The sequence below is a fragment of the Aphidius gifuensis genome, linkage group LG3, assembly GCF_014905175.1.
Source record: "Aphidius gifuensis isolate YNYX2018 linkage group LG3, ASM1490517v1, whole genome shotgun sequence".
In the NCBI taxonomy this organism is placed as follows: Eukaryota; Metazoa; Arthropoda; class Insecta; order Hymenoptera; family Braconidae; genus Aphidius; species Aphidius gifuensis.
In genome coordinates, this window is record NC_057790.1 from 16,602,064 (window position 1) to 17,165,960 (window position 563,897).

General features: G+C 25.0%; 97 protein-coding genes, 3 long non-coding RNA genes and 1 other non-coding gene across 167 annotated transcripts; 56 read left to right on the top strand and 45 right to left on the bottom strand.

Annotated features, from left to right (window-relative positions):
• Window positions 1-4,443: 4,443 nt before the first annotated feature.
• Window positions 4,444-41,804, top strand: LOC122852165 (pleckstrin homology domain-containing family G member 5-like). The gene is made up of 20 exons (XM_044151791.1): window positions 4,444-5,598; window positions 7,969-8,038; window positions 8,213-8,297; window positions 8,947-9,058; window positions 26,439-26,678; window positions 29,202-29,305; window positions 31,484-31,623; window positions 33,395-33,465; window positions 34,100-34,355; window positions 35,179-35,315; window positions 35,431-35,742; window positions 35,815-35,964; window positions 36,086-36,346; window positions 36,541-36,792; window positions 37,632-37,870; window positions 38,764-38,937; window positions 39,032-39,234; window positions 39,825-40,023; window positions 40,104-40,443; window positions 40,576-41,804. Exons 1-18 carry the CDS (start codon window positions 5,596-5,598, stop codon window positions 39,902-39,904), a joined length of 2,889 nt encoding a protein of 962 aa, XP_044007726.1. The 5' UTR covers window positions 4,444-5,595; the 3' UTR covers window positions 39,905-40,023; window positions 40,104-40,443; window positions 40,576-41,804.
• Window positions 41,805-43,026: 1,222 nt separating this feature from the next.
• Window positions 43,027-46,776, bottom strand: LOC122852166 (leucine-zipper-like transcriptional regulator 1). 3 transcript variants are annotated; one of them, XM_044151792.1, is made up of 4 exons: window positions 46,346-46,524; window positions 46,095-46,253; window positions 43,964-46,019; window positions 43,027-43,880 (listed from the first exon to the last, which is right to left on the bottom strand). In XM_044151792.1, exons 2-4 carry the CDS (start codon window positions 46,199-46,201, stop codon window positions 43,761-43,763), a joined length of 2,283 nt encoding a protein of 760 aa, XP_044007727.1. In that variant the 5' UTR covers window positions 46,202-46,253; window positions 46,346-46,524; the 3' UTR covers window positions 43,027-43,760. The 3 variants fall into 3 exon arrangements, with proteins under 3 accessions (XP_044007727.1, XP_044007729.1, XP_044007728.1); XM_044151794.1 differs by lacking the exon at window positions 46,346-46,524 and adding an exon at window positions 46,682-46,776 and having other exon boundaries at window positions 43,072-43,880; XM_044151793.1 differs by having other exon boundaries at window positions 43,072-43,880; window positions 46,316-46,524.
• Window positions 46,687-50,937, top strand: LOC122852167 (tyrosine-protein phosphatase corkscrew). 2 transcript variants are annotated; one of them, XM_044151796.1, is made up of 9 exons: window positions 46,687-46,906; window positions 48,079-48,559; window positions 48,626-48,738; window positions 48,820-49,091; window positions 49,169-49,248; window positions 49,330-49,689; window positions 49,763-49,988; window positions 50,068-50,219; window positions 50,286-50,937. In XM_044151796.1, the coding sequence occupies exons 1-9, from the start codon at window positions 46,893-46,895 to the stop codon at window positions 50,361-50,363; spliced, it is 1,776 nt and encodes a 591-aa protein (XP_044007731.1). In that variant the 5' UTR covers window positions 46,687-46,892; the 3' UTR covers window positions 50,364-50,937. The 2 variants fall into 2 exon arrangements, with proteins under 2 accessions (XP_044007731.1, XP_044007732.1); XM_044151797.1 differs by lacking the exon at window positions 46,687-46,906 and adding an exon at window positions 47,159-47,376 and having other exon boundaries at window positions 50,286-50,402.
• Window positions 50,467-53,346, bottom strand: LOC122852168 (SAP domain-containing ribonucleoprotein). Its single transcript, XM_044151798.1, has 6 exons — window positions 53,096-53,346; window positions 52,709-52,805; window positions 52,560-52,621; window positions 52,106-52,480; window positions 51,954-52,025; window positions 50,467-51,878 (listed from the first exon to the last, which is right to left on the bottom strand). The coding sequence occupies exons 1-6, from the start codon at window positions 53,144-53,146 to the stop codon at window positions 51,774-51,776; spliced, it is 762 nt and encodes a 253-aa protein (XP_044007733.1). The 5' UTR covers window positions 53,147-53,346; the 3' UTR covers window positions 50,467-51,773.
• A 4,450-nt stretch (window positions 53,347-57,796) lies between these two features.
• On the top strand, window positions 57,797-62,478 carry LOC122852169 (nucleolin-like). 2 transcript variants are annotated; one of them, XM_044151800.1, is made up of 6 exons: window positions 57,797-58,136; window positions 58,407-59,514; window positions 59,583-59,707; window positions 59,778-59,956; window positions 60,033-60,187; window positions 60,277-62,478. In XM_044151800.1, exons 2-6 carry the CDS (start codon window positions 59,484-59,486, stop codon window positions 61,275-61,277), a joined length of 1,491 nt encoding a protein of 496 aa, XP_044007735.1. In that variant the 5' UTR covers window positions 57,797-58,136; window positions 58,407-59,483; the 3' UTR covers window positions 61,278-62,478. The 2 variants fall into 2 exon arrangements, with proteins under 2 accessions (XP_044007735.1, XP_044007734.1); XM_044151799.1 differs by having other exon boundaries at window positions 58,407-58,724; window positions 60,277-62,476.
• A 158-nt stretch (window positions 62,479-62,636) lies between these two features.
• LOC122852172 (organic cation transporter protein-like) lies at window positions 62,637-66,453 on the top strand. The gene is made up of 10 exons (XM_044151804.1): window positions 62,637-63,446; window positions 63,748-64,067; window positions 64,140-64,230; window positions 64,312-64,372; window positions 64,461-64,827; window positions 64,913-65,155; window positions 65,224-65,444; window positions 65,527-65,664; window positions 65,758-65,798; window positions 65,892-66,453. Exons 2-10 carry the CDS (start codon window positions 63,922-63,924, stop codon window positions 66,030-66,032), a joined length of 1,449 nt encoding a protein of 482 aa, XP_044007739.1. The 5' UTR covers window positions 62,637-63,446; window positions 63,748-63,921; the 3' UTR covers window positions 66,033-66,453.
• On the top strand, window positions 66,444-68,938 carry LOC122852173 (protein transport protein Sec61 subunit alpha-like). Its single transcript, XM_044151805.1, has 6 exons — window positions 66,444-66,915; window positions 67,020-67,087; window positions 67,167-67,232; window positions 67,346-67,981; window positions 68,057-68,446; window positions 68,535-68,938. Exons 1-6 carry the CDS (start codon window positions 66,909-66,911, stop codon window positions 68,796-68,798), a joined length of 1,431 nt encoding a protein of 476 aa, XP_044007740.1. The 5' UTR covers window positions 66,444-66,908; the 3' UTR covers window positions 68,799-68,938.
• Window positions 68,939-69,387: 449 nt separating this feature from the next.
• On the bottom strand, window positions 69,388-71,865 carry LOC122852170 (kanadaptin). The gene is made up of 2 exons (XM_044151801.1): window positions 70,807-71,865; window positions 69,388-70,732 (listed from the first exon to the last, which is right to left on the bottom strand). Exons 1-2 carry the CDS (start codon window positions 71,533-71,535, stop codon window positions 69,425-69,427), a joined length of 2,037 nt encoding a protein of 678 aa, XP_044007736.1. The 5' UTR covers window positions 71,536-71,865; the 3' UTR covers window positions 69,388-69,424.
• An 82-nt stretch (window positions 71,866-71,947) lies between these two features.
• LOC122852171 (protein brambleberry-like) lies at window positions 71,948-76,630 on the top strand. Its single transcript, XM_044151802.1, has 8 exons — window positions 71,948-72,161; window positions 72,509-72,884; window positions 73,138-73,323; window positions 73,406-73,628; window positions 73,725-74,021; window positions 74,132-74,563; window positions 75,260-75,536; window positions 75,627-76,630. The coding sequence occupies exons 2-8, from the start codon at window positions 72,519-72,521 to the stop codon at window positions 75,775-75,777; spliced, it is 1,932 nt and encodes a 643-aa protein (XP_044007737.1). The 5' UTR covers window positions 71,948-72,161; window positions 72,509-72,518; the 3' UTR covers window positions 75,778-76,630.
• Window positions 76,631-90,196: 13,566 nt separating this feature from the next.
• On the top strand, window positions 90,197-93,389 carry LOC122852174 (putative uncharacterized protein DDB_G0291608). 2 transcript variants are annotated; one of them, XM_044151806.1, is made up of 2 exons: window positions 90,197-91,646; window positions 92,651-93,389. In XM_044151806.1, exons 1-2 carry the CDS (start codon window positions 90,356-90,358, stop codon window positions 92,788-92,790), a joined length of 1,431 nt encoding a protein of 476 aa, XP_044007741.1. In that variant the 5' UTR covers window positions 90,197-90,355; the 3' UTR covers window positions 92,791-93,389. The 2 variants fall into 2 exon arrangements, with proteins under 2 accessions (XP_044007741.1, XP_044007742.1); XM_044151807.1 differs by having other exon boundaries at window positions 90,244-91,650; window positions 92,651-92,826.
• Window positions 93,390-98,884: 5,495 nt separating this feature from the next.
• Window positions 98,885-101,119, bottom strand: LOC122852175 (ubiquitin-conjugating enzyme E2 J2-like). Its single transcript, XM_044151808.1, has 5 exons — window positions 100,815-101,119; window positions 100,502-100,633; window positions 100,186-100,420; window positions 99,982-100,110; window positions 98,885-99,918 (listed from the first exon to the last, which is right to left on the bottom strand). Exons 2-5 carry the CDS (start codon window positions 100,615-100,617, stop codon window positions 99,709-99,711), a joined length of 690 nt encoding a protein of 229 aa, XP_044007743.1. The 5' UTR covers window positions 100,618-100,633; window positions 100,815-101,119; the 3' UTR covers window positions 98,885-99,708.
• A 380-nt stretch (window positions 101,120-101,499) lies between these two features.
• LOC122850955 (activating signal cointegrator 1 complex subunit 2) lies at window positions 101,500-104,035 on the top strand (the record flags this gene model as incomplete). The annotated part of the gene is given in 7 exon segments (XM_044149997.1): window positions 101,500-101,923; window positions 102,000-102,746; window positions 102,811-103,045; window positions 103,135-103,299; window positions 103,359-103,556; window positions 103,559-103,768; window positions 103,856-104,035. Coding segments are annotated over 7 exon segments (2,016 nt in total), but the record flags the coding sequence as incomplete, so codon positions are not given.
• Window positions 104,036-104,180: 145 nt separating this feature from the next.
• LOC122850956 lies at window positions 104,181-105,105 on the bottom strand. Its single transcript, XM_044149998.1, has 4 exons — window positions 105,098-105,105; window positions 104,888-104,995; window positions 104,277-104,795; window positions 104,181-104,184 (listed from the first exon to the last, which is right to left on the bottom strand). The coding sequence occupies exons 1-4, from the start codon at window positions 105,103-105,105 to the stop codon at window positions 104,181-104,183; spliced, it is 639 nt and encodes a 212-aa protein (XP_044005933.1).
• A 1,584-nt stretch (window positions 105,106-106,689) lies between these two features.
• On the top strand, window positions 106,690-107,231 carry LOC122850957. Its single transcript, XM_044149999.1, has 2 exons — window positions 106,690-106,716; window positions 106,765-107,231. The coding sequence occupies exons 1-2, from the start codon at window positions 106,690-106,692 to the stop codon at window positions 107,194-107,196; spliced, it is 459 nt and encodes a 152-aa protein (XP_044005934.1). The 3' UTR covers window positions 107,197-107,231.
• Window positions 107,232-107,951: 720 nt separating this feature from the next.
• On the bottom strand, window positions 107,952-116,008 carry LOC122852176 (nucleoprotein TPR-like). The gene is made up of 3 exons (XM_044151809.1): window positions 115,581-116,008; window positions 108,285-115,331; window positions 107,952-108,196 (listed from the first exon to the last, which is right to left on the bottom strand). Exons 1-3 carry the CDS (start codon window positions 115,747-115,749, stop codon window positions 108,045-108,047), a joined length of 7,368 nt encoding a protein of 2,455 aa, XP_044007744.1. The 5' UTR covers window positions 115,750-116,008; the 3' UTR covers window positions 107,952-108,044.
• Window positions 116,009-116,132: 124 nt separating this feature from the next.
• On the top strand, window positions 116,133-118,639 carry LOC122852179 (protein crooked neck-like). Its single transcript, XM_044151811.1, has 2 exons — window positions 116,133-116,394; window positions 116,490-118,639. The coding sequence occupies exons 1-2, from the start codon at window positions 116,359-116,361 to the stop codon at window positions 118,467-118,469; spliced, it is 2,016 nt and encodes a 671-aa protein (XP_044007746.1). The 5' UTR covers window positions 116,133-116,358; the 3' UTR covers window positions 118,470-118,639.
• A 146-nt stretch (window positions 118,640-118,785) lies between these two features.
• On the top strand, window positions 118,786-120,700 carry LOC122852181 (DDB1- and CUL4-associated factor 13). The gene is made up of 4 exons (XM_044151814.1): window positions 118,786-118,980; window positions 119,082-119,479; window positions 119,551-119,870; window positions 119,954-120,700. The coding sequence occupies exons 1-4, from the start codon at window positions 118,911-118,913 to the stop codon at window positions 120,504-120,506; spliced, it is 1,341 nt and encodes a 446-aa protein (XP_044007749.1). The 5' UTR covers window positions 118,786-118,910; the 3' UTR covers window positions 120,507-120,700.
• A 346-nt stretch (window positions 120,701-121,046) lies between these two features.
• LOC122852180 (transmembrane protein 145-like) lies at window positions 121,047-123,255 on the top strand. Of its 2 annotated transcripts, XM_044151813.1 has the most exons (5): window positions 121,047-121,145; window positions 121,542-121,806; window positions 121,897-122,001; window positions 122,068-122,657; window positions 122,722-123,255. In XM_044151813.1, exons 1-5 carry the CDS (start codon window positions 121,047-121,049, stop codon window positions 122,983-122,985), a joined length of 1,323 nt encoding a protein of 440 aa, XP_044007748.1. In that variant the 3' UTR covers window positions 122,986-123,255. The 2 variants fall into 2 exon arrangements, with proteins under 2 accessions (XP_044007748.1, XP_044007747.1); XM_044151812.1 differs by having other exon boundaries at window positions 121,542-122,001.
• On the bottom strand, window positions 123,207-124,381 carry LOC122852182 (FAD-linked sulfhydryl oxidase ALR). Its single transcript, XM_044151816.1, has 3 exons — window positions 124,082-124,381; window positions 123,773-123,907; window positions 123,207-123,700 (listed from the first exon to the last, which is right to left on the bottom strand). The coding sequence occupies exons 2-3, from the start codon at window positions 123,854-123,856 to the stop codon at window positions 123,290-123,292; spliced, it is 495 nt and encodes a 164-aa protein (XP_044007751.1). The 5' UTR covers window positions 123,857-123,907; window positions 124,082-124,381; the 3' UTR covers window positions 123,207-123,289.
• Window positions 124,382-124,803: 422 nt separating this feature from the next.
• Window positions 124,804-130,088, top strand: LOC122852177 (putative uncharacterized protein DDB_G0277255). The gene is made up of 5 exons (XM_044151810.1): window positions 124,804-124,905; window positions 125,401-125,443; window positions 125,529-125,647; window positions 125,727-129,617; window positions 129,716-130,088. Coding segments are annotated over exons 1-5 (4,182 nt in total). The 5' UTR covers window positions 124,804-124,903; the 3' UTR covers window positions 129,843-130,088.
• A 1,159-nt stretch (window positions 130,089-131,247) lies between these two features.
• On the bottom strand, window positions 131,248-133,451 carry LOC122850958. The gene is made up of 7 exons (XM_044150000.1): window positions 133,185-133,451; window positions 132,690-132,903; window positions 132,414-132,572; window positions 132,095-132,274; window positions 131,808-131,933; window positions 131,542-131,703; window positions 131,248-131,347 (listed from the first exon to the last, which is right to left on the bottom strand). The coding sequence occupies exons 1-7, from the start codon at window positions 133,384-133,386 to the stop codon at window positions 131,248-131,250; spliced, it is 1,143 nt and encodes a 380-aa protein (XP_044005935.1). The 5' UTR covers window positions 133,387-133,451.
• Window positions 133,452-134,615: 1,164 nt separating this feature from the next.
• LOC122850959 lies at window positions 134,616-137,439 on the bottom strand. The gene is made up of 7 exons (XM_044150001.1): window positions 137,112-137,439; window positions 136,176-136,377; window positions 135,836-135,994; window positions 135,534-135,689; window positions 135,263-135,385; window positions 134,912-135,079; window positions 134,616-134,727 (listed from the first exon to the last, which is right to left on the bottom strand). Exons 1-7 carry the CDS (start codon window positions 137,308-137,310, stop codon window positions 134,616-134,618), a joined length of 1,119 nt encoding a protein of 372 aa, XP_044005936.1. The 5' UTR covers window positions 137,311-137,439.
• A 795-nt stretch (window positions 137,440-138,234) lies between these two features.
• On the bottom strand, window positions 138,235-141,618 carry LOC122850960. Its single transcript, XM_044150002.1, has 7 exons — window positions 141,325-141,618; window positions 139,816-140,005; window positions 139,481-139,639; window positions 139,155-139,334; window positions 138,882-139,007; window positions 138,529-138,696; window positions 138,235-138,337 (listed from the first exon to the last, which is right to left on the bottom strand). Exons 1-7 carry the CDS (start codon window positions 141,521-141,523, stop codon window positions 138,235-138,237), a joined length of 1,125 nt encoding a protein of 374 aa, XP_044005937.1. The 5' UTR covers window positions 141,524-141,618.
• A 934-nt stretch (window positions 141,619-142,552) lies between these two features.
• LOC122852183 lies at window positions 142,553-145,428 on the bottom strand. Its single transcript, XM_044151817.1, has 7 exons — window positions 145,243-145,428; window positions 144,273-144,471; window positions 143,934-144,098; window positions 143,581-143,760; window positions 143,318-143,437; window positions 142,995-143,132; window positions 142,553-142,813 (listed from the first exon to the last, which is right to left on the bottom strand). Exons 2-7 carry the CDS (start codon window positions 144,440-144,442, stop codon window positions 142,708-142,710), a joined length of 879 nt encoding a protein of 292 aa, XP_044007752.1. The 5' UTR covers window positions 144,443-144,471; window positions 145,243-145,428; the 3' UTR covers window positions 142,553-142,707.
• A 2,298-nt stretch (window positions 145,429-147,726) lies between these two features.
• On the bottom strand, window positions 147,727-148,628 carry LOC122850961. Its single transcript, XM_044150003.1, has 2 exons — window positions 148,541-148,628; window positions 147,727-148,406 (listed from the first exon to the last, which is right to left on the bottom strand). The coding sequence occupies exons 1-2, from the start codon at window positions 148,590-148,592 to the stop codon at window positions 147,727-147,729; spliced, it is 732 nt and encodes a 243-aa protein (XP_044005938.1). The 5' UTR covers window positions 148,593-148,628.
• Window positions 148,629-148,972: 344 nt separating this feature from the next.
• LOC122852184 (protein virilizer) lies at window positions 148,973-154,800 on the bottom strand. 2 transcript variants are annotated; one of them, XR_006373798.1, is made up of 4 exons: window positions 154,706-154,800; window positions 154,519-154,631; window positions 149,393-154,443; window positions 148,973-149,275 (listed from the first exon to the last, which is right to left on the bottom strand). XR_006373798.1 is itself a non-coding variant. In XM_044151818.1 (3 exons), exons 1-3 carry the CDS (start codon window positions 154,754-154,756, stop codon window positions 149,775-149,777), a joined length of 4,833 nt encoding a protein of 1,610 aa, XP_044007753.1. In that variant the 5' UTR covers window positions 154,757-154,800; the 3' UTR covers window positions 148,973-149,774. The 2 variants fall into 2 exon arrangements, 1 of the variants encoding a protein (XP_044007753.1); XM_044151818.1 differs by having other exon boundaries at window positions 148,973-154,443.
• An 835-nt stretch (window positions 154,801-155,635) lies between these two features.
• Window positions 155,636-165,357, top strand: LOC122852186 (inositol-trisphosphate 3-kinase A-like). 2 transcript variants are annotated; one of them, XM_044151821.1, is made up of 5 exons: window positions 155,636-156,456; window positions 156,984-157,314; window positions 157,397-157,613; window positions 163,433-163,513; window positions 163,608-165,357. In XM_044151821.1, exons 1-5 carry the CDS (start codon window positions 156,144-156,146, stop codon window positions 164,514-164,516), a joined length of 1,851 nt encoding a protein of 616 aa, XP_044007756.1. In that variant the 5' UTR covers window positions 155,636-156,143; the 3' UTR covers window positions 164,517-165,357. The 2 variants fall into 2 exon arrangements, with proteins under 2 accessions (XP_044007756.1, XP_044007757.1); XM_044151822.1 differs by lacking the exons at window positions 155,636-156,456; window positions 156,984-157,314; window positions 157,397-157,613 and adding an exon at window positions 161,339-163,350 and having other exon boundaries at window positions 163,608-165,356.
• Window positions 164,635-171,249, bottom strand: LOC122852185 (nuclear factor related to kappa-B-binding protein). Its single transcript, XM_044151820.1, has 4 exons — window positions 170,768-171,249; window positions 170,416-170,691; window positions 166,061-170,341; window positions 164,635-165,975 (listed from the first exon to the last, which is right to left on the bottom strand). The coding sequence occupies exons 1-4, from the start codon at window positions 170,771-170,773 to the stop codon at window positions 165,469-165,471; spliced, it is 5,070 nt and encodes a 1,689-aa protein (XP_044007755.1). The 5' UTR covers window positions 170,774-171,249; the 3' UTR covers window positions 164,635-165,468.
• A 220-nt stretch (window positions 171,250-171,469) lies between these two features.
• LOC122852189 lies at window positions 171,470-174,716 on the bottom strand. The gene is made up of 3 exons (XM_044151827.1): window positions 173,670-174,716; window positions 173,057-173,421; window positions 171,470-172,973 (listed from the first exon to the last, which is right to left on the bottom strand). Exons 2-3 carry the CDS (start codon window positions 173,417-173,419, stop codon window positions 172,236-172,238), a joined length of 1,101 nt encoding a protein of 366 aa, XP_044007762.1. The 5' UTR covers window positions 173,420-173,421; window positions 173,670-174,716; the 3' UTR covers window positions 171,470-172,235.
• Window positions 174,717-174,765: 49 nt separating this feature from the next.
• On the top strand, window positions 174,766-183,357 carry LOC122852187 (hybrid signal transduction histidine kinase A-like). 4 transcript variants are annotated; one of them, XM_044151823.1, is made up of 7 exons: window positions 174,766-175,158; window positions 178,377-178,463; window positions 178,922-179,283; window positions 179,587-179,932; window positions 180,000-181,173; window positions 181,240-181,377; window positions 181,454-183,357. In XM_044151823.1, exons 1-7 carry the CDS (start codon window positions 175,133-175,135, stop codon window positions 181,670-181,672), a joined length of 2,352 nt encoding a protein of 783 aa, XP_044007758.1. In that variant the 5' UTR covers window positions 174,766-175,132; the 3' UTR covers window positions 181,673-183,357. The 4 variants fall into 4 exon arrangements, with proteins under 4 accessions (XP_044007758.1, XP_044007759.1, XP_044007761.1 ...); XM_044151824.1 differs by having other exon boundaries at window positions 178,943-179,283; XM_044151826.1 differs by lacking the exon at window positions 178,377-178,463 and having other exon boundaries at window positions 174,767-175,158.
• Window positions 183,358-184,531: 1,174 nt separating this feature from the next.
• On the top strand, window positions 184,532-186,592 carry LOC122852190 (prolyl 3-hydroxylase OGFOD1). Its single transcript, XM_044151829.1, has one exon. The coding sequence runs from the start codon at window positions 184,655-184,657 to the stop codon at window positions 186,524-186,526; it is 1,872 nt and encodes a 623-aa protein (XP_044007764.1). The 5' UTR covers window positions 184,532-184,654; the 3' UTR covers window positions 186,527-186,592.
• A 1,228-nt stretch (window positions 186,593-187,820) lies between these two features.
• LOC122852191 (SNF-related serine/threonine-protein kinase) lies at window positions 187,821-194,150 on the top strand. Of its 2 annotated transcripts, none has more exons than XM_044151830.1 (6): window positions 187,821-189,030; window positions 189,539-189,893; window positions 189,977-190,223; window positions 190,308-190,782; window positions 190,862-190,970; window positions 191,290-194,150. In XM_044151830.1, the coding sequence occupies exons 2-6, from the start codon at window positions 189,546-189,548 to the stop codon at window positions 193,141-193,143; spliced, it is 3,033 nt and encodes a 1,010-aa protein (XP_044007765.1). In that variant the 5' UTR covers window positions 187,821-189,030; window positions 189,539-189,545; the 3' UTR covers window positions 193,144-194,150. The 2 variants fall into 2 exon arrangements, with proteins under 2 accessions (XP_044007765.1, XP_044007766.1); XM_044151831.1 differs by having other exon boundaries at window positions 190,865-190,970.
• A 780-nt stretch (window positions 194,151-194,930) lies between these two features.
• Window positions 194,931-197,982, bottom strand: LOC122852192 (choline transporter-like protein 1). The gene is made up of 14 exons (XM_044151832.1): window positions 197,748-197,982; window positions 197,470-197,615; window positions 197,283-197,396; window positions 197,052-197,206; window positions 196,892-196,979; window positions 196,652-196,824; window positions 196,352-196,580; window positions 196,157-196,282; window positions 195,973-196,079; window positions 195,653-195,909; window positions 195,417-195,583; window positions 195,256-195,348; window positions 195,091-195,183; window positions 194,931-195,020 (listed from the first exon to the last, which is right to left on the bottom strand). Exons 1-14 carry the CDS (start codon window positions 197,764-197,766, stop codon window positions 194,958-194,960), a joined length of 1,830 nt encoding a protein of 609 aa, XP_044007767.1. The 5' UTR covers window positions 197,767-197,982; the 3' UTR covers window positions 194,931-194,957.
• Window positions 197,983-203,970: 5,988 nt separating this feature from the next.
• On the top strand, window positions 203,971-207,164 carry LOC122852193 (juvenile hormone esterase-like). Of its 2 annotated transcripts, none has more exons than XM_044151833.1 (10): window positions 203,971-204,242; window positions 204,311-204,448; window positions 204,521-204,692; window positions 204,788-204,973; window positions 205,789-205,988; window positions 206,052-206,211; window positions 206,294-206,460; window positions 206,523-206,673; window positions 206,742-206,874; window positions 206,948-207,164. In XM_044151833.1, the coding sequence occupies exons 1-10, from the start codon at window positions 204,015-204,017 to the stop codon at window positions 207,135-207,137; spliced, it is 1,725 nt and encodes a 574-aa protein (XP_044007768.1). In that variant the 5' UTR covers window positions 203,971-204,014; the 3' UTR covers window positions 207,138-207,164. The 2 variants fall into 2 exon arrangements, with proteins under 2 accessions (XP_044007768.1, XP_044007769.1); XM_044151834.1 differs by having other exon boundaries at window positions 206,523-206,628.
• A 2,775-nt stretch (window positions 207,165-209,939) lies between these two features.
• On the bottom strand, window positions 209,940-213,340 carry LOC122852194 (dystrophin-1-like). Of its 2 annotated transcripts, none has more exons than XM_044151835.1 (6): window positions 213,167-213,340; window positions 212,977-213,084; window positions 212,678-212,888; window positions 211,303-212,591; window positions 211,090-211,233; window positions 209,940-210,147 (listed from the first exon to the last, which is right to left on the bottom strand). In XM_044151835.1, exons 1-6 carry the CDS (start codon window positions 213,174-213,176, stop codon window positions 210,026-210,028), a joined length of 1,884 nt encoding a protein of 627 aa, XP_044007770.1. In that variant the 5' UTR covers window positions 213,177-213,340; the 3' UTR covers window positions 209,940-210,025. The 2 variants fall into 2 exon arrangements, with proteins under 2 accessions (XP_044007770.1, XP_044007772.1); XM_044151837.1 differs by having other exon boundaries at window positions 209,941-210,147; window positions 211,090-211,230; window positions 213,167-213,339.
• A 336-nt stretch (window positions 213,341-213,676) lies between these two features.
• On the top strand, window positions 213,677-214,510 carry LOC122850963. Its single transcript, XM_044150004.1, has 3 exons — window positions 213,677-213,683; window positions 213,820-213,941; window positions 214,028-214,510. The coding sequence occupies exons 1-3, from the start codon at window positions 213,677-213,679 to the stop codon at window positions 214,457-214,459; spliced, it is 561 nt and encodes a 186-aa protein (XP_044005939.1). The 3' UTR covers window positions 214,460-214,510.
• A 14,814-nt stretch (window positions 214,511-229,324) lies between these two features.
• Window positions 229,325-233,897, top strand: LOC122852195 (RNA-binding protein spenito). Of its 2 annotated transcripts, XM_044151838.1 has the most exons (3): window positions 229,325-229,425; window positions 229,632-229,765; window positions 230,223-233,897. In XM_044151838.1, the coding sequence occupies exons 2-3, from the start codon at window positions 229,641-229,643 to the stop codon at window positions 232,474-232,476; spliced, it is 2,379 nt and encodes a 792-aa protein (XP_044007773.1). In that variant the 5' UTR covers window positions 229,325-229,425; window positions 229,632-229,640; the 3' UTR covers window positions 232,477-233,897. The 2 variants fall into 2 exon arrangements, with proteins under 2 accessions (XP_044007773.1, XP_044007774.1); XM_044151839.1 differs by having other exon boundaries at window positions 229,326-229,765.
• Window positions 233,898-235,194: 1,297 nt separating this feature from the next.
• On the top strand, window positions 235,195-237,812 carry LOC122852197 (uncharacterized protein C16orf52 homolog A). The gene is made up of 4 exons (XM_044151841.1): window positions 235,195-235,617; window positions 235,690-236,157; window positions 236,264-236,476; window positions 236,549-237,812. The coding sequence occupies exons 2-4, from the start codon at window positions 236,055-236,057 to the stop codon at window positions 236,734-236,736; spliced, it is 504 nt and encodes a 167-aa protein (XP_044007776.1). The 5' UTR covers window positions 235,195-235,617; window positions 235,690-236,054; the 3' UTR covers window positions 236,737-237,812.
• Window positions 237,813-238,119: 307 nt separating this feature from the next.
• Window positions 238,120-242,250, bottom strand: LOC122852196 (WD repeat-containing protein 20). The gene is made up of 3 exons (XM_044151840.1): window positions 241,377-242,250; window positions 240,928-241,110; window positions 238,120-240,847 (listed from the first exon to the last, which is right to left on the bottom strand). Exons 1-3 carry the CDS (start codon window positions 241,644-241,646, stop codon window positions 239,123-239,125), a joined length of 2,178 nt encoding a protein of 725 aa, XP_044007775.1. The 5' UTR covers window positions 241,647-242,250; the 3' UTR covers window positions 238,120-239,122.
• A 253-nt stretch (window positions 242,251-242,503) lies between these two features.
• Window positions 242,504-244,338, top strand: LOC122852198 (translin-associated protein X). Its single transcript, XM_044151842.1, has 2 exons — window positions 242,504-242,631; window positions 242,696-244,338. The coding sequence occupies exons 1-2, from the start codon at window positions 242,616-242,618 to the stop codon at window positions 243,580-243,582; spliced, it is 903 nt and encodes a 300-aa protein (XP_044007777.1). The 5' UTR covers window positions 242,504-242,615; the 3' UTR covers window positions 243,583-244,338.
• On the top strand, window positions 244,150-247,787 carry LOC122852199 (FNIP repeat-containing protein DDB_G0290617). 2 transcript variants are annotated; one of them, XM_044151843.1, is made up of 2 exons: window positions 244,150-245,017; window positions 247,222-247,716. In XM_044151843.1, exons 1-2 carry the CDS (start codon window positions 244,438-244,440, stop codon window positions 247,467-247,469), a joined length of 828 nt encoding a protein of 275 aa, XP_044007778.1. In that variant the 5' UTR covers window positions 244,150-244,437; the 3' UTR covers window positions 247,470-247,716. The 2 variants fall into 2 exon arrangements, with proteins under 2 accessions (XP_044007778.1, XP_044007779.1); XM_044151844.1 differs by lacking the exon at window positions 244,150-245,017 and adding an exon at window positions 246,454-247,157 and having other exon boundaries at window positions 247,222-247,787.
• Window positions 247,482-249,818, bottom strand: LOC122852201 (transmembrane protein 192). The gene is made up of 5 exons (XM_044151845.1): window positions 249,675-249,818; window positions 249,335-249,578; window positions 248,963-249,097; window positions 248,490-248,886; window positions 247,482-248,415 (listed from the first exon to the last, which is right to left on the bottom strand). The coding sequence occupies exons 2-5, from the start codon at window positions 249,377-249,379 to the stop codon at window positions 248,174-248,176; spliced, it is 819 nt and encodes a 272-aa protein (XP_044007780.1). The 5' UTR covers window positions 249,380-249,578; window positions 249,675-249,818; the 3' UTR covers window positions 247,482-248,173.
• A 1,908-nt stretch (window positions 249,819-251,726) lies between these two features.
• LOC122850964 (inner centromere protein-like) lies at window positions 251,727-263,613 on the bottom strand. The gene is made up of 11 exons (XM_044150005.1): window positions 263,235-263,613; window positions 258,652-258,699; window positions 257,739-257,972; window positions 257,361-257,449; window positions 257,017-257,291; window positions 255,189-255,298; window positions 253,577-253,751; window positions 252,922-253,021; window positions 252,670-252,849; window positions 252,355-252,604; window positions 251,727-252,252 (listed from the first exon to the last, which is right to left on the bottom strand). The coding sequence occupies exons 1-11, from the start codon at window positions 263,307-263,309 to the stop codon at window positions 252,088-252,090; spliced, it is 1,701 nt and encodes a 566-aa protein (XP_044005940.1). The 5' UTR covers window positions 263,310-263,613; the 3' UTR covers window positions 251,727-252,087.
• LOC122852202 (protein anoxia up-regulated) lies at window positions 259,327-260,733 on the bottom strand. Its single transcript, XM_044151846.1, has 2 exons — window positions 260,606-260,733; window positions 259,327-259,922 (listed from the first exon to the last, which is right to left on the bottom strand). The coding sequence occupies exons 1-2, from the start codon at window positions 260,624-260,626 to the stop codon at window positions 259,611-259,613; spliced, it is 333 nt and encodes a 110-aa protein (XP_044007781.1). The 5' UTR covers window positions 260,627-260,733; the 3' UTR covers window positions 259,327-259,610.
• Window positions 263,614-268,046: 4,433 nt separating the features above from the next.
• On the top strand, window positions 268,047-270,875 carry LOC122850965 (putative ankyrin repeat protein RF_0381). The gene has a single exon (XM_044150006.1). It carries the CDS (start codon window positions 268,047-268,049, stop codon window positions 270,873-270,875), a length of 2,829 nt encoding a protein of 942 aa, XP_044005941.1.
• A 997-nt stretch (window positions 270,876-271,872) lies between these two features.
• On the bottom strand, window positions 271,873-282,590 carry LOC122852203 (retinoic acid receptor RXR). Of its 3 annotated transcripts, none has more exons than XM_044151847.1 (5): window positions 277,877-279,328; window positions 275,826-275,955; window positions 275,545-275,712; window positions 275,145-275,469; window positions 271,873-275,052 (listed from the first exon to the last, which is right to left on the bottom strand). In XM_044151847.1, exons 1-5 carry the CDS (start codon window positions 277,959-277,961, stop codon window positions 274,462-274,464), a joined length of 1,299 nt encoding a protein of 432 aa, XP_044007782.1. In that variant the 5' UTR covers window positions 277,962-279,328; the 3' UTR covers window positions 271,873-274,461. The 3 variants fall into 3 exon arrangements, with proteins under 3 accessions (XP_044007782.1, XP_044007784.1, XP_044007785.1); XM_044151849.1 differs by having other exon boundaries at window positions 277,886-279,251; XM_044151850.1 differs by lacking the exon at window positions 277,877-279,328 and adding an exon at window positions 282,538-282,590 and having other exon boundaries at window positions 274,307-275,052.
• On the top strand, window positions 282,389-285,981 carry LOC122852204 (beta-1,3-galactosyltransferase brn). 2 transcript variants are annotated; one of them, XM_044151852.1, is made up of 3 exons: window positions 282,389-283,370; window positions 283,453-284,213; window positions 284,280-285,981. In XM_044151852.1, the coding sequence occupies exons 2-3, from the start codon at window positions 283,517-283,519 to the stop codon at window positions 284,771-284,773; spliced, it is 1,191 nt and encodes a 396-aa protein (XP_044007787.1). In that variant the 5' UTR covers window positions 282,389-283,370; window positions 283,453-283,516; the 3' UTR covers window positions 284,774-285,981. The 2 variants fall into 2 exon arrangements, with proteins under 2 accessions (XP_044007787.1, XP_044007786.1); XM_044151851.1 differs by having other exon boundaries at window positions 283,177-283,370; window positions 283,453-284,984.
• On the bottom strand, window positions 285,059-285,653 carry LOC122852206 (Sjoegren syndrome nuclear autoantigen 1 homolog). Of its 2 annotated transcripts, none has more exons than XM_044151855.1 (3): window positions 285,541-285,653; window positions 285,238-285,437; window positions 285,059-285,166 (listed from the first exon to the last, which is right to left on the bottom strand). In XM_044151855.1, the coding sequence occupies exons 1-3, from the start codon at window positions 285,590-285,592 to the stop codon at window positions 285,059-285,061; spliced, it is 360 nt and encodes a 119-aa protein (XP_044007790.1). In that variant the 5' UTR covers window positions 285,593-285,653. The 2 variants fall into 2 exon arrangements, with proteins under 2 accessions (XP_044007790.1, XP_044007789.1); XM_044151854.1 differs by having other exon boundaries at window positions 285,526-285,641.
• Window positions 285,971-287,681, bottom strand: LOC122852205 (translationally-controlled tumor protein homolog). The gene is made up of 4 exons (XM_044151853.1): window positions 287,506-287,681; window positions 286,850-286,920; window positions 286,583-286,770; window positions 285,971-286,498 (listed from the first exon to the last, which is right to left on the bottom strand). Exons 1-4 carry the CDS (start codon window positions 287,531-287,533, stop codon window positions 286,267-286,269), a joined length of 519 nt encoding a protein of 172 aa, XP_044007788.1. The 5' UTR covers window positions 287,534-287,681; the 3' UTR covers window positions 285,971-286,266.
• A 445-nt stretch (window positions 287,682-288,126) lies between these two features.
• Window positions 288,127-290,486, top strand: LOC122852209 (polyadenylate-binding protein-interacting protein 2). Its single transcript, XM_044151860.1, has 4 exons — window positions 288,127-288,528; window positions 289,172-289,365; window positions 289,435-289,623; window positions 289,706-290,486. The coding sequence occupies exons 2-4, from the start codon at window positions 289,195-289,197 to the stop codon at window positions 289,799-289,801; spliced, it is 456 nt and encodes a 151-aa protein (XP_044007795.1). The 5' UTR covers window positions 288,127-288,528; window positions 289,172-289,194; the 3' UTR covers window positions 289,802-290,486.
• An 872-nt stretch (window positions 290,487-291,358) lies between these two features.
• On the bottom strand, window positions 291,359-296,896 carry LOC122852207 (catenin alpha). Of its 4 annotated transcripts, XM_044151856.1 has the most exons (6): window positions 296,501-296,896; window positions 295,238-296,318; window positions 295,094-295,120; window positions 292,959-294,479; window positions 292,858-292,860; window positions 291,964-292,759 (listed from the first exon to the last, which is right to left on the bottom strand). In XM_044151856.1, the coding sequence occupies exons 1-6, from the start codon at window positions 296,506-296,508 to the stop codon at window positions 292,595-292,597; spliced, it is 2,805 nt and encodes a 934-aa protein (XP_044007791.1). In that variant the 5' UTR covers window positions 296,509-296,896; the 3' UTR covers window positions 291,964-292,594. The 4 variants fall into 4 exon arrangements, with proteins under 4 accessions (XP_044007794.1, XP_044007791.1, XP_044007793.1 ...); XM_044151858.1 differs by lacking the exon at window positions 295,094-295,120 and having other exon boundaries at window positions 296,501-296,895; XM_044151857.1 differs by lacking the exon at window positions 292,858-292,860 and having other exon boundaries at window positions 296,501-296,895.
• A 144-nt stretch (window positions 296,897-297,040) lies between these two features.
• On the top strand, window positions 297,041-298,334 carry LOC122852210. Its single transcript, XM_044151862.1, has 2 exons — window positions 297,041-297,512; window positions 297,583-298,334. The coding sequence occupies exons 1-2, from the start codon at window positions 297,076-297,078 to the stop codon at window positions 297,785-297,787; spliced, it is 642 nt and encodes a 213-aa protein (XP_044007797.1). The 5' UTR covers window positions 297,041-297,075; the 3' UTR covers window positions 297,788-298,334.
• Window positions 298,335-307,356: 9,022 nt separating this feature from the next.
• Window positions 307,357-309,875, top strand: LOC122852212. Its single transcript, XM_044151864.1, has 2 exons — window positions 307,357-307,572; window positions 307,656-309,875. The coding sequence occupies exon 2, from the start codon at window positions 307,703-307,705 to the stop codon at window positions 309,734-309,736; it is 2,034 nt and encodes a 677-aa protein (XP_044007799.1). The 5' UTR covers window positions 307,357-307,572; window positions 307,656-307,702; the 3' UTR covers window positions 309,737-309,875.
• LOC122852211 (uncharacterized protein PFB0145c-like) lies at window positions 309,808-313,903 on the bottom strand. Its single transcript, XM_044151863.1, has 7 exons — window positions 313,729-313,903; window positions 313,435-313,663; window positions 313,250-313,375; window positions 310,559-313,179; window positions 310,364-310,490; window positions 310,152-310,294; window positions 309,808-310,087 (listed from the first exon to the last, which is right to left on the bottom strand). Exons 1-7 carry the CDS (start codon window positions 313,777-313,779, stop codon window positions 309,890-309,892), a joined length of 3,495 nt encoding a protein of 1,164 aa, XP_044007798.1. The 5' UTR covers window positions 313,780-313,903; the 3' UTR covers window positions 309,808-309,889.
• A 72-nt stretch (window positions 313,904-313,975) lies between these two features.
• On the top strand, window positions 313,976-320,577 carry LOC122852214 (rabankyrin-5). The gene is made up of 6 exons (XM_044151866.1): window positions 313,976-314,386; window positions 314,452-315,011; window positions 315,097-315,246; window positions 317,631-318,034; window positions 318,102-320,282; window positions 320,354-320,577. Exons 1-6 carry the CDS (start codon window positions 314,383-314,385, stop codon window positions 320,481-320,483), a joined length of 3,429 nt encoding a protein of 1,142 aa, XP_044007801.1. The 5' UTR covers window positions 313,976-314,382; the 3' UTR covers window positions 320,484-320,577.
• Window positions 315,266-316,492, bottom strand: LOC122852215. Its single transcript, XM_044151867.1, has 3 exons — window positions 316,330-316,492; window positions 315,930-316,115; window positions 315,266-315,700 (listed from the first exon to the last, which is right to left on the bottom strand). Exons 1-3 carry the CDS (start codon window positions 316,385-316,387, stop codon window positions 315,429-315,431), a joined length of 516 nt encoding a protein of 171 aa, XP_044007802.1. The 5' UTR covers window positions 316,388-316,492; the 3' UTR covers window positions 315,266-315,428.
• On the bottom strand, window positions 320,327-321,795 carry LOC122852216 (cytochrome b-c1 complex subunit 6, mitochondrial-like). 2 transcript variants are annotated; one of them, XM_044151868.1, is made up of 4 exons: window positions 321,777-321,795; window positions 321,401-321,513; window positions 321,211-321,314; window positions 320,749-321,016 (listed from the first exon to the last, which is right to left on the bottom strand). In XM_044151868.1, exons 3-4 carry the CDS (start codon window positions 321,304-321,306, stop codon window positions 320,843-320,845), a joined length of 270 nt encoding a protein of 89 aa, XP_044007803.1. In that variant the 5' UTR covers window positions 321,307-321,314; window positions 321,401-321,513; window positions 321,777-321,795; the 3' UTR covers window positions 320,749-320,842. The 2 variants fall into 2 exon arrangements, with proteins under 2 accessions (XP_044007804.1, XP_044007803.1); XM_044151869.1 differs by lacking the exon at window positions 321,777-321,795 and having other exon boundaries at window positions 320,327-321,016; window positions 321,401-321,532.
• Window positions 321,796-321,877: 82 nt separating this feature from the next.
• On the top strand, window positions 321,878-328,167 carry LOC122852213 (histone-lysine N-methyltransferase SETD1). Its single transcript, XM_044151865.1, has 3 exons — window positions 321,878-322,602; window positions 322,769-327,635; window positions 327,701-328,167. Exons 2-3 carry the CDS (start codon window positions 322,815-322,817, stop codon window positions 327,872-327,874), a joined length of 4,995 nt encoding a protein of 1,664 aa, XP_044007800.1. The 5' UTR covers window positions 321,878-322,602; window positions 322,769-322,814; the 3' UTR covers window positions 327,875-328,167.
• A 158-nt stretch (window positions 328,168-328,325) lies between these two features.
• Window positions 328,326-329,150, bottom strand: LOC122852219 (mediator of RNA polymerase II transcription subunit 21). The gene is made up of 2 exons (XM_044151872.1): window positions 328,978-329,150; window positions 328,326-328,905 (listed from the first exon to the last, which is right to left on the bottom strand). The coding sequence occupies exons 1-2, from the start codon at window positions 329,017-329,019 to the stop codon at window positions 328,411-328,413; spliced, it is 537 nt and encodes a 178-aa protein (XP_044007807.1). The 5' UTR covers window positions 329,020-329,150; the 3' UTR covers window positions 328,326-328,410.
• Window positions 329,151-329,193: 43 nt separating this feature from the next.
• On the top strand, window positions 329,194-331,568 carry LOC122852218 (retinol-binding protein pinta-like). Of its 2 annotated transcripts, XM_044151870.1 has the most exons (6): window positions 329,194-329,281; window positions 329,354-329,527; window positions 329,624-329,711; window positions 329,921-330,226; window positions 330,301-330,664; window positions 330,737-331,568. In XM_044151870.1, the coding sequence occupies exons 4-6, from the start codon at window positions 329,946-329,948 to the stop codon at window positions 330,992-330,994; spliced, it is 903 nt and encodes a 300-aa protein (XP_044007805.1). In that variant the 5' UTR covers window positions 329,194-329,281; window positions 329,354-329,527; window positions 329,624-329,711; window positions 329,921-329,945; the 3' UTR covers window positions 330,995-331,568. The 2 variants fall into 2 exon arrangements, with proteins under 2 accessions (XP_044007805.1, XP_044007806.1); XM_044151871.1 differs by lacking the exons at window positions 329,194-329,281; window positions 329,354-329,527; window positions 329,624-329,711 and adding an exon at window positions 329,764-329,847.
• Window positions 331,569-331,677: 109 nt separating this feature from the next.
• LOC122852221 lies at window positions 331,678-333,352 on the top strand. 2 transcript variants are annotated; one of them, XM_044151876.1, is made up of 4 exons: window positions 331,678-332,131; window positions 332,416-332,626; window positions 332,708-332,922; window positions 333,001-333,352. In XM_044151876.1, exons 2-4 carry the CDS (start codon window positions 332,419-332,421, stop codon window positions 333,145-333,147), a joined length of 570 nt encoding a protein of 189 aa, XP_044007811.1. In that variant the 5' UTR covers window positions 331,678-332,131; window positions 332,416-332,418; the 3' UTR covers window positions 333,148-333,352. The 2 variants fall into 2 exon arrangements, with proteins under 2 accessions (XP_044007811.1, XP_044007810.1); XM_044151875.1 differs by lacking the exon at window positions 331,678-332,131 and adding an exon at window positions 332,176-332,329.
• Window positions 333,353-333,362: 10 nt separating this feature from the next.
• Window positions 333,363-333,970, top strand: LOC122852222. Its single transcript, XR_006373799.1, has 2 exons — window positions 333,363-333,822; window positions 333,897-333,970. It is a non-coding gene; the product is annotated as an uncharacterized LOC122852222 (long non-coding RNA).
• Window positions 333,816-335,632, bottom strand: LOC122852220 (synaptosomal-associated protein 29). The gene is made up of 2 exons (XM_044151874.1): window positions 335,028-335,632; window positions 333,816-334,957 (listed from the first exon to the last, which is right to left on the bottom strand). The coding sequence occupies exons 1-2, from the start codon at window positions 335,298-335,300 to the stop codon at window positions 334,415-334,417; spliced, it is 816 nt and encodes a 271-aa protein (XP_044007809.1). The 5' UTR covers window positions 335,301-335,632; the 3' UTR covers window positions 333,816-334,414.
• An 808-nt stretch (window positions 335,633-336,440) lies between these two features.
• Window positions 336,441-345,658, bottom strand: LOC122852223 (protein phosphatase PP2A 55 kDa regulatory subunit). Of its 4 annotated transcripts, XM_044151877.1 has the most exons (7): window positions 345,150-345,658; window positions 343,203-343,499; window positions 339,483-339,548; window positions 339,072-339,169; window positions 337,986-338,993; window positions 337,738-337,905; window positions 336,441-337,657 (listed from the first exon to the last, which is right to left on the bottom strand). In XM_044151877.1, the coding sequence occupies exons 2-6, from the start codon at window positions 343,351-343,353 to the stop codon at window positions 337,753-337,755; spliced, it is 1,476 nt and encodes a 491-aa protein (XP_044007812.1). In that variant the 5' UTR covers window positions 343,354-343,499; window positions 345,150-345,658; the 3' UTR covers window positions 336,441-337,657; window positions 337,738-337,752. The 4 variants fall into 4 exon arrangements, with proteins under 4 accessions (XP_044007812.1, XP_044007815.1, XP_044007814.1 ...); XM_044151880.1 differs by lacking the exons at window positions 343,203-343,499; window positions 345,150-345,658 and adding an exon at window positions 340,739-341,387; XM_044151879.1 differs by lacking the exons at window positions 343,203-343,499; window positions 345,150-345,658 and adding an exon at window positions 340,030-340,339.
• Window positions 345,659-346,210: 552 nt separating this feature from the next.
• LOC122852224 (protein MAK16 homolog A) lies at window positions 346,211-347,910 on the bottom strand. Its single transcript, XM_044151882.1, has 7 exons — window positions 347,748-347,910; window positions 347,627-347,673; window positions 347,403-347,546; window positions 347,028-347,340; window positions 346,635-346,937; window positions 346,486-346,563; window positions 346,211-346,410 (listed from the first exon to the last, which is right to left on the bottom strand). Exons 1-7 carry the CDS (start codon window positions 347,760-347,762, stop codon window positions 346,270-346,272), a joined length of 1,041 nt encoding a protein of 346 aa, XP_044007817.1. The 5' UTR covers window positions 347,763-347,910; the 3' UTR covers window positions 346,211-346,269.
• Window positions 347,911-348,694: 784 nt separating this feature from the next.
• Window positions 348,695-350,619, top strand: LOC122850966 (embryonic polarity protein dorsal-like). The gene is made up of 6 exons (XM_044150008.1): window positions 348,695-348,877; window positions 349,287-349,416; window positions 349,501-349,545; window positions 349,629-349,766; window positions 349,845-350,026; window positions 350,275-350,619. The coding sequence occupies exons 1-6, from the start codon at window positions 348,695-348,697 to the stop codon at window positions 350,617-350,619; spliced, it is 1,023 nt and encodes a 340-aa protein (XP_044005943.1).
• A 3,017-nt stretch (window positions 350,620-353,636) lies between these two features.
• LOC122852226 (translation factor GUF1 homolog, mitochondrial) lies at window positions 353,637-356,266 on the bottom strand. Its single transcript, XM_044151895.1, has 6 exons — window positions 356,000-356,266; window positions 355,110-355,931; window positions 354,804-355,043; window positions 354,469-354,734; window positions 353,946-354,373; window positions 353,637-353,857 (listed from the first exon to the last, which is right to left on the bottom strand). The coding sequence occupies exons 1-6, from the start codon at window positions 356,089-356,091 to the stop codon at window positions 353,729-353,731; spliced, it is 1,977 nt and encodes a 658-aa protein (XP_044007830.1). The 5' UTR covers window positions 356,092-356,266; the 3' UTR covers window positions 353,637-353,728.
• A 126-nt stretch (window positions 356,267-356,392) lies between these two features.
• Window positions 356,393-357,223, top strand: LOC122852227. Its single transcript, XM_044151896.1, has 2 exons — window positions 356,393-356,980; window positions 357,050-357,223. Exons 1-2 carry the CDS (start codon window positions 356,393-356,395, stop codon window positions 357,221-357,223), a joined length of 762 nt encoding a protein of 253 aa, XP_044007831.1.
• A 29-nt stretch (window positions 357,224-357,252) lies between these two features.
• LOC122852225 (spondin-1) lies at window positions 357,253-366,480 on the bottom strand. 11 transcript variants are annotated; one of them, XM_044151884.1, is made up of 17 exons: window positions 366,279-366,459; window positions 364,747-364,948; window positions 362,056-362,296; window positions 361,405-361,591; window positions 361,164-361,328; window positions 360,973-361,096; window positions 360,764-360,894; window positions 360,407-360,674; window positions 360,050-360,218; window positions 359,748-359,979; window positions 359,504-359,617; window positions 359,110-359,299; window positions 358,786-358,956; window positions 358,499-358,624; window positions 358,080-358,328; window positions 357,946-358,011; window positions 357,605-357,879 (listed from the first exon to the last, which is right to left on the bottom strand). In XM_044151884.1, exons 2-17 carry the CDS (start codon window positions 364,946-364,948, stop codon window positions 357,713-357,715), a joined length of 2,802 nt encoding a protein of 933 aa, XP_044007819.1. In that variant the 5' UTR covers window positions 366,279-366,459; the 3' UTR covers window positions 357,605-357,712. The 11 variants fall into 11 exon arrangements, with proteins under 11 accessions (XP_044007822.1, XP_044007828.1, XP_044007826.1 ...); XM_044151883.1 differs by having other exon boundaries at window positions 357,658-357,885; window positions 366,279-366,480; XM_044151885.1 differs by having other exon boundaries at window positions 357,658-357,885; window positions 360,485-360,674.
• A 347-nt stretch (window positions 366,481-366,827) lies between these two features.
• Window positions 366,828-369,817, top strand: LOC122852228 (spindle pole body component 110-like). The gene is made up of 7 exons (XM_044151897.1): window positions 366,828-367,073; window positions 367,148-367,287; window positions 367,357-367,569; window positions 367,655-368,424; window positions 368,513-368,909; window positions 368,989-369,164; window positions 369,666-369,817. The coding sequence occupies exons 1-7, from the start codon at window positions 367,037-367,039 to the stop codon at window positions 369,688-369,690; spliced, it is 1,758 nt and encodes a 585-aa protein (XP_044007832.1). The 5' UTR covers window positions 366,828-367,036; the 3' UTR covers window positions 369,691-369,817.
• LOC122852229 (splicing factor YJU2-like) lies at window positions 369,729-371,360 on the bottom strand. The gene is made up of 3 exons (XM_044151898.1): window positions 371,029-371,360; window positions 370,228-370,941; window positions 369,729-370,130 (listed from the first exon to the last, which is right to left on the bottom strand). Exons 1-3 carry the CDS (start codon window positions 371,050-371,052, stop codon window positions 369,825-369,827), a joined length of 1,044 nt encoding a protein of 347 aa, XP_044007833.1. The 5' UTR covers window positions 371,053-371,360; the 3' UTR covers window positions 369,729-369,824.
• A 963-nt stretch (window positions 371,361-372,323) lies between these two features.
• Window positions 372,324-373,697, top strand: LOC122852230. The gene is made up of 4 exons (XR_006373800.1): window positions 372,324-372,513; window positions 372,741-372,862; window positions 372,928-373,054; window positions 373,140-373,697. It is a non-coding gene; the product is annotated as an uncharacterized LOC122852230 (long non-coding RNA).
• A 2,666-nt stretch (window positions 373,698-376,363) lies between these two features.
• LOC122850967 (splicing factor YJU2-like) lies at window positions 376,364-377,200 on the bottom strand. Its single transcript, XM_044150009.1, has 2 exons — window positions 377,177-377,200; window positions 376,364-377,089 (listed from the first exon to the last, which is right to left on the bottom strand). Exons 1-2 carry the CDS (start codon window positions 377,198-377,200, stop codon window positions 376,364-376,366), a joined length of 750 nt encoding a protein of 249 aa, XP_044005944.1.
• A 35,564-nt stretch (window positions 377,201-412,764) lies between these two features.
• Window positions 412,765-421,334, top strand: LOC122852231 (G1/S-specific cyclin-D2). The gene is made up of 5 exons (XM_044151899.1): window positions 412,765-413,793; window positions 416,010-416,225; window positions 420,469-420,634; window positions 420,725-420,870; window positions 421,067-421,334. Exons 1-5 carry the CDS (start codon window positions 413,596-413,598, stop codon window positions 421,268-421,270), a joined length of 930 nt encoding a protein of 309 aa, XP_044007834.1. The 5' UTR covers window positions 412,765-413,595; the 3' UTR covers window positions 421,271-421,334.
• A 4,391-nt stretch (window positions 421,335-425,725) lies between these two features.
• LOC122852233 (DENN domain-containing protein 5B) lies at window positions 425,726-437,501 on the bottom strand. 9 transcript variants are annotated; one of them, XM_044151902.1, is made up of 11 exons: window positions 437,399-437,501; window positions 435,051-435,199; window positions 430,516-432,044; window positions 430,231-430,442; window positions 429,954-430,160; window positions 429,844-429,852; window positions 429,283-429,728; window positions 428,796-428,906; window positions 428,240-428,501; window positions 427,194-428,168; window positions 426,613-427,104 (listed from the first exon to the last, which is right to left on the bottom strand). In XM_044151902.1, exons 2-11 carry the CDS (start codon window positions 435,169-435,171, stop codon window positions 426,915-426,917), a joined length of 4,062 nt encoding a protein of 1,353 aa, XP_044007837.1. In that variant the 5' UTR covers window positions 435,172-435,199; window positions 437,399-437,501; the 3' UTR covers window positions 426,613-426,914. The 9 variants fall into 9 exon arrangements, with proteins under 9 accessions (XP_044007835.1, XP_044007842.1, XP_044007844.1 ...); XM_044151901.1 differs by lacking the exon at window positions 437,399-437,501 and adding an exon at window positions 435,295-435,400; XM_044151900.1 differs by lacking the exon at window positions 437,399-437,501 and having other exon boundaries at window positions 425,726-427,104; window positions 435,051-435,394.
• Window positions 436,631-439,180, top strand: LOC122852236 (putative neutral sphingomyelinase). Its single transcript, XM_044151910.1, has 6 exons — window positions 436,631-436,873; window positions 437,179-437,352; window positions 437,440-437,623; window positions 437,704-438,030; window positions 438,106-438,211; window positions 438,289-439,180. Exons 1-6 carry the CDS (start codon window positions 436,830-436,832, stop codon window positions 438,639-438,641), a joined length of 1,188 nt encoding a protein of 395 aa, XP_044007845.1. The 5' UTR covers window positions 436,631-436,829; the 3' UTR covers window positions 438,642-439,180.
• A 388-nt stretch (window positions 439,181-439,568) lies between these two features.
• On the top strand, window positions 439,569-439,642 carry Trnav-aac. Its single transcript has one exon. It is a non-coding gene; the product is annotated as a tRNA-Val (tRNA).
• Window positions 439,643-440,167: 525 nt separating this feature from the next.
• Window positions 440,168-445,956, bottom strand: LOC122852237 (rho GTPase-activating protein 26-like). Of its 2 annotated transcripts, XM_044151911.1 has the most exons (19): window positions 445,558-445,956; window positions 444,666-444,823; window positions 443,991-444,062; window positions 443,823-443,924; window positions 443,644-443,754; window positions 443,445-443,549; window positions 443,112-443,183; window positions 442,906-442,972; window positions 442,715-442,815; window positions 442,551-442,645; window positions 442,198-442,279; window positions 442,003-442,105; window positions 441,702-441,923; window positions 441,537-441,642; window positions 441,135-441,447; window positions 440,869-441,058; window positions 440,626-440,785; window positions 440,408-440,538; window positions 440,168-440,329 (listed from the first exon to the last, which is right to left on the bottom strand). In XM_044151911.1, exons 1-19 carry the CDS (start codon window positions 445,715-445,717, stop codon window positions 440,238-440,240), a joined length of 2,442 nt encoding a protein of 813 aa, XP_044007846.1. In that variant the 5' UTR covers window positions 445,718-445,956; the 3' UTR covers window positions 440,168-440,237. The 2 variants fall into 2 exon arrangements, with proteins under 2 accessions (XP_044007846.1, XP_044007847.1); XM_044151912.1 differs by lacking the exon at window positions 443,112-443,183.
• Window positions 445,957-446,680: 724 nt separating this feature from the next.
• On the top strand, window positions 446,681-447,749 carry LOC122852245. The gene is made up of 3 exons (XR_006373801.1): window positions 446,681-446,796; window positions 446,861-447,232; window positions 447,474-447,749. It is a non-coding gene; the product is annotated as an uncharacterized LOC122852245 (long non-coding RNA).
• Window positions 447,154-500,834, bottom strand: LOC122852241 (gamma-aminobutyric acid receptor alpha-like). 2 transcript variants are annotated; one of them, XM_044151928.1, is made up of 13 exons: window positions 500,705-500,834; window positions 494,119-494,162; window positions 462,793-462,861; window positions 450,340-450,554; window positions 449,554-449,621; window positions 449,242-449,462; window positions 449,090-449,172; window positions 448,588-448,787; window positions 448,417-448,504; window positions 448,024-448,343; window positions 447,769-447,920; window positions 447,420-447,679; window positions 447,154-447,240 (listed from the first exon to the last, which is right to left on the bottom strand). In XM_044151928.1, exons 4-12 carry the CDS (start codon window positions 450,398-450,400, stop codon window positions 447,466-447,468), a joined length of 1,407 nt encoding a protein of 468 aa, XP_044007863.1. In that variant the 5' UTR covers window positions 450,401-450,554; window positions 462,793-462,861; window positions 494,119-494,162; window positions 500,705-500,834; the 3' UTR covers window positions 447,154-447,240; window positions 447,420-447,465. The 2 variants fall into 2 exon arrangements, with proteins under 2 accessions (XP_044007863.1, XP_044007862.1); XM_044151927.1 differs by lacking the exons at window positions 462,793-462,861; window positions 494,119-494,162; window positions 500,705-500,834 and adding an exon at window positions 459,978-460,123.
• Window positions 461,609-465,999, top strand: LOC122852242 (gamma-aminobutyric acid receptor subunit beta-like). 4 transcript variants are annotated; one of them, XM_044151930.1, is made up of 10 exons: window positions 461,609-461,719; window positions 462,579-462,664; window positions 463,684-463,751; window positions 463,825-463,970; window positions 464,132-464,221; window positions 464,282-464,364; window positions 464,690-464,974; window positions 465,065-465,301; window positions 465,380-465,615; window positions 465,685-465,999. In XM_044151930.1, the coding sequence occupies exons 1-10, from the start codon at window positions 461,655-461,657 to the stop codon at window positions 465,835-465,837; spliced, it is 1,449 nt and encodes a 482-aa protein (XP_044007865.1). In that variant the 5' UTR covers window positions 461,609-461,654; the 3' UTR covers window positions 465,838-465,999. The 4 variants fall into 4 exon arrangements, with proteins under 4 accessions (XP_044007865.1, XP_044007864.1, XP_044007866.1 ...); XM_044151929.1 differs by lacking the exon at window positions 461,609-461,719 and adding an exon at window positions 462,115-462,256; XM_044151931.1 differs by lacking the exon at window positions 461,609-461,719 and adding an exon at window positions 462,115-462,256 and having other exon boundaries at window positions 464,147-464,221.
• On the top strand, window positions 467,370-471,011 carry LOC122852243 (lipase 3-like). The gene is made up of 7 exons (XM_044151934.1): window positions 467,370-468,430; window positions 468,829-469,063; window positions 469,177-469,291; window positions 469,571-469,817; window positions 469,908-470,157; window positions 470,226-470,368; window positions 470,432-471,011. The coding sequence occupies exons 1-7, from the start codon at window positions 468,293-468,295 to the stop codon at window positions 470,579-470,581; spliced, it is 1,278 nt and encodes a 425-aa protein (XP_044007869.1). The 5' UTR covers window positions 467,370-468,292; the 3' UTR covers window positions 470,582-471,011.
• LOC122852239 (probable arginine--tRNA ligase, cytoplasmic) lies at window positions 470,855-473,449 on the bottom strand. Of its 2 annotated transcripts, none has more exons than XM_044151922.1 (3): window positions 473,182-473,449; window positions 472,881-473,027; window positions 470,855-472,795 (listed from the first exon to the last, which is right to left on the bottom strand). In XM_044151922.1, the coding sequence occupies exons 1-3, from the start codon at window positions 473,227-473,229 to the stop codon at window positions 470,966-470,968; spliced, it is 2,025 nt and encodes a 674-aa protein (XP_044007857.1). In that variant the 5' UTR covers window positions 473,230-473,449; the 3' UTR covers window positions 470,855-470,965. The 2 variants fall into 2 exon arrangements, with proteins under 2 accessions (XP_044007857.1, XP_044007858.1); XM_044151923.1 differs by having other exon boundaries at window positions 470,958-472,795; window positions 473,121-473,230.
• Window positions 473,563-476,899, top strand: LOC122852240 (rab proteins geranylgeranyltransferase component A 1). 2 transcript variants are annotated; one of them, XM_044151926.1, is made up of 6 exons: window positions 473,563-473,578; window positions 473,708-474,030; window positions 474,180-474,246; window positions 474,324-474,515; window positions 474,591-475,899; window positions 475,987-476,899. In XM_044151926.1, the coding sequence occupies exons 2-6, from the start codon at window positions 473,982-473,984 to the stop codon at window positions 476,125-476,127; spliced, it is 1,758 nt and encodes a 585-aa protein (XP_044007861.1). In that variant the 5' UTR covers window positions 473,563-473,578; window positions 473,708-473,981; the 3' UTR covers window positions 476,128-476,899. The 2 variants fall into 2 exon arrangements, with proteins under 2 accessions (XP_044007861.1, XP_044007860.1); XM_044151925.1 differs by lacking the exon at window positions 473,563-473,578 and having other exon boundaries at window positions 473,638-474,030.
• LOC122852244 (phosphorylase b kinase gamma catalytic chain, skeletal muscle/heart isoform) lies at window positions 478,292-481,497 on the top strand. Of its 2 annotated transcripts, XM_044151935.1 has the most exons (9): window positions 478,306-478,614; window positions 478,763-478,892; window positions 479,225-479,400; window positions 479,466-479,750; window positions 479,838-479,928; window positions 479,998-480,232; window positions 480,401-480,484; window positions 480,724-480,882; window positions 480,952-481,497. In XM_044151935.1, exons 2-9 carry the CDS (start codon window positions 478,801-478,803, stop codon window positions 481,084-481,086), a joined length of 1,257 nt encoding a protein of 418 aa, XP_044007870.1. In that variant the 5' UTR covers window positions 478,306-478,614; window positions 478,763-478,800; the 3' UTR covers window positions 481,087-481,497. The 2 variants fall into 2 exon arrangements, with proteins under 2 accessions (XP_044007871.1, XP_044007870.1); XM_044151936.1 differs by lacking the exon at window positions 480,401-480,484 and having other exon boundaries at window positions 478,292-478,614; window positions 480,952-481,292.
• Window positions 482,670-498,275, top strand: LOC122852238 (type-2 histone deacetylase 1-like). Of its 8 annotated transcripts, none has more exons than XM_044151921.1 (10): window positions 482,670-484,360; window positions 485,874-486,097; window positions 489,347-489,418; window positions 491,049-491,313; window positions 491,405-491,573; window positions 494,944-495,127; window positions 495,203-495,748; window positions 495,782-495,964; window positions 496,202-496,378; window positions 496,452-498,275. In XM_044151921.1, the coding sequence occupies exons 2-10, from the start codon at window positions 485,953-485,955 to the stop codon at window positions 496,850-496,852; spliced, it is 2,142 nt and encodes a 713-aa protein (XP_044007856.1). In that variant the 5' UTR covers window positions 482,670-484,360; window positions 485,874-485,952; the 3' UTR covers window positions 496,853-498,275. The 8 variants fall into 8 exon arrangements, with proteins under 8 accessions (XP_044007856.1, XP_044007853.1, XP_044007850.1 ...); XM_044151915.1 differs by having other exon boundaries at window positions 482,671-483,010; window positions 484,143-484,360; window positions 495,203-495,964; XM_044151918.1 differs by having other exon boundaries at window positions 491,052-491,313; window positions 495,203-495,964.
• A 5,137-nt stretch (window positions 500,835-505,971) lies between the features above and the next one.
• Window positions 505,972-537,250, bottom strand: LOC122852250 (flotillin-2). Of its 2 annotated transcripts, none has more exons than XM_044151945.1 (9): window positions 536,870-537,250; window positions 508,559-508,855; window positions 508,239-508,471; window positions 508,038-508,157; window positions 507,566-507,780; window positions 507,301-507,484; window positions 507,067-507,213; window positions 506,945-506,970; window positions 505,972-506,839 (listed from the first exon to the last, which is right to left on the bottom strand). In XM_044151945.1, exons 1-9 carry the CDS (start codon window positions 536,916-536,918, stop codon window positions 506,806-506,808), a joined length of 1,305 nt encoding a protein of 434 aa, XP_044007880.1. In that variant the 5' UTR covers window positions 536,919-537,250; the 3' UTR covers window positions 505,972-506,805. The 2 variants fall into 2 exon arrangements, with proteins under 2 accessions (XP_044007880.1, XP_044007881.1); XM_044151946.1 differs by lacking the exon at window positions 536,870-537,250 and adding an exon at window positions 508,943-509,043.
• Window positions 509,446-512,457, top strand: LOC122852248 (glucose dehydrogenase [FAD, quinone]). 2 transcript variants are annotated; one of them, XM_044151940.1, is made up of 5 exons: window positions 509,446-509,617; window positions 510,197-510,407; window positions 510,476-510,646; window positions 510,722-511,006; window positions 511,082-512,457. In XM_044151940.1, exons 2-5 carry the CDS (start codon window positions 510,212-510,214, stop codon window positions 512,290-512,292), a joined length of 1,863 nt encoding a protein of 620 aa, XP_044007875.1. In that variant the 5' UTR covers window positions 509,446-509,617; window positions 510,197-510,211; the 3' UTR covers window positions 512,293-512,457. The 2 variants fall into 2 exon arrangements, with proteins under 2 accessions (XP_044007875.1, XP_044007877.1); XM_044151942.1 differs by lacking the exon at window positions 509,446-509,617 and adding an exon at window positions 509,784-510,078.
• Window positions 513,058-516,500, top strand: LOC122852246 (glucose dehydrogenase [FAD, quinone]-like). Of its 2 annotated transcripts, none has more exons than XM_044151937.1 (4): window positions 513,058-513,346; window positions 514,408-514,613; window positions 514,681-516,084; window positions 516,151-516,500. In XM_044151937.1, the coding sequence occupies exons 1-4, from the start codon at window positions 513,278-513,280 to the stop codon at window positions 516,419-516,421; spliced, it is 1,950 nt and encodes a 649-aa protein (XP_044007872.1). In that variant the 5' UTR covers window positions 513,058-513,277; the 3' UTR covers window positions 516,422-516,500. The 2 variants fall into 2 exon arrangements, with proteins under 2 accessions (XP_044007872.1, XP_044007873.1); XM_044151938.1 differs by lacking the exon at window positions 513,058-513,346 and adding an exon at window positions 514,076-514,293.
• Window positions 517,342-522,719, top strand: LOC122852247 (glucose dehydrogenase [FAD, quinone]). The gene is made up of 4 exons (XM_044151939.1): window positions 517,342-517,622; window positions 518,312-519,162; window positions 519,850-520,033; window positions 520,794-522,719. Exons 2-4 carry the CDS (start codon window positions 518,749-518,751, stop codon window positions 522,104-522,106), a joined length of 1,911 nt encoding a protein of 636 aa, XP_044007874.1. The 5' UTR covers window positions 517,342-517,622; window positions 518,312-518,748; the 3' UTR covers window positions 522,107-522,719.
• Window positions 523,594-526,591, top strand: LOC122852249 (glucose dehydrogenase [FAD, quinone]). Of its 2 annotated transcripts, XM_044151943.1 has the most exons (4): window positions 523,594-524,083; window positions 524,447-524,651; window positions 524,717-525,030; window positions 525,125-526,591. In XM_044151943.1, exons 2-4 carry the CDS (start codon window positions 524,520-524,522, stop codon window positions 526,527-526,529), a joined length of 1,851 nt encoding a protein of 616 aa, XP_044007878.1. In that variant the 5' UTR covers window positions 523,594-524,083; window positions 524,447-524,519; the 3' UTR covers window positions 526,530-526,591. The 2 variants fall into 2 exon arrangements, with proteins under 2 accessions (XP_044007878.1, XP_044007879.1); XM_044151944.1 differs by lacking the exon at window positions 523,594-524,083 and having other exon boundaries at window positions 524,536-524,651; window positions 524,725-525,030.
• On the top strand, window positions 527,549-535,894 carry LOC122853489. The gene is made up of 6 exons (XM_044153988.1): window positions 527,549-528,021; window positions 528,181-528,333; window positions 528,527-528,661; window positions 529,599-531,656; window positions 533,883-535,640; window positions 535,716-535,894. Exons 4-6 carry the CDS (start codon window positions 529,779-529,781, stop codon window positions 535,848-535,850), a joined length of 3,771 nt encoding a protein of 1,256 aa, XP_044009923.1. The 5' UTR covers window positions 527,549-528,021; window positions 528,181-528,333; window positions 528,527-528,661; window positions 529,599-529,778; the 3' UTR covers window positions 535,851-535,894.
• Window positions 537,251-537,533: 283 nt separating the features above from the next.
• Window positions 537,534-541,662, top strand: LOC122852251 (peregrin). The gene is made up of 7 exons (XM_044151947.1): window positions 537,534-537,999; window positions 538,085-538,355; window positions 538,428-539,737; window positions 539,806-540,495; window positions 540,631-540,691; window positions 541,118-541,367; window positions 541,450-541,662. Exons 1-7 carry the CDS (start codon window positions 537,856-537,858, stop codon window positions 541,628-541,630), a joined length of 2,907 nt encoding a protein of 968 aa, XP_044007882.1. The 5' UTR covers window positions 537,534-537,855; the 3' UTR covers window positions 541,631-541,662.
• A 192-nt stretch (window positions 541,663-541,854) lies between these two features.
• LOC122852252 (U3 small nucleolar RNA-associated protein 18 homolog) lies at window positions 541,855-543,822 on the bottom strand. Its single transcript, XM_044151948.1, has 4 exons — window positions 543,672-543,822; window positions 543,080-543,593; window positions 542,813-542,998; window positions 541,855-542,728 (listed from the first exon to the last, which is right to left on the bottom strand). Exons 1-4 carry the CDS (start codon window positions 543,728-543,730, stop codon window positions 541,904-541,906), a joined length of 1,584 nt encoding a protein of 527 aa, XP_044007883.1. The 5' UTR covers window positions 543,731-543,822; the 3' UTR covers window positions 541,855-541,903.
• A 199-nt stretch (window positions 543,823-544,021) lies between these two features.
• LOC122852253 (CTP synthase-like) lies at window positions 544,022-546,478 on the bottom strand. Its single transcript, XM_044151951.1, has 4 exons — window positions 546,161-546,478; window positions 545,833-546,003; window positions 545,666-545,751; window positions 544,022-545,588 (listed from the first exon to the last, which is right to left on the bottom strand). Exons 1-4 carry the CDS (start codon window positions 546,324-546,326, stop codon window positions 544,254-544,256), a joined length of 1,758 nt encoding a protein of 585 aa, XP_044007886.1. The 5' UTR covers window positions 546,327-546,478; the 3' UTR covers window positions 544,022-544,253.
• A 239-nt stretch (window positions 546,479-546,717) lies between these two features.
• LOC122852254 (TIP41-like protein) lies at window positions 546,718-548,256 on the top strand. The gene is made up of 6 exons (XM_044151952.1): window positions 546,718-546,874; window positions 546,994-547,176; window positions 547,245-547,424; window positions 547,484-547,706; window positions 547,779-547,937; window positions 548,007-548,256. The coding sequence occupies exons 2-6, from the start codon at window positions 546,998-547,000 to the stop codon at window positions 548,166-548,168; spliced, it is 903 nt and encodes a 300-aa protein (XP_044007887.1). The 5' UTR covers window positions 546,718-546,874; window positions 546,994-546,997; the 3' UTR covers window positions 548,169-548,256.
• Window positions 548,212-549,951, bottom strand: LOC122850968 (DALR anticodon-binding domain-containing protein 3-like). Its single transcript, XM_044150010.1, has 5 exons — window positions 549,926-549,951; window positions 549,566-549,779; window positions 548,726-549,496; window positions 548,489-548,659; window positions 548,212-548,430 (listed from the first exon to the last, which is right to left on the bottom strand). Exons 1-5 carry the CDS (start codon window positions 549,949-549,951, stop codon window positions 548,311-548,313), a joined length of 1,302 nt encoding a protein of 433 aa, XP_044005945.1. The 3' UTR covers window positions 548,212-548,310.
• On the top strand, window positions 549,922-551,686 carry LOC122852255 (methionine aminopeptidase 1D, mitochondrial). Its single transcript, XM_044151953.1, has 6 exons — window positions 549,922-550,133; window positions 550,421-550,657; window positions 550,721-550,912; window positions 550,984-551,134; window positions 551,208-551,318; window positions 551,391-551,686. Exons 1-6 carry the CDS (start codon window positions 550,047-550,049, stop codon window positions 551,579-551,581), a joined length of 969 nt encoding a protein of 322 aa, XP_044007888.1. The 5' UTR covers window positions 549,922-550,046; the 3' UTR covers window positions 551,582-551,686.
• On the bottom strand, window positions 551,582-552,844 carry LOC122852256 (proteasome subunit beta type-4). Its single transcript, XM_044151954.1, has 5 exons — window positions 552,639-552,844; window positions 552,355-552,561; window positions 552,133-552,279; window positions 551,860-552,058; window positions 551,582-551,768 (listed from the first exon to the last, which is right to left on the bottom strand). The coding sequence occupies exons 1-5, from the start codon at window positions 552,743-552,745 to the stop codon at window positions 551,664-551,666; spliced, it is 765 nt and encodes a 254-aa protein (XP_044007889.1). The 5' UTR covers window positions 552,746-552,844; the 3' UTR covers window positions 551,582-551,663.
• Window positions 552,845-553,017: 173 nt separating this feature from the next.
• On the top strand, window positions 553,018-556,949 carry LOC122852257 (bromodomain-containing protein 8-like). The gene is made up of 3 exons (XM_044151955.1): window positions 553,018-553,139; window positions 553,320-556,528; window positions 556,615-556,949. Exons 1-3 carry the CDS (start codon window positions 553,121-553,123, stop codon window positions 556,795-556,797), a joined length of 3,411 nt encoding a protein of 1,136 aa, XP_044007890.1. The 5' UTR covers window positions 553,018-553,120; the 3' UTR covers window positions 556,798-556,949.
• A 489-nt stretch (window positions 556,950-557,438) lies between these two features.
• Window positions 557,439-561,840, top strand: LOC122852258 (E3 ubiquitin-protein ligase TRIM33-like). Its single transcript, XM_044151956.1, has 2 exons — window positions 557,439-561,088; window positions 561,161-561,840. Exons 1-2 carry the CDS (start codon window positions 557,801-557,803, stop codon window positions 561,326-561,328), a joined length of 3,456 nt encoding a protein of 1,151 aa, XP_044007891.1. The 5' UTR covers window positions 557,439-557,800; the 3' UTR covers window positions 561,329-561,840.
• Window positions 561,841-563,897: the final 2,057 nt, after the last annotated feature.

Here is a 563,897-nt window from a genome sequence, read left to right on the forward strand (position 1 = left end):
AAAAAAAAAATTAAACTCAAGAGTTAGAATAAGCTCAACCAAGTCATTATTAACAATCAAACTACCCTCTGTGCTATTTATCAACAACAAAAAAAAATTAACTCATGTCATAAAGAAATTAAAAATACAACATTATTATTTTATTTAACCACATCCGTTTCAAGACTTATAAAATTTTTAATCTATAGAATTTATAAAAATAATAGTAATGATATAAAAAGCCTAAAACACCAAAGTTTTGAAGTTAAATAATTTTTTCAGTGAAAAGCTTTTGTATACATATCAACTATCAAGACCATTAATCTGAATATCGTGACCATCGAACCTCTGACCTTTGACCATTATCGCTTATCGTTGAAGAAACAAAGGACAATATAAAAAAAAAAATACTGTAATTTTCTAAAGAAGGTATAAATATAGAAAAAAAAAAAAAAACCCATATCTATACACAGAAAAAAAAAATATTTTTTCAAATGGATCGATTGATTCAAAAAAATTGGATTTTTCTGTTTCAAAAAAAAAAGATTTAACGATAATTTTTTCTTTCAAAAAAAAATCGGCGTGTAATGATATTTTGCGTTCTTCAAGAAATATTTTTTCCATATTTTTTTATTAGTGTATACTTAATAGTGTTCTATTTTCATGTCAACTATATAAAAGCATATGAGTCGTCGTTCTCATAACAATATTTTTTATAGGTATATATTCCCTCCCTTTATCAATTCGATAAAAGTATGCCATGATGTTTGATAATATGAATATTATCGATTCCAATGTCAGGAAAAAAACAAGTGGCTAAGACAAACTCAAGAGAATGAAGAAAAAAAAAATTGTCAAAACGTGTCTCAAGGCATATGTTAACTCATACGACGTCTTTTATTTTTACACAGATACATAATATGTTAATATGTTATGATGTATTGATAAAAAAAATGTATTTACAAGTATTTGAACGTGTATGTGTGTGATAAAGAGTAAAGGCAGTGGATTATAAGTGTAATGTGCTTTCCTGTGGGGAGGATTCTTAACTCTGGCATGATGCCAAAATAATACAACCCTGAGCATATTATCAAAAATACCTTCCCCTTTTCTCCCGTCATAGCCTCAACGAAGCAAAGCCATTTTCTCAATTACTACTCTCATTGAGTTCATTCGGAGCTTACCCCTGAGTATATAAATATATGTATTGCTTTAGATACTCTATTAATTACTGTTTTCGTTTTTCTTTTTTTTTTATTATTTATTTATTTTTAAAAAAGTTATAAATGGTTTTATTAAACACGTACGAAAATTCATATCATTTTTTTTTTCCAACGTGGTGTGTAAAAAATAAACATATATGAAATGTGATGTAAGTGCAACATTTGTATTATACTAATTCTATCAAGTGACAATGATTGCATGATTTCCTCGAGTGTTTACATTTCTGCAGTGATGAAGTGAAAAAAAAAACTAGTTAAATTCTATGAGAAATAAATACTAAATAATATAAATTTATGTTATAATTTCACATTATTTTTAATGTAATTTATATCTATATATTTTCGACCTATAACAATTGTTTTTGTTTTTTTTTTTTTCTATCTTAATGATAATTTATATACGTTATCTGTACCTCGTTATATATAAAACGAATAGTGATATAATGGATGAAAAACTTTTCAACGAAAATTAACTCTGATTCAAAAAGTTCAATTGAGCTATTTTATTAATCTCTACTTTTTTTACAATTTTTTTTGTCAATCAAATTTCAAACCATTGTAATTTGAAATATGTTGATTAATTTTTGTGATTACATTTAAATAATAAATTTAATACGATAATTGATACAAAATATTATCATTAATTAATATCATATGAATAATTAATTAAAAATGATATTACATATCAAATTATAATAAATAATCATTCAACATTATCAGCAAATGGCTGTGTTATTTGAATAAAATAATTAATATAGATGTTATATTAAATTATCGTATTTTAATAACTATTGACTTTGAATGTGACTGAAACCATATGCTGATAAAATTAAAAAGCTTAACTTGACATCATTTTTAGTTTTTACTAAAAATAATTGAAAAAAAATACAAAAAAAGAAATTGCGCGCATACGAGTTTTTTAAAAATATGAGTGGCGTTTTGTGAATATGAACTATACATGTATAGTGACACACCAATTGAATTTAATTGATTTTATTTTTAATTCTTTTTTATCTATTTACATTTATTTTATTTTTTATCGCCTGACGTTTTTTTATTGAGGTATCTGAGTTTGTGATTCATGAATGATTGAGCTAGATAAATGAAAAGAAATAAAAACTAAAAAAATAAAAAGAAAACCGACGCAATAGAATGCAAACGAGTGAACAAACAAGTTGAATTGACTAAATATAAAAAGGTATTATTTACAGAAAACCGGAAGATTCACGTTTCGCATTTAAGCACTTTTTTTATATATATTTTTTTTATATTTATAATGAATTTGCTCGTCTACCTTTCATTAGAATATGATCCTTGTTATTTTCGTTTGAGCAATGATGAGTCAATTAAAGTTATATCTGTATAAACATCAAGTTGTTCTTGCTTACAAAATATTCTCTTGACCATTCCAATTAAATGCAAATTAAAAAAAAATTTATATAACCGGCAAAAACAATTTTATAAAAAAAACTTGGTAAAGATCAAGAAAACTGATTCAGTGAATAACGAGGTTCTAGAAATAATAATGACTATTACTAGATAAAAAATGTTCAATTTAAAATGTATATATTAATTTGATAAAGCAGTCGATCAATAATAAAAATAAAAAAAAACTAAAAGATTGAATTGTTTTTTCAACTGTAAAAAAAAGGATAAAAACAGCTGCAAGAATAAACAAGAAATTTTATTTAATTTTCACACATGCATTTCAGTTTCTTGACAGCTACAACTAAACGTATATTGTTTCTGCTAAGATACTGATTTCATTTGTAAGATTTTTAAAATTATTTCTAAGCTTCAAAGTATATTTCCACGTTGATGGATATTTTAAATGAAACTACTATTTTTCTATATAAGTAAACTGGGCAAGTGACGGACTAATTAAATAAGCTTGATTGAAATTTAACAAAAATCCAATTTTAAAACAGTCTAGTCTCAATGGAACAAAAAATTTCGACAGAAATTTTAGATATGCAAAAAGTGTAATTTTAACATTACAATTGTCTTGAAGCTTTCCATGTCTTACTCAAAGTACAGTAACTTTAATACAAAATTATTTACACGTACATGTTTTCGTCCTTAACACTAAATTTTTTTCATTTTACTTTGCAAATGGCTAAACTTTTAGCAGAAAAAAAATCAGCTTATAAAGGTCAGTGCACCGTTGTCTAACAAAGTAGTTGTTTCACTACTATATACACAACTTACTGTATAACATATATACATACAAGTAAGAAAATTAGGACGATCATCGATTTTTCTTGAAAAGCCTATATAGTTATACCAAAAAGTTTCACTAGAACGATGTAAGCATTATTGTTCATCCGACAAAAGTATGAGGAATAAATTCGTATCTCCACCTTATAACAATCACAATCTAAATATAGAAGCACTTCATTTCGTCCAATTTAACACGCACATAGTTTATCACAAAACCCTGCACTGCGATTTTCCAGAATTATCGATTTATTTAATTTCTATTTCAGCTAGTATATAAATTTTATTTTACATATATGAATAGTATAAATAACTAAATAATTAACCATTGATGTCGTAGGTCAAATTATTATTATATTTTTTTTTCGTTATATAATTAATTCGTGGCTTATTATTATTATATCAACAAACCAAAGATAAAAATGCAAAGCTGTTTATGATTTATGTATATGAGTCACTAAAGATTGATAATATTAAATATATTTTACATCATGCTTATCGTCAAGAATGTTTGTGTTGAATTAATCATGCAGTTATTGAGTCAGTATTTTTTTATTATTTCATATAAAATCACAAGGCTTGTGACGATATCGCGAGACTATTACAATCAGCATTGCAATTAATTTCTACAATATACAAACTGCAATATGTGTTAAAGAAAAACGAAGAAGAGAGAGAGCGTTTATACAAGCGTATAGTAGCAAAATAGTAAAATAAACTCCAATGTCTTTATAGTGCTTCAATACAATCTTTCACTTAAAAAAAAAATAAAATAAAATAAACAAACATACATGACTCTTGGTTATTTTAGACTTGAATATTATCGTTTTTACATCACACAAGTGTATGATAATATCATGTGATAATGAAGCTGTTTTATCGACTGGACGGTCATAAGCTGATAATTGAAAAAATACAAGCCACATATACATAGAATATATACGTTGATGTGCACCTGGGGTGATAAAAAAATAAGCCGATAACAACCGTTATCTTAGAAAGACAGTTCGTGTCTTGACATTCTCAAGAAAACAAATTTTAGTTGCACTCAAAGCCGCGGATAATAGTCATTAACATACACAAAGTGCTGTCGTCTATTCTTATATACATATATATATTTTTGTGATTATAAAATAGAAAATATATATTTTATATTTTTCTTAAAACAATAAATTTTATTGTTTATCACATTTCTTTTGTGAAAAAAAAATTAAAAATATATTACTGTGATCAAGTGTGGTGTCAATGCGTTTACGTAATTTCATCGTATTAGTGTCAGTTATTTAACTCAAGAAAAAATATAAAAAAAAATATCAATGTCAAGGTCAGGCATGATAAAAGTATACACGTATATAGAAAAAAAAAAAAAAATGAGTCAAATGAAAATTGTTGACTGTTAATAGTGTCATAAAAATTCACATAAAATAGACGTAAACTCACTCATTGTCAATACTTGAGTAAACAAGTCTGATTAGGTTATTAGTTATATTTTATTAGTCAAAAATAAATACAGAAAAGTAAATTACACGTGTCAGTTTATTGAGTCTATCTTTATATATATATAAAAGTTGATTTATTGATAAGCTTCCTCGAGAAAAAATCAACCAATTGAGGTTGGATGTACTGGAAATCGTTGAGAATTGTCGAGGGCTTTATGTTGTATATTTATATGTGTAATCATACAAAATAAATAGGATTTTTGTCTGTGTAAGACTCGATATTTTTAAAAAACTTTCGGACATTTTGAACGCGGTTACTTAATTATTGAGTTCAATTATTTATAAAACCAGTAACTTGTAAAATTGACATAAAAATATTTCGGTACATTTGTCATATTTATTACACTATCAATAACGTCATTCGAATAAGTAATTACATTACAGGCTGTTCAACTGTAGCACATAAAAAGTAACATGTCAGTTTGTACCGGTCGAACAAATATACGTTATAATTACTCTCTTGTGTCCATCTGTCATTCATAATTAAATTTTAGTGGTCATGTTTAAACAAAAGCTGATAAACACATCATTGTATTTTTCTTTTTTGACTATAATCGTTTTATCAATCTTTTCATGGTAGAGATAAAAAACATTAAATGTCTAGTGAAAAATAAACAATAAAAAAGCCTGCAGGTGAAGTTGGTTCTTCGTCGTCGAAATAGCTGCATGCTGAAGAAATGGTAAGGAATAAAATAACATGAAGGTAGTAGCTAACTCACTAAAACAATGAATAAACGAAAAAAAAAAAAAAACTGAATATATTCAATTGTTTTTGGCTTCGTTAAAGTTGAAATGAATCATTTTTTTATTAAAAAACTCTACTTCGAAAGTCTCAACCATACGTAAAAATTCGGAGAAATTCAAAGCGATTCAGGAGATAAATCCTTACCTTACTTGAAATTTTTTAATAGAAAATTTTTTATTCTAGTAAAATTTAACCTGAATAAGATTTCAAATTTTTTGATTATGAAAAAAAAACAATAAAACGTTTACCAACTACTCAAGCATATTACTAATTGCTTAAGTTTCTATATAGCCTTGAAAAATTATAAAATAAAAATTAATTAACAATTATATTCAAACTAATAAATACAAATAACAATTCGGATGAGGCATACAATTTTTACATATATAATATATATATGACCATACACATATTAGGCAAACTCTATCATAAATATAATTCATATATTTATTTTTAATATAATCAATCAATTTATGAATAGTTGACCTTACATTAATTGCTTCGATTTTTGAAATCGTAATTATGTGTATACATACATAAGAATAAATTCGATAAGAAAAACACTGTGTACTTTGTTCTTATGAACGCATTCAGCTTTAATTATTGAATACAAAATTTTCATATTTCCTTATCTAGCACTTTTAATATTTACCGTGAATACATTAAAATGTAACTCAAGATGTTTCGTAAAAAACATTATCAATTTTTCAAAAAAAATATAAGTCAGAAAATGTTGCAAGTCGACTTGCAATCGCGTCACATTTCTCAATATTCAAACGTCAAAGTAAAACTTGAAAAGAAAATATTAGCTTTAAGTTTTTGGCTTGAGTAGTTTTGTATACATGTTATATACCTACATATACAAAACTTTCGCATCGGATATATGAAAATTTTAAAATTCGATACATTTTTCAATAAACTATTTGATAATCGAGAAATACCGTAGCCCAAGTAATAAAAATATTTATTACTTGTCTATTTATGTAATTTATATCTATTTCTGTAATTCAAATATTTGTCAATTTATATTTATATATTTATTTTTCATTTGGATTAAATGTGTCCCAAATCTATTTCAAATATAATTCAATAGAAGTTTAAATTTTATTTAGTTTTGTGGTTCAAGTTTAAAATTAATTAATAACAGAGCTTTAAAAATTGTAAGTTATATATAATTTGCAACTCTTACTGACGAGCTTAAAAAATATGCAATTATAATTTAAAAAAAAAAACTTGGAATGACTTGTATACAAAGAAGAAAAAAGGACACTTGCTATTACTTCGTAGGACTAATTACGACTCGTCAATGACGAAAAATGACTGTTTAGAACTAAAAATGACTCGAAAAATGTTATCTTGGATAATGATAATAAATCTTTTGTTCTTATTACAGTAATTGTTTCGTAAAAAAAAAAAACAATTAAATGTTTTCACCTAAAAGTAGGTCACGAACTACTCTAAAATAAAAACATCAATGTAGAATTTATTTTTATTATTTGATATCGATTTAAAGGGTCTTAAAAAATAAACAGATAAAAAATATAAATTATAATAACGTTTATAAATTGTTATTTATTCTATCATCGTATACGAGTTTCGGGTTCGAGAAGACAAGCATTGAACCAAGTGATTGAGAAAATCGATATTAATTTCAGAGAGTAATTCAGGGATGATATTAACAATATTTCATTGAGAATCATTTTCTACATAGGAATGAGACATTATTAGTTTCTTATTAATTCATTTTCCCAACATGAATTAAATAAGTGAAACAATTAATTCTCTGATTAAGTGATTATAAAATTATTGAAAAAATAAAATATATATATGTATCAGTTTTTTATATATGAAAAGTATGTCTCAATGATTTTTATCGTGTCAGGTGTGATTATATAAACATAAATTAAAATAATTTATTCATGTAATATATACAATGTAATGTATAAAGAAACAAGTAGATAATGGTTTTTTTTTTTTTTTAGATTCTCGTGAATCTGCACACATCATTTATCTTCTCAAATGCATTTCATGATACTGCAAAATTATAATGACTTTTAAAAGATGTTATTAATATTTTATTTTCATCAAATCATTCACTGAACAAGTCTTGCAATTGTGTAGCAAAGTAATTCACTGGCATACATTAAAATTGTTCATCCATCTATTTTTTTTTTACATGGTTTATTATATATGTAAAATACATATTGTATAATCATTATTTTTACAGTTTATAAACTGGATATATGAGTTTCATCAGTGATGAAAAAATTTCACTATTTAATGTAGACTTTGAATTTTTTTTCAGACAACAGATTGGAAAAAAAATCCACCATCAACAGTGGGCTATGGATCTCATCACAATAGATCCATCATAGGTAACGTTCATACACTTTACTAATTTATCAAAAGTAAACATACTAATAGACAGCCAATAAAAAATAAAAAACTAAGTTTCGAATATTCCATTAGTACTAGATCAAATCGTACAGCAAGATCCTTACTTTACTGATTATTTAAGAAATATATTATTAATTATTTCTCATTTTTAGATTTTGATAAGCTGCCAGGAGCATCAAGTCTTGCATCACTGACAGAGTCTGCAATTTATGAAAATGAAGCAAGTTATACTCAGATGTAAGTATTACAAAAATAAAAAATTCTAAAATAACCTGAATATTATGAACTTATATATAAAAGCTAAAAATTCATTCGAGTGAATGTTAAAATGTCGAAAAGTCATTTGTATATACAACAACTTGTCAAAAAATCATATTCAACTTAGCATATACATTCTCACTTGCTTTACGAACAATTTCAAACTTTCAAGAACCACAAAATGTAGTTAGAACTTCTCTTTTCGTTGCTCTGACTTATGATTCTATGCATGTTCAGATGTTTATAAAGCTTTTTAGATTTTCTGGTTGATAAATTTATGATTTAATTAAAGCGTCAATCATATGTATATGATTGATTTGTATACCTCCTATACATATACCAAATAAAAATTTAGTGTAAAAAAAAAAAAAAACAAGAGTCAGAATAAGTTTTAGTATTGTTGCACTTTAATATATTAGTTCGTAAATATTTTATTATTTTTATATGGTTGCGATTTATCACATTATTTGTTTCAAAAATTTTCTTTCTGTTATTTATTTTATTACTTTAGCTCGGAAATTAAACGTTGACCCTTTTTTAACATCGAATTTATGATTAATTTTATTATTGTTTTTTCCAACAGCATACGTCTATACATTACTATTTATTATATATAAAATTGTTACAGTTCTCAACGTGAAAAACGGAGCTGGAATGGATGGGAGAATTTTGGGTTGAGAAGACGAATGTCATTTATGAAACTTGGAAGTATTGGCTCAAAGGAACAAAAACAAAATTCGGTAAATATTACATTTTTGTAGCTTTATTTTTCTCTTTATTTGAAATATTTATAATTAACTATCAATTGTTTTAAATAATAACAAGTATTTTAATTGAATGTACACGAAGAAAAATCTACAGAAAATATTACCGTAGTACTATTACCACGTGGTGTATTAAAAATCGTAGCTGGCGTCATTAAAGCTCCTTAATTCTGCTTATTATAGTAATGTTTTTGTAGTTTATAGAATGTATAGTAAACTTTCCCGCCAAATGTCACGTGTAAAAGATGGAAAAAATATTAAGAATTTAACACAAAACTACATTTTACATAATGCAATTTACGCAATTTACGCAATTAAGTATTCATAAATGAGTCATATCTAGAATAATTCTGGTAAGTTATATTATCCATATATTAATATATAAAAGCATAGAATAGTATTTTTTTAATCATGTCTAACTCACACCCCAGTTTGAAATTTTTTTCAATTTAAAATCCTAATAATTCAAAAAAAATAAAGTATAAAAATTGCACATTGCCAGTTGAATTTCACTGTAAAATTATCATTTTTATTGTTTATTTTTTTTTTTTTTTATATGAGTCAAGTAGGTACACGGAGTAAGTGTGAAGCCATTTCCTAGATCTAGACCACGATTGCAATTGAAACTAAGATAAGAGACAAATTTATTCGAGAGCGTTTACTGCGGCCATACTATATCGTTTAATGCTGTACTTAACTTGAACTATTATATAGTACAAGCAACTACACTTCTCTATACATTTAATATTATTGCACTTAAGATCCTGGTCATTTAAATCATTTTCATATGAAATCGATATGCTATTCCCAAGTAAAAATAATATCTAAAAATTGTTTTTACAAAATAAAAACAAGTTATACATATTTAATTTTATATTATTTTTATGAATGTACATGTATATTTGATAACGAGAGGGTATTTATGCTCAAATTTGGTGTCACCACTACTATAAAGTACAGTGAAACTCCACCTGCTACACTATGTTGAGTATACTACAATTACTGCACATTAGTACACTTTGACGACATCTTTTTCGAGTCAACTACTCCACTAATTTTTAATTTTCAAGAAGTCAAAACTATCAACAACACTTAAGTTACAGTTGATATTTCTTATCTAAATTAGTATCTATAGAAAGTAGAATATTCAAAGAAGATTTTTAATTTATCAGCATCAATTATATATTACAATTACACATTACTGCAATACTACTGCAAAAATGTACTCACAATTGAAATTTATTTTTAATATAGTTTATTTATTTTTATTCTATTTGGGTTCTGTAAAAGGTATACCTTAATAGTTTAATTAGTAAAAAAAAAAACTTGGTAATAAAAAAAAAAAAATAAAATCAATATTTTTTATTTATTTTTGTGGATATTTGATATGAGTATGATAGATTTAATGCCCATCAAAATCCATCAACTCATATACGCTAAAAGGCACACATCGATCTTTCTTAAAAAAAAAAAAAAAGCTCTATTATAAGTATATTTATTTTTTTCATATATACATCTATTTATTTTGTATATTTATATATTCACAAAAGAAAAAAAAAGAGACTTAAAAAGCACAAAAATAATAATGAATAACAAGTAATATAAAAAATGGTAAATCGATTTAAATCGGCTGACTTTATTCAGTAACACAAGAAATACCATTCATCCAGTCATATCCGTTTTTCACGGCTTCATTTCCTTAGTTTAATTTCCGTAAAAGGAAGTGATCACACGGTAAACGCATATCCAATTTTTCTTTTATTCATATACATATTATCGCTCTTTTTTAATCAAACTATTTGCTAAAGTTTGATAGAAATATGCAATGAATTTTTTTTGTAATTTGTTTTTATTTTCAAGAAGTCATTCTTAAATTTGTAGCAAAAAAATCCAAGGGAATTCCCATGGTTTGAATCACACACGATCGAATTTAAAAATGACGTGATAACAGACAAATAGGGAAAGGATTTTATTTTAAATGAATCACAATGTCACGTACAGTTCGAAATGGTTCAGAGTAATCTATTCTTCAGAGAATAAAGTAGAAAAAAGAAAACTGTGATTCGCACGTTTATCTCTACAAAAAACTGTCTCAAACTTCCACCACAGTTTTATAGTGATATATAAATATATAAAAGTACAAGATATATGGATCAACAGAACTTCACTTCAACGTATATTTATTTCCCGCAATTGACCACATATAGAAAACACTTTGTCATTTTTAAAACTTAATTTTTCTTTTCTTTCATTTAATTTTTCAATACTCATCTTTTCTATTTCCAAGTTAAAATGTATTGAAAATCAACAGTTTAGACTAATAGTTAAGTCACTTTTAAGTTCAACTTGTAAGGATCAAAATTAATTTTTTTAAATTATATACAATTCAAATTTTTTTAACATTATAATAATGAAAGATTATTCAAAAATTTAAAACAAATTTATATATTTTTATATTATATTTAATATAATTTAGTACAAATACTATTTAAATATAATTTTTTCCAATTGGGTTATTGCTTGTCTTATTTTTATCATTTTTATTAAAATAAATTTTCAAACTTCTTATTAAAATAAATTTCCATTTACCAATAACGATCTAATATCGAACGAAGCATACAAGAGCCACAGATGGTCTGCACAACTTTTTTCAAATCAATAACATTACACATTTTAAATTATATTTTGTTCATTTAAAAAAATATTTCAAATATTATTTTTTTATTACTTTTTAATCATATCTCTTTTTATTTTAAATATATGTTTTTTTTTTTCCGTCATTTTAATAGATTTTAATTACATCGAAAAAGTATTAGTCAATACGTCTGAGTAGATTCTGATTGAATCAACTGATGAAAAGTTTATGAAAAAAATTAAAAACAAAAAAATTGGCATATGAGGGTAAAGAAATAATATTCTAATAAATTTATTGCAATTGGGTTGTACTGGTAAATATATATCAACGTGTGTATAATTTTTTTTTTTCAATGCAATATTAATAAAAAAAGGCTTCTCATAAAATGTGCTTTTGTGGTTTATATATATTTTGATGTGTGCGCATGCGCGTCAGCTTTAACAAACCCTTGAAGCTTTTATTCACACAAGGGGTTGATGCCGGGTGCATGCCGACATGTTCAGTATGTCACGCGGCCTCAGACGTGATGGTTGTTATACTCGCTAATATACATATATATATTTTACTTCCAACAATAATAACCTTTACTATACTCACGCAATCTTAAAGAAATTATATTTTCGTTTTACCTGAACGACTTAAAAGACTATTGATTTATATTATATTTTTATTTTCTATTTAAGGGAGTCCGAACGACAATTCATAGTATTGCCATACTGTTTTAATTTTTAGAGTCGGTTAATGAAATAATTATCTATCTTATGTCAACATTTCAAAAGTCTATCCCAGCTAGTAAAAAAGTTATCAATGTTTAAAGTCAACAACTTTTAACGTAAACGCTAAAGGCAGAGAACAAAAATGTTAAAAACAAAACAACATATCTCAAATTTTTACAATGTTATTGTTTTGACTACTAAACAAAAAACTACTTTTCTAAAATTTCAAAATCTCAGAAAAATTATAGAAAAAAAAAATTTTTAAGATTCTACCTAGAAAATTGATTAATCATTGTTGAAAAAAAAAAATTTCTCGGACAATTTCTCGAAGAATCAGACGTTTCGAGTGAAAGAGTGGTAACAAAATACGTTTGTGTGCATATTGATACACACAATTGTATATGTATTGGTGGAAAACAGGATCGTCTACACAACAAAAAGTGAAGAGTGTCGCGTAAAATTTTATAAATTTTTACAATGGGATTGAAGTGCCCCGGTGCACGTTTGTTGATTCTAAATTCTCGTTCGAGCTCCCTTAATATAAAATAATAAATTCCATGGGTCATATTTTCAATGGGTAAGAATATTATAATAAATGAAAAAATAGAAAATAAAATATAAAAAGATTTTATTTATATTTTTTGCTTTGAATCGTTTGGTCAATAATTTAAATAAATATGGTAATATATGGAAATTCAATAGGTCAATTGCCGATTTGAATTTATAACATTGTGTACACAAATGGGTAAAAGAGGGTTTAAATGTTCGATAAAGAAAATCATCATGGAGTGCTTGTGCATAAATAAGTAGTTATAGTAGTCGTGTGGTCAGACCTACAACTGGCCGATCGAAATCAAGCCTGTGACGTATTATAAAAGCCGAGGGGACATTAACATTTAATACTGTAGTGTCACAGTTTTTTAAAATCAATTTTAAATTATATGATAAATCATCATTGATACATCATTGCCAATCAATAATTTTTCATTGATATTGCATCTCAAATTTACATTTGATTTATATTTTTAAGATATATAATTTAATGGTTCCTTTTTTTTTTTTTACCTCTAAGTACTGTTGTGGTATTTAAAATCATTTGAAATTAAAAAAAAATCAGTAAGAGCTTTTAACAATTACTGAACTCAAATAAATAATCAAGTAAATGTATAAATTTTTTTTATAAACAACCACTCGATGAAACTAGCAAAATGCAAATATAATTACATCACGTTTCACAAATATTTGTTGTTTACAAGTTAGACTAAAAAAAAAAAATCAGTAAATACCATGATATGAAGTTTCGTACGTGTCCAATAATACTATAAAAGCTTTTTCACTTGTAAAATAAATAATCAAATAAATTTAATTTGTTCCCGTGTAGGAATCGCCAAGACTCACAACACGGCCATGCATTGGCCCATCAATGGCACCCAATGATTGGTAGCCAGGCATGGGCCATTCATGGTTCATCATTGGCAAACAACTGGCCCATTCTTGTACTGCCAATTCATGGTTCCGATTCATGGCCGAGCCTTGGCTGACTCTTAGATGGCCAATGATTGCCAACCATGCATCGGCCGAGCCTTGGCTGATTCTTAAATGGCCGATAATTGGCAACAATACATGGGCCAAGCCTGGCTGATACATTAACGGCCATTCGTTGGTTGCCGATCATCGGCCAAGCCTTGATGGACGTTCAATGGCCGTTGCTTGGTTGCCAATCATTGGCCGATCTCTGGCTGATACATCAATGGCCATTGCTTGGTTGCCGATCATCGGCCAAGTCTTGGTAGACTTTTAATGGCCATTGCTTGTTTGCCAATCATTGGCCAATCTCTGGCTGATACATTAATGGCCATTGCTTGGTTGCCGATCATCGGCCTAGTCTTGGTAGACTTTTAATGGCCATTGCTTGTTTGCCAATCATTGGCCGATCTCTGGCTGATACATTAATGGCCATTGCTTGGTTGCCGATCATCGGCCTAGTCTTGGTAGACTTTTAATGGCCGTTGCTTGTTTGCCGATCATCGGCCTAGTCTTGGTAGACTTTTAATGGCCATTGCTTGGTTGCCGATCATCGGCCTAGTCTTGGTAGACTTTTAATGGCCGTTGCTTGTTTGCCAATCATTGGCCAACCTCTGGCTGATACATTAATGGCCATTGCTTGGTAACCGATCATCGGCCAAGTCTTGGTAGACTTTTAATGGCCATTGCTTGGTTGCCGATCATCGGCCAAGTCTTGGTAGACTTTTAATGGCCATTGCTTGTTTGCCAATCATCGGCCAATCTTTGGCTCATACATTAATGGCCGTTGCTTGTCTGCCATTCATCGGCCAATCTTTTTAATCCTTAAATGGCCAACGCATGGTTGCCATCACTGGCCAAGCTTCGGCTGACTCTTGGGTGGCCAAGAGTTGGTCTTTTGTTGATTTGATTCAAATCAAAAATTTATTTATGACTTTCGTTATAGCCGCCGTGGCCGAGTGGTAATGCTTCAGGATATCGCACAGGAAGACCCGAGTTCAAGTCCAGGTAGAATCAAATCTCAATAGTGTTTAATGATAATTTCTTCAATTGATTATTAATAGCTTGTATAATAAAAGCCCGATTGTTAAATAACAAATAATAAATAATAAATAATAAAAAAAAAAAAATATATAAAAATATATAAAAAAATATTTTTTTTTTTTTTTCAATGGAATTAATAAATGGGCCATACTTGGTTTACTCTTGGGGAACATCATTGGGCCATTCATGGCAGCCGATATTAAATTACCGTAACGCTCCAGGCTTGGCGCATTAATGGCCCATTAATGGCAAGCCAATAATGGCTGATGGTTGGTCTACTCTTGGCTTACCCTTGGTATATCAATGGGCCATTAACGGGCCATTAATGGGCCATTTATCGGGCCAATCTTGGCGAACATTATTGGGCCATTAATGGCAGCTGATATTAAATTACCGTAACGCTCCAGGCTTGGCGCATTAGAGGCCCATTAATGTTTGCCGATTATTGGCCGATGTTCGCCGAGCATCGGCCGATGCTTGGCCGTGTTGTGTTCTCCTACACGGGTTATTTAATATAACAAAAAAAAAAAAAAATTAATAAAATGTATTTTATTTTTTGTAGAAAAACTATCGCACATTCAAGTGCTTAATTTGCTTCTTATAGAAAATTTTTCTTTTAATATAATAAAATTCAAAGTTTCAAATTCAAACATTGGAAATAAATTCAACGGCTATAGCGATTCATTTAGTTGTCGTAGTTGAATTATTATACGGAGTTTAAGTTCAGTCACGACACGTAAATGTATAGTTAAATTTACTAGAATTTTTTTTTTTTAATGCAAATCAATATATTTTATTTTATCATGTTGAAACAAATTTCCAGCACGAAAGTTTTATTGATATATTTTTTTTGAAAAATAAAAATTTGAGCTTTTTTTTCTTCTATCATGCAAATATTTAGCTATGTACTACTCCGTAATGCAATGTATCTATATATATAGGATGTATCTAAAATTGCATATAGTAACATTGCAAAATTTAAATTGTATTTATATGTTGATATATTGTAGTAATACACGGTTGCATATCCTTGGAATATCGCATCACATACCAAGCACGCTTTTTGGTTTTGCGCGAAATTCACAGACATATGACTAACACAGAAATGATCAGCACTTTATTCGCTGTTTATAGTGGCCCAGTTGTTTAGTGTGGTGGGATGCTATTTCCTATGCCTGAGTGCTTGTGACAAATGTTATATACAAATGTATACATGTGACTATTATACCTTCAAGTCAAATGAGTCATGGCTCACAAGGCACGCAACGCCCCGCAAACCTGATGATTAAACAAAATATTGTAATCGAAAATAATAATGATACGGTGACTTGATTATTTTATTTATTTTTTTAAATATATTTTTCATGGAAGGGTAAATATAATTTATATTAAATATAAATCTATAGCTAGTAGATAAAAAATATTTGAATTGTATTAAAAATAAATGTGTATTACATACATATTTAAGCTTAAACAATTTTTTTTTTTTATATTTATTTTTTATTTTTTATGTATGACCGTTCATGGAAATATAATAATTATAAAGTATGTTTATATTAAATTTTTATATTAAAATTATTACGATGAAATTCATATTTATTTTTAATAAAATTTCTATTTATTTTCAATATAGTTTATATATATTTTTTTTCAACTTGAAAGCCAGTAAAAATTCATGTAATTATCTCGCTTGTTTTTTTTTTTAATTTATTTTTATCAACCATAAAAGCTATTCAAAAAAAGCTTTCAATTTTCTTATTATAATCTCACAAATACACTTGTTTATTTTTTTTTTTTTTTTTTTAATCTTCATTTTGTTGAGAAAGATGAAAAATTTTATGAAAAATACAAAGATGAATGAATAAAATTTTAAATTCCAATTGAAGAATATGAAATTTACAAAAGTTATGACAAATTAAAAATATAATAAAGATAAATTGTAATTTAATATTTCTACTGCAAATTCTCGTAAAATTTTTTTAGTTTCGATTGAAAAAGAAACTTGTAACAAAATCGATTGCCATAAAATTTATATGAGTTCTCTTTTTACAACTCGGAAAGTCGAAATTTGCAAAAGTTTATATATTGATACCAAAAATTTTCTATTTATTTTTTCTTATGCGACAAAAAATAATAACTTCGTTTTGATTTTATTGTAAATATAAGATTCCAAGTCATTGAAAAACTTATTCATAATCTCAATGATAATTATTTTATTTGATTTTTAAAAAATCCAAGTTTCTTTAAAATCATCTAATTTTTAAACACAGATTTCATCATGTATACACGTTGAAAAAAAATTTAACAACAATCTATAGATTTTTCTTTGTATTTTTTTTTTTTATTATTTTTTTATAAAAGTGATCATCTATTTCAGCTAGAATGGATAGGCATGCAGAAGCTTTCTTTTGTTTTCCCAAAGTATAAAAGGAGAATAATAATAAAAGTTTTTTTCACAAAATGATTACGACTTACACAACTTTTGCATTAAAAAGTAAATCAAAAATCTTAAAATTTACTGACTCAACATATTTTCTGATTTTTGAAAAAAAATATTGATACTATTTTTTTGTCTTTCACTATTTTTCAATAAGAATTAAACTTTTCAACGCTGCATGACTATTAATCTCTCCGTAATTTCTTCCACCCATCATCATGATGGCCTGCAGGCTTCGGCTAATTCGTATGAAAAAAAAAAAAAAATAATCCCTCTAACGTAATATCTTCGAGGCTTATAATTCAATTAAAATCACATAAATTTAAATTAATTAGTCCCTAAAGATTTTATCGTATAATTCAAAAGTCGATTTTGTTTGTCACTATTATTAATTAGATAAGATCCTCGTGGAAATCACGACAAAAGTATTAATTACAAATACTTTTTTATTGACAAATTTTGTCACCATTCATGACTTTATCATACCTTTATTAATTGAAGTTACAATATGAATTAATAAAATTTAAAAAGTTCAATCTTAGATGGAAAATTATATAGCAATCTTGAACTGGTATATATTTTTAAGTATTTTTTACATTTAGTCAAACCAAAAATATTAATAAAGAAAATGTTAAATAAACATTTTTTTTATTTAGTTTGGAAAAATAAAATTTGTTTGAACTTTAATATTAAAATTATCGCATATATATATACAAAATTAATATTTTAAATGTGTTAATTAAACATGTAAAAGAACGCTGTTTCGTTAAAAATTTTCAAAATGTTTAATTATCGTTTACCTCAAATATCAATTTTACATTTTTTTTTTACTCTTAAATTTTTAACATTTTTCAATTAACTTCCAAAATGAATGTACATCTATTTTGATATTTAAAAAATGTTAAATTTTAATTTTTTATCTCACTAAATATACAGGATAAAAAATGAAACCATACTGTACACTCTACTACCCGATGGACTAGTCACTCTATATAATATTTCAAGTGGTTGGATGATTTCATTTTCCAGGCAATATCAAATGATTCTACTGTAAAATTTGGTGACACTCATTTCACATTTTCTAATGTGATTTTGAATCATTTTAATAATTATATCCGCTTAAAATCAGTGGTTCACTCGTGCATTAAAAAACTATGATTATATAAAGTAATAAAATTCAGTCAATAATTTTTAATCTCATTTGTAATGCACCATTTTCAAGTCATTCTTTACACATGACTACGTATTTATATTTTTTAATACATTTGATCATTCAAAAAAAAAGACTGTATATAATTCAGAGTAGTTTAAAATGATTCACTATAATTTCAAGAATGATATAACTCTTTTGTTGTACTTTTTCAATTAATTATTATAGTATTTTGTACTAGCTTAACTTAAAGCCAATATGTAATCAAAAATTACTATTTAATAATTGACTTTTATTTCGTTTATAGATAAATATTTTCTATTTTTTTCATTTATTATTAGGCTTCAAGGTTAATGATCAAAATTTAATCCGCATAAATTTGTTTATAATCGTGATAATTTTTTTTTTAAGCTCACTCATGGCATATATATAAAAAAAGTATATATGTAGTAAATATATGAAAATTTTGCAATAAACATTCAGTGTTATAATAATATGCGAAAATTGACGTACAAACATGCAGCTGAAAGGATTAAATAACAGAGCTTATGCAGAATGCAATGTAGGGACGAGTTGTAAAACAATCGATAAAATTCCTCGAGTCTAGGCTAACATGTAGTAAAACACCACTACCAATGAATCCACTATAATCTTGCCATCGGCACAGTTTATATATTTGTTCACATATATGTATGCATGTATATATATTTGTTTTAAATATAAATCACAGGCAATTTCATGTTTTCCGGAAGTGATGAGAAAATTTATCTGTCACAGATGGGTCTTCTAAAGCAACTCAAATCACTGACTCAAATCACACGAATACACATACACAACATTAAGACAATTTAACGAGAAGCACTGAAATGGCCTCGAAAATACATGACAGCCAACATAATTAAACCTTACTTTAGCAATGTCAGCTTAATTTTACTCAACTCCATACATAATAAGCTCTATACATTATATAACCACTAACAATCACCAGTCTTATTATAAAACTAATTATTTTTTTGATAAAAAGAGATATAAATTTATCTTGATATTTTTTCTTAATAATCCAATTTTTGTATACACATTTTATATACTGAGAAAAAGAAAAATTTTTTTAGTTCAGTCAAATATTAAAAATAAAATTTATTTTCTTTACAAATAAATTTTTTTTATATATTAATATAAAATTTATTATTGCATTTAAACATTGAATTAGTTTTTCTTTGTCTATAGAAATTATTTAGTAATCAATTATTATATAATAATTGTAAAATGTATTACATGATGTAAGTGAGTCAGCACAATACGTGACAAAAATGATGCTTCGTCAATAGATTGTCAATATCAAATCTCCGGGTCATCAAAGTTTTTTTTTTAAGGAAACAGTATATATTTCGGAGAGAGTGCTTTTTCCCACACAGATTTTCATGTATAGTGTATTAGTTTTCCACTGATTTATAAATGATTTTAGGAATATACTTTCCTACACGATTACCCATGTAAAAATGATTGACTTCATTATGAATTTAAGCCAACTATTTTTTTACGGAAGTAAATTTATATTGTTCATGTTATTTAAAAATACAAATGGCCAAACGATTCATAAAAATTGTGTAACAAAAACAAACAAAAAAAATATTATATAAAATAATATAACTTGTAGGGTAAAAAAAATGGAAATTAAATTAAAAAAGTTTGATAATGAGTTTGAGGAAAAGTATTTTTCTGTAGAACATTTAACATTCCAGTAAATAAAAAAAAAAAATTGAATACTTCAGATTAACCTCCAACGGAAAAATAAAAAAAAGAAGCAAATGAAAAAGACTGAGTACTGCAAAAATCGAGCTTCAAAAAAAAAGACAAAAAAAACGAGAAAGATAATCAGGTCTAATCGATCTTGGTTGACAACTTTTTCTCGGCATCATAAGCTTGCAAAACTTCTTATACTGACGGTCTTCAAAGCTAGTGGAAAAAATAAGGATTTTATCATCTACAAAAATCCAAATTCACCAACGTGAAATTCTAAAAAATAAGCTCGAAAGCACAATGATTAGCTCTATATATTTTTTCGTACCTTCAACTAACAAAAAAAAAATAAAAGTCTAACAAAAAAGAATAAAATTATGAGTTTATCTGTGATGATATCTTTTTACGAATAGTATAAATATCGTACATGTATTTTAAAATAATAATAACAATAATAAATAATAACAAAAAAAGGTAGTAGAGTGGAATCACAAGAGAAGCAGGCATGTGAAAAAGTGTTAGAGTACAGAGGTGTTTTGCGTAGACTTGTGCGTCGGTTGAGTAGCGGTGGCGGGTCAGATTGTCGTAGAATTTCCGGCGGTGGTGCTGGTGGTGGTGGTAAGGCCCAATTGACGGAAAATAGTCACGGTGTCAGTGAGTGGGGGTAAAAGCTCGGGCCGCGGTAGCCTAAGCAGGCGTTCAAGCCGTGAGCCAAGTCCGTCATCAATTGTGTCATCATTTAATCATGACGCTAATGAAATTACCACTAGTGGTAACAATGACAATCTTGCCACTTGCAGTGGTCAAGATTGGAGACGGCTAGTTGGCTCAATAAAACGTAAAGTCAGACGCAAAGTGCCTGCCAGTAATTTGGAAAACATGAGTGTTGCTTCGTGCAATCAGGATGCCAACAAAAATCACGATGATTTTCTTAAAGCTACCATGAGAATTTTCCTGGTTGTGTCACCACCCATGGCCCGTGTTCAGGTGAGATGATTAAATGTAAAAACAAAATAATGTATATGATGTTTCTTCTTTTCTTTATGAAAAATTTACATGTACACTAAAAATATTTTTTTTAATTCAATTTTTTATTTCATATTCATTAATCAACTTCAGCATCGATCATAGAAATTTTTAAAATTTTTAGGGCTTTTCATTTCACATAACTTTGTGCTCATAATTGCTCCAAATTTAAAATTTCAATTGAAATATTTTACAATTTTCATCTAAAATTCCGTTAATTTTTTAACTTCTGCAACCTCAAACATTATTGAATCCCAACAAAAATCCAAGTAAGACTTCAAAATGAAAAACTTCATTTTAGAAAATCCAAAAATAAATCCAAATATTTTATTATTATTAGGGTCAAAAAGTTTTTGTTAAAATATATGAAATATTATATGTTGGCATTTGTGTGGCAAAAAATATGGAAAAGAAATTTTCAGTTTTAAAAGTTCGATAAAGTTTGTTATGAAAAAATTTCTATTCAATAATTGACAACATTAATCAAATTTTAATCAATTATTATTTATTTCTTTTCCAAACTACTCGATCTTTGTCATTTTTATTTTTCATTCTAACGATCTCTTATGTATATAATGGTTTTTCTAGTTCTATATAAAAAAGCTCCAGCTTCTCGTCTAGTATAGACGAGACACCCTCGTAAACGTTTCACTTTCACTTCTGTTCGGAAAATAGTGTTCTGACAAAGTTTCGGTTATTTATTGAGAAGGTAGTTTGCAGTAATTCTGTTAGCACTTTGTGGGTCATCTGTGATGTAGATTAATTATAGTTTAGTCAATCCAATTACAATAAGGCATTACCAGCACTGAAATTGAACGTCAGAACTGCACGAAGAGAAATCCCCAGCAAAAAATACTGTAAATTACTCAACAAAAAAAATAACTGTAGTAACTTAATTAGGTATCTTATTCTGTATTTTTCAATTTTTAAAATAATCATCATTTACTGAAGTCACGAATGGTTTTTTTAAATGAAGCGATTTATGTGATAACTTTTGAAAATCGGCTATTATTTGAAACTGTTACAAAATCGAATTGTATAGAATCAATACAAACTAACATGTTATCCCTATTTCAAATAATTGAGTCTTTAATATTTGATTCATCAGATAAATTGTGTCAATATGTAGACGTTAAATGCTCCATTAACGTTCGTATACTAATAATTTAACAAACACTTTGTGAAAGCTCAATAAAAGACTATCGTAAACGTATTTTACGAAAAGTTTTTTTTTTTCTATATATAGGATTTCCAATAAATTGTAGCTTAAATTGCGTGATGATAAATTATTAGTTTCAATGCACCATCGTCAATTCTACTTATTGAATTATAATACTCAAACTAATAATTTTGAAACTTTGAATATTGAATATACATTCAAAGATCAATTTATTGTTCTCTCGTAATTGTTTTTGAATTTTTTCAACCTATCAAATGTACCACGTTTAAAAAATTTCAAATTATTACCACATGTATATATTAGTAATTTCATAATTTCGGACATTTTTAAAGCAATAAATTACAATTATCTATACTTCATAATGATTCACAAGTTCCATTTTTGTAAACTCAAATGTATACTGATTTATTAAATCAAGTGAGATATTATCTCACTAAAATTTGATGACGTTCAAAGCTTGTTAGAGCTTTTTACACTTACTAAATGATAAAAAATCAAAATAATCAATTCATCATATGTTTTTTCTTCATATAATAAAATATTTCTGTTTTTTATTAATAAATTATAACAATAATTCTTTCATCATCAGAAGAAAGGCTTCATTCAGCCTTAATACTGCTATGATGTTCTGGAGGTGTATCATTAATTACAAAGCTCATTGCTTACATATCTTTTTACATTCATCGATCGTTCTTTGTGTAACCTCTCTCATTCCCCAATACGTATACCGTAACCGTGAATAAGGTTGTCACTACTCAAACTGTTGTATATAATAATATATTCATTTTCAAACCGATAATAAACTGTCACACTTAATTACAAACGAATGATTGAAAAATAATATTATGAATAAATATTGTACATACAAAAATATCATTTTTTGTTTGACATGCCGCAGGGGAATACTATTTGTCAGAAGAACAGCAGTTAATCGATGTTTGTTTTGACATATGCCAATGTCGACCTTTACTTCCACATTTTGCCTTGATGTCGTCAGCTGATGATAAAACGATATATGTACATTGTTTTTTTTTATTTTTTATTACAGTCAAAGTGTTGTGCAATCTATTTTTTTTTATCAGTGAAAATCTGTGATTAGCTATTTTCTCTTTTTTTTTTTTTTATTTTCATATTGAAATGAGAGTGTTTTTTTTCTGTGATTAGTAATCACTGGTTACTCATTTGAATAAACTTTTTTTAGCTCGCATTAGTTGTAAGAAAAATAAAAAAATTCAGGGCAATTTTTTAATATAGGTTTGTATGATTTTGATTATTAATAAAGGTATTTTTTTTTCTGCTCATTAAATGACAAAAAAAAAGGCATTTTTTTCACCGGAGATTTAAATTATCCTGACTACCAGTTGTAAGTTTTTTTTATTGAAAAGTAATTTTATTGAAAAATGTAGTGCTTTTTATTATAGACTGACGATATCAAATTGTAAAAACGAGCTAAAATATTGCCAATCTTGGTTTTTATGGTATATAGATTGAATTTAATAAAAAAAAAAAAAAAAATACTGTGCTTGGATGGGCTGCTTCGAAAGATATCTCGTTAACTTTACCCAGGACTATCGTGTCTGTACAAACACACAAGCTTTTATCATCCAGAAAAGCATTTTATTTATTTAATTCTCTCAGCACCGACGGCCAATCTCAGCATGCTGAGATTAATTTTATTTTTTTTCTCTTTTCTCTTTTTAAAGATCCACTGTACTTTGATATATACTTTAAAAATAGAATGAAACGACTATACAACAACAAATGATACCGTAAAATATAGTTTATAAGTTATAAGTATAGGTTATATTCATGGTTTGATTTTAAGAAGCTTAAATACATAAGTTACATTTTTTTTTTTAGTCTTTTTTTTCCTTTAACTTTGTTACAATTTTATCTCGTTTCATGAAAAAGCACTTGTATCTCTGTGTAGAAATATAAGAAGCTTTTGGTTGAATATACACCCCTCAAGTAATTCGTTTATTTTTTTTTCAATTCAAATTTTTCAGGAATCATTATATTTTTTCCTCCGTGAAATAAAACTTGATAAAATTCAAGGAAACATGATAGACATTGAGGTCATCGGTGCATTTAGCTTTATTTCGGTTATCCTCATTATCCACTCGAAGTGAACAGTGCCGTGTACATAATCCAAGGATAAAACTTAAATTTAACATTGTAAAACTAACATTTCATTGTTTGTACAAAAATATTTTTACATTGAAAAAAAATACAATAACAAGAGTCGAGAATATTAACTTGAAATTGTATAATAAAAAGAGAAATTTGTCTCTACTTAAGTTAAGAATTTAATACGAAACTCCGTTTTATATATAACTTGAATGTTAAAATATATTTCTAGACTATCTGAAATGTTAAATTAATTTTTACTATTCAATTTTGAGTCGAAATGAAAATATTAAATCCCTCAATATTTTTTTAACTCTTTTTTTTTACATTTTAATTGTTTTAGGGTATAACACATTAGCCTAGTGTTAAAATAACACATTAATTCAATAAAAAAAACCTTTTTAACATCCAATTGATGGTAATTTGCCATTTTTTTTTTTTAACGTGTCAGAATAACAAGTTGAAATAAAATAAAATTACAAAACAAACGGGATATTTGTTTTACTTTTTTTCCTGTATTTTTATCGACTTAATTAAATTACTGAGAGATTTTTTTATTCATCCAAACTTTAAAAATCAATCATTAAATAGATCAATATTTTTCGTTTGTATATTTGAATGAAAAAATAAGTTCTAAAGAAAATGAATATATTTATTTTTCTTCATTTTCGTTGTACACGTATTGGAGAAATATTATATTCATATTTATTTTCTTTGTTTTTTTATTGTAACATTTATTACAATCATTATTATAACCAAAAGAATATAAAATCTGCATTTTTTTAACTATGTATCAATTTAATTGTCAGAAGAAGTAAAAAAAAAGAATTATTAATCCCCAGGCAAAAAATAATAATAAAAAAAAAAGTGTTTAATCTTACTTGCAGAGTATATATGATGAGAAAAAATTAGGACAACCGAACAGATAAAATTGTATTCTATTTAATTATTGATATAGAATTCCCCTTTTACTAAAATAAAGTTCCAAAAAGTTTGTTTAGTAATTAAGTCTTTGAGTAAAAACATTAAGTTTATGATAGTTTTGGAATGACATTCAGACAGGGGATCGAGCTTCATATTGTGATCAACTTTTATCAAGTAAATGTATATATAATATTTGTATTCATGACACGTGTCATGTATAAAAAAAAAAAAAAGATACATACATCATATTAAAATCTTCATATTTAAATTTAATATTTTAAATATACTTTTTTTTTCAATTAAATATATGCCTACGTCAGCAAAAAAAATCAAGACATATACAATAGTTTTGCTTCTCGTTCCCATTTCATTTTTCGTCATATAGTCAATCATGATCTCCTGACGATGCTGATGGATAAAGATCGTACAGGGTGCGCTCTAGTAAAAGCAATCGATTACTATCATATATATACTACTTCCAAGTGACTCTGACCCACTTAAAATAACCAGCCTTCAGGTAATTTTCTGTGACCCTCGATTATTTTTAATGTTCCATAGAAACAATAAAATATAATGTCTGCAGATGTTGATGTTGATGGGTGACTTGATAAAATTGTTGACTTTGGCGTTCTCGACTTTATAAACTTTAGCAAGAATAGCATCATCATCATCAAGTTGATTCAGACTATATCATCAAACAATATTATTTATTTACGTATTATGAATTTTATTTGTAAATTCTTTTTACTGGATTATTATTAGTTTAATTTCTTTTCAATTTTTCAATGGAGAAAAAATCATTAAATATGTTTTTAGTATTTTAATTTCTTACAATTAATATTTTGTATTTCAGGTACGGTCAAGATCTTTGAGCCAACTTGACATGCTGGATACAAGTGAACAACCACTAACAGGCAATGCCTCTCATGCTCAACAACATCAACTACCCCACAATCGCTATCATCAAACATCCCAGCAACACTCGCAAAATCAAGTGGATTGCAGTCCAAGATTACTTGTACCAAATGCTCCATCACTCACTGATTCATCGCACACATCAAATCGTAACAAGCATAAACTTTCACGTTCTCAGGTAAGCTCAATAACAATTATTACATTTTAACATAAACTTTATATAAACTGTCAAAATACTTGATATTGTTACATCAACATTATTTTAACGACTGACATGCAAATATGTATGATATATGACTGCAATGAGAAATATAATTCACATTAAAATGTCATGAGTATCTGCAGAAGACACAAAAATATACAAGCAAAAAAAAAAAAAAAACAATCAATAACATTTTTCAATTAATATTTAATTTATTTTTACTATTTTCTATATTATCTTTTTGTCCATTGTATGTCCATTTGTATACATGAAAATGTCTGTTAAACATGTATAAAGTCAAACCACTTGTTAATCTCATTAAGTCTGTCAATGAAACAAAGAACTTTTCGTTTGAAAAATTATACAAAAAAAAATATACTGTATGTATAAGTTAGACATTTGTATGATTGTGTAAATGAAAAAGTAACCCTCCAAATAGCTGAAAATGTAATTCCTTTAATTAATTAATGAATAGATAAATAATTCAATTTCAAAAAAGCTTTATAATGGATACATCATCCACAATTTCGATGTAGGATCAAAGAAAGAAAATTTTCGGGATATCTTCTTCTGAAAGAGAGTATATTGTATATAGAAACACATTTATCGACTATTCTTGTATTATTGTCATTATCAAAATGGGTACTATAATTTGCGTAAAAAGTATTTAAAATTATCAATCAAGAGTTAAAGTTAAATTGAGTTTGAATAAAGTCTCAAATTGTATACTATTTATGCAACATCTCATGTCAACATAGAATTTAATTTTCTGCTATTTTCAACATTTTATTTGTTCCACTGGATCTATCAGTAAGATTATATTTTAATAGATATATATTTTTTTTTCAATATATTTTTTTCAGTATATCGATATTAAAGTTGTTGCCAAGTTTTCTTTTTTTATTTGTAAACTTTCATGAAACAAAATTCAGTAACTTTAATAGAGGTTAAATTTCAAAATGAATTTAACGACAATAGTTAAGCTGTTTAATTGCGACATCATAAATTCATAACACATAAATTCAAAAAGTTGTTTGAAAGTTGTATATAGTAATTGTAAATAGCTAACAATTTTCACGTATGCCAAAGTTTCAATTGAATACAGCCAATTTCATTTATTCACAAAAAATTTATTACCTTTAATGCATCAATAAAATTAATGAAAATATTCAAACGATTATTGATTGACCAGAAAACTCTGTAAAGTATAAAGCTAGTAATATTTTTATTTTGTGCAAAAATTTGAAGTATCACTTTGAGATATATATTCTGTCTGTCAAGCTCTCTGGAGAATTTATCTATGGAACTTTTCAAATACGTATTTTTTGAGTATTGCCATAATTCTTGGATATGTTACATACGTTTTGAAAAAGAGATAAATATATGCAATTCAAGAAAAATCATGTAAAGTTGATTCATATTTATTTTATTTTTCAAACATTTATATTTTTTTTTTATACTGCATATACTCGATGTAATTTGTTATTTATTTTAAAAATATGTTTTTGTAAAAATATGTAGTTTTCATGAGGACCTCATTAAATGACAAATTTTCAATGGGTGCACTTCAAAATCAACTCTTGATACTATATTTTGAAAAATTGTTTGAAAGTCAAAAAATAAAATAAAATGTTAGTTGAATAAATTAACTATGACACAGAATCTTATTGATTCAAATAATTAGAAATGAAGAAATTTAAAAATTATTGCTTGCTATACAACTTTGAATTTCGATTGAATAAAAGATTAACTAAATTTAAAAAAAACACAAAATATAAAATACATAAAAAAAAATAAAATAGTATAAAGATAGTACAGTGGTTACTACTTTTTTTCAAGGGTTCTTCAATTGAGTATATCACTTGATGCAATGTAAATAAAAAATTCGTAGTATGTAAATATTTTTTTTCCATTGAATAACTTTTTTTTTTCTTCAAATGTTTCTTCAATTTTTTATCTTTTTCACATTTAAAAATCTATATTCAAATCTGTAAATTTTCTCCACATCAATGAACGATTCAAATATGTTTATTTACTTTTTTTTTTGTGTATATAAATATACTGATAATTTTCAAATTAATGGATTTTTACATGAGTATATTTTACAGATAGAAAAAAAAAAATAATTAATCGAAAAAGTTGAATTTACGATACATAAAATTGATGTTTACGATTGATGCACATTTTGCAATTTTGATTAATCTATAAGTGAAAATTAAATTCAGAGATTTATCAAATATTTTTAGTGATGATTGTATATATTTTATTATAAATTTTAATTTAGCTTTTTTTATTTTCTCAACTTTACTTACCCTATTTCCAATATCATCACGATATATATAAATAACTTTTGTCAATAAAAAAAAATAAATAAATAAAATGAAGAAGGAACTTTACAAAGTAAAGATAGTCCAAAGTACATATTGAAATAACTTTAATATTTGTTTTAAATATTAAATTTTTATTATATTATTATTATTTTTTAAAAATATTTTTCAGGTATCAAGTAGCGAATACTTTAGCGTTAGTTTTGAAGTGGGTGAAGATACTGGCTCATTGGAACGTGAAGAATTTTTACCAGCAACAAAAGGAACTTATCTCGTGTAAGTTGAAATAAATTAATATTTATTTAATATATCTGATGATTATGTGTATTCATGTTGAAACTTTTAAGCTCAATCACCAGTCAATTCAAGCGTTAACAACTGATACGTAAAATTCAAAAAAAAAAAAATATTTATATTTTAAAAAAATATTCGAAATTATTGTTCTGTGGATATTTATTATCAAATTCAGTTGAATGATTTGCCATTAAATCATGTTGGATATTGAGTCGTTTAATGATACCATGAACACTTGGATGGCATTGAAACATGTTGACTAGTTTGTGTGTCAACCCCCTGCTCTCCACCGAGCTTTTCGATTTGACAGCAAACATTAATAAAGCCTGTTTTATCACATTTTTATTATTATTATTTTTCTATATTATATTTATTGATTTATTTTCAGTTTACTGTTTATAAAAAAAAAATTTATGATGAACATTATAGTAAAGTTCGTTATGAATTTATTGAATTTAATTTTTTTGTTTTTATTTATGATTAATAGAATAAAATAAAATAATAATTGAAAAGTTTTGACAAATAAGTTTGTAGGGAACAAGAAATATCTTTTTATGCAGCTGTAATGTAAAAAAAAAAAAACATTTGAAAATCTTGTCCTCGGTTTTATCCGAGAAAATAATTGAAATAAAATTATAACAATTAAATTAATGTAATTTGAATAAAAAACGAATCTAACAATTGTCGGAGAAAAGAAATAAAAACCCAGGCTAGTATAAATCTATATATTGTTATAAAATTATGATATTTTTAAATTTAAATTTTATAAAATTATTTAAATTTATTGTCAAGTTATTTTGTCATTTTGACGAATGTAAAAATTTTATATTATGTTGTTAAAATTTTTGAACGACCTAGTTCCATATTTTATTGTTATTTTGAAAAGAAAAAAATACTGTAATTCCTAGTGGATTTTGCATATATAATTATGAGAATGCACTTGGTTTCCAGTACAACGATGTTTCTCACAAACATATTCATGAAAAAAAAAAAAAAACAACATAAAAAATTTAATGTGCTTGAAAAAGTTTGAAAATCCGGAAATCCTTGTTCGACAAGTGAATAAAATATCAAACAAAGAAATTTATACATATTGTCTTTTCGCTCAACAAGGTGACTTAGAAAAAAATCTCTTAGCCGATAAGATTTTTTTTTTTTCAGCATCTAAAAAAACGACAAAGAACAAAAGCTTTGTTTTTCATGCGTATTTTCAAATTCACCGAGTTTTTTCTTCACTTCAATCTTTTGGTTTTTAAATTTTTGTTTTCTATTTTTTCTTTTTTGAATTTTTGTTTTTGTTACTTTTTACTGATTTTTGTTTTTCAATTTTTTTTTTTTTTTTACTTCGTCAACCACCAAAGGCGTACGTCGCTTCGAATTCACTAAAATAAAAAACCCATTTCTGACATTTCCATTTTTTTTCTTTTTTTTTTTATACATACATGTACTTGGCTTGTAACATCCTGTCAGTTTTAATTTTTGTATAGTTGAAAGAAAAAATAAAAAAAACATCGACATTTTTCGTACATAAAATAAAAATAGTATATCTTTACAAAAAAAAAAATATTTTATCACTCTAATTATCCTGTTTTTTTATTTTAATTCAAACTGATTTGATAAGAGCTATAAAAAATTAAAATAAATCAAGTAATAAAATAAAAAAGATTGACTTTATAAATCTACCCAATTATACATTACTTAATCGAGCATTATTAAAAATAATTTATTATATATATAAAATTTAAAATTTCAAAGTGATGTATTAATAATTTGAAACTTGATGGTTATAATCGCCAACTGACGCATTCCGGTATATATTAAATAACTTCAATTACATTTAATTACCATAGTAATTTAATGTTTTTGACGCATCAAAAAGCGTGTGTTGAGCCATTGCCCATTAAAGCATTTTATATATATATATATAATAACGTATGTGTGTATACATATAGCACACTGACAAAATTAATAACTCAAATTATTATCTCAAATATCCATACACGAGTATTGAATTTTCAAACTAAAACTTATTTGATATAGCAACATAAACATATGGCTCACAAATGTTTAATGTTTTATTAAATTGCTTTATATTTATTAATACTTTTTACTTTCATTTATTTATTTTATTTATATATTTATTTTTTCTTTTTTCAACAGAGATGTACTTGGAGCAGCATGTGAACATCGCAATGTCGATTTGTCACGTGTCGACGTCTTTCTCGATACCTTTTCATCACCTTTATCGATACTAACCACAGAAACATCGAACTTGGGAGGCAGGCACTTACGAGTTACTGGTAATAATTTAACTTGTCATGTGATTCATTATTATTTTTTTCTTTTTTTATCATCCATCATAATGATTCGTCTATAAAAAATTTTAATATATTTTTTAATTATAAAATAAAAAAAGTAAATATAAATTACATTTACAAGTGGACATGCAAATTTTAAATATATTTTTTCGATGATCATATACATGTATATAGATGTGAAAATATAAAAAAAATACAGAATACGTTTCGAAATATAATTCAAATTTCTATAGATAAATGTAATTTATATTTATTTTTAAAATAAATTTAAACATATTTACATTGAAGCAGTTCATTTATGCCTGCTTTGTCACGTAAATTTTCTATACTGAAGACTTTGAGACTTATAAATTGACGAATTTGATTATTCCAACTTATTAAGATAGCCTTATGCATATTCCTGATCACGTTCAAGGCGCGCATGAGATGCTATATAAGTTGACTTATGTATGTACATTTTTTTTTTTTTTTTTTTTTATAATACTACTAAAAGTACTAAAATATTTTTCTATTCTTTTTTTGTTTTCTTATTTTTTTATTTCGATACGCGTCAGCAAAGATACAATTCTAAAAAGAGGACATTGACAACTGAGTCAAGCAATTTTTTATCATCAAGTTTACACCTATATATATATATTGATATCTGCACTCGAGTAATTGCATTTACTCAGCAATTGTGAAAGCAGAAAATATCTGTATACTCAGTGTCATGATATATAATAATATCGATTGAAATTCCACCTTTATGGCACACACAATAATAATAATTTTTAATATATAATTATTTTTTTTTTTATTATTTTCTAATTGAATTTTTATGGTAAAGATTATATTACTATTACAATAGCTTATGAAATTTTTGGTAAAAAATAAAATTAATTAAAATAGAAATTACTTTTTCATCGTCTATAGTATAAGTATGACAATGCTTGTAATAACTAATTAATTAAATAAACATATAAACTCACGAAAATTCAATTGAGAATTCCAATAATTAGGAAAATTTATTAGGAATGAAGACTAGAATTTCAAGCTTGTTGAAACAGTGTTTGAAAGGGTTAATAGACAAAGGAAGTGTTGTCCTAGAATGGCATTGAACGCCATGCGATTTTGATGACATTCATTATACATACCAAATTATTAATGTACAGAAAATACAAGAAAAATTACTAGGATTAAATTGCTACGATTTTTACTACACCATTACAATAATTTTTGCAACCGAGACGCACGATTTCTCTTTCAGTGTATAGCTGTGGTTCTTATTGATATTGTTTGAAATTCAAAATTTTTAATACTATAATGAGAAGCAGTGTTAAATGTTACTGCAATGAATCTTAAATATTATTTGTCAATTTGGATTGACATTGAAATTTGAATAAAAAAAAATATAAATCTGTATAAGGTAAATATTTTAAACGATGAATCTTGAGTTTTTCTTTAGTAAAAAAATAATTCTTCAATCATGTTTAAATTATGTAAAAATCACGAGAAAAATTCGGAGAGATTTTTCTACTGAAAGAGGAATAAAGATTCTTTAACTCGAGCTGGAATTATTTAGGCTTCTGATTAATAAATACTCGAACGAATCGAGTGTGAATTACAAAACCAGAACACGTTTGATAAATGATTGACTGTCGAAAGCACGACATAATTTTTCAATTTGATGAATGTCAATCGTATAGCTTTCAATTACGTATATATATAATCCAATAAATTGAATCTATTGATTAATTTTATTTTTTTATTTCAGCAAAAGATGAGAGACTTACTTCAAGAATCGGTCAAAAAAATAATCCAAATGCTTCGTTACGAAAGGGTGGTGTAAGTAAAAAAAAAAATAAAATAATAAACAATGTACATGAAATTAAAATAACAAAGTTGTAAAGTAGTATCATATATATATTGTTTATAAATATTATTTAAGCAATATTTTAGCATATCAATAAAAAAGATAAACAAATAATAAAAGGTATAACTTGATATCTTGTTTTCTATTTAAATAAAATTTTATAAAATATCTTTTAAATACAATATTTATTTACATTTATTTTAAATAAATAATTCAGTTTTTGAATAAACTATACAAACGTTGAAAATTTGCCGTTTTAATATATATATAAAGGTCACAGTCCAAAGGGAATAAAACTCTGACGCATAAAATTTTCAGATCAATCGAGAATTGAATTTAAAACACAAATCATTTGAATAAGATAAATTCAATAAAACATTTTTATATATATGCAGAATAGGATAAATAAAGTTTAACATCGTACTATTTGAAATTTCATCAGCATTACTGCCATTGAAATTGAAAATATAAAGAAAAAAAAAAAGAGAGCTATGACAGTGTTTTTTTTCTTGGATAAAAGCAATATTGCTCGCGAAGAGTCTCATCTACGTAAATTATGAATCATAATGAAATAAATTCGTTTTAATTTTTATAATATTATTTCAGAGTTATCGTGCCAGAAGTGGTCGTTTTTTCAGTGTTTCAACTGAGGACTCTAGCATGGATTCGACTGAAATCGTTACAACTGGCAGAACTGGAAGTGGAATAAAGTCAAGTAAGCAACGGTGGAGTGGCTTTTTTACAAACACAAAAGGAACTAAAATGGAATTACTGGTTGAACAACTTAATAGCTACACGAAACATGGTGTACCACAATTGTCAGAAATTCAACTACCTTATGATCCACTTGCCACTCAAACAGGTTCGAAAAATTTTGTTACAAAAAAAATTTTATCACTTAAAAATTGTATTAAAATCAATTCAAATAATCTAGAAGAAAAAACATTAAATGAAAAAAACGTGATTGTCAAGAGATGACGATGAAAGTTTTATTATCAAAAAATACTACTCGGTAAAAAAAAAAAAAACGTTTCATAGCACTTTAATTATTCAGAATCAACGTTAAGGTATTTTCAGACCATTTTTTCAAACATGCTTACAAATAAGACAGACAACATTTAGTTGTATTTTATTTTTCTGTCTTTTGTGTGCAAAAAGAACAGTGTTCAGATGAGAACAGGGTCTGAAAACATCTATAAAGCCAGTTGACCTGGAAAGCAGCAGTCGTCGGTTCGACTCCCAACGGGGATAACTTATTTTTCCAATTATTTATTTCTTAAATGATAGGTAAATCGATAGTTAACTTCTTTAGTAGACGTAATATATTTATAGCTTCGTGTACACAAAATTATTATGCATTTTTTTATCTTACTTTTGTTCCATTCTTCTCTATTTTACAAATACCATTTATCCAATGACGAGAAAAAAAATGAGTCACAATTTATCAATCTTTTTTTTTTACTTTTTTTGTTAAAGTAAGTGCCATAACAATTATTATAGATATAGTTCCAATAAAATTATTTCTATAGATAGGTTATATATTTCTCTAATTTAGTAACTACCTTTTATTTATATACTCTACATAGTGAATACACAAAATTTATGTAAATAAAACAGAGCAAGCTTTATATAAATTAAGATATATATATATATATTTATGCGTTGGTATTTTGAATGCCCTCTAGATCTAGAGAAAGACTGGAGAGACATCGTTGACAATTGGAAAATACTCAGTGAAAGACAACAGCAACAACAAACAGCACTTTGGGAACTTGCACAAACAGAAGTTGCCTATATAAGAACACTTCAAGTCGTTACGAATGTGGGTTGAAAAAGAGAAAATAAAACTTAAATAATCACTCAAGTGATATGGCATCATACTCAAATAAAATAATTAAGCTATAAATTTTTTAAAACTTTTTAATAATAATTTTCAGTTATTTATGGCATGTCTGTGTAATCTACAATCATCAAATATTCTAAATGAAGTTGATCGAACAAAATTATTCAGTAATATACCAGATATTTATGCTGCAAATTATTATTTTTTGACGGAACATGTATTAACAATGATCAATGCAACAAAAAAAAATGGAAAACCATTAGATCCAGGACATTTACTTCATGGTTTTGAAACATTTGAAGATACATTTTCACCATATACAAGATATTGCTCGGAACAAAGCAAGTGTCAGCAATATTGTCGTGATCGACTTAATGACAATGAACTTTTTACAGCCTATTTAGTTGTAGGTTTATTTAAAATTTTATTAATTAACTGTATAATCTTTTTTTTTTTCTATAATTTTAATTTTTTTCAGTGGTGTGAAACACAAAAAGACTGCAATCGGTTAAGACTTCTTGATATATTAGTAAAACCAATGCAACGATTGACTAAATATTCTCTACTGCTCAAAGCAATTCATAAAAATACTGAAGATGAAGATCAAAGAATTGAACTGACAACAATGGTAATAATTACTTATTTATTTTTAGTTAATAATATCTAAATAATACATTGTTATATTTAATATTTATAAAATATATAATACTGTTTTTAAAATTACTTTTTTATTTTTATAATATTCACAGATTAAATGCGTTGATAATTTCGTGGCCTCGGTTAATGCTGCATTACGTAGAACCGAGGAAAAATCAAGATTAGCAAATGCAGCTGCTCGACTTGAGTGCTATGATGTTGTTGAGTCCAGGGACGAAGAGCTTGAAAAGTTGATTAAGTCTTGCAGTTATCTTGACATAACAGTCACACCAATGCCTGGTTGTCCGAAGGACGCACTTAGAACCCTTTTACGTGAGGGAGACTTTAAATTACGTGACACCGTAACGAATAAAGTATATACTTGAGTTTTATATATAATAATTTTATATTCATTATACATAGAAGTTTATAATTAAATAAATGAGTCTAAAATTTATATCACTATATTTTTTATTTAAAATTATAAATAGAAAAAAAATATAGATGTATAATTTATTATTTAAAAATAAATATAAAAAAGATTTATTTTTATTTTCTAATTTTTTAGACGGAGATTCATGTTTTATTGATGACAGATATGTTACTATTATGTAAACCATCAACAAAAAAAGGATCAGCAAGTAGTGGTTCTGGTTATTCAACTGGTTCACTTAAAGTCATACGTCAGCCATATATTGTGGATAGAATACGTATTTGTGAATTAAAGGATTCATCAAGTTTAGGATTTGTTTATTTAAATGAATATTGTGTTGCATCAAGTGCATTTGTTTTAACAGCATCTGAGCCAAAAATTGCCAAAGTAAGTTTTTTAAAAAAACAAAGAAAAAATTTATGTTTTTATTATTATTTTTATTTTTTTTTTTAAACTACATATATATCCATTTGAATATAAAATTTTAACACGTAACGTAACGCTTGAAAAATCAAATACATGTCAATTTTTGATGATCACGAGAGATTTTGCGAGAGTTTTAACAAACACACTTTTTCAATGTACGACAAGCGCTTGAAAATGAGACTAATTTGATTAGTAGGTCAAATAGTTTTCGAGCCGTAGTTATTTCGGTGTACATACATTTTTCTACGTGGGTTTTTTTTTTTCAATCGAAAAAAAAAAATAAGTAAAAGTGCTATTGTGTTCATTTATCAAGTAAAAAAAAAAAAGTTATCAATAGGTACTAGTTTCAAGAGTACACTATATGTAGTCAAAGATTTAAAACTAATTGAATTATAAAATTCAGACCAATAGAAAATCAGTAGTAATTTCAATTAAAATTTAGTGAAAAAGTATAAGTTTAGGAATTTCTCGGTTAACCATTTTATATAGTGTTGATTTGTGTTTTCTTTTAACATTTTTTTTTTGTATTATCTTTGTGTTAAATAAACACATAAGCCTAGTTTTGAATTAACACAAAATACCAGGTTTTTTTAACGAAAGATTTAGATTAAAAAAACAAGACGGAAAGTAGTTAATTAAAAAATTAGAAAATGTAGTAAGCCAATTAAGTTTTCATGTATTCAGATAATAAAAGTCATGACTTTTTTCATGGTAGTAATTACATTTATCATATATATATTGATATATATGTATGCATGCATATAATATATATCAATATATATAAACATATATATATATAGTCTTGGATGGAGTCCCTGAGAAAAGCCCAGCAACAATTTGCAATAATGAAGATTCCACCGTTGGGTGATATGCCAGGTATTGGTGGTGGTGTTGGTGTTGGTGTTGGCGGTATGAGTAGACAAGCAAGCACGTATCTTGGAGATGGTGAATTTGAAATTGAAGACAGTGATGCTTTACCAAGGACACCTCGTGGTAGTAGCAGAGCATCACGAGTTAGTAGTCTTGCACACAGTCACAGGTAATTACCAGTATATATAATCAAGACACTGATAAAAAAAAATTTCTCTATGACATGTAATTATTTTATTTGTTTTTAAAAAAATATTTACATTTCAGAAATCACATTGTATAGAAAGATATTATTAATTTTTTATTAGAATATTTTTTTTTTTTTTTGTCGATAAATAATTTCTTGAGTGTTTGAGTATTATAAGCTTGATTACAGCAAAAATTATTTTTTAAGCTAATATTTCTCAAGTCAATTAGTAAAGTATTAAAGTAAATAAGTTTTTATACATTTATAAGTTATAAAAACTTTTTTTCACAACGTAGTACTTTTATAATTAATCGAAAATAAAATGTATACTTATCACTGAATTGATAGATCAGTTAAACTTGAATATTATGATGACAAAATTATTTAAAATGATAATTTCCATTGAATTTTTGTCTCTGTACATTCATGTGAAAATTCATAAATTTTTCTAATAAGACGTATATCATGAATAAGACTTGCGCTTAGAGTTGCGGAGTAAAGTTTAAGACTGTCATACATGAGGTTTCTTTTTTAATTAAAAAAATGATAAATTCTATTTATATAACATTCTTGTTTTTGTAATTACGCGACTATTTAATAAGGGTACCACATAGAATTCTTTTTAAAATTTGTAATGCTGACTTAAATTTACAACATTATATTCCTATTTTTAATTTTTTCTGTAGCTACATTTTTATTACTATACATATAAAGATGATGTACAAATTTTGTTTCATTGATGTTAATAACATATGAAAAGTCTAATAAGTTAAAAAGTAATGATAATTATTTCTCAAAAAACTAATACTTACTCTTAAAATGTTTAATAACTATCTTTCCATGTGACTTTATTGATGCAATTATATTTTTAACAGTGGAAGTATGGAAATGGAGTATGCTTCACCAAGTGGAAGCAGTTATCTTCCTTGTTATAACACAAGTAGAAATGTCAGTGTTGATACAAGTGATCCACCAAGGGCATCAAGTGTTTCATCAGAAGAAGGAAATGAAGTTGGATCTGGACATAATCAACGACCACTTCAAATGAGGTAATGATTCTGAATAAAAATATCAAAATTGCAAACAACCTTAAAACCTAAAGATTTATTCATTTTATTTGTTATATATTTTTTTTTTTTTTAGACGGTCATTATTGAGTAAATCCCCAACTCCAAATACGTTGAGCGTTCAAGTGCCAGTTTACTCTTCACTAGGTCAATCCTTACCAAACCTAACACTTGCAGCGTCACAACAAACGTCAACAGTTTCAACACCCCCAAATTCTTTACTCATTGTTCCACAAATAACCAAGAGTAAGGATACATTACTCTCACCTGATCATAGAGGTATGTTAATATTAATATTTTATTCAATGGAATGATATCAATCATGCGTCATGAATATTTATCGCATACATATAGATGTGGCTTATACAAAATGATATATTTGAGAGTTTACATTTTAAAACTGTTGAAAAAAGATGATAATATATTATACACTTGGCAACATTTTGTATGACAGCTATATAATGATATTAGAAACATAAACTTTCATGAAAACCTTTAAATATTCAAGAAGACTATCTTGTAAAGTTGTGAATACACATAGTAATATATATATCTAGTATACTAATTAGTAAGACTCAAAGTATTATAAATGTATAAGCCGTTGAAATACTCACTTGAAAATATTGTAAATCCAGATATAATCCTTTTTTTCAAGGATGAAAGAGAAAATAAATCCTCACAACAAAACAGGAAATAGGTTTATACAATTTCCTCGTATGTTGTTGAATTCAAATAGATTAATTACTATAAGATAATTAATTTATTCACGTTTATATCCAAGCTGTCATAATAATAAAAAAAATATTAATTAATTTTGAATAGATTAGTTATGTTTGTTAAATTTTTAATTGTATTTATAATTAATTTAGGTATATCTTATCCACCACCATCACCACCAAGAGTTGCTCTGAGACGTGCACGTGCAGTCTCTTCCTTTAATCAAAACTAGATACATTAATTCAGCTGTAAATCTGAATGTCGAAGCAATTTGATGATAGACGAAGAATACTCGAATCGAAACAACAAACATCAATTACAATAAGCATCGCTACATTCAAATAAAAAAAAGTATGTTATATCAATATTAATTATTTAACTAAGAATAGTTATATTTTTTATTCTCATTTGTTTTTTCTTTTTATCAACAGAAAAAACGAAGATAATTGATGAAGTTCATTCAGTGCTTAATAGAACATTAAAATTGTAAAAAATAATAAATAATAGTAATTAATAATAGTAATAATAATAGTAATAATAATTAATAATAAAAATGTCAAATAAAATTACGTGCATTTGCTGCACACATATGCACGTGAGACAATGACATATATCAACTTGAAATCAAAAAAATAAATTAATCAATAGAATTGTTTTTCGAACTGGTTTTTACACATATACAACTACGAAATGATAAACTCAGACAATTGCTCTAGTTATCACGTACGCATTGACATGGACTTTAAATGTCCTTTCGTATTCATACAATTGGTAAGTAATTAGATAAATTAATTCAATATATATTTTGACAGACAAGTTCGTAATATAGATGCATCTGTTTCCGCACTTGTCTTTTGTCTTATAAAGAAGGAATTAATAATTAAAGGTAAAATTCTGTTGCAGATCGGGGGCCATTTAATGTCATCAAGAGAATATGTTTTTTTGAAAAAATATCAAAAATTAATTTTGTTTTATTAAAATTATATTATTGTTAAATGAATTTTTACAAATATATAGTACATTAATTTATATAAATATCAAAAATTTAATTTTGACAATTAAGATGCGCCATCAATCAAAAAAACAATGTTTATTTAAAATTTAATTATATAATGTATGATGTTTTAGAAATGACGTTTCGAAATTCAGAAACAACTGATTGTAGATCTTTTTTCGATATTACATTAAACTTTAGTACAAAAATAATATTCAAATTGACTGAGATATTTGTATTGACTTGATCATTTTACATAATTGAATTCACTTCTAATAGCTTGCATTTAATAACACACAATAATAATTAATTATAAGACACTAAGGCCTAATTAATAATAATAAAAATAAAAAAAGAATATTTAAAATTATAATATAAATTGAATGAATAAATTGATAAAATGCATTATTCATATAATAATAATGAAATAGAGCATGAATTGTTATTAATTTATTTATAAAAAAATATAATGTATCATAAATATGTAGTTTATAATCCCACATTTGTAGGAATTTACAATATATTTATTCAAATATTTATAATTGTTATTTCAGTAAATCAAACTGTGTAAATAATTCAATTAGACCAAGTCGATATATTTATTTTTTAATGGAGGCCCAATAGCTTCCTGCCAAACTCGCCAATAATGCATTTCTCCGTGATATCTCCGAATTTCTCCGCAATTACTCCGAATTTCTCCCAAATTGACCCACGCGGAGAAATAAGTGGAGAAAAGTATCAAAGTTTCTTTCCGGATTTTCTCCGAATCGACTTGGGTGAAAAAACGTTTGGAAATATTTCTCCACGAAAAAAACACGTACAGAAAAGTGTGAAAAAATAATTTTACCGCGGAGAAATTATCTTCACGTGTCTTTTACGGGGAGAAATTTTTTCCGGATTTTGCCCCCTCAAGAAAAAAAAGAAAGGGGGGTTTGAGGGGCTTGCCCCCCAACTATCAACAGCAATAAAATTTTAAATGTATTTGATTTATAAATTCAATCACTAATTATTATATCGCATCTCTAATTGGTTTAGCCACATTCAACATTTTTTATTTTTTACTATATTGCAATTACGCTACATTGCAAAACGTTAAACAAAAAAAAAAAAAGAATAAAAATAATAATTAATAAAAAAGAACGAAACAAAATTTTTTTTTCAATTAAATAAATAATATCAAAATAATAATATAATTCTGTAAAAAAAAAATATTAAAAAAATCAAAATATTATATTATTTCTATAAAATTATTTAAAAAATATAAATTGAAAAATTGCGAAAATTTTAGTTCTTTTTATGGTTGCTATGATGATTTTTATGATGATTGATTAAAGTGAGTTTAAACGGAATGGTGTCAGACATCGGTCACAATTTACAGATGGAATTGACTAAGCATTTTGTGGTTGCGCTTTGCCTGCATAAGCTTTAAGCTATACACAAGCGGCAGAAACAATCAAGACAAGAAACATTGATAGGATCTAGTCTGTTTAATTAATTATTTGCTTTGTTATATGTCGTAGCTTTGAGTAAAAGCCTTTTCTTGTCGAAACTAGGTAAAGTATTTATGGTTTTTTATTGTATATTTGAATTGATTCTATTATCCGAAATACCATCGGTAGTCTATTGGTTTAGTTCTATGTTGCCAGGCTAGCAGAACTTTATTACAGGTAGTAACAAAAAATATAATGGTATTGGGGACTCTGACTAGAGTGTCTTACTTACCTCCTTTTTTTTGCCTTCTTGGTTGAATTGATTTATGATAAAATATAAAATCTTGCGTGTTTCCAGTAGAAACGTAGGAATTTAAACTTTTTTAGTTCAATTTATACTCCTCTGACTGAAGTAATAACGTTAAGAGATGATGTTGTTACAATAATATCATTTAAAATAAGTTAGCGATCGCTTTTAGAAGAAAACATACGTGCCTTTGTCAATAAAAAAAATAGATATACTTATATTGTAAGATACCAGACAAGACATTTACAGGCATGCCACATGAAATACCTCCTTAGGATGCTCATTTATGTATCAACTATTCAAAAGACAAAATTTACCGATTCCCTATTCTGTATTCCTAATACTTTCAGTGATTTTTTTAACCCTTTGAGGAGTAGCACGGTGTCATGTGTCTTCATCATCATCGTCGTCGTCGTGGTGGTGCAGCAGCAGGTACATTCAGTGTCTAAAATGTATAATACGTTACAAGGAGAATAGAAACAGAAAGAAGGTATTTCGAACTCCGAAAAATCTAACGAAAAAGTGATGTCAGTATTTGACGCTAGAGCGATAAGAATTGTAAATAAAAAGAGACATGGGATAAAAGGAAAATCGAAATTATTAAATGATAGTCAAGTAAAAATTAATTTAAAATTTTATATATATATATATTTATAAACATTCTTCTAATGTACAAAATTATATCGACATTTTATTAAATAACTGTACTAAATTATTTTTTGTTAACAATGCTATATGTTACTTCATGAATTTAAATTAACTCTAGTCATTGAGAACGTTAACAGATCACATCCCAATAAACAAATTATCACAACTTAAATTTTGTTAATAATATACAATAGTTTACGTAAATTTTTTGGGCACAGGCGAAATTAATATACTCGATTAATAAATCCAATTAAAAGACGTTTTCAAACGTCAACCATGTACTTTTTTAAATAGGAGAATACAATATTTTATATAATTTTTAAACAGAGTACGTTAGAAATTTTTTGAAGAGGCAAAGTTTCTATAAACTTTTTTATTTCTATCAATGTCAAGCTAGCTTATTCTATCACTGACAATGTGATAACGTCAATATATGTTTCAGCTTCAATTCCAGCCTTCAAAATCTTGACAATCTCAATAAAAATGGACTGGTCTTGGTTCAATCAATAATTCTCTTTTTTTCATACCCACTCTAACCGAAGTAACTTTGCAATATTCACCTCCACACGGGATGAGCCCCGTCATTATAAATTTTTTTTTTTTTGACTAGTATAAATATAAAATCTTTCATACGATCAACAGAATTATTGATGAACGTTGTATTCGAATATTTTATGAACCAAGCGAGCACAAATGACATTAGCAATCATTAGCAATCACTTGACATGTCTTGGCACGTGCGTACCTCACCATGTTCATCAGCCAAAGTTTCAATAATGTCAAGCAGCAAATCCCGACTGAGTTGCTTGAGTCGCGGAAGTCTAGCCACCTTTAACAACACAATAAAATATGTTAATTTTTACTTGTATTTTTCTTTTTATTCAATTTAAAAAAAATAAATTGTCAACTAACCTTGCCAAAATGATGAACAATGAGATTTAAAGCATACTTCTTCATATCGCAAGCTTGCATTCTATCAGCAGCCTCTAATATTTGTATAACATTTTCAAAGGTAACATTCATTTCAAGATTTTGTTTGCAAAATGCTTGAAGTCGATTATTTGTAAAACCATAGAAAACTGGTGCTGTAAAGAGATAAAGTGAATCCTCTGGTGGCATAGATACATCAGCATAATAAATGTATCTCATTAGTGATGCAAATGATTCAGCAGAAGGTATCATTTCACCAATTTGAATATTAACTGTATTATTTTCTGGCATAAATGAACGAAACATTGCTTCAAAGTAACTACATCGTGCTGCAAGTATTGCCTTGTGGGCTGGTATTGGCGTACCATCTAGCATCAAAGTAATATCACAAAATTCAGATCCAACATTTTTTAAAAATATTTCCATATCTTGCTCGAGTATTGTACCAGTACCAAGTAATTCATATTGCTTTGAAAATCCACGTGTTTGTGGCATTTGTCTTCGTCGAATAATTTCTACCATTAAAGGCTGATCTAATGTTTCAAACTCTTGACTCATAACAATTTGGTTGTAATTACTATCTTTTACCACAAAGCTCAAACAAAATTCCTTGATAAAATAAAGCTGTAAATGTGCTGCATTATGAAGTGCTTCTAGGACGTTTGCATGATTAATTGTTGCCTCAAGATAATGAACGCAAAGCTGCTCAAGTCGTTTCATATTAAATTGTACAGCAAGTCTATAAACATCCATCATGAGAAGAACAATTCTATTGCCTGGTTCAGCATCTTCAATGCTTTTTGTTGGATCAATTCTATCAGTATATATGTAATTCAATACCATTTCAAAAGCTTCAGGTACTGCATCAGCCAATTGAACTTCAAGCAATGGTAAATCTTTGATTGGCACATCAGCACTACCAAATACTTTTTCGAAATGTTTTGTTCGTTTTTCTCTAGCATGACGTATTTTTGCTGATAAAAATTGTGATCTTGCTGCGACAAGTGCAATGTGTGCTGGAATTTTTTTTTCCATTGGTTCTGTACCAACAACAAACTCAACATCACAAAATAATTTTGAATTTAATAATCTTCCAAAATCATCATGAAGTGTACATTTTGGATAAGAAGAAAATTGAAAACGATAAGTTTCACCAGAACGAATATTATTATCAACAGTACCTCCAAATATAAACATAGCTTCACTAATAACAGCTGCTGCATGAAAAAGTCGTCCAGATGGTATTTCTGATTCAGAACAAGGATTAATAATATTCCACGTTTGTGTATCAAGATCATAGCAATGAAGATCATTTGGCAGAGTTGAATCAGCAGCTCCCCCAAAGACATAAAGATGTCGATCAAAACTGACCATGGTGTGACCATAACGACGAGGTGGTGGAGGTGGTGCACCACGTAATATATGCTCTGTTGATATTCTTGTCCAACGTTTTTCACGAAAATGAAATTGAAATAAACTATTTGTAATTTTTGCTCCACTTTGACCACTAAATACAAACATAGATTCACGAGCAACTGCTACAGGAAAATTACAACATGTTGGTGGACAATCACCAGACTGTGTAACTTCTTCCCAAATTCTTAGCTCTCCAGGTAGTAAAGATATTGTCCACATATCATTGAGTCGTGCATTACCATCATAGCCAGCAAATATCCAAAGTTTATTATCATAAACAGCAGCTCCATGAGCCGAACGAGCAACTGGAGTTTTACCAATAAATTTCCATTCAGTCCACTGACCATTTTGAAAACGATACTCAAAAAGATCATTTTTATTTGTTAGATTTGAGTTTGAATGAATGTCTCCAGTATAACCACCGAAAACAAACATTGAAGAATCATGAATTACTGCTGAATGATGATAACGAGGAGCTGGAGGACTTCCAGTAGCAAATGCACGTCCCCAAGATTTTTCTTTTACATCAAAACGAAGAAGATCATTTAGCATTCGTTTACCATTATCTCCACCAAAGACATAGATTGCATCTTTGTAGGCTACAACCGTATGTTTGCTACGTCTGTAAAAAACAAATAATTGTATCATAATTCTGTAGCCCAATTATTTTTTTCACCATAGTAATCAATGAACTCACCGTGCCCCAACAAATTCATCACATTCTGGCATCCTCTGCCACCGATGAACAGTCTCAAATGGACCAAAATCTAGGGTTAAACATTCTGCAGTCGGATTACTGTCCATTTTTATTTTTTTCAATATCAGATTAATCTTCGTTCAATCTACTTCATTATCCCTGAAATAAAAAATATCAATCATCGGTTTTCGACAAGAGCCATAACAGTTATTAACTATCACTTCTATCTAACAACAAAAGAATTTTGGTACTTCTTAATTCATATTTTATTCATTTTCAAACATGATTATGGTTTGTTGTTATAAGCCTAGTTTCACAAGACAACAATAATAAACAACAATAACAAACAACAATCAATGATAAATGACAGCAATGCGTGACAGCTGACAGATATCCGCTGCAAAAATTAGAGTCCCTACTCCCTTGCACGTGTAAATTGGTGTAAACATGCTTGCTGGGAGTAGGGATGCGCACAGTGCACCTATTTTATTATAAAAAGAGGGCACTATCAACTATCATACGAGTATACGTAGTATTGCGTAGTATACGAGTACAATTGTATGATACCCAAAAAATCGTCTAATTACCCATCACTGTTGTGCACGTATCTCTTTTTATTCACATCATATTTTATTTTTATTTTTTTTTTATTTTGAATGTAATTTTTTTTTTTACTTTTGTGTTAACCTTTCAGTTTTTTTAATAAAAAATAAATCATACTCGGTACTTGTGTTTCCACCCCAGATTACTATCAACTATTATTAATTGTCAGGTGGTTGTAATTGTTGTTATAACGAAATGGCATCACGCAGGTAAGAAAAAGTGTTTTTTTTTTTTGTTATTTTTTGTTATTATAATAATTTATAATTGACATAAGTATATGTCATAATTGATAAACAAAAATTCATCATCAAACTTGATGAATTATTAATTTTTCTTTAAGTTAGATTTATAAGTTTGTATCATGAATTTTTATTAGTAAAAAAAACTATTGTTATCAAAATTTAGCTACCGGGAAAACCCCCAAACTGAGTCACTTTTGAATACGTTAATTTTTATTGTGATTATTGTCATCATCATCTTTCAATCATACTGCCAAAAGAACGTTTGTTTTCTAATTTCGTTTACGGAACCTGTCATGTCATGCCACATTTATTTAAGTAAATAAAAAAAAACAGCCAACTTATTTGGTAACGTACCAACCTCACGTCAATTTTTTACTGATACAAGGTAAAGAGTGAGAGAGAAAATAAAGTGTAGATTGGGAGGGTTGAAGAGGAAGGTAGGTCCAGACTTTGTCAATAAAACATTTTAATCATGGGGCGCGGCAGACGTGTCATCATTCTTGCAACAATTTTATAATAATTATGAATTAATTAATAAGTAATTCTTTATTTGTCACATGGAGTTATCAAGGGTCCATTATTTGTTTATTATTAAATTCAAGTGTCAGTCAAAATAAATCATAAATAATGATTATAAACATTGATAAAGACTAGTATTTTAATTGAAAGATTTCATTACTCGCTAATTACAATTTAATAAAATAAAAAATAATATTAAATTAGTAATAGTTATAAATTGAAATTGTGATTTTTAATTTAGTTTTATTTTAGGTTTCTTTTTAATTAGTAAGTGATGTTTTAAAATCATAATTAAATTTTCTTCTCTGTAATTGATTTTTTAAATATTTTTTTCGAAATACTTGATTTGAGATGAAAAATATAAACTAGTTTAAAATGTGATAAAGTTTTTAATGAAAACTCTAGTAAAGTTTTTATAAAATTACTGAGTTTAAATGATGATTAATCATGAATCATCAGGAATCATAAATTTAAATTAAAAACATTTCGAAAATATTGATTACTACATTTTCCAATTTAAAAAACAAATAAGTTTAAAATATATAATAAAAAATCAATAACTATTCTTAGCTCTACAATGATTGGCCTAAATTAAATTCCAATAAAATTTATAATTACAGATGGTTCCATCCAAACATAACTGGAATTGAAGCTGAACGTTTATTAATGGAACGGGGATATGACAGTTCTTTTTTAGCTCGTCCAAGTTCATCAAATCCTGGTGATTTTACGCTCTCTGTTAGACGAAATAGCGAAGTGACTCATATTAAAATACAAAATACGGGTGATTTTTATGATCTTTATGGTGGTGAAAAGTTTGCAACATTGTCTGAGCTTGTACAATTTTATATGGAAAATGGTGGACAATTGAAAGAAAAAAATGGTGAAGTTATTGAATTAAAATATCCACTTAATTGTGCGGATCCAACAACAGAAAGGTGGTTTCATGGTCATTTGTCAGCAAAAGAAGCTGAACGATTGATGCTTGAACGTGGTAAAAATGGTTCATTTTTAGTACGAGAATCACAAAGTAAACCAGGTGATTTTGTTTTATCAGTGAGAACAGACGATCGTGTTACTCACGTTATGATTCGATCACAGGTATTTACAACTACTTAATGTAACTAATTATCATAAAGTTTTATTTATTTATTTATTTACTAACAGGACAACAAGTATGATGTAGGAGGTGGTGAAAAATTTGATAGTTTGAGTGATCTTATTGAGCACTATAAACGTAATCCAATGGTTGAAACAAGTGGCAGTGTTGTTCATCTTAGGTAAATAATTTATAGAAATCAATACAATATTATCATTACTTTTTTTTTTGTTTATTTATTAAATTTATTTATAAAATTCAGACAACCATTTAATGCAACGAGAATAAATGCAAGTGGCATTGAAAGTCGAGTGAGACAATTGCATAAAGAGAATGGATGTTCAAATAGCTGGACATGTTGGAATGGTGGATTGGATTCCACTGAAAGTGGAGCTGGACGTGCTAAAGGAAAAGCTGGTTTTTGGGAAGAATTTGAATCTCTTCAACAACGTGAATGTCGACATTTATTTTCAAGAAAAGAAGGATTAAGGCCAGAATGTCGAGCGAAAAATCGTTATAAAAATATTCTTCCCTGTAAGTTGATTAAATTATTTATTAATTAATTATATCATAGTAAAAAAATTTATCATAAAACTTCATGTTTATTTCAGTTGATCATACGAGAGTTAAACTCAAGGATGTCGATCCAAATATCCCAGGGGCTGATTATATCAATGCAAATTATATTAAAGTAAGTACAAACTAATTGTTTTTATTTCATTTTATTTTTTTGCTATAAGTAATAATGAATAATTATTATAATAATTTATAGAATGAAGAAGGTGAAGGCTCGTGCACTCGTATAACTGCAAATGGTGATACTTGTATATTCAACAAGTGTTATATTGCAACTCAAGGATGTTTAATAAATACAATTCAAGATTTTTGGCATATGGTTTATCAAGAAAATACTCAAGTTATTGTCATGACCACTAAAGAAATTGAACGTGGAAAGAATAAATGTGCTCGTTATTGGCCTGAAGAAGGAGAAACAGCTGAATATGGTAGTGAATGGAAAGTTAGTGCACTTGCACGTTCATCAACAGCTGATTATACATTACGTGAATTTTTACTTCAAGGCAATAAACCACAATTTTCAGAACCACGTAAAATTTATCATTTTCACTTTCAGGTAAATATAATTAAATTACATATTTATATTATTTATATTAATTAAAAAATTAATTATTATTTTAATATTTCAGGCATGGCCAGATCATGGTGTGCCTTCAGATCCAGGTTGTGTTTTAAATTTTTTACATGATGTAAATGCAAGACAAGAGTCTATCGCTGCTTTACTGAGTTCATCAGCATCAAATGGACAAGCACCAACTGCTGTTGGACCAATTTTAGTTCATTGTAGTGCAGGTATTGGAAGAACTGGCACATTTATCGTCATTGATATGATCTTGGATCAAATAAAACAACATGGTAATAGAATTTATATTAAATGACATAATCATAATAACTTTTATGAAGAAAAAAAACTAATAATTTATATTGAACGTAGGATTGGAGTGTGAAATTGATATTCAACGAACAATTCAGACAGTCAGATCTCAACGTTCAGGAATGGTGCAAACTGAAGCACAGTATAAATTTGTTTATCTCGCTGTTCTGCATTATATTGAGACTGAGAAACAGCGAAGACTAGCTAAACAGGTATGTAAATTAATTCGTTATGCAATATGACAAGCATTGAATAAACATTTATGTTTATCATTTTAGAAATCACTTCAACTTGGCCATGAGTATACAAACATACGTTACAAGAGTGAGACAAATTCTTTAAATGAATCTTCATAATTTGTTGCAACGCCAACACTTACAACGTCAAATAATTATACTCTTCCTACGCAAGTTGTTAATTTAAGGCCCAAGTAGTTTTTTAATTGATTTATTAATTATAAAAATTTTCAAGTTTTACATTACACTATGGAGCAGGCTCTGATTGACGTTTCTTCGTTTATTCTATTCTATAATGCGTGTTTAAATGCTTTAGCGAAGAAAAATAAATAAAACAAAAAAAAAAGACAAAAAAAAAATATAAAAGAAATAATATTAATAATTAAAGTTGAATGAATATAAAACTTTGGAGCATAGAAAAATGTGTTATATAAATTGTACTCCTGGTACTCCTTAATGTTTAAGGAAAAGAAAAAATTCTTAAAATGTCTGGTACAATTTTCTGAAATGATATGAATGGAAAATTGATTTAAAATATTAAATAATTGAGGAAAAAAAATCAAGTTGAATAATAGTTTCTTCTTTTATAATAATTAAAAATAGTGAAAGAAAAATTTATATGACATTGATTCCATAAAATGAAAATTTTTTTGTGCTTATTCAATGATTATAAAAATAAATGCAAGTAGTCACCTGCCACTTTAGTGTATAATTGTTCCTCGAAAAAAAAAAAAAATAATAATTGAGCTATTAACAGTCAACGTTGTATTTTAGTATTACAATAACTGTTCTCTTTTTTTTTTCTCTTCTAATTCACATTGTGTATTAAATTTTATCTATTTATATGGAAAAAATTGTTTAAATAATGATTATTTCGTATATTTTAAATATTATATCATTTATTATCAAAAAAAAGCAACTGCTTAACTAAAATGATCGATACAATATAAATTAAATGACAAAATATATGTGATAAATGTCTTAAAATTTAGTTTTTTTATAAATCTCTCAAGTTAATAATTGTCTGAAAAAAAGTGTTTAAATTTTAACGATGAATTTTTTAATTTAACTTTGAAAAATTTATTTTAAATTTTTTCCAATTTTATTTCGTAAAATATTTTTAATCTAATTTAAATGAACAAATTAATTTTACCTTAAGAGATTACATTTTTTTATTTTAAGAAATATAATTATCAATTCACAATAAGAAGACAAAATAATAATAATATTTTGGTCAAATGGATCTATTCTTGTTTCTATACATATTTATGAAAGCCTGATTAATTTTAGTAAATAATAAAAATTAATTTTTTGCGTATTAATTGTAGTTGTTATTGTTGTTAATTGTTTTATTAACAATCTACAATATAACCATGCACGACCATTTTATTTAAATAGACCAAAAATGTTTATTTATTTATTTTTTTAAATTTTCATTATTGTGCAAAATTTACACTACAATGATCCTCTTTTTGTTTGTTTTTTGACTGTAATTTAAATTACTGGACCTTTGGTATACATAATAGAGTATCATTTGACAATTTTAACTCTACTTTGAAAAGGTTTTTGAGCTGGTAGTGGCTTAACTTCACCAAATCTTGCTTTTCGTTTTTGTATTTTTTCATCTAATTCAACCTGAAGAAAAATAATCATCAAATATTAATACTCAGAAATTTTTTTTTCATTTTTAATTAGTAAATTTTTAATTACCTTTTCCATTACTGTTGACGCACTTGTACCAAATCTTTCTGCTCTTTTTTTTAAAACTTCATATGACGTATGCTAAAATTAATAATTACATAAATTATTTTTCATAAAAAAAAATAAATAAACAATGACAAGTAATAATTAAATAATTTTACCACTGGTGTTTTGACAGAAGCTGCAGATTTTTCATTTGTTTTGTTATTTAAATTAAATCTAGCAGATCTTGCTTCTTTTTTAGCTGTATCATTTAATGTAACACCAAATTTTCTAGCTCTCATTTCAAGACGTTCCTTGACACCTAGCTCAGATAATTTAATTACTTTTTTATCTGGCTGAGATGATTCACTACCGTCTTTTGAATTTTCATCATTTTTCTTAACTTCATCAACTTTAAATTCTTCAATAACTGAATTTCTGTTGAGTATTATTTTTTTAGCAGCAACAGGAGCTGTATCATCAATTGATAATTTACGTTTTTCACCAATATCCTGTGAGTCTGGCTTACTTGATAACTCTTCAATTTCTTCATCCTTAAAGTAGAAAATAATTTATTTACAATTAGTATAAACAATGTATAATATTTTTATAATTTTTGTTTTTTATTCTTACTTCAAGGACAGCATCATCATCTAATATTTCATCATTTGTTTCATCCAAAGAAAGTGCAGAGTCTAGGGGATAATAAAATATTTTACTTGTAACTGTATGTTAATGTTAAGTAATAAATAATAAACATAAAAATATTGATGACATTTTACCTCCTTGGATAGCAAGTTGGAGTCGTTCAACGAGTTCATTTTTATTTCCAGTTGTTGGTAGATTACGTTGTTTTAGCTCTACCTTTAAATCAGCCACCTGTTTATTAAAAGACACGTCATATTGAGTTTATAAATTATAATAAATACCTACAAACTGACTGAATTATTAGTTTAAAAAAACAATCAATCAATTATGTTCAAGTTGTTTTTTTAAGGTTAAAAGTTTTTTGTTTTCTATTTTTTTTTTTCAATGTCAACGTGCTCAAAATATTGGATTTATTAAAAAAAAAAACATAGAAATTATGAATTATATTTCGATATGAGGTTAGAGTTTATGGATCGACACACTTTAAGTTATACAAATATGAAAAATATATTAAAGTTTACCTTCATTTTGGATAGTTCACTGAGTCCTTTTTCATAAGATGAATCAGCCATTATATGTTTATTTATTTATTAAATTATTTATATAATTATTTAATCTATCTCAAATAACATACCACTTCAGAAATAAATGTATTCTGATACCACGTATTATTATTTTATTTGCAAAAAAGAATGTGCTTATTTTAGAGTAAAATGCTGAAATTTATTGATGTGTATGAAATATTAATCCGGTTTTTGTTGGCCTGTGTTGGCCGGCGTCAACAAAAAAAAAAAACATATACTCGAAATACCTGTTGGTAAAAAAGAGGTCAGTTAAACGAAATAGCCGCAAGATGACAGCAGGCGAAAAAAGACGATGGTCCAGGGAGGGGTAAAAAATGCGGTCTAGTCAGGTCTAGTGTTCTTGTTATAATAGGAAAACATGAATATTTTAAATTTTCAAATAAAAAAAATATTTCATATGAAATATGATATCATTAAAGTTCTTGAAAATTCACCAGACATGCAAAATTTAATCGTTAAGAACACAGGTATAACTCATAAATTTATTCATTACGTTGAAGCCTATATACATTCAAACAATAGATGCTTCCTTATTTATTATTCTTCTGATTTATTTTTACGCATGCACAGTTAGAAGCGCATTAAGAAAAAAGTGAAGCGAAGTTTCGGTTACGGACTTTATTCCAGAATAATTTTTTCAACATTGATCTTATGCCGGAGAAATTTTCCCGTCATTGATGTCATGCCGGAGAAATTACTCCGGCATCAATTTCATGGCAGAGTAATTTCTCCGCTATCAATCGCATGGCGGAGTAATTTCTCCGGAATTGGGCAAAAAACGGAGAAATGCCGAAGAAAGCCAGAGTAATGGCGGAGAAATATTTCTACTAGGGCATTACATACAGCATTAACAGTATTATCACCAAATAAATTTGGTTTTATTATTATGAATGGTAAAAATGTATCATTTGGAATTCTTCAAGGAAATACCAGAAAAATAATTCGTGAATTTAATGTTATACGTCGCGTCCAATAAATACGGTTTGTGATTTTATAAATTATAATGCAAAAATAGCAATATTTATTAAATAAGAATTGATTTCTTATTATTAATCATTGTTTTAATAGTTGATATGAATCATCTATCTGAATATATGTTCACGACGTTATATTATGGCTGCAAAAGAATAATTTTTCTTAAATGGTATACCCAATATGTCGCTGGACTTATTGTAGCAAGTGGTAATGTTTTCAAACGTAAAACACTTATGGAACAGACTGGGTTTGATTCGGTGTGTTTTATTCAGAAAATTTCATTTATCATAATTCAAAAATAATTTATTTATATTTTTTTTAACAGGAACTGACAGAGCTGGGGGTGAAAAGGGGTTTTCTGAAGCAATTGAACCTGCTGCTCAAACACTTGAAGTTGCTCCTGAAAAACTTGAAGTTGCTGCTGAAAAATCGGAAGAATCTAAACTACAACAAGAAGAAATCATTGGTAATTTGATGAATTATATTTGTAATTACAATTATAATTATAAGTAAACAAATTCATTTTCAAATATTATTAGATCGTTTCCTTGAAGGCCAATCAGTATTAGATAAGACTCACTATCTCAGTGGTGCTACACGTAAACTTGAAAAATTCATACTAAAGTTGAAACTCTAATTTTTTGGGAAAACTTAAAATTCTTCAAGTCAATTAAAATAGAGAGTAAATTAATTTTTAGATATTTATTATCAATAATTATTAATAATATTATTTTATTTATAGAGTGAAGCAGGGGTATAGGCATACATAGCAGGGGTGAACTAGTGATCACATGAATCGCAAATAACTATACCCAAGTAATGATGCAACCTTAAAAATAGTAACCATGGTTAATAAAATAAAATAAAATAAAATAAAAATAGTAACCAATAAAACTTTACAAGGGTTACAATTTATCGAACGCTGTCAGGGAATAGGAGGTAATTTTTTTTTCAACTAACACACTACAACTAGTATTCAGTTTTTATTTTCATTTTTTTTTTTTTTTTGTTTTAAAATAATTGAAATTTGGCCCTGGTGGAAATATTTCTCCGGGATTGCTCCAAATTACTCCGAATTACTCCGAATTATTCCGAATTACTCTGTATTACTCCGGATTATTCCAAATTGCTTCGAATTGTTCCAAATTGCTTCGGATTATTCCGGAATCGGCTCACTTCGAAAAAATTCAGAAAATATTACGAGAAATCCGTAGCAATACCAAAATACTCGAAGTCCTGTGTATAATGAAAGAAAATAAACGGCCAAAAGATTTTAGTGGGCCAATATCGGAGCAATACGCAGCTTTCCGGAAATTTACGGAGAATTTCCGCAATTTTAGGGAGTATTTCCGGAGTTTTACGGAGTTTTTCCGAAATTTTACGGAGAAATTATTTTTTAACAATAAACATTACTGATTAATAATTATTAATTGAAATAAAAAAAAGTAAAATTGAAAATAAATTAATATATAATTTAATGATTATCAATAATTAGACATGTTGATAAAGTACTACACTTATGTTCAACAAGTTGTCTAGTTTTTCTACCAAGCTAAAAATATCAAGATTATAAACGTAAATCTATTCTCAAATCACCATTAAATCGTCTTTTAAATTCTTCATAAGTCAATTAATATTTATTGTTAATTTTTTTTTTTTATTTAATGATCAATTCATTCGTTTTAAAATTAGTAATATAAATAATTGGAGACATAGAAGTGTTAATTCTGTATCACCAGCAACAAGAAAAAGCTTGCATTGTACTTGCCAGAAGTGAACGAGCAGCATCAATACAATTACTTCGTGATTATATAGAACCATTGATTGACCATTGAAGTACTAAGAATTACCAAAATATATGATCCACCCGGAAAGTGATACAGTTAATTTTGCCTATCAGTGCACTGTCTATATCATTTTAATATTAATAAACTGAAAACTACATATGCTGTAAATGACTTCAAGTAAATTGCAAAGCAATGCGTCCTCCAAAAAACATATTCTTTTATTGACAATATATCAAATTTTATCTGTATAAAAAATAAAATCATAAAAATTTTATAAAATATATATGAGTATCAATATGAAGTTTGTCCTTATTGTTTATGAAATATTCTATATTCATTCGTAAACATTCAAGGGGCTCGCACGAGTGATCTCCGTGATTCTTTCTTATTTTTTTGCGGCTTATCACATTGTAATATGACTATTTAATAAATATATTTGTATACATTAACATATCCAAGGTATCAAGGCACAGAAACTAGGGGTTATTACTTTATTAATTTTATTCGAGTTCGACAGTTTGAATCACAACGTTGAACCTGTATATACTTAGTGTTGTCTTTGAGGATTAATTAAATTAACTTATTGTAAGTCCATCTCTATTATTATAAATGAAAATTAAATATGTTGTAAATATTTTCACAATTTTAAAATGTTTTATTTAGATATTTTTATAAAATTGTTTACTTTAAATAATTAATATTGATTCAAGAAAAAAAAACTTATTTCAGACAACATGAGAAGTATAATCTGCTGGTTTATTTGCGTCCAAGTGGTGATTCAATCATTTAATCAAATACCTGGTAAGTTGTAATATGTATAAGCACAAAACTTTTCAGGCCTTTTTATGTTTTTAGTAAAAAGCAAATAGTAAAAAGAAAAAATAAGAGAAAGTTGTTTTATTAAAATTAAATTAAATACATCTTTTAATAATAAGAATAAAGTGAGACTTAGCTAAAAAATTAATAAATATTATTTTTCTTCATTTAAATATCATATAGCCGCTCCAGCGTTTTTTCGTGATCTTGAAGAGACAGTTGTAAATGGTCATATTGCTGTATATAGGGCCACATGGAAAGCTGAAAAGATGATTGAAAAAGGAATCAGGGATTTAAAAAAAAAAGTTGAAGTGGTATTAGAGAATTTGGATGGATCAGTTATAAAAGTATCAAAAGACGTATCAAAAGAAGCTAAAATTGAATCAAAAATCATTGTCAAAACTCTCAAGACTGGAATTGCCGATATATCAAATGATTTACAATCATTTAAAAATACAATTTTAGAAAATCCAATTGTTGAATTTGTATTAAAATATGGAAAAATAATTATCAATAATTTTTTCATTGTTATTTCAATTATAATTGGAATCAGTTTATGTTGCTGTCTTATGCCATGTTTTTATTACATAAAAATTTGTATCTGTAATTAATTGTAAAATTAAGATACCTAAGTTGTGATATACACATTTTTATCATTCAATTTTTTCAAACAACTTTAAAAACATAATAAATTTACATAGATTACGTATTAAGAAACTGTTTATATAATAGCATTATTTTTAAAAAAAGTTATCTATTAAAATAATTAATAAACATTAACATTAACATCAATTAAAAAAAAAAAACTGTAATTATTCGTTTTAAATGATTATTGTAACGAACAACAGCAGCATCAATATGTATATGAGATATAAAAGTGCATATGCATAAAAGTAATAAATTGAACTTTAATTTTAAAATAAACAAGCATTCTTATTGTTTATTTATAACAAATTGCGCATTAAGTAGTGCGCAGGTTGTGAGTAAGTGGCTCACTCTTTATTTACAACGAATCAAGCCGTCCCCACCACTTGGAGTGTATTCTCCTGGTGTCTCTCGTCTTCATAGTTCATGCCAGGATCCAAAAAAAAAAAAATAGATCTCCAATAATAATAACTTGACATTTGTCCGGCATTTGTCATTCTTTATTATTGTTGTTAAAAAATAAACTCCAAAAAAGTTCTATGTAATAATTTAAAATCCAATTGTTTCAAAGTGTATGTATTTAATTAATAATCAATAATATTATCTAAACAAGTGCATGAGATATAAAAACTATGTAAATATTAAGTCAACGTTTTTTCAACCACATAACGTATTGTTGCCGGGATCAACAATTATTTAAAATCAAATAGAACAATAATTGATTGCTGTCATTGATGAATAAATTATCCTAAAAGGTTTGATTTATTTTTCAGTTAAATTTGTGATATTTAAAAAAGTACAAACAACGTTTATATATTGTTATGATAGATATTTGTGTATGATGCCATTTTGACATCATGGCGTCATTTGAGTTAAAATTTTATTAAATTCTTGATAAACAAAAAAAAAAAAAATAAACACAATTCTTCTTCAAATGAATGCATTGTTGTTATTTAATTAAATAATTATAATTGTTATTTAATATACAAATTGTTATTTAGTTTAATAATATAAAAAAATTTCAGACTAAATTCCTGATGCTGCATGATGACATGTAGATGATATTATTGATATAAATATAAATTTGAAGAATATAAACAACAATAATAGTGTGATAATGGTGGAGGAAAATAGTGATGCAAAATTGGCAGGTCCACTGTCACCAAGGAGTCCAGTGACAGCTGTCAAACCACCAAGTCCAAGATCACCACCAAGACCACCACGTAAAATAAAATTGACTGATCAACAACTTGAGACAATAACGAAGGAGGAATTAGCAGCAAAGTGGCGTGAACAGGATTTGTATGTGGAGTGTCTCGAGAGCCAGACGGCAACCCAGGAAGGTATTGAGATTAAAAGACTAGAACGAGACAAATTGTCTCGTTCAAAAAACAAAAAAATTGAAAAACTTATCAAATTATTATTGTTTTGAATCGGATTTAAATAATATATTATCGGTGATTTATCAATAATAATATCGGACCATTTAGACAATTAATTACATTATGTTTGACACTTTAATGAACCATTTATGTCGTTCAAATGGTTTCATATAAAAACTTGTCAAGCAACAAGTTTTAATATCCAAAACTTAGATTAAAATTTTTCGCTTATAAAGTGATGATTGTGTTTAATTTTATTATTGAGCAATTAATTATGTGACGAGTGTGAAAAATAGTGAAAATAAAAAAAAGAAATTCTAATTTTATCATTGTTAATAATATCAATTGATACAAGTGATTTTTTATTTAACAAAAGTGAAAATATTATTACACATTTGTTAGTCATTAAAAGGTTTAAGTCAGTGTGATGATGTGGTTTTTTTGGGTTGTCTTTTTTTTCTTTCAATCAAAGAAGAAATATTTTTCTATTTTACTATTATTGTAATTTGTTAGTTGTTAATTTTTAAATGAAAATGTATTACACCAAGTATCAACGAAATCATCTTGTTAAATACTTTATGGAGCAGTCAGGATAGTCTATCAACTAATTCTCTACCAATATGTCCGAATAATTATAAATATTATTAAATTCTTCTTCATGGACCAGCTTATCTCTTTTTTTCCATTAATTTTTTTGAGAAAAACACGAATAAGGTGGACATGATTATGACTTACGAATTCAATATACCAGGCAATTTATTAGATTGGTCTTTTTTGAAAAAAAAATTTTTATATTATTATTGTTTTTTTTTTTTAAAGGAGAAATATCGAGACTGAAGAAGTCTGAGGAAAAATATCGGCTGAAATACAGTGAGTCTTCACACAGAGAAAAAATTCTTGTCCGGAGATTAGCTTCTAAAGAACAGGAACTCCAAGAATATGTGGTAATTTATTTATTTTTTAAAATTATTTATCAATTGGTACATAATACATTAACAAAAACAATTATTTTAGAATCAAATAACAGAAATGAAAGCTGCCCAGGCACCAACTGCATTGGCTCTTCGATCAGCTCTATTGGATCCTGCTGTTAATATTTTAATACAAAAACTTCGACAAGAATTAATAACAACAAAAGCTAAATTAGAAGATACACAAAATGAATTGAGTGCTTGGAAATTTACACCTGACAGGTAAAATTAACTTAATTAAAAATTGATATTAATAATGATTTTGTTGAAATAATTTTATCCTTTTTTTAATTATTAGTAATACGGGAAAAAGACTAATGGCTAAATGTCGACTTTTGTATCAAGAAAATGAAGAACTTGGCAGGATGATTGCAAGTGGAAGAATTGCTAAACTTGAGGGTGAATTGGCGTTACAAAGAAGTTTTAGTGAAGAAGTCAAAAAATCACAATCAGGTTAATAAACATAAGATAAAATAATGAATAAAAAAAAAAAGCAAAAGTTATTAATGATTTTAATTAATTTGTTATTTTTTATCTTTTAGAACTTGATGAATTTCTTCAAGATCTCGATGAAGATGTAGAAGGTATGCAAAGTACAATTTACTTTCTCCAGCAAGAATTACGAAAAGCTCGAGAATCTGTGACTCTTCTTCAGCAAGAAAATTTATCATTAAAATCAAATACAAATGAAATAAGTCTTCCAAATGGTCTGTCTCCTCATACACCTCCAACAAAGAAAGAAGAAGATGAAGAGAATAAAGAATGTAAATCTCCATCAATTAAATTAGTTAAATCTAATATGATAATTAAAATGGAAGTAGATAGTGAAGAAAGATGTGATAATGTCAAATCTTCACTTGTATCAATTGAAAAAGTTGAAAAAAAATCTGAGATTGCTTCTTGTTCCGAAGAGTCTAAACATAAAGACAAAAATTCAAGTGACTCTTCGACATCGGTAATAAATGTCAAAGACGAGGAACTTGTTGACAAAAAAGATTTGGAAAAAGTTAAAAATAATGACAACAAAATTGATAAAAATATAGTTGAAGGTGAAGAAGATGACGATGATGACGACGACGACGACGACGATGATGATGATGATGACGACGATGATAAAGATGATGACGATGAAGAAGATGACGATGACGACGACGACGATGATGATGATGATGATGATGATGATGATGATGAAGAAGAAGATGACGATGACGACGACGATGATGATGATGAAGAAGATGATGATGATAAAGATGAAGGTGAAAATAAAGTTTCTTCAAGTATATTAAAAACTCAAGATGGTGATAAATCATTGATTACAAGTGGGGCTACTGAAACAAATGGGGGTGATGAAACGAAAACAGGTTTAATTAAGGGTAGGGAACGGACAAAAAGAGACTCTTGTGATCGAGGTAGTGATAATGAATTGGATACAGTGTTAAAAAAAAAAAGACGTGAAAGTGTATTATCACTAGACTACAATGAGGCAAACGATGATACCCTCGTTATTACAAACACCGAAAAAATTCAAAGTGATGTTGAATAAACTATAAGTTATAGCAACTCTCGTTAAACCTTTTATATTTTGTTTTTCTCCATTCCTTGTTTCGAAAAATTACATCGAAAATAATTAATATCAATCAATTGATACAAAAGGAATTTAAAAGAAAAAAAATAATCCATTTGATATTTATCCGAACAACTTGTGTAAAGTTAAACAATAAATAATAATTATATATCTAAAAAAATTATTGAAAAAAAAATTTGATAACATTACAGTACAATATACAATATTGTTGTGTTTGAATTTGAATAGAAATTGATAAATATTCAAAGAAACAAAAAAATATAGTCAAAGGAATTGATATTCGAAAATAAATCTTTTTTTTTTTTTTTTTGTCGACTACTGATTCAATATGATGACAATTTCTTATTAAAACAAAAAAATGTATAATAAAGATCTTGTAGAAAAATTGTATAAAGACTTTATCAAAATCAAATTCTATTTTTATCTTTTACCTTCATCTTATAATTATTATTTTACGACTTAAACTGTACATATAGAAGAAAAAGAAAAAAAAAATTAAACAATTGATATTTAAGCAAGTTGATGTTGTCATTTATCAAACCATTTTGTGTCAACTTTTATTTCTCTAAAGATAATTTAAACAATTTTTTTTATTGATAGAAATTTATGTCTGTATCCTGTCGATAATTGATTTAACAACAATATCTATTTTATTGAATTAAATATCTTTTTGGTGCGAAATTCATTGTATATAATTAAATTATAATATTAAAATTGATAAGGCTGATCGTGATATACTATTATAATAATTGTGTGACGCTGTTGGAGAGAATCAATTATCAGTGCTTTGATTACACATGTGGCTTCAATAAATACTAAGTGTCAATAGTCATTTTAGAAATGATTTTAATGAACTGGCATTGAGTAAGTTTCATGGATCGACTTAAAGTCAACATTTGTGTTGATATAGATGGTGAATCTCTGGTGAAAATACTTCTCTAACTTCCTTCTTAATTACTCCGAAATTTGTATTTTTTTTTTTCGAAAAAATAAGTTTCTCCCAATTTACGAGCTCTTTTCTTATCAATTTATTTCAATTCACTCTATTTTTCTCCACAAAATCCAAAAAACAACTTTATAATTGAAAAAAAAAATGAAGTAAACAAGAAAAAAATATTTTTACCAAATTTATATATGAAAAAATGAATCAGAAAAATTTCTAAATTAAAAATAAACTGAAGCGAAATTCAAAAATAATAATAATTATCAACATAATTGTTTATTAATACATTTTTATAAAAAATTATTAATTTTTTTTTAATTTCTATACAGCTAATAATGTTTTCTATATACGCTTGCGCAAATGAATTGTATTTCAATCGATACAAGAAATAATATACAATAAAAAGTGTCTCAAGTGATTTAAAGAAAAATAAATAAATATCATTTAAATAGTAAATTAAAATTTTTTTTATTATTCATTTATTTTTCATCCATTAATTCTGGACTTGAAATTTTTATTAATATATTTTTTTGATGTCTTTTTAATATTTATAATGTGTTTTTAACAACTATATAAATTCTACAATAAAAAAAAAAATAATTATTACATTTAAAAAGAAGATGATAATCAATCAAATTTAGTAGACACAATTGTTGTTATATTCCAAGAATAACTAATTGAAAATCATTGAAAACAATTGAAAATAATTGAGAATAATTGGAAAAGTGGGAGGGGCCAAATAGTTTTATTAGAAATGTTGATGAATATGTATTTTTAAAAATTCTAATGTCAAATTGAACTTTATGAATTGTACTTATAAATTATAAAATACTCTAGAGAAAAAATATTTTTAATTTTTTAAAATTAAATAATTAAATTTTTAAAAATATATATCTAATATAGTTTTTAGTTAAATAAGATACTTTGAAATAATCAGGAAAGTAGAAGCGAATGAATACTCTCTTTCCGAGAATAAATAAACGAAATAAATAAGCCCCGATAGTTAGAGCCGAGTATAAAAATTTTCTACCTCGGCTATTGACTCGAACACACCTGCACTGAGCCTTTGCTGACAAAACCAAACTGTTTGTTATTAGTTATGATTAGTTATATATTTTTTTTGCCATCGTGTTTGTGCATTATACATTAGATATTTTTATGATAACAACAATAAAAATTATCAGGTTTGTAATACTCTTTTCTGTCATTAAATTATTATATTTTTTTTTATCTTTAAATTCATGGAAATATTTTTTTTTGCTTAGTATAAATAATAAACTAAGCAAAAAAAATATATACCTTTTTTTAAATTAAATCTATTTAATTAAAATTAAACAATAATTTTTTTATAAAATAAAAAATTTAAGTGATAATTTTTAGCAAATGTTAGTGACCTTTGAATTTGTATTTAATTTTTTTTTTCTTTATTATTTCATCAGCTATGAATATTGTCTTGAAAACTGACCTTATTATTATTTTTTTTAGATAATTATTTTACAACTTCTTCAAGTGTCAATTACATTAATATTTATAATTCATAAATAATTCATTTTATATATTGAATTAATAATTGATAATATCATTGTTAAAAATTACCATAAACAGTATTAAATAAAATAAATAAGCTATAAAAATAAACAAAAATATATACATAAAATCATGACCCTTGACGATGTTATCATACGAATTGGAGAATTTGGTAAATACCAAAAAAAAACATATGTCTTGCTGTGTCTGCCAGTTATATTTTGTGCATTTCACAAATTATCAACAGGATTCATCAACTATGAACCAACCACACTCAAGTAAGTTAAAATAATTATTATAAATATCAAATTTATTAAAAATCTAATTGACAATTAATGTTTTTATTACAGATGCCTTGATGAAACTTTTATACCTAGAGAAAAAATTAGTCCATGCAAAAATATATCATATGGTACAGATCAAATCACTACTGTCACAGAGGTAATGTTATTATTTAGCTTTAAAAATTTTCTATCATATTAATCATGATAATTGTTGCATTAAAATAATATATAATTACAGTGGAATTTGGTATTTGATAGAAAACCAATGGTAGCATTGTCAGACTCAATATTCATGGGAGGTAAAATGAATGTAATTTTAATTTGATAAAATATATTGTATAAGTATTTAATGTTAATTAAATAAATTATTTTATTTTTTGTATCAAGGGGTCATGGTGGGAAGCATGATTTTTGGTGGATTATCAGATACCATTGGTAGAAAATTAGTCTTCACAATATCTCTAATTATTCAATTGGTTGGTGGTATACTAGTTGCAATATCACCAAATTACTGGTCATTTGTATTAGCAAGAGCAATTGTTGGAACATCAATATCTGGTATATATCTTACTGCATATGTTATAGCAACAGAAATGGTTGGACCATCAAAAAGAAGAATTGCTGGTGTTTGTGTTCAACTATTTTGGACAATTGGATATGTTGGAGTTGCTGGATTAGCTGCATTATTTCCAGACTGGAGAAATCTTCAATATGCCATAACATTACCAAGTATATTTTTTCTTCTTTACTGGTGGCAAGTATAAATTAATCAAATATATATTTTTTAATATAAATAATAATAATAAAATAACATTCGTTTTAAATAAATTTAATTACAGGCTTATTCCAGAATCAGCTCGTTGGTTAATTACAAAAGGTAGAGATGAAGAAGCAAAAGATATTCTTCAAAGTGCATCAATAGAAAATGAACGTGAATTATCTCGTGATACGATACAGCAACTTCTTGATTATAATACTGAAAAAGTTGATAAAAATGAAAATACTGGAGGAACAACAATTATTCATTATCTAATTAAATATCCAAATATCAGAAATAAAACATTGTTTTTATGTTTAATTTGGTAATTTAATTTGTTCATTGTTTTCTAAAATATTTTTTATTTAATAATTGTATTTGTTTTTACTTTAGGATTGTAGCAAGTGGAACTTACTATGGTTTATCATGGGGTGCTTCAAAACTAAACGGTAATCCTTATGTTATTCATGCAATATCAGGTGCTATTGAAGCACCAGTTTATTTATTTCTCATACTGACACTTGATCGATGGGGAAGAAAAAAAACACTACTTGGATCCATGATATTGACTGGTATTGCACTCAATTCTTCAGCACTTTTAACGAATTATGGATGTAGGTTTAATGTGAATTTAATTATTATATTAAAATTTATAATAATGTAAACTTAGTTAATTTATTATTAATTTTAATATAGTTACAAATGGAAGTATTGCAATGTATATGATTGGAAAAATGGCAATCACATCAGCATACGGTGTTGCTTATCTTTTTACAACTGAACAGTATCCAACAACTGTGAGAAACATGGGTCTAGGAGCTTGCTCAACAGCTGGTATTTAATTATTTATTTATCTATTATTAATTTGTTTACGTGTAATAATATGACATAAGTAATTTAACTGTTTCTTTTGTTTAATCTGAGCAGCAAGAATAGGACCAATTCTCGCAACACATATTCATAATTTGGTAAACTATTATTTTATTTTATTTATATTTTTTATGTACTACATGAGATTCTTTATTGAAAAATAATAACATGTACTTTTTTTAATTCATCAGGAATCATTGGTGGTTTGGCTACCATTTGTAACACTTGGTGCAGCTGCTTTTACTTCTGGTGCACTTGTTATGTTACTGCCAGAAACATTAAATAAAAAATTACCAGAAACAATGAAAGATGGTGAAAATTTTACAGAATAAAACCATTATAGTATTGTATTATTTAATTAAAATTTTTGATAAATAAAATTATTTTTAAATTTATATATTACAAAATTATATGGGCAAAATCAAAGTATTGTATTAATAAATTGTTAAAAAATGATTAAATATCAACAAAAAAAAAAGTTTCATTATTGTTATTTGTTTTTTCGAATAATTATTATTTGAAATTGAACAAAATTTGGAGTTAATTTAGCAACAATTGTCAATTGGAAAATAATAACAACAGGCAATCTGTAAATTTGTATTTTAATTTTCAACAATTAGTTTTATTGTAAACATACCTTAAATGCAAGTTTTATGTTTGTCGAAAAACTCGGTACTGCACATGACACTGAGTGTTGCGTTGTGGAAAATTTATAAGAAGTTCAACTAAATAAATGCTAAATCCTAATAATAAGTTTAGAATAGTCTTGTTTAAATTATTTTTTTTCTAATCTAAATCTACTGACTTTATTAAATATTTTCTTATTTTCTTTCTTTTGTGTTCACTTGAATATTTTTCTCTGCAAATTGATAAAAAAGGTGTCTGACTTTATCATCAGGTATCTGACTTTTACTAGTGACTCACCTCGGTAAATTTAAAAACTATGAAAAATTAAATAACACGTCGTTCCGATTCTATACCGGTGTCGGCCAACATCATCAGTCACGTGATCATTATTGATACGCTGTCATCAAGACACACTTTTTACTTCCACATTACTCGTTTTTTGTAATTTTTTCATTACCTGCTGATGACTGTTAGAGTATATTTCTCTGCCACGATTCATTTTTTGACACTTTCAAGTTCAATTTAATAAAACATATTACAAGTTTCTGTGATCTTAAATATTGTAAACCCACAGCCTCACTATGGGAAGTAAGTGTTTTAAATTGTTAAAAAATTATTCAAGTTTAGGTTATTTTATGTTATGGAATTTGTTTATTTAATATTGTAATGATTTTAAAAATTTTTTTTTACAGTCAAATTTCTCGAGGTTATAAAACCTTTCTGTAGTATTTTACCAGAAATAGCAAAACCACAAAGAAAGGTCGGTGTTTATTTTTAATTTTAATTATTTAAAACATAATAATAATTATGTTTTATTTAATTATTTACTTTTTTTGCAGATTCAATTTAGAGAAAAATTATTATGGACTGCAATTACGCTTTTCATTTTTTTGGTGTGCTGCCAGGTAAATTTGCGACTATTATTTTTAAAATATTTGGAAATACTCCAAATAACTGTAAAAAAAAAAAAATGATTTAATTCTACTGTTTCTGATGCAATATTTTTGTTTTCAAATAGATACCACTTTTTGGCATTATGTCTTCAGACAGCGCAGATCCTTTCTACTGGATTCGTGTAATTCTTGCATCAAATAGAGGTACATTGATGGAGCTTGGTATTTCACCAATAGTTACATCAGGATTGATAATGCAACTGTTGGCTGGTGCTAAACTCATTGAGGTTGGTGATACACCAAAAGATCGTGCACTCTTTAATGGAGCTCAAAAATTATTTGGAATGATAATAACTGTTGGTCAAGCAATTGTTTATGTCATGACTGGCATGTATGGTGATCCATCTGAAATTGGAGCTGGAGTCTGTCTTCTTATTATTATTCAATTATTCGTAGCAGGTCTTATTGTTCTTTTACTTGATGAACTCTTACAAAAAGGCTATGGTCTTGGCAGTGGTATTTCTCTCTTCATTGCCACCAATATTTGTGAGACAATTGTTTGGAAAACATTCTCACCTGCAACAGTTAATACTGGACGTGGTACTGAATTTGAAGGATCAGTAATTGCTCTATTCCATCTTCTTGGAACAAGACAAGACAAAGTTAGAGCACTCAGAGAAGCATTCTATCGTCAAAATTTACCAAATCTTATGAATCTCTTGGCTACCATTCTCGTTTTCGCTGTGGTTATTTACTTCCAGGTAAAAATACTCATCTCATTGTTTATTTGTTGATTGTTATGACAAATGGAATTAATAATTAATTAAATTTTTCAGGGCTTCCGTGTTGATCTACCAATAAAATCAACAAGATATCGTGGCCAATACAGCAGCTATCCAATTAAATTATTTTATACAAGCAACATCCCTATTATTCTTCAATCAGCTCTTGTTTCCAATTTATACGTCATTTCCCAGATGTTGGCTATCAAATTTCATGGCAACATATTGATTAATCTTCTTGGCGTTTGGTCAGATGTTGGAGGTGGTGGTCCAGCAAGATCTTATCCTGTTGGTGGTTTATGTTATTACCTTTCACCACCAGAGTCACTTGGACATATTGCTCAAGATCCAATTCATGCAATTCTTTATATTGTCTTTATGTTGGGATCCTGTGCTTTCTTCTCAAAAACTTGGATTGATGTTTCTGGCAGTTCTGCCAAAGATGTAAGATACTTGAAAATATTTTATCTTTTAAATTTAAATATTATATTCATTAGCAAATACTCATGAATTTATTAATGTATTTTATTAGGTTGCAAAACAATTGAAAGAACAACAAATGGTAATGAGAGGTCATCGTGACAATTCCATGATTCACGAACTTAACCGTTACATTCCAACTGCCGCTGCTTTTGGTGGTCTTTGTATTGGAGCACTCTCAGTACTTGCTGATTTTATGGGAGCCATTGGCTCAGGTACTGGAATTCTTCTTGCAGTTACCATTATATATCAATACTTTGAAATATTTGTTAAAGAACAAAATGAAATGGGTGGCATGGGAACGCTACTTTTTTAAATAAAAACTTTTTAATAAAATTAAAAGTGATTGTTTTCATAAATTTAGAATAAAAGTGCGTATTTGTATGTTATTTATAACGATGAACATGAGAGTTAAAAACAAATTAAAAAAAAGCTCAGTGTAAAAAAAAAAAAAAATAGTGTAAATGTGATGACAAAAAAAAAAAAGAAAGGGTCAAATGTTTTTTTTTTAATGATACATAAAAAAACATAAAAAAAAAATTTATATATACCTTTAATTTTTGTCCGTCCAGATTTATAACAAACGGAAAAAAATGAGAAACTAACAATAATTTTTACAATTTATAAAATCTTGTATGTAAATGATGAAGAAAGCATAATGTATAAAAATTATTAGAGAAATTAAAACTGACAATTTTATTTTGTCGAGATTGATCTATGTACTTTAAGATATTTTATTTATGTCTTAATTATTTTTTACATAAGAAAATAAATTAAATATAATAAATAAAAATGAAAACAGGATAATTTTTGTTGATTGTATTTTTAATGAAAAGAAAAAAAAAAAAACAGTTATTTTATTTAGTCAGTTGTGATTAATAAAATAAATTGAAAAACAAGTATCATAATATTTACATTAATAATTTAATTAAAAAATTATTTTTAATATCCAAATTTTTCATTTAGACTTGTCTTACCATCACCACTTTGATTTTGAGGTGGTAACCAGTCTGAACCATCTTCTTCATAGGTATCATTTTGCAAATTTTTATGTCCAGCTTTTTCTGCTTTTTCTGCTCTTTGTTGTAATTTCTTTTGATTTTTCTTTTTCTTTTTTTGCAGCTGAGCCTCGGTTATTTTAGCATCATCAACATTTTCATCAATTTCAGTTTCTTGTTTTTCATGTTCATCATTAACCACTGTTTCTGTTAATTCATCATGACATTGTTTGTCATCAACACTTGAAACTCTTGTAAATTCCTTTGGATTTGTAATTAAACCATATCTTGGCTCTTGAACTTTTACATTCGTATTATTGTCGTCAGTTCGCTGACGTTTTTGTGATATATCTGTTTTAATTTTTGATTTATCAACTACGTCTGGTGTGGTATTCAACTCTGGCAAAGATGCTGGTTTAGCAATTTCAACAATTTTTATTAAACTTTCTTTTTCTTTTCGTAAATTTTGTAATTTAAATTTCATTTTTGATATCTCTGATTTATTTAGCAACGATGATGATAAATTTGTCATAAAAGCATTTAAAGCATCCTCTTCAGAATTATCATCCATGGCATTCAAACTTTCTTGATGTTTTTTTAATATATCTTCATATTTCATAATTTCTTTATTAATATTTGATAATTTTTCAACCAATGATGAATAAGTTTCAACTTTTGTTTCAAGTTTTCCAGCATTTCGCATTCTTTGTTCACGTTTACGTTCAACTGTTCCTGTTCTATCAAGAAAATTATCTTCATCAGAATCATAAAAATCTTCTTCCTCCCAATTACGTGATTTGCGTTTTCGTCCTTCATGAGTTGCTTGACGAAGAACACCATGTCGATCAAGAATTCTACATGCTTCCAATGCACACTGTATAACAGCTTCTTTCTTTTTTCCTTTAACCAAAGCTTCAGCTCTGACTGATCTTGCAGTTGAATCAATTGGAAGATTAACCCAACAAAGAAATTGACCAATACCTTTTTCTTCAGTTTGATACTGAAGATCATGACCCTCACGCTCAAACCAACCACGTAGAGTTTTCTTTGGATCATCTAAAAATAATTCCTCATTGTTTGTCAAAGCAAATGGATTTTCAGCTAGATCAGACTCTTCCTCAGCATCTTCAGCCATTCCCCAATTAATTCCTTCAGACTCTTCATCTCTTTTTTGAATTTTCAATAATTCTGCATTTACATGAGAAATTTTTTCGTTATTTTCACGTTCTAAGAGCTGCATTTGTCTTATATCCTGTTGAATAAAAAAATAAATATATATTTATTAATAAATAGATAATAAAACACTTATAAATATATTTTTTTTACCTTAAGCTGGGTAACAGTATACTCGGATTCTTCTTCTATCTGATCAGGTGGTGTTTGCATGATAAATTTTCTTTGACTGCAACCAAATTTTATCATATGTCCATACTTTAATTTAACATAAGTTCTTGGCTTAACTCTACAGCCATTCCAAAAAGTACCATGTGTACTCTCCAAGTCATACAGATAATAGCCAGGACCATTTTTCTCATCTCCAACAAGTCTGTATTGCAAGATAGCATGATACCTTGATATTGTTGGATGAGCAAGAGGTATATCACACACAGGAAGTCTACCAATAACATAAAAACTTTGTGATGATAAATCAATAGTGTCAAGAATAACTCCTGATTTTAAAACTTCAACTTGATATTTTTCTGGTGGTTCACCACCCCATGAAGGTTCCTTGTAAGGTAGAGGAACATTTTTTTTATCAATTGATACTTGACATTGTTCACTATCTGATTTTTCAACAACTGGAGATTCTGTTGTGTTTTCAGTTGGTGATGATGAATCGTCATCTGGTGATGAGACTTTCTTTAGAGATGACAATGTTCGAACACCAGTTATTTTACCTCGACGTGGACCAATCATCAAGGAAGGCTTTTTAAAAGCCACCTGGGTTGGTTTTTCATCCTCCACTTTGTTATCATCAACTGTGTTTTCATCATGGTTTTGATTTTTTGAGTCATCTAATTGTAGACTGACTGTTGGTATATTTTCAGGGTCCATTACTGTTGGTATATTTTCAGGTTCCAAAACCAAGTCCAAGTTGTCTTTTTATGTTTGTTGTATAATTTTTTAATTTTTTATACAATAACAAATAATTTGAAATTACAACAATTGAAATGTGAGGTTATAATCTGACGTTTGTTGACGTTTGAAAATTGAGATAGAAATAAAGCCTCTATTTACACATGTGCAAACACAAAATTAAACAACATGTTTATCAATGTACATTAACAAAAAAAATAATTATATAGCCATTAATAAACTATAAAAAATACATAGAATAAAATATAAAATTAATAGCAAATATTTATTTTATTTTAATTACGTTTCGAAATAGTAATTTTATTTTTACTATTGTGGTAGTACTGTTGTTTTTTAGACGACCGTTAAAAACAGCTTATGTTTGGCTTTTAAATCAGAGGTGACACTTGATGATAGATACTGTAAACATAAACATTAAAATACTTGACAAGTTTAAACTTGTTCAGACTTGTTAGAAATATTCATTACTCATTACTCGGTGTGTACTGTATAGTAAATAAGATAAAAAAAAATTAAGCTGGTGAATGATAATAGTTATGAACTATTGAATTTTGGAGTAAGTTAAAAACGAGCAAATAAAAAACGTGAGTATGTTAATGACATCGACATGACATTCGTTAGTTGTTTATGAATAAATTATTTATTTATTTTTAGTTTTGAGCCAAAATGATGACATTCATTTTTTGGCTATTCAGTAATAAATAAAAGTAGCCAAAAAAAAAATATGATAAATATTATTGTTTGATATTTTTGTCAATTTGTGTTGATTATACTTTGTAACTTATTTTTTTTTTTAATAATTATATTAGTATTTATTATTTATCAATTGTTGATTATTAATTTTTAAAGTGTTACTAAATAATTTTTTTTTTTAATATAAAAATAACAAAATAAACTTCAACATGATTATTTTAATTAAAAATATTTTCAGGATATTCAAAATGAAACTCACAACTTGTTTGATGATCCTGATGATCATGTCCAGTGTTGATGGATCAATACTCAATTGGATTTGGTCCAAGCCAACTAGTGAAGAGAAAAAAATTACTTTTTCTAATAATGTACCACTTGCTTCAATTCCATATGAAATAATGACAAATGACGAAAAATTCCTTCATGAAGCATCAAAAATAACTGATATACAAATATCATCAGTTCTTGATTCATGTCAACACAAGGTTGTCTTGAAAATTCGCAAAACTTGCTCTGCATTGACAGAAGAAGAGCTCAGTAAATTTAGTGTCAATTTGCTAAACTGTCAATCTTTTGCTGAGGGTAGAAAAACTTATCCATGTACAGATGAAATGGTGAGTTACATAATCAAAGCATCATTGGTTGTTGGAGGGGTGATTTTTTGCCTGTCTAAACCTGCATATTTCTCCCCTATAAGCGTGGCTTGTAAGGCATAGGTGTTCAATACTATACAAGCCTTTTTTTTGTTTATTCTAGTTTTCATGTTGATCACATTCAGTCACATAATATTAAAAATATAACTGTTTTATTTTGAAAAGTATTTTATTATTAATTTAGCATTTTAATTTTTTTTTTTTTTTTTTCAAGACCTTGGAACAATGTACAACAGATATGGATCCTGATACATGGAATGCTTATCATTTGATGAATAATCGAGCTCGAGGAATTTGTTTGTCTGCACGTAATACACAATTTCGAGCATTAACTGAAATTACAGTTAATAAACTCATGGAGAGTTCACAGTCACAAATAAAAGCATTTGATACTCTCAAGGTAATTTATAAAATAAAAATAATATTAACAATTAATTAACAATGACTAATTTTTTATATTTATTTATGTTTTTCTTCTTCAGGAAAATCAAGAACGTTTAGAGATGAAAACTATTGAAGCTTTAATGTCATTATCTGAAGGAAATAAAATTCTTTTGGATCAACAAGAACACTTGAAAGATGCTCAAGCATCAGCACACAATTTAGTTGCTAGTAATCTTCGTGAATTGAATAATGAAAAAGCATTAATTAGAGCTGGACATATGCAACTATCAACAATGACTGAAGATATAAAAAAACGATTGGGTAAATTAATAAATTTCTTTATTCATTCAACATTAAAATAATTATATCATAGACAATATAATATTCTTGTTTTTTTCTTTTCAATTATTTATCTAGAGAAAGCAAGTCAACAATTACTTTCTCAAACTGATGAGAGTCGAGAGAATCATAAAGAGTTACTAGATGATCTTATGAACATTCAAAAACGAGCAGAACTTATATGGGATAAAATTGAAGCGAGTACAGAACGAATTGTAAAACAAAATTTTGAGGCAGCAGCTCAATTTGAAAAAACACTTGAGAGATTAGAAAAAATTAATGGTACCATTTATTACATTGGAAATGTTACTGAATCAATGAAGACAGAAATTGATCAAAAGCTTGAATGGATTGCTAATTACATTGGGAATACAGGTAAATATTTTTAACATGTTATAATTAATAATAACAATGTGTAATTAGTTATTAAAACTATTACATATTATTAACTTTAATTATTGGTATTATTTTTTTCTTAATTTCAGGTGAACAATTTGAAAAAATACATCGAATTTGTATGCATATTGTGTATCTTTTGGCAGCAATGATTGTTGCTTCATTTTTAAATGCTCCAACCTTGACAAGAGTAACAATCTTGGGACTAATTCCAATGAATTTGGTTGCTTTTTTAAAGCATGGAATGAAAACATGCTTGGATTTTACGTCAATAACTGTGTTGATATTATTAATAACTGGAATGCATTTCATTATGGTTGGCATTCAGCGTTTAATGTCATCTGGCAATCCAAAAACAATTGATACTCCTGATGGTTATGATTTTCCAATGGGCAATGGTTGTTCTACTCCTCTTTTGTCATCTAGTGCAATGAGAAGTGGACAGAAACAAACTCCATTAAAACGAAATTTTGCTAATGAAGTTTACAGAATGACGATAAACAAGCTTGTTCGCTTTAAAGGTAATTCATTATTTTTAAAAAATATATATTGATAAATTTTTACCTATTTGATAAATTATTTTCATTCTAAATTTAAATCTGTTCTTTAAATTTTTTTTAAATGTATATTTCTTAATGTTTTTTCAATTTATATTATCTTGTTTTAAGGATTTCTTCGACTTTTTTTTTTAACGAAATAAAATTTGCTATAAAAAATTTAAAAACAGATTTGAAATAAGAATGAAAAAATCTATTGGCTGAGTGCCAACTGTTTTTAAAATTACTTAAATTCTACTGTCTTATTATTCAATACTTTTATTAATTTTTTTTTCAATTAAAAACAATGAGATCATTGATTGTATAAAACTGTTAACAAAAACTTATTCTTCTTGTGTATTTATAATGAAAAAAAAAAACAATATTCACTTAATTATTTTATATTTTTATCTATCGATGAAAAAAATATCTAGTAAACTCAACGAAAAGTTTGTTGCTATTTCTGAGTAAGTCGAGTTCAACGTCCTCTAATAAAAACATTGTAATTCGAAAAAAAATTAATGACAAAAGAGTAACTTGAAATTCTAAAAAAAAAACAAGTTACTTTTACTCTAATAATTTTTTTGAATTGTGCTGTTTCTCTTGGCGACCATCGAGCTTTTCTGGGTTATTTTATTTCAATTATTAATCAATTTATATTTATATTGTTTTTTAATTTAGATAATACAGTGTCTATAATGCAATATGCTGCTTCTTGGTGTCGACAAAATACTTCTCCAGTTGAAGAGCTATCCTGTTCTTATCATCCATCAAAGAAAAGTCATGACGACGTTATTTATTATTCCAAAAAGTATCCAAGTACATACAATAATAACTCGGAATATGAAACATCAAGATTATATAATGATTCAGAAAATACACTTGATGCCAATGACTTGCGACGTCGATTAATTTCCACACGATCATCATCAGTTAGATCAAATACATCATCAAGAAGGTAACATATAATAAGATTAAATTATCAACGTTGTTATGATAATAATTTTATTTCTACATTTTACATATTCATTTATTCATTTGTTGATAGTGTTACACCAAGCTCTGGAATAGAAAGAACAATGTGTTCTGCAATTACAAAAAATGGTACCCAATGTCGTTCACGTGCACAAATTGGCCGTGAATTTTGTGGTCGACACACTGATCAGTCATCAGTCAGCATGAATTTGACAGAGAATTAATTTTTTTTTTTAATATTGATTTCTAGTTTTTAAGGTCATCAAATGACACAGATACAACAAATCAATCAACGCTATAATAATTGTAAATTACGACCAATATTTGCAAAGTACTCTTAGAACTTATACGAAATATTTATACGGAATTTGATACTTATATAATTTGAATTTTTAGTTTAATAATACTCATCTTTTTATTTATAAAAAAAAAAATACATTTTGATATAGTTTTATTAGGAAAAAAAAACAAAAATTTAAATTTACCTTTAAAAGTGTGAATGTATTTATTTATTATAATTATTATTTATTTTGAATTTTCCAAAAATTTGTTTTCAATCGTGTAAGTCATATTTGAGTACTATTTATCATAATAAATTTACAAGATAAAATATTAATTTAACAATTAAAAGTCATACATTTCTAAGACAAATAAATTATATTTTTAAAAAATAATTATTGTAAAAAAAAAAATTATATCAGCTGATTAATAATAATGACAAAAAACAGTCAAAAAAATTGTAATATAAAAATATCAATAAATTAATTGTATAGTTTAAAAGTTGGAAACAAAAAAAAGTTTTTTTTTTTTTTTTTAAATAAGCTAGTTTGTTTATTTTAAATATACGTATTTTTATAAAAAATAAATAGTAAAATAATTTAATAAAAATAATAATAAAATTTAACATTGTCAGTCAAATTTTTTTCACTTTGACATAAAGAAATTAAGTAGTTGAAAAGGGGAGCTTTACTTGTTGTTAATCTGTAGGTTCTTGGTCTTTTGTACAAAGTACAATTTATCTGGTTAAAGCAATGTCAGTAAGCACTGTCTGTCAAAAAGCCTGTCAAGCAAAGCTTCACAAGACCTCGAAACTGTGGGTAAAATAAAATATACATAAATAAAAATTGAGTAAGCACAGTGGTTTTTCGTTCCGTCACGTCGTCACCCAACTTTTTAAACATCTTTTCAATATTCATATGTGATCTATTTTTGACCACCAACTCCCCTCAATAATATTTCAATAAACACACCATTTTTTTGTTTTGAATGATTAATAATCTGACAATTTTTTTCTGTTCTTTATATTTTGGTTCTTGCTTTTATGATTATTTCATTTTTTTGAATGACCTGATGGGAGGTACTTGACGTCCTCCGATTTTTGTCGGTAACTTCAAATGATAGACCCAAAAAGAGTCTGTAATATTTCGGCAAGTAAGAGGGTCCCCGGAAGACGATGATGAAAAAAAAAAAACCACCAAACCAGACAAGTCGTTGAGAATATGAAGATCAATTCTGCGAATGTATTTTTTTTTTATTCTTCTCTACGTTCGTTTACATTTATTGCCCAACATATGTTACTATATTGCAGTTATAACTCTCTATCAACAACATCAAAAATTTTCTTGGCCAGTTATTGAATGAATTTACACACCAAAAAAAAAAAAACGATGTCCACCATGTGTCGTTTTCCAACACATCTAGTCAAACAAAAATGCACACTTAATTTTTTGTCTGTTACTCTATACCTGACTATTTTATTGTTAAAAAACCGACATAAATTTTAACCGACGATAATATTGCATAGAACAGAAAAAATAAAAAATAAAAAAGAATTGAGTCAGAGGAAAAAAATAAAACTGATGAAGGATACCGGAAGGAGCCTGCTGAATAATTTTCAACCTACTTGAAGAGTTTTTTTGGGGAAAAAACAATTGACATGGTGAAACACGACACACATGTTGAATATCCTGAGGAATCTTCGTGGAAATGATCTGATATGTGAAATTTAGAAGAAAAAAATGTTCAAAAAATTATATGAATCAGTTTCAATGAATTAAAATGAATATCTATACACTGTTAGGCAAAAATATAAAGTGTTTTTTATTTAATAAATATCAAAAAATATTACAATAAATTTATATTTGCCCACAATGACAATCAAAGTGCTTGCATTTTAATATTTGATGCACAAAGATGTTGCAAGTTTTACTACGAGATAGAAATTTTTAATGGAATTTTATCTTGTAAGTGAATGCCTGCGAATGTGGGTCATGAATGGCACCAGTGTTTTTACCACTTCAACTATGTGTCCAATGTTAAGATCAACATTTTTTTTTCTCTTTCTTAATTTCATTTATGCTTGCCGAATTTTAAATATTGATTTTAAATGGTAAAATCCAGTCAAGTATATATAATTTTAATATATTTTTTTGTTATATATAAAGTTTCATACTAAAATATATATGTATAAAATTTTTGAGAGACAGTTTGAATAATATTTAAAAGCTAAAAGAACAAATATAAAAAGTATGAATTATTATAACTCATTTTTTTTTATATTTATTTATTTTTTTTTTTTTTTTCAGTTTTTTATTTGCCTTGAATGTGCGAAAATGGTAGTCGACAACGACAATTAAATAAAGAAATAAAATAACGAAGATGATGCGAAGGAAGCGATCCAAGACGGTCATGTGAACCGGATTTTACCGGCAGCTGTGAGTTTGTGTTTTATGCTTATTTGTTGCAAGCTTCTTGGGGCCCTTGGAGACTCATCAAAGCTCGATCCCCAATAAAAATCATGTAAGTTTAATAAATATATTTTTCACTTTCAACATAATATTTTTAATTATCCATCTTCTTTTTATTTATTTATTTTCTTTTTTATTTTATTTTACTGTGTTTTTTTTTTTGTTCATTATATATAGCTGCAGCTTTTTTTATTTTAATGTATGGGAAAGACAAGTCCAGGCATTCGAGGAATTAGGAACACCGGAAGACAAATGTCATTGATAATTTTATGCATCAAGAGATGAAAAATCTTCGTTGGAGTTCTGGATTGAATTAATAATTGTTTTGTAATATAACTAATAACATTTTCAGCTGAAAAATTAAATGTTTATAAATTTAAATTTGGCGATATATTTTGTTTGATCTTTGATAAAAAATTAACATCTCAAACAAAATATTAAAAGCTGAGTTAACATTAGATGTTGAATCGAATTTATCTGACTAATTCAATAAAATATATAATCTAAAAGTCAGAAGAATTTTCTTGTCAAATGATTTTTTTTCATTTTAATTATTTGTCCACAAAAAAAAAAAAATTAAAATGAACACATGATATTTTTTTTCCTATTTTTTTTTAATGTTGATTTTTTAATATTTTTCAAATGTTGAATTTCAACATCTGAGGTAAATAAAAAGCATATTTTCTAGAGTCCAGATAGGTAAACATTTTATATTTTTGTCTATAACTGTATGTATTTATATTTTTTTTCATATGTTTTGCACAAAAGACGTCACAAATTTGGGCCAGGGTTGAAAACATCCTAGGCAAAACCCAAAAATCTGGTAACAATCTGGTACAAGTCTTTTTATACCTGACCATCCTTCTAAGTGTATTTTTCTTTATGTTTTGAAACTTTGCTGTGTCATTAAAATTTTTTTTTTTTTTCTTATCAGGATCCCAAAAAAATGTGCTTTTTTTATTTCTTCTATCTGTCCGAGGTTTTGCCGCCATACCTGATTTGGTGCTTACCGCTTTGTGTATTTTCAAAATGCACAAACAAAAGTACCGTTTATTTTATTTTTTTAATTTTTAACGTTTTAGGCAAGCCTTCTTCTTAAACTACCAGACAAAGAGGAGACTTTTTTCTACATTTTTTTATCGCACCGAATTTTAAGGTAATATACAATTGTAGGTATATATACAGCATGTTTTTTTTTTCTTTTTAAAAAAAAAAATACTTGAATTTTCTTTGTAGGTACATTTCTTTGGTCTTTTTTTTTTTTTTTATTTTAATTACGGTCGAAACGTTGACCTAAACCCATCAGTTTATATTTTTTTTCAACAACTAAAAATTTATATATTTTAAATCCAGCAAGCTTGTGTATACATTGTTTGTTAAATTTTCGTTCTTTGTCGTGTCACTTCAGTCAGCACGATATATTTCTATATATATATTTTTTTTTTTAATCTAAAAAGTAACACATAATATACTTGAACTTGTGACTCCGATGAGTTTAATTAAAAAAATAATAACAATAATATTTCAAACAAAAAAAAAAAATGCTTCATATTCTTTCCATTAATCATGGGACAGCTGTCTGATGGTTTTCCTGAGTGGTTGACGATATTCAGTATAGTAGGTGGAGTCCATATTTCTATTAACACGTTAGGATGATTCTCGTAAGTATTTCGAAACTCATTCCTTGATGCATCATCGTATTTAAATTATTCTATTTGACTTTTCTTTTTTTCCCCTTTTCAAACTAAGAGCTGATAAAAATGGCTTAAAAAAGAAAAAAAACTACCACGTGTTTATTACAATTTAAAAAAAAAAAACAAATTTATCCATTCAAAAATTAATTCGAACTAAAATTTCAAACCGTTTGAAAAATAATGTAAAATCAAGTAAATTTTTCATTTGATTTTTATCTAATATTCAGCTTAAATCGTAAAAAAATAATTCAAGAAAATAATAATGATGAAAAAATATATTTTTTATTATTCTTACACATTTATTTTGACAATTAGTTTTCGTTAAAATATAAAACAAATGTAAAAATCCAAATTTATAGTATTTTCAGTAAATTTTAAGTCATGAATTTACATTTTTTTTTTAAAACTACATGTTAATTTTCTATTAAAATTCATATATATATAGTTTTTATGTTTTACTCGCAATTTAAAAAACAATTTCTTCATTTACCATGCGTTATTTTCATTCTTAAAAAATTAATATTCTCCGAACAAATGTACTTCAATATAAAGTTCAATGGACTTTGTATATTATGAAATTTTTTTGGTCGCTAAAAGATATATCTAATTTTTGAATCTTTATAATTATATTTTCTATGTAACTTTTAAAAAATTTCCTTGAAACTTGTATTTGAAAATTGTGAAGATAATAGAATATTTGAAAAAAAAAAAAGTATATAAACATGCAGCCACTTGATATTGATGATGGCAAACAACACACAAAATTTCAACGTATTTCATTTGCAGTGAGACGAAGGAAGGGACAAAAAATTCTATTTTCGAATACATGACGATGATGGAACTTCAGCACACTATAAGTATATATATATGTACTGTGGTACACACCAAAAGCGTAAAGAAAGATTTATGAAGAACGGAAGAGAACATTGAGTATTATTCTTCTTTATTTTTATACTTTGCTTGTGGGTAACCCTTTTGGGGTTTGGACCTGTGACATATATTTTGTCGATGAAATATCGATGGTGTTTATTGGCCCAAAAAAAAGATGTTATTATAAAAATTTCTACCAACAAAGATTTATTTTTAAAAATTTAAATCAATATATCCAAACACAACTATTATTTATTTATATTCTTTTAAATTTTTAATTTAAATTATTGTACAAATTTTAAATTATATATCAAGATATAATTGAGCTGCATGCATAAATGAATTTTCATGCTGAAATTTGAAAATAGATTGAGCCATTGAAGGTCACTGTGTTTATATGTATATACTGATCATGATATACCATGATAGTGGGAAGCTAAAACTTCTATTTTTTATAAATTTTTTTATTTTTATTTTATTCATTTATCGTATTACAAAGCATACTGTTAAATTTTCTTGGCTCTCAAGAAACCAGTCAAAGCTCGTTAATAACGACAAGTGACTAGTGTCCATGTCAAAGCTGAATCTATCAATAATCTTGTCTGGTTTCAGCTGCAAATTTTATATGAAAAATATACATTATAATATTAATAATTGTTGACTTTTTGTTGTTATTTTGGTTCATCAATATTCATAATTTACCAAAAATCAGTTGAAAACTTTTATCATCAAACTTAGGAACAATTTATAAGTTTTAAATTTTTTATTTTTCTTGCCAGCTCCGTTTGTGATGTGTGCCATTTTGTAGACTTCCCCTGCACATTCAACAGAGCATGATGACAAAAAAAATAAAAATTGATAATTGAATTCTACACTTACAAACAGACATTTTTGGCTGATTTTTTTTGAATATAAGATCCGTTAAAATACGAACTTATTTGTGTTATTAATTTTGAAAATGAATCTTTAAAAATACCGAAAAAAAATCAACAATTATTAATTAATTATCGATATATTTTTTACTTTTGCAAATAGACAAGTTTTGTTTTTCGATTGTCAATTATTTGTTGGTATTCTTCAGGGTTAATTAGCGAGACTTTTTATACAAATATAAGTAAAGACATTGAAACGGACTCGATGCAAATTGTCAACTTTGTATTTAGAATGATTTTTTTTTATACTTATTACATGAATCTCTTGTGTGATATATAAATGACTGCAGTAAATACACTCATGTTTCATTTTTAAAATAGACCGGAAATCGACATCCCATATACCTGGACTAGAAGTCTAGAAATGACTAGACTCTCCTCTAGAGTCTAGATCTCCGCCCTCAACAAAAGATATACCAAATGCGAGTCAAGGAAGGAAATAAATAAATATATATACTTATATGTAAAAAAATATAAGAAAGACATGAAAATGGCGTTTTAAAAAATTTAAAAAAAAAAAAGTTTAAAGGGGTTGGGTTAATGATGATTTACATGTTGATTTTTTAAAAGTGATATTAGCTATTATTTGTCGTGTTTATTATAATCTCTGTTTCTTCTCACTAAATATATAAATTTTTATAAGCTATATTTTTTAATGAAAAAAAAATTGTTTAGAAAGAAGTGTATATAGAAAGAAAAATAAGACAGCTGTGCATGGTATTCATTTGAGAATGTCAACAAGGGTGTCGTAGAGTCTTCATGAGACCAACAAGAAGAGCAGGTGGAATATCACACATACATGAAATAGTACATATGGTTAAATGGATCAACATAATATTTGTATATAAAATATACTTTTTATGTGCTGGGACTATACTATATAAAGCTCCGCCCAAATGAGACACCTGTACGATTTTATATACCTGGATGTTATATTCTTGATCTTGATGTAGGACACCTGTTGGACCAATCCTCGTATCTTTTCATTCTGATTCGTTCTAACGAAAACAACACAGTTTAAATCTTGCATGGTGGTTTTGAAAAGTCAAGATGAAAGATGTTTCATATATATGATCAAGGAGTTGTTTACTGTCTGATATATATAGTAATACCATGACTACTAAGTATATATAATCAAAACGCATAGTTAGTATAACGTGTGATTATATAGTGAAGAAAAAGATTGTTAGTGCATGAATATGTCTAGCTGTACTTGACTGTAATATCAGTGAAAAAAATAAATAGTATTTCTTAGTAATATTTACTACTTTATTCTATCATCATGATTATTAGAAGAACAATTTGTATATTATTATTTTAGCAACATGATTCGTTATTGTTTTTTTTAAATTACTTTTGGACAATTGGATAATATATACGTGAATACCTAATACCTGAAATGTTATCAAATAAAATGACTACAAATAATTGGGATTGAATGATTTCTATGACTATATGATGATTTATTTATTATTATTTTTTTAAAAGCTTTTTTAGAATTTCTAAATCTATATTTTAATACCTAATTTTTTTGTTGTAATAATATTAAATATCAATAAAGAAAATTTATCATATTAATAAGTTTAAAGTTCTACGCTGACCCAATGCGCAAATTTAAAACCAATTAAAATATTCATCTGATGAAAATGTTGATCTGATTAAACGCATAAGATCAATCATGAATCATTAGTAGTTGGTTTCTTGAGTGATGTTGATTGTATACTGCACAATCTGAATAGTGAATACTCTTACTTTAATTTTAGAAAATTAAGGTCCCTCATTGACAATGACCCGTGGGAATATATCACTGAGATAAATTTAAAACCATGTTTTTTTTTTTAACATACCATTTATATACTGCGAAATCATTTCCATATATACATTGGGCTTTTTTTTTTTTTTATTTTGGTGTTACGGCCTAGACATAGGAATGAGTAAGAAAGAGAGGAAGTTGTCAAAAAAATGCCTTTGTGTCTGGCAGAGTCCACAAGCCCAATCATAATTCCAAGGTTTTTTTTTTTTTTTACGAATTGGCATGGAAAGTATCTAGTGTGAAAAATCTTTTCGCCATGTGTTGGCGAAACAAACTGCGAGACCAATAGGTATAAAATAGAAGATGTGGCAATGTCACGTATCTTGCATTCATTGCTTATATTAAAACTACCCTCTATCTTTCTTTTTATATATGTATATGCGTGTATCTATTTTTTAAAATAAGTTGAATGAACAGTTCACATGGTATACGTATATATCTTCAAATTCCATCGATGCAATGTGAAAACTATACGAAAGACACATGTTAAAAATTACAGGATTTTTTTTTTTAACCAATAATTAACAGGTTGAAAAGTTTCCTGGGCATGCGACACTTATTGCTCACCAGGTTTCCAGGATTTAATTCCTTGGGAACCACAAAAATCTATTGATATAGACATAGATATACATATACTTTGAAATGCAAAAAATTCACACAGTCAGTTTAGGGTATACGATTTACTTCCAAGTAAACAAATTGAAACCTTTTTTGAATATTTCATATCAACAGCAATCTATCTAACAGTTTCAATGATTTTAAATGATCAATTTTGATAGTACTGATTCCATTAAAAATCATCTGAAATTATCAAATCATTAAAAGAAAAAGATGTAAACTCCGAAGAGGGAAAGTCATCAACCTCTTGATGATTTCGATTAATTTAAAATGAGATTTTTTTCAAGATGAACAGACGATTTCATGATTAAATAATCGATAATATTTGTTTTTTTTTTTCATCAAAAATATAATGCAACGAAATTTAATTCAAAAATATATAAGGTTATTTGTTTTTCTTTTTATTTTTTTTTTTTTTTTTAGCAAATATATTTGTGCTGTATTTTAAAAATACAAGTTGGACAGTTTTTATTGTTTATTCAATAAGTATAAACACAGCTTTGAAATATGTTTCTAAAAGTTAATCCAAATACTATTTGACTTTTGTCCAATTTTATCTTTTGTCATGACAAGTTTGTTTATTTATTTTTTATTATTTTTTTTAGTATTTTTTAAGAAGCTCAAATATAAGTTTATTTGCAATGTTGATCATCTGGTGAACATAAATAAATATATAAATAATAAAATACAGTATTTTCTGTCTTATAATTCAATTAATATATATTTTTTTTTTTTCAATCATTTTATATTTTTTATAAAGAAATGTATATAACAGTAGAAGAGTCATTGAAAAAGAATAAAAATAAACGAATTGAATATTGAATTGGTCTTTATATATATATTTATATACCTGGAACATGAGTGTGAAAAGGTATTGACCGTTCAGATGTGTCTATAAAAATCTGAGGAATAATAATGGCACGTGCTATATATACATATATTTATACTAGAGAAGCACTCATATGCCTATTCAGGTGATCAAGCAATACTATACCAACTGGTCAACACATGTGTGTTAGAGCGCGTGTGCCAGGACAATTCAGCAAGGATGCACCTAAAAAAATTATACAAAACCAAAATTTCGAGAGGATTTCGCCGTATCTAATGATATTCAAGTCACGTTTTTTGTGATCCATCTGCACTCATTTCAAGTACTATATTTTTTATTTTTTTTTCCATTCTTTATACATATTTTTTTATTTTAATTTTTTTTTTTTATTACTTCCTGTTTTATTAGAAAATGAAAAATTCATCCATTCAAAGTTGAACTTAATTTTTAGAGTAAAAAAATAGTTTTTATAATTTTTTTCAGAAAAGTTATTGATGGTTAAAAAGAAGAATACAGTTTGATAATTTATTTGCCAGTTAGATGGAAAATTTTTCATATTATAACCAGTTTTTGACGCTGGTGAAAACCTGTTTACCCATAATACAAATGAGAAAAATATAATGCCTTTTTCATAAAGGATCAGAAGAAAAAGCCAGCAATTGCCTTGACCATTTTTCAAAAATCAACCTTCAGAATATTGACATGTTATTTATTAAATTATACAAAAAAAAATAAAGAAGAAAATTCTGCTGTATATTGAATAATTCACTGTCAATTATATTTTTTGGATTTTGATATTGATGGGATATCTACTGCAAAAAAAAAATCAACAAAAAGCTGTATATATTTTTATTACAATTAAAATTTCTGTTGAGCTTTTTTTACTTTTAATATTTTCAAATATAAATTTAAGAAACATTTTCTTGTATGAATTTTAAAATTACATTTGTGTTAAAAACTAAAGTCTCAGATTGTAGCAAATTTAATACAAAAATTTTTAAAATTTTTTACACAATTGTTTGGTTTTATTTTATTTTTATAATGTATTTAGTATTCCAAGGGGGTCGTGGCATCTTCTAAGAATTATAATATGCAAATGGAAGGCGATTAGAAAATAATAGTATGGGTGAGGATTTAGGACGTAGCTTGGACCCCATGGTACCTAATATAATAAACCGTAGAAACCGGCAGGTAGAAGTCTCTGGAAATATATAGCACACTGTGAGTTCTATTGTTCAATTTTGTTCACGGCAGACTGCTGGTCGCCAGTTCGACTTTGTGTCTGCAGCTTCACAACATGCAAAAAAAATATAAAAAAAAAAGAATAAAAAAATAGCAAGAAATTATCCTGTCTACGAGATGGCCTTAACAAATTTCCAGCGAACGAGTAACATCGATGAAACGATGCCGATTTTCGAAGGGTATAATAAGAAAAAAAAAAAAAAAAAATAGAAAGTTCAAAATGAAAATTAAATTATATTATTTCAAATCATTTTTTTATATATTCAAAAAAATAAATAAATAAAAAATACAAGCTGTCAGAGCTTGATGTGTATTTCTTGAGTGAAATTGTCATAAATTCCATCACACCATGACTTAACCGCTAGATGATTGATATTTTTCTTCATATATATATATTTATTTTATTTTAAATTCATTTTAAAAGCAACTATCAGGGTGGTCGTAAAAATTTACTCAAGTAAAAGGGCTAAAAACAATTTAAAATCAAACAAACATTGATGGATAAAAAGAAAAAAAAATATATATCTTTCATTGCTTTCACCGCATTTCCGTCGTCACCCCTTTTTGTATATTGTTTCAATGCCATCACACTGCGATGTCTTTCCAACATTTATAATGTATATATCGACTTATGTATACTATGCATTTTTAACGAATGAACAATTATATATACTTGTTGAATTTTTTTATAATTTTTTTTTTTGTTTCACTGCATTAACATCTGCACAACAGATAAATAGACTATCTTCTCGTTGTGACATGCCGCGAAAAATAATTATTTGTCTTTCAAGATGTTATACAAGTATTATGTAAACTATATATGATGTCGTACATGAAACACAGTGTTTATGAATTACGTTATGAGAATATTTTTTAATATGAAATATCAAACTTGTAAATTGAATTGATTAATTACCTAGGTGGTCTGAAGTTCACTACCTGATTTAGTGATATTATCAAATACAAAGCGAGCGAATACTTTGAGAGTGTAATTATAATGAAAAGAAATAAACAGTATTTATTAGTAATTTACAATACTATATTTTGTCATGATGAATATATTAGAAAAACAATGTATATATTATTATTTCAGCAAAATGTTTTGTTATTATTTTTTGAAATTTATTTTTGGACGATTGGATGTTCGTGAAGACCTGAAATCTATATAACTAACCAAAAAGCTTCATCCGGGTGGTTGAGTACATCATCATATAGAGCAGTGAGAATTTTTTATTTATATATATACTTATTGTTTTTTTTTTTATTATTCTCTACGTTCGTTTACATTCATTGCTCAGCATATGTTACTATATATGTATTGCAGTATAACTCTACATCAACAACAAATATATGTAGAAGAAAATTTTTCTTGGCCGGTTCTTGAATGAATCTTAAGTGTCGGAAAACGACACATGGTAGACATCGGTTTTTTTTTTTAGCGTAACACATACAGTCCAACAAAAATGCACACTCAATTTTTAGTCTGCCGACTGATATTGGACACTCTATACCTGACTATTATATTGTAAAATAACCGACATCAATTTTAACCGACGATAATATTGCATAGAACAGAAAAAATAAAAAAAAAAAAAGAATTGAGTCAGAGGAAAAAAATAAAACTGATGAAGGATACCGGAAGGAGCCCGCTGAATAATTTTCAACCTACTTGGAGAGTTTTTTTGGGGAAAAAACAATTGACATGGTGAAACACGACACACATGTTGAATATCCTGAGGAATCTTCGTGGAAATGATCTGATATGTGTTTTTTTACAAAAAATTTAAAAAACTGTACCCATCGTGTGAGTCCTATTTGCTAAAAAAAAAAAAAAAATGTCATGAAAGGATATTTCATTGATAAGATAGAAAAGCTTTTTTATAAATACAATTAAAAATGAGTTTTATACAAAAGTATGAAATGCAAGTATAGCATTTAAAGCTCTTTTTTTATAAATTTATTTTTGGACAATTGATTAAAAAATGACTTGATGAGACATATAGGACTTGAAGGGTGATGTATCAATGTGGAGCGTTGGAAGAGGCAAGGGGCTTGAGTGTCCCCCACTGAGAGAGCTCAGGATATTGACTAGTCCGTGAGGCCCACATATTTCTCTTTTTTATATTCTTTTTTTTTTTTTTTTTTTGTCTTGAAAAAAGAAAAATTCCTTATTTTTTTAGTTTACTCAAGCTTTGAAGCAACGTGTGGCGAATTCGCCCTCGGGAGTCCTGGGACTGATCTACCACCCTTCATATAATATATACACGCGGCTTCTAGGACTCCCTAGATACAAAATTTTTCATCTCAAATTTCTGGGAACATATATGCAGATAGTGATTAAGAACGGAGAGACCACTGACGACACACACACACACACACATACACTGCACTCGACGACATTGAAAGATTCATTGGTTTATTTATTATTACTATCAAACATTAACTACTGTTTCATCCTTATTATTTTAATTTTTAATTTTTTTTTTTTTTTCCTTTGGAAATGTTTGTTTAGGCTTATTGACTGCCGTATATTTATGATTCTCAAATTTCAAAATTTCTCGCTTTATTGAAATCAACGTTTAGGAAAAAATAATAAAAAATAGTTTGTATTTTTTTTGAAAAATCATCGCTGAGGGTAGAAGACACTATTTGAGGGAGAAAAATTTAATTATTTAAAAAATAAAAAATTTCAACACCAACATATATATATTTCACTTTTTTTAAAAAAAAAACAAATATTTCAAAATAAAACGATTTTTTAATTTTTTTTTAATTCCAAATGTTTAAATATATATTTGTAAATTTTAAATTGTTATTATTTCCAATGATCCTTGTTTTAAAAATTAACAAAAAAAGTTGATTTTATTTTTTATTAGTTTATAATTTTTGCAAATAAATAATGACTGTAAAAAAATTTTGAAAAACTAAAAATATAATTTTGCATATATAAATGATAGTAAGATGTGAGTGCATAATTTGAGATGACTTGATATTATGTCGACGAGAAATAAATAAAAAAAAAAAAACTTGGTATTTGGCATTTTTCCAGTATTAAGTCGTCAATCGTACACCATAGATAAATAACTATAATTATTATTGTCTTGATCAAAGAAACAAAAATTATTATTATTATATTATTTTAAATTTTGGAACTTTATCAAATTTTAAAACACATATTAAATGTAATTTATTGATGCCACAACAAACAAAACTGATGACAGGTCATTATAAATATTTAAATATACATTTCTAATCGATATATAAATTTGAGATAACTACATGATGATAAGGCATTCAGTAGAAATTAATACAAATTAAAAAATGAAATAATTTAAAATTTAGCAATAATATATAATCAAACAGTAAAACAATTTTTAAAAAATTTTTTAAAAAATTTTACCAAAGTTCATCCTTGTGTAAAAAAAGTTGTCAACTTTGACACTCGTTATCTCAAAAAAAAAAACAAGTCAAAAAGAATTGAAAAAAATTGACAATGTCTAGATAATTATGTTATTTAAAAAAAGAGCCTACTCAAAAAGAAATCTATACCAGAAATTCAATTATCTGGATGATCATCTGCATTCAGATCGATTTCATCATCAAGAAGGTAGCAAATAATTTTTTTTTGTTAATAATTATTTTAAATCGAAATTTTTCTATTGAGCAATTTCGAAATTATTTCATCTACAAGTAGATATTCAGCTTGTTGGAGTAAATTGTTTGTGTCTATGTGGAGTGATGCTTTTGACTTGTGTTGGTTTACTCACAAATCCCCTCTCTTTTGAATTTTCAAAAAGGAAAAAATAATCCTCGCCTGGGTGGGGCCTAAACACAGTATCCGAGATCTAAAAAGAGGCGGTCTTTGAGTTTCTCAAACAAGTTTTTTTCCGTGAGAATTAGTGAGTATCAAGCAGCTAGGGAAAACGATCAGACGAGTTTTGGCACTTGCCGACTGCAGACGCGCACACCTTCTTATTTAAAAAAAAAAAAAAACTAGAAAATAATTGTGAATTAAAAACTTAACACTGTGTTTTATTTTTAAAAAAAATATTGTGATATGTACGGTGACTTAAAAGAGTATCAAAGTGATAGTTTTCAAGATTATACAAAATTACGTGTTGATAATTATTCAATGATGCAATCACAACAGCCTTTGGTTACAATGCCAAAATCAGCAAGTGGAGTTTATTCTGTTGGTGATTCATCTGGTATACCCAGTGCTGGTAGTTCAGCAAGTAATTCACCAAATAGTTATGAACGTCATTCACCACCACAATTTGTTGAATTATTAAGTCCATCAGATCACCATGCTTTACCTGGTTTTCATCAACCAATTCATTCTTATCATCAAGTAAATAATTCAAATTACATTGCTACACAAACATCACCACTACCACCACCACCACCAGCACTATTATCATCAACATCACCAACAACAACTCTATATAATTATTGTGATAATTTTGGTGATAATAAGAGATATCAAGAAATGCAAACACAACAAAATATAAACAATAATAATAATAACAATATTATTAATAATAATAATAATTGTAAAGTTTATGAAAGAAATAATAATTTGTATGATTATGAAAGAAATAAAGATGGTTTTATGTCTGATCACAGTCGTGAACAAGAACAAAACTTGTACCTTTCAACTAGTCATTCACCAAGCACTAATTATCATTCACCAAATGCAAATAATGATGATATTCATAATCAAGATATTCACAATTTACAAGGTTATCATGGAAATAATGATAATATTGATATTGTTGAATACAAGCCAGTAATTAGAAATGTATTTGATATGAACACAGCCAATAATAATATTCAACAACAACAACACCATCAACAGCAACAGCATCATCATCAACAACAACAACTACAAACACAACAGCAACAACATTCACAGCAGCAACAGCAACAACAAGAAATTTGTAATGAAACAAATAGTTTATCAAGAGATAATGATTTATTACAGATGAATTACAGACGTGCAATTGGTATTAAAAGAAAAAGAAATTCAAGTTCTGGTGGTGATTCAGAAAATGAAAGTATATCATCATCATCATTAAGTTCAAAAACAAAAATAAGAAAAAAAAGTATAACATCATATGAAGAAATACAAAGTCAACGAGTACAAGCTAATGTCAGAGAAAGACAGAGAACTCAAAGTTTAAATGAAGCATTTGCATCATTAAGAAAAATCATTCCAACATTACCAAGTGATAAGTTGAGTAAAATTCAAACATTAAAATTAGCAACAAGATATATTGAATTTTTAACTCAAGTTGCCAAATGTAATCCTGATGCGGCGGATACAGTAAACAAAGTTGATGAACATGGTGAGTAAGTCTCTTCTTTTTTTATTTTTTAAATATGTATATATATTGTAAATATTTAATATGTAAAATTGTTACAAACTGTATACCAGTACCCTGTTAACGGAGAAATCCGTTGGGACTGTCATTACATAAATAAATAAATAAATAAATAATAGTTTAAATGATTTTTTTTTTTTTATTGCTTGCATATTTTTTCTTTATCTTTATTGGCTTTTTTTTTAAATTTTTTTCAATAATTATTTTGTGTTGAGATATTCATTTGAGTGTTAATGTTTTTTTTTTCATCGACTTTGATTTTAATTTTATATGTGGAATAACAAAAGGGAGAAAGATAAATAAAAATGAATGTTTACGTTGGACACATGGGTTATTTGTGTATAAATTTATAAAAAAAATTATTTGCCTCGTTATTAAATCATCTTGTGAGTCAGAATATCATACTGCAAGGATTTTTCATGCATGTACCTATCAGCTATATTTGAGTCAAGGCGCCAAACGTTGTAAATTCACGTGACTAACGGGTGATCCAACACCACCAATATATAACACTATGCTACTATATTATCTCTTCAAAACACGACATTTATTATTTTACTTTGAAATCATACTTGGTATTGATTGAATTAACAAAAAATATATTCGCATAAATATTTTAATTCTTTTTTTTTGTTTTTAAATTCACAAAATTTCGTTTAGACAAATATATATTTTGCAAGTCAACGTATTAATATAAATAATGTTTATTTATATTTATTTCAATTCATTTTTAATAAAACATTAATATTATTAATGTATTTATTTTATTTTGTTATATTGTTTTTGTTATATTTTTCAAATGTCTGGTGTTGCTCAAAAACATGCTTTTCAAATGAATTATTTTTCCGGCATACATATAATATTAAAATAAACAATTTTTTATGAGAATATATTTTTTAATACAATTGTCATTTTAATAATTATAGAAATATATAATAATAATGGTTTTTTTATTTTAATTATTGCAGGCCAAATGAGTTCTATGGGAGCAGTCATCTCAGCTCGCGAAATAACATCATCAACACCATGCACCTACTTGGCACATGAAAGACTATCATATGCTTTTAGTGTTTGGCGAATGGACGGTGATTGGAATACAAATATTTAAAAACGTTATTTTAAAAAGTTAGATAGGTAGAAAAATTTTATAAATATAAAAAAAAAAAAAAAATTGTTGAGTAAAATATTTAAAGTAAAATATTTAAAAGAGAAACGAAATATTAAAAAAATTATTTTTATAAAAAAATAATAGTTATTATTTTTAAAATTTTTGTTGATGATAATTAAACAAAGGGCGTGGTTTTATAAAAAAGAAAGGGTTTCCCCTCATCAGTGTGTATATAAATTTCAAAATAAACTTAGATATATTCACACGGGTCTCGAGATTGACGCGCGTCTGGATGAAAGTAAAAGAAGAAGATACGTTGAGACAAGTACAAGAAAATAAAAACCAAAGCAACTCGAAGGGGAAAAAATAGAGAAAAAAAAAAAAAAAAATTAAAAAAAACATGCATAGTTTGGTGATGGTATATGGGATCGACGTCGACGGCAGTCATCTTGGGAAAAAAATAATATTTTGCCCCACACAATATGTACCCATCTAAACGGTCGCCACACATATACATATTTTTTTAAATTTTTTCTTAAAAACGAAAAATAAATTAAATACAAAAATATTAAAATGCAGTATGATTTTTAATAAATATTTCAAGGTTGTTGGAAACAACTGGAAATAATAGAAAAATATAATCTCTTTGTATTAAATTTTTTTTTTTTTTTTTTTTCTTATTCTTTTCTCTTTTACCGCTGAAAAGATTTACAAGGTGTAGGAAAATTTTAACGCTCACCTTGAGAGGTCAGCTTCTTTTTGACACCTGCTGTTCTTTTATATCGGGTGGTTTTGGCACCAAGCAGTCCCGAGTCGATCACACCTCCAACTACCATAAACTATAGTATTTGATAAATTTCTTAGAAAAACCTTGAACAAAAAAAATACGCAGTTATGAAGATTTCTAATTTTTTATTTTGTTTGTCGTGAATTTTTATTGAATGTCAAATTTGACATGCTGAGATTTATGCAAAATGTTAATTTTTCAAATGATGGATTAAGCATAAAAGAAAAACTGACAAAGTAAGATTAATTTTCGAAATTTTTAATAATAATTTGCAAAGAAAAAAATAGAAAGAAAAGAAAGGAGAAAGAAAATATTGTCAAATCCTAAACAATTTGTTAAAAGTCGTCGAAAAAAAAAAAAAAAAAAAATCATATTTCTTTGTGTTGGGACCAAGGGAACTCTTTGAAGTCGTATATCATGTTATTTAATTAAATGAGACAACTATGTCCTCAGACACCGAGTTGAGCAAAACCTCCTGGACTTTGGGTTTGTGACATACGATATACAAAATTCTCTCCCTCATCAACCATAAAAACAAATATGGTTTTTTTTTTTTTTTTTTTTTTAAATGTGTCTTATTCTGGCAAACCAATTTTTTTTTTTTATTTTGCAATCTGTGTGATCGACGTCGTTTTATGATTTTTTTAATTTTTCAACAACCCTATTATAGAGTATTTATTTATACTAGAGAAATTATTTTTTGTAATATTAATTAAAGGTAGCTTATGAAAAACATTACCAACTTTACATTTTGGTGGATCATGCAGTTAAATTCGCCAAAGACGGATTAACAGATACTTAATAGATTTTTTTTTTTTTTTTGTAAATAATTACTTATAATTATTTATAATTAAACTTTAACATACAAATTTTATAAACAGTGTAAATCCGTCATCTGTATAAACTTGCAATATTATACAAAAAAATAATTATCGAATAAGATCGAACTTAATTTTTAATCGAAAAGAAAAAAAATGAAATAACGAAATTTATATATTCACATTTATTATTTTTCTATTTGCATCAACTTATTTTAATTTTTAACTATTAAAAATTAAGAATGAATTTCTTCGAAAGAAAAAAAAAAAAAACGAAAAAGTTGCTCACAAATGCAAAAAAAAAAAAGCGTTTAAATTTTTAAATTTTTATTTATATATTTTTTTTCAAATTTAATACTTATTTGTCAGTGAAAAATACGGCATTCGAAATGATGCAAAAATTTTACAAAAAATTTTTTGTAATTTAAAAATCGATATAAAAAAAAAAATGTAATTATACTGTAAATTTTTTAATGAGTTCGTTTCTTTTTAAATTTTGAATCATGAATATTTTTTATCTCTGATAAAAATGCAATTATTTTCAAGCAGCATAGTTGTACACTTTGATAATTTATTGGATTTTAATTATATCAGGTACAACAAAATAAGTGATTAAATTTATATTGTAAAATGTGTATATTTATATTATTAATGTACATATTTTTTAATAACGTATACTGATAATAGATTTTATAAAGTTTATATTCATAAGTTTATTATTAATTATAATCATTTCCATTCCTTCATGAAATACATGCATATATTTCATGAATTTATTATTTAGAATTAAATATACAGTATTCTTTTATATTACAAAACTTTTACTGAATAAAATTATTTAAAAAATAAATAAATAATAATTGATTTTAATTTTGTTTGTGTCTTGTTTTTATTTTTTTTTTTTATTACCATTATCATCATCATCATCATTGACGTCAAACATTGATGATAAAAATATAAAACATTGATAAACAATTTACCAGCTTGGTGATGCGCTTTAATATAGATCCGATCTACATCGATGTTGATGGAACACCCAGTGAGATTAAAAGTCATAATAAACATCAAATGATTTATTTACAAGCACCACCCAGTTTTTTACACAATTGGTTTAAATGTTTTTTTCTATTTATTTACAACCAATCATGTATTTTCATCTTTGCAAAATTTATTTAGCATGCGGTTTTTAGTTGTTTTTATTTTTTAAGTTTCATGAATATACTAAATTTAAGTGCTTACATAGTATTGTTAACTGAATGAAATGCATATTCAAGAATTAATTAATATTCAAAATTTTTTATGTGTTTTATTAATGTATTTCAAAAGAAAAAACTTTATATTTTTAATTCTTAATTTGTATACATATTTGTACAAGATATTATTCTAATTCAATATTTCTAGCAGTCATCAGGTAGCCACTTGTAGAATAATTTTTAAACTAGTTTAAAACTTTAATAAAATTTTAATATATTGTTAAACCAGTTGACTTGTGACATATATATATTTCATGAGACGTTGTTAAAAATTATTTTAACCATTCATTGTTTTTTCCATCAAGTTAAATCTTATTACTATAATATATTGAAAATAGTATATATACTTTTTACTATTTGCAGTTGTACAAATAAAATAGGTAAATAAATTGTGGTAATATATAGAGAAAGAGTTTAAAAGTGTAGATGATATTTTTAATATTTTAATAATATTTATTATCAGTATGGCTTTGCATGTTTGATCATAAAACAGTAAATCACACTAGTTGAGTGAGACCTGTCTCGTCTGCACTCATGAAAATCTTAGAAAACTATCGTCTTAAACTAAACATAGATCAACCAAAATTACTATACACATTCGACGCTTTTATTTACACAAAATGTAAATAAATTAAATGTAAGGGTGAAAGATTGAGGAAATTCTTCAACTAATTCAATATGATTTAAGTGTATTTTATAGTGTGTTTTCATAAATAAAAAATAACTTTTTTTAATTTTCACGTGACGATTGAAATGATGATGAAAATATATACCTATATATTTAAGTATATTTTCAAAGTGTTGAATGTAAAAGTTTTTTTTTTTTTCTTTTTATCGTTTTTTTAGTTTTAATTTTGACACAACATTATTATTTATTATTCAAGTAATGGTTTTAATTTTTTTTACGATTATTCAATGATATGTGGATGTCTAAACTGAGGGCTCATTACAAAATTTAATGAGCTTATTCTCAACCAGTTAATTATCCTGTTTCTATGCCACACACATTTAAATTTAAATGCTGCAACGTATAATAATTTTTCTCCCCCATTTTACCATTATTTACATTTTCTACGATTTTTTTCGATTGATGGAGCAATTAAAAAGTGAAAATAAAAAAACAAACTTTTTTTTCGACCCAAACACCGGACGTGCAATGACAAAATAGTTTTTTTTTTTTTTTTTGTTTTTATAATCAACAATATTTATCTATTTCCATCAACGTCATCTTGATTTGAAAAAATTATTTTTAAAAATAAAAAATTTAATTTGTATTATATATAAATGAATATTAAAAAAAAAAAAAAAATAATTTATAAAGTTGACTTAAAATATTAATTATATGTATATAGTTTAGGGTGTTGTGTGTGTAAAATTTATTCAATAAATTTGACTATTTCAAGATCCAATTAAAAAAAAAAAGCGTAGAGAAAAAAGAAAAAAATATTAGACCTTCCTGTCTGATTCAGTGAGGGACATGTGCATCTTATTTGACAGGATCTTTGTGTACTTGGTCAGACTAGTGAACCTCCCTGGCGCCTGTTTAAGGCATGTCCAACGCCGGTTTTAGAGTGTTGTGGAGGGGAGAATGTCCTATCTATTTTATATTACAAGAAATGCACTGCCAACCCCAAAAAAATAATTTTTTTTTTTTTAAATCAATCATAACACGTTATTTTTACCATATTTGACCTTATTTCACAATAAAAAAATGTTTATTATCTTATTTTATTTAAATTTATTTATCCAAAATATCATTTACTATAAATTAAAAATTATGTTGAAATTTAATGTTGGCCAACTTGAATATAGAGTGAGACTGGCAGAAGAGATCACGGCAATTACGTGTCTGTGTGACCACACATGCAAACTTCTTCTGTCAGTTTTACTCTATGTTCAAACTATGCCGACAATAATATGTCAAAATTCCTAATTTTCGCGTCTATTTTATTTATTAAAACCCACCGACAAAACTTTTTCATACGGCTCAAAATTTTCGTCTCATTTTATAATATATCAGTTTTTCGAAATAGTCTCTGTATTTTTTCAGTTTCTAACCAGGTTTGTGTGAAGTGTACTCGGCTGGCCATAAGAGCCTATGTATAACCTCCTTCGAAAATGTCAACTTTATTATTAATTAAAAAGCCCACCACAAAAATTATAAAAAAATTAGAGATTGTGTATTATTACATAAATAATCTACTGTCGAAATTTCAAAAACTTCTCTGTATTTTCGTTCCGCGTTGGACATGCCTTAAAATTGTCATATAATAATTTATCCTACTGGAGGTGATTTTTGAAGGCGTGTTGGTGAGAATGAAAGTAGGTGGTTCACGTGACCAAAGGACATGTTAACTTTTTTTAATATGATGATGATTGTATCAAGTTTCAACTTTTTAACTTTAAACATCATTCCAATAAATTGTTTTATCGAGAGACTCGATGTCATGGTGTCAATTTTTTTTTTTTTCTAGTCAGGATGTATTCACGAGTGACCATCATCGTAGTCATTGAAATCATTTGACTAATATTATTTGTAGAATAATAGTCAAACGAGTGATCGATTGATAAAATAAATTAGTAAATTATTAATAAATACTCTATTTATTTGTTACACTTGTTCAAGTGTAGTCATAGTATCACCTTGTGTATAGTAAAATAAATTTATACAAATTTCATCTCCAAATACATTTATTTAAATTCACAAACATGTAATAAACTTTTTTAAATTTTCTAGACTGGAAGTCAGTGATTTTAAACATTAAAAAATATGTCAGATTATGTTTAAGCATCAAAATTATTTTTGGAATTAAATTGCATTAGTTTACTGGAAATTCAAATGGATCACCTTTGAATTGACTGTAAAAAAAAAGGAAAAATTTCTATACAAGTTGTCAAAAAATTCAACTTGTAATAATAAAATTTCTAGATAATTTTTATTTATTAATAATAAATATAAAATTTGCATTTTTTTTTTCTCTTCTATTTTGCAATTTAATAAAAGTATTATTCAATTATTGTATATGTATGACGAATGTTTTGAAAATAAAATGATATGATATGGACGGAAGGGGCATCCTTCCCATTGAGTGCACAAGTACAAGGCTGTATTCACCGACAAATTAAAACAGTTTATATGTTTGTGCAGAGACACATAAACTTTATGTCGTATATATACCATTTTATACCGTTTACATTCCTTCCTCGTCAAGGCTTCCTCATCAGCATTTACTTGGTTTTTTTTTCAAATTAAATGGTTTATTAACAAAAATGCATTTGACAAGTTTACAGTTGTAACGATTATTTACATTGCATTTTGTTTTTTTTTTTTTCAACTAAAATATACATTTATTTTTCTTTACAATAATTTAAAATTTTAGTTGTTTAGTTTTATTGTTTATCAACTATAACAAATTCAAATTACTGATAGAAATTTTTATGGATTATTTGAAATTTCGAAAATTATTTCAACTGCATTTACGTTTTAATCTGATTATTTTAGGAATGAATAGAAAAAAAAAAACATAGAAAGATTATGAGCTTTTATGGACTGAAAAATAGAGACACTAGGCCCTGAGGAGAATCAACTCTTTGGTTAGTATACTCTATTCAATGGAAGAGCTTACAAATTAATTTTAAAAATAACAAAAAACAAAGTCTCAAAAAACGTGATTAATATTTGTTCTCTGTATGTATTTACATATACCAACAAAATAATGTTTGAATTTATTTAATATATAAATTTATAAGTTTAAAAAAAAAAAAAAAAAAAAGAATTAAGGAAGCTCAGAGGATTTTCTGAGATTTTTCAGGTCCTTGACATTAAATTGATAATAATTGAATTGCAATTTATTTATAGAAAAATAATCTTAAAGATGAATAAAATATTATGAATAATAAACTATAAATAAATGATATTCAACGTAAAAATAAATATAAATAATAAAATAATAATAAATTTATGGTTAACCATTTAGCTCTTTTTTTCCTCCGATTTGTCCTTAATTATTTTTAATAAAATTTTATTCTACTGAATTTTATAATGAAATAAATTAACTTATTATTCCCAGGCAATATTTCGTAAAACATATTTAACGGTATATGCAAATGCTGCAAAACCGATAATTATTGCCAAATTAGTCATTGCACCGTTCAATGGACTTTGTTCACGTTGAAGCTGATCTCTAATTAAATTTGATACTTCAGCTGTTGTTGACTGTCTTGTTTGTTTTTCAGCCTCTTTTCTTCGTTCCAATTCCGTATGAATTTCCTTTAAAAAAATATTGATTAATATCAGCTTAATTTATAAAAAATAAATAAACAAAATACTTACTGCAACTGTATCAGGAAATAATTCACAAAATAATTTATCTTTTAGATTAAATTCTAGACTTTGATATGCCCATTGTTTTTTTTCAAAGTCTGTCGTATTAATACTGCCAAGTGTTGGACTTTTTTCAATCTTAAATTCAAATTAAATTATCAAAATAATTAGACTGTCATTAATAATAATAAAAGATTGATTTAATTAATTTACCATGAAACTGAGAAGACCTGTTAAAATTGTTGATACACTCCATGCTGGATTCCATGTATCTGGATGGAAATCAGATATTGAAAGACAAAGTCGTGTATTGACTTTGAATCTACCATTTGGTGTTGTCATGTAGATACTTGGTGGCTGAAAAGGAAATTCACGAGGAAAATGCAATTTTCCATGATAAAATCCACCTTCATATGGTGTTTTTTCTGGACCTTGAACAACATAGTGCCTAAAAGATAATCAAGTTTAAATATTATAAAAAACTAATAATTAGCCTAAAAAAATTGGCAAAATAATAATTAATGCTTGCCATTCAAGAATGTTTGATGGAACCGGTTCAGCAACAACATATGGCACTGGATCCTTTTTCAATCTCATATAATCTTGCTTTAATCTAGCTGTTGCACTGTTTGGTTTTCTCGACATCCTGGATCTACTCAAACTGTGGAAAAATAATAATTTTTTAAGAGCTTCTAACCTAGTCTTGATAAAATTTGATATAAAGTTTAGTAAAAGTTTGATTTAAAAAATTATCAAAATAATATTACAAAAGAATGATTTGAATGAATATTAAATTGAAAAATAATATTTTTAAATATTTTTAAGGATCATTGTAAACTTACCTATTACGTGTTTGTAATTTTTTTTAGATGTACCACGTCAGTTAAAACAAAATGAACTTGCGAAATCTTTTTATGATATTTAAAAATTAAATAATAATGATTAGTGTCACTGTTAATTCTCAATTAAATTATTACATGAAATATTTTACTAAAGTGCGTATTGAGTTCAACGACGACAAAAAACAATTAAAATATAATTAGTTTGACAGATATATTATTATTGTTTTAGATAGCTAGATACAATATGAAAACAAGAATGTCGTCTATTTAGTATCGTCAACCCGTCACTGTCGTCTGTCAGTGATGGGTAATTCGATGATTTTTTGGGTATCATACAATCATACGTATGATATTCAGTTAATTACATATTACTAGATGTGTTATTTCACTTTTTTTTTGCGCATTATGACCGCGCATACGCGTAGAAGCTTAAAAATCGAACTAATTAATTAAGTAATTTGTTTATAATTAATTAAAATACTATTGGGAAGATTAGCTAAGAAAATAATGAACCTCACAGAATAATTTCCAATAATTTCTAAAATTTTCAGCCTCTGAAAGATCTAGTGTTTATCTGGTTTTATCTGTTTTATACACATTTTATCCATGAATAATTGAAGTAACTCAAAAATACCCATCTCTGTTGACTTGCCTATAATTTGACGTCACAGTTTACATACCCAAAAAGTACATAACCACAACATAACAACAACAAAAATACTGATTACTGAATATAATATTGAAAGTTGAAACTAATTGAAAGGACAATTGTTAAACTTAATAATTTACTCAAAAGAAAACTGATTAATTCTTTTGGGAAATAAGTTGATGACGAAGATGGTACATAGCTGTGATATGGATTATTTTAAAAATCCAATGAAATTACCAATTGATAAACTTGATCTTGTCATTGAAGTCAATGGTGAAACACAAAAAGTACCAGCTTTGTCAAAATTTTGGACTGAAAAAAAGCAATTTCTTTACTATCATGTTCCAAATATTTATTCAAAGGATGGAAAGGAAATTGTTGGTGCCAAAGATTATTGGCTAGAAACTATTAATTATATGATTAAAGATTTAGAATGGCTTCTTTGTTTATCATTTCATAGGTATTTATAAAAAAAATATAAAAATTAATTACAACATAGATATATTGTTAACATGAATTTTTTTTGGTTTCATTAGATTTTGGTCAAACATTATTTACAACAAATCAATTATCAACATATTGGTTTTATTTTTGCAAGATTGTCCTACATTTTACACTCTTGATAAATTTCCAAATGACAAAAAAATGCGTGAAAGTCTTGAACAACTACGTCGTAATGTTCTTATAATATTTGCACGAATTGTAACAAACAAAGAAAGTTCAGATGCTTTTTTCACTTTATCTACTCATGGTGAAATTATTTACAAAGAATTTTTAATAACAGCACCAATTATGCTAGATCTTTGTCAATTATATGGAAGAGAAAATCAAAAAATTGTTGAAAAAATACTTCAAAGTGCAATTAAAGCACATCCAGGATATGAAAATGATTTACGTGAAGCTGTTGAATTTATTGTAACATTTATCACAACAGCTGAACAAAATTTTGAACAATCAGAAATTTTAAATTCAACAACCATGGAAGAATATGAACATATTGTTATTGAATTGTTGGATATGTCAACAAATGCAGAAATTTTTTTAACAGTTTATCCACATGCTGCTGAATTTTTTAGCAATCATATTTTTCTTACAAGAATTGTATCACTTTATGATAACATGATTTCAGAATTATACAAAAAACTTCATGATATTGGATATAACGAAGAAAATCTCATCAAGTACACTGAGCTCAAGCATTATTTAGATGTTACAAGAATTGAATTATTAAAAATATTTAGAGTTGCATCTTATAAAGATATTGCCTGGATACTAGAACAACCGTAAGTAAACAATATTTATTTTCATTATCATAAAGCTTACTTGATTCTTTTTTCTTTCTACTAGAGATCCAAAAAAAGTTGATGATGCTACAGATCGAATTGGACAATTTTTGGATTACTTAATAACAGGTTTATCTGAGAAAAATTTTACCAGAGATTATCAGCAATTTTATTCAATTCTTGATGATCTTGATTTAGTTGGTCAAATAACTGATCAAATTGATCCTGTCAAAAAAGAACTTCTTATCAATTTAGTGACAATGGCAGACAATGAAAAACTAATGAATATTCCAGACCAAGTAAGATCTGCTTTCAAAGAAAATACATTATTCAACAACTTTTTTTATCAGTTATTATATATGATATTAATAATTTTATTTACATTAAGATTCCTGAGGATGTTGGAACATGCTCAAACGGCTATGAAGGTTTTAGTTCATTCCCAGAGGCATCAAGTGGTACCACAACAAATGGAAAAACTGAAGAGGAGTTGGTGGAATTAATTTCATCTGTTAAGCAAATACTTGATAATTTAGGCGAAGGTTTTATTGAGGTAATAAATTTAAATAGATACTGTTTAATGCTTTTATTAATACTTGATTAATTCTACAGAGATGCCTCAAGTATTACAATTACGATCAGGATGCAATGATAAATGCATATTGTGAAGATGCTTTACCTGCAGAATTACGTGAACTTGATAAAACACTTCCTTATATACCAGCAGATCCAATGGAAAAATCAGCAGCAGTTGATCAGACACTTGGGTTTGAACGTTTGAATGTATTTGATGTGATAAGAATTGATAAATTGTAAATCAAAAAAAGGATACATATAAAAATTTAAATGAATTGATGAATGATAAATCATTTAAAAAAGGCTTGGATGAAGTTTATCAAAAATATGGTCTTATTGATGATGATTATGATGATGAGTATGATGATACATATGATAGTCAAAATAATGGAGTTCGCGTTCTTGATGATGCTGAAGAAATGGACAGACCATTTACAACACCTAGAGTACTTAATTATATTATTTAAAACATTTATTTTTTTAAATATATCATTGACAATCGATATATAAATATTATTTCATATTTATTTCAGGTACTTAGAGTAAATGATGATAGAAATCAGCCTGAAGAAGAAGAAGAAGAGGAAGAAAATTCTAGTGGTCTTGGAGATCAAAGGAGAGGATTAAATTTCTGTCAAGATCCAGCAGCATTACGTGCCAAGGCTGAAGAACGTCGTCAACTTAAACAACATGCTTCTCGTAATGTTGTTGGCCATATAAAAATCAAAAAAACAAAAACAAATAAAGAAGAAAACGACGAAATTTTAAACATAATTTATAAAATTGTTTGTAAAATAAATAATTTATTGTTTATTAATTATATTATAATATTGTTTTTGAATTTTTGCATTATAATCTTCATCTGAAATTGCAAAACTTGCTGGTGATGAAGAATTATCAAATGCAGGCATAAGCTGAGTAAATAATTTTGTTGTGTTTCCATAGTAATCTAACTGAATCATAATCAATGCATGAACACTTGGTTTAACATACTCAAGTCGTTTTTCTAAAAACCAAGGAAAATCAGACAATAGTTTTAAATGAACAGCCTTAAGTTCTTTTGCTGCAATATCTTCTGCTCGTTTTTCTCTCTCTAATTTTGCAACGTGATTTGCAGTTTTATCTTTTTTTTCTTGAAGTTTTTTTAAACGATTGTATGATGTTTTCCAAACAGTAAGAAGTTCTTCTCGTTTTACCAGAGCTTCTGCCACCAATGAAAACTTGTCACGAAGTTTTTTCAATGGTTCTAAAAATGTTTTTTGAGTTAGATTAACCATTTCTTGCACAGCTTTGCCAACTTGATTCGTTACAGAATGATAATCTTCGACAATTTGACGAAAATTGTCACTCAAATAAACAAGTCCAGATGTACTTAGATTGGTAGTAAGTTTTTGATCAGCCTTGTCAAGATTGCATATTGCCTCCAGATATAGTTTCGTTTGTTTCATCAATTTTAATGTTGAAGATTCCACACTGTAATTGATTTTACATGAATGTAGACATAATGGTAAATAACAAAAAGCTAGATGATATTATTTAGTTTTACTTTAAACTGTATTTCTTACTGTATTAATTGTTGAACGGCCACATCTAAATCTCTATCTTCAGCAGGTGTTAAAAGAGGATGAGCTGAAGTTGGTCGTTGTGTCAAAAAACATTTTTTCCTCGGATTCCTTTAAAATTCAAAGATTAATTTAATTTAAAAAATAAAATAATAGAAGTGAATTGAGAAAAGAATTTCTAAAGAAATAATCACACCATAATATAGAACTTACCACGTCATTTTTTAATGTTGTTTATTTATTGTTGTGGAACGATCATGTCTTAGAATTTCTTTGAGCTCACAGTGGTCAGTGGAATCCATACAGGCAGGGTTGTAAATGCAGAATATGCTAGTATTATACTTGAATTTGATACATGTATTAAACAGAATCAAATTCTCACACAGAGAAAAATACTTTTTAAATTGTTTTAAATCACCAAATACTTCTTTGTTTATCCTATGATCCTAATATAAATCTCTAATTTTTTCAAAAACTGCCAGAAGAAAATTTAAAATTATTAGGGGATTATAAATTAAAGGAAGTAAGCTATTCAAAACAACAAATACCTCTTTTCTCATTCTATTATCCTAATACAAGAATCCAATTTTTTCAACAACTGCCGGACGAAAATTTAAAATTATTAGGAAATTATAAGTTGGAGGAAGTAAGGTTTATAAAACACGTAATACTTCTTTGCTTATCCTATGATCCTAATACAAATCTTTGATTTTTTTTTTTTTTAAATCTGTCCGTCAAATTTTCAAAGTTATTGGGGAAACATAATCAGTAAAGAAAGTAAGGTTTATAAAACATTGAATACCTCTTTGCTTATTCTATGTTCCTAATACAAATCTTCAATTTTTTTTCAAAAATAGACGGAGAATTTTCGAAATTATTAAGGAAATAGAAGAAAAGAAATAAACTTTATAAAACACCAAATACCTCTTTGCTTATTATATGATCCTAGTACAAGGCTTTGATTTTTTTCAAAATCTGTCCGTCGAATTTTCAAAATTATTGGGGAAACATAAAGTAAAGGAAGTAAGCTTTATAAAACACCAAATACCTCTTTGCTTATCCTATGATCCTAATACAAATCTTTGATTTCTTCAAAATATATCCGTCGAATTTTTAAAATTATTAGAAAAACATAAACGAAAGGAAGTAAGCTTTATAAAACACCAAATACCTCTTTGCTTATCCTATGATCCTAATACAAATCTTTGATTTTTTCAAAATCTACCCGTCGAATTTTCAAAATTATTGGGGAAACATAAAGTAAAGGAAGTAAGCTTTATAAAACATTGAATACCTCTTTGCTAGTTCTATGTTCCTAATACAAAACTTCAATTTTCTTTTGAAAAATAAACGGAGAACTATTGAAATTATTAGAGGATTATCAAGTATAGGAAGTAAGCTTATATATTTTTATATATTTTTTTATCTATCTAATTTTATAATAAAAAAAAGACAAAAAATAAAAACAGTCAATCCAGTGAAACTAATTAATGTTGATAATGTTAGTCATCAAAAATGATTCAATGTCGGAAGTACCTCGATTAAAAAAAAATAAACAAGCAGTGAAAATAAAATAGTTGAATAAAAAACATCGTTTTATGTGAGGGTGTATTTATTGCTTTTTATAAATACACGTCCGTGAAAATAAAAGAAGAAATAAAAAAAAAAGAAATTTAGTTATTTAGAAGTTTACTCATGTCACAAAAATAAGTCAACCAAGTAAAAATTGTATTCAAAAAATTAAATCAAATGAATATCTCTATATCTCTAAAAAATAATCAATAAATATTTAATAATAAATAATAATGTTAATAAATAGATGGACTATTTGTGTATTTTTTTTCTTATATTTTGGAAATTCAACGAATAATTCAATAAAGTGCCAAGGATTATCAAGTGAAAATATAACAAACTTTACAAATTCAATAAAAATTAAAAATAATAGTAAAAATTTCTTGTGTCATGATCCACAATCACGTGCTTATCATATTTCTGATTTAATTGCTGAACAAATAAATCTTACAAAAAATTATCAATCATCTTCATCATGGACATTTAGTCCAGCATATTTAGTTATAAATCGTTGTGATGGATATTCAGGTTGTTGTGAAGCTCATCAGGCTTGTATGCCAAAAACAAAAGAATTCGAAAATATAACAATTGCATATCAATCATTGGATATCAATAGCAGTGAAAAATTAAAAAAATTTCAAATTGAAAAACATATTATTTGTTTTTGCAACTTGGCAAATCCAGTTGAAAGAAAATTATTAAACACACGTGTACCAGAAGTTGTGATTATTGATGATTAACTAAACGAATCGAAAAAACAAATTATTTAAAATCAATTTTTTTTCGAAATTGTTTAATTACCGTAGACAATGATTAAAAATATTTTTAAAAAATTGAGCAATTTTATCATTTAAATTAATTAATTTGTGTACCTTTGTAAAAATATTCCTGTTGATTTTAAAGTTGATTTGTTGGTTTAAATTTTAAGTATCAAGTATGGAGAAAATAGTAAAAAAATATGGGAGAGACGATATTGCTTACACGTGGCCTCACAAGATATTCATATCATTTGAATAAGCACATAAAATAATATTTGGCATTAAGCCCATCGTCTGATAATATACCTTCTGGTATTTAATTTTAAAAATATGTATATTTTTTTATCTTTCTATTATGTCATATTGAAAAAAAAATAAAAACCATTTTTTTATATACACTTGGTTTATTGGAAGTATTCAATAATCGCCAAACTTATAGTTAAAAAAAAAAGCGAGCTTATTTTTTTTATACAAAACTTATTCAATAATAATAATACTAATATAATAATATTATATAGGAAAAAGAGAATATTTTTTATGTTTTCCATTTTATATTTAAAGCTAATGATGAAAATATTCAAAACTGAGACAAAAAAAAGTATTAAATAACTGGAATGATTTTATGGAAATTTATTTATATGAATATATAAAACGATAAATGCTCGATAAAAATAAAAATACATAATATTTTTTTTAAATTTCAATCATAATAATTTATAAAACAAACAAACAAAAGAAAAAAAAAAAACTATTTGAGATAATGATTGTTTATTTAATGAGTTTGGAAGATTATTTTTTTTATTTTAATGATTAATTTATGATATAATTTTCTAGTACCTAGGATAATTGTATTTGGAACGCATTCTTCGACCTCTTGTACTTCTACCACGTGTACCATCATTGACAACGTTAATACCACTAACACTACTACTACTAGTACCACCACCTCTTGTTGCATGTCCTCGTGATGGTGATTGAGCACCTATTGAAAAAAAAAAAAAAAATTAAATAAATATAAAGCCAAGAAAAAAATTAAATAAATGATATAATTAAATTTTAAATAAACTAACCACGTGGTGATTGATTATCCCAAACAATTGGAGTTGGACGAGATCCACGATGGCCTCTATATTGTGCTCTACTTGGTCGTCCTCTTGTTGCAGGACCTTTTGTCTCACCAGTAGCAGCTGCTGCAGCATTAGCAGCAGCTAATGCTCTTTGTCTTGTATTACTTGATGGTGAAGCTTCGGCTTCTCTATCTTCTTCACAATCATCTTCATCACCAACAGTCTCAACATTATCATCATCAACTGATCCACCAGTAACTGATACAGCTAATTCAGTTGTTTGTTCACTTTCAGAACTAACACCATCATTATTACTAGCTGTACTTGATCCAGGTACTGCTTCTAATTGTTCAGATTCTTGATCAATTGATACACTTGGTACAGTACAACCTTCATTATTAATATCTGTTGATGAACCTGTTGCTGTTGTTGTTGTTGTCGTGGTTGTTGTCATTGTATTACTTGGTACTGGTGCTTCATGTTCTTCATTTTGTCCAACAGATGATGTTGATGGTGGTAAATCAGCAGCTGGTGATACTTGTAATGGTGTTGTTGGTACACTTCTACCAGTACCATCATCTAATTGTGTTAAATCCATTCTTGTATCATCCATACCTTCTTGAACAACTTGTGCAACACCAGATCCAGATGAACCAAATATTGTTCTAACACTTGTACCAACTGGTGTTACTAAACTTGGTGTTGATGATGGTGCTGAATCACCAAATGTAAATCTACCTTGTGGTACTTGAGGTGAACTTACAGCTTCACCAAAACCATCACCACGTCTTGGTACAAATAGAGTTGGTGTACTTGGTACAATACTATCATCACCACCATCCTCATAACCTTGTTGAGGTAATAAAAAGTGTTGTTGTTGCTGTTGTTGTTGCTGTCTTGGCATTGGTGCAATACCTCTTGATGATCTTGCTGAAAATGCTGGTGGTTCACCAGTTGGTCCAGCACTACTTATTGCCTCAGATTGTTGTTGAGGTGGTTGATTAATTGGTATTTGTTGAGTTGCTTGTCTTGGTACCTCAACATTTCTTGAATCTTCTTCTTCCATTATAATTTCAACTTCATTATTATCACTTTCAACTTCAACCTCAGCACCATATGGTAATTCTTCATCTTCATCTTCATCTTCTTCCTCTTCTTCTTCATCTTCCATTTCTTCATATTGATCATTATCAAATTCTTCTTCTTCTTGTGCTTGACTATGACTACCACCACCTTCATCACAATCAACAACAACAATACAACCATCTTCAACTTCTTCATCTTGATCACGTTGACTTGATGTTGGTACTTGATATTCAACTTCTGATCCACTTGGTGTTGTTGATTCTTGTGTTCTTACACGTTTTGTTTTTGGACTTGGTAATTGTTCTGAATGCTCAGTACCTTCAACAACAGAACCAGATGGTGTTGTTGCTTCAAGACTACGTGGTCTTTTGTGACCAGATGTTTGTGATGTACTAACTGATTGAGTCGAGGAGCTAGCAATAGTTTGCTGTTGATCACTTGTTGTTTGTGTTGTTTGTTGTGGCTGCTGAGTTTGTTGTTGCTGTTGTTGTATTTGTTGTGGCTGTTGTTGTGGTGGTTGTTGTTGTTGAGTTGATTGCTGTTGTTGTTGTTGCTGCTGTTGTTCAACTCTTGGACTAACTAAAGCAACAGTTTGTGGTGCTTGTTGTGACTCTTGGTTTTGTGCTTGTTGTGCTTGATTTGATTGTTGTTGATGAGCAGTTTGTGATAATTGACTTTGCCCTTGTGCTTGTTGAGAATTTTCAGTATTTTCCGGCTCTTCTCGTTGTGTTGACTCGGCAGATTCACTCAATTGTGGTTGAACAGCAAGCTGACGAAGATTTTGACCACCTTGAGAAACAGTTGAACTTGTACTTGGCTGATAATCAATATGACTACTTGTTGGTGAACTTGTTTCAGTAGTATGAACAGTTTGTTGTTGTTGCTGTTGCTGTTGTTGTTGTTGTTGTTGTTGTGGAACAACTGGAACTGGATTATTTGCTGCTGTTGTTGGTAATACAGCAGCTGTTCTTGATTGTACAACACTCATTGGTCTTATACTTGCCAATGGTGTTTCAGTTCTTGCTGACATTGGTTTAATATTAGCAGTTGGTGGTTCAGTTGTTGCACTAACACCACTAACACCAACAGCTAATTGTCGTTGTAATTGATTAACACGTTGTATTAATGTTTCTTTTTCAGATGATACTTCAGATTTTTCATGCTCTAATCTTGATATTCTTCCTTCAAGTTGACTTTTAATTGCAGCAAGTCTTGCATCATGTTCACTTGGATCTGTTTCACTTGAATTTGCTTCAATTGTTGTTTTTAATGATAATAATTCTTTTTCACATTCATTTTTAGATTCAGTTAATTGCATTATTCTTGATTTTGCATTTTTTAATACAAGTTTTGCTCTTTCTTCTTTTTCAACAGATGCTTTATTTAATGCTTCAACTTCTTTTTTTGTTGCTTCAGCATCAGCTTGTAAATTTGATATTTGTTTTGTTAATTCTTCAATTTTAACAGTTAAATCTTGATTTATTGTACGTAATTCTTGTCTTCCTTCTTCACGTAATTGTTCTTCTTTTTCTGGTGTTAATTGATTATCTTGTTGTTGATTTAATACTGATGCTGCAATTTCTTCAGCTTTTTGTTTATCAGTTTCCATTGTTTTAGCTAATTCTTCATATTGTGTTTTATATTTTTTAGCAATTTTTCTAATTTGTAATTCTTTATTTTTAGCATCAGCAACAGCAGCATCTTTTTCACTTATTTCTTTTTTCAATGCTGCAAGTTCTTTGGCTTTTGTTGTTGAATCAGCGATTGCTTCATTTAAGCTATTATTTAATTTTTTTAATTCTTCAGTTGTTTTTATATTTTGTTCATTTTGATTTTGTATAAGTGTTTGTAATTGAATAATTTGTTCATCAAGTTTAATTTTTTCAGCTTTAAGATTATTAAATTGTTCAGTTTCTTTTGAATGAATTTCACGTTCTGATGTTAATAATTTACTGAGATTTTCACGTTCAGTTTGTAAACGACGCCAATCTTCTGGGCTAGCTTTATTAGCTCTTTCAACAAGTGTATTTGCTCTTTGTCTCCATCTTGTTGCTTCACCCTTGAGACCACTATTTTCTTGTGTTAATGCTTCATTTTTACCAATTAAATCTCTTGTTTTTTCTCTCAATGGTACAACTTCATCTGATAATGTTGTAACTTGTATAACAAGTTCATTAACTTTAGCCAATAATGAATTTCTTTCTTCTCTTAATATTCTATTTGAATCAGCAATTGCATTTAATGTCTCAACTTTTCTTAATAATTCTGAATGTTTTGATGTTGTTGCAACATCAATTTCACTTTTTTCACGATTACATGTTAATAATTCTTCACTTTCTTTTAATCTTTTTTCTGTAACTTCAGCTTGTGATTTAAGACGTAAATTTTCAGCACGTAATACATCAAGTTTTGTAACAGCAAGATCTTTTTCACGACGTAAATATTTCATAACACGTATTAACTGTTCAGCAGATTTTGAATCTTCTTCTAAACCAGTAAAACTACGATTCATTGATGTTTCAAGACTTGTATCCATTGTTTCTTGATGACCCAATGATGAACGATTACTTTGTATTATTGCTGTTCTATCACTTAATTCTTGTATTTGATTATGAAGAAGACTATTTTGTGCATCAAGATCATCAATTCTTTTTTGCATATCTTCAAATTCTTTTTTAAGTTGTTGTTCACGTTGTTGATGATTTTTTTTTTCAATTTCTAATGCTTCAATTGCTGAATCACGTGATTGTTTTAATGAATCAACTGTTTTTGTTATATTTTCAGTATCACATCTTAATTTAGCTAATACTTGTAAATCAGCTGAATGTAATACCATTTCTCTTGCATATTTTTCTTCAGTAAGTTTAGCTGTTTGTGATGCATTTTGTAAATCACTTTTAATTAATTCAAGTTCACCTTTAACTTCATCTAATTCTTCTAATTTTGCTTCAGCATTTGCTAATTTTTCACGTAATTCTGTATCAGTTACTTGACTACCACTTTGTGATTGTGTCAATTCATTTTGTAATATTGTTACTTTTTTATCAAGTACTGAACATTCATTTCTTGCTGTTTCTAATGCTGATTCAAGTTCTTTTTTTTGTTTTTCAAATTGTATTGATAATTCTTTTAATTGTGTTTCAGCACTATCAGCAATAACTGAATATTGTTCACTTTGTTGTCTAGCTGTTTTTAATTGTTCACTAAGTGATCGTATTTCTGAATTTGCTGATGTTAATTGTAATTCTAATTCTTGTAATCTTTTAGCTAAATTTTCATCACCAGTTATTGGTTTTGATCTTGATTGTGCATTTGATTCACGTAATTTTGCTTCAAGTTCTTCAATTTTACGTTGATATTCAACAAGTATTGTTTTAGTTTCATCAAGATCAGTTTTTAAACGTTCTGATTGTGTTTGTTCTTCAGTAAAACGTTTTTGTACTGTTGTAAGTTTACTCTCAAGATGTGATGAAAGTTCACGGAAACGATCTTGTTCTTCTTGAAGTCTTCTTCTTAATGCAGCACATTCACGTGTTGCATCATCAAGACGCATTTCAGCACGTAATTGTCCCTCAGCTTGTGCTCTTTCAAGACTAGCTTTTATTGATTCAACATCAGCTTTTAATAATGCTTGTGTATGACGTTCACGATGAAGCATTTCACATTCTTTCATTAATCTACCTTCTGAATCTTTAAGCATATGACGTTCTTGACGTATATTTTCTAATTGTACTTCAGCTCTTGATAATTTTGATTGTGCAGCAAGTGTTTCATCTTTTAATAACATTATACTTTGTTCATGTTTACCAATTGTTGTACTATAATTTGCACAACGTTCTTCAAGTGCTTTTATTTGTGATTTATATGTTGATATATTTGCTTGTAATAAACTAAAACGTTCTTGTGATGAATCTAATTGTGCTTTAAGACGACAACAACGTGTTGAATTTGTCTCAGCTTCTTTACGAAGTCTATCAACTTCATTACTAATCATTTTTTCATGTGATGCTTTTTCTTTTTTATATGTTGTATATTCAACATTAATCATATTATATTTTGATTCACATTCTGCTAATTTTTTTTCCAATTCTTTAATACTATCTTGATTTTCTTGTGTTGTTATATTATTTTGTTGTTCTGTTTTATCATTTTTTGTTTCTGCTGTTATTGTATCATTATCATCATCACCTTGTTCCATTGATACATCTGATGAATTTTTAGTTGAATTTAATTGATCATTTGTTGTTTGTGTTGCTAATGATTTTTGATACAAATTTTTATACATATCTCTTTGTCTCATTAAACCATCAAGCATTTTAGTTTGACGTTCTTGTGCAGCTTGCATGTCAGATAATTGTTGTACATATCTATCCATTTTTTCTTTAATTTCACTTGAATTAATTTCATCAGTTGTACGTTCAATTTCTTCTTGTCTTGTTGTTAATGATCTTGTTAATGCTAATAATTTTTGATTTTGTTGTTGAAGATCTTCAATATCACGGAATGTAACAAGTCTTTTTGATATTAATTGTGATGATGCAAGATCATTTGACATTGATAAATCATTTGATTGTGGTACTTTTAATCCAGTTCTTGCTTCTTGTACTTCTTTTAATAAATAACATACTTGACGTGCAAGATCAGTACGTTCTGATTTATTTTTTTGATTTTCATGTGAATGGAAATTAGCTAAACGTGTTGCTTCAGCAGCTTTTTCTTCAAGACGATTATTTTCAGCTAATAGCTCATCCAATTGATTTGTTAATGATTCAACATTAATCATAGCAGCTTCATAATCATCACGTTGTTTTTGAACAATTGGAGCTTTTGATTCTAATTCTTTAAGTATATTATCCATTTGTCCCTTGAGACGTTCATTTTCTTCACGTTCAATTGTCAATTCATTTGTTGCATCAACAAGTTGAGTATAAATTTGTGTTAAACTCAAGCCTTTTTTTAATATTTTACTTGTTATTGCAGCACTTGGTGCAAGTTGTTCAACTGCTTGATCTAAACGTTCTTGTTTAATATGATTTAATAATTCATTTGCTTTTTCAATTTCTTTATTTAATTGTTCAATATTATTATCTTTTTCAGCAATTGTTTCATCAAATTCAAGTTTAAGTGATGCATGCTCAGTTTCTAAATCACCATATTGTTGTGTTGCTTGTTCAACAAGATTTTGTAGTTCTGTAACAGCATTACTAAATTCATCAACTTTAGCATTAGCTTCTTCAGCCATTCCTTTGTATAAATCAGCAAGTTTTGTTTGTGCAACAATTTCTTCACGATAAGATGAATGCATTGATAATTCATGATTACGTTGATCATCAACTTTTTGTGCCAATTCATCACAACGTCTTTGAAGTGATGAATTTGCTTCTTTCAGTTGTAATAATGAATCATTAGCAATTCTTAAATCTTCTTCACGTTGTGATAATCTTGTGTCTGTTAATAATGCACGTGCTGATGATTCAGCTCTTGTTGCTTGTAATTCAGATGTACGTTTTGATAATTCAATTTCAAGTGAATTTATTTGTTGTGATAGTAAATTTCTTTCTTGATCTAAACGTTTTTCTTTGAAATCTAAATTCATTTCGTGACTTCTTATTTCTTCTACTTCTGTCATTGCTTGACATTTTGCTGTTACTGCTGTTTGTAATTGAGCACATAATGATGTTAATTCTGTATTTAATCTTTCAACTTCATTATCACGTCGTTCAGCTTGTAATTGAAGTGTATCACGTTCATCAACAGCTGCATCTCTTTGACGACGAAATTCTGAATTTTCTTTTTGTAAACGTTTTAATGTTTCTTCTAATTTATATATTTCATTTTTTGCATCATCTAGCTTTGTTTTTAAATCAACTGTATAAGTTTCTGCTAATTCAAGTTTACCCTTGCATTCTTCCAAGTCTAGATCACGCTCATTCAAGTCTTTTTGGAGTTTTTCAAGCTTTTTTTCTGTAAAAATAATATTAAAATTCAATGACGACAATTCAACTTAAAAAATTGATTAATATTACTGAACAAAATTAAATAAATAATTATTTGTTGATTTGTTTTTTATTAAAACATATTTATGCTATTGTTACTATTGTTATAAACAAAAAAAAAAAAAAAAAAAAGTTAGGTTAGCATTGAAAAATGTTGAGTTGAATAAAATAAAAAAAAAAAAAAATGATTAATTAAATTTTAACAATAAATATTTACCAAGACTTTGCCTGCCATGTTGAAAAACAGCTTTAGCTGTTAAAAATTCTTCAAAATTTTCAGTAAAATGTTTTCTCAGCTTTGTTGCAATTTCTTGGGGAATTAATGTCAATTCGTTGTCGGTTAAAATTTTTTTTAGCACATCGTGCTCGTCTTCAGTTTGTTCCATATTAATTTAACTTTTATTAAATATACTAATGATGAATTTGATAATTATCTTATCGTGTCTATTGTTGTTTAATCGAAAATAATTAATTAACCGGTTAATTTTTACCGGTTCTTTTTTTTTTTTTTTTCTCAACGTTTTGTATGTGTTTGTCAAAAGAAAATGGATTCTTTTTGATGCCGCTAATTTTTTTTAGAAATTGTTCAACGAAACCGAACTTCTAAGGCAAGCCAACATGATGGCGTGTAAAAAAAAAAAAAAATGCGTGGTGGACGTGGTGAGTGGGAGTTGATGCAATCAGCGCAGATTGTCGACGCACTGACATTCAAGGTGCATTTACACGGTTAAACTGGGTTAAACAACATCAAGCGCTGTCATTTGTCAAGCGCAGTCAAGCCGCAAGCGCAATCAAGCGGTGTCTCCAACTCTCCACTGAAAATATTTTTTATAACCATACCCCTCTCAGGCCCAAACTTCTATGTTGTAATAAATCAATTGTAATATATCGAAATCAACAATTGTGTTTGTTGTTTTTAATTAACAATAAATTTATTGTTGATATTTTGATATTTTTAATTATTTAAATATCAATAAAAAACAACAAAAAAAATCATGGAGAAACCACAAAAAATGCCCAAAGTGGCAAAGGTAAGTTTTAAGATGATAAAACAAAAAAATAAATAATAAAATTATAATGATTACTAATGATTACTAATATGATAAATTAATTTTTAAAATGACAGGTCAAAAATAAAGCACCAGCTGAAATACAAATAACAGCTGAGCAACTTCTTCGTGAAGCAAAAGAACGTGATCTTGAGATACTTCCACCACCACCAAAACAAAAAATATCAGATCCACATGAATTGGCAGCATATCAATTGAGAAAAAGAAAAACTTTTGAGGATACTATTAGAAAAAATCGTACTGTATTAAGTAATTGGATGAAATATGCAGCCTGGGAAGAAAGCCAAAGAGAGATTGATCGTGCACGTTCAATATATGAACGTGCAATGGATGTTGATCATAAAAATATAACATTATATTTAAAATATGCTGAAATGGAAATGCGTCATTGTCAAGTACAACATGCTAGAAATCTTTGGGATAAAGCTGTTACATTATTACCAAGAGTCAATCAATTTTGGTATAAATATACATATATGGAAGAAAAATTAGATCAAATTGCAAAAGCACGTGAAGTATTTAGAAGATGGATGGAATGGCAACCAGATGAACAAGCATGGTTAACATATATTAAATTTGAATTACGTTATAAAGAAATTGATAGAGCTAAAAATATTTATGAAAAATTTGTTATTACACATCCGCAAGTTAAAAATTGGGTAAAATATGCTAAATTTGAAGAAACACATGGTTTTATAAGTCGTGCAAGAAGCGTATTTGAAAAAGCTGTTACATTTTATGGTGATGAAAATATTGATGAAAAATTAATCTTATCATTTGCAAAATTTGAAGAAGGACAAAAAGAACATGAAAGAACAAGAATTATTTATAAATATGCGTTAGATAAATTACCAAAAGATAAAACACAAGAAATATATAAAGCGTATACAATACATGAAAAAAAATATGGTGATCGTTCTGGTATTGAGGATGTTATTGTTAGTAAAAGAAAAAATCAATATGAACAAGAAGTTGCTGATAATCCATCAAATTATGATGCATGGTTTGATTATTTAAAATTACTTGAATCCGAAGGTAATTTAAATCATAATAATGTACGTGAAGTTTATGAAAGAGCAATTGCAAATGTACCACCAACAAAACAAAAAGAATATTGGAAAAGATATATTTATTTATGGATTAATTATGCTCTATTTGAAGAATTAGATACTGAAGATATTGAAAGATGTCGTCAAGTATATAAAACATGTATTGAATTAATACCACATAAAATATTTACATTTTCAAAAATATGGTTATTATATGCTAAATTTGAAATAAGACAAAAAAATTTAACAATTGCTAGAAAAACATTGGGTATGGCACTTGGTATTTGTCCAAAAGATAAATTATATCGTGAATATATTGATCTTGAAATACAATTACGTGAATTTGAAAGATGTAGAACATTGTATGAAAAATTGTTACAATTTGGTCCTGAAAATTGTACAACATGGATGAGATTTGCTGAATTAGAATCATCAATTGGTGATATTCATCGTGCTAGAGCAATATTTAAATTGGCAATATCACAACCAATACTTGATATGCCAGAAGTATTATGGAAAGCATATATTGATTTTGAAATATCACAATGTGAACCACAAAATGCTAGAGATTTATTTGAACGTCTTCTAGAAAGAACATCACATGTTAAAGTATGGATGACATATGCTAAATTTGAATTACAAAATGACATTGTTGAAGAGGGTATTGATAAAGTTGTATTGGCAAGAAGAGTATTTGAAAGAGGAAATACTGCATTAAGAACAAATGGTGATAATGAAAGTAGAGCTTTGTTGCTTGAAGCTTGGCTTGAATTTGAAAATGAAAAAGGTGATAAAGAGAGTCGCACTAAAGTTTCAGCTAAAATTCCAAGAAGAGTTAGAAAGAGAAGGAGACTTGTTGGTGATGATGGCTCTGATGATGGTTGGGAAGAAGTATTTGATTTTATTTTCCCAGAAGATGAGTCACAACGACCTAATTTAAAAATTCTTGCTGCTGCTAAAAATTGGATTAAAGCTAAAACTGGCTAAAACAGCAACAACTGAAAAAATTGAGGAACGAAATAATGAAAATAGTAATCTACAATCTGATGAATCATCAAGTTGAATTTGTATATAATTAAATATAAATAAATAAATAAACATGATTTAAATTAAGGAATTTATTTAATAAAATAAAAAAAATTATCTCGATCATTTAATTTGCTTTTTTATATTTTTATTATTTATTAATTGTCTTTTTTTTATTATTTTTTTTTATTTTATTTTCTTCGTTTTACTTGATTCCTTGACTTCTGCGCAAATGCGTGGTCATGATGCGCCAACAAAAAATTGACGAAAGAACGCACCTAAAGGTTGCATCGATATTCACGTGTTTGTACGTGTTCTAGACTTCTAGCAATGCTCCAAAATTCTCAAATAAAACTGGCACTTTAATAATATTTATTGTTAATAACTGAAACAAAAAACAAAATGAAAGTTAAAGTATTATCAAGAAATCCAGATGAACATTTACGAGAGACTAAAAGAGATATTCATAAAGGTAATAAATTATTAAAAAAATATACAATAAAATTATTTTATAACCTATAAATAAATGTTTATTAATTTAAATAATAATTCAATATTTATAATTATTTTTAGTACAAAGAAATTATGATAGAAACGAGCATCCATTTGAGGCAGCTAGAGAATACATGGCTGCTGTTAGAAATGTAAAATTAACAAGAATATTTGCAAAGCCATTTATTCATAATTTAGAAGGTCATAAAGATGGTGTTTCATGTGTTGCAAAACATCCTGGTAAATTATCAAATTTATTAAGTGGTTCATTTAATGGTGAAGTTATTATTTGGAATTTACCAACTGCTAAAGCTGAAAGAACAATACTTGCTCATGATGGTATTGTACGTGGTATTGCATTTGATAATGAAGGTGAACATTTCTTTACTGTTGGTGATGATACAGCAATTAAATTATGGAAAACATATCCAAATGATGATGAAGAAATTGAAACACCAGTTAATACTATAATAACAAAAGTAAGTTAATTTAATTTACATTATTTATAAGTTTTTATCATTAACTAATGCCATTTATAATTAATTTCAAGGATCCAATAAGTGGTATAAGTCATCATAAAAGTACAAAAGAATATGTAACATCTAGTGATAATATTGTATCATTGTGGGAAGAAACAAGAAACACATCACTAAAAGAAATAACATGGGGAAATGACAGAATACATGATATTAAATTTAATAATGTTCAAACTAATTTATTTGCATCATGTGTTTCAAATCGTGATGTTATATTATATGATATTAGAAACAAAGCACCAATAAGAGCTGTTACATTGGATTTAAAAGCAAATAAATTATGTTGGAATCCAATGGAAGCATATACATTTACAACTGCTAATGAAGATTTTACGTAAGTTTTATCAAATTAATTATTAATTTGCTTGTTTGTAATAAATATAAATTAATAATAATTGTTTATTTTATTTTGTACAGTTCATTTACATTTGATATCCGTCAATTTAGTAAACCAGTTAATATTCATATGGATCATGTTGGTGCAGTAACAGACATTGATTATTCACCAACTGGTAAAGAATTTATAACAGCAAGTTTTGATAGAACAATTAGAATATTTGAAACAAGTAAAGGACATTCACGTGAAATTTATCATACAAAAAGAATGCAAATAGTAACATGTGTTGCTTGGTCACTTGATAATAAATATGTCATCAGTGGAAGTGATGAAATGAATTTACGTGTATGGAAATCAAATGCATCTGAAAAACTTGGTGCATTAAAACCTAGAGAAAGAGCTGCATTAAATTATAGTAGTGCATTAATTGATAAATTTGCTGCACATCCACAAGTTAAACGTATTGCAAGACATCGTCATGTTCCAAAACCAATTTATAAAGCTCAAGCAGAACAGAAAAGTATACGTGAAAGAGAAAAACGTAAAGAAGCTAATCGTCGTAGACATTCTAAACCTGGAAGTGTTCCATATGTTGCTGAAAGAGCTAAACATATTGTTGATGTTAAAGAATAATTTTATGACAATAAATTTTTTATTTATTCAATTATTTCTTTAAATTACATGTATATACTTACACCTATTTTCTTAATTTGTTGGTGCATCGTAAGGCTTCAACTGCATCAAACCTTATCCTGCTCCTGATCTTTAAATTAACATCTATGTAAAAATATTTTTAATTTTGACTATTTTAGTTTAAATAAAATTGTTCAATTTAATTGAAAAATATTTTTATAATGACTCAATAAATTTAATTGCTATTTTTAAAGAAAAAAAAAAAAATAATACTAACAGGTAGCTTTAGTAAATATTGAATTGTAACTATATAGAATTTATGTATAAAGGTCAGTTGAAAAAATAATACATATATGGATTAACTGAGGCAGAAGCAGGCAGAAGGGCGATTGTAAAAACACCCTACTTAAACTATAGTTTGCACAGTACAAATTGTCACAGTAGTTGTGTATTCACCTGCTCTGTGTGTCACCTGATTGAAAAATAATATTACATTAACATCAAGTTGTTGTCTAAAAAATTAATCATTTTCATATAGTCATGAATTGTATAATAATTATCATTATATCATTAACATTAATTAATAATTTTTCATATTTAAATTCAAAAATTCTTCTTGGTCGTCTTGAAACAAACAAAGTATTTTAATATATCAATTTACATTTTTTAAATTCATTTTTATTTGAATGCAAATGTGATAAAGGTCTATCAGAATTTATTGATTTATCTATGTTCACAATTATATTGTTTTTTTATTTTATTTCTGACAGTGACTTTGATTATAATTAACTAACATTTAAAAATATATATCAATAATGACCATGAAAAAAAAAAAAAAAAAGTTTTCATTCAAATTATTAATTTTGCGTTGACAATGTAGTAGTTTGTTTGAATTTTTTTTAATTTATATTTAATGAATATTGATTGATACTTTAAATGAAAAAAAAACTTGATACTTTGTTATTTTATATTTTCTAAATAAACTATTAATTAATTAAATTTGATTATTAATTAAATTTAAAAATAAAATTTCAGAATTGGGAATTTTTAGCAAGATTTTGTTTTTTAACTGAACGTGGATCATTTCATTATGATTTTATGATAAATCGTACATCAAAAAATAATGGTAATGTCAACTTGTTGCTGTATTATGATGCACCAAGTCAATGGCCAAGTGTATATCCATCAAATCGTACATGTGAAGATAAACAATCAATATTAAAAATTGAACAAGGACAAATTGTTCCATTATCAGCTGATGATTATGCTTCATCAAGTGTATCAGGCTGTAGAAAAATTGGTAATACATTAAATGACAATGATTTAATTCAATGTACAAGTTATAGAATGTTTAAATCAGCAAGACCACGTTGGTGGTTTATTGCTTTAGCTGATTGTTCATCTGATACTGGATTAAATGTAACATATAATATTTCAATGACAAATGGTCCACCTGGTAGTTTTTGGAAAGAACATTATTCAGCTGATGAATTCTGCAAGTATTTTTTTTTATCAATTTAAATTGGCTAATAAATAATTGTTATTTATTTTTTATTTTTAGATACTTTGCCATTATTTATAATTGCTGGTATTGCATACAGTGTGTTGGTAATTACTAGTATTTACATGGCAAATGAACTACGTCTTCGTCGTCTTCTTCACTCGACATTTCGTCTTTACATGATATCAATGGTATGTCAATTTATTGGCATTTGTTGTGGTATTTATTCAATGACATATCGTGGTCTAACTGGTTTTGATGTTAAAAAAATAATTTTACTGGGATTTGTTTTTCGAGCATGGTCAGAAACATCATATACTTTGTTAATGCTACAACTTGCTGAGGGTTATACAATTACAAAAAGCCATTTACCAATATCACAATTATGGTTTAATACATGGTTTATATTTGGCATGGTTTTTTTACAACTTGGTTTATTAACTTATCAAAATGAAGTATTTGATCCTGGGCTGGTACTTTATATTTATGAATCAGGACCAGGTTTTTGTCTTATGGCACTTAAAGTTATTGCCTGGGTTTTATTTACATATTATTGCTTTAAAACATGCCAAGAAATTAAAACAAAATATGAATTTTATGCATCGTTATTAAGTCTTGGATCAATATGGTTTTTATTTCATCCACTCACTGTGAGTTGTCATAAATTTATCTAAAATAATAATTATTTAATAAACTTTTTTTTTCTATTGATAGGTTTTAATAATTACCATTGTCATTGATAAATGGATACGTGAATCAGTTGTACAAGCAGCATCATTATGGATAATATTTATTGGACATGCATTTTTTCTTTGGCTAATACGTCCATCATCTTCCAATATTCGTTTTCCATTTCACATACGTACAACTCAAGTTGTTCCAACTTTTTCTACAGAACCACACAATAATAATTATGAACCAAGTAGAAGAAGAGCTTCAATATTTACTGTACAATTTGAAAACACAACACACACATAAATCATTATATTTATAACAAAAAAAAATACAATTAGTTAATTTTTATTTTTATTTTTTTTTTAATAGAAATCTTATTTACAATAATGTGATTTATTTTGGCTGTGAGGTAATGTTTCTCATGATAAATTGTAAATAAGAAAAAAATATATATTAAACATTAAATTAATTATATTTTAAATTATTCAAAAAAAAAAAAAAAAAAAAAGATGTTGAATTTTTTAAATTAAATCAATTTTGACTTGACAATAAAGTTTTATTATAAGGCACTAATTTATCATGACTTTTTTGCTAAATAAAAAATGTGCTAATCACAAGAACCATCTAGCCATCCATCTCTCCATCTTTGATTAACTAATTTACAATCAAATTCAGATTTTCCTAATTTTTTATTGACTTCATTGTGTATCATACACAGCCATTGACTCAATTCATTTTGTGATGATGTTTTTGGTGGTGTTACTTGAATTTGTTCACGTAAATCCTCAGCACAAATACTGCATGGATAAAATTTTGAAAATATATGAAAAAATGTTGACATATCTTTCTTTTGTTCAACTGATGGTTTATCTGGATAATAAGCAGCCATTGTATGAAGGAATGACCATGTTGATTTACCAAGTTCAGCTTTATCAAGTGGACAATTAAGCTTTTCACGATTAGATGATGTTGGAGTTGTCATATTTGTACTATCATTTGATTTTTTTGCATCTGTTTCCTATTTTATAACATCATTAAATATTATTATAATTTTTCCTTATTAAAATTTTTAATATAATCATTAATTTACCATCTTATTATCGTATTTTTTTTTTTGAGTTTTAGTCCATGATTTAAAGTCAGTACAGGCTCTACATGGTGGTTCTGGATCCATGATAATGCATCTGTTAATTATTGCTGGATGATGAAATTTATAATCATAACCCTGTTATTTAAAAATATATTAGATGATGAAATAACCACCGAAAATTGTTAGAATATAATTATACAACAAATTTATAGACATAATTTTCACTGTTAATTAATTTATTTATATTTTTTTAATAGACAATAAGTATATTTAATTATTTTTAATATAAAGAGAGGTCTAGAAGCTTACCGGAGGTTCTTGTGTTGTTCACGTTTTGGAGCAATTTTGAGTACATATAACCATATGTTCAATATATAAAGACAACACACACATGTGCACTCTTGCTATATACATTATGAGTAATATTTCATCATTCACTGTGTTGTGAAAATAAATTGTTTTTATGATTATCTATTGTAAAAAGAATATAACAAATAAATAGTTTTATTTATTAAACAACTAAAATTTTGTGCCATAAGGTATTTAAATTAATAAACATGTCAAAAGGTTATGTTGTCATTTTGTTTATACTTTTAAAAATGCTTGAATAACGATTAACAACAATTATTTTTTTACAATGTTGTTGTTATATAATTATGACAATACTTGGGTGATAATTTTATAATCTGGACATCCATAATTAAAATATTTAATCTACATAAATTTAATTAGAAAAAGCGAAAGAAATATTAAATTTTATAATAACAATTATTGTTAATAAAAAAATAAAAACAAGATTAATAATAAACTTATATGTATTTTTTTTAATTTGATTTTTCTATTATTAAGTTACTTTGTATAATATTGTTGATAATTTTTATTGATTTTCATTCATATATTTTTGAATATTTAATAATAACAATCGCACTAAAAATATCAATTATGATAGGCTGCGATTATCCCCTCTTTTTTATTTTAAATTAACAGAAACCAACAGAAACTTTACAGTTGTAAATGTCAAATGACAGAATCAGTAAACTAACAACGCCAAGCGGAAAAAGCGTTTGATTTTTTTTTTTTGTTACATATCTATGTATATATTTTTCAAAAATACAAAACATAAACAATGAAATGTGGGTATAATATTATAACATTAATAATTAATAATTAGTATTTTTGTGTTAAATAATGTAAATAATATTAATTTGTTAATGAAAAAACAAGTGAAGTGAATTTAAAATTGATTTAATCACAGTAAATCACTAATTTAAAAAAAAAAAAAAACTTGTTTACTCTTGATTTGAGTGAAAGTATTTTGATGTTTAAAGTTAATTGTTATCTTTTAAATTGATTGTTATAAAAACAAATGGTTATAATGTATGTGTGGTGTTTGAATCTTTTTTATTTTAATTATTAAAATCATTTATTTTGTTTGTTTTTTATTGTAAAAGTTCATGACGTTTTAAACATAACCTAAATATTTTTACTCAATTCTGTTTATTTACTATTTTTCATGTATAGATTAGACAAACTTATATGAAAATTTTTTAATACTCTCGTATTAATTATTTATAATAATTTTTATTGTTAAAAATTGATTGTTTAATTTGATTATTTTAATGTTTAAGGAATCCAACAAAACCAGAAAAGAAAATATCTCGACGATCGTCGGTAAGCTAGTTGTTTCCATCTCTATAAATACAATAAAATTAAATTTTCTATTAAAAATAATAACTACGTTTATTTATTTATTTAGATATTAAAGCTGCCAAAAAATAAAAATCCATCAGAGTATGGAGATCAAGCAGTACCAGCTGAAGAGAGTCCTCGCAAAGATAACAGAAGAGTTAGCTTTGCTGGTAAAAAACATGTCAAGTGAGTCTTCAACTAATACTTTATTTAAAATTTATTAAGTTGATAAAAAACAACTCATTTATTGTTATTTTTTTTAAAGGGAATTTTGCGAGTCGAATTTCCAGGGTACAGTATGGGATAACACATACGAAGAGAGTGATTCAAGTCACATGAAAACAAGTCAAACATCATTATCTGATGTAACACCTCCATTAAACACAACAAATGAAAATAGTCCAATTGAAAATAATTCATATCAATTAATTACAAATCAACATTTACAAAATTTACCAAGAGCAACGAATTATCATCTTGATGAATCCAATGATACCTTGTTGTTACTTGCAAATAAAAGACAGTTAAATCGTAGAAATCAATTGCCATTAAACAACAATGGTTTAGACCAATTTATTGATAAAGAAAATATTCCCATATCAATAGAAACAGAAAAAATTGAAAGTTCACTTGTTGAAGATGAAATAATACAACTAAGCCATAAAACTATTGATAAAACAGATAATATGTTACCAAGTTTTTCAATTTATTGTGATGATGAAGAAGAAAATAAAGATTTAAAATGTTTAGAAAATAATGATGATACTGTTATTGGTGAACTATCAATGGACTGTACTTTAACTGCAAATCAACTTCAAATTTCATCTGACAAATGTAATAATAATAATAATAATAATTCAATTGACAATATTAATGAATCAAAAGACATGGAAATAACTGATAATATATCATCAAATATTTATAAACAAGAAAATACAATTGATAATAAAACACAATATTTTGAACAAAATGAAATGGTCATGACAGTGGCAGTATCTTCACTGTTAGACAAACAAAAAATAATATATGATGAAAATGATGAAATTACATCAAATAATCGGATGTCAATGACAACAGCAATATCATCAGTTTTACATCGTCCATTGTTTAATGATCAAACTCGTAAATTAGATCAAAGCCAAATGGAAATGACTGAAGCAGGTCCATCACTTTTATGTAGACAAATTACTGATGATCAAAGTCAAGTTATTAATCAAAATCGTATGGAAATAAATAATGCAAATTCAGCTGTTTTTAATAATAAAAAAATATCTGATGATCAAACTAAAATATTTCATGAAAATCGTATGTCAATAACAAGTGCTATTCCATCAGTTTTACATAATCAACTTGGTGAAGATAAAACTATCTTTTTTCAGCATGAACGTATGGATACAACTCGAGTGGTTCCTTCGCATTTACAAGTAATGCTTTATGAACAAAACCAAGGATGTAATCAAAATCGAATGTCAATGACAACGATGACTCCATCAGTGTTACAGCATCAACCAACAGAAGAAAATCAACAAAGAGCTAATCGTCAAAGTATTATGGAAATGACTGAACCAGTCGCTTCGGGTTTGAGTCAAAATAACGACGAGGAAGCATCTGGTGTTGTTAATGAAAATCGAATGTCAATGACAACGATGATTCCATCAATGCTACAGCATCAACAATTAAGGAATAATCAACAGCGAAATAACCGTCAAAGTATGATGGAAATGACTGAAGCGATTTCTTCTGTTTTGAGTCAAAATAACGAGGAACAATCAGAGGTGATTAATCAAAATCAAATGTCAATGACAACAGCAATATCTTCAATTTTACAAAGACAAGCGATTGCTGTAAATCAAACAATTAATCAAAATCCCATGGAATTCACTGAAGCAATACCATCAGTTTTAAATCAACCTAAAAATACTGATAATCAATCTCGTATGACAGTTATTAATTCAACTTCTAAATCACCATCAAGATTGGCCAATCAAGTACCATCTACTCATAATTATCTTGATGAAATAACAGATCCAAGTTTATCATTAAAAAGAAATTATGGAATAATTCGTTCACCACATAATTCAAGAAATACAGAACTATCAAGTCCATATCCAAAAATTCAGATAAATAAATCATCAAATGTACAAAAAAATACAGCAACAGATAAAGATCGTGAAAAACTACATAGAGTTTTACATGAAGGTTTATCAGAAGTTGAATATAGTCCAATTCCTAAACAATATAAAAATATTTCAATGGAATTAACAACACCTGTACCAACTAATTATGTTATCGATCAAAACTCAACTGATGAAATGATTTCAGTTATAAATGAAGCTGATAATTCAAAAGAAATAAATAAACAAATTTCTACAATAGTAAATTCAACAATTATTCCAGAAATGGGTGATGATAAATCAATTGAAATAAATAAAAATTCTTCATTTGTAAATTCGACAATAAATCCAGAAGATAATGCAGCTGATAAAAATCCAATTGAATCAGCTGATATGTCGAAAATAAAAAATGTAATTAATGAAGAAATTATACCAGCTATTGAACGAGCTGAAATTTCATCAAGTTTATCAATTGATAAAGAAAATCATGAACCAATTGATAATAATCCCTCGACAAATAAATCAGTTGCAAGAGAACTTTTTGAAATTAATGATAACGTGGCATTAGAAAATTTAGATAATAATCATTCGTCGAATTCAACTAACGAATCTATTGCATGTCGTCATTATTTCGATGACAATACAGCTGATCAAATAACACGACCATTCGCAAGTCCTTCTTTTAATATGAATACTGAAACAACTAAGACAATTAGAATTATTCCAAATTGTTTTGAAAATTCTGAATATAATCATAGTTTAACAATTCCAATACAACAATCATCTACTGATAATCTTGATGCCATCAAAGAACCATCATTTTTTGAGAACTCAACTGAATCTGTCGACGTTAATGCTGTTTATGGAAATGAAATAACAGCTAATATAAAAATTTGGGAACGACAAAATATTCCACAAGTTAAAGAGACAATTGAAAGTGGAAATAAATCAGTTGATGATCATCAAGATAATATAAATAATAATGAAATAAATTCTACTGATAAAACACAAGAAAATATATCAGTTGTTAATTTTTCTAAAGCAACTGAAAAACATAATACAAGTATTATTAAAATTAACAAAACAAATAAAAGAAGAAGCTTAGATATGTGTGATGATGAAAAAATAAGTGAAAAAACAAAACGTTTTAAATTAAATAATAATAATTATTATTCACAAGCATCAAATGATGAATCATCAAGTTTAAAATTTATTAAAAAACCAGAAGAATTATTAAAAAATAAAGAAACTAATAAATTGCCAATTGAAATTATTGAAAGTTTAGAAACTAAACAATTTTTAGCACAAAATAAACTTCAATTAAAAAATATAAATGCAATAATTGCAAAAAATACTTTATTTTTAAATAAAGTTATGAAAGATATTGATGATAAAAAAAAAGAATTACATTATCATGAAGAAAAAATGAATGAATTTAGTATTATTGGTAATAAAAAAATTGTTTTAAATGATGATTTAAATTTGAATGTTGAAGAAAATAATGACACAAGTCGATTTGGAGTGTTAAAAAAAAATATAAAAAATTATGAAAATAAACGTGAATGTATTTGGAAAATAATAAGTATTGATTCAACAAGAATTATTATTGAATATTATAAAACAACAATATGGCTTGTTATTGGTTTTGATGTTCCTGATAATACTGATGAACTTGAAATGATAAAAGGAGTTAAAATTATTCCAAGATTACATCCAAATGAAATAGTAAGTTTAAAAATAACTGATAAATTAATTGTTGATCAAATTGATTTAGAATATTTAAAAGATAATTATAAAACTTATGATGACGTTATGAAAATGATTGAATACGTTGATGATGAAGTTAAATCAATATATGATTTTTATTTTGAACTAATTAAACTTGAAAGAAAAAATTTAATGGATATTAGTCTTGATAAAATAACGTTTGTCAGTCGAACAAGTAAAATGAGAATAATATTAAGAGTAACAGTAAATGTTAAAATATTTTCAAAAATTACACCTGATGATATTACTGTTGATTGTTTATTAGGAAATGTTAAGTAAGTAAAATTTATTTATTATTTATTCATTTAACTAATTTTGCATAATTTTTTGTTGATTGTGTTTTATAATGTTATTGTTTTTTTATCTTTTCCAGGCACAATGACATAAAAAATCTTATAAAAAATGTTAAGAAGAATTATAGATTTTTAAAATTTTATATTGATGATGTTCGGAATTTTATTGAGTTACTGGAAGAAGCTCAACGACCAAAAAACATCTAAAAATATATATATTTTTTTTAAAATAAATTTTGTAACGTTAAAAGAATGCAATTTAAAAAAAAAAAAACATAATATAAAATACTAATAATACTAATGTAATTTAAGATGTATATATGGATTAAAATATTGATAACAAGTATAATTTCTATGATAATAAAAATTTATATTTTAATTTGAAAAAAAGTGAAAAAAATTAATCAAATAATTGTAAGTTTTTTATAAATATTAAAATTATTTTACTCAATCAAGGTGAAGTCGTAATTACGATTTATTACTACTAATTTTTCGGATAAATGTCTGAGTAATATTTCTCTATATATATGGTTTTAATACCAAGTAATACACAAAACACCAAATACCTCTTTGCTCATTTTATGATCCTAATACAAATCTTTGATTTTTTTTTAAAAACAAATTGTTGAATTTTCAAAATTATTAGGAAAACAGAGAGTAAAAAAAATCAGCTTTATGAATCAACAAATACCTCTTTGCTCGTTTCATGTTCCTTATACAAATCTCTAATTTTTCAAAAACTGTCCGTCGAATTTTAAAAATTATAAGGAAAACATAAAGTAAAGGAATAGTAAAGTCAATCAAACACCAAATACCTCTTCGATCCTTCTATGTTCTTGATACAAATCGGCAATATTTCGATAAATTATTAAGCAAACAAAAATCCGAGAAAGTAAATTTTACAAAACATCGAATACCTCTTCAGACATTATATGTTCCTGATACAAATCGAAAAAAAAATTAGGCAAACAGAAGATTGAGTAGGTAAGTTTTTAAAAAACACCGAATACCTCTTTGTTTATTTTGTGATCTCGATTCAAATCAAATTGTTTTTTAAAAATTACTAGGCAAATAGAAAAGAAACTAATGAATAGACAAAGTTAATTGAATGTCATTTAATCGACAATATTAAATTAGTATAGTATATATTCAAAAACTAATTAAGATAACTAAATTTGTAAATTATTTAAATGTGAAAGTATAGGATTATAAAACAGTTTTGATATTAACGAGTTGTAGTTCCGCCTCGGTAGTTTAATGGTAGAATACCCACCTCATAATTTGAATAGGGTGAACCAGGTTCGATTCCTGGCCAAGGCAAATTTTTTTTTTTTTTTTTTTCTACATAAATTGTTTATAATATTAATACCATTCCCGAATTTAATAGTATAATTTTAAAACGTAATAAAAATATGTAGCCTGGAAGAAATAAATAAATAACTAAAAAAAATATGTATAACAATTATTCAATTATAATTTCATTGTAATTTATTATAGATAACAAAAACTGATACATAATTCAACAGTTTGAAAGAAACAAACATAGTAATTAACTTGAAATTATTCTAATAATTTATATCATTTGTATTATTTATTATTATTCATTATTTTGCTAAACAAAATATATGTTTGATAAACGCGATTGAATATCAACAGAAAATCCTCTACTATGCATGTCAACTACAAAGTGAAGTGACTCTTGGAAAGAATAACTGTAAAATAAAAATAATATTATTATTGATGTATATTTTTTATAAATGGTTTAATAGAGAAATATATAATCAACTCTAAATAGGTCAAACTTTTTAACTTAATTTAGAACATTAATAATAAGTTTATTAAATAAATAATTTTAATATAATAAAAGAATAAAGGTTTAAAATTATTATGATTTATATTAAATTACCTTTCATCATTTTCTTGTGTGCGCAGTGTTCCCTCGCCGCTATTAATAATTATTTCAAATTTATCATTTCCTCTAAAAATTTCTAGAAAATTTTCAATATTTGAATTTTCAGCCGGTTTTTCATCATTAACTTGAAAGTTAATCGTGTATTTCGAAACAAAACTGTAAAACAAAAATAATATTATCAATTTGTCATTATATAACTATTTAATATTAATTAACTAATTTTAATAAACAAAAAATTAGTTTAAAATATTTCAACTTACGTTTTATCATTTTCTTTTGTTTTTATTCCTACTTGATTTTCGTCGGTAAATTCTTTGATATTTAGACCATTTGAACTTAGTTCTTCGCATAGTTTTTCATTCTCATTAGAAAGCTTGGGAAAAAAACTGTAAGATAATATTATTAATGTTGCAGATTTTTTAGAGAATTAAATAAATAATCAAAACGTATAACAGATAATTTTTTTTTACTTAATAAAACATTAATTAAATAAGATATATTCAATAATAATAAACAAAAAACAATTGATTGAAAATTTATAACTTACGTTTTTTCACCTTCTTTTGTTTTTAATGTGATTTTAGTATCACAAGCCGATACAATAAAATGATTACCTTGTGAAAAAGTTTTACTCATATCACTTGGAGTTCCATAATCAGCTAAAATTTTATCCTGTAAACTTTTAGCCGATTTTTCAGTAATGTCAAGTTTGTGATTGAAAGTAAAACTGTAAATAAAAATAAAATTATATATTTATCATCAAGAGTTATAAATAATTAATTAAATCTCATGAGTTAATTTTTTTTTACAAAATAAAAAATTAATAATAAATATAATAATTGATTATTTCAAATAATTTAAGTTACCTTTTATCTCTTCCTCGTATTTTTAATATTAATTTATCATCATCAAATAATAAATTAAATTTACCAAGTTTTATTTCTTCTTTAACGGCGATTGTATTTTGTAACTTTTCCATCAATTCTTTGTCACCTTCAATGTTAAGTGGGGCATCCCAATAATAACTGTAAAATAATAATGTTTTTTTTTTTTTACTTATACGTTATCAATAATATTATAATTAAAGAATTTTAATTATCAAAAATTGGTTTAAAATAATTGGTGATTAGTATTACACTTACGTTTTATTGATTCCTCGTGCTTTTAATGTAACAGTACCACCATAGAGTGATAAATTAAATTTACCAACGTTTGATTTTAATGGTATTTCTTCTTCTTCTTCTTCCTCAGCAGTAATTTTATTTTTAAAATTTTCAGCTATTGATGATATTTTGTTTGCAGCAGCACTTATAATGTTCCAATCTTTTTCACATGCTACAGCCGATTCTTTTTTAGCTATTTATAAAAATCAAAAAATAATTTAGAGACATCAATTTAATATTTAATATGTATACATATAATAAAAATATTTATTTAAAATTTAACAGTTGAAAAAGTCAATATCAATTAAAAGAAATATATTCCTTAAATTCATCAATAATACAAGAAAGAAAAAAATAATAATAATACTTTAATCAACCGTTATGAACCGTGGTATGTATTGAGCAAAGAAGAAAAGATAAATATTATAAATAAAAAAATTAATTAATTAATTTAAAAAAAATGTTATTCGTTACCTTGAGTATCTTGTGGTTTTTCTGCATATTTACAATTAGAAAGATCATTTGATTTATCTTCTGTAGCTGAATTTTTGGTAATATCATTCGAACAATTTGCCACGTGTGACATGGATCTACGTAGATATTGTGTTTGATAATTATTTGTAACATATTTTGCTGTGCCAGCAAGACGTAATGCATTTCTTAAAACTCCGCTCATTTTGTAAATTTATTTTTCTTTTCCAAACCCAACTTTTTTAGACTAATTGTTTAAACAATATATAAAACACTTTGTTGATATAAACTGCTAAACAACGTCACAGAAACACTAGCATATAATGACTGGCGAACGAGTGTATCACACAAACACATATTGTCATGATGAATTATATGAACCAAGGATGATCCATAAGACTCACATGCACTGATATGCACATGGAAAGTGAGTGTGATTATCATCACATAATGTGTCATATGGAATTCATGTTTCATTTCAATGATAGGCATGGAATGATAATACACTTCATATGATTGCATTATTATCACTTTCATTTTCATATAGACATATACTCACATGCATCTGACATGCACAAATATTCAATAGATGAAATGTGAAAGATGATAATAACTGATTAATAAAATATAAATTAAATTTATTTGTGTAACATATGTTTAAAAAAAAAAAAAACGATTCTTCATATAACAGAGTTAAAATTATCGTTCAAATATTTTTATATTTTTTTAATTATTACAAATGATACTCATTCATTATATTATCAGGCAAACAAAAAAACGAGAAGGTAAATTTAAGAAAACATTTAATACCTCTTCAGACATTATATATGTTCCTGATACAAATCAAAGAAATTTCGAAGGAAAAAAATTAGGCAAACAGAAAATCAAGGAGGTAAATTTAAAAAAAAGATGCAATACCTCTTTGGTCATTCTATGTTTATTATACAAATCAAATTTTTTTTTTTTTTGAAAAATTACTAGGCAAATAGAGGCAAAGTTATATTTTAATATCATTTAATCGAAAATATTAAACAAGTAAGTAAGTATATTCAAAAACTAATTAAGATAACTAAACCATTTAACGATTAATGGTAAAATACCCGCCTCATGATTTGAATAGGGTAAACCAGGTTCGATTCCTGGCCAAGGCAAATTTTTTTTTTTCATTATCTTTTTTTTTTTTTACATGAATTGTTTATTTTATTGAGACCATTCGCGGAATTTAATAGTATAATCTTAAAACGTAACAAAAAGTATGTAGCCTGAAATAAATAAATAAATAACTGAAAAAAATATACATAACAATTGTTTAATTATAATTTTATTGTATAATTTATTGGATAGCGAAAACTTCAACATAATTCAAAAGTTTGAAAGAAACAAAAATAATAATGAATTCAAAATTATTTTAATTTGTAACATTTGTATTATTTATTATTTTGCCAAAACATAAGGTTCACTACATTTGAAGCCGAAGTGAAAACCAGTATGTAATATTTGACTATTCATTTCAACTACAAAGCGAAGTGAATTTTCGAAACCCATACTGTAAAATAAAAATAATATTATGGAATAATGTATATTTTTTATAAACGGTTTAATAGAGAAATATATAATTAACTAGGTCAAACTTTTTAATTTAATATAGAACATTAATAAATATATTCAATAAATAATTTGAATATAATAAAAGAATAAAGGTTTAAAATTATTGATTTATATTGAATTACCTTTCATCATTTTCTTGTGTGCTTAGTATAACCACGCCGCTGTTAATAATTATTTCAAATTTATCATTTCTTCTGAAAATTTTTAGAAAATTTTCAACAGCATTATTTAAATTTTCAGACGGTTTTTCATCATTGACTTTCATGTTAACCGTGTGCTTCAAAACAAAACTGTAAAACAAAAATAGTATTATCAATTTGTCATTATAGAACAGTTTATTAAAAATTATATAAATTATTAATAAACACTCATAATAATAAGTCAATCTTTCTACTTAATAAAACATTAATAATAAATAGATTGTTTAAATAATTTTAATAAATACAAAGTTGGTATAAAACGTTTTAACTTACGTTTTATCATTTTCTTTTGTTTTTATTCCTATTTGATTTTCTTCGATAAATTCTTCGATAGGTGAGCCATTTGTACTTAGATTTGTTGAATATCCATTCTTATTTCGAAGCTTGGGAACTACACTGTAAGATAATATTATTAATGTTACATGTTTTTTAGAGATTTAAATAAATAATCAATACTCATAACAGATAATTTTTTTTTTACTTAATAAACCATCAATTAGATATATTCAATAATAATAAAAAATTGATTCAAAATTTAACTTACGTTTGTTCAGCTTCTTCTGTTTTTATTGTGTATTTAGTATCATAAGCCGATACAATAAAATGTTTATCTTGTGGAAAAAATATACTAGTATCGTTTTTTTTCTGTAAATCTTTAGCCGATTTTTCAGTAATGTCAAGTTTGTGATTGAAAATAAAACTGTAATAATATGAAATTAAATTATCATTAATGTATATTGATCATCATCAACAATATATTAGAGATATAAATAATTTATTCAAACTTACAAAATAAAAAATTAATAATGAATATAATGATTGATTATTTCAAATAATTCAAATTACCTTTTATTTCTTCCTCGTACTTTTAATGTTAATTTATCATTATCGAATAATAAATTAAATTTACCAACTTTTACTTCACCTTTAACAGCAATTGTATTCTGTAAATTTTCCATCAATTCTTTGTCACCTTCAATGTTAAGTGGAGCATCCCAACAGTATCTGTAAAATAATAATCATAATAATATTATCAACTATTATGTATATTTAACAGTTTAATCTCATAATAAGTAATGTTTTTTCTGCTCATACATTATCAATAAATATATTATAATAAAATAACGAATTTTAATTATCAGAAATTGGTTTAAAATAATTATTGATTATATAATGTTATACTTACGTTTCATCAATTCCTCGTGCTTTCAATGTGACAGTACCACCATAGAGTGATAAATTAAATTTACCAACGTTTGATGTTAATGGTTTTTCTTCTTCTTCTTCTTCCTCAGCAGTAATTTTATTTTTAAAAATTTCAGCTATTGATGATATTTTGTTTGCAGCAGCACTCATAATGTTCCAATATTTAGCTGATGCTATTTTAGCTGTATTTATAAAAATAAAAATTAAAAATTAATTTAAAGACATAAATTTGATATTTTTAAATATAAAATATATCTAGTATAAAATCAAACTAATATTTAAAAGTAACAGTTGAAGAAGTTATCAATTAAAACAAATATTTCTTAAATTCATCAATGTTTTTTCCTATAATAAAAAAGAGTAATGAGTCATTTCATTGTTTCTTACACTTAACATGATTTTTTAAATTTGATTAATTTTATATTATTTGAATGGATCCAAACAGTGTTGGAAAAAAATAGCTGTGATGTTGCTAGTATTGAAAATAAAAATAATAATATGCACTTCATATGATTGTATTATTATCAAACAAATAATCATCAAATATATAAAGTAATATTTCTAGGCAATTAAATTGATAAAAACAAATCCCTCAACAAATATTAAAAATAACAATGGACCCTTGACAATATTGACACAACAAATAGAAAAGAATTTATTCAAAAAATATTTTATTAATCATAGTTTTAAACGAATATTATTAACCAATATATGATGGTATTATTTTTAAAAAATACAGTTTTAATAATTAGAAATTGTTTGCATATAATAATTGAAAATTTAGAACATCTTAGCTACATTCAACGTAATGAACACCATACGTATTATGAGCCAAGATTCTTGGCCCAAGAAGTAACGATAAATATCATAAATAAAAAAATTAATTAATCAATCTAAAAAAAATGTTATTAGTTACCTTGAGTATCTTGTTGTTTTCCTGCATATTGACAACTAGAAAGATCATTTGATTTAACTTGTGTAGCTGAATTTCTGGTAATATTATTTGATTGATTTGCCAAGTTTGACATGGATCTACGTAGACATTGTGTTTGATTAATTGTAACATATTTTGCTGTGCCAACAAGACGAGATGTATTTCCTCCAATTCCGCTCATTTTGTAAATTTATTTGTCTATTTTAAACAAAACTTTTTTAAACTAATTGTTTAAACAATATATATAAGCACTTTTTTTGATAAACTGCTAAACAGCGTCAAAGGAACACCGGCGAGGTTAGATCGTTAGTTAAACCATGAGGCCACTATATGATATAGGACGACTGGCAAATGAGGCACGTGGTCAATTTAGGACATATGGAAACCAATGTGAACTCGCTCCTTTCACATATTTTTTCACAAAACTATTATGACTTTTATATGCACTATTATGGAAGAAATGTAAAAGATGATAAGAACTGATAAGAGCTCTATAGTTAAATTGTCAATTAAATGGTAGTTATTGTAGCATGCAAACATACAGTACAATGCATAAGTACTACCAATTAAAAAGGTTCAATGAAGAGAAAACGTATTGATACTGGTTGTATATGTACTTGCAAATTTATTATATACTGATAACGCACTGATAATAATAAATTTATTTGTGTAAAATGTTAAAAAAAAAAAAAAACAATTCTTCATATAAAAAAGTTAAGGTTAATCGATAATTATTGAATAATTATTTGACAATAGTCTAGACCACTCGTACTTCCCAAAATGTCCCAAATGAATAAAAATGACCTACATAAAAAAGGCAAAGAGACCACAGATCCATCCAGCTACAGACCGATTTCACTGTTAAAAAATATAAGTAAGATATATAAAGAAATTATTAATCATAAAACGTTTTAAAAATATATGTAGCCTCAAATGAATATAACTAAAAAAAATATATAAAACTAGTGTTTAATTATAATTGAATTGTTATTTATTTAGATAACAAAAACTTATACATAATACAAAAGTTTGAAAGAAAAAAAAATAATAATTAACTTAAAATTAATTTATTGATTTATAACATTTGTATTATTTATTATTTTGCCTAAACATAAGGAACGGTACAAATGAAGCCCAAGTGAAAATTAGCATGTAATACTTGACTATTCATTTCAACTACAAGGCGAAGTGAATTGTCAAAATTGACACTGTAAAATAAAAATAATATTATTAAATAATGTATGTATTTTATAAACGCTTCAATAAAGAAATATATAATCAACTCTAAATAGGTCAAACTTTTTTAATTTAATATAGAACATAAATAAATATATTCAATAAATAATTTTAATATAATAAAAGAATAAAGGTTTAAAATTATTGATTTATATTGAATTACCTTTCATCATTTTCTTGTGTGTTTAGTATTCCCTCGCCGCTGTTAATAATTATTTCAAATTTATCATTTCCTCTGAAAATTTTTAGAAAATTTTCAATAGCATTATTCGAGCTTTCAACCGGTTCTTCATTTTTTATTTTAATGTTAATTGTGTGCTTCAAAACAAAACTGTAAAACGAAAATAGTATTATCAATTTGTCATTATAGAACAGTTTATTAAAAATTATATAAATTAATAATAAACACTCATAATAATTAAGTCAATCTTTTTACTTAATAAAACAAAAATAATAAATAGATTAATCAAATAATTATTTATAAATAAAAAATGGGTTTAAAATCTTTTAACTTACGTATTATCATTTTCTTTTGTTTTCATTCCTACTTGATTTTCTTGGATATATTCTTCAATAGGAAGACCATTTGTATCTACCGCTTCGCTTGAACGTTCCGTTTCATTTGGAAGCTTAGGAAATACACTGTAAGATAATATTATTAATGTTGCATGTTTTTTAGAGATTTGAATGGATAATCAACACTCATAACAGATAATTTTTTTTCACTTAATAAACCATCAATTAGATATATTCAATAATAATGAAAAATTGATTCAAAATTTAACTTACGTTTTTTCACCTTCTTGTGTTTTTATTGTGATTTTCGTATCATAAGCCGATACAATAAAATGATTATCTTGTGAAAAAAATTTACTCACATCTCTTGGAGTTCCATAATCAGCTAAAATTTTATCCTGTAAACTTTTAGCCGATTTTTCAGTAATGTCAAGTTTGTGATTGAAAATAAAACTGTAATAATATGAAATTAAATTATCATTAATGTATATTGATCATCATCAACAATATATTAGAGATATAAATAATTTATTCAAACTTACAAAATAAAAAATTAATAATAAATATAATAATTGATTATTTTAAATAAGTCAAATTACCTATGAGGGCTTCCTCGTACTTTTAATGTTAATTCATCTTTATCAAATGATAAATTAAATTTACCAGCTTTTACTTCTTTTTTAACAGCAATTGTATTTTGTAATTTTTCCATCAATTCTTTGTTGCCTTCAATGTTAAGTGGGGCATTCCAATAGTATCTGTAAAACGATGATCATAATAATATTATCAATTATTATGTATATTTAACAGTTTAATCTCATAATAAGTAATGTTTTTTTACTTATATACATTATAAATAAATATTATAACGAAATAAAGAATTTTAATTATCAAAAATTAGTTTAAAATAATTATTGATTAGTATTACACTTACGTATTATAAATTCCATATGCTTTTAATGTAACAGTACCACCATAGAGTGATAAATTAAAATTACCAACTTTTGCTATTAATGGTTTTTCTTTGTCACCAGTAATTTTAGTTTTTAAATTTTTAGCTATTGATGATATTTTGTTTGCAGCAGTACTCATAATGTTCCAATATTTAGCTGATGCTATTTTAGCTGTATTTATAAAAATAAAAATTAAAAATTAATTTAAAGACATAAATTTGATATTTTTAAATATAAAATATATCTAGTATAAAATTAAACTAATTTAAAATTGAACAGTTGAAAGAGTCATCAATTAAAAGAAATATTTCTTAAATTCATCAATGTTTTTTCCTATAATAAAAACGAGTAATGAGTCATTTGATTGTTGCTTACATTAAACATGATTTTCAAATTTGATTAATTTTATATCATATTCGACTGGATCCAAACATTGTTGCTAAAAAAAAGCTGTGATGCTGTTAGTATTGATCATAAAAATAATAATATGCACCACTTTATATGATTGCATTATTATCAAACAAATAATCATCAACAAAGTAATATTTGCATGCAATTATATTGATAAAAAAAAGGTCCTCAAACAAATATTAAATATAACAATGGATCCTTGACAACCAAATTACCCTTGACAATTGTCACAACAAAATTTAAAAAATGCTAGCTATATTTAATAAAGTTATTTGATTATTCGTCTAAAAAATTTGGTGTATAATCAGTTTTTATTTATCAACAAAATATTTCAAAAATACATGATCGAGCTTAAACATTGTTAATTTATCTATTTTTTAAAATGATATTTCGAATAATATCCTGACATATTTTAATTTTTTTTTTAAAGATTAAACTGAAAATTAATGTGGTATTCTTGAATCAATGTTAATCAGTTGTTAATATATTGCAATTACAATTTGATGTGTGTATTTATGAAGTTAGAAGCTGTATATTAGATATAAAAAAAAAAGTTATTAAACAGTTGAAAAATTTTCCATCACTTGATCAATTGTTTCATAAAAAGTGTATATACTTTTGGGCAAAAGATTACAAGGAGAAATTTAATTCGTTTTTCTAGCTATTTTTTTTTCAAATCATTACAAAAATTTAATAACTTTGTCTGATCCTGTTTATACATTGGCCTGTTGATAGTTAGTTAAAAAGGTGACTACATTCATTTAAAAAACGTCGTGCTCTTTCATGGACATCAGCTACTGCAGGTTTATCACGTGAATATATTCTGTAGTATTTTTCATCCTCTGCACCTACAGTATTAAATTGATCTGCACCATAAACTTGGATGGCATGATTTTTAAATTCATGATACAATGAGTCTTCATCTTGTAATACAAAAAGAAAAAAAAAAAAAATAATAATTTAATTTAACCTAATGAACATGTGGCATCATACGTATTATGTATTGAGCCAAGAAGAAAAGATAAATATCATAAATAAAAAATATATTTAATCAGTTAAAAAAAAATGTTATTAGTTACCTTGAGTATCTTGTTGTTTTCCTGCATATTGACAACTAGAAAGATCATTTGATTTAACTTGTGTAGCTGAATTTCTGGTAATATTATTTGATTGATTTGCCAAGTTTGACATGGATCTACGTAGACATTGTGATTGATTAATTGTAACATATCTTGCTGTGCCAACAAGACGCGATGTATTTCCTCCAACTCCGCTCATTTTGTAAATTTATTTGTTTGTTTTAAACAAACCTTTTTAAACTAATTGTTTAAACAATATATATAAGCACTTTTTTGATAAACTGCTGAACAACGTCACAGGAACACCGGCAAGGTTAGACGGTTAAACAAAACATGTGGCCACGTACAATAACAGGACAACTAGCGACGAATGGAAACTAATATAGGGCACGTGGTGTCATGTTTAGGATACGCGGGAACCAATAGGAATCTTATTAGAGAATTAATTTTTCACAATATTGTGAAAGATGATAAGAGCTGATAATTAGAGCTTTATATATAATAAGATTGTCAATTTAATGGTGGTTATTGTTGCATGCAAATATACAGTAAATAAAAAAGATTCAATGAAGAAGAAACGTGTTAATTATTACTGGTTGTATTTGTGCTTTGCAAATTTTTGCAATTGCTAATTATACTGATAACACTGATAAATACTTTAATGATAAATTTATTTGTGTAAAATGTTTAAGAATAGTAAAAAAAAAATTCTTCATATAACAGAGTTATAAGGTTGTTTGTCGATAATTATTGAATAATAATTTAACAATTGTCTAAACCAGCCATGGCCAAAGTCATTGCCCTATACATAAAAAAGGCAGAGACCATTGCAGATCCATCCAGCCATGGACCGATTTCACTGTTATAAAATATATAAAAAAGTTATTAATTATAAAACGTAATAAAAAAAAATATGTAGCCTGAAATAAATAAAGAAATAAATATAACTAAAAAAAAATATATATATAACAATTGTTTAATTATAATTTCGATGTTATTTATTAGATAGCAAAAACTTATACATAATTCAAAAGTTTGAAAGAAACAAAAATAATAATTAACTTGAAATTATTTCAATAGTTTATTACATTTGTATTATTTATTGGTAATATTAGTAATATTAGTAATATTTATTATTACTTTGCCGAAACATAAGGTTCAGTACATTTAAAGCCCAATTGAAAATCAGTATTTAATACTTGACTATTCATTTCAACTACAAGGCGAAGTGAATTTTCGAAATCGACACTGTAAAATAATATTATTAATGTTGCGCATGTTGAAATTGTTTTAATAATAGTTTATAACATTTGTATTTTATTTTTTATTATATTTATATTATATATTATTTAATATATTATATAATTATATATTTGTTATTTATTATTTTGCTGAAACATTAAGATTGGAATATGATAAAATCGAGCCAACAGTAGCAGCTTCATTATTCATGTCAGCCTCCAAGCGAAATGAAATTTTGAAATCGAAACTGTAAAGTAAAAATAATATTATGGAATAATGCATATTTTTTTCATAAACGGTTTAATATAATCAACTCTTAATAAAGGTCAAACTTTATAACTTAATAGAACATTGATAATAAATATATTAAATAAATAATTTTAATATAATAATAAAGAATGAAGAATTATTGATTTATATTGGATTACCTTTCATCATTTTCATGTGTTTTTAGTGTTCCATCGCCGCACGTAATAATTATTTCAAATTTTTCAACAGCATTCTTTATATTTTCAGCTGGTTTTTCATCATTAACTTTAATGTTAACCGTGTGCTTCAAAACAAATCTAAAAAAAAAAAAAATAATATATTATCAATTTGTCATTTCAAAAGATTATTAAAAATTATATAAATTAATAATAAACACTCATAATAATAAGTCAATCTTTTTTACTAAATAAAACATTAATAATAAAGATATTATTTAAATAATTTTGATAAACAAAAATTAGTTTAAAAAGTTTTAACTTACGTTTTATCATTTTCTTTTGTTTTTACTCCTATTTGATTTTCGTGGATATATTCTGGACCATTTAAATTTATTTCTTTGCGTGAATATTCATCCTTCTTATCAGGATGATCGGGAAATTCACTGTAAGATAATATTATTAATGTTGCATGTTTTTCAGAGATGTAAATAAATAAAACTCATAACAGATAATTTTTTTTTACTTAATAAAACATTAATTAGATATATTCAATAATAATAAAAAATTATTTTAAATTTTAACTTACATTATTTCACCTTCTTCTGTTTTCATTGTGATTTTAGTATCATAAGACGATATTATAAAATGATTATCTTGTGGAAAACAACTACTAGTTTCTCTTGGAGTTAAATAGTCAGCTGAAATTTCGTTCTGTAAATTTTCAGCCGATTCTTCAGTAATGTCAAGTTTGTGATCGAAAATAAAACTGTATAATAATGAAAATAAGATTATCAGTAATGTATATTTATCATTAACAATATATAATATATAAAGATGTAAATAATTAATTAAAACTCATAAGTTAATTTTTTTTTCTTACAAAATAAAAAATTAATAATAAATATATTAATTAATTATTTATTAAATAATTCAAATTACCTTTTAAGGCTTCCTGGTATTTTTAATGTTAATTTATCATTATCAACTGATAAATTAAATTCACCAAGTTTAAATTCGTCTTTAAAATGATTGCCATCTAGATCTAGTGAATTTTCCATCAATTCTTTGTCACATTCAATGTTATATGGGGCGACGAAATATAAACTGTAAAATAATAATCATAATAATAATATCAATTATGTATATTTAACAGTTTAATCTAATAATAAGTAATGTTTTTTTTGCTTATACATTGTCAATAAATATATTATAATAAAATAACGAATTGTAATTATCAAAAATTAGTTCAAAATAATTATTGGTTATTATTACACATACGTTTCATCAATTCCTTGTGCTTTCAATGTAAAGGTACCATCATAAAGTGATAAATTAAATTTACCAACTTTTGATATTAATGGTTTTTCTTCTTCTTTTTCTTCACAAGTAATTGTATTCTCACAATTTTCAGCAATTGGTGATATTTTGTTTTCAGCAGCACTCATCATGTTCCAATATTCAGCCGATGCTTCTTTAACTATATTTATAAAAATAAAAATTAAAAATTAATTTAAAGACATAAATTTGATATTTTTAAATATAAAATATATCTAGTATATAAAATTAAACTAATTTAAAATTGAACAGTTGAAAGAGTCATCAATTAAAAGAAATATTTCTTAAATTCATCAATGTTTTTTCCTATAATAAAAACGAGTAATGAGTCATTTGATTGTTGCTTACATTAAACATGATTTTCAAATTTGATTAATTTTATATCATATTCGACTGGATCCAAACATTGTTGCTAAAAAAAAGCTGTGATGCTGTTAGTATTGGTGATAAAAATAATAATATGCACCACTTTATATGATTGCATTATTATCAAACAAATAATTATCAACAAAGTAATATTTGCATGCAATTATATTGATAAAAAAAAGGTCCCTCAACAAATATTAAAAATAACAATGGATCATTGACAACCAAATTACCATTAATTGACAATTGTCACAACAAATGGAAAAGAATTTATTCAAAAAATATTTCATGAATCATAATTTTAAAAAAATATTGTTTATAACCATTACCATTTTTCAAATTGTGCAAATTTTGTTATAGCAAAATATTCATAATATAAATAAAATTACTTACTAGTAATTGAATCATTAGTGTAATTATAGATAAAAAAAATAATAATACTCTAATTTAACGTAACGAGTACGTGGCACCATACGTATATGTTAAAAAAAAAAATTTCATAAATGAAAAATTAATTAACCTATTTGAAGAAAATGTTATTCGTTACCTTGAGTATCTTGTGGTTTTCCTGCAGATTAGCAATAGATCAAAGAATGATTTGATTTATCTAGTGTATAGATAAGTTTTTAGTAGTATTATTAGATCGATTAGCCAAGTGTGACATGGATCGTAGATATTGTGTTGGATTATTTGTTTATTTTAACCCTTTTTTGGTAAACTGCTGAACAACGTCTCAGGAACACCGAAAAGGTTATGTAGACAAAACATGTGGCCACTATATATATAGGACATATATGTAATATTATACTATTACGTAAATTACATATATGATATATAGGACGACTGGCGAATCAAATGCAAACGAATGGGTCACGTGATGTCATATATTTATGAAGGGAACCTATGGGAAGCGCCCATTTCACATTTTTTTCATAAGACTATTATCAACTATTATCAACTAGTTAGGAAGCCTTCATGAAAGCTTCTAGAAATTTGGAAGATAAAAAGAACTGATAAGAGCTCCACAGTTACATTGTCAATTGGATGATGATTATTGTTGCATGCAAACATACAGTACAATACAAATGTACTCAATAAAAAAAGATTCAATAAAGAGAAAACTGGTTCATATGTGCTTTGCAAATTTTTGCAATGGCCAATTATATACTGATAACACTGATAAATAGTTGAACAATTCATATTATTTGAGTAAAATGTTTAGAAATAAAAAAAAAAAATAATAATTCTTTATATATATATCAGAGTTAGAATTATCCTTCGAATATTTTTATATTTTTTGAATAATTATAAACTCTTTTCCCTCATAATTATTCTCTAATAATTTAAATTTTTTCTCAAGAAAATAATAAATTATTAACAGGGGAATAAAATAATGAAAAAGGTATTTTGTATGTTCAATGACTTAACTCTTTTCCCTCATAATTCTTTAATAATTTAAATTTTTTTTTCAAGAAAATAATAAATTATTAACAAGGAAATATAATAATAAAAGAGGTATTTTGTATTTTCAATGACTTAACTCTTTTCCTTTATAATTACCTTACAAATTGTATTCTTAAATGAAAAAAAATTGAAAAAATTTTTTCATTGTGCTTTGGACTTGGATCTGTTCAATATAAAACAGACAATTTTTTTGATTATTTTAAAACGATTATTAAAAAAATAGACTATTCATTTTTTTGATCATTTCAATTAATTTTTAAAATTGAATTTTTACAATTCAAATATATTTTAACATTTTTAATTTTTTAACATTAGAGTTAGGTTTCATTATTTTTTTTTTTTATTATTATTATTATATTAAAAAAAAAATAAATTAAATTAATAATTTAATTTTTTTATTTTTTTAACTATGAAATTGAGGTTGTTAATTTTTAAAATTGTCCTAGATCAAGCTGTTAAAAAAAAAATAGAATTTTCAAGAAATTCAAATAGATATTTAATTTTTTTAATTTTTTTTTTAACTGAATTTAATTAAGTTTTACATTTTTTTAATTAAAATTATTAAACAATAGTTTAAAAAATGAATTTGAAAAATTTAATTATGATTTAATTTTTTATTTAATACAGATAGTTTAAAAAGAAAAAAAAGAATTAATTCGTAATTAAATTAAAAAAACCAAGAATCATCCAATTTTGATTTTAAAATTGATTTTTTTACACAATTAGATTGTAATTTAATAAAAAAACCAAGTAACTTATCAATAAAATAAAAGCATCCATATTTTGAATTTCAAAAATTCATTTTTCAAATAGCTTAGATCTAGATTTAATAAAAAAATAACATTAATCAATTATCATGTATATTTAGCAAAACCTAATTTGTTTCTTTTAAATAGATGTAACTTATTATTCAAGTTTTTTATATTTGTAATGACTTTTTGGGGTATTTAAATACTTATTAATATTTCTAATTAATTTTATTAATTTTATATCATTTTAATTATTTTTTAAGTTGAGCTTGAATATCCTATTATTCGAGACCTTACTTACAATTTCGGTTTTTTTCATTTCTTTGACTGATCTTCTTATAAAGACACGATTTATTTTAAAACGTTTGGAAAAAAACACTGGGATATCTGAAAATTGACATTCATTATTCATTTTTTTCAAATTGATTTTAACATCTATACATATCGTTATTATTACAGCTTTAGAATCAGCATTCAGCACTTTCGGAGGTTTTTAGTTGTTACCGGATTACGAAAAAAAAAAAAAAACAACGTAATTTACGGATTTATTTTGTTTTTTTAATTTTTTTATATAAAATTGAAGTGAAAAAGTCACTGACAAAACCTGAGGCCAAGTTGTTAAAGTTCAGATCGATTTTTCAGCTGAAAAAAAATAAAATAAAATTCTCAATCTATACAATTTAATTATTTTTATTTAACTGAATTTATTAAGTTTACATTAATTTAAAAAAAAAAAAAATATTATTAAACAATAGTTTAAAATTAAAAAAAAAGAAAAAATTAATTCGAAAAAAAAAAATGATGAAAAAATTTATCAGTTAATGATTTTGAGTTGATACGACAGAATTGAATGTAATTAAATTATAAAACCAAGTGCTCCAAGGTAGTTTTGATTTTAGGAGATCAATCATTGTATCAATCTCAGCTATAGTTTTATTTCCAATTAGCCAGTAGTTTTTCATTTCCTTAAGAAGTGACACGAAAAAGTTTCCGTTTATTTCAGCAGGAGTCAAAGCATTGATTCTTTCAAGAATTATATCAATATCTTCTGATGGTAGAATGCCTATTAGGTGTTTTACACAGTATGAAACTAATTCGTCTCCTCGCTTACTATATTTTTTGAGATCGTGCCAGACCATATCCACCACTGGAATTGGTGTTTTTGGGGATTTTGATTTTAAAAGATCAATCATTGTATTAATTTCAGTATCGGTTTTACTTCCAATTTTCTTGGTTCTCTTCATTTCCTCGAGAAATTGCAAGAATATAGTTCCTCTTATTTCTTCACTGGTCAAAGCATTGATATTGTCAAAAATTATATCTATACCTTCTGATGATAGCCTATTAATTTCTCTGAACACAGTTTCATCTAATACTTGCTTTTTATAAGCTCTATCATACATTTTTAGCAACCTCCAGACCTCTTCTACTACATCATAAGGAAGTTTTTCAGACGTTGTAACTGGTGTTTCTGTTGGAATTCCTTCAGAGCTATCAACTAATTATAATGAAAAAATAGAAAAATTAAATTCAAGGTCACAATCCAAAAATTATTCCAACTTTTTGAAAAATCTATATATGCACATACAATATGAGAAACAAGAAAAAAATTATAAAATAAAATCAACTTACGCAACGCAAAAACAGCTAATCCAACTGTCAGCATAAAAACTTTGAAACTCATTTTGAAATTTGCTTTTTAAAATATTTTTTATATTTCAATTTCCAAAATATTTTAATTTTAAATAGATTTCAAATCTGGAACATAAAAAATACACAAAATATAATTATTTATTTTCACTAGATTTTTGTTTTAACATACTCAATTCATAAACTAAAATCAACACATTTGTTTAAAATAAAAATAACAGATTAATTGAAATCAATTTTTAAAATGTAAACTTATTGTTAAATTTATTAATGGTAAATTATAAAACTTGTTGTATATATTTATTACAAAAACTTTATTCAACAAATTATCAGAACAACATACTATCCTATCAACTTTTCATCATTTTCTCACAATGAGTGAGAGAGAAAACAATAAAAGGGTAATTACAAACAAATCTTAGAAAATTTCAGCTTACAAGTTACAACATTAGAAATAAAATGCGGTCAATTGTCCTTCTTATAATAGTGTACATCTTAGAAAAATTTATTAACATTTTTATTCACAACCATTCATACTTTTGACAATACAATGGTTTTAATATTTTTCAAGAATTTTTATATTATCTTTTATCGATTTTGAATTAATAGCTTTTAGCTTATTTCCATTTTTTAAATGTACACCTTTTACATCTGACACAGGCCATGTTAATAATGTTGTTTGATAATCCATCAGTTTTCTCATTTGATGGAGAACTACTGTATCAAAAATAATTTAATAATAAATTTAATAATGTAAAATTTAATTATTTTAATGCTAAATATATTGTTGATTTTATCATTTATAATTAAATAATTTAATATTTATTCATTTACCTGTATTTTGCCAAAGTTTTTAAACGCTCTGATCCTTTGTTTGGACACATTGAAAATAGTCAAAATAAGAATAAAATATAATTGTAATATTTTTTCATTTTAGTTTTATATATACATCTATCTAAATTTAAATATTTTATAATTTTTTATTCATCCTTTTTAATTAATTGAAATTTATTTACAGAATAAATAAAAAATCTTTTCTATTTTTTTGAGCTTCATTGAATAAGTCTTAAATTTAGTCTATTTTTTAATTTTTTTTATACATAAAATTGATAATAATTAAAAGTAAACTGATATAACTTAATAAAAAAAAATTTCAGTTGAATCAAAAACATAATTTAAACTAAATTATAATTTTTTTTTTTTTTTATATAACAATTTATCTGAGATATGGCGGTCGTGGTTCAGCCACCCAAGTTCTACATCTGCTTCCACTCATGACACCTCTTGGTGGACATGTGCCTCTAATATTAAGTTTATTATAACCAGTTGGTCCAGTTGGTTGTGCTCCACAAGTTTCAAGTGCAACAAAATCATCAACATGTAATGACGGTGGACGAGATGTATTTGGTGGTCTTGATCTAAATGGATCAGCACCTCTTCCAATTCCACCAGGTGTCATACCACCTCGTGATGTTACAAATTGTGCTCTACCTCTCATAGGTGTTACAAATGGTTGTTTTGTTTTAGTTATTGGTATAATTGGTACTTTTTGAATATCACGATTAATTTCTGTTGTTGTATTTTGTCCTTTTGATGATAAATGATTAATTGTATCTTCTGATGGACGTTTTGAGCATAATAATTGTGCTTCAGTTAATAAATTAAAACCACCAGGTAATAATTCAGTTGCAAGAGCCATAAGATCAACAGATATTGAATCAGATGTTAATGAACCACGAAAGCATCTTTTTCTTGAACGTATTGGTGAACAACTTGCTGAACGTTTAATTGATCTTTGAGAAAATTGATTTAATAATGCATCAGGTGTTGGTAATAATGGCTCTAACATTTCTGGTATTGGTTCTTTATCTTCACCACCTTCAATTGATGATTTTAAATCATTAACTAAATCTTGTGAACCACGAATTTTTTCAAGTGGATGTTGTGTCATTCCATTTTCCCACATTAATAAACCAGCAAGTTGTGATATTCTTAAATACAATGATCTACCCTCTGATTTTCCACTGTTTACTAAACTTTCAAGTAAACCAATAGTCAACATCATCAATGAATCAAGTGATACTGAATTATTATCATTTTCTTTATCAATAAGACTTACAGTATATTCTAAAAATGTTTTTAAAACACCTGGATTATTTTCTAAACAACTTTTAACATGATAAAGACCATAATTATGTTTTGTTAATGATAAAAATATAGCAAGACATTTTTCTAAATTTTTAACATCATATTTACTACCATTACTTAATATATCAATTAATATTGTTAATATTGATAATAAAGGTTCTTTACTTGGTACTGAATGTGTTAATTTAATATCAAATAATTCATTATTATTATCTTGTGTTAAACTCAATGTATGATCACATAAAGTATAAAAAATTTCAAGTATTTCATATTGTACATTTGTATCTGTTGAATTTTTAAATGCTGAACACATCATTTCAACAACTGGTGGATATTTTTGATCTGTTTTAATTTGTGCTCTTGATGTTGGACTCATTAATGTCAATAATGTTGCTTTAACTGGTGGATGAAGTGTTAAATCACCCAATAAAGCTATTGTTGGAGAATTATTTTCTAATGGTGTTGCTGCTAATATTCTATCTAATAAACATCTACCAACTAATAATGCAGTTGGTGCTGCTAAATCACTTAATTGTTTACAAACAGCTGATAATAATATTAATAAATCTTCATTCCAACTTGCACATAATAATCTCAATGTTTCCATTAAATTATTAGCTTGTGCTTGTAGATGAGCTGACCATAATTTTCTTAAACCAAGTGCTCTATTAATGTCATTTTCTTCAGTATCACAATCAAGACGTAATATTGGTGGTAATAATCTTGATAAAAGTTTTAAACCAGGTACAAATTTACATGGTTTTGCTGATATCATTTTTAATACTTCACCAATCATTTGTGTCCATAATGATTTAGCAACATTACCAGTACTATCTGAATCAACAGCACGAGTAAAAAGTAAAAGTATTTCAGCAATTTCATCAGCAAGTAAATTAATTTCTGTTTTATTTTGACATGGTATTGCAACAACAAGTGAATAAATTCCTAATAAAGGAACAACTGGTGTTAAATCTTTAAAATCAGTTGCCATACATTTAACTAAATGTTCTAAAAGTGCACGAATTAAACGTATACATGAATGTAAAACACTTAGTAATAACATACCACGACGACCAGTTAATGTAGCACGTTGTAAAAATGGTTGTTCATAAAAATTTGCCAAATTTGTTATAACAGCAACAAGAGCAGTTAATCCATCAGCAGCATATAATTGTGTTAATGCATTACGATGTTTTAATTCAACGTATGGTTCCAATGGATCAACATCATTGTTTGATGGAAAAATAAGATAACAAAGTATACGACAAGCTGTTACAAGTTCTCCAGATAATGATGATGCTTTTTCTGAATATTTTCTTATAATAACAACAAGTGATAAAACATCACTGTAATTCCAATTTGCTGATGATGCAGAAACTGTTAAATTTGTCATAACATCACGCATAAGACCATTATTACATTCACGAAGAAGTACATGTGCACGTGTACGTAATATTTCAACGTTATTTGAATATTTAATTGTTGTTGAAATTATTTCAGCAACAAATTCTGATAAATCACGATTTGATAATAGCGAAATTAATGTATCAATAAAATTATTTAATGGAAGAACAGCAATTATTGCCTCAAGTCCTTGTCTATATGTTAAAAATGAATGAAGTTTTTTTATAATTAACCAATCAATATTGTCATTTGTCATTTGTGCTTTAATGTGAACAAGACACTGTACAACTTGAAGTCTCCAAGCAATTTCACAACCAACATCAGACTCTTGTTCAAATCTCAAAGCTTTTAGTAATACTTTTGTTACGTCAACTTCATCAAATAGATACAATAAACCATCTCCAGTTTCCGAGAGATTTATTAAAAATGCTCTGATTATTTTAACAAGATTTTCCGATGAATCTGGTGATACAAGTGTCAATAAAATTTTTCGTAAAAGTCCAAAATGATTAAAATATGATATTAAATGTTTACGTGGATTTCTTGTTGATTCTCTTTCAAATTCCATTTGCATACTACCAGGTAATTGTCGTTTAGGTTGTGCCATTAATGTTGGTGCACATGAATAAGCATGTGTAAGTTCTAAAATAGCTTGTTCTTGTAAGCCAAATTGTTTAATCTCTGTTAGTAATTCGTATACATGAATTTTTCGTATAACAGAAGTTAAAGCATACTTTAATCTAGCAAGTTTAGCTTCTTTTAACATTGTCAAAATCATTCTATAAAGATTATTATTTGGTTGTAAAAATTCTTCAACAATTATTGGATACATTAATGCTGAATCTAGAGCTCTTAATGCAGCTAATTTAACTGGTAATGCAACATTTTCTTTCATACAAAGTTTAAGTAATTTATTTGGTGCATCAATACTTTGTAAAATACTTGATCCATTTGTTATACTACATATTGACTCAGCAAGACGAACACCAACTTTAACATGACGTACTTTATAAGCTGGTTGTGGTTGTGATCTTGCAAGTTCTATATCTAATCCTGCATTAACTATTTTTGATAATTCATCAAAATCATGAGAATTAAAATTTGTTGAAGAAAATGTACTTAAAACAAGACTCTCACAATTATGAACAAATGTTTCTTTTTCTTGTCCAGGTGCAATGTTAAAATTAACAACTAATTTTCCAAGTAATTTTATTATTTCACGTATTTTTTCTGTATTTTCATCATTTATAATTTCATGATTTTTAATATTATCAGGATATTTTTGTAAATCCAAAAGATCAGGTGGTTCAATTGCCCATAAGTCATCTGGTAAATTTTCAAACAGTTCAACATTATTATTTGGAGGATCATCAGTCATTAATTCTTCATCAGATAAAATTGGTTCAAATGGTTCAACAGCTTCAGTAACTTCTTCAGTTTCTCTTTCAGCTTCTTCCTCTTCAGCAGATATAGATTCTGGACTAAGAGATACAAGACTCTCAGATGGTGGTGATGAGGGTCTTTTTGGTGTTTTTGGTTGACTTTTTGTTGCATTTGTATTTTCTTCAGGTGTCCATTTTGATTGATCAGACTGTGGTACGTCAGTTGGAGTCTTTTGAGACTCTTCAATTGTTAAAATAGGCTGAGCAGCAGTAGTAGTAGCAGAACTAACAGTAGCATCAGTAACAGTAGCAACGGTAACAGTACCAGCAATAGTAGAAGTAGTCGTAGTAGCAGTAGCAGTAACAACAACAGGAGTAGTAGTAATACTAGCAGCAGCCGTTGCAGTAGTAACAGCAGCAGTAGCTACAATAACAGTAGAAGAGGTGGCAATAATAGTAGGAGTAGAAGTAGTAGCAGAAGTAGCTGTAGTAGTTGTAGTTGCAACATTTGCAGAAGCAGTAGTTGTAATGGTAGCAGCAGCAGCAGCAGCTGGAAGAATTGATTCTGATTTTTCAGTCGTTAATGGTTGACTTTCTTTTTCTTGATGCCATTCTGGCTGTGGCTCAGCACTAACAACATCTGCATTTGGTATTTTTGTTTCCTCTGTGACAGCTATAACACCAGCAGTTGTTGTTGCTGCTGGTGGTGCTGGTATTTCTGGTGGAGCTATCACTGATTTTGTAAGACTGCCATACACAGCTAGAGTTATTGTCGTATACCAACCACGAAGAACTAATCCATCCGTTGGAATTTGCTTTTTTTCGCATTCTAATTGTATATGGATATTCTGTTTATACTCTAAACCACCGAGTGATTCAAATGTTGATGCACCAGGTTTACTAAGGTCATTTACAAAAAACTCAATTTCAAATTGAGATGGATTTGTTGCTCTGAAAATTAATAAGTTAATTAGAATAAATTCAAGTAAGTAATTTAAAATTTTTTTCAAGTAAACTAATACATACCCAAGTCGAACACCACCTGGAAAATCAGCTTGTACTCTTGCACCAAGTGGTATTATTCTAACCTCACTGATATAAACTGGTTTTGGAAATTGTACTAAATCCAAATTTAATTCCTAATAAATAATTTAATAAATTACTAATCACAATTCATATTTAACAAGTAAAAAAATAAACAAAATAAACAAACCTCTGAAATATCATGAGAAAAAGTGTCAAAAAACAATAACTCGTTATTCATTTTATTTGTAAAAAAAAAAAAACAAAAAATATAATTAAAATAAAACAATATACACACACACTTTGTGTAATTAAAAGTTAAAAAATTATTTAATAAAAAATTTATTAATTAGTGCATTTTTTGCATAACATATTTTGTATTTCATAATAATATTAATATTAATAATAACTATTAACAAAAACTATAAACAAACTCTCGTTGACAATTAAAGGTTATGATTATAATTATAAGGCACTGTTTGTAAACCTAGCTTGACCTTAATTATTATTTTGACAGTTAAAATCGCGTTTGTGTAAAAAAGCCTTTATTTATAAACAATTGCTAATTTTGCATTTAAAATTTTAATATTTTGTTAATTAAAAAGTATTTTAAATATTTTTATTTATATTTATTAATTTTACTATCAGTTTTCATTACAAATTACAATTGTTTTTTATTTTGTAAATTCATTGTTGTTTAGTAATTTTTATTTTAATCAGTTGGCTATTCTGTCGATTCGAAATGACCGGGAACATTTGAATGATTTATTAATGATTATAAATAATTTAATTATTGATTAATACTTATTAACAATTAATAATCAATAATAATAATAAAATAAATTTACATTTATTATGAAGTACAAATTATTTACATTATTATACTTTTTATATTTTTGCATTAAACATATCAATAAAATGATATATAAATTAAATAAATAATAAAAACTTGATAAAAATAAAAAAAAGATTATAGTTAATGTAATTTAACATTATCTATTTCAATTTGTTCTAATTGTTTTTAATAATTTAATAATTTATTTGTGTAAAAAAGCCTTAACTGCACATGCGTACTGACATTACAGAGAACCTAATTTTATTTAATGAAGATCCGTGATCAGCTCGTGTCCTGGAGGCCTCAAATCATTCCCACTTTGATCAAGAAAAAAAAAAAATAAATAAAATAATAGTAGGAAAACTGGGTGTTGCTATTTGTTGACGAGTGTTAGGTGGATATACAGTTACTCACAAACATTATTATTTACCTGTTTGAATTAAATATCATCCAGCAAAATAAAAATATTTATAATAAATAAAAAAAAAATAATATTATAATAAACAGTATTTTCAATGGTTTTTTGATTGTCAATACATTATTATTATTTATATAAAATCATCAAAATTAATGAGTAAATACTTGTATTAAAATTAATTGTGTGAGTATTTTATTTTATTTTTTTTCTTTGACCTCGTATTTCTACTTTTTGAACTTTTTCTCTTGACACAAATTCAACAAATATACATCAAGAATTAACTTGACACAAAAAAGTATAAGTATATTATGATACATGAATTGTTAAATATTAAAATCAATATTAATTTAATTAACATATACAAATGATTATAAAATGAAATCAAAAACATCAGAAATAAATTCAACTGACGACACAGTTACAAGTGAAACAAATGAATTTAATATGATGATGCCTGTTGTAAGTAGAAGTCACAGTAAAAGTTCACAAACAGATGAAGGAATATCTGTTGATAATGTTGATAAAAATATTAAAAAATTTACAACATGTTGGAATATTGAAACATCAAATTGTGATGAAGATACATCAAAAAATACTCTTTGGCCAAATGATGATAAATTCAAAAATAAAATAACTCGATCAAGCAGTTCAGATAGTGCTGTTTTAAGTGATGACGATCAATCCAAAGGTATTTATAAATTACAATAATCATAACTATATTAAATAATAAAAAAATATATTGATTCCTTTTGTTTTGTTTTTTTCATTCAATAAAAATTGCTTTATATTTTTTATATTTCTATTTATGAATGACAACCATTCAATTGTCATTTTTAACTTAACAGAATAATTGAATAATTGACTTTGATTTCAGTCAAATGATTTAACTTTTATAGTATAAATTGTTGCTCACTATTGTATTTTTAATACATCACTTTAAACAACAAAAAAAAAAAAATAATCATCAATGCTTTGACTATAGTATTATCATGATTTATGTTTTGTCAACTAACGTCACAACTGATAATGTTTATATTATCTTGTTATTATTGATATTATTATTATATATTTATTTTTAATATAAATTTTATATGACTTTATACTCTTTTTTTATCAAACCTGACTGACGTTTTTTTTTTGCAGTAATTTATTGTTTTTTTATCAAGATGATTAATGTGATGATGAGGTGTTGAATTAATATGATTAATTTTCCAGGTTGGGAAAATGTAAATAATGGTGAAAAAAGTGAGTGTGATTCTAATGAAGAACGACCAAGATATTGGAGAACACCAAGTGTTGTTGTAAGTGATTACTCTGATTATTCATATCTTGAAGAAAAATTTGAACGTAATGAGGCATCATTGGAAATGTATGAGGAAAGAACAAGTGGTTCAACAAGCCAAGCAAGTAGTTGTTCATGTCTAGATTGTGACGATATTAGAGAATTCAATGACGTGACAAGTCAATTACTTAAAGTTTGTGGCCAACGACGTCATTCAGACTCATGCTGTGCATGTATTAATGGAACATCCGGCATCAATAGCCGGTAAATATTATCATAATTAATAATTTAAAAACATCAAATATTGTTTACAAAACTAACTGTATATTTTTTATTTTTATTTAAGAATTATAAATGATAATTCAAATAGAAGAAATTCATGTCTTGCAACACCAAATCCATACACCAGCAAACATAATGATAATTATGATGATGAAATTAATTGTAATTCAGAGTTTTTAAATATTCCATTTAATCGAAAAATATCTGATTGTTCAACAAATTCCAGTTTAAGTGGTGATGAGTTTGAAGTTACAGAATTACAACCATTAAAAAAACAAACAGTGAGTAAAAAAAATTTATTATTATTTAATTTATTAATAATTATTTATATAATATTATAAAATAATTATAAAATTTTATTGTGAAATTGATTTTTAAATGTTTATTTATCACAGTAATTTTTTTTTTTTAATTGACGTTGTTTCTTAATTGACTAAAATTTCAATTGATTTCAACAAATATATGGTAATTTTTTTTTCTTGTAAACTCGGTAAATAGTTTAGCCTTTTTTTTTCATTCTAATAACTCAATTTACTTGAGTCAAGTTATTACCAAGTTAATAATTTATCTGTGATATTAAAAATTAAAAAAAATTTCTAGCCCTTAGGCTAAAAGAAAAAACTACCCACATTAAATTTCATAATCATGAAATAGGAAATATTCTAAAGAATTTTGATTATCATCATTTTCATTTTGTATTTTATTTTGCAATAAAATTATTCGTTTAAAAGAAAAAACATTCATGCCAAATACAAAAGAGAAAATAAAACTGCATCGTCACTAAGATCATTAATCATTACAAATATATTACATTTAAATATCAATGAATTTTAAAACAAAAAAAAATTATAAAGAAAATAAAATTTCTACACTAGTTGCATGAAGGAAAAATAAAATTCCAAAAAGTATTTAAGCACGTGCTTGGTTTACAAACGTAAAAAAAAAAAGATCATAGTTGAAAAAAAAAGAAAAAATCTCGTTCAAGTTTCTTGGGTAATGATCAGAAACATATGGGGGAAACTGGTAGTTGAAATTGTGCATCAACTGGAGTTAGTCATAAAAGTCATTGCATCAATCCAGTGCTTTTCCATTAATACTTATAATCTAAATATCCATAATTCAACAATTTTTAAATTATCATCTTGTATAAACAACACGTCAATGATTAATTAATAATCAATTAAAATCACGTAATAATATAGAACGTAAACAAATCATTAATTACCAAAAAGAAATAAAGAAATAATTTTTTAGTGACAGTGTGCATTCAAGACTAAAATAAAAAACTTGTATCAAATTTATTTGATGATTCTTCATGATATTCCAAGCGTTCATTGACTCTAAATATTAAAAATTTTCACCGAGAAATATTTATATTTTATTTTCAATTTGATTATATAGAAATAATCGAAATTGATAAGATCAGTGATCTCTTTTAACTGGAATATTATATTATTGTCTCGTAGCATTGAATAGAGAATGTATTAAAATAAAATATATATTTATTATTATACAGAGGAAACAAGGCGGGTGTATAATGACAGTAAAACAACATTCAATTTGATAGTTATTGCGTAGGAAGTCACGAGACAAAAATACCAGACTTTTAGTCTCTTCTACGTCTCATCATAGCCAGTCTATTTTATTTAATATTTTATCAAAAAAATTTCATCTTAAAAACACACACAATAATGTGATGATATATTTGTTTATTTTATTAAAAGTTATAGTGTGGATATTTAAAATATTCAAGTGATTAGTGTTGAATGTGTTGCTTGAAAAAAATTACATGATAATTCAACTAATTATGAAGGACATTTGTGGGATTCTTTATATTTAAAATTATCGTTTTTAAGTTGACGTCAAAGTATTTATTTATTCATTTTTTTTTGTTGTATTTAATACGGCCCTGATTTAAAATATACACGTGAGAGAGATACAGGAAGTTGAAATATTAATATTTTTCATTTTTAGAATATCTGTATTTGAATTAAATTAAGATACTTAATGTTTTTTATTATGAATAGTAATAGTAAAAAGATAATGCAAAATTAAAAAAGAAAAAATAGTACAATTCACGTGAAACATTTTAAATAAACTTGGGAGTAAATTTATTTGTTACAAAATGGAGAATAACAATATGATGCATGACGATGTTGGATTACCACCAAAGTGTTCAAGGGTATCACAACCCTCAACACCAACATCACCAAGTTTAAATTTAATGGAACAATTATTACTAGCTAAAATGGAAAGACACAGTTTGGATCCTGATATTAATAAATCAAATTGTCATTTAACATTATTAAGAACAAATTCAGTTGATAGTCAAACATCAGCAAGTACATTTAGTTCAATCAGATCAACTGATTCAACAGATAATCATTATTGTAAATGTGATGATTGTCTTCTTGGCATTGTTGATAAACATCAACGTTATATACCAACATGTGGACAAAAAAAGGTAGAATAAAAATGATAATAAAATTATATTAAAATAATTTTTAATTTTAAATTATCTTCAGTATATTTCGAAGGCTAAAGATTTTTATTTAGAACGGAAATTAATAAATAATTTTTATTCGTTGTTGGTGTCACTGATTAAACAGTCGAGATTTTGCAGATAAATTTTTTTTCTTTTTTTTTTTTTTTTTGGGCCACGTTTGATGTTTATTTGCACAGCTTTTTCGATTTTTTTTTTTCTTTCTTTTCAATTGCCTCGAGCATATTAGGATATAAAAATAAAAATGTGTCAGATTATTAATAACCTTGATATTTTTTTTTATTCGATATTTCGACTGGTGGCATTGACCTATCATTTATTAAAATATAATTTATTTAAAACCATCAATAAATATAAATAATTATATGATTAGTTATTTAATTTATTATTTTGTAATAATTTAACATTTTTTCGAGTCTTATTTTTTATTTAAATATAAAAAAAAAAATAAAAAAATAAGCAATGCTTATTTTATTTTGTTAATTTCTAAGAGGCTCCAAATTGATCAAATGGAATTTAAAAAAAAAAAATTGCTTTGAGGCAATATTGCATAAAAAACTAATTGGTACAGAGAGACCGGCTGTGTTGAGAGTTGTTTTGTGGTCTCATTAAGATCTAGTTTTTTTTTTTTCATTTTTAAATAACTTGGTAGTAGTAATACAATATAAAATTGATAAAAAATAAAATCACAATAAATTAATTATAAAATTAAATACACTTTAATAATAATTTTATTAATTTTTAATATTAAAATCATTAAGTGTAATAAATAAATAAATAAATGAATCATTAATTTGAATAACCTTGATAACGAATTAATTAAAAAATATCAATTCATTTCACTGAATGATTATTTTCAATTTTATCTCAATTGACAATTGTTTTTATATTTTTATTTTTATAATAAACTGTGAAGGTGTTTAATGATTAATTTATATTATTTGACATTCAATAATTTTATTATAATTAAAATATTCTATTTTTATACTTAATTTATTGTAATTTAATATTTTTTTCAATGATTATTGAAATTATTATTCACATTTTTTCCTCGTAAAAACAAAAAAAAAAAAAACAACAAACATTTTAAAATTATTAAAATGAAATGTATTCAATTAATTTATTATTGCTCAAAATATTTTTAAATGATTCTCATATTTTTTTGTAATAAAAATTGTAAAATTATCAGTATTATGCAATATTACTTGAACGAAAAATAAAAAATAATCTTGTGTATGAAATTTGAGTAAGTATATTCAAGTTCAATTGAATTGACCGCAAAAATTATTGAAACGTCTGTCTGTTTACAATGAAGATCACACGTATCTTCTCATACTCAATAAATTCTTGCTTGTTATAAATGAATATTTCAAGATAAAATATTTTTTCATTCATTTATTAATTTATATTCAAAAAAAGCAGAAAAAAAAATCATCAACGTTTTATTTTTATAATATAATTGATAATAAAATGCGAATAAAAAAATTGATTTATAAAAAAATATATACACATATTGTTGATGAAAAACGAACATAATAATTGTAAAAAAAATAGTGAAATATTGTGATAATGTTATCAATGTAAAAATTGATTGTTTAATATGGTATATATGTGCGTAGGTCACGAATAAATTAATGCGTGGGTTAATTATTATTCGATGACATCCAATGACGCACATAAACGTCTGCCTACAAAACCCATCAGTATTATTAACAAACTTGAAATAATAATAATAATCAAAAATACATTTTTATAGTAATAAAAAAAATTACTGAAATATTTCGAAAAGAAAAAAAAACCACTTGCGTAATAAATTTACCAAGTGTCTCATTGTCAATATAAAATTTATGCCTGGATTGTAACAAGTACATAAAGAATCATCTTAAAATCATGACCAATTAGAGTTAAAAAAAATGATAAAAAGAAGAAAATTAAAAACTCAGTAATAATAAAAAAATTCAAGAGTTGTGATAAGTCATCATGATGACAATGACGATCAGAAATAACTCACTGAGATAATCATATTACTCCACAAAAATAAACTTGATGAGTATGTAAAAAAATAATGAAAAAAAAAACCTTTATGATTATATTTGTTCGTAACAGTTGGGTTTTTTTTTTTTTTTTTAAAATTTTTTTTTTTTATATCTTGAGAACACAGACTTTCCACTGAAAGCAATTTTTGTCCCTCCCATACCATCAGTAACGTCATCAACACAATTTTAAGCTGAATGTGAATTGAAAGACGATAACGTGCTCAACAAAACTCATCGAGCATCACACGCATTAAATAAAATACACTTGATCAGTTTGAACTTCATTCTTCAATAAGCTTGTTGTTTAACTTTATAAAATATTTTTCAAATTATTTTTTATTATTTCAAGTATCATATTTTATCATCTACTATTAATATCAAGCTTAAATATCTCTCAATGTTATTTGAGTATAAAAAAATAATTTATAATAATATTAATTGAGTCATTTTTTTTTTTTTGTTTGTATTTAAAAAAAAAAAAAAACTTTAAAACCATATAAAGTTAAATTTCTTTTTGTGCACGAGTTGATTCTTCATTTACGTAATACATAAGATATCACGTGACGTGTATGTGTATGAAAAAAAAAAATAAAAAATAAATAAATAAATAAAATTTCCTCAACAAGTAGTGAGACAGTATATACAACACGAGTTATTGGGATATGGCACTGAGACAGGTCGAATCAAAAGTGGCACACGACAAAAAATCGCTTTCCATCGGCCTAAATAAAATTTTTTAAAATTATCAAGAATGATAAATAAAAAAAAAAAAAGAAGAATTTTAAATAAATAAAAATTTGTTAAATATTGATATAATAAATAATACAAGAGATATAAATTTAAAATAAATAAAAAGTAAAGCATTTAAAAAAAATAAAAAAGAGAGAAGCAAAGTAAATATATTTGCAAAAGAAAAAATAATAAAAAGTGAGACGTTTGATTGATAAGAGAGGCACGTGGATAAACATTGCACAAGAAAAAAAAAAAAAAAACAAAATAAAAATGCAAAGAACATTTGACATAACGATACCTAAAATAATTTGTACAAAAGCAAGTTTGAGTGATTGTGGTAGTCATCATGAAGATGATCCATTGAGTGATAATAGATTAATTGTCCGACAAAAACGTATAACACGTTCAAAAATACGTAGAAATTCAAGAAGACATTCAATAACAATTGATCGACAATCATCATCATCATCAAGAAGTCCATCACCAGTACCACGTTTAAATTCTATTAATTTAAATGATAAAATTAATTTAATAAATGATAATAGATTTAATTATAATTGTGATAATGATAAAACAAATTTAGGATACAGACAGTATATTAAATTACTTGATGTACCACAAATTAATTATCCATCTGGTCTTGAATGGGGTGAGCCAAGTGGCGATGATCTTAGCTCTGAATGGGAATCTGATAGATCAGATGAACCACAAATTAATGTATTAAATGATTTTAAACTTTTACCAAAGGTGAAATTTATTAATGATTTAATGGATTTTGATTAACAATTGATTTTAATTAATCTGTTTTTTTTTTCTATTATTGTTACAGAGTTCTGGATGGAGAAAATTAAGAAATATTGTTCAATGGACACCATTTTTTCAAACATACAAAAAACATCGTTATCCATGGGTAAATTTTATCAAAAATATATTATTTTTTTTTTCAAAAAACTAAATATAAATGATACTAATAAATGATTTCTAATTGTTTGTTATGATTAAAGGTACAATTAGCAGGTCACCAGGGTAATTTTCGAGCAGGTCCAACACCTGGTACAATATTAAAAAAATTATGTCCACAAGAAGAATCATGTTTTCGTTTATTGATGCATGATATTTTAAGGCCTTATGTACCTGAATTTAAAGGTATTCTAGATGTTCGAGAATCTGAAGAAGATAGAAATCAACAAGTATCAAATACAAATAATACATCATCAACAGATGAATCATCCAAAAGACCAATTATTGCCTCATATCTTCAATTACAAGATTTACTTGGTGATTTTGATCAACCATGTGTAATGGATTGTAAAGTTGGTGTAAGAACATATCTTGAATCTGAACTTGCTAAAGCAAAAGAACGTCCAAAATTACGTAAAGATATGTATGATAAAATGATACAAGTTGATCCAACAGCACCAAATACTGAAGAAAGACGTTTACAAGCAGTTACTAAACCACGTTATATGGTATGGAGAGAAACAATATCAAGTACAGCAACACTTGGTTTTAGAGTAGAAGGAATAAAATTATCACATGGTAATTCATCAAAAGATTTTAAAACAACAAGATCAAGAGAACAAGTTACTGAAACAATAAAACGTTTTGTTATAAATTATCCTCATGCTATTGGTAAATATTTACAACGTTTAAAAGCAATAAAAGCAACATTAAAAGCATCACCATTTTTTGCATCACATGAAGTTGTTGGTTCAAGTTTATTATTTGTTCATGATAATAAAAATGCTGGTATTTGGATGATTGATTTTGCTAAAACACTACCATTACCATCACATCTTAAAAAAATTGAACATGATGCAGAATGGCAAGTTGGTAATCATGAGGATGGTTATCTCATTGGTGTCAATAATCTTATTGATATTTTTGAAGACATACGTAACTCTGAAACGTAATAAAAAAATAGATATAAATTAGTATTGAGTTTTTTTTAAATATATTAAATTTTTATAAACAAATAATAATAATTAATTATAAAACATAAATACTATTTGATAAAACAAAGAGTACGTAAACTCATTAGTTCGATAGATTTTAAGCTATTTATTATATAATAATTATTAAAACAAAAAAAAAAATGAGAAAATAATAACGATAATCGACTTTTTGTGTTGATTGAAAATTAAGTTAACCAGGTGCGTAAACTCAGTAGTTCGATTAATAGATAATAATTAAAATCCTGATAAATAGGTATTCAAGAAAAAAAAAAAAATTGTAACATATTTTTACCACTTTTTTTTCTAATAAATATTTACATAAATAAATGAGACCAAAGACATGGCAGCTAATAATAACGTTGCCAGACTTATGAGGTATGCAAAAAGAGAAAAAAAAAAATTAAATAAATCCTCAATAAAGACTGTAACTTAATATTTCGAAACCAATATACTTTTTTTTTTTTATATATATAAATCTTATTGTGTAGCTATTTTTCCAAACTAAAATGAAAAAAAAAAAAGATTTAAAATTCACATGTACAGTTTTTTTTTTAATTATTATTATTACATTATTAATATTTTCTTCTAATTTTTATTAATTTAATTAACTACTTAGATATAAGATTTTATTTATATATTTTGAAATAAACATTTTCTTAATTTGTCTCTGATAATGAGACATGTATTTTGTATATCCAAAGCGCATTCATACGTTTGTTATTAAATTATCATCAATCATTATTTAAAAAAAAAAAAAAAAAAAAATATATATTATATATAATAAAAAGGAAAAAAAAATTAACTTTATTTTTTCACTATTTTTGTTTAATTGTTGTTGATAAATAATAAGGAAATTTTTAATATTAATTTTATAATATTTTTTTGTGAAAAAATAAATATAAAAAAATATTCATGGAGCATTGAATGTTGTATTTCGTGATGATGTTTGATGAGATTGTTGTTGTTGTTGTTGTTGTTGTTGTTGCTGTTGTACTTGTTGTTGTTGCTGTTGCACTTGTACTTGTTGTACTTGTTGTACATGTTGTACATTTGTTGTTTGTGTTGTTGATAATGATGTTGGTGCAATAACTCTAGCATAAACAGTAGCACCAGTTTTTAATCCAGCTGTTGTTGGAATAACTTTAAGACCATGTAGTGTTTTAAGATTGAGCAATTGACTTGGCAAAATAATTGGTTGCTGTCCACCTTGACCTTGTTGACCAGATGGTTGTTTTGCAAGTACCATTCCACCACTTTGATTAATACCAACACCAACACTTTTATTACTTGATAATACAAGTGGTTTACCAGCTAATTGAGCTGTAATCATTCTAACTGTTTGTCCACCAGAACCAGATTGTTGTGAATTATTTGATATTAATTTTGTCTGACCTGCAGCTTGTCCTTGAGTAACCACCTAATTAAAAATATATTAAATTAATTATTTTATTTGTTTTTTTTTTTCGCTTTTAAAATAAAAACAAAAATTAATTTTAATTTACCTGATACTGTGTTTGAATAATTTGTTTTCCTTGTCGATTAAGTTGTGCAACTCCACCTGTTGTTGTTGCAAGTTTAAAACCTTTTTGTGCTAATAAACTTTCCATAGAAATTATTTGTCCACCAGTACCTGTTAAAACTTTTGCTAATATTTTCTGTTGTTGTTGTTGATGATATGGACTTTGAATTTGTACAGATATTGGTTTACCACCAATTTGTGCAATAATTTTTTGCATTCCAGGTGTCTGAATTGTTTGTCCTTGTTGTGTTGTTTGTTGTTGTGATTGTCCTTGTAATTGTTGTGTTTTTAATTGTTGTGTATTTTGTGCTTGACCAATTGATGGTGATGATTGTTTTATAAAAATTGTTTGTCCTTGTAAGCCATGACCTGTTAATAAGGATTTAATTTGTCCAGGTGAAACAAATTTCATTTGTGGTGCAAGCAATGTTTTTCCTGGTAAAACATGTGACTGTGTTGTTTGTGTTTGTGATTGTGATTGTGCTGTTGTTGTTGTTGTTGTTGCTGCTGCTGTGGTATTTATCGTTGACGTTGTTGTTGCTGTTGTTGCAATTGTTGTCGTTGCTGTTGATGATGTTGTTGTCGTTGTTGCTGTTGTTGTAGTTGTTGTTGCTGCTACTGTTGTTGCTGTTAAATTCTGTAGTTTAATATTTGATGTTTGAAGAATACTTTTACCAGCTTGATGTGCAACAATTGTACCAGGTAATTTGGCATTTTGAAATATAGTTGCAACTCTTGCTGATGAATTACCAGTAGTTGTTGATGTTGATACTGGTTGTGCTGAGTGTAAAACTGAATGGCCTGATAATCTTATTGTCTGTAAACCGGCTGATGTTGATACTTGTATTTGATGATGTGGAAAATGTTGATTTGATTGTAATAGACTTTGTGATGCATTTGTTTTGACGACTGTAAGAGGTTTATTTGTAAAGTTCATTCCAATTTTTTTTAATGGTGTCGTTGTAACAACTGTTGGTGGTTGTAGCTGTTGTTGCTGTTGTTGCAGTTGCTGCTGAAGTTGTTGTTGTTGCTGTTGCTGTTGTTGTTGTTGTTGTTGTTGTTGTTGTTGTTGTTGTTGTTGTTGTTGCTGTTGCAGTTGTTGTTGCTGCTGTTGAAGTTGTTGCTGCTGCTGTTGTTGTTGTTGTTGTTGTTGCTGCTGCTGTTGCTGTTGCTGTTGTGGTTGTGGTTGTGGTTGCAATTGAATTTTAGTCTCAATTGGTATGAATTTTTCTTTTTCAATTGGTGCTGATGAAGTTAAAACTGGATGTGATGTCGTGTGTGTTATTGCAACTGGTGTTGTTATTGGTGAACTTGGTATTGCTGTCATTGGAACTGATATTTCTTTTCCAATAATTTGATTGACATGTGATTTATCATCTGGTAACTTACATATTTGTATTTCTTTTTTAACAACAGACTGTGGCTGTATTTGAACTGTTTTTCTTTCTTTTTTAATAGTTCCTTCTTTTATTATTCCACTTGGTGATGGTTCTCGACCATTAGCAACTTTTGGACTTGATTGATGTGATTTATTTCTCGATGATCCACCAACATTTTTCTTATTTTTAGCAACACCTTGAAGCTGTTGATGAAACATTTCAAATTCAGATTCTGATCTTGCACGATGCAAATACAGCCACTCTTTTCTTTTTGGATAAAATCTTACACAAGGATCTGCCTCATAATGAAGTCTATCAAGTGCACCAGATACAACTGAATTAAGATAATTATCTTTGTCATTACCAACTTGATCAGCATGATCTTTAATATACTGTGAATCTTTTAAAAGCATACAAATATCTGCACGTGTACCTTCACCATTTGGTAATCTTGCTGTTGCATCACGAACTAATGCAAGTATTGTCACAAAATTTGGTCTTTCAGGTACTAAAAGTGAGTGACCACGTGGTTTTGTTGAGCCAGAACTTACATTATGCTGATAAATACCTTTAACAGGACCAACCACAGAGGCATAATTATGCATTCTATATGTAAATGCTTTATGAGGAGCTGCATAACGTAGTCTTTCTTGTCTTCGAAATTCTTCTTTTTCTTCTAATGTTGATAAACGTACTTTCCACTCAGTTGGCCATAGAGCTTTTGGTGGTTCACATTCAATAACTGTGGCGAAAGCACCAACATCATTTGATACTGTTTCAACAATTGGACTTGCACATCTTATTGGAACACTTGTTATACTTCCATTAGCATTATTTGTTAATGAAATTTGTGAAACTGAAATTGTTTTTAATGGTGTAACTGGCATTGACATTGGTACTGTAACAGGTACTGTATTTATAACTTGATTAATCACTGGTGGACCTAAAGAATCTTTATTCAATAAGAAACGATTACATATTACTGTCAAATGTGCATCAGTATCTCTTCCAGCTCCAATCCATGCATAAATTCCTTTACCCTTATTTTCAAGATATGGTACAAGTTCTTGATCTATATCTTGTTGTTGTAAATCAATTTTTTGTGAATTAATTAATTCACCAGCAAGATAACCAAGTGCTATAGGAACTAAATTTGTCCATGATGATGCAAATGAATACCAATCATTTAATGGTGATATTGGATTACCTTGCCAAAGTGTTACTGCTGCTTTAACTTCAGCAATTGACATTCTATATTCTCTTCTTGACATAAATGCATCACGTAAAAGTGAAAAAAAACATGTATGTGTTTCTTGCATTAAATCAAAATTAACATTTGCCGTAATATCATTTGAATCATGTGAAAATAATTCTTCTTTTTTTGGAATTAATAACATTTGTTCATTTTCACAATTAACACTGTCTAATATATCAATACCATCATCAAGTTGAATTGGTATTTGCATCATATCAATATTTTCTAAATCAAGTTCTTTTTTATGAATTCCTAATTCTTCTTTTATATCTATTTCACTATCAATAATTTGTTGATGATAATGATGATGATTCTCATCAATAAATGACTGTGAATAATCTAATTTATTATTAGTATCAATAAATTCTTCATTTTCTTGTTTTATTTCACATGTTTTTATGATTTTTTGTGTTGTTTGATTGAATAATTTTTTCTTCGGTGTTTGTGGAAATTCAAAATTATCAATTGGTTCTGATTTAATTGACATTAATGAATTTACTGGTGGTGAAATTTTATTTGCTGAAAATATTGATGATGTTAAAATATCTTGTGAATTTTGTATATGTTCATTATTAGCTTCAATTTTAATTGGTGTTGTTGATAATTTTTGTGTTGTTGATGGAAGACATGGTTCAATTTTAATACGTTTTTTAGCTGTATTAATACGATTATTATTACCACTTATTTTTTGTTTTTGTCCAACTTGTGCACGTTGACTTAAATCAGATAATGCAATACCTTCTGTATTTAATTCTGGATGTATATCACGTCGTAATCTTCTTCTTCTGTGTGTTATAAGCATTGTTTTATAACGTTCATCTGTTATTTCACGTATCATAAAATTTGTATTAGTACGATAATCCATACGTTGAAGTGTTGAATATACAGGTCTTATATCATCATCATTATTAATATTATTATTAAAATTATTATTATTATTAATACGTTGACAAAATGATTGATTACCAATTTGTATTTTACGTTTTTTCTTTGGTTTTATAATTGAACTTTGATAATCTGGATAATTTTCATCATTTTCAGATGTTGTATCAGCAAGACGTGATAAACCAAGTTCCGAATGTAATGAATTTAATTCATCTATATAACGTATTTGTGTTTTTTCTTCAACAACAGCTGGATGTGGTTTTCTCCAGTGTAATTTTGACATTGTACGATATGCTATTGGTTGATTAAAACCTTGTTTATATGCATTTGTTAATAAATTATCACGTGATTTAAATAATTGATCAGCAAGTTCATATGTACGTTTACGATTTTCAAATATTAAACGTCTTTGTTGTGCTTTACGTACTAATCTACGCATACGTCTTATATCTGGACGATAATGACCAGCTGATAAATGATTTTTAAATACATCCAATGATGATACACCAAATCTTTCATTTTTTTTTTCAAATAACATTTTTAATGATTTTTCATGCTCCTCAATAGTATTATTATCATCTGGTAATTTTGGTAAATATTTCATTAGTGATTCTTTTTGTTCAATAGTCAATGTATTATCCCATATTTTTGTAAAATCAAGTAATTCATTAAATACTGATTCATGCTCACAAAAATCTTGAGGTAATTTTATTTTTACACCAGCAGCAACACATGTTTCCCATCTCTAAAATTTAAATATTAATAATTAACATTAAATAGCATATAAGAATAATGTTACATGTATTATTTATTACTTACAACTTTATCAATAGATTCATCAGGTACATTTTGATCTGATTGATTATCATCATCCTCATCATCCTCATCATCTTCATCATCATCAATATTATCAGAACTATGTGTTTCTGAATCATCATTAGTATCATGCTCATCACCACTATCATCAAGACAATCTGATGATGAACAACTACCACTTGAACTTGAACTACTACTATTTGTTTTTGATCCATTCATTAAATCATCATCAGCTTCATCTTCACTTAATGATTCACCTCCAGCTGAACATTCATCAATCTAATTTAAATTTAAAAAATACAATTAGTTATTTATAGTATCATTATGTATATTTTTTTTAAATATATCAACTAACCTCCATATTCACTTATTTGATTACACAAAAAAATATTTTTAATTGTTGATTTTTATTTATTTATTTATTTTTTTTGTTTTATACAACAAATTAATTATTGTTTAATAAAACAGGATAATTTACACTTTTAAAATACACAATATTAATGTTTTTACAATAATAATTAATAGTTACTTAGTTACTATTATTGTTTTTTTTTATTTTAATTATATTGTTGAATGACAATATTATTACACTGGTCAAGGATACAAATGCAAACTGTCAATCACAGATTATTTTTGTTATTTAATAAATATATATAATTTATTAATTTTTTTTAACAATTAATTTTGTCATGGTAATTAACTTAATTATTTTAAAGCAATATCTTCATAACTTTGATAAATATAATTTTTTTTTTTTATCTTTTAATTTTCTTATGTACATATATAATTTCGATTAATTTCATGTGTATTTATTTGACTTAATGTTTGCTATTTATAAATAATGTTGAGTTATTTTTACCAATATAAAAAACCGTAATTTATACTTAATAATTTTTAGAAATAAAACGGTATGCATACTCAATGCAGAGTTGTATACAGAGTAGTATACTATGTATAAAACAGTAAATGATGAAAAAAAAAAAAAATTAATTAATTCAATTAATGATATAAATGGATAGGGTTGATTTTTTTTTCATAAATAATAAACAGCCAGATATATATATTTAATTATATTTTTATTTTACAATTCTTATAACAATTTGTTAAGTGTTTTTTGTTCGTTTATTTAATCTCTTTGAGTATAAAATTATAATCTTTAATTAATCAAAATTAGACAATTTTTAAACTAACGGAATTTTAATTTATTTGTCTTTCTGTTATTTTATATTACTCAAAACTAAACATAATTTTTTTTTTTAATTATTAATATATTTGAAAATAGATTAAAGAACTTTTTTTGTTCATTTAATTAATCTCTTTAAGTATAAAATTATAGTTATCAATTAATCAAAATTATAAAACTTTTAAACTAACAGAATTTTAATTTATTTATTTATTTGAATGAGAATAATCTTTCTGTTAGTTTATACTATTCAGAATTAACATAAACATAATTTTTGTTATTATTAACATATTTGAAAATAAATTTAAGAATTTTCAAATATAAACAAATAAGATACTTAAAATAAAACTATTTTTAAGATAAATTTTTTGTTTACTACACGTACATAACGATGAAAAACAAAAACACAAGTATTATCTTTTCTTTTTAACAAAACAAAAAAATTATTTTTAGTACTAATAACAATTAATTAATTATAATTTAATGGAATTTCTTAGAATCAATTGAGGTATTAAGTAACGATAAATTTTCATGATCTATTTTGTTGATATATATATCTTTAAGTATTTAAAAAAGAAATCAGTTTTTTTTTTTTTATCACAAATAGAACATTTAAAAATTTTAATCAACAATAATTAATTTAATGAAGAAGAATATAAATTGTATGAATTAAACGAGTCATACAATTAACAACAGCACTTTCTCTATTTGATCCAATTCCAATTTCATCAATTGATTTTGGATAACAATTGACTGAATAATGAGTTACGTAAATATTATTTTCAGTCTTTAAATTTTTAATTTCAACTTTTAAATCAAGAATATTACAAAATTCATTGAATATTAATTGTACTTGATTGGGTGTCAAGTCAACAACATTTTTACTTTTACAATAATCATGAAATTTGTTCAATACATTTTTATCTAATGATTCTTTAAAAAGTACATGAAAATTTTGTACTGGACTTTCTTTGTGACTATGTCTATTAACCACTTTATTATTATGTTGATTTTTTAATTTATGATAAATTTGTTTAGCTTCATCAATACGTTTTCTGTCATTATCAATATTACTTACTTGAATTTTTTGTTTGTCCAAAGTTAAATTATTTATTAGTTTATTAATTTCACCGGTTGTTTTATCTGTTTTTAATTCATTTTCAATTGTTAATAATGTTGATGAAGTAATTGAAAGTTTAGCATAAGTTTTTTTTAATAAATCAATCATTTCACGTGATGCTATTTGTTTAGCATCTTTTTTATTTCCAGCAACTCCAGTTGTAACGTGTTGTTCAATTTTGCAGGTAAATTCAAATCCATTTGAAACTGATTGATCAGAATAAACTGGCATTTTAATTGAATGTCCAGCACAAAGTTCCTTGAAATAAAAAAAAAATAAGAATTCACATTTATAAACTCAATTTAAACTATTTTTTTTTTTTTTTTGTTTTTTTTACTTACTTGTAAATCACCAACATAATTTACAAAAACTGGTTTCTTTTTTTTTTCATCAATCAACTCCAATGGTATATCAAGATCTTGAGCTGATAAAAGTTCTGATGGAATTGGTACATTACTTTTTAATGTTAAATTATTTTTTTCATTTGCTACAATAATTCTTAACATCTTTTGAGCTGAATCTAATTTTGCTGATTGTTTACTTTGTCCTTCACCATCCACCTTGGCATCATCACATAAACAACGACATTTAAATAAGGGTGGTTGTATCCCAGTTGATGCAGAAATTTCTGTATATTCTGGAAGCTTTTGTGCACGTTTTTGACAATACTCTTGGAGTAATGAAATTGCATTTTTCGAACCCATATCTATAAAAAATTATAAATAAATTATTATCAATAAATTGTAGGTTAAAAAAATGAAAAAAAAAAAAACAATTTAAACTATTGTTATTAATTGATATCAAATAAAGAACCGAAAAAAAAAAAAAAAAAAATGAAAAAAAAAAGAAACAAAAATAAAGAGAAAAAATGATTCGTCGACATTTTGGATTTTTTTTTTCTGATTAACTAAAACTTGGAGTAACTAATAACCACATGATAAAATTAATACTTACTTGATTTTATTTATTACTTGAATTATTTATTATTCCAATGTGATTCTGTGCTTATTGTTAGTCAATAAAATTAATTAATAATTTTCAAATGGTTTAAAATCGAAATAAAATGTAGCTAAAATCACTGAATCACACTGGATCTTTTTTTGCCTTGGTCAACACGTTGTATGCGTTGCAAAAGATTTTCTTTTAATGAGTCATTAGAAAAATGCTTATCCATTGTTCAGTATTTACAGGGGGGAAAATATTTCATCAGCCATTCTTGTTGATACTTGACATGCAATTGGAGCTTAGACTTTTGGACAATAACAAATAATAAAAATACACTTGTTAATCCCTTTGTTATTGGCTCCAATTTGATCAATGACTGTCAAAGACTCAATCAGAAAGTTCCTTATAAAATAATCTCAATGCTTACACCAAACACAAAATAAATTAAAAAATAATCAATAAATTAATTATTAATAATAAAAATAGAAAATATTATTTATATTATTTTCTTTTTATTTTTATTATTCATCAAAATTTATTTCCACGTGTCTTAAGGCTTCATGAACACGTTGCGCATTGTCATGCGTAAAATAAAAATAATTTTAATGCCTAGTTATAAATTCTAGGAATTTATGGATCCATTTTATTTTTTTCTGCCATTTTGAAAATTATGAAAACCTACACAACAAACTTTCGAAACCCACCCCAACACTTCCCACTCTTTTTTTTTTATTTCATTTTATCCTAAGATGGCCGTTTTGTTTCCCACGTTGGAGCAGTATAGTTTTTAGTGACACAAAAAAAAAAAATATACACATCAACAATTGACAGTTAAATAAATTAATTATTTAATAATACAATAAAAAAATTTAGCCAAGTTTGTAGAAAATTAAAATTGTGTAATTGTGCTTACAGAAAATAAATAAATCAATGATATGTCAGTGTGATCATCATATCAATAAACATCAATACCGAAAAAATTATTAATATTTATTATTATTAAAATATTTCAATATAACCAATAATTTATCTAAACATAAATAAGTGATAAAGGATGTAAGTAATTTTAAGGGTAAGTTATTGTTAAAAAAAGAAAAACAATATTACTATCTTAAAAAAATAATTATTATTAATAATAAACATGTTCCTTTTGTATCCCCACCCAATAAGACACAAAAAAAATGAGAATTCATATGAAAAAAAGAAAAAAAAAAAAGCACCGTTGCCTTTTTCGCTACACTTCACTGTGTTTCTTATCCCGCACGTTATATTACATTTAAAAAAAAAAAACAGCCTGGTTGTCTTGCCTTCTAAGCATCCAGTTCATCCACTTAACAATTTATTAGCTCTCTAAAAATTCATATAATATTTCATTGTTTACATTCAAGTAACACACACAAGTGATTATTTATTTATTGTATTTTTTTTTTTCATTTCATTTCATCAATTTTATACACGTCATTTGTGATAGCATGCCTTGCAGCCAAATAATTATTCAGTGAGTTGTTATTTTTTTATTATATATTTTTTTTTCTTTTTTAAATGGCTTATTTCCTGTTTGTACATAAACTCAATATCACAATGTAAATAACAGTAATGTGATTCTGATTTTTCAACTGATATTAGTGTTAAATAAATAATATATTTTGCTAAAAATATTATAAATATTTAAATAATTGAAAAAAAAAAAAGTAATTAGTGTTTTAGATTAGTCATAGTTTTAATTAAAATTTACAAGTCATCAATCTTGTTTATTAAAATTACTAGCTTTCATTAAAAATTAAATGAAAATTAATTTAACAAATTTTTTAATAATTAATTGGAAAAATTATTTTATAATATTGTATATTGACCTTGAACGGTACTTTCTTTCGCGTGTCAGATATTCATTATCATGTGTTGAATAAAAAAAAAAAAAATAATAAATAAAAAAGTAATAAAAAATGTATTATACATGGAGTAAATTAAAAAAAAAAATTAAATGAAAATTTCACGAGGACAAATCAATCGGACAATATTGCCAATTTAGTTGATAATTTCCTGGCAATTTTCCGACTAATTTGTACTACTTTTCCTGATAAAAATTTAAAGATAAATTTCAAGGTAAAATTGATCAATTTATTAATATTCATTTAGCATTCAATTATCAGCAAAAAAAAAAAATCTTAATTTCTTTTTTATTGCTTTTTTAAGCTGTTAAATTTAGTGCTGTTATTATTTTATTTTTTTGTTTTAATACTAGACTTTTATTGATGTAAATTTTATTTATTGTTAATGTGTATTTTTATATCAGTATTAGAAAAAAAAAAATTAGAACAAGTTCTATTAATTTTTTCCTCACTTTTCTTATTATTTCTTTGACTCTTCGTCATTGTCGTCGTTATTGCTGATGTTGTCTTTGTCATAATTATTATAATATCATGCTGACATTTAAATTTCAACTGTTTTCGATTACAGCAATTAATTGTGTAGGTGTATAGTGATATGCCCCAACTACTACACTATGACGTAGTCAACAAGACTGACTTGCATATTGACTTGTTTGGTTTTGACCATTTTCGGAAATCCGGTTCCAATTCAATCAACATTGCAAACTCACAAAAATCAAGATACAATTTTTTCATATTCAATTATTAATTAATTTTTATTATTGTTTATTTAATATTAATAAATATTATTATTTTCTTTTTTGATAGTTTTATGTATTGTTTGAACGTGGGACCATCAGAAAATATCGTCAAACTTGACCGAACACTTATTACGGTTAATGTAAAGAAGACATATCATGTAGGCGGTTGTTTTAATGACACACCCTCACGTTTTATTCATCTTTATTTTTTTTTTTTTTTTTATTATTATTCTTAAACGACACAATGACCAAGAATCATGAAAAGTTCAAAAAAATATATATGCAATATTATCTGACGCATCCTGAATATATTTTTATATCCTCAATAATTATCATGGTAATTTCTTTATAATTTATAAAATATGTTGTATTATCATTTTCAAAAAATGTTAAGTTAAAATTTTAACATTTATTTTCGACATAAATTCACGTTAAATTGAGATAAGATTTTAAGATAAAAAAAAAAAATTGTAGACTTCTATTTTAACATTTGAAAAATGTTTAATTTTACTTTTTTTTTTTTTAAAAACTGTATACTGAAAATTCAAGCATAAAGTTATTTAACATCCGGTGAAATATAATGTTTTTTTTATTTTTATTTCTATGGAGCTTAATCACTCGTTGAGTTTGCTCATCATATTTTAATGACTCAAAAATTACAGGAGAAAAATCAAGTAAGCTGGTTAAATAATTACATTAATTCACATGAATCATTCAAGTCATTAGAAATTATTATAAGCTATAGTTGTTAAAAGTTAACTCGTCACTCAATCAATTTTTTAAAATTATTTTTTATATATCTCGTTTAACCGTTATACTATATATAAAATTTAAAATTGCAAATGAATTAAATTTATAATAATATGATAAAATTATAAAATTACAAAATTACATTGTCGCGCAATTATATTCTAGTGTTAGTGTCATGGTTCAACTATCAAAATAGTTTATTTAAATATATAAATAGCAACCCTCAACATGTCTACATGTATATCACTTACCCCTCAGTACAAAAAAACAACTTAAAATATAAATGGAAAATTTTCTACCGTCTTTGCAATTAATCTATTTATGTATTTCCGGATATATTTATTTTAATTTTTCTTAAGATACAATTAATTCCATCATGCTAGTTTTATTTTTATAACAAATTTTCATTTCATCAAAAAATAAATAATGATAGTTGTATAAAACTATTCACCCTCCTTAAAGATATTTATTTAAAAAAAAGAAAAGAGAAAATTAAAAATGAAAAATGGAAAAGTTGAAAGACGAAAATAAATTGTTTCGAATGACTTTTGTGTGTAGAAAATTTAAGAAATAAAAAAGGGATAAAAATTTCTTGGCATAGTTGTGTTGTCTGGGAATTCAAAGTGGCTTTATTGGGAATTGAATTGTAAGAGAAATTAAATTATATCTGGTTTTAATAATTTTATTTTTCTTCAATAATCTCTTTGATGATGATGATGATTTTATTTTTCAAATCTAATGCTTCTCAACTTGTTTATTCATTTATAAATTTTTAAATTAAAAACATGAATGAGTATTAAAAAAAACAAATTAACTTTTTTTTCGAATTAAAATTCATTATTATATATTTTTTTATTTTTTGATCTTTGATAAATGTTAAATCGTAGTCATGTGGTATACAGGGGAATATTATCTGTCACATTTGGAGCATTCCCGTCTCTTCAGTGAGTTGTGTGTGCCAAAAATACCACGTTCCCCATCTAACAAATCAAAAAGGGAATAACTAAGAGTCTATTTCTCTTGAAAAAATAAAATTAAAAAAAAAAACCATTTTTTTTTTTTAAATAAAAATAAAAGGCCAAGAGGCGAGGATAAAAGTAGATTTTGGTCCTAGTGCCACTTCTCATCAAGTCGTCGTCTTAACAAGACTCCAAAACTTTAAGTGCATATTTTTTTTAATTTTATCATTCATCTTCATTATCATTAAATTCAATTTTTCAAGTGTTAAAAATGAAGTGTATTTAATAAAAGCTAATTAAACAAATACAAAAAAAAAAAAACTTAAAATAATCTAAATATATTGCTTGTTAAATTTTCATATTAAAAATGCCATTAAGAATTGAAAGTCGTACATACACGGTGAATCCTGGAGAATGTAAAAAAAGTCCATCAAAATTTTTTATATGGAAAAATTTACGATGCAGGTAAAAATTAAATTGTATATTTTTTTTTTTTTCTTTTGAGTTGTTTAATTTTATAAATATATTTTTTTTGTAATTAATATTTTAATAAACAACATAAAAAAATTAATTTATATAACACAATTTAATAGATAACCGGCTTTTTTAAATTAAAACAAAAAAATATAACATTTTTGACATAGTTGTTTTGTATATTTGAATTATATCACACTCACCACCACCCACCACCCATCACCTAGCGATTGATATTTGAACTTCACTTCTGCACGAATGTCATTGTGAAAGACATATACAAAAAAAATTAATAAAATAATTATCTAAAAGCACGTTTAAACTAGCTTTTTGAAATTAATTAATCCTGCATGTTGACCAAGTTTAAAAATTATATATTTAGAAAAAAAAAGAAAAGAAGATTGTGAAAACCAAAAAAAACAAAACCAAAAAATATTAAAAATGAATAGAACAAAAAAAATGGTCAACAGTGTACATGAAGAGTGCAGAACAGAGAAGATAAATCAACAAAGAAGTGGTCCAGGTGTTGACGAGGTGGCGGGTCTTATTGAGGATAACGGCAACAACGACAAAACGACATCGTCAGTGTTGCCAGGCAGTGGCAGCGTGACCAGTGGCAGGTCGTCAAGTCGTCGTACCAGGCCACTATCACTTGCTGTCCAGCCACTTAATTATCATCGTCTTGATCCTGATAATATTATAACAATAACAACAAATTGTTGTTCAAATAATAAACATCCAAATATGACTAGTCAAGAAAGCATTGGTAACTGCAGTCTAGATGTTGATCGTTCAGCCTCTGACCGTTCAGGTTGGAATTTATTTTCAACCATATTATTTATTCATTTTTTTTTTTTCATAATTATTATTTATTAACAAATTGTTTCATTATCTAAACAATTAAATATATATTTTTTTTTTGATCAGCACAATCATATATATTATTCATTGAAATATCAAGCTCACAATTTATTGTTATTTTCGTATTGTTATTATTTTTTTTTTATCCAACATTCTCATAAATCCAATTCCTCTTTTTTAAATTATTATTATTATTAATATATTTTTAATAATATAATTGTATTTTTAATTATACTTTTTTAATCTTTTTTAGAAGCAACAATTGATTCAATATCTGAAAGAACACTTCACAGTTTAAATTTATCATACAATGGTGATACATCACCAGCAATAAATACACCAATAAATAGTGATAAAGATATAATAACAAATAGTAATAATAATACAATAAAATCACCAATTATAGAAATATCAAATGGTGATAACGATACAGAACAAGTTATTGTTAAAAAACCAAGTTATTTGGGTCTTGCTTGTAGCATAAGTGGATATTCTGGTATAACAAGATACGATAGTAAATTAAGAGAAGGATTTAGATCACGTGATAGTAGTCCTGGATCAAGACTTATAACAAGAGATTCAAGTCCTGCTGGTTTTAGGTAAATATACATAAATATAATATTAATAAAATATTTTTTAATAATTATAATAATAATAATTTTATAGATCAAGTGAAAATCTTGATATTCCAACACAATCGTATCAAAAAAATCAATCAATATCACCACTTGCAATGGATCATCAAAATGGTTTTACAAATGGTAGTAATAAAGAATGCAAAATACAAAATTTTGTTGATACAAGAACAAATAATAATGACAATCAAGGTTATACTGAAGTTGATAGAGGTGTTACACTTCATACACTTGGTGAATTAAGTCCAATTCATGGTACAACATCAAAAAATATTAATTATTCACGTGAAACAACAAAAACATATACATCAAATATAACATTTTCATCACCAAAAACAACAACTGGTAAACAACAATTAACATTTAATGAAACAAATAAATTAAATAGTTCATTTAATAATTATGATAATGATTCATTATTAAATTCATCAACAAATAGTGAAAAATCATTTATACAACAACGTGTTGAAAGATTATATGGTCCTGGTGCATTAGCACAAGGTTTTTTCTTTAAACGTTCATCATTTAATCAATCAAATTCTAGTAATAATAGTTTAAATGAATCGAGAAATAATAATAGTAATAATAATATCAATAATAGTATCAATAATAACAACAATAATAATAGTAATTCATTTATTGACAATGCAAATGCTGAAGAATCATTAAAAAAATTACCAGTTTTACGACATTTACGTCCAGAATTTAGAGCTCAATTACCAGTTGTTAGTCCAAGACGACCAACTGATGGTACTGAACAAATTATAAAACCATTACAAAGGCTATCAATACCAATTAAAAAACAAGATGTTAATAAATCAATAATATTAATTAAAACAAATGATGATGATAATGATGATAAATTAAAATTAAATACAAGTGTTATTAATAATATACCAGATCAACAATTAGCAGCACCAGTTGTTGTATTACCAGTGCTTGAAAAAAAAATTAATACAAATAATGGTATAACTGAAGCTAAAATTAATATTGATGATAAAAAAGATGGACATTATTTTATTAAATTATTAAAAGCTGAAATTAAAAGATTATTTGCACTTGCTGAATCAGCTGAAGTTGAATTAATTAATGGTGAACAATTACCAGAAGAAGCAGCTGGTAAATTACGTTCAGCTGCTGGTAAAGCTAGACTTCTTGCAACACAAAAAATGCAACAATTTGAAGGACTTTGTCATAAAAATATTGTAAGTTATTAAATTATTTAATTTAATATTTATTATTAATACTTTTAATTATTATTTTTTGTAAAGACTCAAATTCCTGGAGAAGAATTTCCTACAACTGATGAAGATTTAGCTGGTTTTTGGGACATGGTAATGCTTCAAGTTGTTCAAATAAATGATATATTTGATCATATTGATAAATTACGTAAATCACAATGGCAAGAGGTAAACTAATTACATAAAAATTTAAAATATAAAACAATAAAAAATTTATATACTAATATAATTGATTAATTTTAAGATTGCTGTTGAAACTAAAAAATCAAATATTCAAAATACAAATGGTAATAAAAGAAGAATAACACAACTACAAAAACCAAAAACAACAGTTAACAGTGAAGCTAATAGAAAAGTACGTGAAGCAAGAGAACAAGCACGTCGTCAAATGATTGAAGATCGTAGAAAAGCTATGAAAACACAGGTAGAACCAACAGTTAAAATATTTGCTCCAAAAACATAACAATTGGTAAAATAATTAATAAAATTCGATTAAAAAAAAACATGACAAAAGAGCAAATGTAAGAATAAAAAAAAAAATCAATTACTACTTTATTCTTGACGGGTATAATTAATTAACTTCTGAAACTGATTTATACATTTTTTTTTATATAAAAAATTAGCTAAGTCATTCCTTTGTTTTTTTCTTTATTATTTTTTTTTTTTTCATTGTTTAAATTTTTATTGATGTATATGGAAGAAGAGGAAAGAAAAAACGACATGAAATAAATGACAATTAATTTTATCTGTTATTTGATTAAGTTTTTGTAAATAATAATAATTGTCACAATTTTTCAAGTATCATATAAACTTTTTGCTTATTGTATTGTTGACGCATCATTTTAAAATATGAAATATTATTATAATTTTCACGTTTTTTTTTTTTTTTTTTTTTATACAATCATTGATAAATATTTTGATAAATGAGTTATTAATTAATTATTGTAAAACATCGCGTAAGTCAAGTATTAAGAATATGATGTTTTTATCTTTGAAAGTAAGGCTGGATTTTCTTTTTCTTTTTTTTTTTTTTTCATTAAAAAGATAGATTTTCATAAATATACAATTAAAAGATAATTTTTAATATTTAAGTTTTTTTTTTTTTAATTGAAAAGTTGAGTCAATGATTGAATAATTAAATAAAATAATTGATTAATGGGTATTTAAAGCATTTTTGCCAAATACCAAACATCTAATACTCATAGTAACGATAATATTTTTAAATTAAAAATCAACAGATATTATTGTATATAAATAATTGAAATAATAGAATTAAAAATTAAATTTTAGTCATAGTGTATGACAAAATATTGCCTTTTATTCGGCCCGAAAAAAAAGTATAATAAAAATATCAATTTGTCTAGTTGTTGGTCTAATGTAGTTTATTTAAAAAATAATTATATTATGTACTTTACCTCAACTCAATAATCATCGAAACAATAAAATGAATATAATTTTAAATTTACAATTGATATACATTTATAAAATAAATCAATTTATAATTATTTTAAATCAACTTTCAAGAAAAAAACAATTTAATTTTTCATCTTTATTATCATTACTCTTTCAATGAATTTTATTTATCTCAATTTATAAACAAAAAATATGGGTAAAAGCTTGTCTTTATTTTATTTTTTTGGAGAATAAATATAGAATATAATAAATAAATAAAATAATCATTTGTTTTCACTTTATGCATATGATAATTTTTTTTTTTTTAATATTCATTCAATTTTATTCAGAGGCAGCTAATTTTGTATTTTTCATTCAACTGTAATTATTCTTTTTTTTTTTTTTTGAATAAATAACAAATGGGAGCGAATAGAATTTCCTCGATAATTGAAATAAAAAGAAGAATGAAATTCTATCAATGACATTTAATTTGTCACTTGATTTTTAAAAAGTCAGAGGATCAAATTAAACTGTACCCTTTTTTTTTATTCATTTTTTATAAACTATTGTGTTAATATTGTATTGTGTATAATTTCTACGACATTTATAACATGTAAAAATAAAAAATTGAATTATTACAGTTGAAGCACGAGTAGAAATAAGGTCAGCAAAATTAACTGTATAAATAATTTCACTTATTGGCAATAAAAAAAAATTGTTAAATTAATTGGAAATTTAATAAAAATCACTTGATTATTTTGTCTCAAAAATTATTATTATAGTAGTAAAAAAAAATGTATCTTTTGACTTTGTTATTCCTTTTTTTTTTCGCTCAATTTTTTTACCATTATTATGTAACAATCGAAATTAAAAAAACTTGTCAATATTTCTACAAGAGAATTAATTTAAATTTCTAATTAAACAAATCAACATTACTTTTCATTTAGATAAATAAATAAATCAAGTATTTAGTTTTAATTATAAATAATTTGTTTATATTTTTAAATTGGTAAAAATTTCATTTGAATATTGGCGCTCCGGAAAGTGTGCCATAATAAAAAATGGCGATTTAATATTAAGGTAAATTTATACTGACTTTAGTTGTTAACGAATAACGATTTTGATTATAATGAAATTCTGATTGGTGAAAAAAGAAATAATACGTGAATTATAATTTATAACAATGTAAAGTTAACTTATTAGCGGAAATTAAGCCTTTCAAAGTATAATGTTTTTTTGACTTGTGTATGTGTACTTGGAATATGCGCAAATAAATGCGCTATGTTACAGTATGACATCAGGACACGACAGGTGACAAGTTTGCGAATAAAGACATTTTCATATCACAACGTGCGAGCTCAAATTTACACATTTGTTATCAAACAACTTTAAAAACTATCAAAAATTTGGTAATAATTTATAAAATTTATTTAATAATCATATCTCCATAACTTAATATAAATTTAATCAATTTAATTGTCATTATTTATTTCAGATTAACACATGCGGTGCACCTGACCACGTGCTTCCCACGTTATTGGAACAAACAACTGCCGAAGCACGTTTTTTTTTTTTTTTTTCTAAATTACTAATAAACATAAAAAATTATTTAAATATTTACAAAAAAAAATATATATTTTTATTTTTATAAAATTCAATTTTAATGAAGTTATAATAACAAGATAAAATAGTGCAAAAAAAAAAAATTACTTCAAGTCTGTACTTCAAGTGAAATTAACCATACAAAAAAATTCACAAATTTTAGAAACACAATAATTGTTTTAAAATAAAAAAGTATATTTATTTATTATTAAATAATAATAATTTACTTTTTTTGCTTTAATTTGTGAATTTTTTTAAAAAAAAAACGTGGTTAAAAAATTCACTTAAAAAATTGCTGATATATAATCATACAATTTAAAAAAGAAAAAAGACTGATAAATACTACATCAAGGTAAAATTAAATAGCTAAAAATTCTAAATAATTATTATTTTGTTGATATAAATTTTATTGTAAATAAAAAAAAAAAAAAAAAGTGAAAACAAGTGAAATATGAATAGAAGCATGGTTGGCGGTGAGCCCAGAACCAAAAAATTTAAACGATCAGTATTATCTGATCATATTTATAGTAATGATTATCAAGATTTATTAAAAAAAAATTGGATTAATTCAACAAGTATTCAATCTAATGATTTAGAATTAATAGCCGAGCCATTTCGTGTTTGTAAAATATCAAATTTTATAAAAAGTCAAGATTTTATGGAAGAATTAAAAAATGAATTATCTGATATTAAAAGTAGAAGAAAAAGTATTGATTTATATCAATTTGAACAAACATGTGATTTAGCAACAATTGATACTGAAAATATTGAACAATTACGTCAAACTTTATTATATGATTTTAAAGTATGGCTTGAAAATAATACAAATATAACATTAAATTCAACATTATCAATGTCAAGTTCATGCTATTCTGATACTGATTATTTATTATGTCATGATGATAATTTAGTAGATCGTAAAATTGCATTTGTATTATATTTATCACAAAATTGGTCAATTGAAGATGGTGGTACATTAGATTTATTTGATACTGATGAATTTGGTATGCCAAGAAATGTTGTTAAATCAATATTACCAGAATATAATTCACTTGTATTTTTTGAAGTTACTGATAATTCATATCATCAAGTTGCTGAAGTAACATCATCAGAAAAATCAAGATGGTCAATTAATGGATGGTTTCATGGTTCAATTAGATTAAGTAATAGATTACCAAGACCAGATCTTAGTTTACCAACATTTGAACCATGTAAAAGTAATGAAGAATTAAATTCTTGGATTATGGAAACATATCTTTGTTCTGGTATTATGAGTGGTATACGTGAAAGTATGGAAAAACAATCATATAATTTTCTTGCACATTTTTTACAAGCTAAAGTTTATGAACAAATATGTAAAGATTTATTATCTGATGATATTATATGGAATAAAGTTGGTCCAGCTGATGTTAGAAATTATGAAGTTGCTGATGATAAAACATTACCAAATACATTAAAAAAATTTTATCATTTATTTAAATCATATGAATTTTTTAAATTATTAAAAAATTATACTGAACTTGATTTAGTACCTGATGGTAAAAATATGAAACCAAAAATGACTATTGAATTACAAAGATGGTCACATGGTAATTATACATTAATAGCTGATAAAAATAATGATGATGATGATGCTAATGGAATAATTGGTGATATTGATATTGATGATTATAATGATGATGACGATGATGATGGTGGTGATGATGATGATGCAGTTGCTTCTGTTGCTGTTTCTACTTCTGATGTTGTTGATGCCAACGATAATAATGATAATAATGGTGAAAAAATGAAAATGTTATTATTACGTGAACGTAATGATTCAACAAGTAGTAATGAAAAAATTGAAGATGAACAAATTCATATTATGATTAAAAATAAAAAAAGAAAGAAAAAACAAGATGAACAAGCATCATGTTCAAATATTGAAATACAAAAAAATAATAATAAAAGATCACCACCACTTAATCCAGATTCTGAAGATTCTGAAGTATCTGATATTGGTGATTATTTATCAGGTGATTCAGATCAAGAAGATGATACAATTCAAGATGATAATTATGATGTTAATAATGATATTGAATCACAACCAGAACCTGGTACTCTTGATGTTATTATGCAATTTTATACTGGTCGTTTAACTGAAGAAGAAACAATTGATTATGTTGATCCAAAAGAACCAGATGGTGCACTTATTCATATACCACCAGAAGATAATCATTTGTGTCTTGTTTATAAAACAAATAGTACAACAAGACTTCAAAAATATATCAGTCACTATTGTGAAGGATATTTTTACAATCTTATTTGCACTTATTATGAATAAATTGTTTATTTTTTGTTTATTATTATTTTCTATTATTATTATTTTTTTTTCTTTTTTATATATATTTTCTGGGATTTAATGGAAAAACAAAAAAATAAAATTTAAAAATAAACAAACAAATATATATATATATAGCTTAAAATTAAATTCAGTGCAAAATATTATTTGCTTGATACACTTGACAGAATTTATAAATGCCAGTGAAATATTTTTATGTTGAAATTAATACAAATTATTAATTGAAGTACATTGTCTTAATATTTTTTTCCTTGAAAAAACTAATACTTTTTTTTTTTTTTATTTTATAAATATTTCAACATTTTATTAAAAGTAAATAATTTATTCTTTATTAAAAATTATTAATTGTGTTATATTATTGATTTTTTTTTTTTTTTTTTTTTTTTAATTATTATATTGTAATTATAAAAATGAAATATTTAGAATTTTCAATTGTCAAAATAATTGAGTTATATTTTTATGACATTGTACTTCAACTGTAATAATTTGTTATCTTCATTTTTTTATTTTATGTCCATCATACACAGTACAATATTAATAACAATTTAAAGAAATTAAAAAAAAAAAAAAATGATGATAAGAGGTGTACAATTTAATTCGATCAAAGATTCTTCAAAAAAAAAAAAGAAGACAATTTTTTTGTTGAACGTTGTTTAACGATAGTGTAATCATTTGTATGTAATATAGTACTTGTATTAATAAAATCGTCAGTATTTATGGTGAAAAATATATATAACTATCTGAACATTAAATTATTTTTAACTTTAATATTAATTTTACTGTCAACATTCGTCTTAAATAAAAAAAAAATAATTAAATTGCTGCATGGTGATATCAATATTTTGTTAATAATAATTCACATAAAAAATTAACTATTAATTTTACAATAATGATAATATTGATAATTAATAAAAAATAGATACATTTATGTAAAAAAAAAATTATAATTATAAATAACTTCTATTTTCCCTAATATTTTTTCATGTAAATTTTTCAATAAGAAATTATGAAAATAAATTAATCCGGTAATTAATATATAAATTTAATTTTTTAATTATTAATAATTACTTAAAGTTTAAACATAGTTAATTAAAATAAAAAAATAAACTTAAAATTAAATAAATAATCAAAATTAACTATTTGTTATTTAAATTTCGCGCGATTTTTATATTAAAAATGGCAGCAACATAACAAATTATTATTTATTTTTAGACTATAGCTTTCTCTCTTTAACTTGTACTCGATTTAATCACAACTACACTTACATATAGTCGTCCTGAAATTTACTATATAATAAATAATAATAATAAAAGAGGACACAAAAAAATATAAAAAAAAAAACAATCATAACAATAGAGTAAACAACAAATCAGTGTGTCACGTCAATCTGCATTGAATAATATTAAAAATTAAGCTGAAAAACAAGTTTATTTTTTTATTAATAAATTTTTTTAACTATTTTCATCAAGTCAAATCAAGTTATAAAAAATATTTACAACATAAAATTGAATAATTACAGTATTTTTATAGTTGACGTTTATATTATTTTCAGCAATTTAATGTCAGTGAAATTATTTGTCAAAGGGTAACCTTAATAATAATACAAAACATACATACTTATACTTATTATTATATATAATAAATTAAAAAAAAAAAAAAAAAAAAGAGATTCACACACACATACACAAACACATAAGTACATACATATTGACAAGTAGTTTATTGTCGTGAGTTCTTAGTCGACAAATTGACATCAGTCAAGTCAGTGTAAAGGGTGTAGTTAAATTTTAACTTTCATAAATATAATTTAAACTTGATTATATATTTTCTATTTTTATTATTTTTATAAATTTTTCATATAGAAAAAAAATTGGAGCAAAGGATAACATATAGAAAAAAAAAAAAAAAAAAGTGAAATTTTATTTATAATTTTTGGGTGACTAGTGTGATTAAATAAAAACAAACTAAAAATATAAATAAATAGATTGTTGATAAATATTGAATAATCTTTTCAAGCCAATCATCATCGTCAATACTGTTATTTTTTTTTTTTTTTTTTTTTAGCAGCAGTACAACTTATTGCTGGGCTATTTTGATGCTAAATTTAGATGAGCTTGATTGTTGGTAATACACTAAATAAAAATCTGGTATTATCTGAAAAAACTATTTCAAGCTGGTTCAATTGACTTTTTAAATCACAGTTTCTATTTTTTTTTTTTTTTGATCCAAGTCATGCTCATCAGTGCATAAATATTTGTTGTGGCACGTGATTTAAAACTATGCATCAAAGTTTAAACTAAAAATTATCAGAAAAAAAAAAAAAAAAAAATAATTAATTTACAATCATTAAATACATAGTTTGATAATTATGATAAACAAGGAAGTGATATGAAAAATGATTGATGCAAATGATTGAACAAAAAAAATTTATAATTGGATGTTATTTATATTTTAAATTGGTGAACCTGACCTAGCATTAACAAAAGGTATGTTAATAACAGTCAACAATTTTTCTAATTATTTATTTTTTTAAATTATTATTATTATTGTTGTTTTTGTTGATGAGTTTGTATGAACATTTAATCAAAACGTAATTGTGATTTTGCCCTATTTTTTTTTTTTTTTTTAATTTACTCATATTGATTAATGATAATTAAATATTCAAGAGTAGCTACATATTTTTTACTTGATAATTATTTAAAAGTAGAATTACATAATTTATCAATAATAATTTTTTATTTTTTATTCTCTAATAATACTTGGATAAATTATGAAGGTTGTGGATCAATAAAAAAATAAAAATTGTTATTTAATTATCGTGTATCTAATTTTTTATATTATCATCCAATTGACTTTATTAATTAATATTTTTAAAACAATAATAATAATAATAATTTAAACTGATAATATTAATTTTTCTATGTAAAAAAACTAATAATAATAATAATTAGACCTTGTTGATTAATATGTATTAATGATTTTTGAAAAAAACAGTGTCGTGATGAGTCGAAGATTAGGACATAGCAATTACGATGGCAAAATTGCTGGTTTATATGATTTAGAAGAAACTCTTGGTCGTGGACATTTTGCTGTTGTTAAATTAGCACGTCATGTATTTACTGGTGAAAAAGTAGCTGTTAAAGTTATTGATAAAAGTAAACTTGATGAAGTATCACGTTCACATTTATTTCAAGAAGTAAGATGTATGAAATTAGTTCAACATCCAAATGTCGTACGTTTATACGAGGTTATAGATACACAAACAAAATTATATTTGATATTAGAACTAGGTGATGGTGGTGATCTTTATGATTACATTATGAGACATGACAGTGGTCTAACTGAAGAAGTATGTATATTTATTTATAAAATTATTTAATACCAATAATAACCAATAAATTTAATTTAATTAATTTTCTTTTTTTTATTCAGGTTGCTAAAAATTATTTTAGACAAATTGTTAGAGCAATATCATATTGTCATCGTCTTCATGTAGTTCATAGAGATTTAAAACCTGAAAATGTTGTTTTTTTTGAAAAACTTGGAACAGTTAAATTAACTGATTTTGGATTTAGTAATAGATTTTGTCCTGGTCAAAAATTAGAAACTTCTTGTGGTTCATTAGCATATTCTGCACCAGAAATACTTCTTGGTGATAGTTATGATGCACCAGCAGTTGGTATGTTTAATTACATATTTTATTTTAATTTTATAAGCACAATTATAAAAGTTTAAAATTAAAAAATTTATTTCCTATCAACAGATGTTTGGTCACTTGGTGTTATTTTATACATGTTGGTATGTGGTCAAGCACCATTTCAAGAAGCAAATGACAGTGAAACATTGACAATGATTATGGATTGTAAATATTCAATACCAGCTCATGTATCTGATGAGTGTAAAAAATTAATTGCTAAAATGTTAGTAAGAAAACCTGAGGGACGTTCAACACTTGAAGAAATAGCATCTGATTCATGGCTTGGTATTGCAAATGATTGTGATATTGTTGAATCATTACCACTTGTATCAAGACAACAAGTTTCTGAAGATAATCATAATTTTATTATAACTAAAATGGTCAATGGAAATATTGCAACAAAAGAAGAAATTTTAGAAGCACTAGATAAAAATGAATACAATCATATAACAGCAACTTATTTTCTGCTGGCAGAAAGAAAGTTACGTGCTTGTCGTCAAGAACTTGCTGCTAAAAATTGTCCAGAATTATTAAATGTTCGGTAAGATATTTGACAAATAAAATGTATTAATATCAATATGAAAATAATTTTAAAAAATAATGTTTTTTATTTTTTTCAGAAGATCAAATGATTTGACAGTTAATAATCTTCGAGTAGAACAAAATTCTTCAGGAAGTGTTAAACAGTCATTATTAACTGTACCACGTATTCCCATTGATACACCCCAGGTATGTAGTGATTCCAGAATTTATCAAATACTCTCCAAGGATAATAATACAATTGATAGAAAATTTTAAATATTATTATATTAAATAATTAAAGGAAAAAATAATAATACTCATAAAACATTGTATTATAAAAAAATCAATGTGTTTATTTGATGATAAATTATAAATATATTTATTAAATGTTTAAATTCTTTTTAATCCCCTTGGTTTACTATCCATTGCGATATACCATTAAAATTAATTTAAAAGAAAAACCAAAACGAAATAGTAAATAATAGAAATAACAAAAAAAAACAACCGTGAATTTATTCGTTTTCAGAATGTTCGAGTGCGTAAATGCAGTATTGTCCAGGAGGAAGAAGATGAAGATGATGTATCATCATGTTCTGGTCATGATGAACACAATAATAATGCATCTTTATGCTTATTAAATAGACGTGGTTCACGTTCAGAGGGTAAACTGTCACATATATTGCAAGAACATCTTGCTCAATTACCAGAAAAAACATTAATAAAACCAGTGTTAAATAATAATGATCATAAAAAAATTATTGATAAATGTTTATCACCAAGTCATACATTTACAGTTGTACGTGTTAATACAGATATAGGAAAAATGCCTGATGAAGAAAATTTAAAAAATTCTTTAAGTGGAAATGACATATGGTCATCTAGTTGGAATAAATCAATTATCAATGAAACAGAACAACAACCATTACCAACAAATAAATGGAATAATATTAAAGCTGAAAAATCACCAATTAAAATAACAACAACAACACCAACAACATCACCATCTAAAAAAATTGAAAATTATAAAAATATTGATAATGATACAACAATGAAAATACTATTAGAATCATCAACAGTACCAATACGTTCATCAATAACAGTTGTTGAATCATTAAAAAATTATAAAACAATGCCAATTAAAAATATAAATAATACAGATACAGATAATTTATTATTAAAAGAAATACTTGAAGATAATAATTGTGAAATAAATAAATTAAAAGATAATTTTACAAAATGTCGAGTTGTTAGACGACCTGGTTATGAACAAAAAAGAAATAAATTTCATAAAGCAAGAGCAGCATCATGTTCAAGTTCAGATGCAAGTGATGATGATAGTGAAAGTAGAAAAAAACATGCACATAGATTAGGTGCAACAACTGAAAAACCATTACCTGTACGTCGTGATTCACATGATGATTCAAGTGATTCACAAGATCCAAGTGGTAATTGTGAAGGTAGTGGAAATTTAGGTAGTAATACTGATAATGATAATAAAACAAGAGATACAGTTAATCAAAGTAGCACAAATACAACAAACACAAGCACAACAACAACAACAACTTCAAGTGGTGGAAAAGTTCAAAGATGTAATGACGCACAAACAATTTCATCATTTAGTAAAAGACACAGAATTGGTAGACGAAGAAATGGTGAAACTCGTTTACGTGAAAGTCAATCATTAAATAGAATAACTGAAGTACAAGAAGCTGAAATAATAACAAGTAAAATAAAAACAAATAATGATTCATCAATAGCTGAATCACATGATATTATTGATGGTTCAAGTCCAAAAATAATATCACAAAAAACATTACAAACAACTGAACAACGTGCAAAAGGTTTTGGTGCAAGATTATTACAAACTTGGAATTTAATAAAAACATCAGGTGAACAAGATACTATTACTAATGAAAATAAAAAAAAATATTCAATAAATGAACAAAATAAAAATAAAGAAATATATAATATTGATAAAGAAAATACACGTGGTATTAATATTAATAAAAATGAATGTAAAAGTAGAAAAATTGAATTATTATCACAATATTTTGCTGTACATAAAAAATTATGTGTACCATTACCAAGTTTTTTAAGTAAAGGAAAATTATACAAACCAAGATCTTGTGATAATGTATCAAAAGAACAAAAATCATCTGGTTTACCAAAATCAATGCAATTATACTCATCAAATGACAAACAAAATAATAATAATAATAATAATCATTATTATCATCAACATCATCGTGGTAGCGATGGTAATATAAATCAAAATATTGGACTGAATAAATGTTTTGTTGATGCCAAAAGATGCAATGAACTTTCATCTATATGTCATATACATCTTGGTGATGTATCAAAATGCAGCAGTCGTTGTTGATAATTTTAATTTATTTATTTACTTTTTTTTTTTTTGCATTTTATTTACTTGTTGTTATTATTATTATTTTATTTATTTATAATCGCAATATAAAAAATTTTTAAAAATGAAAAAAATAAGCAATAATAATAAATATCATTCTTTAAAATGAATTGTATATCAATTAAGTCATTATATTGAAGAATATATAATATATAAATGAATTTATCAAGTAAAAAAGAATAAATATGTGAAGAATTTTTTAATGCCAATAATAAATTATTATCATTTTTTTTTTTTTTTTTTATAAAATGAAAAAAATATATTTATTTATTTACACGTTTCTTGATAAATCATTTTAAAATAACAATAATTAAAATGATAAAAAAAAAAATTATATATAAATAATAATAAGTTCTTCTTGTTGAAGTAAATATATAAAAATTAATAACAAAAAAACAAAAATTAATTTAATTTTGCTTGCCAGTTGAAAACAGGGATATTGACTGGTTTTTTTTTTTTATTATAGAAAAATAATATCAACAAAAAAAATAATAATAATTAATCATTATAATAAAAATAATTAGTATTATTTGAATAAAAAAAAAGAAAACAATATCTTGAGTTTATAACTTTGTATATGATTAATTTATAAGTTTTACAATAATCAACATTAATTTATCAAAAAAAAAACAAATATATATATTGAGTATGAGTGTTTTTGTTAATTTATTATTTATTTTTATTACTGAAAAAAAAAAATATAAAATTACACGACTGATCGTGGATATTTTCTGTTGTTAAAACTGATATATCACATGTTTACAATATTATTAAGTGAATAAATAATAAATTAAAGTGACACTAGTGGTTTTTAGAACACGAATGAAAAAATATTCACTAGTGTGCTTATTTATTTTTCATAGTAATGCAATTAGTTGATAGAATATCGATTAATCATGTCGTAAATTTAGAAATCAACAATGTAAAAAACAAAGTTGGTGGTATACAAAAAAAAAAAAAATAAATGAACTATAATCAATTGAATAATAATCTAAAGTATAATCTAGTCCATGTTAACGAAAAAATGAATGTTGAAATAATTTATTGACATTATATCACTATTATTATGAATAATTTAGTTGAAAAAAAAAACATTAAAATATAAAACACGGAGCTACTTTTACAAGAGCTAATAAAAGTAAGAAAAAACTATTGATTAATCCTAAAAGGAGAAAATCAAAATTATAATTTAACAAATTTTTGTTTAAGAAAAAAAAACACAAATGAATTTTATTTATGTAAAAAAAATTTATCAATTAATTTACATATTAAATATTTTATTTTTTAAATATTTGTTTTTCTTTTTTCATTATTTAAATTATATTTTAAAAAATTATCAGTTTTATGCACCGAGTAGTGTATACCCAGGTCTGATAATTTAAAAAAAAAAAGAATTTTGTTCCGTCCCTCGGTGCTTCCTAACAATTATCTTCCTTTTTTTTATTGCAAAAAAAAAAAAAAACTAAATGTTTATTTAAAAAAAAAATGTTCAAGCACAATTACGTCGCTTTTTTTTTTGTTTTATTTTGCAATCTAATATTTATAAACTGAATAAACCATGACAAAGAAAATAAAATATATGAAAAAATATTTACACTGCTTTTGCTATTTTTTTAGTAAAAAAATTTATTTTTAGATGTGTACAAAGTTTAATAATTTAAGTGTAAATAAAACCTTATTTTTCTTCAGTAAAGATGGTCATTGCAAACAATTGTTTCTGATCAGTCTTCAAGCTTTTTTTTTTGACTAATTTTTCTGTATTTTTCGATATTTCAGTATCTTAATGATTGATTATTCAAATGACCAAGTACTTTATTGCTGTTCTCAACAAATTCCTGCGTAATGAAAAAACAAAATAGTTATTTATTTTAATTAATATTTGTTTAATTATTATAAATTATTTACCATTAATCCTCTACTCATGTAATACGGTCTACTTATTCCATCATTTGTAGAACAATCTTCACAAAAACATATGAAAATTGTATCAATAATCATCTGTAATAATTAAAATCACAATTATACATAATTATCATCAACAAAATTGATTTAAAAAAGACATCAAATTACCTCGTAAATTGAAATAAAACAGTGGGCAATTAAAAATGCAAATAATCCAGCTATAAAAATAGTAACCCATGGATGATAAAGCCCACTTTTTTTCTAAAAAAAAATGAATCATATTAACAAACAATAAATTGATATAAGTAAAAAAATATAATAATAATTACCTGAATTAAATAAACACCAACGACAATTGTCACTGCAACGACAAATATTTTTCCTAAAAATAAAATAAAATCACCAACACTATTTATAACAGCTTCTCTTAAAATATTATCTGATATTGCTCTAAATGCTTTTTTTCCTCCAGTACAAAAATCACATCCATAAATTGCTGTAAATAATTTAAAAAAAAAAATTAATATAAACAGCTAATTTATAATTTTTCATAAAATATTCTTACCAGTTTCAATATAAGCATTTCTCGTAACATATTTAAGTGTACATTCAAATAAAAATATCCAACATTGACAACACCAAATAATTCCTTTGATAAATTTATTATCATATCCATTTAAACGATTTTGTATAAATGTTACAATTGCAAGTAACATTCTTACAATACTTAAAACAAGAGTACCAAATGCAACAGTACCAAGATGAAAACGAAACAAGTAATATGTACTTTTACTAACAACCAATGATAGTTTTTTTTTATTTCTACAAAAATAAAATATTTATTATTTGTTAATTAGTTAATTAAATTATATAATTAAATATTACCTGGTAAAAAACCAACGTGCAACAGCACCAGCAACAATCATATGCTGACAACCAAGATAAAATTCCACCAAAATAAAAAACATAAAAATGCTGTACCATCTTGCTATCTATATAAAAAATTATAAATTATAAATTTATCTAAACAATATAAAATTATAAAAATTAATTATTTATTAATACTTGCAATGAGTAATGTATCTTTTTTATATTCAAGTTGATTTAAATTATTTGCATGTAATTCACCAGTATTTTCAATCCAAAGACTTGTCATCCAAAGACCAATAAATGATACACCAATTAAAATATAAGTCTTGAAATTAAAATAATTGTATTAATTATATTCATTTGATTATAATTTTAAAATCATTAATATACTTACATATACAGGTTGAAGTAACAATGCAGGCATTGAATAAACAGCTTTACCAGCTTCATGAAATAATTGTATAACAAGTGCAATTCTTTTTCTCAATACAAATATAACAAGTATCATTATTATTGCAACAATTGACATTAATATTGCATAAATAAAATATGATGTTGTACTTGAATTGTTTTGTTTTATCGAACCAATCATTACTGCTGTTTTTTCATGATGCCATGCAAGCCTAAATAATCAATTTTCATTTATTATTTATTTATATTGTATTTTTAAATAATAATAAACATATATATCTACCAGAAATAAATTGTGCCACCACTTGATACAGCAACAGTACCACTTAAAACAAAATATGTAACATATTGTACAATGTATCTAAATGCAATTAACATTCCAAGTGAAATACCTAAAATAACTAAAAGTAGATACATCAATTCTCTCCATGCAATTTTTAAATCACTTGATATTTCCTGTTAAAAAAAATATTATTAATAATTAATATTTTAAATTTTTATTATAAATAAATTATATACTTACATAAAAAAATGTTTCTAAACCAAGAGTTTTTATAATATAATTTGCACGATCAGTCACTTGTTTTGGAACACAGTGATTTAAAAAATTTCTATAATAAAAAAAAATAAAATTAATATAATATATATTAGTTTAATAATAATTTTAATAATAATTTATTTACTCAAGAAGATGACGTGTATCAGCACCATCACATTTATATTTTGGATCCATTTTTTTATTTTTAATCCATCCACAAATATTTGGACATTGATCAGTTTCATTAGTAACATTACGATTAAAATTTTCTTTCGATCCAATTGATATTAATATAAATACCTTTTAAATAATAAATTTATTTATAATTTTCTTTTCTTTTTAAACTTAATGTAATTTAAAAAAAAAAACAACATACAAAACCTCCAATAATTATTAAGATAATAATTAAAGCAAAAATATCTGTGGATTTTCTGTTTTCAGTAAATATATTTTCGCTTTCATCGAGCGTAGAAATTTCAGGATCAAATGACTGAAAAACAAAAATATTAAATAAATATTATTTATTAGAGTAAGTATTTAATGTTTTTTTTTTTTTTAAATACCTTTGGTTCAACTTTTGTGAGTGAATCATTACGACATCTGCAACATGCCATTTTTGAGATGATTAAATTTTTCGAAAATTTTGAAGTTGATGATTTTTGGTCTGTCAATTGATACTTGGAACCAGTAGTATCATCATCATCAATATCTAATTAATATTAATTTTTTTTTTCAACATTTCATTTGTTAATAATAAATTTAATAATTAAAAATAAATTAATTGAATTACAAATTAGATATTTAAATTATAAAATAATAATGTATATAAATATAAACTTACCATTGTTTTCTATGTTCATTTCAATAAACACAAATTAAAATATTTTAAAAATGATAATTAACACAATATAATTATTAAATAAATAATTGTTATTTGATTGGAGTTTTTGAATTTTTGATTGTTATTTTACACAGTTTTAATATTTGATGTAAAAAACAGAGTTGGTCGCGATAGCAACGTCAAAGCGTTAATCAAAGTGGAAAGAGGTCCCCTTTTATACAGGTGGTAAAGTCCTGTAGAAATTATTATATCCAGCTGTTTCGATCGTTTTAAGGGAGAAGGAGGAGGATAATTCAACCAGCTGCGCATGAAATGTATGACTCAAATAATTATTGTCATTTTCATTGATAAAAAAAAATAGAACAAAATAAACATCGAAATTTCAGTTGATTGATATGAATAATATATAAACTAAATCGATTTGAAATGTTTATTATTTTTTCATATAGAAAACTAGAGATTAAGTGATTAGAACTAATTTTTTTAATTACTGTAATTATTGTAACTGTACAGAAATTGTCAATGAATCTTCACTTGATTTAATCAAGATCATTTATCAATTATCTTATAAAAATTATCATTTGATTTTGATAGTGCAATATAGAGTAAAATAAAAAAATTATTATAACACTTAACATTTCGATTTCGTTTAATGTATTTATTTTAATAAACTAAAGTTTTGATGAATAAATATTGTTTGTAATAATATTTTTATTAATTAAAATAACATAAATTTCATACTCAGTTTGTTTAAATATTATTTTACTGTTCATTATAAATTTATTGCTTTTTATTTTATATAGGAATGAATGAGAATATACATGTACAGTAAGAAATATATTTCTATAATATAAACCGCATGCGGTTTAGGGTCTTTCGACGTTGAAAACTCCTACCGAGTATTAGGATAACAGAAAAAGTTAGGAGATATTCGATGATACGTTCGATATTCCTATTCGAATGTATGATGCCCTGATACCAGTCCTCACTCACTGGGTCTCTGAGCAAATGATTTCAGCGCCATTGTCATGACATGACACTGAAGCGAGGAGCGTCTATGTTAGCGTCTCGAATTTCCTGATCCAGGGATAATTCAGGTTTCCAAATTAAAAAATAATTAAAAATGACAAAATATTGAATAAAAATTATTGACAAATTATTAATGTGCCCCTAAGAAGTCCTACATACATGGTAGAAATATACAGGTAGGTCCATGCGCATAAATTTTTAAGCCAATGAAAAATAAAACCAAGGGTTGCCATATTAGCTAAAGTGAAGCTTAAATCATAAATTAAAATACATATTAAAGATGATCTTAATAAAAGATTAAAAATAATAAAAATACATAAACACATGATTAATTATATAAAAAATAGAAAATAAAATAAATATTAAGCTTTGTTACATATTTTTTTCAACTTATTTTTCTTTTTATCTTCTATAATTTGCTCATTAAAAACTCTGAGTCAAATGTACGTACAAGTATGAACATTGTATTGCATCCAGTGCAATATTTATATCGTTCTTTTTATCCGCTTAGTTTGTTAACTAAATATGTAAAATTTCTTTTATTTTTATCAAAGTTTTGTGAAAAAGTAAAAGTTCAATTTCTAATTGTTTTGCAACATCTATAAATACGTAGAATTATTAAATATTATTTTTAAAGTTTTATTTATGATTAATGTAACTTTTTAGCGCCATTATTAATAGTACAATAATAATATGATACACATTTATCAATAAACATGTAATGCCGCCAATGGTCTGCGCAGTAGATTTTTATTTTCGTCCGAGGCATGGACATACCTGTATATTTCTACCAAGCTTACATATAAAAAAACAATCATTTGAAAATAGTTACATTGTATATTTAAGAAGAATAAATAATTAAATGAATAAAAAATAAAATCAAGGGTTGTTAAATAAATAATTAAGCTCAATTCAAAATACGATATAACTATTTCCAGAGGGTTGTTTTATTATATCTATGACTTCTTAAGAGTACATTAATAATTTATCAATAATTTTTATTTATTTCGTAATTTTTAATTATTTTTTAATTTGGGGCATTGGAACCTGAATTACCCCTGGATCAGAAAATTTGAGACGCTAACATGATTTCATATTTTCATGTCATGACACTGAAGCGATGGCGCTGAAATTGGCGTCTAAGCTAGCGTCCAGAAATTTAAAGTGCAGGGAACATAGGGGTTTTCTTGGGCCCAGCCCTTAACTTTCATAATAAATTATTAATAAAAATAGAGCTATCTCTTAGGATGTAAGTGTTATAGGTTTTGAAATTAACAGTAGGTGGATATATATTTTATTTCTAACTATGATAGTATTATTTTTTTATTAATTGTTCAGATCTGTGCAGTTTAGGATGAATTTTTGAAATGGTCGTAGGGGTAGGAAGTGGATTTTAATTGTTTCTATTTTTTCTAATATCAGAAACTGACGCCCTCTGCGGCAAAAGACAGAGACAAAAGAAATTCAAATTCGTAATTATCGCAATCAAAAAACAATTAAAATCCACTCTCTACCCCCTATTTTGACCATTTCAAAAATTCCCATTTTTTTTCCTAAACTAGCTTAGATTCTATAAAATTTAATAAAAAAAAAATAACGACCCAACCTCAACTCTATCATAGTTAAAAAAATTAAAAACAATTAAAATTCACCCCCTACCCCCTTTTGACCATTTCAAAAATTCCCATTTTTTTTCCTAAACTAGCTTAGATCCTAGACAATTTAATAGAAAAAAAATAACGACCCAACCTCAACCCCATCATAGACAAAAAAAATAAAAATAGTTTAAATCCACCCCCTACCCCCTTTTGACCGTTTCAAAAATTCCCATTTTTTTTTCTAAACTATCTTAGATCCTAGACAATTTAATAAAAAAAAAATTACGACCCAACCTCAACTCTATCATAGTTAAAAAAAATAAAAACAATTAAAATCCACCCCCTACCCCCTTTTGACCATTTCAAAAATTTCCATTTTTTTTCCTGAACTAGCTTAGATCCTAGACAATTTAATAAAAAAAAAATAACGACTCAACCTCAACTCTATCATAGTTAAAAAAATTATTTAGCTAAAAACCCCTGAATTTGTTCTCTTTAAATACGATGTAACTTATTCCAGAGAGTTGTTTTTTTATATTTGTGACTTCTTTGGGGTATTTTAATACTTAATTAATAATTTCTAATTAATTTTATTAAATTTTATATCATTTTTAATTATTTATTTAAGTTGAGGCCTTGGAACCCGAATCATCCCTGGATCAGGAGATTCGAGACGCTAGCTTAGACGCCAATTTCAGCGCCATACTGAAGCGAGGAGCGTCTGAGACCCAGTGAGTGAGGACTGGTATCAGGGCATCATACATTCGAATAGGAATATCGAACGTATCATCGAATATCTCCTCACTCTTTCTGTTATCCTAATACTCGGTAGGAGTTTTCAACGTCGAAAGACCCTAAACCGCATGCGGTTTATATATATATTATAGAAATATATTTCTTACTGTACATGTATATTCTCATTCATTCCTATATAAAATAAAAAGCAATAAATTTATAATATTGTTTAATAAAATAATATTTAAACAAACTGAGTATGAAATTTATATCATTTTAATTAATAAACATTACATTCATCGAGTTTTAGTTTATAGAAATAAATATACATTAATCGAAATCGAAATGTATAATGTTATAATAACTTTTTTATTTTACTCTATTGTACTACTAAAATCAAATGATAATTTTCATAAGATAATTAATAAATGATCTTGATTAAATCAAGTGAAGATTCATTGACAATTTCTATACAGTTACAATAATTACAGTAATTGGAAAAATTAGTTCTAATTACTTAATCTCTAGTTTTCTATATGAAAAAATAAAAAAAATAATAAACATTTCAAATCGATTTAGTTTATATATTATTCATATCAATCAACTGAAATTTCGATGTTTATTTTGTTCAATGGCGCTGAAATTGGCGTCTAAGCTAGCGTCTCGAATCTCCTGATCCAGGGATGATTCGGGTTCCAAGGCCTCAACTTAAATAAATAATTAAAAATGATATAAAATTTAATAAAATTAATTAGAAATTATTAATTAAGTATTAAAATACTCCAAAGAAGTCACAAATATAAAAAAACAACTCTCTGGAATAAGTTACATCGTATTTAAAGAGAACAAATTCAGGGGTTTTTAGCTAAATAATTTTTTTAACTATGATAGAGTTGAGGTTGAGTCGTTATATTTTTTTTATTAAATTGTCTAGATCTAAGCTAGTTCAGGAAAAAAAAATGGAAATTTTTAAATGGTCAAAAAGGGTAGGGGGTGGGTTTTATTTTTTTTTATTTTTTTTAACTATGATAGAGTTGAGGTTGGGTCGTAATTTTTTTTTTATTAAATTGTCTAGGATCTAAGCTAGTTTAGGAAAAAAAATGGGAATTTTTGAAACGGTCAAAAGGGGGTAGGGGGTGGATTTTAATTGTTTTTATTTTTTTTGTCTATGATGGGGTTGAGGTTGGGTCGTTATTTTTTTTCTATTAAATTGTCTAGGATCTAAGCTAGTTTAGGAAAAAAAATGGGAATTTTTGAAACGGTCAAAAGGGGGTAGGGGGTGGATTTTAATTGTTTTTAATTTTTTTAACTATGATAGAGTTGAGGTTGGGTCGTTATTTTTTTTTTATTAAATTTTATAGAATCTAAGCTAGTTTAGGAAAAAAAATGGAAATTTTTGAAATGGTCAAAAGAGGGTAGAGAGTGGATTTTAATTGTTTTTGATTGCGATAATTACGAATTTGAATTTCTTTTGTCTCTGTCTTTTGCCGCAGAGGGCGTCAGTTTCTGATATTAAAAAAAATAGAAACAATTAAAATCCACTTCCTACCCCCCTTCGACCATTTCAAAAATTCTTATTTTTTTTCCTAAACTAGCTTAGATCCTAGACAATTTAATAAAAAAAAAATTACGACCCAAGCTCAACTCTATCATAGTTAAAAAAATTAAAAAGAATTAAAATCCACCCCCTACCCCCTTTTGACTATTTCAAAAATTCCCATTTTTTTTCCTAGACTAGCTTAGATCCTAGACAATTTAATAAAAAAAAAATTACGACCCAAGCTCAACTCTATCAAATATAAAAAAAATAAAAATAATTAGAATCCACCCCTTACCCCTTGACCATTTTATAAAAATTCCCATTTTTCCTAAACTACCTTTAGATCCTAGACAATAAAAATAAAAAAAAATAACGACCCAACCTCAACTCTATCATAGTTAAAAAAATTAAAAATAGTTAAAATCCACCCCCTACCCCCTTTTGACCATTTCAAAAATTTCCATTTTTTTTCCTAAACTACCTTAGATCCTAGAAAAATGATTTAAAAAAAAATGACGAGGATAGCTCTATTTTTAGTAATAATTTATTATAAAAGTTAAGGGCTGGGCCCAAGAAAACCCCTATGTTCCCAAATGTAATTTTAAATTTCTGGATCGCTAGCTTAGACGAAATTTCAGCGCCATTTTTGTTCATACATTTAAATAGGAATATCTAACGTATCATCGAATATCTCTCAACTCTTTCTGTTATCCTAATACTCGGTAGGAGTTTTCAACGTCGAAAGACCCTAAACCGCATACGGTCTCATAGAAGTATATTTCTTACTATATTCTCATTGATTCTCATAAAATATATATTACAAACGTTTTTTAAATTAAAAAATAAATAAAATAAGTTTACGATTAACAGTAAAATAATATTTAAACAATAGTTAAATAAATTATAAATTATAATAAATACTTAATCATAAATTTAATAAAATGTTTGTTTTCTATAATCTAAAACAATTTCGAATATATCTTTATCCAATAGTAACATGATAATTAATAGCGTACTTTTTCTAAGTATATAATCAAGACAGTTCAATGAGGTTCATGACAATTCATGACGAAAAGAAGACGCAATCTTCAAAATTAATTAAAATATTTTGAAGATAAAAATTATTTATTTATTTATTTAAATTATATTAATGAAATATAAAAACAAATATACACATTGTAATAATATTATTATTGTTTTTCCTTTGTTTATCATTTTTTGTTGATAAAAAACAACATTGATAAAGTGTAAAATATTTAATTATAATAATTATAACGATAAAACAAAAGTATATACACTTCCATTTATTCAAAAACAATGTAACTTTTGCACTGAGCACAGTTAATATTTAAAAAAAAAAAAAGAATGTCTAAAAGTCTTTATAATAATTGTTGTAATTTATTTACAACGACTATTTTTTTCATTATTTTTAAATGTATTATTCAAATTAATGGAGAATTAAGTAGTATTGTTTATACTAATCAAGGACCAGTACAAGGTGAAATTTTACAAACAATTGTTAATTCTGTTTCGTATTCATCATTCAAAGGAATTCCCTATGGAAAACCACCCATTGGAGAATTAAGATTCAAGGTAATTGATAAAAAAAAAAAAAACAGCAATTAAAAGTAATTAATAATAATATAATAAATTAATTTCAGCCACCCGAAAAAGCTGAATCATGGAATGAGACATTGATTTCAACATCAGAAGGTAATCAATGTCCACAAATGGATTTTATATTTAAAAATTATAGTGGAAATGAAGATTGTTTAAATTTAAATGTCTACACACCCAAGGTATTTGATAATACAACAAATAATTAAACTATATTTTTGTATACTTTTTATAAAAAAATTTTGATATTATAGACAATTTTTGAAGATGGAAATAATTCAAGTGATAAATTACTTCCTGTTATGGTGTGGATTTTTGGAGGGCAATTTAAATTTGGATATGTTAATTCATCATTTTATGGACCAGATTTTTTTATTGAAGATAATGTTGTACTTGTTGCCATGAATTACAGACTTGGTGCACTAGGTAGAATTTTTTTATTATTACAGCAATTTGTCGTATTTTGTTAATGTTTTTTTTTTGTAAGCGAAATAACTTGATTTATTTTTTATTTTTTGTAGGTTTATTAGCACTAAATATTACTGGTGCGACTGGTAATGCAGCACTTAAGGATCAGACACTTGCATTAAAATGGGTTAAGGATAATATTATTAAATTTGGTGGTGATCCAAATAGTGTTACTTTATTTGGTACAAGCACAGGTGCATCATGTGTAGATCTTCATTCATTCTCAAAATTATCACAAGGTATATTTATTTATTTTAATTATAGACAAACAAGTAACATTACGATATAATGACTATTTTAAATTTGTCCAAAATAAATGACAACATTATTTATACGATTAATAAATAAATATTGCATTTAAAAATTTATTGATTTTTCAAAAAATATAATATCTCTATCATATATCTTGGATAAATTTAATATTGATTAATTTAAAAATTAATTAATTAGTCATTTTATTGTAATGACAAAATTTTATTATTATTTTAAATTTAATTTTGTTAATATTATTTAATTTTCAAATATTGTTTATAAAATGTTTACGTTATTTTTTAAATTTATTATTATATATCAATTAATAAGATAATTATTATGAATTTTTGATGAATTTGTAAGTTATTTTTTTTTTTTTACTTGCAAGTGGATATATTTTTATTGTGGAAATATTTTCCAACAAGTTTTTTTTTTATTTAATTTTATTCGGCATATTTTTCACGTGAATATTTTTGTTTGGAATATTTCGACTGGGTAATTTTTGTTCAGGATATCTAGGTCATGTTATCACTGGTGTCTTTGACAGTGTATATCAATTAATCCAGTCATCAGATCATCTTGTACAATTAAAATTATAAAGTTCATATAGATATATATGCAAAACGACCACAAGACGTCGTTTACACTGTGTGGGGCTTTTTTTTTTGTACACAAGTTTTTTTTCGAAATTTCTCTGTTCTCTTTGTCTATGCGCTTCTGTCTGAAACTATAATTGGGATATTTCAACTGAGTAATTTTTATTTGAATGTGTATAAATAAAAAAAAAAATAATATATTATAGGACTTTTTCACAAATCAATTTCAATGAGTGGAACACCTTTAAATCCTTGGGGTTTTTCAACTCCAGATGAAGCTGAAGCACGTGCTTTTAAGCTTGGTGAATTGCTTGGTATCAATACCACATCTAAAGAAATATTACTTAAAGAATTATCCGAAAAATCAGCTAAAGAAATAGTACTTGCAACTGAAAACATAGTGAAGGTAAAGCCTCCCTCATTTATATTCATTTATTTTTCAATATATAATTTACGTTTTTTATTACAGGCTGATCGTCCATTTAAATCAACAATAGAAAGTTATGAAATTGCTGGTGAAACAGCATTTCTATCTGAGTGTATTGTTAATCAATTGGAAAAAGGAAATTTTTCTCAAATTCCACATATCGCTGGTTTTGTTGCCAACGAAATACTCTCATTTGCAACAAGTATATATTTCGAAATATTTATACTCATTTAATTTATTCATTAAAAACAAAATAAATATTTTATTTTTTTAACTTTATATAGGTGTTCAAAGTTTAATTGATCAATCACAATTTGCTTTAAAAAGTATGAATAAAGTTTTACACAATAAAGTTGGAGAAAAAATTGAATCATTTATGGAATATTTGTCGAGTAAATCAAAATATAATTTAACAGATTTACCAGTTTCCATTGTAATGGAAGGAATAAATGTAAGAAAAAACTCTCTATTTTTTTTTGTTCCATAATGAACAAGCCTATTTTTTATCAACAGAATTTAAGTGATGTACTGACAATACTTGGTATTGATACGAAGCAAAAACTAATGCTACCATTTTCAAAATCACCTATTTATTATTATCAAAATTCATTTGATGCTGGTAATTATTCACAACATAGACAACGATATCACATTGACTTTGATGGTAATAAAAAGAAAAAAACAAACAAATCCAAACAAAAGAAATATAATTTTTTAAAAAATTATCAACAGGTGTTGCACATGGAGATGATTTGATATATTTATTTTATCCAAAAATATATAAAGTACCACTTGATCCAACAAATAAATTTTCAATTGTCAGAAAACAAATGGTCAGAATGTTTACAAACTTTGCAAAATACAGGTAAATAAAAATAAATATAAAATTATTTAATTATCAATAATTTTTCAAGCATTAAAATAATTAAAATTTACAGTAATCCTACACCAAATGAAACAGATAATTTATTAAACATAACATGGCCTGTGTCAGGTGTAGAAGGTGTACATTTAAAAATTGGAAATGAACTAAAAGTCATTAATTCAAGACCAATAAATGATAATATAAAAATTCTTGAAAAATATCAAAACAATTGTACTCTCAAAATTATGAATGGTTGTGAATAAATTTTTCTAATATATATTTATAAATAATTAACATGATAAATAATTTATTAATTATTGAACTTATAAATATAATTAACTATAAAAATTATGAACACAATGAATATATAATTTAAAAAAAAAAAAAACTTGAATACATAATTTAAAATGAAAAAACAAATAAAAATAAATATATTACTAGTTGACAATGATTTACACACAATGATTATAATGAATGAGTATTATTTATAATTATTAAAAAAATATAAAAAAAATATTTAAATGATAATTTTAACTCTGTTATATGAAGAATTGTTTTTAAAACATTTTACATTTAATTATTCAAGTATTTATCAGTGTTATCAGTATAATTAGCCATTGCAAAAATTTGCAAAGCACATATACAACCAGTATTAATACGTTTTCTCTTCATTAAACCTTTTTTATTAAGTACTTGTATTGTACTGTATGTTTGCATACAACAATAACCACCATTAGATTGACAATTTGAACCAATAACATTGTCATTACATGTTATTTCAACAAGATCTTTTGGTTTAACATAATCATCAGTAATATCAAATGGTTCAACAGTATAATTACATACTGAACGATTTTGTACTTTAGTTACATCAACATCATATATTTGTTTTAAATTTCTATGATAAATACTATGTCTTTTTTTGTGTTTATTATTTTTAATATGATGATGACTATTGTATTTCACATGTTCACTTTTATCTTCTATATTATCTCTCATTTCAGCATCTAATTTTTTAATATCCATAAAATCATTTCTCGATAAATGCAATGAATTGTGTTGTAATTTTGAATGTCTAACTTCATTTAAATTTGTTGATGTCTTATCATCATCATCTTCATCATCAATGACTATTATTTTTTCCAGCACACGTCCCATTGTAAATTTATTTAGTACTATTAATATTATAATGTAAAAATATAGCTGATTATTTATTATGTTAATCATTATATTTGTAACTTATACAAATATTTTAAATAATATTTTTTTTTTTTTTTTTTTTGTAAGTTATTTCTACAAGATCAAGAATAACACTGGATAATATCACGTTCCCTGTTGTTTTTTTATGCTTTTACCCCCATAATATTCATACAAAAAAAAATAATTCTCCCTCTCGACCTGTTTACAGGATTTCCACAAGTTTTAAGTAAACCTGTGTCATTATGTCACAACTAAAACGTTCTTCCTTTCAACGTCACGTCAATTCATATTTGACGTCAAATTAATGATAAAAATTTTTTTTTATACACATATTTCCTTTTAGATTTTCATAAAATATAATAAATTGTCAATTTTTTTTTTTTTTTTTATCATTAAAAATTAAATGATGAGAAATACTTAGTGATTAAACATCGTGGATTATTCAATATTTTTTTTTTTTTTTTAAAAGGAAAATACATTGAGATAGACAGTGGTAGAAAAAAAAAAAAACTATGTAAACAAACACGTTTGTGATTAAATATATATTAAGTTTATTCTATTTTTATATGCTTCTTTCCCTTTCCTCTACAACTTCCTGTTGAGGTAGTGTAGTAATTTTATTATGTCGTCAAAGAATTAATCACACTTTGATAATAAAAATTATATATTTTATTTTGATTTCTAAAATTATTTAATTGTCATAGAAATAAATTTTCAAAACATTGTTTCGATAGATTAAAAATACTTTTTTTATATTTTTTTTTTTTTTTGCAACAATTATACTTAATATTTTCTGAGGGCATAAACATCAATGACGCACAAAATAATCCCTATGACGATCATGAAGACCACACAAGAATTTATAAAAAAAAACTGGTTATTGAAAAAATTATGATTTTTTTATTGAAAAAACAAAAAAAATTCAACCAAAAAAAATTTTTATTATGTTTGAAAATATATTTTCTTTTGACTGGCTCTTTTCTATATATTCAAAAAAAAAAAAAAAATATTTATTCAAGGGTGTAGTAATTTGTAAATAATTAATTAATTTTTAATAGAATAAAAAAATTAAAAACAAAAAATGACGTTGATAAAAATGTCAATGACCCTGTTATATATTTATATAAAAAAAAAAAAAAATTTTCAAATAAAAAATGATTGATTTATGACTATTGTTTATTATGAAAAAAAAAAAATTATTATAAATTTTAAATCATAGAAAAATCATAGATTATAGTATATAATTTATTTGAATAATCCTCATAAATTATCACCAATTTATCTATAAAATAAATGTCTTGTTTACATTCTAAATATAGTTTCTATAAATAGCTTTTTAAAAAAAATAATAAAAATCTATAAATAGTTGAATCTACATGAGTCTATGATTGACTATCAAAATATTAATATTAAATATATATTTAAAAGGTCAATAACTACTTTCAAGATATGTTGTTTACCATTTTTTAAAATACATTATATCGGATTGTCGGATTAAAAAAAAAAAAAAAATAGCGTAAACAATTTTGATTATCAGTACAAGCAGTGTTGTTTGTTTTTTTATTTTTGTGATCGATAACTCACAATTGGATTTAATCGTGTGTCATTTTAATAAGATTCACCTGATGCTTTACGACTTTATCCACTACATTTTTAAATGTAATTGATGTTATTAAAACAGTACTCATTTTTAATTAGAAAAAAAAAGAGATATAATAAACAATCAAGAAACTTGATAAAGTATTTTTTTATGCAACTAATTATTGTATAAATCATATATTTTTTTTCATAATAATTATATATAATTAAAGATTAAAGAAATAAAAAAAAATGTAAAAAATATTTATTAATATTATTTTATCAGTTTTGTATAAAAAAGTATTAAAAATAGAAAAAATTATTATTTTAAAATTTAAAAATAGAATATATTGTCATTAGTTTATTATTATTTTTATACTATTGTGGCTAGTTTATCGATACGTGATTCCATTCCTTCAATAAGACCAGTTAACAAGTCCTCCATTTCCGTTGCGGCTCGTTTTAGTTCACAATTGTCGTTTGCGGTAAATGATTCTGTAATACAGTAACAATTAGTTCAAGTTTAGATTTTTTTTTTCAAATAGATAAATTGAATTATTAACTAACAAAATAATATCATCAAATAATTAATTATTTGACATATCATGTGAGTGTTATTTCAATTTTTATTTAAATAAAAACAAATTAGCTACTGTGTAATTAATTTTTACTAAGTTAACATCTTTTTTTAACAAAAATAAAAAGTATCTAAAATATTTAATAAAATATATATTGAATCAATAATTTTTTTCTCTTTAAAATAATAAAATGAAGATTTAAAAAAAAAAAATTATCAATTGAAATATTTATTTAACTGTTAAAAATAGCTTTTAATTTTAAATTTCGTGAGATTCAATTATAAAAATTTTAAATACCTTCAAAGTATGGAATTATTAAGTAAAAATATATATATTTTTAAGTTGTTTTTTTTCGCAAAATAATATATAAAGTTATGTAAATAAATTTTATTTATAATATATATATTTTTTTTTATAGTTTTGTTGTTGTTGTTTTTGTGTAAACGTTTACGTATATATTAATTCATAATATATCTTTTTATTATTCTTAATATGTGAAATAAACGAAGAAAAAAATAAATAAATATAAGTTTCCTTAAATAAGAAATTTAAAGCAATTTTTAAGAATAAATAAATAATTAATAATAAGTATACATGTGACATTGTAAATAATTTATACTGTAAATAATCTATTGCTAATTTTTATTACTATTAGCAGATATCTTTAGAGGATTAGAGCTTAAGATTATTATGAAATAATATACATTAAATTATGTGTATGTATGAGTACTTTAACTAACCGTAGTTTATAAATTAAAAATTAATAAATAAAAAGACAATGAATATCTTATTTTTTTCATTCAATAAAAATTAGTTGGGCAATTAAACAAAATAACTATAGAAATTTAACATTTCTTACCTTCTAAAAGACAATCATTAGCAACCATATGCTGAAGACGACTTAAAATTTCATTCAAATCACCTTGTATATTTTGTAAACTACTATGTTGTGAATGTTTATCAAACCGTTGTAATGATGATGGTAAATCTTTTGGCAGTCCTACTTGAAATTAAAAAAAAAATAATTAAAATTACATCTATTAGCAATAGCATTTAGAAAAAATTTAATTACCATTATTTGTATCAAGCCATTGTGAAAAACCACTTTCAATTTTTTCAAGACTTGTTTTATTTTCACCAATCCATGTGCTTAATTCAATTTTCGTTTGTTCTGATGTTTTTGGATAACTATACAAATTTGTTGAATATTGTTGATCATCATCATCATCATCATCATCATCATCATCATCATTATTATCATTAGAATTTCCAAAAGTATTTGTGTATAATTTTGATTTATCTTTGGTCATATTGCATGTATCACCACGTGATTGTATATTTGTTTTATTTGTATTAATTTGTCGTCCAATTGGACTTAATTCAAATTCAGGCAATGCAAAGTTTGGATATTTAGCTGCTATTGGACGAAGCATTGGTGTACTTTGTACTCTATTAACTGTTTGTGCAAGAGCAATTTGTTGTCCATTAAATAAATATTTTTTAAGAATTTTTAAACGTTGTAATTGTGATTCAACAGTTGCTCTATGTCGTTGTAATCTATCAGCTCTACTACCACATATTTCTTGTATTTCAACTTGTAATTGACGATTTTCATCTTCCAAATGATTAATAATACTTTGAAGTTCTTTTTGTGGATCAGATAATATTTTTCTTTTTATTGTACCACGTAATGATACAGCATCAATTTGTCGTGCTTCATCTTCAGTTGGATTTGGTAATAATGATTCAGCACGTAATGTATCAACATGTGTTGGACAAATACGTAATTTATTTCTAATTAATTCAACAATAATTTTTTTAACTTCACGATTTGTTGTTTTATTAAAATATTCACGTACTGGATGTTTTAGCTTATGTTTATTTGATATTTTACCATGAAAAAAACATGCTTGACATTGATGATATTTTGTACATCTAACACATGAAAAACATGGCCCATGTATTGGTGTTGTTTTACAAGTTGAACATTTAACATTATGAATAATTTTTTCAGCTAATTTAAGACTATTAAATGTTGATATCCAATTAAATAATTGTGGATCTTGCATTAACCAAATACCAAATTCTGTTTCACTAACACCAAGACAACCTTGTGATTCAATAAAACAATTTTCAATACTTGATTGTATATAATGACTACCATATGCAACATTTTCACCAATTGTTTCAGTAATATTACATATATTTGATAATAACATATGTAAACTTGCTTTTGATAAACATGCATTATGATCAGCAAGTAATCTATATAAATATTCGTATTTATCTTGTAATTTACCACAGCATAATAATGTTAAAAATACTTTAACTGAAAATACAAGTGCTTTACCACGACGTTTACTGAAAAATTATAAATAATTATTACTTTATATTATCAATAATAATTAAATCAAATATATACATTTATTATATTAAATATAACTCACTTGTCAAATGTATTTAAAATAAAATTAACAGTTAATTTTGTTGTTTTATCAACATCAAAATCAGCATTATTATTATCTTTTTGTGCAGCAAAATAAATATCATTTATGACATCTTCAATTTCAGTATCATCAAGTGTCACTGAATTTTCAGTAACTGATAATCTATGACGCTCAAATATTTCAATGATTAATTTTAAATGTACACAATGCACTGAAAAAAAACAAGAAAAACAAATTAATTAATTAATTATATGTTAATTAATTTATCATATAATTTTAATTAATTATTTACAACTTACTATTTAATGCTTTGTGTAATATTAGAAATTTTGCTGCTGTCCGGTAAGATGGATAATAAATTGCATTACATTCTTCAATTGATTTTGTTATATCTTTTAATAATATTTCTAAACAAATTTTAATAAAAGCTATTATTAAACAAATCTTAAATATTACGTTAATTTATTTACAATAATATTTATTACATACCACGTGACATTTTAATTGATTTGTTTTTTTATTAACTTGATTGATGAACGTTGAGTACATTTAGAATTACAAATATCCGATTTGATTTATTTATTTATATTTACAAAAATTAGAAAAAAAAAAAACAACAAATTCTATACACAGATTAAAAAATGTTTTTAACTGTTTTTTTTATTAAAGTTTGTTTATAATGGACGATTACACGCCCCGAGTTTAGCGCCATGTAGATTATTTTTGTACTATTTTTTAAGGTTTGTTTTCACTGTAAAACGTTGTATATTTTTTTTTTGAAATTTACTTGCAAAAATATTTTTAAATAACGAATATTATAAATAACGTAATGAAAATAATAAATTGAAAATATTTATACTTACTTTGAAAATTAAAACACTTTATTATATCGCTTGACATGCACCAACACTTACATCACGTATTAAAAAAGTCGTATAAAAAAAATTAAATATAAGGTTGCGATTTAAGCAGCAAATTTTAATGTATTCTATAATATAAATGTGGAGTAAAAAAACGAATAAATATTAAACTCAAAACAATATTATTTGTAAGATAATTTATTAATAATAATAACAATTATTAGGAAATGATTATTGATTAATATCAAGGCAAATAATTAACTAATGTTTTTCTTTTTATAGAGTTTATTTCACAGTCCTTGTCTAGAGAAGACTTGTACCAAGTGTTCAACAATTTTTTGCCAACACTTGATGGTAAAACTGTTCTAGATGTTGGTTCAAGACTTGGAGCTGGTTTATACGGTGTAAGAATAATTTTTTTTTGTTATTTTTAAATTTTTATATGAAATATATAAGTGTTTAAAATTGTTTTTTTAAATATATTTTTCAGGCATATGTTTATACTGATGCTGAGAAAATAATTGGTCTTGAAATAAATAAGGAATTGTGTGAACTTCAAAAAAATATTATTTGTAAATATAAAATGGATAAACGTGTTGAAGTTATGAACAAACGAATTAGTGAAGTACCAGATGTTTTAAAAACAACAGACGTTGTGGTTATTGTTAATATTATTGAAGACTATCCAACTCAAGCTGAACAAAATAATGTCTGGACTTTACTTAAAGAAAACTTGAAAAAAAATACCTATATAGTTTCAACTTATACTCTATCAAGTTATTTTACAAAATTAAATTCAACAATTAATGTTGATGATTGGGTAAAACAAGCTAAAATTCAAGAAATGGGTGGTGATTTTTTCAATAAAGAAGCTCAAGAATCTGATGAAGATTGCGAGCTATTTTGTTATCAAGTTTTGTAAAAAATTAAATAAAAAAGAATGATTGATTTTTTTACAAAAAATTTGTTAAATAGTTGACTATTTATATGAAGTTAAAATTACACTGACTTCATACTAATTAATTAACAAGACAAAAATAAACATCAGAAAAAAAAAAAAAAAATATTTTGCCTTGGCCAGGAATCGAACCTGGTTCACCCTATTCAAATTCTGAGGTGGGTATTCTACCATTAAACTACCGAGGCCGAACTACATTATGTAAGAATCGAAATTGTTTCATAATTCTACACTGCTAATGATATGAGTGTGACTAATGAAATAAATACATAAATTAAATAAAACAGTTTCGATTTTTACAGACTGTAGTTAGGCCTCGGTAGTTTAATGGTAGAATACCCACCTCATAATTTGAACAGGGTGAACCAGGTTCGATTCCTGGCCAAGGCAAAATATTTTTTTTTTTTTTTTTTTTTTTTAATATGAGTATAAAATCATAACACAACTGTTTAAAGCTATATTGAATAATAGTATTAAATATATGGTTTTTAAAAAATTAATAAATATCAAAAATCAAAAACACTGTATTGCTTGACATGCACCAAAACTTCAAATCTCGTGTATTACAAAGGGGTTTAAGAAAAAAAAAAAAAAAAAGATAATATTGCGCTTTAAGCAGCAAATTTTGATGTATGTATGTAATTAATAAAAATCTACTTGGGCTTTGCATATATACACTGATGTACGCGTTTACATGACAACAATAACGTTACGTGTGATCTAAGCAATAGCATAGATATTAAATTTAAAACAAGGTATTAACTAGGCATGATGACCTAAAGAATGCATATATAAGGCCTAACATAGAGTTTAAAAAAATATAATCATCAATACAATTATATCAATTAAATAAAATAAAATCCTACCTTTTTAGTGGATGTTCATCTTCCCACGATGATCATCATCAAAATGCGTCAAGGCCATGTAGTCGATCATGATGATTCTCTCTCTCTCCGATCAGCAAAGCCAAGTAGTGATTCATGATGATTCTATCAATGTTCCCACACACTAATCACACACTTTTTATTACTTTTCACTATCACCATTTTCGCACAGCACCACAATTACTTTTACACCACTTATAACACAAGAAACACCAATACCTAATAGCTCATATAGTTTATAAATTAGTTCAGTTTTTTTAATCAGTTTTTATGTTAGCTAAATTTTCAATATTTCATTGTTATTTACTTGATAATGAACTATTTAGTATCATCCATATTTTTATTTGAAAATGACTTATCAATTTCAAAAGAAGATTTCGAGTCCGGGGCTCATAATATTTTTTACACATTCACTTTGGTAGAGGCGGTAGATTCTTGCCACTCTACAGGCCAACATGTATTGCGTTTCGATTATGGTCATACACGGCTTATACCAAAAACAATTTTTTTCATATAATAATGCTTTACAACAATAAGTACATGTTCATCAATAGCAACAATGCAACATGAATTGGTACATTAAATAGAGCATCAACACCAATATCTCTAGCACCATATGATGCTCTTGACTTTTAATTTAAAATAAAAACCCATAAAGCTTGCTGATAAAAGCATATGAATCCATGAAGTGTTGGACTCATTTAGGCTTAACATTTTGTATATTCAAAGATTCAACATTCTTGAAACGTATCATGCTTTTGTAAAAAATTCATTTTGTTGCTGGCTTAGGTGTCCTGGTGTTTAATAATTGTTATATTAATTTTTCAAAGCACTTGGTAACACAAACTAAAACCAGTATACCTTATGACACTTTTTGGTATTTTTTATGTTATTTTTTAGCATACAAGTAATCTCAGTTGTCTCAATTATTTTTAATAATGATGTCAACCTCTTTTCACGTTTTCCTTTTTTTATTTTTTTCATCATGGAAGCTTTTGTGTATGTTAATTAACATATACTAGCGAGAATCATGTTTTTGCCATTGATTAATTTAATACAACTGTAACAATAAATTATTAAATTATTATTGAATAAATTTAAGACGATTTTTATTGTTAAAAATGAATAATTAAAAAAAATTACTTTACTACAAAATGATTTTGGCTTCAATGACAAACTAATTTAGTCATTTTTTTTATGTCCCAATTTTAATAATTGTGCTTGATGAATTACGTTGACACAATAAACGTTTTAGCCACATTATTTGGTATCTGTAAACATAAAAAATATTAAATAAACATTATGTTATAAATTTTTTTCAAACTGGAGTAATTATTGAAAACAAAAGATAGTTTATGAAAGTGATATTATTAAATTTGTGGTAAATAAATAAATAAATAATAATTAAACAAATGAATAAATAGTAAATGTACAAATAACAGATAAATAAATAATAAAACAAATAGACAGTAAATAATTGAATCTCAAAGTGAATAAATAAACATACTAAACACTGACAATAAGAACTGACAAATGCCTCAAACAATGGAAGATTGATATTGAAATATTTCATAATTTTTTGATTGTTATTAATGAAAAAAACCATTATTATACAACAAGGATGTTACAACAATGCTATATACAACAAATTTTTATAAATACTTATAAATAAATTGATAAATTCTTTCTTTGTAAAAAATGACAACCTAACTTTGAATAATTAATGTTTTTTTTGGCTTAATTATTGAAAAAAATTACGTAGTTATGTTTGTTTATGCACTAAATAATTAATAACAATAAAAAAACATAATATTTACATGTTATTTGTCGATTATTTAACAAACTAATAACTGCCTTTGTCAGCTCCAAGAGCTTTGACATGTCCATTAATTTTGAACAAAATTCACAAAAGTTTGAAATAATTTATATCACATTTTGTTCAGAAAAATTTAATTAATCGATTTAACAACAATTTATAATTAATTAACAATTATTTTTGGAAAAATTAGTGTAACACACTGAACGACACAGGTTTTCTCACTGGGTTTTCTCTCACAAAGTCGCGGCCATTTTGGATTTGAAAAAAAAATTCCTCGCGCCATCTAGCTGAAAAATTATCGACTATTTTTTGGTCGGTAAGTAGAAATTAAATTTAAATTTGAAATAATACTTGTCGTAATATAAAATTTGTGTACAAAATAAACTAAGTGCTGCTAAGTACTTTTCGTGATTCTAAATTCAACAAATAACTTGAATAGCAGCTACAAAAAAAAATTTAATTATATATTGAGTAATAAATTATAGTATGATTAAAATTATTATAAAAATATTACAATGTAGTTGCAATTGAATAAAAAAATAAATGCATACCTATAATTCAAATGTTCAAGCCATCGTGAGCTTCTGAGTCATCGGAAGTCATCGGAAGTCATCATGATTCACAAGTCATGTGTTGGCAGTCACATGACGGACTGACGACTGCGCCCTTTAATTTTTTCATTTTCAGTCCCATCAGTCCGCAAACTTTCCAGTCAGTTCGTCTTGAGCTCTTGCGGAGTGAACAGCACTTGAAATCGGTCGATTCTGGAAAATAGTCAAGAATTTTGGTTAAAAGTACTTAAAACGTATAAACTGCACGTGCAGCCTCGTGGTTTTTTAATTAATATTTTTTGATAGTTTTAGAATTATTTTAAAGAATTAAAATAATTTTAATAAATTAAAGACTTTTTTTTTCCATGCTTTGCATTTAATAATTATAATTAAATAATGTAAAAGTAAAGAAATATCAGTCTTTAAAATAATTGAAATTATTTTAATTCTTTGAAAAAAAATTTGTAAAAGGGATGCTAGAACAGACAAGACCTCCACGTGGTGCATCCCGGGTCATGCTAAGAAGTCTGTTAATCACTCGAGTGATCATTTTGGGGTAGAAATAAGTTGCGAATAATAGCGGTTTTGCGAATAATAGCGTTTTAGCGTATGGGTACTCAGCGTTATATATAAGTGTAAAAAAAATAATTTATAATTTATAACACGTATGTATTTTCAAGTGTTTCAGGATTTTATATTTTTCAGAATTTTCAAGGCTTTTTAGAAGACTCCCTGGGGCGCAACTTCTCCATGCAATTGCTGCTTTTCAAGACATCATGATTTTATTATTTACAGGTATATATATATTTATTTTCTGACATATTTTATTTTTGCAAGATTTTAATATTAATTATTATTTTTCAGGGTTTCCAGGATTTTACGATTTTCAAGGCTTCCAGATTTTTAAGACTCAATATTATTCACGGATTCAAGGTATATTTTAAGACTAATATTTTCAACATTTTCAAAACTCTAATACTAATTTGATATTTTCAGGATGTTCAGAACCATGTGAGGGTCATATTTCGGATGCAACAGGATTATATAGGATCATCGTCGTCAACATGCTGATGGAGGATTCCCGAGACAACTTCTTCGTGTTATGCTGCTGTTCAATGGACTCAAGGATTTAATGATTTTCAGATATTTAAAATTTTAATTTTTTTTTCGATTTTATGTTTTTCAGGACCATTAGGATTTTCAAGGATGCTGCTGTGAATCATTGGATCATCATCTACATGGCTTTGCTGAGATAATTTCATCGAATCGAATTGGATTGGATTACTGAGACCTCGACAACATCTACATGGCATTGCTGAGAGAATTACATCGGACTGGACTGGACTACTGGGACATACATATACTCCGGCGGGATTTTCATTTCTTCAGGCGTTTGCAATATATTTAAAATTTTAATATTTTTATAGTTTCATATTTTTCAGGATCATCAGGATTTTCAAGACTGCTGCTGCTGTGAATCATCTACTTGGATCATTATCTACATGGCTTTGCTGAGAGAATTATACCACGGATTGGATTGAATTTCGGGGACCTACACTTCGACAAATTCTACATGGCAATGCTGAGAGACTGGATTAGATTACTGGAGCTTATACGTCGACAATGAGGGGGAAAAGGTTTTGCTGTTGGCTGTCACAAGGTAAGTTCCTCTAGATCGAAACTGACTAGTTGTAATTATTAACCCATCCCAGAAAAGTGCTTTAAAAAGTCCTTGAAGTTACAAAAAAAAAATTATTGATAAATTTCTTGTAGCTTCTCGTCGTTCCAAACTGTTTTTTTATTTTTTATTTGTTGTTTAGATTCATTTTGACTTTTTTTTACAATAATTATATTAATTTTTTTATGTCAAATTGAATGGCAGTAGTGTGAAAGTCAAAATGGATTAACCCTGTCTTCCTCAAACAGAATAGACGGGGGTGATTAGGATGTATATTATTATCTATCGTAATAATTTATATTAGATAAATTATTACTCTTTTCCTTTCGCGATGTATGTTTGTATGTAAGGTTTTTTTTATTTGACGTTAAATGCACTTTTCCAAAAAAAAATTAATTTGAAAATTGATATTAATATTTTCGAGACTTGTTTTTTAGTATGTTTTTTAGGAATTTCAAGATCTTTCACGGACCATTTTCCGGATACGAGTGCACTCATTTAGGATCACCGACGTCACGATGCTGGAGGATAACTACCTGGACAACTTCTTCGCGTGATTGCTGCTGTTCGAGACTCAAGAATTTATAGTATTTTCAAGCATTTAATATATGTACAATATTTTAATATTTTCACGATTTTATCTGTTTTAGAATCTTCGAGACCTTCAAGATGACTATACCTGGGCCCAGCTTCTTCGTGCGATTAATGGATTTTAAGACTTGGGGATTTTATTATTTTCAGGTAATTTATTTATTTAATATTTAATATGATTAATATTTGCAACGTTTTAAATATTATTTTTCATTTTTCAGGATGTTCGAGAGCTTCTGGATGACAACCTACAGGACGCAATTTCATCGTGGGATAGCAGCTTTTTAGGACTTGGGGGTTTTATTATTTGCACACGGAGAAAAATTTTCAGCAAATTTTGCTATGGCGCCATATCATTGAGGGTCTATCTTCTGACTATTCAAATATTTACTATTATGTTAACAAAAATAATTTTGTCTCCTGAAAAATTAAAATGTACCATAGCAATTTATATAATGTTTTTTTTTTGCTATGTTCAGATTAAAAATTACAATGCATAAAGAAATTTTTACGAAGGCCAAATTTAAAAGTTAAAATAATCCAGCCTAAAAATTACATTGTACCATAGCAAAATATATATATATATTTTTTTGCTTTGTTATTCATAAAATTTCACAAGCCGGTTGCCAGGACAAAATTAAAATGATCCTCTGAAAAATTTACAATGTGCCATAGTAAAAAATTTAATTCTTTTAGAAATTTTCAATAGGTGTCACTGATAAATACAAAGCAACATTTAAAATTACAATGGGCCATAGCAAAAGCAAGGACAGACTCAGAAATTCAACTTCACACTTTTTAGCCGATTGCGCAGGCGTTCTTTGCTTATGTTTAATGAAAACAAACAAATTTGGATTTTAAATTTCTTTGGCGCAGGGATAACGCGTAGGCATTCTGTTCAAAGGTTTGGGGTTTAAATTTGCTGAGGTTAATTTATTGAAATAAAAAGAAATTTTTCAAATAAATAAATTATATGATATTGACAATAAAAATTTTTATATATTTTCTAAATGGAATTTATTTTTGCGTTTGACATACTGTATTTTATTATTTAACAAAAAATAATAGTACGCATACAGATATTTTTCTATTTCTAATATTTTAATTTCATCGAAAGATGGCGAGCTCAGCTATGGGCATTTAGGATTTGCTAGTTTTTTAGGACTCGTAGATTTTCTTCTTTGCAGGTAATTTATTTATTTATTATTTAACATAATAATATTTGTAACCTTTTAATATTATTTTCTAATTTTTAGGATGTTCGAGAGCTTCTGGATGACTACCTACAGGACGCAACTTCATCGTGGGATGGCAGCTTTTTAGGATTTGGGGGTTTTATTATTTGCAGGTAATTTATTTATTTATTATTTAACATAATTAATGTTTGCAACGTTCTAATATTATTTTTCAATTTTCAGGATGTTCGAGAGCTTCTGGATGACAACCTACAGGACGCAATTTCATCGTGGGATAGCAGCTTTTTAGGACTCGTGGATTTTCTTATTTGCAGGTAATTTATTTATTTATTATTCAACTTTTTTAATATTTGCAAGTTTCTAATATTATTTATTGATTTCAGGATTTCAGTGGACTCATTTAGGACTACCGACGTCGCGATGCTGATGGATGACTACCTAGACAACTTCTCCGTGGGATTTTCAAGAATCAAGATATTTAAAGTGTTCAGTGATAGTGAAAGTGTTAGTGATATAGTGAAAGTGAAAGTGTTAGTGTCAGTGATAGTGAACGTGACAGTGATTTAGTGATAGTGGCATAGTGACCTTAAAATGTCCTATCACAGCGAGCTTTTATGCGTTTTATATCGTTTATTTTTTTTTTTTTATAATTTATTTAAAATATATCTTCAGCTATGAGCGCTCATAGCTGAAGATATATTTTAAATAAATTATTAACAATATACCTGCAGCTATGAGCGCTCATAGCTGCAGGTATATTTTCCGGTTTTTTTTTATGCGTCGCGACGAATAAGTACTTGCTGCTATGAGCGCAATCGGGTAATTTAATAAGCGTATCGAAATATTTTCTAGCTGCAGCTAGAACGCGTGCGAATAAATTGCGTAGCGTTAGTGGATTAGGTCTATTGGAGATACCACTTTAAAAAAAACGAGCCAATGTGTCTTACCTCTTGGGTGGCTGGGAAAAGACACGTAGAATTTAAGTTGAACAATTATTAATTTATCATATGTTTTTTTTTTTTTTTTTTACAGCTAATTAATTTCATTTGTTCATTTATTTATTTATTTTTTTTGTTTTTATTTATAGGCTGCGTATAGTGAGTATTAATATTACCATGAACTATAGTATTTTTATTTCAGCTAACAATTAATTAATTTGATAATTTTTCCAGCAAAAAAAAAAAATTGTTACAAATTTGTCAACTAACACGATTTTGCCCTGAGGGCTGAGTGTGAGGTCGATCTTTTAATTTTGCTTTTTTTTTTCATTTTTTTATTTTCTACAAGAAGACTAAAGATTTGTTGAAATATTTGTTATTAATTTAATATTTTGTTTCTTATTTTAGCATGATGTTATAGTGTCGAAAATTGTTGGGTCGTAATGCTGTCATTTTTTTTTGTTTGTTGTTGTCTGTATGCACTGATTGCAGTCATTAAAACAACAGACTTCAAATACAGCGAAAAAAAATCACGCATTTACAAGGGCAAATATAATTTATAAATAATATTATTATTATTGTCAATTTAAAATGAATTACTTGTAACAGGTATAATTGCTTACAGAAAAATATATTAATTGTGGATAAATAAACAAATAAAATATTGTTATTAATAATGTAATGTATTTTTTTCATCAACAGATGGGAATGAATCTACTTGGAACAATTTATCATGTGTCTATTTATCAGCAGAAGTAGTAAGATTGATTTATCAACGTGATGATTTATAAAAACTTAACCAAGGGTATGTTGCATCACTTTTTGCTAATAGTGCACTTTGATGGTAACTATATACATTTTATCGAGGTAAATTATACTTAGCTAGCTATTTTATATTTCAATAATTAATTATTAAATCATTGAAATAAGGGCTTTTTTTTTTTTGCAAATTAATTAATTCGTGTTATGTGTAGTTACAACAACTGATATAATAAATCCATTGGATATTGTACGAGCTAGACTACATGCAGGTGCAACGATTAGACAGTATGTGTTAGGTATTTAAAATATTGAAAAAAGTCTAAGAATATTTGCCAAAAGTTTGTACAGTCACCATGTTTTTGTTTATCAATTATAGTCGGTTATGAAACTATCAAACGTTAGAGCATTTATGATGAATATAAACGGTATATTCGTTGGTGAATTTTAACATTTATTTAAATATAATATGACTGTTGAAATTTAATTATAAAACAATTTTTTTAAAGACAGCAGTGAATGAATCAAACAGCAGTCATTACTTTTAAGTAATAGCTAATTGATGATGAATTTATATTTGTGTTAAACAAATTACAATCGAATAGCTTTATTATAAATAATAATTATTTATTTATTAAATAACTATTATTATTTTATTTAAAATTATTTTAGCAATTTTGTCATTTGATATATTAAATTTTTATCTTTTTAATAGAATATTTATTATCAAAATATAATTCATTTGATTTTTAGTTGCATGCATCCATTATTTTTTTTTTTCTTTTATTAATTATTGTTGTATTAAATTTAATATAATATTTTAAAGCCTATCAATAAGGTGAATTGTTTGATATATTAATTAATTAGTTGCGCTCAAAGCTGCATGTAAAAATAATATAATGGGAGGATTTCTTTCAGCAAAATTTTTGCATGGAGCTAGAGTCGGTCTAAGTATAAATTTTTTTTTTTCAATTAAATTATCGCATAATACATAAATCAGAGTAAAAAAAAAAAAAACAGCATGATGGTGTTTTAAAGAAGATCATAAATGCAATCATATGAATACAATTAATAATTAAATAAAATCCTACCTTTTTAGAGGATTTTCATGTTCCCACGCTGGTCATCAAAATGCTCCAACACCATGTAGTAGTTCATAATGATTTTATCTGATCAGCAGTACAGCTTCAATGATCACACACAACTTAAACATTTCATGAACACAAAACACTGATCATTTTTTACCACTTTTACACCACATTATAGTTTATAAATTAGTTTAGTTTTCTTTTTTCTATATTGAATTATTTTTAATATTTTATTCTTGTTGGTTTGATAATTCACTGTTTAATATTATTATATTTTTAAAATAGTATTTATTTATTGTATTTATTTATTGTCATTATTTTAAAACAATTTATCACTTTGAAAAGAAGATCTCAAGCTAGCTTTATAATATTTTCAGCATTCTTTCTAGTAGAGGCATATCTTTCTTGAAATTGTAAAGAGCAACAGGTCGTTCGATTATGAGCAACAACCGCGGCTTATCAAAGGAATTTTTCATAAACATTGATGATAAAGCTCTACGAAAACAAGTAAATGTTCACCAATAACAACAGTAAGTGGCACATTTGAAAGAGCATAAAATCAATCAATACCAGCACCATGTCATAGTATTCAATTTTGTAGTTAATCAAAGATTCATCATTGTTGAAGCATTATATCATGTGGATGGTTTTGATGCATTTTTTTGGTGGTTCAAGTGTACCAGTCTTACATAATCGTTGAATTATCAAATAGTTTATAAATAATTTACTTAATTTTTAAAACACTTGGTAAGACGACTAGTGTCAAAGTACTTTATAACACTTGGATTTCATTTAAACTAGACATTTTTTTAGTGTAATTGCACATGCAAAATGTCAATAGTTAAGCAATGATCTGTAACAATCAATTATTATATGGTAAATACTTTGTTTTATAAAAAATAGAATGAAATAACTCACTAGACTTAAAAATGATCTTGGCTCCAATGACAAACCAATTTAGTCATTTGTTTAAACTCATTTTTGAAAATGTTAGTTGATTAACTGCATTAGCACATCAAATATTTTAGCCATACTTTTTGCTATAAACAATAGATTAATTAAATGAATATTATGGTATAAGTATTTTTCAAATAGGAGCAATTATTAGGAACAAAAATAATTAAGTAATGATTTTTCATTATCAAGGATTTATCATTGTCGAAGCGGTTTTTTTGTTACTTTGTTGCTGCTTGAAGTTTACCAGTATTTCATGATTATTAAATTAACAAATGATTTATAATTAATTTTAAAACCACTTGGCAACACAAACTAAAATCAACGTACCTCATCATATACTCAGCATAAAAACCATTATTAATTTTTTATATTGTATCTTAACATACAAGGAGCCTCAGTTGTTTCAAGTGTTTCAAATAATGCAGTAGCTTTTTTTTCTTCATCATTGAAGCTTTTGTATATTTTATTTCCATATTAGAAAAACTAATGTCTTTCCCATGGATAAGTTTGATGTATCTGTAACAATAAATTATAAAATCGTTATTGGGTAAGCATAAAACTATATTTTAATTTTTGAAGATAAAAAAAGTAACTCACTTTACTCCAAAATGGTTTTGGCACCAATGACAAATCAATTTAGTCATTTTTTTTTTGTCCTACTATTAATAATTGTATATTATGAATTTTAATAACACATTAGACGTTTCAGCCACACTTTTTTGGTATCTGCAAAAATTAAAAATATTATATAAACATTGTGTTATAAATTTTTTTTTCAACTGGAACAATTATTGACAGTAAAAAAAGAGTGACGAAAGTGATATTATTGAATTTATGTTAAATAAATAAATAAATAATTGAACAAATAAAAAAAAAATAGTAAATGTGTAAAAAAAGACAAATAAATAGTAAACCAGCAGTAGAAAATCAAGTCTCGAAGTTAAAAAATGAAGACTAAACACTGACAATAAAAACTAACAAAAGTTTCAAACAATGGAAAAGTAATATTGAAATAGTTGACATTTTTTTGATTGTTATTATTAAAAAAACCATTATTATACAACAAGGATGCTACAACAATGCTATATACAAAAAAATTTTTATAAATATTTATAAATAAATTGATGAATTATTTGTCTTTGTAAAAAATGACAACCTCACTTTGAATAAGTAATGTTTTTTTTGGCTTAATTATTGAAAAAAATTACGTAATTATGTTTGTTTATGCACTAAATAATTAATAACAGTAAAAAAACATAATATTTACATGTTATATTGTGTTATATGTCGATTATTTAACAAACTACTTCAAGAGCTTTGACATGTCCATTAATTTTGAACAAAATTCACAAAAGTTTGAAATAATTTAGGTATATCACATTTTGTTCAGAAAAATTTAATTAATCGATTTAACAACAATTTATAATTAATTAACAATTATTTTTGGAAAAATTAGTGTAACACACTGAACGACACAGGTTTTCTCTCACAAAGTCGCGGCCATTTTGGATTTGAAAAAAAAATTCCTCGCGCCATCTAGCTGAAAAATTATCGACTATTTTTTGGTCGGTAAGTAGAAATTAAATTTAAATTTGAAATAATACTTGTCGTAATATAAAATTTGTGTACAAATAAACTATAAGTACTTTTTTATGATTCTAAATTAAACAAATATCTTGAATAACAGCCCAAAAAAAAAAAAAATTTAATTATATATATTGAGTAATTAATATTACTACGATTAAAATAATTATAAAAATATTGTGATGTAGTTGCAATTGAATAAAATATCGTTGCGTCGCTATGCTGATGGAAGACTCCGAGACAACTTCTCCGTGTCATTTATATACAGAGATAGTAATATATAGTGTGATATCTAAAAATGTCCTATCACAGCGAGTGATAGTGACGCATAGTGAATATTTAATATTTATCCCTTTTTTAGTGTTTAATTTTTTTTTATATAATTTATTTAAAATATACCTGTAACTATGAGTGCTCACAGCTAAAGATATATTTTGAATAAATGATTAAAAAGATACCTGCAGTTATGAACACTCATAGCTGCAGGTATATTTTTATCGGTTTTTTTTTATGAGTCGCGACTGATCAGTAATTGCTAGAGTGAGTATAAGTGCTTATACCCACTCTAGTAATTGCTGCTATCAAAACTCGCACATGTCCGGGGTAGAACATTTTTAGTGAATTAGGTCCACCGCGAAGATGAAAAAAAAAACCCAGTCTAGTGTCTTACCTCATGGGTAACTTGGAAAAGACATAGAATTTACTTTGAATTAATTTATTATGTTTTTTAGTTCAACTATCATGTGTTTATTTTTTTTTCAGCTAACTAATTTTATTTATTTATATATTTTTTTTTTGTTCTTATTTATAGGCTGCGTCCGGTGAGTATTTTTATTACAGCTAACTAATTGAATACCCGTTTAATCAAAATTTTCAAATTTAATTTTGTATGGTATAAATATTTCTCAGGCATTACTCCGATTTTCTCCGGTATTAGTCATTACTCTGGGTTTCTCCGGCATTACTCCGTTTTTGGCCTATTACCGGAGAGTCGGAGACGCTATACAATAATATTATTTTTCTTTTAAAACAAACAAATTTATTTTAAATCATTATTTTAATTATTAATACATTAATAATGAGATAAATAAATAATTCAAATAATGATTTAAAATAAATAATATACAACATGTTTGTATATTTTTTTGTAATTATAGATAACTATGAAATTAATTTGATAAGAATTTGATATTAATTTGATAATTTTTCCAGCAAAAAAAAAAAATTGTTAAAAATTTATCAACTCATACGATTTTGCCCTGAGTATGAGGTTGATCTTTTAATTTTTTTTTTTTATTCTCCACAAGAAGACTATAGAGCTGTTGAAATATTTGTTATTAGTTTAATATTTTGTTTCTATAGTCTAATTTATAAATAATATAATTATTGTCAATTTTGAAATGAATTATTTGTAACAGGTATAATAGATGCTTACAAAAAAATATATTAATTTTGGATAAATAAGCCAGTAAAGTATTGTTATTAATAATGTAATGTATTTTTTTCATCAACAGATGGGAATGAATTCACTTGGAACAATTTATCACGTGCCTATTTATTAGCAGAAGTAGTAAGATTGATTTATCAACGTGATGATGTAAAAGAACTTGACCAAGGATATGTTGCGGCCCTTTTTGCTAATACATAGTGCACTTTGCTGGTAACTGTATACATTTTATCGAGGTAAATTATACTTAACTAGCTATTTTATATTTCAATAATTAATTATTAAATCATTGAAATAAGGGCTTTTTTTTGTAGATTAATCAATTAGTGTTATGTGTAGATAGGTATCACATTAATTTATATAAGCCTAGGCTGGTACATTTGGTGGTTTTATACAACAACTGATATAACAAATCCATTGGATATTGTACGAGCTAGACTACAGGTGCAACGATTAGACAGTATGTGTCAGGTATTTAAAATATTGTGGGTTAAAAAAAGTCTAACAATTTTTACTGAAGGTTTATCAGCAAGACTTGTACAATCAGCATGTTTTTGTTTTTCAATTATACTTGGATATGAAACTACCAAGCGATGAAGCATTAATGATGAATATAAACCATATATTCGTTGGTAAATTTTAACATTCTTTTAGATATTATATGATTGTTTGAATTTATAATTAATAAAAGAAATTTTTCGACAATATCCAAAGACAGCAGTGAATAAATTAATTTTAGCAATTTTGTCGTTTGATATATCGAATTTTTATCTTTGTGATATATAGAATATTTATTATCAAAATATAGCTTACTTGATTTTCACTTGCATGTATCTATCATTTTTTTTGTTTATTGATTATTGTTGTATCTTACAGGCTGAGAAAATTAGAAAAAAAAATAGAAATTATAATCCAAATTGATCAGTATAGTCTTTGTAATTTTAATTTTATATAAATAATCAACAATTTTTTGTAAAAAAAATTAATCATTCTTTTTTATTTAATTTTTTACAAAACTTGATAACAAAATAGCTCACAATCTTCATCAGATTCTTGAGCTTCTTTATTGAAAAAATCACCACCCATTTCTTGAATTTTAACTTGTTTTACCCAATCATCAACATTAATTGTTGAATTTAATTTTGTAAAATAACTTGATAGAGTACTTATACTCATATTAAAAAAAAAAAAATAAATATTTTGCCTTGGCCAGGAATCGAACCTGGTAATAAGAATAAAGCCGGCTTTACAATTTTACATAGTATTTTTCCCTAGAAAAAAACACTAGATATTAATGGATGATTCATTCACCAAGAAGGGTTTGGCAACATTGTGTTGGTGTGCCCAACTAGAAGCTGCTGTAAACCACAAAAGCCAAAGCCATCGACGCCATTTTCAAAGAAAGATTTTTATATCTTTAATAATTAGTCGAAAAAAAGTAACAAAAATAATAAATTTAATTATTCATATTAAAAACAAATACAAACATAATTTTTCATATATATTTTTAATTGTAGTAACTAAAGTATTACGTTGAATAGCTGTGTTAATTATTATCATTATTTTTTTTAATTAATTTAATTTTTTTTTTTTTTTTTTTTTTATTTTCTATTATTCGTCTAATTTGACTGGGATATATAAAAGTCAGCGTTGATGATTGGAATTCCGCGTGACGACCGGCACAAGATCACGGTTAAAATCCGTAATAATATGAAGCGGAGTCCGAGTCGAGATTCACCACCTCCCCGTGTAAAACGGAGCAGATCATCCGTTGGACGGTATGTGCATTATATTGTTATTGTTATTATTATTATTGCTACATTGTTGTGTTGAGGATTTTTTTTTTTTTTTTTTTTGATCAATTGTTGTAGTGTTATTAGTTTAAAATTGTGTTATGATGAGTTTAGTTTTCAAGGCCACTCAAGTTTTTGACAATTAAATTCTCAACAAAGTGAAAATTGTTTGATTGTTTGTTGATTATTTGACTGTCATTTAGTGTTTGTAACAACAGTTTTGTGCTTTGTTTATATTTAAAAAAAAAAAAAATTATTTATTATTATAATGCGTCATTAAATTAATTGTTTAAATAAATAATATTGTGTCAATAATTGATGATAAAAGTGTGTTGAAAAAAAAAAAAAAAATACATCAAGCTTCAGTTATCATGAAAAATATATATGATAGTTTAATAAATGTAAATATTTATAATTTAATAATGTGAAATGTGTAATTCAGGTATGATGAATCAAGTGACGAAAGGATAACACCAGATAGAATGCGTCGTCGTAGTCGTGGTGCAAGAAGTCCAAGTCCATTACCTCGTGCATCATCACATGCACGTTATGTTGAATCTGGTTCTCATAGAGAAGAATATTTACGTGCACCACCACGTGAAATACCACCAGAACGTCAATATAATTATAAAGTATTGTGTGTTAGTTCAATACATCCAAAAGCAAGTGATGAAATAATAAAAGATACATTATATCGTGAATATAAAAAATTTGGTGAATTTTCAATAAGAATATCACATGAACTTGAAGAAAGAATAGCATTTATATGTTTTCGTAGTTCAGAAGATGCACGTGATGCAAAACATGCTAAACCACGTGTTGTTATTTATGATAAATTATCAATTGTTGAGCCAGTATATGAACGTCCAGAAACATATAGACGTCCAAGATCAGTAACACCACCAGAATATGATCGTTATTATGCAAGATCACCTGGTCCAGAAAGAGCTCATCGTCCAATGGAACGTTATGAACGTGTTTATGGACCACCAGTTGGTATACCACCACATGGACGTGAAATGAGACGTGAAGTTATACCACCACCACATCATGAATTTGTACGTCCACCAATGCATCATGGACCACATCATCCTGGACCACATCATCCAGGAGGACCACCACATCATTATGGTCCACCACGTCATATGATGATACGTCATCCAGCTCATGCAACATTTGAACGTATTGAAAATAAAAAAGATAAATTTCCAAATTATTTACATCATGTACAACCAGAAGATGATCCATTAGCAACACGTACATTATTTGCTGGTAATTTAGAAATAAATATTGGTGAAGAAGAATTAAGACGTATATTTAGTAAATATGGTATTGTTGATGATATTGATATTAAACGTCCACCACCAGGTACTGGTAATGCATATGCATTTGTTAGATTTCAAACACTTGATATGGCACATAGATGTAAAGTTGAATTATCAGGACAATATATTGGTAAATTTCAATGTAAAATTGGTTATGGTAAAGCAACACCAACAACAAGAATATGGGTTGGTGGTTTAGGTCCTTGGACATCTGTACCACAACTTGAACGTGAATTTGATCGTTTTGGTGCAATTAAAAAAATTGATTATATCAAAGGTGATAGTAATGGTTATATATTATATGATTCAATTGATGCTGCACAAGCTGCTGTTAAAGAAATGCGTGGTTTTCCACTTGGTGGTGCTGAGCGTAGATTAAGAGTTGATTTTGCTGATGTTACACCTGGTTTTGGTTTTAAACCACGTCCATTTTCAGAAGAAAATCCACCAGCTGAATTTCGTCCAAGACCAACTGCTGAATATGAACCACCATATGAACCATATCCAACTGAACCACCAGAATTTAGTGGCTATGTACCAAGAGGTTTTAGAGGTAGAGGTGGTTCTGGACCATGGCATGATCGTCGTGGTGGTGGTAGAGGTGGTGGTGGACCGTATGGTCGTGGTGGTGGTGGTGGTGCATATCCAGATAATTATGTTAGAGATGAACCTGATTGGCCAACAAGAAGACCACCACCTGAAATTGAATATGAACCACCAACAAGAACAGTACGTAGATCAGTATCACGTGAACCAGGTGTTGATCGTTCACGTTCACGTTCACCACGTAGACGACCAATTGATTCTGATTCTGATTCTGAAACAGCAAGAACTGGTATATTAACAACATCAAGAACATTACCAGAAGTTGCTAGAAAATCAATTGCTGTTTGGCAAGGTGCATTGATACTTAAAAATTCATTATTCCCAGCTAAATTTCATTTAACTGATGGTGATACTGATATTATTGAAGCACTTATGAAAGATGAAGATGGTAAACATATGTTAAGAATAACACAAAGATTACGTCTTGATCAGCCAAAACTTGATGATGTATCAAAAAGAATTCAAACATCAAGTTCACATGCAATATTTTTGGGTTTAGCTGGTTCAAGTGCTGCAATTACAAATGACGATGCAAATGTACAAACAAGACCTTTAAGAAATCTTGTATCATATTTAAAACAAAAAGAAGCTGCTGGTGTTATATCATTATTAAATAAGGACACCGAGGGTACTGGAGTACTATATGCATTTCCACCATGTGCATTTTCAACTGAGCTATTAAAAAGAACTTGTCCGAGTTTAAGTGAAGAAGGTCTCAAGGAGGATCATTTGGTAATTGTTGTTGTTAAAGGTGGTAGTGCCTAAACTTCCCTCTCTGACGACATATGATAAATTATATATTTTACTTTCATTATTATTATTATTTTTTTTTTATATATAACAATCATTTTTTTTTTTATATAGTGTTTATACTCGACTTTGTCTCGATGCATACACACATTATTTAATTTTTTTTTTTTTTTTTTTTAAATCAAAAAACACTGCTTCTTCCCCATTTTTCCTGTCACTTTAAAAATATTTTTGTCTATGTTATCTGACAGCAACAGTCGTTCAAAGAAAAAGAAGAAAAAAAAAATATTATTTTTCTTTTTTTGTTTTTCTTTTTATCATTAACGACATTTTTATTTTTTCTTTTTTATTTGTTCAGTGATTAAAAATACTCAGCACTATTTTCATTGGCACAAATCATTTTCACATATTTATATCGTTAAACAATCATGCAATAATTAATAACAATTTTCTTTGAAAAAAAAATTGTTATAATTAATTTTAATAACAAAATAGTGCTGAGTTGGATAATCCTGTAACTAAATGTTACCATCTTTGTGTAAAAGGTCAGATATAAAAAAGAAAAAAGTACCTGGTGAAGCTTTGTTTGCATTAAAAAAAAAAAAGTAAATTTAATTGACTTATTGATAAAACAAATTAAAATTGACTCAAGTATCTTAAATTAATTGATATAACAAGGCTTCACCCGAAACAAATTGACAATTAAATATATTATCAACCAGCTTAATCAACATTGATAAATAATAATGATTCTTTTTTTTATTATCTTCTTCTCGCGATAACGTTTTTTTATCAGAAGATTAATGTGTGATGTAAGTTGAGTGATTGTGTTTATAAATGAGAAAAAAAAAAAACAAATTAACATATTGTTCAAAGACCCACGTGAAAAATAAAAGTTTTAGTTTTATAATTGTCAAATTGTGAAATAAAAAAAATATACTTATATGAAAAAAAAAATAACAGATATGAAATTCGCGAGCAAAATTATATAAATTTTTTTATTTTGCGTTAGTTTTTTTTTCAAATTATGTGGGTCCAGTGGTGGTGAATGTTTCAAGTTAATTAGATAAAAAAAAAAAGTTTGTGACACAAGAAAAATAGTTTAGTTTTGGTTTATAATTAAAAAAAAAAAATAATTAAAATAACAAAAAAAATAATCATGTTTTTACTAATCAGTTTAGAAAAAAATGAAAATTTAAAAAGCAAAAAGAAAAAAAAAATATGATAAATAACACAAAATAGTAATGATGATAAATATGATTGTGAAAATTGTCATTATTTTGGTGGTAAATAAAATTAATATTAATGATTTTAATAAAAACAGTGACAACGTCAATCAAATATTATGAATAAAATCATAAATTACTGATTAAAATAGAGAAACAAAATGACCACAAAAAAAAAAATGAAAAATTTAAAATGAAAAAATAAATTGTGTACAGTGATGTAAAAGATTTAAACGAAAACAAAAAAAAAATATGTTAAAGTGATTGTTCGTGTACTCGTCAACGTCTCAAAAAGATAGGACAATAATTTGCACGATAAATAATTAAATTTTTAAATTTATTTTACATTTTTTTGTTTTAAATTAAATTTTCAGAATCAACAAACAACACACAAAATAAATAATATGTAAAATGTAATGATAGATAAATTATTATCGACTAAGTATGTTAAACATCAACAAAAAAAAAAAAAAAGTGCCCGATTCTTGATGAGCGTTGACGAGCCAAGGTGCAGTGTAACAAGTGTATTATGTGCGTTTGATAAAAAAAAAAAAATAAAAAAATAAACGCAAAATTTAATATTGGAAAAATAATAGATACCGCTATAAATGCCAGAAAAATAAATAATTGTGTTTAATTTGTTTGACGCCCCAACGATGATGATGATTATGTTCAACAATTAAAAAAAAAAATATATATATCAGTTGTTTTGGTTCACCGATTATGTTTGTTCCAGCATTCGTGTTGTTCAAGTGAAGTTAATCATTCTTCATGTTATGTTTATTTAGGTTGATCAAGAAATTTATCCACACAGATTAAATTATCAAGTTTTTCAGTTGTTGTTTGAGTGATATATTTAAAAAAAGTTAGCTGTGATATGAAAAAAAAAATAATGGAAATAATTATATTGTGGAGTGTCAGATAGTTTGGTTTTTCTTTGTTTATTTTTTTTTATTTTTTACATAATTAATTATGATGATGATGATTGTTTCAAATTGGTGGGTTTCATAAAAATGTTTATCACAGTTTTAAATTTAATTGTTATTTATATTTGAGTTATTCAGGTATTGTTGTTTTTTTTTTTAACAATGATGATGATGTTGATCTTGAAAAACATGAAAAAAAAAAAGTTTTGTAAGTTGTTTTTTCTCGTGTTGGTTGTTTATGTATTCTTTCGTGAAATTAAGTGAGTTGTTTTTGCTGTTGATTATGGAGTTATTGTTATCATTGAAATAATTTAATTTCTGATGATTATTATATATTGATTAATTAAAATATTTGGATACAAAATACGAGTGGGTAAGTTTTAACAGGGAACAAAAAATGTATAGGTTTTTATGTTTCAGATGATGATTTCAATATTCTAGCTGATTTATTTGCACTGATGCTGATTTAATTAAAATTCATAATTTACAGTAAATGTAAAATAAATAAAGTATAATAAAAATATATAAAATATTTTGATAAATAAATGAAAAAAATAATTTATTAAATTGTTATGTTTATTGTTGTTTTCTTTTTTAACACCTGTTAAAAAAAATTATCACCTGGATTCATCAACATTATTTTATAAGCTCAAGATGACTACAAGATTCAAGATTATTGTTTTTCAGGTCTACATAATTTAATAGCTATGAACAAATTAAAAATAAAATACATCTTGAAAGATAAATTAACATTTGGCAGTGTGTTACTGAATAATTTAATTAAGAATTTATTGATTGCATGTCTTGTTGGTTCCTGTTGAAGCTTTTTAAAGTTTTTTGTCATTAAAATAAGTTATTGATAGTAATTAACAACCAGCTGTTTTTTATCTCAAGAAATCATTGGTATATTGATCATCATCACACCAAAATGACAATTCAATTTCAGCTAGTTGTACCAGGTGATAGCAATGAGTAACATCTAGAAAAAAAATCAACAAAAACAAGTAAGTAAAAGTTAAAATAAAATAGTATAAAAACAATATAATTATCTTTAAAAAAATCAATGAAATTTTTAGAACAAGTTTGTCAAATATATATCCATGTTGAGTCAAAATTTCATAATAATTGTCCAGCTAGATAAAAAGATATTGGAATAATTATTTCACCATTTTGTTTATCAACAAACCGTAAATCTTTTGATACAACAGAAATCATTATTATCGACCCTGTGTATTAAATGACAGCTGTCATTTTCTTTTCATAATAAACTGTGTTTTTCTCTCTGAATTAACTCTTATATTAATTAGCATGTAAACATTGAAAAAACAAATCGAAAAAAAAAGGAGTAATATAAATTTGACTGCATTTGACAGTGCTAATAACTGAATGAATAAAAAACACACATCCAGAGTTTAATAATTTACAAAATTAAAAAATAACAATGGATAAATTAACAGTGATATCAGGTACACTATTTTTTGCTGCTGATATGTTTGCTGTTGCAAGTTTATCAATGCCTGATTGGATTATAACAGATGTTGGAGGTAAAAATATAATTAATTTAATGTATTCTAACCTTATCGAAACTTGTCACAAAATATTATTGTTAATTAACAAAATAAAAATAAAACAAATAATTATTATTTTAAGGTGACATAAGGCTTGGTTTAATTTGGACATGTATGACTTTGTATAATCGTCAACAAGTTTGTTATACACCAGATTTACAACCCGAATGGCTTCTTACATTGGCATGTATTTTTGTTGGTTGTATATTAATAACAGTAACAATTATTCTTCTTATATTTTCACACTGGGATCGTCAAGTTGTTCCTTATGCAAGATGGGTTGGTTTTACAGCAAGTAAGTTAAATAAATAAATTATAAACAACAAAAAAATAATTTCAATTGATTATATTAATTATTTTTTTTTAGTGGTATTATTTTGTCTTGCTGCTGTTATATTTCCAATGGGTTTTCATATTGATGAAATTGGTGGACAACATTTTCAACTTCCAAATTCTCATCAAGTTGGAATATCATATATTTTATTTGTTTTATCATTATGGATTACAGTTATATCTGAATTATTTGCTGGAAAAGTATGCTTACCACATTTCTAGCTAGGATATGATGATTTTGTTATGATATTTTGTGTATTTTTTATATTTTCTCCATTACTTATAACAGCAATATTAATAGCACATCGTGATAAACAGCATCTAATTACTATTGATACATAAGCTTTAAAAAATTTTATAAAATAATATTTATTAACTTACCTATTAAAAATTTAATTTATTTTTTAAATAATATACATTTTTCATTATTATTATCAAGTCATAATTTAATCATTTATTTTTTATTTTAAACTAACTTGTCAAGTTATTATATTTATTACATAGATAAATAGTTATCCTTAATAAATACATATGGAATGATGTTTAATTAATCACATAATTAAAAAACATGCTTTAAATATTGTACAATTAAATCAAACATGTACATAGCAATTAAACCATATGGTTGATGACTTTGTTTTTTACCTTATTAATTCCATTATATATTGTACAAAAACATGAATAAATTTTTTTATATATAAATAAATAATATTGGACGCAAAAAACATGAGGTTTATTTATTTTTGATTATCTATTGAGCCTAATTTTAATTTTTTCTTTTCTTTACACAAATATTTATTACTTGTCATGATGATTGGCAATATTTTTATTATTATTTCAGCAATATTTTATCATTTTTTTTACTATACAGTTGTGCTTCCATTTTCTCGTTCATGATTGATGATTTGAGTTAGTGTTTGTCCTTGACCAAGCTGTAGCAAAAAAAAATTACAAAATTTTCTCAATTAACAATATTTATTATTAATCAATTTTTAATGAATGAAAATAATTTATGACAAATTTAAAGTGTCATACGTACCATGCAGAAAATTTTGAATACAGCATTTATTTTTTATTTTTGTTTTATTTTGCAAAAAAAAGGTAAGCAAGTGTATGCATAATTATTAAAAGAAAATTTTTTTTTTTTAATCAATTGAACAATGTTTAAAGCAAATTAATTAATAAAATTTGTATATGTATGTTTTGTTTTTTTTTTAAATAAAAATTATAAGAAAACAAGGAAAAAACATTTTTGGCATTTGATAATTGATTTATTAATAATTCACGTGTCATTCATCATAAGTTAATAATAAGCAAAATTAATAATTTTTTTATTTTTCTGTTAAACAAAACAAATGGTTTGATATTTTTTTTTTTTATAACAACAAACACATTCACACACTCGCAATAGTTTGAAAGAAGATACTGATTTTTTATTATTTATTTTCACACAGTATTTTAATTATTATTAACTTTTTTTTTCGGTAATTATCACTCTCAAAATTTGACTATTACATTGATTTAATTATTATTTCATATCAACAAGGCATTAATAATTACTTTAATTCAGCAAGAAATAAAAAAATCATCAAAAACTTGTGAATAAAAAAAAAAAGAAAAAGTCCATTATACATGAATTTGATTTTTCTTTTTTTTTTTTTTGCTTTTACTACAAATATTTGTCTACAACTATGCTACTTCTTTTTTTTTTTTTTTTTTTCTTTTTGCATACAGTAGAACAATTCAAATAATTTTTTGTGATCGTTGATTTTTTTTTTTTTTAAATATTTATATTTGTTATTGTTTGTTCGTGTATTTTTAAGGGTCCCGCCCTTTTTTTTTTTTGTTTTTTTTTTAAATTTTCTCTTCGAGAGAGACGGATGGGATCCACAAAAATATGCAAACCAGACATAAATATATTTATAATATAATAATAATTATTTTAATATTTTAATTCTTATTATTTAAATCTAAAAAAATGTTGAAAAAAATTATTCTTATTATTGATCATTTTTTTGCATATTTTTTTTCGTTTTCAATTATTGTTTTTTAAATTTACAAAATATCAGAAGATCCCTAACGCTCTACTCTTTATTGTAAACAATGGCACATTAACAAACAAAAAATATTTTTTTTTTTATATAAAGTAATAATAGCTAATAGTAAATATTTAAAAAAAAAACGACTTTTTATTAATTAATTACACTTAAACTTAAGAATTTATTATTTCCAATTCAAATTTGTATTTTTTGTTTCTCTGATATCAAAGTACGAAAAAAAAAATATACTAAATAATAATATAATAATAAAAATAATATAAAGTTTATAATAAATGAATATAATATTTAAATATATGCCATAAAAAAAGAAAAAAAAAAAAAAAAACGTTACAGATCTTCTATAATTTGATTAATATTGTATAATAAAATTTGTCTAATGAAAAATAATTATTATAATGTAAAAATAATATTTACAAAATAAAAAATAATAAACTTGTAATAAATTTATATATAAATCAATGAAGAAAAAAATATTAAATCAACAAAAAAAAAAAAAAATAAAATAATAATAGATGAATAATAAAATTGATAAGTTGAATATTGACATATCATAGATCATTCAGTCGCATTGAATTAAAATTCGTGTGATTATTACTATTGTTATGATGATTTGGCCTGTGCAATGTGCTGTTTATTGTTAATGGACCTACCATATGACCAGGTCTTGCCCATGTATAAACATATCCATCTTGACAAGCAGTTACAAAACAATCTTCTCTAAATACTAATTCAGTCAGTCTTTCATGTGCCAATTTTTTACAAACAAGTGGTTCAAGTACTGGACACTCATCAAAACGTGGACACCATGATGTACCAATTAACCTCATTGGATCATCCATCACAGAAGTATTTTGTTGTTTATTATTACCACTACCACCACCAATACCACTGATAAAATTATTAGCATTGTTACCATTTGTTGTATTATTACTACTTGTTGATTTTTCACCACCACCACCACTACTACTACCACCATTATTATTTTGCACTGTTGATGTATTACTATTGTTACTTGTACTACTACCACGCATTGTTAAACTAAAATTTCTTTTATGATTATCACTAGTTTTACAACGATCACTACCAAAACCAAGACCAGCAAATCTTTGTGTTATTGAATTAACTGTTGATACAGCAACATTTGTTGTTGTTGATGCTGCTGCTGCTGCTGTTGTTGTTGCTGTAGTTGTTATTGCTGCTGATGATGTTGTTGCTGTTGCTGTTGCTGTTGTTGATGATGATGTTGTATTATTACTTGAAGAATAATTATTTGTATTGGTATTATTAAAAATTGCATCATTATTAATAACACCACCAATTGTTGTTGTTGTATCTTTTGATAAACTTGTATTATTAATATTATTATTATATTTTGAATGATTATGATGATGATTTGTAGTTGCTGTACCATTACCACTTGTAAATATACCAGTTGTTGAAAATGTACCAGAGCTTGTTGTTGATGGACGTTGTTTTGTACATACTGGTTGTCTTAATACATCTTCAGTAATATCCCATAAACATAATTGTGTATCTTCAGATACACTACCAAGTCTATAACATGTACTACCAGGTACTTTTAATTCAGAACTACATGAATTTCTATTTGATGATGTATTAAAATTTTGTGATGCTGTTGATATACGTTTAATTTTATCATTATTATAATGATTATTATGATTATTTTGTGTTAATGTTATTGTTTCATCATCTGAACCACTAAAATCACCATCAGGTTCACAATATGATGTTGTAAATGGATCAAATGCAACAACACTAACCCAACTATGATGTCCTTGTCCTCTAGCAACAACACGTTTATCAATAAAACTCCATATTGTTACAAGATCATCTTCACCACCAACAACAACATAACGTCCATCTGGTGACCAACAAACACATAAAAAACCACCAAAATAACTACGTGCTGAACCAACTAATTCCATTGTATCATAATGAAATACACGTAAAAAACCATCTTGTGATACAACAGCTAAATTTGTACCACATGGACTAAATGAAAATTCATTAATACAACAATTATCAGCACCAATAACCCATCTATATAATGGATTTCTTGTTGATTTTGTTTTACATGTATGTATTGCATAACCATCACCAGATTTAAATGGTTGATAATGTGGTGGTGTTGTGCCACATGGTAATTCCCAATTATATAAATATAATTGTCCAGAACTATGTGATACAATAAATAAATTACTTGATCCTGGTACCCATTTAATACATGTTACTTTTGTTTTATCAATGAGCCTCTGTAAATTTAAAACAACAACAAAAAAAAAAACATTAAATTTAATATTAATAGTAGTTTATTTAATAATATGATAATTACCTCTTCATTGTATAATTTATTTAATTCTTTTTTTATTGGATCAATTAATTGTATTTGTCCAGTTGAAAAACCAACAAGTAATGGTGCAATATCAGCTGTTGCTGTTGTTTGATTAAAATTATGACATGTTGGATTTGTACCTTTGTATAATTTTTTATCAACGGGTTTATTTAAATCCACTGCCTGTTTAAAAATATTTCATATAAATTATTAGATTTACATTTAGATAATAGAATAGGCGTGGTGACTTTGGAGTTGAAAATATGAATATTATCAAAAATAAAGAAAAAAATATATATTTAATGATGATAACAGAATTAAGGTTAGACAAATAATCATGATGAATTTAATTTAATAGCAGGAAAAGAAAAATTAGCAATTAAATGAAAAGAGAAAAATGATATAAGAAAAATGGTTGATGTTTAATTTTATATGATAAATTGAATTACCTTTTTAACACCACGATAAAGGTATACATATAATTCTTTGCCAAAATTAAAACACATACGATCACCAAGTCCTTGTATACCAGCAGGATCAGCTGGATCCGGTAATGTTACAAATGACACACGAACTGATGCACTACCTCTTGTATCTGTATTGCCAACTCTATTTGGCCTCGAATATTCTGATAATGTCATTAATTTATATATACCTTCACGTGTAACAAATTGTGTTTTCAAGTCTTCTTTTCCCCCGCTATCCAGTTGAACAGCCATCTTATCACCGGAGGTTCAATAGACAAGTTCATCAGATACTCAATATAATTTTTATAATATATTTATTATAAAAAAAAAAAAAAAACCAACACACTCACACACAAATCACGTATACAATATGTAATATATACACAGATAATAGAAAATTATAATTTTGTAAATAATTTTTTTTTTAATTTACATTAACAATTATTAGCTTTTAAATTATTTAATTTTTTTTTTTTTTTTTTTTTAATTTTATTGATATACAGTGACACTGTTATTACTAATTTAATTTTTTTAATGAAATAACTGAGATAATTAATTTTATAATCACGAGTGTATGACTATTATCATATCACTTTTTATTAACCAATAATATTCATAGAATAGTCATTTAACTATGGAAATTTTGCACGACATTTATTTTTTTTTTCACGCATGGAAGTGCATTAGAAGCATTTCATGACGAGTGTTTTGTATTGAGTGTATGACTTTCTTGATGCTTTACAATTTTCCAGAAGCGCCACTGTACACATGACAAAATTGCTTTTAATGTTTATTACTAAAATATACTTTAAATATTTTAAATAACAATCAGTATTTATTTACAACAACAATTGATGTAAATTTATGCTTTATATGATAAACAAATAAACAATAAACTCAAAATAATTTTGAGTATTTTCATTTAAGCCTTTTGTACACCAGCAAATTATGAAAATTAAATTTTTAATTATAAATTAAACTATTGTTTAAAAAAAAGATGATTAAATTATCTATAAGCTATTGCAATTAATTGATTAATTTTAATTGTGTTGATTTAGAAATAAAAATGTTAAAAATTATTCGAATTTTTTTTTGTTTCTAGTGTATAAAAGACTTAATGTTTTTTAACCAATCTTATGTCTCGTGTAATAATATTATTGTTGATATTATTGTAGATGTCAAAAACCGATTTACAAAATAGTAAACAATACCAAAAACACCATGAGTGCAAATAAAAGTGAGTAAATTAAATAAAAAGAAGAAAAACGATATTAAAATAATTTTTTTTCTATTAATTCTAGATAAAGATGCTGATAGAAATCGTCGTAATCGTTCGAGTAAAATAAATTTTGGTGATAAAGGTAAACAAGTACTTGAAAATATTGATGAAAATAATTCAGTTATAAAACAATTTCGTGAATATTCATTAGAGCTAGATAATAAACATGATCGTTATGAAAAAATTGTAAAATTTAATCGTGATATTACAATTGAAAGTAAAAGAATAATATTTTTACTTCATGCTATTGATAAAGATAGTAAACGTGATAAAATACTTAATGATGCTAAGATACGTCTTGATAATTTAACAAAAACTTTATTTAAAAATATTGCTATGGAATTAGATGGTCAAGATCAATATCAATATTTACGTGCATATCGTGGTGGTTTACAAGAATTTATTGAAGCATTAACATTTTATCATTATCTTGATTCAAATAAATTAATTCATTGGATTGATTTTGAGGATAGTTTTACATATAATATTGAATCTGTTAAACAGCCAGATGATGGTGATGATGATGATGTTACGTTTGTTGATAAATCAAAAACAATAAATACATTATTACCACCAAGTGAATATATACTTGGTGTTGTTGATCTTACTGGTGAATTAATGCGTAAATGTATTAGTGATTTATCAACTGGTGATATTACAAGTTGTTTTAAAACTTGTAATATTGTTAGAGATATGTATTCTGCTTTTCTTGGTATATATGGTATGATGGGAAAAGAATTAAATAAAAAAATATATACATTGAAACAAAGTTTAACTAAAATGGAAAATGTTTGTTATACAATCAAAATACGTGGATCAGAAATACCAAAACACATGTTGGCTGATGTTGTTTGTGTAACACATGATGATTATAATGATGAAAATGAATCATACAATGAATTTACATAAATTAAATTTACATCATATTTGTATTATTTTAAATGATAGTTTTAAATTGAATTAATTTATTTTTCATTTGTAAAATAATATTGTTAGTAATATTTAAATGTTAAATAAACATTTTGACAAAATTTTATACATTTATCATTCAGTTTTGCTATAAAAATAATTTTTTAAATTAATTGAATAATTTTTTTTTTTTTCCATTATTTAAAATTAATAACAAATGAAAATGTTTTTTAAATTTTTTAATAATGAATTTTCTTTATATTAAATATCAATACAACAAGTGTAATTATTAAATTAATTTTTACAAATAAATAAACAGCAGGCTTTAACATTTAAAAAGAAATTTTTTACATTTTTTTTTTTTCGTTTCAATTTGCTTATTTAAATCTGTAAATTTTTAAATTAAAAATATTCTACTGGGTATTATTAATTTACACACATGTTTTAAAATATTTATACAAAAATTTCTCAAGATTTTATTTATTATTGGTAAGAGCATGCGCGTTATTAAATAACACGTGGGGAAATAATGAGCTGTTTTCTTAGCAAAATCTACAATTCAGATTTTAGTCTCGTTGAGACATGATAAATAATTTTACCTAACACTCCGTTATAATTATTGTTGTTGGATTTAAAATAAATCGAAAAACATGATATTTTTTATATAAATAATTTAAATCAACTGATTAATCTAATTTCAAATAAAAACAAATGGATTAACTCTATTTGAAAACAAAAAAAAGAAAAAAAAAAAAAGGTTTAATTCAATTTTGTAAAAGTGATTGACAAGTATCAAATTACGTATAAAATAATTTAATAAACAAGTGTAAATTTGATATATATATAAATTTAATAATGGGATCTGAGAATAAAAATGAAGATAGTAAAAACAATGCAACTAGTGAAGAGTCAAAAGCTTCAATTTACGAAAATCGTCCAGGAATGAAAAAAATTATTCGTGTATTAACTGTACTTGCATATTTAGTATCAGTTAGTTTTGTGGCAATTGTATTAAGTGGTTATTATGTTTTTTTATGGCATCCACCAAATCCAACAATAACAATGCAAGCTGCATTAAAAAGTAGTGATGTACATGCTGAATATTTAATTGATCCAAAACCATCAAATATTAAATTACAATTAAAAAATAATCATGATATTGTGGAAAAAATTTATTTATTTAATCATAATATAAATAATACAAATAACAATGAGACTAATAATTTAAATGATAAATTATTATTAAATAAAACAACAACAATTAAAAATCAAAATGAAAAGTTAATCAATGGAAATGATTGGAATTCAAGTCGAGTTGAAATTAAAAATATTACTAAAAAATTTACTAATGATTGGATTGATGATACAACATTTATAAATGATTCATCAACAATGAAAAATATTAATAAATTAATTGAGCCATCAAGTATCAAAGGTGAGATATGAATTATTATTAATTTTATTTTTTAATATAAAAATTATTTTGTTATAATAAAAGCATTAGGAATCAGTATAATGTATAATAAAATGAATCAGCATTTTACTTGTAAATGAGACCAGGGTTAGTCAAGTGATTGAGGGGCTTCATCATTATGTAACATTCATGAAAAAAAATTATCATTGAGTAAATTTATTTATATACTCTCATCGATAATGTATGTTTGGTTTTTCCAAATATTTTTTAAATTTATCTTAATTGGCTTTTTCAATTTGTCAAAATAAATTACGATAAATTACGATGGTTTATTTTGTCGTTTAGCTGGTTTTTAAATTATCAATAATCAAGATTGATATACTTTAAATTTTCGTTAATTGATTTATGAATAATTTTTATTTGTTATTTATAAATTTAAATATATATCTTGTTTTAATTTTAACGTTTAAATAACAGGGTGCGCGTTGTCAACAATAATTGGAAAGCACTTCAAATTGCACGTGGTAATTTATATATTTTTTTTTTTTTTTTTTGAAAACAAAGGTGTGTCACCCTTCAAGATGATTAAGCCAATACAAATATTACCATGTTATTTTATGTTATAGAGTCATTATGTTTCTAACATTGAAAGTGATAAAAGTAATTTGTAGTTTTGTATTTTTATATGATGAAATAATAATTATAAATGAAATTCAAGATAATTAATTAATAAAAAATTGATAATGTTGTTTACCTTTGATATTTTAATTAGTCTTAATTATTATTATTACTGAGTATTTAATTTATTTAACTTTTTTTTCTATTTTACGGAATATTTTCGTTTTTAAATTACTTTTTTTTTTTTTTACAACAGCCTTTTTACATGGCAATGGTTTAGATAATGACTGTTGTTATACTTTGTACCAGTATGAAAATATTTCAATGATAAATAAATGAAAAACTCGAGGGTTAATAAAACGATATTAATAAAATTTATTTTTCTTGTTTAGTTAATCATAGACCAACATGATTTAATTTTCTCCGACGTTCAACATGTTGTAATCATTTTTTTTTTTTCTACTAAATAATTTAGTGCAAAATAAAAAAATTTATATACATTAATGTTTTGTAAATATATCCAGACAGTAAAAAAATACTTTCTTTTTGTTTTTTAAGATAAAAAATATGAGACGAGTCATGAATAACTCATAAGATAAAAAAAAAAACTTGAGAATTTCGATTTAGTTTGAATGAAAAAAATACTCCAAAAAAAAAAAGAAAAATATGAATTATTAATCCTCCTCTTTTTTACCTTCTATATCTCACAAAATAAGCAAAAACAATAAATAAATAAAATAAGGATTAAAATCGAAATGAAATAAAGAAAAAAAAAATTGTAAAATTAAATTTTTTTTAATTGAATTTTTATAATTAAGTATACAACTTGACACACAAAATTTTATCGAGTTTTTTTTATTTAATATAATTTTTGTAAATGCGCAAGCTCATAATGAAAAATAATATATAAAAAAAAAAAATATTTTACTCTACTTTATAGTAAGCTCATGAAGCACAGCGCAAGTCGCTGAAATACTGTTATTTTAATGGAACAAATAAAATATAAATTAGTGATTTTAAAATTAATTTTTAATTGTGAATTTAAAACATACAGTTGATTTTATAATAAATAAAATAAAATAATAAATTTTATAATTAATAAATTAATTGAAATAATATAAACTTTATAAAATGAAAAATATAAAACGTGATCATCTTTCGGTAAACACAATGCATGTACCAAAAAGAAAAATGAGTGCACAAAATGTAATGGCAAGTATAACACGTACACTTGGTACACGTCATGAAACAAATACAAAAGCATCAAATGAAGTTATTTTTGCTGGTGAAGAAAGTAAAGATAAATTATACGAACCAAAACATCAACAAAAAGCATTTCGTGTTATGACTGTTATTGCGTATATGATATCAGTCAGTCTCGCCGCCATTATATTATCACTTTATTATTCTTTAATATGGGATCCAAAAGATCATCGTCAATTTTCAATAAGACAACAAAAATTATTAAATATAACAACAACTAAAGTTGATTGTGTCAATCCAACATTGATCACTCAACTCGTTGATATATCTAAATCTGATGGTAATTAATTTTTACATTTTTGCTTATACAACAATTCTAACATTATTTTTTTATATTTTTTTAGTTACTCTGGATGATGACGATGATGATAAGATACTGTACAAGTCGGACAACAGTATATTTCTTGAAAAATTAAAAGCGAGTTATTCATCATTGATTGAACCTGATGATACACTTAATGATTCAACTTCAAATGGCTTCTTTAATACTTCACCAACATCTCCATCACTCGATGATGATGATGAAGATTTTTCTGATGATTTAAATCATCAGTCAGATGATGATTTTGATCGTGAAAATATTACACATTGATTAATTATATTCATTACAAATTTCAAAACATCGAATGTTTTTGTTATTTTATTTTAGAAAAAGAGACAGTTTTATTTAATATATATATAAAATAAATTATAAACATTGGTTAATTAATAAAGCATGATATAACATATATTTTAATCATTTATTTATTGCATATAATTTTTTATTAATAAGTTGGATATATATAAAAAAAATCTAATCGTTTGATTATCAAATAAATAAAGAATAATATTTTAAATTATTTGAAATTTGTGATTAAAACTTGTACAACAAAGCTACATGTGGACAAGTATCAAAAAAAAAAAAAAAAAATTAATTTAAATCTTCGTTTTAATTTATCACAGTAACCTATTACCTATATATTTTTTTTTTTAAATTTTAAATTATAATTGAAAATCAAAAATTTATTATACAAATTTATTTTTATTTTTTTTTGGCTTTTCAATTAAATATTTTTTAAAATTAATTTGATAATTTATAAATTATATTGATTATTATTTATTCATTTAATTAGAACTTGTATATTTTATAGAAAATTAACAGATCAATATATGGTAATTAAAAAATAAATTAATACAATTACAAGTTTCAATAAATATTGACATTTGTTTGAGTTTTGTTTTTCTATAATTTTATGTGTATTAATTTTAAAGTGCTCAGAAACATGGCAACTTAGTCTAAAATTAAAATACATTGACTTACACTTCAGCACGTCTTTGTGATGCCAAATGCATCATTCGATGGCTCAATTTAACATTATGATCTCTAAGATACCTAATTAAGTCAGCTTGTTTTTCCAATAATTCAGTTAAATTTGAGTCTTTTTGATGATAACCAATTTCATTATTACCAGCATATGAATCATGAGTAAATGATGACAACCATTCTTCTCTCGTGACATCAGCTGGTGGTTTCATTCGATTAAATCGTCTAACACGTTCTAAAAACAAACAAACCACAATCAATTAATTATTCAATTTTTAACATCAAAAAAATATTATAATAAATACTAACTTATGTAGTTTATGTAAACAGGAACAATAACCATAAGTTCCAATGTTGTCAATAATAAAATATAATTAACTGGTGTTAATAATTCTGATTTAAGACAATATTCATCATAATTAATTTTATGTGTATGATGAAGTATTGCAGCAAGTAATAGATAAAATGTATTCCACAATGATGATGCAAATAGTGGAGTTCTAATATGTTGATAAGTTGATTGATAAAAATCCAAATATCCACAAATACGTAATTTATGATGTTTATATTTAATAATATGACCAGTTATCATTATTATTAACCAGTAAAAACAATGCAAATATAAAAATATAAAATATGTGTTACATTTGTTATGTTCTTCTGGCCAAAGTGATATAAATATTATACCAATTATTTCAAGGCCAATCTGTAAATATAATACATATATATTAATTATATTTTTTATATTTAATTGATTGATTAAATTAATTAATTATTATTACTCCAAATAACAAAGGTATTGATGCAATTATTCCTGTATCAAGAGGTTGAAATTTTTCTTCATCTTGTGATGATAATACTGGTTGTAAGTATTCTTCTTCGTCCATGTTTGCTGGTCCATCAAAAAATACAGCACCCTAATTAACAAAAAAACAAATCAACAAAATAGTTAATTATATTTACAACAAAGAAAAAATATAATTATGTGTTGATGTTTATTTAAACAAGTGTTGCAATGGATAATTGCTCAATATAAAATAATTATTGCAATTATTGCAAATGAATAAAAATATGTTGTTTTTTAACAACGTAGTTATTTTACATAAAAAAATAATTAAATAACATGATAATAAATTAATTATAAATGTACTCACACTTGTTGGAGTATTTATATTGTCATGACGTGCTAAACTGACCATGTTTTTCTTGAAACATGGGCGGAGCTGGAGTTGTAATACTCTATCGAAATTAATAAATTTGAAAAAAAACACACATAAATTGTTGTGATGAGTAATAATTTGATGACAGTTCAAGTGATTATGGATCCGTTTGACTTTCTCTAGCCACTAGTGATTGTATTGGTTAAATATTCAATCTGGGGTTAACTAATTACACATACTGTCAAATAAAAAAACAAAAATATTAGATAACAAAATATCACAATTATTCATTATTACAATTATTAATTGATTGGTGATTATGAATAAATAATACCTGATTCATTAATCAATTGACGTTAGTTATTTGCTTTGTGTTTATTTTTTTATGGAGTTAATTGGCTAAAATATATTTTTTTATCAGATTATTGTAATGCGCAATTCCACTGTATTATTACAGCGGCGCCACTTGGTCAATGCAGTGTGTGTGCAGGGAAAAGTGCATTTTATTTCTCTCTCTCTCTCTCTCGCTCTGTCTCTCTTATTTTTATTTATGTTTAATTGTTTTAATGAAAAAAAAATTGTTCTTTAATTATTTGATATTATTTTGTCATACAATTGCTTTGTTTTATGACCATTTTTTAATAAATAGATGTCGGTAAAGCTGATAAGGTTGAAAACTGTTGATACATAGACATTTTTCTATTTTTGAATTTGAATTTTCATTGAACTTTGCCAGTGTTGATATATATTTATGGAAAATTCCCGTGATGGAAATATTTATTTACTTTTTCTCCGTAATTGATTTATCATGAAATGAAAGCTGAAATTTTCTCAACTATTTCTTCGCTATTTCTATCTGATTTTTAAACGGAAAGACGGAGAAAAGTCTCCCGTATTTTTACTCCACGATTAGATCAATTACAAAGTATAAAAACGGAGAAATATTTCCACCATGAAATATCGTGAATAATTAAAATTAAAAGTAATTAGTCTGGTTTGATTGACTTAAATTTAACTACAAATTTATCGTACAAACTAGAGCTATAATAGAGAGGAAAACGAGACACTAGAGCTGTAATCAGAATCTGAAAAATAATACAAACAATACGCGACACTAAAATTGAGAAATAAGATATACGACACTTGAAGAATATTAATTTACAACTAACAAATTAGACTGTCAAACTCAGATTTTAAAAAAGTTATACCTATTAATGTATTTCACCTTTATGTAAGTAATATTTATTTAATTACGTTGATATTCTTCATAAATGTTGATTTTTGCTTTTTGGCGCCATGTATTTATATATATATTTACAAATATATTTACAAATATATTAATATATTTGTTCAGATTATTTCCAATTTGCTCAGAATTTTTCCACAAATTTTCAAATCACTATAAAACTGAACTCCACTTCCAATATACATATGTATATTGGAAATAAAAGACTTCAGTTTTATAGTGATTTGAGAATTTGTTGAAACAAAAAAGCTTACTGAAAGAAAAAATAAAAGATTTTGAAGGAAAATGCTTTTAAAATTTATTTGATTTCAGTTTTTTCAAAATTATTTTCCTTCAAAATCCCTACTTTTAATTTTCTGGGTAATTACCCAATTTTTTTGCAGAGAAAAAAATTAAGTTAGACATGATACAAATAATGCACCATATACATTTCTATTTAGTATTTATATTTAGTATTTCTAACCCTACTGGAAATATTTTTGTCATCGAGAAATTTCTTGAAATTTCTTTGAAAAATACTCGCGCGAAGAAATTCTGGAAAAGTATTTTCTTGGAGTTTTTTTGCAAAGAAAAATTTACACCTGCACATTTTCAAGAAAACAATAAACCAAGATGTAAAATCCAAAAAATATATGTTCATTAAAATACAAACTGTCCATTTAAATTATTTTTTTTTAAAATTACTATATAATTATCTGCATTTACATAAATTATTTTTAATTTAGTTTTTCGAATTTCAACATGTTAATATTATAATATTCTAAATAAAAAGAAAATATACTAAAATATTTTTTCAAAATTTTATTTATAACAATTATTCAATTTCAAAACAAAAAAAAAAAAGCCAGTATTTTAACAATCATCATGAACAAGGTTTCATATAAAATTTAGGCTGATAATAAGCCTTGGTACTTAATCACCTGTATAACAGTGATAAATATAACATAAGAAATAGGATGAATAATATTAATAACATTTATTAATTATAAAGTAATATTATATGTAGGGGAAAGCGGGGCAAAATGGGACACTTAAGGAAAAAATATAAATCGATGTATGACAATAGTATTTTCCGATTAGTTTTTCTCACTCATTAATAAAAAAAACATAAATAATTTTTAACAATTTAAAAAAATAATTATTATTATAAATTTATTTATTGTTGTTTAATAAAATGTGATATTAATCACAAAAATTAATTTTTTTTTATTTCTCTCCATTTATAATTACGAACAATTGCTTTTAAATTAATTTATCACTATTTTTCTCGACGAACAAAAAAAAACATATAAAAAATAAATTTCTTTGATCTTAAAAAAAATGCTCAAAAAATTTTCTAAAAATTTTTTTTTTTATTGCATCTATTTTCTTCCGGCTTTTTTAATCGAAGGGTGACGAAAAAATGAAAAAAAATATGAGTCAAAATATTTTTTCGGCTGTCCCATTTTGCCCCGCCGTCCCATTTTGCCCCGCTTTCCCCTATAATTAATTAATTATATATCTAATCATCATCATCATCGGAGCTAGTCTCAACGATTTCCAATGTATTTTCAATTGGTTTATCTAATTCTTGACAACTATTGAAACCCTCGTGTTCACCATCATAAACATTGTGTTCACTAACGTCTTCATGATCTGTCCAAACACAAGCAGCTTCTTCTTCAATCTACATTGAAAAAATAAAAACAAAAATTAATTTAAATATATAATATATAATTGTGACAGCAACAAGTCAAATAAAATTATAATTTTAGATGAAAAATGAAACCTGTGTATCATCATCAGCATCTGGACTATCAGGTCTTTCTTCACGATCTTGTGATTTAACATTATCATGACAATGACACTCATCAGATGTTGAATCTGGTGCAGCTGGTTCTTCCAATGAACTCATTGCAACTTCTGACGCAAGTTTTTCTTCAATTTCTTGATATAGCCTTGCTTTTTCAGTTGCTTTTTCAATAATATAACGTTCTTCTTCTTCAAGAGCAACTGCTGCTTCAAATTCAGCTGCTCGTCTGATTGAAAAAAAATTGTATTATTAAAAATCAATATATTTTTTAGATAAAAAAAAAATATATACCTTTGTTCTTCGGCAATTTGTTGATCTCTCAAACGTTCAGCTTCAAGTCTTGCTTCTTCTTTTTGTCTTTCAGCTTCAAGTCTTTCTTGTTCCTCAATTTCACGAAAACGGGCTTGACGTGCTTCCTCCTCGAGACGTTTGCGTTCCTCAATTTCAGCCTTCCACCTTTCCTCAGCCAACCTATATAAGTATCAAGGTACACACAGATTTATGGAAAAAAGGAGACAAGGAAGATGACCAGGTATATGTTACCTGGCCTCTTCGGCTTGTCTCCTTTTTTCCTCCTCGGCTTGCCTTTTGAATTCCTCGACTTGCCTCCTCATTTCTTCTTCATCCAGTTTCCGTTGTAGCACTAAATTTTTGAATAGAGAAAAAAAAAAATTAAAAAAAAAAACACACTCGATTTAATTTGTTGATACAGAAAGGTTTATTTCAATTAAAAAAATATTTATTTAATTTAATTCGATTGATGAAATTATTTACCTTGCTGTATCAACAAATAAATAAATAAATTTTCGTAAAAAAATGTCTCTCCTCTTCTTGAATTGAAAAATTCCATAGAAAAGTTAGAGATAAAATTTAATAAATAAATTAAAAAATATAAAATTATTTTTAACGTCATGTAATATTGTTGTATGAACAAATATTTGAATGATAAAATGAATATTGAAAATTGAATTTTGATATGATTGATCAATGTTCATTAAACATGCAACAATTAATGTTGATTGAATTTGACATTGTTGAAGACAATAATAAACAACATACATATATTTTTTCTACAAATAAATAAAATTCAATAAATGATTATAAAAATAGAATAAAATTATAGATTCAATATAATATTTTTACAAATTGTTGTTTGATAATTTAAGAAAATTTAATATTTTACGTTTACGTAACGTACCATCGTCATCATCATCATCATTGTCTTGAACATCTTCATTTTGTTGATAATCATTTTCACTTTCTACTGGATCTTCATTTTGTTGAAGATCAACTGGCAGTGTTTCTGATTGAATGACTGTTTTCAATTCATCTGTTTCTTCATTTTCAATATCATCATAATCATCAGGTATTATTTGTTTCTAACATAATATTTATTTAGGTAGTATTAATGATTTCAAAAATATCTGCATCATTATTACCAGGCCATCGCCATCTGCCAGCAGACTGACGGTGATGGCTCTGAGGCTCATTTAATTTAAATACACTGTCTAATAAAATACAACTGGCAAATGTTGATGGCAGTAGTCCATAATTTTAATAAAGCATTAGACAAATTATTTTTTTCACTTCAATGCTTACCTTTTCTTGGTGTTGCATATGCTCTGTCTTCTGCAAGTGCTCGTGCTAAAATATTTATCAAACAATTTTTCTCGTTGTGTTTTTTTTTTTATGCTCTATTTATGCAACTAAACATTAAAAAAATTTACAATATATTACACAATATTTACTAACCCTTTCTTAGCTCCCTTTCGGTGAGCGGAGAATCGGGATCTAAAATACAACATGAAACATAAACATTCCATTATTTATATTCATTTTTAATTACGTTAATAATGCACCTGAATTTGGAAAAAAAATTATTATTGATTAGTTATTAATTGTTAATTATTTAAAATATGGAAAATTGAAATTTTAGTTTATTATTAATAATTGCATGCTTAGTTAAAGAAAAAAACTGATGCACGAAAATTATTTGATATTTTTTTTTCAAGGACTGTTACCGTAATTATAATATTATTTTTTTTTTTGGATAATTATATATATTTAGACCTGCACGGGAATATTGCGAGTAATTTTTTAGAATTCTTTTGCGTCGTTAAATATTATTAAGTAATTTAATTTAATTTTTTGATATGATGCATCGGTAACGTTTTTTAATAAATTAATAATTTAAAAAATTAAATTATTGTCAATAATAAGCATAAGTATTGGTTTTATTTTTTATATATTTTTTTCATTTTTATATTTATAGATGAAAAATTTTATTTATTACTTACAGCAGTTTTACTTACAGCTGATAATGATTTATTAATTTTTTTTTTTTTGGAGCAAATGATTTATAGTGTGGGCTTCAAGGAGATTGAAGATATTTTTAAATATTTATTTTCGTTTGTTGATAAAATTTTCAACTGTTTATTTTTGTGCATAAAGCATATATTTATAATTTAGAGAATTTTCGGATTAAATTAGAGTATAAAACTCTAGAAAATTTACATTTTATTTTTGTTTATAAATTATTGAAAATTAAATAGTAAAATTTGATGATAAAAATATAATTGAGTGATATTTTTTTGTATAGAAAATTTGAGGATTATGAAAATATTGATGTTTATAAAATATTTATCAAGATTTAAAAAAAAAAAAGGCCAACCGATGCATCAAATTTTGTATTTATCAAGTTGATAATTCATTTCGCGTAATTATATTTAACACGAGACTCGAAAAATTTTGTTCTTGATAAAATATATAAAAAAAAAAAAAGAGACAATAAATGAATTTAAAAAAATTTATTCTTCTTCAAGTTCAGGTAAAGCATCATCATCTTCATCCTTGGATGGTTGTTTTTTCTTTTTAGTTGGGTCCTCATTAAGCTCTGGTACGCGATCTCTCCAACCAGGGCCTGAAATATTTAACAAATCCCTTCGATTGTTTTTTTTTTTCTACTGATATAATTTATTTCCCCAATAACGTGTTATTTTGTGAGTTTATCTTGACTGTTTTTAAATTTATTTCTATCGCCAATATTCTCTTAGAAAATGTTCGATCAAGTTATAATTTATAAACTTGTTTGCGTTTCTCCTGGATCAAAATATTTGATTAATTTTTTTTTCGTTTGTTTCTGCCTTTACCGAGTATAAAATTATTTCGATTTTAAAACAATTAGCCACAGAAAAAAAAGAATAAATAAAATAATTTTATAGGTGTATAAAAAATTGAAAATAAAAAACATAATTACAACGACCAGATGAAATGTAGACGATTAATTGATTAATTGTTTTTATTTTAAATGAAATAATCAATTGCAAAATATATATTGAGAAATATAACCGAGGAAATAAAGACAAAGGTCATTTGTTAAATTTAATTGATCTTGACTGTTGCCTTGGCAAAGTCAATATTAAAATAGAACTTGTATATAATAATATTGTCGTTGAGATCTTGACCAAAATACATAATTAAAAAAATAATATATACTAAAATAATTTATGAATGAAAAAATAAAATTAATCAATTAATACATCCACTTTTAAACTGCACAAAAAAGATAAATAAAATAAAAAAGACACACGGTTTGCATACATGATAACACAAAAATGAAAAAATATTAAAAAATAAAAAAAACAAAGTTTCAGACAGAAACGCATAGACAAAGAGAACAGAGAAATTTCGAAAAAAAACTTGTGTACAAAAAAAAAAGCCCCACACAGTGTAAACGACGTCCTGTGGTCGTTTTGCATATATATCTATATGAACTTTATAATTTTAATTGTACAAGATGATCTGATGACTGGATTAATTGATATACACTGTCAAATACACCAGTGATAACATGACCTAGATATCCTGAACAAAAATTACCCAGTCGAAATATTCCAAACAAAAATATTCACGTGAAAAATATGCCGAATAAAATTAAATAAAAAAAAAACTTGTTGGAAAATATTCCCACAATAAAAATATATCCACTTGCAAGTAAAAAAAAAAAAAAAAAATTACAAATTCATCAAAAATTCATAATAATTATCTTATTAATTGATATATAATAATAAATTTAAAAAATAACGTAAACATTTTATAAACAATATTTGAAAGTTAAATAATATTAACAAAATTAAATTTAAAATAATAATAAAATTTAGTCATTACAATAAAATGACTAATTATTAATTAATTAATATTAAATTTATCCAAGATCTATGATAGAGATATTATATTTTTTGAAAAATCAATGCAATATTTATCGTATAAATAATGTTGTCATAATTTTGGACAAATTTAAAATAGTCATTATGATAAATTTTAGTTTCAATTGAGATAGATTAACCGAGATATAATTTTGTTTCGAATACTCTGAGATAAAATTATGCTAACCCAGTCACCAGATGACCATAAAATGAAGCTAAAAAATATTTTCAATTGACAATATAAAACTGATAAATGAAAATATAAAATTAATGAGCAAATACAAATGACATATATACATTTTGTTTTTTAAAATGTAATGCATATGAATTTGTATATATATATTAAATAATAGTAAATTGTCATTTGGTATTTATATATGATTGTCTTGTCAGTCATTTAATTTGTCAATGTCAAACTGTTATTACTACTTACATGCACTTGCAGCAGCTTGACGATTTTTAGCATAGTAACTTAATAAATTAACGTCACTTTGTACATCAGCTGCACGTAAATCAGCAACTTTATAATATGGTCTTCTTCGTGAATGTGGTTTACCACCTGTGTAAGCAACACACGCAAGATTACCACTACCAAAATGTCGTTGTTCTTCTTCATCATCTTTTTTAGCATTTTTACGTGCTGTTAATACACGTCTTATATAATCATCACTTCGCATACGTTCTGGTACAATAACCTCAGCATAATCACTATAATTATTTATTAATTTATCAAATAATAATAATACAATAAATTTATAATTAATTTTAAAAAATTACCTTGATGTTGGACGTGGTACATAGACATGAATTTTACGTAAAAGAGAATCAGCTCTTGCTCGTATTTCTCTTGTTTCATCGTCAAACAACTAAAGAAAAAAAAGTTCAAAAATATCATTAAAATTTGAAAAATAAAACTATAATAAATTTTACAATAATTAATTCTGATTATACATGTATTTGACGAGTGGAAATCAAAGAAAATAACTGACGCATTTCCGCTTGAATTTAAAAATAATTTTCGCCAATTTACCGGGTGTACTAATGTGAGATATGTATTTCGAAATTTATCCTGATGATGTTTATGATAAAGATGATGAAGATGACAGTTGTATTGTTGATGATAAAAATTAATTTAAATAATTATAAAATACTTACAGTATTGTCTTTAGAGTTGAGATACCTCGATACATATGAGACATTTGATGATCGTGGCAAATTGCGTATTCTACATAGTTCAGCAGCGATAACACTTGGCCTCACACGTGAATATATTCTTATCGGCAATGGTACTTCATGAGTGTAGTAAACCAAAGGATATGGTGTATGAATCACATTCACCAATCTCTTGTGTGCCACGTATGGTATTATATGTGGTAATTTGTTCAGAGCCTATTTTATATTTCATTTATCAATTTTTCTATTTTTTTGCTTTTCTATTTTTTTAATTCCCATTAAAAGCAGCTGCTGTTATATGTGTTAATAAGCAATAACAAGTCATTTTTTGTTATAGAAAAATATTGATTTAAAAATTTTACAAAGCATCAGTATGTGTTTTATTTTATTTTTTTGTGTTTTTTGAATTTTGTGAGTGTTAATTTGAAGCAATATAATATATAGCAATTTTAAATGAATAAAAAAAAAAATTATAATATTTATTAATTATTTTACAAGCGGAAAGACGTCAGTTGATGATCAATGAAATTTATTGATGATTCATCAAGTTTAAATGGATTTTTTCATTACTTATGAAGATGAAAAAAATCTATGAAATTAAAGTATACAGCAGATGAATGACAAATGTAAAAGTTTTACATTTTTTTTAATAAACATTAGGAGATGTTGTAGATTAATTATAACATTTGGAATAATTTTTTAAATTTTAATTATGATTTAATAATTTTATATCAAACTTAGAAATCATAATTAAAATTTGTTAAAATTATTTCGAAAAAAATTAAAACTACTTTGTTTGTGAAAATTATTTTACCATGATAGTTGTCATTACAACACTGCCAAATTTATAATTACATGAAAATATGAATTATTAATAATTAGGAGTCACACTGACCTGTTGTTGTGGCAACGGAGATATTGGGCGTATGATGGCTCCAGGATTCTACATGTTATGTTAAATCCAATAATTTATCATCGTCATCCAGAAGCAGCATTAAAAGCAATGATTAAAAAAAAAATTATATTAATATATAAAGCGATAAATTAAATATATATTAGTATTATTTCATTTATTTTTGCATAAATTTTTATAGATATTTATTAAATAAAAAAAAAAAAAAAAACAACATAAATTTCGATTCGATATTTTTAAGCTAAAAAAAAAATAACATAAATTTCGATTTGATATATTTTTAAATTTATCCATGGATAATTTGATTTTATTTCCATCTGTCTACCATATACTTTTATTTATATTCTTGTTTAAAAAAATTAATTATTATTTGTATTTTTTAATTAGTCTTTTCACATTTACGGACAACATGGACATTCAAGTTAAATTGTTCAACATGTAAATCAAACAATCGTGCAACGACATCAATCAAAGCTCACTATATAAATTTTTTTTCTAAATAATCATACCAACATTCAAATTTTCGCGCCAAAAATCTTTATAATAAAATCCTATCTTCATATAAAAAGCTTTGATTGTAAACTTAAATTTATATAAAAAAATAATATGATCATATTTATATAAATAAAATTGACACAATAATTTTTCTATTATTTGAACCACATATTTATTTAATCACATTGTTAATAACTATAGCAAAGAACAATTATATTTTTCACAACATTTATGTAGTGTAGATATATATAGTGTTGTGTGTTTATTTATATTTTTAAACATTGAGTGTAAGTAACTATTTTTTTTTCAACGTGAGAGAGACAACATTAATAGGATACACAAAAAAATTCAAGGATAATTAAAAAACAAATATACATTATTGTATATGAAAAAAAGTTAAATAATTTAAAATTTTTTTTATATAATAATGTATATTTGTTGATAAATTAAACACGATATGAATAATGACGATAAGTTGTTCCACCAGGTAAACGTCCTGATGTTGTTGATTCATATGAAGAATGATAACCACCAGGTCCAGTACCAGATGATGATGTTCTTGATGATCTTTCTGTTGAATAATTTCCTTGTGGTCCTCTTTCACGTCTAACAGTTGTTTCTTGTGTTGTTGAACGAGGACGACTGTATGGATCTGATGATGATGTATTTGATGAATTTGTATAACTGTAACTGTACTGCTCCTGTGCCGATCTCACACCAGATTCTGGATAGTCACGGACGACGTAATGCCGGGGTGTCTATACATATATATTAAAATTGTTTTTTTTTTTTTTTTTTCTCTTTTATCTTTTTTTAAAGCTGCATTCTTTCGTCATTGCAGGGAAATTAAAATTTAAGGCAAGCTTGAAAAAAATTTAAAATTAATTTAATTGTTTTTTTTTTCCTTTTTTTTTACTAAGACCAACGCCATTATTGAGACATTTTTAAATGATATTTATTTTCTCAATTAAAGTCATGATTATTTTTGAAAAATTTTAAATTATTTTCGTTGAAAGTTATTCTTGTATAATTTATTTATGAAAATTTTTAACAACTATATAGCCAAATGATATATTTTAAAAATTTAAAAAATATTATTTATTATTTTTTACTCGGTGTCTCATCGGTTAAAAAAAAAAAATATTTAATTCTATTAACAAACATACATTCACATTATTTAACCGAAGAGTTTTGAAGTCAATTTATTTTTTCTAAAAACAATAATTTATATAATAATATTTCTATGAAAAGATTGTAGTTGAAATTTTTCGAAAATTTTCTTGATTTAGCGACAAATAATTTGTATTTTTTTTGAAAAATTATTAAAACTCTGTGGAAAATATTTTTCTGGATTATAATTGATAATATTTTCTAAAAAAAATTGAGAAAAATCCAGATAAATATTTTTTTAATGATATATATCAAAAGATAATAATTTTACCTTAATTAAAATCGATACCATGAAGGTGTATGAAGTGCCATTAAAATTTTAGTACGTCCAGTTGATGGTGTATGAGCATGTCTATGAGAACCTGGTTTTCTTGATAATATACCATTTTCAAAAACATGTCCACGTGATGCTAATTCAGTTGCAGCATCAACACCAATTTTAGTAACAGTACCACCTTTTATAAGTTGTCTTGTATGATCATCAATTGATGGATTTATTTTTCTTAATCCAGCATCAGCTATTGTTGTATATTGATATATATTATCTGATTGTTGTTGTTTTTTTCTTCCCCATACTGTAAATGGTTCTGATACTAATGATGGTCGTGGTACAAATGGCACCTTTTCCCATGGAAATGATGTATCACGATTCTGGAAATTATTTTTTATCCAACTACCAATTTATCTTCATAATTTTTATTCTCCAAATTTTATATACATAGTCTTCACTTCCACACAAAACTTTTTTGTTTTTTTAATTTCCATACGAGCTTTTCAATCTGCTTCATCAGGTCCATTTTATTTTTTTTGTTCTTATTTTAATTTCCGTTTATTTTCATGTATATCATGTGATTTTATTTATTGAATAGGAATTTTTTTTTTTTGCTTTCATTTTGACAATGTCGAGTGATTCAGAGTGATTGATTATTTTTAGAATTTATTAAATTTATTTTGAATATAAACGCATGGCTGTTGGTCTTGAAGTCATCGAAATAAAAAATAATTTATGATGTTATAAATTTGATTAAAGTAATAAATATGAATTACGAAATAATATTATACAATAAAATTTATAAACATTCGTTTGAAATTTTCGAATGAAAAATAAATATATTTAACAATAAAAATATACAAAATATAATCATTTTCAAAACGTAAATGTAATGATATATAAATTTTTTTTTTGTGACGTCTTGGTACAACAGTGGGGATTAAAAATTCCGGCCTCGAATATACCACTGAGACTAAATTTGGATATCGTAACGCAACACCGACGTCCGGGGTCATCACCGACTACCAAGATGACTAAAACTATGACGACATTTATTTTATAATTTTTTTTTAAATTTATTTTTCATTTCATTGAATATTTTTATTTACAATTTTTATTATTTTTCATGTATTTCGATATTATTTTTTTTCTAATTGACAAATTTCTACAGAGAAATATTTTTTTAAACTAAAAATAAATTTTTTGTTTGTTTTATTTCTTTACAACAGACATTGGGTGATTTTTTTTTTTTGTTTTTCTTTTTTTTATAAATGACATAAATGTGTTATTATTACGAATTTTTTATTTTCGCAAGTCACAAGATGAGATTTCTTTTTTTTTTTTGCTTTCAAGTATAAAGTTACGTGGTCCGGGGAAAATGGCTCTGTAGCTCGGAATAACTGTTACTTTGAACTCCCTGTTTCTACTATTAGAAATTTTTATTTTTTTTATTTTTCATTTGATTATACACACCCACACACTTATCATGCCTATATAGTCGTCATTCACAAAAAATTATTTATATTTAAAAAAAAACCTAAGTTTGAATTTATAAGAATATATTTCGTTGATATTTTTTTGTTTTATTTTTTTAACAATAAATATTCTAATAATATACTTAATGTCTAATTTGACTTTGATGTTAAATGTCACTGTTGTTTATTTACTTGTTTAATTGACACATGTCATTCGCAAATGTGACTTTTTCATGACGACATTATAAAATACCACAATTTCACATGGAAAAAATTAAAAAACAAAGATAAATGTGATTTAGAAAATTCTTAAACATATAGCCAAGAAATATTTGATTTTTTTGGGACAATTTTAGTTACATGAAAAAAAAAAGATATAATAATTTATATCTGTGTCATAATATAGTATTTTAATTCGTGACACATATTTGAGTGTAAAAATAAAAATTATAAAAAAAAATTAAAACACGAATAGAGGTAGACAGAGGTTTAAACATTATATACTCAATTCATTGAGTTTTAAATCTTTCAATCCATGTGAGACACCGAGTACATGTATATTTTGATGCGAAAATAAATAAAATAATATGATAAATTGATCAATGAAAATAAATATATCTCGATACGTATGACATTGGTAGTAGTAGTAGCGAGAGTAAAGTGTGGAAGTTTAGACTTTTAATTTACGACGTTTTTTTTTTATCATAAAATATCTCTTCATCAACAGTTTTGTCATTATTATTTATTATTATTTTGTTTATATTTTTCAAATTGAATTTTCAACTGTTTATGATTGATATTTGATGAATATTATTAATACAACATATATGAAAAAAAAATTACAATGATTATGATTAAAAATCAAAATTTTATTATGAATGCTATTTTTTTTTTTGTATTTTGAACAATTTATAGTAAATTTATTTATTTATAATTTGAATAATAAATAATTATATAGATTTTACATAGCTTTACAATTTCAAATAAAACTTTGATTTTTTTGAGTTATAAAACATTTAAAAACACCAAGCAATAAATTTATAATATTAAAAAATTGTCAATGTTTTTTAATTAAAATTATCACAGCAAATAAAATAATTTTATATTTTTTATATTTCATTATTTAAATAAATTTTATAATTAAAAATACGAACCGTCACTGAGTAGTGAGATGAAATTGGCCGTGTGTAGGGTCGTCGAGTCGTATAGAAATCGCTTTCGTAAACCATTTTCGTTCGTTTGTATTTAACAAAAAAAAAATCAAGAATTTAAATAATATAAATATTAGATATTTAATGAAGAGATACACTTGATTATTGATGTTGCCTCTTTGATTGTCGATGCGGTTGTGATGTTTGAAAAATTTGATTATTTTTTTTTGGAACACTGTCAGAACCAATGCGCGTCTATTATTATTTTTTTCAAAAATTTTATTCTACACACATCGACTTCTTCCGCAAGTATACTATGTTCGCGGAGCTTTAAAGCTTCGATATACACTTTAGTTGATCCTCCCTCTTTTCTCCCTCTTACTTCATAAAACCCTGACAAATTAAAAAACACATTCGAATATTGCGTCGACAAGTCAGATAAATCTACACACTAAAATCTCTGATGCATCGAAAAAAATAGAATTGTGTTAAGGTTGTTCATGAATATACATATATTTTTATCTTTTTTATTTTTGATTTATTTTTTAATTTTCTTTTTATAAATTGAATGACTCGAGACAAGGACACATGGTTGTTGCTATTAAAAAAATAAATAATGATAATATATCCAATTGGAAAATTAATGAATCATTCCTTGTGAAATTTTATTCCTTCTATTTTTAAATAAATTATATATTTTTTAATATATATAGTTATACTTGTTTATGTTTGAATTTATCATATTTATTCAAAAATATGTATATTTATTTATAAAAATAAATATAAACATTTTTTAAAAATTTCTTTTTATGTTTATTTGTGAAAATAATATATTGCCAAGGATTTCATTACGAAATGATTATCAAAATAATTTTTATCCACATGACGCAGTGCATCAGCATGTTGCAAATATTAAATTTGAATAATGTAATAATTTTAATTGAATTTTGGAAGAGTAAGTGCTTGACTCTTTTGTTGGTTTTATTGAAGGCATTGTTGTAAATTTTTCATCATCAATGTCATTTCAGTTTAATTATAGAAAACATTCATGTAAATGTTATTGCTCTACTAAACGGTAAGAAAGTTTTTAATTGAACCATTTAGTAGAGCAATAACATTTACATGAATTCTTAAGAATATTATATAAGTTAATTATACATTCATATATTTGCAGAAAAAATTAACTGTGAAAATGAATATTAAGTATCTAAGTACTTTGATTTACTGTATTCATATTATTTCGAAATACAGCAGCAATAAATAAATAAAACGATAATTAATTCTATGAATTTTTAAAAAAAAACAACAGATAAAAAAATTATTCAAAATTCACTAAAGATAAGGTTTTGAAAATTAAATTAATATAGTAGCTCAAATTCAAGTTTTTTTTGCATGTAAAAGTATATAAAGGGTAACATTGTTTTATTGTAACACAATAAAACTATAGCATTACCTTTATTGGAATACCTGCTATTACTTTTATAGCATCATATTCGTAAGTCCACTTTAATGGTGGAAATATTTCTCCGACTTTTTCCAGGCTTCTTCGTTCTTTCTCCAAATTTGAGAAAAAAGTCGCAAATAACGAAGAAAGTTGGAGAAAAGACGAAAAAATATTTCCACCGAGGCAAGGATTCAAACGAAATCTTGTCATAAAATCCCCAGGTCAAAGAAGACTAAAACATCAAAATATTTCAAATTTTGGCAGTTTTGAGAAATAATATAGACAAAAAAATTGATTGTAGTATCGATTCTGTTGACAATTTTTTTAATTTACTATAACATTATATACCAATTTTTTCAGCTTCCCATATTTCATAAGACATAAATTATGTATTATAAAATATTTTATATTTTGCAATTTATTATGTAATATAATATAAATAAATGCTCGAATTTTGGTTGTTGTATAAGCTTGCTCAACCCATGAACTATATATATCCCCATAAAAAAATATATATCCTGGATATACACCATTTAGATAATATATTTTGAATTCCAGTAGTGTAGTACCAGGATATATAACTTTTTGTGAGGGATATATAGAACAGTCATATGATATTTATGACTATATGAAGATCATACATACAGTTTGAAGACAATAATTACCACAGATTTTCTATAAAGATCATTTCAAAAAGATCTGAAAAAGAATTATAAGCAAACTGATCACTTCCCAGGTAGAAATTAGAGTCAATTTGAGGTCACTTTTTGACTTCACATGTTAATTTGATATGAGAAGTCAAAAAATTGACTTTCATCTCTACCTGGGTTAAATGGTAATGAATGCACACTGGATAGTTTTTGATTTTTAATGTGGAATTAGCTAAAATTTTAGAGAACATTTGGTTTTTCGATTTTAATTTTAAATGTTCATGGAATTTTTATTCTTTTTAAATACTACGAGATGATATTGAGACTATACTTTTAATTCATCAATTCAGATTTTTTTTGTGAATGTTTTTGTATAGGGAAAAATTGAATATGGTAATATCTCTTTGCGGACCCTAGATTGCTAATACAAAGCCCTAAGTTTTTCAGAAAATTTACAAGGAAATTTAAAAACTATTACAGAAAAATGAACTACAAAAATTAAGCTTTATTAAACATTAAAAGCTTTTTGCTAGCCCTATGTTCCTATCACAAAACTTTAATATTCCTGAAAAAGGAGAGGAAATTGATTGCGATATTATTTGGGTATTATAAGCTAAAAGACGTAAGTGTTATGGAATGACTTATTGTTAGTCCTATGTTCCTGTTGAAAAACGATATTTTTTTCAAGGCAAAAAATTATAAATAATGAATGTAACAGGGAATTATTAATTAGAGGAAGTAAGCTTCAAAATATATGAAATACTTCTTTGCTAGTTTTATGTTCCTGTTAAAATACTAAAACTTTTTCAGGAAAAAAAAAATATAAATAATTATTTTATCAGGGAATCATAACTTAGAGTAAGTAAGCTCCAAAATATATGAAATACCTCTTTGATAGTTTTATGTTTCTGTTCAAATACTATATTTTTAACAAGAAAAAAAAAATAAAAATAATCAATTTAACAGAGAATTATAACTTAGAGGAAGTAAGATCTAAAATATATGAAATACCTCTTTTCTAGTTCTATGTTCCTGTTAAAATACATTAATTTTTCCACAAAAAAAAAAAGAATAATTATTTTATTAGGGAGTTATAACTCAGAACAGGTATAAGTTATAAAATATATGAAATTTTAATTGAATTTTGGAAGAGTAAGTTCTTGACTCTTTTTTGCGGTTTCATTAAAGCCATTGTTGTAAATTTTTATTTTCAATGTCATTTCAGTTTTATGAGAAAACATTCATGTAAATGTTATTGCTCTACTAAACGCTAAGCAAGTTTTTATCGAACCGATTGGTAAGGCAATAACATTTACATGAATTCTCAGGAATAAATTATACTCTTATGAGTAGTATAACTGGTTAAACTGCAAATTGCAGAATTATTATTTCGAAATAGAGAGCGGGAATTCAATATATAAGGAATTCAGCAGCAAGAATTTGCAGAATATAATAATTTCATAATTCTTTAAGAGACGCATTAGATAAAAAAATTATTAAAAATTCACTAAAGGTAAGGTTTTGAAAAATAAATTATTACATTGTAAGTGGCTCAAATTCAAGTTTCTTTGCATGTAAACGTATATAAAGGGTAACATTGTTTTATTGTAAAACTAGTATCACCATAGCATTAATTTTATTGGGATACGTGCGATTACTTTTTTAATATTATATTCGTAAGCCTACTATGGTGGTGGAAATATTTCTCCGTCTTTTTCCAGCTTCCTTCGTTCCTGCTCCAACCACAGGTAGATCTGAGAAAAAAGTTTACAAATAACGGAGCATATGCTTTGGAGCAACTCATTATTTTATACGTCGATTCATATTTTAAAATTCAGATCATTTTATTATAATTATAAAATTAATTGGCGAATTAATTAAGTATTAGATCTATCAAGGTCAACTGTCATTTGACAATCTAAAAATAATTTAATGTAATTAATATATATATTTATAACAATTATCTTATAAACAAATTAATAATTAAAAATACCTGTTATTATTTTAAGTTTGTCAATTTGAGTTTTTCACTTTTTAATATCAACATGCTATTTTTGTTGTGAATGATTTGTCATCAGTGACCCTACACTTATATAATTTCAAATGAAAATAAATTAGAGACCTCTATGTTAAACATGGCGTCGTTTCGTTATTGTTTTTTTTTTGTAAACAATTATGGCACCGCTATGTTTGTAAGTGCATGTTGCTTTTCATTGTTGCTTTTTTAAAAATCTATATGCATTAATATTGATTGATGAGTTAATTGTAACTATTGTCAGCAATCAAAAGGTAAATATCTTGTAATTATTATTAATACCACCAGTGAATTGTTTTAAGTTAAAAAAAATGTTATATCTTGTTACAGTGTTTTCTCTTATAAATTAGAGGTTAGAACTTAAATTCAAAGTGATATAGCAAAACAATAATAATTTTTATCTACTTGAAAATTACGAAGAAATGAATCGTAACAATAATAATACCCTCAGCACTCAATTATATCGTGCTATCAAGTTTTCCTGTACTGACTCTGTGAAACGGCTTCTTTATGAAACATCCATTCAAGTCAATGATACGTTTGATGAATCAAACGGTACACACTGCCACACAGAAGATATTGGAAAGACTCCCCTACAATATGCTGTTGAAAGATATCGACTAAAAATTGTAGAATTACTCTTAAAAAATAATGCTAACGTAAATCTTAAGTTGAATAATTCAAACATGTCGCTGATTCAATTAGCTTGTAAAAAAAGTAGTTCAGAGATTGTAAAACTACTTATAGACTATGGTGCTGATGTTAACTATGTTGATCCATCACTACAAGAACGTTATACATGTTTACACATGGCTGTTGAAAGCCAAGATAAATGCAAAATTCAACTACTTGTGAATGAAGGAAGTTTCATTAATGCTACTGCCGAAAATAATATAACACCACTTCATATAGCAGCAAAAAAAAGATATAACAATTTATATCCTCATGATAAGAACAATTTGTTAAAAATTCTTCTTGAAAATGGAGCAGACGTAAATGCACAAACTAACGATAAGAAGACAGCTCTTTATTTTGCTGCACAGGCAGGACACTTGAGTGCTGTCCAAACAATTTTAGAGCATCATCCCGACAAAAATATTGAAAGCGATTCATCTTCTGTTGGTGTTGCAATTTCCTGTGATCATACTAATGAAATGAAAGCATCTTATTTTACGTCACAAGCACAACACATGGATATGTTAAATGATTATGGACTTTCTAAACTTGTCAAAAATATTAGAAGCAACATAAATTCTCATTATGCTAATATGTCTTGCGATCATTCAATAATTGTTAATCTTCTTATTGATTATGGATTAACATTAGAACCTCAACATAAATATTATAAAATGTTCATTTTTGCTGCTGCATCGATTGGACATCTCAAAATAATCGAAAACTTTTTAACATCTGACAGCTGTGATGTTAATTTATCAGTAGATCCTTCATCGAAAAATTCAACTAGAATTTTGCACACATCAATTATAAATAATCATACTGATATATCAGTATTGCTTATTAAACATGGTGCTGATGTTAATGTTAAAGATAAAAATAATAAAAGTCCTGTATATTATGCAGTTACAAATAATAATACAGAAATTACAAAAAAACTTGTAGCTTATCATGCTGAGGTTCAATCTATTTTTCTTAATTGTGCTATTCGCAATGATAATCTAGAAATTATTAAAATTCTTGTAAGATGTGGAGTTGATATCAATACAATTTTTGATATACCAGTTTCATTGTCTAGAAATCGAAAATTAACACCACTTTTAATTGCTATGGAAAAAAAAAACGATTCTGTAATCCAATATCTTGTAGAACACGGTGCGAACGTAAATTTTTTTGATGCACCTGATGGAGTTCCACCACTCCACTATGCTGTGGAAAATAAAAACGAAAAAATTGTAAATATGCTTTTAAATGCAGGCGCTAATATTAATCTTAAATATGGTAAAGATAATAGAACTGTGCTTTGTTCAGCAGCTCAAACCATAGGAGATATTGAAATGATTAAATTACTATTGGAGAAAGGTGCTAATGTAAATTGCCAAGATAAATCTGGGATGACACCACTCCACCATATCATCAGTCAAAAAAGATTTGACTTTCAAATGACTTTCGAAATAATTGAACTGTTATTAAAATATAATGCTGATATAAATTGCAAAAGTAAATCTGTAAATGCAGTTACAAATAATAATACAGAAGCTACAAAAAAACTTGTACCTTATCATGCTGAGGTTCAACCTATTCTTCTTAATTGTGCTATTCACAATGATAATCTAGATATTATTAAAATTCTTGTAAGATGTGGAGTTGATGTCAATACAATTTTTGATAGACCAGTTTCATTGTCATACTTAACACCATTTTCATTGCCTAGAAATAAAAAATTAACACCACTTTTAATGGCTATGGAAAAAACGAATGATTCTGTAATCCAATATCTTGTAGAACACGGTGCGAACGTAAATTTTTTTGATGCACCTGATGGAGTTCCACCACTCCACTATGCTGTGGAAAATAAAAACGAAAAAATTGTAAATATGCTTTTAAATGCAGGTGCTAATATTAATCTTAAATATGGTAAAGATAATAGAACTGTGCTTTGTTCAGCAGCTCAAACCATAGGAGATATTGAAATGATTAAATTACTATTGGAAAAAGGTGCTAATGTAAATTGCCAAGATAAATCTGGGATGACACCTTTAATTCATTATGCAACTATCAACACAGAATATGACAAAAAAGATGATACTCGAATTATTGAGCTACTACTGAAGTTTGGGGCAAATATTGACTATACTGATCAACTTGGTAACACTGCACTTGGCTATGCCATGTATAAAAGAAATGAAAAAAGTTTTCGTACTCTTCTTGACAATGGTGCAGACATTAATATCATGATGAAGCCAAATGAAGAAGGGAAGTATGAAGGTCTATATGAGATTGCTACAAGTTTTTATGAGAAAGACGGAGATCTACCCAGTTCTGGATTTAATTTAATAGAATTTAACAAGACTCGGAGACCTGACGAGATAATTATTGAGATGCTCAGAGAGCATATTATTCAATTAAAACAAGCAAAATGCTGGATCAATGAAGGAAATTTACGAGCTATCAATAGCAGCGAAGATTCTTCAAAATCAAGTGACATGTTAGACTTATGTAATAAAGAAATTAGCAATATGAAAATTGAAAAAATTGGTGATAGTTGTGTTACTTTTCATGACGTTTTGATAAATGATTTCAATAAATTTGAAAAAAACAAATATGTCATAGAAATCTTAGAACTAGAACAATACAAAAAATCATATCCTATTTATGGAAAAATAATAACTGGTAATTACAGGAAGGCAAAATTCAAAATAACTATGAAAAGAGATTTTATTGATTCATTTTATTGTCAATGTCATAGATTTAATAAGTTGCCATATATTTGTGTTGAAAAAATATGCAATTATTTGACTCTAGAAGATATGAATAAAGTAATAAACTTAATTTTTTGAAACACATGATTAATTAAAAATATAAATGATATTTACCTGAATCATTATACTAGTAAAGTGTGATTTTTGTATTATTTTTCATTACCAAATAAAGTAATTTTTGTCAAGCTGTAAATATAGCCATTTAAATATATTTGACAAGATCTTATAACGTTATTTTCCACTTTGAAAAAAAATTATTAATCGTATTTATTATGACTATTGAACATTTATACAAATTCATAAAGTTAATAACGAAAGTAATATATTTTCTTTTATTTATTAAAAATAAAAAAAAAATAAAAAATTATTTATTCGTCCGAAAAACAAAATATAAATAATAAATTAAATAGAAAAGTATAATTTAATAAAGATAAGCTTCAAAATATATAAAATACGTCTTTGCTAGTTCTATAATCTGGTAAAAATACCATATTTTTTTAAATATATAGAAAAAATAAAAATAATGAATTGAATAGGGAAACATAACTTAGTAGTAGTAAGTTTCAAAAATATATGAAATACCTCTTTGCTGGTTCTATGTTCCTGTTAAAATAGCATATTTTAAAAAAAAAAATATAAATAACAAATTAATGAGGGAATTATGATTGAGAAGAGGTAAGCTCTGAAATATATGAAATACCTTTTTGCTAGTTCTATTTTCCTGTTAAAATACTATATTTTCTTCGACAAAAAAAAATAGAAATAATGAATTTCATAGGGAAACATAACTTAGTAGTAGTTAGTTTTAAAATATTATATGAAATACCTCTTTGCTAGATCTATGATCCTGTTAAAAAAGGGATATTTTTTTCGAAAAAAAAATTATAAATAACAAATTAATTAGGGAATTATAACATAGAAGGAATAACCTCTAAAATATATGAAATACCTCTTTGCTAGTTCTATATTCCTGTTAAAATACCTTATTTTTTCAAGAAAAAAAAATATAAATAATGAATTTATTAAGGAAACATAACTTAGTAGTAGTAGTAAGTTTTAAAATATTAAAAATACCTTTTTGCTAGTTTTATGTTCTTGTTAAAATACTTCGCTTTTTTTATAAGAAAAAAAAATCTAAAATAATGAATTCAATAGGGAAACATAATTTTGTAGTAGTAAGATCTAATATATATGAAATATACCTCTTTGATAGTTCTATGTTCCTGTTAAAATACCATATTTTTTTCAAGGGAAAAAAATATAAATGATAAATTTATTCGGGTATCATAACTAAGAGAAAGTTACTCTGGTGAAAATATTTCTACGAATTACTTTGAATTTCTCCGTGTTTTTTTCGAATTTCTCCGTATCTATTCTGAATTTCTCCGTAGTTAGTCCGAATTTCTCCGCCGACTTTCTGATAGTTTATACTCCCTAATGTTGAGTAAGAAAAAAAATTTTTTCAAAATTTACATTTTTCTTTTCAACTCAAAACTTTTATCAATAGATCAAAAAACCCATTATGAGGGCGATATAGTTTTTTAATACAATTCTCTTAAGCTCAGTACGAAGTCTCCTTCGCATTATGTTACTTAGTTGATAAGTTATGATCTTTTTTTTTTTCTCGCCGATGAATCCAATACTGCGGCTGAGCCTATGGCTTCTAGCCTCCGTAGTAATTTTTTATCAAGTACTAATTATTTATTATTGGGTATTATTAGTTTTATATTTTTTTTAATCTAAACTAATTATTACTATTGATTTAGTTGTTCTTCTGAATAATTCGACACATGGTATTTTACCAGATTCAGCAACAGAGCAAGGTAACATTTCATCAGCTTCTCGTATGAATTCTTTTAATCGTTCAATCTTTTTTAAATTTAATTCACTGATTCCATTTATTTCAACTTGTGTTACTTGTGGTGGAAATTTATTTAAAAAATTGGATAATTTTTCTAAACATAATAATTTCGGATCTTCAATGTCTAAAACTCTGAATGAATTAACACCCAATGAAAAGACTCGTTTTATTTTTATTTTTATCCAATTATTATCATAATCAACAAGAAATATTTTCCCATCAAAAATTTAATCTTTGTCAATCTTTGAGTTTTCCACCTGTACGTTTTTTTTTCAATTTCATTCGTTAATTCAGCTTTCGTTACTTTATCGAATATCCCTGGTAAAAATATTTCTCCGCGGTTACCCCAAATTTCTCCGCGATTACTCCGAATCCTCCCAAATTGACCCATGCCGAGAAATGAGTGAAAATTTTCTCCTCGTCGTTGATTTCGGAAGAATTTCTCTGCGTTAAAATTTTTTTTTCACATGTTTCTCCGCGTATCCTTATCGTGGAGAAATATTTCCGACCGTTTTTCCACCCTAGTCGATTAGGAGAAAATTTTGATACCTTTCTCTACTCATTTCTTCGCATGGGTTAATTTGGAAGAAATCCGGAGTAATCGCGGAGAAATTCACGAGGAATCGTGGAGAAATATTTTCACCAGCGTAAGCTTCAAAATATATGGAATACTACTTCGCTAGTTCTATGGTCCTGTTTAAATACAAGATATTTTCAAGAAAAATCATTAAAATTACAAAATTTATTGGGAATTATAACTTACAGGAAGTAAGCTTCAAAATATATGAAATAATTGCTAGTTCTATGTTCCTGTTAAAATACCATATTTTTTTCAATAAAAAAAAATAAAAATAATGAATTAAATAGAGAAACATAACTTAGTAGTGATAAGTTCTTAAAAATATGAAATATTTCTTTGCTAGTTCTATGTTCCTGTTAAAAAACTATATTTTTTTCACGAAAAAAAACATAAATAACTAACTCAACAGGGAATTATAACTTAGTAGTAGTAAGCTATGAGAAATACGAAATACCTTTTGCTAGTTCTATGTTCCCATTAATAATCTTCAATTTCTTTCAAGAAAATTTAAAAAAAAAATAGTTATAAGAGGGAATTATAACTTAGTAGTAGTAAGCTACGAAAATTAAAAAATACCTCTTTGCATGTTCTATGCTCTTAATCCAATTCGAAATTTTTTCAAAAAATCTACTAGGCAAATATAAAATTGCAAGAGTTATCTGTCCTCCGCTTGTTGAGACTCGTTTATATTTATTCAATTATCCTTGTCAATTTATTCATGTATATCTCAATTCATAAATCCTTATTCTATGAAACTTTTTCTTAGCAATATTCATGAGTGGCTTTAAACAAATAGTCATCTACCAACGCAGGTACAACCCAGTTCAAATAAAAAATAAATTGTAACAATTTTATCGACACTTTATTACTTGTATTACATTAAATTATCTGGACATATAGATTATTGAATTTTTTTTCTTCTCTACTTTATTAAATTAATGTATATAAATAAACAAAAACAAAAAAAAAAAATGAAAAATAATAATAACTGTAACAAAATAAGTATTTATTCTATTTTTTCAAAAAAAAAAATATAATTGTCAATGATTAAATTAAAAAATAAGTCAATTATCTAGATTAATATATATATATTTATATAATTATTTAACGGATAGGTATACCCTCCAAAAAACAGTGCAACCCATTTTATCTAATATATTTATAAAAAAAAAAAGTATTATTATTACAATTATAATTAAAATTATTATTATTTTGAATAAAAATTAATGTGATTCCAAAACTTCCATGAGAAATGAGTCAATTGGTATATCACCAATGAGTCGAAAAAAAAATAAATGTTCAAGACATTTAAGACCAATTGAACGTAATGATGGTAAACGTAATAATAATTTAGCAAATCTACCAGGATCATCTGGTTTATTGACACGTACATAATCTTCAAGTGTTGAATATACTTTGTCACGTAATAATTCAATTTCTTGTGGACTTTTTAAACCACGTATTTCCGAATTAAATAATATTATTGCACGTAAACAACCAAGTTCTGTTTTATCCATACGCATTTCTCTCATTTTAGTAACTAATTCAGATAGTACACGATCAAATATTGTACCAATACCAGCTTGTTGTGCTGAATTTCTATATACAACAAGACCAGTTGCAAGTACAATACCATCATCAGTATCAATTGAACGATGTGAAAAACCAGCAATTAATAATTCATTCCAACCAGCTCGTAATAATAATACTTGATCTTCAAGTGGTAATGATGTAAAATGAGGAATGTGTTTTGCCCATTCAACAAGTTGAAATAATTGTTTATTTGTTGCTGTACAAATACTTGATACGGCATTCTATAAAATTTATATTTAAAAACAAACACAAATAAGTAAATTACCTAATAATTATTACTTTATGTAATTTTTTTTTTCAATAAAAAACATACCTCATAACTTCCTTGTTGTTCTAATTTACATTCAACTCTTTTTTCAGCTTCAAGTATACGTTCAGCTGGCATATCAGAATGTATATTATTACTACTTGTACTTTCAACTTCATTTTGATGATGATTATTATCACGTTCTTTAGTACGTTGTCGTTCTTCTTGTACAGCTTCTCTTTTCATTCCCATTGTTAAGCATTTTTGATAACGACAATATTGACAACGATTTCTTTGTCTTTTATCAATAATACATGATTTTTCTTCACGACATGCATATGATAAATCTTTACGTACAGTACGTTTAAAAAAACCTTTACAACCTTCACAACTAAAATCAAAATAAAATTAATATAAATTAGTTTTTTTTAATTATTTAAATTTATTTCTCGTCAATTGTAATTACCTGTATACTCCATAATGTTTACCACTCGCTCTATCACCACAAATTGAACATAAATGTTTACTTCCTGATAGAGGATGATTTGGTGGATATGTTGAATTAACTCCTGTTTTATTTTGTCCACCTTGTGATGTGTTCATCAAAGTACTGTGACAACCAATTGTAAATGATCTGAAATTGATTCAAAAATAAATTACTATAAAAAAACTCTGTACAATTTTCATAACAAATCATTCAATTTAAAAATAATTACACTAATAATAAATTAACTTTTTTAAACATACCCTGGACTATTTGGTCCCGAGGGACTAAAATTTCCGGAATTTATGAGGTTTACCGTGTCGGGCTTCATGTCTAGCGGGCTTTGGGGTCCAACCGATGACATGGATATATTGTTGCTGTCCAAACTCAACCCTGTAACAAACAAATAAATTTAAAATTAACATCTCACATTGTTTATAAAAAAATTCAACTTGAAAAAATAACAATTTAATACTTTTTTTGTATTGTTTTTTGTTATTTTTAGTGATCATAGAATAAATAAATAATGAAGCATTGATTGCATTATGACGCAAAAAGGTGAAAAAAAAATATAAATAAAAAAATTCATCAGGGTTATTAGACGTATGATAATTGTCAATGATAATATGATGATCATCAAAAGAATTCATTACAACATAATACATCTTTTACAAGAATAAAACATCAAATTTTTTTTTTCTTTTTTTTCCGATAGATTTTTGTTAAAATTATTAATAAATATATTAATTAGTATGTTTATTTATTCAATTTTTTTTGTTTTTTTTGTTAATTGTATTTGTTGGACTTTGTTGTAAAAATTTTTTTAAACAAGTAGAATGGTAATTTACTGTGTCAAGGTCACGTCAAGAGCGCTAGTTACGTTTTAATAGCGACACGCCTCATAAGGTCACGTCACTCATGGATACCATGTACTACGTTTTATATAATAATTTCATTGTATTTTACATATATTTTTTTTTTTCCTCATAGTTAAAGAATAATTTACAATTTTAATGTATCATGCGAAATTATAACAATGCTTTTTTTCTTCGAGCTATTAATTTTTTAAATAAATTTGTTAAATTGTGCAAAGAAAAATTATTATTATTATATGAAAAAATTATTATTTTTAGTTTATTTTTTTAGTCATTAATAATATGTATTTGGTTAATTGTTAAAATTTAAATTTTAAATACTAGTATGATGTCATTATGTAATAATTTTTTAAAAAATTAAAAAACCTGTTTTTAAATATAAAATTATCAAAATTAAATTTCATTGTTAAAATATTTGTATGTATCTATTATATTAATTGAAATTTCAACTAAATTTATTAATTAAATAAATAGCAATATTTATTAAAAATTTTGGCTACTAAATTTGTTAGAAAAAAAAGAAAATTAAATCGAAAAATATCGATAAAAAGAAAAATTTTTCGAAATATTTATTGGAGTATTTTTAAAAGTTATTTATCCAGGGATAGCAGGATTATTTATTTATTTATCTATCCACTGTAAAAAATAAATTTTTCTAGTTAATAATAATTTCAATAAAATTATTATTATTCAAAGATAAAATCATGCAAATATTTGTCTAATTAATTACTCAAGCATTACAATAAAAATAAAAAAAATTCTTTGTTTATTTATCATGTGAAAAATTATTAGAATAATAATAATACAGTTGTTGATGAGTTGTATATTGAATACAATAATAAAAAAAAAATTTTTTTCAAATTTTTATACAGTGTGCAGTTTAGTATTGATGGTATACATATAAGACAAATTAAATATGCTCCAAAAGATAATGCGTACGACCTGACCTTCACCGACAAAAGTGCAAAATATTAAATCGTTTATCATCTAACTTCTTCCCACTCGTATATACAAAAAAAAAAAAAATATTATAAAAATAGAATACAAATATTTTATATAAATAAAATAATCATTAATTCGTCTACCAAAAAATGCCTCCAAAAATTTTTAAAAATAATTTTTCATTTAGGTGTTTATTTAACTGTTAATATTGTTTTTTTTTTTTAAACAAAAATTTATAATATTAGTCAGTATTTTATTTTAAATAAATAATATAAATAAAAGTTGTTTAATAATGTTAATAATATTTTAAAAAATTTATTAATGTCAATAATATTATTGGGAAATTAAATTTTTTTTATGATTTTTTTTGTTTAAAATACAACTTTTATTATATTAAATTATTTAAATTTTTATAAATTCAACATTGTTGTTGATTATTTGTTAATTTAATTTGAGTTATTTATTTATTTATCACATTGATAACATAATAGTCGTACAAGTGTTACCCCGAGCCCAATGTTTTGCCTTGGCACCTTGAATTATTGCCGTGACTGACATCATTGGTTTTTCTTTTTTCATCATCTTGAATTGTTTGATCGATGATATTTAACTTATTCAAATTTTCAACTAAACATTTACACTGTTAAACTATTTTTTTGTTTTTTGGTATATTTTAAAGCTTTGTTATCACAAGGAATGCATTTACGTATCTTTTTTTTTAAAAACCACAATACAAATAAATTTTTTATCTCTATTAAAAATATTATTTCCGCACTAACAACACATTTTACTATACAACTGAATAAATTGAATAAATTTATTATCGAGCGAATAATAAAAAAAAATATATATATAAATTAAATCAAGAAGAAATGAAAATTATTATAAAAAATTCAAGGCCAGTGGTGTGTGTTTGTATGGCACTCACGTGGGTTGCATCAAGACAATCAATATATATTATTTATTTATAATAAAGACTGAATTTATTTTAAAATGATTGATGTTGTTATATTCCTGTAGGACATAACAACATATTTTTTAAAATTAATATTAATACTTTTAAACTAAGAAAAAGTTCAAGGTTTTTGAGATAAATTTGTCCACGTCCGGAATATTCACACACACACTAAATATATATTTAAAAAAAAGATAACATGTATGTTGTATATCTTGCAAGACGGATGTCTGTCTGTAACTGCAAATATGCATATAATACATTTATGTGATTAGCAAAACTCATTATATATTTTTATTAACGCCATTAAGAAAAATAATGAAAAAAAAAACAACTTTTTTTTACTAGAAATTTTTTTTATAAAAATTCAAGTTCAATTAATAATTATTATTTTTTTTTTACTGTCAAGTCACGTGATTTTGACAGTTTTTTAAATTTATTTTTAATTTTTTTTTTTTTTTAAATCACTTTACACTTTGTAAATTTACATTTTACAATTTTTTCAGTGATTTTTTCTTTATAGAAATAATTTAACCTTGATTTTAATTTTACTCTTTTTTTTATCCTAAAATTATTACTGCGCAAAAATTTATCTGAATTTAATACGAGTCATGTAAATTTATCCAATTTATCATCATTACAAAGAATTTTATTTGTTAAAAATAATTTAAATTGAATTTAAAATGCAAAAAAGGAAAAAAAAATTTTGTAAAAAATAGATAAATGAAAAACAAGTATAAATAATAGTTTTAATAATTCAATAAAAAATAAAAGAAATTTATAGAGGTAACACTGGAACAAATCATTTGATATATTAATACATATTATTTGATTATAATTAATTGTTGATTAATTTAAATAAACGCAACGGTCGAGTATTATAGTCGCGAACCGGTGAACGACTGAACACTGAAGTCAGAATGAATTCAATTTCTCAAGTACAGAAACCTGTGTATTTTTTTTAAAGCTGATGTCTGTGTGCAACGATGTCATATGGATGACGTACACGATGGCCGACAAAATATATATGCATATCCTATCATTTTACTAAACATAATATGCCAAAAAATGAAAAAAAAAAACTAATTTATTTCTATGAATCCAAAGATATTGTCAAATAAATAATTGTTAATTAGACATTTTAATTGTTTTAGCTAATTCATTTTTTTTTTTTTTTGTTACATTAATTAATAATTTTTTGAATAATACGCCCTCGCGCAAAATCAGAGTTCTAGTTTTCTCATCCAGGGATAAATCTATCTCTGTTGTTTTATAAAACTGGGCGTTATGGAAGCTAGCTCTTCACTGCCCTGGATGACCTTCTCTAAATCTTCATTCAAGGCTATTACTGCAGATAAATAATGACAAACCCGTTTTAGTATTTTAATAATACATTTGTCATTTTTATATTGTTCATGTTAACTCTACCTTATCACTATTCAAAATTTTGCAAGTGTTTTTTTTTTTTGTTTTTAATTTTACTAAAAATTTACACATATTTTTTTGCTTGTCACTATTATAAATAAACTGTCATTATAATTATTAACAAATATATTTTTATGACAATCATGCTAAAGAAAAAAAAAATCATGTAAATACTATTTATCTGTTTGTAATGTCATCAAAAAAGAGCAACTAATTTTACCTAGTTTAACTAAATTAGATTTCATAATTAAAATAACTAAATTGGCTGATTATTTAATGAAATGTTTTAATGATAGTAATGTGGTTTTGAATGTACCATTGTTTAGATGCATGAAGGAAAAAAAATGAAATAAATTAAACAATATTTAAGTAGTAAAAGTGGTTGTCAAGGTTAATATTTTTATCAATGCTTGACTACTCTACTGGCATCCGATCGTTATTCATAACTATTATATATAATAAAGAAAAATAACAATATATATTTTTTTATTTCAAGGAAAAAATATAATGAAAAAACATAAATAAATTATATTATTTTAAACAATTGAATTTATTTTGTATTAATACAATTGTACAAAAATTTTGACCTAATGTTATAAATTTATTTTTACTAAAATCATATGAATGATAACAACGAAAAAAATAATTAAATAAAACCACTTCCTGTTACCATATTTTGAGATGGTCAGGTGCTATTCTGAAAATAATAATAATAGTATTTTAATTTAGCAATATGAATAACCTTGAAGTGAAAAAAAAAAAAAATAATAAAAATGACATCAAGTTTTTTCGTTTTTTTTTTCGTTGTTAAATTAGTAGATTGTTGTGTTGATTATTTATTGTTAAAAAAAAATTGTTTTACGTGTAATATGTGTGTTAGTTTGTAGTACAATTTATCAAGGATAAATAATTTACTCGATATATAATAAAATAGTAATTTCGAAATGATCTCATCGTTTTACTCTTGTACCGTTATTCATGAATTTTGTCCTTTATTAATAAGAGAAATAAATAATGTTAACAGATGAAAGATTTTAAACTCAATATCAAGGATAAATAATCATGAAATTGAATATATTTTTTTTTATATAAAACGTATAATATATATTTATTTAAATTTACGAATTTATTTGTTAAAAAAAAAAACAACAGTCATTGGCTGTTTTATTATTTTTAGATTTTTCAAAAATCTTTAGTTAATTTATTAATACAATAAAAAAAAAATTGTTTAAATTACCCCCCGGTGAAATAAACTCTAAAAGTTTGAATAAAAAAAAGAAAAATCTATAAAATTTAATTTTACAGATAAAAAATTATAAAAATTACTAAGAAAAATTTAAAGATTACTCCAAAAAAATTTCGATAAAATGTCCTAATTTTGTATGGAAAAAAATTCCAGAAAAAATTTAAAATACAATAACTCCCGATGGCTAAAAAATATATTATAATTTATAAATAATGAATAAAATATTTATAAAAAATTTGCACAGATTAATATTTAAAATAAAATCGATAAATAAATTATTTTCTTATTTAAATATAGAGCACCTAAAAAAAAAGCCAATAAATTATAAATAAAATATTTTTGATAATTTAAATATATCGAGAATAACTAAACAATGTAAAAAATAAATAAATTGATAAATAATAATCATTATAAATTATTATAAATAAAATGAAACGATGAGTTTTTATTGTGACCTATTTTATAAATATCAAGTTGGTTTCTGGGTTGGCATAAATTGGTTCATCCCGACATTGACCCAAATAAATTCTACACTTTTTTTTATGTTTCTAATATGCGACATCTAGCTGTGTCCTATTTCACATAATTGTGTCAAGGACATTTATATACAAACAGTGGGAACTAAATATCAAATAACACACAAAAAAAGCTGCAAAAAAAAAAGTCATATCGATTAAGCAATTCAAAGAGAAAATATATATTTAAATTTCATGTAGAAAGTTGCTATTTGTATATTCAATTTTTATTATCATTGGTATGTTTATTATTAATAAAAATTTATCACAAATTGAAGCAAAAAATTGTCAAATAATTTAAATGTTTTGTCGTAAAAAAAAAAACATTATTTCTTCACCTTATTTGGAATTGTTTCTCAATTTATTTTGCTCCAAAATTTAAATTTAAAAAAAAAAAAAAAAAAAACAGTTATTTGATGTTTATCATTTAAAGTATTTTTTAATTTAAAAATAGTAATTAAAATATAGGTAAATAAATAAAATATTATGTGTGTTATTTTATAAATTAAAATTGAAAAAAAATAAATTAAAAATTTTTTGTATATATTTTCCGTCATTTTTACTATTGAATATATTTAAAATAAAGTAGTTTATATTTTTAAAAAAAAATTATTATATATTTTTTAAAAAAAGAGTAAATTAATGTTGATAATTTTGACGATTGAAAATGGAATCTCACACATACACAACAAACACAAGTGAAAAAAAAAAAAAAAAAAAAAACAAGGCAGTGACATATATAGGATTTATAAAAAGTAAATAAAATTATAAAATAATGAAAAATTAAAATAATTTAAAAATCATATTGAATAAAATACATAACTAAGAAGAAAAATTAATAATTAATATGTAAAAAAAAATAATTATAAATGCGGTCAGTAAACTAGATCCGTTTTCGACCCTGACACTGCCACAATCCGCTGTCACGATTTGTGTCAGTCTCCTCTCAATATTGTTAGATTTTTTAATGAATTTTTTGTTTTTGTTTTTATCATAATAGTTAAATTAAAAACTTACCTCGTAATTTTAATTAAAACACACAATTTATATATATTTATCACCACAATAATATAAACATTTAATAAACAATACGAATGATTTATAAATAAATGTTTAATTTAATTTTCACCCTTCTCTTTTTAGTTCAGGCCCTCCACTAGGTTCTTGAAATATTTTTTTTTTAATACACTTGAGAGTATATAAACATGGCCGGTTTGTTAGTTCGGCTTGTCACCATTACTCCAAGGTCGTTGAACTATTTTATATTTATTATTAATTTATCATAATCAATATTTTATTTATTTTATATTTATTATTGATATATTTAATTGTTGTATGATGTTTATTTTTTATTATTTACTAAAATGGAGCAATATTTCTTAAGGTAGTTGTTTTGACTTTTATTACTATGTAGTTGTTGACCTGCTTCTAGGTGGCACTTGTGTCGCTCTGTCTCATCATAAATCCTTATTTACACTTTCAAAAAAAACATGTTTTTATATTTCAAATTTAATGTAATTAGTATAATTATTTTTGTTAATTAATTACTGTAAATAAAAATTAGTATTTTGTTAGTTATTTATAAAAAAATTTAGAGTCTCGATAATTTTTTTTTTTGAATTTTTTCGCTTAACAGTATAAATCGGACTTTATATTGACTTAAAAAAAAATATATGCAACAAATTATTATTATAAAACTAAAAACACACATTTTTTTAATTAGTGTAGAAGATAAATAAATAAAAAAAATTAAATTGCCAATTGATATGCAATTAATTTTATTGATAAATGTTTAACTATTTTATTTATTAAATATTGTTTAAAGTTTAAACAAATTGGATCATCAAAAGGTAACAATAATAAATTTAATATAATTAATGATTATTATTAAACAAGTAGCATAATAATGTGTCTATTTTTTTTTATTTCTAGAATAAAATAATGAGCAAAATTATGAATTATTAATTGAGAAAAAAAGAGACAATTTAACGAAAAAATGATTCGTTTATTTCAACCATCAATACCAAGAACAACAAGAACACTATTTAGACCAACGAAATTAAAATATCTAATAATTATAATTGGAATAATTGGAGTACTTGATTTATTTGGAGCATTTACTCATTTATTTGAATATTCATATGACAGATATTTTACATATCCATATGAAGGTGATGTATTTCCATTTGTTGATGCTTTAAAGCACAATCATAAACCAAAAGTAAAACCAATAAATGAATATAATTTAGATTATATTTATAATTTAAAAGATCATTGTGTTGATAATAATTATCATAATTTACGTATTATATTTTTAATTAAATCAGCATTAAAAAATTTTGAACAACGTAATGCAATTAGAAATTCTTGGGGTTTTAAAAAAAGATTTTTTGATGTACCAACAAGAACCCTATTTCTTCTTGGTATAAATAATAATGATGATGAATTACAATATAAAATAAATCAAGAATCAATTAAATATAAAGATATATTACAAGCTAAATTTATTGATTCATATTATAATAATACAATTAAAACAATGATGGGAATAAATTGGGCATTTAAAAATTGTTTAAATTCAAAATTTTATATGTTTGTTGATGATGATATGTATGTTTCAGTTAAAAATGTATTAGCATTTATTAGAAATCCAGCTTATTATCCAGATTATTTAAAAGAACCAAGTAGAATGGGTAAGAGGGAAGCTAAATATTATTCATCTGATTTTAATGAAACTCATGTGCCAATAAATATTTCAGATAATACAGTATTAATTGATAATAACAATAATAGTAATAATACAACAATAAAATTAAATAATTTAAAAATACGTAAACGTCGTCAAATATTTGACATTGAATTACCAGATAATGTTAGATTATTTGCTGGATATGTATTTAAATCATCACCACATAGACATAAAACATCAAAATGGTATATTTCATTGGATGAATATCCATATGATTATTGGCCACCTTATGTTACAGCTGGTGCATATATTTTATCGAAAAATGCACTTGTTGATATGTACTATACAAGTTTATACACAAAACATTTTAAATTTGATGATATTTATTTGGGTCTTGTTGCTAAAAAAGCTGACATTGAACCATTTCATTGTGATGAATTTCATTTTTATAAAAGAGACTATACACCTTTTAATTATAAATATGTTATTGTATCACATGGATATAATAATCCAAATGAATTATTACAAGTATGGAATGAACAAAAAGCATTAGGTAATGCATAGATAAATAATAATTTGCCAAATTAATTAATTAGATAATTTTTTTAATTCAATTTTATAGATTAATTTATTAAATTATTTATAAGTAGAAAAATACATTTACATTTAATAAAATTTAAAAATTATAAAAAGCATTATATTATTACAAATTATTGATTATTATTTTATGTTATTATTTAATTTTAAATATTATTTACAAAATTTGTACTGGATTAGATCGATAATAATTATTCAGTCGATTTATTTGCAGTTTTATTCTTAAAAAAAAAAATATTTAATTAATAATTATTATTGTCTACGATGTTGTTGATCAATATTAACTTTAATCAATGTTTCATGAAGAACAGATGCTTCTCTTTTTAACATATTTAAAAGTAATTGTGAACTTTCAAGTATCTAAAAAATATAAACATTATATTTAATATATAATTTTTATATAAAATAATTTTGAAAATATTGTAAATTACCTTTGTATATGCAGCTTCTGTTTCTGTAATTGTTTTATCATACTCATTACGTACAGATATTCTTTTACCAAGACAATCAGTTATTCTAATTAGCTTTGTTGACATTTTTTCAATTTCTTTTTCTAATGTTATTTTATCTTCTTCTTGTAAATCAATTTGTTTTTGTAATTCAGCACGTCGTTGTTTCATATCTTCTAAATCTAAAATAACATATAAATTTTTATTATAAATTTTGTTTGTTTTTTTAAATAATAGATAATGTAAACAATTAATTTAAAGGTTATATACCGCGTTCCAACTCACACTTGACGAGTTCCTGGTTGTAAGTTTGTAATGCTGCACCATGTTGTGACATTTTAATTAACAACTATTAAATTATTAAAACACACAATATCCAAATGTATTTAATAATAATAAAAGTATTTATTTAAATTTGTTAATAAATAACATGAAAATATAAGCATTGATGATGACAGTGATGGTTGGAGTAGGGGGATGTTTTGTTGTTGCTGTTTTACATTGGTGTGCCACCATTTTTTAGGTGGAGTTGCAAACAAGCTTTATACATCATCTTGTGACTGTTAATTAAATGCAATTGAATAAACTATTTATTATAAGAAATTTAGTGTCCTTGAATAAACAAATATTTTCTTTTCATTTTGGAGTAATTTAAACAAGCTGATGATAAAATAACTTAACAACAAAATTGGAGTAAATTAATAAAACATTTAAATTCAGATTTTAAAATTTGTATTTATTTATTGTAATTTTTGTTTTTTTCTTTTCGATTAATATTATTGGCAGTCGAACAATCAACAAAAAAACGAATTAAAAACAGATTTTTCAAAGTTATCTTAAACTATTGAGTTTAAATTTTTTTTTCTTTTTTTTCTAATTTAAATTATTAAACAAAATAAAAATTAAAAAATAAGAGTGATAGTTTTTTTTTTTTTTATCTTTGAAATTTTAAAAACTTAAAAAATTTAATTTTCCATATTTTCGGATATCTAAAAAAAAAATTATTGAGTATTAAAATTTCTCTTCTTCTAATCCATGTTTGAAGAACATCATAACTGGTGTTGATACACCATCAATGTCACGGTATTCCATAAGACCAACAAGACCATCAATGTCCATACTTTCACCAGTGAAAAATTGCAATTCTTTGAATCTTCCCAAAATATCTTTCATGACTTTGTTCATGTTAGTTTTGAAAACATCAACTTGATCTGGTTGAGTTTCTTCCAATTTAGCAACCAATCTAATAGAAAATTAAAAAACAATTATTAGAAATCAATAAACTATTGATTGTTTAATAATAATAGTTATAATTTTTATTACTAACCTTTTCATGTATTCCTTAAGATATTGAGTGTATGATTTTTTGTCACCAAATGCATATGATTCTACGAGATTGTGATTGAGAACAATATCAACACCTGATTCAACAGTCTCATCAGTACCTTCATCAGCTTCTTCAGCAGATGGATTTGCTCCAGCAATAACAATTTCTCCTTGTTTACGTTGGACAAGCTAAAAATTTAATTTTCAAATATTATTATTATTATTCCAGCAATAGTCACATAAAAATCAATATGAATCATCAATTTACCTTTCCATAAACTTCGTAGATAACATTATCAACAAGTTTTATTTTGAAGGTGTCTGCAAACATCTCATCACCTGTAAAATAAACATTAAAATTTTGTTTATTATTTATTCAAGTTATTATTATATTTTAAATAAAGAAAAAAATTATTTTTTCAGCATCAGACATAAATGTTTTTTTTTTAGGTTATGTGTTAATAATATTAAAAATAAAATTATTTATTATTTAAACAATTTACAAAAATAATAATAAAACAACAATAAAAATTAGCTCAAAAAAAATTTGGACTTTCAGACACATCCAAGGTCATTTAATTTGATAAAATAATTATCAATTTGCCAATAATAATTTAATTTTAAACATGTGGAACTGAAAAAATTGATAATCCATATGTTGAGGTTATGAAGAAAAATTTTTATCATTTATATAAAAGATATAAAAACCATTTACTCAATATCAGCAAGGTCAAATTAATTTACATCAAATGATAAAAATAATTAATTTATCAATTATATAATTAAAATATATGTACAAAGAAAAAACCATAATTGCAAATGATTTGGAGCACATGGACACTTGTGTTCTAAATCAATATTTAAATGATAAAAATAATCGATTATTAATAACCATATTGTTAAATGTAAATAATTAAAACTCACCGCTGAAGATATCTTTGTAGATTTTCATTTTGGAAGATTGATATTAATTAAAATTTGTAATAAATATAAACAAGTCGAGACACTTGCAGCAACTCCAACGATCAAATCGGAAAGACAATTTTTTTTTTTGATGAATCGAGGGAATCGAGTGCCCAAGGAAGGCTTGTCATCCAAAAGAGTGGGGGGAGGATACAATTTCTTTTTGACATTGCCATTTGTGAGTTCAATGAACACGTGTTCAAAAAGCCTCATTTACATTGTCAAAATATTTTATTAATACTCATTAAATATATTTATGTAAAATTGAGTAGATTTAAATTAAATTATTTATAATTTTAATTAATATTAATAATAATAAGTTTAATTAAAAAAAAAATATGTAATATGGTTTTTCTTGAAAAAAATTTTGTGTCTTTTGCGCATGATACTGCGCCTGCACTGTGCAATGTGCAGTAAAATTTTTCTAGGGATATTTCGTGTAAATTTTTAATGTAAACAGCCTCATTTCCACTGTCAAAATATTTTATGGAAAAATAGAATTGAATTTCGCGCTTCTTTTTTCTGTGTCGCCATTTTAAATTTTACAGCTCTCCTCCTCTCTCTCTCTCTCTCTCCTCTCACTTCCATTGAAAAATAAAAATAAACTTCTTCAATTTCAGTGATGAGTTATAAATCTATTTTTATTTTGTAAAAATATAATTAAAAAAATTAATACGCGAGTAGATATTTAGATAAATAAAAAACACAAAGTAATTTGATAACAATGTTGTTGTTTTGATGATGAAGTGGCAGCACCATCACATTGCAAAATAAAAGAGATAAAAAAACACAGCAAAATAATCTTTGTCTGCTTTGTTTGTGTTGATGTTTGTGTATGATAAAATCAGTGTGTCGTAAAAAATTGTCCTCAAATTATATTATTTTTAAATTTATCAAAACAAATATTTAAAAAAAAACCAAACAAACAAACAATTACCATCAAATTACTCATTAATTTGATAAGATTTTTTTCTAATTTTCAAGGTAAACAATAAATGCAATCAAATAATTTATATATCGATTTAAAAATATTTCACAATTTGAACAAACAATATTTTTTTTTTGCGTAGGTGTTGACGAAATAAGAAAATAAAAATCAAAAATGATGAAAAAATAAAAAAAAAAATGGTTGTTCGAAGCTGTCGTCAATTGATTAAAAAATTTCAATTGTTTTTATTTTTTTATTTATTAACCATACAAGTTTAACATGGCTGTTTGATAAATTTAATTTTTTTTTTTTTTTTTAATCGATAAATTATTAGTTTATTATAAAATAATTCAATAAAAAAAATTTTTTTTTAGTAAACATAATTAAAAATAAAACAAATTTTCAAGGTAAAAAATTTAGATAAATATCTTTTTTTTAATTAAATAGTTATTATTTTATTTTATATTCTTTTGTCACTGATATTTGTTGACGTCAAGGTGACTTGTCGTTAATCTACATCAAGGCTAAATATTTCGACTCAGGGAATATCTTAACTTTCGATTTAAAAAAAAAAAAAAAAAATGTTTGGCTATATCGAGGAGGTCAAGTGACCCTGGATTTTATTAAATCACAATCCTACTATTTTTTATTAAATAACAAAGCGATATAAAATGATGAAAAAAAAATTAATTGTTTCAGATTATTAAGTAAAATTATCTGGCATGAAGATGAAGATACCAAATTGTGGATCTGGTAATGGTTATTATGGACATGATAGTAGTGTAATATCATATTTAGATAACGTTGAACAAGAAGCTGATTTACCTGGTGGTGAAAATGGTGATTTTTCTGAATACATGTGGATGGAAAATGAAGAAGAGTTTGATAAACAAGTAAATAATATTTTAAACATATCTAAAAATTGTTTGATAAATTATTTAATTTAAATAATATATGTTTAGGTATTGGAACAATTAGAAGAAGAAGAATTAATGGAAGAATGTTTAGAAGCAATGCTAGAAGAAGAAAGACAACATCATAGAAATCAAACATCAGCAGCATGGTGTCAAGCAGTAGCTAGTGAAAATACTGGTAATGAATTGTGTCAACAATTAAATGGTCTTCGGGTACATGGTGATGTTGAAAAATCTGTAAATATTATTTTTATATTAAAACATATTTAAAATATTATTAAGGCATATTTATTTATGTTATTTTTGTGTTTATTTATAGAGTACATTGAATCCAGATGCTGCTGAATTTGTACCATCATTAACCTCAACGACGGAAACAAATTCGTCGACAGAAATAAATGGTGAATCGTCGTAGAATGGTGATGTTGTTTATTATTTTTTAATTATTTTTTTATACGATAAATCATACAACATATTTAAAACAAATGGGCTAATTTTCAAATAATCATCAAGAGGTAAATATCCTCATTTGAATGCTTGTTTATCAATCGAGATAACTGACTGAAAAAAAATATAAAAAAATATAAAAAAAAAAAAACTATTAAAACGAAAAAAAAATATATATATTATTCAGTAAATTGTAAAACCATTTTTAACAATTTAATTTGGTTTATTATTTTTTTTTTTTTTATAGACAATCGCATAATAAATAATCATTGTAGGATAGGTCAAAAATAAATGAAAAATTAAAAAAAAAAAAGTATTAAAATATAAGAAATTAAAAAAAAAAAGATAATAAAATATAGTAAAATTGAAAAAAAAAAAATATATATATATATTAATTATAAATTAATAAATAGTCTTATAAATACGTACTTATAAAAATAATAAAAAAAAAAAAAAGCATATATAATTGTGAAAATTAAAAAAAAAAAAAAAAGCTAGTTACTCGGTAAAAGTGTGCATTCGAAACAAGCTCATTTGAATTCACGTCAAGTTTTAACCTTCGATATAATAATATGTATTTCGATATTTTATTTGAACACGCACATTACCGGAAAAGAATATTTCTCAATGTTTTACAAAGTCTTGAGCATTGCAGCCAAATTAAGCTCTATTTTGTATTATTTTATTTGAACGAAAAAAAACCATTTTTTTGTTTGCTTTTAAATAGTGTAAAAAAGAAAAGAAATTATTATTTTTAATTTTTATCAAGTTATATGTTAAGCAAAATATTATGATTTGAATTTTTTTTTTATTTTGAAATTTTAAACAGTCTTCCATTTGGAAGGATATCATGAAGCTTCTTGTTAATTTTTTAAAAAATAAGAAAAAAAATTTATCAAATATTGTGGATTTGGTCACTAGTCTTATTTAAATTGTATATAAATATAATATTTATATGTGTAACGAGTCTCGATTAGCTTTGACATTTGATGAATTTTTTTTTTTGTTTTTTTACATCAAAAGCTCGTCAGTAATTATTTTATTGATGAATTTTTCTTTTTTTTTTTTTTACGAGTCAATTAATGTATTTATCATCCAAGATAGTTTTTATTTAAAAATTTGCTAACATTTATAATATTCAAATGAAATAATGTGTCATAAATTTAACCGTTGATATTTTTGTATTTTAAATTTTAATTACTAATCAATTTTTAAAATATTAGAAAACATGATACGTAAATTTATTATTTTTTTCATTCTTTAATCTATCATTTGCGAGTAATAAAATTTTCAAAATGTTAATTATCTAAAACACGCTAATTGGAAAAAAATAATTATAATTGTTTTTTGTCTTTGTCTATTGAATATCAGCATTTGTAATTTTGTCACCGTTCATCGTTTATTCCGTTAAATGTAACAATAGCATTTAAAAAACTAGCATAACAAAAAAAAAAAAACCAAAAAAAGAAAAAAAAACAAAATACAATATGTGTATTTAAAAAAAAAAAGAAAAAAAAAACAACGATTAATTGTAAAACTTTATTTGTCAATCTACATGGAATACATTGAATTACAGAGAATCACTACATCACGAAATTAGTGAAAGTACGCTCAATACAAATACTGATTTGAGCCAGAAATTATTAATTGTATATTTTTCTTTTTTCCTCTCCCTTAATATTCATTTTAAAAAAAGTATAAATATGTCCTGTATAACGTCAATTTATTTGCCGTTAGCATTACATTTACTTTAAAAAAAAATAAAAAAAAAAAAAAAACATTATTTGGCAGCTTAGTTTCTATAAACAATTGTTTATAATAATAATTTTTTTTCTTAGCTACACTACAAAGATTATAAAATTTTGTGCATATTACGACTAATAATATTAACTCATAAATATAATTTATAAATACTCAATCCAGCTTACTACATAAAAAAAAGACAAAAAAAAATTTCATAGAAATACAATATTGTGCCACCATAATTTTTCGATTATTATTTATTAATTATTATTTAAACCTAAAAAATTAAATACTAGTCTATTCACATGACCACTGAAATGATATTTTTTTTTTTTCTATACGGAATGATTGTTAAATAAAAAAAAAAATAACGTTTTTAATCACCAGAATTAAATATTTCTTTAGATTATTGTTGGTACCTTTTTTTTTTTTTTATATAAAATTCAGTAAAAAGTTTTACAAATCAATTAGGCCTGCTTTAAGAACAACATTTTTATGCAGTTATAAATTTATAAAGTCAATTATTGTTTTATTCTTGAGTCTGTTTTCCAATTATTATTAATTTTCGTTTTTAACAATGAATATCAAAAGTATATTCAATTATATATACACATTCAATTATTCTATTTATTTTTTCAATTTAAATTTTGTCGAGTACTTTAAATGATAAACAGTTGTATTTTTTTTCATACAGAAAACTGCAAAAAAATTATTTAATATATTTATTAATACTAAAACGTGTCGATATAATTATTAAAATTATTTTTTTTATATTAACGTCAAGGTAAAGTATTTAAAAAGGAAAAAAAAAAAAAAGCTTTTGAAAATAATGTGTGCTGCCAGAAATCAGATTGAATTAGCTGAATGAAATATTCATTTTTGCACCGATTGTGTAAAAAATATGATTTGGAAGTATTATCAAAGAAATATCTTTGTAATTTGAATTAAAAAATTCATCTAATTATTCATGATTGTACTGATATATAATTTTTTTTTTATATAATTATGTAAATTAAATTTAAACACTTTCAGTTGGACTCTGAAATTCCGAGAGTGCATGAATTGGATTTTGCACTTTTTTCTGTGAACCTTTGCGTACTTTAGCACGCACTTCCTCTGGTCGTTCTGGACGTACCAATGGTTTTTTTTCTGGTGCTTTCATTTTCCATACGACAATTGGTGACTGTAAAATAATTGTAAATAATTAATAAATAAATACAAAATAGGTACATATATACAATTTTTATAATATATATTACAACAATTTAAATTGTAACTTACATACTGGATAATCCAAGAAAGTAAATAATATAAAAAAATAATTATGTAATAAGATAATTAATATAATAAATATTGCTATTATTAAATAAATAAATACTTACAGCAACATTAGCTTCTCTTGGATATTTTGTAGAAGCAACATATGAAGCTTTAACAGTAAGTACAACAGCATTCATAAGATTTTTAGCAGCTTGAATAAGTGATGTTGCTGAATCTAAACCCGAAACAATAAGTTCACCACTGATATTTTGTACATCAGCTTTAACTTTACTTGTAATATTCATTTGATGACAATACAATGCTATTCTTTGTAAATATGCAAGAAGATCTTGTTTTGTTGAACTTTCAGGACATTGATCAGCAATTTGTCTTGTTAATTTATCCAATTTAGTACCAGCTTCAGATATTTTTTTAGCAGCAGTTATAACATCCATTGTTGTTTTTAATGGACCACGTCCACGTGTAAAATCTGTCATTTCCATCATAATCATACACATATGTTTAGCAAGTACAATAATATCATTACCAGCATCATCCCATTTAGCAACTTCTTTATCAAATTTCAATTTTTCACTTTTAAAATATTCAAATTGTTGATAAATTTTTTGTTTATCTTCTTCTGGCATTTTTCTCATAGCTTCACATGCTGTTGTTATACCAGATATATCTGGATATTCATCAATTGAATGTTCACCAGTTTGTGCACTTGATTTACTACCTCTTTCAATAGTATAATGATCATCTGGTTCAAAATCTTCTGGATCAAGTTCTTCATCTGGACGATTCATTAATACAGCACGACGTATTTCACGTACACCATCATAAACTAATCTTGATGCATCAATAAAATCATTTTCATCAACTTCTTTTAATGGATTACCAGATAATGCATCAACAGCAACTTTAACACGTTGAGCAAATTTTGGCATAACTTGATCACGTAATACAATAACAGCTTCAAGTACTGGTTTTGTATATACTCTTGGTTCTGACATTTCTTGTGATATTTGTGCATGTACAACATTACATACACGATTTGAACGACCAAGTATTGCTTCAGCAGTTCTATTTAATGTATCAGCATCACCTTCTTGTAATGCAAGTACACATTTATTAACATCTTCAAGTATATGACTTTCAGATACAGCTAGAAAATCATCAATTGTTGTTATATCATCAACAGCCTCAGTTAATACACCAACTTGATTTTCCCATGCTTGACGAAATACTTGCATATTTTCAATAGCTAATTTTGAATGTGGACGTGCTGCTAATACACGTGCTGCATTTATAACTTGTGGACATAAATTACTTATTTGTGCAGCAGCATGACGTACCATTTTAACACCATCAACATTTGCTGACATACTACAAACAAGATTTGCAACTTCAACAAGTTTATTAGCATGTTCAGTAAATACTAATGCACATTCTTCAACTTCTTTATCATTTCCTTTTTCAGCAGCAGCAATGAGAATTAATAACGGTACACTTGTTTCAAGAAAACTATCAGAAACATGATCAACAACAGCTTTACGTAAATGACGACGTAGATCACGTGTTTTTCTTCCCATATGATCAATTGCACGATCTAAACCTTCTGATTGTTCCTTCACAGTCATCTATTGTTAAAAAAAAAAAAAAACAATTACTTCAAATTTTATATTTAAATAATCAAAAATATATCAAATATACTAACAAAAATCAATAAAGCATAAAAATTAATTTTAAAAAAGCTGTAACAAAAACAAAAAAAACAAAATTGGATTAATTTTTTTTAGCCAGGATCATAAACTGTTTCACCCAAGTGACTTATTAGATTATGTTTGCTAATATATTGAAAGTATACAAGTGCAAGACTGCTGATGACACTGAGGTTACTTGCTAGACGTTCAAAATTCAAAGAACCATTGAAGGCTCTTAAGGACCTGGGTACATTATTTATATTAACATAATCAAGACATTCAATCAAAAAAATTGAGCTAATTATTTCTTTTACATAAAAATATTAAACCCAGGGTACCACACTTGAATTTGACCCTAATCTAGACACCAACTTCAGCATCATAAGGCTTACAAAAATATTACATAACAATTATGAAGCCTTGAGAATGTGGTACAAAACCATAACTGTTACTTAAAATGATTATATATATCATATTTATTTTTTTTTTCAAGTCTACTAAACAAATTAGCAAGTGGGTGGTTTTTTTTTCTTTTTTTATATTATATTTACCCGTTTCCTATTATGATATTGTTGCAACTGTAATCCTCAATAGAATAAAAAATATTATAAAAATAAAATTTAAAAAATAATAAAATAAAAGAAAGTAAATAATATTGAATTTTATATATAGGTATAATTAAAAATTATTCTTACGTTATTCATGTATTCACTGAGTAAATCTTGTAATGCTTGACGTACAGCATTGCATTCTTTAACAATTTTTTCACGTCTTTCATCTCTGGTACATGATGAATCAGCCATAAGTGCAGCACCACTAATAATACTCTCTAATCTTTCTTCTAAACTTGGACGTGTTTTAAGTTCATTATATGCCAATGGTGACATTACCATACTTTCATCAAATTCATCAAGTGCATCAGCAAGTTCACCAGGACCATCAAGTGGATGTTGTTTACCACCAGGTAATTTACCTTGTGCAACATTATTAATTGTATCAACAGCTTCACATACTTGTTTTAATACATAATCACGATTAGCTTTTGCAGCAGCTAATTCTGGATGACGTACATATACTTTTGATGCTGTTAATAACATTGTTGAATGTTTTTTTAATACAGCACGTGCTGCAGCAAGATCATCACGTAATTGTGGATCTTTAAGTTCATGTTGACGTTTTGCTGCTTGATTAATTAATTCAGTTGCATTTCTACCAAATTGTTTTATATTTTCTAATAATTCACCTTGTGATGATACTGTTTCTAGTACCATTAAATTATCTTTAACAACGTGTAATGATTTTAATAATAAATGTACATCAACCATATCAGCAAGTATTAATAAACGTGTTACTGCTGATAATAAATTTCTAGCAGCTCTAACCATATTACCACGTTTTAATGATGAACATGGATCTTCAGAAAATTCACGTGCAGCAATTGACATTGCAGCACCTGTTTTTTTAACTTCTTCAACAGCACATAACATTTCAGCAGTTATATCAGGATTTTCAAATGCAATTTGTTCACCTTGTTCAATAAAATTTGCTGTTGCTTTTTCAACAGTACCAACAAGTGCACTTGCTCTTTTTGATTTACCTTTTTTTTTTTTACTTGGTCCTTTTGTATTAACAAGTGTTGTTACTTGTAATACAAGTGGCTCAAGAGTTTTTTCAACTGATATTGTACGTATTTCAAGATTTTTTGGATCCCATTTAAGGGTTATTGGACCAAAATCTGACATCTTGACTTCTTCAAATTTATCTTTTAAATTAAACCTTGATAAAAAAATACTCAAATTAATTTAACTTGTATTTCAAAAAGAAAAAAAAAAAATTACTACATACTCCATATATTTATCGTCACAAAGAAATATTAATTCGAAAAAAAAATGGAGTAAAAATTATTCTCATTACAAATAATGCTTGTGTATATATTTTTAAAAAAAATTTTTTCTTACCTTTTCATATAACTGCTGTTATTCCAAATTTACAACAATAAAAATCGTTGCTAACTTTTTTTTTTGTTATATTTCAATTGACAGCTAAACAATGGTAGTTTTGTTTTTTTATTTGTCGCTGTCAAAAAAATTGATAAAAGAGTTTTTTTTCTTTACACACTACTACTACACTGTCTTATCAGTTTTTTTTTTTTTTTTTAGAAAAGATACCTCTTTCACTCAATGTAGTATCAAAGTTGATTAAACAATGAGTCAATGTGTGAGTCAGAGACCGGAATGCTTATTCTCATTTCTCTCTCTCTTATGTACACATAAAAAATTGGTTAAAAAATGTAATTGCATGTATTGCTATACTCATGATTGTTCATGATGGCGTGACGTCATTTATTTCCGTTTACGATGGTGACCGCATGATGCAGCTGAGTGAGCTGACGCCCTGTTTTTCTCCTTTCTTTTTTTTTCTTTCTCTCCTCTCATTTTTTTTTTCAAGTCAACAATGTAGTACTCGTTTATACCCACTCTAATATTATTATCAATTATTATTATTATTATAAATAATTAGTCAACAAAGCAACATGGTATCAACAAGAAGCAAATCATCAACACCATCAACATCATCATCAAATAAAAAAGTCCAGGATAATTCAAATGATCCTGATAAAATAACAAGACGAAAACCAAAAAGACAAAAAGTTAAAATACAAGATATACAATGGAGTGTTGGACAAAAAAAAAGATTATTAAGTGCAATGATGAAACATGGTTGTTCAGATTACAAAGCAGTTGCTAAAGAATTTCCTGAATTTACAAAAACAGCTGTTAAAAATATGATTTTATTGATGATTAAAAAATCAAAAGCAACTGTTACAAATGAAGATAGTCATACATTAACTGGTTGGAAAAATACAGAATTATATTCAGAAAAAAAACCAATGATTACTAAAGCATTAAAATACATATCATTGTTTGAAAAACATCCATCACCAGATGAATGTGCTGATTGTGATTTTCGGTATGTCATTTAATTAAATTAAAACACTTATTTATTTATTGTTAATTATTATATTGTTTTATTTTTTCAGTGCTCTTTATGGTTTTTTATCAAATGCAACACTTGGTAGACAAATTCTTCATTCATCAGCAATGACACATGAAACTCTTTGGCATGTTGTTGAAAGTGTCAGCAAAGAAGTACATTCTCTCAATGATAAAGAAATACGTCAATATGTTATTCATGATGTTGAAAAAATAAGCAAGGATAAAAATTTACAAAAAACTAATTATTAAATATAATTTTAATAACATCTTAATTTGGTCAATTATATTTCTATCAACATTTAATTTTATATTCATTGTAAATATCTGCTTTTTTTTTCTTTTGTTTTTGCATGATGTAAAATTCAATAATTAATATTATTTTTAGTTTATTCAATTGATTAATTGACAAATGGATTTAATCTTTCAATATATTCCAAACATTTTCTTCGAGCATTTTAATTTGTCATAAACTTCCAGTCACTGACTGATGAGCTGACGAGTCATATCACTTTTGTAATGATTATAAAAATTATTAATTTATTTTTATAGACTATAAATTATAGTTGAAATTTATACAATTAATATTCGCTTATTAATATAACATACTTTGAGAGTTTAAATTTAAAACAATTGTGTTGATTTTTCATTTGAAAATTAATTCGTTCTGATGTATTGATAAATGTATTTCGATTTCCTGTTTGTTCTTTGTATTTTAATGTATTTTTATAAATTACAAGTTTGTCTGTAATTAATTTTTTAAATAAATAAAATAATAAATAATTTAACAAATAAAAAATACTATTGCATATTGATAAAAATGTTTAAAATATTTTATTTTTTTTTGTATTATTTTTAAAAATTTCTTTTCTCTTTTTTTTTCTAACAGGAAAAATTAAGTTTACAATAATTTATTAGTGGCTTTTATTGACAATTATAGAGGATAATTTTATGTTGAAAATAATTATAGAAATTGAATTATTAAAAAAAAAAAAAAAGAGAATAATTTCTAAACAATATATTAACTTGATAATTTATCTAGCTATTTTCGTGCCAATTAAACATGTTGATATTTTTTTTATTAATAATCATATCAAAGCAACAATAATAAATTATTATTTATTAAAATAATAAATCAAGTTTTCATCTCAATAATTATGTCTGGTTATATCGAAAATAAATTAATTACTTGCATCAAATACCAGGTTGAGAATTTTATTATTTTTATTTCAATTAAAAAAAAAAAAACTGATTTATTTTTATTCAAGCAAAATAAAGCTTTGGAAAAATAACAAAAACATTATTTATTATTAATTTTTATTGGACAATTTTCATTTAAACACCTTTACTAAACTGTCATGATTATACGATTAAAAATAGTATACGTTATCAATAATATCATGTTATTTTTTGATAAAAATCTTAAAAAATATTTTAGATTATCGAAAACAAACATCTTATTAAATTTATGATTGAGTATTTATTATAATTTATTTAACTATTGTTTAAATATTATTTTACTGTTAATAATTGTAAACTTATTTTATTTTTTTCAATTTAAAAAACTTTTACAATATATTTTATGGGAATCAATGAGAATATAGTAAGAAATATATTTTTATCAGATCGCATGCGGTTTAGTGTCTTTGCACGTTGAAAATCCTTACAGAGTATTAGGATAACAGAAAGAGTGAAGAGATATTCGATGATACGTTAGATATTCCTATTCGAAAGTATGATGCCCTGATACAAGTCCTCCTCACTGGGTCTCTGAGCAAATGATTCCATGTCATAACACTAAAGCGAGCTTGCGTCTCAAAGTTCTCGGTCCAGGGATAATTCAGGTTCCGATGCCCCAATTAAAAAGTAATTATTGTCATTTTCATTGATAAAAAAAATAGAACAAAATAAACATCGAAATTTCAGTTGATTGATATGAATAATATATAAACTAAAACGATTTGAAATGTTTATTATTTTTTCATATAGAAAACTAGAGATTAAGTGATTAGAACTGATTTTTTTAATTACTGTAATTATTGTAACTGTATAGAAATTGTCAATGAATCTTCACTTGATTTAATCAAGATCATTTCTTAATTATCTTATGAAAATTATCATTTGATTTTGGTAGTGCAATAGAGTGAAATAAAAAAATTATTATAACAATTAACATTTCTATTTTGTTTAATGTATTTATTTTAATATAAATAAAAAATATACTTGAATTTTAGATGAATCTAAAATAATTAAATTCGAAAAATTATAAAATGAATGATTACTAGAAATGAATAAAACAACAAGAAAAGTTGCAAAAAAAAAAACAAAATATAAATTAAATAAATAAAAATTTTTAAATTTTACATAAGCAAGCCAAGAGTCAAAGAGGACTAGATGATAGGTGCCGCATGGCCTGATTCCACTTTAAATTAATTTAAAATGATTAATCATAACTTTATTACTACTGCGATTTAATGAAAATAATAATAATAGTAATAATTTTAATAAAAAAAAAATTACAGAGAGATTCAAATGATGAAATATAAAAAAATTTTAAAAAATATAAAATATTAATACAATTGAATAAACAATGATTAAAAAATGTCATGTCACTTTACAAAGAAAAAATACATACATAAAATATTCCCTTTCAAATCAATATTTAAATTACACAATATTTAATTTCAATTATTCAGTCTATATAGAAATAATTCACGGGTTTTGAAATTTTCAAATGTCGAAATCGTCAGTCGAGACGAGCTTTGTTGTTATCAATTATTGTTCTCAAGCTCGTCAATAAAAATTTAGAAAATTATTTTATAGAAAATGTAAAAGATAAAAAAAAAAAAAACAATATCTTCTGTTGATTATTATTATATATAATTATTGTTCATTTTCTTAAAAATTATATATGCATTTGTTTATAATTATTATTAATTATTTAAAAGTTATAATATTTCTTTAGCGAAAAAAAAACATACAAATAATATTAATTATTGATAATTAAAAAGATAATAATTTATGAATATAGTTTAAAAAGTTTCGAGGATTATTTCGACATATTTCATGACTCAGCTTTTTTTTTTTTATTTTGTGCATTGAAATTTCTTGATAACCTTGGATTAATTAAAAATAAACTTGAATTCAAATGGACTTAAAAATATTATTAATTAACAAAAAGATAAGAATATTAACAATAAATTTGAAAAAATAAGTTTTACAGTTACGAAGGCATTATCGTAAATTTCGATGGAACATTAAAAAAAAAAAAACGCATTTGCTACTTTAGAGTAATGACTAAGAAAAAAAACCCCATCTCTTGTAATATTTTTATTATCGCAATTAAATAAAAAATAAATAAATAATACTATATAATAAGAGAAGGAAAAAAAAAAGGACAAGAAAATCTTCATAAATATGAAGAAGAAAAAAAATTTGAAAATAATTACACCACTACTTATGAATTATTATTATTATTATTTATTGACTAATGTCATGTAATGAATAACTATTGCATGTAATCTACAATATAGTGGGCAATATTCTGAGTGGAAATATGTATTTATTTTATGTACATATTTATTTTGTTAATATTGTCAAGATTAATATATTGACTTTATTTATTTCACAAAATTTTAGACCCGAGTTTTTCAAGTTTCGATTGTGATTGCCATTTCTTTTTTTTCAAAGAAGTATCATGCCATAGCACTTTGGTCACTTTTTATTACTATGCTAGAAACTTACTAAACAATGTATTTATTTGAGAATATATTTCAAAAATACACTTAAAAATATCCCGATACATAATTGATATTTCGAATGTGAAATTATTTTAACATACAAGCATGCAGGGAGTATAACTAGTATATACTCTCTAACTTGTAACATCTAAATTATTAATAAATTAAACTATAAATTTCTCATTTAAACATACGAAAAAAATCATTTTTCTTCCCCCATTTTATAGTTGTTCCATTGGTTCTTTATTATTTTCACTTGTTAGGCTGGTCATTTAATTGCACCAGGATGAGTTCGTATGTAGCGATAGTACCAACAGTCTAGAAATAGGAGACTACATTGTAACAAATATAAATATTACTCAAATATTACGGCACCATCTGTTATAACGATGGTGCAGAAATCAATGACCAATTTAGTGGTAAATTAAAGTTCTTGATATTGATAATTTAAATTGAAAAGAATTTGAAAACTTACAGCCAGAATAAAATTACGAGTTATTGAGAAAAAATTCATTCCTGTGAAGACAATGTCATCATATGTTAATTGATATTGAAGTCTTTTTGCCTGAAAATGTTAAATACAATTTAAGTTTAATTACATAATACAATATAACATAATATAATATATGTACCTCATCAGTAAATTTTGACGATTTACACAAGTAAATATGTGGTAAAGCCTCTTTACTTTCAATGTTGATTTTTGATGCTGAAAGTGCAATAGCAATTATTTTACCAATAATGTAACAATATGACACAAAAGTATATATTTTCTCATATTGTCCCGTTCTATGCGTTCTGAAATAAATAAACTTTATTATTAAAACTTAAAGTCAACATCAATATATTTGAGGATATGATTATTTCATTCGAATTATTGTTTACGCAATCTCCCTAAACAATCCAATCAGGGTGAAGCACACATTTGCAATATACGATATAAATATTAAGGCAGAGATATTATTATTTGTTTGTTTAACAAGATCACTGAGAATTGCATAGTTTTTTCTTAGCCGATTCCAAGGAATGTCTTGGTATTTTCGTCTAGATAAATATTTAACTCTCTTGTTCAACCATACATATCTCTCAGTGAGTCCAGTTGTTACCTACAAATCCAAAAAAATACAAATAGTCGATTATCGATCATTGTTTATCTATATGATTTAATGTGGTTTTAAGACAGACCAGTATAACAAATAAATCTGCAAAACTCCAGATGACTGTAGCTAAGTAGTTGATAAACAACAGAAACATACTCATGATGAATGCAGAATTAACTTGAAAAAATAAAACAAATATATTATTAAACAAATCAATACTAGAGTAATTAAAATGATCTTTTTTTTTTTTCGTTTGAATACATACAACTGGTAAAACTGAATTTTTCTGCATCAATATTATAAGTTGATACAAATAAGTTATATAATCCACTGACATAGTCCGAAAAACTGTTATTGATTGATTCATTGATGACATACAAACAATGCTCAGAGACCGCAAACAGAGTATAAATAATTGAAATTTTTTTAATTTTCGATCGAATTTCCGGACCTCGTAAATCCAAACTGTAATATATAATTTATAAAGTAAATTATGTTTTTTGTAGCTGTAAAAATATTTTATAATAACCCGTTCAATGTTTTCTCCATTTTTTCCCATTTTTGTAAAAGATTTATCCATTTTGGAGATAATCGAAGAAAAAGTATGAGACATATTATAACCTTTCCGAAAAATACAATGCCTGTTACAAATCCTATAATATTTATCATAAATTTAAAATAATTTTCATTGAACATTTCAAGTGTATATAGTGAAATGGAATATCTTACCTATAATACTTGAGTTTTCAATTACTAGAGTTTTTATTATTGCAACAATAAATGCTTTGAAAATAATGACAAAAGCAACCATCATAAATACAGTCCAGTATGTACGAAATGATTTAATCTTAAATTCCATCATACTTGGTGATTGCTTCAAGACTCCACTAATTGGAAGAATTCCAAAATATTGAGCAACTTTGATTGTTGGTCCTATGGCAGTATAAAAATTTTCCTGATCATTCTAAAAAAGATTAAATATAATGATTATTAAAAATTTCAAAATATAATGATATTCAATAATAAGCTCCCGAGTTTTTTTTAGATAGATAAATATTGACTATTCAAACTACTGAATTACTATGTTATTGATTATAATTATGAACTTGCCATCATTTTGATAAATTATAAAAAAAATTTATTTAAACCTAAACGATAGTCGATAATGGTTCTATGGTATTGTACAATTGCAACTGAGATATGCACTGGCTTCCCACTAAGTGTATTTTTTTGAAAACTCATAGGTTGTTACAATGTTACCGTGGAAACGTGAAAATTTACTAAGTGAGAGAAAATTATATGAATTCTATCTTTTGTTGTTAAATATTTTTAAAAAAAAAATCAATGAAACTGTTTTTCACTCATGAACTACAGAATAGATAATAATTTGAATAAATTACAACTTTGTCTTTGACCTAATAACCTTGTGAAAATAAAAACACAATATAATAAAATTAGGATCAGTATCGAAACACGCTATAGATACGTGTACCACTCAATAATACTCTTCATTTTTAATATTTAGATGTTTAATGTTTATTATTTTAACTCCAACCTCATGACCATCAGTTTCGATTATTTACTCAATTTTTATCAGATGGTAAATGTTGTTAACTATAATTCATAAATAAAATCAATTTCCCTGTTGAATTCTTCTCTACATGTACATTTAAAAACATGTACTATTTAAAATTTCACGTACAATCTCGTGGTATACCTGGCATGCGCGATTTACGAGACATATGCGTATATATATATATTGTTACACACTTTTATCATTGAATTCAATAAAATACGGGACCGACTGTTTTTTGCAGTATACTTAAATTGTAATTCAATAATAATTACATTGTTTTGATTATAATTGTCATCCTTGCAATTTACTAACAAAAAGAAAAATTAAAAACAAAAATAGAGCTAAGAGTAAAAGATGACTAGATGACATCATGTCCTAATTGCTGCCACTTTAATTAAATTTTAAATTATTAATAATAACTTTATTACTGCTGTAATAATAATAATAATAATAATTGAAAAAAATTAATACAATTAAATAAATAATGATTACAGAATGTCATGTCACTTTACAATTAATTTTTATAACGCAACATGACAATTCATAGAATTTAGTAAAGTAAACATACATACATAAAATATTTTTTTTCCAAATCAATATTTAAATTACACTAGATGCGAAATGAAAAAAAAATAACAAATAAAAAACGCAATCTTTGATTTTAATTATTCAGTCTAAAAAATTGAATTCAAAATCCGAAATAAAATTTCAAGACTATAATGTGTAAACACGTTACATATATATTGAATCAGGTGGGGTCAAGTTCAAAATTTTGTCAGCAGTCAAAACTGCAATTATATGCATCGAAAACAATTATTGTTGACGTTTTCGAATACTTGTCCAAGTGGAAAAAATATATTTATTGGAAATATAAAATAAATTGATTTTATATTTAGAAAAAATTTAGAAAAGATTCAGAAAAAATATAAATTAAATTTAAAATATATTTAGTTTTAAACATACTAAAATTAAATTATAAAAAAATTTACAAAAAATAAAGAAAAAATTTAATTTTAGTATATGTCCAAACTTGTACATATTCTAAATTTAATATATTTGTTCTAAATCTTTTCTAAATTTTTTCTAAATTTAATTTTAGTATGTCCAAAACTGTATATCCATTAAATTTAATTTATATTTCCATTAAATATAAATTAAATATATTTTTTCCACTTCAATTGACGCTTTTTTTTTTTGTAAAAAAAACTGTGTTTCTTTTTTTGTTATGATGAAAATTTATAAAATTTAGTAAAGTAAACATACATACATATATAAAACATTTATCTTTCAAATCAATATTCAAATTACAATAGACGTAAAAAATAAAAATAAAAAAAAAAATCAATATTTAATTTTATTTATTCAGCCTATATAATTAATTCACTGGTCGATAAGTCGATACGAGCTTCGTTGTTATCAGTTAAGGGTCCGGATGCAATAACACGTTAAGCCTAGCTAACGCAATGTTAGCCTATAGGTAAAAAAAATAAGAAAAATTAAAATTTTAAAATGAAAAAAAAAAAAAAAGATCTATGGTAACGTTTGTTAGGGCGTGTGGCCCGCGTTACCGTTGAAAATTAAAAATTTTCAATACTCTGGCTAGGGCCGTGTTAAATTTTATCTGTTAAATGATTTTTAAAAGTAACAATACAATAATAGTACACACATTTAATAATTGTTCCATTGGTTTTTTACTATTTTCACTTGTTGGCTTGGTCATGGAATTGCACCAGGATAAGTTCGTATGTAGCAAGAGTACCAGCAGTCTAGAAATAAAACACTACATTGTTACAACTATAAATATTACTCAAATATAAGCACTACACCTGCCATAACGATGGTGCTGAAATCAATGACCAATGTAGTGGTGAATAAAAATTCTTAATATATTTATGATAAAAATTGAAAAGAATTTGAAAACTCATAATATTGACATCGAAATTACGTGAATAACAATTTATGAACTTACAACAAGCATAAAATTACGAGTTATTGAGAAAAAATTCAATCCTGTAAAGACAATATGTCATCGTATGTCAATTGATGAAGAAGTCGTTTTCGAAAAAAAAACTATAAATAAAATACAAAATATTTAAATAAAAAAATGAATTTAATCAAGTACGAATTTTACATAAAAGACAATTCATACTTTTTTTTTTTTTTTTTTCTGATAGATTATTATTAATAAGTGAATTAATTAATGAATTTTGATTAATTTGAATAAACATAAAGATATTAGAATACTTGAAAACAGTATTTTTAACTTATTTGAGACTTATAATTGAAAAATAAAATTTAAATATAATTATGATAAAATGAAAATCTTATAGTACAGTATTTTTAAATGTCCAGATTGATATTAATTAATTTGGATTAATAGTTTTCTTGCTATTTTCAATCGTACTACAAAAAAAAAAAAAAAAAACTTAATTATTTCACTGATAATGCAAGTTTCTATATATTTAAGAATTTAAATCGTTTTTTGCTGATACATTAGCTTCCAAAAATATTGAAATTTAAAAATTCAAAAAATTGAATTAGATGCTTTGAAATGACCTTTTGTCAGTCAAATTAAATTATTCTCGGATTGAATTTTTTTATATTTAAAATTCAAGTATTTGTGTATAAAAAAAAAAATTTATTTTTCAATTTTCGAAATTCAGTTTCTAATTAATTTGAAACATATATAGTATACTTAATATTTATTTATTTATATATATATTTACAGCTTCGATAAATAAATAGTTTGTTATGTTATTTTTATTAATTAAAATAACATAAATTTCATACTCAGTTTGTTTAAATATTATTTTACTGTTCATTATAAATTTATTGCTTTTTATTTTATATAGGAATGAATGAGAATATACATGTACAGCGTAAGAAATATATTTCTATAATAATATAAACCGCATGCGGTTTAGGGTCTTTCGACGTTGAAAACTCCTACCGAGTATTAGGATAACAGAAAAAGTTAGGAGATATTCGATGATAAGTTCGATATTCCTATTCGAATGTATGATGCCCTGATACCAGTCCTCACTCACTGGGTCTCTGAGCAATGATTTCATGTCATGACACTGAAGCGAGAGGAGCGTCTATATGTTAACGTCTCGAATTTCCTGATCCAGGGATAATTCAGGTTCCCAAATTAAAAAATAATTATGAAAATGACAAAATATTGAATAAAAATTATTGATAAATTATTAATGTACCCCTAAGAAGTCATAAATATAAAAAACAACCCTCTGAAAATAGTTACATTGTGTTTAAGAATAGATAAATTAAAATTAATAAATAATTTAATTCAAAACAATTGTTTTGATGAAAAATAAACGCCATCTCTGATGGAAAGTTTCCAATCTTTATGCCACCATTTTATGACGTTGATAAAGATCATTGTTTATATGACAGTCAGACAGTGTGTGTGCACTTGTAGAATAATAAAAAAAATAAAAATAAACAACAACAAGGAAAATAATATATTTAATTAATTTTAATTATTAACAAAAGATGAAATATTTAAATTATTTATATTTTTTTTACTAATCGAAAAAGTTTTGTGTGATAAGAAAATATACCTATAAGTTTGATGTTTTTTTAATTTTGTTAACAATTGACGTAAGTTAAAAAAAAAAATATGAATACGTTAAAATAGTGTCAAAGTCATTAATAATTTATTTTTTACTTTAACAACATTTCAGATAATTTATTATTGATTTTAAATATAAATGAAAAATAGCAAAATAAAATGCCACATCCTTGTGTTGTTTGTGGTCGTTCACGTATGAATCCAAATAATCGTAAAGAAGATTATATGTTTTTTGGTTTTCCAGTAAATAATGACGATAGATGTAAAAAATGGCTTGAATTTTGTTCTCGTGATGATTTATATAAATTAAATAAAAAACAATTATCACAAAGAATGATATGTTCAAAACATTTTATTAAAAATGATTTTGTCAATGAATTTCGTGATAGATTAACATGTACAGCTGTACCAACAATATATGATCCAAAACAAAGTTTATACAATATAACATGTCTTATTTGTGGTAAAACAAGAAATGATCCACCATTAAATGATGATGATGTTCCATCATTTCATCATTTTCCAGGTGAAGAATTTCGTTGTTTAAAATGGCTTGATTTTGTTGGTGTTGATTCATATTACAGATTAACAAGAAAAGAAATATTATACTGTTATATTTGTTCACGTCATTTTGCTAAATCACAATTTAAAAATGGCTATAAAAATCGTTTAATTAATAATGCAATTCCAAGTATTAAAAATCCAGATATTGATATTAATAATGATGAATATATAAATAATATATTAATTAATAATGATGATGATAATGATGATAATGATGATGATGATGATAATAAGACAATTATTTATGAGCCATTATCAAAAGATATATTAGAAAGTAAAGCATGTGCATCATGTGGTAGATTACGCATTGATCCACTTGGTAAAAGTCATAATTATAAATTTCATCCATTTCCAGCTTATGAAATTGGTAGATGTTTAAAATGGTGTCAATTTTTAGGACGTGAAGATTTATTAAAAATGTCACCAAATCAAATAAGAAAACTTGTATTATGTTCACGTCATTTTATGCATGATCAAACATTTAAAAAATTTGGTCCATGTGATGCTGTACCAACAATTAAATATAATACAACAACAACATTAACAACAAAAACAAATGATAAAAAATATATTCATGATAATATTGATGATATTGAAGAATTTTTAAAATCTGATAATTTTAATATATTAAATCAACCAATTATATCAAGTAAAAAACCACATATTGATGATAAACCAGCACCATTAGCAAAAAAACGTGGTAAACAAAAACGTTCAACATTCATTAATATTCCAAAACCAAAACAAAATGATAATAAAATATTTGCAAAATTACCATTACCTCCAACAACTTGTAATAATTGGAGATTTCAAATTCCAAATCAATATCATCCAATAACAATTTCTAATAACATAACAACAACAAGCTTAATTAATGATAATAATAAAAAAATTATTTTACCATTTACTGGAAATATATCAAATTTTGGTACACCAATACCAGTATCAAGTCTTTCTTGTATACCACCAGGATTATTATTTAAAATTGATTTACCACAAAAAGAAAAAATTGGTAGAGGAAGACCATCAAAAAAAAAACAACAGTTAGATTATAAAATAATAACAAATATTGATAATAAAAATTATGAAAAACAATTTTTAATTGATGATAATGTTACTGAAAATTTAGAAACAGATGCTCTTACTGAATGTATGGAAGAAGATAATCAAATAATTGAACAACTTGAAGAAGAAACTGAATATTATGATGAACAATTGCATGATTATGATAATACTGATATTGAAAATTTTATTTATACTGAAGAACGTTTAGATTCAGAGCCAGAATATATTCAAGAAGAAATATTAGATGTTAAAATGCAAGATAATAATGAACAGTTAATTGAAGAATCAAATCAAGACTATAAAATTGAATATATTGATGATGATAATATTATTAATAATGATGATAATATGCCAACATCAACTGACATTATGGAAATGAATAGAAAAGAGTGTAGAAAAAAAAGGAAAAATAAATCAACACCAACATGTCGACGAACAATATTACCAATAAAACAAGAAGTAAATTATTTTTTTAAAAAATTAAAACCATTATTTAAAAAATTACCACGAAAATCTAAAGCACATATTAAATTGGCAATTGTTAATATGGTTGATCAATTATAATTTAATAAATCTAATTATTGTAAATATAAATTAAAATATATTTAAAAGATGTGGATCAAAATTAAAAGATATTTTTTTTACTCTGGGTTTTATGTGTCTAGATGATGTCTGTAAAATTTTAAATAAATATACAAATTACAAATATAGCTATTATTATTCAGACTCAAGACCATATGGTTTAAGAATAAATCCTTCAGACTCTTTGCTTGGTTGATAGGTAAAAAAAATTTTTTTAAATTTATCAGTAGCACATGGTACTTGTCCTTGTTCCAATAAATTCCACATTTTTCTTGACTCATCAACTCTATGCTTTCTTGTATCACTGAAGAATTTAATTTTTTGCATTTCAATCTTTAAAAAAACAAAAAAATATTATTATAAAATTAACTATTAATTTTAATTATACAAGCATTACCTTTTTAGTTAATTTACTCAGTGTTTTGTGATTAAGTTGCTTTTTTTTATCATCTGATAAGTGAAGTTGCGGTGCTTCTAATTTATTTGATGAATCTTTATCAGAAGAATCAAATAACTTTTCCATGTTTTCCAAATATTCATCTTAAAAATTTTATTATTATTATTAGTAAGTAATTTTAATTGTTAATTAATGATAAATTAATAATTTACTATTTTTTTTGTCAGATGTTTTGAAACCCTTTCTATACATTATCCAAATTTTGAGTGGTGGAATTTCGTGACATGCTGGTAGTTTGGCAAATAGACATCCTTCTTCTGCCATTTCATCTAATGCAATCTAAAATATAGCTTGATAAATATATTACATTTGATTCATTATTTAAATATTAATATCAACAACAGTACCTTCATCATTGTTGATAAATTTCCATCACCAACATCATCATTATTATTTTCTTTAAATAAATTACTACCATCTATTTTATTAATTGAATTTATTTTTAAACTTTCCATTGTACTATTTTTTTTAATTTCTTCATTCATATTATCATTTAAAATTATTTCTTTTTCACTAAATTTATTCTTTTTTATTTCTTCATTAATATTATCATCCAAAAAATTTACTTTTTCTTTAATTTTTTTGTTTATATTATCATTTAAAAAAATTTCATTTTCACTAAATTCGTTCTTTGTTATTTCTTCATTATTATCATTATCTAAAAAATTTACTTTTTCTTTAACTTCATTCTTTTTTATTTCTTCATTAATATTTTCATTTAAAACATTTTCTTTTTCTTTAAAATCATTTTTTTTAATTATTATTTCATCATTTATTAATGAATTTAAACTTGATTTTTTTTCTTCTTTATTAATAGACATTTTTTTTAAATCTTTATCTATTTTTTTTTTATGTTTATGATTATTCTTTTTTTTTTCTTTATTATGTATAATATCATCATGTTTTTTTGTTTCATGTTTTTTTTTAATTTTAATTTTTTTTGAATATTCATGGATTTCTTTATTATTTAATGAAGCAATGTCTGATTTTGATTTTTCATTATTAATTGTTTTAATTGTATCATCATTTATAATTTCATCTGGTACATAATCATCTTCAAATTCTTTTTGATATTTTGGAATAAATTCTGTTACAGACCAATGATGATGCTTGCTCATTGATTTAATTGATTCAACATCAGGCTCACTTGGTTCTGGTGTAACTTCAGTGGGTGTTTGTAATGATATTCCTGATAAAATAAAACAATTCATTTTATCATCATCATTTCTTAATGATCCACCAACAGATATTTTTATATTATCACGATATTTTTTTCCATTAATCAAAGTTACTTGATTTTCTAATTTTTTTTGATTCAACAAATTGTCAAATGGATTTGGCTTACACTTGTCTTCATCACAACCAATACACTTTTTACATTTAACAATTTCTTCATCAAGCTTATTTACTATTGAGATTTCTTCTGGTGGTAGTTTTGGCTGTCGTGCTAACTTAATTCTTTCCATTTCTTCTTCATATTTTTTATCATTTTGTCTGCATATTTTTTCGAATTTTATAAATATCTCATTATTTTTAAATTTATCAGTACATTCACGACAAGTTGTTGTTGTTTTTGTGGAGTTTTTACCTATACAAACACCATCATCTTCATCAACACAAGTTAATTTTTGATTTTCATAAAATTCTAATGATCTATCTTCATTTCTGCATTCACATGGAGGAATATTTTTAACTATTGGTACTTTTGGAATTAATCTTCTGGGTATATGTTGCATTTGTTTGGTAATTCCTGACATTTGATACTTGATCTTATCATTTTGCATGATTACAGAATTAATTATTGATTTATTGACTAGTTTATCCTCAGAGGGAACAACAAATGGCTCGTTTAGTGATGAACCAGATAAACTTTCTGGTGGTGAATTTAATACTAATGAACTAACAATATATCTTTTTCCAGTTTCGCCAGTTGTTATATTGTCAATAACAATATTTGGAATTTTAGATTCACGATAACTTTTTTTATATTTTATTTGTTGTCTACAAGCACAACATCCATCACATACATCAACTGGAAATATTTTTTGTGTTATTTCACGAACGTTATCTATCATTTTATTAGCTACTTTCTCGAGATAGTAAAATTCTGTTTCGACATTGACAAACCATTCTTGCCATTTTAGGGAAAGATTTTCTTTTCCAGGTGGAAATATTTTTTTTTCATAATTATCTAATCGTGATAATCTATTGTACAAATAATCATATTTTTCTAATGAATTTTTAACTGGTATTTCATTTTTTAAATTTTCTTTAATAATTTTTTTATTTTGTTGTTTTTTTTTCTTTAAATTTCCATTGATATTTTCATTGTTATTTTGTTGATCTTTTTTCTTTTTTTTATAAATTTTATCAATTGACTTTTCGTTTATGTAATTATCATTATTATTTTTAATAACTTTTTGTTTTTTTAATTTTTTTAAAACAATTTTATCATTTTTTTCTTCATTAATTTTATTATCTATTAAATTTTCTTCATCAATTTTTGATACTAATGTTGTTAATGATGATGGTGCACCAGTTGTCTTGCTTATTTCTCCAATACTTTTTTCTTTTATTTCATCATAAATATAATCATCAGTGTTTGTAATACTTTGTGATTTTATTTCATCATAAATATAATCATCAGTATTTGTAATACTTTTTGATTTAATTTCATCCAAAGTATAATCATCAGTCTTTGTAATTTCTTGCTGACTCTGCTTAGTTGTTTCTGTGACAAATGATGATGATGTTGGTGTTGAATGATTTTCTTCAATTATTGAATAATCATTTTCAATTTTTAAACATTGAGGTAATATAATTTGTGGTTGAATTTGTGATTTTCTTAATTCATACCATTTTCGTAAATTACTTTTATATAATCCCCAATCAGGTGGCTCACTAAAAGTTGAATCTAAATATGGTGATCCAGTTTTTTTTACTCGTGTTATAAATTTTGGAGGTAATGCTAGATAAATAATTTAAATTAATATAAATATTTTTTATCAATTAAATTAAATTAAGCAAATAAAAATCACGTTTTTTTGGATATTCTTGGATTTTTCCCATTGGCAATCTTCGATGAAGTTCTAAAAGTATTTCTGGTAGCTTTAAAAATGCTATACTTGTCAAAATAATTCTCTCATTACAGCTATAATTTTTCCCTGTAAAATTAATATTTAAAATAATCTTGATATTATATTTTTTTTTAAATAATACTTACTATATGGTTCATCTTGAAAATATGATCCTGTTATAAATTTATAAATTTCACAAAGATATTTAACTGGATCAAGACTACTTTTAATTTGTAATTTTCTAATTTCTTTTGATGATATTTTAACAAATGTTGATGTTATTCCAATATCCATTAATAATCTTTTACTTTTTCCAGTAACATTTTCTTCATAGTCAGCTTTTATGACATTTTTCAATGAAGTTATTAATTCCATCTGAAATAAATCATAATATTAATTTTTATTATTAAATTTACATTATTTTTTTTTGTGGCTATTACCTGATGAATCGACAAATCCTGGTACCATCTTGGTATTTTTCCAATTTTCATTTTTTAATATATAAACAAGAATTTTGACATTCACACATTTCAAATTACAAAAATTTTATTATTATTAAAAAAAAAAACATGGACGACATGTCATGTTAACTCACAACATTTCCAACAGATGTCTAAATAATTGGAATTTTCTGACTAATAATAATAACAACAAAAATAGTAATCATAAAAAAAAAAAAAAGTGAGATTGGTGTTGTCATTAAATCTCGCCCATTGAATAACATTCCAAAATTTAATTTATTATCATCAAACAAGTAATTATCTAATTTAGTTATTATAAAAATCTAAAAACTACTCATCTATTTTTTTAAATATTTAATAATACAATTAGATTTGTTTATTATTAATAACAGTTAATATATTTTTACAAACCAAAAATTTAAGAGAAAGCAGAATAAGTAAACAGTTATTAATTTTGACACAATCGCCGGGTCATAAGTGTCATCTGAAATCTGTCAAAAATAATATCAAATTGCAAATAATATCAACAGTATAATTAACATAAATAAAAATCATGAAAAGTTGATTTTTTTTTTAAATGTTTTTTGGTACTAACAACCAAAATAGCCAGAAGTTTATTTTATCAAATTAGTCATGGGTAAGTTTTTATTTTTTATCATGTTTTTAAAGAGGCTAAAAAAATAAAAATTTGTTTTATTTTAGATGATACAAATGAATCACAAAAATGGCAACAACACTTGTCACTATTAAAAACTCAGTATGTTAATTTATATACATCAAATACAGAGTTACAACAAAAATATGCAATAGCAACATCATCAAATAATTCATCAAGTTTTATTGAACGTTTGTTAAATACAATATCATCATTGTACGAGGACAAACGTTATAGTGATATAACAATAAAATTAATAAATGAAAATATACCAGCTCATAAATTTATTTTAAATGCAAGAAGTGATTATTGGTTAGATAAAAAATTTGATAATTTAATTGAATATGATTGGACTCATTTATCAAATGATGTTGGTAAAATATTATTAAAATGGATTTATACAAGTATTGTTGAACGTGATAATTTAACACTTGAATTAATGAAAGCTGCTGCTTTATTTCAATTAAATGAACTTGTATTACAATGTGAAATTTATTTAATTGGTACAGTATCATTGAGAGATTGTGTTGCTCTTTATACTGCTGCTGATCAACTTAATGCTGATAAACTTAGAGAACATTGTAGTTCATTAATATCAACACACTGGGTTAATAATTTTTAATGTTACATGAATTTTTCGATTCTATTTACTTGATTTTTATTAATTTGTAAATTTGTTGTGATGTTTACAGGATGATTTAACTGGTGATGATTTTAAAGATATGCCTGGTGCATTATTATATGAATTATTAAAAACAAAAAGTGATTATCCACTTCATTCAGCAGTACGTCTTGAACGTGAAGATGTTGTATTTTTATATTTGGTAGAACATAATGCAGAGGTGAGTTTTATATTTAAAAAATTTTATTCTTATCATAATTATACATCTTAAAAATTACATTGAGTACCTTATTGTCATTAACACTCACAGCACAATTCAATAATCATAGTATGAACAAAAAAAAAATAATATCAGTCCATGCAAAAAAAAAATATTCATTATAAATTATTGATTTAATATTATCAAGATATTAATTGAATTATCAAACCAATTGTTATGAAAGATAGCATATTTTTATTTAATGAAATGCTTGAATTGCATAAATCACCAGAACAAAAACAATATTCTGGTGGTCCACCTGGTGATCCACGATCTTCACCAGTAATACAACCTTCTTTGTAGGCTGTTTGTACAATTCTCTCTTTAACATTCCATTTTCTTTTATCAAAATCGTAAGCTTGAAAACGATCAAGTTGGGGAGTACAACCTCGCTCTACACTTGTATTAATTATTGCTGTAATCAAACAAAAAAATAATTACAAAAATATGACTCATTGCAGCGTATTTACATTCCTTTTTTTTTTTATTTATCAACAGGATGTTTAACTTGTTTTGATTATTGCACTCAATTGCGCAGATATAGTTTAGGTATATTTATTTTTTATTCTTTAGTAAATGATTTTAATTAACAATAAACAAATTAAATTATTTATATATTATTTTATTTAAATTGAAAGACTTACTTCCGTTTCGTAATCGATGATGAATTGTTCTCTTCATACACAATGTTGACTGTGGACAATCAACTTGAAATTTTTCACTTCCATCAAAGTGATTACATATTTGACTAGTTTTTTTATTCTCAATATATACTGGAGCAACAGTACATTTAAAACATGTTATTCCCTCGCTTCTACATTCTGATATCACTGTTAATTAAAAAGAAGAAAAAAAAAACAAAACATTTTATAAATATAAAACAAATAACAATGATATTTATAAAAATCTTTAAATAAACATAGAAACTTTCACAAAAAAAAAAAATATCTTTAAATCTTATTTGAAAGTTTTAAAATAATACAGTTAACATGATAATAATAATAATAATTATTTTTTTATTTATAAATTAAATATATTTCTTACAAGCAATTATTATTATTGTCCATAAATAAATTAACTGTTTTAGCCAACAGTTATTCATTGTTCTAGTTGATATTTTAAATCGAAATTTTTAACAAATTAATTTAACACCACTATCATAACACAATAAATTATTATAATTTATTTTAATCAAACACTATTTTCCTCTCTCTCTCTTTTAATCACAAGTTTTATAAATTGATAATTAATATCATCAAGTTATTTAGCCCTGAATTTTTTTGTTATTTCGTCGACTAAATTGATTCGATTATTGATTATTTACCAAATAGGTCAATCGTATATTTATAATTATGCTTTACTTGTAGGTGTTTATTTATTATATGATGAAATTTATTGTATGACTACTATGACAGTAGTTGTTTTTTTTAAAAAACAATAACATCCTGCTTGATGAAGAGTCGGATGCTGACTTACAGCTTGTAGAACCAAGTTGCTGCTCATTGCTGTCACTCGTTGCCACGTCATATCCCCACTACCATATTGTATTTTTTTTTTTTTTTTTTTATCAACTTCATCTGTATCAATACATTCACATTTAACACTATTCTATAATATATACACAAACACTTCATATCATTTTTTATTATAAGCAATAAAAAAAAAAAATTGTTTTCCTCAAAACATTTTTTACTATGAATCATCAATTCCATCAACTTTTACTCACAAAGAATTTAAATAATATAATTTATTATTTAATTTTTATGCATTTTATTTATTTAATCATTCATAATTATTATTAATAATTTATTAACAATTCTTAATACTGTTTATTGTAAAATTATATTTAAATTTCTTTTTTTTTTTTTCTTTCTGCTTGGTCAATCGTGTATATTTCGAAATAACAATTTAAATTATTTCACTACACGCATAGATTATGTTTTCTTTGAAATAAATCATCTATTTTAAAATAATAAATAACTAGTTTTATTATTATTTTGTTTTTAATTTAACTTCCGCAGGCAATGTATGCTTACGGATGCGTATAGAGTTACGATTTGTTGAGATAAAAGTACTTATTCATTCATGTGGTTAACTAATGATGAGGGTCTTTATTATCATTACTATTATTTATATTTTTTAAATATTTATAAATTGTTATTTTTTTTTTTTGTTAAATGTACATATTAATAATTCATTTAAAAAATTGATTTTATCAGTCACGATGATTCATGATGCTTTAAAACAAACAAAAAAACAGTACATGACAATGTTTTAAATTTCGAATATAAATATTATTATCATTTAGTCATCAATTGTTGATTAATATTATTTATTATTTTTAGCTATCAAAAGCAGTCAATGAAGTTGATAAAAAAGGTAGACGAGCTCTTGAAGTTGCACTTAAATCAAGACAACCATCATTGGCTAAAACTCTTGTTGAACATCAAGCTGATTTAAGTGCTAAAAATTCATGTGGTTTGACACTTTTACAATCATCAATATTCAAGGGTGATTCATATACTGCTGAATTTTTAATTGAACAATTTGAAAATGGTGGAATGTCAGCATGTTTATCTGATACATTGAATATTAATAATGAAATAAATCATGATGATTCTTTAAAATGTTTTGAAGGTGGTACTGTATTGCATCTTATTGCAAAACATAATAATCCAGATATGATTAATATTGCTAGAAAATTATTACAAACTGGAATTAATGAAAATATTCAAGATAACAGAGGATGGTAATATTTATATTTACAATAAATAATATCATAAATTATTTATATTATGATTTTATTTTTATTTTAGGACTGCATTACATTGGAGTATATTTGAAAATCATGAAGCTCTTTTTAATCTTCTTTTAAATTCAAAAAATATACAATTAAATATCATGACAAATGATGGTCATACACCACTATCATTTGCTTTACGTTCAGCTGAATTTGATCAATTAATAGCTGATAAATTATTATCAAAAGGTGCTAATCCAAATCCTGTATATTCAACAACACATGACACTCTTCTTCATATTTTAGCTAAAGAATTACTTGAAGAGCCAGCAATTTACTTGACAAAACATATTAAAAATAATAATAATTTATCAAAAGAATATAATAATGAAGGTTTTACAGTTTTACATGAAGCATGTCGAGCTGGTCTTGCTGATTTAGTTGATGTTATTATTGATAATGATGAATCAAATTGTATAATAACAGTATCAAAAAAAAGTGGTCAAACACCTTTACATTTAGCTGTTATTAATAATCATTATTCAGTTGTTAAAAGTTTATTAAAATTACGTCAAAATATAACTACAGATATAATTAAAAAACAATTAAATATTAAAGATAAATATGGTGAAAGTCCATTAAGTTTATCAATAAATATGTCATTTAAAAAAGGACGTAATATTATTGCAGAATTAATAAATGCAAATGCTGATATTAATGAAAAAAATGAAAAAGGTTTAACACTATTACATCAAGCAATATTAAAAGAAGATACAGAAATAGCAATATATTTACTTGATAATAATGCTGATATGAATGAAAAAACATTAGATGATGAAACACCATTACAATTAAGTGTACATTGTCGTTTAAATGAAGTTGTTGAAGCATTATGTAGACGTGGTGTTGATACATCAATTGGTTGTCCATTATGGGATGCATTAGAATCAAATCAAGAAGATATTGCATCAATACTTGTAACACATGGAGCTGATACTGATTGTTGGTCAACTGGTCCTGATAATTGTTTACAAACTTTGCTACATCGTGCAATTGATGATAATAAAGAAGAAATTGCACAATTTTTAATAAGAAGTGGTTGTGATTTAAATTCACCAAGAAAACCAAATATCAATAGCAATAATAATAATATTGATAAAATTGATAATAGTGATGAAGGATATGATAATTGTACACCATTACATTTATGTTGTCAATGGGGTCTTGAACAAGTTGTACAAACACTTGTTGAACATGGTGCAAATGTTAATTCACGTGATGCAGATGGTAAAACACCAATTCATATTGCAATACAAAATCAACATTCACAAATAATAACATTATTATTATGTCATCCAAATTTAGATTTATCATTAAGAGATAAAAAAGGTTTAAGTCCATTTGCAACAGCATTAACTGTTAGAAATAATAAAGCAGCACAATCAATATTAGATAAATTACCAAGTGCTGCTGAACAATTTGATAATAAAGGTAGAAATTTTTTACATATGGCTATACAAAAATGTGATATGGAAAGTATATTATTTTTATTATCAATACAAGTTGATGTTAATTCACGTGTACAAGATGTAACACAAACACCACCATTACATCTTGCTGTTGTATCTGGTAATGAAATGTTAGTTAGAAGTTTAATACTTGCTGGTGGTAGAGTTAATGATACAGATGCACATAGAAATACAGCATTACATGCTGCTGCTAAATCTGGTCATGCCAGTGTTGTATCAGCATTATTACAAAATAATGTTAATTTTGATGCAATTAATGCTGATGGTGATAATGCATTACATATTGCTGTACGTGAAGGACATGTTAGTGTTGTACGTACATTATTAACTGAATGTACACTTGATGCTGAAACAGTTAATTTAAAAGGAAGAAATCCATTACATGAACTTGCTAGATGTGGACGTGATAATGCAGCAACAATATGTGAATTATTTTTAGAATGTATGGCTAAATATCCAATAAATAATCCTGATGCTGATGGTAATACACCATTATTAATTGCATATATGAAAGGTAATGGTAATTTATGCAGAACTCTTGTTAAAAATGGTGCTTGTCTTGGCTATATGAATAAAGATGGTATTACAATATTTAATTATCAAGTTGCAACTAAACAATTATTGTATCGTTTATTGGATTCATTGACACAAGAATCACCATGGGCTGATAAAGATATTTGTCTTGAATGTGGAACTAAATTTTCTTTAACAATGAGAAAACATCATTGGTAAATAATAAAACAAATTTACTTTATATAAAAAATTATTTAACTAGTTTTAATTGTTATTTCTATTTCAGTCGTCATTGTGGAAGAATATTATGCAGCAAATGTTCAGGACAAGATGTACCAATATTAAAATTTGGTCTCAATAAACCAGTACGTGTTTGTACAGTTTGTTTTGATGTTCTTCAAGTTGGCTCTGAATAAAATATATAATAACTAATATTGTTATCATTTTTCAAAGTAAATTATTGTTATATTAAATATAACAAGCAATATTATTAAATGTATTAACTAAAAATTGTTGTTTTTATATGTATAATCTATAAATCAATGAGAAAAAAAATAATTTAGTCACAACTCATGTATAACGACGACTCATCATTTATTAATTTTTTTTTTTTTTTAAATCTCTAACTTTGAATTTTTATATTATATATACAACAAAACGAAGATCAATAATAATATGATGGTTTTAAGCATTTTTTTGTTGTTGTTTATTGTTATTATTATTATTTAAATATTATTGATTTTATTTTATTTTTTTTGTGGTATACTAATTTGATCTACTTGAGTTTAGAGAAGAGAGTTTTAGCAGCACAATGATCAACACAATGTACATAGTCAAGAATTTCTTCAAGACAGGTTTCAGCTGTTTGCTTCCTGGAGTTGACACGATCATTGCAAGTTGTCAATTTATCCTGGAGTTTTGCACATTTTGGCTGCAATGAACATTCTTCCTACAAAATAAATAGTTCATATTATAATTTTATTACTGATAAACATAGCTAAGAAAATAAATTATACTTTTGGAGTATTTTTTCTTGGAGTATAAATTTCTTGTGTTTAATTTTACATTGTAATATTATTACAGTATAATGACATAAAATAATTAACAATAAATCATTTATTATGTAATTATTATTCAACTTACACGAATGACTTTTTGTGGATCAACTAATTCGGCTTCTTCCTCATCAGCTTTGACAGTAGGCACAAGACTTGCCATGAATTTTTGTATAAACGCCATTTTTAAATCTACAAATAAATTATTTAACAAATCAACATATTAAATAAACACTCAAAAAACAATTAATAATTATATATTTGTATAATAAAAATACCTCAAAAATTTATTCGGCACGAAATTGGACAAAATTCAGCAAACTAGGTTCAGCACAACCATAAACGCATAACTCCAACGTAGATGAGAAACATCAAAGCATCATCAAAGTATCTAACAACAAAAAAAACAAAATCCTAGACAAAAATAAAAATGGCTACCTTATAAACAATATCCTCCATTTTTTTTTTCTGTTATCAATTTGTTGTTTTTCACACCTCAAATTCTTGACAACAATAAATGAGAAAAATAAAAAATAAAGCTTTATTATAATTATAAACAATTATAACTTGTTATAAATTTTTAAAATATATTTTTTTAATGAGGCGGACTCTGGCGGTTTTTATTTGATAAAGTAATCTGTTTTTCTTCATTACCAAGAAAAGTGGTCAGCATCATTTCGAGAGAAAACAAAAATTTTTTGATAACAACAATAACAATAACAACAATAATAATTAATAGTTATTTGTGTGATATATGTTGATATATATATATTTTTTGTGTGAATTGAAGAAGCTTGTACGTGGTGGTTCTTGGTTAAAATTCAACAAGATTAACCAAGCAATGAACCAGTGGAACCAGTGTTAAATGTGTCTCGCGCGCGATTAAAACCATTAAAAAACAGTATAACAAAAATCGCTCTCTAAAAGTTTATAAAACATTGGCAAATATTTGATATACAAAGAGAGATATAAGTGCCATAAATAATTAAATTGTTCAATGCAAATACTTATAAATTTGTTGATAATTTTATATTAAAAAACAATTTAAACATTTGATTTATTTATAACAAACAAACAAAAAACAAATTAAAATAAAGCCTCAACAAAATAATGATAATCTGCCGAAAATAGTAGGTGTACTCTCTTCAAGGTTGATCTCTTCATCAGGATTAAAAGAAATATATAAAAAAATCAAAATTTTTTAACCAAATAAATTATTAATTATTTATGAAAATAATTAATTAAAATATAATATAGGTATATTTTTTTATTATCAAAAAAAAAAAAAAAAAAAAAAACTTTGATTTCATCATCATTGAAAAGTTGAAGGTTATGTTGATTGAGTATGGATGTTGATTATTAATTGTTTAAATTGATATTAATAATATCTTTTTTAGAAAAAAATATTTATATTATACTAAAAATTATATTGATATTGATTATCAGTATTTTATAATTTGACATAAGGATAAATATTTAGGTATGACATTTTGACATATTTACATTTTTTAAAAATCATAATATTTTGTTTTGAAAGTTGTGTTTTAATAAACAAAAACAAATAATTGTCATAATATACATCAAATATTAATATAATCTGAAAATGTTTAATATATTTTTGAATAATAATTGTATAATTATTACAGATAATTTAAATAAATATTTACAACGAATGAATAATGCCTGGTGGCAATGAACGGAATGGAGAAGCATGGACATGGTCATCATCACCATCATAATCATAATCACCATCATCATCATCATCATAATCATCATGAACAGCATTCTTCATCTTCATCACGTAGTGGTCAATCAACACCAACAATTAGTCATTCCTCAAAACATGGACATCATTCAAATACAAGAAATTTACCTTCAGCATTGTCATCGTCATCATTACAACAACAACAACAACAACAACAAACACCTTCACAACAACAACAACAACAGCGACAACAATCATTACAATTACCAGCATCACAAATACCTCAAAAATCAAGAAATTATAAACTTTTGGATGATCCATTTATTGATAAAGGTAAACCAAAATTTTATAGATATGATGGTATTGTACCTGGTGATCCATCACGTTCAATACTTGGTAAACCAAGTGATCCACGACCAAAAATTACACGTTTATGGATACGATTAGAACAACTTGATTTACCAATACCACGTTTTAAAATTGATACAAATTATTGTGGTGAACCACCACCTATTGAAGTTACATTTTATTATTTAAATGACAATATTGATCGTACATTTTTGGGTGATATGGTACAAAAATTTGGTACATATGAAGAGCTAACAATTTATTATCATCCAACAACAAATAAACATCTTGGTATTGCACGTGTTGTATTTGATACAATAAAAGCATCAAAAAATTGTGTTGAAAAATTAAATAATACATCTGTTATGGGTAAAGTATTACGTGTATTTCTTGATCCATTTGGTGATGAATGTAAAAAAATGTTTAATGAATTAACTGTAGAAAAAAAATTAACAGATAAAGAATTAAAAAAAGATATTAAATTATTAACAATTGATAATGATATAATTGATAATAAAAAATTACAAAATATTGATAAAATAATTAATGATGAACGTGATGATTATAGAAATAATAAAAAATTAGATAAAACACGTAGTGAAACATCATCAACATCATCATCATCACAATATATTGAAACAACAAGATATAATAAATATCGTGATTATCCAACACCAAGTGGTTCAACTGGTAGTGATATGGCATATTGTTCATCAAGTGAAATTAATTATGGTAGTACTTATTCACAAAATTCAACACCATCAAATTATGATTATTATTATTCAAATTATCATCATCAACAACCACAAACACCAAGTGGTTATGTACCTGGTATACAAATTCCATCACATCCTCATTCACATTCACATCAACATCAACATTCACATCCACCACCAGTACCAGTACCAATGTCAATGCCACCAATAGCAACAAATTCAACAGTATGGTGGCCAACAAATTCAAATGGTCCATATCAACCACCAATTTGGCCACAACATCCTGGTATATCAACAACAACACCATCAATTGATCCAACAATATCAACAAAATTATCAACAACACCAAAATTATCACAAACATCTATTAGTGGAAATAAAAAAGAAAAAGATAGAGATAGAAAAAAATATAATAGAGATAAAAATAATAGAGATAAAGATATTAATAAAATAAATCAATCATCATCATCATCAACAATAACATCATCAGCAATAGCATCATCACCATCAGCAGTAGTAACAACAACAACATCAATTCCACCATCAACAACAACAATACCAGTAGTATCATCATCACCATCATCATCATCAACAACATTAAATAATGATATATTAAATGAATCAAAAACTCTTGATCTTGATACGAGAATAGCTATGTTATTAAAAGATAAAGCTGGTGGTATGGCACCACCATTTTTACAATTTGGTAGTGATTCTGATGATGAAAAAAAATCATCAATACAAGATGAAGAACCATTATCAGAACCACCAAGTCCATTTGTATCAGCTGAAATATATAAAGAATGTTTTAATAAAAAGACTGAAAAAAAATTTTTAAAAGAACGTAGAAAAAGTCTTGATAATTTAGTTGATGATGATTTAGGTAGTGTTATTAGTTCAAGTGAAGATGAAGCATTACTTGGTAATTATTCACCAATAGCAATATCAAATAATTTTAAGACTGATAATAAAGATAAAGATAATCATCAAACAAAAGAACAATCAAAAATTGATGATGATTGTATGTCATTATCACCATTATCATCTGGTGATGAAAAAATTGAACAAGTTATTGCATCAACAGAACAACCACAACCACCACCACCACCACCACCACCACCACCGCCACCAACAAATGTTGGTATTTATCAACAGCAACAACAACAAAATACATCATATACTGATCATTTTGGACAATATACACAACAAAATATGTATGGTTGGACACGTCCAAATCAATCATCATTTCCATATGGTAATCCATATTTATCAAATCATTATCAATCAACAAATATACAACCTGGTACAAGTGTATCTGCTCAAGGTAGTAATAATTATTATACAAATTATCAAACAAGATTACAAGAAATTGCTAATGAAAATATGACTAAAGATAATCCACAAGGTGCAACAATAAATGCAGTATCAACAAAAGTTGTTGATGAATTAAAACAAATATTAAAAAAAGATTTTAATAAAAAAATGATTGAAAATATTGCATTTAAATTATTTGAAGTATGGTGGGATGAAAAGAAAAATGAAAAAACAAATAATCATAATAATGATGAATCATTAAATAATAATAATACAACAGCATCAACAACATCAACACCAACAGTTAATAATGTTATTAAAGAAGATTTATTAAAACCAGTTTTTTTGGAATTATTAAAAGAACCAAATTACAATGGTGTTGGTTTAGGTATACGTGCAAGTATACCAAAAATGCCATCATTTAGACGTAAAGTTAAAGCACCAAGTCCACCACCACAAGATGATGATAGTCGTCAATCAGATCGTATTGATACTGAAATTATTGATAGTGATAGTGATGAAAATAATTCAACAATATTATCATCTAAAATAAAAAGACCATCAAGTGTATTATCAAATTCATCATCAACAAGAAGTGCTATATCATCAATTCCAAGTGTATCATCAAGTTCAAGTGATTCATCTGATTCAAGTGATGATAGTGATGATGATGAAGATGATGATGATTCTGATACTGATAGTAGATTAATTGATAATAGACCTCTTGCATGTGATAGTAAAGATCCAGATATTTTAATGGAATTAGCAATACAAAGATCATTAGATTGTGCAACACCAACAGGTCGTGTAACTCCAATTCCAAAAATTAATTTATACAAATATCGTGATGATTTCCCTCAATTGAATGACGATATTGATGAGTATGATGATGATGAAGAAGATGATGATGAGGATGATGATGATTATAATTATGAAAATTTATTACCTTCAAGTTCAAAATATGAAGATGTTATTGAATTATATGAACGTACAGCAGCATCACTTAGCATTAAATTGCCAGATAAAAAAATAGAACCAATAATTAAAAAAGAAACTAAAATGGAAATTGAAACAATGGAAAATTCAGCAGCTGAAGCATTAATGTGTCTTGCTGGTAGAGATAATGGTATTATTGTACATAAAAGTCCACCAGGTCCAATACAACCAAACATTATACGTAGTTTACAATCAATGTCATCAAAATATATTAATGATATACCAATATTAAAAGAATCAGAAAAAATTGAACCATTTTCAGAAATACCAACAACTGATTCAGAAGAAGAAGAAAGTTTAGAAATACGTAGATTAAAATATCGTGCTGAAAATAATTTACAGCATAATGGACAAACTACAACAAATTTAGAATTATCACAAGTTTATATTGAACATTCGTACTCAATTCGACCACCATTAGAAAATAATAAACATCAACAATTACAACAACCACAACCACAACAAGAACAACAAATTGAAATAAAACCAATTCAAGAAAACAAAATAGAAAAATCAATAGAAAAAACAGAAAAACGAAAATACAATAAACACACAAAAATAACTAGTCATGAAAATCATGAAAGAGAAAAAGAAAATATACAAAATGAATTTAAATATGAAAAATTACCGCGAAAATTTGAAGAAATTGAAAAAACACCAGTTATATATAAAAAACGTGAACGTGTAAGTGAATTAACTGTATATTATGAATTTTTAACACGTGGTATTGATGCAGAAGATATAAAATTTATGAAAATGAGTTATCATACATTATTAAGTGATGATACACAAGGTTGTTATTGGTCAAATGATACACATTGGGTTGATCATCCAGTATCATTTGTTCCACCACCAACAAAACGTAGAAAACGTGATGATTTACGTCTTCATACAAGTGGTTCAGCAAGAACAGAAGGTTATTATAAAGTTGATTTACGTGAAAAAATGAAACATAAACATCATTATGCACAAAGTATACAAAGATCAAATCAAGTTGAATTAAGTACAAAAAATAATGATGGTATGATTAATGGACCAAGAAAAGGTATTAGTCATAAAGCATTAACTGGTAAAATGCAAGCATTATCAAGAGAAGCAAGAAGTAATCAACGTCGTTTATTAACTGCTTTTGGTATTGATACTGATAGTGATTTATTGAAATTTAATCAACTTAAATTTCGTAAAAAACAACTTAAATTTGCTAAATCTGGTATTCATGATTGGGGATTATTTGCAATGGAACCAATTGCTGCTGATGAAATGGTCATTGAGTATGTTGGACAAATGATTAGACCAAGTGTTGCTGATTTACGTGAATCACAATATGAAGCAACTGGTATTGGTAGTTCATATCTATTTCGTATTGATTTAGATACAATTATTGATGCTACTAAATGTGGTAATCTTGCACGTTTTATCAATCACAGTTGTAATGTAAGTATATTATATATATTTATTTTAGATAGACAGTTTTACCTAATTATTCTGTTAATTTTTAGCCAAATTGTTATGCTAAAGTTATCACAATTGAGGGTCAAAAGAAAATTGTTATATACAGCAAACAGCCAATTGGAGTCAATGAAGAAATAACGTATGATTATAAATTTCCACTTGAAGATGATAAAATTCCTTGTCTATGTGGTGCACCACAATGTCGTGGCACACTTAATTAAATTGAAGAAAAAGCTCAGAAATACTTTTTTTTTTTTCTACTACTATTCATAAATGTCATTGTCATCATCGTCATCATTATTATCATTGTCATCTTCTTCTTATTTAGTATAAACCATCTTATTGACCAGATATATTTTTGAAAATATTTTCTGGTCATCGTGATCATCTTACTCGTATTTTTGTAAATAGATAAAAAATTAAGAAAATAACTATGTAAAACATTTTATAAGAATGAAAAGAGAAAAAAAGCATAAATGATAAATTATATATCATTTAACAAAAAAAAAAAAAATATATATATATATATTATTCTTTTTATTTATTATTTTTATTATGAAATTATTTTAATTTTGTTTTTCATTAAAAGATAATAATTAATTTTTACATTTTGTTTTTTTTTTTTTTTTTTTTTTTAAAAGCAATAATGTAGAGTAATTTTTTTTTTGATGATTATTTAATGAATTTTATTTTCTTGTTTTTGATGGAGAAAAAAAAAAAAAATCTATTTACAATGAAGATTTTTGAGTTAGTTAATTTATTGGATGGCTGGATTTGGTGATGGATCAGAGTGTAAATTATTAACTGAAGCTGGACCAATATTACTAAATGTTTCTTGTTTAATATTTTGTATTGGATTTAAATTAGCTGTTAATATTGGACCAGTTGAAATTGGATTTTGCATGTCAAGTTGACTTTGTGCAATATCTTGAAGTGCAGCTTGTATTTGTTGAAGTAATGCTTCACCTTGACGTACAACTTCTTCAAGTTGTTCACCAGCTTCAATATTTTTTTGTTCTAAACGACTGAGACTTGCAACTTGTAATTCTTGTGATGATTCTTCAGATGGTAAACTTTCAATTAATGTATCAATATCTTTTGCACATCTTGTTATTAGAGTTGCAAATAAAGCAGCAAAATCTTCTTGACTTTGATGTGGTTGAGGTGTACTAATACGATCAAATCCTGGAAATTTACTTGGTGTTGAACATTGTTGTAATACTCCAACGCTGTTGCAAAAATGTTCAGCTTGCTATTTTTAAAATTAAAGAAAATATTAGTAAGTAATTATTGTATTATTATTTTTTACTTTTAATTTAATTACCTGATTTATTGTATCTTGAAGTTGAGTTAATCTATCAGCCATGATTGTGTTAAATATTTAATGATATTTTTTCGTTAATAAATAAGTGTGTGATGATTTTTTGTTTTTAATTTAAATTAATATGTACATTGTTGACTGTCATCTGCTGTCATCAAAACAAGAATGAAGAATCAAAACAACATGAACGTTAACGTAACCTCTTTGAACTTTCAACAAATTGTTGGCAATGTAAACTCCACTTAAATAATCATTGTTATTATTAACTTGATCCATCAATGGTGCCACAAAAAAACACATCAACATGGTGAAAAATAATTAATTAATGATTGTCTTTAAATTACAAATAATATTGATATGTCTTTTTGATTTCTTTCAGTATACACATGAAGCAATTAATTCGAAAGATAACAAGTCATGCCTTAGATCATCATCACCATCAACATCATCTAGTAAAAATTATGATATCAAAGGATCCAACATACTTGAAAATAAAACATGAGCTTTATTGGATCAATCCAGGATAAAGATAAATTATTTTGACACTTTTATGGTACTGTCATGAATCTTGATTGATACTATTGTTTATTGTTCAAGTAACACAATGATGACTTTTTATTTTCTTCATAATAATGATAAATTTAATTAGAATACTACCTTAAACAATAAAATTGTACATTGCTGAATGCTGATGGAATTTCAAAGACTCATTGTTGGTATGGAAATGAAAAAAAAAGGTAGTTATTATATCAAGTTTTTCATGATATTATCACTATCATTAATTTCATATATTAGACCTTGCATAGTCATACATTCAATCACAATGTCACGCTATAATTTTTCAGTCACGCTCAACAAAGTCATTCTCAATAAGTAGTTGTTATCTTTTTTTTTTCGTCTTTTAAAATTGTATTTTTTAATTCAGTATCATATCATACTTTTGCAGGTGAATATCATCAAATTTATTAACAATGGCAGTACAAGCAATAACATTTGAAGAAGAACTTAAAAAAAATCCTGAATTAAAAGTTGAAGATGTACGAATGTTACGTGAATGGTGTGAAAAACAGCCTCATCTTCCAAAAATAACTGATTCTGAATTAGCATTATTTCTTCATAGTAATTATTATCGTATTGAACCAACAAAAACAACAATTGAAAATTATTATACCATCAGATCTCATGTTCCTGAATTTTATAATAATCGTGATCCACTTGGATGTAAAGAACTTCGTCGTGCTTTTCAAACAGCGTAAGTTTTTAAATGTTATTTTACTTGAAGAAAAAGATAATTAAAACTTTGTTATTTAATTTTTTTTTAAATAGAGCTTACATGCCATTAGAAGGCAAAACAGCAGAAGGATATTCGATTCTTTATGGTCGATTAATTGATTTTGATCCATCACATTATGTTTACAATGACTGCATGAAACTTTGGAACATGATAACTGATCTTTGGTTACTTGAAAAAGGCACCACAAAAGGTCATGTATTTGTTGTTGATGTTAGTGGTATTTTACTTGGTCATGCAGGTAGAATAAGTCCCATGGGAATCAAAAAATATTTAACATTTTTACAAGAGGCTCTTCCAGTACGTCTAAAGGGTCTTCATTTTACAAACTCAATTCCAGTTATGGATATTATATTGAATATGATGAAACCTTTTATGAAAAAAGAACTTATGGACCTTGTAATTATTTTATTATTATTTTATTATTGTTAATACATATTTTTATTATTTTTTGCTTTTGTTTTTCCATAGCTCCATGTTCATAAAAGCAATGATACTCTTGCTAAATATTTTTCAATTGATCTTTTACCAAATGAGTCTGGTGGAAAAGCTGGATCAGTTGCTGAATTACATGCTAAAAATATAAAACATCTTGAGGATAATCGTGATTATTTTTTGGAGGAAGAACGAGTTAAACGTGTTGATGAATCATTGAGAGTTGGAAAAGGAAGAACAGCTACTGAAATTTTTGGTGTTGAAGGCAGCTTTAAAAAACTTGATATTGATTAATAATATAATTAACAATTTATTAAAATTATTTTTATTAACAATCAATAATTATATTTAACAAAATGGGAAATTATATTTATTATTATCTTGGATTTAATCATCAGGTAAATAAATTACATAATAATATTGTCTATTTCAGTATTTTTTATTTATTTATTTACTGTTCAAGTAATTTTGTTTTCGAAAATATTTAATTACTATTCATGACACAAAAAAAAATTATACAATCGTTAAAAAAATAACTTCCGCGATGAGATAATTATTCTAATGAATGGTTTTTATTTTTTTGTATTTAATAAATTCATAAATTTATGTGCGTTTTGGAATAAAAAATATTTTAATAATATATTGAATTGATGTGTTCGGATAATTACTTTGAATTATTTGTATTAATTATTATTACTAGGATGTGCCCTTTGTAAATTGAAGTTTCGTAATTTAAAAATAATACCTTCTCTGATTTATGATTCCTTGATATAAGTCGCTCTTGTTATTTAAATAGTAAACTTATTTTAATGTTAAGTTAGTATTCGAAAAATTCAATAATACGATAAATAAAATTTGGTGGACAGTTTTCAAAAAAATTGAGAATTCGTATAACAGGAACATAGAACTAGCAAAGAGGTATTTGGTATTTTGAAAAGCGTACCTTCTCTTTTTTTCAATTTTCTAATAATTTTAATTTTTTTTTGAAGATAATCTAAACACAACATAAATAAGGAAATTTTATTCTATTAATAAACAAAAATTCTTCTTAACATGCTGTGCGTTGCTTATACAATTGCTGTGAGCAGAAGCGACTTGCATTTTTCCTGCGTTAAAAAAAAAACATTTAATCTAAATAATAAAATAAAAAAACAAAATCACTTCTAAGATTATTGCTAATTACTAATTAGTAATTACACAATGAAAAATAATGATTATTCATTGTGCAATTAGCTCAACTCAAGTGATCTCCTTATATAAAAAATACTCCTCTGAGGGCGTGGATCTATCATAGTCCTCAATCCAAGTAATTTTTTCTTTTGTAGTGTTAATTTTTCAGCAGTTCGATTCAACTAAAAATACTTGGATGATGATGATTAAATCTGTAAGATTAAATTGGTCATGTAATAAATTCATCAAGGTAAAACGTAGGTGAGTTCTACCGTAGTGGGAAATGAATAAATTCGTAAACTCCTACTCAAGGTTTGATGTCACCCATCAGTACTTTCACTTAAATATTTATTGTCGTATGAGGAAAATATTATATATCGTTGAAAGTATTCACTATTGAAAGTTTGAAGCTGTTATATTAATAATTAGCACTTGAATTTTGTATCTCGAAAGTTAATGGTATTTAATAATAACAATTAAATTTGTTGTATTGCTTTGTTTAATATTAATTTAAAATTAGATTATTAATTTATTTTTAATTTTAGAAAATGAGCAGTATGATTGTACTGGGTTTAATGGTGATAGCTTCTGGTTGTTTGGCTGATGTCTCACATTTATTTAGACACGATGAAATATTGGAAGCCACAACGTCATATCCACCATTACCATACAAATTTAATTACAAAGCTGGAAGATATCCTGGACAAATCGATCGTTACCAATCAGAATCTGGTGATGGTGCTGGCACTGTTCGTGGTAATTAAATAAGCTTTATAGATAGATTATAATGAATATTACATATTAAAAATATATATTATAATTTTTTTAATTTTGTAGGAACTTATTCATTCATTGATCCAAAGTTTAAAATTCGTACAGTAGATTATACTGCTGATAAAAATGGCTTTCATCCAATTTTAAAAAACTATGAAGATACACAAATTCAACCAGTTGATTCAGAAGCAGTAAAATTGGCTAAAGACAGACATCATGCTCTTTATGAAAGAATTGCAAATGACAATGCACAAGGAACACCACAATTTCTTCCAAGAGTATGTTGAAAATTTTATAAATATTATATTATAAATTTAATTAGTTATTTTATTTATAAACATAAAAATATATTATAGGAAACTGCAAGTGTTCAGAGAGCACGTAACAAGCATTTGGAACTTTTTGAAAAAATTGCTGCAGAACATCAAGCTATTGCGGCTCAAAGAGGACAATTGGATCCATCAGAAGGATCACCAAATTATACTGGACATTATGTTGCTTAATTTTTAAAATAAATCAATGCAGTTGTTAATAAAAAAACTCGTGTTGTACTTGCTAGAAGTAAACGAGCAGCATTAACACAATTACTTAGTGATTATAAAACACGAAGATTGACATTTAAAGAACTTGTATTATTTAATTTTTACTGATGCAATTATTTTCAAGAATAAAAAATATTTTTTTTTTTGTTTTAATGACAATGTATAATTATTGTGTTGTATTTTTATTATTTTTTAAATTATTATTTGACTTATTATTTTTAACTATAAATAAAAATAATTCATACGGAAATTCACGTAACTTTGTAGATTTAATGATTTAATAATTTCAAATGACGGATGCACTTGTTCTTATATATATCAAGATCATGAGGATTGTCAGCATCATTTGTTGATAAACATTCGTTACACAATGAAGTTATTAAATATTAATTTTGCAGTTCTTTTATTCATTGGCCTGATTGTGAGAATATTTAACTAATTTTTGTCAATTAATTTACTAACTATTGATAATTATTTTAAATTAGATGGCTTTTTCATCTGCACAAGAAGAAACAACAACAACAGCAACTGGTATGGGTCCTTGTCGTCCCCATGGACGTAGAGGTGGTCATGGTGGACCACGAGGACGTGGACCACCACCACCACCAACACAGAATGGTGGTGATTCTACTCCAGGTAAATTAATTAAATTTTTTATATTATCATTTAAACTTTATCTAATTTCTTTTTTTTTTTTTTTTAATTTATAGAAGTCGAAGGTTCTTCTAAGTAATTACTACTGAAACATTTATAATAAAAAAAATAAATACACCATAGAATTTTGTTGAAAAAATTTGCACGTTGTTAAGAAGAATTAAAATTATTTTTATTGATTTTAATAAATTGTATTGTTCAATTAAACATGGGCAGTTTTTATTGAGCACTTGAAATAAATTTCGAAATAACTTCAGACTTGTTTTTATTATTCTTCAACTGATTACCAAAAAGAAAAAATAAAATATAATTATAAAAACACTTAAATTCCAGCTGAAGAATTTTTTTTGTGTTAAAATTTACAAAAGTGGATTATTTATTATTTTTCAATTTATCTACAGGATAACAATGAACAAGTCCATGTGTTCCTTTCAACTACTTTTCTATAGTTCTTATGTTTTTTTTTTTTTTTAGCAACAATTAAAATAATATGATAAATCTATTTACGTGAATAAAATTAACTTTAAAAAACAAATAATATTATTAGAATGAAAAGAAAAACAATGTAATTTATTTATTTCCTGAGTAAATTTCTCATGTCTTTGTTTTGTCTTTCCAACATAATATCAGCTATTTCAGTTTTATCTGTGACATTTTCAATTAAATCATTTTGTGAATCAATTTCTTCAGATAATTCAATAGCAAGACCTTTTAATCTAGCCAATGATCCACTCATTTCATCTAAATTTTTTTCTAAAACTTTACTAACATTTGTTGATGATGATTCATACAATTGTTTATTATTATCATAATCATCATCATCATTATCACCAATTCCACGTAATCTTAATGATGGATGATCATTTGATAAATTATTTTTAGATCTTTCTAATGCTTCACCAAATCTACTTGTTGAACAATCACCATTTGTTTGGGTATTTGTTAAAGTTGATGTTGGTGGTGGTGAATCAATTGATTTACCACTTAAATAATTTTTTAAACTTCCAAATACACTTTTAATACCTTGTATATGTTTTTGACTAAAACGTAGTGTACTATTAATATCATCAAGACGTTTTTCAGTTCTTTCAAGTTGTTCACGTTGTCTTATAAGTTCCTATATCAAAAAAAAATATATACATATTTAATTTGACATAATAACAAACAAAGAAATGACGTCTAATTACCTCAGCTGTTGCAGCACCAATTTGTTCAGAATCTCTCAACAATGACATTGATCTTTCTGATGATTTAATTGTATTTTCTTCAATGGCTCGTTTTCGTTCAAGCAATTGTTGACGTTGTCTTTGCAGTTGATCATCATAATTATTGTAAGAATTATTATTAACAACAACATTTGAACGTTGTGGTGCACTTCTTAAAAATGTTTCATCATCAACATCATCTTCTAACGAAAAAAATGGATTTTTTGGATCACTTAGATAATCATGACCTGCCATTTTACTTGAACAATAATATTTAGAATAATTGTTAATTGTTTTTTTTATCAATTTGTTACAAACAATGTACTATGTACTGCTATGTACTATTATGACAACCAGTACAACTATTTATATTTATGTAAGTGACACTTGACAGCTAATCTACACTATAACCTCGAAGGGGCGTTGAATCATTCCTCTCTCTCTCTCTTATCTTATCACCATATGTTTTCTTCTACCATGGATCTTTCTTTGTTGTTTTTTTTTTGTTTATCAAAAAAGCATTTATCTTTGTCTTACGGTTTCGTAGTTGTATGACTGCCGACACGGCAACGACGACGGCAACTAGCCTAGAATTGTTAATTTACCGGTGTGTTTTATAATTTTTTTTTTTTTATATTATATTTTTTACACCTGTAAGTCTGTATTATAATAAATAACAATTATAAATTAATCAATAACGATAATAGATCATTTTGAAAGATAGAAAAAACATAATTTTTGAGTCATTTTTATTAGAAAAATTATACTACTAGAAGTGGTAGCAGGCAAACATATTATTAATAATAATATTATTATTATTATTATTAAATAAAGCAAGTTTAAAAATATATTGTTGATGAAATTAATGATCCTTTTTAAATAATCATGCAAATACCAAAAACGTTTAAAATAATATCTAACTAATTATCTGCTATTACTACAGAAATATTTAATTACGATAATTAAACAATTATAATTAATATTCTAATTTAATACTTACATTAAACATGACTCCCTCGCTTTTATTTAAATAAAAGAATAAATATTTTTTTGTTTTTTATCAATTTGAATACATTGTTTATATAATATATTGTACTGTTTTTTTTTTTTCATATAAAATTACAACTCACGAATATTATTTAACAATCACATAATTGAATTTTAAAATAACAAGAAAAAATAAAAAAAAAAATACTGGCATTATATCAACAATGAAAATGTTTATAAAGAAAAAAAAACATAATCTAATTAAAAAAATAATAATAGACTTTTTTTAAAAAACAATATTTATCATTGAAACTCTTTTTTTTTTGTTTTTACAATTTATTATAAATCAATGCCTATCGTTTGGGAATTTATTTTTGTTCACAATATTAGTTGCAAAAATAAGTGAACTATCTTAATAATCTATATGACAAAATTTATTTAAAAAAAAAAACCAAACTAAAAATGATAATTAAATTGAGAATGATAGGAAGACACCACAGAGCTCGTAAAGCCATTAATCGTTACTATGATAATTTAAATTAATTATTTACGTCGTATCAATATGCAATAGATAAATTATTGATTATTGTATATTTATTGTAATATATAAAAATAAAAATATTTGCCAATGTAGGCCTTTGCAGGTAAACAAGAAAAGATATATAATAAAAAATATCAAGATGTTTATAATTTTTTTCAAAAATCATTATTTTTCCATTTCTTTTTTTTTTTTTTTTTAATACAATAAATTTATCATCAAGTCTGCTCTGGTGAATGAAAAAATGTACAAAAATCAACGACGAAGCAGCAGCGAATACCCATGTGGTGTATTATAATTATGAAATGATTAAAAATTACAAAACGAAAGAACGAAAAAGAAAAAAAAAAACATAAAATGATGAAATATGCGTGATGAGGATTTAAATTAATTTTCTATGATTGCTTATCGAACACACAGTGTTCATAGCCATTTTAAATTATTATTATTATTATTTTTCGGTTTTCACTGAGTGTTTATTGTTTTATTTTTTTTTTTTTATTTTTTATATTACCTCCATTATTTGTTTGTATTATTTAGTCTGACGATTTGATACGGAGAAAAGTCAAATGGATTTGAGACTCGGAGCATCATAACACCGATTTAGCACGTGTATGTTCAAGTTAGCTGACAAATTGTGCTTAATTAATATCTCTCACTCAATTTAATTATTGTTTTACAAATTTTATTTGTTTTGATTTTAAGCGATGATTTGTTCTGATTTCTTGTAAAAATTGTTTTTTTTTATAACTGTGTTGTATTATCGCAATTTATTAATTTTAAAAATTTATTTATTTATCTTAATGACATTATATAAATGCGAATTAGAGAAGCGTGAGAGTGTAGTACAACTTCGATTTAATATCGCAGTATTTTTAATATCTCAAAATAATTGAGAATTTAAAAAAAAAAAAAAAAAAAACAATCACTGCAATAAGAGCTTCACTCCAGCATTTTTCATCTTATTTTTTAATTTTTTTCTTTTTTAATTTTTTTGTTTATTTTAAATTTTATTTATAGTTTATGTTGCTGTTTTAATCACCAGCTCTGTGTGCCACATTTACGCCACTAAATAGCGTTGAATAATCTATGTAAATAAAATAAAAATAAATAAATAAATTATCATACAAATGAAAATTTTAGTAAAGTAAAAAATTAATTACAAACCTTGAGACAAATGTGCTAGAGCTTGTCTTGGAACAGGAATAAGTTGTTCGTCGCAGCGACAGCAACAACATTTTCCGATGGATGCCAGGCAGTATGTAATATTTTTTTATTAAAATCCAAACAGTCAACACTGATCTCGTCTTTTTTACGCTTACCACCTGTACATACCTGTCGAAAATATAATATATAAATAGATGAAAAATATTGATAGACAATTGATGAAAATTAATGTATTTTTAATGACTTACTTTACGAGGTTTTAAAAGTGCTTTTGGTTTTGCAATGTCACGTGCAGCTTCAAGTGTTAAATCACGTTTAGTTGTACGATCAAATACACGGAAAAAATTATTATATGAACCAGTCATTATTTGTGAATCATTACCACTCCAGCAACATTCAAATTTATCAAAAATACAATCATTTTCATATAATGAACATAATTTTGATCTCAAATATTCATGTACTGGATAACATTCAATTGGTTTAGTTTCCATATGTAAATCCCACACTTTAACACTGAGGTAGTCTCTACTGATCATATAACGGCCAGAATTACTTAATTTAACATCACTTATACTTGATATTATTTCAGAAAAAAAACTACGATTTGTTGGATCTTCTGGTTCTTCAAATAATTTACTGTGACGATCACATAATGCTGCTGATCTCATATCACACAATCTAATTGTACCTTTACTACTTGAATAAACAAGAAGATTACATTCAACTGGATGAAATTCAGCAGCAGTTATAACTTCAGTTAATTCTTCCATATTTGTTGGCTTAATATCTACAATATTAAAACTTTGATCAGTTATCTCAAGATGCCATAAATTAATTCTAAGATCATCAGCACTTAGATATGTTTCTTGATCACTGTTAACACTTATACTGTTTATATGATAGGTATGGGCATTTGCAAATATTCTTCTTGGTGATGCTTCAACTGTTAATTCCATTGGTTTAATAGCTGGTACCCTTAAAGCAGTTATACAAGAAGGATCACGTATTGCTCCACTTTCTTCTTTTGTATTATATCCTTCAACTTTCTTGTCACGTTCACTAACCTTCCACAATTTTATTGTTTTATCATTTGTTGATAATAAAAAATGAGCTGGATTTTTTCTTTTTAACCATCTTATTTTATTAATTTTTTCTTCAATCTCAAGTGATTTAAGATAATCAAATTCTGGCTCGTGACTTTGAAATGTACTGTAAACATTGTATTCACCTCTTCTTGGTATACTATTTTTACTCTATAAAAATAATATTATTATTATTTAATTATACATTAATAATAGATATATAAAATATAAAAATATATTATATCTTACAATGGGATCACGTTGAAAAATAACAACTCTTCCACCTTTGTCACCAGTTGCAAGTAAATCACCATCATGATTAAATTCAACACAAGAGATTATATCAGCTGCAACAAGATCAATAATATTTTACTGCATTAATATATTAATTATTAAACATGTATTTGATATTATTATATTTTAAATAGAATATTGTTGACAACTTAATACAACTTTTTATATTATTATTAACACAATAATTTATGACAAGATATTATCTACAATAAATGTCAACAATTGGAAGGCCACACTGGCATTATTTTGGTAGTCAACTTTAAAAAGATAAGATATCACAAATCAGCATATCTTTTAATAATATAAACTAAATAAATTTTACAATTTAACATGTTTTAATTTAAAAATAAAATAATTATTTCTTACCATCAGTGACATCATCCTCGAGGGTACCTTTCACCTGCGAGAAAGACCACTGTATGTCACCATTGCCTAAAATAAAAATAAAATAATAATTAAATATTTATCATATTAAGTTATTATTAAGACAAATAATAAACAAGTTATATATATTATTTAAATAACAAAAAAAAAAAAAAGAACAAATAACAAAAATTAATACAATAATCATAGGACGCGTGGTTTGCAAATTCGGGGTTAACCACTGTTTGCTGCATCTTGCATTAAACATCACAAAAATAAGAGAACAAAAAGAAATATATTTTTGTTAAAATTGATGAAAAACATTCACTGATAATATCACAAAACTAATTAAAACAATAAAACGTCTAATCCAAAATTATTCACTGCTCAATTTGTATTCTTTTTTTTTTTTTTTTACATTATATACATATAGATATATATATATAATTTTAGAAATATATAATAGTCACTTTGTCGATAAAAAAATGAAGAAAAAAAAAAAAGAAAGATGAAAAAGAGAAAACTAAAATTTTGGGTTATGAATTCCTACTTGATGTTTCGCCGCAATCCATTGTGACAATGTGTATTTTGTATATTTTATTGTTTAATTATTTATTAATTTATTAATATATAATGTTGTTTTGATTGTATATTTAATCCCGCCACCCGTTGAATTAGTGGTTCTTGTCGTGTGGTTAATGTCGTTGTTGAGGGGTACTGAGGGGATACATCTGCACCCGCGTAACGCGTGATGGCGGAGGGTTGGAGGGACTCGGTCAGAACACCGTCAGTTTGGCTCGTTTTTTTTTTGGCTTATATGAAGGCAAGAGAGACACACATATACAAATCAACAAGGCAAACAAGGATAAATAACAAAAAAAAAAAGGCAAACACACACACAGGCAATGAGAAAGATAGACGCTTAGAATTTAAATGGATGTTGTGTTTGTGTGTCGATTTATTTATATGTATTGTAAATAAATAGCAAGATGGAGTATTACTCCAATCTTTTACATTATTTGTCATTTAAATGATTTTTTTTTTTGAGCTGATTTAAATTTTCATTGTTATTTTTAGTGATAATCTAATTTTTTTTTATCTCTTTTTTACTCTAATTTGATCGTATTTTTTTTTTCAAGGTGGTTTTTTGTAAACAGTAATGGGGATTTTTTTTTAGCAAGGTGGTTCTATTGGTCACGAGATTATAAATAGGGTTTTTTCCTTTTAAATTATTATTGTTTATTCCAAGAAATACTTACCGGCCATATTTTGGCAATATACGTTTTAATTTATATAAATAATTATGACTTTAAAGCTAATTTTGTTGTTTATAAATTAATAATTTTAATTGTTTAATTTAATAACACATATGCAGTAATAATAATAATACTAATTAGCTAATTATTGTGTGTGTCATATAATTTTTTTTTTATGATAAAACCATATACAAATTAATAAAAATAATTTGACACTTGAATTTTAATTTAAAAAATTAAAGACACCAGTCACAGTTAAAATCATTTAAAAATAAAAAAAAAAAACTACCCCTTTTTAAAAATAAAAACAAAAAATAACAATTAAAATCAAGCTAGATTGACAAATGAATAATATTCAACATTGTTTTAATTTTTTTTTTCGTCACGAACAATAAAATCGTTAATTTTTTCAATTGAAATGGTTTATTAATTTTTTTTTTGTTGTTATTATTATTTTAATCGGACAACTGATGTGTCTCGATGACGTCAGATATGTTGATTTTTATTTTTTATTGTTATATATATTTATTTGTTTTTTTTTTTTAGTACAAATTTGTATGCTGAGAGTTGACAACGGATATGAAAAACGTGGGTATCGACGACAGCCAGAAAAAAAATAAAACAACGACAATCCTTTCACACAAAAAAATAGCGTATGTTTTACATGAATTTTTTACAAGTGTTAGTTTTATTTTATATAGTTTGTTACGTACTAAACGCCATGTTGGTTTTACTGGCGCTTCGCCGGTAAATAATTGCAAAAAGCAATTTTGCAAAAAAAAATTTTTAAATATTACCGCGCTAATGTTCGGTTAAGCGCCATTTTATAAAATATTCCCGAACGTATTTGCGGGAATATTTGAAATTTGTTAAGCTAACTAACAAAAAAACCAATATTTATATTTATAATTTTATTTATTATATAAATAAATTTGTTAATAAATAATTTAAACATGTATTTTAAATTGCATTAAGTATCATAAAATTTAAAACTATTTTATTTGCCGATTATATATAAATATAAATAATAAATTTAATTTTTTATTTTTAAAAAATTGTTAGTAACATTAATAGTATATTACATAAAATAATATCGATTAATAATTATTATTGAAATAAAAATGAATCAATTTTTACCTAATAATTCATTTAATTTGTCTCGTAATTCTTCTAGTGATGAAAACAGGGGTTTGTAATTACGAAGATGTCGTTTTGATAAACTACGTTGTTGAGGAGATATTGGCGGTGACGGACTATCCATAATAATTAATAATATATATAACAAATAATAAACACACTATCAATAATTATCTTGTCAAACTCAAAAGAATAAAAAAAAAAAATGGAAAACTAATTTTATTTAAAAATGGCAATGAAATGACTCTTGAATATAATTATTATCGTGTGATTTAACGTCAAAGTAAAGTGAGAAATAATAATTTTTATAATGGACTGAACGAGATTTCAACTTGTAACCCCGTATATGGAATAAGTTGGACAAGAGAAGGAGAAAATTCTTGTGTACATTGTACACAATCATGTGCATTAGAAGATGCCTGCTAATCAAAGACTCTTGGACATATTAACAATGTTTCGTAACTCAATGTATTTTATTTAACAAAATAATAATAATAATAGTAAATGTATTTTAATATTATTTTTATATATTTTAAATTATAAATATTATTATTATTATTTCTACTTAAATTATGATAATGTATTTATTTTATTTTAATTTTTTTTCCTTTTATATTTAACTTTAAATTTTATTATTATTTTTAATAGTATAGTTTGATATATTTTTGAATAAATTGTTTCATTTTTAATTGTTTTAAAATGTTAAATTAATTTTTTTTAATGATATACATGTACTCACAATACCAAGGCTCATTATCTTGTTCATATGAAAATAAATTATGATAATTTTTTGGCTTTTTTAATCTTCCAGGACTGACACTGTTGATAATTTTTTTTTTATCTAATTTTGGCTTTTTTAACACAGTTTTACGTCTTATTATAGTATCAGACATTTGGAAAATTATTTAAATATTACACTGTACAATTTAAAATATTTAAAAATAAGTTTAGTTGACGAAGAAATTAAAAAAAATAATTGTTAAAATTAATATTTTCCTGTTTTATTTGAATGCTCAAGACAGACTGATGACTATACTAAATTTAATATTCATTAAAATTATTATAAAGCCACCAATACTAATACTATATAAATTTTCATGTTGTTTTTCTTTTGAGTCATGTAAATATTGTCGGGAAAAATTTTATTCAACAAGTATACAACAACCTGTATTTGATCATTTTATTTTTCGTTTTTTTTATATTTATATTTATTTATTTACTTACTGGTATTATTATTTTTAATTACGAAATATATATAAAATAATTAAAAAACTTTTTAATATAAAAATTTAAATATTATATTAAATTAATTATGATAATTAAAACTCACCGACTCTTTTATTAACAGCAGTGTTGATCATTGAGCCTAATTTAGTGAGGCTCGATTGGCGCATTATACGAGATGGACTCTTCATTTGTTTAATTTGAGTACCTGAATTCCAATTTGTTGTTTGATTACCTGGTGAACCGCAGGGGGTCATCCGCTGTTGATGAGGCGGTGCCCCCCATAAACCAACAACTCCTGCGTGCTTCGTTTTGTCACTTGATTATTATCTTTAGTTTAATTTAATTTTTTCAATTACTTTTTTAATGTTAGAATGTTTTATTATTGTCTTTATGAATATATCTGTAGAAAATAAAAATAATTATTAATTTGAATAGTTATTTCGATTTATATAAATAATATTGTCAAGAAAAAAAAAACAGTAGGTCAAATATTTATATCTAATGAACCCCTATATTTTCATGTTTTAAATTTAGTCATTTTATAAATGGCTTCAGTATTGGCATTTAAAAAATTGATATATCAAAAAATGTATTCTTAGTTAATTCAAAATTTAATAATTTTAATAAAACATAATTTGAAGAATAAAATAAAATTTTTGTATTTAAAAAAAAGTTAAAATAGTTATTTTAAAGAGCCAAAAATTCATCAAAAGATTTACTTGGAATATATGACTCATCCCACTCTAATTTACAACACGTGCTCTACTTGATAACCAGTTTAATTTGGTTTCAATAGAAGCGATTAATAATGCAATTTTATTTTATCCTTTTTTGCTATTGTTGTCATTCACTGTATTCTCATGAATTGTTTCAAAATTGATTATTCATATCTTTCTTTAATTCATTAAAATTTAATAATTAAAAAACACAATTAAAAATATATTTTATATTATCAGAATTTCTATCAAAATATATAAATAATTTTTCTTGATGTCGTTGTTATGACTTGTTAGATTAAATCGTATTAAATCTAATTGAATAATGTCGACAGTTTTTAAATTATTTTTATCTACATTCTTAAATCTTTTTTTATATAAATATAATCCTTTAAAATATTTATCAACTAATAAATTTTAAAAACAAACAATATAACAAATAAAAAATAATTTTACAAAATTTGTTATTATCGAAAATATGTACTGTGTACTTTTAAATGTATATTGATTTTATTATCATGATATTAAATTTTATATAAGTGCATTTTTTTTTTTTTTCTACTTTAAGGCTTCTTGTCTATTGTTGTCATTATTTATAAAAGAAATACGATCGTTTAAAGCTACGATTGATTTCCTGTTAGATAATACATATATATATATTTTAATAAAATTAAATTTGATCCTGATGGGACAATTGTAACCGAAGGAAATATCCTCTTTAAAAATTGATGGCGACAGGTTGACAAGGGGGTTTAGGGTCAACGCCAGTTTATTTTTTCACTTGGTACCATGGCACACCTTGTCTACATCACTATCAAATAAATTACATTATTTTTTTTTTCATTTTATTACTCAAAACACCTATCAAATATTCATGAAAAATAATAAAAATATTCAAGAGTCTGATGTACAGCTATCGTCTTAGTCATCGCTAAAGTTGTTTTTATTTTTTTTTTTCATTGTTATTTTCAAGTGTGTAACTTATTGAGAATATATAGTTATTTGAAAAATAATATGTATATGTTGATAATAATCAACTATGTACTCTGGTTATTCGTCCTGGCATGCGATACTCCTGATAGCTGTATACATATATTTGTAAGCCAGCTGTTTGATAATAAATACAGGGGTTCAATTTCTACCTAGAAATAATATTTCTATACTCGTTTAAAAAAAATAAAAAAAACAATACTAATTTTTGTTATGTTATTTATGATAAATTTAATTAAAAATATACTATATTTTTTGGAGTAAAATAATGATAAAATATGAGATAGATTTCAGTTAAATAAAAATAGAAAAAAATAAAATAAAAACATGTATTGTCTACCCACCAGTGAAAAGAATCCTACGAAGTATTGACAATTTTTTTTTAGGTAAAATTAATTATCCCAAAAATAATTTGTTTAAAAAAAAAAAAATCTATAAAATGATTAATTACTTTTATCACTAAGAATCACTGGAATCACAATAACACATCATCACATTGTAATTGTGTCTTTTGTCTTGATACCTGATATGATTATAAATAATCATAAATTTTTTATAAATTAAAAAATAAATATTATAAGTATGAATATTAATGTATTGTATTAATAAAAATTTATCGATTTTAATTGTAATCATATCTGTTTAAATAGACTTATTATAATAACTTTGTTATTAAATTCACAAACACATGATTATTTGAAGCTTAAAGCTATAAGATATTTGGTATGTCTGGTTGTATTTTTGCCAGTAATATAAAGCAACATGAGGAGTAATGAAAATATGACCATCACACTAACGCAACTTGTCCCAATGGATAAAAAGTTGGCCTCTCTGTGAGAGGGTAGCGATATAGAAACAAATAAAAGAGAGAGCAAAAACTGGTGAAAAATGTCGACACGAATATCACCGAGAACAGACGAACAACCCACCCTACAAGTGCCTCCCAATGCCTCCAAGTTCATCAAAATATATACATATCATTCCAACCAGTTGCTCTATTATTATTAACAAAAAAAAACGAACAAATTATTAATCATCTTAATTTTATAAATATGCATGCAAACTTCATTGTGTTACTATCATTTTGTTAATGTCAAAAATAAAATATGAATTTATGATTTGCTTTTTTTTTTAGGTCAATATTATTTGAAAAAATTTTATGCGCATTAATTTAATTTTCAAGGGTGGATCAATGCTCAATTGAAAATGCACTTCCTGACCCAATGACCTTGAATTTCAACTAAACTTTAAAGATAAATATTTTTTGTGTTAATTATTGGTTTAATATTATTTCGAAATTTATTGACAAAGATATTTAATTGTGTTTGAATTATAATTTGATAAATAAATTATCAAATTATAATAAATAATTATGAAAATTGTAATTAAAAAATTTTACGTGAAATCTGCTTTTTTTTTATTTATTTAATTAATTTTTTAAAAATAAAAAAATTTATTAAATAATTATTTTACTTTAGTACGTGATGATGATGTTTCGTTTTCCATTTCGTATTCAATTTCTATTCTTGGTCGTGATTTACCCTTTTTAATTGATTTTGTTGGTTTTGGTTTTGGTGATTTTTTGCTCTTTATTGGTGCAATATCCTAATTAATGAAATAAATATTATTAATATTTTAATAATTAAAATTATAAATGTATAAATATGTTAACAAAATTACCTCAATGTCACTTGTATCAGATTCAAAATCATCAGGTAAATCAACTACTTCTTTCTTACCAGAATCACTTGCATTATCCTGAAATTAAAAATATAATATTTAATAATTGAATGTTTTAATATTTTAATAATGTTTAAATTGATTATTACGTCAATATCTTCTTCAGATGCGTTTGAAGCAGCATCGTCATCTTCATCGTCTTCGTCGTCATCATTATCTTCTTCTTCTTCTTCTTCTTCTTCTTCTTCATCATCATCATCATCACTATCAGCTTCAACAAATCTCTCACTTTCAACTTCCATATCTTTTTCAAATTCTTCTTCAAGTTCTTTTTCAACTTCTACATCTACTTCTCTATCACTTTCATCTTCATCTTCAGCTTCACTTTCAACTTCTACAGCTTCAACAGCTCTGTCAAATACTTGTTGAGGATAATTGTAAATACCTTCATACTAAAAATAAAATATAATATTTAAATTAATAACTTTTTTTTTTTTTTTTTGTGTTAATTGATATATTTTTTTTTTCATTTTATTGCTTACCATTCCTTTCTTTAATCTTTCCATTAAATTCTTTTCAATAGCTGTTTCCAATTTAGCAGCAACAAGAGCTTTTTCTTCTCTTCTTCTTTCTCTTCTTTCAGTTTTACGTGGTAATGGTACAAGTTTTCTCTGTCTACGTAAAAGTGATTTTCTCGTTCGTATTAAATGTTGAGTTATTTTTACGTATCTTTGTTTACATTTTGATTTAATAAAACCTGGCCAATATAATAAATTTTCACTAATTTGATGAATGGCTTTATCAAAATTTCTTGATAATTTAACACGTTCCCACTGGTTGTGTGGTTCATGAACTCTGAAGAAATAAATAAAATACAAATTTAATTTGTTCTAATTAAAATTTATAGATAAAATTACCTTTCAGCTGTTCTCATGAATAAATAAAGTATACCCTTTTCGTCACGTACTGTTGCATACTGGCTATTTGCCAAGGGACATGAAGCCCTGCTACAAAGCCCTGTCAAATTATATTCATTACGACAAAAACGTTGGCCCTTTGTGCTAAAAAATAAAAGAGTTAACATATTAGTTATCATACTCTTTCAAAATACAAAATAAAATTTAACAAATAAAATACTTACTTAATTTTGTGTGAACAAAATGACTTGTTGATAATACTCCATACAACCTGAAATATTTAAGGTTAGATATAATAATTAATATTTTGTAAGTGATTATTTATTTTAATTGTTGTTTACTTACATCGTCGTGTTGCATTTTTGAAGTTTAATAATACCACAACTAATTAATTGAATTATAAACAATATATTTATGTACACTTTTAATTAAAAACCAAAATGTATATTGTGTTGGAGCAATTTCTTACTAAATTTACATGCACGTGGTGTACAAGAGCACACACAAGTTGAAACAAGTTAACAAGAAAAGTGAGAAGGGAAAAAACCAGAAAACAAAATGGCCACGACAAATCGACGACTACTGTTGATAATGAAGATTACTAACAATTCTCAATGTTTAAAAAAAATATTAAAAAGTAAATTTAAAAAAAAAAAAACTTGTCAAGCTTAATGAACTTGTATAAATTATTATTATTTTAAATATGACACGTCATGTTTTTCTTTTTTTAGCAGCGTTTTATTTTGTTACATCTAAAATTGATTTGAAAAATTAATTAAAAAAAAAAAACTTAAAACAATCATAAAAATTATTATTGAATTAAAAAATTGCTTGCGGCAATGATTGTTAAGATAAAAATTATATAAATTAATTATTTTAATTTATTAATTTTAGTTGAAGATAATTTTTTGATGAAAAATTTATAAATTAGTAAAAAAAGTTGACCTATTTTATTTTTTAAAATATGAAACGTTTAGTTAAACACTATCTAATATAGAAAATACAAAATTTGTCTTGTAAGTTTACTGAAAATATCCAAAAATAGAAAATCAAGCGATAAAATTTATCAGTTTGATGCTTATCTCTAACACCTATGCCTGAGCATCAATATATTTGGAAAAATAAAAAAAAAAAAAGAAAAAGAACAATAGAAAGAAATTACTCATGAGTCCTACACTGACAAATAAAATTCTTTCCATTTTAAATAATAATTTCATTCAACAGTCTTAAACGTGTCAGTACACAATTAACTGCAATTTAAAAAAAAAATCTTTTAAAACACCAAATTAAAAATGGCAACAAGTACAAATAATGTAAAAGATGGTTTTCAATCAGAACACCCTTTTGTTTTAATTATAGAACAACCAAAAAAACATGTTCTATTTCAATGTGAAACTGCACCAATACTGGAAGAAGAAGTTGTCCAGGGTGTGAATTACACTTCAGGAGTTTGGCAATCATATCCAAGTATCAAGGCAAGTTAATTAAAATTTATATAATTATTTTTCAATTTAATATAAAAAAAATAGGAAAAGAATTAATATGTAACCAGGTGAAAATTAGTCTGGTTATTGCGACGGCTAATATTAAATTGAAAAAGGAATTTTTGAAACGTGGCAATTTAGAAAAATGATAATTTTTATTTAATACAAAAAATAGAAGAAGAATTAATGTATAACCAGGTGAAAATTAGTCTGGTTATTGCGACGGGTATCATTAAATTGAAAAAGGAATTTTTGAAACGTGGCAATTTGGAAAAATGACTTGATTTTCACCTGGTTATTGATGTACCACTTGGTACACATGAAAATATTTCAATACAAGTTAATATATAGAAATACTTTTTAATTTTTATATTAATATTGTTTTATATTTAATTTACAGATTGTTGGTTATCAAGGAAATGTTGGAATTTTAGTAACATGTGTTATGAAAGATCAAAAAAATGGAAAATATAGTTCACATCCACATCATGTTATTAATGTCGCTAATGTAAATGAAACAGGATTTACATGTTTATTTAAATATGTTAAAAATAATGAAATTATTAATTTTCCAAATTTAGTTATTAAAAAATGTAAAAAAGTAAATTTTAAAGATGCCTTAATTATGCGTGAAAAAATGGAAATTGATCCATTCAAAGGTACCAAAAAAAACAAAAAAAAAAATTAAAAAAACCATTTTGTTTTATGAATTTTTAACTTATTATTTTATTTTTATTTATAGCTGGGTTTGAGCATAAAAATAGTCCAAATAAAATTGATTTAAATTCATTAAGATTATGCTTTCAAGTATTTTTAATAGATGAAGAGGAAACAAAATCATTGACACCAGTTGTTACTAATGTCATATACAACAAAAGCCGTGGGTTTTTTTTTATTTTGTTAAAGACAATATTAAAAATTAATAGAATATATTTTAATGAATTTTTTTGTGTTTTAGAATCTCCTGTTATTTATAATTTTAGTCCAACAATTGGATCGTCACTTGGAGGCACACAAGTAACATTGGTTGGTGATAACATCAGTAAAAATGATAAAGTTGTTATGTTTGAAGTAAATCAAAATGGTAAACGAGTTTGGGAAGGAGTTTCAAGCTTTAGACAATCTGATCTTATTAAAAAAGTACGTTGAATTAAAAATTATATATATTTATTTTTTTAAATAGAAGTATCATTTTTTGATTGATTTTTTTTTTCTTATTATCATATTGCTATTTATATAAAACAAAAAACATAAGAAAATATTAAATTGTTTTCCATTACTCATATAATATTTAACCCCAAGTGTAAATATTTTCTAGAACTTATTTTACATCAATTTATTATATAATTTAAAGTACTTATGCACAACTTTTGTTATAATTATTGCAGTCGGCTGTTACATTTTTAACACCAGCATATGAAAGAGTAATTCAGCAGCCAGTTGATGTTTATGTTGAATTAAGAAAATCAGATGGTGAAACAAGTGAAGCTTGGCCTTTTACAATTCATCCAGAAGGTCTAGATGGTTCAATACCTTTAAAACGAGCTCAACAAACATTCCAAGAAATAAATGATTCATTGCACTTCACAAATATATGCTGTAAGTATTTGGTTTTTTTTTTTTCGCTGTTGATTTTCTTTACGAGTTTTTGTCAATCCATGTACCTTCTGTTATATAAAAATATTACATACACACATTCAATGAGTGTTATATATTTATATATTTTTTATTAAAGAAATAAATTTTATACTATCCGAAATGTAGAATTTACATTAAATTTTTAAAATATAAATGGTACTATAGAGCGTGACTTTACCGTGTAGATTAATTTGAAATTATCACACGTGATCACATGATGTGGTGAATGGTGATCATGATGTGATTGATTTACACAAAACTGACACACGTGGGACTGATATAGTTCTATCATAATTTATTGTTTTTAATATTATAAATTATGATATAATTATATACTGTCCTAAGTGTGTCTTTTTTGTGTAATAATCACGATTGCCATTTGTCACAATCATGTATTCGTTTAGTTGGATGATTTCAGTAAGTACACATGATTATAAAAAACATAACCTTACTTTATATACCTAGAAAAATTTATTTTTTATAAGAAAATATTTTAATTAGTCTAAAATCATTTGAATATATTATTTAAAATTTTTTAAACATAAAATACTCAATTTTTAAAAGTTCTTTCTAATATGTTAATATATTTGTCACACGTGGGCCTTTTTTATATCTACTATCAGCATTCATCACTGTAATTTTAATATTTTAATATCGTTAATTTCTTTGGGTTTAAATAATCATCAAACTAATAGTAATTTTTATTATTTTTATTTTTAATTTAGCAATGCCTTCAACTTCAACGGCCTTTTGCTCAGAGACTGTATTTATGAGGGAAGGTCAAACTGCTCAATATGGAGGCCCATACCAGGATGGCACAAGCAGTCACAGCCAAATGGTATATCAGCAATATCATCACTATGGCCAATTGTATTCTCCGATGTCGATGAACAATTCAAATCAGACAAGGAGTCAGCTACCATCGTTCAGTGAGGCATCATTTGGCAAATTCCATGGGATCAATCCACCATATGATGGTCAAGGAGCTACTTCAACAAGATTAAATCAGCCAGATTTTGTTGAAGATATGATGGCTCAACAACCATGGCATTCAGATGATTCTGCAGGTGCTGCTCGACCTCCATCAAACAATTTGAATGGTACATCAACCAGATCAGATGTATCAAGTTCAGTTGATGGTGAATACAATATGCCAGCATTGAGGCCATTGTACATTGATGAGTCTGCCATTACGACTCAGTCTCTATCAAACAATGGCAATAGCACACCAACTAGATCAGATTTTCCGGATCAAGTTGGTGAAGATCATGGAGCAATGGCTTTGGAACCAATGCGTATGGATGAGTGTGATGCTGTTGCTCGATCATCGACAAACAATGCCAATTGCACATCAACTAGTGACCAGCCAAATGAACTAGTTGATGAAAGATGCAATTTAACAAATTTGGCACCAATGTATGTTGATGGTTCTGGCACAGCAGATAATGATCAATCTCCATACAACAATTTAAATGCGTCATCAACTATAAACCAGCCAGATGAAATAGTTGATGAAGTATATCAAATGATGGCTCCAAAACCATTTTACATGAGAGAATATAATGATATTGCTTGATGGAAATATATTCGTATTTATTATATTAATTTATTGTCTTGTTTTTATTTATTTAATCCTCAATTGAAAGTATATTTATTCCTTTCTTGTTTTCTTCTTTTTCATCATGTTTCGTATTTATTTTTTGGATTGAATTGCAGGTTCTTTAATTTTTTCAGCTAATTTATCATGGGTATTTTTTTCACATCAAGTGTCTTTTTTTCAGCTTGAAAAAAAGACACTTTTTGTGAGTTGTACTCTATTCGGTGTTAATTTATTTTACTCTTTGCCACAAATATAATTGTTGTACTTTGTTACACGTTACAACATGTGCTTAACCTAAAATATATAAAAATTAATAAATAATTAATATAATAAATATATTTTATGATTCATGACTTAGAAAACAAAAAAAATAATAATTACCACTTGTTTAAATGCCTGCAATGTTTTTACTATGAATAATTTAATAATTAATTTACTGTTGAATTTTTATTGTTCATATTATTATTTATATTGTTATTAAATAAATTTGTTAGATGTCATTTGCGCACACGTTCACGCGCACACATCCGACCAACTCACACACGCATATAAAAAAAAAAAAATTATCACGTACACAAAATGGCGGCGGGTAGTGACGCGTAGTGATGATCGTCTGTCGGTTTTCGTTGCTTTGTTGGCATTAAACCGGCATATAATAATAATAATAATAAAATTATAAATAATAATAACATATCGAAGGTGTAGAGTGATAAAATAGTTCCCAACAGTGTTTAGAATCTCGAATATGTAAACATTTCAAAAGCGCCAACAAAGCCTGACAAAAGCTCGTGTTATTTTCAACTGTTTGTCAAGCATTATTATTTTCTTCAATGTTATTAACAAAATAAATGAATTAATCAAAGTTATTGTTCTTATATAATTGTTTAAATTTTCAATAAAACAAGTCAATGATTATAGGTTAGGTTTAATTTTGTGTTGACAAAAATAATACATATTTTGTTTAAAAAAAAGTTTTTTAAGTTGTTTTACTGCTCCAAAATTTATTAATAAATTAATAAAAGTGTCTTAACAAGTGATGTTTTAAATAAATATTTATGTGCATAAAGCTCAGAGTGTTTGATGTATTATTTTATGTTAAAATGAAAATCAAATGAATATATTTCAGTGTTTATAATTTTTTTGATAAAAAGTTTAAACAATGAGACATTTATTGCAAATAATTAAACATCAGTGATGTCCTGTCTCAATGTTATCACCAGATTGTTGCTCCATGATGCTCCAAGGTAAGAATTTATATTACTTTTTTTATTTTTTTGTGTCAATTTGTTGGAGTAATATTTCATTTATTCTAATTTTTGTTTAACATACTTTTGAGTTGTGATACAAAATTAAGTTTGTTTTATATTATTTGTCTTGTTGAATAGTATTTTATAACTGTTTATTTATTTTTTTAATTATAAAATTGTAAATGTAGATGAGATCTAGAATATTTATATGAATGTTTTTATACTTGGTCTAGGATTATACGTTTCAAAAACAACAGTTTAATAATTTCATTGATAATATTAATTAATATCATTAACAATTTTTTTTATTCATAATATTATGTTACATTAATGATCATTGTATCATTAAAATTGTTTTTATCTCTTTAAAATATCAATAAAAGTGTCTCGAGGTAAAGATATATTACCAATCATTCGCAGCTTTTTTTTGCCTTCAGCTTGTTGTTGAAGTAATTTTCTTCGTCGTTGAATATCACCACCAGATTTCTATAATAAATAAATAAATATATAACACAACAATAAACCAATAAATAGGTTGTCATTATAAAATTTAAAAAAAGATAAAATTTATTACCAATTTTCCTGTAATGTCTTTTCTAAATGGCTTCAATGTTTCTCTTGCAAGAATTTTTGATCCAACAGTTATTTGAATTGCAATTTGAAATTGTTGACGTGGTATAATATTAACTAATTTAGTTGCCATGTGTTTAGCAACATCAGAAGCTCTTGAATAATGAACAATTGTACTTAATTCTTCAACACATAAACCATTTAATAAAACACTTAATTTAACAATATCAGTTTCAACATAGCCATTATCTTCATAATCAAAACTAGCATATCCTGATGTTATTGATTTTAAAATATCATGAAAATCAATGATAATTTCATTTAATGGAAAAACAAATTGTATCATTATTCTATCATTATCAATATATTTTGTTGATTCTTCAACTCCTCTTTTTTCTAAACACAAACTCATAACAGGTCCAAGATATTCAACTGAAATAAATAATAAATAAAATAATATAATTAAATTAAAAAAAAACCCATTGTTAAATTAATAACATAATATATCAATTAATAAAATAATATACCTGGAAGTATCACAGTACCAGTGACAAATGGTTCATAAAATTGTTCAACAATTTGTGGATTTGGATAATTAAGTGGATTATTAAATGTTAATTCATCAGTTTTATGTTGTTTTATATTATCTCTTCCAATTATTTTAGCTTTATAAGTTACACTTGGAGCTGTTATTATTGGTGCTGCTCCATATTCTTGTTCTAATCGTTGACAAAATACTTCCATATGAAGTAATCCTAAAAATCCTAATCTCCAACCATGACCAAGTGCTGGACTAAATTAATAATAATAAAAGAGATTAATTAATTAATAATAATTATTATTAAATATAATAATTAATTACCTTGTTTCAACAGCAAGTGTAACACCACTGTCATTTAAAACAAGTTTTTCAAGTGCATTACGTAAATCAATATGTTGTGATTGATCTGTTGGATATATACCAGCAAATACCATTGGTTTTGATGGTTCAAAACCAATAAGTGGTTCAACTGGTATATTTTTAACATGAAGAGTATCACCAATATGTGCTTCTGATGATGTTCTTATATTACAAGCAATACAACCAACTTGTCCTGCAAAACTAATAATAAATAATTTAAAAAATTATCATCATCATCATCATCATTTTAACAATATAAATACATACAGAGTTTTAACTTTTTCTTCTTCTGGTCGATGCATTAATAATTCTCTAATTTCATAAGATTTTCCTGTATATATTGATGTTATACTTTGTTTAACAGACAATGTTCCTTCAGCCACAAAAATTCTCATAATAGCACCTCTATAACGATCAAACCAACTATCAAATATTAATGCACGAAATGGTTTTTTTCTATCAACTTTTGGACATGGTATTCTTTCAACAACAGCTTCAAGTAATTTATCAACATTTGTACCCATTTTAGCTGATATTTTAATAACATCAGCCTCATCAATATCAAATAATGTTTTTAATTGTTGTATAACTTTACTTGGATTAGCATTTTTTAAATCAATTTTATTAATAACTGGTATAACAACCAAATCTTTACCAAATGCTAAATAAAAATTAGCAACTGTTTGTGCTTGTATACCATCATTAGCATCAACAAGTAATATAACACCATTTAATGCTGCTAATGATTTTTCAACTTCATTTGAAAAATCAACATGTCCTGGTGTATCAATGATATTTAAATTATATTCTTCACCTTTGTATGTATATTTTAGTGATACTGTTTGTGCTTTAACTGTTATACCTCTATCTTTTTCAACTTGTAAATTATCAAGTACTTGATGTGCACCAGTATTTGCTCTTATTGCACCAGTCATTTCCATAAGACGATCAGCAAGTGTACTTTTACCATGATCAATATGTGCTATTATACCAAAATTACGAATTTTTTCAATTGGTGTATTGTATTCTTTAAGATCATCTTTATCTGTTGTTGAATATAATCTTAATTTTATTAATTTTCTACAATATCTAATAGAACAAAAAACAATAATAAGCATTAATAACAATCTTTTGAAAAATATATAACCTATAATTACCTGTTATTATTATTAAATTGATTATTAAAATTACTGAAAATTGTTTTAAATTTATTTGTTAAAAAACGATTTGCACAAATGTTTGTTGTCATTTTGTTAATTTATTTTTTCAACTAGAATATTTATCATTATTTTTGCATAATAACAACAAATATTAATACATTTTTATTTATATAAATTTATTAAGCTTCACAGCTTCATTGCCTTTATAATAAACAGCTGATTTTATTTTAATTTATCATCTAACCTCAAAAAAAGTATTCATCATCATTCACACACACACTCGTTGTTTGTCTCTTGAAAATTTATTTAATCACAAATTATAATAATTTATCATACGTATTATTAAAAAAAAATTATTATACGATAAATAATTGAATTTTTTTTTAAATAATGACAACTGCCAGTAGAATAATTTGGCGTACAATTCGTGTATTTAATTATCCAAGATGTTGTATGTTAAACAACAACGTGACATCATTATCATCTTGTGTTAAAATTAATAATAAAAAAAATATAATATTAACATCAACAAGATCAATAAGTACAAGTAAATATTATTACCATGAAAATGATGTTATTGAAGAAGAAGTTAAAGCTAAAAAAAAAAAAATATTTATACCTAAAATAACATTATTATCAGAAAAAGATGAAATATCAGTTATGACACTTGATGAAGCACAAAAATTAGCTAAAAGAAGAGCATTAAAATTAATAAAAATTGTTGATTTTGATACTAAAACAGAAAGACCAATTTATAAATTAATGAATATTAGTGATTTTATTAAAGAAGAAAATAAAGCTAAAGCTGAAGCTAAAGAAGTTAAAGAAAATTCTATAAAAGAAGATAAAACAATAACAGTATCAAGTAAAATTGGTGATCATGATTTAAATACTAAAATTAAAAGTATGCTTAAAATGTTAGGTAAAAGACATGGTATTAGAGCTGTTATATCTGTTGATGGAAGTCAAGAAAAAGCTGTAAGTTAAAAATAATTAATTAACAATAAAAATAAACTAATAAATTAATTCATTAAATATTTATTTTAGGATGAAGTAAGAAATAAAATAATTGAAAGCTGTAAAGAAGTTGCTAAAGTTGTTACAAAAAGTGATGCAGCACATAATTTTAAAGTAACAATGCGTCCAATTATGCAAAAAGCCAAGGATAAGGTATTAAATGATGAAAAATCTAATGAACCAGAACAAAAAGAACAAGAATAATAATTTAACTGAAAAAATGTTAAAATTGTAAGATAGAATTTATTTTTTAATTATCAGTTTAAATAAAATTATCAGAATAATTATAATTCTGTTATTAAAAAATAAATATACTTGTTTTATTTTTTTTTTCTATGAATTTAAAAATGAATTATTAGACTAAACAAAATGATAATTAAATTTCGAAATAGAAAAAAATTTCATTTAATTATTTTAATTTTAATTTCGTTTAATTATATCTCAATTCATGTTGATTTTTTTTTATTTATTAAAATTTCAATCAATTAATACTGAATATTTTATTTCAAGATGAATATAATTTTTTTGTTTTATTTTAATATATTTTAATAGGAATGAATGGATAATATATTATTTATAATTATGTGCGTTTGTCATTAAATTTTATTATCAATATTATTAATTTAAATTGACAAAAACTTTTATTATCATTTTATTGAATTAATTTTTTAAATGATATTTAATTTGTTTTTATTATGAACAAGTAATAGAGCATTTTTGAAATTCAACTAAATCAGTACAAGGTTTTTCAGTTGGTCCATGTGTATCAACAATAATTTTTTTTGTGCGATGACGTAATGAATTGCCACAAGGTCCATCACATTTTGACCATGTTGACCATTGTGTTAATTTACAATCAGCTGAAACTTGAAAATATGTTAATTTAATTATTATAAATTTAATTATTAATTATTATTTTAATATACCTTGGTTGTGATCCCATTCAGGCCGACGATCTCGATATCTTCTTCGACGAGAATGACTGTGATCAGCTAAAATAAATTAATTGTATCATGTTAAATTTATATTGAATTTTTTTAGCTTTTATTTAACAACTTACCACATTCAGGACGTCTATGACATTTCATTTTTTTTGCCAATTTTGTTGGACATTTATTACCTCCATTTTTTGCTTTAACTAAAATTGCACGAGTTTTGTATGTATGATTTTTACAAATTTTACAAGGTGCCCAATCACTCCATTCTGTTACTTGACAATCAATTTTTTTATCATCATTTGTAACACGAGTTGTTGATACAACTTGGCTACCAGTTTGTATTCCATTAAAATCCTCAGTATCTTGATTTTCTTTAAAAGATAAAATCAAATTAATTATTTTCAAAAATCAATAATAGGATTATCATTTTTTTCCATTCTTGTCAAATTATTTATGTTATTTTTTAATTATAAATTGAAATATTTAAACTAATAGTAAGTGTGATGTATTTTTTTTTTTTTAAAAAAGAAAAAACAATCACCGTATTTAGCTCGTTTTGATTTTCCACTTCTTCTTTCACTTTGAGCTGGAATATGATAATTCAATAAACTACTCATTGTGACTTTGTGATTTTTTTGTTGTACATTATGACGAATTTTTATATTTTCTTTTATCCATTAATTTAATTTAAAAAGCATGAAAGCAAAAGCATGGTATACAAGTTAGTTATTCATATAAAATGTTAGTTAACAAAAAAAAAAAAAAAGTTTTAAATAGCTAGAAAATCAATATGAATAGATTAATAATGAAATAATGAACGAAACTTACTTCTCATATCGATGCAAATTTTTTTACAAGCTTCCATTGTATCAAAATTATTTTTATTACCATCACAACCAGTATAATCAAAATATTGACAACGTTGTTTTTCATTATCAAAATAAACACGTTTATATATACGTTGACAATTTCCTGGCATTAATGATTCAGAGCACATTTCTAAAAGTAAATGACGATGATGATTATGATGTCAATTAATAATATTATTTAAAAAAAAAAAAAAACAAAAAAAACAAGCACTGTTTAAGCGATGAAATAATTTCGATAGATTAATATATTTTTTTTTTTGAGATAAAATAAAATTATCAGTACCATCAGCAATTTCTGGTGTTATATTGCAATCATGTACTTCAGCCATACAATTAACATGTTGTTCTTTGCACTCATTGATACCCTGTGTATTGTCATTTGAAAATCTATAACGTGATTTTAATCCAGAACCACATGATACAGAACATGGACTCCATTGTGACCAAGGTCCATATGCATCTGCTGGACAATTCTGTAATAATTATTTATTTAAAAAATATTTAATTAAAATTAATTTTGTATACTTTGAAGAATGATGATGATGATATTGACAGCGAGAAATGGTACAGGCAAGTTAATAATGCATTTAAAATGGAAAAAAAAAATGAATTATTAAATTTTAATTTCATTATTGTCTATTGAATCAATTTTTTTTTTATTTGTTATTATCTCTCACCTGCAACCATTCCTCGGTTACATCTGGATTCTCGTTTTCTTCATTATTTTTATTTTCACTATCATCATCATCACCATCATCATCATCTTCAGCATTGTTTTCATCATTCGTCTCCTTGTATTTAAATCTTCAATAAATTTTACATCTTTTTTTTTTTTTTCTATTTCTATTACTATCATAATATCTTTCTAATTTTTTTGGCTTACTCTATATAAATAGTTGTTGTTTATTTTTTGTTACTTACTTCTTTTGTTTCTGAATTTTCACATGGTCCATTATCACAATCAAATGTTTCCTGTAATTGTGGACCATTTGCAATTGCCTTGCATTTTTTTCTGTGTTTTTTATGAATAAAATTACGAGATCTTGTTGTACTACCTTCACCACATGTTGTTGTACAAGAACTCCATGTACTCCATTCACTTAATTCACACTCAGGAGTACTTAATATTGTTCCTTCTTCTGTCTGTCCATTGCTATACATAAAACAAATAATTAAATAAAAAAAACAATAATAAAACATTATTAACAAAAAATATATATTACCAATTTGGATTATTAGCATAACAATCTCCTCTATCAGTAAGTGGCACATTACAATTATGTAATGCAGCAGCTTCTTTATCTTTATAATTTCTTTGACGTAATCTTGTACCTCGACCACATGTTACACCACATGGTCCCCATTCACCCCAACGAGTTGTTCTACAAGCTTCTATTTTTTGCCAATTAAATAAAATTAATTAGCATAATAAATTTAAAAATAAATAATACATAGCAAAATTATTTTTAAATAAAAAAAAAAAACAATGCAACTACAAAATAAATTAACAAAAATAAATAAATAAATAATAAAGCTTATAAAAAATTCAGCAAATAATAAAATAATAAAATAATACTTGCTATTTTTATTTCTTCTATTTGAATTATTATTATCATTATCTGATTCATTATTATTATTATTACTATCATTATCACCACCTGAATCTTGAGAAGATGTAGTTGTATCTCCACATGATTTCTCATATAACCGTTGACGATTTAAATGAAGTTTTGCCATTGGTTTCATATCTGGTCCCAGTGGATCAAAAAATGGTGATTGACTATCATTTGGCCAATCATTTGTTATTCGTCTTATTAACTGGGGTGGATCAGATAACGCATCTGGTGACTGGTTTTCAATGTAAATCATTATTTAATAGTATTAATAAAAAATAATAAATGAAATTATTATTATTACATTGAAATAAAATATTATACCATGTAAGTGATACCATCATCTGTTCCAACGTCAATTGGATACATGTTTAGTTCTTTATGTTCAATCCATGAACAATTTGGTAGACATAATTCAAGACCTGATACTCCAACTATCCAATCAGGTGATGGTACTTGATTTTTTAAAAAATAAATAATTAAAATTAATTATTTTTGTTTATATTTAAAATAAATTTAATGAAAATATTTACCAATCATTGATACTAGAGACATTAAATGATGTTGTTTATCAACTCTAAATACAGCAAATGTTTTTGATGTTACATTGGGATGTGTTATACCACGTGCTTTTATAATTGTTCTTATATGTTCACTCTAAAAAAAAAAAATTTATAACTTTAAAATGTTAATATAAAATAATTTAATTAATATTTTTTTTAACCTGATCTTTTAATTCGGATTCTAATTTTCTTGTTGATCCAAATTCAGCAACTTGTTGAAGCCCTTGACTAGCTGTTTCATTATAACGCCAAAATCTATAGTCTACTGTATGTGAAGCACCAATAACATCGGAAAATCTTGTTAGCCAACCTTTTGGCGGAAAATTCTAGTATATAAAAATATATATTTATTAATGTTTATTAATTGTCTAATGAGGGGGAAAAATAAAAAAATAAATATACTTTTGGATGAGTATTTCTTGACCAAATTCCTTCAAATGTAACTTCATATTTTGCTTCATCACATGCACAACAGTCTTGTAATACAGGACCTGGTTCATCAGCATCAGCTTTTGGATCTTGACAATAAACTTTTGATATACCTGCTTCATCCATATACCATGTTTCTGGAGTTTCCATTATTGTTGCTCTGTTTTTAATATTTACATATACATTTATATTACAAACTTTCATTCAAAATTATTTAATAAATAATGAGCTTTAAGTTTTTTTCTTGCAGATTACATGCGAATTTTAACGAGACCAGTCTATTGAGAATTTTCATCGTCAACTAGAGTAAAGGTAAGCTCAACAACTTTTTATTTTGGATTTAAATATAAAATTAGCAAACAAAAATATGTAAATTTTTAATAGATAATTTTGTAACTGACAAATGGCATAGTAAATTTTTGATATTTTAAAATCTCATTTCTAAAATATTATACATAACAAAACGCATATATTAATATCATCAAGACTACAGCTTTTTATAAGAGGATAAAAAACTTTATATAATTTTTAATGTTAAAAAAAAAAAAAAAAACATATAAGAGCATATTATTATTCTTTTTTTTTACTTTGTAATATAGATGATAGAATTTTCTTAAAAATTACCTGATCATAATACAGCCACTTCCTTCTGGTGGGCTTGTCCAAGTAACACTTATTTTTTCTTTTGATATTTTTGTTGATTCAACAACAGTATTTGGACATTTGTCAGAATATTTTGTTAAATTTTCATCAATTATATCAAATTTTCCTTCGACATTTGATGATTCATTTTTATTATCAGCTGTTAATATAAATCTTGTAAATTTACCTTGAATATTTGTTACATTGTAGCCATTTATTGTCACTATAAAAAATAAAAAATAAATAATTATACAAAGCATAGGATATAGATTAGCAAAATGTAAATGAAAATTCAAAAAATTATTTATCAAATTTATAAAACAGATATTAATTATTAATTAAAAACTTTCTAACTTGTAATTAAATTTTTTTTTAATTAACAATAAATAACAATTGATAATTAGAAAAAAAAAATATTTACAGACATTGGTTACATATATTCGACCCTCACAATATCATAAGATTGAACGGGGTCGATTTTTTTTTAGATATGGCTTCTAGATATATTGAAGGTCTTCCATGTTTAATTATTATTATTTTTTCTTCTTCATCTCTTATTTTCACACATATTATTTTTTTTTATAATAACTAATTTTTTTTAACTTTCAACATGCAGCTTTTTATTTGTTGCCTGGTTACTCGCGACGTTCCCAGGCAATCAAATTGCTTTGACGCCGGAGAAAAAAAAATAAAGAGACAAAAAATTAAATTTATTTTATTCGGTACCACGTGTCAGTAAAACTCATATCGACTGTATGTTTTAAATAACTTACTCACTAAAAATTACTAACACAAGTTTATAAATAAATGCGTAAAAAAAAAATTACAAAATAATAATATAAATATGCTACATTACACATGTCAACAGATTAATCATTTTTTTAAATTTTAACTAGCTTAAATAATTTTTTGTTAGAAAGAAAAATCAAAAGAAAGATCTGATTGATCAATTAAACTTTTTGATATTGAAATAACTATTAATATATATAAATTAATTAATGACAAATATAAAAATAAATATTTAAAGCAATATAATGTGAAGCCCAAGTTGATGTTTGTGTTTAAAATGATTTCTCATGTCCTTGAATTAAGTAAAAAAAGGCTTGAAAGAGTTAAATTAGTCATACATATTAAAGCAAATAGCCTTCATGAAACGTGTCATGTTACAAAACAAAAAAAAAAAAAACAAAACAAAAATAATTATAAATTTTGTTAAAATAGTTTCTTCTGTTTGTGCTTGTTAATATATTTTTAACAGAGTTTATGTTGACACGTGCGTTATTTTGATGATTAGTTTTGAGGGTAGTTAATTTGCATGTATAATAATTAAATTTATTTATAATTATATAAATTTGTTTGTATCAGGAAGAGGAAAAATATTAAACAGACATTTTTTTTTATTCTCGCGTTTTCCCTTAATTTGTCAGAAAAAAAAATTAAATAAATTGAAAAAGGGGTATTTAATTAAATACCCAGTCGCTTTTTTTCTAATTTTTTTATTTTTTATTTTTTTATTTCAACTAAACGACAAGTGAAAGAATTTTTATCGTTACTATAAAAAGTGTCTAGATAATTTTTAAATAATATTTAAAAAAATTTACATTTTATATTTTTAAAAATTATTATAATAATTATCAGACAAATTTAAGATAGATATTTTTTTTCTTTAAATAATCTTTGAGAGAAAAAAAAAAATTGGAAAATATATATATTTGAGCCGATTAATCCGATCGATCGAATTGACATAATGAAATTTCTGTTCTTGACGTGAAGCATTAAAAAAATACTCTAAGTAAATGAAAAAAGTATGAAAAAAAAATTATTTTTTTTTTATTTAAACTTTACAATCAACTTTGCAATATTATTTTTTAAATCTTCAATTCGGTATTTTTTTTTTTTTTTCCAATAAATTTACACAAGCCAATTTGTACAAATAGAAGAATAAAAAAAAAAAAAAATCAAAAAGAATATATACCGAGATTTAGGGAAATTTTTTTGAATCCGATTACACTGACAAGCCAATAAAAAATTTATTTGTAATTGAATGCACAAACACTGGCATTTCAATCAATCAAAAATACAAAAATGCGTGATTGAAATATTGTTTGTTCAAAGAATAAATTCCAATTGAAGAAATAAAAAAAAAACATATACATATTTTTAAATTTCCAACACAATTATATTCTTTTTTAAATAATATATTTCATTAATAAAATTTAACGTTGAAATTAATTAAATAGTTTAAATTAAAAATTAAAAAAAGAAAAAAATTTAATAATTATTAATATTTTCTGACTCAATAAATATATATGTATATAAAACTCTTCCAAGTTTAAATTAATCAATGAACAAAAAAACACTTGACCTTTTTCAAGACTGAATATTCATGGATTACTATCTTAATGACACTTCAATATCGTTTAAATCAAATCAGATTTTAAAACGCGATAAAATTGTCTCTTGAAGTGAAACAATTATAATCAAATCGAGGAAGAAGAAAAAAAAAATAAAATAATTATAATAACAATTTATCATCAAAGAAAAAGGCTGTGTATATAATTTTGATAAATCATTTTTATATTTTTTTTTAATAAATTTCTAATGAACTATACAATTTTTATACATTCAACTTTAATTATTTTTTTTATTCAAATAAATTAGTTATCTACTTACCAGTGTATGCAACATTTGGCATATATTGTTCAACGATTTCAGTTTGATTAAGTGCCCACATATTAATGGCAAATCTACCTTCCAGAGAAATTGGTGAAGTAGTAACTCCCTCAAGTCTTCTATCACATTTTGCACAATTTGTTTTATCAATAATAAATATTAATAATAATATTGAAATAAATAAACGTACATGATAAGCCATCTGTAAAAAAAAAAAATATAACAAAAATATTTAATTAATTTATACATATTTTAAAGACAACAATGTTGAGTGTTTTCCCCTTTTTTTTCGTAAAGCTCTATTCAATAAAAAACATTGAAAAATTATTTTAAAATATTAATAAAAATTAAAGCTATAAGAAAAAAAATAAATTTATGGTAATTTGAAATTAATGTTTATGCATATAAGGTGATTGAAGTTTAATAATAATAACAATTATCATTTTGTATTGACCATCAAAGTAGCATTTCCATTTGCATGATTGGACCGCATGTTATACTATAATTGGCAATAGATGAGAGTAAAGTGATCATGGGCGTTAGAGATATACATTTACAAAGAGGGATGAGGGTGATTGTACACATCAAATGTAATATATCTATTTGTATTTATAATGGTTAAATGCAAAATAGATGTTTATGTTTTCATACGTGATTAATTAATAAAACTATAAAATATAAATTAATCAAATAATTTAATTTAATCAAAAAAATATAATTAGATATTTTTTTTTTAAATAGAAAGTATATAAATTAAATTTTAAAAAATACTTGGAAATAAAATTATAAAGCTTTGAGAGCTTTCATTGGTATATAGATGATGATAAAATATATATGTGTGATAAATAACTCATATCATTTTCATATTAATATATGAAATACCTTTGAAGCTTATATATATATCAATATACATTGAATGAAATTTCTACATATATATGGCAAAGTTTTTTGCTGGACTTGTGAATCCTTTGAAAATATAATAAATATTTTATTTCATATATCTATTTGATATTTATACTATCTACATTTTTAGCTATGAAAAAGCTTCTACACATATTTTCTTACCAACTCAATATGAGTTTAAGCAAAAATACGTTGAAATAATATTTGCTTTAAAAAATTAATTAACATTATGAATATTTTTTTAAAGTTATTAAATTTATCATTATTATTATGTGAAAGATAAAATATTTGAAATTTTTTTTTTCATTATAGCTAAGTATTTAGAGATTATAAATTTTTTTAATCTTTTAAAGTTTGATAAAAAGTTTGAAGATTTAGCTCGACAAATATTAATTAGTAAAAAATTTTTTATTATTTTTGACGTTGATAATTTAATTGTTAGGTATTTAATTATTTTTTTAAAATAAAAAAATAAGAGTAACGTGAATATTGAGCTTTTTTTTGTTTAGTTATTTGAATAAAATTTATGAGTTAAAAAAAGAAAGCTATTATCAAAATGAAATATTTCAAATTTAGGAAATATTTGCTTGTTAAATATTTGGTTTTTATAATAATAATTAAAAACTCACATTCGAATTTTTTATAATTTTTTTTTCAGTAAAATAATGATACACTTGAGTTAAAAAAAAAAAAAAATATAAAACAAAAATTTTTATAAGCTACGTTATACGTCACGTGGTAATTTGTTTTGAGATAAAAAAGCTCTTGATCACGTCTGTTTGGTTCGCGGTTTTACTGAATACTGTGATGTTGAAGAGTACACGACTGACTGACTTTTTATAGAAATAGTTTTTTCTTTTTTTATTCAAGCTCAACACAATAATACGTTCTAACTTGTAGGAAATTTGTTGTGATGCGCACGCCGCAAAATTTAATTCCACAATTATTCATTAATAATGAAAAATAATTTTTTTTATAATCTTATAATTAAATTGATAATTAATTTAATTAATTTTCATAATATGTTTTAAAGGATTTTCGAATTTTTAAATATAAACAAAAAAGCACTTTGACTTTATATATATATATTTTTTTTTTAAATAAAAAAATATAGAACTTGAATATTTGATTGAACGAAAAAAAAAAAAAAAAATGAAATTTAAATAAACAATTGATTTATGGAAAAAAAAAAAGGTTGCCATTAGTGACAAAATAAATTTTATTTATACAATTTATTTTTTCTATTAATGGAAAAATTTTATATTTTATATTCTCAATTATATTGATATTTTATTTATTTTTTTTTTTAAATTTTTATATATAAAGGAAAAAAAAAAAATCAAAAAACTAGATAATATATATTTTTGATAATAAAATTATCATAATTATGTCAGGATTGAAACTCAAACAAGCTGGTTCAAGTGGTTCGTTTTTAATTTATTTAATTTATAAAAAAAAAAATTATTTTTCATATCACGAGTTATTGATAAAATGTTAGGTAATATTTCTGATGTTGATGAAAAAACCCGAATTTTAAAAACAACAAGATCAGCGACACATGGTAGATCACCATCAGTGACTGGTGTTAAAAGTAAAATTCCAAAAAATGTTAATCAAAATCGTGGTGGTATATCGGCCGTAAGTTGATCAAAAAAATAATTATTTATACAAATAAATAATATAAAAAATGAAAAAAAAAATATTTAGAAATCAGATGAAATGGCTCCAGAGATATTTCCAGAAAGACCAAATTCACAGGGTAATTTACCAGGAAGAAGATCAATTTCACGAAATGGACGTCCAATTACAGCAAAACAAAAAAGTTCAGCATTAGGAATGCATAGACGATCATTAGAAAGTAAAATTCTTGCACAAAAACATTCATTGATGATATTAAAAAAAGACATTGACGAAAAACAAGTAATTAATTTGCAATAATAAAATGTTTTTAAATAATATAATTATAAACTAATTTGCTTTTTATTTTCTAATCGAAAAACCAAAGAAAAATGCAATTGAATTGGTTAAAAAAATGAATCAATTAAGAGATAAATTAATTGCTGCTGGTGGTGATGATCCTGGTAAAATTGATTCAATAAAAATATTTACAGATCAACCAAATATAATTGATAATGATAAATCAATGATAACAAGTTTAAAAAAAGATTCAACAATAACAAAAGAATTAATTTTTAAAATAAAAAATAATTTAGATAAAGAAACAAATGGAGTATTAGAATTTTATCAAATTGAATTTAATAAAAATTGTGAATTATTAAAAAATTTATATGATTATTTTAAAGATAATGATTTTATTAAACCAGAAATATTACAACAACTTATTGATCATAAAAATAATGAAGATAATGTAAATTTAAATTTAAATTTATCAAAAAAAAAATATGATGATATTAAATTAAATTTAGATGAAAAAATTGATGTAATATGGAATGAAATTGAATCATCATATTCAGAAATTGAAAAAATTTCATCAGTTGGTAGTGATGTCAATGAAATGCGACAAAAATTGAATGAACAATTTGAAAATATTAAAAATATAAATGATGAAAAAATATTATTAAATGATAAATTAAATTCACAAGAAATAAAAATTAAAGAATTAGAAAATTTGAATTTGAATTATTTAAAGGAAATAAGTAAAGTTGAGATTAAATTAAAAGAAGAAAATTTATTGAATGAAAAAAAAATTAAATCATATGAAGAATTACTCAAACATAATGAAGAAATTATTCAAGATTTAACAAAAAAATTGGAGTAATTAATTATCCTATTTTAATTTAAATATTTCGTTTTGTTTTTTTGAATTTTTATTATTGTTTTTTAATTTTTTTTTCAATTTTAGAGAGGCAAAATTAAATAAAGAAAATGTAATTGTTAAAGAATCAATTGATAAAATAAATAATGATGATAAAATTGAAATTGAATCATTAAAAGAAAAATTAAAAATGCTTGAAGAAACTTGTAATGCTAAAATTTTAATGGAAAAGAAAAATTTATCAGCAAAATATCAAGAAAAATTGATAAACAAAGATAAAGAGCTGAAAGATTTAAAAACTGAGCTTCAAAAAATTGATAAAACTTATGAAATTGCTGAACAATCAAGAAAAATTAAATCATTAGAAATTGAGGTTGAAAAATTAAATAAAATTGTTTGTGAAAAAGAAAAACAATTATTAAGATGTGATGAAATTATTTCAATTTTAAAAGACACTGATGAAAGTCAAGGAAATTCAAAACAAGTTTGTTTTATTTTTTTATTATTTAACTAATTAAAATTATATATTTTTAAATTAAAAATTGAATTATTTTGTATTTAAGATGAAAATAAGTGATATAATGAAAACACTTGAAGAAAAAATAAGTCAAATAAATAATCTTGAAATAATTGTTAAACAATTTGAAAATCAAGAACGTAGTTCACAAGAACAACGTACACGTCTTGAACGTAGAATTGCACAATTGGAACTTGAAAAAAATTATCAAAATAATAATCGGTATGTTTCTGATAATATTAATAATAATAATAAATTTAAAAAAAAAAATAAGGTACATTTTTCATCATCTTTAAATAGTAAAAAAAATAATAAAAAAAATATTGAAAATTTTTATAAATGGCTTATTGAACCATCAAAAAAATTTACAAATGTTATTCCATTAATGACCTGTGATAATGATCTTGATTTTCATATTTATAAAGTTGATAGTAAACGTGGCAGACGTTTAATTAGTTGTAAAAAATATTACCTCTAAAAATTTTAATAGATAACACTAAAAACAAAAAAAAAAACTAGTAATTTTATTTTTAAATAATGTTTTTTTCATTATTCTTTTTAATGGATATCTAATTCAACAGGCCATATAAATTATCTATCAAAAATAATGATAATAATATTGAATTTAACTGTTGAAAAAGATTGAAAATTAATTTATTAGTAGTAATTTAATTTTTATTTATTAACAAATATTATATATTGATTTATATTATTTATTTTTAGGAATAAAAAATTCGGCATTATATAAAGATAACAAGTGTCTCTGTATTTCTGATTTTGTATCATCAAAAATTCATCTTTTGGGTGTTGTTTTTTTTTATAAAATTAACATTTTAAAAAATTGTATTTAATAAATTTTCTAATAATGAAATAAATAATTTGTCAATCACTATCTTCACTGTCAGTATCAGAATATGATCCTAAAAGTAAAAGTCCAGTTTTTTTAGCTGTTGATTCGGATTTTGAATCATTGGCTGATGGTGGTGGTGGTGGTGGTGCTGGTGTTGTTATTGTTGTTGTTGTTGCTGGTTTAACTCCAAGAATTATATTTTTTTTAACTAAATTTAAATATTTTTTTTGTCGACTTGGTAATACATCCTTCGAAGATACCAGTAATGATGTTGCTGATCGAGAAGATGATTCTAATGTTGATGATGACGATGATGATGAAGCAACATCAATTGGTTTCTATGAAAATAAAAAATACACAAGTATTAATAAAAGTTAAGTAAAAAAAAAAAGAAAATAAATTGTTAAGTCATTAATATTATTATTAAATTATTACCTTGTTAATGCTTACTGATGTTGAGTCATGAACAGACGTTACATTATCAGTTTTAGCGATTTTTTTTGAAGGCAATAAATCGTCATCAGTTAATTCAATAATTTCTTCTTCAACAACTGTACGTTTTTTTTTGTTAAATACTGATTGAACAAATTCTTCATCAATTTCTTCTTGTTCTTTAATTGTTTTTTCTCTTGCACTTTTTGTATCATATTGTTCTAACATTTGATCATAGTCAATTGTTTGTTGTCGTCTATTTAAATCTTTTAAATTATCTAATGATTCTAAAACATCAATTTCTTGTTTTGATTGTTGAGTTCTTTTTTCTAATAATTTCATTGGATTTGTTGCTTCTTCTTCTTTTAATTCATCATCTTCTCTTTGTGCTTGTTCTTCAGCTAATTTAAGTGCCATAAAATTTCTTGTTGCACCAGCTTCAATAACATAATCAGTTTTTTCTGGATCAGTTTTAAATGATATTTCTTGTAAACATCTTGTACATTTTATATAAAATCTGTATATTCTTATACCAAGATAATCATCACCATCAACATCTTCTTTTCTAGCATTAAATTTTTTTCCTTTATAAATATATTCACCACATGCATTACATTTCATATTGAATGGTGCCATTAATCTCACAGTATATTGACGATTTTTTGACAACTTCATACGTGGTATTTTTGATGGATCAAAATCCGGTGGATAATATTTCTAAAAAAAAAAAAACAAATATTCGTTATTATCAGTTATAAATAAATTAAAGAAGATCAACAAATTATTGTTTTTTTTTTTACTTACATTTAATACTTTACGTTCCGACATTTTGCTGGTTTATTTATAAACTTATATTAACAATAAAAATGACTGAAAATGCTTGTTAATCAACTTGAATGTACGTTGATTTACATTAATTATTTTGAGGTTAACAAATGTTTTAAGCGTTTGTAAAACGTTATTTGGACTGATTCACTGACAAGAAATATTATTCACTCTAGTCTTCACGTTTATTTTTAGATTATGTTTCCAATTTGATAAATTTATACGATGCTGATACGATTAGGTTTTTTTTATTATTTCAACAAAACCTAGAGCTCGAGGTAAACTCCATAGGTATGTTTATTGTTGTTATTGTTTATGGCAAAAAAAAAAAAAAATTGACAAAAAAATAGTCGATAATTTTTCAAATAGATGGCGTGACGAAATCCAAAATGGCCGCGCCTTTGTGAGAGAGAAAACCTGTGGCGTTCAGTGTTGTGACATTTTACACTTATTATTGTAATAATGATTGTTAAATAATTATAAATTGTTATTTAATCGATTAATTAAATTTTTCTAAACAAAATGTGATATAAATTATTACGAACTTTTGTGAATTTTGTCCAAAATTAATGGACATGTCAAAGCTCTTGAAGCTGACAAAGCTTGTTAAATAATGGAAAAATGACATGTAAATATTATGTTTTTTCATTGTTATTAATTATTTAGTGCATAAACAAACATAATTACGTGGTTTTTATCAATAATTAAGCTAGAAATAAATTAATTATTTGAGGTTAGATTGTCATTTGTTACAAAGACAATGAATGTAATAATTTATTTATAAATGTTTATAAAAATTTATTATTCATAGCATTGTTGTAGCATCCTTGTTGTATAATAATGGTTTTTTTAATAATAACAATCAAAAAAATGTCAACTATTTCAATATTACTTTTCCATTGTTTGAAACTTTTGTTAGTTTTTATTGTCAGTGTTTAGTCTTTATTTTTTAACATCGAGACTTGATTTTCTACTGTTAATTTGTTATTTAGTTTATTGTACACCTTTTTTCACTTTTTTTTTATTGTTTATAATATTTTCGATTTTTGCAGATACCAAAATTGTTCCTGAGATAACAATGTGTTATTCAGGAAAATTCATAAAACACAATTATTAAAAATAGGACAAAAAAAAAAATAACTAAATTGGTTTGTCATTGAAGCCAAAATCATTTTAAACTCATTAAAGTGAGTTACTTTTTTTATCTTTAAAAATTAAAATATAGTTTTATGCTTACCCAATAACGATTTTATAAATTATTGTTACAGTTGCATCAAACTTATCCATGGGAAAGACATTAGTCCTTATAATATGGAAATAAAATATACAAAAGCTTCAATGATAAAGAAAAAAAAGCTACTGCACTATTTGAAACACTTGAAACAACTGAGGCTCCTTGTCTGTTAAAATACAATATAAAAAATACAAAGTTAATAATGACTTTTATGATGAGTATATGATAAGGTACGTTGATTTTAGTTTGGGTTGCCAAGTGGTTTAAAAATTAATATAATAATCATGAAATACTGGTAAACTTTAAGCTGCAACAAAGCAACAAAAAAAACCGCTTCGACAATGATAAATCCTTGATAATGAAAAATCATTACTTAATTATTTTTGTTCCTAATAATTGCTCCTATTTGAAAAATACTTATACCATAATATTTATTCAATATTTTTATTGTTTATAGCAAGAAGTATGGCTAAAATATTTGATGTGTTGATGCAATTAATCAACTAACATTTTCAAAAATGAGTCTAAACAAATGACTAAATTGGTTTGTCATTGGAGCCGAGATCATTTTTAAGTCTAGTGAGTTATTTTATTGCATTTTTTATAAAACAAAGTATTTACCATATAATAATTGATTGTTACAGTTGCATCATCCAGTTCATCTATTGGAAAAGCATTAGTCTTGCTAATGTATTTGAAATAAAATATAGCTATGACAAGCTTCAATGATGCAGATAGTGAAAAGAGAGTTACTGCACTATTTTAAGTACAGTGAGTTAATTTATTTATTCATTTTTAAAAATACAAGTACAGTCCAGTATTCACTCAATAATAATTTAATTATTTATTGTTACAGTTGCATTATCAAGTTTATTCATGACAAAAGCAATAATGGAGATAATAAAAAAACACTAACGTAGAAAAAGATCCACTGCACTATTTAAAATAATCGAGACAACTGAAACTGTTTTAGTGCTAAAATATAACATGAAAAATACCAAGTGAATGAAGTTAATGTTAAAAGTGTCATATAATCCGTCGTTGGCTTTAGTTTGTGTTACCAAGTGTTTTAAAAATTGAATTACATTGTTTATAAACTAAATGATAATTCAACGATCATGAAATACTGGCACACTTGAATCACCCAACAAAATGCATCAAGACTATCTACATGATATTATGCTTCAACAAAAATAAATCCTTGATAATGAAAAATCATTGCTTAACTATTGACATTTTGCATGTGCAATTACACTAAAAAAATGTCTAGTTTAAATGAAATCCAAGTGTTATAAAGTACTTTGACACTAGTTGGTCTTACCAAGTGTTTTAAAAATTAAGTAAATTATTTATAAACTATTTGATAATTCAACGATTATGTAAGACTTACTTGAACTATCAAAAAAATGCATCAAGACCATCCACATGATATAATGCTTCAACAATGATGAATCTTTGATTAACTACAAAATTGAATACTATGACATGGTGCTGGTATTGATTGATTTTATGCTCTTTCAAATGTGCCACTTACTGTTGTTATTGGTGAACATTTACTTGTTTTCGTAGAGCTTTATCATCAATGTTTATGAAAAATTCCTTTGATAAGCCGCGGTTGTTGCTCATAATCGAACGACCTGTCGCTCTTTACAATTTCAAGAAAGATATGCCTCTACTAGAAAGAATGCTAAAAATATTATAAACAGCTGGCTTGAGATCTTCTTTTCAAAGTGATAAATTGTTTTAAAATAATAACAATAAATACTATTTTAAAAATATAATAATGTTAAAAAGTGAATCATCAAACCAACAAGAATAAAATATTTAAAATAATTTAATATAAAAAAAAAAAAACTCAACTAATTTATAAACTATAATGTGGTGTAAAAGTGGTAAAAAATGATCAGTGTTTTCTGCTGATCAGATAAAATCATTATGAACTACTACATGGTGTTGGAGCATTTTGATGACCAGCGTGGGAAGATGAAAATCCTCTAAAAAGGTAGGATTTTATTTAATTATTAATTGTATTCATATGATTGCATTTATGATCTTCTTTAAAACACCATCATGCTGTTTTTATTTTTTTTACTCTGATCTATGTATTATGCGATAATTTAATTGAAAGAAAAAAATTTATACTTAGACCGACTTTAGCTCCTTGCAAAGATTTTGCTAAAAGAAATCCTCCCATTATATTATTTTGGTGTTATTTTACATGCAGCTTTGAGCGCAACTAATTAATTAATATATCAAACAATTCACCTTATTGATAGGCTTTAAAATATTATATGAAATTCGATACAACAATAATTAATAAAAGAAAAAAAAATAATGGATGCATGCCACTAAAAATCAAATGAATTATATTTTGATAATAAATATTCTATTAAAAAGATAAAAATTTAATATATCAAATGACAAAATTGCTAAAATAATTTTGAATAAAGTAATAATAGTTATTTAATAAATAAATATTTATTATTTATAACAAAGCTATTCGATTGTAATTTGTTTAACACAAATATTAATTCATCATCAATTAGCTATTACTTAAAAGTAATGACTGCTGTTTGATTCATTCACTGCTGTCTTTAAAAAAATTGTTTTATAATTAAATTCCAACAGTCATATAATATATCAATAAATGTTTTAAATTCACCAATGAATATACCGTTTATATTTATCATAAATGCTCCAACGTTTGATAGTTTCATATCCGACTATAATTGATAAACAAAAACATGGTGATTGCATAAGTTTTGCTGACAAACTTTTTCACGAATTGTTTGTGAAAAAGAAAAACAATTATTAAGATGTGATGAAATTATTTCAATTTTAAAAGACACTGATGAAAGTCAAGGAAATTCAAAACAAGTTTGTTTTATTTTTTTTTTTATTATTTAACTAATTAAAATTATAAATTTTTTAATTAAATTTGAATTATTTTTTATTTAAGATGAAAATAAGTGATATAATGAAAACACTTGAAGAAAAAATAAGTCAAATAAATAATCTTGAAATAATTGTTAAACAATTTGAAAATCAAGAACGTAGTTCACAAGAACAACGTACACGTCTTGAACGTAGAATTGCACAATTGGAACTTGAAAAAAATTATCAAAATAATAATCGGTATGTTTCTGATAATATTAATAATAATAATAAATTTAAAAAAAAAAAATAAGGTACGCTTTTCATCATCTTTAAATAGTAAAAAAAATAATAAAAAAAATATTGAAAATTTTTATAAATGGCTTATTGAACCATCAAAAAAATTTACAAATGTTATTCCATTATTGACCTGTGATAATGAGCTTGATTTTCATATTTATAAAGTTGATAGTAAACGTGGCAGACGTTTAATTAGTTGTAAAAAATATTACCTCTAAAAGCTTTAATAGATAACACTAAAAACAAAAAAAAAAAAAACTAGTAATTTTATTTTTAAATAATGTTTTTTTAATTATTCTTTTTAATGGATATCTAATTCAACAGGCCATATAAATTATCTATCAAAAAAAATGATAATAATATTAAGTTTAACTGTTGAAAAAGATTGAAAATTAGTGTCTCTGTATCTCTGATTTTGTATCATCGAAAATTCATCTTTTGGGTGTTGTTTTTTTTTTTATAAAATTAATATTTTAAAAAATTGTATTTAATCAATTTTATAATAATGAAATAAATAATTTGTCAATCACTATCTTCACTGTCAGTATCAGAATATGATCCTAAAAGTAAAAGTCCAGTTTTTTTAGCTGTTGATTCGGATTTTGCATCATTGGCTGATGGTGGTGGTGGTGCTGGTGTTGTTGTTGTTGTTGTTGTTGCTGGTTTAACTCCAAGAATTATATTTTTTTTAACTATATTCAAATATTTTTTTTGTCGATTTGGTAATACATCCTTCGAAGATACCAGTAATGATGTTGCTGATCGAGAAGTTGATTCTAATGTTGATGATGACGATGATGATGAAGCAACATCAATTGGTTTCTATGAAAATAAAAAATACACAAGTATTAATAAAAATTAAGTAAAAAAAAAAGAAAATAAATTGTTAAGTCATTAATATTATTATTAAATTATTAGCTTGTTAATGCTTACTGATGTTGAGTCATGAACAGACGTTACATTATCAGTTTTAGCGATTTTTTTTGAAGGCAATAAATCGTCTTCAGTTAATTCAATAATTTCTTCTTCGACAACTGTACGTTTTTTTTTGTTAAATACTGATTGAACAAATTCTTCATCAATTTCTTCTTGTTCTTTAATTGTTTTTTCTCTTGCACTTTTTGTATCATATTGTTCTAACATTTGATCATAGTCAATCGTTTGTTGTCGTCTATTTAAATCTTTTAAATTATCTAATGCTTCTAAAACATCAATTTCTTGTTTTGATTGTTGAATTCTTTTTTCTAATAATTTCATTGGATTTGTTGCTTCTTCTTCTTTTAATTCATCATCTTCTCTTTGTGCTTGTTCTTCAGCTAATTTAAGTGCCATAAAATTTCTTGTTGCACCAGCTTCAATAACATAATCAGTTTTTTCTGGATCAGTTTTGAATGATATTTCTTGTAAACATCTTGTACATTTTATATAAAATCTCTTTATTGTTATACCAAGATAATCATCACCATCAACATCTTCTTCTCTAGCATTAAATTTTTTTCCTTTATAAATATATTCACCACATGAATTACATTTCATATTGAATGGTGCCATTAATCTCGTAGTAGATTGACTATTTTTTGACAACTTCATACGTGGTATTTCTGATGGATCAAAATCCGGTGAATAATATTTCTAAAAAAAAAAAAAACAAATATTCGTTATTATCAGTTATAAATAAATTAAAGAAGATCATTAAATTATTATTTTTATTTTACTTACATTTGATACTTTACGTTCCGACATTTTGCTACTTTATTTATAAACTTATATTAACAATAAAAATGACTGCTAATCAGCTTGAATGTCTTTGATATTTTTGTGCTTTTGTACGTTTATTTAACAATAATTATTTTGAGGTTAATAAATGTTTTAAACGTTTGGAAAACGTTATTTGGACTGATTCACTGATAAGAAATATTCACAGTTGTTTACAGTCTTCACTCTAGTCTTGACGTTTTTTTTTAGATTATGTTTCAAATTGATAAATGAATTTATATACAAAACTTTGTTGTTTAGGGTTTTTTATATATTGAATAATCAACAGTCATATAATATTTAAATAAATGTTAAAATTCACCAACGAATATACCATTTATATTCATCATAAAAGCTCTAACGTTTGATAGTTTCATAACCGACTATAATTGATAAACAAAAACATGGTGACCGTACAAACTTTTAGCAAATATTCTTAGACTTTTTTCAATATTTTAAATACCTGACACATACTGTCTAATCGTTGCATCTGCATGTAGTCTAGCTCGTACAATATCCAATGGATTTGTTATATCAGTTGTTGTAACTACACATAATACGAATTAATTAATTTGCAAAAAAAAAAAAAGCTCTTACTTCAATGATTTAATAATTAATTATTAAAATATAACTATAGCATTAAGTATTTTATCGATGAAATGTATACAGTTTATCAAAAGTGCACTATTAGCAAAAAGTTGACAACATACCCTTGGTTCGTTTTTTACATCATCACGTTGATAAATCAATCTTACTACTTCTGCTGATAAATAGACACATGATAAATTGTTCCAAGTAGATTCTTTCCCATCTGTTGATGAAAAAAATACATTACATTATCAATGACAATATTTTATTTATGCATATATTAGTTTATTTATCCACAATTAATATATTTTTCTGTAAGCATCTATAATTATACCTGTTACAAGTAATTCATTTTAAATTGACAATAATAATTATATTATTTATAAATTATATTTGCCCTTGTATATGTGATTTTTTTTCGCTGTATTTGAAGCCTGTTGTTTTAATGACTGCAATCAGTGCATACAGACAACAACAAACAGAAAAAAATGACAGCATTACGACCCAACAATTTTCGACACTATAACATCATGCTAAAATAAGAAACGAAATATTAAATTAATAACAAATATTTCAACAACATTTTAGTCGCAGCCTATAAATAAGAACAAAAAAATAATAAATAAATAAATAAAATTAATAATTGTAAAAAACATATATTTAAATTAATAATATATATTCTACATTAATACTTCCCCAAAAAGGTAAGACACATTGTTCGTTAAAACTGGTATCTCCAATAGACCTAATACACTATAAACTACGCATTTATGCTTTTGTTCATGCAACTAAAATATTTCAATACGCTTATTAAATTACCATTGCGCTATTTTAACAAATTACTTATTCGTCGCGACGCATAAAAAACCGGAAAAATATGCCTGCAGTATGCGCACGGGTATATTTCATTAATAATTATTTAAAATACATCTTCGCTGCGTACTGCTGAAGATATCAAACTAAATCTTTGATATAAAAAAAAATATATATAACGCACGAGCAACAACGATAGGACATTTTAAATCACTATGCCACTATCACTAAATCACTGTCACGTTCTATTCGCATTTGCTTTCGCCTCATAAAGCTGCTTTTAAATAATACTTGCGAATGGAGATCTGTCATATCGCTCGCGGCTATGGTAGATCTAATATTGCAAGTAAATCAATAAATGCATCTTAAAACTGCAAATATTAAATATTTAATTCGTAAATAAATTACTGAAATAGAAAATCACGATCAAAGCGCTATCACGTTTTGCGCTGTAGCATCAGAAGCTCCTACATCTAAAATAAAAAATAACATTAAACGTTCACAAATATTAGTTATCACTTTAATAATAAATAAATAAATTCCTAAGTAATAAAACCCCAAGTTCACTAAAAGCTGCCATCCGATGAAGTTCACTTGTAGGTAGTCATCCAACTCTCGAACATTCTAAATTAGAAAATACATCTTAAACTTTACAAATCACTATGATGTTAAATAATAAATAAATAAATTACCTGCAAATAAGAAAATCCCTAGTCTAAGCTGCTATCCCACGAGAAGTTGCGTCCTCGGTAGGCATCCCAGAAGTCTCGAAATCCTGAAATCAATAAATAATATTAGAAACTTGCAAATATTAAAAATGTTGAATAATAAATAAATAAATTACCTGCAAATAAGAAAATCCACGAGTCCTAAAAAGCTGCTATCCCACGATGAAGTTGCGTCCTGTAGGTAGTCATCCAGAAGCTCTCGAACATCCTAAAAATTAAAAAATAACATTAAAACGTTACAAATATTAGTTATGTTAAATAATAAATAAATAAATTACCTAAAAATAATAAAACCCCCAAGTTCTAAAAAGCTGCCATCCCACGATGAAGTTGCGTCTTGTAGGTAGTCATCCAGAAGCTCTCGAACATCCTAAAAATTAGAAAATAATATTAAAACGTGACAAATATTATTATGTTAAATAATAAATAAATAAATTACCTGCAAAGAAGAAAATCTACGAGTCCTAAAAAGCTGCTATCCCACGATGAAATTGCGTCCTGTAGGTCGTCATCCAGAAGGTCTCGAACGTCCTGAAAATAAAAAAAAAATATTAGAAAAATATTAGAAAAAAATATTAGAATATGCAAATATTAATTGTGTTAAATAATAAATAATAAATAAATAAATTACCTGCAAATAATAAAATCTCCAAGTCCTAAAAAGCTGCTATCCCACGATGAAATTGCGTCCTGTAGGTTGTCATCCAGAAGCTCTCGAACATCCTGAAAATTGAAAAATAATATTAGAACGTTGCAAACATTAATTATGCTAAATAATAAATAAATAAATTACCTAAAAATAATAAAACCCCCAAGTTCTAAAAAGCTGCCATCCCACGATGAAGTTGCGTCTTGTAGGTAGTCATCCAGAAGGTCTCGAACGTCCTGAAAATAAAAAAAAAATATTAGAATATGCAAATATTAATTATGTTAAATAATAAATAATAAATAAATAAATTACCTGCAAATAATAAAACCCCCAAGTCCTAAAAAGCTGCTATCCCACGATGAAATTGCGTCCTGTAGGTTGTCATCCAGAAGGTCTCGAACATCCTGAAAATTGAAAAATAATATTTAGAACGTTGCAAATATTAATTATGCTAAATAATAAATCAATAAATCACCTAAAAATAATAAAATCCCCAAGTCTTAAAATCCATTAATCGCACGAAGAAGCTGGGCCCAGGTAGTCATCTTGAAGGTCTCGAAGATTCTAAAACAGATAAAATCGTGAAAATATTAAAATATTGTACATATATTAAATGCTTGAAAATACTATAAATCCTTGAGTCTCGAACAGCAGCAATCACGCGAAGAAGTTGTCCAGGTAGTTATCCTCCAGCATTGCGACGTCGGTGATCCTAAATGAGTGCACTCGTATCCGGAAAATGGTCCTTGAAAGATCTTGAAATTCCTAAAAAACATACTAAAAAACAAGTCTCGAAAATATTAATATCAATTTTCAAATTAATTTTTTTTTGGAAAAGTGCATTTAACGTCAAATAAAAAAAACCTTACATACAAACATACATCGCGGAAGGAAAAGGGTAATAATTTATCTAATATAAATTATTACGATAGATAATAATATACATCCTAATCACCCCCGTCTATTCTGTTTGAGGAAGACAGGGTTAATCCATTTTGACTTTCACACTACTGCCATTGAATTTGATATAAAAAAATTAATATAATTATTGTAAAAACAAGTCAAAATGGATCTAAACAACAAATAAAAAATAAAATAACAGTTTGGAACGACGAGAAGCTACAAAAAATATATCAATAATTTTTTTTTGTAACTTCAAGGACTATGTAAAGCACTTTTCCGGGATGGGTTAATAATTACAACTAGTCAGTCTCGATCTAGAGGAACTTACCTTGTGACAGCCAACAGCAAAACCTTTTCCTTCTCATTGTCGACGTATAAGCTCCAGTAATCCAATCCAGTCTCTCAGCATTGCCATGTAGAATTTGTCGAAGTGTAGGTCCCAGAAATTCAATCCAATCCGTGGTATAATTCTCTCAGCAAAGCCATGTAGAAGTTGTCGAGGTTCCAGTAATCCAGTCCAATCCGGTGAAGTTCTCTCAGCAAAGCCATGTAGATGATGATCCAAGTAGATGATTCACAGCAGCAGCAACCTTGAAAATCCTGATGACCCTGAAAAATATGAAACTATAAAAATATTAAAATTTTAAATATATTGCAAACGCCTGAAAAAATGAAAATCCCGTCGAAGTATATGTATGTCCCAGTAGTCCAGTCCAGTCCGATGTAATTCTCTCAGCAATGCCATGTAGATGTTGTCGAGGTCTCAGTAATCCAATTCAATCCGATGAAATTATCTCAGCAAAGCCATGTAGATGATGATCCAATGATTCACAGCAGCATCCTTGAAAATCCTAATGGTCCTGAAAAACATAAAATCGAAAAAAAAATTAAAATTTTAAATATCTGAAAATCATTAAATCCTTGAGTCCATTGAACAGCAGCATAACACGAAGAAGTTGTCTCGGGAATCCTCCATCAGCATGTTGACGACGATGATCCTATATAATCCTGTTGCATCCGAAATATGGTTTTGAACATCCTAAAAATATTAAATTAGTATTAGAGTTTTGAAAACCTTAAAAATATTACTATATTAGTCTTGAAATTTACCTTGAATCCTTGAATAATGATGAGTCTTAAAAATCTGGAAGCCTTGAAAATCCTAATACTTTGAAAATCGTAAAATCCTGGAAACCCTAAAAAATAATAATTAATATTAAAATCTTGCAAAAATAAAATATGTCAGAAAATAAATATATATATACCTGTAAATAATAAAATCATGATGTCTTGAAAAGCAGCAATTGCATGGAGAAGTTGCGCCCCAGGGAGTCTTCTTAAAAGCCTTGAAAATTCTGAAAAATATAAAATCCTGAAACACTTGAAAATACATACATGTTATAAATTATAAATTATTTTTTTTACACTTATATATAACGCTGAGTACTCATTCGCTAAACCGCTATTATTCGCAAAACCGCTATTACTCGCAACTTATTTCTACCCCAAAATGATCACTCGAGTGATTAACAGACTTCTTAGCATGACCCGGGATGCACCACGTGGAGGTCTTGTCTGTTCTAGCATCCCTTTTACAAATTTTTTTTCAAAGAATTAAAATAATTTCAATTATTTTAAAGACTGATATTTCTTTACTTTTACATTATTTAATTATAATTATTAAATGCAAAGCATGGAAAAAAAAAGTCTTTAATTTATTAAAATTATTTTAATTCTTTAAAATAATTCTAAAACTATCAAAAAATATTAACTAAAAAACCACGAGGCTGCACGTGCAGTTTATACGTTTTAAGTACGTATAACCAAAATTCTTGACTATTTTCCAGAATCGACCGATTTCAAGTGCTGTTCACTCCGCAAGAGCTCAAGACGAACTGACCGGAGAGTTTTGCGGACTGATGGGACTGAAAATGAAAAAATTAAAGGGCGCAGTCGTCAGTCCGTCATGTGACTGCCAACACATGACTTGTGAATCATGATGACTTCCGATGACTCAGAAGCTTACGATGGCTGGAACATTTGAATTATAGGTATGCATTTATTTTTTTATTCAATTGCAACTACGTTATAATATTTTTATAATAATTTTAATCATAGTATAATTTATTACTCAATATATAATTTAATTTTTTTTTGTAGCTGCTATTCAAGTTATTTGTTGAATTTAGAATCACGAAAAGTACTTATAAGCACTTAGTATATATAGCAAGTATATATAGCAGCACTTAGTTTATTTTGTACTTATTAGTTTATTTTATATTACGTCAAGCATTATTTTAAATTTAAATTTAATTTCTACTTACCGACCAAAAAATAGTCGATAATTTTTCAGCTAGATGGCGCGAGGAATTTTTTTCTGAAATCCAAAATGGCCGCGCCTTTGTTAGAGAAAATACCTGTATCGTTCAGTGTTGTGACTTTTTACACTTATTATTGCAATAATAATTGTTAATTAATTATAAATTGTTGATAAATCAGTTAATTAAATTTTTCTGAACAGATTGTGATATAAATTATTACTTTGTCCAAACATTATTTTGTCCAAAATTAATGGACATGTCAAAGCTCTTGGAGCTGACAAAGCCAGCTATTAATTTGTTTATTAATGGACAAATAATATGTAAATATTATGTTTTTTCATTGTTATTAATTATTCAGTGCATAAACAAACATAGCTACGTACTTTTTATAACATTTTATCATAAGTTGTGATAAAAAAAAAAATTAATTATTCGAGATTAGGTTGTCATTTTTAATAAAAAGTTAAAGCTTTATTTTAGCAATAATAATTGTTAAATAATTGTAAATTGTTATTTAATCAATCAATTTAATTATTCCAAACAGATTGTGCTATAAATTATTGCGGACTTTTGTGAAATTTGACAAAAATTAATGGATACGTCAATGACGTTGGAGCTGACAAAGGCAAATTTTTATTTGGCAAATAATGGACAAATGGTATGTACCTAAATATTGTGTTTTTTCATTGTTATTAATTATTTAGAGCATAAACAAACATAATTACGTGGTTTTTATCAATAATTAAGCTAGAAATAAATTAATAATTTGACGTTAGATAGTCATTTGTTACAAAGATGAAATAACAATAAAAAAATGTCAACTATTTCAATATTAATTTTCCATTGTTTGAGACCTTTGTTAGTTTTTATTGTCAGTGTTTAGTGTTCATTTATTCACTTTGAGACTAAATTTTTTACGGTCTATTTGTTGTTTCATTATTTACTTATTTGTTATTTATTTATTTACCATTAATTCAATAATCTCACTTTTATTTGCTCTTTTTTTGTTGCCAATAATTATTCCAATTTGAAAAAAATTTATAACATAATGTTTATTCAATAATTTTATGTTTACAGATATCAAATAGTGTGGCTAAAACGTCTAATGTCTTGATGTAATTCGTCAAACATAATTACTAACAGTGGGACAAAAAAAAAATGACTAAATTGCTTTGTCATTAAAGCCAAAATCATTTTGGAGTAAAGTAAGTTGATTTATTTTATTTTTAAAAATTAAAATATTGTCTTACACATGACACAATAACAATTTAATTTTTTTTTTGTTACAGTTGCATTATATTTATTAATGGAAAAAGCATTAGTATTGCTAATGTATGAGAAATAAAATATACAAAAGCTTCAATGATGAAGAAAAAATAGCTACTGCACTATTCAAAACACTTGAGACAATTGCGGCTTCTTGGATGTTAAAATACAACATGAAAAATACCAAAATAATAATGGAAATATGATAAGGTACGTCGTTTTTATTTTGTGTTATCTATACTTTTAATAATCATAAAATACTGATACACTTGAACTAGCAACAAAATAACAACAAAAAAAAACTACTTCAACAATGATAAAGCCTTGACAATGAAAAATCATTACTTAATTATGTTTGTTGCTAATAATTGCTCCAAATTAAAGAATATTAATAAAATAATGTTTATTTAATATTTTTATTGGTTACAGATATGTAAGAAGAAGTGTGGCTAAAACATCTGGTGTGCTTATGCAATTAATCAACCAGTATTCCTAAAAATAGGACTAAATAAATGACAATTGGTTTGTCATTGAAAATCTACTGCACTATTTAAAATAATAAGACAACTGAAACTGTTTTTATGCTAAAACATAACATGAAAAATACCAAGTGAATGATGTTAATGTTAAAAGTGTCATTTGATCCGTCGTCGGCTTTAGTTTGTGTTACCAGGTGCTTTAAAAATTTAATCAAATTGTTTATAAACTATTTGATAATCCAACAGTCATGAAATACTGGTACACTTGAATCACCCAACAAAATGCATCAAGACCATCAACATGATATTATGCTTCAACAAAAATGAATCCCTGTTAATGAAAAATGATTGCTTAATTATTGACATTCTGCATGTGCAATTGCATTAAAAAAATGTCAAGTTTAAATGATATCCAACATTTCATGAGTAATCTAACATGATTTTATTGAAACAACAATCACTAACATCACATAGTGCTGGTATTATTGGCTCTTATGCTCTCTCTAACGTACCACTTATTGTTGTTGTTATTATTGGTGAACATTTACTTGTTTTTGTTGGGCTTTATAAATGTTCATTAAAAAAATTGTCTTTAATAAACCGCTGTTGTTGCTCACAATTGATCTATGTGTTGGTGTTCAGAGCTTGAAGAATAAAGTACCTCTGTTGGAAAAAATGTAAAAAATATTATCAAGAGCTGGCTCAAGATCCTCTTTTCAAAGTGATGAATCGTTTTCAAATAATAACAATAAACTATTTTTTAAAAATATTAAAAAGTGAATTATTAAGCCAACAAGAATAAAATATTAAAAACAATTTAATATGAAAAAAGACAACTGAACTAACTTATGAACTATATAAACTCTTCGATGGTGTAAAAGTGGTGGTAAAAAAAGATCATTGTTTTGTGCGTGTAGTGTTTGTGTTGTGTGTAATCATCGAAGCTGTAGTGCTAATCAAATAAAATCATCATGAACCACTAAATGACTTTGGTGATTAGAGAGAATCATCATGAACTACTACATGGCGTTGGAGCATTTTGATGACCAGCGTGGAAAGATGTCCATCTGCTAAAAAGGTAGGATTTTATTTGATATAATTGCATTGATTATCTTGTTCGAAACTCCATGATACTCTGTAAAATATTCTTGAGGTCATTCTGTTTTTTTTTATTCGGTAGTTTATTATTAAATCCATTGAAATTTGCTGCTTTGAGCGCAACATTATCCAAAATTTCAAATACAATATAATATATAAAAAAAATATATATGTATATAATAATTAATAATAACAATAGATTAACAATTTGTTATTATTTTTTTTAACCGAAAAAAAAAATTAATTTTTTTTTTTTTCTAAAATCAATATGTTGTTATCTACAAAAATCACAATACAATCCAATTATCAAAAACCTCAAAATTCAGCAACTCACGCAACTCATGTAGATGATGCAAAAATAAAAAAAAATAAAATAAAAATGGCAATAATCAAAGAATTTGGCGGCTCAAAATCAAGTATAATAAGTTTGCTCATTATTATTGACGCTGTCGGCTTTTTACCTGAGATGATCCTAGGAACCAGTTCTGGATATACCGATAATTACAGTCTCACTGGGAATATAAAAAACAAAAAAAAAAAAATATAAATAATAAAATAAGAAGCATACCAATGCCTTGGGCTTCGCATAGCAACATTGAAAATTGATATTGGCCACTTGAATTCTGATTATCCACTTCAAAATTTTTAAAACATTGCAAATTGTCATCAACATCATCATCAACATCAATTTTCAACTTTTAAATTTCATTACAACAAAAATAAAATTCCATACAAAAATATCTATATATTATTTTATTATTGATACTTGAATCTTATTTTTTTTTTTTTATTATTTCTAAACATATACATATATATACAAAACGGTTCTTTTCATCTTTAATTATATAAACATATTTTTTATTTATTATTTAATAATAAATACAACATATTTAAATTTGATATTTATAAATTTAAATAACAATTAAAGACCACACAAATAATTATTTTTTTTTAATAATTATAATAAAGCTTCTCTTTGTCTTGATAAATTTTAATAAAAACTGATGAATCCATCCCGCATGTGAATATTGTTATGCTAAACAATAGTTAATATATATAAAAAATGAAAAAAATAGGAAGCTGGATGAAGCAGTAGTTATCGTTTTCTCGAAGCAGAAAAAATAAAAAAAAAAAAAAATTCTTCTTCAACAACAAAAAAAAATACTTCTTGGAAATTTGAAAAACGAAAGACGAGACGTTTACAGCGGTACCTGTGTGACACAAGAGATGACCGTCATTCCATCACGATTAACAACATTCACATACACCCAAAAACACATATACATTTTCATTTACCCTTTTTTTTTTTTTAAATTATTATTATTTATTTATTTATTTATTATTTTTATATTATGTACAACCTTTTCTAAACATTTCGGTGTTTGTTAAATTATACATGCGTATATATTTATTTATGTATGAGTGTGTTGGGTATATGTAAATGTAATGAAATCAGCTTTTTTTTTTTTTTTTATAAATTTTATTTGTTTGACTAATAAAAAAAATATCCAAGGCTACTTTAAAATGTCTGGATCATTTCTGGATCTCTTCTCGCACTTTTTGCTCTTTCTCTCTCTCTTTTTCCATCAAAATGTTTTAATGCCTGATTAAATTACCAATCTCTTCATTATTTTATATAGTCTTTATTGATAAGTATTGATTTCTCAATCGTCAACAATGTTGCATATCTTCACAGTATGATTCCATCAATTTTTTTTTTTTTCTTCTATAGATATTATCAAATATATACGGTTAGTCTAAAAATTTTTAAATAAAAAAATATTTATATATTCTGAAATTTAATATTTTTATATTAAATTTAGAAAAAAAATCAAATTGTAATTTTTTTTTTTTCTTTATTATTATTTTGTGGGGGGTATGAATTTAAGTAATTTTTTTTTTTTTTTTTTTTTTTGTATTATTATTTGAATAGTGTTATGTAGATAATTAAAAATAAATTAATGAATAATTTATATTTAAACGTTTCTGAAAATTGAGAGAGTGGTGAAAAATTGTGATGCCAAGTTGTACAATGAAACCAGGATGTTTTTTTTTTTTTTTTAAATTCGTGATGGAATTGGTGGGAATTAAAAAACAATTGTCGTGACGAGACAGTGTTTTAATATATCATCAGTGAGTTAAGTGCATTTGTAAAAAATATAAATATATAAATTCATGAGGTGAAATTGCAAATTAAAATGGGACAATACAGTTATTTTTTTGAAAAATATATTTGTTATTGTAAAACGGTGTAATAATTATTGACTGATTATCATCAAAAAAAACAAACATTTGATTAAAAATTAAAATTAAAGATGTTTATAATTAAATTTGATAAATTTTTTGTTTTTATGTTCATTTGACATATCAAAAAAAATATTGTTGTATAATAAAATGAAATAACAGATGGTTATAACTTCCTTGAGGATTTCCGTGAAGGGTTGTCACTAAAAATTAGTCTTGTAGTTTGTCTTGAAAAAGAGGATATGCCTTTTTGTATTTCCTGGATGTTGATAATATTTTTAAAGTCAATTTATTATTTTTTTTTTTTGAAATATAAAATGATTAAATAATCATTAAAAACGATTTATTTAAATATAATTGATATATGACAAATTATAATTTACCTTTTCTAAAAGTAAATTTTAAATGATTCATTGAGTCCTTGATGTTTTTCAATGTAAATATATTTTTTTTAAATATATAAAAGGTCTTATATTGAACAAGACAAATTTTATTATATATAAAAAAGTTGTATATAAAAGAAATGGCATAAAGTTTAAAAGCATGTTTGCCTTTTTCATTGGAATGCATCAGAAGTTGAAGCCAGCTTGGTTTCTAAGTTCATCACAGTTGGATCTTGAAACCTTCCAACTACAAAATCATTCACAATAGCATTTTTTTTTTTTTTTTTTTTTCATTCTAAAAAGTGAAAATCACCGACAACCGACAACCAAATTAAAAGGAAAAATAAGAAAAAATAAAATGAAAAACAAGTTTTTCTAATACACCCAGTCGTTTTAAAAACTTTCAATTTTCCATTTTGGGTGTTGAAGGTAAGGGTAATATTCCACGCTTGTTACTACAACATTTTCGACAAATTAAAAAAAAGATAAAAAAAAAAAAATGTACATGTCAATGGTCATTGTAACTATTTTTTTTTGAATTCTCATTATGGCAGTATATATTAAATTTTGGAAAAGGAAAAAAAAAAAAAAAAAACAAGTTTCCTTTTCAAATAAATAGTTTCACTTGAAATATAAAAAATAGAAGAAAAAAAAAACTATATGAATTTTATTTTATATTTTCAACAATACAATTCAAGATCAAGTTAACTAAGAACCCATAGAAATTATATTGTCTGTGTACACTTCATTCATGATTTTAAAAAATTTTTAAATTTTGAGGAAGCATCCGGATGAAGTCTCAGAAGTACGTGGGAATATTTAGAAACTCTTCAAAACTTTTTATTATACCCTCTTCACTTAGTTTATGTATGAAATATAGCCTGAGAAGATTTTGGCATTATTTTTTTTTATCGTCTCAATTATATGAATCTCTTGATGTGGCTTCCAAGTAATTCAACACTAATTTTTCTCATTTATTTATTTCCTTTTTTTTCATTATGATTTTTTGGGTATTTGAATTTTTTTCTTTATTATAAATAATCAGTCTATTTAAATATTTATTATGACGGCATTTCAATTGGTCATTTTGAAGCTAAATTCAAGTTTTTTTTTCTCATCTTATTTATACTTTTTTGTTTTTTTAAATCTACAATGTTTAACAATTTCTAAAATTATATTTTGACATTGACAGTTTAAATTTTACATAAATTATTTATTTTATATATGACGTTATATATTATACAAGTTAATTATATTCAATGTTATATAAATATAAATAAAAAAATTAATTATTAAATGTGTGAAAATTGAGAAGCACACAATACAAGTCAACACTTCAATATGTTAAATTCATAAAACCAAATGTTTTTTTACCAACAATACTGCCAGACTGTCTAAAAATTTCAAAAATAAAATAACAAGAATAATTAACTTTAACTCTCCATAAAACTACATGTTTAATTAATATAAAAAAGACTAATAACAATTATTGTTAAATAACACAAATATGTTTACAAATTTTGGCTTTTTTTTATTTTCATGATTTATTTATAAAAATAAATTTAGCAACAAAAAAACGTCGATATTTTTTAATTTTAATATCAAGAACATAAGCTTTTCTATTATAAATATCCAATATCAATTTTTTTTCTCGCAAATATTTTAAAAACTCGAGTGAAATATTGAAAAATTAAAAAAAGAAAAAAAAAATCATCATGCTATTAATAAAACGCAAATTCTGAAAATAATATTAGTTAGGCCCTTTTGTTATTAATACGATATAATATATATATTTATAATACATGTGTATACCTATATATATAAAAAGTGCAACCCATATAATATGTAACATATGGATTCACTTATATAGATGCAGGAATTGTTGTCCAAATGCGACATTAATGGCAAATTTACCCTGTGGGAATTTCTCATGAGTATATTATATCGTTATATTAAAAAGGGTTCTAAATACTCTCAGATAAATAAATATATAATTATTTATATATATGTGCGTGAATGAAAAATTATTATCACAATGTATCACAAGTGAAAATTATTTATCTATCATCTATATTTAATGCCTTATGTCATATATTGTTTTTAAAAAAAAATTTTTTCTTTTTATACTATAATTATTAATTGGTAAACCATGTATAGGTACTTATTAAATTTAAAAAAAAAAAAAATACAAAATGATGAACAGTAGAGTAATTATATTAAGCATCAAATACAAACCCTATTATTTATTTTTTTTTTTAAATTCAAAATTAATAATTAGTGACAAATTATATATACGAAATAAATTTAATTCAATAAAACAATAATAATAAATTTAACTATTGTTTTATCAATCTATATTCCTTTTGTTATTATTTTATTTTTTACTTTTTATTTTGTCTCACAGCATCATAATTTTTCTATGATAATAAAAAAAAAAGTAATTATATATTCAAGAGACAATATATAATTGTGTGAATAAAATTTGATATAATAGTTATCAAACTGTCAGAATAAATTTTTTTTTATGAGTTATATGATAATCTGACAATATTGCAAGTTTAATAATCTCACAGTAATATTAAGAGAGCGAGAGCGAGAGCAAGAGAAAGAGTGATTGCTCCATTGAGACAATTGGCAATTTCTCAACGCCGAATATCCGACGGAAGTGGTCAAACTTATATACACATACACATTTATATTTATATTTATATTTATATGTTATTACATATTCACTTTGGCTTACAACCGCGGTACGGCAATATATAAAATTGCCTTCACTTAAATTCCAAACGTACAATCAACAAGTGTTTTAGGATCTGTAAATGAAAAAATTTGAAAAAAAAAAAAATATTCATTCATTCTAATGATAGTAGATATATATATTTACTGATGATTATTTTTGTCTGTTGTTTTTTATTTTCTTTAAAATTTATTTATCAATGAATATTTTAAAAATAAAAAACAGAATAATACATTCTGATTTTTATGTATCACAAATTTATATAACATATATTTTCTAGACACAAAAAAAAAATATTTTTCTAATAGAAAAACAAGGTTACAAATAATATTTTTAAATTTGTTCAACTCATTGTCATGATGGACTTTGAACTGTATTTAATTTATTATTATTTTTTTTCTTTCTTATGAGTCGTAAAAAAAATTTAAAAGATAGTGAATTGTAGATGAGACAATTAATAAATTTTAATACATATATATATACAATTTTATTAATATAATGATTTATTTTTTCTTTTGTAATTAAAAAAAAAATTGATTTAAAATATATATATACACTTGAGTACTTTTATTATTTAACAATGGGAAGTTACATTAAAAAGTTCTTGCTGTGTTGGCTTATTCAAAAAATAACCCAAAAATTTTCTATTTTGCAATTCAACGAATCAAGTTTCTATATCTCATGATAGTTTTACATCTATATCTATAAATAGCAAGTGAATTAGTTACACCTTTTTTTTTTTCCTTACAATTGATGAGTTGTTAAATAACCCCTATGACCAATATGTATTTTTAAAATGCAATACAATATCTCCAATGCGGGATCTGAAAAATTTATAAATTACTTTGATATTTTTTTGCCATCACTGTCAGCAATCTTAACTGTGTTGGCAAAAAAAATAAAATTATTTGTGTAATTATTAGTATTTTTAAAGAGTTTCCAAAATTTATCATAAAAATAAATTAATATTTTAAACAATTCATAAACAAGAATAGTTGGAAAATTGTTGGTTTTAAATTAACAATTTTTAATTGTTAATTAATAATTTTTTGCAATGTCAGAAAAACAAATTTTTTCTTTAATAATAAATAAACAAAAATTAAATAATAATATGCATATCTTTTATAAAAAAATTAAAACCCATATGCAATTAGTTTTTCTTTTTTTTTGTTTGTATATTATTTATAATTATTGATTTTTAAAAAGTCAAAGAAGATAATAAATAATATACACATATTCATATATTTATTTTAAGTAAAAGTGCGGGATGTCGGGACGACCACCATGAAATAAAAATTCATGGTCATACAAGTTACCGCATAGGGGCCAACTTGATCAATTAATTCAATTGTCTACTTGATGAAAAAAAAAAAGAAAAAATTATTATAAACAAGTTAATATACATATATAAGTTTGACTTAATTCAAGAAAATTAAAAAAAAAAGAAGTAGAATAGAATATTATTGTGACAAACAAACAGCTATTTTTTCAAATAATATAATTTCATTTTTATTTTTACAACGGAAAAGCATAATGCACTAAATTTATAATTTAAGATAAAAAAAAAAACAAAATTTATTTATATAATAGTAAAATAATTAAAGATAGTATTTTATAATTTAAATGTCTTTAACATTATTAAGGGACTCATAATGAATTTGATGATAAAATAAAATTAAAAAAAAAAAATGTCCAAGTGTCCATCTGCGTGAAGGTAGAAATAGTTAAACATAAGGGGAATTATATATACGTCGCGTGCCAGCACACCTGTCATTATTAAAGAAAACGACTTTACGTTTTCTTCATATGTATATAAAGTGTTCATATGGCATATCCTCAAGAAGGGAGCAATAAATGTATACGCGTACATTTATTTCTTACGTATACCAGAAGGGGATCAACACCTGGTACCCAGAGAACTTTTGACACCATCATGCAGAACGACAAAAAAAAAAAAAAAAGTTTCATTTATATATAAAAGCTTTGTATATATGATAAATATAAAACGGTCAAACTATTTTATACTATATATAAAATGAAAATATGTATATAGTTCAATGGGGTTCTCTTTATCAAAAGATCAAAATCAACAGACATGTGGTTCTTATATATAACAACAACAACAACATTAAAATGTCTAATAAAATTTAAAAAATTAAAATCTAATTAATCATTGGTGCAAAAAAATTAATTACATAAAATATTATAAAATTAATAATCAATAATTATTATTATTAATTATTGAATTAAATATTTTTTACTTTCTTATTGATATTTTTTTTTTTTTTTGTATTTAAATACTTTCGATATTCTCTCATTTCCGGTTTATTTTTTTTTTGCGGAACCATCCAATTATTGTATAATCAATTTTTACAAAAAATAAAACTTTCACCTGTATAAAAATTAATAACAACTTGAAACTTGATTAAATATGTTATAAACAATATTATTTTTCAATATAAATTTATTCAAGTACATGATATAAATAAATATACCATTTTTTTTAAAAATGATTTTATAAAAATATATAATTACAACTAATAAATAATTATATTTATTGAAAGTATAAATAAAAAAATTATTGCTAAATATTAATTTTTTGTTTTTTTATTTGCAGGTGTTTCAAGGTAAGCAGATTGTTCAAGTCGTTGCAAATCTTAAATTCAGATGAAAGCAAACATCAGTTGTCCAGGTGCAAATACGTCTATAAGGTTTTTTTTTATTTTTTTAATATTATATATATTTTTTTTCTTATACTTCATACGACATTCAGCCTTTAGGGGGTGCAACCGTATAAAGGTGATTGCACACTGGGGCTGTATATAATCTATTGATTCAACTATGGTATATATTTTATTTTTTTTTTTTTTTATCCAAGACTACTAGCATTTGTACTTAATTTTAATACTCACCCCTAAAAGAAGCTCGTGCCAAGGCAGATGTGTTCTTATTGTCATGCTAAGGGATCAAAACCGTTTGCGTAACGTCTTTTCAAATGTCGTTTTTATTTTTTTTCTTTTCTTTTATTATATATTTTGAAAAAATTACGTTTTTTTTTCTATTTTATATAATGAGAGAAATACATACCTATATATTCTAAAAATTATTTTAAATTATTTTTTTTTGTTGTCACATTTAAAAATTTTAATGTTGTTTTTTTTTTTTTTTGTTTTAACGACATTCTATAGTCATTATTAATCACCATTAATAATGACAATATAAATTCTTAAATTTTTATAATATAATTACATTAAAAATTCTCAATATTTAACAATTTTTTTTATCATTATTATTTTAACACATTTTTTAAACTCATACTAAAACTGTATGGATGCGGTTTTTTTTTTTTTTTTTTTAATTTCATTTAAAGGGATGGTGTTTTTTTAAGTTGAGTAATGGAATAAGATATCGGTGTAACAAGGCACGTAATAGTGTAATGGAAGGTATATAGGTATATAGGTATATATAAGAAGGAGGGTTAGAGACGAAAATGCCGACCTCTAATCATGCCATTGGAATTTACAACCTACTCTCTTGAAGAACTTTACTGGTATGGGTTTTTGAATTTTATAAGGGGAATGGGTACATGAATGTTCAGGCCACCTTGACTGCCTCCTTAATTTATATATATATATACCTCTATATCTACCACCAACGAACGAATACAAATACCTTTCTTCTGTCTACCCCTCTTGAATCTTTGATGACGTTCGCACTGTAATCAACCAACGAGACAAGATGTTTTTAACATCAAAAATTTTTATGATTTTATTTAACGTTTTATTTTTATTTTTTTTGTTTTTTTTTTCTTTTCTTTTCAATTTCAATTTCAAGTTCAGGTATTCAGTATATATAATACTATAATAATGTTACATAGTATTTTTCAAAATAATTTATTCTTTTTTTTTAAACATTCTTTTAACAATAATGACAAAAAAATAATAAATAAATTATAAAGTGATTTATAAAATTTACTAGTAAATTCATTTCTCGTAAAGAAAATTTAAGAAAAATTAGCTTCATGTATATATTTAGAAATGTTATATACAAAAAAATCTTTTGTCTGATAGTGCACTGTAGCCGCATGGTTTTAGTTATTATAAAAAATCATAGTCATGATATATATCTGGTTTATAAATATCAATATAAAATGTTAATATATATTTGGACTTTTAAATATCTCATCCAAGACACACCCATCATCAAAATTCAGGTAATATCGTTTAGATTTTACACTCTCATCAGATCAAAAAATCTCTCAGGGTTTTTTTTTTTTAAATCAGACAAGTTTTTTTTTTTTTTTTTTGTATATAATATTTTTTATTTTTCATTCTCACATTTGTATTCCCAGGGTGTTTTTACCCCATATAGTATATAAATCTTTTTTCCGGCTCTTGGTTTTTTTCTTTTTTATCTTGTATATAAATTTTTTTTTTTTTCCTGAACCTGTTCACCCTCTTTTATTTATTTTCTTTTCTATATACAAGCTATAACCATTGAAGTTTTTTTTAATCAAAAATTCAAACTTGTTTTGACTCATCCACTTCTTTTCCCACTTCTATTATTGAATTTTCATTTGCTACGTTGAAAAAATATCTAGCTTCATTGAATTCCTCTAGTGATTTTCTTGCGGGAGTCGGACTTTGACCATCGTCAACACTAGGTCGTGTGATCATTCTCTAATTTTTTAAATTTTAATATTGTGAGTATATTGATAAAATATAATTTTATATTATCAATAAATTTTTTTCCTTATTAATTAAATTATAAATTTACAAGAAAAAGAAAAATTTGTAAATTAATTTAAAGAACAAATTTTTTCTTCATACACACCCACACACACACATACAAACACTGTTTTATTAATAATTTTTCTATTATTTTTTTTTGTTCTACTAACATGATTAATTATCCATTGAAAAATATTATTTTAATGTTTAATATAAATATAGAAAATTATTTTTATTCAACTGTAATTTTTCATATGAAAAAAAAAAAAAACTGAAAAGTTCTATGAGGTCAGTTATTTTGATTAACAGTTAGTAAAAAAAAAAAAAAAAGTGTCGAAAGAAAAATTAAGAAAAGTGAATATATACATATAGAAAAGTAAGAGTAAAATTTAAAAAAAAAAAAAAATACCATAGGATATAGGCGTTGATAAAAAAAAATATTTGAATTGATGTTGAGTAGTGATTGGGACTTACTTTGTCGCTGATTTTATTTAATATACAAACACATATGTACGTAAAAATCGCAGGTAAAAATATATCGTGAAATCAAGGTATACACCCATATGCGTTTATACATAAAGTCTCTGATGATGATCACCTCGAGGAAGGTTGTTTGGCCCCGAGGTAGCTGGACAGTGAAAGATATTATATACCCTCATGAGAGTTATATTGAGCAACGATTATTATTTTATTTTTTGTCAGTTAAATTATGAAAGATTTAATTAAAAAAAAAAAAAAATACATATTGCTGATATTTATCGAATCAATCAGAATAAATTCAAATTTTTGAAGGTCATATATATAATTTAATTTAATTTAGTACATATATATAAAATTAAAAATCATTTCAGTAAAATATATTCAAGTAATTTAGCTGGTGAAAAAAAAAAATAATAATACAATAGTTTATATAAATATAACAAATACACACCTGTATAGCCAGTAGAAAAATATATCGAATTAAAGGTCTGAAAGAGTGTCTGAGCATGCAACAAAAATAGGGATGAGTTTGCCAGGGCGGAGCAAGAGTCGTTTTTGGTTGAGACAAGAAAGATAGGAGGTGGGCCAATGTGAAGGTATGCAACTCTTGGCGGACTTGATTCTCTGGTTCTTTTTAAAACTCACGTATTGCTTTCCCACATTGCAATCCAGACACATATATTTCTTTCATTTTTCATTCTATGAAACTTTCTTGTCAAAATTCCAACTCATATGTGTGTATAAATTGTCTTTTTTTTAAAAAATATTTTATTATTTATTTATTTTTCTATTACAATGCTCTATATATATTGAAAAAAAAAAAATTACATTTACACATATTTATTTTATTTAATTATTAATACATTGATTAATATATTTAATTAAAAATCTTTCTTACATTTATACATATATATTTTTTAAAAATGAGCTGCTTTTTTTTTTCATTTTTTTCTTTAATTTGTGTTGCTGTGTTGCTTTTTTTTTTTATTAGATATATATGTATAACATGTAGTTTCTTAATTACAATTAATGCTCACAATGACAATGAATAAGAGTGTATATATACATACGAATATATAAGAGTAAAGGACCTCCCGACCAACGGAATGCGTGCACTCAAAATTGTTACTCTTTTTCTCTTAGTGTATATATTGCATATATGTGTGTGTATATATTTTAAAAAACACGATGAATGTTTATGGTGGGAGTAGTCTCTCATCTCGTCGTATATGAGATCGTTAGTGGCTTCCCAGTAGGTATTTAATTTATTCGTTGCTGTCGAAAAGTGCGAACAACCATCCCAGGTGATTTCTTTGACCCTATATATACTGCACTCAAATTAAGCACACCCCATTTCCCCACCTACATAAAATTAATCAATTATATATAATAATTAATATTATAATATTACATAATAATAATAATATTATTATTTAAATATGAAAATTAAATTTATAAATTTTTTTTTGTTGTTATTTTTTCGAATGACTTTGAATATACACAAAGTTGCTAATTGTTTTTGATGAAAAAAAAAAATGTTTAATTAACAAACCAATAATGATAAAGTATCAAAAGTAAATAAATATTATGAAAAAAATAATAATGAATTTTTAAAAGAAAGAAATAAATTTATGAAAAAAAAAAAAGGACGACCGCGACGACGACAATGATGAAGGTGGCAAACTTTTATTTGACGATATCATTGGCAGCGTGGGAAAGTTGCTGATGGAATCCAGCAGACACCTTATTCGTATATAAATATATAAAAGAGATCTTGTGTCTTGTCCCATATATATTTTTTAAAACTTACATCAACGAATATTCATGTAAAAGAATTTTACTTCTAATGATAAATGCTGCTGTATCAAGGATATAAATTGAGTTTAAATTTTGGAAAATAAAATATTATATGTATTTAAAATTTTGGAGTAATATATAATTCAAATATATACATGTATACTAAAGAAAAATTAAAAAACAAAATTACAAGTTTTGTTTAATAAAATTTGGTACTATGGATTTAAATTGAACAAAAAAGTTAAAAAAGTATATATATAATATTATGTTTTTTTAACTATTGCGTATATTGAAGCTGGAGCATTGAAAGAATAAGCGATGATGTACAAGGGGTTATAGATGCTGAACACACCAAAGTACCAGACTCGTGGAATGCGGTCCTACTGGGGCCTCGTGCGACGAGAGGGATTGCGTGGTCCTGCGGTTTGTTTCACAGCCGCTGTTGTAACGTTATAAAGCAACTGGCAAACACCAATATAAACTCAAAAAAAAAAAAAAAATTTATATATCCAAAGCCAAAATGAAAATATTTTGCAATAATATGTATACGGCAATATACATACACGCACAAATGAACACACATTGACAATCTAAAATTCTTAATTAACAGATATAAGAAATATGAAATTTACCAAGCTTCATATATAGTTGCTCATATACTATAAAATAAAATTTAGAAAAAAAAAATAATAAAATAAATTGACAAAAACACATTAATAATAAAAGCACATTTTACAATAATTTTTCATAAAAAACACTACAGCTTTTGATTGAATGAACATTGGAAAATTTAAATTTTAAAAGTTTTCTATTAATGTCTTGTTAAATTTAGTCCTAAAAAATATATAGTATTTCTAAGTCGTTACTACATATTTATCATTTTTTAAAAAAAGGAATCATACTATGCAAACGAGATATTTTTTTTATAAAAAACAATTCGGAAAAAGATAAAGATAATACTTAAATTAAATACAAAAAATGAGTCGTTGCAAACTGCCTGACGTTAAATATTTTTTATAAATTATTTATTCATTTATTTTATTGAATTTATGTAATTTTAATCAAACTAACTTTTGTATTGTTTATCAAAATATTGACTGTTAAATTTTCAAAATGAAAAAAAAAAATAATAAATATTGCGTGCTTGCTGAGATGTATATAGTGCCTCTGGACCACCGCATCGGCACTCCTTTCATCCGCAACCAATTCTTTTATATATATTTTTTATTTATTTTGTTTATTTATTTATATTATTTTTTTTTTTTTATATTTCTTTTCCATTTATTTAAAGCACGTTTTAAAAGTATATAGGTATTTCTTTTTATTCTTCGTGTATATATTTCTATCTCAACTTTTTCAAAAAATATAATATACTCAATTGTTACAAAAAAAAATATATTAAAAGTTTATTTATTTAGTATTTAAAAAACACTCAAATTTACGTAATGTATATAATAATATACTTTTGTTTGAAATGAATTTTACAAAATTTCCATATAAATTAGCTATTCTATATGTATACTGTTGGTGTCTGTGTTGAACATTCCAAACTGTTCCAGACATATTGGACTTGTTCGTAAGCTGTTTGTACATATGATAGTTTTGGTACTCTTGAGACATAATTTTTCTCAACATAACTCGATAAATATATAATAAATATCTCTCTACTTTTATCACTTGTGATTTATAATTAAAAAAAAAACTCCTTATGATCATTTGACATAGTCAATAGATAGTTTTTCAATGACCCAATAAACATAGAAATTATTTTAGAGGGAATAAAGTATGTAATTGTAAATTCATGAAAACAAAAGCTTTTTTAAAAATAAATTACTTGTATTTCAATAATCAATGACACCTTGATGTGAAATATTATGACTTGATTCTGATGGTTATTAGAAATGTGCAATCTATTTCAAATCTCCACAGTGTAAAATCATAAATGTGTAACAATTAAAATAGATCCATAAAATAATTCAAATGCCCTCTAAATAAATTCTTAATTGCAAGTCATCGATTGGAGAAAAACAAGTAGATATTTAAAAAAAAAAAAATGATGATTTAATAAATTTTTATCACTAAATAAAATTCAAAATAATTATTGATAATTTTTTAAAAGTACATACATAAATAATAAAAATATATAATTAAAAAAAAGAATAAATAGTTTTGTATATAGTTTTTTGAAAATTTTAATAAAACAATGTGTATATATGTTATAATATTTAAATGTATTGGCGTATACATATATATGAATGTGTAGTAAGAGGCAGACAGTATTTGAGACCTTCGCACCAAGTTGATGGTGGTTTGCCCAAGAGTCAATGAAATTGTTGGCCTTTCCCATGGCCCGGTATATATATAAGTTTGTCAGCTTGTTCAAGCCCAACTTGTTCATAGACTCACTCACTCATTTCTCAGTCTTACATATTTTATTTTTTTTTTTTTATATTTTATTCATTGTCACGTCTTCTTCTTTTTTTATTTCTCTGTCGCAATTCGATTTTATTAACCTCTGAGTCATTCATTCTTATACACTGTCTTTCGTTCATCAAATAATTTCATGATTTAATATATATTTTTTCAATAAAATAATATTATAAAATTATTTTACTATATTTATACACAATCATTAAAATATATAATGGTATCAGAATTGTTATAAAAAAATTAATTTAAAATTTTTTAATTCATATGATAAATTGAAATTTTTAAATATCAAAAATTATTTCATTCTAAGGTAGTACAACGCCGGAAGGAATTTTTTGACTGAATATATATATGTTTGTATATATGTATTTATTCATTGTGTGTAAATGTGTAAAATGTTTTATTTTATTTTTTTACATACATATCTCGTTCGCATCCACACGCCACCCCTATGGGTATGCGTCCCCCAAACCGATTCACAAACCGTGGGATTATTTTGCTTTGTGCTTTAATACATCTTCTCTTTTTACTTGGTCATCTCGATAAGCCGACCAAACTGATCATCGAGTTGCTTTATTTTGTATTATTTAATATATATTTTTCTTTATTATTTTCAATATCAAACAACAATAATATCAATTATTCGAAATTCCATTGCGTAATTTTATTTTGATTGATTTTATTTTAAAGCTTTATTGCAAGCTTTTTTTCTTTTTATTAATATCATTTGATGTCGTATAAGTGTTACTTAAAGTACTTTATAAATCTACAATTTAATTACAATTTGCTTTTTCATCTTAACATGAATAAAAATTAAATAAAAATAATTTTATGTTAAAATTTTTATATGATAAATTCATTGTAATTAATATTACATTAATTGATAATAATAATAATTAAAATAAAAATTGCATAAATCACGTGTGTAAGACCAACGCAGAGACGAAAGATTTTTTCCAATGTCACACGTGTCCAGACAGACAAAAATGCAAGAGACACTTTTTCTGCTGTACATTTTTTATTTATCTTTTATTCATTCAAAAATATATATGCACATTGTAATGTACCATCATTAAATTTTTACTCTTAAATTATATATGCAATATTATGTATAGCACGTGTTAAACTGACATTGAAAAAAAAAAGTAATGATAATTCTAATACAGAAAAAACCGCACAACCACCGGATGTAGTTTTCCTTTTTCCGTTTAATAAATACCTATAATATATATGTGTATATGTAAAAACAATCTTATAAAAAAATTATGTTACAACTTAAAAAAAAAATTTATACATATAAAAAACACTATCAATTCTTATCAATATATATTTCCAAGAATTATGTATGAATTTTTTTTATAACATACCGGATGCGTCAAAATTTTTATCTTATTTTTTTTTTTTTTCTTTGATGCTCTTTCGGATTAGCTTAAATGAGACAAAAAAAATTATATTTTGCTAGATTGTTTAGACTTATATATACGAAGAAATAAAACTTGCTTGCACTTGAAGTGCCTTTGAAGGATAAATAATAATAATAATAATAATATTGTGAGAAAGTAAAGAAGAATAAGCTTTAAACAACAAAAGAGATATATAGAGAATATATATATAGTGTTAGTAAAAGAAGCAGAAAAAAAAGTATAAAAAAAAAAGCGCGATGTCAGAAGGGGAAGTGAGGGATTTTGGGATGTTGCAGCGCCGCACGCAATGGGTGGAGGGAAAGAAGGGAAGAAGGATAAGAATAATATGGGAAGGGGCTTCATTCATAAATGCTCTTCGGCGAGACGTCAATGGATGCGCCTGTGAGGCAACTCAAGACACAGACTCTTATCCTTTTTTTTTTTTTTTTTTATTTATTTATTTATTATTTTTTTCTTCTTGCATTGCTCTTCTTTACATATTTAGCAATTTTATATACGTATAGTTATTTGAGACTCTGTGTGCATTTTAACCAACTCTTTTTTTTTTTTTTTTTAAATGCATTCTTTTATACTCTTACTTTCTACGAATTTTCTATGTATTAAATTAATTAACTTTAAATAATTTATTAACAAATATTATTTATGAGATTAATTTACGAGAAAAAAAAAATAATGTCTTTTAATTTTTAAACTGTCTTGTTGATTATAAAATGCCAAAAATATTATTAATTTTATGTCGCAATTTCCTTGGGTTTTATTTTGTTTTTAAATGTAGGCGTTAAAAAAAAAAAAAACATACAAATACGCATACACGTGTATATGTACACGTTGTATCTTTGATTGTATAATTTTTTTTTTTTTTTTTTTATATTTTAACACACTTATGAGAGCTTTCATCGAGAAGTATATATAAATGCTGCTGTTGTCGACCGGTACATAATTTCTCTGCTGCTTAAAAACACAATTGCAAATAATATATACATGCATTTACAACACCAAAGTATATGCATCCATGATCATACGCGAAAAATGAAATACCGGATATGACATCATATAAATATATATGTATATAAAAATGTATGGCGACCGAGACAAACAGACACAATTGATCATTCACACAATATTTAAATTATTTTTTTTTAAGTTTTATTTTTCTTATATACAAAACCCACAGTAAATTTACAATACTTATTTTTTATTTTATATAATAATCACGTGACTATTTTTGATTATTATCATGCGTCAATTAAAGCTCTTGTATTATTACTTGTTTAAATTTTCTTCCAAAAAATTTGCAAGAAAAAAAGCTCTATTAATAATTCATAAAAAATTACTTTAAATATTTCTATTTTTTTAATTTATAATAATTATAATTATATGAATGACAATATTATATGATATATTTTTTTGAATTATTTATATATATATATTTTTATTTTTCAAATCAATCAATTTTTATTAGCAGCTTTATGTTATAAGCTTGCGGAATATATATACATAGCAAGTTAAATAAAAAAAAAAATAATAAGAAGAATTTATGTAAAACTATATGTATATATATATGTAATATGAGGTATATACAAAGAAAGGAATTCAGGACGCCATGTGCGGCCCCTATATCGTGGCGTTGGGCCCAGCGCGAGCCGGCACATTATATACAAGACCGCATCAAGCGATTTCGCTTTCATACTCATTTGGTCAAATAATTTCATCTCTGTCGCCGACAAAAATGTGAACAAGAAGATTATTCAGAAGGTGCTTTTGGCCATTTATATATATATAGTTTATGGGTATATGTATAGGCAATATTATTTTATAACTGTGTGTGTGTGCAGTGAATTTAAACTTTCGCGGATTGTATGGATGTGTGTGTGTATGTGTGTGTGCATATACTAAAATCAAAAAATAAAATAATGATAATAATAATAATACCGATATAAAATAAAGAATGAAAGGGTTAAAGAGAAGTATAGAAGAAAAAAAAAGTAAATAAATATAAAAAAAAAATTTAGCTGATGCGATGGGCCTAGACTGATAATAAAATTTAAAAAAGGTATATAGGTAAAACTGCTGTGAGAAATATATTTTGCTTCCTTACATTATTTTTTATTATTAACAATTTTAATTATTGTATTATTTATTTATTTATAAATAATAGCATATTGATTTCTTTTTTTTTTAAATATTTTTTTACTGCAGTGGAAGAAGATAAAGCTCGTGAAAATTTAAATAACGTTAAAGAATTTTTACAAAATTTAATGGACTTGAATGATTTGAAGATTAATGTAAAATATATTATTTTTATATATATATTTTAATTTTAACTGCATAAAGTATATATATGTATATAGAGTTACATTTTAAATAATTGATATTCACATGTTGCATGACAGACAACAAAAAGATTGTATCATGAATTTAATTAGATAAAGACAATCAGTAAGTAACACGTTGCAATACTAAATAAGAAAATTTATAAATAAATAACATTTATTATTGTATAATTGCGTATATAGATATATATATACAATGTAAGTGTACACTGAGAGAAATTTTAACTAAAAATTAAAACCCATGTTGAATAGAAATTACTATACTGCTTTGTAATTTTTGTTTTATTTCTGGGATTGGCCGCGAGAGATGATATTCTACAATAAAATTATGTAAAATGTCACACAATGTCAAAAAATTGTTATGTTACTTCAAGTCTCTGTACATCGTTATCTATTGCAGATAGACATGGGGTTGAGTGGAGTTAATTATTGAGAATTTAATTCTAAACAATTTATAAAGAATTACTTTTTTTGATTAATGTCTTAGATAATGAGTTATGAGTTAATTAAAATAAAGCACATACATGTTTTGAGGAAACGATAAAAAATATTATAAGTTCAAATAAAAAATACTGAACAATTTAATAAATATTATAATACATATAATAAAATTTATCATGTACACATATAAAAGTTAGCATAGACTTAAATATTTTTTACTATATCGCTTTGTAAAAATTCTGGTTGTGGGGCGAAATAATACAAAGATGGCCGACTGATTGAACAAATGATTGAATTGTCATGTAATTTCAAGCATTTCTACAGCCTTATCTGTTGAAGCTAGGTATGGGGTTAAGCGAGGTTTATTGTTGGTAATTTATTTCTGAACAATTTATCAAGAATGAATTTTTTCTATTTATCAATTAGTTTTCGAGTTTTGAGCGTGTAAACAGAAAAGAAAAAATGTTGCCGGGAATTGATTGCCGTTCTCCGTGAATCTAGCACAAACTGCCGAACTTAGCACAAAAAATGTCCAACTTTTAAATAAAATTTATAATAAAATATAGTAAATTCTAAAACCGGTAGTGCGTAAATTCTCAGTCTGCTAGAATTTACTTGTGAGTATCGTGAATTTAGTCATTTTTTTTAAAGAGAAATTACAATAAAATTATGTAATTTTTATGGCTTAGTGTTGTATATAGTCAATGGCCAAATTTTTTACATAACTTTATTGTAAAAATTATTTATCAATATACGAATAATTCTTACAAATAATCGGAGGAACGCAGTTTTTACTATTCGCTTTGTAATTTTTTCTTATACGTCTGTAATTTTTAGTTAAAATTTCTCTCAGTGTAATGATAATGGCGAAATTATGTAGTACTACTGTCATTTGTGTGTTATATTAAGTCAAATTTTATTGATTTTTTTCATGTATGATTTGCACAAGATTATCATACCAATTATTATAAAATTTATTTATTTAAATAATGAATAAAACATGTGTTGCATTAAATATATTAAATTTAATTATACGTGATTAATAATAATTGATAAATAAAAAAAACATATAAATTTATAATTGTTCATAAATTTAAAGATAGCATATTTATGGATTGCAAATTTAATAAAATATAATAATATTAAATTAGTAATACAATAATATAATATATACTACAAGTAGCATTAGTTTGTTGGTATGCATGAATGACTTCCAAGAATGAATGGTGAACTCATGTTTTTAGAGCGTGCAGTATTAAGCAAAAATAATAATATCGTGTTAGGTTTTATATGTCTCTTACAATCATTAAAATGTTAACAAAATCCCATTCTTAAAAATTCCTTATTTTTATACACAACACATATAAAACATTTAAACACATGTATAAAGATATATATTTTTTTTTTTCACTCAATAATCATGTCATGAAATTTTGTTTTATGCTATGACTCAAGCACGTTCATGAATTGATCAAATATATAACCATGATTTCTCATTGAAAATAAATAAAATAACTAAACAATTTAACATATTAAAATAATGTAATAATAATAATAATAATTGTTATTATTATATTAAAAGGTTTTGTATTTGGTCTAGGAAGTAGTTGTCGATTGAGACTTGTGTTACCGATAAGAAAAATATTGAAAAAAAAAAAAAAGGAATATATTTATATAAAATTTACAAGTATAATATATGTAGAAGCCGCGGCAGTAACTGGTATGTTTTTTTTTTAATATTTTTTTTTTTTTTTTGTTAAACAATGTGCATGTAAGTGTAAGGGGATCGGTATATAATATGGTGCTTTAGTTAGTGGGGTAAGAAATGGTCAAAACTCTAAATTCGTAGTCCTCGAAAGACCTCACAACGGTCGTCGATTGTGTCGAGAGAGGAATCTCTCTCTTGTTGATGTTGAGAGGCTTGCTTTTGGACAAAAAGAACCCGGCTATATATATATAATACACGCAGTTTACTTTTTCGGCCATGAAACATTTCTCAGAAGTGCCTTCATCTCTACAAACACACTGAAATCTTTAGCCAAGCTTCTTTTTTTCCATACCGCTAAAAAAGAAAAAATATATAATTCTCCTTTAAAAAAAAAAAATTCCCCATACCAATATATATATAAATATATACATACATAGTTGTATATAGTTTTGGTTTTAGTTTTCACATGTCTGCTATGGATTTTTTAAATATCCTCCAATTTCAAGTCTGTCTACTTATCCCCACTAAATTTAATTTGATTATATATTAGAATTTTTATTTTTCATCTATTCCATAATGTCTTTATTATAAAATTTTAATTATTATTTTTCAATGGCATTTAAATTAATTTTTTTTTAATTTCATATTTTCAATATTGTATGTATGTATTTGGTATAAATGCAGATGTCAAAGATGCCGACTATGATCGCGTCGTGTCATCGAAATGATGCTGTGAAGCAAATGAGTTTTTGGTTTGGCTGTTTGTGATGCAGACCGGTGTGTTGGTCCCGGAATCTTGTTTTCAAAGAATGGCCACACAAATATATATATAAAAAAAAAAAAATTTACAAAAAATAAAGATAAAGAATATATATACGCAAGTACATCTTTTTTCAAAAATATTTTTCTTGTTACCTCCCTCAAAAGTAATTTTTTATGCTATTAAATATTATGTGTAGCTAACAGGCAAAAGCACACACATCATATAACCATAATATAACTTGAAATGATAAGCATAATCACATACATACCACCACCTCAATCTCCACCTGATTTGTGCTCTATAATTTTTATTATAAATATATTTTTTTTTTTTTCCTTATCGATGAGCTTTAACGTAGTTTTGTTTTTAAACTCGCTCACATTTGAATTTTCTATTAATCAATAAATACATATATAATATATATTTATTTATGTTGATATGCTTGAAAAAAAAAAACCACACCTTTTTCAGGATTTTTTATATATATTTTTTTTTTATTTTATTTCATTTCTTCATGTAGGTATCGAGCTATGCATATATCAAAGGGGCGCTTATCGCCATAACGATAACAACATCCGTTGCCCCTCAAGATAAATTTATATACTGCAGTGTTGCAATATCATAACGTTATTGTGACTTGTTATTATTAATAATTTAAAAAATCAAATTAAAAATAAATTAAAAATCATCAAAATTCTATATTTTTAATTTATCTTGTGGAGCTTTGTTTAAAATAAAAATATAAATTTTTGGAGATGGTATTTAGGGAAGTAAAAAATATATAAACAAAAAATAAATTGTAATATTTAAAGGCACTCTGAAAAGCTTCCTGGGAAGCAGAATCATGATAAAGACAAAGAATTAAATAAAAGAAAGGTATATAAAAAGTATATTTTGTTCCATCGAATTTACCAACGACATTCTTCTTGAATCGAACACCAAATGTGGTATCGATATATACAGCTCCAAAAATTCAACAGTCTAGCTGTTTTTTTTTCCAAATTTTTTACTCAACAGTTTTAAATGTCTCTTCATAAAATCAATTATCCAAATTTAGTTGTACTATATAAATATAAATTACAAAGAATCAATGAATGATAATGATGATTTTTTAATAAATTTTTAAATGACTTTTTTATATTGTATACCAACTTGTTTTATATAAAATATTCTAACCATACAAATTTTTAAGTATATAATGAAGTTTAAATTTTTTTTATTTATATTTATTAAGTATAACGTACTTTTGACCGTACAAAGAAAGTTTTCAGTACTTCAAATGAAGTCAAAAAAAAAAAACCATCACAGTTATTGCAATCCACTCTGACTAACCGGTGCTTTTTTTTTCTTTTTTGCAATCAGCACAACATACAAATACTTAGCATTAAATAACTGCTTTCATCATCTTCACCTCTTTCTTTCCATTCATTTTTTTTTTATTCTTTTAATATAATTTTACTGGCTTATATATATTTGAGAAAAAAAAAGCTATTTTATTGCTCATCAACTCTTACAGTATGAACAATATCAAACTAATATCTTTTTTTATTTTTTTTTTTATTAAAAAAACAACCACGAATATTGTTATTATTTAACTTGAAAAAAGGTTAACGATAAGTGACACAAATTTTGCATCCTGTATAAAAAAAAAAAATGCATATTTAAATATAACAAATTTTGTATTCATTTTATCTACAACAATTAGTAAATTATTTGTTTTTTTTTTTTCGAAATTAGCACTCTTTTCGAAATCGAAATTTTATGACTTGTGGAAATATATAATTTTGGCATATAAATCTGAAAATTCATGATGGAATTGTCTCACTGTTTTGAAGGGTTGATGACCCAATGCCAAAAAAAAAAAAAAAATTAACCCAATAATTGTATCATTAAGTTTACTGCAGCAGCAGGAAGTGTCTTTTTATTTTTAAAAGTATGTTGTTCGTTACGGAAATGCGGTTTCTCAGGAATATGGCAAATTTGTTTTTTTTTTTTGTTTTGTATATGAGGTAAATAAATTTCAATATGCGAGGGGAAACATTATGCACTTGAAAGGTATCATGTGTGTTCCACCTTTTTAAACTCTTTAATATATTTAATAAATTGATAATTTTGAATAGTATATAGAAATAATTATTTATTAAAAAAAATTTCAAATTTATAATTGCATCCTGAGTTTAGTATAAAAGTATATATAAATATTTTTCTGATTTTTTTTTTGCTTTGTATTATGCTAACTTGAAGAAAATAACAAAAAAAAAAAAAGTAACAATTAACATATAAATAATAAATTTTTTTACATTGTAATTCATCAATTGACATTTCGATATAAATATTTATAAAAATATATTAAAATTATTTAAAATGTATATACAATTAAATTATAATTATATAAAAATTTTTAATTAAAACTTTTTCAATATAATATTGTTGCAATATCATGCTTCATCAGCAATAACAATAGAAAAAAAAAAATAAAATAAAGGAAAAATTTACTTTTATATACACTGACCAAGTGAACGTTGAATAAACTTGAAAAAAAATAGTAAGAAAATGTGTATATAGTGATCACGCAAGCATATCAAGCACGTATACAATGTGGGTAAGCACCATCCAGAACATTCATGGTCTAGTGAACTTAAATACGAGTGCGTAAAATTTACTCCAGTATACATATTTTTATTGTTGTATATACAATAATTTACCTCACACAATATAAATATATATAAATTCTTTGCTAAAAGAAAATAGCCACTTTTTTTTTTATAAGAAAAAAAAACGAGCAATACAAGATATATAAATGACAATGATAATTATATTGTAAAAATATAATTAAAGTTTAAAGAAAAATCAAAATATAATTTCCGACAGCTATACAATGTGTGGTTTAATTAATATTATTGTTTGTATATATTGAATAAATAATTAATTAATATTGTCTGGGGAAGTTGAAGACGATCATATATATATGACTTACACGCATCGTGTATAAATTTATCATGAAAAAAAAAAAAGCTTTATAGACATCCGGTGGAAGACGGGAATATTTTCTTTGACGATTTATTAAAAAAAAAAATCGCGCGTGCATGTCATTTTTATTTATATATTCATAGAGGTAAAATTAGGCTGATTATTTACTGACCAATTTAATGTTCAATAGTCATGTTTTAATATATTAAAAAAATTAATTATACCAAATTTTATTTTTTGAATTATTCAAGAATGGTATTGAACTCTTTTAAAATGCAAATTTTTATCTGAAATTATATTTTTGATTGACTGAAAATTTGTGGAGTTATCTTTGAATTATTACTGAGTTGTTTTTATTTTTTTTTTTTAATTTTGAATATATTTGCAAATTTTTAATATATTATTATTAATTTTTAATAAAAAAATTAAATAAATTTTCTTTTTTGAAAATAAATAAATAAATTTTAAATTTTTTTTTGGAGCGGCTTTTTTTTTTTTTTCATTTAAACCAGATGGAACATCCAGGGAGGTCGAGGATTTTGTGTGCACTGTATTAAAAAGAAAAATCGGGAATGGTTTCAAAATAATTCTTAGAATCTTCTCAAGTACCGAGCGGAAGTATTTGACTTTTTCCAGGCTTTTTTTTATCGTTATAATATCAACAATCTCATGATGATGATAATTTTTAATTATTTTTTTTTTTAATTTTCTCATAGTTTTTAAACATGTCAAAACTATGAATTACAACTATATAAATATATATTCTATATTTTTCATTTTAAAAATACGCATTTTATATTGAGATTTTGGAAAAAAACAATATAATTTTTTTCAAATCTTTTGTTATTGTTAAGAGGATATTCTATTTCTATATGTATACACCTTTGACAAGAAAAAGAAAGAGAAACAAATTCAAAGGTTTTTTTATATTTTGATTTGAAAGCTTGATAAATTTCTACGAAATTTATAACAAATCTTTTCTAAATTTTTAAACGAAAAGTATAATATAATTCCCTTTTTTTTTATCACTGAGATTTTTTTGGAAATATATCTTAATCTCTATTTATACAATTCTTTTGATGTTTTTATTTGACAAAATTTAGCTATTCTTAAATATTTAAATATAAATTACATTTTTTTAATTTGAAGCTATAATGTCAATTATCAAATACAAAAAAATATACATTTTCATGTAAAGACCACAGTTATATTTTGACAGTGTCCAAAAGCCTTAAATTAAATTCAAACTTTTGCGCAGACGCAGTGCACATCCAAAGTTGGGTATGATGTGGAATAAAAAAATTATGATTATTATTATAAAATTTCCGACAAACTATATATATAACAAGATAATTTGACAAATAATTAACAATCGATAACAAAAATAAATACAATTTATCCTCTACACAAAAAGAATTGTCAAAAGAAAAATCCATCAACAAATTAATATTTATTTTTCTACATAACTTCAACAAATAATATCATAAATTCATAATAATTATAAACAGATAAAATAAATAAAAAAAGAGAATATTAAATTATTCCATAAATTAATTATTAAACCATTCATATATCAACGTCACCAAATAATCTTTATGTATAGATAAAAAAATAATACCTTTCTGTCTTCAACAATTAAAAAACAAATATACATTAACATGTGAATATAAAATACACAATACTATTGGTACAGTACTTGATTCAAAAAACATCTTATAATACTGATAAATTGTTTCAACAATAAAGTCAATAATTGATCCAAGTATTTATGATTATTATTTAAATAAATATTATAAAAAAAAATTAAATATAAATTGATTCATTATTATGTGTACAGTATAAGACATACCGATGTACAAACAAGTTTATGTCAAAAGTACATGTACAAAAATATGATCAAAAATCAATACCAAAGACTGTACTTGTACCCACTACATAAGTACACATACAATAAGTTTGCATGTGTATGTTTAAATCAACAGGCGCCGTAAAGCAACATGTCGAAGGTCGTCATGGCGGCTATGTATACATATATCACTATATGTAAAAACTAGTAAATATATATATGTATATACATAAGACAACAATCGGTGTATATACCGAGTATAAACGACGTCACATCACGACGATTCACGACATCACGTGGAGCTTCGTAGACTGGCGCCCCCCTGAGTATATAGTCTGTTGTAAATATAGTGGGGGAAATTATTGGTTCGAGTGTATAGTTATTTTTTTTTTCTCCTACCGAGTCTTTCAAATACACGTACACGAACATACAATTTACCAGTTGGCTATAGTCAAAAACTCAAACCAGCCAAATATATTCTCTGGATTCTCTCTTATTCACAAAGTACAATTTTGGCATTCTGACCTGGTAAGTTGCCAGTGTCGGGTCGTGGAAAAAAAAAGTGAAAGGTTTTTTTTTTTTAATACAAATTTATTCACGATTAATATACATATAATATATATTTTCTACAATTATTTTATTATTTGAATAATTAATTTATATAAATAAAATTAAATAAAAATGTTTTAAAAAAAAATATTTAGAAACAAAAATTAAAATATTTCCAAAGGACTTTATCTGCGATTTTTTTTTTTCTATTTAACAATAAGTTTAATATCCAGTGATTTAATAATTAATTAATACATTATAGACAGTGAGAAAAAATAAAAATAAAAAAGGATACTTAACCAAGGAAAAATGATAAATAATCAAATGTGATTTTCAAAATAATAAATTATTAAAATATAAAAGAACAAAAATTTTTAGAGAAGACTGAATAATAGTATTTAAATAAACAAAAAAAAAAAAAAATAGGTGTGGTGGTATTTAAATTTATGTTTATCAGTGTGCAATTATATTTGTGTGTTTTTGTGAATTTTAATTTTATTTATAACTAAAAAAATAAATAAATAAAATTAGTTTATATTTTTTCTGTCAGTTAACATTTAAATAAAAGCAATCCACGTGAAACAATTAGTTTAAAATCCAGCAGTGTATTTAGATAGTAGATTTAAATTGTTTTTCTTTTTTTTTTAAATTAAAGAAACAACAAAGAAAAAAAAGAATAAACAACAAAGAACTGACAATAATGGATCTTCTTTGTTGTGAAACAGCTGAGACAGAATGTCGTGCATATCCAGATCCAGTATTACTTAATGATGAAAGAGTTTTACAAAATTTGCTTAAAACTGAAGAACGTTATGCACCAAGTAGCTCATACTTTGAGTGTGTTCAGAGGGACCTATCACCAGTCATGCGCAAAATCGTTGCCGAATGGATGTTGGAGGTGAGTTCAGTTTTTTTTTTTTTTTTAAATAAAGAACGAAACAAAAAAAAAAGAAGAAAAAAAAACACAAGACTGCCGTTACACGTGTCTCCAAAACTATTTAAATCCCCTGCTATTTATTTTTTATTTTTTTTTACACCCACTGTCAATATTTTATTTTGCAAATAATGAGTAATTTTTATATTTAAATAATAATACTAAAATTTTAAAAAATAGTGTATTAATAAAAAAAAAAAAAAAATTACATTATCTATTGAAATAAAATATAAAGAGACCCGCACGTGTGCGAATATTTCTCGAGGTCACCGATCCCACATTGCCATTTGCCTTGACATAAGCATGATATCCGGACATAAGCATGATTATTCGACAAGTTACTTTTTAAAATTCTACAGACACATATATCTCATTATTAAAAACCTTTTTTTTATTTTTTCCCCAAAAACAAAAAAAACTATTCTTTTTAATATATTTTATTTTCATAATTAAATATTTATCAAAATTAATAAAATTTTTATCTCAATAATTCAACTGATGACGTAATTTTCTTTAAATAGTATTTAATTTTTTGAGTAAACACAGAGTATATTTTAATAATGATTATAAATATTTTTTTTTTTTCGCACCTTTTGAAGTAAAAAATCATCATGGTAATAATTTATTTTTTTTTTTTTTCAATAAAATACAAGCTTATATAATAATAATTATAATAAAAATTTCCAAGTAGACCTATATTAAACGTCCAGTTGAAAATTAAATACAACGCTCATGAAACTATAATAAAAATGATAATAAACCTTATCGTATTTCTTGTGATTTAAAAATGAAGAAAATATATTTTATATTTTTGTTTTTATTAATTATATATGTTAATATAACAAATATTAATATTTATATAAATAAAGGCTTATCAAAGTTATGGATATATACAAAAGTTTATTTTTAAAGCTATAAAAATATATATTAAGTATATTTTTAAAAAATTAACAAATAAAAAAATTTAAACAGATATGTATTGTTATAATTGAGTGAATGAATCATCACTGTTATACGATTAAAGTGATGATACCATGAGATTTTTAAATACTATATTTATACATTGTTTGCTAAAAACAAAAATTTTATTTTTTTTAATAAAAAAAAGTTTAGTATTTTTTTATTTTCGTTTTTTATGGACAATCAAAATACCTGTGGTGTAAATTATTTGATTGCCTTGTTTATAGCTGTATAATGTGTATTAAATTAATTTAAGAAAAAAAAACTTTCACTAAACAAAAATATATATTTAGAGATTGTAAATTTTTTTTAAAATTAGTATTTATTATCATTATTATTATTTGCGAATTAATTGTTGAATCTACCGGCTCATTACGATTGATAAATATACTACATGATTTTTAAAAAATAAATTTTTTTTTTTTATTTTCATTTTTGCAATGTAATTATGGGGCATAGAAGGGCACATCATGTTTTTACGTTATGCTCATTAAACACCCTTTATTTTTCATTAATATTATCACTAGTTGTTTTTTTTTTTTTATTTTTGTTATTATTGTTATTAACAATTTATTTATTTTTTTTCTTTTTCCTGTACAATCTATTTAAGTTAACTAAATGATTTACATTGAAAATTTTAATTGGATGAATTAATAAGTATATATATACAAAATGAAATTCAAAAATAATTTTGTTAAAATTAATTAAATTGTTTTTTTGTTGATTATTTTTATTGAAAAAAATTATTATAATTCATTTGATGAATGATTTTTTTTTGTAGAATTTAAATAGCTAAATTTTTTTATTTTTTTAATTGATAAAAATTCAGAGAAAAATTATCCAAAATTAAAATTTTAAATGAGCTATTAATTTTGTATAAATACCACAGTACCCTATATTCTTAAAAAAAAAAAAAATTTTTTATTTGTTATTGTTTTGTTTTTATAACTAGTTTAAAATACCCTTTTTTTATTTCTCAGAATAGTTTTATCTAGCACGTAAAAAAAAAAAAAATTTCGAAAAATAGAAATTTATTTCTATATAGAATTTAAAAGATGCAAAAACAGATTTTTAAAATTTGCATTAATAAATATAAAATATATACCGTTAGTAGAACAGTTTTAGAGATTTTTTAAATTTCTAATAAATTTTTTTTTATTAGAATTTAAAAGTAAAGGTTTAAATTAATATTTATATAAAATTTTTTTGTTTTATTTCAGGTTTGTGAAGAACAAAAATGTCAAGACGAAGTATTTCCATTATCAATGAACTACCTTGACAGATTTTTATCAATTTGTCCAATAAGAAAATCACAATTACAACTACTTGGTACAGCATGTTTATTATTATCATCAAAACTCAAAGAAACAATGCCACTTACAGCACAAGTACTAGTTTTCTACACAGACAATTCAATCACAATTGATGATCTTTGGGTAAGTTTTTAATTTAATTTAATACACACAAAATATATATTAATTATACAACTAACAAAAAAAATTTATTATTTTCCACTAATTTAATTTTATATATATCATATTCATGGAGGTGAATAAGGAGGGTAATCTCTCGAAATTTACTGAAGCTACAGAAAAATAACATTCTTATAAATAAAAAATTTCACTATCTCACGGTTTTAAACATGATGATGAATTTTATTTTCATTATTATTATTATATTTAAATCATTCCATATATTCAATTTTAAATTTCATTATATATACATATATATATATATCCTGGACAACGACCACGACGGCGACGACGACGACGACGTGTATAGAAAAACGAATCTACCTGAATTTTAATGACAAACCCAGATCTTCTTGTGTGTGTATTTATACCGCTAGTATATATAGTTTTATTATAGTCAAGGACTTTTGCTTGAGAATTTGCCTCAACAAAATTTTGTTTGATGGTATATAATATCTTTTCATTTTTTTTTTATTTTTTTTCTTCAAAGAATTAACAAGGCACCGACTCAAAAATTCACTCGTTAAATATCAATTTTTTATTTATTTTTTTTTTTCATTTAATAAATTGATCTATTACTCATATTAATTTATTATGATTTATTTATTTATTTATTATTATGTTTTTTTTTTTTATTCAAATATGGTATTATCTTTTTAACCCATTTAAATATTTCATGACATTGTTGTTTGCTATTTTTTATAACGAACAATAAAAAAAAATACATAGATCATTTTATTTTTACTTTTTTTATTTTTTTTTTTTACATTCAAAGCTTAATATATTCATCTATAATTATAATTTTATTTTGCTCTAGTCTCTGTCTACTATTTTTATCAGGCATTCAGTTTATTTAAATATTTATTTTTTTTTTTCTTTTTACTATGCTAAAATTTTTAGATAGCCTCGGTATCATGAATGACCATTTATATCTTTTAACCACAATATTTAAATTAAAGATATTTTAAATAGAAACATAATCATTTATGGCGAGTATTAAGGAAAAAAAAATAATATAATAATAATTATAATAAAATAGTTTATCAAATATTTTAAATAATATAAAAATTGTTATTTTATTTTTCAAATATTATAAATTGATGGTGCAAATTTTAGAAATTTATTTTTATTATTTTAAATATTTTTGAAAAAAAATAATAATTCTAAATTAAATGTGACATATTATGATAACTAAAGTAAGTTTAAATTGATAAGAAAAAAAATGATAATAAAAAGCATTATTAAATTTAATCATATGACAATATAATAATTCTACTTTTATATTTTTAAATTTTATTATTTATAAATTATTTACATAATTTTTTTTTTTATCTTTTGAATTTTTCTTCGTTTATATTGTGTTTAATTTAACTGGTATTTAATTTATAATATTGTCATGATATCGTTGACTCTACCTTTGCAAAAAAAAAAAAAAATTCAAATAAAAATAAAACAAAAAAATTTGATATACAAAAAACCTGTTGAACACATTCAGGTTGGTTGGCTTATAAGATGACAATATATATATTTAATAAAATAAAAATAATTTCTGAAGAGTTGAATTGTAGATCCGGGTGTTTTGCTCCTGCAAGCAGGTGATGGGCCAGGTGGTAGCCCCGGAAGGGTGCAACACCGGGCCCGTGCCTACTCGATCAACAGCTGCTGCAATATTTCGATGCCGCCTGTTGCATGATGCAACCCCCTTCTCTCCCTCTCTTATCCCCTTTACTCAATTTTTTTTTTATTCTTGCTAATTTTATGTTCTTGCTAATGTATATGTATAGATCTTTTATTTCTTATATGCACCACACTAGAAAGAATCAAAGAGTGTATTATAATAAAACCAAGATGAAAAAAGAAAAAAAAAAAACACGAAATGAGACAATAAAATCAGTCAAAGACATATTCAAGACCAAGTTGTATGTAAAGCCTGAAGCAGCTGACGTTAAAATGTTTTTTTTTTTTTCAATTCTACATTTGCTTGAATATAATAATTTTCTATTGTTTTATTATATTTTGAATTGCCTAATTTAAAAAATCAAAGAATTCATTTATTTTTTAGTCTCAATAATTTAAATAGATAATTTTTTTTTTTTTAAATATTTGTTCGATCTGGATCATTTAGAAAATTAAATTTTGGTATGTGAAAAAAAAAAAGTAAGAAATTTCCATCAGCATCTTTGGAGGATTTTACTTTTTCTTTTTTGGTTTTTTTTTTTTTCCTCATTATTATTATTATTTCATTCGTAAGGTTTTTCAACAAAAGATTTTGTTGCTCCTGCTGACTGCAGCAGTGTTCTTTCTTCCTGGAAACTACCTATCTAAAACATCTGCTCTTACAAGATAATTTTTTTTTTTTTCCTTACTCAATTTTTAAACAAATTTCCCTTATAAAATTATATTTAAAAAATATATATATTTAAATAGCCATTGGAATAAATTAATCAGTTTAAAAATAATAATTTAAATTTAATTTTTATATTTTAAATAATATTTTTAATCTAATTTTATTTTATTTTTTTTCTGCTGAAATATTTAAATAGAAAAAGAAATAAATATATATAGATATTGTGTATAGCTATTATCAAATTGAGATAATGATTATTATTTATAAGATAACAAAAAACCCATATTTGTTGGAGTTTTTTTTTTAAATAATATATTTAAAATTAACTATGACAGAATATTTAAACGCCCTAGTATATAATATTATGATTATTAAATTTTTGTTTCTCTGTTATGTTAACTCTAAAAGTAGCATTGATAATGAAATATAAATTTAAATACCCAAATCTAATTCGGCTTTCTTAGTGTTAATATTATAACGTCACATCCGTGATGGCATTCAAGGTTAAAAAAATGTTAGAAAGCTTTTTTTCTTCATAGTTGCAAACACATATTTTGATACGTGGCCTCGTACTCGGTCGACGATCCCACTTTTATACGATTGCCTCATGTCTAAACTATTTCTAATACTATCAGCAAAATGTTTTTTTTTCTTTTTTGCCTTTAACTGAATTTTTTTAATATATGTATAGCAAAAAAAAAAATAGAATAATCATCTTTGTGTGATCGACGACTGGACTAATTTTATTACAAAAAATATTTCAAATAATTTTTTTTAATAAATTAATTATTTATTTTTTAATTAAAAAAAATAAAATCAATAATTTTATATAATTTAATAAATCATTTTTTGGTTTTTTTTTTCTTTTTTTAATATTTCAATTGTAAGTTTATCAAAAATATTCTCACGCGGTTTTTATTACACAAAGAGTTTGTTGTTAATATACTTTATTATTTTTTTTCTTTTTTGAGGGTATATATATATAATAAAATAAAAATATATCATGCTTCCGGTTGCCATATGTTATGAACATGCATGTGGATCACTGAATTCTCTTCAAGACGATACGATTTAAAGTATATTTTTCAGTCATACACTAAAACAGGTGGTACATGATGATCCAAATGATTTTTCAAGTAATATCAAAAAAGAAAAAAAACATTTCAACAAAGACAGATGTTGACCCAATCTCTTTTTTTATATCAAATATATTTCCGACAATTATGTGTAAAAGGAAAAAGAGAGATAAAGAGAAAAAAAAGTAAAAAATATATGGCAATTTTAAAGTGAAGGGACAGGTGAAAATTTGAGTTACAAATTTTGCTAATTATTATAGTCACGTGCTGTTGATATAATTGAGGACAAAAATAAGACAGGTGTTTCGTTTGCCATACACCTTTATACTATTAAATTTATATATTATTATTTCAAAGTACAATTAAATTTATTATCAATTATTTATCTGAAAAAAATACACTCAACAAGTATATACAATGTTATTTGGTATGTCAATGAAACAAAGTGTATTTAATACTTTTTTTTAATGAAAAAAAAAAAAAAAAAATGAAGAAGTCACGCTCAGGAAGCAACGGTGCCTTGAATGTTTCTTCTTCTTTTTTTTTTTTTTTAACCCAATGTAGAGTACACGGTACGCTGCGTACACACGTTCGTGTAAAATGTTTCGATCTTAAGCCGACAATCTACCTTGAGGGCACTAGGCTATTATAATACCTGCGGTTAAAATACACCGTCACACAAATATGATATTGTTTTTTATTTCTTTTTGCTAGTAAATAAGTCATAATAATAATTATATATTAATTTTTTTTTATAATAATAATTTGTTTTATATTTTTTCAGAGGTGGGAACAACTTGTTGTATCAAAACTAAAATGGGAATTATCAGCAATTACACCTGGTGATTTTTTACTTCATATTTTAAATCGTTTGCCAATTGATAATCGTTCAATGGATTCAATTATGGTTAGAAGACATGCACAAACATTTATTGCATTAAGTGCAAGAGGTAAATTAATTTATAAAAAAAAATTAAGCAATATTTTTTTATTTATTTATAAATTAATTTAATATTTTTTTATTATTATTATTTCAACAGAATACAAGTTTTCAATGTACACACCTAGTATGATAGCAGCTGCAAGCGTTGCGGCTGCACTTCATGGTCTTGATTGGACGGGAAAAAGTGGATATGGACTTTCTGGCCTTCTTGACGAACTCACCCGCATCACTGCTATCGAACAGGTTCGTTTAGTTATTTTATATTTTTTTTATCCTGCTATTAATATTCCAACCACAAGGAAAAATAAAAAAAAAAAAAAAATTATCTCAAATTTACAGTGTAACCCTTTGAGCATAACCATTTTTTTCTTTTTTCTTTCAAATAAAGATAAAACAAGTTTATTAAAATATATATTTTTTATTTTTAAACAATTAACAGGATTATTTGCAAAGCTGTTTTGAAAAAATTGAAGAAATGGTATCACAAGTTAGAAATACAAGTCATCAAACAACAATTACAAATAATATTTGTATTAATAATCAAACAACAAGGAAGATGGGGGACCAGAACATGAGCCAGGATAAAATTATTGAACATGAAAAAGCTGGTACACCAACTGATGTTAGAGATGTACATTTTTAATAATCCTGGCTCGTTAAAAAATTAAAAAATATATTATTAAAAAAAACACACACACAAAAAACAACCATTAATTGTTATTATTTTATTTTTAATTATAAATAAAATAATACAATTAAAGGAAGGGGAGAAGACGAGACGTTCTGGGGAAAGGCAATGCAATACGCTTTATTAATTTGCGTTTAAGTACACTTAATATTTAGTTATATTTAAAAAAATAAACTAATCTTCATATTAACGTAAATATAAAGTTAATAAAAAACAAATACGTACGAATATAATATTAACAATAGCTATAAGTTTATTAATATAAAAGAGAAACTTAAAACATTATGCTTGAAATTAATTAATTAATTGAGCAAAGCTTTTTAAAGTAAAAAAAAAAAAAATAATACAAATAAACGAATAAATATTATAGTCATATCCGAGTCAAATACCACCTGTAAATATATATATGTCAAGTTAAAGAAATGCTTTCTTTTATCAATGACACGTTTTAGTTATTAATTCATGTTTTGATTGTGCAAAAAAAAAAAACAGTAAAAATACGACTTTTATTGGCTTTTTTTTTTTTTGCTACTAAAAAAAAGAAACCTAATTTTAAATTTATCTGTAATTTAGAGAAATAAGAATAGTTATTTTTAGAAAAATATAAATATGAGTGTGTGTGAAAATGGTATATCAAATGAAACAATGTTTTCCAGGATTTTTAAATACAATACCATAAATAATCTTGGAGTTTTTTATTTTTTTTTTCTTTTAAATATATATTTTTGTAAAGAGAAAAGAAAAAAAAAAAAGAAAACAAAATGACGAATGAGTTTAAAAGTAAAAATGTTTTGTTAGATATTTTAATTTTATATGCGAAATGTAAATATATATTTATAGTTTATACAACGTTTTTACTTTATATGAAATGAATTCAGCTGCATGTACAAGTCTATGAACAAATTGAACGAAAAAAAAAATAATAATAATAAATCATTTTTTAGATGATTGTGTAAAAAAATTAAAATGCCGGCAAGATCTGAGAAAGTTTCACTTGATCGGGCAAGAACGTTTACGGGAATTAAACAAAAAAAAAAAATTAAAAAAACTGGCTATCGTACTTAAAAAAGTAAAAAAGAAAAAAAAATTTTTTTAAAGTGAATGACAGGAGCATTCCATAGTAATATCATTCAATTTGTCATGCTATTTTTTAAATTAATAAATTTTTTAAAATACAATTTTTCATTATATAATAAATTAAATAAATTTTCTGTCAAATTTACCTGATAAAAATAATTTAGCTGTTTTTTTATTTTGAATATAATATATATAAAAAAAATTATTTTTTAATATTTTTAATAATTGTTTAATTGAAATAATGTATGTCATCAGTAATAAGTCTCGTTTCGTTCAGCCTGTGAAAATAATAATGTATGTTCAATCAATCTTTAACATAATACAAAATTGTGTTTATTTATAATGTCATAACAAAAATATAATAATACTGCGTGTAATATATATTTAAATAATCGATACATAAGATAATGTAAACCACGAATACTGCCTTGTCATTAATATTATTATTTTTATATATTAATTTCGTAGTTTTGTGTAATATTCGATTATTAATCTATATATTAAATAATATTATAAACTTGATGAAAAATTATTAATGTTATATTCATATTTCGTGGCTTTCATTTTAGAATGAAATGTAATTGAATATTATTTAAAAAGAAAAAAAGAAGTAAATAGAATGGTTTTCTTTTTTTTTTATTATCGCTGAAATTAAACTTTGCAATAGGAACCATTTAAATACCTCAAGTTTCTTTTTTCATTTATATATTATGAAAATATAATGAATGAATAAACAACATTTGATATTTATAACCATTTATATCACGTATCATATCGCAATTGTAATTTTTTTTAAAAAAAAGAAAAAAAACACTTGAGCGTACTCTATGTTTATTATTATTATATATTTTTTTAAATAATAGCCATCAATAATGTAATAAATAAAGCCCAAACACAAATGTACATAACAATGTGCGTTTATAATAAGCGCATAGTCGATTAAAAATAAAGTATTGGCATTTTATGCAACCAAATAGTCATGCAATTATTTTTCATTTATGTGTTAAACTTTTATTATAACTAGGTAAATACCTCCTCGGTCATCCTGTGTTCCTGATACAAATCTTAAGCTTCATAAGAAAAAAGAGATAAGTCATTGAAAATACAAAATACCTCCTTGCCTATTCTATATTCCTGTTACAAATCTCTTATTTTTCCAAAGAAAATTTAAAAATTTTTCAAAAAAATTAAGGAATTATAAAAAAGAAGAAGTAAATCATTTGAAATACGAAATACCTCTTTGCCTATTCTATATTCCTGTTAAAAATCTCTTATTTTCCTATAGAAAATTTAGAAATTTTTCAAAAAAATTAGGGAATTACAAAAAAAAAGAGGTAAATCATTTGAAATACAAAATACCTCCTTGCCTATTCTATATTCCTGTTACAAATCTCTTATTTTTCTAAAGAAAATTTAAAAATTTTTCAAAAAAATTAGGGAATTATAAAAAAAAAGAAGTAAGTCATTCATAATACAAAATACCTCCTTGCCTGTTCTATATTCCTGTTACAAATCTCTTATTTTTCCAAAGATAATTTTAAAAATTTTTAAAAAAATTAGGGAATTATAAAAAAAAAGAAGTAAGTCATTCATAATACAAAATACCTTCTTGCCTGTTCTATATTCCTGTTACAAATCTCTTATTTTTCCACAGAAAATTCAAAAATTTTTCATAAAAATTAGGGAATTATAAAAAAAAAGAGGTAAGTCATTTGAAATACAAAATACCTCCTTGCCTATTCTATATTCCTGTTACGAATTTCTTCTTTTTCTAAAGAAAATTTTGAAATTTTCAAAAAAATTGAGGAATTATAAAAAAGAAGAGGTAAATCATTTAAAATACAAAATACCTCCTTGCCTATTCTATATTCCTGTTACAAATCCCTTATTTTTCCAAAGAAAATTTCAAAAATTTTCAAAAAAATTAGGGAATTATAAAAAAGAAGAAGTAAATCATTTGAAATACAAAACACCTCCTTGCCTATTCTATATTCCTGTTACAAATCTCTTATTTTTCTATAGAAAATTTAGAAATTTTTCAAAAAAATTAGAGAATCATAAGAAAAAAGAGGTAAATCATTTGAAATACAAAATACCTCCTTGCCTATTCTATATTCCTGTTACTAATCTCTCATTTTTCTAAAGAAAATTTTAAAAATTTTCAAAAAAATTAGGGAATTATAAAAAAGAAGAGGTAAATCATTTAAAATACAAAATACCTCCTTGCCTATTCTATATTTCTGTTACGAATCTCTTATTTTTCCAAAGAAAATCTTAAAAATTTTCAAAAAAATTAGGGAATTATAAATAAAAAGAGGTAAGTCATTTGAAATACAAAATACCTCCTTCCCTATTCTATATTCCTATTACAAATCCCTTATTTTTCCAAAGAAAATTTCAAAAATTTTCAAAAAAATTAGGGAATTATAAAAAAAAAGAAGTTAATCATTTGAAATACAAAATACCTCCTTGCCTATTCTATATTCCTGTTACAAATCTCTTATTTTTCCAAAGAAAATTTAAACAATTTTCATAAAAATTAGGGAATTATAAAAAAAAAGAATTAAATCATTTGAAATACAAAATACCTCCTTGCCTATTCTATATTCCTGTTACAAATCTCTTATTTTTCCAAAGAAAATTTAAACAATTTTCAAAAAAATTAGGGAATTTTAAAAAAGAAGAAGTAAATCATTTGAAATACAAAATACCTCCTTGCCTATTCTATATTCCTGTTACAAATCTCTTATTTTTCCAAAGAAAATTTAGAAATTTTTCAAAAAAATTAGGGAATTATAAAAAAAAGAAGTCAATCATTTGAAATACAAAATACCTCCTTGCCTATTCTATATTCCTGTTACGAATCTCTCATTTTTCTAAAGAAAATTTTAAAAAATTTCAAAAAAATTAGGGAATTATAAAAAAGAAGAAGTAAGTCATTTGAAATACAAAATACCTCCTTGCCTATTCTATATTCCTGTTACAAATCTCTCATTTTTCCAAAGAAAATTTAAACAATTTTCAAAAAAATTAGGGAATTATAAAAAAGAAGAAGTAAATCATTTGTAATACAAAATACCTCCTTGCCTATTCTATATTCCTGTTACAAATCTCTTATTTTTCCAAAGAAAATTTAGAAATTTTTCAAAAAAATTAGGGAATTATAAAAAAAAGAAGTAAATCATTTGAAATACAAAATACCTCCTTGTCTATTCTATATTCCTGTTACAAATCTCTCATTTTTCCACAGAAAATTTAAAAATTTTTCAAAAAAATTAGGGAATTATAAAAAAAAAGAGGTAAGTCATTTGAAACTTTACAGTGAAATTCTAATCATTTTTAAAAATATTTATTTAATTAATTCATGAATACATACATTTTACAAACAAGAATTCGATATTCCAAAAGAATAAATCTTTATTCATAATACAACCTTGATTTTTTCTTTTTAAATCGGTTTGACAGTATTTATAAACATTTTCGAACAACTAATAATCGAAGTTAATTTCTATCAGGTAAATAGTCAAAATAAAAAAAAAACTCAATACGTATAAACTCATTGAATACGTTTTTGTCTGAACATTCATATTTTTTCAGTATTTTAGTAATTAAAATTATTTAAATAATGTCACAGACAGTATTGACGCCGATTAATTAATCATTAACATTTTGCAATTAGGAGCTTTGAAAATATTAATATTTCATCTACATTATTGCTTCAATCCTATTTATTCAGCTTATGTCTAATATATATATATTTTTATTATGATTAGTTGACAATAAAATCAAACTTTAATATTAAATTGTAATACAAGACAAAATTCAATGACTACATCAAACTACTTTTTACTATTCATTTAAAAAAAAAACGAATATCAATGATTTATTTTCATTAGTTTTTATGGCAGATCATCATTTCAATTCAATGAAATATTTAGAGGTATTTATAGTGCTAATTCATTAAAAACACTTTGTTAAACTAAAAAAACAATTAAATCATAAAACTGGTATATAAATTTTTGTAAATCACAGAAAATATATCATTAATAAAATGTCAATTAATTTATATACATCAAGAAAACTACGTATTATTAATTTAAAATTAAAATATGTCATGGAATTATTGCCTAAATCACAATAAAAAAAAGACCAACAGCTAACGAAATAATATAACAAATATTTTGAGTATCTTTGGTTAATTAGTATAAAAGATTAGTTGTTTTTTTTTTTGGATCATTATAGTTACCATGGCCGGAGACAATTATTATTAAAATTTCGAATATAATATTTGTGTTTTAATATTATTTAAATATTCTTAGAATTAAATTTTTTATTATCTCTCAGCTTTTAAATATATATATGACTTGAATCTTGTAAGAATTTTTATTTAGTACGAATGAATTTTATAAATATTCATTTTAAAAACTTTGTGTTATCTCAAGTGTAATATTTAAATACCTAATTAGCAACAACTTCAATATTGTACATAATTTGTGTGTAGTTTATTTGTATAATAATAATTTTAACATATACTTGAAATTCCATGAGTTAAACTTTTTTCAAGAACAATATGAAAATCACTGAGTGGTTCAAGAATTTGAATGAGAAACATTAAAAGATTAATATTTCTTAAAAATGATGTTTCTTCATACATTTCAACAGTTGAACGTGCCTCACACATTGGTCTTAGCATTTGATGAAGTAGTTGTTCTCTAAAACGAAGAAAAAACAAACACAAATTAAATTAGATAAATGATAATTAAAAAAAATATAATATTAATGTAAAAAAAATATAAAATACCTTGCAGAGAGACAAATAAATAATTGAAATTTTCCATCTTTTCCTAATGTATGACTAAATGTATTAATTTGATCAATTAAATGACAAAAACATCTTAAAATAGTAAATCTTTGATTATTATCAACATGATGAAGTCTTCGATCTCTATTAATTTTTTTGGAGTATTCATTCATTTCTTCTAATAGCGTCATTTCGAAATTTTCTTTAATTCTCAATAAATAATCCCATACATAAAAATTTCTACCAAATAATCTTTGATTTTTAAAACCATATAAAAAAATTTGTTCTAATGATAACACAAGACCATTATCACCACATAATAATGCTGTTAATGAACCATCTGTTGGTTCTTTACGATAATGAAATTTAACAATAGCATTAACTGATTCTCTAAGCATATTTTGTAGCTCATCAATTGTTAAATTTGTTGTTTTTCTTGGTATACTTGGTGAACGACATCTTGGTGGTGTTGAACATGTTTCAACAAGTTCATCACTGTGTATTGTTTTTGGTACAATTGTACCAACTAATAATCTTTCAGTTGAACCATCATCAATACCTCTACCTAACCATCTACCACATGGAAATTTAAATGTATGTCCAGTAACTTCATTACGTACAACAACATGTTCAACCATCCATTTTGGTGACATACCACTACTATCATGTCCAATTCGTAATGTTGATAATACACCAAGATTTTTATGATGAAATACAAATTCAAGTGCACCTTTTGGTATTGATACAGGATTTGTTTCACATAATGTACCAGATATTATTATCCATGAATTTGCTGATGTTGTTGATGCACTTGTTTTTCTACTTGGAAATATTATAACTCTGTATGGAAGTTTTGTTGTTGGATAATTATTTGTAAAACAATAATAATCAACAGCATTTAATGTTAATAAATGATATAAAAATTGTTCTTTTTCTTCTTCACAACGTAAAAATGCTGATCTTTTATATTGGCTCCTAATTAAAAAAAAACAATAATATCAATATTAATATAAATATTTTCTTGTATAAATTATTTATTTATTTACCTTAATAAACCAGTATCAGATAATAAATTTTTTAAATGTCTTGATAATACTTTTTTTTCAAGACTAAGACGTATAAAAGCTTTGGCATATCCAATATGAGTTTTAATTTCTGTCATTGCTTGAACATTTCTAATATCAAATGTCAATGAATCTGGAAGTGGTCGTAAATGTTCTGGACCAATTGATTTTCTTTCACCTGGACGTTTATCTGGTCCTCCTCTTGTTGGTGATACATCAGTTTCCATAGCTAAATTTGATAAATCTATATCAAAAAAATAAATATACATATATTAATAAAACAATTAAATATAATTTCATTATTAAACTCAAGACAATCACAAATCAATATTTTACAAGCAAATGGAAAAAAAAGGCAACAATTAACATGCTCGTGCATTAACGTCATTCAGCTCTAAATAAAAAAAATAATAAATAAATAAATAATATATATAATAAACCATTTTTATAAAAATATATTTCTTTTTTTTTTTTTTTTGTTATTTCCTTTTTCTTTTTAAAAACAAGCCAAACGTATAAAAGGCTTTTATCAGTTTACCATTAAAATTTTCCTTGATATAGGAAGTAATTTCATTAATATTTCTTGTTTTAATTGATGATACCAGAAGATCCCTGAATGAATGACTTTTAATTGTTGTCATTTTTGGTGCTATTTGTAATAAATAAAAAATAATAAAAAAGTGAAAAAAATATAAATAATAAATTTATATAAATTTAATAAAAATAAAAATTTAGAAAGCTTTACTAAACATCAAATAAAATTATGTGCAATAAATAATGTACAATTTATGTCACTCATGTTGCACTACTGTGAACAAATATTACATATATATAAATAATTATATGAATAAAATATAAACGTACAATCGAGCCGCTTCCTCAACACGCACCAAGCAAGTGCTGCATGTTTTTTATTTTTCAAATTAATTAAATATTTATATTATTTAACATGAATAATCTTTTCACTTTGATAAATAATAATAGTTGAATTTGTTATTTTTTTAAAATAATAATATATTTCTTACCTGGTGATAAAAAATTTGGATTTGTTGATTTAGCAGAATCATTACATTCTTCTAATTCTTGATACATTGATAAATGTGTCCATAGTGCACTTTTTCCTTGTTTATTTTGTAAACCATGACTCCAAACACGTTCTAATAAATCACACAAACTGGTAACCAATGTATTTTCTTCAACGTCAATTAATGATTCAGTACCATGCCCTAATGCCACAGCTTCTGATCCCATTTTTTCAACTAACATTCTTTTTGTTTTTGATTTACAATCTTTTAATAATTTTTCAACAAATGTCCAATTTGCTTGGGCAATTAATGCTGGACTCATATCAGCTGATAATTTTGTTTGTGGACGTGGTGATTGAATTTCTTGATTTGGTACTGTTGGTGGTTTACCATTTGATTCATTTAATTTCATTTTATATTTCCATTGTGTTTGGCCTTTTCTACTACTGTAAAAATAAATGTAAATTATAATTATTAAATTATACTACAATTTTTATTTTATTATTTAAAAAGCAACTCTATTTTTTTTTTATTTTTTTTTTTTTTGTAGATTTTTCTTACCGGAGTATACTTCATGTTTAAGCAATAAAAAATAGATAATATTTTTATTTGTTAGTTTTTTTTCTGATTGATTAAACAAAAATTTAAATAATAAAAAAACATTTCATTACCTTTGAGTTGGTTCTTTGTTTAATGCAACACTATCAAGCAATGGAAATATTCTAAAATATGCAGCACGATGTGGTACAATTTCATTAGGTGGACTAGTTTCAAAATCAACATTATTTAATTTATTTTCTAATAATTTTTGGTTCTCTAATATAGTATTAGCTAGCTGATAATTTGATGATTGAATTATTCCTTCACAATTTTTTTTTCTAAAAATAATAATTAAAATTAATATTATATAACGAAATAAATAAATAAATGAATAAAAAAAAAACTTACTTAATTTGTGAAATTCTATTATCAAAAACTTTAATATTAAAATCCAATTCAGTCCAAGATGACATGACTTTATTATCAACAAGTGATGCAAACATTTGTGTCTCAAGAAATCTTGATAAAAATGGCAAATGTTGAGCTGGTTGATCTGATAAAAATGTTGCTTTATCAAATACATGCATACTATCTCGATTATTTAACCAATCATTTTTGTCCTATAAAAAATAAATAATTTATAAATTATAATATTAAAAAAAAAAAAAAATAAAATAGATAATAAAACAATACCTGATTTGGATGAATAACAAAATGTTCATATCCAGAAAAAAGTTTAACAAAACGATCGAGAAATATTTCTCTAATAGCATTATTAAATATTAAAATTTCTTTATATTCTTCTTGTGGTGTTAATTCTTTATCTTTGGTTGTTTTAATATCATCAATATCATCAATATTAATATCTGTTTTTTTAACAATATCAATAACTTTTTGTACTGCATCAGATTGATGATGATGATGTTGTTGATGTTGTTGTACATTATCACAATTTCTATCCCAATCTAATACATCATGCAATGAATGTTTTCTTCTTGACATATGAAAACCATTACCAGGTGGTAATGTCAAACTACTTGACATAATATCACCATCATAATAATTAATAATCATACAATCAGTCTTGTCACAATTTGGTATTTTGTACTTGTTTAATATTATTTTAATTTCATCAAGAAATTGTATTTTTTTAGGAAATACTGGTAATTCTTCAGGAAATTGACTTGTTTGTTTATCAATATCAACATAACATAAATTAGCTTCACTAGCAACTTTTAAATTAGTACCTTCACTTTGTGTTGTTAAACCCATAATAAATGGTACTGGTGCATCTAAAAAATGATGTAAACTTGCTGGTAATATTGGTACATAAACATGTTGCCATGTAAATGGAAATAATAATGATGTTATACATTCAGCAACAACAACTAATTTATGAAAATCTGTACTTCTTAATAATACTTGATTTTCAAGTAATACACATGTAAATAATTGTAATAAACATTCTGGTCCAAGCCATGTAAATACATCTTTCATTGAATAATCAAGTAATGGTAAATCATTTGATAAATTTGGACCATATATTACAAGTTCAAGTGGTACTTTAGCTGGTTCATCATTTGGTATATAAAATTTTAATGATTTACCTGGTAATGGTATTGGTACATTATATAATAAATTATAAACATATGATTCAAGACTAAGTCCTGGTCCAGGATGACGTGGTAAACATTTATATAAATTTGTTAAAAATTTTTTAGCAGCATATATATATGCTTGTTGACAAATTAATGATATTGATTTTGTAACATATAATTTATCTTTTGTTGAATCATAATATGCTAATGCTGCACCTGGTGAATGAGCTGATAATTTAAAATGACGTGGTAATGATCTTGTATTATGTGAATTATCTTGAGTTTTACGTAATGATGGTGGTGTACCATTTTGTCCACTACTTAATTCAGTTATAAACATTGCTTGTAATGTTTGCATTGCAGCACATATTTTACGATTACGACATTCTTCATAAAATACAAGACTAAAACCATATGTACGTCTACCATCTTCTTTTGTCAATACAAATGAATGAAATGATGGTTCAATTGAATGTTTTTGTGTACGAAAACGTAAACCACTTGGTAAACATAACATACAAACAGCATGCTCATCAAATGGATTCCAAATTACTGAATCTGGATAGTGACCTAATACTTTACTTTTATATGCACGATCAAGTGGTGTTGATTGAAGTGAATCACCTGAAATTAATTCAATTTAATTAATATTATTATTATTAACAAAAAAATCAACATGTAACTTGAGTATATTATTTTATTTTATAAAAATTCAAAAGCAATATTTATATTTAGAATTTATACAGTATTTTGTTTTGTCTTCAAGGAGTTTCGCTAAATAAACAAACAAATCATTGTCAATTTAAAAATGTCTGGGTAAAAAAGAAATAAAGACAATTTTTAAATTTGACTAATGTGAAAATTAATTTGTATATTGGTATTTTAATTATATTATTTTTTCTATCTAACTGTAATTTCCGTTACCAAATTACTACTCTTGAAGGTCATCTATTTTGTTCATCTCTCAATTTTTTTTTTTTCTACAACTATACGCAAGTATTTAACTTGAAGGCTTTGACCTCGTTGACAAAATTATATATCGCATGTATTATAGTATATAATATTTAAAAAATATAAATTACATTAAACACGTGTATGTTTATTCAATAAATTTATATTTTTTATTACTTGAGGAAAAAAAAAATTGCGCATTTAAATTTGTCAGTAAAATTAATTGAGCGTATACAATTTCAAAGACAATTTTACAGTTTAAACTCTCATACAAATACGAATTATATTTTTTAAATTAAATAAAGGGGCTTGTACGGTTTATTAACATGACAATAAACATTTTTTCGTTAAATAGCTTAGTGTAAAAAATTACGTTTTGTTTGTAAATGTTTTTGTCAAGGAAAAGTATATAGAAAAATTCTAAAAAAATTTATAAACATTATTAACAGTGTCTTTATATTTTGACAAAGTGAAATGTTATTTTGTCTATATATTTGAAGTAATATATATACAGCGACTATTAGTGGCATTTTGCTCTTGAGTTGAGAGTCTTGCTCCAGTGTCATTTATAATTATAAAAAAAATATATAATTCAAAACTACAAATTGATTTATTTATCCTTTTAAATAATTAAAAATGTCCCTGAATTATTTTTATATTTAAATGAAAATTAAAAAAACTAAATTACTATACGTTATTTATTTATTTTTTAAATTGTTAATTTAATAACACTCCTTTTTCATTAAGTTTAAATCATAAAATATACAAATATACAATCAATATTAATAAGAGAAAATAAATTGAAAAAAAAAAATAATAATAATAAAAACAATATCGTATCTTTCTTGTGATTCATGCATATTGATTTTCATTGTTGATTGAATTTTATTAAACCCATAATAATAGAATAAATAATATAAAAAATAATTTATTTTTATCAAGTACAAAATATGCAACAATACTCTCCCAGATGAGTGTTAGAGTAAAAAAAAAAAAAATCTTTAAACTCATTGATTATGTCTAGTTTATTCATGTTAAAAAAATATATATATAATAAAAATGTGCATGAGTCAGACACATGTCGAAAGAGGGTCTGAAACCCTCATTCCCCCAATTTTTTTCTAAATGCTTACTACTGTCTTTTTTTTATTGTCTTTGTCATTGAAACTTGAAAGATATATATACTGAATCATTTGAGCAAGAAGCTCTGATAATTCTGATAAAAAAATATATATATATATTTTGTTAAAAATAATTATTAACTTGTTTTATTTTGTATTTATCAATAAAATTAATAAACAAAATTGTCAAAAAATAAATTTAATATAAATAAATCATATATAAAAAATTAAAAAATATATTGATTTTACTTTTTTAATTTAATTTGATTGTAAAAACAAAAAAAAAAATTAATAATAATTTTATGAAATTATGTAATACTGTAGAATAATTTTTATAGCAAGTTTAACAACAATGGCTATTAATAAAAATTATTAATATGATAATAATAAATAAATTAAGGGTAAAAAAGTGTTGATACAGTCAATTAAGTGAAAATGATAAGCATATCAAGCACAAATTTGACCTCTAACCAATGTTGAACGATCGGTCAGGGTCGTTTCTCGATTTAAAATCACAACTAATATCATTTTATAATAATTTTATTGGTATATTATTATTATGATAATATAAATTTATTGATTTTTTTAATAAACAAATTTTAAATTTCAAATATACCGATATATTTTGATTCGAAACAATGACTTGATTTAAATGTAATCGAAAAAGATAAAATGAGAAATAATTAAACAATATTTTGTTATTAATTCTTTGAAATCGAAATGAAAATATGAGCACATCTGTTTCTAAGAAAATAATGCAGCTGATCTTGAGAACCGCGGGAGGTTTTTATTTTATTTTTTTTTTCTATTCTCAAGAAGATCTGTTGCTTCCGGTGCACATTGTTAAAAGGTTCTTTTGACAAAATATATAAAAAAAAAAAAAGGTCACTAGGGTTCACCTCAATAACACGGTCTACCTGAATTGGCAAAAAAGAGAACCTATTTATAAATAGCTCCTAAAAATCAGTATTACCAAAAAGCCTCTCAATATAGCTAAAAATATTTGACAATAATTTTAAATAACATTTTGAAATACCCATTTGAATATTTCAAAAAACATTTTAAAATATTAAGATCTAAGGTCAATATTATACATCTATTTTTAAAGTAAATAATATATTTTTTTTTTATCATAAAAAACAAATTTATGTCCCTACAAAAAAATATATACATACTATCACATTGACCCATGATAAAAATGAATTTTATATATTTTTTTTCTCTCATGTTTTAAAGAAAAAAAATTACGAAATTAAACTCTGTATTAATATTTTTTAATTAACCATTCAATTTAAAAAAAAAAAAAAAAAGATCAATTTAAATAATTTAAAAAGGAAAAAACAAACTAATGAAAATTCAAGATTAATTATTCTAATGATGACCTAGTAAATCAACGACCTCTTCAAATAGAAAAAAAAAAAAAAAAAAGTAATAATATTCAAGAGCACAAAGAGTGTTCCAAAAAAAAAAAAAAAAAAATTGAAAAATAAAAACCAGGCAATTTGCATTATACAAATAATAATAATAAAATTGTTGTAATATGCAAAAAATAACATACCAAAATATTTATCTGGTTCAAGACCAGAATCCTTGTCAAGTCCACAAATGACAAAATAATCAGCAAATCTTGCTGGGTGTTGTTCAGGACCAGTTCTATGTAAACCCATGCTCCCGTTCATTTTTCACAAAGAAAAACCACAATATTAACTAAAAAAAAAAAAAACACAAACACAACTCACAGTTTAAATATATAGATATAAAAAAAAAAAATAATTAAATCACTGTAACCACAATAATCTCACTGAATTTTCTATGAACTATAAATTTCCACATTGTCAACATGTTTATTTATATTATTTTATATTTGACGTTTATTAAACTAAACAACAGCTGATGTTGACTGATGTAACCAATGCAATGATAAATATATAAATGATGGTATACATAGATGTCAAATTACATATATAATGATTTTGCATATATATAAATAAACTAACGATATACAAATATTACATTACATACATAGTTAAACTTTGAATAATTGAAATAATAATATAAAAAATATGCATATAGATAAATCATGAAAATCTGCAATTGTTAATTAATCAAAGAAATTAACTGATGTATATATAATACTGTTATATATTTAACTAATATCAAGAATCCTAAATTTATAGTTAATTTCGCAAAAATTGTACAACATCACAATATAAGTTTATCAATTTAAGTATATGAATTAGCTAATTTGCATCATGTTTATTTCAAGCAAATTAATTTTCTAAATTAACATGTAAACAACTTTACTATACATTTTTCATATTAATTATTTAAATAAATAAATATTTTAACATTCAAATAAAATAATAAGTAATTACTAAATACAATTCAACTACTTATATTTAATTTATAAATATAGTATATAATTTATTATTTAAAAGTCACTTAATGATATAAGCTAAGTATAAAATATAAGCAATATTGTCATTTATGCATACATACAAATGTTTACATGACATATTATCTATGATACTATAAATTTTACATTTATGACACAATGTCATTATTATCACTAGTTATACATGTTATCCATTATTGACTTATTATTTAAAAATCTGTAAACTTATATTTATAATGTAATAGATATCAGCTGATGTTGACTGATGTAGTTGATGAAAAGTACGACATATGGGTGTACAATATTACATCTCTCTACGTTTTACTGTATTAAAAAAATATATATATGATCAACTAACGAAATTAACCGATAACAAACGAAGTTATACGACAACTGAAGTAATTGATCCTCAAAAATATCACAACAATGTGAAGTTTGCAACTTGTAATTTCGATTGTTTGACGATACAATTTATCGATAACAAAGAAATTTATTTTTTCAACAATTATAACTATTTAATTATTATCAATTATTATAAATAAATAATCTAAATAAAATTAGATTATTTAATTGTTTTAAAAAATGTTTCTAAAATTATTTTATCTATGTTAATTTTACATCAAATATAATTTTTTTTTTTAGTTTAAAATTTTATACTGGAGTTTACATGAACCAAGTATATAAATATTGTTATTGTTGTTGTTATTATTGAATTATTATTGTTATTTTTTTTTTTGCAATTCAGTGTGTTTCTGAAATTCTGACAGCACGCATGGTGACATGCAGTGATATGATTGTATACGTCATCGTAGAATTAAGTTAAACAAAGTACAAAAAAATATAATTATATTTAAATAAATTCTAATTATCATTTTTTTTTCTAATAATTTTTGAGTATAGAAATATTAGCAAGTGTTTTTTAAAATAATTATTTTTATCACAATGATGGATGAAATAAATTTAAGAGTTTTAACTCTCAATTGTTGGTAAATATTATAACAATAATAATTCTAAATATTTTTTAAAAAAACATAACAAAGAACTTTTACTTTTTTTTTTACATTTACATTTTATAAATACCATCTTTTCATCCATCTTAATCGTCATGATTATAATATTATCGAAACATTTTTTTTTTTTTAATTTTAATGATGATGATAGCATTAATGTGTTTAAACTTTTTCATTATTGATTAGATAATGATTTTTTTTTTAATAATAAAAATTAATTGATTTGCCTTTGTTTATTTATGTATGTGTTAATTTGTTTGTTTTTTTTCCAATTATTACAGGGGCATTCCATATGTGTCAAGTAATCGAAGACAAAGAATAATTGCAATTGCTGAAAAGCTATCATTTGGTGATTATGATGTTATTTGTCTTCAAGAAATATGGTGTAGAAATGATTATAAAATAATCAGAACAAAAACACAAGAAACATTACCGTATTCACACTATTTTTATAGGTAAAAAAAAAATAAAAATTCATTAAAATAATAATAGAATAATTACCGTAATTGTTCATGTTCTTTTTTTTTTCCTTTTTTAAATAGTGGAGTTATTGGTTCTGGTGTATGCTGTTTTTCAAAATATCCAATTCAAGATGTAATGTTTCATAAGTGGTCCCTAAATGGCTATGTCCATAAAGTTCATCATGGTGATTGGTTTGGTGGTAAAGGAGTTGGCTTATGTAGACTTCGAATTAATGATGCAAATGTCAACATTTACAATGCTCATGTGAGTTTATCAATTATTAATAACTTGAAAAAAAAAATAAAAAAAATTTATATCCTTGAAATTATTGATAAACAATTTAGCTTCATGCTGAATACAACAGTGAAAATGATGAATACTCAGCTCATAGAATACTTCAAGCATTTGATATGGCACAATTTATCAGAATGACTGAACAAGGTGCTGATGCTGTTATTCTTGGTGGTGATTTAAATACTGGACCTCAAGATTTAGCATATCGTATTATAAAAGGTGTTGCTAGTTTGGCTGATGCATGCTCAATTATTCATAATGATATTGGAACAAGTGAATGTGCCAATAATAGTTATACATCATTAAAAGTTGCTAGTAAATTACCACAAGGAAAACGTATTGATCATATATTATATTCAGGCTCAAAAAATTATATGGTAATTTTAATTTTTCATATTAAATATTTTCTTGTCAGTTTTTTTAAATATTAATTTATATAAAACATTATTTAGGTTCAAATTGTTAATTGTCAACAACCATTTCCTGATCGTGTACCAAATAAAAGTTTTAGTTTTTCTGATCATGAAGCTGTTGTTGCTGAGTTTAAATTAACAAGAGGTATACTTTTACTTTTATTTATTAATTCCCTCTTGATTATTTAATTTATTAATTTTAATATTTTGTTTTTTTATTAGGGACATATCAAACTTTAGAAACAGACGTACGTGAATCATTAAAAGAAGCATTAAGTATTTGTGAAAAATCATTGAGAGATATTAAAAGACAGCGTATATGGTACTTACTGATAAGTTTGTTTATTGCAATTCCACTTGTTTGGTCAATGGGCTTTGAGTCAACGGCCAGCTCAATTGGAATTGGTATCAGTATTGCATTGAATATTGGGCGTCTTTTATCAACAGCTATTTTATGTTACTCTTTATTCATGAGCTCAATATGGAATTGTGTTGAAAAAAATGCCCTCAAAGCTGGATATTTGGCTATGGAAATACGCCTCATGCAATTAAACAATCATATTATTAAACGTTAATGATAATGATGATTTTTTTTTTTCAATATTTAAATTATATCATAAACAAATTATTTGTTTATGATATTAGATGCATTTATTATAGCAAATTGATTAATTTAGATAGCTCATATTTTTTAATTAATTTTTAAAAGTATTTTTTTTTTTCTTTTTTATTTTAAATTTAAAAAAAAATACTTTACTTGTTAAACAAGAATTATTTTTAGTAGAAAAAATAATAATACTGTGTATTATAGAGAAAAATTTTTTAAAATATAATTTTACAAAGCTCAATATGAACTAAATAATAATATATTATCATTTTTGATAATTTCACATTTCAAGTGTTTGAAACATCACCCATATATTTTATATTTGAAAAATCGTGTTTACAAAAAAATAAATAAATTATGAGTCATAAAATATGACTCAAAAACCTTCAAATAAACTTGTTTTTTTTTTTTTTATTATTTTTAAATTGAATGACACAATAAAATTGTCATAAATTTGTATTCAAAAAATGTATTAAATATTTGCAATAAAACAAAAATAATATATTACTTTTTTTTTTTTATTACTATAAATTTTTTTGTCGAATATTTTTGGTGAATTATATAATGATCTGTATCTTGGTTGATAAAAAAAGCTAGATAATTGATCATGATATGTATCAAGTTGATTAATAATTATGACAAGAATATTTTTATCTTTCAATTTTATGAAAAAAAAAAAAACATTTCTACATAATACAGAATCACGTGGTACACTAACACGTTTTAAATTTCGTATAAAAAATGTTCTTTCTCAAGTATATAATAAAAATATATCGAAAATATTTTATAGAGAATTGAATTATAGTTTAATGTTTTTTTTTTTTTTTTTAAATGTTTAAGTGTTAAGTATATAAAGTTTGGTAATGTAGTAGTAGTGTTAAACGTCTGATACCTTGTTTTCGTGGTGTAGTTGGTTATCACATCCGCCTAACACGCGGAAGGTCCTCAGTTCGAACCTGGGCGAAAACATTTTTTTGCCACTTTTTGATGACTCGTTATTCTAAAACAACATAAACTCATTTATCCTCAATTTTTTTTGAATAATTATTTGTATAAATCCATTACATTTATTTAATATTACTAAAATAATTATCATTTACAATAAACCTTATTTTTTTTTTATATAATGACAATATCAAAGTTTTAAAAAAATTAAATATTTACACTGAATAAAAATTAATAATCATGATTAAATATAATTAATTATCAATTGAAATATTTATTTATTGAGCAAATAGCTTGACTTCTAATAAATAAATTATCTCATTCTAAAAAAATTAAAATTATTTGATTAATATTAATATATATATATTTGTTCGATTGATTATCATTTAAGTCATAGTTGAACAATAAATATTCGTAAATAAGAAAATCACTAACAATATATGCAACAAAATAAAAATAAAAAAAAAAATCACAAAAATCATGTTGGAATGTTATTTTGTCTTCCATTTCGTTTTCTTACTTATATATTAATGTGTTTATTTATTTATTTAAAAAAATTTAATGCTGTAAAATGCAATTGCAAAATGTGATTTGTGAATTCTTTGGTTCACTCGTATTACTATGGTAATTGTTCAACATAATTTTTCGGTACAAGACCACTTTTTCCATTTAATGTACCCTCTAACCATCCAGGCTCCAATGACGGTTTAACTAAAATTTAAAAGTAGAAAATAATTATTTTTAATATAAATCAAAGTATTTTGTTGTCTGTTAAAAAACTTTAATTACCATTTGTGATTATCTGATTTGGCTCAAAAGATAGTTCACCATCATTTTCTGCCATACAAGCATAAAGAGTACGAACTCGCCAAATTCCTTGACCTGGACTTGATCTACCACTATTTGGTGATGGATTGGCTCTTTAAGTAAAATATTAAAAACTTAATTAATATTATATGTGAAATGAAATGAAAATGAAATACATTATTAATAGTATATTTACTTACACTGATATGGCTGGGTTACTTCGTTGTGTATAACCAGATGGATAATGCATACCCATCATGGCACCACCACGTTTATGTTTTACCGGTAAATCTTGAGTTAAAAGTTGTGAATCTGATGCAACAGATTCATTTGAACTACTTGTATTTCCACTACCAAGTACTGTCAATAAATAATCATAAAAAATATAATTATAAATACTATTATTTAACAAATAAAAAAAATATATATATTTAATATATTACCTTTGTCTGCTGAATGATACATAAAATTTGCATTTGTTAATTTTGGACGATTTATTCTAGTTTCTGTAAATGGGGGTAATCGTTGTATATTATGATCGATGTCATCAAATTCATCGTTTTTTCTATCATCAATAGAAAATGGTTTTGTTACTATTGACATTGGACCATCGTAATATGATCTTGTTACCAACTAAATAAAAATTTATAATAATTATAATATCATTAATTTGTTTAATTAAATTTAAAATTAAAATTATTTTTATTACGTGTGTTTGTAAAGGAGCTATATTGTGCGTTGAATATCGATGTATATTTCCATTTCCAGTTGCAGCTTGAGCATCATCAGTTTTAATTGGATTATTATTAGTTGTTTGTGATATTTGTGATGGTCGTGAAGATTCTGGTGGTCTAGCTGATATTCTTTCATAATTTTCAATAAGAATTTCAACAACAATATTATGAAATTTAATATCCATTATTGAAGCAACTGTTTCTTCCTCAGGACGTAATAAAGTTGGACCAAAACAAACTGCTAAATTTCCAACAGTCATTCGATTTTTGTCATTTTTATTTGACACACTTGAAAAAATAAAAAATAAAAATTATTCATAAAAATTATGTATAAAGATAAATTAAATAATTAAATTTATTTTTATTTAAATAATTACTTGTATAAATGTTTAATCAACAACATCAGCATTCTAAAATTTGATTTTGGCAAACGATAAACGAGAATATGTATGTCATTTATACGTGATTCTCTGCATTCTTGTTCTGTAAATTCGATATAATAATTATATTTAAATTTAAAAAATAAAAACAAATTAACTTACTTGCAGCTAGTATAAAACTATTGTAGTATCTAAATGTCATAAGTGGCTCTGACAATGATCGTAAATATGTTTTTAGAGCACTTGTAATTGTTTTACTTTCCCATTCAAAACGATCATCAATATTTAGTTTATCTAATTTCCTTCTATCGAGTCCCATTGTCAGTAATTTATTTACTTTTGATGCAACACCAACAACTCGATACAATCCCACCTCCTCTAAACCTTTATAAATAATACAAATATATTATTTAATTATTGTTGTTGTTGTTGTTAATAGTAATAGACAAAGAATATTATTTACCACGATCTTCAAGTGCAGTTATACATTTTGAAACAAATGAAAATCCATTTTCATCTAAAGTAACGTCTTCTGGTTTAACTGATGTACCTTGAAGTGCATAAGTCTGTAAATAAAATAAATATAAATATTATTTTTAAATTTGAAAAAATATAAATTATAGGAAATATTTTTATTATGAATTTTTTTTTTACTTACTGGCTCTTTACCGTCCATTGCATCCATCCATAATTTTCTGTCCTCCTCAGATAATGCTTGAAATGTATACATTATATTTGGCCTAAAAATAATAACATTAAATAAATAAAATAATTATAAATAGTAAATTCAAATAATAATAAATTTAACATTTAAAATTTATAGAAAAAAAAATATTTACAAAACACTCTTTTTTTTATCATTTAAATTAGCAACAAATAAATTGTCTTTTTAAATTGTAAAAAAATTATTTAACCATGAAAATAAATATACTTATTATTAGACAATGATTCATAAATTATTATGTAAGATAACTATGAAAAAAAAATTAAAATACATGTATGTATGCTCACTTATCTACAGCAGTTATATCAAAGCAGAATCGTTTTTCAATAGTATCTGACATTCGACGAACACAGCTTGCCAGTGTCAGAATCTCCTTGTTACTCTGAATACAAAATAAATTGACCAATTAGGTAATGAGTGGTTGTTTCTTTTAGTCCATCATTTCACTCACAAATTTTCCAGTTAGTTGATTGTAGGGTATCATTGTAAACTCTTTCTTGTCCTTTTGATATGTACAGTACTGCTTTGTCCATGATGTTGTACCAAATGCCTCTGTGTTTATTTCATAAAAAAAAAAAGTAATAAAATTTAGTTTTTTTTTTCAAAACTAATTATTACAATTATTATTTTGTGATAACATACTTTTTTCCAGGAGAAATAGGTAACCCTCTCGTGAATACAACTTGCTTATTCCACTCTCAACAACTGACTGAAATTTTTCAAAAAAAAATACAATATTACATTAAAAATATATGAATCAATATTTTTAAATTATTATTATTTTTTTTCATTAATATAAAATTTATATTAGATCACACTTGATAAATATTGTCAAATAAAAACATTACCTTCTTCATGTCCTTCATTTTATTCATAAGCGATTCAGTTTTATCTCGGGTTGCAAGAAAATTTTCTCTAGTCTTGTAAAAACAAATAAATAAAAAAAGAAAGAAAAAAATAAATAATGTTAAAAACAAATACACACAGAAAATTGAAAAAAAGGCACAATTATTATTTTTTAATAATATATTTTAAAGCTGCATGCCTTGTCATCTAAAACATTATCAGTAATTATTATGATTATTTTTAAATATATAAGTCAACAGTTATATCAGAATATTAAGAAGTTTTAATAATATTAATTATATTATATTTTAAATATAAACAAAAAAATTATTTACCTTTTGTATTTTTAATTGCAATTCTGTCATGTATGGTTTAAAATCTTTGGCAACTTCGTGACCTTGATGATAAAATGTTAACCATCCAAACATAAAACCCAACAACTAAACAAATAATAATTATAATGAAAAAAAAAAAAACAATTAACATCAATTATAGTATATAGAATAAAAATTATGTAATTTTAATAATTTATACCGTTTCAACAAATTCAAATTTTTTACGTTCTTGTACTTCTTGTAATAAAAATACGTATTCTAAACTGGCTTGACAAAAGTGTCGTTCAGCCATATCCAATGTTGCATCAGCCTTAATAAAATAATAAAAAATATTAAAATACATTAAACAATATATAAATAATATAATTAAATAGCTACCTCTTGTAGAACATTGTCTTGTTTTTGAGTTGATAACTTCAAATATCTTTCTTGACTTCGACAAAAATTAACAGTTTGTTTTTCAAATTTCTTTTTTCCCTCCTAATTTAAAAATATAATTTAATTAATATTAATTTTTATTTTATAATTTAATAATTTAATCATTACCTTGACTCCTTCAATATGCTCTTTTCTAAAATTTTCTAGAGGCAGAATAATTTGATCATAAGCACGTTCAAGCTGTAAAAATAAAACCAAAACAAAATTTTAAATATTATTTTGAAAAAAATAATATACATTTAATTTATTTTTCATATTTTTTTAATTTTTATAAATGTAATTATTGCAATGACAAGCATTTGTGTTTAAAGCATTTGTGCAAAAAATTATTACTGTGCAAAAAATTAATCTACAATCAATAAAAAGCTTAATAATTTTTTGTAGCAAAAAACAAACAAAAAAAAGATGCAGAATTAACAAAAATCTAATGTTAAAAATTAACAAATAAAACTAAATTGGCATAATACTTGCTTTTTCTATAGTGCCAACTACAATGTAAATAAAAATTAATATATCTAAAATTTCAAGTCCAGACTTATCATGGATTTATCAATTAAAAAAATGTAAAATAAAATTGACATGCTAAATTTGTCATCTATAATCAGGCCAGTGACATAAATGCTTTTACGAAATACTTTTGTTATTTTATATTTTCCTATCAATTAATAATTATGCTTAATTAATTTATCAGTTGTCTAAAGTATGCATCAGTTTAGCTTTGCTTGTATCCTATTTATCTCATTTTTGTTTTTTGATGATTATGGATACTTTTGAAATGCTTACCATACGGTCTCTTTCATCTTCAATTGATGCAATGAGTTTACCAAACTCAGTTAGGCTCTGCGATATATGAGTTTCATCTTCAGTTTTAGTTTCACCAATACATTCAAAACTAAAGTTTTGTAAGGTTTTGGAGAAGGCTCGCTGGGCTCGGGACAGATCTTTTGCAAAAAAATTATCATTCACAAATAGAAAAAAAAAAAAAATATATAAATAATAAATATAAATTACTTAATAATTTTAATTATAAAAAATTTTTTTACTGATAAAATTAATGATGAATTTATAAAAAATATAAATAAATTTAATCTAATCATAATTGGGATAATTAAATTCATACGTAATTCATTCGAAGAATGTAAAATTATTTATTAATTTGATTGACGTAATTAGTATCAATCAAATAATTATTTAAATAAACTTCCTAAAAGCAATTATTCATTTATTTTTCAAAAAAAAAAAATATTTAGGTATATCATGCTTCAAAAAATAAAAATTACCAACAAAATTTCATGCATATTTTTTAAAACATAAAAAAAAGCAATTTGTCTTTTTTGATTTAAAAAAAAAAGTGTTAAAATTAACAAGAACATAATTAAATATTATTTTTCTATTTTTTCATTTAAAAAAAAAAAAAACAAAGTGTAATTATTGTGTGCAAATAAAAATAATTATCGTGTTTGTGTAATAAAAATAAATCGTAAAATAAAAAATAAAAAACAAATTGTTGAATTTATCTTTAAAAAAAAAAATAATAATAATAATAATTTCACAATAACAAAACCACAAACTATTGATAAAAATTATGTATTTACAATGATAGTGTGGAAAAACAGTGTCATTGAAAAATTTAAATAATAAATAAATACATAAAAATAGAAAAAAAAAAACTTACTTTTTGCAGCAGTTAATAAATCCTTGACCTCTTTAATTAAACGTTTTATTTGTGCACTAGTTTTTTCTAATTCTTGTTCATGATAATGTAAATTTTCACGAAAATACGGACTGTCTGTAAGACAATCTGTAAATTCAAGTGGTTTCAAGCCAATACCCATTGTTTTTATAATGCTCAATCAAATTATTTGTTAATTAATTTTCAGTATATACACCGTTTAAATTATCAACAATAAAAAATAATAATTATATTATTTTTTTAAAAAACAATATTGTTATTTGTTGTGTATAATAAAATTATGGCAATTTTGGGTCATTGAGAGATGACGCTTTCTCAACTGTCCAAAGCACACACACACAAAAAAAAAAAAAAGAGAAAAAAAGTGATCTAAACACTTTTTATAAATGGAATGTTTTTAAATAAAATATTGACTTTATTAGTCAATAGCCAAGAATCCCCGAGGCACAATCACCCTGTTTGGTACATGTCTCACCAAATCGATCTACTGTGTATGTGACAAGACTGATAATATATTTATGATTATTGTTTGTAGACACTAGAGCTTCGCTTTTTATTCACACTCAAGTTGGTCAACCCATCGACAATTATTGTTTATCATATATATTTAATAATAATAATGATAATTAATATGATATGATAATTTATAAACTATTTTTTATCATAATAATATTATTATTATTAATTAATAAAGTGTATATAATATGTATTTAGAACACATAATCTTTAGTGTCTTCAATAGCACACCCCAAGTCCCCAACCAACTTTAATATTGTTTTTATTACTATATATACTATACTATAGTTTTTTTATTATCAATGACCAATGAATGACTTAGAAAAGTGTGTAGAAAAGTCACCTGATTTTAAATGTATGTTTGATACGTGTATTATACCTTGTGATATTAGCACTTCTGTTGGAATTTTTTTGTACTATAATACTAGATATAGTGTGATGATGATGTTGATGATGTTGATGCACCAATGATCAAAATGTATGTTGTTTATAAACAATAAATATTTGTTATTTTAGAGATATATCCAGATATATCTGTTTTTGTTCCAAGTATTATGGAGATAATTATGAATTTCTTTTTCTAATATTTGTTTGATTTTTCTCCATTTAAACACATGGAATTACGTTGATAGATGAAGACAGATGTTACATCATGAAATCACTCAAACTACAATCAAATAAATATAACAAATGATAACAAAAAAGGTAGGATATTTAATTATTTAATTGATTATTGATAATTTTTTTTTAAATTAATTTTTATTTGCAGAAGATGGTGAATATTACCCAGTGTCTTACCAAAAAGTTAAGCTGGATTGATACTGGTAGTGTTGTCTTTAATTTACCTCCAGACAAAATGGACTTGTTTTCTACTCAATCAAAATATTTATGTTTATCCATATCATTTTGAAACAACATGCAGCTCTATTTTTATTTGCATCATTGTCTTGGAAGTTGATTACTCACTGATTGACTCACTTGTCTTTTCAATTAGTAATTATTAGTTATTAATAACATTGAGTAAAATAATAATAAAATAATAACAACTTTACAGTACATCATAGCCAAAGTTTCTCATCTAACGTTTTCTGACCAAAAACTTGATCAATTGGTTGATGAATCAATTAAGTAATAATAACAGGTAAAACTCTAAACAAATAAATAAATGAATCTTGATAAAAATTAAAGTAAACAAATTAATTTTAAATTATAATATTTGATACAATTAATACAACATGTAAATAATTTGACAATGCTAATTATTCAACTGTTGTATTTTAATTTGTTTATTTATTTATCAATAGACATAATGTCAATAAATTACTTACTCATTTTTTTAATACAACTAAACTAATAATATGACAATTTAATTTATCATTTAGATATTGATCCTAATGGAGTATCTTGCCATTTAAATTCTTCTTGACAAGTTACATAAGCCAGCCAATAAAATATATTCAATAAAGTATAAGAAGCTGGAAAAATAACACGAGCAACTCTATCAATATGTGATACACTGTTAATATGTCGTTCGATTCTTTCACCTTTTCCTCGACAACCATTTGCAACTTCTTGTTGTCGATTACGTCTAAAGCAAAAAATAAAATAAAATAAAACATTTTATATTTATATTAATCCATCTTGATAATACATAATTTTAAAAAAAAAATATACTACCTAAATGCATCATCTCCAACTAAGCAGTAAAAAAATTGTTTCCACTTTGGTAAACACGTTTCTGTTTGTGTTTGTCTTTCCATTGTTGGGGGTTTACAATTTACTGCAGCAGATATCGAGTATTCACTACCCATGTCAAATGTTCCAGGATCCTAAAAATAAAAAAAAAACCAATAACTTGAATATTTTATTGTCATTTAGAGCGTAAACAATAACTTAATGTATCATAAATTTCTTTTTTTTTTTTTTTTTTACATTATAAATTGGACATAGCATAGATCCACGTTGTTGAGTTGTTTTATTATCATCAGGATGAATTATTTGTAAACCACATGATATTGAATCTTTGTCATTTGATTCATCATCTAATTCTTCCCATTCAGTTCCATCAATTGTAGATTCACCACTGCCAACTTTTGTAAAATAATGTACACCAGCAAATTCAAGTAATGTTGCAATACAATATCCAAAACTCATTAAAAGAAACCAATCAAGTGCTGTTGCATAACGTACTTTTGGAAGATCTGTTCTTGAATCTAGGCTTATTGTTGATAATGTCAAGACAGTTGTGATTCCTTAATCAATAAAAAATTATTTAAAATTTACATGTTTAATTTATTTCTTTGTTTTTTTTTTTTTAATAATTACCAAGTCCTACACGATCTGCAGTTGCTTCTCGATTAATAAAAAGACCAACCCAACTCAGTACAACAATCATAATACAAGGAACATAGACCTATAAAGAAAAAAAAAATACAAATATAAATATAAATGAATATCTTTATTATGGATAATGTAAAATAATAATGATGAATTTACTTGAATTAAAAAATATCCAGTATTTCGTTGCATATTAAATGAAACTTCAAGTACTGAAAATTCACCTTCACGTCTATTGAATGTTAAATTTCTATATGGTGATCCCATAAGATCAAACTGTGATAGAGTCATACCAGGTACAAATTTAACTGAAGTGTCTTCTTTCCATTCATAAACAAGTTGTCTTGTAGTGTAAGCATCTGAAAGTGACATATTAAATTGAAAAATATAAATATATATTTTTTTTTTCTATATTCCAAACAAATTGCTTGTATTATATATAAATTTCAATAAGTTAATATACAACATGTGACGCCGATTTTTTTTTTGAGATTTTCCCAGGCAACTTTATGTAAACTATTTTTATTAAAAATAGAAAAGAATATTCAAATAAAATTGAACATAAAAACAATACAAAAAAACATGAAATATATTTATTATTAAAATAATAAATAAAATATTTATTAAAATTTAAAATTAAAATAATTATGGATTTACTCACAACTGCCAAATATCAAAGGACAAGATTGTCGATCCATTGGAAAATTTTGTAATTTCATTGGACATTTTGCTTTTATTGTCAATCTGTAATATAGAAATTCTAATTATTAATTGAACCAAGTTGATAATAAAATTAAAACATATATTAATTACCTCATTGAATAAAGAATATCTCCATCACGACCTAATCGTAATAACTTATTTGGTACAGTTATTGTATGAACATAACTGTGTTTTCCATTATAAAAATATGTATCAGGTCTCCATATTCTTTCCAACATTTTAATACTCAAACTTAAAGATTTAATAGGTCCAACAAAACTTAATCTTGAATCACGCCAATACTGACGAAAGTAACAATCCATTGAGTAATCCTAAAAGTAAATTTATACAAATTTTAAAAATACTAAAAAAATTAACAATAGTAATTCAATTATTTATTGTTTGTTTAAAAATATATATTACCATGTCAAGCTCGGAAATTGGTCCCATACTTCGAATGAGAATATTTGTTTTAACAACTGTTGGAATACCTGTAAATTAAAAAAAAAAGAAAATATTATTTTTAATCTATATATATTTAAAATATTAGTAAAAGATATAAGTAAAAAAAAAAATATATATGCGATTGGAAAATCAGTGAATTGGCAACATAAGATTCACCCACTTTTATTTATAAAAAAAATATATTCATGCGAATGAAAAAATAAAATAAAAAAATAAATATGCCGAGTAAAAATTTTTTTCTTTTGTGTTGATAACTTGGCTCAGTGAAAAATCGATTTGTACATGTACCATTAGTGCGTGTGCATGTATATTTGTACCTATATACAACTTAAACATTATTAACAGTCCAGTTGGTACTTAAAAGTTTTTTTTTTTTTTTTTTTATATCATCATTTTTTATCATCTAAAACGGATTTATATTTTTATTTTTATATTCAACTGAGTTAGCGCATTAAATGAATATTTATTTTTTTTTCAGCTAAAAGTAGATTTTCTCTCAAACTACAAGAGTCCATTGAGTATAATATAATGGAAATGAAAAAGCGTGTAAATTTTTGACTGTCTATTTTACAAATTTATTTTATTTTATATTTTTTTTAACAATTTATATTTAATCGCATCACATGTTTTATAACTAGTTTATTTCACGATTCATCTGCTGATTGAAATGAGAAAAAAAAAAAAACAAAAAAAAAAAGGACAAATTTTAAAAAGCTTAAAATTATATTAAAAAATTAATAATACCTTTTCCATGTGTTGGTAGCTGGCTATTTTCATAATTCATAAGAAGATTTTCAAGTATCATTGTAATATTTTTAGAAAGAACATCATTAACAACTTCTCGTGAATTTCTATCAAGATATTCATGATGATATTTTTGATTTAATTTAATCAAATGATGAGGTGTATGATTTCGATGACCCCAACAAATATTTACTATTATTAGTAATATTAAAAACCTGTAAAACAATAAATATTATTATTAATTTAATACATTATATAATTTTATTTTCAATTCAATCATTTTAATAATAATAAAAACAATAGTTATCTATATGTAACTAATTATTTATATAATAATCCTTTGAAATAACATTGTTTGAATCATAGACAAGTTTCATCAAAAGCATAAAGTTCTTGCAATTAAACTTTGCCTTTTAGTCTGAACATATATATGGATGTTTCCCTTGTGATCCAATGTAATTGTGCCAACCATTTCGTAATCGTAATCGAGCTTACCACAAGTATCTACTGCTTAATTTTTTATTAATTTAAAATTGATATGTTCGTTATTATTATTGTTATTATTATTATTATTATTATTATTTTATGTATAGTAATAATAAAATCAAGTGTATTAATTGAAATAATATTTAAAAAATTACACAACTATTTTGTCATATTTTTAAACTTTAAACTCTTATTTGCTTCTTTACGTAAATATTCACTTTCAACAATAAGCAATCCTTAAAATATTTCACACTTTTTAAATTTGTATTTTAATTTTTTTATTTTCCCCTCATTTCTCATTTTACTTTATAATAGTATAACGTATTTTATTACGCAAAATAATTCTTTGATGCAAATTTAATTGAAAGAAATTTAACAAAAGTTTTTTTTTTCATTTTTAATTAACGAATATCAATTTATAGTTTGAAAAACTTTTATTTAAATTTATAAACAAATTAATAATTTATATATATATAGAGATATTTGAAGATGTGGTTTTATTTTAATATTATTTTAATAAATATGAAAAAAAAAAAAGAAATATACAGTTAAAAAAAAAATGAATATATTCATTTTTTATTTTTCATCTGTCGTGCTATTCAATGATTGTTATTATAGAATTAAAAAAATATATATAAAACTGAAAAAAATAAAAATATTATTATATCACTATGTATAAAATAAAAAATTTTATTCTCTACTGTTATTCGAAGATTTTTGTATGGCAACGACCTCTCCCAAAATTGAATATATTATTGATAGACATCAGTTTGAAAAAAATATGATAAACAGACCATTACCCGAGCAATGGAATATCATTAACACGAATTAATGTATCTATATGAATATGTGACATTATTTATTATCATTTAAGAGTTTTTTTTTTCTTCAAGTAAACTCTAAAAAAATAGAAAAATAAAAAAATAAAAAACCCATATCATATATACAAAAAATTTTAGTGTTTATGTTTGGATAAACGAGTATTCTATGTATAAGTTAATCTGACTAATTGATGGACGATGAGATTGGCCATGAATTTTTGTTTTAATAAAATCTAGGAACTATCAAAAAAAAACATGCTCCATGATAACGGTTCACGAATGACGATTTAGGGTAACGGTTATTCATACAAGGCCTTTCGAATTTTCGGGTGATTTAGAAAGGTTTATGTCCAATCAAGACCATCCCTTTTTTTTCGTTCATATTTTTATTATATACTTATTTTAATATGCTTCTTCAAGTATATTCGTTATTAGAAAAAAAAAAAAAAAAAAAGTATATAAGATGGGTCGTTAAAAGATGACCAGCCTCAGTCGACAAGTTTGGCGATAACGTATACATCGTTTAGTTTAGTTTAGTGTGTTTGTTTTTTTTTTTTATTTTCAAAAATGCGTACTTTAAATGTGTTATTTGTTCTTTTATTTTGCACATCAGCATTCATCAGAGCTGAGGTAAATCAGTTATTTACTGCGAGTTTTAAATAAATAAATATTGTGATATTTAAAAAAATTATTATTTGCTAATTATATATAGTTAAATAGTGTTGAATTAATATTTTTACTTGATTGCATTATTTGTTAGTTGATTTTAAATTTAAATTTATTTATTTAAAAGTTGATTTGCAATTTTTTTTTCGTTGAATGTTTTTAGTATTAATTAGTAATAAAAAAAAATTGTTTTTTGTTTCTTCAACATAAAGGATGAATCAGATGATTACTTAGAAGATGAGACAGATTCAATTACTACAGGAGCAAGGCTTAATCATGTGAGTTATTTTGATAGATGGTGTAACGGAAATTGTGCGTTAGATCGTCATTTATTAACCGCCGTCCGGAAAACGCTATGTCAATCATGTCATCCAGTAAACTATGCTCCATCAACCACAACAACTTCAACAACGCCAGCACCAACTACAACAACTACAACAACTACAACAACACCAGCACCAACTACAACAACGTCAGCACCAACTACAACACAAACATCACAGAAACCAGTTTCTGCCGTAGAATTACAGCATGATTGGTCATTTGTCAGAAAATTCTGTAGAAAAGTTTGTGATCGTAAAGAACAATCACATCAAAAAACATCAATAACATCCGTATTGTGTAAAGAATTTTGTAATAAAAACTCAACGTTGACAGTAATAAACAAACCAACAACAACAGCAAAACCAACTACTTTAAAACCAATAACAATAGCAGCATCAAAACCACCAACAACACCAAAACCAACTACAACCAGTCATTTACATAATTTGATACAAAAAGTTTGTAAATGTAACAAACTTACTGGGAATAGTAAAACCACAAGTTTATGCAGAGATCTTTGTCGGAAAAATTCAGGGCAATCAGCAGAAACTATCGTAAACAAATTCTGCAAAAATTCTTGTAGTAACATTAAAACACGATCAGCCAGAAGGTTTCATGATCACGCATGCTTTCACTTCTGTCCAGATGCAAAACCAACTGAAAAACCAGTAGAAACACCAACAGAAAAACCGGTAGAAACATCGCCTGCAAGTCCTTCAAGTACAACTGCAAATCCATCTCCAAGTACAACTGTAAATTCATCTCCAAGTACAACTGCAAATCCATCTCCAAGTACAACTGTAAATTCATCGCCAAGTACAACTGCAAATCCATCTCCAAGTACAACTGCAAAAGTAACCCCAAGTACAACTGCAAATCCATCTCCAAGTACAACTGCAAAAGTAACCCCAAGTACAACTGCAAATGTAACTCCAAGTACACCTTCAAATGTAACGCCAAGTACACCAGCAAATGCAAGTCCAAGTACACCTGCAAATGTAACGCCAAGTACACCAGCAAATGCAAGTCCAAGTACACCTGCAAATGTAACACCAAGTACACCAGCAAATGCAAGGCCAAATACACCTGCAAACGTAATTTCAAGTACACCTGCAAATGAAACTCCAAGTACACCTTCAAATGTAACTCCAAGTACACCAGCAAATGAAACTCCAAGTACACCAGCAAATGTAACTCCAAGTACACCTGCAAATGAAACTCCAAGTACACCAGCAAATGTAACTCCAAGTACACCTGCAAATGAAACTCCAAGTACACCTACAAATGAAACTCCAAGTACACCTTCAAATGTAAATCCAAGTACACCAGCAAATTTAACTCCAAGTACACCCGCAAATGAAACTCCAAGTACACCTGCAAATGAAACTCCAAGTACGCCTGCAAATGTAACTCCAAGTACACCTGCAAATGAAACTCCAAGTACACCAGCAAATGAAACTCCAAGTACACCAGCAAATGTAACTCCAAGTACACCTGCAAATGAAACTCCAAGTACGCCTGCAAATGTAACTCCAAGTACACCAGCAAATGAAACTCCAAGTACACCTGCAAATGCAACTGAAAGTACGCCTGCAAATGTAACTCCAAGTACACCTGCAAATCCATAAATATTTTAAATGGTAGCACAAAAAGTTTGATATTTTTAAAAAATCATTGACAGCCTTCTTTCATTATTCATCAGCAATTCATCATTGACTATAAATATTTTTTACAGTAGAATAATAATATTATAAATAATATAAAAATAATCACTTATTTTTATATCATATATTATAAAACAATTAGATTTTAAGAAAAATTTTATAAATTATTTATTTAAAAAAATTGTATTCATATTTTGTTCAATCGTGATACTGAATAAAAATTAATTTAAAAAATTATTTAATTTAGACTACATTGATTAAAAAACTTTTTCATTTTTGACTTTCCATTTTTCTTTGCTATTTAAGAAACTTTGAATGACTGGTTACAATTATTATTTCATTTTATAAATAATTATCATATAATTTTTACTTGTATATAAATCATTGAGCTTTTTATTCATATCTATAGAATGTCACAACATTTGAAAAAATGAAAAAGTATTTAGCTAATATTATCTTATGATACAAATGTTGCGATCAATATTTATCAATTTATTTATTTACCTTATTTTATTTAATTAATTTAGAGTTGTGGGCCTAGCCCTAAAATGATAGTGAAAAATTTATTAAGGCCCATATATTTGAACAAAAAATTACATCGTCTTTGGAAAAAAAAATAAAACAAAATAAGCATCTTAAAAGCCAATTCGATCAATAGGTTCAATACTTATAGCAAAATAACAAAAAGTCACATGGAAAACGAAAACATAATATTATTATATTACTGTTATTATATATAAAATAAAAAATTCCATTCTCTACTGTTATTCGAAGATTCTTGTATGGCAACGACCTCTCCCAAAATTGAATATATTATCGATATAGACATCAGTTTGAAAAAAAGATGATAAACAGACTATTACCCTAGCAATGGAATATCATTAAAACGAATTAATTTATTTATATGAATATGTGACATTATTTATTATCATTTTAGAGTTTTTTTTTTCTTCAAGTAAACTTCAAAAAAATAGAAAAATAAAAAAATAAAAAGCCCATATCATATATACAAAAAATTTCAGTGTTTATGTTTGGATAAACGAGTATTCTATGTATAAGTTAATCTGACTAATTGATGGGCGATGAGATTGGCCATGAATTTTTGTTTTAATAAAATCAAGAAACTTTGAAAAAAAAACATGCTCCATGATAACGGTTTATACGAATGACGATTTAGGGTAACGTTATACATACAAGACCTTTGAAATTTTCAGGTGTTTTAGAAAGGTTCATATCCAATCAAGACCATCCCTTTTCTTTCATACATATTTTTATTATATACTTATTTTATTATGCTTCTTCAAGTATTCGTTATTAGAAAAAAAAAAAGTATATAAGATGGACGTTTAAAGATGACCGCTCTCAGTCGACAAGTTTAGTGGTAACGTATACATCGTTTAGTTTATTGTGTTAGTTTGTTTATTCGTTTTTTTTATATTTTCAAAAATGCGTACTTTAAATGTGTTATTTGTTCTTTTATTTTGCACATCAGCATTCATCAGAGCTGAGGTAAATCAGTTATTTATTGAGAGTTTTAAATAAATAAATATTGTACGATATTTAAAAAAATTATTATTTGCTACTTATATTGTTAAATACTGTTTTTACTTAATTGCATTAATTAGTATACATAATTTGTTAGTTGATTCTAAATTTTAATTTCAGTATTAATTTAAAAATGCTAGTTAGTAATAAAAAATAATTTTTTTTTTCATTTTTGAACATAAAGGATGAATCAGATGAGTACTTAGAAGATGAGACAGATTCAATTACTACAAGAGCAAAGGGAAATCTTATGAGTTATCTTGATAAATGGTGTAACCAAAATTGTAAGACAGGTCAACCATTATCAGCCATTCGGAAAAGGCTATGCCAATCATGTTATCCAGTAAACTCTGCTCCAGCAAATGGAACTACAGGCACACCTGGAAGTGGAACTACAGGTACATCTGGCAATACAACTCCAGGTCCATCTGGAAGTGGAACAAATACACCACCAAGTGCAGCACCTACACTTTTAAATGCAACTAAAATGATGTCAAATGGTAGCACAAGACATTTGATATTTAAAAAAAATCATTGACAGCCTTCTTTTATTAATCATATATAGACAATTCATCATTGATTATAAATATTTTTTTACCGTAAAATAATATTATGAAAAATATAAAAATAATCTCTCATTTTTTTATCATAGTATTATAAAAAAATTAAATCTTAAGAAAATTCTTATAAATTATTTATTTGAAAAAATTGTATTCTTATTTTGTTCAATCGTGATACTGAATAAAAATTAATTTAAAAAATTATTTAATTTGTCAAAGAAATTTTTTATTTTTGATTTTCTGTTAATGCTATTTAAAAAACTTTGAATGGCTTGTCACAATTGTTATTTCATTTTTTATAATACTAATAATATCATATAATTTTTATATGGTATTTACAAAATGGAATCCAACTTCATCAACATTAAAGTGTCATTTGAAAAAAATAAAAAAATAGCTAACATTGGATACAAATGTTGATCAATATTGCCTCATTTTATTTTATAGAAATTCTACTTTGTTATTAATGTACTTTACCAAGCCAGCCATATCATCGTAAACTTCTCCTCGACTGAAGGATCAAAAATGGCAGTAATGCATATATGTATATATAAGTTAAAAATATGATATATACATATTATATTTTTTCCCCTTGAAACTGGTGACACGTCACTTTGTTCAGGGATCTATAATGCAGAGTCAGCTTCAAAGAGACAAGAGCAAAATCCACTTCATCTTCATGCACCTCTTGGCACGCTTCTTCGATGACGAAAAATATCGTTTTGCCCTTCAATCTGCTTCTTCATATACGACATTTATTCTCTGTCATATTTTTGTCTATCAATAAACTCTTTAATCTTTTTTATTCTCGACTACATATATATTTTTTTTTACGTATTTTTTTCTCAATCAAAATTGAAACCAAATAATATTATAATTTAAAAAACTCCAAGGATTTTAATAAAAACTTTTTCATTTTTTTTTTATTTGTCCATGTTTGTATGAAAATAAAATCAACTAATTTACATATATATAAAATATGTTAAAATTTCATTACAACTTTTTGACAAATAAACTAAAATTTTATTAAATTTAAATTTCAAGCAAATTCGTCACACAGATATCAAGCAACTACTGTGGTTGCAATTTGACTTTGATGGTCATTCTGATTTGTGTTAATGATGTCATCAAAAAATAAAATAATAATAAAAATAAACAAAAATTTAAAAAACTTTTCAACGACTTGTATATCATTGCATATTCGTGGTTTGTTTTAATCACCAACCAGCTCGTTGAAGCATGCAAAAGTTTCATATAGCCGCAAAGAAAAAAAAAAAAGTAACGATATAAAAAAAAAATTAAAAAACCACGATTTTCATTTGAATATTCGATAGTCTGTAAACATCGCTTGTTAGTGTTTAAAGACCCCTTCTATACCTCCTCTCACGTCTACTTGTATTTGGATACTTGAATAAACTAAACTTCAAATAATTGTAATTTTTTTTTTTTTGCTATTCTTTTTTTAAAATGTACAAATAAAAAAAACATATGTATATTTTATGTTTTACCAGCATGCATCACGTACATGTATATAAATGTATTTGTATATGTTTAATTTTTCGAGATAAAAGGATGCAATTAAATGCATTGTCATAAAGTCAAACAATTAGCTGATATTGGCAGTTAATGAAATATATGTCAAGTTTTGATTTGCGTCATACACACATACTGATATTTATCACCCTTTTAACAACGCATTTTATATGCGGGTCTATTTTTAATAAAAGTTTATCGACGCATATACATATATCACAATGTCAATCATTAGTCAATATATACAAATATATTTAAATTTTTTAATTTAATTAAATTTAAATAAATAAATAAATAATAACTACACTGAGAAAAAAAAATAACAATTTTTACTATGCTAGCAGGGTAATCGTCGGGTAAAACTCGATTTTGGGGTTTTTTCATGTTCTGATATATAAAAATTATTGTTTAGATTATATTGGGATATGCCAGGGTAGTATTTATTGGTATAAAAAATATTGATAAGCTTAATACAATTATTACAGTTTTATTCAAATAAAATACTGAGCTTTGGATAATTTTTATTGTGCTGAACACTAAACATTACTCTGCAGCATGGTAAAATTCAACCCTCGGTAATCTTCGGCGCTGTTCGATAATTATCGTGTCAGGCTTTTGTTATTTTTGTTATTGTGAGACGCACATTTAGGTATTTGTACGTCCAACGGTCTAACGGCCTCCGTAATTATACATAATATTGATATTAATTAATTCAAGTGAATAAAAAAGTGCAGTTATCTAAGAAAAATCTACGACTTAATTTGAGTACTTTTACTCGCTAATTATTTATAGATATCACTAGTAATGGATGTGAACATAATTGTGCAGTTTTCATTTGTTTATCGTGAATGATAGCAGTGAGGATGGTCTCAATTTTATATTATAAATATTTTAATGGAAACATCCACACAATATTATTTTATAACAAAAATTATTAGCTGTATTTAAATGAACACACCGAGCATTATGAAGTTAATAAAATTTTTGTCGTGAAAAATTTAGATTTGAATAAAATATATAATTATAAGTTAACATATATAACACAAACACAAATACAGAATTGTTAAAAATTGGATATAAAAAAATACATTAAATAAAATTTTATTTTGAGTATCGTTATTTAATTTCCTTCATTTATTTTTAAGCAATATTTAAAAGATAATATATTTGGAATTTTTATTAATTCAAATAATAAAATTGTTGGTAATACATCAAACTACTATCGACACTATATTTTTAGTGTGTATGTATAGTTAAAATTACTGTGCTTGGCATGGTAATTTTGTCCAAAATACAAAATTAAATGGCACGAAGGGTAAAAATTATTGTTCCCATTGTAATATATGTTAAACTTACAAAATACCCGGCCTTTACTACGCAGCACAGTAATTTTTATTTGATTTTAGTTGTAAAAATTGTTATTTTTTTTTCTCAGTGTATATATATATTTATTTATATATAATATTTTTTTTAATATTAAAAATGAAAAACTTGGTGATTGAATAAAGTTTGTATACAAAGTTTATGCAAAATTCAAAAAGCATGATGAGATATATATATATACGCCAGTTTGGAAAACGGATTGAGATAACTCAGTTGCGGATGTATAGTAAATTAAATGAGCTTTTGTAACAAGGTCAATGCAAGTTTAAGAGAATCTTGTTTGGTGTTGTTAAAGAAGATATCAGTTATCAGTTATTTTACATGTGTCCTCAAGTTATTGATGAAATTAAAGAGGGTTCAATTCGCATATATATAAATATAGTCGCTTTATAGTTAATTGTATAATATACATTTGTCATTAATTTATAACAATATGTCTATTTAACATGATTATTAAATACATATATAATTAAATTATTTAATCGAAATCGCATATGTCCAGATATTTTATGGATTTAAATTACAAATCAATTAGATTTTTAATTTAATTGAAAAATAATGAAATTTTATATATAAAAAAATGATTAATTAATTAAATTATTGTTTGTTTATTTAATTTTTTAATTTTGAAAATGTATTAAAATTAGAAAACTCACGTGGTAAGTTGATAAGTCATTTTATTCTTCAGGTAATTAATAATATTATTAAAACAAATTTGTTATTTCATTGATGAAACCACATGGTATATGTATATTTGTATATATTATTTTTGAACCTCGTGGATATTTCGCAATGCTAACCACTACCGTGATAAAATATAAATGCATACGAAAACCGTTGGATACCAACAATTTGATTTTCATACGCGCAAACTCCGCACATCACAAATTGTCTTTTTTTTTTATTTATTTTTTTCTTTTTTCAATTGACGAAGGGATTGAGCACTTTCCTTCAAGATTGTATTTTTACCCCTGCTTTTATATCTCTGTGCTTTATCATCTAACTTGTGAAATAAGAAAAAAAAAACAAAAAATATTTCTAAAAAGCAGAAATGCCATTGCTTAAATTGAAAAGCCACCATTTCTCTACTATTCATAATTATAAAACAAAAAAAAATTCATTTTTTAAATTTTACAATACATTAAATGTATTATTAATTTCAAAAATATATTAACAACAAAAGAAATAATAATGTTTTTTAAAATTTAAAATATTTCTTTTCAATCAAATTTATTTTATTTATATTTTAAAAAATTTTTAAATTATGAATTTGTTGAGAATTTTTTTTTTTTTTATTTTTCTTTTTATCAACTGACCAGTAAAGTTATTCAAAAAAAAATTTCAAAAGACATATAATATATTTTTATTTAAAAAATTATGAATATAATGATAAAAATATTTAAACTTTTAAAAAGTTTTTTTTTTTAAATTAGAATCTCTAGAGTGTTTTAATGAATTAATTGAGTGACTATCTAAAAAATATTAAAAATAAATTTTCTAATTATTTATAAATAATTTAAAAAAAAAAAACTTTTTTTTTGTTTATCAATTGCGCTGAAGGGGAATTAAATATTGGAGTCTATTGGATGATGTTTGGGGTCGAGTGGCGCGCGCAGAAATAAAAGCTTTTTCATATTTTTTGTTGGAGCTTTTACGAGTTGAAATATACCTGCCCTTTCCTCTTAAAAAATTTTCATGTGTTAGGAATATTGTGTTGGTGTTTGTGTGTGTATTATCTCGGTAACGTGAAATGCTTGAATCCCGCGAAAGGAATATGTAACCCTTTTCATCAACACGATAGTTATTTACGTTTAAAAAAAACAAAATATATTATTAAAAATAAATAATTATGAATTATAATAATGTTAATTTTTATTATTATAAAATTTAATAACTTTTATATAATAATAAAATTGAATCTAAAGTGTGTTAAAAAGTTTTTAAGTGAAAATGTTTTTTAAGTTATCATTGAATATTTAACAGTGAAAATTTTTAAAATGCTAAAATATTAAAATATATATTTTTGCTGACATGTTTGTTGATATAAACTTGTAAAGTATTAATTAATTTTTTTTTTTTTATTATTATAAAAAATAGTAATGAGTTTTTTGGTGATGATTTAAATTTAATAATTGAATTTTTTCAAATATTTATTATCAAGTGAACGAAAAAAAAAAATTATAAAAATGAAATTCATTTAAAATACTTGTCTTTTTTGTTGTTTTTTAAATTAAATAATTATTTTTTTTAATGTGATATATTTATTAATTTTAAGATGACATGACAATATGACAATTTGCTTGATTAAAAAATAGCAAATTCATTACAACAGTATGTCACTGACTGTTGACATTATTTTGACTATTTTTATTGTACATTTAAGTCATTTTTCAGCATGGTAAGTAAAAAATATAAATAATATATTTAAAAATTTATTTCTGTATTTTTTAAAACCTACAAAGTTTAAATAATTTCAACAAAGTAATATAATGAAATGAAAACGTCTTGATAATAAATATTCTTGTTGAAAAATAAATTTTAAATTATTATTAAAGATAAAAGAAAAATTTTTATTGTCGTGTGTTAAATAGGTCTATTGTCTGGTAAAGTAAAAAAAAAAAGTTGTCAATAAAAGATATCATCTACAAGTATCACTAAAGATAAAAAAAAATAACGATTTAACGCAACAACGAATTTTAGATTAAATCTTTAAATATTATTTTTTTCATGTAATAAATTTTCCATTATTATTTTTTTTATATCATCAATCATCAATAATTAATTAGAGTTTTCACGAACTGCCAAATGTCTTCGATTATAAATATAGGCAAAAATTATCATCACAAATAGTATTGATAATGCAATTAACCAAGCATAATCCATTTCATTTAGAAGAGTTTTTTTATGATAACATGACATTTTTAAACCTCTTCTTGTTGTTTTCAACATTTTAATTTTAATTTTTTCATTATATATTAAACATCTTTATTTATCTAAAATTATAAATTTTATATTTTTAATTATAATAATATTAATTTAAAAAAAAAAATACTCACTAATTTTTCTAATTTTCTTACACCAAAAAAAAAAAAAAAAAAATGAACCTTAAATAATTTTTTATGACATAATTTACTAAACAAAAAATTTAATCTTCGAGAGGTTTTTGTTTTTTTTTTTTTTTTCTAATTAAAAAAATTCAACTAATAAAATTAATTTATAATTATTATTACTTTTTTTTTTTGTTTTTTTGACAACAGTATGTCCGACAGATTGGAAAACGTAACCCAAACAATTACCAGAATTCTCGATGGTTACGACATTCGATTACGACCAAATTTTGGTGGTGAGTATATTAATTTTTTTTTAATTTTTAAATACCCAGGTAAAAATTAATATCATACGCAAATTCAAATGATTTAAAATTTGACAATAAATATTTTACACGATAAAAAAACTAATTATTAAACTCACCCTTACTTCAGTTGATGGAAACTGTATAGATTGATGTCTTCAGCATGTCTCAATGAATTCCATTGTCATCTGCAACAATAATTAAAAATTGTATTAATTAAAATCATCTCATTTAGAGCTTAATTTTCAACGTCAATTCAAGCTTCAAGTTAGGAATCTTATACACTATAGTCAAATTGATTTTTAATTTCTATAGAAATATCTGGTAATTTAAATAATCATTAGTCTTTGTCTATATGTGGAACAACTCAAATAAAAAGAAACAAAAAAAAAATATAAATGGGCATGTCACTGTTGAGACACCTTGTGTGTTTATATAAATATTCAAAGAAACAAATTAAATTTGAGTAAAGACTTAATTTATATAAGTGTATACTATCATTTTTCAAGTGTATAATATTTCCAATTTATTATCAACAGCATTTTTTCTTCATTATTTATAACGAGACAAAAAACAAATAATTTAAATTACTCAAGAATATATTTCAAAAGCTATTTTAAATTGATACAGTTTTAAATTTCAATTTTTTTTTTTTCTTCTTCACACTTGATTATATTTATTTTATGTTCATTTTTAATTAAATTATTACGAGATTTATTTTATTTTTTTTTTCTATATCAAAGGATCTGTATTTAATTCAATTTTTAATTGATATAAAAATATTCAATTGACCATTTTTTTAATTAAAATATTTTATATCTTTATCACTTGACTTTAACTTTTTTTCTCAATGCTAAATGTATAAAATATATAAATAAACATTCAAGTTGAAATTAAATAAATAATTCAATAGAAAAAAAACATCAACTCATCGAATCATTTATTTATTTATTTATTTTTGTAGCAAAAAATATAAAAAATATAATTGGATTTTATATTGAATTTATCAGGAGAACCTTTGCCTGTTGGGATGGATTTGACAATTGCAAGTTTTGATGCTATTTCCGAAGTGAACATGGTTAGCGAAAAAAAAATTGTCAATTTTTGTTGAGAAAAAAAATAAAAATAAAATCCAAATATATATATTTCAGGATTACACGATAACATTGTACTTGAATCAATATTGGAAAGACGAGAGACTAGCATTTTCACAAGAAGGTGATGTACTAACACTTAGCCATGATTTTGCTGAAAAAATATGGGTACCAGATACATTTTTTGCAAATGATAAAAACAGGTAAACATTATTTAGGTAAATAAATATAATTATTTAAATATTTTTTTTTTTTTTTAACCTACGTATTGTATCATCATTATTATTATTATTTGAAAATTTAATTTATCGTTATGTAAAGGAAAAAATTTATTACAAATTTTAATGACAAATGTGTTATAAAGAGGTTTCGTTCCCAGCTTTCTTCATGATGTTACCGAGCGTAACAAACTTGTACGACTTTCTGGGGATGGCTCAATTACATATGGAATGAGGTAATATTCATATAAACTAATAATTTTATAAATATTACAATTATATTATTTTTTCATTAGATTTACAACAACACTGGCATGCATGATGGATCTACATTATTATCCTCTTGACTCACAAAATTGTACTGTTGAAATTGAAAGTTGTACGTATTATTTTTCTTATTTTTATTTTAAATATTAAAAGTTAATTGCATAAATCAACAAAATTAATTTATATACAGTCAATTGACTTATTTAAATAACAAACATACAAATTTAATTTATATATCCAAGGGTTTAACATTTGCTCAATTTATAATTAAATTTGTATTGCGCATCATCCCTTTAATTTTGATGTTTAACGAGTTTGGATTTACTGAAAATTGGATAGTTTAAATTATCTTAAATACATATATATACATTTTAACTATTAATCAATTTATGTATTAATTAATTAATTAATATTTAAAATATAAAATTATTTTAAAGATGGATATACAGTATCAGATGTTGTTATGTATTGGAAAGATACACCAGTACGTGGTGTTGAAGAAGCTGAACTACCACAATTTACAATATTAGGATATGAAACAAATGATAGAAAAGAACGTCTTGATACTGGTATTTATCAAAGATTATCATTGAGTTTTAAACTTGAACGTAATATTGGTTATTTTGTATTTCAAACATATTTACCAAGTATATTAATTGTCATGTTGAGTTGGGTGAGTTTTTGGATTAATTATGAAAGCACAGGTGCACGAGTAGGTTTAGGTAATTAAATTTATAAATAATTATATTTAAACTATTTTTTTTTAAATAAAAAAATAGTCATAATAATTAAATTTTAATTATTATATATAGGTATTACAACTGTACTGACAATGACAACAATATCAACTGGTGTTAGAAGTTCATTACCACGTATAAGTTATGTAAAAGCAATTGATATATATCTTGTAACATGTTTTTTTTTTGTATTTGCTGCATTACTTGAATATGCTGCTGTTAATTATTCATATTGGGGTGCTAAAGCTAGAAAAAAAACTAAACAAAAAAAAAAAGATATTATGGAAAGAAAAATAACAATACATGCTACAGGTTAATTAAAATTTTCTATTTATAAATTTTAACATTATTATATATTATTATATTTTTTTTTTTTTTTTTGTATATCAGCTAGTAGATCAAGTCCAATATTGATAGAATCAACAGACACAGGTATTATTGAACTTGAAGATTTTCGTACATCACCATTGCCAAGTATTCGTAGTCGTTCTGGTATTTCAAGTTGTGCAACAACACCTGGAACAACAATTCGTACAACTGATTTTCCACCAAGTTTTAGACCAGCACGTTATAATACACGAAATACTGGTCTAAGATATCGTGGATCACGTCAAAACAAACCAAAGGTTAATATATAAATTTTTTTTTTTTTTCATATATTTCTTTTTTTAATTATTGATATTTATTTGTTAAAGGTACTTCGAGCATTGACAAGAGGTGCAGGTGTATTACGTGCATCAATACCAAAAATTAAAGATGTCAATGTTATTGATAAATATTCACGTATTATATTTCCAGTAAGCTTTATACTTTTTAACATGACATACTGGAGTTTTTATGTAGTTTAAAAGAATAATTAAATAAATTTAAAAAAAGAACAATTGTATATTATAAATTGTTGGAAAAATAATGACCAACAATTCCATTGGCATCTATCATGAAATTGATAAATATAATAATAATAATAACAATAACATTATTAGTATTTAAAAAAAAGTACTGAATGAACCTAGAAGCTGCCAATAAATAATTCATTAATTGTTGAATACAAAATAGTTACTTTATTTTAAATTAATTTAATTTATTATAAATAATATTGTTTAATTGTGGATAAATATATAAATTTACATATATATTTTTTTTTTTACGTGTTATAGATAGAATGAGAAATTATTGTCAATAAATGTGTCCCCTCGATATATAATTTATTGTGCATTGTAATATTCCTTTTTTTTTTTTTTTTGATTACATAATAAGTTGTAAAATATTATTTTTAAAATAAAATATTGAAAGCTTGTAAAGAAATTATTTAATTTTTTATAACCAAACCATAGATAAACCAATGAATGAATGAATGACCAATAAACCTTTCTTTTTTTTTCATTCTGACTAAAAAAAAAAAAGTCAATAAACTTTTTTTCTAATCTAATTGAAAAAGAAAAAAAACAATATTCATAAAATCTTGAAATAAAAAAAATGAAAAGTTTACGTCATTATACAAAAAATAATATTATTTTTACTAATTAAAAAATTCCAATGAAAATATGTTTTTAAAAACAACGACCCTATAATATTTTCGAAAAAAAAAAAAATTTATAATTTTCCTTTCACATTTGATTAAATTATTATTGTTAAAAAAAAAAAAATGTATTGTTTTAAATTTGTGAATAAACGATTAAAAAAAAAGTATATAACTCTATACTAAAATATAAAAAAAATATAATTATATATCAAAGTATTATTTTCATTAAAAAAAAAAATAATAAAAATTTTAAAAATATCATAATAAAATTGATTGATTAGGCAATAAATCATTTATTATTTTTATTATTTATTATCAATTATCATTAGTTCATATTAAAAGCAAAAAAGTCATAAATGTTGAATAAAAAAAAAAAAAATAATAAATAAAACATTAAACAAAGAAAGTCAATATAATTCAATAAACTTTTTTTTTTTTTTTTTTCTCTTTACGCATAATTTTACATCATTTTGCATTTTATTTAAATTAAAAATTGCATTTACGTAGTTTATAATTAAATCTTTCATTGTCTTTCTAATAATATTCATCATATGATTTTACATCAATAAATAAAATTTTAATTTATAATATTTCTAATGTTATTATAATAACGCATGAAACAATGAAACAATGTAAATAAATTAATAAATAATAATATATTTATCTCATATGAAAATGACATCATCAAAATTACTGTCGATAAGAAAAATATAATAAATAAAAAACATAAAAAAAAAAAAGTGGTTTGTAAATAATATTTATATGAGTGACATCGTATGAAATACCGAGGAGCATTGTATGCTTTTAATGAATCATTATATTGTACTTTGATCGATGATGGTTTAAGTTTTTTATACATCACGTGTTATTGTACTGGATACACGTGGAAATATTTTTTTTTTTCTAAATTGAACCATTGTTGTTTTTAAATAATATATCATTTGTCAAATAAAATATCATTATTAATTAATTAATTAGCATTAAAAATATTAATTTTAATGATATAATACTTAATCATTATAAATGTATTTTATTTATTCAGTATTTCGTTACTTAACACCAAAAAATATTGAAAAAATATTTCATTAATTTTTAAATTGCAAGTACAGTAAGATAATAATTTATAAAATAGTGGGATAAATACATAGAGAGTTTGCCTGGAGAAGGTATATTAAATATCCTGTAAACAATTTAATACCCCACTCTTCTAAAATAAAAATTTGAACCAGAACACTGCAATATTGTAAAATTGTTCGTTGCAGTGCCATGTATTAACGCGCAGTCGTTGTATTAACAAACAAATATATTGCATATATTATTTATTTATTATTTCCAATGAAATTATACGTCAATATTTAATAAAAAAATAAATTCATTGTTCTTTAATTACGTTTCAGTGTTCAGTCAAGTTTTTTTATAATCAACATCATTAAACGCGTGTATAACGTTCGATAAAAGTTTATTCCTTTTTTTTTATATAAATATTTCCAAGTGTATTTAAATTAAAATAATAATAAATAATCAAGTGTCAGCATTATTTTTATATTTTATAATAATATTAAGTGTGATGACATAAAAAAAAAACCTGTAATTTAATAAGATAAAATTTAGAAAGTTGATTCGTCGTTCTACATTTTGTGACCCAGTACTTGAACGTTGGAAAATTATTTGTTACTTTGTTTATTTATAAATTAAAATTATTGGTTTTTTTGTGATATTTATCAAGTGTTTTAATTTATTATAAAGTTTATTTTTCATATATTTTAAAGTGACTATTTCGTATGAGTAGATACATTTGGAACCTTTTGTCAAAAAAATATTTGACAGAAGGAAATGGTATTAATGGAGCAATTGATGATATGAAAAATGCTGTTTATCAAGCTACTCATAATGTTGATGATGAGACCCACATGACAACTGTAATTTTATATTTATTTATTTATTTAAATTATTTATTTATTTATTTCAAAAATTAAAAAAAAGAATTACATTTCATTGTGATGTTTAATGTTGGTTTTTTTTTTGTTTTTTTTTCTTTCAAGAATTTAATTTTTATAACAATAATTATCATTTGTTATTAAAATATTAATTTGTTTATATATTCAAGTATTTATTTATCTTTTAAAACTGTCATTATGACTCAATTTAACCTCGAAATTTTATTATTTCTACGTCGTATATTATTTGTTCCAGAAATTACTAATCATCATAAATATAAAAAAAAATAAAAACAACAAATTAAATAACAAAATAATTAAAATTACTTTAATTTTAACAATAATAAATAATAATATTTAATTTAATTTATTTTAAATAGCCGGAAATAATATTTTTTCATGGATATCAAGCTGAAACTCATCACATTTGGACTGATGATGGATATCGATTAGAAGCTCATCGAGTAAAACCACCAGTTAGTGCAAATAAAAATTGTGGTAAAAGTATTATTGGTAATGATCATAAACAAAAACAAAGACCAACTATATTGGTACATCATGGATTATTATCAAGTTCAGCTGATTGGTTATTATTGGGTCCAAAAAAAGCAATGGGTAAGAAGAAAAACACTTTAACATTTTAATAATTGCTTTGTGCATTAATAAATGTTTGTGTTGTTTATCAATTTTTTTTTGTTTTTTTTGTTTTTTCTTGTGGGATGCTTTAGCTTTTTTGCTGTGTGATGAAGGCTATGACGTTTGGTTGGCAAATGCCAGAGGAAATAGATATTCACAGTGTCACAAACAATACACAACAAAAGATCCAAAGTTTTGGGATTTCAGGTATGAAAATAATTATTCTAATACATCTTTTTTCTTTATATAATTAAAAACGACAATTCTGATAATATGAATCTAAAGTCCATTTTAATGATTCACATGCACTCTAGACCTAGTTCAATACGTATATTTAAAATTGATATGATAATCAACCTTGACATTAGATAACATATTTTAAATTTTAAAAATTGAATAATAATTGTCAATACTATGCAAATTTAATTATCATTTAAAATACTTCCTGTTGTTAAATTGACAAATGAAATTTTATTTTCATTATAGCTGGCACGAGATTGGATATTATGATTTACCAGCATTAATTGATTATATTGGTGAAAAAACTGGCAATCCAAATATGCATTATATTGGCTACAGTCAAGGTACAACTGCATTTTTTGTAATGGCTAGTGAACGACCAGAATATAATGATAAAATTAAAGGAATGGTTTGTCTAGCACCAATTGCATATCTTGGTAATCACAGAAGTCCATTATTAAAATGTGTTGTACCACTTCATATTGTTATGAAAGTAAGAATTTTATATAATTTAATTTTAGTTTTTTAAAAAAAAAAACATTATTTTTTGTCAACTTATATTTATTACTAGTATATTATTTAGTGGGCCAGAACATATTGCAATATTAATGAATTATTTCCACGTAATAAATTGCAATCATTGGCATTTTCAACAATAATGAGAAATGCACCAGATACACTTGCTCATACATTTTGTAATTGTTGGTTTTATCTTATTGCTGGATTTGGAAGTGATCAACTTGATAAATCAATGTTACCAATGATATTTGGACATTTTCCAGCTGGTGCATCTGCCAAGCAGATTATTCATTATAGTCAAGCAATTCAATCTTGTAAGATATTAAATTTAAATTGATTTTTTAATTTTATTATTTTATTAATTTTAATGATTTATTTTTAGCTTCATTTCAACAATTTGATAATGGTGCAAAAGAAAATTTAAAATTATATGGAACAAAAGAACCACCCAAGTATGATTTGACCAAAGTAAAAGTGCCTGTTGCAATATTTCATAGTGATAATGATTTTCTAAATCATCCACTTGTAAGTTAATTAATTTTTTTTTATAAATAATCAATAATAAATAATTATAATTATTATTTTCAGGATGTAGAAAGTCTTACTCAAGCATTGCCAAATGTCATTCAAGTACGAAAAATTGATTACTCAAAATTTAATCATATTGATTATTTATGGGGTAGAGATGCAAAAACTTTAGTTTATGATGATATTATTGACGTTTTAAGACGTTTATAAATAATCATTCATACAACGATTTCTAGAGCATTTGAAAATCATATTTTTTTTTTTCTTTTTAATATAATAAACTGTGAATTCTCGTTAATTTATAATTATTTCACGTCACAATTATTAAACATGACTTGTATTAATAAAAAAAAAAAAAAAAAAAAAAGAAGAAAATATTTATTTAAAAAAATTATAATTAGGATATAAAAAGTATTTAATAGAAAAAAAAAATAAAAAATAATTTATGAAAATTTATGATATTTGGAAAAATGAATATTGATATGTAAATATAAAAATATGTAATTAAATAAAATACAATTAAATTTTTTCTTTCAAAGTATTTTTTTTTTATTATTGAAATTATTATTATGTTAGTAAAAAAAAAAAAAAATATTACATACGATCAACTGGTTTTAAACCAAGTAATAAAAAGCACTGTTCAAGAACAATAGCTGTTGCTTCAGTTAATAATATTCTTCCCATATTAACTTTAATAATTTCACCAGATTTATCTTTTTCAACACAATAACATTTATCATAAAATTCAGTAAATGCACAACAAACATCATAGCAATATTCACACAATGGATGAAGATATAAATCTTTAGTTATTTTAAGTAAAATTTCTGGAAATCTAAGTAATATTTTTCCCAATTTCCATTCTTTTTCATGCTCCAAACTAATTTTAGTATTTTCAATAGCTTCAATAATTTTTTCACGTGATATATTTGCATTTCTAGCAATTGATTTAATTCTAGTTAATGCATAAAGAAGATAAACAGCAGTATTACCTTTATCATCTAACATTTTATCAAATGAAAATACATATTCATGATTTCTATTGTGTGAAAGATCAGCATATTTAATACAACCATAAGCAACTGATTCTTGTGCTTTTTTTAATTCTTCATCAGTTAATTCTTGATGACGTCCTTTTTCTTTTAATTTATCAAGTGCTCTTTTTAATCCTTCATCAAGTAAATCTAATAATTTTACTGTATCACCAGATCGTGTTTTGAATTTTTTTTTATCTTCACCTAATACAACACCAAATGGTACATGATCCATTTTAACATTATTATTTAATATACCTGCACGTTTTGCACAACTTTCAATTGTTTGAAAATGTACAGATTGACCACCATCAGTTACATAAATAACCCAATCAGCTTTTTCTTCTTCAATACGATGTTTAATACATGCCATATCAGATGTATCATATGTAAAACCACCATCTGATTTAACAACTGTCAATGGAATACCAGTTTTTTTATCATTATCACCCCACATAATTTTTCTACCTTCATCTTCTTCCAAAAAATTATTTTTTTCCAATTCAATAACTAATTTTTCCATCATTTTTTGATAAAAACTTTCACCTCTTTCAATAATACTAACATCAAGACGTTTATAAAGTTTTTCAAATTCAATACGTGATACATCACAAATCATCTCCCAAGCTTTTTTTATATCTGGATCAAATGCTTGAAGTTTAACAACACAACTATATGCACGTTTTTTAAATTCTTCATCTTCATCAAAACGTTTTTTTGATTGTTTATAAAATGATTGAAGATCACTAATTGCTGGTGATACATTAAGATAATTTGGAAATTCATCTTGTAAATGTGCAATTAACATACCAAATTGTGTACCCCAATCACCAACATGATTTAAACGTAATACATCATGTCCAAGATACTCAAGTAATCTAGAAATACTTTCACCAATTATTGTTGATCTTAAATGACCAACATGCATTTCTTTAGCAATATTTGGACTTGAAAAATCAACGACAATTTTTTTTTTTTCAACATATGGTGGTGGTACTTTACCAGCTTGTACAAGTGTTGTCAATGCACTAAATGCATATTCACGTGAAAGATAAATATTTATAAAACCTGGACCAGCAATTTCAAGTTTTTCAATAAATTTTGATGATTTTACTTTTTCAACAATACTATTAGCAACATCACGTGGTGATACCTTTTTTCCTTGTGCAGATAAAAGCTTTGACAGTGACATTGCACTGTTACATTGATAATCACCAAATTTTGGATCTTTACTAGATACTGAGATAATCACTGGAGGATCTACAATATCAGGAAATGCTTCTGTAATTCCATCTAAAAATATCTTTTCAAGTTCTTCTTGTATACTCAACATTTTTGGTGAATTATCTTCGTTATTTGCTTTTTCTTTTTCTCTCAATGAGTCAACAAACTGAAATAAATTTTAATTTTTTACAATAAAATGTATAAAATATTGTTTTTCTTTTTTAAACAATTAATAGAAAAATTAAACTTACTTTTTTTAAAATTGTTAGCCGGTATTTTAATTTTGTATTTTCTTGTCGTAATTTTAAAATTTCACTATTATCAGAAGAACATTCACCAGGTATTTCTAATCCCTTTAATCTTTCAAATTCTTTCCACAATTTTTCAATTTCTTGTTCCTACATTAAAATATATAAATTATATTAAAAAAATATTTCAAACAAAAAAAATCAACATTATATAACCTCAAAATTATAGAGTCATAATAATACCTATAATTTTACAAGTTTATATTGTTGTTATATGATAATTAAATATTAATATATATTATACCGCAAGTTCAGCTCGTTTTTTAAATGGTTCCAACTCTTTTGAAGACATGATTTTAAATTGTTTTTTGCACTAGAACACTTACACGTGCATCAAAGCAAAATTTAGCATAAAAAAAAACCTGGTGCAGCTGTGTGTATGTCACTGTCTGTTGGCCTCAGTTGGCCTGTTGTCCGACCCCCACAAAAAAAAAAGAAACATGAAGAGAGCGAGAGAGAAAAAGAAAGAACATGGCTCCATAATCTAAATTATATATTTTTTAATAAACCACCTAAAAAAATTAAATCATCATCATCAAAAAAAAAAATGATATATCCTCTTGTTTAAAGATTATAAACATGAGAATTTTTGAACTAGAAGGAAAAAAATTTCAGCCATTGTTACACGTAAACAATTACAGGTGTGTACAAGTAACAATAATAATTGTAAAAAAAAAAAAAAAACATTATTTGCGCATGCTAAAAACAGTGCGCAGTCTCTGTTTTGGATAAATTGAAGTTGGATTATTATTTTTTTTTTATTCGACAAGGACTGGTTCCAACTTCCAGTGGTTCACCGACCAATGATGACCACTTTTGTCTGAATGTCTGAACGAAAACGTTGTTAGTATTTTGGGTGGATACATACGTCATTATTGTACATTTTGCATGACGCACCCGGCTGTCAAATACTTTAACAATAAATAAAAGTGATAGTAACTCATACTGGAGCATCTGACGATGTTCTAATTTGTATTTGATAATAATTTATTGAGCTTTAAAAGAATTATTTAAGCTGGTATTATTATATTTTGAAAATTAGATATGGAGGACGATCTTCCAACTGAGTATGATGTCGTTGTGGTTGGCACAGGTATTGATTTTTATTGTAACTTTATTATATATACTTGTATAAAATTGTTGGAACAATGAGAAAATATTATTTCAACTTGAAGAACATTTTATCATCATCATGATTGATTATTTCTTTTTTTTTTTTTTTTTTTCTTAAAATTTTTTTAGGAATGACAGAATCAATTGTTGCAGCAGCTGCAAGTAGAATTGGAAAAAAAGTATTACATCTTGATAGGTAATAATAATTTAAAAAATAAATAAAACATCATCTTGTTGTTGATGATGATGATGAATTTTTAATGTTTAATTTAGCAATGAATATTATGGAGGTCTTTGGGCAACATTTAATTTTGATGGTCTACAAAAATGGATACAAGATTTAAAATCAACAAGATCATCACAAAATGATGCTGATATTGAAATTGAAGCTGGTGAAAAATTTTTAAAAGTCAGTAATCAATATTCAACTGTTGAAAATATTGATGAAACATGGCTAATATCAAAGTAAGAAAATTATTAAATATCTTTTTTATTTTCTAATATTTTTTTTCTAATTGAAAATTTGTATATTTAAAAAAGGGATGAAGATTTGCCTGCACTTTCAACAAAAGAATCACAAACTGAGGTAACTGGTGATGAACAAGAAAATAAAACAACTGATGATAACATTGATAATGCTGAAAATAAAGATCATACAAAACATTGGACAATAGAACGTATTAAAAAAGAATATAGAAAATTTAATATTGATTTAGCACCAAAATTACTATTTGCTCGTGGTGAACTTGTTGAATTATTAATATCAAGTAACATAGCACGTTATGCTGAATTTCGTGCTGTATCAAGAGTTGCAACATTTATGGATGGTAAATTAACACAAGTACCATGTTCAAGAGCTGATGTATTTGCTAACAAAACAGTTAGTGTTATTGAAAAAAGAATGTTGATGCAATTACTTGTATCATGTATGGATCAAGGAGCTGATAGTTCAGAATTTGATGGTTATCGTGATAAAACATTTGTAGAATATTTAAATACTAAAAATTTAACACCAATTGTTAAGCATTATGTTATGCAAGCAATTGCAATGGCTACTGATAAAACATCATGTCGTGATGGTGTAACACGTACAAAACATTTTCTTAATAGTCTTGGTAGATATGGTAATACACCATTTTTATGGCCAATGTATGGAAGTGGAGAATTACCACAATGTTTTTGTCGTTTATGTGCTGTATTTGGTGGTGTTTATTGTTTAAAACGTCAACTTGATGGAGTTGTTATTGATAATGAAAAATGTAAAGCAATTATAACAGGTAAACAAAGATTAACATTGGAACATTTAGTTGTTGGTCAAGGACATTTACCATCAGAAATTATTGATTCAACTGGTGAAAATAAAATATCACGTGGTATTTTCATTACTGATAGATCAATAATGCAAGGTGAAAAAGAAAATTTAACACTACTTTATTGTCCACCTGATGAAGCTGAACAAGAACCAGTTACATTAATTGAACTTGGTCCATCAACAAATGCATGCCCACAAGGTTTATTTATGATTCATATGACATGTAAAAGAACTAAAACAGCTAAAGAAGATTTAGCTTATGTAGTTGAAAAATTTCTTGGTAATGAAGCTCCTGAACCAAATGTTACAAAATATCCAAATGATATGCATACACAAACTGTTTCATCAAATAAAAATGATGATCAATATAATAAAATTGATAATAAAGATAAACATGATCCAAAACCACATGTATTATGGTCATTGTATCTTAATTTACCAGCAAGTGACATTAAATTAAATAGTTCAGCACCAAAAAATATTCATCTTTGTTCTGGACCAGATCTTGATCTTGATTTTGATTTTGCTGTTAATCAGGTATTTTTTTTTTTTTTTTAAATATTTTATGTCATTGTGCTTTTTCTTAGCGATTAAAAAATAATTTTTTAATTGTTTTACTTATAGGCTAAAGAAATATTCAAGACAATGTATCCAGATGATGATTTTCTTCCTCGTGCACCTGATCCAGAAGAAATTGTTTTGGAAGGGGACGAAGTTCCTGGTCCAAAATTTGATGATAATCCAACAGAAGAAGTGGAAAAATAATAATAAAACGCTAAGGATTTATTTATCATTTGAAATGATAGAAAAAGAAAAAAAAGAAAAAAAACTTGACATGAAATTATCAGTGTCAATTGATACTAGCAATTTAATAATTGCTACCTATTTGTCAAAAATTTTATTCAGCTTAATAGGAAAAAGTAAATAATCAATTCACTGCATACGCAAATAATATTTAATAATTATTTAATATAAAGCTTTGAATAAACAATTTGCAATTAAGAAAAAAAAGCAAACACTCTAATAACAACACAAATATTTTTTAGAATAAACTGCCTAATAATCATACATCTGCATGTTATGTACGTAATCACAAATGTATAATCAGTAATTGATCTTTTTTTATATATATCATTGATTTAAAAATTTTCATAATCGCCGAAAGATTGTTTTACTGCTCGAATAGCCAAATTTAATTTATTCTAATAATTTTAATTTTTAACGTTAGACAATAATTATTATTTTTTCTATCAAACGAGGCTGTGAACGAAATTAATTTTTTGGCTTTACATAAAGAAAAAAGAAAAAAAAAAACAATTACTGATTGCATTTATTAAATATTCAAAATGCAAAAAAAAAAAATAATAATAATTGTATTTCACTATGGAAAAAAAAGCGTAATAGTAAAACTAAAAAATAATTTCTGTCTCGTATTTATATTATTCATATAAGATTTATATATTTAATTAACAAAAAAAAAAGTGAATGATTTATTTGATATTTATTGGCTTAAAAAATAAAAATTATCGTGGCTGTAATTTACATCGTAAATGTGTTAATTATTTAAAAATTTATCTTTATTTTTTTTTTTTTTAAATTATTTACAATGAATTTTTCTTAACTATATTATGAAATAATTTAACTGTTATTTTCCGATTTTTCATTTAAACACTTAATTTCAGTCATTGATATTAATTTGCAAATGTCCATTTTAATTTTAGCTTGAACTTGAAGTGGTAACTGAAGCACAGTATGTGACATACTTTGAAAAAATAGATCAATATGATTATCATTATTATTTGTATTATTTGATGATAAATTAACATGTTGATTATTATTTGAAATTGTTGAATCAACTGGTAGTATATTAGGATTTGTCTTAACTGTTTTATTATCAATATTTTTATTTAATTGTATTATATTTTGCTTTCCATTTGTTCCATTTGTATTAATGACTTTCATGATACTCGAATTAGTGCTATAATTATTATCTTCTGTATTTGTTCTTTTACGTTTGACTCTGTTTGATGACTTTCTTGTTGTATTTGAATTATATGATTCATCATTTGTTGTTGTTGTTGCTTCTGTTGTTAAATATGTTTGTGTTACAATTGTTTTTTTATCAAAGGTTATGTTATCTTGTGATTCATCAACTGTTGTATAATAATTTGTAGTATCAGATATACCTTCAACACCTTCAACACCTTCAACAACTTCCATATCAAGATCAAGATATTGTGTTGTTTCAACTTCATTTTCAATCTCTTGATTATCATCTAATTTTGTAAAATTACCACCATGTACTAATTCATATGTACCTTCTTCAATATCAACATTAAGATTCGACATTTTTAAATTTATTTATAGTGTATCTCTTTTCTTTATTTCAATTTGTTTTTAAATAATTAAACACAATTAGAACAATTATTTAAACACCACACATTAACTAATAAGTAACAATAATTTAACTTTGTAAAAGGTTGTTGTATGTTTACAGCATGGAGTTTTATAAGGATCGAGGTTGTCGAATCAACAGTTATTATTATTATTCGATAGTAGCGCTACTTGTGATTATGACAACAACTAACAACAATTAATGACGTCATAAAAAAAAAAAAATATATATCAACCAATGAAAAAGTGAATATTTAAAATCATATAAAATTATTTTCTTTTTATTTAATTATTATGTATTCTAGATTTTAAGTACAAAAGACTAAAATTCTAAATTCTCTAAATTATTTAAAATATGGCAATCATTGTCATTGTCATCAACGAATTATAAAAAATTTAAAAAAAAAAAAATTAAATTTCATATTTTTAACAGAAATAAATAAAAAAATTCTTAAACAATTGATTAAAAATAAAAGTTAATAACTTTATATATTTGTTTTTATTCTTTCTCTCTCTAGAATATATATCACGTGACATATTTTTATGACAAATTATTGGCTGGTTAAAATAAACCAATCAACATGCCTGATGATGTCTTATTCTAATGTGTGTGTCTTTTCTGTTTTGGCCTTGATTAATAAATAAAAATGAATAAAAAGAGTCATGATAAATAGCTAATAATTGATTAGAACTTGGGTGCTTTTGTGTGGTGAAAATTAGTTTATTTATTATTAATATACTATTGTTGCCAATAAATTTTAAGTTTAAATAATAAATAAATAAATAAAATTCATTGTCAAATGATCATCCAGAAATAATAAAATATATTATTCAATTTGGTTGAATATTATCTGTCAAGTAAGTTTTTTTTTTTCAATAAATATATCATCATTTTGTTTTATATACTTACATGACAATATATTTATTATTAAATTTTTAAATATATATTATTACTTTTGTTAATGTATTATATATTGTTTTTTTTTTTTTTCGATTAATTAAATAGTGGAATATTGATTAACCTCAAAATAAAAAGGATAAACAATGGCTAAAGATGAGGGTGATGATTTGTTGCCTGACAAAGATGCTGCAAAAGGATTTTATGCAAAATATGAACCCAAAGAAATTCTTGGAAGGTTTGTTTTTAAAAATATATATAAATATTTATTTTTAAAAATCATCAATTACTCAATTAATTATTTTTTCAATGCCTACTTATTATTGAAAAAAAATGAAATGAAATTTCTATAAGCTTAAAATCACTTGTTAATTTTTATTAATTAATTTACGTGATTTTAATGAAAAAAAAAATTAATCAAATTTAACTATTGTTAAGTAATAGATGTAACCTCTAAAAAAAATTAAATTTTTTTTTACGTTTAATTTTTTAATTAGTTAAAACTATTTTTAAAATAATAAAAAATTAAATATTTTTTTTTTTTAAACTTTATTATTATTTTTTATTTAGAGGTATATCATCAACTGTTAGAAGGTGTATTGAAAAAGAAACTGGTATTGAATATGCTGCTAAAATAATTGATATTAGTAATGAGCCACATGATGGAGTTGAAGGTCATACAATGATGGAAGCTACTATGCAAGAAGTGCAAATATTACGACAAGTTGCTGGACATCACTACATAAGTGGGTTAAAATTAATTAATTTATTTGTGTAAATAATAATTAATTTTAAACAATTAATTTTACAGTTGAACTACATGATGTATTTGAATCAAGTACATTTATATTTTTAATATTTGAAATATGTAAAAATGGTGAATTATTTGATTATTTGACCTCTGTTGTGACGCTGTCAGAAAAAAAAACTCGATATATTATGAGACAAGTATTTGAGGGTGTACTTCATATTCATGATCAAGGAATTGTTCATAGAGATCTTAAACCAGAAAATATTCTACTAGATGACAATTTAAATGTTAAAATAACTGATTTTGGATTTGCAAGAATGTTAAAAAATGGAGAAAAATTACATGGTATATATAATTTAAAATTTAAACAACAAAAACAACGTAAACAACAATGATTATTATTAAATTTTATTCAAAATTTATTTCATTTAGATTTGTGTGGAACTCCTGGATATTTAGCTCCAGAAGTTTTAAAATGTAATATGTTTGAAAATGCTGAGGGTTACGGTTACGAAGTTGATGTGTAAGTTATTTTAAAAATAATTAAATATAATTTATTGAATAATAAATAATAAATATTTTTGTTTTTTAGATGGGCTTGTGGTGTTATAATGTTTACTCTACTTGTTGGCTGTCCACCTTTTTGGCATCGTAAACAAATGGTTATGCTTAGAAATATTATGGAAGGAAAATATACATTTACATCACCAGAATGGGCTGATATAACTGATGCACCAAAAGATTTAATTAGTAAAATTCTTGTTGTTGATCCACTTAAAAGAATTTCAATTACAGAAGCACTTGATCATCCATTCTTCCATACAGTGGTAAGAAAAACAAACAAATTATTAATCATTTACTCTAAAGCTTCAAAGAAAATGATCAACTATTTCTTTACAAGTAATCTTTTATCTTCATGTACTAGTTTATTTTGCACTTGATTTATTTTTATATAAAATATAATGAATTTTTGTATTTGTAAATTATTATTACAGTTGTGGGATACAGATATTGCACCTCTCAAACGTTCACTGTCTACAAATTCACGGCGTTTAAGTCGGATTTCACAATTAGCTTTGGTAATTTCATCTAAGTTTTTTTTAATTTTTTTGTTTTTCATAACTCGATAAACTCTTTGAATTAATGCAAATAACTTGACCAAAAAATTATCATTGTTTGTGGTTAATTTCCATTGTTTTTTCTTTAATAAATTTCATTACTCTACACTAACTTTTTCAACTATTTCAACTAACAATTAAACTTTTTAATAAAAGACTCCTATTAAAATTAAATATAATATTTTAATTAATTTACATAGGAATTGAAGGCAAAATCATTCAATGCAAGAAGGAAATTTCAATTGGTAATAACCCTAGTACGAGCTGCAGTTAGAATAAAAAGATTACATACAACACCAGAACCATTATCTACCCTGGTTGCTCGAGAAGATCCTTACAGAATTAAAATACTTCGTAAAGTATGTACAAAAAAAAAAAACACATTATTTATAAATATAATTTAAATTGTATATTTTAAATTATTTCAGGTAATTGATGGATGTGCTTTTCGAGTTTATGGTCATTGGGTGAAAAAAGGCGAGGGTCAAAATCGTGCAGCATTATTTGATAATACAGCTAAAACCGAATTAAAACATTTGTATGTTAGTAATTTGAGTAGATAACCAAAGAAAATATTAATTTATTTAAAAAGTGTGCATAAAGTGACAAATTTTTAATATATTAAAATTCATTCAACTATTTTACTATAAAAAAACATGATTGATAAATTTTTAAAAGCTATATTAAACGCGAATAAAAGCAATATAGTTAACTTGTTATAAATATTTTTATAATAATCTATATTTACAAAATAAAACAAAATAAAAATACCAAAAATTTAGGAAAAATTTACAATCAAATTTCGTAAAAAAAAAAAAAAAAAAACAGTGAATGCGTTTTCTAGTCAACTATATAGATATTTATATATGAACATTGTTTTACAATTAATTTATTTTTTTCTTTGATTAGAAATTTAATGTTCAATTTTATTTTGATGATGTAGAATCAATTATTAAAGAGATTATAATATAAAATAACAAGTTTTTTTTATACTTCTTTTAATTCTATTTTTATACTAATTACAAATTGGATTAACAAGTATTATTATTTTTTTTTTGTTTTATAAATAAAATAAAAAAATAAATAAGATTTTGAATCAAAGTAAGTGTTAATCCACACCCAAGAAGCCACAACTGTTTTTAACTGTTTAACTCAAAATAAATCAACATGAGTTTATAGCCCTATTAATTTCTAATTTAATTTTTTTTGCTTTTCCTGGTTTAAAAAAGTGCCTACATGCAATGTTAATGGTTCAACAGTTGTTTTGTTTTCTTAGCCCTTTTAATATTACAAAAAAAACTATTCAACCTTTGACATTAACCAATTTTCATAAAATTATAAGGGTCAAAAGGATCAAAAAGTTATTAAACTTCACCAAATAATTGAACAAGAATTTGATAGACAATTGATGATTTTACCGGATGTATTTTAATCTTTCAACAAGGTAATAACAATAATTATATTTAATAATAATAATAGTAACAACTTGAAGAGAATATATATATTTATAATAAATTTTTTAAATATATTATCTTCAATGATAGTAGTGACCTCACATGCTAACGCAAATATGTTTAAAGTGAAGTTGATATTCTCTCCATGCTCTCATCAAAGCACATGCATCTCCAAACAAATACATATACAAAAAAAAAAAAAAAATTCATATATGAAAATTGCACAAGTATAAGTGTAACCGTATGACATGCGTTTTAAAAAATTTTATCGTAATCATTATTATTTTTAAATATTATACATGTGATGATAAATTAAAACCAATCAAATTCATTTTTCAAACAAAAGTTATCGTTATCCTAGCGACATTGTATATTATTTTTATTTAAAAAAAAAAAAATAATAAAATAATAATTAACATTAAAACCACATGCATAGCAATGTGAGCGGGGTAAAGAGAGAGAGAGAGAAGAGATAAACAACAAAGCGCGTGTGTGAAAGATAAAGAGAGAGAGGAGAGACCCAGGCAATCGCAGAGAGCGTCCAGATTTATTTGTGTGTATGTGTGTATATATGTATACCAAATAATAACTAACACAACGAAATTATTCTGATTTAAAAAAAAAAAAAAAAAGTTTATGGCAACGTTGCACAAACGAGCAAGCTTCTCCTCTTTTTCTTTCTTTCCCTGAGCTCTCTCGCATCACGAGCAGCAGTACCACCACCACCAGCACCCAACAATGTGCTATATCGTGGTATAGATATATACGCACATGTCAGACAGAGGAGCATGACAAAAGGTGGTACAAGAGGGTGACGCCGTCGCGTTTGAGATCACTCGAGTGAGTATTTGCCCGGGCGAGCCGGGTATCCGTGGTCCAAGTATATTAAAAAATTATTTTGACAATAAAAAAAAAAAAAAGAAATTCATTCAACAATACGTGTCATACTTTTTTTTTTTTTTTAATTAAAAATATTCAATAATGTCTATTTTTGAATAATTCTACCACGTGTACAAAACTGAACAAAAGCTAGGTAAGAAAATTTCGAAAAAAAATGTGCTTTTTTTTAAGTGTGAAATAACAGAAAGAAAAAAAAAAAAAAAAAGATTGCTACCAGCATTGTGCCAATTTAATTATTTAATACAAGTGTTGTAAAATAATTTTTTTTTTTCTTTAAATTTAAAAGTGACGTAATATAAAATTAATAAAAAAAAAAAAACTACATAAATAAAATAGTAATAAATGGCAAAAATACCAATTAAATATTTAAAAAAGATTAATTGTTAAATCGCAAAAAAACACCGAACGGGTTTCATATATAATATTATATAGTAAAAGTAGATATAATAAAAAAAAAATTTTTTTTTTTTTTGTTCTTTTTCTTTGATGTATAAAACACACACGCCCAGGGATTGCTTATTGCTACGTCACATGGATAATTCTGATTGGTTGAATATTGTTAACATGACGTCACGAGACAATCGTCAATTGGCTGAATAAAAGTTGAGCCAGAGTCCCGGACACGTGAATCGTGGCTAAGAAAGCATGGCTGTGCGCAGTGGTTAACACTTGTAAAAATGTTACTGCCACGCGCCAGATCGATCAGGTTATAAAGTGTAAAAAAAAAAAAAAATTAAATAATTCTAATAAAATCAAATATTAAACTCTCAAAGTTTAATAAACAATAAATAATATTTTCATCATATCAAGCATCTCTAATAACAATTTAGAAAAAAAAAAAAAAAATTTCAACTTAATTTTCAACTAAAGTAAACGGTGAATAATTAAAAAAAAATAATGATAAAATTATTATCAATATAAAAACAATAAAAAAATAAATAATCTGAATATAACGAATTTATATAAAAAAAAAATTTACAATATACACGTTGCTTTATCGTTTCAAGTGTGCTCTTTTCTCGCTCTCCCCCCACCCCTATTGCAGGGGGCATGTACGTGCCTGTTATTGTACATACACATGTATACGTGCATAATCAACGATTACATATATGATTAACGCGTGTGTTAGTTATTTGTGCATCTTGTGATATTATTTTTTTTTATCAAAACTCCGTGGACATTTAAACTGTTTTTTTTTTTTATTGCTTCTTTGTTTATCATTATAATAATAACATTAATTAATTTTTTTTTTTTTTATAAATCAGATTGGCATATACTCTTTGTAACGTGATTTTTAAGAGTTTGTCCTTACTTGGCATCGTGTTAAAAAATATATATAAAAAACAACGATTGATTTCTACGTGAAAGTGGCAGCGTGACTTGGGGTCCTGCTTCCCCATTCTATCTCATTTTTTTTTTTTCCCCTTTTAACTCCCCCCTGCTCTCAAATTCAACGCAAGCACCAAATCGACCGACCAACCAAGTAAGTACAAACCAAAATTAAATACGTGCAATATATATTATTTATATATATATATAAATAAATGTATTTATGTGTGTTGAGTTTTTTAAATTGTCTTGGATAAAATCACGTGTAGAATATGTCAAGCGTTTATACTCATTCGGCCTCATCGCGTACCACGCCCGTTCGCCAGGAAAAAAAATAAAAAAAAAAAGAAAAAACCGAAGAAGCGAGAAAAACATAAATTAAAGTAAAAAAGAAACGAAACGAAACGAGGTTGTGTGTTCCCCACTTTTTTATTTCATATATATTTTTTTTTTTTTTTTTACAAAGTCGTTTCACACTGTTGTCATTATTTATCATTCAGTGCAAGCTAAACGTGAGCTCAACTCGAAAGAATAACTTGTTGTGTGTATGTTTAAAATGTTTTTTTTTCTTTTAAATTTTATTAACTGATTAAAAAAAAATAAAAAAAAAAACGTTTTCATAGGTGATAAGTACGTTGAGTGTTAAATATTATGTATTTGTTTTTTTGTGTGACATAATTATAAGTGAAAATTTTAAAGCTATATATTTGTGCTATTACATTTAATTAAATTGTTTTTTTTTTTTTTAATTTTTGTAATATATAAGCTAAAATGATTAAATATTTATTAAATTAAAATTTAAAAACAATTCTTTTGTCAGTTAAAAAAAAAGAGTCTCCCGCTATTCGGATACCTCCGCGTGGAGAATAAATTCATGCCACGCTGCCACATTCGGTTTTATTCGGTTAACTTCGACAAAATAACAACATACGTTTTTAGCTTGACTCACCTATTTTTTTATTTTATTTTTTTTTTTGCATGATTGTGTTGTATGTTTATGCCAAGGCATCTGGCTGTCTTATTTTATTTTAAATTATTATTTTATGTTTATGCTAAATTACGGTATTTTTATAGACTAATTTTTATCCACTCTACAGTTATGTTTGATTTTTTCATTGAATAAAAAAAAAGAGAGAAAAAAAAAATTATCATCTTATCATTCTGTAAATATGTTTTTTTTAGATATGTCAAATAATTTTTTTAATAATATTTTTTTTATTATTTACAATTTGTATTATGTGGCTTCATTTGAAAGTTATATACATTGTGTATATGAGAAAGCAGGGTATCCCACTTCCATTGGCCAATAACAAAAAAAAAGAAAAAAAACTCGTGCATTTGGTTTTACAAGTGTTGTTGGAATAATCGTGACGGTTGACCGTTGCCAAGTGTGAATTGAAAGAGCTCTCTCGCAATCGGTTGGTTGAGAAATTTTTGCGGTATAATATACACACCACTAACCGAGGAAGTCGCATCAAAATAATGTTATTTTTAACATAAAATTATCTTTTTTTTTTTTTCTTATAATATCCATCAAAGTAGCAAATAAACCTGCAAATTTTTATTTATTTATTTTGGAGCTAATTGTAAACATGACATTTTCATCTGACATAAACAAACACGTGTTAATATTATTTCTAATTATATTAATTTAATATATGTTTCAGATTTTTAATTTAAAAAACATTCCAATCAATTATCAAGGAATAAAAAGTACATAAACAAGAAAAAAAAAAAAAAAGCAAAATGAGTCTTGAAACATTACTAGAAGCAGCTCGGTATGTCGAGCAGCAAGCATTAAATAGCAGAGATGCAAGTACATCCTCGTCATCTGATCATTCGTTTGCTGTTGCGCCGCACTCAAATCATCACAACTCAAACGAGCCACGTGGTAAGTCACACTTTAATCCCCCTACTACTACTTGTATCTTAAAAACTCTCCACCTTTTTTACCGACTACAACAACATCAACAACAATAACAATAACAACAAGCCAAACATGTACCGATAATATATTTTTTCAACTTTAAATCTACACACACACAGAATGTTGTACATGCTATGTTGTAATATTGTTGTTGTTGTTGTTTTTATTAATCTTATTGAGCTATTAATTTAAATCAAAAACAAATTATCCAACTAGTCTAGCCTCAGCACTTAAATATATTATTTAAATATTCATCATGACTTTTTGCCTTTAAATTAAAAAAATATTATTATGTTAATTAAATTTTTGTAGAGAAAAAATATAAAAAAAAGAAAAAAAAGGTCATGAATCTTTTGATATGCGAATGAGTATAAAAAAAATATATATTTAAATAAAATTAGCAAAAAAAAAAAAAAAAGTGTCATTTGCGTGAGATAGATGTAAGCGAGGGGGTTGTGGGTGGTGTTGGGAGGGTATAAAGAGGGAAGGAGTAAAACCGGCTATCGACCAGCCGACCACGTGATCGTGTATATAGTTGAGAAATATAATTTTTTCATTTGAGAATCCCTGGGATATACAAAACCCATATGAATCGCACGCGTTTTAAACCACGCGTTTGTCGTCTCCAAATTAGGTATGATTTTCCTGTTCTCAGTGTTTCTCATATTCATGACATTTGACGTATTCTTATACCCTTTTTTTTTTTTCTTTTTTAAAAATATTATTATTTTTAATCTTTATCATTTTCCTGTTGTTGTTATTTTATTTATTTTGAATTTACGGATGTTCGGGTCACTGGACTCTCTATAAAATCTGTATGTACTGTTGAATTTTACTCCAATTTAGAAAATTATAATTTACACTTTAATAAAGAATACATTTTAATGCGAAAAAAAAAAATTTATTATCATTTTGATACGCCCCTTTGATATTTTTCTTTTATTTTCTTCTCTTATCACGTGAAAACACTAACCTTCAACGAAATAATAATAATATTTATATGTATTTCTTTTAATGAGTATATTAATTAAAATTTTTCAGTTAAAATAATATTATTGTCAATGAGATATGACAAGAAAGAGAGAAAGAGAAATTAAAATTATATACAGTTATTTTTTTGTCTTGTGTATCAAAAAAAAATTTAAAAAGTTATTACAAGCAATTTTAATTTCATGACAACAGTGTGCAAGTTGTTGTTGTTATATTTTCGAGTATAAACAAAAATTTAAAAGTATAAAAAAAAAAAAGGCGCATATTCACTTTTGCCCTACATATTATTAAATATAAAATTAAATATGGCATTTCAATATGTCATTAAATTTAATATTTTTCTAAAAACATCTGGCAATGTTTTGTAAACTGGGTCTTACAAGTCATACACAATGATAAATGATGATGATAATAATAATTTGGGGTCTTGTATTGATGAAATTTGCCTCTCACTCTTATGTTTTTTCTTCTTTTATGATCAAACTTACTGATAATACAGAGGTTAGCATGCGCAGTTACGCAAAATTTAAAATTAAAAGAAAAAAATTTTAGCAGAAACAATATTGCATGATTATAATTTAACACAAAGTCACATTTGAATTTAAAAATAAAAATAAAAATATTCAATATTTCTGGTTGAATTGATAAGTGAACCAAATTTCTTAATTAACAATATTATAAATATATTGAAGGAAAAAAAAAGGACATTTATTGTTTGACTTTAAGTAAACCTTGATAAATAAAATAGTCAATAGATGATTGACAAACTAACCCACACAAAGCAGCACAATTATTGCAAATAGATTATTAATATTGCAATTAGTACTTAGATCATGAATATCGAGGTGCTATTAACTTAAACAATTGATTGACAAGCTGTCTTAATAACTCACTATGATTTCTAACAACTCACAAACTCACATTGCTCATTCAATATTTTCTATTCTAAGTTTAAAGGGACCTAAGTTTGATAAGTGTTTTTTTATTTTTTTTCCTCCACAACCCTTTTAAAAAAATACAAATTAAATATTCAAGATTCTTTGTTTAAAGATAAACATTTTTTGTTTTATTTTTTTTTGCATCGAATTAAAATGCATATATACAAAAGAGGCCGTAGAGGAAACTTTTTTTTTTTTTTTTTTTTTAATGAGCTAACTAGGCCTTAGGCAAATGATTTCAATGACTTCTACTCTTACTTCAACTTAAAATTGGCAAATGACTCTCATCTAAAGTAAATAAACATAATTTTTAAAATTTAAATTGTAATTTTTTATTGACTTTGCCACAAAGTAAGACAGAATTTTCAGCTCACAATATTTTAACGTCATATAAAATATACATGCTGTTGCCGGGGTGGTGAGGAGACGTAGACGGAAAAGCACGCGGTATTTTTACAGTGCGCATGCACTCTGTCCCCGGCTATTTTCCCCACCATGCCATGCGGTTTGCCCGGCCGCGTGGCGTCTTTGATCAATTTTCAACGTTGCCAAATCTCTTGATTCTCTCTCCTCTCTTTTATCACACACATACATACCCACACATGTGGATTTATATATTTTTATGGTTCCCGCAGTCCTGACCTGGAGGATCCCGGTGATTTCTCTTTTTTTTTTTTCATCTCTCTCTCTCTTCTGCGCAGCTATTTACTCCCGCCACGCAATTCAACTTTTCCATTTCCCGCCACACAATTTTTCATGATGCCAAGCCTTGATCAAGGAGGCACGTCAACCACGTGCAGCTGAGAAAACACTTTACTCTTTTTTTTTTTTTTTTTCCCATTTTTAATTATAAATTTTAGATTATTTAAATGATTGCAATAAAAAAAAATCAATAAATATGACATATAGAAATTTATTTATAAATTTATATATCATATATATATTTTTATATCGAAAAACTTGTGTAAAAGTTTTTAAATTATTATTTTTTTTAATTTTATTTGATGACCTCAGTGAATGGTCACGTAAACGTCATCACGCGGTCACCTTGGGAGCTTGAAACACGTACAAACATGCATTCTCTCAAGTCTCCGCAAGATGGTAGCGCCATTCATTTGCAAGGTCGTGCAAAAAAATTTGCAAAAAAAAAAAAATTATACAAAATAATTATAATCCAAATCAAACACAATTTTATTTCATGATTTGTGTAAATATTTATAAATTAAATTTAAAAAAAAAAAAGGAAATTTATAATTGATCTTTAAAATTTTTTTTATATTTACAGGTGTAAAAATAAAAAGAGAACGTATGGAACCTGATGATTTATTGTGTGAAGAAAAAATGCTCATAATTGATGGTAAGACATAGATTTTGAATAAAAAAAATACTATTACTTTTGCAGCATGTTTTTTTTTTTTCATTTGATTGTTTTTCAATATAATAATTTCGCGAGTTTCTATAAAATAAATTTCTGTTGATTCTTTTTCTAGAACTTTCAAAGAGTTTACAATAAAAACTCTCAGAGTAGTTTGAGCATAATTTTTTTTTAGCTCAATAATTTACTCATAATATTTTAGAATCAGTATTAATTTTTTTTTCCGATTTAATTTAGTTAAAAAAAAAAATACTTTGAATATTCAATATATGATGTAGTTAAATTAATTTTTAAAAATTAAATACACCTGTTATACCTCGAGTTAAAAAAAAAATATTACATTGTTATCTTATCAATGTTATACCACGTGATATAAATGATAAAAATAAAAATGTTTCAACAATTCCACGTGGATGAACTGTCATGATGAATACTCTTAAATATTGCAGACAAAAAAACCCAATAATAATAATAATAATAAAATAATATCTACACGTTAAAATTCGTATTGTATTAAAGAGTGGGAGAATTCATTGAATAGTTAAAAAAGTGGGGAGAGAGGTCGTCTGTGTGAGTCCAGGGTAACGTAAATTAAATCATCGTCCGATGTTTGCTCGTCTCTGTCCTTAGATTGTCGCGGACCGCGAATACATTAAGCTCTTACAATATAAATTTGCAATAAATTAATTTTTTATAGATTAATTATTTTCTAATTTTATATTAATAATAATGTTTAAATTTCAATAGCAAGTAAATTAAAAAATATGGGGGTTTTAGTATTTGCTGAAGAGTCACATGTTCATGAGCACATGAGTATCGGAGAAAATAAAATTGTAGTTATTAGTGCAGGTAGTTGTGCTAGTGGTAGTAGTAGTAATGATAATAATAGTAATAAAAACACAGGGGTTGTTTGGGAAAATAAAATATACGAAACACCACCAGCACCTAAGAAAAAATGGATACAACATTATCTGCATGGTGAGATATGAAATTAATAAATTGATAAGAATTTCGAATTGAGATAACGAAAATAAAAAATAAAAATTTGCGAAATTGTTCAAATTATATCATGAATTTTAAATTAATCTAATGACTGAATTAAATTCATGATATATCTAATAATTACAGCAATCAACTGTTGTAAATTATTTATATTTTCTTTATATTTTTATTTTAAGATAATTAAATAAATTAAAGAAACAAAATTTATAATTCATCTTTTTAAAACAGGAAAATGTTTTAGAGTATAAAAAAAGAAAACTAACTTTAGTATGAATGAGCTTTGTAATTTATAGAAAACTACAAGTGTAGTTTGCTTGAAAGCATGAACGATATGTTTCAGCTGCTTTGAATAAAGGTTGAAAATTAGGCATGACAATAAGTTTAGGCTATTCAATGTCCATTGAAAAGTCTTGGAATGTATCCCGTTGACAAAGAATCCACCTTCTTTAATTTCATTTCGTTTTTTTTCTCAGAAGAAAAAAAAAAAAAAATTAACCATATAATATACATTTTGTATTTAAAATTTCCCAAGTTTTTCTACACTAAATGTTTTTTTACGGAGGCTGTTTTATTCTCTTGATATAATTGAATTTGAAAAAATTTTTTACAGAAGAATATCCACATGAAATAAACAAAAGAAATGGCAATTCAATATTTCGAGAGAGTCCAGTTATATCAAGAGCACCATCAATAATTCATCATACTGAAACTCAACATCATCATCAAATTGTTCATCAAAATAATCATAATAATACAACGCACCAGACATTTATTGATAATAACAATGTAAATCACGCACAAGCAGGAGCTGGAAGTACTGGATCACTCATTATTGACGTTGATCAAACTCAAGACAATAAAAAAAATAAAAATGGGTAAGAATTTAATTTTGATAAAAACCAAATAATATAAAATCTAATTAAAAATAATATTAAATTGTTTTTTTTTTTTTTTTTCTTTTTCAAGACCATGTGTAATTAGATCTGGTACACGAGAAGTTCATAATAAATTAGAAAAAAATCGTCGAGCACATTTAAAAGAATGTTTTGAAATATTAAAAAAACAATTACCAGCACAAGACGAAAAAAAGTCATCGAACCTGTCTATACTTCATGCTGCAATAACCCATATAAAGGTAAGTTCTTGACGATCCTTTAGTTTTAATAATAAATTATTTTAATGTACATGGTAACACGCAAAGGCCATGGAATGTACAACGTGATGAAAATTATAATTAATATGATATTTTCGGTTTTATTATCTCTTTTTGTTTAACATTCATTACATATTCAAAATTGATTATTATTTTTTTTAATTTAATAATTGAATAATTTAAATTATAACATCATATTTTAAGGATAAAAAAAAAATAATAAATAAGCCAAATTGCATAATTGATTTGAACACAAAATAAAATCATTTAAAATTTGATTTTAAAAATAAAAATAATAATTCGAATAACAGTTATATATATTTAATATAAAATAAAATTTATTTAAAAATGATTTTTTATTTTTTTAAATATCTTGGATTAACTATTAATAACTTTGAAAAATTTATATTTGAATTTTTTTTTTTTTGACCAGTCAATTTTAAAAGATTTAAAAAAAAATAACTTTCCTCTTGCTTTCAAGGTATTCAACAAATTAATATTTCGATTCTCGTGATTTTTTTGTTTTTTTTTTTTTTTTTTTATTTTGAATACATCAATTTATATAAGTCAATTGGTTATTTCGTTACGTGTTTTGCCAAATTCGGTAACTAGCATTGTTTTTTACTTTTTTTTTTTTTTTTTCTTTTTTCATTTTCAACAACGCGAGTATTAAATGTCAAATGTGCCAAGTTTAGATACTCATGATTAGTATCTGATTACTTTGCTAAATTAATTATTTATTTAATTATGAAAATGATATATTTATTTCTAGTGTTAATTAAAAACGTATAAAAAATTTGAAAAAAAAAAAAAACGTAATGTAAATTATAAAAAAAAACATGTCGGGTAAAAGTTTTAAATGACCTAGTTTAAATAGACAAATTCGTTGATCTTTTAAAAGTAGTTTTCGTTAAGATATTTTTACGTTGTACGTTATATGTTTGTTTGTCGTGTATATAAAAAAAAAAAAAAAAAGTCAAATCTCTCAACTTAGATTTAGATATAGAATGATGTATTTCTTTTTTTATTTTATTTTCTAAATAAAAATACCAACAAGCAGTTTGAAAAATTTATAAATATTTTGATTATTTTTAAAATTTAAATAGTCGTCAATAGTATCATTAATTTACTAATTATACATCAAGACTTTTACAACAAGTTTCACTTTGTTTAATGTCTTAAATTAAATTTTCAATCAAGTGTTGATATTGTATAATTAACCGCCCCCCCTTCCCCCAATATATAATGACAGAAAAAAATGAATTCTTCTTTTTTTCGACTCAAAAAATTGAAGAAATAAAAAAAAAAAAAAAAAACCCATGTGTTGCGTAATAAATTACGATTAACGCATTTGTTAAAAATGCTTTTTTTTTTTTCTTTGATGCAAATAATGAGATGCCTGACCTTCCTCAACCAATCAAGAATAACAGACAGTCTGATCACATGATCATTTTGCAAAAAAATAAATAATTTCTTTTACTATTAAAAAAAAAAAATAATTAATAAACATTTAATTTTTAAAAGTATAATTATATTTTATCAAATGATTTATATAGTTTTAAATATTCATTGATATTTTACTTATATTTTATATTGAAAACAAGCAAGTGTCTGAAATCAATGACGCATAAAATTGACTCCCACGTTTTGACTTTTGTCTGACTAATATCATTTCATATCGTTCTCTTTCCTGTTGCTATATGCCACGTGATCGTGGCCATCATTATAATATTACTTAGCACGTAGTACTTATCGTTCATTTGAAATAAAAAATATATTTCTTTTAAATATAAAGAGAAAATTATTTTATATTAATTTTTGACATGAAAATAAAGAGAAATCAATCAATTGATTGTTTTAAAATTATTAATTGTCAATATTTATAAAAACTACTTGACCAAATTAATTTTTGATTATGGTTTTGTAAAAAAAATTAAAATCATTATTGCTATTATTTTTTTAACGTTTGCAAAACATCCTAATGAAATAACTCAAAATCTACCATGTTTATCAAAAAATAACTTTAATTTTCGTGATATTATTTTTAAAATAAAACTATTCAATTACGAATAATATAGTTTTATAAATATCAAAAAAGAAAAACCTGTTGGATTGTACTAAGACACATTTCAACCTGTGTTGTTATATTAACTCCAACAATATATATTAAAAGTTGATTAAAAACAATATAAAGATTAATCAATAATTGTTTTTAAATTAAATTGCTTTATTGTTAATTAAAATAATTAACCCCATCTAATTTTTAATTAAAAGAAAACAAAAAAAAAAAAAAACAACAGGTTGAATAGACTGTATTTCTGACCTATCCACTAGCATTATTATTTGTGCTATGTAATTATGTGTATTTAAAAAAAAAAAAACACATAATAAAGAGTCGTGAAAAACAAAGTATATATTTAGACATAAATACGGAAATTTTTTAATAATATTATCATGATCATTGGCTAAAATTTCTTACTGATAAAAAAGAAACATTTTTTATAAAAACCTTAAAAACTATTCTTACCTTAATTCAGCATTAAATCCATCGAAGAAACAAATCCGCCAAATCTATAAACAAAAAAAAATATAAATTAATTAGTTATATTTTTATAAAGAAATTAAACTTTTATCAATTAATTTAATTATCATATATTTATTAATAGAAAATAAACTGATCAAATAACATTTCTTCAGTATGAAAATGTTATTTTTAAAATGAAAAATTATCGACTCGTTTGAATAAATTAAAAAAAAAATATATAGATGACAAGTTTCAATGATTACATATTGAGGTATTAATATAATTTTTTTTTATTTTGATTATTTCTTTTGAAAAATTTGCAAAAAAAAACCTTGGCAAAACTCCAACTCTGTCTCCAAAAATATGACGGTCACAGAGAAAGTTATAAATTCTAAACAAAAATACATAATATTTTTTTAACAAAAAAAAAAAGAAAAAAAATAGGATAAAGGTCTTACGGCTATGTTGAAGGATTCTTAATTTAAAAAACATACATATTTATATATGAAAAAATTGTTATTGTTAATCAGCATTGTGTCAGAATAAACGCGTGCGCAATGACCTTTGACCGGAAAGAACTTTTTCTATTTTTTTTTTTTTTTTACATCTAGAATCGCACGTGTACCTAGTTCAAATGTAGATACAAATTCTTGGCAACATGCCAATGATGTTTATCCAATGAAAGACAATTTAATATTAAAATAAGTGTGTCAATCTTTTTGTGTATGATTTTCATCACAAATATATAAAGAAAAATAAAAAAAAGATTTCGACGTCACTTGATTATTTAATTAATTAATAAAAATATATATTTTTCGTTTGTTATAGATGTTGAAAAAAAAAGAACGTGAATATGAGCATGAAATGGAAAGATTAGCACGTGAAAGAATATCATCACAACAAAGGTTAACTCAATTGAAAAAAGAATTATCATCAAAATGGGAACACATTGATTTTAATAAACTATTACCAGAACAAATTTCTACTGTTGATTCAATAGTTAATAAAAATGGTAAATATCATATTATATAGATGTATAAATTCAATTATAATAATCAATTTTAAAATTATAAAATTATTTATTTAGTTACAGAAAATATGGATGTTGATGTAACGACTTTAGCACGTGATGGAACAATATATAGTAGTACAAGTAGTCTCAGTTCAAGTAGTATTACAGCAAGTTCACCACAAAATCATCAAACAAGTACAACATCATCAATGCATAGTCAAGTTTCAACAGCAGCTGTTGTTTGTCAAACCCAGGGTCTTAATTTGGCTAATAATATTAATAACAACCACAATAATAATAATAATAATAATAGTAATAATAATAATACCAATAGTAGTATAAATATAATAAATAATAGTAATAATAGTTGTAATATTAGTAATAATAATAATTTACGTGAAAGTCCAAATTCAAGTCCTGGTTCAACAATAACAAGCATTCCAACATCAGCTCAAGATAAATTAAATAATTCCAATGTACATCAAATACATCTTCCGTTAAATGCACAAGTTATAAATACAAATCATCAAAATATTGCAACAATAATGCCAGCATTACAACATTTAGGACCAGGAATAAGAGTTATACAAGGTGATAGACAATTATTAGTAACTCATCCTGGTAATAATGAACCACGGCCATTAACAATTGCTGTACAAAATTCAAATGATCAAACAACAAGACCACTTATTGTACAATCAAATTCAACTGGTGATGCAAGACCAGTTGCACTTGTTGTACATTCAACAACTCCAAATGATAGAGTTACACTTCTACATTCAGGAAATGAAGGAAGACCATTAGTACTTGCACATCCACCACCATTAAATAACACGAGTATGTATGAATTTTTTCTTTGTCCATATGATGATGTGCCAAAACAAAATGATTTAAATAATTTATGACAAATTCGACAAATAAAAAGATATTTTGATCAAAATTTATATTTATGTTTATATATATATTTTTTTTTTTGTAAATTCAATTTAATTTAATTTAAATAAATATATTTATTTATTAAGTTAACGTCCTCTGCATTTCGTGCTTTTAAATAAATTTGTATATTTATTTTAGCTGCACAAACGAGAATAAGATCGGTTGATGCACAAACATCTCATAAAATGATTGGTGGTGTTACTTTGGTTGGTGGTAATGGTTCAGAATTAACACGTTTACCTGGTGGTGCTGAATTAAATATACTACCTGGTGTATTTCGTTCTGTTAAATCACAACCTCTTACAGTTCAAGGAGGTAATTAATTAATTATACTTGTTATTTGAATAAGTAGTTAATAAAAAAAAAAAAAATACATTTTTTATTATAGGATTGTCGTTGAGTCATACAGGTATATCTCTACAATCATCTAGTGGTAAATCAACATCATCAGTTATACAAACAACTTCATCATCAGATGGTATTGCTCATATTGTAACACAACATTCATCATTAACTGGTTTAACACCAATGACTGTTGTCTCACAAGGAAATCAAGTTACAGCTCATATATTAGGTACATCAAATTTAACTGGAAAAATGATAACAACACCATTACTTAAATCAGTTAATCAAGTACCAATTGTTAATGCACAATATTTAAATACAACAACACTTGTTAAACCAGTTGTTGTTGTTACAACATCATCAAATTCAATAATATCATCGTCATCATCATCATCAATACCATCTAGCACACAACCTTCTGTCACTTCGCATTCCAATGTTTGACTAAATCGACAACCAACTAAATTCGTTTGAGTTCAAATGACTTTATTTATTTATTATTATTTTTTTTTTCGTTATTTTTTCTTATTAAATTACTATCATTATTAAAAGTAACTTATGATTTTCATGAATAATCATAAATTATTATTGTAATTCAACAATTTTTAGTTTTTTTTAAAAAAAAAAACAAAAAATGTTAAATTAATTGACAATGATGGATTATTGTTTAATGTCATATTTCGAAATCCAATTATACTATCGTATGTGGTGTAAATTAATCAAATCGTAATTATACCACATACATCAAAACAGAAAAAAAAATATGATACATGCAGTATGCATCCTTGAGTGACGTTTAAAAAATGTTACATCAGTCATCAGATAAAATTAACGTAACATTTTTATTCAAGTGATTTTTTTTTTTTTTCTTTTCTTTTTATATTATTTTTAAAAAACGTACTTTGGTTTATCAGCTACTTCGGATGATAATACTATTAGTCTTTTGGTAAAAAAAATTATTTATTTTATTCAAGTTTTCAATTGACGCTTATTATCAATTATGCGTTATTTATTTTTTTTTTTTGGATAATTATAACCAGTGATTGCTTTAATTAAGAAAAAAAAAAAACTAAATTACAAGACCAAAGGCAAATACAGATTCATGCTTATTATTATTACTTTTAAATGTAATTATAAAAAAAACAAAATCGCAAAATAGATAAATGCGAAATTAATATTATATATATGTTAACTACTGAAATTATTTAATTTTATTAACAAACATACTTTATATTCAATTTTATTATCAACAAACAATTGTTGAGTGTTTTTTTTTTTTTTTTTTTTAAATAAGAAAATTGAATTCACCCCCCAAATGTTCGATAATAAATAATTTCTTTATATGATTTTCATGAAAAATAATGAAAAAAAATAATGTAAAATTAATTTTAGTCTGTTAATGTAAAAAATAATTAAATAATTTAAGTTTAAATTATAATGGTGTCAGGGAAACACGATGACTTTTCATTAATCGTTTTTAATTTTTTATTTGTTTTTTTTTTTTCGGGAGTTGAGTGTATTGTATAGAAAAAAAAAAAAAAGAAAAAATAATAATGATTAATGATTAACACATTGCGTGCCTATTGTGTTCATTAAACATTTTTTATTTATATAAAAAGAAAAAAAATCATTGTATATTGTAATTATTTTAAATATTTTTGGAGAAACTTGTTAATTATTTTGGCTATTGAAAATCGATAATTGAATCAATGTTTAAATTATTTGAACGATTTTTTTTTTTTTTTTTTTTTTATATAAATAATATGTAAATGGTTCAACGAAATATTGAAATGCTGATTAAAGTTTGTAAAAAGCATGTTTAATTTATAAATCGAAAAAAAAAAAAAAAAATTTAATTACTTAATTGGCACATGATATTCCATTGGAATAAAGTTTAAGACTGATCAACGTGTAAATAATATTTTTTCAAAATTTCTTTTGTCAATTAACAATTAAAGAAAATTTATCGTGTTTCCTTGCAAAATAAAAAATAAATAATAAAAAATAAATATTTCTAATAAGTGTCTTATAATTTATCAAAATTTACATATGCTTCAGAAAAATTTTCCAGTGATATGTACACGCTCAAGTGTGATGATTTATGACCGTTGACGGCCTCGAAATAAAAGTTATTAAATAATTTCGTTTGTAAAATAGTGATGTAATAAAAAAAAAAAAAAAAATATATAGAATTTTTTTTCTATTTAAACAATGAAAAATCTTGATTAAAGAATAATTTTAAGATGCTCTTTTTTTAATTCAATTTTAAAGCGATAAAACAAAAAAAAAAAAATTCTAAAAAAAAAAGAAAAAAATAACTAACTTTTAATTATTATTATTATTATTTTTCCAAGAAAATCGAACGTTTGGGTGATTGATTGTTAAATAATAAAAAAATTCAACAAATTTATTAAACAAAATTTGTGGCTGGTAAACCAACTAAAACTTGTAAATATAAAATTTAAAAAAATCAATAAGAATTAACAAAAAAAAAAAAAAAATCTATGGCTATATATAAAATTTTTTAAAATAATAATAATTGTATTTCTCTTTTCAACATTGTAAAAATAATTGAAAATGTAACTTTCAAAAAAGCTCATAGAAATTGCTAAATAATATACGCATAAATGTTTTTTTTTTTTATCATTACAAAATGTGTTTAAAATAAATAAAAAAAAAATATGTGATAAATTGATAAATCAAGTTGAATATACTGTCATAAAGTTTAAATAATTTAAAAAATGTGAAACAATATTATAATAAGTATGCAAGTTTTTCAAACTGGTGTGGGATATAACTTGAAAAAAAAAAGAAAAAAATTTCAATATTGTTTAGTAATTCCTATAGTATATATAGTTCTTTATTTTATAATTTTTTTTTTTTTCATGAAATATTTATCGTAGAAATACCTGACAAAATGATAATAAAATTAAAAAAAAAAAAAGTCATATCCATCTGCATTTGAAGGAGTGATTTTTTAAAATTATTAATTCACGCTTCTATTCAATACTATGATGAATTTTAAAAAGAAAACAAGCTCAATTGAAAAATCTATTTGTGAAAAAGATCAAAAAAAATAATCAAACATTTTTTTTCTTTAATTAAAAGTAATGCATCTTATTTGAATTTTTTTGAAAATACAAAACAAACGTATTGATAATCATTAATCATTATTAAAGAAAATAATTATTTGAAATTTTTATTACAATGTCTTATTTTCATTGTATCCATAAATTTTCATAATTATTATCAACAAAAAGAGCAAATATATTATATACAAAAAAAAAAAAAAAAAAAAGAAAATTAAAAAAGATAAAATTATATTTAAAAAAATGATGAAGAATCAAATGAGAGCAAAAATCAAATTAATATCGGTGCTCCAATTAATGACATTTAATTAAAAATTATTTTCGACAACTTACAAATGAATAAATGTGTATTTTATTTGCTACTATCAAAAAAAACAAAAATTTTCTATCATTAGCCAGTTATCAAGACCAGTAGATGAAAAAAAAAAAAAAAATTGTGAGTTAAAATTTATAAAGAGTCCGTATGTGGAAATAATAAATAAAAAAAATAATAATAATTTTAGATGTAATGATGAATGATCACAGATAAACGTGTAATAGTATTCAATATAATAATCATTGTTAGTGAATATCAATAACTGTACATTAACATTGTATATTTCTTGTAAATAGAATAACTTAATAATGGTACCAATTATATATAGATATATAATATAAATATGTGTATTAATTTTATTAAACAAACAGAAAGTTAGTGATGTAGTTTCTTTGTACATATAAATACTATCTTATCTTGCTGTAATATGAAAAATAAATAAAAAAAAAAAGATAAAAATTATAATAAAAATTTAAAAAAAAATCTAATTATTATTGTTTTTGATAATGTTATATTCTAATTTTCCATATAAAATCAATGAAGACCAATAAGAGCAAAAGAAAACAAAACAATAAGCAAAACTTTTATGTTTTTTTTCCATATACGAATGAAGAAATAATTTTGAAACTTTTATGTGATATGTGAGGCATCACAAGGATCATTGAATAAAAGAAATTATTACTGATCAACAACAGGTATTATTAATAATGTTGACATTTAAAAAAAAACAACAGATGAAAGGTTGTTCATACGAGAAACAAATACAAGTGGATGAAGAATTAAATTAAATATAAAAATTATAAATAAAAACTAATCAATACTAATTGATGAATTATTTCTTGAACTATCAAAGTTTTTTTTTTTGATAATTTATAGCAAATAAAAGCCTACCTTTTTGGCAGATGTGATTCAAATTTCCCAAGCGTCTTGCTGCCCATAATGATTTTTCACCAGCAACAGGTATTCACACACAATCACTACTTGTAACTTTAACACTACACTAAACTTTTTCACAACACCTGTAACAAAAAATAATAAACCAATTAATTATTAAATTGTTAATTAACTTGATAAAAATTACTATTAAAATTTAATATTTCATAAAATGTAATTATGTTATTTTTAATTGTTTTATTAATTCAAAATAAACGGGTGGTCGTCAGGTGTAAAAGAAAATCGTAAATTCGTTGTGGATAATGTACCTGTATATTTTGATAGCATGTTCTCTACTAGCTTTCATCAGTGGCAGTAAATTCTGGCTCAACACGACGAAGGAAAATAAATGTTGACAAAGAGAAACACACTCACAAATTGATACTCACTCGGATCGTCATATCACAATTTTAAATTGAGTATCGCGATTAATATTAAACATTGACTAAAGACAAATGTATATTTTTCTAATTTAATTAAAAACTATTTTAATTGATGTAACTGAAGTTAAAAGATAACTTGTATTGATACATTTGAAACATAAACACCAACAATATTTCATGCTATTGATTTTTTTAGCACAAAAAAATCAAAAACTATTGATAAAATATTATCACTGATACTCGATATTAGATAGGTCATGTAGTGTTTGAATTTTTAAAATTTGGTATTTTATAAAATTAATAACACTCGAGGATAGAGACAATAAAGAACATGCTTTTCATCATCAAGGATTCATCATTGTCGAAGCATAACATAAATACGATCTAATATCATTATTTTTTTTTAATGGTTCAAGTCAATTTAATAGTCTTGTTAGCTACTTTTTTAGTCATTATATAATACAACTAGTTCACGTACTATCACCGTAACAAAAAGGTATTTTTAAATTTAACTTGTGACTATTCATTATTAGAACTTTGACGCCAACGACAAATTCAATTTAATTATTTCAATAAAATCAAAACTAAGCAGAAAGTTTATTAGATTTTATTGAACTACAGTCTAATTATTGTCCCGATTAGCTTTGTAATATTAAATATCTATCATTTTTGATAACTACGTGTAAACTGTTTTTTAAACTCATTAAAAAAAAATTAATGTCAATAAAAATTCAATAAACGTCACGTGAATATATTGTAAATCATTAACAACAATAAGAACCGTTTCAATTTATTTATTTTTTGCTACAATGCCAGTGTGTATGTAAATTAAAATTTAGAATAATATTGTTAATAAATAAATAACAATCGAACAAAAAAAAATTGAATACACGGTCAAAATCGAGTCTCAGAGAGAACACTGGCAAAATCCAAACGACGCTTTGTTTGATAAATTTTTTAAATTATTATTAACGAGTAAAATTATTATCCGGCATAATTTAATTTAAAAAAAAATAAATAAATCAACTTTAAATCACTGTCCTTGAGCCATTAAAATAATGTAAAACTTTTTATTTATAAATTAAATTCACTTTATCAACAAAAGTCACAAACTAACCTCAAAATTTGTCTTTTTCTTTTTTTTATTATTTAATGATAAAAAACACGTCAATTATATTAAAATATGTAGAAAATAAATTAAAAATAATTTAATAACACAATATTTACTCACAATTCCGCCATATTGTGTCACAATGTTGTGACATTTTTTTTTTTTTTTTCTTTGTTCAGCTCTGTAATTGTAAATGTTAATATTTTTTCATCAAAATCATTGAAAATTGGCACTAACTCATTTCACAAGTCGTAAATAACGATTTTGTTAATAATTAAACATTAATTAATAGTTTTTTAGTTAGTTAAAACTGCTTTTGTTAAAATCCTTTGTCAACATCAAAGCCTTTGTCTCAAGCGTCGTCAACAATATCCATTTTTTGGGTAAAATAACTGACACCCGGCAATAATTTATCACTCACTAGATTAACAATAGATCAAGGAAACGATTTAGCACAAAAAAATAATTAATTAACGCAATTAAACTACTAAAATAAGTGAAAAATTACGACCGATATCGCGCGTGTGACTTGACTCTGAAAAAGCCAAGCGACAACTGCGCCACTAGGTGGCGACAATCTTAACTAAGTATTTCAGCCATTTTAGTTTTCACAAAATAAAAATAATAAATAAAAAAAAATAAATAAATAATTATAAATAAACTCACTGATCATTAAATTTAATTTATTATTATTATTTGCAAAAAAATTTATCCCAAAAAAAAAAAAAAGAAAGAAAAAAAAATCTCAACAAAAATTTTTAAATTAAATTAAAAAAAAAATTAAAAAAAATAATCACCTAAATAATTACCTATATAAATAAACGAACTAATTATTAAAATATAATAATAATGATAATTTGCTAAAAATTTTACACAAAAAAAAAAGTAGAAAAAAAAAATTAAACTAAATTTGAAAAAAAAAATAAACTAATTATTAATAAAAATAATAATAAAATAATTTAAATGTAAAAGAAAAAAATTTTAATAAATTATAAAATATAACACTGTTTTTAAGTTTTGTAAATTGGTTAAAAAAATTTAAAAAAATAACAAAAACGCGAATTCACTAACACAATAAAATAAATATTGACTTACGGAATGTCACCGAAGATAATCCGACGTCAAAACCAAAACATAGCAGTCCAAATTTACTCCAATCGGCAATTCTAGTCCTCGGTTTTGCTCGGTCCATGGATGCCTTGGCTCGGCTATACTCGGCGAATCCAAAAATCCTTTGCCAAATTGTGCCAAATCCAGCTGAGCAGCAAGCCAGCAAGCGCAGCAAGGAGTCCAGGCGGCAGTGGTCCAGGGGAGCAGTAGAAAAGATGTTGACGTGGTCAGGAACAGCGGCACAATGAAATTGTGCCGTTTGTGTCGCAATTTATATAAATTTAACCCACTCACGCTATTGGTCCTCTCAAGTGGACTTTAACAATCGACCAATCAGCGAAAACGCGTAAACTCAATCCCTTCCTTTTTTATTAATTTATCTATTTTATGTGAATTTATAAAATTGACAATATATTTTTTTAATGTTTATCATAACTTTTGACATATTTATTGTCAAAATATTAATAAACAATTATCATCAATATAATAAACAATATAAAATAATTATTATTGCGAAAAAATATCAATAAAATCAGATGAATTACTCATGGTAATAGCGATTTTGTTGAAATTATTTAACTCACGGCAAATCACAAGTTTAATTGTTTAAATAATTTAAAAATATTTCTACCTTGATTTATATGTTTATTTTTGTTAATTATGATAGATTATAACATGCTCTAACTAAAAAAAATAATAATAACATATATCATCAGAGAAATTAATTAATAATCGGCATTGAAGTGAAAAAAAAAAGTGACCGATTGTAACTCTTTATAATCAACTCGATCGAGTGAGTGAGCTCTCTACGGTACGCGCTCTCACATTGCTCAACACACACATTCACACAAATAAAATACATGGAACTTTTATTCTTAATTCAATTTAATGAATTAATTATTATTATCCATGTTATCTATAAAAAAATTAAATAATTAAATAGTATATTTGATGATCCATTTATTAAAAATATCCATTACTTTCTCATTGAATTCCATATTTTTTAAGCACAATTGATTGAAACATTATTATTCTACAGATAATACACACCTGATTTGCATTATTATATTTATTATTTAATTATGATTGATTTATCAACATTTTCATTATTATTTATTAACTTTTTTTATGATTCCAAATATATTTTTCGTTTTTTTTTTTTTTCAAAAATATCGATGCTCTATACAATACTAGATAACTGTAATGTTTCGACTTGTTGATCATTAAAACAATTCACCAAGTATGCGATAGACTATTTACTTATATATTTTTTAAATTTAAAAAATTCATTCTTGTTATTAATTTTTTTCATTTATCATTGAATAGTTTTTTTATCTCGCATGTGCTATAATTTATATATTGACATTTATCATCAACAATGTGTTATGAAAATATTGATTTACAATTTTTCTTTATTTAATTATTTCATTAATATTTTTTGCCTTTTTTCAAATTATTATTTATCATTGTATATTTATTTATTAATTCATTGGCAAGTGAGTTTTTTTTTTTTTTTTGTGTAAAAGTTTTAAACATAGATGAAAAAAGATTTTAGAAAAAATTAATATATAATTGTGTATTTTTCAATCGAAGCTGACAAATAATGGAAGAAAAATATTATGAAATTTTCACACCTGTTAACAACAAATTAATACTGAATAATTAAATAATAATTATAAAATCATTTATGTTTTTACACTCTGTTTTTTTATATTTAAAAATATTAATTTATGTTGTGCTGAAAATTGGCATTAGTGTGATAAATATATTATTTTATTTATTGTTAAATAATTGTACTTTATAAAATACTTTCGATAAAAATAAAAATAATTAAATTATGATATCAATGGCTGTTGAAATACTATGAAAAATGTTAATTAATTATTAATAATATTTTTACTTTATGAGATAATCAACCTCCAACACATATTTAATTAAAAATTCATAAATTAATATTTTTATTTTATTTAATTACTTAAATAATCAGCTTGTTGAATTCAATCAATCTTATAATAATGTTTTTTGTTTTGTTCGTGTATTATTTGATTTTTTTTCAATTAATTTGATTAAACATTGAATCAAATTTTTAATAATCGACATAGTTGTAGATATATTGAATGTAAAAATGGTGTTTTTTTTTTAACTTAAAAAAAAAAAACAAGAAAAACTTAAAGTAATTTTTACAATATATTATAATTTATTATTATAATAATTTGCAATTAAAAAAATGGAATATTACAAATTACTTTTGGACACATTAATTTTCTTTGTTTTTATTTTTATATTTTTTTTACTAGAATACGTGTTTATGAGTTTGTTTCTTTTTTTTTTTTTTAAATATCATTCGAGTATAAAAAAAAAAAAAAAAAAATAGAACAAAACTTAAGTTTAAGAGTAAAATATTTATTTGTACTAATGATAAAAATAAATTGGTTCATAGCATGGTTTATTTGAATAATTATTTATTTTTTTTTAATATCTTTTTACTTAAACCAATCAATTTTTTACTCAAAATGTATAGAAAATCTAGCAAATCACTTTCAACACGGAAAAATCAATTCACTCGATTATTAAAAAATCAACTCTCAAAACAAATTGCCTATTTTTAATTATCTAACAAGGCTGTAATTGATTTTAAAACGAAAAAAAAAAATTAAAGAAATATTCTCAATCGATAAAACTGTGCATTGGATCATCTAGTGTTATTTTCAAACGAGAAAAAAAAAAAAAGAAATAATAATTAAAAATTGTTTGATAATTAAGTGTAAATATGATTTTGTACTGTTTGTAATTCGCAGACGTACGAAAAAGGAAGATAAAGATTTAACAATACTATTTACTGGTAATGTCTTGTCTTAATTATCAATTTTATCTTCAACCTGATGTATCATATTTTAAACTCATTTTTAACATTTTCTTTTTTTCTCTTTCATACAAAAAAAAATATATATATTATGATGTTTTTCTATTTCAAAATTTAATTGGTCATCAAATTTTAAATGTTTTTTATTTTTAAATTTGGAAAATATTTATGCAATGATGGGATATTTATTTTTGAGATATTATTCTTTTTTTTTTTTCATCATTTTCTAAGCTTGAAAAATTGTTTTAAGGCTTTACTAACTAATGGTGAACACCATGGTCAAAAATAATATCTAATTATTTGTCTAATTAGGGACGGTTGATTAAATTTGAAAGTTTTATTAGCTCGAAAATGGATGAAGCAATAACATCAGCTTCGATTACTAACAGATAAAATTTTTTCTATTTTTTTTTTTTTTTTTGAAATTTATACAATTACTTTTGTAATGTATACTCATTATTATTATTATTTAAATGTCTTTTAGGATTTAATTAACACCAATTTGTAGTTAATTTTTTTCATAGGAAAAAAAAAAAAAATTAAGAAATGAAAAAAAAGTTTATGAAAAAGATGAAAATATATTTTCTTTTATTTATTTGATTAATTTACTGTTTCTTGTCATGTCACTGCAATAAAAAAAAGAAAAAAAAAGTATAAATAATTGTATTTAATTTATTATTAAAAATGATGGCTTAATAATTTTTATTAGCTCAAGATTTAATGAGTCTTACCTTGCTCCAGGAAGTTTTGATAAAACCTGTAAAAATATAAACATAATAAATTAATGAGACTGTTTGTTTGTTAATTATCTAAAAGATAATTTATTAGTATTTAAATTGATAATGTAATTTACCTTGGATATATCAACTCCAGTGAGTGCTTGAACAGCAGGAGGAAGTTGTCCAACAAGACGAGCAACATCGCCACTAATATTGTCATTAGCACCAAGTAAAACAATCTCATCTGTTCTTGCAAGTGGTGCAGAAACTTCAGCAGCAATCTAAATATTAAAAATAAATTCAAATTAAATAAATTAACACAATAATAAATTAACACAAAGTAAAAAACAAAAAAAACAATTAATTACCTTTGGCATTGCTTTGAGAGCAATACTGAGAATTGCTGCATCGTTATATTGTTTATAAACTTGAGCTTTAAGACGCATTCTTTCAGCATCAGCAATTCCAACCATTTCCATACTTTTAGCTTCTGCCTCACCAACCAATCGAATTTTTTCTGCTTCTGCTTTTGCATTTTCTACAGTTTGTGTTCTAAAAAAATTAAGATAATTTAATTTTTAATTCTGTTAATATCTCTTTTTTTTTTCAATTAAAAAGAAAATACAAACTTACTTTTTTCCTTCAGCAATACAACCAATTTTATAATGCTCAGCTTCAGCTGGTAAACGAACAGTACTTTCAAGTTCATGTTCTTTTCTGCAAATTTCTTGTTTTTCAACTTCAATTTGCTTGCGTCTTTCAACAACTTCAATTTGAATTTCCTCATTTCTTATTCTTTGTTTAATTTTTGCTGCTTGCAATTGGTAGGCTAATTGTGCTTCAGCTTTCTATAAAATACAAATTTATTTATTTAATATATATTTTATTAAATAAACTAACTAAAATTACTTTCACTCATGAATTTATCTTGAACTTGTGTTTACTTGCGAAATTATTACGTATGTTTTTAAATAAATTTGAACATGTTAACTTTATACGTGACGTGTATTTCATTTGAAAAAAAAACTTTCGTTTATAATATTCTTATCGCATATAAATATAGCTTTCAACATTGTTTAAAATAAAATACAAATATTTAACTTACAGCTGTATTGACTTCCTGATCAAAATTTGCTTTTTGTAATTGATAAAGTCTTGCATTGTCTTCAATTTTTGTATCAGTATTATACTTGGTATCCATTGCAGCTTTTTCACATTCAGCTTCCTGTTAATAATATATTAAATATTAAATATTTAACTTATTAATATGAAAAAAAAACAAAATGAATATTATTATAATTTATACCCTAATTCCAGCATCACGATTTGCTTCAGCAACTCCAACATCAGCATCACGTTTAACAGCAGCAGTTTGTGCTTTACCAAGTGATGCAAGATACTGTACATTATCATAAACATCCTTGATAGTAAATGACAAAATTTCAATACCCATACGACCAACATCTGGAGCAGCAACTTCACGTACTAAATTTGCAAATTGATCACGATCTTTGTATACTTCTTCAACTGACAATGTTCCTAAAAAAATACAGAAAAAAAAAACAAATTTATGAATTATAATTAAAAAAAAATAATATCATCTAAAATAATGATTCCAAAACATACCTAAAATTGCTCTAAGATGACCTTCAAGTGTTGATAATATTGTTGATTTAATTTCTTTAACATTTTTGCCAAGAAATTGTTCACTAGCTGTGTGTAATAATTCATCAGCTTTCATTATTTTACACTGAGCAACACCAGTTACAGTTAATGGTACACCATGAGCTGTTTCAACACTTTCGCATACTGGATTAAGTGTCATTACTTCCAATGACAAACGTTGAACATCAGTAACAAACCACCAACAAAATGCATAACCTCCAACAATTGTTTTCTTTTTTGATGAACCACAGCATCCTCCTAAAATCATCAAAAATAAATACATATATTAGTTTATAGTTGATTTCTTTTTAATCAAAATTTTATTGCATCAAAAAATATATATACGTGAATTATTTTTTTAATTTAGATGTATACGTGACAGTGAACACGTTAGAAAAGAGTGAACGTTAAGTCTGTCATCTGTACGTTGATTAAAACTAGGTCAAGTACTGTAAAAAGAAATCTACCGCAAAAATTTTTTAAATTACAGGATCATTGCTTTTTTTGATGATGTATATAATTTTATATAATAAAACATTGACATCAAAAATAATTATCAAATACTTTTTTTTATTTACCAACATCTTTTGTGGTTTTTTTTTATTCTTTTTTTTAAATGAAATTTTGTAAATTATAAGTTACTAAATTTTATGTTAAAAATTATTACGTTTGAGATGTTTTTTTCTTATATTTTTTTCAACAAGAAAATTTTGAAAATCATGGTCATAAATATTTTTAAGGATGAGACCGGTTTTTCCTGTCTGACGCGATAACCGCTACAGTAAAGAACACGTAAGAAGAAGAATAATAATTTTAAGGAGTGAAAAGAGAGGCGGAAAAGATGTTTATAAATGTAGTGGGATGCCAATGACCCGTTATACAAAACTCCACGTTTTACCAGTAGATATTTGTCAATCGTTGATTCTAGAAGGTCATGGTTTTCCATAAAAATTCAAAACAAATACTAAATTTTTTAAAAATTTATTAATAATAAAATTATTGTGTTGGCTATTAATAAAGGTTGGTTAAATTTAATTTGAATTTTCATTAATAAAAATCATTAATATTAGATTAAAATTTCATTAAAATTATTATTTTTTTTGGTGACTCATATACTTTCTACTAATTTATCAGCTATTTGTTTATAAACTAATTAATAAATAAAAATAATTAATTAAATAAAATGTGATACGTGGATGGATCCACGATATAACCAGTGACTAATATAATTACTTAATCGATTGAAAGTTTTATATATACAAATATAAATGACAATTTATATTCAATAAGCATTTTTAAAAATAGCGGTTAACTGAGCACTCCATACTCAAAATACTGTCCTCATATATGCATCAATATTATTGTAGGGATTTGTGAAGACATCACTGTGTATTTAGTCCAGTTGATTGTCAATTCTCGTGGAAGACGATCAACTATTTTCGAGTGTAGTAGTTATATATTAAATTCATCAAAATAATCAAGTAATAATAATTTACAAAAAACATGTTTCATTTTTTTTTTTTAAATACATAACGGTTATATTTTTAATCATTAATTTATTACTGTTTTTTTTTTTTAAATATTATTTTCATTTTGCAGATAAATTGAGGTACCATGGGTGTTGAATCGACAATTGCAAATGCCCTTGGTAGTGCGTCTGGTAGTTTGGGATGGTTTTTTCCAGCATTGGCAATGGCCCTGGCATATTTTCAGTATGACATTATGGATAAAGAATCACAACCAATTGACATGCCTTCAGAGCTATTACATCCAACATATGATTTTATTGTTGTTGGTGCTGGTTCAGCAGGTAAATGATAATTCAATCAATAATTAAAATATAAAATGTATTTATTTTTTGATTGTTTTGTTTTTAAGGAGCTGTTGTTGCAAGTAGATTATCAGAAATTGGAAATTGGAATGTATTATTACTGGAAGCTGGAGGTGATGAAACGGAAATATCTGATGTTCCATTGTTAGCTGGATATTTGCAGCTAACAAAACTTGATTGGAAATATAAAACTGAGCCTCAAGGAGATGCATGTCTAGGTAAATATTATAATAGCCATGATGATGATGATGATTTGGATGTCTGTTATGGTTTTTTTTCAAATGAAATTTTAGCAATGGAAGGAGCTCGTTGTAATTGGCCACGAGGAAAAGTATTAGGTGGATCTAGTGTATTAAATTACATGCTTTATTTACGTGGAAATAGAAGAGATTATGATATTTGGGAACAACAAGGTAATCCAGGATGGAGTTCAAAAGATGCTTTGTATTATTTTAAAAAATCAGAAGACAATCAAAATCCATATTTGACAAATACAATTTATCATTCATCTGGTGGATATCTTACAGTACAAGAAGCACCATGGAGAACACCATTGGCTACGGCATTTGTTGAAGCAGGTAATTAATTTAAAAATAAATAAACTAAAAAATATTTTTAAAGTAAATAAATTCATAATAATTTAAATTACACAGGTCAAGAAATGGGCTATGAAATTCGTGATATTAATGGTGCCTATCAATCTGGTTTCATGATTGCTCAAGGTACAGTACGTGGTGGAAGTCGTTGTTCAACATCAAAAGCTTTTCTTCGTCCAGCAAGATTACGTCAAAATCTTCATGTAGCATTAAATGCACAAGTAACAAAAATATTAATTGATCCAATAACTAAAAGAGCATATGGCATTGAAATGATACGTCAAGATAAAATGTATCGTATTAGAGCTAGAAAAGAAGTTATATTATCTGGTGGATCAGTTAATTCACCACAGCTATTAATGTTATCTGGTATTGGACCAAAAGAACATCTTAAACAACATGGTATACCAGTTATTGTTGATTCAGCTGTTGGTGAAAATTTACAAGATCATGTTGGTCTTGGTGGTTTAACATTTATGGTTAATCAACCAATATCAATGGTAGAAAGTCGTCTTCATAGTGTATCAGCAGTTATGCGTTATGCTGTATTTGGTGATGGACCATTAACTGTACTTGGTGGTGTTGAAGGATTAGCATTTGTTAATACAAAATATGTTAATGCATCTGATGATTTTCCAGATATTGAATTACATTTTATATCTGGTTCAACAAATTCAGATGGTGGAAGACAAATAAGAAAAGTACATGGATTAACACAAAAATTTTATGACAGTGTATTTGGACCAATTAATAATAAAGATAGTTGGAGTGTTATACCAATGCTTTTACGACCAAAAAGTAAAGGTCTCATTAGATTAAGAAGTAAAAATCCATTTGAACCACCATTAATATATCCAAATTATTTTAAAGAACCAGAAGATATTGCAACATTAATTGAAGGTGTTAAAATAAGTGTTGCATTAAGTAGAACAGCATCATTTAAAAAATATGGAAGTGAATTAAATCCATCACCATTTCCAGGATGTAAACATATTTCTTTATATACAGATTTATATTGGGAATGTATGATTAGACATTATTCAGCAACAATTTATCATCCAGTTGGTACATGTAAAATGGGACCAAGTTGGGATCCAGAAGCTGTTGTTGATCCACAATTGCGAGTTTATGGTGTCAATGGTTTACGTGTTATTGATGGATCAATAATGCCAAATTTAGTATCAGGTAATACTAATGCTCCAATTATTATGATTGGAGAAAAAGGCTCAGACATGATTAAAGAATTTTGGTTAAAACAAAATGCATAATTTTATTTTTTTAACCAAATATTATTTTGACGTTGATCGTCTGATATTTTTTTAATTAATAATCATGTATAATGTATCCACTAAATGGACAAACTAAATTAATTTTTTTTTTATACAAAATAGACTGAAACTTAAATATAATTATATATTGTACATTGTATACGTACTGACTATCTTTACAATATTTATTCAAGAATTTTGTATCTATTATATATATATATATATATTTTTTTTTTGTATAAAAATAATCAAAAAATTGTAAATAAATTTCAATATATCTTGAATTAATTTGTGTTTTGAAATTTAATTTTTATATTACCATATTAAATTAATTATCATAAAAGTATGATTAAATTCGATCTTTAAATAATCATCATCATATAATCACTCTTTTCTTTTTTTTTTTCCTCAACTAAAATTCCATATAATAATATAAAATTATAGATAGAAAAATAATAGAATTAAGGATAATTTTTAATACAGAAAAAAAAAGTTTAAACAAGATGTGGCACGTGGATGATTATTTAGAGTCACAAAGAGGACGATCAACGGCAATATCAGCAAAGAAAGTTGACCAATTTTTGCTGATTTCGTTTCTCATTCTTTGTTGATACCCAAGTTTTTAAAATTTATATATAGTAAGTATATATATAAAATACATCTAACAAATATATATGTATATATAAAAATTGTGGCGAAGGGAATGGGATGTAGTACAAACGTGGAGATCATGATGACCAGCGACATCGTCGAGTCCGCACAGTATATGGAAAGTTATCATCAGCTTTTTGATAAGTTTCGGTTATACCAGATATGTTGCATCCGTTAATGACATAGTCTGCTCTCAGTGACAACGTATTCAACCCCTCCAAAAGTGATAATGAATCACAACTCACAGTGAGATTCTTGACTCTGAATATGGTATCGTTGTAACATTAATATCTTTTCTAGCTACATTATCACAGATCCACGTGTATTTAACGATATGGTGACACGTAAAATATTTTGTCTTTTTCTGGTCAGTGCTGCCGCTGTTGCTCATTATCAAAATTGGGTAAGAACAAGTTTTTTATTTTTTATTTGTTTAAATGTTAATGAAAAACAATTAAAAAAATTGTTGGTTTTTTAAAAAAAAAAAGTGTTCAAGGATTATTGACAAAAGTGTGTTCATATATTGGAAATTATAATTTTTTATTTTTTTTTTGAATTAAATATTTATAGTTTATTAATTTTTTAATTATAATTTATTATTATCATTTCGTCATTTCCGTTTAGTTATGATCATTTGACAGAAAGTTCAATGACATCGAAATGTCAATTTTTTCCATTTTTCCCGGATAAATAATAAATAAAAAAAATTATAATTTAAAAAGTATTTTTCATGAAAAGTATATAGGAAATAAAGCAAGCTATACGTCATGACCTTGAAATAAAATAAAATTCAATTTAAATTATGTACATCTTGGGGCCAATAAAATAAAATAATACCTAAACTCATCAAACACATCTTATTTACATAAACCATATCTAGTTTGAGATTATACTGCTCAACGATGTATTGAAATAATATATTTTTTTATTCAAATAACATATCTATAGCTGGAATTTTCGTTTATCTTTATTGATCAACATTTACAAAAAATTAAGAAGCTCAAAAGCTTTGAATAAATTATCTGTAATTTTATTTTTATATATAAATTTACTATTTTATTTGTTTGAGAAAAAAAAAAAAGAGGGGCTTTCGAAATACAACAAGGTTGTTAATTTTTTATTATAAAAAATTTATTTGAATTTTGATTGTTATTAACAAAGGTCTTCTTTTTAAATTTTTCTTTGTATTCCTTAAATATGAATAATTATTCAATGCGGGTATAATCATATATGTCAAGGCAACAGTAAAAAAAATTGTTGATATTTAAAAAGTAGTCCAAGATTTATTCAGATCAGTTTTCAAACGAATTTTGATTCTTCAACATGAATTTAAGTGAAATACATTACGATGTATGTAATAAATATAAATTAATAACAAGCTGATTTTTTTTTTCATTGTTTAACAAAAAAAAAAAAACGTACTTTAATATTGAAAAATAATTTTATATTTGGATTTTTTATTAGATGCCAGAGATGAGTAGCTCATTGGCTTGTGATATGATGAATAGAAATGGGCATCAGTGTCATTTTCAAGACACCAGATTTATAGAAAGTACATGTAAAAATTTTTCTGCATTTATGTTAATGCTACAAACGACAATGATGGCTAGTTGTGAAATATCTGATTCTTGTCGAAGAGCTGAAACTAATGATATTGATGAAAATGAAAAGTAAGATTGAAAAAAAATAATAAATAATTATTAAAAAGTATTAAATATTATTTAATTATTTTGATAGATTTGATTTTATAATTGTCGGAGCTGGTGTAGCAGGACCAGTAATTGCTCGTCGTTTAGCTGATCGAGAACCTTGGTGGAAAGTATTATTAATTGAAGCTGGACCATCAGAACCAACAATGACATCTTTTCCTGGTTTTGCATTTAATGCAGTTAATTCAAGTCTTGATTGGAATTATAAAACAGAACCTACACAACCACATCCAACAGCATGTTTAGAAACAAATGGAATATGTACTTGGCCACGTGGAAAAATGATTTCTGGTACTGGTGGGCTATATGGAATGATGTATGTAAGAGGACATCCAGAAATTTATAATCGTTGGTCACAAAATGGCAATACAGGTTGGTCATATGATGAAATTGAACATTATTTTGATCGTGCAGAAAATACAGAATATCCTGGTATGACATCAGAATCAAATTTTTCAAGAACAAATGGAGATGGATTATTGAAAATTAATTATTTTAATTATCGACCACCATTTACAAAATATTTATTAAATGCAGCTGCTGAATTGGGCTATAAAACTTCTGGTTTAAAAGGAAATAAACAAACTGGTTTTATGATTGCACCAATGATAACAGAAGGTGGACAAAGAGGTACAACATCACGTTTTTATTTACGTCCAATTGCACATAAAAAACATCTTAAAATTCTTAAAAATGCATATGTTACAAAACTTATTAAATGTCAATGGGATGATAGTGTTATTGGTGTTGAATTAATTGATAATAAAGGAATTAAAAAAATTATAAAAGCTGATAAAGAAGTTATATTAACTGCTGGAGCAATTGGATCAGCACGGATTCTATTATCATCTGGTATTGGTCCAAAAAATGATTTAGAAAAATTAGGAATAACAGTATGGAAAAATCTTCCAGTTGGTAAAAATTTACATAATCATGTATCTGTTGGAATTAAAATGAGTATTAATGATTCATACTATGAAACAATTACAAAAAAATCAGTAAAAGAATATATTGCTGATCGTTCAGGACCATTAGCAAGTACAGGATTAACACAAGTAACAGCATTTTTAGAAAGTAATTATACAACACCAGGAGTACCAGATATACAAGTATTTTTTGATGGTTTTAGTTCAACATGTCCAAAGCTTGGTCTTGAAAAAGAATGTCATAATGGACAAGTTGGAATATGTCCAATGAGACGTGAAATTGTTGCACGACCAACAACTGTTATTGTTAAATCAAAAGGTTTATTAAAATTACGATCAAATAATCCACTTGAACCACCACTTATTTATCCAAATTATTTTACTGATGAACAAGATTTAAAAGTTTTACTTGAGGGAATTAAAAAAGTTATACAATTAACAAAAACAGCAAGTATGAAAGCTTGGGATTTAAGATTAGAGACTCCAACAGTTCCACAATGTTCAAAGTAATCATTATTATTATTTTTTTTTATGGATAATAATTAATTTAATATGATTTTTTTTTTTTTCAGTCATTATTTTGGATCTGATGCATATTGGCATTGTCTAATTCGTGTACAAACTGGTCCAGAAAATCATCAATCTGGTACTTGTAAAATGGGACCAGAATTTGAATCAGATTCTGTAGTTGATCCAAAACTTCGAGTTATTGGAGTTTCGAAATTACGTGTAGCTGATGCTAGTATTTTTCCTTCTGTACCAAATTCAAATCCAACTGCTGCTATTGTTATGGTTGCTGAAAAAGCATCTGATATGATTATGAAAACATGGAAGGGAATGTAAAAATAATATGTTGATTGTTTAAATAGAAAATAAAAAAAAATCTTTAGGATAGTCATCGTCAGCAAGTGATATTAGACTATATATAAAGGTCAATAAGTTTTTGACTGTCTACCCGAAAAATACAACCACAACAACAACAGCTTCTTTATAAAGGATTTTCGAATGAATAAAAAAAATGCTACATCATTATTTATGAGTATTCATTAAAGCTCAAAAACATAATCATACATTGAAAAAAAAAAAAATAAGAAGAAAGTGTTATACAAAATTAGAGAAATTAATTTTTATCGATAAAACTGCATGTCAGTTGTATTGATAGCCATATTTCGTTAGACAATCACATGTTAATTATTAATAATATTTATTGCTTTTATTCATAATATATATATATTGTTCAATTAATTAGTTTTGCAAAACAAAATAAAATATTCATAGTTGCCACACCGAGAGAAATTTAATTTTAATTTTTTCTTTTTATTATTAATTTAAAGTGTCAAATTTTTTAAACTATTATTAATGATATTCAGAATTTTCACTCTGATTAGATACCAATTGGAAAGAGGCTTATATCCAAGCATAATCAACACAATATAAAATAACAATTTTGACCGAGATTTCTATCTGAGACATTGAATTGTAGAAAAATTAATCGACTAGTGAAAGATACAAATTCTCATGTCAGTTTGATTGTTGAAAACAATAATAATATATTTTTATTAACAACAACAACAACACAATGAATTTTTTCATTTATTAAAATATTTAAAAATTATTCTCAACAAAGTTATTAACATATATTTATTTATTTTACTAATCACGTAGAAAAATTAAAAAAAAAAAAAAGAAATTAAAGAATGTTTTAATGAAAAAAGTACAACTACGAATAAAATAATATAAAATATAACACGTCAATATTTAAATAATGCCAAAATGTAAAAAAAAAAAAAAAGGACAAAGTAACATTCTAAGTTTAAATTCCGGTGTTCATCATGAGGACTCAGTGGTAGGAGAAAAGTCTGCATGACGTTGGCAACATAAATACTTTGGCTCTCAGTCATTCGCTTTCACTCTGACTTATATTATCTGGGCGGCAATCGTTTATTCAAAAGGCCAAAACCATGTGCTTTATTGTCATTCGAATATATCATTGCAAATATATATGAGTATTATCAAATAAACAAGTAAATTTTCTTTCAAATAAGTAAGTAATTATTAAACTAATAAATTAAACTTTTTATTATTGTTTATTATTGTCATTTATTTATTTTTTATTTGATTTAATTATTTTCAAATAGTTACGACAGTGTTAAACAATTTAAATGACATTATTTATATCATTTGATGTCGTTTTTAAGTATTTTAATTATTCATGAATGATATCTAATCTATAATTTATGAGCTCATGACATTAAAAGAAAAATAGTCGTGTCTTTCATGTATATACGAAAATTTTATTAGGTATTTTAAAAGAAAAAAGAAAAAAAAACTATAGCTATTTTACATAAATCCAGGATGGGCCAGTAAATTCTAGAAAATAGAATTTTAAAATACAAAAATGTGTGATATCTAAAGAATCAACAAATTGTAATATGTTTTTAAAAAAAAGGTTCAACATGTTTTTTAAAAATAAATACTTTTACTTTTATTTAAAAAATTTCAATATATATAAATCTTAACAAGAACGATTCATACTTGACTAGTCAATTTGTCTTTCTATCTATTAAAAATTGACTTTTAATTTCATAAAAATCGAATGAAAAAAAAAAATAAATAAATTAAGAAATAAATTAAAAAAATAAAAAAACATCTATAACGTAAAATAAATAGGATATTAAATTGCGACAGTAACGGCTTTTGCAAACTGTCGATTTCATAATATTAAATTCTCAGTTACAGGAGGGGAATTTATTTTCAGGAGTCTATTAAAATGTGAGAAGGGCGTCAGTACAAGACAGTCATCCAGCTTGTAAACACTAAAGAAAATTAAAAAATTTCATTGTCAAAAATAATGATCTATCCTTGAAATTGAAGACAATAAAATGAAGATTAAAAATATTATAAAATCAATTAATAAAGTGAATGATTATCAAGTGATTAGATAAAAATAAAAAAAATAAAGTTGACAGGGGGTAATAGTGCAAAACGCTTATATATTTTGCAATATATTATGTTGCAGACAGTAGTACTAATAAAAAAATAAAAAAAAAATGTGACCTAAATACTCGATGTATTGCAGAATGAGTATGTTAGTGTTTGACTGATGAAAAGGAAAGTTATCAAATTGCTCTTTAAATAAAAAAGTTGAAAAAAAAAAAAAGTTAATTTAAATGGCGATTATTTTGGCAGCAATAACAACAACAATTAAAGCAGCTGGTTTGCTTATTGGTATTGGTAAATTAACAATATTACCAATATTAATTGTTGCAATGGCATATTTTAATTATGATTTAATGGATCCAGAAAATCATCCACATGTTACTAAAAATTTATATACTGAATATGATTTTATTGTTATTGGTGGTGGTTCAGCTGGTAGTGTTGTTGCAAATAGATTAAGTGAAATTAAAGAATGGAATGTATTATTATTAGAAGCTGGTGGTCATGAAACTGAAATAACAGATGTACCAATGCTATCACTTTATTTGCATAAAAGTAAAATTGATTGGAAATATAGAACTCAACCACAAAATTCAGCTTGTCAAGCTATGATTGATAAACGATGTTGTTGGACAAGAGGAAAGGTAATAAAAAAAAATTTATATTATTTAAAATTAATAGTATCAAAAGTAGTAGTAGTTGATATTTTTTAAATAAAATATCATGTTCATCATGTGAATCAAGTGAAAGCATGTATTATAATTTTTTGGGTGCTTGCCAACATGACAACCGGTTTAAAACAATTTGAAAATAACAAAATAAATTTATATATATTAAACTTTCAAAGAATAAAATTAATATAAATATTAATTTAAATATTATAAATAGGCTATTACAATTGTATCAAATGATACGTGCATAATTGATAATCATGATGAAGTAACTTGATGAAAGTTCACCGTTTGTAATAGACATGAACGATTATTACGTTGTGTAAACAGTTTGAAAAAAAAAATTAATAATAATTTAATAAAAATTAATATACTCTTGAAATTATAAAGAGTTTTTTTTTATTATTTTTTTGCTGTTTATTGTGGTTCCAAAGTCACTAGTTTCTAGGCATTGTATTAGATAAAAGTATATTATGCAATATACCTGTTCTAGTATTTTCACACGCAGTAATTGAACTTGCTCTCTCAATGTCATGCTTGTCGAATGCATAAACTACTTTTATATTAAATTTATTTATTAATTCCTTTCTCTTTTATTTATTTGTATTTGTATTTATATGTGTGTTAATTTATTAAATTAATAACAAGTAAAATTTTTAGGTTTTAGGTGGTTCAAGTGTGCTAAATACAATGCTCTATATTCGTGGTAATCGTAGAGATTTTGATCAATGGGAAAGTTTTGGTAATCCAGGCTGGAGTTTTGATGATGTTTTGCCGTATTTTAAAAAATCAGAAGATCAAAGAAATCCATATCTTGCTCGTGACAAGAGATATCACAGTACAGGTAATGTTAATTTTTTTTTAATTTTATAAATAGACTTGTTAATTATTCTTTTCATTATATTAAAAAATTATTATTGGCATTTATTAAACATCATGATGATGACAACTTGTGATAAGATAAAATTTAAATGTTTATAATGGGGAAAAGATTACAGTGACATTTCGTGCTGAAAATAATTTTATATAAAATTAGGAAGAATAATACTGCATGTAATTAACGAATTTAAAAAATATATTTCAACATTTTGTAATACGTTATGGCACACACACACAACAACAACTTGTTATCTTTAATTTTCAAAGAACTTTGATCATTCATATATATAAAAAAAAAAAAACTCTCGAAAGTTGTTTTAAAAAAAAAGAAAAAAATGAATTAAATATTGAGAAATTCAATAAAATCCAGAAGCAAATGAGCATCGTTTTTTTTTTTTTATTTATTATTTAATAATAAATGGATTTAATATGCGGAAATCAAATCTTACATTGATACCACACACACGCGAGTATTTTAATTGGGAATATATTAACATGATTTTAATAGTTTTGGCCGACTTTTAATAAATTTTTTCATTAATTAACTAATAATTTTTATATACAAATTAATATTATTATTATTATTAGATAATTGATTATTAATCGTTAAAAAATTCTGTTTGATATTTAATTTAGAAATTTTTGTCATCTTGTAAATGATGATAATAAATTTTTTATAATTTTATTTAAATAAAAAAAATTGTAAATTGTTTTCTATTTTTAAGGAGGATATTTAACAATTCAAGATGCACCATACAATACACCATTGGGTGTTGCATTTGTACAAGCTGGTGAAGAAATGGGCTATGATATTGTTGATGTTAATGGTGATCAACAAACTGGTTTTGGTTTTTGGCAATTTACAATGCGACGTGGTACAAGATGTAGTGCTGCAAAAGCATTTATTCGTCCAATTCATCAACGTAAAAATTTTCATTTATCATTATGGAGTCATGTAACACGTATACTAATTGATCCATTAACAAAAAGAGCTAATGGTGTACAATTTATAAGAGACAATCGTTTACATACAGTATATGCAAAAAAAGAAGTTATATTATCTGGTGGTGCTATTAATTCACCACAGTTATTAATGTTATCTGGTATTGGTGATGCAAAACATTTAAATGATGTTGGTATTAATACAATACAACATCTACCTGGTGTTGGACAAAATTTACAAGATCATATTGCTGTTGGTGGTATTGCATTTTTAATTGATTATCCAGTATCAATTGTTATGAATAGATTAGTTAATGTTAATTCAGTATTAAGATATACAATAACAGAAGATGGACCATTAACATCAAGTGTTGGTCTTGAAGCTGTTGCATTTATATCAACAAAATATGCTAATAAAACAGATGATTGGCCTGATATTGAATTTATGATAACATCAACATCAACAAATTCTGATGGTGGTACACAAGCTAAAAATGCACATGGTTTAACTGATGAATTTTATAATGAAATATTTAGTGAAATAAATAATCGTGATGTTTTTGGTGTATTTCCAATGATGCTAAGACCAAAATCAAAAGGTTTTATAAAATTAAAAACAAAAAATCCACTTGATTATCCATTAATGTATCATAATTATTTAACACATCAAGATGATGTTAATGTTCTTAGAGAGGGTGTTAAAGCAGCAATTGCATTTGGTGAAACAGCAACAATGAAAAGATTTGGTGCACGTTTTCATAATAAACCACTTCCAAATTGTAAACATTTACCACTTTATACTGATGATTATTGGAATTGTGTTATTAGACAATATACAATGACTATTTATCATATGAGTTGTACAGCTAAAATGGGACCAATAAGTGATCCAATGGCTGTTGTTGATCATCAATTAAAGGTACATGGTATTAATGGTTTAAGAGTTATTGATGCTTCTATTATGCCAACAATAACAAATGGTAATATCAATGCACCAGTTATTATGATTGGAGAAAAAGGATCAGACATGATCAAAGATCAATGGTTAAAACGTTTCAAAAGAAGTCATTCAAATACAACTTCTGGTGCTTCGTGAAATTATAAATAAATAATTTAATGGAATTTTTATTTTCAAATCAAAACAAATGTAAAATAGTAGACTTAAATTTATAGTACTTTAATAAATAATAATCAGGTAATTTTTGAATAATTGAATAATAAAAAAATAGTTAAAATATTTTTATATTATATAAATATACCGCAGCTATAATTTACTACAGACAACATTACCGAGAAAAATAATCAAATAAACTCAAAAACTAATCATATATTATTATTTATGTAAAAATATTTTTCTCATAGAAAAATATATAGTATATTTTAAAGTTAATTTAAATAACTCAGTTAGGTTTTTTGAGTTATTCAAATGAATGGAAATTTATTAAAAATAATTATAGACATCTATTGAATGAATGAGACAAAAAATAATATTCAGGAAAACCTTGTCAAAATAAAATGATGTGCATTTTATTTATTTTTTTTTTAATATCTTGTGTCACAACGAAAAGCCATAGCTTTATAAATAGAAAAAACAAAATATTACACAATCCAAACTGATAGTCATAATATTATTGCCAATATATATTTTTTTAATTTAAAAATACAAAAAAAAGAAAAAAAAAATCAACAAAAAAAAGATTTAGTAAGAGCCAAATTCGTAAGAAGAAAAAATTTATAAATTTATTATTAAATAATGAAAAAAAAAATTTCTCATTTTATCGAAAATTAATTTTAATGACATAAATTTTAAATGGTTAATTAATTTTAAAAATTCTTGTTTACATTAAATAATAATTGAGAAATTTAAAAACGATAAAAAAATTTTTTTTTAAATATATAATTAATTTAAATAATAATCTATAGTTTGCGGTTAAAATAATAAAATAATAATAGTTTTTTATTATAATACAATTTGTATATAATATGTAATTATTATTATAATAATAAAAAAAAAAAATTGAGAGTTATTGTATAAGTGAATAATAATAATATAAAGTTTTTGTTAAGTTTAATTGAAAAATCAACACAGCTAATGAATGACAATTAGAAATTAAATTTCACTCTATAAATTATTGACAATATATTAATGAGCATGCAGGTATTTATTGTCTTGTGGTTGAATAATTAACATGATTATATTGATTGTAAAAAAAGTATATATAAATTAAATATATTATTGTTTATCAGGTGTTATACTCGTTGTACTTGTAGTGATCTTGGGTCAAGGTCATAATGTAAGCTATTCATTTATTGTAACTAGGACAAATACACTTGTCTCAAAGATTGTCAGATACTTAATATAATATACAACAAGTGAATGTACATATGTGCAGGACCAACAAATCGCACGTTGACCTAAGAATATATAGAGAAAGCGTCTGCAAAAGTAGTCAACTTTGCAATCATGAAAGTTGTGCAAGAAAACTTTTTTTTTTTTTTTTTTTTATTTTAAATATATTTTAATAAACAATTTATAATTATTATTTTATAACAATAATTATTACTTTAATTTATTAAAAATAAATAAATAGTTATAAAGTGTAAATAAACTATTTGAAAATAGAAAAAAAAAAACCATATACTTTTTCTCGTTTTATGCTCTGATAAATTATAGAAGGAGAAGAAGAGAATTAAATAGGTGAAAGTAAATGAAAATACAAGATGAAATAATAATTATTGATTTTTGTTGTTAATGAATAAAAAATTTATATATATATTTAATGAAATGCAGTAATGTTCAATATTTTCATGTTGGTATAATGGCAAAAAAAGTGGGGACAAAATGTGGTTTCACCTGAAGCATTCACCATACTGCCTTCAGACTTTGCACGTATTTCTTGATATCAGTAATGAAAAATATTGCACTCTTGATTTTTATATTTTTTTTTAAATTTAAAAACGCTCATTAAAATTTTAAAAAATTATATTATTTTAAATTGTGGATAAATATGTTTATCAAAGTGTTTCAATGTAGATGAAAAGAAAAAAAAATTTCAACAATTTTAAAACAACAGTGAGTTAATTTGTATAATAATTTCTATAATTGTGACAATTTATTTGTTTTTTTTGTTATAAATAGTAATTTCCTTTTATCAACATTTTAATTTATTATTTTAACATTATTAATTGTCATTTTTATTTAAAAAAAAAAAAAAAGAAAATAAAACAATTTCGTTGAGTGTCCTACTTTCTCTGTACATATTGGTCTTGAAATACAATTACTTGATTGTCAATAATAATTTGCAGATGAATTTAATATTTAATTAATCGTTCTCAATAATTCAAATTAATATATAAATTATATTAACAATTTGTATTTAAATTATTAACATCGAAATTGAATAAATTTATGTGAAAGAGAATTCTTTTATTTTAGATAATAAATTTCAATAATTTATTGATGAATCAAGTAATAAAAAAAAACCCACACATTTGAAAATAATAAAATAATGGAAATGATAAGTTTAGTAACTGGTGGATCAATATTAGGATGGGCAATAGTTCCTTTAATTGCAATTAGTTTAACTTATTTTCAATACAATTCAGCAGATCCAGAATCACATCCAAAAGATGTTCATGAGGTAAATTGTCAATTAAATTTAATATTACAAATTAATCAATGTTATAATTTCATTATATTATATAGCTTTTCAGAATGTACGATTTTATTGTTATTGGAAGTGGTAGTGCTGGTGCAGTTATAGCATCAAGATTATCAGAAATATCAAATTGGACTGTTCTACTTGTTGAAGCTGGTGGTGATGAAAATGAAATATCTGATATTCCAGCATTGGCTGGTTATACACAAATGTCAGAACTTGATTGGAAATATCAAACATCACCACCAACAACATCAGCCTATTGTTTAGCAATGCAAGGTGATCGTTGTAATTGGCCAAGAGGTAAAGTTCTTGGTGGTAGTAGTGTATTAAATGCCATGGTTTATGTTCGTGGTAACAAGTAAGATAATAAAAAAATAAAATATCATTATTAAATTAAAAATAAATAAATAAACTTGTTAAATATATAAATGTATATTTAATTTGTGATTTAGAAATGATTATGATAATTGGGAAAAACTTGGTAATCGAGGCTGGGCATACAAAGATGTACTTCCTTATTTTATAAAATCCGAGGACAATCGTAATCCATATTTAGCAAATAGTCCTTATCATGGTACAGGAGGTCTTTTAACTGTTCAAGAATCACCATGGAGAACACCATTATCAATAGCATTTTTACAAGCTGGTATTCAATTGGGTTATAAAAATCAAGATATTAATGGTGATAATCAAACTGGTTTTATGATAACACAATCAACAATAAGACGTGGTAATAGATGTTCAACAGCTAAAGCATTTTTACGTCCAGTTAAAAGTCGTAAAAATTTACATATTACAATGAATTCACATGTATTAAAATTATTATTTAATAAAGATAAACGTGTAACAGGTATTGAGTTATTAAAAAATGATAAAAAAATAATAATAAAAGTTAGAAGAGAAGTTATATTATCAGCTGGTGCAATTGGATCACCACAATTATTAATGGTATCTGGTATTGGTCCAAAAGAACATTTAAAAGAATTTGATATTCCTGTATTATCAAATTTAAGAGTTGGTGATAATTTACAAGATCATGTTGGACTTGGTGGATTAACATATATTATTGATGAACCATTGACATTTAAAAAATCACGTTTTCAAAATTTTCCAACAGCAATTGAATATATATTAAATGAACGTGGTGCAATGACATCATCTGGTGTTGAAGGTATTGCATTTGTTAATTCACGTTATAATGATAAATCAATTGATTGGCCAGATATACAATTTCATTTTACACCAAGTTCAATTAATTCTGATGGTGGTCAACAAATTAAAAAAATATTAGGTTTACGTGATAGTGTTTATAATACAATGTATAAACCATTACATGATGCTGAAACATACATGTTATTACCATTATTATTAAGACCATTAAGTACTGGTTGGATACGTTTAAAAAGTAAAGATCCAAAAATATATCCAGATATTAATCCAAATTATTTTACACATAAAAAAGATATGGATATATTAGTTGATGCAATTAATATTGCTATGGAATTATCAAATACAACAGCATTTCAAAGATTTGGAACAAGACCATTAAAAATATTAATGCCAGGTTGTCAAAAATATTTATTTAATTCATATGATTATTGGGAATGTGCCATACGACATTTTACATTTACAATATATCATCCATCTGGTACATGTAAAATGGGACCAGCTAATGATCCAACAGCAGTTGTTGATTCAAGATTAAGAGTTTATGGTGTTAAAGGTTTACGAGTTGCTGATGCATCAATAATGCCAAAAATTGTTAGTGGTAATCCAAATGCTCCTATTATTATGATTGGTGAAAAAGCTAGTGATATGATCAAGGAAGATTGGATAAGGCCTAAACGAAAATTTTAATTATTACGTCATTTAAATTGAGCAATAAGAAATTATTTTTTTTTTTTATCGAAAAAAATTGTTGGAGCTGTAATCAAAATTTTGATTGTTGTTATTAATATTCATACAGCTATTTAAAATTATTTTAAGATAAATATATAATTCTACGAAAAAAAGAAAATAACTGGTTGTCGATTTTTTTTTTTTTTTTTTTTAGGCTTTATATATTTTTGTACACCTTGCCATATCAATATATTTTTCCATTTAATTTTTTTTTCTTTTTTTTTAAGCAAATAATACACATATTAAATTTGTAAATTTTCTAAACTCAAGTGTGCGAATTTCCGGTGTGATATTTTAATTTAAATGAAAGTTTATAAATACAATAAAATGATGAATAATATTTTGACTAAAATTTCACAAGCTAGAAAGATAAAAAAAAAAAATATATGTAAAAAAAAAAATTTTATAAAACTGTATATAATGGTAAATAACGTAAAATAAATAATTTAAAAAAAAAAAAAATTTCATATTATGTTTTGCAAATAATGTTTTGTTTAAAGTATAAACAGCTTACTTTCAACTTGTTCCGGGGATATTTTAATGTTGTATATGTACTTGAACCGGTTGTGGATCCACTTTAAAATGACGGCCTCAATATTTAAATTTTATTCAACAAAATGTAAGTGTCAAAAAAAAAAAAACAAAAATAAATATTTAAACGACACTGTGATAAATTTAATCAATATATAGTTTAAAGAAAAAGCTTAAAGAAAAAATTAAAATTTAATTAAGTATTTCAGTTACTAATTAAATTACTCTGTTGTTTTTTAAAAAATAATATAAAATCATAATTAAATTTAAAATTGTAATTTCAATATTAATTAAACACATGACTTTTCATTCGAAAAAAAAAAAAAAACAAATACAGCCATAGAGAAATTTTTTAAATTATATGGAAAAAAAAAACAGTTTAATTCTTGTTATTTTAATTTAATTATAATGAACATTAGAAAAATATAATATAGACTTTTGAAATATTCATATTGAAAAGCCCTATTTGATGGATATATAAAAGAAAAATCTTTTGAAGTGCTGATGACAGCATTATGTAAATAGAAAAAAAAAAATAGAAAAAATAAATTGTTGATACTGTTGAGTACCATCTGATGTATGATGAACTTAAATATTTACACATCTATCAAAATAAAAAGACGTTACATTAAAATCTTTGTCTATTGATGTATTATATGTAGAAGATAATAATTGAGTAGGGAGTTTGAAATGTTATGAAATTACATACTGGATACTGAAAATAGAGAGAGGGCAAATTTTTTTATATTGGGGGTTTTATTCAAGTAAAGAACACTTTCACTGTCAAACCAACAAGTATTCGAGGTGGACGTTGTAAAGAAATTTAAGTTAAACATTTTTTAAAAAACCATTGCCAGGTGATGATGGTGTAGCACAGACATATCTGATGATATTTTATCTCAACAAAAACTATCCTGAGGTAGGTCAATTAATAATTATAAAAACAATTTTTCATTACTTTTTTTTTTTGTGGATGATCTATCGTACGTGTATAATTTATTTGTGATGGATTTTTTTCAATTTAAAATTATTTATTATGTATTTGTGATAGTAATAATATTTTATAATAAATTTACAGTGAAATTATTGAAAATTGAGTAAGACCAAAGTGTGGATGAATAAATCTAATCAACTCTAATTATTCTAATGTCATTATTAGTGGTAAAAAAAAAAAATTTGCACTTAATTTGAGATATTTATATAATCATCAAAGTCATCAACGCATTGGCATGTGAGAATGAGACTTTCATTTTTATATAGTTATTCACATAGCAAGGACGTTTGTGTCTAGAGTTTAACTTTAAAACCAATTATATATTTAAAAGAAAAAAGGCAAATAAATAATTATTTTTTCTTTGCTATTATTTACAAGACAATAAATAAAAAAAATCATGACTTTAATGTTTTGTTTATTTTTTTTTTAGGTAACAATAAAAATTATGCGGTGAAAAATTATCAACAAAGAACAGAAGAACAATTTGACACACTCAAAAAAATACTAAGGATAATTAAAAAATTGACAAAAGAAAAAAAAACAACAAATTTAAATGCTTAACAAGGTAAATTTTCATGTAATTATTATTAAAATTAATATAGACACAGTAGAAAATTTTTGATTTAAATATTTATGAAAAAAATATGTGATCTAATAGGTAGACAGGAAGTAAAGAGATGAGTTTCCGCATTTTATTTATTTTTTATATATATATAAACACGTGTGATTAATAAATAAAAAGTGCTTTCTTTGTTACACACTTTTACCTTAACAGTAATTGAATGAACTAGTAAGAGGTAATTTTAGTTCCTGTGTTTTGAATATTTCCGGAAATACTTTTCTTTATACAAGACGATTCATTGCGAAAGTTTATTTAAAAAAAAAAATATTATCCTATTAGTTTACAATCGTTAAACATTGATCGTTATTGAATAATTTAATAGAAGGTAAATAATAATTTTATCTTTTAAATTTACTTGAAAGAAAAAAAATTTTAGTAGATGAAAGCAAAACGATTGGCTTTTAATAAAAAAATAAAAAAAAATAGTCAATAAATTTAAAAATTAAAAAAAGTATCAAGAGTTGATATAATATATTTATAATTAATTGTTTGTATATGTTAATAAGGTGGTTTAAATTGATTAATTTACTAATTGATAAATTAAAATAAATAATAATTGATATTGAATTATTATTAGTCATAACGAAGAAGAAATGATTGAGAAATTCTAACGTAACCGTGACTTTCGTAGTAAAAAAAAAAGAGGTAGATATAGAGAAGGCGGATGTTTTACAGCATATAAAACACTTTCTCCTTTCCCCCAGTTATGAGATCACCATCGTTTTTATTTACATAGTTTTTTTTTTTTTAAATTTATCATTAATATTTTTTATGAATTTTTTTGTTATCATTAAACTGTCATGATCAACAAGAAAGCACAATTGTGGTTAAATACATAATATAAAAACAAATGAAAATAAAATATATTTTTAATTTTTAGGTTGAGTAAATAATGAGTATGCTGGTTGAGCCACCGTAAACTATGGAGGTTCGATGGATCAAGAAAGCATCAACCTCACACTTAGTTTAAATTTAATGATTAAAAATGATGTGATTACTGATAGTGTTAAACTTTATCAATTATAAATAAATAACACACGAGTTGAATTGAAAAAAAATCATGCTATTAAATGCAATTGTTGTTGCATCAGCTCTAAAAGGAGCAATTGGATTAGTTGGAACAAGTATATGGTTAGTTCCATTATTGATTGCTGGTTTATCATACTATCGTTATGATCAATTAGATCCAGAAAGTCGAATAATTGATCAACGTTTATTAGATTCAGAATATGATTTTATTGTTATTGGTGGTGGTTCAGCTGGTGCTGTTGTAGCAAGTAGATTATCAGAAATACCAAATTGGAATGTATTATTATTAGAAGCTGGTCCAGATGAAAATGAAATAACAGATGTACCATCATTAGCAGCTTATCTTCAGCTAACAAAACTTGATTGGAAATATAAAATAGAACCAACTGGTAAATCTTGTATGGCAATGAAAAATGGAAGATGTAATTGGCCAAGAGGTAAAGTACTTGGTGGTTCAAGTACATTAAATTATATGTTATATGTACGTGGTAATAAAAATGATTATGATCATTGGGAATCATTGGGAAATCCAGGCTGGGGATATAATGAAGTATTGTATTATTTTAAAAAATCAGAAGACAATAGAAATCCATATTTAAAAAATAGTCCATATCATGGTACAGGTGGTTATTTAACTGTACAAGAATCACCATGGAAAACACCATTAGTTGTGGCATTTGTAGAAGCTGGGACTGAATTAGGCTATGAAAATCGTGATATTAATGGTGAATATCAAACGGGTTTTATGATTGCTCAAGGAACAATAAGACGTGGTAGTAGATGTTCAACAGCTAAAGCATTTTTACGTCCAGTTAGATTAAGAAAAAATATTCATACAGCTATGAATGCACATGTTACAAAAATTCTCATTGAGCCAATAACAATGAAAGCAATTGGTGTTGAATTTTATCAAAATGGAAAAAAACATATGATACGTGCACGTAAAGAAGTTATATTATCAGCAGGTGCTATTAATTCACCACAATTATTAATGTTATCTGGCATTGGACCCAAGGAACATCTTGAAAATATTGGAATTAAAGTATTAAAAGATTTACCAGTTGGTAATAATTTACAGGATCATGTTGGAATGGCTGGTTTAACATTTTTAGTTGATAAACCAGTAACAATTGTACAAGATCGTTTTCAAGCTGCACCTGTTACAATGAATTATGTTGCTAATGGAAGAGGACCAATGACAACATTAGGTGGTGTTGAAGGTTATGCATTTGTTAATACAAAATATGCTAATGAAACTGGTGAATATCCAGATATACAATTTCACATGGCACCAGCATCATTAAGCTCAGATGCTGGTGTACAAGTTAGAAAAGTATTAAGTCTTACTGATGAAGTTTATGATACTGTATTTCGTCCAGTAACAAATAAAGATGCATGGACAATAATGCCATTATTATTACGTCCAAAATCAAGAGGAACAATTAGATTAAAAAATTCAAATCCATTTAAATATCCAATAATTAATGCAAATTATTTTTCTGATCCAGATGATATTAAAATATTAATTGAAGGTGCTAAAATTGCAATTAAAACAAGTGAAGCTAAAGTATTTAAACAATTTGGATCAAGATTACATAGAATTAAAATTCCAGGATGTGAAAATTTTAAATTTGCATCAGATGCATATTGGGAATGTCATATTAGACATATTACAATGACAATTTATCATCCAGTTGGTACAGCTAAAATGGGACCACCAGAAGATTTAGAAGCTGTTGTTGATTCAAGATTACGAGTTTATGGTATACAAGGATTACGTGTTATTGACGGTTCAATAATGCCAACTATATCAAGTGGTAATACAAATGCACCTATAATTATGATTGCAGAAAAAGGATCAGATATGATAAAAAATGATTGGCTTGCTGTAGAACATCGTCATAATATTTTATAATAATATTACTATATAATTTTTCAAAAGAAATGACATGTTATCTTTTTTTTTTTATTGATTTTATTATCATGAGACAAGTGAGTGGTAATTTTTTATCATTCATATGTATGTAAATTATAAATGTGCCATGCACGTTTTTTTTTTCTAATAATTTTGCTATTCAAGGACAAAAACATATCTATAATTGTATAGAGCATTTATTGTACATATGAGTTCTATGAAGAAGAACAATGTTAATCAACATAAATAATACTTTTTTTTATCAACTATAAATTAATATGTGATACTTGTAAATAGTACTGTAAGTTTTTTATCATAAAATAATAATATATATCAACAATCAGACTAATAAATTTAATAAAATAATAATTGTAAATATAATTTTTACTTGAAGTTTTGTTATTGATTTTTATAAAGAATGATTGTATCTTTGTTGTTGTGCTACAGAAATAAATATATTTGTTTTTTTTTGATAATATTAAAACCTTGGTATAGAGAATAATTACTATCTACTATTTTTTTCGATCATAATATTGCAATAATAAACCTTCAAATAAAATAGTGAATAGAGTGTAAAAAACTCAGACTTAATAGACCGGTTAGAAAAATAAAATTCAAGAATATATTCTCAGGATTAAGATTTGTGATTACAATTATTGTAATTAACTTGATAAATTAATGATAATTATGCAGTTAGAAAGGTTCGATTGAATTTAATGAAATGACCATTATTGAAACAAAACAAAACATAATTATTAATTATTTAACAATATTAAATTAATATTTTAGGACTCTTGAATCATTTCCATAAATCAAAAAAATTGATTTATTGTTTAGTTAAATTTAGTTGCAATTTTATTGATTGAAAATTTGTAAGTTGAAGGTCATTGTATAGTTGGTGTATCTCACACATGCTTAGGATAGTCAAGGTAGTCTAGTGGTGACTTTTTTATTTTAATCCGATCTAATCGTGATATAAATCATGCATTTTTCAAGGGGTGGATAACAAGAGACACCAAGTACGATCAGGACGAAAGAGTTTTAGTTAAATCAGTTGAATAAGCCATTGGGTTTAGTGATTAAGTGAAAATATCTATTTGTTGAATTAATCAATCAAAAATTAAATTCAAAAGTAATTTTTTTCATACAATACTCTATATGTAATTGTATTTATTAAAAATAAATAAAAAACAATTTCAATGATCATTAAATCATCATTGAATAATGAATAAAAATATATTTTTTTGTATTATAAATTAATTAGGCAATTACTGTTCAATTTATTCATTCGTAATTTCATGGTAATTTTAATGACAAAAAAAATAATTATTTATGTACATGGATAAAATCATCAAGACTCTCAACTGGCTGTTATGTAAAAACACTGATAAGGGATAAATAGTTGTTGTATCAACTTGAAATATGATGTTAATAATAAATGAAATTATTTTAAAAATAAATTTCATGATGAATGACAAATAATGTTAAATATTTAATTTAGAAATTTCAATTAAAATAACTATGTTGAATGAAGAAAATAAAAACACAATAAGACTATTAAGTTCGTGTTAAAATTACTTAAACATTTGAATTCATGATGAGTCTTGTATTAGGTATATAAAAAAATAAATTGTCATTCAAAACATGAGTAAAAACAATGTACAATAATTACATAATATATTTATAAAAATGATTTTGTTAATCATTACGTGTTTAGAGAAAAGTACATATAAAATAAAAAATAAATATTTATAGTTAAAATTGAGATTTAAAAAAACCAGTTGACTGGTCATCATGAAGAACTAGTTTATTATCATAATGAATTAAAATGGGCTCATTGATAATTGCAAATTTGATTGACTTGTACGTGTATATGTCAAAGGAAATTTTTATAAATGATGTGACATTGATACTGCAAAGTCCAATGACAAATGGATATGCCATCACTAATATGCACGTCACATGGAATCCATATTGAACGAATAAAATGTAGTGGGGTGATGATATAAAATTACAAAATCGTAACAATTTCATTGAAACAAATTACCTCATGACTTTTGTGCAAAATAAACAAATGACTAATCTTCAGTAGCTTAACTAGATCTCAGTTAAATAGTTGATCAATAGAAAAACACAAACAGAAAAAAAAAAAAAATGATTTTTTTAACGTTGCATAATTTATCTAATTTTTTAACATTAAATTGGACTATTAAATTATCTATTGTATTATTAAATTTTATAGTTGTACCATCAAATACTCAAAAAGTGTATAAAAATATGTATGGTGATAGGCCTTTTGATGTACCATTATCAAACATAATAAGCACATCAATTGGAGCACTTGATTTTTTGGAAAAAGGAGGAAAATTTATGTCACGTGAACCACCAGATATAACACCAAAAAAAAATTCTATATATGATTTTATAATTGTTGGAGCAGGTACAGCTGGTGCAACACTTGCTGCAAGACTATCAGAAATTGAATCATTCAAAGTTTTGTTAATTGAAGCAGGACGAAGTGAGAATTTATTAATGGATATTCCAGTAGTTGTTAATATGCTTCAATATAGTGATGATATAAATTGGAAATATTCAACAGAACCAAGTGAAAAGTATTGTCGAGCAATGAATAATAATTCATGTTTATGGCCCCGAGGTAAAGTAATGGGTGGAAGTAGTATTTTAAATTACATGATTGCAACAAGAGGACATCCAAATGACTATGACAATTGGGCAAATATGGGAAATCTAGGATGGTCATGGAAAGATGTTTTACCATATTTTAAAAAACTAGAAACCATGGGTATCAACAAGTTCAATGACAACAAAGAATTACACAATGATAATGGACCAGTTCATATTAATTATCCACCATTTCATACACCAATTGCAACAGCTTTTGTTGATGCTGGTTTAGAGCTAGGATATAAATATATTGATTATAATGGTAAAGAATTTGTGGGGTTTTCTTATCTTCAAACAACTATGAAAAATGGAACTAGACATAGTAGCAGTAGAGCATATCTTCATCCGATAAAAGACAGACCAAATCTTACAGTTACTAAAAATAGTTTAGTAAAACAATTATTATTTGACTCAAGCAAAAAAAGAATTATCGGTGTAAAATTTAGAAAAATGAACAAAATATATTATGTATATGCAAAAAAAGAAGTTATTTTAAGTGCTGGTGCTATTGGAAGTCCACAAATACTAATGCTGTCTGGAATTGGTCCAGAAAAACATTTAAAAAATATGGGAATTGATACAATAGTTGATACACCAGTTGGAGAAAATTTAATGGATCATATAGCATATGGTGGACTTATATTTAAAATAAATCAGCCAGTTACTCCAATTTTTTGGGAAATGATAAATATTGCAAATCCGTATATCAAAGATTTCATGTTGAATCGAACAGGACCATTAACTATGGTTGGTGGATGTGAGGCAATAGCATTTGTAGATACTGATAGACCAAATGATCACTCTGCATATCCAAACATTGAATTACTATTTGTATCATCGTCTTTTGCATCACATGAAATTGTTCTAGGAACTTATGGTATTTCTGATGATTTTTGGAAAAAAACTTATAGTAAATATCTAGATACAAATACTGTAACTGTTTATCCAATGATTTTAAGACCAAAAAGCAGAGGAAAAATTTTGTTAAGAAGTAAAAATATCAATGATAAGCCTAAAATTTATCCAAATTATATGTCAAACAAGGAAGATGTAAAAACTTTAATTGCTGGAATAAGATTGACATTGAAAATTAGTAAAACTACTGCTATGAAAAATTTTGGAACAGAAATAATTAATATTCCACTTCCTGGATGTGAAGAATTTGATTATGATACTGATGAATTTTGGGAATGTGGACTGAGAAGTCTTACATTTAACATTTATCATTATTCAGGAACATGTAAAATGGGACCACAAAATGATCCAACTTCTGTTGTTAATTCTAAGCTTAAAGTGAGTTTAAATTTTTTGTTTTTTTCTTCTATAATTTTTTGCACTAATTCTAAACGAATTTGTTTTTAAATACAGGTTTATGGAGTTGAAGGATTACGAGTCGTTGATGCCAGTATTTTTCCTTCTCTCATGTCTGGACATCCAAATATTCCAATTTTTATGATTGCCGAAAAAATATCTGATATAATAAAACAAGAATATCCAAACTAACAGTCATGAGAGACACATGATACTCTTTCTAAATTTGTAATTAAAAAAAATTATTTATTATTGTATGACTGAAATTAAAAAATAAAAATATTTTTGTCTTTAAACAATGACTTAAATATTTTATTCAATCGTGAAAAACATTATGTAATTTTTCCAATATAAATTATTTAAAATAAAAGCAACCTATAATTTTATTTTCATTTTTAAAAACGCCATTAAATAAAATGTATAATATTTGGTAAACATGCTTTAAAAATAATTTGTTTAAAATCAATAACTAAAGGTAAATAAACCTTAAAAATAAAAACGTTGGCCATAAGCTATTTCTACACACACTACCAAAGTTTTTATATTTACAAATTAAATAAAATACCTCATCAATTAAACGACCAATGAAAATTTATTCACTTGTAATGTTATTATTTGTTTCATTCATCAAGCTATCTATTTTTTTTTCTAACATTAGTTTCTTATCTTCTCTCAAAATAACAAAATTAGTCAACTCAATGCTTAGTCAGGAAAAAATTGTCGTTTGTTTATCACATGATAAGGATGACTCATCTTACTAATCATCTCTACTCTATTTTTTTTTTTTTTTCTAAAGTTTATTCTCTAAGAAAACACTTGAATAAATTATTAATTTATCTTCAATTAAATAACGTTGAAAAGAGACAATAAAAGATGTGTTTATTTCTACGTTGTAATTAATTAAAAACAAATATTATTATAAATTAATAACAAATATTAAATAACTAAAAGGATAGTCTATGTTATTTTTATTCTATCCAATATATTTTTCATAACTAAAATATATGCAAGGGCGTCAATCATTTGTCTAATAAATTAGCTCGTAACCTCGAAATGACGTGTGTGTCCTGAGTAATCACATTTTTTTTTTTTTTTTTTTCCCATGACAATGACGTCATCACTTCCCTAAACATTTATTTTCTAACCTATTGTAATTTTTACATTGATAATAAAACAATATAACAATTGTAATAAATATTAATAAATCATACCTGATACAACGAGTGCTTCATTAGGTCCGCAGGTGTGTACATTCCCCATTTTTGATGATTATAAATAAACAATATTTTTAGACTGAACGTAAAAATTATTATTCACACACTGTGTTTTTGTTCCTCACGGACTTTTGCGTTTAACTTTTTTTTTTTTATATTGAATGATACTTTACTCACCAATAATTTAACTATCAATTATCTATTTCAATCAAAACAAATAAATACAATTGTTTAAAACCGATACGCACAATATTTTAATGGTTCTTTCGATATCACGTTTCGGAGTTTTTTTTTTTTTCCTGTTTGTCGGTGGAATTGTCGTCAAAATAGCTTCACTGTAACAGTAGTGAACAGTAGTGTGTGTGTATGCATATGTACACATGTATAATGTTGTGACATTAGCGCCACTCATTCATGGTGGTTAACAATTGCAAATTGATAAAAAAGAGCGCCAATTTATCGGCAAATGTCTGAAGAAAAAAATGGCGGTTATTAAATAACAATTTCTCCCTCCAATAAACTTTGTTTTATTTGAAAAAAAAAATACTATATTCTTTAATTTTTCAAGCTTTAATTGTTTATTTATTTATTTATTTTTTAATAAAATTATTATTAATTTTATTTCTAATTATGAAAATGATGTTATTTAATTTTTCTCTATTACTCAATTGCTTTCTCAACAATTAAACATAACCTTAAAATTCAAACAGTGTTTGGGCGTTCAGAATTAACAACCTGGTGTGTGTGTGTACACAATTTTGTTTATTTTATAATAATAAATATGATGATTAAAATTAATTAAATGCCTATGGATTAATGATTATTGCTAAAATTTTAAATATCACTTATGAAATGTGAAATAAACTATTAAAAAAGTGTCCAGCTGGTTTAGCTGAAGTAAAAATACGTTGTTGATTTTTATAAAATAACTCTCAATCACATTATCTTTTTTACATATTGTGTAAACAAAGTTGAGTTAATTGATGCAACTGTTAAAAAAAAATATAATGAATACACCAAATTCAAATAAGAAAAAACGTAATAAAACTGGTGTTAAAAATGAACCATTTGGATCAGCAAATGCTGAAGTTCTCTTGAGTCCACAAGAAGCAACAAGATTTGTTCTGGTAATTGTCAAACAAAAAAAAAAAAATAAAAACAAATTGTTTCATGCTGTAAAATATAATTAAACAATTACATTTTTATATTTAGATGAAACCACTTGGTGATGAACACATAAAATCATTAAAAATTGGTATTAATGATGACCTTCCAGTATTGTCTCTATCAGATATTGACAATGATGATAAAAAAATCAACAGTATTGCAATGGAAAGAGAAAAAGAAGAAAAATCAATTTTAAGTTCTCTTCCAGTTGCTATTGTCAATGAATTGGATGGTTATGAGGAACAAATTGGTGAAGCTGAGTCTTTGCCAAACTCATATGTTAGATTTATGGAACGTAGTGGTGAAGAATTGGATGGTAATAATAATTTGCATTACATTTATATATGATTTAATAATTGTAACTGATGAATAATAATTTTAACAACAGGTGAAGTTGAGTATGATCTTGATGAAGAAGATTCAGCATGGTTATCACTAGTTAATGATCGTCGTAAATCATCAAGTTTAGCACCAATGGAAGCTGATACATTTGAACTATTAATGGATCGTTTAGAAAAAGAATCTTATTTTCAACAACAAAATAATGGTGGTGGTGGTATTGCAGCTGATGAAGATGCTGTTTGTTGTATATGTATGGATGGTGAATGTCAAAATAGTAATGCAATTCTATTTTGTGATATGTGTAATTTAGCTGTTCATCAAGATTGTTATGGTGTACCTTATATACCCGAGGGACAATGGTTATGTAGACGATGTTTACAAAGTCCATCAAGAGCTGTTGATTGTGTATTATGTCCAAATAGAGGTGGTGCATTTAAACAAACAGATCGTTCATCAACATGGGCACATGTTGTATGTGCATTATGGATACCTGAAGTTAGATTTGCAAATACTGTATTTCTTGAACCAATTGATAGTATTGAAAGTATACCACCAGCAAGATGGCGTTTAACATGTTGTGTATGTAAAAGAAGAAGTGCTGGTGCATGTATACAATGTCATAAATCAAATTGTTATGCTGCATTTCATGTAACATGTGCACAACAAAGTGGTTTATGTATGAGAATGAGAACTGTACAACCAGCAAATGGTGAACCAATGTTAGTACAAAAAACAGCATATTGTGAAGCTCATACACCACCAGATTATCAACCATCAACAAATCCAGCTGATGCTAGAAGACGTGCTATTGCTAATAAAAAAAGTTCATCAGCACCAGTAATATCAATTCCAACAATTCCACCAGATAGAATTAGAGAAATAGCAAGTTTAGCTGAAAGTTTACCAAAAAAAAGTCAACTTATTCAACGTTTAATTGCATATTGGACATTAAAACGTCAACATAGAAATGGTGTTCCATTATTACGAAGATTACAAAGTACACATCCACATGCAAGACCACCATCACTTGGACAATTACCATCACCAGATGGTGAATTACGTGGTGAATTATATCGTCAACTTAAATACTGGCAATGTCTAAGACAAGATTTAGAACGTGCACGTTTATTATGTGAACTTGTTAGAAAACGTGAAAAACTTAAAAAAGAATTATTTAAAGTTAAAGAAAAATGTATGTGGTTTGAATTAAGTCCACTTGAAAGTGTACTTCAAACAATATTAAAAGCAATGAAAGCTAAAGATACAAATGATGTATTTGGTGAACCTGTTGATACAACTGAAGTACCAGATTATCTTGATATTGTATCACAACCAATGGATTTATCAACAATCGAAGTAAGTTAATTTATTATTTTAATATAATAAGAAATTTTTTTTAATGTAAAATATTATTTTTATTTTAGGCTAAAATTGAAAAACAAGAGTATGAAAATTTATCTGATTTTCAATCAGATTTTAACTTGATGGTAAATAATTGTTTAGCATATAATAGAAAAGATACAATGTTTTATCGAGCTGGTTTAAAAATGCGTGAACAAGGAGGATTATTAATTGAACAAGCTCGAAAAGAATATCCAGATCTTGATGTTACAATAACAACACCAACAATATCATCACCATCATCATCGTCATTATCAACAACAACAACTACAACAGCAACAACAACAACGACGACGACGACGACAACACCATCAACTGAACCAAAAAATACTACAAATAAATCGAAAAAACGTGAACGAGTTAATCGTAATAATACTGAAAATAAAAATATAAGTGAATCAGAAACTCAAATAAATGATAAAATAATAATTGAAGATAAAAAACCAACACCAGCTGTTAATAAAAGAAAAATAAAACCTCGTGCAGGCAGAGGACAACAATCAAATACATTAAAACGAGATAAAGAAACTAAAAAACAAGCTGATAGTTTTCAAATTTATAGAAGTGGTAATATGGATAGTGACAATGCTGAGGGTGGTAGTCAATCTTCATCAACATGTAGTAGTTGTTCAACAAGTAGATCAACATCACCAGATATTGATGATGATGACGATGATGATGATGATGATGATAATGATGAAGATAATAATAAAATAACAAATAAAAATATTACAAGAAAACAACAAACACGTTCAATTAGAAAAAGAAAAAATGATAATTTGGATGACACTGTTAAAAATAAAAATAAAAAACATCGTGGTAGAAATAATATTGATGATAGTGACGACGACGATGACGACGATGATGATGAAGATGAAGATGAAGATGATGACGATAGTAGTAGTGACAGTGATGATGGTCATCATCATCATCATCATCACCACCATCATCATCATCGTCATCGTCATCATCACAATGACAGTGACAGTGATAGTGATGCTAATAGCGATAGTGATACCGATGTTAGTGATAGCGATAATATCAGCTGCAGTGATGATGATGAAGATGATGATAGTAATAGTGATGATCACAATATTCCAGTTGGTAATAAAAATAATCACAGTGATTCTGATGAACTTAATAATAAACGTACTAAAACTAAAACAAATTCATCAAAACAAAAAATAAATAATACTCGTCATCGATATCGTCATCATGATACTGAAGAAGATAATGAAGACAATGATGATGATGATGATGATGATGAAGATAATAATATAAATAACAAAGATCATAATGTCATCGATGATAAAGATAATGAGGAAGAAGATGAAGAGATGATAGTTGAGGAAGAAGAAGAAGAAGAAGAAGAGGAGGAGGATCAATTAGAAGTACTACAACTTGTTTGGGCTAAATGTCGAGGATATCCATGGTATCCAGCACTTATTATTGATCCAAATACTCCAAGAGGTACTATACACAAAGGTGTACCAATACCTGCACCTCCAGATGATGTTTTAGCACTTGGACGTAATTACAAAGATCCAGTATATTTAGTTTTATTTTTTGATACTAAAAGAACATGGTAAGAACATTTATCTATTTTTTTTTATTAATTATTAGACAAATAATAATTGTTATTATTATATAAATATATTTTTTTATAGGCAATGGTTACCAGGTGAAAAATTAGAAAAACTTGGTGTATCAATGGCAGTTGATGAGGCAAAATTAACTGAATCAAGAAAACCAACTGATAGAAAAGCAGTTAAAAAAGCATATCAAGAAGCATTACATTATCGTAAACAAACACACAATACAGCATTAAATGCCATTTCAACAACGTAAATAACATATTTTATTTTTGTTGTAAAACTTATTCCCTTTATTTTTATTTTTCTTTGTTTACCTAATATAGAAATCAAATTTCTATATTATTCAATTAATGTTAATAATAATTATAATAAATTAATAGTTTTTAAGATCAAAAAATAAATTAAATTTTTCAATAAAAAAACATACAAATTACTGATTTTATTATTAATAATTAATAAATATTAGGAGTGGGGAACAAGAAGACATATTTAACGATAGAGACAAGTCAAAAGAAACAAGATTTATTTAATAATTTTTATAATGATTAAGTCTATACAGATAAGCTTTATGTTTCTCATTTGTAACACCAAGGAATCCACTTCCTGGTGAAAAATCAATAGCCAATGGTTTATTCATAACTGTGTTATGTGTTGGAAAATTAGCAAACACTTTAAATGATGGTATATGAACCATTTTAAATCCATTTTTGATTTCCTTTGAAGCAATTGCTAATATTTCAGATGTTGGATTAAATTTAACACAACTTATTGGTGTTACAAGATTTTTAACAATTTTTAATGGCTGTGGAATTGTTGTTTCCATGATTGATTTCATATCATAAATATTAACAATACCTTGACTACTTCCAGTAGCAAAAAATTGTCCATTTGGTGATACTGCAATTGCTTTACTTTTAAGACAACCATCATCAATTGATTTATTAATACATACTCTTTGTTTCATGTCCCATGCATAAATTTCATTACCATCTCCATGTGATAATAAAGTATTACTGTCTTGTGTAAATGCAAGTGCAAGACAAGTTTTATTCATTTTTAATTGGCAAATTAATTCTCTTGTTGTTCCATTTAAAAGATGTATTTCACCAAGTTTACCAGCAATTGCTATGAGTTTACCATTTGGTGATACTTCAAATCTTGACATATTTGTCACTTTATGTGGCAATGGAGTTTGATAAATTGATCCACTTATTAAATCATATGTTTGACTATAATCATGATGTCGTGAACCAACAATAATTTCATTGCCTTCTTTTAAAAATCTTGCTGATGCTATTGGAAATCTTTCAAAATTAATTTTAGCAAGAACAGTATTTTCTCTTCCATCCACCTATAATTAAAAAAAAAAAGTATTTATTTATTTTTTTAAATAACACACGAATAATTGTTGCAGTTTATTTGAATTATTACTTACTTTAAATACAGATAATTTTTTAGATATTCCAGCAACAAATGCTACTGTTGAAGTTGGATGAAATTGAAGACTTGTTACTACTGGTCCTTCATTTCCAGTTTCATGATTTATATCTCTCATTACTTTTAAATCAATTACACCAGCTTTTAGTCTTGTTGATTTTGTAACAGCTAAATGATTACTTTGCTATAAAAAAAATAATTAATATTATTAATAATTAATAAACAATAAATAAGTAACTATGAATAAAGAAAAGTTAATTAGTACTTTTAAAATTTTATGATCCTCATTTTCTTCATCAACATCTTCAATTTTTGCCCATTTTGGAGTACCATGAATTTTTTGAAATTTATCTTTAACAAATTCTCCGTATGTTTTTTGTGGTTGATTATCGGGTAAAGTTCTTCCTTGAATTTTTAAAGCATCATTAACTGTTTGACGTTGATCATCTTCATCTATCCATGCTGCTTTTCTTTTTTTATTATTTTTTTCTTCTTCTAAATCACTATTATCATCATCAATACTTGGTTTATCTTCATCTTCAGTATTTTTATTTTCTTCATCATCAACCTTGTCACTATCTTCATCATTACTTTCAATGGCATCACTATCTTTATCATCAACTTCTTTGTCATTACTTTCAACTGCATCACTATCATCAGAAGCTACTTCTTCATCTGCTTCTTCTTCGCTTTCACTTGATTCTTTTTCATTTTCAGAATCATTTTTTAATAAAGTATCAACAATATCACCTCCAGTTGCAAAAACTAAATTAGCTAACCTGTAAAATCACAAATATTATGATAACCAATAAAAAAAAACAGCGAAGTATAAAATTAACATGACAAAATTATCAAACCTTTTTTCTTCTTCAGGATCATATTTTGGTCTTCGTTTTTTTCCTTTTGAACGAATCATTATGTATATTAAAAATTAGTTATAATAAAATACATATAATTGTTGTAAATGAGCAACAAGAGAACCACGTGTATGTCGTGACAAACAGTGACAAAAAATAAATAATTTTGATGATGGTTGTGTGCAGTTGTGTAAACTTTACTTGTGTGTGTGTTGAGAGCCATACTGGTTCAAAAAAGCCCAAAATGGCTGCTTAACTGGCGGTTAATTTCAAATTATTAATTTATATTAACAACAATATTATTATTATTAATTAAGGTAACATAAATAATCATGAGTTATGACAAATTTTTTTATTATTATAAATTTATTGATATTTTATTGCAAAAAAAACTTTAAAAATTTTTTTATTAAAAACAGTCTTTTTAACAGTCATATGCAGTTGCACAAAAATACAAAAAAAATCAATTATCTCTTTAATTAATTAACAAAACAAAAAAGAAGAAAAAACATGGCACGGTATTGTGGAAAGAAAAAAATAATAATAATATCAATCTAATTGGATTTTGTGTTATAGAAAAAATTAACTTTCAGATTTGTTCATTTCAGAAATATCATTATCAGACTTGATTGTTGGACTTGATTGTTGTGGTGTAAGTCGACTAGCTAAATATGACTCGAGTTTACCAGTACTTGCTAATACCAATCCTAAAAATGGTGGTGATGACTTAAATGGTCTTGATAAATATTCTGGATGATATTGAGTTGCAACATAATATGGATGTTTTTGAAGTTCTAATATTTCCATTCTTTGTCCTTCAGTATCTCTTCCAACAAATTTTAATCCAGCCATTTCTAATTGTGGAACAAATTCTGGATTAACTTCATATCTATGACGATGTCTTTCTTCAATTTCATCTACATTTCCATACAATTGTTTTATAACTGAATTTCCTTTTACAAATCTTGTTATACGTTTTCCTAATCTCATTGTACCACCAGCATCACCATCAGTATGCTCAGGCATTTTAACGATAAATGTATTTATTGCATCAATTTGACAATCAATTTCAGCACTATTGGCTTCTCTAATTTCTAATACATTACGTGCAAATTCAATAACAGCAACTTGAAGACCAAGACATATACCAAGAAGAGGTTTATTATTTATACGACACCAATTACATGCTTCAATCATTCCATCAATACCACGTTGTCCAAAACCACCAGGTACAATAACACCATCACTTTCACATAGCTGTTGCCATGCTTTATGATATAATACTGGATTTAATTCAAGTGTTTTTTGTTCTAAATTTTCAGCTTCAATATATTTTATTTCAAGTTTATAATCAATTTCAGTTGATGCATGCTGAAGTGATTTTCTAACAGATGCATAAGCATCTTCTAATTTTGTATATTTACCAACAAGAGCAATGTTAACTACGTTTTGTAAATTATCAATTTTATCAGCAAGATCACGCCATTGTTTCATAAAATCAGGTGGACGTGGTATTGTAATATTGAGCTGTAATCTTTCATTTAAAAATTCAATAACACCTTGTGATTCCATTAACAATGGTACTCGATAAATTGATGATAAATCATGAATTGTTATAACTTGATTTGGTGCTATTGAACAAAAATTTGATATTTTTTCTTTAACTGTTTCACCAAATGGTTTTTCTGATCTACAAACAATTATATCTGGTGATAAACCTAAACCACGTAATGTACGAACACTTTCTTGTGTTGGTTTTGTTTTATGTTCACCAGTTGAACGTGGCTGTGGTACCAATGATACATGTGCACAACAAAAATTTTCTTTTTTAACACGAAATTGAAATTGACGAAAAGCCTCGACAAATGGCATTCCTTCAATATCACCAATTGTTCCACCAAGCTCAATCACACAGACCTAAAAATATTAACATAAACAAAAATTAACATTTTATTATTTAATACTAAAAAATAATATTAGAATAATAAAATTACCTGTGGTATTTTACCACCTTCGGTAACTGGACGTTTTGCAACTTTTTCAATCCATTCTTGAATTTGATCAGTAATATGTGGGACAACTAAGAAAAATAAAAAAATTATAAATAAATAACAAACAATTTAAGAAAAGAAATAATGATTTATTTATCATTTTTATTTACCTTGTACAGTTTTACCCAGATAATCTCCTTTTCTTTCCTTGGTAATGACATTTTGATATATTTTACCAGTTGTAATATTGTTATCCTTGTGCAGGGTGACATTTAAAAAACGTTCATAATTTCCAAGATCAAGATCAACTTCACCACCATCATCCAGCACATAAACTTCTCCTGTAAATTAAACAATCAAAATAAATAAATAATTAATAAATTAAAACAAAAATTAGCGACTGATAAGAACACGTGGTTAAGAAGCCACGTGGTGTTGATTACACAAAATAGAACAATATTCAAATTAATAATTAAATATTTATAAATTTAAATTTACCATGTTCATAAGGTGAAAATGTACCAGCATCAATATTTATATATGGATCAATTTTAATTGATGTCACATTGATACCGCAATTTTTTAAAATTGTACCAAAAGAACTTGCAATTACACCTTTGCCAACACCGCTGATAACACCACCGGTTACAAGTATATATTTCATAATAATTATGAACCTTTTTTCTCTTTCAATATAAACAATTAATTCAATTTATTTATAATTGAACATACAGTATATTGGATTGTTGAAAGATTAGTTTGGTTTTTTTTTTTTTCAAGAATGTTCAACTTCCTTTTAGCATCTTTTTTAGAGCTTCCTTTTCCTTATCATCAAATAATTAATGATAAAAAGAATGGCATTGGATTGGTTTAGATTGTTTAGATTAGATTATTTTTAAACCAATTACTTGTTTGATTTTTGACGGTGGAAACTAAACTAGTTTGGGGAAAAATAAAAAATGAATTCCCTATGATTTATGGCAATTATTATTTAATTAATATATTATTTTTCAAGCTTCTAAAATTTATAGTCCATATATTACTTTGTTAATAATTATAAATAATAAATTTTAATTTATTAATAACAAAGTCTAGTTCTTTTTTATACAAAACAAAAATTGCGCCCTCTTGTAATCTTCATGATTTCAACAACAAATATCAAAACATTTTGTTTATAAAAATTGAAACAAATTTTTAAATATATAAAAATAAGTAAGTAAAATTAATCATACTCATTCTATCAATAATAATTACTGTTATTTAAATATAATTTATACAATATTAAAACATTAAATATAGGTTAACTTAATAAATACATTTTTTTTGTTTAGAAAAATGACAACAATAAAAACTCACAGTGGTATTGATATTCTACGACTTCCAGTTGATCAAGAAGAACATGTTTTTCCACCCTGGGGTATTAAATACACCCAATCACATATATTACACTCAAAATGTTCAAAGAATGAAGAAGGTTGTGCTGATGATGACACTGATCCATGCACATTTTGTCTGTAAGAGTTATTAATTAGCATTGAACATTGATTAGATTACAAAATTGATTAACAACTTATTATTTCAGTTATAATACAGCATTAAAAATGCCCCACATGCCAGACATGGTATTTCCAAATAACATTCTCATTTTGAAACATGAACGTGGATCAATTATTGAATTTAAAGCAATTGATGCATTACAATTAGTTGCCAATGGAAAAATTGATCTTAAATTAGCTTGTTCAGAAGCATGGCATGAATCAAGGTATTAATTTCGATATTATATCCTTAAAATATATATAAAATTATAATTAAAATTTACAGATCAGATTGTAAAGAATATCTTGAAGAAAAAGTAAAACCATTTGATTGGACATTTACAACAAATTACATGGGAACAATAACAGGATTAAAAGTTTTAGATACTGATGAAAAAATTGATCTTGAAAAATTAAAAAGAAAAGATAAAATATTATTTTATCATGATTTAACATTATTTGAAGATGAATTACATGATAATGGAATTGCATCATTATCTGTTAAAATTGTAAGTTATTTTATTTGTTTATTATTAATTTTAAATAACAGTATTAATAATAATTTGATGTATTTCATTTAGCGTGTCATGCCAGGAAGTTTTTTTATTCTTCTTCGTTATTTTTTGAGAATAGATAATGTAATGTTACGTGTTAATGATACAAGAATGTATCATGAATTTGGTAATGATTATATTTTACGTGAATATACATCAAGAGAAGCTAAAGTTCCAGATATAACTGTAAGTATCTATCAACAACATCAATAATATGATCGTATCTTCATATTGATAAATTATTTTTTGTTTTAGGTATCACCAACATTATTTGTTGAACCTAGTCTTATTGCTCCACATCTGCCACTGACTAAAAGTCTATATCAAAAACTTGTATTACCACAAAAACCATCTGCACAATCATCATCATCATCATCATCATCAGACAAAATTTCAAATACAGTTGATTCATCTTAGTTTAAGTATCATTTGATACTTACAATTTGTAAATAAACTGTGCTAATTTTTCTTGATAATATAAATTGAGTTTGTTATTAATAAATTACTCTTCTATAAATTTGTTTTAATTATTAATTTATTATTTTTTCAATTTATCATATTACATTGATGATACTGTTGCAAGACCCATTGTCTCCAAGGCATTATTTATAATAATTAAAAATGATTTTAATAAATAAATTCTCACCAACATTGATGATGTTAAATTTTTATTTCCATCCTAAAAATAAAAGTTGGTGTTATTTGTTTTAATTTAAATTGAGCTTTATTAATCTTACCGTTAATATTCGAGTACGATGATAATATACACTAAATTGATAGCTCCAATTTGATAGAAAAGAAATGAAATTTTGTGGACAAAGTTCAAGGTTTTCTCCAGTATAATTAACTGAATTTAATAAAGTTTCTTTGTATCCAAGTATAAAATTCCATATTAAATTCCACTCTTGCTACATATGGAAAATAAAATGATTTAGAATTTGTAAATTATATTTAGAATAATTAAAAATATTTACCTCTGATTGAAGTATGCCAAAATCAACATCATCAATATTAAAATTATCAGGATATAAACCACTTGCTTGTCTTTCTTTAAAAGTTCTTAAAATTGTTTCAATTCTAGCAACATTATATAAAACAAATGCTCCAGCTTTAATTCGACAATTTGGATTCTCTTCTTCCTTGTTTCCTCCTAGGACAACTGATCGACTAGGTCTAAATCCTAAAAGTTCAAAAATTAAAATTGACCTGGCAATTGTCGTTAATCTTAGCTCATCTTGATTTGAAATTTCTGTTATTGATTCAGACATTCTAGCATTATTTAATTCTCTAACTTCATCTAATTTTTCATTAAGATAAGTATCAAAATTTAATGATATCTCTTTTGATTGTGTTTTATAATTTTTAACAACACCACATACAATTATTTTAACATCATCATCATCAATTTTCACCTGTGATTTTGATGACAATAAAACTTTAAGTTGAGCATTATCAATTGTTATTTTGTATCCTTGAATTTTAAGAATATTTTCAGTAAAATTTTTAAGCTCTTTTAGTCTTGCTGTTGTTATATTTGATTCGAAATCTTCATTTATTTTAATACTAATTGATGTGTTTTTATTTATATCCTTGCCAAATGATTTATTTTCTTTTATCACTTGTTTTATTATACTGGATATAATAGTTGTACGATCAATAAAAATACAAACTCTATTTTTTATCAAACAAATTTTTGATATTGTCCAAGATTTATCATTACTAGCCAATTTGATCAACTCTAGAGCCTGCAAATATTTATTAAATCATCACAAAAAATTATAATTCAATGAGGTGAATTTATTTATTTATTTTACCTGATGTTCAATTTCTTTTAAAGAAAGATTTATAGTATCTTTGCCCACTCGTTGCAAATAATATTCAAGAATATTTTGTGGTTCTTTTGATGATTCTTCAATGTCAACAAGATTTTTCCATGCTGAAAAATTTATTGGAAATGACAATTCACCAATTGTTTGTAAATTTTCATTGTGCAATTTGATTATTTTTGTATTTTCAATTTTTCCTATTATAATTGACAATGTGTCATTTATTATTGTTTTTTTTTCAACCATTTTTAATCTATTTTATTTGTTGTTATATTATAAAAATACTTGTTATTCTAGATTTTCAATTTTCATGTGGTTCCAATCAACAGCTGACTTGGCTGCGTGCGCACTTTGTTTGTTAGTACTAAGTACATATATTTTTTTATTATATGTTACAAATAATTAAAATTATCAATTAAAACAAAATAAAAACAAAACATTTTATTAACAATATTATTTGGATTCTATAATGTTATTAAAAACCATTAAAAAGTCTATTTTTAATCCACAATCTTCAAGATGTTTTTTTAATAATTTTTTTACAAAAAACAATACAGTAAGTATTATTATTATTATTTTAAAAAATTGTTTATAAAATTCAAACATTATTTATATTGTATTTACAATAATATTAATCAGTTGATTGTCCCGTTTTTATTTCTACTGCAAAAATAATTTACAATAAAATTATTTAAATATGAATTTATTTACAATATTTAATTTTACAATATTTAATTTATATGAAATTATTTAAATATGAATTTATTTACAATAAATTTATTTAAAAATGAGTCTTAATAAATTAAATCAAGTTTTAATTTTAATACAATTTATTTTCTCCAGAAAGAAAGACGACTAGTTGATAATTCATTTGGAAAATATGAAATAGTTACACTCTGGAATGTTTCAAAAATGCATGATGTTCCCTCACATATACAAAAACCATCATGGTACAAAGCTTGGACATCAGAAAAACTTCCTGATGAAATTGAAATTAAAAATGATATTCAAATTGAAAAAATGAGACAGAGTTGTAAATTAGCTAAAAAAATATTAAACTCTGTTGAGTTATTAATTGAAGTAAGTAAGTTAAATGAAAAAAAACTTGAGCTGTTATTATTTCAATAAAAATTATGTTCATAGCCTGGAGTGACAACTGATTTCATTGATGAACAAATACACAAATTGATTATTAGTTATGGAGCATATCCAAGTCCTCTGAATTATCTTGGATATCCAAAATCAATTTGTACGAGTATCAACAACGTTGCTTGTCATGGAATTCCTGATGATCGACCTCTTGTTGAAGGTGACACATTGAATGTTGATATAACTGTATGTAAAATAATAAATTTAAAAGTTCAATCTAACAACAATTGATTTGTCATTGCTTTTTATGTTAATAGGTGTTTTTAAATGGATATCATGGAGATTGTTCAGACATGTTTTGTGTTGGACAAGTTGATTCTAAAGCTAAACAGCTTATTCAAGTGACTAGAGAATGTCTTGATATTGGTATAAATGTCTGCAAACCAGATGAACAATTTTGCAATATTGGTAAAATATAAAAAATATATTTTAAATTATTTAACAAGCTAAAATAAATATTAAAAATAAATTGTATTTACAGGAAATGCAATTGAAGAACACGCAAATAAAAATGGTTTCTCAGTTATTCCAGTTTTTTGTGGTCATGGAATTGGTAGTTATTTTCATGGTCAACCAGATATATACCACGTTGGTTAGTACTTAAGAAAAATTAAAATAATAATTATCAATAATTACATTTGAATGTTAACATTTGTTTTTTAAGGAAATGATTTGCCTGGAGTTATGAAAGCTGGAATGGTATTTACAATTGAACCAGTACTTAGTCAAGGTGGAACTGATGTTAAAGTATTAGAAGATGGTTGGTCTGCAGTTACAACAGATGATTCAAGAACAGCACAAGTTGAACATACAATATTGGTGACAAATCATGGATGTGAAATACTAACTTGCTGATTGATTGATTAAATTTTTATTATTAAAATCATAAATCAGTGTTTAAGTAATATTAATTTAGAAAAAAAAAAAGTTTATTATTTTATTGTGGTGGACCTGGATTGATGGCAAAATCCCAGTGTCCTTTGACTTCCAAATTATCACGAATTTCAACACCTTTTTCTTTGCTTATTATTGCAATTTGATACTGAAAAAATAAATAAATAAATAAAACATTTTATAGATTTTTAATTAAAAATTGACAGCAAAAAAAATATATATATGTATTGTTTGTTTACCTTGGGTGATGAACGTCCATCACGTAACCATAAAACTTCCATACATTTATGAATAAGTTCAGCAGCTTCAGTCATACTCATTTCTGGATTAGTATCATACGCTTTAGCAAGAAGTGGAGTTGCAATATAAGCACCATAACCAGTTGCAATAACTGGATCAACATATGCTGTTCCTAATTTATCAACAGCACCCAAAAAACTATATAACAAATAAATAAAAGCCCACAATTAATAACAAATTTTATTTATAAATGTAATGATTGTAATACTTACGGTTTTCCATTTTCAATTCCACCAATGATAAAATTATTCCAAAGTGGATCAAACTTTGATCTCTGATTGTAGAGTACTCTGGTCATCCAGCAATGAAGTGATTTTGGTTTAAGAGTAAATCCATCATCTGAACAAAATTCTTCACGACTAAAAAACAAAAAAAAACAATAAATATTTTGATAAGCTTTGTTTGTTTTTAAATAAATATACAAATAGACTTACATTTTTTGATCAATGAGATTTTTAAGATACTGAAAATCAGCATAATCACCACCAGCTCCAAGGATAATATTTTCATTGACTTTCATAATACGATCAACATTTCTGTATCTAGCTAATGATCCATATGATGCCAAAGTATCAGTTGCAATCATAACTCCATCCTTAAATGTAATACCAACAACTGATGTACCAGTTGTCACTGGAGATCTTGACAATAAAATAATATTAATTAAATAGGGTTATGAAAGTGACATGCACTTTTTAGATTATTAATTCAAACTTACTGAGAGTGAGTTATTGGACTTGAATTATTTCCAACCATTGGTCCAGGAAAATTATAAACACTTCCTGGTGCTGGTCCATTGTGCCAAAAAGGAGCTGGAGAATACATTTTGTTGAAAATTGTTGAATGCCAAATTAATTTACAGCTAAATAATGCCGACGATGAATCAGCTGTAAACAAGCAAAATTAGGTGTCATGCAGTGTCATGTACACCATCAAATTCTAAAAATCGTTAGGCTTTGTTTACAATTTTTTACAAAAATCCTGGAAGCTCATTGCCCATTGGTCAATTAATGCCTAATGGTGTACAACAGTGTACACAAAGCTTAACATCAATCAATTATTATCATTATTTAATCTGTCTGAATCTGTCTTAAAATTGTTGGTATAAAGTTTGTTTGATAAACAAAAAAATACAATTATAATAAATTCCAATAGTTTTATTTATATATTAATAATAAATGTAAAAATAAAAATTTAATAATGGCTTCGATGCAAGACAGTAAGTACAATACATTAAGTAATAAACCAAAAAATCCTCAAACAAAAACATAATTTTTTTATTTATTTAAGGTTACTTGTATCTTGTGTTTTGTTGTGTTTACATTTTTAAAAATTATACTTGATTCTAAATTACATGAATAATTTTCTTTTATTAATCTTGTGTATTTTTATTTTTTAGGATTAAAGTTAAAGAGAGAATTATGTGATACTTGGAGTACACGTGAACAATTATGTTTAGCATCAAGTGTTTTAAAATCTGGTGATCAAAATTGGAACAGTGTTTCTAAATCGTTAAAACCATTTGTTGAAAAAGAAGCACTACGTTCAGCTGATTGGTTTTCACCAAAATCATGTGCAATTCAATATGCAACTCTTGTTGAAAATGCTGATACACCAAAAAGAAAAAAACGTGAAAATAATGATATAACAGGTGTTACAACAATTGGTACAGCAATTGTTCGTCAACTTACAGCAGAAAGAATTTCTGAAATTCGTCAAATAATAGCATCTCAACGAGATGAATATCAACAATTAAAACAAGAGGTAAATCTTTTAAAATCTGGTAGTATTTCAGATGAAAAACTTAAAAAAATGTGGCAAGTAATTGAGCAAGAAGACAAAGAAGCTGAACAAAAAGAAAAAGCACACTCAGCATGGCTTGTAAAACGACAACAAAAACAAGAATCATCTGCAAAAGAAACAGCTAATTTATCAACACCAAAAAAAACACTTGAGATACCTTGTGAGCCTGTTGATGTGTCAGATGATACACAAGAAACTGAAGATGATAAAAAGAATCAAGGTGGACGTTCTCCTTTATTAACAAGCCTCTTAAAATCACCTAGTCCAACTACACAAGTTTTAAATGCTACTTCAACAGCTCAAACAACATCACCAACAATAGCAAGTCTTCTTGGAGCTACAACTAAACCCCATGTTGCACAAAATTTAACATCACAATTAAATCAAATTGTTGTTAAATCAATATCATCACCAATGCCATCAATAACATCGTTAACATCAATGTCTGTTGCTTCTTCTGCTTCTGGAAAAGAAGAAAGACCTTCTGTTGGTGCTCCAACATTGTCAATGATGCTTCAGTTACCATCAAACATTCCCAGAAGTTTACCATCTCAATTAAACAACAATTCAGCACCAACAACACCACTTGTTTCTTCTGCACCATTAAAAAATGTTAAAACCAATGTAAATGAAACAGTTACACGAAGTGTATCTGTTCCAGTTACTTCAGTTGTTGATAACAGTCCAGTTCAAGTCATTGAACCTGCTGTTGCTGAGGTAACTGATACAGAAACTATAGATAAAGATGAAATTAATGAAATTATTGATGATATTGAAGAGCTCATTAAAGAAGAAATTAGTCCAGAGGCAAAAGCTGCTTCTGTTTCGATAGTTGAAACAATTAAAGAAGAAGAAAAAGAAGAACTAATTGTACATACAGTTAATGAAGAAGAAATTCAAAATTTAAATGAGTCTGAATCACCAGATTTGGATTCTTCTCAAAATGACATTACCATGGAATTGATTGAACAAGATACTTCTAAAATTGCTGAAATAATTGGTGCGTCTCCTGAAATACAAGCACCTTCACCGTTGGTTGAACCTGAAAAACCAATTGAGATTAAAATTGAAAGTGTTGAAGAAAAAAAAGAAGAAGAAGAAGAAAAAAAAAGCAGCCCACTAGTTGTAACCATCAAGGAAGAAGTTGAAGATATTAGTACAGATAAAAAAGATGAAGAAATAAAAACAGAAATTATTGTTGAAGAAAATATTGTATCAGAAGAAAAGGTAGAAGAAATACCTGAAGTTGTGGAAAAAAATAAAGAAAAAGAATCAACAAATGATGATGTTGTTGTTGTTGTTGTTGAGAAAGACACAACTGAAGAGATTCCAGTTGAGAAAGATGTGGTTAATGAAGAAAAAGAAATAAAAGAAAAAGAACAAGAACAAAAAGATGAGAAAGAACAAGAACAAAAAGATGATGAAAAAGAACAAGAAAAAGATGTTGAAAAAGAGAAAGAAGGCGAGGAAAAACAAAAAGAAGACAAAAAAGTAGAAGAAAAAGAAGAAATAGTTACTCCGGTTGAAGTTGAAGAGCCAAAAAAAGAAGAAGAAAAAGTTGAAATAACAATAGAACCTCTGCTAGAAGTAAAAGACACAGAAGTAGAAGAAGAAAAAAAAGAAGAACAACAACAGCAACAAGATGAGATTATGGAAGAAAACATTGTTGAAAAAATTAGTGAAAAACCCAAGGAATCAAATGATGTTGTAGAAGTTGAAAAAAGTACTGAAATTTCATCAATTGTAGAAGATGATGAATCAGTTCAAGAGATTGTAAAAGAATCAGAGCCATGTCAAGATATCAAAGCTGTATGTGAAGAAGAAAAAAAAGAAGTTGAAGAGGAAAAAGATATTGTAATAGGAACTACAGTAAAGCTTGAAGTTGAAGAATCAAAAGAGCCATCAACTGAAGTAAAGATTGAAAATAATAGTAATGAACCAATTGTAAAAGAAGCTATTATAAAAGAAGTCAGTGTAAAAGAGCCTAGTAAAACATCATCTCCTCCAAGCACAGATGATTTAAAAAAAGAGAAAAAAGAAATTCCAAAAATTCTTGATAAACCAAGTGAAATAAATTCTTCACCAATTCCAACAAAATCAAAAACACCAACAACAACACCAAAAATATCCAAGCCTTCTGAAGATAAAAAAGTTGAAATAAAAATAATAAAAAGTGTTCAAGAAGATCAAGCAACTGATGTTGAAGATAAAATTCCACATTCAAAAATACCAATTAGAATGGACATAAATGATGATAAAAAAAATGATAATAATAAAACAATTGAAAAAATTGATAAAGAAATAAAAATTGAAGATTCTACTAAAAAAGATATTGTAAAAATTAAAAAACAAGAAACACCATCAGTTAGTTCAATTGATGATATTGAAGAGGAAGAATCATCAATGACAAAATTAAGTGGAAGAGCAATAAAAACATATTCTAAAAAACAAAATGTTTCTATTGACAGTGAACCAGAAACAGACACAAGTGAAGGTGCTGATTATCGTGCATGGAAAAAAGCAATAATACTTGTTTTTAATCGTCTTGCAACACATAGATTTTCATCATTATTTCTTAAACCAATTACTGAAGAAAATGCACCAGGTTATCATAGTGTTGTATTTAGACCAATGGATTTATCAACAATTAAAAAAAATATTGATAATGGAACTATAAGATCAACAACCCAATTTCAACGTGATGTAATGTTAATGTTTCAAAATGCAATAATGTATAATAAACATGATACTCGTGTACATAAAATGACATTGGACATGCAAGAAGAGTGTCTGGAACAGATGCAGGTAATTAATTTATCATTTTTATCAATTTATTTTTTATATTTAAATTATTCCTTATAAAATGATAATTATAATTTTAATTATAACAGGTGCTAGTTGAAGTTGCTGCTGAAGGTCCAGTTCGTAGAGAAACTAGAACAGCAGCAAATAGCAGTATCAGTGAAGCAAATGACAATAATATTTTAAAAAGAAAACGTAGTTTAATTACTCCAAGTCCTCTTGATAGTGACAGTCCTCGTTTTAAAAAACGAAGGAAATCCGAAAATGACTGAATTTAAATTACCATTTTTTTTCTTATTTATATTTTTTTTTAATTAAATTTATCAATAATTTAACGAAAAAAAAATAATGTCGTAATAATTCTGTTCAAATGACAATTTCTAGATTTATATTGATGTATAAAAAAAAAAAAACAAAACAAAAATTATGATCAACTATGCAAATAGTTTTAAAAAAATTTTGATAATTTTTTTTTACTTGGATAAAGTTAGAATTTTTTTTTTTTTCTTTAATTATTATTAATACTTATAATAAAAATAGAAAATAAAAAAATAGGATGCATGATTTATGAAGAACGTCTTTTCATTGGCTGAGAAAAAATTTGTTTATATTTTTCTTTCTCTGTTTGTGTTGTGTGTGTGTGTTTATTGTTGTCAAGATTACAAATTGTATCAAAAAGTGGTTTTACAAATGCCAATTAAGAGTACCATTTAATTATAAATTTAATAGACTTGATGGAAAAAGCTGTTGTTTATTAATTTATAAAATATCTAAGCATTTAAAAATACATATTTGTAGAAAAAAAAATGGCTGCCAGAATGTTGAAACAATAGTACTCTATTTAACCGACAAAAATATAACACATACACACACACACGCGTACACAAATTATTAAATCGTAAAATTTTTTTTCATTTTTTTGGTAAAAAAAAAGAGAAACCGTCATCTCTTGTCTCTTTTCTTCTCATGAAGCATCATCATGATGGACAAGGCAAACGCCTAGTGTATATATTCATATAAAAAAAAAATAAATAAATCATAACAAATATAAAAAATTAATATCTTCCATAAGTTAATTGTTGTTTGAAATAACCTTAGCATTAGGCATGAAATATTTATACTAGCTAAGTCTTCCATTAAAAATAGAATTTTCCAATAAAAAAAAAAAAACAATACTAGTGCATTAAAATTGTGAAATACAGGATGAACAAAATGCTGATAAATTTAGTGATTATGTGAACATAAAATTTTGATATTTATAAAGAAAAAAAAAATATGAGTGATGTGAGAATGGAGGAACAAGAAGATAAAACTCAATCAACAACAACAATAATTACACCAGTTATAAAAGATGAACCAGTAGATTCAGTAAATCAAGATGTACAAATGCCATTAACAAGTGTAAATGAAGATGACAATGATGGAAGAATATGTACACCAGAAAGTCAAGCAAATGATGCTGTACGTGGATTTTTATCAAAATGTATATTTTGTTCAAAAATATTTAATTCTGATGATGAAGCTAAACTTCTTGAGTGTCTTCATGCAGCATGTAGTCCATGTATTAGCACAAAATTAAGAGATCATAGTCTTTATGTTGATTCTGAAGTTGTTGTTGAAGGTAATATTGTTATTTGTCAAGCATGTAATGTTGAAAGTCAAATTGATAATCTTATTGATAATAAATTTAATGTAAAATTTATTGATGATGATTCACATACTGATGATGATAGTAAAGAAAGTGAAGATGAAAAAATATGTACAAGTTGTCATGATAATGCAACAGCAACAAGTTGGTGTGATAATTGTGAAGAATTTATTTGTCAAAATTGTGTTGAGGCACATCAAAGATTAAAAATAACAAAAGAACATACAATTAAACCGAAAAATGAAATGTCAAATTGTAATGATACTCCAAAAAAAAATAAAAAATTATCATTATATTTATTTTGTTCAGTACATACACATGAACAATTATCATTGTTTTGTCAAACATGTGATAGATTAACATGTCGTGATTGTCAATTAACTGATCATAGAGATCATAAATATAAATTTACCCATGAAATTGCAACTGAAACAAGAGGTTCAGTTGCAAAATTACTTAAAGAAGTTACATATAAAAGGGTATTATTAAAAAGTGCTATGAAAGTTATTGAAGATAGACAAGTATTAATATTGGAAAAAAAAAAAACACTTGTACAAGATATAACACAAATGGTTGTACAATTAACAAATGCAATAAATACAAGAGGTAAACAACTTGTTATGAGATTAAATGAAGTATGTGATCTTAAACAAAATACTCTTAATGAAAAAAAAATTGCACTTGATCAATTATCAAAATTAACTGATCATTGTATACAATTTGTAAATTATGCATTGGATAAAGGATCTGATATGGAATTATTATATAGTAAAAAATCAGTAACTGGTCATTTACAAAGAATTAAAAATCGTCGTGCTGATATACCAAATCCTGAAATACCAGTAAGAATTAATTTATCACTTGAAAAAGTACAAGATTTAATTAAAGTTGTTAGTTCAATTGGTGCTATTGTTGTTGATGGTAGAGTATATCCATCAGTATCACCATCATCAAGAACAAGTACACCAACAACACCATCAATTGACATACAAGATGCTATTAAATTATCATCACCTATTGCTGGCAATAATACATCAAATACATCTGATTGTCCAATTTTACCAATGGCACCACAACAAATAACAACAATTGCACATGGTAATACATATTCAGGTGTACAATTAACATTTACTAATCCACAATTACAACAACAACAACAACAACAATCACAAACACAAGTTAATTTAATGCAACAACCAAGTTCACCAATACAATCACAAAATTATTTACCACCACATTATACAAATCATTCAATGCCACAAAATAGAACATCACCACAGGCACCACAACTACAACAACCAAGAATGCCTTATAATATAAGTTTTAATGGTAATATAAGACAACAATTATTATTACCACAACAACGACCAATGGGACAACAACAAGTAACATCATCAACACATCCACAGCAACAACAACAACAGCAGCAACAACAAGCACAACAACAAGCGCAACAACAAGCACAACAACAACAACAGCAACAAATGCATATTGATCATCAACTTAATCAAAATGCTAGTTTACGAGGCCTTTTAGCACCATTTCAAAGATCAATTAATCCTAATCATAATATGGCTTATAGATTACCACCAAGTTATAGATATCCAGCTGGTAATCCACAAATTAGAGCATCAATGTCTCATACTTATCAGCCAACAAATCCAGCATTAGTATCTGGTGGTAGAGTACAACAAATACCACAAGGACAATTACCAGGTTATCCAATTCAACAATCACCAGTAACTGCAGCAGTAACAGCAACAGCAACAACAGCATCAATAGCAGCATCAGCATCGTCTGCAGCAGCAAGATGGCATATACCACAAGGTGCAAATAATACAATGCAATATTATAATCAACGACAACCTCATCAACAGCAACAACAACAGCAGCTGCAGCAGCCACAACTTCAACAGCAACAATCACAACAAAATCAACAATTATTACAACAACAGCAATTACAACAACTACAACAACAACAATATCAGCTACAACAATTACAACAATATCAACAACAATCTTCACTACAAATACCCAGTGCTGGTACACCAAATGATGCATTTAAAATTATTTTAAAATCACAACAAAATAATATTATGCCAAAAAACATATCAGGGGGTGGGACGGTCGTCACTGATGCTTCATCATTGTCCATTGGACATCGACTTGGACAAGCAGTATCTTCATCAGTGCCGAAAACCCCCAGTCCGATCCCAGGTAAATCAGATGAAACAGAAAAAAGATTAGATAATTTTTGTCAAAAATCATTAAATGATCTTTTACAAACAATTGCTAAATTAGATTCAAATGGTATTGTTATTATACCAGAAGAACAAAAAAATCATTTAGATTCATCACATGTTGATAGTTCAACAGATGAAGGAATCAATAATAATATTGGTGAAAATACTGGTGATATATCAAAAGATGAACAAATAACAATGACTAAAGATGATCCAAATGAGGATTGGTGTGCTGTTTGTATGGATGGTGGTGATGCTGTATTATGTTGTGATAGATGTCCAAAAGTATTTCATCTTTATTGCCATATACCAAGTTTAAATACTTTTCCAGATGAAAGTGAAACTTGGCAGTGTATGTTGTGTACAAATATTCTTGATTGTACCGAGAATTCATCACAATCAGATAAACGTTCACACACAATGAATCCAAAAGATTTGAGAATTGCTCAACGAATTGTACTTGAACTTTATTGTCAATATGAACAAAGTTTACCATTTCGTGAAGTTGTTTCATATGAGATTACAGAGTATCACAAACTCATAAAAAAACCAATTGCCTTGGATGTCATTAGAAAAAAACTAAGACACGATGATTCAAATTCTTATACAGATTTACGTGAAGTTTTGGCTGACATTAGACTGATGTTTAAAAATGCATACACATTTAATCCAGTGAGTAGTTATTAATGTAATTTTTAATAGTATAATTAACTCAAATATTAATATTTAATTATTAAATTTTAGGTGGACTCTCAAGTATACAAAGAAGCAAGAAATCTTGAAGAATTTTTTGAAAAATTATTAGTTAAATGGGCACCAGATTATGCCATTGAATATCCATCATTAACACTTGATGATGATGAAGAAGTATTTCCTCCAAATAGAAAATATCGTCGTATAATTAATGACTAAAAAAACAAAAATTATAGTTATATTTCAATCAAATCATTTTATTAAAATTTAAAATTAATTTGGCAATTTCTCTCTTTCAAAATCATCGATTTTTATTATTATCAAGGTATTATGGTAATTTTATAAAACTTTTATTCGGTATTGCAGTCAACATGACAAGCAAATTTAATTGCAATGATAATTTAAGAATAGGAAGTTTAAATTTACTGAAAATACGTACTACTAATTTTCAATAACTTTGATTACTTTCAATTATTTTATTTACTTTTTTTGTTTTTTTTTTCTTTATTCTTTTCCTCAAAATAAACGCTTAAAGTTATTTTTTTTATTTAAAAAAAAAAAAAGAAATTAATTTTGTTCTTACTCGAAGCAATCAGAAATTTAATCGTTGTTCAAAGTTTTTATCAAGTAGCCTAGTGGTGTTGGTACTTGTTTATAAAATCATAATTTTTTGTTAAAGAAAATATAAGAAAAAAAAAAATTAAAAAAATAATAATTGTTAAAGAATGAATGGAATCATTGAATTTTATATAATTCATAATTTACAAAACAAAAAAAAGAAAAAATATGCGTAATATTTTATTAAGTTACGTATACAATGTATTTTTATAGATAAAACTATTTTTTGAAAATTAATAATTTAAGATACATCAATACAGTTAAACAGATCAATTCATAATTTACTTATACACAATAATTTTTAATTATTATTACTATTATCAAGTTACAGTTTTTGAATGACACTATTATTATTTTTATTATTATTATTATTATTATTATTATAACTATCATTATTATTATTGAAAATAAATAAATTTTGGCCTTTATATTAAAATTTAATTAATTTTTCTTATTGTTTGATACATATAATCGTATACCTTTTTGGTCATCCTATGTTCCTTATATTAATTTCCAATTTAATTCGAAAAATATTTGAGGAGTTTTTAGAATTAATAGAAGAATATAAAGTAAAGGAAGTTTTTTCAAAAAATATCAAATACCTCTTTGCTCATTCTATGTTCCTGATATTCGAAAATTTTTTTTTTCCATCAAATTTCGAAAGAATTTTGAAAATAATAATGAAAAAAAAATTCTCGAGTATCAGGAACATAGAATTAACGAGGAGGTATTTTCAAAAATATGAAATACCTCTTTGCTTATTTTATATTCCTGATACCCAAAAATTTTTTTTTCCATCAAATTTCAAAAAATTTTTAAAAATAATAAAAAAAAAAATTTTCGAGTATCAGGGACATAGAAATAATGAGAAGGTATTTTCAAGAATACGAAATACCTCTTTGCTTCTTTTATGTTCCTGATACCCAAAAATTTTTTTCCATCGGATTTCGAAAAAATTTTAAAATTAATTAAAAAAAAAAATTTTCGAGTATCAGGAACATAGAATGAGCAAAGAGGTATTTTCAAAAATATAAAATACCTCTTTGCACATTCTAAATAATAGATGGCTCTGAGCTTGTTAACTCAAAAAATACCTCTTTTCCTGTTCTACAACCCTGATAAAACAGCCTTCGTCTATCTATTAAATTTAAATGTGTTACCTCTATAGTTCCTAAAAAAAACACCAGACGGCGCTAAACTTGTTAACTCAAAAAATACCTCTTTTCCTGTTCTACAACCCTGATAAAACAGCCTTCGTCTATCTATTAAATTTAAATGTGTTACCTCTATAGTTCCTATGAAAAACACCAGATGGCGCTAAACTTGTTAACTCAAAAAATACCTCTTTTCCTGTTCTACAACCCTGATAAAACAGCCTTCGTCTATCTATTAAATTTAAATGTGTTACCCTTATAATTCCTATGAAAAACACCAGATGGCGCTAAACTTGTTAACTCAAAAAATACCTCTTTTTCTGTTCTACAACCCTGATAAAACCGCCCTCTTCTATCTTTTGAATATAAATGTGTTACCTTTATAGTTCTTAAAAAAACACCAGATGGCGCTGAACTTTTTAACTCAAAAAATACCTCTTTTTTCGTTCTATAATCCCGATACAACACTTCAATTTTTTCTATTGATTATCAATGTTTTCATAAGAAAGTTCTGGGAAAACACAATAGATGGCGCTGAATTTTTGAAAATATTGAATACCTCTTTGCCTATTCTATATCCCTAATAAAACAGCATAATTTTTTCAATAATATTTCAAAAAATATCAATTACCTCTTCGCTTATTCTATGTTCCTGTTACCCGAAAATTTTTTTTTTCTACAAATATTTCAAAATAATTCGAAAAAATTTTCGATAATGAGGAATGAAACAGAAAGGTAAAATATCAAATATCTTCATAATTTTTATTCATTATCGAAAAAATTTTTTCCACAAATTTTTTGAAATTTTATAGAAAAATTTTTCGAGTATCAGGAATATAAATAAACAAATATCATATACCTCTTCTCTCATTCTATATTCCTGATACTTGAAAAATTTTTTTTTTTTAAGTATCAAGCAAATATAAATCCGAGGAGGTAAATTTTCAAAAATACCGAATACCTCTTCAGTCTTTCTATGTTCCTGATACAAATTAGTAAAATTTTTTTTTTGAAAA

Excerpts from the sequence above, each read along its gene's own strand:
- LOC122852165 (XM_044151791.1), top strand. Across the intron at positions 36,793-37,631 it reads CTGAGCCAAAAATTGCCAAA|TCTTGGATGGAGTCCCTGAG; the intron begins GTAAGTTTTTTA and ends ATATATATATAG. Across the intron at positions 38,938-39,031 it reads CAACGACCACTTCAAATGAG|ACGGTCATTATTGAGTAAAT; the intron begins GTAATGATTCTG and ends TTTTTTTTTTAG.
- LOC122852166 (XM_044151792.1), bottom strand. The coding sequence starts at position 46,201 with ATGGACAGTAATCCGACTGCAGAATGTTTAACCCTAGATTTTGGTCCA. Across the intron at positions 46,020-46,094 it reads GATGAATTTGTTGGGGCACG|ACGTAGCAAACATACGGTTG; the intron begins GTGAGTTCATTG and ends TGTTTTTTACAG. Across the intron at positions 43,881-43,963 it reads TTGTTCATCATTTTGGCAAG|GTGGCTAGACTTCCGCGACT; the intron begins GTTAGTTGACAA and ends GTGTTGTTAAAG.
- LOC122852167 (XM_044151796.1), top strand. Across the intron at positions 48,739-48,819 it reads GGCAGTGTTGTTCATCTTAG|ACAACCATTTAATGCAACGA; the intron begins GTAAATAATTTA and ends TATAAAATTCAG. Across the intron at positions 49,989-50,067 it reads GGATCAAATAAAACAACATG|GATTGGAGTGTGAAATTGAT; the intron begins GTAATAGAATTT and ends TATTGAACGTAG.
- LOC122852168 (XM_044151798.1), bottom strand. The coding sequence starts at position 53,146 with ATGGCTGATTCATCTTATGAAAAAGGACTCAGTGAACTATCCAAAATG. Across the intron at positions 52,806-53,095 it reads GTGAACTATCCAAAATGAAG|GTGGCTGATTTAAAGGTAGA; the intron begins GTAAACTTTAAT and ends TTTAATAAACAG. Across the intron at positions 52,622-52,708 it reads CCAACTTGCTATCCAAGGAG|ACTCTGCACTTTCTTTGGAT; the intron begins GTAAAATGTCAT and ends ATTATCCCCTAG.
- LOC122852169 (XM_044151799.1), top strand. The coding sequence starts at position 58,499 with ATGGTGGAGGAAAATAGTGATGCAAAATTGGCAGGTCCACTGTCACCA. Across the intron at positions 58,725-59,582 it reads CCAGACGGCAACCCAGGAAG|GAGAAATATCGAGACTGAAG; the intron begins GTATTGAGATTA and ends TTTTTTTTAAAG. Across the intron at positions 60,188-60,276 it reads AGTCAAAAAATCACAATCAG|AACTTGATGAATTTCTTCAA; the intron begins GTTAATAAACAT and ends TTTATCTTTTAG.
- LOC122852172 (XM_044151804.1), top strand. The coding sequence starts at position 63,922 with ATGACCCTTGACGATGTTATCATACGAATTGGAGAATTTGGTAAATAC. Across the intron at positions 64,068-64,139 it reads TATGAACCAACCACACTCAA|ATGCCTTGATGAAACTTTTA; the intron begins GTAAGTTAAAAT and ends TTTTTATTACAG. Across the intron at positions 65,799-65,891 it reads CAACACATATTCATAATTTG|GAATCATTGGTGGTTTGGCT; the intron begins GTAAACTATTAT and ends TTAATTCATCAG.
- LOC122852173 (XM_044151805.1), top strand. Across the intron at positions 67,233-67,345 it reads TTTTTTTGGTGTGCTGCCAG|ATACCACTTTTTGGCATTAT; the intron begins GTAAATTTGCGA and ends GTTTTCAAATAG. Across the intron at positions 68,447-68,534 it reads CTGGCAGTTCTGCCAAAGAT|GTTGCAAAACAATTGAAAGA; the intron begins GTAAGATACTTG and ends GTATTTTATTAG.
- LOC122852170 (XM_044151801.1), bottom strand. The coding sequence starts at position 71,535 with ATGGACCCTGAAAATATACCAACAGTCAGTCTACAATTAGATGACTCA. Across the intron at positions 70,733-70,806 it reads ATACTGTTACCCAGCTTAAG|GATATAAGACAAATGCAGCT; the intron begins GTAAAAAAAATA and ends TTTATTCAACAG.
- LOC122852171 (XM_044151802.1), top strand. The coding sequence starts at position 72,519 with ATGAAACTCACAACTTGTTTGATGATCCTGATGATCATGTCCAGTGTT. Across the intron at positions 72,885-73,137 it reads ATCCATGTACAGATGAAATG|ACCTTGGAACAATGTACAAC; the intron begins GTGAGTTACATA and ends TTTTTTTTCAAG. Across the intron at positions 73,324-73,405 it reads AAGCATTTGATACTCTCAAG|GAAAATCAAGAACGTTTAGA; the intron begins GTAATTTATAAA and ends TTTCTTCTTCAG.
- LOC122852174 (XM_044151806.1), top strand. The coding sequence starts at position 90,356 with ATGTACGGTGACTTAAAAGAGTATCAAAGTGATAGTTTTCAAGATTAT. Across the intron at positions 91,647-92,650 it reads AAACAAAGTTGATGAACATG|GCCAAATGAGTTCTATGGGA; the intron begins GTGAGTAAGTCT and ends TAATTATTGCAG.
- LOC122852175 (XM_044151808.1), bottom strand. The coding sequence starts at position 100,617 with ATGTCGAGAAAACCAAACAGTGCAACAGCTAGATTAAAGCAAGATTAT. Across the intron at positions 100,421-100,501 it reads CCATCAAACATTCTTGAATG|GCACTATGTTGTTCAAGGTC; the intron begins GCAAGCATTAAT and ends ATTATCTTTTAG. Across the intron at positions 99,919-99,981 it reads TATTTCCTGATACAGTTGCA|GAAATTCATACGGAATTGGA; the intron begins GTAAGTATTTTG and ends ATTTTTTTAAAG.
- LOC122850956 (XM_044149998.1), bottom strand. Across the intron at positions 104,796-104,887 it reads GCCGTTCAACAATTAATACA|TGTGGAATCTTCAACATTAA; the intron begins GTAAGAAATACA and ends AATCAATTACAG.
- LOC122850957 (XM_044149999.1), top strand. The coding sequence starts at position 106,690 with ATGTTAATAAATAGATGGACTATTTGT. Across the intron at positions 106,717-106,764 it reads TAAATAGATGGACTATTTGT|TGCCAAGGATTATCAAGTGA; the intron begins GTATTTTTTTTC and ends AATTCAATAAAG.
- LOC122852176 (XM_044151809.1), bottom strand. The coding sequence starts at position 115,749 with ATGGAACAAACTGAAGACGAGCACGATGTGCTAAAAAAAATTTTAACC. Across the intron at positions 115,332-115,580 it reads ACATGGCAGGCAAAGTCTTG|AAAAAAAGCTTGAAAAACTC; the intron begins GTAAATATTTAT and ends TTATTTTTACAG. Across the intron at positions 108,197-108,284 it reads GGATAATCAATCACCACGTG|GTGCTCAATCACCATCACGA; the intron begins GTTAGTTTATTT and ends TTTTTTCAATAG.
- LOC122852179 (XM_044151811.1), top strand. The coding sequence starts at position 116,359 with ATGGAGAAACCACAAAAAATGCCCAAAGTGGCAAAG. Across the intron at positions 116,395-116,489 it reads AAATGCCCAAAGTGGCAAAG|GTCAAAAATAAAGCACCAGC; the intron begins GTAAGTTTTAAG and ends TTAAAATGACAG.
- LOC122852181 (XM_044151814.1), top strand. The coding sequence starts at position 118,911 with ATGAAAGTTAAAGTATTATCAAGAAATCCAGATGAACATTTACGAGAG. Across the intron at positions 118,981-119,081 it reads TAAAAGAGATATTCATAAAG|TACAAAGAAATTATGATAGA; the intron begins GTAATAAATTAT and ends AATTATTTTTAG. Across the intron at positions 119,871-119,953 it reads ACTGCTAATGAAGATTTTAC|TTCATTTACATTTGATATCC; the intron begins GTAAGTTTTATC and ends TATTTTGTACAG.
- LOC122852180 (XM_044151812.1), top strand. The coding sequence starts at position 121,047 with ATGAATTGTATAATAATTATCATTATATCATTAACATTAATTAATAAT. Across the intron at positions 122,002-122,067 it reads TTATTCAGCTGATGAATTCT|ATACTTTGCCATTATTTATA; the intron begins GCAAGTATTTTT and ends TTTTATTTTTAG. Across the intron at positions 122,658-122,721 it reads TTTTATTTCATCCACTCACT|GTTTTAATAATTACCATTGT; the intron begins GTGAGTTGTCAT and ends TTCTATTGATAG.
- LOC122852182 (XM_044151816.1), bottom strand. The coding sequence starts at position 123,856 with ATGGATCCAGAACCACCATGTAGAGCCTGTACTGACTTTAAATCATGG. Across the intron at positions 123,701-123,772 it reads AAAAATACGATAATAAGATG|GAAACAGATGCAAAAAAATC; the intron begins GTAAATTAATGA and ends GTTATAAAATAG.
- LOC122852177 (XM_044151810.1), top strand. Across the intron at positions 125,444-125,528 it reads AAATATCTCGACGATCGTCG|ATATTAAAGCTGCCAAAAAA; the intron begins GTAAGCTAGTTG and ends TTATTTATTTAG. Across the intron at positions 125,648-125,726 it reads GCTGGTAAAAAACATGTCAA|GGAATTTTGCGAGTCGAATT; the intron begins GTGAGTCTTCAA and ends TTTTTTTTAAAG.
- LOC122850958 (XM_044150000.1), bottom strand. The coding sequence starts at position 133,386 with ATGAGCGGAGTTTTAAGAAATGCATTACGTCTTGCTGGCACAGCAAAA. Across the intron at positions 131,704-131,807 it reads ACAAAAGAAAATGATAAAAC|TTTTGTTTCGAAATACACGA; the intron begins GTAAGTTGAAAT and ends TTTGTTTTACAG. Across the intron at positions 131,348-131,541 it reads ACACAAGAAAATGATGAAAG|TTATTCTTTCCAAGAGTCAC; the intron begins GTAATTTAATAT and ends TTTATTTTACAG.
- LOC122850959 (XM_044150001.1), bottom strand. The coding sequence starts at position 137,310 with ATGAGCGGAATTGGAGGAAATACATCTCGTCTTGTTGGCACAGCAAAA. Across the intron at positions 135,690-135,835 it reads GTACGAGGAAGAAATAAAAG|TTTTATTTTCAATCACAAAC; the intron begins GTAATTTGAATT and ends ATATTATTACAG. Across the intron at positions 135,386-135,533 it reads ACAGAAGAAGCTGAACAAAC|TGTAGTTCCCAAGCTTCGAA; the intron begins GTAAGTTAAATT and ends ATTATCTTACAG.
- LOC122850960 (XM_044150002.1), bottom strand. The coding sequence starts at position 141,523 with ATGAGCGGAGTTGGAGGAAATACATCGCGTCTTGTTGGCACAGCAAGA. Across the intron at positions 138,697-138,881 it reads ACAAAAGAAAATGATAATAC|TTTTGTTTTGAAGCACACAA; the intron begins GTAAGTTAAAAG and ends TTCGTTTTACAG. Across the intron at positions 138,338-138,528 it reads ACACAAGAAAATGATGAAAG|TGTCAATTTTGACAATTCAC; the intron begins GTAATTCAATAT and ends TTTATTTTACAG.
- LOC122852183 (XM_044151817.1), bottom strand. The coding sequence starts at position 144,442 with ATGATGAGTGCTGCTGAAAACAAAATATCACCAATTGCTGAAAATTGT. Across the intron at positions 144,099-144,272 it reads GCACAAGGAATTGATGAAAC|TTTATATTTCGTCGCCCCAT; the intron begins GTATGTGTAATA and ends ATTATTTTACAG. Across the intron at positions 143,133-143,317 it reads ACAAAAGAAAATGATAAAAC|ATTTGTTTTGAAGCACACGG; the intron begins GTAAGTTAAAAC and ends TTTTTTTTTTAG.
- LOC122850961 (XM_044150003.1), bottom strand. The coding sequence starts at position 148,592 with ATGAGTTTCAAAGTTTTTATGCTGACAGTTGGATTAGCTGTTTTTGCG. Across the intron at positions 148,407-148,540 it reads ATTAGCTGTTTTTGCGTTGC|TTGATAGCTCTGAAGGAATT; the intron begins GTAAGTTGATTT and ends CATTATAATTAG.
- LOC122852184 (XM_044151818.1), bottom strand. The coding sequence starts at position 154,756 with ATGAATAACGAGTTATTGTTTTTTGACACTTTTTCTCATGATATTTCA. Across the intron at positions 154,632-154,705 it reads TTTCTCATGATATTTCAGAG|GAATTAAATTTGGATTTAGT; the intron begins GTTTGTTTATTT and ends ATTATTTATTAG. Across the intron at positions 154,444-154,518 it reads CCAGGTGGTGTTCGACTTGG|AGCAACAAATCCATCTCAAT; the intron begins GTATGTATTAGT and ends ATTAATTTTCAG.
- LOC122852186 (XM_044151821.1), top strand. The coding sequence starts at position 156,144 with ATGAAATCAAAAACATCAGAAATAAATTCAACTGACGACACAGTTACA. Across the intron at positions 157,315-157,396 it reads ACATCCGGCATCAATAGCCG|AATTATAAATGATAATTCAA; the intron begins GTAAATATTATC and ends TTTTTATTTAAG. Across the intron at positions 157,614-163,432 it reads AACCATTAAAAAAACAAACA|AGTTCTGGATGGAGAAAATT; the intron begins GTGAGTAAAAAA and ends TTATTGTTACAG.
- LOC122852185 (XM_044151820.1), bottom strand. Across the intron at positions 170,342-170,415 it reads ATGAATCTATTGATAAAGTT|AGATGGGAAACATGTGTTGC; the intron begins GTAAGTAATAAA and ends TTTAAATTTTAG. Across the intron at positions 165,976-166,060 it reads TTATTCAAACACAGTATCAG|GTGGTTACTCAAGGACAAGC; the intron begins GTAAATTAAAAT and ends ATTTTTAATTAG.
- LOC122852189 (XM_044151827.1), bottom strand. The coding sequence starts at position 173,419 with ATGGGTTCGAAAAATGCAATTTCATTACTCCAAGAGTATTGTCAAAAA. Across the intron at positions 172,974-173,056 it reads ATTATGTTGGTGATTTACAA|GAACTTTGTGCTGGACATTC; the intron begins GTAAGTAAAAAA and ends TTTTATTTCAAG.
- LOC122852187 (XM_044151823.1), top strand. The coding sequence starts at position 175,133 with ATGCCTTGCAGCCAAATAATTATTCA. Across the intron at positions 178,464-178,921 it reads TGGAAAAATTTACGATGCAG|AACAAAAAAAATGGTCAACA; the intron begins GTAAAAATTAAA and ends AAAAATGAATAG. Across the intron at positions 179,284-179,586 it reads TTCAGCCTCTGACCGTTCAG|AAGCAACAATTGATTCAATA; the intron begins GTTGGAATTTAT and ends AATCTTTTTTAG.
- LOC122852190 (XM_044151829.1), top strand. The coding sequence starts at position 184,655 with ATGAATAGAAGCATGGTTGGCGGTGAGCCCAGAACCAAAAAATTTAAA.
- LOC122852191 (XM_044151830.1), top strand. The coding sequence starts at position 189,546 with ATGAGTCGAAGATTAGGACATAGCAATTACGATGGCAAAATTGCTGGT. Across the intron at positions 190,224-190,307 it reads TTATGATGCACCAGCAGTTG|ATGTTTGGTCACTTGGTGTT; the intron begins GTATGTTTAATT and ends TCCTATCAACAG. Across the intron at positions 190,783-190,861 it reads CCAGAATTATTAAATGTTCG|AAGATCAAATGATTTGACAG; the intron begins GTAAGATATTTG and ends TATTTTTTTCAG.
- LOC122852192 (XM_044151832.1), bottom strand. Across the intron at positions 196,980-197,051 it reads GATACACGTCATCTTCTTGA|AAATTTTTTAAATCACTGTG; the intron begins GTAAATAAATTA and ends TTTTTATTATAG. Across the intron at positions 195,021-195,090 it reads ACATGAGTAGAGGATTAATG|GAATTTGTTGAGAACAGCAA; the intron begins GTAAATAATTTA and ends TTCATTACGCAG.
- LOC122852193 (XM_044151833.1), top strand. The coding sequence starts at position 204,015 with ATGTCTAAAAGTCTTTATAATAATTGTTGTAATTTATTTACAACGACT. Across the intron at positions 204,449-204,520 it reads TAAATGTCTACACACCCAAG|ACAATTTTTGAAGATGGAAA; the intron begins GTATTTGATAAT and ends TTGATATTATAG. Across the intron at positions 206,875-206,947 it reads ACAAACTTTGCAAAATACAG|TAATCCTACACCAAATGAAA; the intron begins GTAAATAAAAAT and ends TAAAATTTACAG.
- LOC122852194 (XM_044151835.1), bottom strand. Across the intron at positions 212,592-212,677 it reads ATTTTAAATACATTTGACAA|TAAACGTCGTGGTAAAGCAC; the intron begins GTGAGTTATATT and ends ATAATTTTTCAG. Across the intron at positions 210,148-211,089 it reads TAATGATTGTCTTTTAGAAG|AATCATTTACCGCAAACGAC; the intron begins GTAAGAAATGTT and ends ACTGTATTACAG.
- LOC122850963 (XM_044150004.1), top strand. Across the intron at positions 213,942-214,027 it reads TTGGAGCTGGTTTATACGGT|GCATATGTTTATACTGATGC; the intron begins GTAAGAATAATT and ends TATATTTTTCAG.
- LOC122852195 (XM_044151838.1), top strand. The coding sequence starts at position 229,641 with ATGATTGGAATTCCGCGTGACGACCGGCACAAGATCACGGTTAAAATC. Across the intron at positions 229,766-230,222 it reads AGCAGATCATCCGTTGGACG|GTATGATGAATCAAGTGACG; the intron begins GTATGTGCATTA and ends TGTGTAATTCAG.
- LOC122852197 (XM_044151841.1), top strand. The coding sequence starts at position 236,055 with ATGGATAAATTAACAGTGATATCAGGTACACTATTTTTTGCTGCTGAT. Across the intron at positions 236,158-236,263 it reads GATTATAACAGATGTTGGAG|GTGACATAAGGCTTGGTTTA; the intron begins GTAAAAATATAA and ends TATTATTTTAAG. Across the intron at positions 236,477-236,548 it reads ATGGGTTGGTTTTACAGCAA|TGGTATTATTTTGTCTTGCT; the intron begins GTAAGTTAAATA and ends ATTTTTTTTTAG.
- LOC122852196 (XM_044151840.1), bottom strand. The coding sequence starts at position 241,646 with ATGGCTGTTCAACTGGATAGCGGGGGAAAAGAAGACTTGAAAACACAA. Across the intron at positions 241,111-241,376 it reads TTTATCGTGGTGTTAAAAAG|GCAGTGGATTTAAATAAACC; the intron begins GTAATTCAATTT and ends ATTTTTAAACAG. Across the intron at positions 240,848-240,927 it reads ATAAATTATACAATGAAGAG|AGGCTCATTGATAAAACAAA; the intron begins GTAATTATCATA and ends TTAAATTTACAG.
- LOC122852199 (XM_044151843.1), top strand. The coding sequence starts at position 244,438 with ATGGGATCTGAGAATAAAAATGAAGATAGTAAAAACAATGCAACTAGT. Across the intron at positions 245,018-247,221 it reads TGAGCCATCAAGTATCAAAG|TTACTCTGGATGATGACGAT; the intron begins GTGAGATATGAA and ends ATATTTTTTTAG.
- LOC122852201 (XM_044151845.1), bottom strand. The coding sequence starts at position 249,379 with ATGGTCAGTTTAGCACGTCATGACAATATAAATACTCCAACAAGT. Across the intron at positions 248,887-248,962 it reads CAATACCTTTGTTATTTGGA|ATTGGCCTTGAAATAATTGG; the intron begins GTAATAATAATT and ends TTATATTTACAG. Across the intron at positions 248,416-248,489 it reads TGTTTACATAAACTACATAA|AACGTGTTAGACGATTTAAT; the intron begins GTTAGTATTTAT and ends GTTTGTTTTTAG.
- LOC122852202 (XM_044151846.1), bottom strand. The coding sequence starts at position 260,626 with ATGGTATCGATTTTAATTAAG. Across the intron at positions 259,923-260,605 it reads TGGTATCGATTTTAATTAAG|ACACCCCGGCATTACGTCGT; the intron begins GTAAAATTATTA and ends ATATATGTATAG.
- LOC122850964 (XM_044150005.1), bottom strand. The coding sequence starts at position 263,309 with ATGGTTTACGAAAGCGATTTCTATACGACTCGACGACCCTACACACGG. Across the intron at positions 253,752-255,188 it reads TACCTGAACTTGAAGAAGAA|ATAATACCTGATGATTATGA; the intron begins TAAATTTTTTTA and ends TGTTAGAAACAA. Across the intron at positions 252,850-252,921 it reads AGACAAGCCGAAGAGGCCAG|GTTGGCTGAGGAAAGGTGGA; the intron begins GTAACATATACC and ends ATACTTATATAG.
- LOC122850965 (XM_044150006.1), top strand. The coding sequence starts at position 268,047 with ATGTCGCTGATTCAATTAGCTTGTAAAAAAAGTAGTTCAGAGATTGTA.
- LOC122852203 (XM_044151847.1), bottom strand. The coding sequence starts at position 277,961 with ATGATGAAAAAAGAAAAACCAATGATGTCAGTCACGGCAATAATTCAA. Across the intron at positions 275,956-277,876 it reads TTGGGCTCGGGGTAACACTT|GGTTGAGTTTGGACAGCAAC; the intron begins GTACGACTATTA and ends TGTTTGTTACAG. Across the intron at positions 275,713-275,825 it reads TCGGGACCAAATAGTCCAGG|ATCATTTACAATTGGTTGTC; the intron begins GTATGTTTAAAA and ends AATCAATTTCAG.
- LOC122852204 (XM_044151851.1), top strand. The coding sequence starts at position 283,517 with ATGATTCGTTTATTTCAACCATCAATACCAAGAACAACAAGAACACTA.
- LOC122852206 (XM_044151854.1), bottom strand. The coding sequence starts at position 285,592 with ATGTCACAACATGGTGCAGCATTACAAACTTACAACCAGGAACTCGTC. Across the intron at positions 285,438-285,525 it reads CAAGTGTGAGTTGGAACGCG|ATTTAGAAGATATGAAACAA; the intron begins GTATATAACCTT and ends ATGTTATTTTAG. Across the intron at positions 285,167-285,237 it reads CAGAAGCTGCATATACAAAG|ATACTTGAAAGTTCACAATT; the intron begins GTAATTTACAAT and ends TATATTTTTTAG.
- LOC122852205 (XM_044151853.1), bottom strand. The coding sequence starts at position 287,533 with ATGAAAATCTACAAAGATATCTTCAGCG. Across the intron at positions 286,921-287,505 it reads CTACAAAGATATCTTCAGCG|GTGATGAGATGTTTGCAGAC; the intron begins GTGAGTTTTAAT and ends TTTATTTTACAG. Across the intron at positions 286,499-286,582 it reads CTTAAGGAATACATGAAAAG|ATTGGTTGCTAAATTGGAAG; the intron begins GTTAGTAATAAA and ends ATTTTCTATTAG.
- LOC122852209 (XM_044151860.1), top strand. The coding sequence starts at position 289,195 with ATGAAGATGAAGATACCAAATTGTGGATCTGGTAATGGTTATTATGGA. Across the intron at positions 289,366-289,434 it reads AAGAAGAGTTTGATAAACAA|GTATTGGAACAATTAGAAGA; the intron begins GTAAATAATATT and ends ATATATGTTTAG. Across the intron at positions 289,624-289,705 it reads ATGGTGATGTTGAAAAATCT|AGTACATTGAATCCAGATGC; the intron begins GTAAATATTATT and ends GTTTATTTATAG.
- LOC122852207 (XM_044151856.1), bottom strand. Across the intron at positions 295,121-295,237 it reads TCAGTGAATACATGAATAAC|TTGCAACAATATCATAATAG; the intron begins GTAAGAATAATT and ends TGAGGATTACAG. Across the intron at positions 294,480-295,093 it reads AATATCATAATAGGAAACGG|ATGACTGTGAAGGAACAATC; the intron begins GTAAATATAATA and ends TTTTAACAATAG.
- LOC122852210 (XM_044151862.1), top strand. The coding sequence starts at position 297,076 with ATGGTATCAACAAGAAGCAAATCATCAACACCATCAACATCATCATCA. Across the intron at positions 297,513-297,582 it reads TGTGCTGATTGTGATTTTCG|TGCTCTTTATGGTTTTTTAT; the intron begins GTATGTCATTTA and ends TTATTTTTTCAG.
- LOC122852212 (XM_044151864.1), top strand. The coding sequence starts at position 307,703 with ATGCCACATCCTTGTGTTGTTTGTGGTCGTTCACGTATGAATCCAAAT.
- LOC122852211 (XM_044151863.1), bottom strand. The coding sequence starts at position 313,779 with ATGAAAATTGGAAAAATACCAAGATGGTACCAGGATTTGTCGATTCAT. Across the intron at positions 313,664-313,728 it reads AGGATTTGTCGATTCATCAG|ATGGAATTAATAACTTCATT; the intron begins GTAATAGCCACA and ends GATTTATTTCAG. Across the intron at positions 313,376-313,434 it reads TTTTCAAGATGAACCATATA|GGAAAAATTATAGCTGTAAT; the intron begins GTAAGTATTATT and ends TTAATTTTACAG.
- LOC122852214 (XM_044151866.1), top strand. Across the intron at positions 318,035-318,101 it reads ATTCAAGATAACAGAGGATG|GACTGCATTACATTGGAGTA; the intron begins GTAATATTTATA and ends TTTTTATTTTAG. Across the intron at positions 320,283-320,353 it reads ACAATGAGAAAACATCATTG|TCGTCATTGTGGAAGAATAT; the intron begins GTAAATAATAAA and ends TTTCTATTTCAG.
- LOC122852215 (XM_044151867.1), bottom strand. The coding sequence starts at position 316,387 with ATGAATAACTGTTGGCTAAAACAGTTAATTTATTTATGGACAATAATA. Across the intron at positions 316,116-316,329 it reads GACAATAATAATAATTGCTT|TGATATCAGAATGTAGAAGC; the intron begins GTAAGAAATATA and ends TTTAATTAACAG. Across the intron at positions 315,701-315,929 it reads TCATCGATTACGAAACGGAA|CAATAATTAATACAAGTGTA; the intron begins GTAAGTCTTTCA and ends GTTTGATTACAG.
- LOC122852216 (XM_044151869.1), bottom strand. The coding sequence starts at position 321,306 with ATGGCGTTTATACAAAAATTCATGGCAAGTCTTGTGCCTACTGTCAAA. Across the intron at positions 321,017-321,210 it reads ATCCACAAAAAGTCATTCGT|GAAGAATGTTCATTGCAGCC; the intron begins GTAAGTTGAATA and ends TTTATTTTGTAG.
- LOC122852213 (XM_044151865.1), top strand. The coding sequence starts at position 322,815 with ATGAACGGAATGGAGAAGCATGGACATGGTCATCATCACCATCATAAT. Across the intron at positions 327,636-327,700 it reads TTATCAATCACAGTTGTAAT|CCAAATTGTTATGCTAAAGT; the intron begins GTAAGTATATTA and ends GTTAATTTTTAG.
- LOC122852219 (XM_044151872.1), bottom strand. The coding sequence starts at position 329,019 with ATGGCTGATAGATTAACTCAACTTCAAGATACAATAAATCAG. Across the intron at positions 328,906-328,977 it reads TTCAAGATACAATAAATCAG|CAAGCTGAACATTTTTGCAA; the intron begins GTAATTAAATTA and ends TTTTAAAAATAG.
- LOC122852218 (XM_044151870.1), top strand. The coding sequence starts at position 329,946 with ATGGCAGTACAAGCAATAACATTTGAAGAAGAACTTAAAAAAAATCCT. Across the intron at positions 330,227-330,300 it reads CGTCGTGCTTTTCAAACAGC|AGCTTACATGCCATTAGAAG; the intron begins GTAAGTTTTTAA and ends TTTTTTAAATAG. Across the intron at positions 330,665-330,736 it reads AAAAAGAACTTATGGACCTT|CTCCATGTTCATAAAAGCAA; the intron begins GTAATTATTTTA and ends GTTTTTCCATAG.
- LOC122852221 (XM_044151875.1), top strand. Across the intron at positions 332,627-332,707 it reads TGGTGCTGGCACTGTTCGTG|GAACTTATTCATTCATTGAT; the intron begins GTAATTAAATAA and ends TTAATTTTGTAG. Across the intron at positions 332,923-333,000 it reads CACCACAATTTCTTCCAAGA|GAAACTGCAAGTGTTCAGAG; the intron begins GTATGTTGAAAA and ends AATATATTATAG.
- LOC122852220 (XM_044151874.1), bottom strand. The coding sequence starts at position 335,300 with ATGGCAGGTCATGATTATCTAAGTGATCCAAAAAATCCATTTTTTTCG. Across the intron at positions 334,958-335,027 it reads TTGGTGCTGCAACAGCTGAG|GAACTTATAAGACAACGTGA; the intron begins GTAATTAGACGT and ends TTTTTGATATAG.
- LOC122852223 (XM_044151877.1), bottom strand. The coding sequence starts at position 343,353 with ATGACCCCCTGCGGTTCACCAGGTAATCAAACAACAAATTGGAATTCA. Across the intron at positions 339,549-343,202 it reads TGCTGTTAATAAAAGAGTCG|GCAATGGTGACATACAGTGG; the intron begins GTGAGTTTTAAT and ends TTTTTATTTTAG. Across the intron at positions 339,170-339,482 it reads CGAGGATGATGTCACTGATG|CTGATATAATCTCTTGTGTT; the intron begins GTAAGAAATAAT and ends ATCTTGTTGCAG.
- LOC122852224 (XM_044151882.1), bottom strand. Across the intron at positions 346,938-347,027 it reads AAAGATTAAAGAAAGGAATG|TATGAAGGTATTTACAATTA; the intron begins GTAAGCAATAAA and ends TTTTATTTTTAG. Across the intron at positions 346,564-346,634 it reads CATCTGAAGAAGATATTGAC|GATAATGCAAGTGATTCTGG; the intron begins GTAATAATCAAT and ends TTTTAATTTCAG.
- LOC122850966 (XM_044150008.1), top strand. The coding sequence starts at position 348,695 with ATGGCAACAAGTACAAATAATGTAAAAGATGGTTTTCAATCAGAACAC. Across the intron at positions 348,878-349,286 it reads AATCATATCCAAGTATCAAG|ATTGTTGGTTATCAAGGAAA; the intron begins GCAAGTTAATTA and ends TTTAATTTACAG. Across the intron at positions 349,417-349,500 it reads AAATGAAACAGGATTTACAT|ATGCCTTAATTATGCGTGAA; the intron begins GTTTATTTAAAT and ends TAAATTTTAAAG.
- LOC122852226 (XM_044151895.1), bottom strand. The coding sequence starts at position 356,091 with ATGACAACAAACATTTGTGCAAATCGTTTTTTAACAAATAAATTTAAA. Across the intron at positions 355,932-355,999 it reads CAATTTAATAATAATAACAG|ATATTGTAGAAAATTAATAA; the intron begins GTAATTATAGGT and ends TTGTTCTATTAG. Across the intron at positions 354,735-354,803 it reads ACACTTGCTGTTGAAACAAG|TCCAGCACTTGGTCATGGTT; the intron begins GTAATTAATTAT and ends TTATTAATTTAG.
- LOC122852227 (XM_044151896.1), top strand. The coding sequence starts at position 356,393 with ATGACAACTGCCAGTAGAATAATTTGGCGTACAATTCGTGTATTTAAT. Across the intron at positions 356,981-357,049 it reads ATGGAAGTCAAGAAAAAGCT|GATGAAGTAAGAAATAAAAT; the intron begins GTAAGTTAAAAA and ends TATTTATTTTAG.
- LOC122852225 (XM_044151883.1), bottom strand. The coding sequence starts at position 364,948 with ATGGCTTATCATGTACGTTTATTTATTTCAATATTATTATTAATATTT. Across the intron at positions 362,297-364,746 it reads GCCAAATGTTGCATACACTG|TGACAATAAATGGCTACAAT; the intron begins GTAAGTAGATAA and ends TATTTTTTATAG. Across the intron at positions 361,097-361,163 it reads AATCCGAATTAAAAGATCAG|AGTGAACATATAAGAACAAT; the intron begins GTTAAAAAAAAT and ends TTTTTTTTTTAG.
- LOC122852228 (XM_044151897.1), top strand. The coding sequence starts at position 367,037 with ATGTCAGGATTGAAACTCAAACAAGCTGGTTCAAGTG. Across the intron at positions 367,570-367,654 it reads AAGACATTGACGAAAAACAA|AAAAATGCAATTGAATTGGT; the intron begins GTAATTAATTTG and ends GAAAAACCAAAG. Across the intron at positions 368,910-368,988 it reads GTCAAGGAAATTCAAAACAA|ATGAAAATAAGTGATATAAT; the intron begins GTTTGTTTTATT and ends TTTGTATTTAAG.
- LOC122852229 (XM_044151898.1), bottom strand. The coding sequence starts at position 371,052 with ATGTCGGAACGTAAAGTATTAAAT. Across the intron at positions 370,942-371,028 it reads CGGAACGTAAAGTATTAAAT|AAATATTATCCACCGGATTT; the intron begins GTAAGTAAAAAA and ends TTTTTTTTTTAG. Across the intron at positions 370,131-370,227 it reads CATCAGTAAGCATTAACAAG|AAACCAATTGATGTTGCTTC; the intron begins GTAATAATTTAA and ends TTATTTTCATAG.
- LOC122850967 (XM_044150009.1), bottom strand. The coding sequence starts at position 377,200 with ATGTCGGAACGTAAAGTATCAAAT. Across the intron at positions 377,090-377,176 it reads CGGAACGTAAAGTATCAAAT|AAATATTATTCACCGGATTT; the intron begins GTAAGTAAAATA and ends TTTTTTTTTTAG.
- LOC122852231 (XM_044151899.1), top strand. The coding sequence starts at position 413,596 with ATGGATCTTCTTTGTTGTGAAACAGCTGAGACAGAATGTCGTGCATAT. Across the intron at positions 420,635-420,724 it reads TATTGCATTAAGTGCAAGAG|AATACAAGTTTTCAATGTAC; the intron begins GTAAATTAATTT and ends TTATTTCAACAG. Across the intron at positions 420,871-421,066 it reads GCATCACTGCTATCGAACAG|GATTATTTGCAAAGCTGTTT; the intron begins GTTCGTTTAGTT and ends AACAATTAACAG.
- LOC122852233 (XM_044151900.1), bottom strand. The coding sequence starts at position 435,171 with ATGAACGGGAGCATGGGTTTACATAGAACTGGTCCTGAACAACACCCA. Across the intron at positions 430,161-430,230 it reads AATAGAATTTCACAAATTAA|AAAAAAAAATTGTGAAGGAA; the intron begins GTAAGTTTTTTT and ends TATTATTTTTAG. Across the intron at positions 428,907-429,282 it reads TCCAAATTTTTTATCACCAG|CACCAAAAATGACAACAATT; the intron begins GTAAGAAATATA and ends TATTACAAATAG.
- LOC122852236 (XM_044151910.1), top strand. The coding sequence starts at position 436,830 with ATGATGGATGAAATAAATTTAAGAGTTTTAACTCTCAATTGTTG. Across the intron at positions 437,353-437,439 it reads TATTCACACTATTTTTATAG|TGGAGTTATTGGTTCTGGTG; the intron begins GTAAAAAAAAAA and ends TTTTTTAAATAG. Across the intron at positions 438,031-438,105 it reads CAGGCTCAAAAAATTATATG|GTTCAAATTGTTAATTGTCA; the intron begins GTAATTTTAATT and ends AACATTATTTAG.
- LOC122852237 (XM_044151911.1), bottom strand. The coding sequence starts at position 445,717 with ATGGGTATTGGCTTGAAACCACTTGAATTTACAGATTGTCTTACAGAC. Across the intron at positions 444,824-445,557 it reads TTTATTAACTGCTGCAAAAA|ATCTGTCCCGAGCCCAGCGA; the intron begins GTAAGTTTTTTT and ends TTTTTGCAAAAG. Across the intron at positions 442,280-442,550 it reads GATATAACTGCTGTAGATAA|GCCAAATATAATGTATACAT; the intron begins GTGAGCATACAT and ends TATTATTTTTAG.
- LOC122852241 (XM_044151927.1), bottom strand. The coding sequence starts at position 459,997 with ATGACTTATCAACTTACCAC. Across the intron at positions 447,921-448,023 it reads TGCTATGTCCAATTTATAAT|GATCCTGGAACATTTGACAT; the intron begins GTAAAAAAAAAA and ends TTTTATTTTTAG. Across the intron at positions 447,680-447,768 it reads GTTGGAGATGATGCATTTAG|ACGTAATCGACAACAAGAAG; the intron begins GTAGTATATTTT and ends TTTTTGCTTTAG.
- LOC122852242 (XM_044151929.1), top strand. The coding sequence starts at position 462,180 with ATGCAATTAACCAAGCATAATCCATTTCATTTAGAAGAGTTTTTTTAT. Across the intron at positions 465,302-465,379 it reads AATAACAATACATGCTACAG|CTAGTAGATCAAGTCCAATA; the intron begins GTTAATTAAAAT and ends TTTGTATATCAG. Across the intron at positions 465,616-465,684 it reads CACGTCAAAACAAACCAAAG|GTACTTCGAGCATTGACAAG; the intron begins GTTAATATATAA and ends TATTTGTTAAAG.
- LOC122852243 (XM_044151934.1), top strand. The coding sequence starts at position 468,293 with ATGAGTAGATACATTTGGAACCTTTTGTCAAAAAAATATTTGACAGAA. Across the intron at positions 469,818-469,907 it reads CACTTCATATTGTTATGAAA|TGGGCCAGAACATATTGCAA; the intron begins GTAAGAATTTTA and ends TATATTATTTAG. Across the intron at positions 470,369-470,431 it reads ATTTTCTAAATCATCCACTT|GATGTAGAAAGTCTTACTCA; the intron begins GTAAGTTAATTA and ends TATTATTTTCAG.
- LOC122852239 (XM_044151922.1), bottom strand. The coding sequence starts at position 473,229 with ATGTCTTCAAAAGAGTTGGAACCATTTAAAAAACGAGCTGAACTTGCG. Across the intron at positions 473,028-473,181 it reads AAAAACGAGCTGAACTTGCG|GAACAAGAAATTGAAAAATT; the intron begins GTATAATATATA and ends ATTTTAATGTAG. Across the intron at positions 472,796-472,880 it reads GGCTAACAATTTTAAAAAAA|TTTGTTGACTCATTGAGAGA; the intron begins GTAAGTTTAATT and ends AATTTATTTCAG.
- LOC122852240 (XM_044151926.1), top strand. The coding sequence starts at position 473,982 with ATGGAGGACGATCTTCCAACTGAGTATGATGTCGTTGTGGTTGGCACA. Across the intron at positions 474,031-474,179 it reads TGTCGTTGTGGTTGGCACAG|GAATGACAGAATCAATTGTT; the intron begins GTATTGATTTTT and ends AAATTTTTTTAG. Across the intron at positions 475,900-475,986 it reads TTGATTTTGCTGTTAATCAG|GCTAAAGAAATATTCAAGAC; the intron begins GTATTTTTTTTT and ends TTTTACTTATAG.
- LOC122852244 (XM_044151935.1), top strand. The coding sequence starts at position 478,801 with ATGGCTAAAGATGAGGGTGATGATTTGTTGCCTGACAAAGATGCTGCA. Across the intron at positions 479,751-479,837 it reads AAATGGAGAAAAATTACATG|ATTTGTGTGGAACTCCTGGA; the intron begins GTATATATAATT and ends TATTTCATTTAG. Across the intron at positions 480,233-480,400 it reads ATCCATTCTTCCATACAGTG|TTGTGGGATACAGATATTGC; the intron begins GTAAGAAAAACA and ends TTATTATTACAG.
- LOC122852238 (XM_044151914.1), top strand. The coding sequence starts at position 485,953 with ATGAGTCTTGAAACATTACTAGAAGCAGCTCGGTATGTCGAGCAGCAA. Across the intron at positions 486,098-489,346 it reads CAACTCAAACGAGCCACGTG|GTGTAAAAATAAAAAGAGAA; the intron begins GTAAGTCACACT and ends TTATATTTACAG. Across the intron at positions 495,965-496,201 it reads ACCACCATTAAATAACACGA|CTGCACAAACGAGAATAAGA; the intron begins GTATGTATGAAT and ends TATTTATTTTAG.
- LOC122852248 (XM_044151940.1), top strand. The coding sequence starts at position 510,212 with ATGGGTGTTGAATCGACAATTGCAAATGCCCTTGGTAGTGCGTCTGGT. Across the intron at positions 510,647-510,721 it reads TCAAGGAGATGCATGTCTAG|CAATGGAAGGAGCTCGTTGT; the intron begins GTAAATATTATA and ends ATGAAATTTTAG. Across the intron at positions 511,007-511,081 it reads TACGGCATTTGTTGAAGCAG|GTCAAGAAATGGGCTATGAA; the intron begins GTAATTAATTTA and ends TAAATTACACAG.
- LOC122852246 (XM_044151937.1), top strand. The coding sequence starts at position 513,278 with ATGGTGACACGTAAAATATTTTGTCTTTTTCTGGTCAGTGCTGCCGCT. Across the intron at positions 514,614-514,680 it reads GATATTGATGAAAATGAAAA|ATTTGATTTTATAATTGTCG; the intron begins GTAAGATTGAAA and ends TTATTTTGATAG. Across the intron at positions 516,085-516,150 it reads ACAGTTCCACAATGTTCAAA|TCATTATTTTGGATCTGATG; the intron begins GTAATCATTATT and ends TTTTTTTTTCAG.
- LOC122852247 (XM_044151939.1), top strand. The coding sequence starts at position 518,749 with ATGGCGATTATTTTGGCAGCAATAACAACAACAATTAAAGCAGCTGGT. Across the intron at positions 519,163-519,849 it reads GTTGTTGGACAAGAGGAAAG|GTTTTAGGTGGTTCAAGTGT; the intron begins GTAATAAAAAAA and ends TAAAATTTTTAG. Across the intron at positions 520,034-520,793 it reads CAAGAGATATCACAGTACAG|GAGGATATTTAACAATTCAA; the intron begins GTAATGTTAATT and ends TCTATTTTTAAG.
- LOC122852249 (XM_044151943.1), top strand. The coding sequence starts at position 524,520 with ATGGAAATGATAAGTTTAGTAACTGGTGGATCAATATTAGGATGGGCA. Across the intron at positions 524,652-524,716 it reads ATCCAAAAGATGTTCATGAG|CTTTTCAGAATGTACGATTT; the intron begins GTAAATTGTCAA and ends TATATTATATAG. Across the intron at positions 525,031-525,124 it reads GTTTATGTTCGTGGTAACAA|AAATGATTATGATAATTGGG; the intron begins GTAAGATAATAA and ends TTTGTGATTTAG.
- LOC122853489 (XM_044153988.1), top strand. The coding sequence starts at position 529,779 with ATGCTATTAAATGCAATTGTTGTTGCATCAGCTCTAAAAGGAGCAATT. Across the intron at positions 531,657-533,882 it reads TAGAACATCGTCATAATATT|ATTGTATTATTAAATTTTAT; the intron begins TTATAATAATAT and ends ATTAAATTATCT. Across the intron at positions 535,641-535,715 it reads TTGTTAATTCTAAGCTTAAA|GTTTATGGAGTTGAAGGATT; the intron begins GTGAGTTTAAAT and ends TTTTAAATACAG.
- LOC122852250 (XM_044151945.1), bottom strand. The coding sequence starts at position 536,918 with ATGGGGAATGTACACACCTGCGGACCTAATGAAGCACTCGTTGTATCA. Across the intron at positions 507,214-507,300 it reads CTCTCAAAGCAATGCCAAAG|ATTGCTGCTGAAGTTTCTGC; the intron begins GTAATTAATTGT and ends TTTAATATTTAG. Across the intron at positions 506,840-506,944 it reads TCAAAACTTCCTGGAGCAAG|TGACATGACAAGAAACAGTA; the intron begins GTAAGACTCATT and ends TTTTTATTGCAG.
- LOC122852251 (XM_044151947.1), top strand. The coding sequence starts at position 537,856 with ATGCAACTGTTAAAAAAAAATATAATGAATACACCAAATTCAAATAAG. Across the intron at positions 538,000-538,084 it reads AAGCAACAAGATTTGTTCTG|ATGAAACCACTTGGTGATGA; the intron begins GTAATTGTCAAA and ends TTTTATATTTAG. Across the intron at positions 540,496-540,630 it reads ATGATGAAGATAATAATAAA|GACGATGACGACGATGATGA; the intron begins ATAACAAATAAA and ends GATAGTGACGAC.
- LOC122852252 (XM_044151948.1), bottom strand. The coding sequence starts at position 543,730 with ATGATTCGTTCAAAAGGAAAAAAACGAAGACCAAAATATGATCCTGAA. Across the intron at positions 543,594-543,671 it reads GATCCTGAAGAAGAAAAAAG|GTTAGCTAATTTAGTTTTTG; the intron begins GTTTGATAATTT and ends GTGATTTTACAG. Across the intron at positions 542,729-542,812 it reads AAAAATTATCTGTATTTAAA|GTGGATGGAAGAGAAAATAC; the intron begins GTAAGTAATAAT and ends TTTTAATTATAG.
- LOC122852253 (XM_044151951.1), bottom strand. The coding sequence starts at position 546,326 with ATGAAATATATACTTGTAACCGGTGGTGTTATCAGCGGTGTTGGCAAA. Across the intron at positions 546,004-546,160 it reads ATTTTCACCTTATGAACATG|GAGAAGTTTATGTGCTGGAT; the intron begins GTAAATTTAAAT and ends TTTAATTTACAG. Across the intron at positions 545,589-545,665 it reads AAGGTGGTAAAATACCACAG|GTCTGTGTGATTGAGCTTGG; the intron begins GTAATTTTATTA and ends TAATATTTTTAG.
- LOC122852254 (XM_044151952.1), top strand. The coding sequence starts at position 546,998 with ATGACAACAATAAAAACTCACAGTGGTATTGATATTCTACGACTTCCA. Across the intron at positions 547,177-547,244 it reads GATCCATGCACATTTTGTCT|TTATAATACAGCATTAAAAA; the intron begins GTAAGAGTTATT and ends TTATTATTTCAG. Across the intron at positions 547,707-547,778 it reads CATCATTATCTGTTAAAATT|CGTGTCATGCCAGGAAGTTT; the intron begins GTAAGTTATTTT and ends TATTTCATTTAG.
- LOC122850968 (XM_044150010.1), bottom strand. The coding sequence starts at position 549,951 with ATGTACTTAGTACTAACAAACAAAGT. Across the intron at positions 549,780-549,925 it reads TTAGTACTAACAAACAAAGT|AATAGGAAAAATTGAAAATA; the intron begins GCGCACGCAGCC and ends ATTGTCAATTAT. Across the intron at positions 549,497-549,565 it reads TAAAAGAAATTGAACATCAG|GCTCTAGAGTTGATCAAATT; the intron begins GTAAAATAAATA and ends AAATATTTGCAG.
- LOC122852255 (XM_044151953.1), top strand. The coding sequence starts at position 550,047 with ATGTTATTAAAAACCATTAAAAAGTCTATTTTTAATCCACAATCTTCA. Across the intron at positions 550,134-550,420 it reads TTTTTACAAAAAACAATACA|AAAGAAAGACGACTAGTTGA; the intron begins GTAAGTATTATT and ends TATTTTCTCCAG. Across the intron at positions 550,658-550,720 it reads CTGTTGAGTTATTAATTGAA|CCTGGAGTGACAACTGATTT; the intron begins GTAAGTAAGTTA and ends TTATGTTCATAG.
- LOC122852256 (XM_044151954.1), bottom strand. The coding sequence starts at position 552,745 with ATGTATTCTCCAGCTCCTTTTTGGCACAATGGACCAGCACCAGGAAGT. Across the intron at positions 552,562-552,638 it reads AGTCCAATAACTCACTCTCA|ATCTCCAGTGACAACTGGTA; the intron begins GTAAGTTTGAAT and ends TTTATTGTCAAG. Across the intron at positions 551,769-551,859 it reads ATGGACGTTCATCACCCAAG|TATCAAATTGCAATAATAAG; the intron begins GTAAACAAACAA and ends TTATTTTTTCAG.
- LOC122852257 (XM_044151955.1), top strand. Across the intron at positions 556,529-556,614 it reads AGTGTCTGGAACAGATGCAG|GTGCTAGTTGAAGTTGCTGC; the intron begins GTAATTAATTTA and ends TAATTATAACAG.
- LOC122852258 (XM_044151956.1), top strand. The coding sequence starts at position 557,801 with ATGAGTGATGTGAGAATGGAGGAACAAGAAGATAAAACTCAATCAACA. Across the intron at positions 561,089-561,160 it reads ATGCATACACATTTAATCCA|GTGGACTCTCAAGTATACAA; the intron begins GTGAGTAGTTAT and ends ATTAAATTTTAG.